The sequence below is a fragment of the Camelus bactrianus genome, chromosome 29 (genome assembly GCF_048773025.1).
Source record: "Camelus bactrianus isolate YW-2024 breed Bactrian camel chromosome 29, ASM4877302v1, whole genome shotgun sequence".
Taxonomy (NCBI): domain Eukaryota; kingdom Metazoa; phylum Chordata; class Mammalia; order Artiodactyla; family Camelidae; genus Camelus; species Camelus bactrianus.
Genome location: NC_133567.1, coordinates 9,834,578 through 10,411,293, shown reverse-complemented (window position 1 = coordinate 10,411,293; position 576,716 = coordinate 9,834,578). Strand labels below are relative to the sequence as shown.

General features: G+C 39.6%; 6 protein-coding genes and 2 non-coding genes across 28 annotated transcripts; 3 read left to right on the top strand and 5 right to left on the bottom strand.

The window, feature by feature from the left end:
* The first annotated feature begins 42,198 nt into the window (after positions 1-42,198).
* CRH (corticotropin releasing hormone) lies at positions 42,199-115,834 on the top strand. 6 transcript variants are annotated; one of them, XM_074355021.1, is made up of 8 exons: positions 42,340-42,379; positions 43,976-45,683; positions 54,446-54,591; positions 55,307-55,371; positions 95,397-95,462; positions 103,575-103,609; positions 112,953-113,253; positions 113,986-115,834. In XM_074355021.1, exons 3-8 carry the CDS (start codon positions 54,502-54,504, stop codon positions 114,575-114,577), a joined length of 1,149 nt encoding a protein of 382 aa, XP_074211122.1. In that variant the 5' UTR covers positions 42,340-42,379; positions 43,976-45,683; positions 54,446-54,501; the 3' UTR covers positions 114,578-115,834. The 6 variants fall into 6 exon arrangements, with proteins under 6 accessions (XP_074211121.1, XP_074211122.1, XP_074211123.1 ...); XM_074355022.1 differs by lacking the exon at positions 42,340-42,379 and having other exon boundaries at positions 43,979-44,066; XM_074355020.1 differs by lacking the exons at positions 95,397-95,462; positions 103,575-103,609 and having other exon boundaries at positions 42,199-42,379; positions 43,976-44,066.
* Positions 115,835-115,931: 97 nt separating this feature from the next.
* On the bottom strand, positions 115,932-154,225 carry TRIM55 (tripartite motif containing 55). Of its 8 annotated transcripts, none has more exons than XR_012503194.1 (11): positions 153,887-154,224; positions 153,185-153,357; positions 146,886-147,051; positions 144,793-144,888; positions 136,079-136,312; positions 135,709-135,731; positions 135,481-135,605; positions 134,014-134,279; positions 132,385-132,637; positions 123,881-130,891; positions 115,932-116,965 (listed from the first exon to the last, which is right to left on the bottom strand). XR_012503194.1 is itself a non-coding variant. In XM_010970651.3 (11 exons), the coding sequence occupies exons 1-11, from the start codon at positions 154,052-154,054 to the stop codon at positions 116,955-116,957; spliced, it is 1,638 nt and encodes a 545-aa protein (XP_010968953.2). In that variant the 5' UTR covers positions 154,055-154,224; the 3' UTR covers positions 115,932-116,954. The 8 variants fall into 8 exon arrangements, 6 of the variants coding, with proteins under 6 accessions (XP_010968953.2, XP_074211119.1, XP_074211120.1 ...); XR_012503195.1 differs by having other exon boundaries at positions 132,350-132,637; positions 153,887-154,223; XM_010970651.3 differs by lacking the exon at positions 123,881-130,891 and adding an exon at positions 130,961-131,048 and having other exon boundaries at positions 132,350-132,637.
* A 6,216-nt stretch (positions 154,226-160,441) lies between these two features.
* On the bottom strand, positions 160,442-160,530 carry TRNAY-GUA (transfer RNA tyrosine (anticodon GUA)). The gene is given in 2 exon segments: positions 160,442-160,477; positions 160,494-160,530. It is a non-coding gene; the product is annotated as a tRNA-Tyr (tRNA).
* A 104-nt stretch (positions 160,531-160,634) lies between these two features.
* On the top strand, positions 160,635-464,399 carry PDE7A (phosphodiesterase 7A). Of its 7 annotated transcripts, none has more exons than XM_074354959.1 (17): positions 160,635-161,122; positions 164,718-164,841; positions 170,075-170,159; positions 261,833-261,883; positions 272,767-272,871; positions 414,976-415,036; positions 418,172-418,255; positions 437,606-437,757; positions 439,514-439,577; positions 445,418-445,513; positions 447,312-447,412; positions 450,095-450,226; positions 450,420-450,511; positions 452,407-452,551; positions 453,144-453,240; positions 453,918-453,998; positions 455,754-457,537. In XM_074354959.1, exons 6-17 carry the CDS (start codon positions 415,030-415,032, stop codon positions 455,960-455,962), a joined length of 1,260 nt encoding a protein of 419 aa, XP_074211060.1. In that variant the 5' UTR covers positions 160,635-161,122; positions 164,718-164,841; positions 170,075-170,159; positions 261,833-261,883; positions 272,767-272,871; positions 414,976-415,029; the 3' UTR covers positions 455,963-457,537. The 7 variants fall into 7 exon arrangements, 6 of the variants coding, with proteins under 6 accessions (XP_074211060.1, XP_074211059.1, XP_074211057.1 ...); XM_074354958.1 differs by lacking the exon at positions 160,635-161,122 and adding an exon at positions 163,595-163,743; XM_074354956.1 differs by lacking the exon at positions 160,635-161,122 and adding an exon at positions 163,597-163,821.
* On the bottom strand, positions 161,079-161,170 carry TRNAY-GUA (transfer RNA tyrosine (anticodon GUA)). The gene is given in 2 exon segments: positions 161,079-161,114; positions 161,134-161,170. It is a non-coding gene; the product is annotated as a tRNA-Tyr (tRNA).
* Positions 169,888-220,095, bottom strand: DNAJC5B (DnaJ heat shock protein family (Hsp40) member C5 beta). Its single transcript, XM_010970654.3, has 4 exons — positions 215,006-220,095; positions 186,554-186,767; positions 183,057-183,228; positions 169,888-170,101 (listed from the first exon to the last, which is right to left on the bottom strand). The coding sequence occupies exons 1-4, from the start codon at positions 215,122-215,124 to the stop codon at positions 170,007-170,009; spliced, it is 600 nt and encodes a 199-aa protein (XP_010968956.1). The 5' UTR covers positions 215,125-220,095; the 3' UTR covers positions 169,888-170,006.
* MTFR1 (mitochondrial fission regulator 1) lies at positions 463,405-496,596 on the bottom strand. 3 transcript variants are annotated; one of them, XM_074354960.1, is made up of 8 exons: positions 496,441-496,596; positions 489,009-489,146; positions 482,351-482,449; positions 475,930-476,045; positions 468,487-468,722; positions 466,565-466,832; positions 465,843-466,011; positions 463,405-464,978 (listed from the first exon to the last, which is right to left on the bottom strand). In XM_074354960.1, exons 2-8 carry the CDS (start codon positions 489,069-489,071, stop codon positions 464,910-464,912), a joined length of 1,020 nt encoding a protein of 339 aa, XP_074211061.1. In that variant the 5' UTR covers positions 489,072-489,146; positions 496,441-496,596; the 3' UTR covers positions 463,405-464,909. The 3 variants fall into 3 exon arrangements, with proteins under 3 accessions (XP_074211061.1, XP_045363113.2, XP_074211062.1); XM_045507157.2 differs by having other exon boundaries at positions 496,347-496,496; XM_074354961.1 differs by lacking the exons at positions 489,009-489,146; positions 496,441-496,596 and adding an exon at positions 483,287-483,366.
* Positions 496,597-505,067: 8,471 nt separating this feature from the next.
* ARMC1 (armadillo repeat containing 1) lies at positions 505,068-531,646 on the top strand. Its single transcript, XM_010970658.3, has 7 exons — positions 505,068-505,278; positions 508,588-508,808; positions 513,885-513,976; positions 524,040-524,229; positions 528,453-528,569; positions 528,656-528,730; positions 529,482-531,646. Exons 2-7 carry the CDS (start codon positions 508,626-508,628, stop codon positions 529,671-529,673), a joined length of 849 nt encoding a protein of 282 aa, XP_010968960.1. The 5' UTR covers positions 505,068-505,278; positions 508,588-508,625; the 3' UTR covers positions 529,674-531,646.
* The last annotated feature ends 45,070 nt before the right edge of the window (positions 531,647-576,716 follow it).

Below are 576,716 nucleotides of genomic sequence, written 5' to 3'. Positions count from 1 at the left end.
TAGATTCTAATTCCTTGAGAGCAGGGCTTATAATTTTTTTTTTTCACTCACAAGCTCACTCATTTGATCGTTCAACAATTATATACTGAGCACCTGCTGAGTTCTGGGCACTGTGCTAGACTTTGGGGACACAGCGCACAATGGCATGACCTCTCTCCTCTTGCTGCAATAGGTCTAGTGAGGGACACTTTTTTTCCTCTCATTTCATCTAGAACAATGCTTTGCACATTGTCAATATTCCACAAGTGTTTGTTGACTTGGTTGACTTAGTGACTTCGTGTGTCCTCAGTGGTTCCTGAGAGTGTCATATCAGTGATTGGATGGCAGTAAAAATATCTCGAACAAATGTAAGCTCTGTGAGGTTAGGACTCATGCCTTTCTTGTTCACTATTATGTTTCTAGCCAATAGGATGGTGTCTAGCACACAGTTTGGGTTTGATAACTTCATGAATGCTGGTGACATAATTTTTTGTAATGAACTCTGACAAGTTCTGATGAACTCTCCCCATGTATTATGGTTGGAAAAACTGGGCATTTAAGAAAAGTCAGAAAATTAGTGACCCAGTCAGAAACAGAACCTGGGTCTCCTGACCTGCAATCTGATGCACTGTGCTCTTGATCACACACAATTAGAACTGATGCTCCACCTTTCTGCGAAAGACGTGAACTTCAATTAAGTGTAATCACACACAGCGTGGAGAAGGTTTAAGGCCTTTAAAGTTCCTAAAAATGATAATGAATCAGGTGCTAAAATAAGCTTGTTAAATGCTATTCTTAAATAACAAAGATAGTAGCATATGATGATGAATTGCTATTTCTGCTGTGAGGGGTGAGGTGTTACTGTGCTGCCTGCTTGGGAAGGCCTCAGCACCCTGTGTCTAACTTTATATATTATTTCTCTGCTCATTCGGCTTAACATCATTCTTGGGGCTTGGAAATGATTTTCAGTTCTTGACTGTCAATAGATTATTTAGGCCTTTTGGATCTTTTCAAGCAACCTGGTTTGGAAACATTTAATCCTATGTTATATGAGTTAAAGTTCTAATCACTTAATTTCATTAGGAATTCTGGCTAAATTTTTCATGAAGTAGAAGGTTGAGGCCTTTAATTATTAAAACATTGTTGAATTTCTTGTGGATCTTAAAGCCAAGCTGTCCTAAAAATTTTAGATATTTCAGTTTCAAAAGATCCTCAAATATTTGAAATATGTAAATCCACTTTTTAATTAAACCTAAGAAGAGCACAGATTGGAAACCCAAGGAGAGCATAGACTATATTCATATCCAGTCTCAGCTGATCACACCCTGAAACCATCACTGGTCCACTGATGGTACAGGGAATAGATGGCCTTAACTCACAAGGCAAACCATTTTGTGTGTATACATATATAGCATTTGATATTTTAAGAAGAGTGAAGTGAACAGCTTGAAGAGAACAGAATGCCACAGTGCTGGCCCCAAGTTGAGAGGGGCCTGGATACTGTTTGAAAAAGTGTGCCTAAAGTTCAGACTCATTGCCCTTGTTAATGCTCAGACTTTTTAGACAATGAAATATGTTTTTGCCTTTATGTCAGTAGGAAATGCTCAGATGTCTGCAGACTTACTGTAATTTGTCATAAGAATGCAGCTGTTCCATCATTTTGTTGTTGCTATTGTTTGTGCGTTTCCCATAGCATACTTTCCTAGAGTCAGGAGAAGGAAGATAAAATGGCCAAGTGGTAGCCCGTGACGTTTGGTCCTTCACTACGAACCTTATGTGTTAGGGTGAAATATGTACAAATGTGTGTTGTGATAGGAAATCTGACCTGATAACCTGATAACCAGAGTGCATATGGTGAAATCAAAGAAATGAAAATGGAGTTCTATCAAAAGTGATTGTCTTGGTGACTGACTCAGTTTTGATGTGTTGGTTTCCTTGGTGCTGCTCTGTGTGTGTCCCAGAGAATGATGGGGGCTCTTTCTCCAGCAGGCTACCTTGGCTCCCTACCCAATGCGTGTAATAAAAGAGCAGGAGCTGACATGAGAGAGCCTCCTTGTCATTAAGCTCCTCCCCTGATCTTGCCAACTGTCTGGGCCCAGGAGAGGAGTGATCAGTTGTTCCTGTCCTTTTGGTCACTTACATGTACCTTTCAGAAGAGAGTTTGACATTTTGTGATACAGGTGGAGAGAGGCAGTCAGGATAGGGAGAACTGAGGCTAGAGGTAGGAGGAAAATATAGGAAGACAAATTTCGGGTTGAATATTCTCTCCAACATCTGTGACAGTGAACAGAAAGTTAACGCCTTGGCAGTTCTAGCCACTAATAACATATACAGCTTATCGAGGTCCCATGTGCTGCGCTAAGTGCTTGGCAGGTAGTACCTCATTAAATTCTTACAACACCCCATGAAGTAGGCATTATCCTTTATCAACACTTTGCACATAAGGAAGCCAAGAGCCACAGAGAAAGTAGTTTTTCTAAGATTATGCAGCAAGAAGGAGCAGAAATGAGAATTCAAACTCAGGTATGGTCTGACCCTAAAACCACTGTGCCATTCTGCATCTCCAGAATAAAGCAGGCCCCTTTCCCAATCCTGGACAGCTCCACAGAAAGTCCACAAATGGTCTGAAGATGCCTCCCTAAGATTAATCAACTGGCCAACTGGAGCCCTGGCCCCTCTTGTGCCTCCAAAGGAGTCTCCAGAATTAATGTCTAGGTATGGATCCTCATCATCTGAATTTTCTTCACGTCATGAGACTATTTAGGCTCCTTTTGTCCAGCAGAGATTGTGCCACTATTAGAAGAGAGATATTTTCCAGACCTCTTTTTCTTTTCACAGCTCTGCATATTCTTATGCAGTTGTCATCAAGTTGTTACTTTAATACCGCAGTCAATCATATATAACATTACAGCAAAACACACCTGACGTGCTCATTAAAACAAATACCACATTTGCATAATCACTGTCAATAGAGTGATACACACACAAAGGCAGGTGGAAAACTAATGAGGTTTGTTCAAACAGCGGCCACCCTACTCATGCATGTGTTCCAGGAACTTTTATGGGGCTCCCCACCTTCCTCTCACCTTCCTAGCCTCACTTCTCTTAGAAGAGTCTAGACTAGTAATGTTAACCGGAAAGTTGTAGAGGAGGATGGAAGGGAGGAATCTGACGAAAACTAAAGATGATAGTAAGAGAGTGACATTAAGGGAATAAGGGTTATTTCAGAGTGGGTGTTACCAAATAGGAGTGAGGACAAAGGAGGACCTTCAGGTGGAGCCATCATCTGATATGATGACATGATGGTTACATGTGTTTGAAGAGGATGATCCACAGTGGAACAGGCTTGAAGGTTCAGGGCCTGTAGTATGACTGATGCCGGGTAATCTCATTTGATCATCTTGATCCCACTACGAGACAGGGTTATTACCCTACTTTTTGCAGATGGGGACCCCAAGGCTGTAAATGGTAATCAACTTGCCTGAGCTCACATAGCCAAGAAGTGTCAAAATGGGGACTGGGACTCAAGAATCCTGACTCCATTACCAAATAGGTAGACATTCTAATGGGTGTGCAGACGATTGTCCTGCCTTTGGGGGAGGGAGACGCTCTAGCAGCAGGAAGCAGAGGCCCAGCTATGGAACTAGGATTTGGCGATAGGTCTGGAGTCTGTAGAAGGACCCCTGGTAGCGAGTAAGCATCCCAGGGTCTCATAATCAGAAGATCCTGGAGCCAAGGCAGAGAGAATGGGGAATAAGACAGCAGTCAGTTTGATAAAGCACTATGCTGGACACTTTTTAACAGTCCATTGAAGGTGGGATTATCTCTTTTTTAAAAGGATTGTAGTAGCTTACTGTGAAAAATAATATGAAAATGAATATATGTATATTCATGTATGACTGAAGCATCGTACGGTACACCAGAAATTGACACAACGTTATAAACTGACTGTACTTTGATAAAAAAAATAAAAGGGTTGGTTCTGCATCGGGGCTCATATTGGGAAGGAGAATCGTGCAATCATGCCTACGATAGGCCCCTCAGGGTAGTCCCTCCATAGGTTTAAACTGACCTCCAGACTTTTCTTTGTGCTCTAGCATGTGTCATGGTCCCTTGGACATAAAACGTGTTCTGCAAATGTTCATGATGGTGACTAATCACCAAAAGTCCTGGCAGTAAGACAGTTTCATGCAGCTAGTGGCTTCCTTGCCTAGACTCTGAGGAATAATAAGGCTCCGGTGGTTTGTTGGGATTGTGAATCATGAAAGCTTGTCCTGTTCTCCAACGGAATATACATTCTTCACCAAGGGGCCCTGTGCCTGGGGGTGGAGGGTGGGCAGACAGGCACTGAAGCTTTATTTGAAAAGTAGTTTGGGTCTTTAACAGAACCCTGCCAGTTTTTTTTTTTTCTTTTTAAACATGGTTCATTCAAGTATTCTTTTGTGCTTCTTCTTTAACATTCTTTTGGGGTAAATTGTTATGTGTAAATAAAGTTTTAAAGACTTAGACTCCTCATTCTAACCTTGCTTTTGAGCTCATAACAGTTTCATAAGATCATCAGTGACCACTAATCACTAAATTCAATTTTGAACTCTCCCTGCAAGAAATAAATACTTTAAGGCAAAATGAGGTTTGGCCAGGGAGGCAGGGGCCAGGTTTCCTCAAAGATTCTGACATTTACCTTAAGAGCAATAGGATGTAATTCACTAGCCTATTTAAGCAAGGAGGTGATGTGATCAGAAATGGATTTTGGAAAACTGATTGTGGAATTTAGATTGGAGATCACAGCAGAGACATGGAAACCAGTCAGTAAACAGCTTCAGAAGTCCAGGTGACAGATGGTAAGTGTTTAGACTGGAGTGATGGCAATGAAGATGGAAGTAAGGGGATGGATTTGAGAGATACTTAGGAGGTCAAATCAACAGGATTTGGTGGTAGAGGGTACGGAAAAGTACTTGTTAAGAATATATTTTACTTCTCCCTTTGTGTTTCAGCTACACTGACTGGAGCCACATGCTATCCAATTTAGTTCAATCCTCATCTACACTGATGAGGCAACAAAGGGATATTCAATGGTTTGCTTAAGGTCAAAGCAGACTCTTGTCTTCCAGGTCAGGGCTCCTTCTGCCATGTAGCCTGCCCTTTCATTCATGCGTGTTATCCTATTCTAATGTGACCAAGAGAGCCCCGCAGAAAATAAGGAAACAAATAGTGTGTGACTGCTTATTCAGCTCTAGTGAAACCATTAATTTTACTTAAGTTCTTTTTAGAAAAATCCAAAGTAGAGTCAGAGTCTGGTAAAGCTAATAATAGTGTATTTCTTGGGACAAAAAGTCTTTAGAACAACTTCAGTCCATGAAATTATATTTGAAAAATGCTCATGTATTACCCTTGGCTAATGATATGATGATAATGTGAAATAAAGATTAAAGGTCAGTTGTCAAATGTGGCTATTAGCCAAAAAGTCTTTCAGACAGTGTTTCCTGAAACTCTTTGAGCCTTGACATGGTTGATGAACAGAGTGGGTTAGAGCTGTGACTCATCGAGTCTCCTGTCCGGCAGTAGCAGCCTGCATGTGTTCAAGTCCCGAGTTATCTGATGTTCCTTTGTTAAACAGCTTCAGAGTGCACTTTGTCAGCCTTTAATTAATGGAAGGCTAAAGTGACAGTGCTCAATTGTGAGCTTTGGGGACTATTAGGGAAAGTGCTTATGTCATGAATTAATACCCTTCACCACCACAGAGCCCCGAGTTAATGCTTTCACGCAGTTGGGAAGATATGGGCAGTCTGTAACAATGATCTTGAGGTGGGAAATGATGAAGTGATCATTGTCAGAGGTGTAATGGATGTCATATTGTGAATAGCTGTGCTCCATTCAGCGAGGCCATGGTTAGGTATTGAAGATAAAAGCATTTGCAGCCTCTTTATCCACTATGACTTTTAAAAGTTCTAGAATTTTAAAAACAAGCATTAGAAATGACCCCTCCAAAGTACTTTTCAAGTTTACCAAGGATTACCATGGCAACTAGATTATCGCATGACTAAAGAAAGCGTGTCTAATGACGTTTTTCAGCCTGTGTGCAAGTTCTCTGTTTATCAAGGAGGAAATGGCAGGGGTTGAGACCATCATGCTTTTTGTTAAAGAAGAGAATGAAAAATTTCTGGAGGAGATGTGTACTCTTAGCTATATGCAGGAAGGCTGGCAAAAGCCTCTACATTAATCTTCACATAAGTGCCTGATGACATTGAAAGGATGAAGTTGTTCAGTGGGACACCATTGCTCCCTGCAGGAAAGTCAGACAGGCAGTTTTAACTATGGAAGCAGCATTGGGATGATCTGGTGGTGGCTTCTTTTCCACATACAGTTTTGTGTTCACTTATGTTCACCATTTGTGTTTTATGTTCACCTATGTGCTGAATTTAATACCCTCCTGGGTGATTCTTTTTTTTTCTTCATGATTTGAAAGTGCCAGCAGGAACCAAGGTCAAGCCTTGTTACACATTTTCAGAGGATGTTATATAATTGCCACTCTGGGATTTCGCTTCAAGTTTTATAGACTAGGTTTTTTGTTTGTCATCTATGTATGTCTTCTTAGAAAACTCCTTGTTTCTTTGAAATGTACTGCAAGCATTTATCACCAAAACACACTAACCTTTGGTGAAGAAAATAGCAACAAAGCTATTTGAAATGGAAGTTTTTGTTTTATTTTTAAAATTTCAACCCACGGGAGGAGGGTATATCTCAGTGGTAGAGAGGTCTTGGGTTCAATCCCCAGTACCCCCAGTAAAAAATAATATAAACAAACAAACAAACCTAATTACCACCCCCCCAAAAGTATTTCAACCCAAATTCATATAATTATAGACCCAGGTGATTTTTCTTCCTTGATTCTATTTGAAATTACCACACCATTATATGCTTAGAAGTATACAGTCTTCTGGTTGGAAGGTACTTTAATAGTAATCCACCTAGCCTCAGTTCTAATGCTATCATTGACTGGACAGCAATAATGGTTAAACAATTCTTTCTTTTATTAAACTAAAACTTGATACCTGAAAACATCCATCCACTGATCTTTGCTTTTCTCTCTGGATAAATGAAAGTACAGTATGCCAGCAATGGATTCTCCAATGGATTATTTAAGTGCCACTAGGCCAGAGGTTAAAGGCTTGTGCAGAATGGGGTGAGACTCATCTGGAGGGAAATTGGACCTTGCTTGGGCTAGACATCGAAGGAGGTGATAACCTTGTTTTTACTTATGCCTTCCTCTCAGTCTTTCCCAAAATTATACACATATTTTAGTTTTGTTACAGGAGAGAAGAGCAGTTGGCTCAGGGAACATAGGGCAGAGGTTCAAAGCTGAGATGTTTCCGGAACTTGGAGATATAGGATTTTGGTCTTTAGACTTTTGCAACCTTGAAGTGAATCTAAGTTGTTGAGGTATTTGGAGAGAGACTCCACAGAGTTTAGGAGCATTAGAGAGAGGAATTTCACAGATTCATGGACTCTCAGGATAGTTATGGAACTTCCCACTACTGTGAAACTCACCACTTCCTGTGAGCAGCTTAACTTTTGAACTGCTCATTGAATAGTTCTTCTTGTGTTGGGTTAAACACCATTTGTTTCCCTGTAACTTGGGCTCATTGGTCCTAGTTCTTTCATCTGTGTGACAACCTTCATTAATTTGCCCCTAACAGCCCCAAGTTCTTTTCAAGATGATTCTTCTCCCAGCTAAATCTTCCCAGTTTTATTAATAGTTTTTATCTTAAGTGAATTCAAAGAAAATTTATTATCCTGGGTCCTTCACTGAACTTAAAAATGTTTAAATCATAGACTTTCTGGACTGACCCTGTAATTCTTATTTTTTGCTCTTCATTTCCAACTCATTCTCTTTTGGTCCCATTTTTAATTTTCTTGGAGATTTTTTTCTTTCAACACTTCAGTTAAATTTTTCATTTGGTTATAATTTTAACTTCCAGGACTTTCTTATTCTCTGATGCTTCCTTTTTCATAGCATCCCAGTTTTGCGTTATGAATGTGATGGATTCTCTTATTCTTTTGAAGATGATTATGATTTTAAAATAATCATACTCATCTGATTCATTTTCTATAATTCCATTTTTTCTCCAGTCTCCCTTTCCCTTTTGCATGTTTTACATTTTCCTTCACTTTTCTTAAGTGTTTTAATTTCTGGCTGTTCATTTTTACTATAAAGGGAGGCAATGAAATGTTGGTCAGAAGCTCCGGGTACTTGTGGAAGACTTGTCCAAATCTCCAAATGCCTGTATGTTAGAAGAATACCACGACCTCTTCCTCTCTGGAGGGTGCGTGTGTGTGTACCTGTCTGTAGGTACTACGGGAGTGGGATGAGGGAAGACTTTCATTGTCTGCTTTCCCTTTTATCCTGTTTTCTTCTGTGTGTCTGGTGACCCTAAAATTAGAGGTTCTCTGGCTCAATTTCTCTAGAGAATAATCCTCCAGTTTCCTGTAGGGAAAGGATAATCTATGATCTGGCTGTTCATTGACTGTGCAGTAAGGGAGGCTGGAGATCAACCAGTTGGTATAGATTTTTAAGGTACTTACCTGTTTTTAGCCTCACTCTCTACTCTTGCTTTCGAGCGCTATGCTTCTCAGGGGCTGTGAAGCTGCATGGCTCTTCTCTGGCCATGGTCTCTTTCTCTAGGCTCTAAGGTTGAAATACCATCCACTCTTTTAAGACAGTTACTTTCCACCTGGTTTCCATCTTTTAAAGATACCTGTTCTTGTCTTCTCTCCCATTCTCTCTTTCCTTCTGGTTGGATACCATTTTATTTTATTTACTTTTTTAATTTACTTACAGGTTTGGGAGGGAGCAGAGATAAATGGCAGTCCTCTGTGCTTGGAAGTCTACCACTCCCTCACTTTTCAGAGGGAGAAGGAGATACTCTGGGAGGTGGGTGGACTTCCTCAAAGGTGCACATTGCAGTGGATGGAGGGCACAGGCTCTGGAGTCAGTTGTGGCTTTGAGTCCTTGAACTCCAGGGGTCTGGCTGAGGTTGGAGGAGATCCTGAGCATCTGCCTGGGAGGGTTTACCCAGTGTTGGTCAAAGATGTTTCTCCTTGGGAGGGAATCCCTGGGGTTCAATTAAATACTCAAAATTCCTGCCTGCTGGGGAATGGAAGCGCCTGGAGAGGCAGAGCAAGACAGGCAGGATTAGGAAGTCAGAGTCCTGTTGGGAAAAAGCCAAGGTGAGTGGGATGCTTTTCACTTCTTGTTCTGTTTACATTTGCTCCCATAGCTGTGGCTTCATTCAGCTCCCTGTTAAAGAACCCGATTGGGCCCAAGACAGAATCACTCATACTAAGCCCCATGTCAGCAAACCAAAACTTAAGTTTCTATGCTCAGCCCTCCCAGAAAAGGCAGGCCTAGGTCAACTATTCAGTGCTTGCCAGCTCAGCGCAAGTTACCTGGCCTGGCTCTAACTTCCCTTTATTCCATGCAAGGAAAGTAACCTTGCAATAACCAGTCAGCAAACTCCCAGTGTAACTACCTTGTTCCTGCTCCCTTCCTCCTGTAAAATCTCTTGCCTTGTGCAGTTCTTCAGAGCTCCTTTCTATCTGCTAGATTGGATGCTGCCTGATTCATGAATCACTGAATCAAGCCAGTAAGATCTTTAAAATAAGATCTTTAAAATCAGTTAAACTTTGTTCTTTAACACCTCTGTGGTAAGGAAACACAAAAAGGGCCAAATCAAGTGGGAGAAAACCCAAGATGCACGATGAGTTTAGAAGAAGAAGAGAATGGTCTCCATGTCACTTACTACTTAAAGAAATTATTATTTTCACTTTTTTTTTTTTTTTTTTTTTGCTGGTTTTCTTACCTCATGGTTTTGGCATGAATCTGACCATCTCAACAAAGGAATGATTCTGTACACTCTTTAGGTTGCATTTCTAGTTCCTCTTTCCTTTTCCAGAATATCTCCTAAAACCAATGATAAAATTCTAGCAAAGTCAAAAACTGTGTGTTATCCTTGCATGTGTCTTGGTGCATTTTCTGTAGTGCTAATATTTTATTCGTGACTCTTGAGGTCAAGACATGAAACATTGGTTCATCTTTCATCAAAGCATTTCTGTGGACATGGACTCCTTCTTCTCTGTTCGTGAGCCAAGCCAGCTCTGGGCCCCGTGTCAGTGATGAGACAGGAATCATAAGTGCCTTGTTTAAACTCTCCTGGTGAACCATCAAGAATAGATACTACAAGCAGTTATTTCCCTATTTGAATTATTAGTGTAAATGTTAGAAACGTGGAAGCCAAAAAACTCATGTGTATTAAAGGATAAGTGTTTTTGAAGCTCTCACCAATATGCTGCACCTTAGACGTGAATCGGTGCCCAGCTGGCAGTCCATTAGATTTTGGGAGGCCCTGGCGTTCCACCTGGGAGCTTGTGATATTGGGGAAACTTTCTGGGAACTTCTGGGTCTGCACTTGTCCTTTTGGCTTTTGTTTCTAAGTTGTCCCACTGATATATTGCAAGAAAGAAGAGAGAGGGAGGGAGGGAAGGAGAGAGAGAGAAATTCTTTGTTCTTTCCTTTGAGTGTTAGCATTTCCCCACAGAAAAGTTGAAAGTTTAAAGTTACTTGAGTAAGGACACTGAGTGAGTGTGCAATCAACCATTTAGAGTTAATGGAAACCTTAAAATTTGTCAGTGTGCCTACACTTGGTTCACATTTTAAACAGTGAGTAGTATATGATGAGCAGAAGGAGAGACAATCATATGGATTGATGAACTGATTATGGAATTAAGAATAATGAATGCATATATATTAGGGTATTCAAAGTACAGAATACTGTATTTTGGGCCTGATAATGGTGTAGATATTAGCCAAGATCTCAGTTTTTTCCCCTTTCCAGAATTTGGGCCAAAGTATGACAAATGTTGCTTACACTTAACAATTCTAACAAACGTTTGGTGTAATCGGGGGCAGAAATCAACAGCAAAGATGAGGCTATAGAATGATTCGCACGTTTCTTTCTGTCTGCAATTCTAGCTGGGAAGACAGCAGAGAGTTAAAAGAGTGAGGACTCTGGAGTCAGACTACTTGGTTCCAATACTGGTGTCACGACGGAGTTTGATATTCAGGGTAGTTATAGAGATGGAGCCCCATGGGCAGGAGAGGAGGGAGGAAGGCGAAGCTATGTAACCTTGGACTTAACCTTAAGTGGGCACTCAGTCTCCTTATCTGTAAAGGAGGATAATAACAGTACTTACCTCACAAAGTTTTTGTGAGAATTTAGAACTGTGCATGGCGTATAGAAGGCATATAAGAAATGTTAGCTATTTTTCTCTTTAGGTCATCTCCTCTCCTCCCTCCACCCCCCCGTAGTAGCCCATTCAATGGAGAAAAGTTGTAGCATTTTCAAACTTTTGCAAGATATAGTTCACACCCTGGGGAGAAGGTCATGACAGACCTTAAAAGAAATCCTAATTGGGCTACTTCATGTTCTCCCCTTGTCACTTGGTATTATGTGATCTATATTGCCAGCAGAATGTGCTAATGACCCCTGAGTAATAGAATATTAACAACTCCTAATAAGCTGAACATCGCAGTCAGAGAGCTATTTAGAAGTGATTTATAAATTACATGATTCTGTTCTTAGGAGTGTGCAACCCCCTCATAAAACAATATTTAAGGATTGGCCTTACTATTATTAAGGAACTTGGTCTTTAACCCTCTAATGATTCAGAAATGTTCTTTTCTTCTGTTTTGTAAGAGTCTCAATGGAAGTTTAAGGCCTATGGGAGTTTTTCAGTTTCTATAGCTTTGAATTTTTCAAGTTTTCTTTGAAAACCACTGAATATACCAAATAAAGCCCTTTAAATCCCATTCATGACTGAATTTGAAAGGGTTGGGCTCTCATCTGAGAAGTGGCAAATTACCAGTGATGATGGTGCTATTGAATTATCAACCAGGGAGAACTACTGAATAAAATGGGTGAGGGATGAGGAGTCGGGAAAGAAAGAATCTGCTGGAAATAAAGACCAATTACTTCCTTCTATCTATTTGTTCACTGAAAAAAAGCATTAATCTGGCACTCACTGGGCCCTAGGCAGGAAGCTGGGTGCTAGGATGAATAGAACACGAATCCATCTTTTGAGGAGTTTATGGTCTACTAGGGGTGTGTTTGTGGTGCGGGTGTGGCAGGGAGATAGACACAATATTATAGATACCGAAAAGATACAAGGTGACGGAGGAGGGAGGCTGGCATTTAGGGACTCGCCTTGGGAATGGCAAAGAAGGAAGTGATGTCAGAGATACCCTAGATGAAGAACAAGAAGTACTTGACCATCAGTCTGCTGAGGGAATAAGGCAGAGGACTAGTCAACTAGAGTTAAGAGTTTCCAGCCCAGTGGTGTGGAGAATGGGACTATCCTTAGAAAAAAATAGGATATTTGGGGAAGAGGATAGATTTGTTTTCAGAAATGTTTGTTTTAAGTACATTGAAACATCCAGGGGGAAATACCTATCAGGCAGGTTTATAGGCCTATAAGGGAATTCATGGGTCAGAAAAAATAAAACTAAGGTTACATTGATAAAGATGGAAAAAATATATATTCAATTAAACAGTTTAAAAGTCTAATGTACACTGTGTACCCCAAGTGAAATTTTATAACTGTATTTGTTATGTTAAATTTTATTCAATTGGAATGGCTGAAATGAACCACATAATTATATGCTTAAAGCTTCATTTGTTAGTGTGTCTGTACCTGATTTGCTTAATTTTTTTCTTTCTGTGAGTGACTAAGCTCAAAATTATGAGATCTTTAAAAAACACATCTTTTAAAATATCTTTTTAAAATACCTTTAAAAGTATATAAAGTATCTCTTGCTTGTCAAAATTCAACTAATGGAGAACCACATACAGTGAAGAGTTAAAGAAAGGCTCCTCTCCCCAGGCCCCAGCCCACCTGCTCCCCAGAGCTCCTGACTGCTAGCGTTTAGTGTGAATTGTTCTGTCTTTTAAATGCAGATAAAAGTATGTATCTGTATATTTTCTATAAATGAGTTCATACTGAATATACCGCCTTGCATCCTACTTCTGTGCACAGAACAATATCTTGTGGACCTCACTGCATACTATATACCTTTATATGGGTGAATTATGAATTATTATAATTCATTTAATCATTCCTCCATATGTGTTTACTTTGCTGTTTTTTCGAATTAGAGTGTGCTAGCAAACATCCTTCCATGGGTCTATACACTTGTTCTGATAAGTGTGCTGGAAGTGGACTCACTGAGTCAAAGGGAATCTGTATTTTAAATTTTGATGCATTTGACAAATTTTACCCAAAAAGATTGTACCAGCTTATACCCCCTTAAAGGTTTCTTCTTTCCCAGTAATTACAGCTGATTTTTATTGAGTTCTTCCTGTGTGCAAAGGAATTTGTGTACATTATCTCATTTAATCCTTAAAAGAGTCCTTCAAGGCAGGTGTTATTATCTCCACTTTGGGGGATGGAGAACTGAGACTCAGATTAAATATGATACCTAGAGTCACATTGGTAGTAAGCAGTAGAGCCAGTATTGAGACCAGGTTGATACTGGAACTCGTGCCCCTAAGCACTGTCCTGTCCTGCCTCTCCAAGGAACGATGGACCACAAATTTGTTGACCGAAGGGGTCTCAAGCATTATGCTTGATCCTCAAATTTGCTTCTGATCTTCTTGGATGCTAGAAAGACAGGGAAATAATTATATAGAACTAATCTTAAAAGGCTTCTTTTGAATCAGATTTTTATCTCCCTGTAACTCTCCAGCCGTCTTGTCTTGTATCCTGCTTGAGAGAAACTATGTAAAAGACCCTTGTGGGAAGCATGTCCCTAAAGACCCAAGTTCCTGAGGGGCAAGTGCTCAGGCCACGTTGGCCGCACTGTCTTTACTGTCTGTCTTCAGCATCTGCTGACAGTGGCACAGTTTGTGTTCATTTTTCTGATGTGACAGGTTGTCTGGGCACGAGGGACAGAGAAGAGGAACATGGCTGAGACCCTACGGCTCTCCTCGTGAATATTTAAAAGCCATTTAAATAGATTTCTTTTTATCCCCTAATTTCCTATTGATGACAGCACTGAAACTACTTGTCTCATTTTTCAAATCAAAGCTTCCTAAGGCAAAATGGCCTGGAGAATGAACAGCTCTTGAAGTTCTATTAATCATAAGGGGGTGGGGTGGGGAGCCCAATAAATTGTTCAGGGAGTGGAAAAGTACTTAAGACTCGAGACCACCTCTCCTTCCAGCCAGCCTCTCACAGCGTGCTGCTGCTCTGAGGCTGGGTTCTTGTGAAGAGTCTTTTTGTTTCTTTCCTCAGAAATGATTTCATAAGTACTTTCTTTCACCATACACCCACTGCTTTCTCTCAGAGACCTTGCTGGGGTCAAGCAGCTGTGCCCTGGGCCGTCTGATGCACCTGCCCTTGGAAGCTGTGACCCTGAGAAGCCATCTTGAAGTCCGGAGCCATAGTCCAACTGGGGCCACCATCTCCCTTAGCTTTAGGGACTGGAGTGATGTGGGTTGGAATCCTGCCTCAGCCATTGTTACCCATATGACATTAGGCTGGAGAATTGACTTCTCTCGGTTTTGCCCATCTGTAATGCTTTGGGATTTATCAAAGGGATAGTAATGTCTGTCTCTCAGGATTGTTTTCAGGATGAGTGATAATTTCTCTCTTTCTGTTTGTGCTTGGCAAATCCTGCATGGCTCTGTCCTTCATCTATTGCAGCAGCTACAGAATTTCCATAGAGCTGTGGCTGGGGGTGATCATATCGCTGTGTTGTGCAGGTTGGGCAGGTAATGGTGCTCTGAGGCTGCTTTCCAGGGAGAAAACACCAGCTACTCACTTCAAAGCCTGGGGTGGGTGGGGTGCTGACAGAGATTATATGGGTGAGGGCTCTGCACCCCCTACAGCCCCGGTGGTGCATCCACTGTTCACCTACTTAAGCTCCATAAAACCCGGGCAAGTTACTTAACCTGTCTCTCAAATTATTTTACTTGTAAAAAGAAGGTAATAGCAGTCTCTACTGCATTTAGTTGCGGTGAGAATGATCGAGAATCTCATATCACCATTTTCCCATTTAGGTACCTTTCACGATCTCACTTGCTTTAGTTTCCTTGTTTAGCTTCCTAAGTTTCCACCTTCCCCAACATAAGCTTCGTGAAGCCAGAGATTTTGTCTGTTTTGTTCACTGCTCCCTTGCTTAATACAGCACCTAGCACATAGCAGATACTAAACAAATATTTTGTTGAATGAATGAATATGGAAAGCATAGAACAGTGCCCAGAACATAGTATGCACCCTGTAAATGTGAGTCCCTTTAAAAAAATCATTAGCTACTGTCTATAAATCAGGGATAATAAAACATCCACCTCATAGACTAGGATAAGAGGTCATATAAATGGTGTACCTGGCCCAGCACACAGTGGGCCCTCAAAAGATGGCAACTGGACTCTGAATGAGTGATTGTCAGTCATTTTCAGTGAAAGAATTTTGTGAAGAAAGCACTTACAATAGTTCTGTTCTCTCCAACTCTGAGTTTGAGCTCATTGATTTTTAAAAACTTGACTTCATCTTTGGGCGAGAAGTACAGGGAGAAGCTTGAACAGGCAGTGGGTGTAGGAAATGATAGCTATTTTTATTTATTTATTTATTTATTTATTTATTTATTTATTTATTTATTTATTTATTTATTTATTTATTTATTTTTCTGATGCTATTTTATTTTCAATAGGAAAGCTAACATACAATCATTGGTAAAAACCTGCACATTTTAATAAAAAATTTAAGTTGCTTATCTCTTGATAAACTATTCCTTTCTTTCTTTCTTTTTTTTTTAAATGATAGCTATTTTAAAATGAATTCAGTTCCCAAATCCAAAAAGTATTTATTTTCTTAATTATGTTTTTAACACTGTTTTGGGCATGGAGGTAACAAAAAAGAAAGGTGAGAATGGCTTCCTTCTCATGGCCAACCAGGAACCAGCAGCTTTTCGGAACTGAAGTGCCAGTTCTCATGGGCAGCTGTTGCAGATGCCCTTTCTAGAAGACTTAAAGTGACCTAGCAGTTTTTGAGGAGAAATTTATGCTCCAGAAATGATCAGTGATACGTGCAAAGATACATACCCCCCCCTCCACTCATGAATAGTCATCACAGCATTAAAAAATGTAAACCCATCTAAATGTCCTGCAAGAAAGGGTTGTTTAAATAATATGTTCAAATTATGGAATTCTATTTGGCTATTAAAGTTACTATATAGAAGCATTTTTATTGACATGAAAAGATATTCACAATATATTGAAAAAAGTTTACATATGATCTAAATTTTGAAAGAGGATATTTAGAAATAATTGATACAAAAAGATATAAAATAATTTCTAAAAAGTATTTTAATTATTTTGGCTTGCCCCATGATTTTGATTCAAGTCTAGGGTTCTTTGCACTGTACTGAACTGTTGGGAGATGCCGTGTGCTCTGGCACTCCGTCCACTATGCCTTTGCTCAGGCTTGCAGCTGAGCCTAAATGTCCTTCTTTCCCTTTCCAAGGTTCAAGCCCTACTTATACTCACATGCCACCTTCTTTATGAAACTTTCTCATACTTTTTTAGCTGTGACTCAGTAGCTTTGTGGAGGTTCTCTTTCTCTATGGGCTGCATCACACTCTCTCCTGGCATTATAAAAGTTATTTACTTACATCATGTTTTATTTCTGCTGGCAGACAGTAAACTCCTTCAGAATAAGTCCTAGATCTGAATCATTTTTATTTTCTCACAGTACTTAGCACAATGCTTTGTAGACATTTAACAAATTCATATTGAATGAATAAGCGAATGATTAAGTGAGTGAATGAGTCTTCAGGTCCTCTGATCTGAACCAGTTGAACAACTGCCAGGAGCCCCTTGCCTCTCTAATTTATGGCAGGACAGATGTCACCTGGATGTTGTGGAGAGGGACAGCCAGATGAAAAAAAGAGCGCAAGTTTTGTTTTACTCTTTTGCAGAAAGAAGTTAAGAAGAGATAGAAGTAGTGAATGGATAGGCTTGGAACTGAGATGCCATCTGTACCATTGTCTGAAGGTCTTAGGGAGAAACCTCCAATCCCTTATGTGAATTGAAATAATTAGCACTCTGGGCTATGTACGTATGTTATTTGGCACATAGAGAACAAAAATGTATTGTCAAGTGTGTTATGGGGAGGTCCAAGAATAAATTGAGATTGTGGCTTCTCCCAGTCATTTTCATTTTTGGACACACACCATAATGGTCTGATGTCTGAATTATCTATTTTGCAGTCATGTAATTCTGCCTGCTGCTAGATTTCCCAGTGTGCTTGGAACAACAGCAATTAATTGAACAGAGCAGTGAGAGAGAACTAGAGATTAAGGAGGAGGAAACAAATGGAACTGCTGCCACATCCCTGGATGAAAGCATCCCTGTGCCAAAGAGGTTATCAAGCTCTTCTCTCAGCTATTAAGGGGTGGAGGCCAGGAGCGCAACTCAGCCTTAACCCCTACTGTGAGCCTCAGAGAGGAATTAAAGACTATTCAACTTTAAGGCTTGGAACCAAGTAATGTGGGTTTAAAGTAAGAGAATAGTGGTGACCATACTTTTGAGGAATCCATATGTATGTTGTTCTGGCATTCTCTTTCACTGACAATTCTCTGAAGAACTAATAATTAGTTCCCTTATTGCAATGAATGCAAAAAGTAGAAATCAGGAAATTCAGACTAAAGTACACTGACACTATTTTGACCAGGCAAATTAAAATCAACAGGACTTTAGAGTTTAAAAAGCTAACCATTTGAAAGCACTTGTTGTTTTTTGCAGCGAAGCACTCTTGAAATGGCATTGTAGATGGATTGTTGTAAATTGGATAATGTTTTTCAGTAGGAACGATATTGTACCTGAGGGTTTTAGAACAATATCCTAAAAATAATGGTAATACTAAATTTGAATTCTCTGCAATAATTGAATATGGAAAAATTGTGGTCTAGGTTACAGCGCTTTGAGTAAACAAGTGGGGTTACATATTTTAACATACTTTATAAGATATAAAATATTACATAAGTTCTAGCCTTTGTTATTAAACATGGAAGTAAGGGTGTATTAATTCAAGAAGGTTGTCCTACACAAAACAGAGCTCTATTATGTTAAACATTTGACCTACACTTAATATGCTACTTAGAATAAATAATATTCAACATCTAATTAGTGATCATTTTTCTTGGTTTTCTAGAAATTCTAAGCTTACTTTTCTTTTCTTTGAAAGAAGGGATAATTTGAATGATTCAGGTCATTTCCAAAAATTAGAATTGCTGTTTCCTTTCTTTCTTAGTATATTTCTGATGAGAAAGTTGATAAGTTAGTTTGGATTTGGGCTGTCATTCAAGTAGCACACGCTCAGTTTGTATGGCTGCTTCTAATATTGCTTCTCCCTGTCTTCTGAAGTGGAAGGCTGACTCATTTCCTACGACCCGTGGTCTTTTCAAATGTACAGGTGTTATCCAGGCTAGTGCATTGGGCAGAACATTCACTCATTCACTCAGCAAGTATTTTAATGAACATCTGCCATATACCAGACACTGTAGGTGATGAGGTAAAAGTGTAGGTAAGATGGACGAGATGCCTGCCTCGCAGCACTTACGTGTCAAGAGGGAGAAAACAGGGTAATAAGATAGAAGTGACTGGGATAGAGAAAGATGTGTGTGTTAGGAGCCACACAGATTGGGTGACCACTCAGTGATCTTCTGAGGAAGTGATATTTGCTCTGTGATTTGAATGACAAAGCAAAGTTAGTCGTATGACAATACCGGGAGCAGGGGCTCTGGGAAGGAAACCATTGCAGGTGCTAGGGCACTAGGACAGGGATGAGCTTTGCCAGATGAACTAGAGGACTCCCTGTTGGATTTGAATTTCATACAAAAAATTACTCACTTTTATTTGAAATTCAAATCTAACAGGGCACCCTATATTTTTATTTGCTAAATCTGACAGCCCTAACCTGGGGTGTTCAAGTAGCAGAAAGAAGGCCAGTGTTGCTGAAAAACAGTATGGGAGGGAAGGGCCGTTGGTGATAAGTTTGGCGATGGTAAGAGCTGGATTGTTTAGAGTCTTATCAGCTAAAATAGAGAGTTTGGATTTATGTTTTAAGTGGAATGAGGAGACACTGGAGAAGTTTAAGCAGGGGAGTGACATAATCTGATCTACATTTTAATAGCATCACTTTTGCTCCTTCGTGAAGAATGAATTGTGGGGAGCCAGAATGGAAGGAGTCAAACAGGTAGGTAGTTATTGCAGGAGTCTGGCAAAGGTGTGACAGGGGCCTGAACTGAGATGGTGGCAGTGGAGGCAGAGATAAGGGAGGCATGGATTTGGGAGAGAAATAAAGCTATCGGGAATTGTGGGAATGGATATGAGAGGCAAGAGAGAGAGAATAACGGAGTATAGTTCTTAGTGTTTTGGTTTGAGCAACTTGGTGGAAGGGGTTGACATATAAAGATTTGGGGAAGACTGGGAGGAAACAAGTTTGTGGGAGGGAAAAGTCAATATTCTGTTTTAAACCTGGTTAATTTGAGACACTTATTACACACCTATTAAAGGTATCAAAAGGCAGTTGCATAAATGAACGTGCTCTTCAGGGGATTTGTTAGGGTCAAGATATAAATTTGGGAGTTTTCAGAATATATATGGTGTTAAAATCCATGGGCCTGGATAAAATGATCAACTTGTTATTTTTGGTACTTATGTTCTGTAGAGCTGCTGAGAAACTGAATTAGCCAATACTGAACCATTGCTTCTAGGGGAAATATAGTTAGGTACCTTTAAGTCTCTGGTCACAGTATTTTCATTAAGCAATCAGTACACAATCTTGCTTTGTGTGTGTTTCTATTTAAAGACACCTTACTTAATATACATTGTTGATTCATTTACCCCAAACTCATGGCCACAGTTCTATAAGTCATGCCTGAATGAAGCTTATCCAACACACACATTTTCCCCCAAAGGCACATTGTAGCCTTCATGTACTTAGGAACACTTTGTAGCACCACTTAACTTGGGGGTCATTTTAAACAATGGATTGACCAACAAAAAAGCATAAAAACGCAAAAAGTGTGGTATTAAATAGACTGGAAAAAGGATATTTATTTACAGTATGAGAGCTAGGACAAGAAGGAAGAGTGTCACCTTGATCTGCTACCTCGTTCTGCTTCAGCTGGGAATGTGTGCGTCAGTGACTCAAATCTTTCCTTATTCTGCACATGCCCACGAATGACCATGAAGTGCTGTGACTGTTTATTTTGGGGTTACAAGTAGTTTTAGTGAGAAGGCTCATTTGCCAGTACAGAATCCATGAATAATGGGGATTGACTGTATACAGAGAGGAGCAAAGAGCTCAGGCTTCCATTTGTTGTACCATTGGCGCTATACTGTTAACCCTCTCACTTCTTACTACCTGCCATATTTGCTCTTCTGTGATATACTTAATAAAATAAATAGGATGGCTTTAGCACATAAAACAATACCATACAGTATTTCAGTAATACATTCCTTCAGGGTTTATTTATAGAGCACCTCATCTATATTAAACTTAGAATATACTGAGTTTAGAAATTTTTTTTTACTAAAGATTACTGCTAAATATAGTTCTTTGTATGTACTCAGTGAGTAAGGAGCAGGAAAGATTCAGTAAGAGACCTGATTAATTAATTAATTTTTAACTGAAGTATAGTTTATAATATTATATTAGTTCCAGGTGAACAACAGAGTGATTCAGTATTTCTATAGATTATTGTCCATTTAAATTTTTTATAAAATATTGGCTATATTCCCTATGCTGTACAATATATCCTTGTAGCTTTTTATTTTATATATAGTAGTTTCTATCTCTTAATCTCATACCCCTATCGTGTCCCTTCCCCTCTTCTCTCTCCCACTGGTAACCACTAGTTTGTTTTCTGTATCTGTAAGTCTTCTCTGTTCTGTTATATTAAGAGAATCTTCAACTCTGGGAGTTTTGGAATGAGTTACATTCTCTATGCAGACCTTTTATTTTAATAACTTGTCACTACTTTTATAAAAATGCGGGAAATCCATGCTATTCATTTTTTAATACTAGCAAGTAAAATTTTAAAAAAAATTTTAAATGAGATACGAGTTAGGAGATTTCTTTGTGCTAGAAGATAATGTTTTATTCTTTTGCCCAAGACTAACATGAACAATTTCCACTAAAGTATTTGTTAGATTTGCCAGTGACCAAAAACAGGGTTGGGAATGACTTTGATGAAAAGCATTATACTATTTGTCTTACTGCATTGGCAAATCTGAGTGAAATGTATGAGGATGAACTTTAAAAAGATAAATGCAGAATTTAAGAAAGAGGGAATAGAAAGGAACAAATATCAGAATGCAAAAATAAAGACAAAACAGCCTAAATTAAAAGGCGATCTGGAATTCACAGCCTTATTACAGTACTTTGCCTTAAGCTTACTGAATTTTTCTTGCAATTACCTGAATGAAGGATAATCTTAAAATAAAATGAACAGGACATTGTAACTTTCCCAAGGCAATGTTGTAGCTATATCACGATACCAGTAGGAGGTTATAACAAGGCTGCTGGGTGAATTTCAATTCAAAATTTATTTAAAACTGTAATCTTAATTCTTCATAAACAACAACCAGAATAACATAAACCTATTTTTAGGTTTCATTTTTGGTTCTAGATATTTAAGAAAAATTTACGAGTCACATACACACAAAAAAAGAAAAATCACTGAAGACTTGTTTGTTTAAAAAAAAATTAATTGTGGTCAAAATTCACCCTATAAGATTCAGAAAATATTTTCTAGAGATAAATGAAATAGAAAAGTTTAATTTCAGTCATTCTCAAGGAACATTGCTTTAATCAGTGGGGTTTGTGATTTTTGTGTCTACTTTGAGTCATCATTGTATTTTTTCTCCCCCAAAGTGAACTTTCACAGCTTTTTCTTGTCCATAGCTCTTTTCTATTCCCTTGGTAACCAGTAGCCCATGCAAATGCAACATCTTGAAGCAGGTTACTTTCATTTTTTTACATTTAGATTCCTATTCAATTAGTAAAATTAGATTTTGGACCATATAGAAGGATATTCTCAGTGAAGTCAATAAATAGATTTAGACATTTCTCTTTTGTCATAGAAGTAGTATATTTTGTTTCCTCAATTTTCCCAAAGAGATGGGTTTTGGAAAGTTTAAAACTTAAAATCCTGAGACAACTCAGAAATAAGTATGGGATTTAGATTATTGGGCCCATCTTTTGGGAAGGACTTTGCCTCCTTCCCATCTTCACACTGGCTTCTCTCCTCTCCTTATCAGCCACACACAGCAGAAACTTGGCTGCATCCAGATGGCTTCTCTTATTTTAACCAGGACTGTGCAAGTAATAAGAATGGTGAACAATTACTTTCAAAGGAGGGAGGTTCTATTAACCAGAATACTCTTTGTTCAGCAGAACCTAAGATGGATTGGGGTAAGCAGATTTGGTGTTAGAAGCTGTAGTTCTGCTGAATTGTATTTTGTAATTGTGGAGGAAGGCCCTAGGACCAGAGGAGGGAAGATGCCCCAGAGTTAGTTGGCTTTAAAGAGGGACTTTGGGAGACCCAAAATATCAAGTGGAGTATTTTTAAGTTGAATCCCATAAGGTGTGTAATGTAATGTCTTTTGTCAGTTTCTCCTACAAAGTCTTAAGTAAAATCTACATTGAAGAGAATGTAAGAGCCAAAAAGGACCAGCAATTTTTATTTCATCATTGAAACTGCAGAGGTGGAAAAACTTTTCCTCTGCCTTTTTAGGTTCAGTGACTGGGGGCCAATGAATTAAACTGATAAAAGACAAATTAACAGGAGAAAAGGTTTACACACTTTGCTGATATCAATATTTTTATGTGCACAGGGGTTTCACAGAAAAGAAGTGAAAAACCCAAAGAGGTGGTTTGACCTGGGGGCTTATATATCATTTTAACAAAGGGTAATAAATTGCGGAGAAGTGACTAGACAAAGGAAAAGAGTTTGTAGATGTTACGTTGTGGGAAGGTGACTAGGAAATGCGCGAGGGTGGGAAGTAACAGTAAATACACATTGTTTATGCAGACTCATCTTGGAGTCATCGAGAGTCAAGAGTCGTAAGGGTCCTGGTATGGGGGAGGCGGGTGGTTACATTTTCAAATGGAAATTTTCTTTACCAAAGGGAAATGTATGCCCTGCTTTTTGTCAGACAGAAGAGGGCAGAGAACTTCTCCTGTGTCTGCTATTTCTCAATTGCCTTCAGCTCAAAATAATTCTTATGCCAAAGTGACGTATTTTGGGTGGCATATTTTGATCCCGTTCAATACATTTTATAATCAGTAAGCCTTTGTGTATCTTGCAGATGTTCTCTTGGCTGGAGTTCCTTGAGGTTTTAGATCCTTGCCTTTTTAAAGTTCAAGGCAATGTGCTGCTTGAGGCTGTCTACCCTCCCAACAGAGCAGGCCCCCCCGCAAGATGTGCCACTTTGGCATACAGGTTATTTTGAGCTAAACTCAATGGAGACCCTGAGGGCTGGAGAGGAACTACTCCCTTAATATAATTAGCAGTACAGGTAAGAAAATGAGAGAAGACTTTTTAAAGATATACATACTCATGGATTTAAGGATAAAATGGTGTTGTCTAAAACTACAGTCTGTTCACTGAATGAAACAAAGCAGAAGGATGAGTTTATCACAAGGCTTTTGACCTGCAAGCCAGGAAACTAAAGACTGGGAGCAGTGAGTTCCGAGTTGCTCACCGGCAGAGAGCTCTCTAGGGGAGTAAATATGGAAGTTATTTGGCCTTTTCCATTGATTGGTTGCCCAGGGGTCTACTTTCTTATTTGGGTTAGAGTAGCTGAGTCAGGCGAACAAGAAAATCCAGAGAAGGCGTGAGCAGAATTGGCATTTGGGGATTGGCTGGTGTCCTGTGCTGCTTTCTGAGAAGAGCTGTAAGTTCCTGTAAGGTTAGGTTAAGTTTTCTTTGTGTACCTGTGTTGACCATCTCCATTTTGCCCCTGACATAAGTGATCCATTTTAGTTTGGTTTTACAATGTGATATCTATAAATTATGTTTAATAACTCTAGTTAATCAGTATTTGTCTTCCCTGATAGATGATAAGCTTCACAATGGAAGAGAATGTCTGCTTTATTTTCTGTTATATCCCTAGCACATAATAGATGCTCCGTAAATAATTCTTAACTGATTAAGTGAGTAAATTAACATATAGGAACCATACAGAGAAAAGTACAGCATGAAGAGCAGTCAGATCCCTCGGGGGCAGTAGCCAGTGGACCCCTACGTGAGCGCTGGTTGGGGTAAAGGGTTGTAGTCACTAAAAGAAACTGCCTACCTCAAAACTTTTGAATAGTACTAATCCTATAAAATGAATAGGATTTCAATAGATATTTTTAAAGCATTTACATAACTAGTTCTCTAAAATGTTTTCCTAATTTTCCATGGATTTCAGTAAAGAAGAAATTCTAGTGTAGATACTACGAAAAAAAAAAAGTCAGTAAGACCATTTCTCTTCTGTAAAAACACAGATAATTGCCGATTCATTTTTGCTGCAACTTCCCAAAGGACACTAGAAGCTTGCCAAACTCAAATATTGTTAGAACTCAAACAGTTCCAAAACTCCAAGGAAGGCAAGTTTTTAATCACCTCTGGGATGTTCACCTTCAATAAGGATTTTTAGGGCTAAGAAAGAATAAGCCCAAATTTAGCTCTAAGATGTTGAGCTATCTACTTTTATAACTCCACTGGTGATGGAATTGTTGTTGCTTTGTTAAATCTTGCTGCAGTTTGACCCTTCTCAGTGGGAACTTGGTGATTAATAATGCCCTTAATTGCTTTTCCTCCTGCCCTCACAGCTGGTGGGAGAAGTGATGTATCTCACAAAAGAAACGCTGAACCGAGTTTTAAGGACAGAAAGGAAGCGGGGATGTAGCGCTGTAGGCTCTGCTTCCTTCCTGCACCGTGGGAGGCTTCAGAAGCCTCACCCTCGTTAAGGAGAGCAGCTCTGCCCGGGTGCACGGAGCCATCTCCAACAACACTGTAACTGCTGTTCCAGCCCATGACTGACAGGGAAGCCTTCCTAGAGCCCCAGGCTTTGGTGGAGGCTGCCCCCTCTGCCACACAGGTCTAGGGTATGCGAGTTCATGAGCCAATGAACAGGGTTTCCTTCCTCACATCCTTTGACAGTAATTAGTTGATGCAAGGGCTCAGGGACTCAAAATGCCTCCTTTAAGTTACAGAGAACCATGGCTTTTCCTGAGCAGTGAATCAATGGCACGTGTTCAGTAGGAGCTAAGATGATAGGGATGGTGTCCCGACTCAGTGCCTGTGATGGAATCTAATCAAATGGGAAAGCACCAGGGAGGGGAGAAGGTGATAATGGGCAGTGAATGTGACTTTGATTTAGAAACTAATTTTTAATATTCTTTGAGATAATTCTGTAACTTTCTAAAGAGACAGATAGGCTGCCTCATCTGGGGTAGGTATGCTAGCAGCAAGATTTGCCATGTAAGAACATTTTAATTAAGGTCTGTTTTAGAGTGTTTTGGGGAATTGCTTTGGCTGAGATGGTGGATGGAATGGGGTGTGGGGAAGAAGGAAGAAAACTAGGTATAAAGAACTTTAATTTTATAGCCTCAACTCATATACTAAAAGCAGACGGGCAGGAGGAAACACACGATGGCCAAGAAGGGAAATCCAGGCAGGACCACACAAGACGGTCACAGGAGCAGCAAGGACAGCCGCAGGCAGGGAGGAGGAGGCTCAAATTTTTCCATTCCTATGACATTTTGTTCATTTACACCCCAAATGGCTCTTCTCTGATCTCAGAGGGGGCCTCCTTCAGGGGAGAGGTAGTGTTTAAATAGCCTCTTGAGATCTACCTAGGGAAAGTGCAAAGTACAACGTAATGGTTTAGTGATGAGATCAACCAACAACTTAGCTGGGGTCACTGGGCAGCCATTGAAAAGCAACATAATCCAGCAAGGAAAAAGTGTTAGAAGAATGCCTGGGAAAAAATTCAAAGGACAAAGGGATAAATGGACATTGTCATGTCTTAGGTCTATGCCTGGATTTATATTTCCTATCCATAGTGCCCCAAACCATTTCCTTCTTTGCACAATGTCCTGGTTCGATAGGACCAGGCAGAATAACTCATTTGAAAAATACTTCTCATGTTCCTCCTAAAATAATGTTAAAAGCTATATTAGTTTTGTTGAAAATTTTCAAATACCTCACAACACTCAACCGAAGTAGTTAAGTAAGATCAGTTAAGCCTGTTCCACACCATGACATTGAAGATTTACCAAGAAACTTTTGACCCTTTGAGAAGATTGACTCCTTTAAATCATTAATAACCAATCAATACTTGGCTAGTACTTACAATGTGGGATTTATGATCGTTTATGTTTCATATTATGGCTTGATTTTTAAAGACAGTATGTTTTAGTGATTAAGGGCATGGACCTCAGAACAGACTGGATACAAGTCTGGCTCCACTATTTCTCAGCTGTGTGATCTTGGGAAAATTACTTAACCTTTCTGTTTCTTGCTTTTCTCATCTATAAGGTGGAGTTTATGAATCCCCTCTGAGCAAGGCACCGACCAGTAATGGTGTTAGTTTTCTAGTGTTGCTGTGACAAGTTAGCACAAGCTTAAACAACACACATTTATCATCTTATAATTCTGGAGGTTAGAACCTCCAACATGGGTCCCCCCTGGGCGAAAATCAAGGTGTCAGTAGGGTGGAGTTCAGTTCTGAAGGTTCTAGGAGGGAGTCTGTTTCCTTACCTTTTCCAGCGTCCTAGGCCCATGGCCCCTTCCTCTGTCTTCAGAGCCAGCAATGGCCTGTAGGCCCTTCCTCATACGGCCTCTCTCTGCACCTTCTTCTGTCGTTGCATCCGTCTCTGACCTTAGTGAGAAAGGTTTTCTGCTTTAAGGAGTCTTGTGAGGAGATTGGGCCTGTCTGGATGATCCAGGAGACTTTCGAGAGCTCTTCACTTGAATCGTATCTGCAGAGCCCTTTTGCCATGTAGGGTACCACATTCCCAGATGCCAGGGATTAGGACGAGGACATCTTCCAGAGGACATTATTCTGCCAACTACAGGGGTGAAACTGAAGCTGGAGTGTCTGGTCCCATCAGTTTAGAATGCAAACAATGTCACCCCATGGTGTTTTTCCAAAATCCTACACCTGGGTCCCCACCTGCCTTTTTAACAAGAGGTTCTATGTCTGAGGTGAGGGTGGGAAGGGGCCCTCTTGTGATGAGTCCGCGAACCTCAGGGATAACCTAGGAGGTCAGCCTTGGTTAATACTGCCTTTCAGGGAGGAAAGTGGTCAGTGCTGTAAGTGCCTGTTCCAGCCTGCGGCTGCTGTGCCCACCACCACGTGCTCCCATCCTCGGTGCGCCCAACCTGGGCATCCATTGGGCTGATTCAAGGGCTGTGCCACAGAAAGCACGGAGGTACAAAGATTGTCACAGACAAAGCTCGTTGCCACTGCCACTGCCATTGCCGCTCTGGCAGAACTGACTTGGGCTGGAATGGGGAGGGGGAATGCTTCCCTCACCCAGGGGAGGCCCATGCCCAAGCAGCCCCAGGTTCTCAATGATAGCTTCTTTAATGAAATGGCCTTTCCAGTCTGTTCTTGGAACAGCAGGCATTCTCTGGGGTTAGCTGCCTCCAAGGCCTGGTGAGATCCCTTTTGACTGCCTGACCCCTGACCTCAGGGGGACCCTGAGGAGTACTCTAGACCTTACCTGCCTCCCAACACAGGTTAGGTGCCAGTTAAGGTAACTTTGAAGCAGGAAGGAAAGGAAGCTGGGTTCTCAGTTCCTTCCTTTTGGCGCCCACCCAAAGCCCCTGGGCTTCTTATGCAAATGGACCACCCCTACTGGACTATCTTTAAGCTTGTGTGTCAGTGGGGTATGGGTGGGGGTGAGGGAGTTGGGCCCTGTTGCCAGCATAGTGTCTGTTGAGAGATTCAAGGGCATTTTGGTGACTTGTCAGGAAAAGTGAAGACTTCAAGGCAACTGCATGTTGCTACTTAACATCAGAAACTAAACAACAATTAGCAATTTCCAAATGAGAATTCTTTTAATAAAAAATATTTAAAATTTCACTTTGCTGGGCATCACACTAGGGCAACAATCTCCAAACTTTTTTGTCTCAGGACCCCGTTACACTTTTAAAAATTATTGTCTCCCAGCTTTGGTTGACATGGGTTGTATCTATTGATATTTTCTGTATTAGAAGTGAAAACAATTATATATAATTCATTTTTAAAAAACCATTACATTTTAATGTAATTAACACATTTTGATGAAAACTAACAAAACAAAAAAAAATATTTTTGAGAAGAGTCACTTTGTTTTACATATTTGCTTTTATGTTTGGCTTCAGAGAAGACAGTTGAATTTTTCATATCTGTTTCTGCCTTCAATCTGTTGTGATATCACACTTTGGAATGGCTGCCCTGGGGTAATTTCAGATCAAATGTGCGAAAATGCTTTAGAATGCTAGGTGTTCGCTGTTTCTATATAGGGATGCTGAAATAGGAAGTAACAGGAAATTCCTCCCTTGAGGCTCATCGCACCTCTTTGACTTTAAACACACCAGAACTCAGCCCACCCGGAAATCAGGCATTTGTTCCTTCATGCAGAGTTTCAGAACTAACATTCTCACAGAAACTTACTTGAAAGAAGTCCATCATTTCACCAGATACAGAAGAAATCTCATTCCGTACTAGACAAACTGTGGTTTCAAGAATTCTATAAGATATAGTTGGGAAAACTACATATGACTCTACCACATTAAAAAAGAATTTTTCCATACATTTGTTTAAATCTTACTTATGTACCTTTAAGAAGTAGCAATTCTGAGGCTCAGAGAGATTAATGGAAAAAATGACTTGCCAAATATCACAGAGTTAGGATAAGTGGTAAAACTGGGAATCCAGCCCAGGTTTTCTGATTCTAGATTCATTAGGTTTTTCCCTTACATTACAATGGCTCTGGGCGGTTTATCTCATGTCCATGGGGCTCTAAAGAAGAAGGAAGCAGGAAAGGTATGTCTGATTTGGGGGTGGAGAGAGGAAAGAATATAGGGAGAAGTTTTAACCATGTCTGCAGCCCACACAGCTGTGGAAAGTACTGCCTTTAGGGATCATGGTCTGGGGAGATGGAATGGGAAAATGTAGGACACTAGATAGCTGGCAGATGGTAGAAGATAAGAACCCTTGAGTCAAATTTTCTCTCCTTCACAGTTTTATCCACCTTCATCTCTGACTGTCATGGGGTTTCTTTAGAAATCTCTGACAGAAAAAGAACCCAAAGATAGAAAATTAGTTCAACATTAGACACTACTATGTGAATGCCCCCAAACAGACTTGAAGATGCTATCCTTTTGCTGTACGTCACACCCAAAGATCATGAGTGATTTATCCATCTAATTTCCAGCCAGCACCAGAGTAGTGAAGGACAAAAAAATCATTGCTTGTTGAGTTTTCATTTCTTCTTATATGGCTTTCTGTTGTCTTCCTAAACAACCCTCAGAAACAAGCATTTTGCTTTTCTAATATGGCATAATCAGATGGACACTCCCCAGTCACTGTCTTAATTGACCTGTCTAGGACACAAAATTGTGTGAAAGGTCTTCCTTTAGCTTTCCTTGGGTTCCATGATACCCACTTGCCTGAACTCCTTCCTACCTCTCTGAAGGATTCTTCTCAGTCTGTTCTGTAGGCTCTTCTTGGCTAACCCTTAGATGATGATGTCACATGAGACTCTCTTCTTTTTTCCTTAATTCACTCCCCCTAGTCAATGCATCCACTCTCTTGGCTTGTATATCCACTTGTTCGCTGATGACTCTAAAAGCTCTCAGGGCCAGATTTGCCTCTAACTTCAGATCCATTGATCTATTTGCCTTTTGGAGGTCCTATAGGCTTTTGAAATCAAACATGTCCAAAATGGAACTCATTTTTATTGCTGTCCCCAGAATTATTTCTCCTCTGCGTTCTCCACCCAGCAAATGGCACTGCTACTTATCTAATTGTACAAATCAGAGACTTAAAAGTTGAGCAGGAGAATTCTCGCTTTCACCCTTATAAAGGAAAACTCTATTTTTCTCCTCTACTCTCAATACTTCTGACTCTAGATATGTGGGATTTTTTTGTGGGAAGCTATTCTCCAACTCTCAGTAGATTATGACTGAGTGTCCTACAAATTTAACTCATTTCTGACACTATCTATTGAATATAGAGTCAGAGTAAGGGCTCAGTCCCACAAGACTGCTCCCACTTCCGACACCAGTCTCAAGTCCAGGTTCTCACTTACACTTCTAACCTATAAATCAGGGTTCCCACAAGCTCCTTCTCAGATTTGATAATTTGCTAGAATGACTCACAGAATGAAGGAAAAAATTCCTTATCAGTTTATTATAAAAGGATACAACTCAGGAATAGGCAAATGGAAGAGATTCAATGGGCAAGGTATGGGGGAGTCAAGGTGTAGGTTCCATGCCCTCTCTGGCTGTGCCACCCTTCCAGTATCTGTTTACTAACCCAGAAGCTCATCAAATATTGTTCAAGAGATTTTATAGAGCTTGATGGCCAGCTACTCCCTCCCTCTTCCCAGAGGTCACTGGGTGGGGCTGAATGTCCCAACCCTCTAATCACTTGGTCTTTCTGTGACCCTAAGTCACACAAGATAACTCAGATGTGCTCTAAAGGGGCTCCCTATGAATAGCAAAAGACACTCCTTTCACTCTGGAAATTCCGAGGGTTTTACGAGCTCTGTGCCAGGAACTGGAGGGCAAAGACCAAACATATTTCTTATTATACCACATATCCCTTATAGACAATCGATCACCAAGTTTAATTCTGCCCACTAGAATATTAAGCTGGACTTACTGCAGTGACTCCCAGGATGGAGGGAGGTATCTCTCTGTCGCTAGTCTTCCTCCCACCAATCCATCATTGTCTTTCTGAAATGTAGACCTGATCACACTCCCTTACCTGCTAAAGCTCAGCCAGTCCTCATTGCTCTTAGAGTTATTTTCCCATTTCATCTCTTGCCACTCTTTCCTTGCATTCTGCACACTAAACCATACTACATTTCTTTTGTCTCCTAGAATGAACCATGCTTGTTGTCTTGCTTCCTGATTTTACAGGTACAGTTTACTCTCTTGGAACAGTGTCCTCATTTTCTCTACCTCTGTACCTGTCTAATGCAATTTTGAGGTTTAAGCCATAGTATCAGTCCTCAAGAAGTCTTTTTAACATCCCAAGGAAGGGCCAAATACTGCCTCCATGTGCTCACATGGCACGTGGAACTTTCCTTTGGCCCTTACCACAGTGTTTCAGTTGCCTTTGCTTGTCTGTGTCTCTGTGTGCTGTAGGACAGGAACCATGGTTACCTTGTTCACAATCCTATCTCCAGCACCTAGCACTATTTTGGGGATATATTATAAGTGACCTTGGGCAAATTATTTAAACTCTTTGTGTCTTTCTGTTTACCAGACTGTAAAATGGGAATTGAAGTAGTACCTATCTCATGGGCTTGCTCTGAGCAGTATCCATATATTTAGAACTTACGATGGAACACTCAGAGGTTGCCTTAATAATCATGTCTAAACAAATTCTTTGGACACCTCTCACCTTGGCTCTCAAAGGCAATATAGAGATAGCAGAGCCCAATGATTAAAACTTGGATTCTGAAACTAGGTTTCCTGATTTAAATGTGAGTTTTTCCACTCACTGGTTTTGTGACTTTAGGCAAATTATTAATTATTCAGTGCCTCTGGTTTCCCCATCTATAAAATGGCAATAGAAGTTGTATCTACCTTATAGCATTGTTGTATCCCTGGCACATGGTAAGGACATTGTAAATGTTTTTAAATAAAACAGAAAATACAGAGAGGAGGAGTGAGAGTGTACAGACTTTTGGCACCATGTGATTGTCAATGACAGTTGATATAAATGACTTCTCCTTGGATCATGGTTCCCAATCAAACTCCAAAGCAAGCCAACATCAGTGGCTCATTTATTAGCTGTCTACACCAGCCACTGAATAGTTTCCAAGAGACCCAAATTTCATAATGGAATGCAGCCTGTGCTCCAGTGGAGGACAGTGTCTAGGAAGAAGGTGCATGAGCACTGATGACTTCTGGTTCAAGATCCACATAATTGCTGCAATTTGCAGTGCCATTTAACATGAATAAATGGCAGCAGGTGTTGGGGGTAGTAGGGTAGGTTTGAAGGGGCCACCACAGAGGGGATCTCCGCAGATGTGAGCTTTGTGTCCAGTGTCTGACAGACTTTGGGATTGTTTCTGACAGTGAGAAGAACAACTGCCCTTTGCCTGAACTCTTGTCACACTAAGTCTGAAAGTAAATGCTGACATACCTGTGATAGCTCAGTTCATTTACCTTTGGAAGCACAAATGTCCACAATTAGCCCCAGGTTATCCAACATGTGGCTTCTCCTCTGTTCTCCTTCCTACTTTGGGTCTTGACAGTTTCTATACCAAGTAGCTCGTACATAAGGAGGCATCAAATCAAATATGTCCATCTTGCTGCTCACTAATAGCCTTGGAGAAAGAATTTTAGGCCAGAGAACTACAACCATTCGCCCAAAGAGATTGGACTAGCCTTGTGTTATGGGTTGAATTGTGTTTCCCCCCAAAATAGGTGAGAGTCCTAACCCTCAGTGCTTCAGAATGTGATCTGACGACTTCGAGCCCCATTGACTCTGAGACTTCTGCGACTTTATTGGGATCTTAGCAACTTACCCATTTTTGCTGATTTTGTTATTATTTGGTTATTTCTCCATGTAGCAAGTGTTATAAAACTCTTTTGGAAAAAAGAATGTGTGTTTTAGGGAATAGAAACTATAAGGGAAAATACACACATAAATGAGCTAGATTTGGTAGAAGACTTGAACAAAACCAAGCTCTTTTCTGCCACAGAATCTTGGCATAAAGAAGGTACTCATTGTACCTGGAATGCATGATCCTAGGATCTTCTCAAACAGTGTCTTTAAGAGAGCTTTCCTGACCTCTCTCTCTCTCAAGTCATCCTCTCTGAGTCAGAAATTAATTTTTTTAACCTCACTGGTTAATTTTGTTCCAATAAAGGGACAAACTTTCTTTGGGAATTTTATCTTACATAGTTTCCTGCTAGCGTTATCTTGTCTATTGCGTATGTGGTAATTTCACCTATGTTACCAAAAAAGTGAATATGATAAAGTCCAGTATGAGATAAAGAAAATCCTCTTAAACACATCTTATGAGGAAAATATCAGGTAGGCCATCTGATAATTTATATACTGTTAATAGACTATAATACAATTTCCAGTTGAGTCAAACATACACATTTTCATAAATTGTCAGGTATTAGGCACAAAGCATTGTGTTTTTTAGAACCAGACTCAGTGACTTGTAAAAATGATAAACGTGTCAAGTTACACTGTTTTGTGTGTTTTGTTTTATATCATTTTCACAGTAGTTGCTATGGGTACCAGTCTAATAGTATCAGCATTTTACCACTTTGAATCAAGTGGGGAAACCTTACTTTCATTTGGGTCCCTTTACTTTTTCTACTTTTAAATATCATTGCCTTGGGTGTCAGCTAGTGTTATTTTTGGTTCAAGCATCAAATATAATTCAGAAAATTCACAAGGAGAAGGATGGTCTATTGTGTTTGCCCATATTTTTGCTCTTCCTATTGTTCTTTCTTCCTGATGCTACAAGTTCTCATCTTCTATCATTTTCTTTCTGTTTGAAAAACATCCTTTAGCCATTCTTTCAGGGTAGATCTGCCAGCAACAAGTTGTTTTAGTTTCCTTTCATCTGGGAATGTCTTCATTTCCCCTTCATTGTTGAAGGATAGTTTTGTCAGATATAAATTCATGGTTGACAGTGGGTTTTTGTTCCAGCCTTGAAAAATGTTCTACTTCCTTCTTGTCACTGTAGTTTCAGGTGAGAAATCTACTGCCATTCAAAATGGTGTTTGTACTATAGGTAATGTTTTTTCTCTCTGGCTGCTGTCAAGATTTTTTTCTTTGTTTTTAGTTTTGAGAAGTTTACTTATGATGTGTCTTGATATAGGTTTCTTTGGTTTTATTCTATTTAAAATTCACTCAGTTTCTTGAATCTGTGGGTTTATTTTTAAATTTTTATGTGTGTATGTATGTATGTTATGTTGTTATGTTATGTATGTATGTATGTATGTATTACCAAATTTGGGAAGGTTTTAGCCATTATTTCTTGGAATACTCTTTCAACTACTCTATTTCTCCTCTTAGGACACCAGTGATACTAGTGTTGGATCTTTTGTTGTTTACCCTACAAGTCCCAGAGGCTCTGTTCACTTTTCTTTTCAGCCTATTTTCTCTTTGTTGTTAATATTAGATAAATTCTACTGATCTATCCTCATGCTAATTGATTCAGTCCTGTTATCTCCACTCTACTTTCGAATCCATCCAGTTTTTTTTTTTCATTTTGGTTATTGTATTTGTGAGTTATTTAATTGACATTTGGTTCCTATAACTTCTGTTTCTTTGCTGAGATTTTATATTTTTTCATTTGTTTCAAGAGCATTTTTAATTGCTTGTTGGAGCATTTTTGTGATGGCTGCTTTAAAATCCTTGCCAGATAATTCCAACGTCTGATTCATCTAGGTATTGGTGTCTATTGTCTTTTCTCATTCAAGCTGTGATTTTCTCATTTCTTGATATAATAGGTGATTTGGGTTGTATCCCAAATATCGTGAATGTCAGAAGACTCTGGATCTTATTTAATACTTTATGTTTGAAGGTAGTCACCCTGTTTAGGTTTTGCATGTAAGTCCTTGACTACTTTTGAGACTGTGGTTTCAATGACATTTTAATTTCACAGCCTTTGTGGTACTGTTTTGATCTGCTTGGTTTATCTGGTGCCTTGTGGCTTTCACAGATCCTTGCTGGTGTTGCCTGAGGGGTAGAAGGAGCTCCCCTGGGCCTGCAGAGAGGCCTGGTGGGGAAGAAAGTACTTCCTGGGTTGAGCACTTGTGTCAGAATCCCATGTTTCCTAACTATTTGGTATCTTTCAGAGAGGGGAGTGTTAGCACCAGGGTGGGAAGGAAAGTCCTTCCCCTGGCCACTTAATTCCAGCAGGGCTCCAGATAGATTCTTCCTGCTGATTCTACTGGGCTTGCTCAATCCAGATATTTTCTATCATAACATGCTGATTATTTCCTTCATGGCATTTATTATCTGAAATTATATTTATCTATTGTTTTGCTTTTTTGTTACCTGTCTCTCACACCAGAATATAACTTTGTGAGGGCAGAGATTATTGGGATTTTTTTGTTTTTGTTTTTCAATTTATTCCTGTATCACAGCACATAGACAAAGTAGGTTCTTAATAAATATTTGCTGAAGGAAAGAAGAAATCCCAAAGGATAGAAAAGATGGTGACAGCTGTAAGGAAGAGATGAGAGCAGACTGAATTCTTAAGATGTACTGTCTATTTAAGCAATAGGGCTAAGATTTATTAACTATTTTATTTTCTATATATTTATCAAATCTTCTGACCCAGACACTGTGTTACGGCCTACGAATCTGAAGTGTGTGAAATACAGCTCTTGTTCCTGAGCGGCCTGTGGTCTAGTTGAGGAGACAGAACTGTCGATCTGTGTTTTGTATGTATTCTCCAACACTAGACAAGGCCAAGAGGTGGCTGTATGGAACACTGAAAAGATTACCTGGCCCAGGGCAGTCTTTCCCACCTCCTCAGTTCTGGATTTATCGAAATAGATCAAGATGAACAGGAACATCTTATTCTTTCTAAATTTAAGCAAGGGTTCCTCCTATATGACTACTCTGAAAAGGAATTCTAAAGACCTTAGGGCTTTTTACCTGAGTGGAAGAAATGATGACCATATGGGGTCCATCAGAAGAAGGAGGTGGATGGATTCCTTTTTCCCTGCAGTATTTTCAAATGTTTGTTGGGTAGCAATCATGTGTACTAGGTTAGAGATACAAAAATAAGACAAGACAGGGTCCTTGCTCAGAGTTTAGAATGGAAGGAGATATAAAAACTGTCATTCCAGTGGAGAGAGGGATAAGGTTCTGGGGAAAGGTGGGGGAAGAAACTCCTCACCTGTAGTGGAGTCAAAGGATACTCTCTGGAGAAACTAGACTTTGAGCTGGGCTGTGAAGAATGACAACTTTTCAGATGTCCAGCCAGGAGGAGGGTAACCTGGCTGGAAGGAGGATCCCCTGTAAAATGGTCAAGGAGGCATGATATGTTTGAAGATCTACAAGAAGTTTAGTATTGTTGGCACAAAAAAGTAAAAGGGATGAGAGATGGAAAGTGAAGTCTGAGACCAGACCGTGAAGGGTCTGCTTTGCAGGCAAGGTGTTTGCCTTTTATTGCCTGGAGTGCTGGTTTTCTGGCTATAATTAGAATTATCTGGGGGACTTTTACACAAGGCTGATGCTTGGCCTCAGTCCCAAAGATTCTGATTCAGTAGGTGTGGAGTGAGGCCTGAACATCAATATTGTTTTCAAATTCTTTATTGGAACAAAATTGATATGCGTGTTCACCATTGACTCCAGTCATACCTGGGCCCTGTCTGGTCTCCAGATATGCTGCTGCTGTTGTTGTGGTTGTGATGGTTGTTCCCTCCTCCTCCTTCTTTGCTATGTCTCTTTTCTTTTGCACATGATGCTCCTAGAATGTCTTTATTTTTGACCCTGTTTCTCTAACTCTTAATTGGCTATCATGACTCAAAGCTACCATCACTTACTTCAGGAAGTCTTCCCTAATCTTTCCTGGCAGAGTTATTAATCCCATGCTGTATCGCCATAGCACCTTTACATAATTCTCCCTGATTGGTGTCCAGTTGACTTAGTTTGGGTCTTGGACAGAATACCAAGACTGAGCTATTCCACACAGACTGAATCCAATGGGGGAGGCAAAATTGGGTACTGATATCAGAAGGGGGAATGGATACTGGGCATCAAAACAGCAAATGTAGTTTTCAGTATTGTATAAACCTATACTGTTCCTGAAAGTAATTAAAGTGGTTGTCTTTCTACTAGTTTGAATACTTAGTTCCAAGTCAGTAAATGTTAAGTGAATGGTTCTTGCCCTCAGTTTTTAGGATGTGGGCTTATTCCAAAGTCTGTTCTGAATGATGTTCATCCTTTATAAAGTGATTCTATTTTATTCTGTCAGGCCCCTAGAGCTTTTACACAATGGCTTTTGAAACTATCATCAGTAGAAAACATCTCTGAGAATCTCTAAATCAGCTGTTTTCCATTTGGCTTCCTAAGAAAGCGATGTTAGAATGTAAGGGTCAGTGATGGAAGGGAGGCAGGCCATGTAGCTGAGATCCAAACCACTTAATCCCGTGGACAAATGCTCTCTGTCTCTGCCAGAATTCAGACTGGTAATAAAGAGGAAAGTAGAGACTCCTGGGCTCAGGGTGAGAGGTGCCCAATTCACACTGAGTTGATTGGGTTGACAGGTTACCATGGAGTTAGAGCAGAATGAAAGCAACATTTTCTATCTGTTGAATTTTCTCTGAGGATCTCTTTTAACTTATATTTTAAAATTGAAGGGAGAAAAAAGCTGACAGTCAAGGAATTTTATGTTTAAGTGCTAGTTTATAAGGAATTTTCCTAAGTCCTAGGTCATTTCAGAGTTGCCATTTAATGGATATCATAGCGTTTCCCTGGAGAGAGGAGTGCATTTCATCAAATTCACTACTCCTTTAGGGGCAGGCTTGGATTCGGTTTTATGAACAGTAATGATTTTTTCATAAGGTGCACTTTGCTTCCACACATGATGGTATGATTCATAAAATAGAGCTCTTATGCCTTAATTATCCTTTCCAGGAATAAACCCTATTTCCTATAGTTATAAGTCCTATTGTAAACAAGCTAGGTCCTACTACAATTGATTGTTATCTTGTGTAGCCACAGTAAATGTCACAAAGTGCTTCAGAATGGGAAGGAGATGAAAGAAAAGAAGGAGGAGGAGAGGAGATGACAGAGTAGCACCCGGTCAGGCTCCCCAAAGAGAATGTCTCCAACCCCCAGATATCCGCTGGACCTCGGAGAAGGGGGAGGGGGTGAAGGCAGAGTAGATGGCTGAACTTTTCTATTGAACTGACCATCCCCACAGCTGTTTGCTCTGAGCAATCAAAGGGCTCTCTCCAGTGCTGAAGAAGGAAGGACGTGCCTCAGAGCTACTCTCTCCTTCCCTCCTCACCTCCCTTATTGGTCAAAACTTATTTAAATAAAGTCTATTAAAAAAAAAAAAAACCTTATTTGGCTAACTGGATGACTTAATTAACTCAACAGAAATACTGAGTGTCGCAGTGACCTGCCTGTCATCTGTCCCTCCTTTTCTCCCCCGTGGTAACAGCACCTTTATTTTCCTTTAGAATAAGGGGGACAGGTGACCAAGAATCCTGCTTACCTACATTTCTCCCATCTGAGATCTCACAGCTGGCTTACAGGAAAGAGTCCAAACTCCTTTGCATGGGATACAATTAGGCAGTATAATAAAAGTGCTATTTTGGGACTAATAATTTAGCAGCAGAAAGTAAAAGCTAGGAGTAAATTAGCAGCCAGTTAGAACAGTTTGGCAGGATATGGGCCTCATCCAGGAAGACATTGTGCCAAAACTACCATTTAGAGAGAATTTGGCCAAAGAATATACATACACTGAGAGCCTGTTAGGAGCCAAGTCCCGTGCTAAGTACTTTACATACATCATGTCATTTGTGACAAAAGTAATTCCCCCTCTAAGAGCACCCATGCTCTCCTGCTGTGGCCCTTCTCACAGCTGGCGACTATATATTTATTTGTCTAGTTAGTGGTTTTGACATCTGGATCCACCCACTACATGCTGGCATGTAGTAGATGCTTGAAAAATTTGTTGAATTAATAAGTGACTATGTCTTACTTACAACATGTGGAACATAGATTGATGAGAAGAAATCTCGTGGAATTCTAGGAAAACCTGAATAACCAGTCGGCAGGAAGGGGCTAAGCAGGGCGGTTCTGGGAATATTTACCAGTCTACCTTCACTTGAAAACTGGCTGTTAATATTACAGCTACCAATGCTTCCGCACTGTGGCTCTCAGTTTAAATACTTGATAGATTCTGATTGGCCAAGCTTGGATCGGGTGTCCACTCATGATCCAGTTATGACCAAAAGGGCAGAGTCACACAGTAGGAACTGTCTGCAGGATTTTTCCCTTGTGTTTGGTGGGGAAGGCAGTTCTCAGAAAGAAAAGGTTACTGCATGCTGAAAGACAACCCAGATGGTGTTTACCATATACAGTACTGGAAGGAAGAATGTGACTCCACGTCCAGAGGTGTTCTGAAAAGATTTGCAGTGTGGCCACAGTGTCTGGATGCCAGGGTTCAAGTCCCAGAGTCGACATTTCCTTCTTCTGGAATCCTGGGCAGATCACTTACTCTGCGCTTCAGTGTGCTCGTCTGCAACATAGCTCACAACAGGATTAACCACTTAGACTTGTTATGAATTTTAAGAGAGATAAAGCACGTAAAAGTAAAACATTTAACAGAGCCTGGCATTGTAAGCACTCTGCAGATGTTAGCTAACAGCATTCTTACAGCGGAAGATGAGGAAGTTTCATCTAGAATATCTTTTTTTCCTCTTAGTAAAATTGAGAGCCCCGTCAGAACTCTTTGAGGATAGTTAATGTCTGGAAGGGAGAAGGGCTTAGTGTGATGAAAAATTTCAAATTTGAAGAGATGTGATTTCTACAAGTCTGAAGCATTCTTAAGATCATTTGATCCTCAATTTTAACAGTTTATTAAAACGGCAAAGAAGATTTAGCACCAGTCTCCACACAGGCCCTTTAAAAAAAACCCAGTTTTTCTGTACTTGCTAGTTGCACTGACAGCGAGGACAGAGATTGCATTTGAAAATCATTAGTTCTTCACCCAGACCCAACACTGAAGGCCAGGACCCTAGTAATATCAGTTTCCTACAATACTCTCTGGCATTCTGAAGGAATTTCTAAATAAGCATCATTGTTTTCTTTTATAAATACACTTCTTCTAATGATAGCAATTATTCTCTTAGGACGCTGCTATAAAACAGAAAATAGAGGGTATAGAAATTAGAGGCTGTGCATGTTTCACTTCCTGTGGGTTTCTACACTCCTTCAAAGTAAAGATTCTTATAGGTCACAAATTCACTTTAAATAAATTCATATTACCTTTTGGGTTATATTTGTCTATAGCCCCAGAGCTTGCTTGCTTGCTTGCTTGCTTGCTTGCTTGCTTGCTTTCCTTTTTATTAAAAAATCTGAACTGGTCAGGGGAGAGGCACAGATCTCTGTTAAAGTTAATCCTGAACACTCTCCATTTTTGGATTGATCTCTCTCCGTGTGTTTGATCATTTTATTCAAAGATGATGTTTCAGTCTCATTAGTAGCACCTGTGCTTTAAATTATTTTTATGAACAACCAGGGAGTTACGGAAATCCTGCTGTGCTAGGTGACATGGGGCAGGCAAAAGATGTATAGGATATGGATTCTGCTGCTATAATCTTATGGCATACTTGGGCAGACAGTACCCAGATACCTGCAACGTACCATAGAATGAATATCAAAGAGCACGCACAGTACAGACACCTAGAAGAGAATTCACATTTTAAAACATGTTAATCATAATACACACACAGTAAGTGCACAGTAAGTTAGAAAAGGGAGATTCTCATTCTTTCTTTGGAGATTGCATTATCCTTTTTGTTTTCAGCTCTTATCTGAAAGTATGTGTTTGTGTATTCATTTGTTCTCCTACTTACATCTTTGTCCACCCTCAAGATTGTAAGTTTCTTGAGGAGCTAAGGTTTAATATGAGGAGAACAACTTGTAAACGATAGTTACACACTGTGGGGTACGTGATGTATGAAAAGGATGCTCTGCATGCTTCTGGAACACAGGGGAGCCAGGGGCCGGCTTCAGAGTGCAGAGAGCTTCCCAGAAGAGGTGACATTTGCCCGATGTGAGAGAACCCCAAGGATATACTCACAGAAGTGAATTGATGGCTCAAAAGGAGTGCATATTTAGCATTTTGATACATATTGCTAAATTGCTACCTTGTGTTTTGAAGAAAGAGTGGGAGTTTATCTGGCAGAGAAAGGCCCAACAAAGGGGTGACATTCCTGGCACAGGGAACAGCAGGAACAAAGGCACAGCAAATGCAAGGGATCATGCAGCTTGGTGGGTGTGTGGTGGGGAGCGGCCAGACACACAACTGTAGAAGAATTTAGGGCCAGGTTAAGAATGAGGTGAGCTGAAGGCATCAGGGCAGATGTCTTGGTGGAAGTTATCCACATCAATCTTTAAAATCTCAATTCGATGTACAGCGAAGGTGAGTAGGGATGTAAATCCATTTCTATGGATGGTCCCTTCCCTCCCTGCCTCCCTTCCTCCCTTATTTCCTGCATGTCTGCCTTGCCTTCCTGCCTTTACACATTCATGAGCACCAATTCCAAGCCAGGCACCGTTCTAGGCACTGAAAAGAACGAGGCTCACGTGGAGCTCGCCCTCTAGTGGGGGAGACACACGTGAACAAGAGAACGAAGGGTGGAAGAAAGGGAAGGAGGCTGGAAATCCAGGGAGTGTGAGTGCTATGAGGGAAATAATTAAGTGAAGGGGAGTGTGGGGTGAGAGGGAGGTGACCCCCTGCCCCCCAGTTCTGGGGGGCAGGTGCTGCCCACCCACTCCCCCCCCCCCAATTCCTGCCCCAGTCCTGCCCCTGCCCTGCTTGCGGGAGGCCTCACTGACCACCCAGTCTGCTGGGATTGCTCTCCTCTCTGAACTCAGCTGGTACCACATACCTGTCTCTTGCACTGGCTAATTCATTTTCCATCTTCCCTGTTTGATTGTAAGCTCCTTGAGGGAGGAGCTGAGTTTTTTCATGTTTGGATCCTACACTGGAGCACAGTGCTTTGAAGCACATAACTTTGTTTTTTTTTAAAAAGGCCATTGTTGAAAAACTTAGCAAATTTACATTTTCTTTTCTTTTCTCTTGTTTCTCAGGTTGTCTGGATGAACCATGGTCACCGCTGCTGAGGAACTCTTTTGCTCCTGCCGAGGAGTTCCCGCGTGCGTCTTCAGCCCTTGCGGTGACAGCCACACTGTTCCACTGGCGATAAATGAAGGGCCTCTCGGCTTGTGCTCCTCGCTCATAATGAGGATTACCAGCAGGCCTGGATGGGTTCGAAGTAATGTGAGCCTGCTGTCCCGCAAATGTCTTTAATAATAAATGATGAGAAAGGCGGAAGGTGCGATTTATTCATTTCTTTATTATGAAATGTCCCTGTAGGTTTTCAGTGCCCAAAATTAACCGAAAAAAGAAAGCAGGCTCTCCTTTTGGGTCTTTGGTTTCATATCATAAAACAGTTTCAGCTGAAGTGAGAGATAATGATTTCTCTGGGGTCAGAGGGCTTTCTAGAGATTATGGAGGCATCTTGTTTGGGGGTTTAATTGCAGACAGTTTCAATAAGGGTGACGTTAGATTATTTATGACCAGTTCATTTAAGCAGGAAATGGATTATGATTAGAGTTATGGGTTAGAGCTACCCTGAAGACCTTCAGAAAATTATTAACTGTAGGTCCTCATAGGAAGTTACCTTCTTTCCAACTTGGCAGTCAAGGCTCTGTGGTGTCAGATGCTAGCAACATGGAGTGTCAGAACCGGGAAGAGCACCAGTGATCCGGCCTCGTGAAGGCAGGGCACGGAGCCCTGGAAGGGCTTCCTGAAGACCGCTCGGCCGGGCAGTGGTTGTGGGCTGCTGAGAGATGAGGTCTTCCCACTTGTTTGCACTCCCCTCCATTACTGATCTGTGGTAGTGAGAGCTTGGTGGACTGTAGAATCTTCTACACACGTGAGCTGCCATCATCCCATCAACTCCGTGGGCTGCCTCCAATCCTAATTTGACCTCCCGGGGACTTGGCTTACTTGTGTATAAAATAGATGGCATTAGTTGATGTCCAAGTTCTCTTCTGCCTTTAAAATTCTATTCGTTCATGGTTCTGTTTTTAAGAAAAATACAGATAGTGGTTGAAAGAGCCTTAGAATTCATCAGGAAACTCTTTAAATTTTGCCTCCACTGACTCTCCTCCTTCAGTCTCATCTCTTGCCACCTCGACCATCCCCTAACCCCCTAGTGCATCTCCCCAAATGCCCCACGTTCTCTCATCTCAGAGCATCAGAGTTATGAGTTAGAGCCACCCTGAAAACATGCATGATGTGCCCTCGGCTGTCTTTGCCCTGCTAACTCCTATTTGTTCTTTTATTTATTTTTTTCTTGAAGTATAGTTGATTTACAATGTTGTGTTAGTTTTAGGTGTACAGCATAGTGATTCAGTTACACATATATTTATATATCTATTCTTTTTCAGATTCTTTTCCATTATAGGTTATTACAAGACATTGAATATAGTTCTCTGTGCTATATAGTAGATCCTTGTTGTTTATTTTGTATATAGTACAGTGTATCTGTTAATCCCAAACTCCTAATTTATCCCCCCTCCCCTTTTCCCCTTTTGTAACCGTAAGTTTATTTTCTATGTCTGTGAGTCTGTTTCTGTTTTGTAAATGGGTTCATTTGTATCATTTTTTTTAGATTCCACATATAAGTGATATTATATGATATTCTTCTTTGTCTGACTTGACTTTAGTATGATAATCTGTAGATTCATCCATGTTGCTGCAAATGGCATTATTTTATTCTTTTTTATGGCTGAATAAGGCTTTGTTTGAGCATCACCTTCTCAGGAAGCCTTTCTCGGTGTCCTCATAGGCTTCCCCGGCGCCCGGTGTTTATCACACTATTATAATTGTCGTCTTAGATCTCTCTCTCTCTCTCTTTCTCCAGGCTGTTAAGCTCCTCGGCTCTGAAGACCAGTACCTGCACTGTGCCTGGAATGTTGGAGAGGTCCAATAAGTGTGTGTTTAATAACATGCAGGTAGGTTGCTGATTGGTTTTCTCTAAGAAATGACCAGCAATTCCACACTGATGTCTTTTAAGACTTTGGCTTCTGGGCATTGGCTGGTGGGCACAGCCAGTTGGTGGCTTGGCTGGAATAATGAGGGTGTTCAGTTTCATCCTGTGGTGCTACTTTGCTGATGGAAGGCGCTTCATCAAGGTGAGTGACTTCTGAGCCTTCATCACTGAGGACAGCATGAAGCTAGTTGCTTGCCATCTGGCTACACCTGAGCATGCCAAAACGTTTCAAGGAGGCAGCTCTGAAAAGATATGTTGCAGACCCCAAATAAGGCATAGCCTCTTCTGGGTTTACAAGATTTAGTGTACATTGGCAGCCTCTTTAGAGGTCTGGGGAAACAGGTGTACGGCTTCTCTCTGCAGCTGGAGGATGGGAAGAGGTCAGCCATCCTCTGAAATTCTCAGAGGTTTTTCCCTCTGAGTTTGCTGAGTGGTTTCTAATGTGCGTTAAGTCAGGCTGCTGCTAATTGCTGCTGATTGCTGGTAAATCACTGGCAGTAGCAAGTGACTGTCCTGGCAGCAGCAAAGGCGTATCCCAAGATAGCAGGAGCAGGGGTAGAATGGTGTAAGTGGCACAGGGTGCTTACACCCAGAAGCCCGGAATGCCAAGGCAGCCCCACAAGCCGCTTAGCAAGGGGAGCCCACAAGGAGAAGCCCTCTTGGGAGCCCAGGCACGTGAAGACATGCAAGGTAAGTTATTCAAACTTACGGTGATGGCAAATTTTCAAGGTTTTCATGTTGGAGAGGGGCTTCATCTGTTCTGAATTTATGAGTTGAACTGTGGGAAGTCAGTTCTATTTTGGGCCAGAGGATGGGAGGTGAGGGGGAGAGCGTGTGGGGACTGGCCATGGAATGCAATCAGTCCACAGAGCTCTGAGTGAGGGGACATGGGGAGGAACGACAACAGGTTTCAGCCCCAGGCGGTGTGCACGGCAGAAGGGAGGTGAGAAATCTGGCTCTAGGTGAGGAGTACCACAGAGCAGGAGGCGAACAAAATCCAGCAGAGGGGACCAGCAGTTCCCTTGGGGAGTATGAAGGAAGCTGCTAACCCCCAGCATCCTGGGAACCACATCTCTCTAGTATCTAGGGTCTGCTCTGCCTGTGTCATGGCTGGCTCACAATGTACTATTGATTGAGTACAGGAAGTATGGACACTTCAGGCTTGTTTCAGCAACCCCTGGGGTTCCCGCGCTCACACTCTTCCTAATTAGTTCCTATCTCACGTCTTTCAAACTCTGAATCATTGTGACAGCCTGAAGAGCCTTCTTGTCTCTAAAGAGGTCGTTTTCAAAAAATTTTGACCTTGATCCACAGTAATAAATATATTTCATGTGAAAATTCAGCTAATGGAACCCAATTCCTGACAGCAACCAAATGGCTTAATTTCTTCCTCACAGATGGACCAGAAATAAATGGGCATTTACTGGGGATTCCAAAAGACTTTTGACCTAAATAATTTGCATATATTTCTTCATGTCATTCTCATAATCATCCAATCCATTTGATATTTTAATTCTCCTTTCACCAGTGAAACAAATGAGGATCAAAGAAGCTGTGTGATTCATCAGTGGTCACAAAGGTAATAAGTGGGATCATTGGTACCTGACTGACTACAGCTTCCAGATAGGTGCCTTTCTTCTGTAACAGCGAGATTCTTACCCCCAAATCTCTCCTATGTAGCAACTCTGGAACTTGAATTCCCTTTCCATTTTCTTCTTGAATCCCAGACCCTCTCTTTGCTATATATGCTGCTGGAATAACTTGAGAGTAAAGATTTTACGTAGCAAAACTTTTTTTTTGTCTTGTCCATGTGTGTTTGGCAACCATCCTCAGCCTCAGGGGTGGTGGTATATATAACCTTGTCTTATCCTCACAAGTATTTCTAGGCAACATTTTGACGGATGCAAGAGCTGGCATGGTAGAAACAGCTGTCATGTTGTCTCCAATGTTATATGACAATCTTCTTCCTTAATTAGGAACAGGATGTACGTATGATTTATATCCTTGAGCTATAACTCCACAACAGGTGGAGTCTCGGTTGTTACTATTTGAAATAACCTCCATAAAGCCTAAAGTTAGTATAACAGAATGTGAATTGCAAAATGGCAGACACATCAGGTTCCGGTAAGATTTCTTATTATCCTATAACTTGTTTATGTATAAAGTAAATATGCCAATATATGGCATTGAGAGATGTCTAGGATCATAGAATTTTAAAGCTTCAGTGATCTTTGCTGAAATTTGAGGTCAATGTCTTTGTGTATGAAGGATATTTTCAAATGGGTTGGGGGTAGAACCCCCCCACCATGCATGCATAAGTAGAAAAAGATCCTAGAATTACTTTGAGAGAATGCAAACTTGCTCACCTAAGAAATACAATTATAAAATGAATATACATTTGTTGTAGACAGTTTTAAAACAAAAAAAAATGTGTAAAGCAGAAAATAATATACTCCTAAAAACCCAAAATTAAGTTAACTATTGACATTTTAGGTATATTTCACTCTAGTTTTTTTTTTTCCCAATACATCTCAAATAAACATAGGTGCTCACATGTTTACAAAATTGGGATCAAGCTCGTTATACTGAAATATGGTTCCATATCTCTGCTTTTTTTTTTTTAAAAAATTAAATTGATAAAGAACTTTCCCCTATGCTACTATATATTCTTTGGAAGTATATATTTATAAATCTATTTATCGCTTTCTTGGACATTTTGGTTTTTTAAAGGATATTAAAATATAGTCAGATATTGCTTTGTTTTTACATGCAAAATTGTGAAATCCCTGCATAGAGGAAAAGCAATACAAGAAGTTGGAAAATGTTGAAAACATAAACAGTTCATGTAAAAGCAGTTTTAAATGAACATTGCCTGCTTGCAGTGGTTTGGTTTATGAAGGCTCATTTTGTTTTGTTTTGTTACTTGAAAGCATAGGTATTTGCTTATTCTATATATATTTTACTTTATGCCACATACTCCTCCAAACCCTTTCTGTCTTCTAATTGGAATGCTACCCATGTCTTTTTAGTGATTGATGTTAGCTGATGGGACTGATCAATTAAATCATTGATGTCAGCTTCAGAAAGAACACCTTTTATTAATGACATTCTTTGGCTAATAGATTTCTCTTTAAATGTCAAGTTTCCACAGTAAGATATTTCAATAAGAACCAAAGTGTTTCAATAAGTTATAGTTTTAAAAGTTTATTTCATATAAAGAAAGGAATTTGAAAAGAAAAAGCCCCCGCGTTTTCCTATATGACCATTCACATCATAGCTCAACAAAGCAAAAGCAAGTGGAAGTCAGCCTGGCCTGGGCTTGGTCTTCGGGGTGCAGGGACCCTCATGCTCTGGACCCATAGACCACCTGTGCTGGCTGCCCTTTAATTGTTCACCATGATTGGAGCTTTTGGTCTTTCTGTTTCCACTCAGTGTTCCCCAATAGAGATCTAATTTCTTCTCTGTTTTATGTTGACTGTTAAACTAATTGTAATGGTGTTTTTCAAACTAAGTTCCACAAGGCACAAAGGCAATCTCCCAAGTTACCTGGGAGGTTGTTAAATATTCTGGACCTTCATTCTGGAGATTCTGACTCAGTCTGGGATGGAGTCTACGTTTTGAGAACCACTCTCCTGGGAGGGGGCTGGGTAATTGTAGCTTTCCCTCTGTTCCACCAGAAATGAAGTTTTTAAAAAAAGAGTCTAGAAACAGCTTTTCTAAAGAATACTGTGTTTATTCCACTTTAATGTAATTTTCAGAAAAGCAGTGACTTTCAGAAGCTTACTACAGGTGACTCTGCAATACAGCATGGTTACCAGCTGCTCCACTTCTAGAAAAACTGTAAGATGCTTTGTTCACTACTTCTGCCTTCCTCCTGTCCTTCCTCCTGTCCTTTACTTCTCAGTGATTGAATTGGCACTCCCCATGATGTGCAGGGTAATGCTGGTAGATGTTTTCATGAAAAATGAGAAAAGGGGTAGAAATAGCTACTTAGTTTTTGCAAGTAAAAATATAATAGTAATGTTTTTCACAATTTTTTATTTGGAAGGTTCATCCTACACTGATGTATGAATATGCTGTGCCTTCTAAGTGGGTTGTTGAGAATAGGGAGGGTAAATTATTTAAAACAATGTGTGCATTATCTGGTCAACAATTTTATGTTTTAAACAATTCTGTATAGACTTGTAAGTGAATGTGTATGAATTGCTTGGAGTCCATTCACATTTGAGCAGTCAGTTAACAGGCGGCCTGCATGTTTCTAGGGATGGTTAGTTGATACTTAACCAAATTACACACTTTACAGACAGCCCGTCAACCCTTCCAGCCATCTTTATCTTGGATCAAAATGGGATTAGACACTTTATTAATGTTACAAATGTATTCTTCTTGGTGAAATTAATAGTTTGCTGTTTTGTACAATGGCTTTTAGAAATATTTTTGCTGAAATTATTGGTCTTTAAGATATATGAATTGATCAAAATATTTTAGAGAAACTCTCCCACTCTGCATGAAAGGGCATAAGAAGCTAGGAAGCCCGCCTCCTTCACATGTGCAGTTGGTGTCTGAGACTTGAATACAACTTCTAGGTAATCCATAGGTTTTGATTATATTTAAGTAAAAAGACATTGAATTGAATGAAAAGGAATATACAACATAACAATATTTGTGGGGCACAGCTAAAGCAGTACTGAAAGGAAATTTTATTATATTAAAATGCTTTCATTAGAAAAGAGGAAGAGTCTCAAGTCAGTAATCTAAGTTCTCACCTCAAGAACTTAAGAAAAGAAGAGCAAAGTGAGTCCAAAGCAAGCATAAGGAAGGAAATAATAAAGATAAGAGCACAGATCAATGAAATTAGAAACAAAAGTAGAGAAAATCAATGGAACAAAAAGTTGGTTCTTTGAAAAGACTGGTAAAATTGACAAACGTCCAGCAGGATTAACAAGGGAAAAACAGAAGATGCAAATTACCAGTAGCAGGAATGAAACCAGGGACTATCACTAACGACATTGCAGGTATCAAAAGGATACTAAGGGAACACTATGAACAACTCTACATACATGTATCTGACAATTTAGATGAAATGGACCAATACCTTGAAAAACACAAACTACCACAACTTTGCCCAATATGAAATAGACAATTGAATATTCCTATAACCATTCAGGAATTTGAATTCATAATTTAAACCATCCTAAAATAAATCTCCAGGCCCAGGAGTTTTCACTGGAGAATACTAACAAAGAGAAGCCAACACCAATTGTACACAATCTCTTCAAAACAGAAGAAAATGAAGCATTTCCAATTAATTTTATGAAGCCAATATTATCTTGATACTAAAGCCAGGCAAATATATTGCTAAAAAGAAAAAACTATAGACCAATATCCACCATGAATCTATAGATACAGTTTTTACAAAATATTGGCAAATGGAATTTGCTGTGAAAAGAATCACACACCATGACCAAATGGGTTTTTCCAGAGATGCAAGGCTGGTTCAACATTTGAAAATCATACAATGTAATCCACCATATTAATAGGCTAAAGAAGAAAAAAAAAACATGTAATCATATCAATAGATGCAAAATTTTTTTTGAAAAAAAATAACATTTTTGATTCAAAAAAAGAAAAACAATGAACTCTCAGAGGTGAGGGATTTCCTCAACTTGATAAAGTGAATCTACAAAAATCCTAATGCGAACATCAGATTTAACGGTGAAAGACTATGCTTTCTCCCTAAAGGTGGGAACAGGGTGAGGATGTTAACTCTCACCACTCTTATTTAGTATAGTTTTGTAAATTCTAGTGAATGCAATAAAATGAAAGGAAGTAAAAGGCATACAAATTGTAAGTGAAGAAACGTATCTGTCCCAATATGCAGATGACATAATTGTCTCTTTAGAAAATCCCAAGGAATCAACTAAAAAGAACTCCTCCAAAAGACAAACAAATGAACAAATCTCAACTCCTAGAACAATTAAGTGAAACTAGCACAAAAAAATGTATTATTTTTCTATATACAAGTAATGAACATGTAGACACAAATTAAAAGTACAGTACAATTCACAGTTGCTCAAATAAAAAAGAAATGAGTGTAAATCTAACAAAACATAAACAAGACATATTCCACAGGCTATTAAACATTGATTGAAAAATCAAAGATCTGAGTAAATAGATATATCATGTTCATGGTTTGCAAGACTCAGCATAGTAAAAATGTCAGTTCTCTCTAAATAAAATGTTTAATGTCAGTCCTATTAAAATCCTAGCAAAATGTTTATGGCTATAGATAAGATTATTCTAAAATTTATATGGAAAGGCGAAGGAACTATTTTGAAAGAGAGGAATAAAGTGAGAGAAATCCTATCCAATATCAAGACTAATTATAAAGCAATTATAATCAAGATTGTTTGGTATTCATGAAGAGTTAGACACCTAGATCGATGGAATAAAATAGAGAACTCAGTAACAGATCTAAACAAATATGTGCAACTGATTTTGACCAAAGTACAAAAGCAGTTCAATACAGGAAAGATAGCCTTTATAAAAAATAGTCCTGGAGCAACTGCACATCCAGAGGCAACAAAATGAATCTTGCCTAAACTTCATACCTTACACAAAATTTAACTCAAAATGGATCATGGACTTAAGTATAAAATGCAAAGTTATAAAACTTCTAGGAAAAACATAGGAGAAAACTCAATTTGGGGTCTAGGGCTTGGCAAAGGGTTCTTAAGGGGGACAGCAAAAGCACAATTCATATAAGGAAATGATCAGACTTGATAAAAATTTAAAACTTTTGCTTTGTGGAAAACCCTGTTAAGAGGATAAAAGAAAAGCTACAGACTAGGAGAACATACTTGCAAATCACATATCTGACAAAGGACTAGTATCTACAATATACAAAGAACTCTCAAAACTCAGTGGTAAAGGAATAATTCAGTTATTGAGTAGTCAAAAGGCACGAAGAGACATTTCACCATATACATACAGCATGAACACATGAAAAGATGTTCAACATCATTACCCATCAGGGAAATGCACATTCAAAGTAGGATGAGGTATCACTACACACCTGTCAGAATGGTTGAAAAAATATATTTGATAATACCAAATGCTGATGAAGATGCAAAGAAACTGGATCACTGACACATTTCTGGTAAGAATGTAAAAATGGCACAGCCTCTCTGGGAAACAGTTTGGCACTTTCTATTCATGCAACTATTAAATTATTTTTTATAACATCAATAGCTAGTACCTGTAAGAGCTTCCACAATTGACTGATCCTTCTTCTGACTGACTTGGTCTTTGTAAAAAGGGCAGGTACTTTCAATGAAGCTGTGATCAAATCCACAAGCCTCAGAGCCATCTTGTCTCAGATACCTTTGGGTAATTTTACTGTTGTGCATTTCAAACCATGCTATTGCCATTATTTCTGAGTTCTTGGATGAACATCACTATGACTTCAAAATTTTGACAACTTTAAAAAATAGCTGTAATTGTTACTATTTTCTCTGGGACATTGACTTTGAACCCATTTGGGACCACTATTGAGGTTTCCCATGACTTTCCCTGAGTATTATTGAGAAAAAGGCAAAGCTGATTCTCAGTTTCCCACCTCTGCATCCCATGCTTCAACTGTGAAGCCAAGGGGAATGCATTTTTGGGACACAAATACTCCTATAACATGAAGTATTTCTGGAAAAACCCCACTGAGTTCTCAGTCCCAGACCCAAGGAAGAGAAGTTGAGTGACCTTCATTACTCCATGTGCTTAGACAAGTGGACGGTGTCACAGAGAGAACAAAATTCCTCTGGGGGTGCACTAGAGTGTCTGGGTCCAGAGCATCCTTCAGGTTCTGCCTGGTTGGCTGACCTCCAAATCCAGCAGTGGTTCCAGGGGTTTCTTTACCTATTTAAGTGACTACAGAGTGACCTCTCCTTTACGGAACTCACAGTGTCACCTTCATGGGGCAAACTTCCTTGGGATTTAACCAGATGTTGGTCCAAATCAAGCCTGTAGCTTCCAAAGCCCAAAACAATGCTGCCCTGCCCATTAACAGTGCATTTCCAGCAGGGGAAGGAGAGTGGTTTTGAGGAAAGGGAAGGTAGTTAGTGTGTGCTCTCTGCCTGATTGCATTTCATCCCTGGGGGCTGGACACTTGCTAATTTGTCTGGCTGTCCTCGTGCCTTAAGATCCAGGCATAAGACGAACTATATTTTGGGTTGGAAAGGTCATCCTTGCCAGACAGAGATTCGATCCTTGTTAACGTCTTGGCTTGATTAATCTCTACTGTTTCTTTCTCTGCAATTTTTGTTCACCGGATCTTTAGTTCAGTAATTAATTTATTGACTGAAATTTGGTAGGTGGAGACAAGAGAAGAAAGGATTTTAAATGATGAATTTCCACTGTTTGAGGTCCAGCACATGATTTTTTCACCCTTCAGATTACAAGTATTTGGATAAGACTAAATTTTAATTTTCTCTTTAGGAGGTTATCCTTGATATTTTATTTTACTCTATCATTATTCAAGCCCACTACAAGTTCGTATGTATCACGATTGTTTTGTATTACAGAATTTTTCAGGCACAAGCGGAGCCTATGTAGCCAATTGGTGTTCAGCATTCACAGTGCACACATAGATATTCTGCCCTTTTTAATGATAAAATCTTAAAGATGTGGAGTGGCATAGCTGTTTATAACAGAAAGTTCTAGTTGGTGAAAAAGAAGCTTCATTTTTGAGGCAATAAAATATCAAAGACAATAACCATTTGCAATGCTTATTTATAAACTATAATCTCTTGTAGGATTTTATAAACAATTAGGAAAAGAAAAACAGAAATGAGAACCTGCCCCTCCTGAGAGTTTACTTTTTCCTCTGTACCTTCCCTGGCCGGAAGCCTCAATTTTAATCTTGTGTTTTTAGAAAAGCATCGTTTTGCATTTCCTGGACAATCTATCACACAGTGACTCACAGAGCTGGGGTGTGCAGGGCGGGCACATCGGGTTGCTCTAACTGGGAACAAGACGACATGATGTCACAGAGTCAGCTCCGTGTAATGCGTCATCCACACAGTAATACCAAGCAGGTCTTGCCTTGAATCTGAATCTCAGAAAATGCTGCAAAATGCTGGAGGGAAAAATCTGTCTTATGGGATTGTCTACCTCAGGCATAAAATAAAAATCAATTTGAGCCTTTGGAGGTGCCTCTACTCCCAAAGGATCCCAATGTACTCAGCTCCTGCCCCAGGAGTATTAGTCACACATCTCTGAAACATCGTCTCCTCTGTGCTAGAAAAGGCAGGCCCCTCTGAGGCAGCCCTCTCTGCAACAAGTTTTATTTCGAGTGGGATATTAAATAGTATTTCTAATTAAAATGACAGCAGGAATTATAGGGAGGCAAAATGTAATTTCCCACATTGGAATTTGACCACGATACAGTGGTTAATAATCCTCTTTAAAAAGGACTATAAGATTTAAGGGGAAAAGCCCCCTCTTCATTGCAAGATATAGTGTGAGTTCATAGGTACTTGGAGAGGATGAAAGAGGAAACAGGTCAGAACAGTTGGAGGAAGAAGGGTGGACAGTACCCAGTAACTAGGAGAGAAGATCAACCAGTAGGTTTAAATGGATGAGAAAGCTCTTAGGTCGTCATCTGTGTGGGAATACATGTCTGGTGTTTTAGAAATGTTTGTTAGAATTGAACTGGCCATCAAACGACAAGGTACAAATTCCACTTGAAGCTCTTGAATGTGCAGCATCTTAAAAGACCATCGACTCCATTTTATGCATTCAGATTAAATTGTTTCAAAGCATCTCAGAAAGATGAGACTCTACCCTACTTTAAAAAAAAATCCAGGGAAGGACTGTTAGAGAGCCAAAGGTAACACATCTAAGTTAGGCACCTCAAGTTTCGACTGAGAGAGGGCTCTCCTTGTTCTTCGTTTAGAGGAAATGAGAAGTAGCTCTTCCCTGTATGAAAGCCGTTCCCACACTTGTCACATGGCTCTTTTTGCTAAACTCAGTAATCCCATTTCCTTAAAAGTTTTTCTAAGTGTTATTTCCCGATTCTGACTCCGAAGGTTAGAGAGTCCGATACTAATGGGAGAGCACTTGACACCTGCCAGTGCTTTGCCTGTTTAAAGCATTTTGCTATTACTGTTATTTCATATTCATTATGAAGAATACACAGAGCCCTTCACTGAGGAGATGGCAGACAGGATAGGAAAGAGCCAGTGAAGTCTTTGAACTTAACTGTGTAGCCCAGGAACTGGCGAAATGTTGTGCACTAATGATAGGAAATGCCGCACGGAAGCAACTTTGATTGAATTGGGCTTCCAGGTGGCGCTTGTCAGCGGAGCCTCAGAGCACAGCATCATGGGAAACTCGTGGGCGCCATGTCTCCTGGTCCAGTCGTCGGCTGGGAGGTTTCAACACAGCTGCTCCTGTTTTCCTTCCAGCCCTGGAAGCAAATGGCTGCCCCACAGGTAGGCTTTCTGGGAGTGATTATTCTTCCCTTTGCCTTCTGTCTTATCCACGTAAGTTGCACTGGGTAGATGGTGCTGTTTGGCTTTATCTTCCTTCTCTTATGGTTGAACAGTTGCGTTAAAGATAACAACTCCACGTGTTAATTTGGCCAATTCTTAAACTAATTAAAATAGCAAAGTTGTGTGTCTAAATAACATATAGTCATAGCAAATTAAAAACCAAATACCTCAATATGATAAAATACAATTTTCAGTCACCTTGAACTCATTTCAACTTCTGCTTAGGCTAACCTTGATTTTAAGAAAATATTTTGAAAACATTCATTCAACAGACATGCTCTGAGGCATCCTTTGGGACCAAGTACTGTGCTAGGCATTGGATTTGCAGTGATAAATAAGACAAAGTTGGTTCCTTTCCACAGAGAGGTGATAGTCTGCAGGAATAAAGTCTTTTAATGGATTAAAAACATCTGAAATTGCAGTTCTTTCGGGACGTATAAGATGCCTGAGGTCTGGCTTTAGTTCCTGAGAGTTTCAGAGCAGGAGGTGTCAAAATTAAAAATGCACCAGGTGAAGGCAGGCTTTCAGTGTACTGCTTCTCGTTCTCAGAAGAAAAGTGTCATTTGAGCCTTTGTTTCTCTGCGGTAAAGCAGAAGGGAGAAGAGAAAGGCGGGGTCATATCCACAGCATAAGTCCTATGATTTTTTTTTTCCAGAGGGCAGTTGCCCCAGGAGCCTCTAAGTCTCTTCAGCTTTTCCTCATCTTCCTTCAGATGCACAGGTTAGTCTCATATAGTAATTCTCTTACCTATGTCTTCTGATTCCCTGTGATTTTTTATATGTGACCTCTGAGACAGTTTACTTATATTTTCCAATAAGCATTTATAATAGAAAGGTTCATTAAAAAGTGTACATGTTCATTAAATTTGGAAAACATAGGTATGTAGAAAGAAAAAGAAAAAAAGCCGATAATCCTATCACCTAAACATATCCCCGATTTATGTTTTGGTGAACTGTCTCCCAGGCTCTATTTTTCTTTGCATAAGTGTTATTTCAAAATGTGAAATCATAACATGTATTATGCACACTTTGTTCCCTTTGCCTTTTGACTGAGCATTATATCCTAAGCATTTTCCATTGTTTAACATTCCTTCAGAATCCTTGTTTTAATTATGTCATAATATTCCACTGAGTGGAGGCATCTTATTCCATTTAACTATGTCTCCTATATAGGCTTCCAGTTTTTTATGATTATAAGCAATGCTAAGATGAATATTGCTGTGCAGATTATTCTGTTCTGAAACTGGGAAGATAGCAGTTTATATAAAAATTAACCCATGAAAACCTCTTGAATATGACATAGGGCTTTAAACAGAACTCTAAACGCCTCTCTGAGGAGGGGAGTCTTGCTGCTCCTGCTGGTTTCCCCTTTCTCCCATCAACCATGTCAATTCCCCCACCAGGCCTGGCCAGCACGGAGCCCTCATCAGTCAGGTATTTGAATGACTAGACCGTCTGTTTGGAAATGGTTCAGTCAGCCCGTGTGTTGCTGCCGCTAATTAAAGCGCAGACTTGGCAACTGTCTGATGAATTTACCTCGAGCTTTCTAAAAACAATTTAGGTCTGAATGATCTAGTTGGTTGGCGTCATGGACATTGTAATGTGCTTATAACTGGTACATTGTTTCAGGAGAAGGGGCCGGGCCTTCTCCTTGGCAGATGAGTGGAGAGGGGCGACCGGCAGGAGAGTGGGCATGGAAGCTCCAGGAGATGTGGCTTGGAAGCTGGGGCACAGAGTCTGGAAGAAGATCAGTGAGGGAAGGCCTGGTAATGGCTCATCTGAGGTCAGCCTGCAGCAGGGCCACAAACGATGGATTTACACATGCTCGTGTGCTTGAGCGTCTAGGTGAGGAGGTGAACTGGAAAGGGAGTCTCATGCAGCATATAATTTCTATTTTGGTTGATATTTCCTATGATGGACTATTGGGACGTTAAGGATTTCATGAGCTAATTACTTGCTTTTGAGTTATGTAATGGCACCTAATTCATATGATATATTGAAATGGAAAGTAAGATGCACATGATTGCTTTAGATAATTTTGCCGTTTGATTATGATGCATAAGTTTTGAGCTTGAGAGTTTAGACAACAACCAAGACCAAGGAACAAGAGGAAACATCACTGCCATCCCACCCACCTGCGAGTGTCCAGGGCTTCTTTGTGCCGCAGAGCCCATGCCAGAGCTGCTCCGGGGCGGGGGTTGGGGGGGTGGGCAGGAACAGTGTGTGCATGTGTGTCTATGTGTATGATGGTGTGTCCTGCCCTAGGACTCACACCCAGTGGTAGACCCTCTTGGCAGATTCTTAGAACAAGTTACACCCTACCTGTCAGCTGGGCACGTGCCTTCTCCCCCGCAGCCTCTGCTGCAGGCCAGGGATTGCACTGCTCACCTGCTCTCTGATTCTGTGGAAGGAAGCTCTCCCGGTCCTAATCGCTTTCCATATGCGCAACTGTCATGTTACATAGGGACCAAGAAATAAAAGGGTTTTGAAGAGAGGCGTAGGCAGCTGCACATGTGTATAATTACAATTTTCTTTGCAGTACTTCTCCCCATAAGGATTTAATTGCTCAGAGATAAGTAGTCCATGTAGAGGTCATGAGAGCCTTGGAAGGGGAGACCAGATCACCCCCACCAACACCCATTTCCATTCCTGAGCCACCTTCCTATCCTGGCTCTGTACAATGGGATAAATGGAGGTGATGTTCTGTCTTGGTGCTGATGGAATATAAAGAATCTGGAGTATTATTTATGGCGTCAAGCAAGTGCTTGTCTCAGACAAGTGCCCCCAAGCTGTCGTGTTCACTCAGCTCACCTTTAGTGGGGAACGCAGGCGCTCCGCCAGGTCGAAGGGCGAAGAGCCTTTCCGCAAAGCTGACTTGTGCTTGAGCTGTTTACATGAGCCAGACTGACCAGAACTGACTCAACTCTCCTCTTTCTTTAGCACATCTAGTCTCAACCGTGTAGTTACCTGGACTAGATGTATCGGTTCTCACCAGGCCATTCCCATATTTACCCTGAAATGGATTCTGTGAAACCCTGAGGAGAACCTCTGATGGATGGAATCGACCACGGGCTGTTGAAGGTCCATGTTAGGGATGACTGTGATGTCACATATCCCAGAGAGGAGTAGTTGTTGTTGGCTTTGTGTCTGTGCTTTTTGTGTTTACAAGGGAGGAGGAGTGATGTAGCAGCAGTAGGAAGCAGGGAAATGTCCCTGTGTTTTCATGGTGTGTGTGAAGCAAGTGAATGAGCAGCCTCTGCGGAGAGACCTTCAAAGAGGGTGATACCTGCTCCTTCAGCACATACCTGTCATACACATCCGGGTGCTGGGAAAGCAAGGTGTCTGTGCAGTCATGATCTGGGGAGAGAAATGTGATGTGGTACGGAGAGCAGTGCCCTTCCAAGCAAGTCAGGGAGGGTCAGACCGTCAGGTGGAGGCAGAGCTCCATGGAGTCTGAGGGTGTCCAGTCATTCGTGTTCAAAGGACAGGGGTCTAGGGCCAGAGGGGGAGTGTTGAGGGAGGGAGCAGAGAGGGTCTAGGTGAGGGGATCCAGGAAGCCCCTCTTGTCTCTGTTTCTTCGGCAGCTGTTTCCTGCTTCTTTTCTCTACCCCAGCTTTCTCTACTGCTTGATCCACTTGGCAGAAAATGGTTGTCCTCAAAGCTCCTGGCTTCTTATATTGCCTCTGCTCAAGGTGCCAGCCCAGACTGAAACTGAACACTCTTAGCCTGATTCCAAATTTCCAACTCTGGCCCAACTAAGGTCACCCATAGCCAGAGGGTGAGTCACAGAGTACAGATCTGCCCAGAATGCCTAGCTTGTCAGGGGCCATTTTCCAGAGAAGCAGGCCTGTTGAGAACTGGGCGAACAGCCTGGAAGGTGTCTTCCCCAGGCCACTTTTCAGGAGTCTAAGGGGTGGGGCAGATGTTGGGTGTGAGTCCTGCCGGGTGGAGTTTGCACGGGGGCAAATGGTGCAGTCAGGCTCACTGGCATGTTGCTGCTATTCCCCTGAAGTCTCCTTCAGACAACTCCAACGGCAGAAAAATGCCAGAAAATCCTCAGCCTAATCCGATTAACCTCAGTAATAAAGACACAGCTTTATGCCTGCTCTAGCATTAAAAGGAGTCTACATTGGGTTTCCTTCTCCTCAGCACGTCGACATTAATTGGCAGCATGTTTTTATTCATATAGACAATGCAGTGTATCTTTAATGCAGATGAAAAATGAACATACATCTAAAATGATGAAGTAACATTTTATTAATTTCTCTCAATCGGCTTAACTTTAGAGCTGCACGCTTCCTGTCTTGCTGCACAGGGGTCCTCTTTGCTTCTTAGAAGCGCTCTTTGGTCCTCCAGAGGCCGTCCAGCAGGGCTGGTGCAGCTGCTGGAGTCCCCGAGGTGCTGGGCCTGCATCACTTTCCTTGTTTCCTGGTGCTGATGCAAGGCCAGTGCTGTTACTGTTGATGGCAGGTGTGGCCTTGGGTGCCTGATGGATGGAGCTTGGGCCCAGGTTATGGATTATATTTTTAATGGGATACAGTCAAAATTCAAAGACCCCTTGCATACTTGGCTTGACACTCCCTGCTTGGACAGGCCTGTGAACAAGACAGGAGGGGTCTATTTCTAGAGAAGTTGGAAGAGGCCTCTCAGGGGCAGTGGGAATGAATCAGGCTTAACACCGTGTATTCATTTACTCCATTCCTTTTTAAGTTCAGGTTTTCAACTTGATGCACAGTATGAGCCAGTGCTCTGAACCCTACTGTAAAGGAGCTTTCCAACTAATAACAAGCCATTTCCATCAGCGTGAGTGCTTCGGTGGGGAGTAGGGGCTTTTGGAGAGAACTTAGGAAATGTACTGACCTGACCTCTAGGGAGCTGAGACAGCTCCAGGAGGAGGTGGTGAGTAAGCAGACATGTGAGGGATGAGTAGGTGTCAGCAGTAAGGTGGGCGGGGAAATGGTGTTCTAGGTACAGGGCACAGCTACTTTGAAGATGGGAGCGCAAGTGTCTGAGAGCATCTGTGGAAGCTGGGAGCACAGGAGTGGGGGTGGCCTGGGGCTGGAGCAGGAACTGTGCTGTGCTGGCCAACATGCCCAGCCTTCCTCCCTAAGGGAGTGGGAGCCACTGGAAAGTGTTAAGTAGCAGAGGGGGATGAAGCCTCTTCTCCCTGAGCACCTCCAGCTCCTGCAGGATCAACGATGCTCTGATTAAATATGCCAAGTTCACTTTTGTAAATGTGCTCGTTTTATCCATGTGGATGAATTAGCAGTGAACAAAAACAAAGCAGATTCATGTGTTTGGTCCTGTCTCAGGGATCAGCCAAGGTCCTTTCTCAGTTTCCTCTCTGCTCCTGCAAACCCTTGTGACTCAAGCCCTGGACTCCTGTCCAGCATAGCCCGTCGCCTTGGCACAGTGAGTGACTTTTGTAGGAGCCTGCGGCATATTTTCATCTCTGTGAGGCATGTGGGAGCCTGTGTCATCTCTGCACAGCCTGAGGAGAGTGCGTGGACAGGAACCGAAGGCACAGCTGGTAGTGTGGCTGTGCGAGCGTCCCCACAGGGCCCAGTCTGCTGGAGGTTTACCTGGGTACAGGGAGGTCACTCTTATCTCCTGGGTGCTGCTTCATTCCGGGCTTCTACTCAGGTGGCCTCCTTGCCTCATCTCACTGTTTGCATCAACTGAGGGGCAGCAAGAGTGGGGGAGATGATTGAGAACGATGCCAGTTATGTCAGTAAGATCAGTGTATGTGCTCTGTGCTGGAAGTGCAAGAGGACAAAGTTAAGTTCTGTTCAACTCGAAGTTTTATTTCTGAAGACCTGAAGGTGCTGTGGGTGATTGAGTCAAGAATATGGGCCCCAGAGTTGAGCCAGCCTGGCCTGGAATGCGGGTCCGCCACGCACTGACCATTTGAGCATTTGGCAAATAAACCCTCAGTTTCTTCTCCAATAGTGTGGACAAAGGTGACTCTTCAGAAGATTGCTATGAAGGCTTCTTTTTTCTGGCTTTATTGAGATGTAACTGACGTATATCATTGTGTAAATTTAAGATGTGTAATGTGATGATTTGATACAGATACATATTGTAAAATGATTACCATAAGATTAACTAGCATATCTGTCACCTCACGTAATTACAATATTTTTGTGTGAGGTAAGAACACTTAAGAGCTCCTCTTAGCAACTTCCATGTATGTAACACAGTGTTATTAACTATGCTATGTATCAGATCCCTAGAGGTTATTCATCTTATAACTGGAAGTTTATACCCTTTGACCAACAAATACTCAATTCCCCCATCCCCCTAGCCCCAAGCAATGACCATTCTAATCTGTTTCTACAAGTTTGGCTTTTTTTTTTTTCAGATCCCATATATAAGTGATATCATACAATATTTGTCTTTCTCTGTCTGACTTATTTCACTTAGCATGATGCCGTCAAAGTCCATCTATGTTTTCACAAATGGCAGGATTTGCTTCTTTTTATGGCTGAATAATATTCCATTGTATATGTGTGTATGTTTTTATATGTATGCATGTGTCTGTGTGTCTATCTGCCTATCTACTGTATGGACACAGGATGTTTATCTGTTGATGAACACAAGTTGTTCCCATGTCTTGACTATTGTCAACAATGCTGCAATAAACATGGGGGTTGGGGAACAGATACCCCTTCAAGATAGTGATTTTATTTCCTTGAGGTGTATATCCAGAAGTGGGATTTCTGGGTCATATAGTAGCTCTATTTTCAGATTTTTGAGGAACCTCCATACTGTTTTCCATAGTGGTTGCACCAGTTTACATTCCCACCAACAGTGCACAAGGGTTCCCTTTCCTCCGCATCCTCACCAGCACTTACTATCTCTTATCTTTTTGGTAATAGCCAGCCTAATACATGTGAGATGATATCTCACTGTGGTTTTGATTTGTGTTTCCCTGATGATTAATGATGCTGAGTATCTTTTCATGTACCTGTTGTCCATTTGTAAGTCTTCTTTGGAAAAATGTCTATTCAGGTCCTTTGCCCATTTCTTAATCAAAATTTTTGTTTGTTTGTTTGTTTGTTTTTGCTATTGGGTTGTATGAGTTCCTTACATATTTTGAATATTAACCTTTATGTGATGTATGGTTTTCAGATATTTTCTCTCATTTGAGAGGTTGCCTTTTTCATGATGTTGATGGTTTCCTGTGCTGTTCAGAAGCCTTTTAGTTTGATGTAGTCCCATTTGTTTATTTTGGCCTTTGTTGCTTATGCTTTTGGTATCATATCCAAAAAATTGTTGCCAAGACCAATGTCAAGGAGCTTTTCCTCTATACTTTCTTCTAGGAGTTTTACAGGTTTAGGTCTTACATTTAAGTCTTTAATCCATTTCAAGTGAATTTTTGTGAGTTGTGAAAGATAGGTATCTGATTTCATTGTTTGATGTGAATGTCTAATTTTCCCAGCACCATTTATTGGAAAGACTGTCTTTTCCCCATTGAATATTCTTAGTTCCCTTGCCAAATATTAGTTGACCATATATGTGTGGTTTTACTTCTAGACTCTTAATTCTGTTGAATTGGTCTATGTATCTGTTTTTATGCCAATAACATACTGTTTTGATTACTATAGCTTTGTAATATAGTTTGAAACCAGAAAGTGTCATGCCTCCAGCTTTGTTCTTCTTTCTCAAGATTGCTTTGGCTATTCTGGGTCTTTTGTGTTTCCATGTGAATTTTAGGATTATTTTTTCTATTTCTGTGAATGATGCAATTGGAATTTTCATAGGGATTACATTGCATCTCTAGATGACTTTGGGTAGTATGGACATTTTAATAATATTAATTCTGCTCCACAAACAGAGGACATCTTTCCATTTATTTATGTCTTCTTCAGTTTCTTTCACCAATGTCTTACAGCTTTCAGTGTATAGATTTTTAATTTTCTTGGTTAAATTTGTTCGTAAGTATTTATTTTTTTTCTTGCTATTGTAAATGAGATTGTTTCTTTATTTCTCTTTCATATATTTCAGTGTTTATATATAGAGATGCAACTGATTTTATGTGTTAATTTTGTGTCCTGCAGTGTTGCTGAAATACTGAAAATATTGTTTATTAGTTCTAACTTTTTTTGGTGAAGTCTTTTCTATATTTAAAATTTTTTGTATATAAAATTGTGTCATCTTCAAAGAGATAATTTTAGTTCTTTTCCTATGCGAATGCCTTTTCTTTCTTTTCTTTGCATAATTACTCTAGCTAGGACTGCTCTGAGGGCTTCATGGTGCTTAGCAAGTGCTCAATGAATGGTCATAATTATTTTTAATGAAGTGATACATAATAAAAAGCTAGCCATTATTACTGAAATGACCAGTGGTGGAAAGCAAAGGCTGTGAGGATGAGGAACTCATGTCCTCAGTAACATTAAAGAATCTGTGCAGAATGGAAGTGGTGGAGTTCTTCCTGAATGGGCACCTTTCCACCTGTGCTGCATTGTTCCTCTCAACCTGATTGTGTAGTTTGCTTTCACCATAAAGGATCTTAGCTCATCGAAAGGATGTGTATAAGACAAACTGGAGTTATGCTGCCACAAGGCAACCGGAGCACACTGGGAACAAAAGTGTGAATCCCCCACAACATTCACTGACTGGGTTCCCCTGGGTGAGCAGCTTCAAGGAGACGACAGCCCCGTTTCACAGTTCTTTAAGTTGAGGATGAAAAGGTCCACACGTGCAATCTCAGGCGTGCCAGTTACTGAAGGACAGTTGTGGCTGACACTTCCAAATGAATCCAGCATTATTACCATAGCTGAGGTGGGAAGTATTGCTTTTAATTTCCAAACCTGCTCTGAGAAGGCCAAGTGCTACAGATAGAAGCAAAGGGCTGGCGCCAAGCCGTGCTCCTGGCTGCTCCAGCCACAGCAGGGGGAGGGGGCCGTGCCAAGCGACCTTTGACAGGCAGGAGGTGCGGATACGAGGAAGCAGTGGCAGGGACGCCTCGCCACTTCCCCACACGCTGGAGGAGAAGTGAGCTGCACCTTGTGGCTCAGTCTGCTGTTGCTGTTCCACCTCGAGGGTCTTCATCTAGGAGAGTGGGTTCACAGGGCTCAGAGAATGGTCAGGGAGGAAAAGAACCGGGAAAAAATCCTTTTTTATTTTGGCAACCATTCGTGAGCAGGACTTGAAAGATGACATTCAGGGCAAAGGTTTGGTGCCCTGAAGTTTCACCCTATGGGTCCCTGTCTTTGTTGAAGTTTCTAGCTGTCAGGACCAGGCTGGTAGGAGACGAATGGGCTAAATTTGCCAGCTCACCTAGTTGTCCTTGAGGCTAGAGTCTGGACAGAGGTTACTCAAGCCTGCTGACCAGGTGTTCCCTTGTACTCCTGTGGGGGAGGCAGGTAATGGGGCCAGCTGCACAGCTTGCAAAATCCATCACCATCTGCGTTCATTCATCAACAGATGTTTGATGCCCACGATGCACCAGCACTGGGCTGAGTAGGATCTGGGGCTATGGAGGTGAAAGTTTTGATTCCTTCTTTCAGAGTTGTGGTCGTGTGGGGGACACAGCAAGTGGACTTGATGATACGGTGTGACGAGGACTAGGCAGGACACCAGAGAAGCTCAGGGGAAAGGGCACCCAGCCCAGCTCAGCCAGGAGGTGACAATCAATTTGTGGCCTTAAGGAGTTGAATGGTGTCCCCCTAAACACTATATGAGTGGGGCTGTGGCAGGAATTTGGATGGGGGAGGCTTCCGTTCCCCTCTTTCTCCAGGCACTGCGTGTGAGGCCCTGAGGATTCCACAGTGTACAGGACAGACAGGGTCGCTGCCCTCATGGAACTTGGGAGTTTTGCAGGGAAGACTAGACAGTCACATCCAGCAGGATGCTCCTTGGATCTTGGTCTCTTGCCTCTAGTTCTGGGTTCCTTCTCTGGGCTACACCAAGGGGATGCTACAGATTACCTCCCAGCCTGCTAGGTCTGTCCTAGGCCATTCTTATTTTTGTAAAAGCCAGATAGAATTTCGTCAACCACATGGCCTCATTTTCTGGACTGGAGTTGTTATTTGTTTTTATTTGTTTGTTTTAGCTTTAGAACTCTTCCTTCAAACAGAATCTTCCATACAAGCCCAGCTTTGAAATAGAACAAACCTGGAATGTTCTGGCTGAAGGTGGCGGTTGGGTATCCCCTCCCATCTCCAGTGCCCCTGGTCGTGGGGGCACTTACCCAGACTGAGGAGAACTCACATTGAAACTACCGGTTTAAATCATTGTATTTGAGGCTTAGGAGGAGAAAACAGACATCCAGTCATTTTCATTCAGGGAAATGGTTCAGTTGTGGGGAAATTTTGTTCTGTTCATTCTTTCTCCCTTTGGATTCACCTTCTTTTGCATTATTATTGCTCACTAGCCTCTTTACATGAAGGTTGACAGGGAAGGTCAATGTTGTTAGTTAACAGCTAGAAAAAGGCTTATTTGGGAGGAGGCCGGAAATGGAAATAAGACATGGGGATTTTCCATTGATTCAGTTTATCTGAGCTCTGCCAATGCCAGGAGCACAGAGAACCAGGGACTGGTGCAAAGTCGAGGGCATTTTTCCCCATTCAATCATTTGTTGTTATTCTGTTATTTTTCCCTGTTTATTTTTGGTGTTTTTAGTCGTAAATCCCCTCGCCCCAAAGTCTAGTCACTTGTAAATCACAAAGCTGATAGGAGAAAGAATTTTTTCCCTCCTCTTGCTCTGTAGCCATAAGCAATTGTCCATGTGATTATGTGTATACAGTCATATAAACACATGTACACACAAATACAGATGTGTGTTTGTGTGTGTGTGTGTGTGTGTGAGAGAGAGAGGAAAAGCTTTTCCGCTGTCCTCTTAGGCTCACTGGAGGCCTGGGAATTAAACTGACAAAAGACAGTTTAACAAAAGAAAGAAAGATAGTTATTCCTGTATATATTTAGGAATTCACAGAAAAATGTGACTCAAAGGGCTGGTTAGAATTTGGGGCTTATTTACCATCTTATTCAGGGAAGGTAAGAGGGAGAAGGGCAACTAGGGAAACAAATGACTTCTTAATAGGAAACAGCAGGGGAACAAGGGGCACTTAAGGAAAACAAATGATTTTTTGGAAAGATAAATGGACGCTTAGAAGAACAGATAGGAGATATGATTTTTTTTTGATGATATCTGTTTGGATGTGGTGATAAGAGTCAATCTTCCTGGGTTGCTTCTGGGGAGGAGATTTATGACTGTTGAGTGATTTTGAGTTCATTTGGGAGGGACTGCTTTTAGGTAGATTAAGATTTTAGGAGCTCAGATGTCTTCAGCTCAAAATAGTTGTTACGCCACAATGGCATATTCTGGACCCTTTCATGGCATACATGCTCCCATGATCTATGTGCGCGTCCCATTAGGCACAGAAATGAAAACTAATGAGAGGGCATCTACAAATGGTGGTGTCATTTCCAGGTTCTTTTCATGGTCAGAGATTTCAGCCCACTCTGAGCAGAGGTCCTCTGTCTCCAGGAGTGTGGGGCTCACATGCTCCCAGGGATGTGGGGGAGCCGGAAAACCCATACTTCTCACGTTTGTGTATATCACCTTCTGTTCATTCCACGAAGGCTTCTTGATTACTTGCCAGATGCTGGGCATGGTTCTAGCAGTTGGGAATGCAAGAATGAAAAGAATCCCGACTTCTAAAGAGCTCATAGCCTGGTGGGGAGATAGTCAGGAAACTCATAATTAAGCACTATGTATAAATACTAGGAAGAGAAGGGCCCACAAGGCTCTTGGGAATAGTGGAGAGAACCCTCCACTCTGGCCAGGGTAGGGGGAGCAGGGAGAGATGACTTCACAGGGGAGGTGGTTTTTGAACTGATTTTGGACGGGTGCATGCGAGATCACCGGGGTATAGGACAGTGCAGGCAGGAGGAAGGTGCACAAGGGCACAAGGGCACGTGGCCTGCAACGTGTTTGGGAGCTTCTAGTGCCACCCTGATGCGAGCAGGCAGGTTACTGGGGTTGGGTGTTGAGGAGAGTGCACATGATGGACCTAGAGAGCTGTCTGGGGCAGGCCAGGGAGGGCCCCAGGGCATCCTAGCAAGACAGTGGAGAGGAGGTTGGAGGGAGGCACCGCTGTAGCCAAGGAGCCCACAGCAGAAGTGGAAATAGTGTTGTTCGGACAAAGTAAGATAAATCCTACGAACAGGCATATTTGCAAAGGTAAAGGGAAGGCTGAACGTTAAATGGCCTCTGATAGCAGGTTGGAGGGAGTCAAGCAGGCTCTGGAGTCTCTTCTTTGATAATTGTTACAGCACATGCATAGCCAGGAAGGAATTATACATATGTATTTCCCAGTGGCTACTGCTAAACCAAAGGGAAAAGGACATTTGCATTTTTTAAAGAATTGATTGAGATTCTAAAGCTACCCTGGAAAGTTAATAGTAAAAATGCACAGCTTGAAAGACTTTGCTTTTTGGCATGAGAGTGCAGACCAGATTGACTCTAATTGTGACACAGTTTTTAACTAAGTGTTTATAATGAGACATTTATCGCCACTCAAGAGGCCTTTTTGGTCCTTTGGGGAGGAGACATGCAGGAGGAGACGTCTGTGATTCTAGTAGAAATTAATATATAAACAGACCTCCATGTGTGTTTGGAAAGAATCAAATAGGAGGAAGCACTTTGTGAGGTGAAACTTGTCACGCGAATTAAAGCTGAATACAATGGGGGGAAACTTAGGAAAAATACGCAGATTAGTGTTTTTCACTCCAAAGCATTTGCTACTAGAAACCAGCATTAATACCGATGAGGAAATTAGGTTAATTAATTTACATTGATTCTAATTTGACAAGCTTCATGTTAAGTAAATACCAAATGTTTCCTTAAATAAGCAGTTCAACTGGACATGAAACAGATGAATCCCTGTTTTTTATGGAATCATTAAGCTCATTCAGCGGCTTGATACTGAACCCACAATAACAGGCCAGGCCAGTTAGACAGGGATTTGGCTCAAACTAGACTCAATGATGTTACTAATAGCAGGGGTGAACTATCAAATGGTACCCGAGTTACCTTCTTCTCACTTCATGCCTCTAGGCACACGGATTCAAGCCCCACTCCTGCTGGCTCTTCTGGATATGTCTCTCTGAGAGGAGGCCTTGGTGTCTTATATTTGTGCTTTCTTTTGTATTTGACACTTAGGTCTAACTATTTAGGAATCCTTGGAATAATTCAGTGTTGGCTCTGTTCTTTCCAACTAGTATTTGGCTATCTCTATGAAGATTGGAGGTTAAAAACACAAACAGAAAGAAAAGCATTGTTAAGGGAAGCTGCTTGAACTGGGTTGACCAACTGACGTTTGTAGCCAATACACTGGTGCTCCTTTCGGACAAACAAGACAGACTGTCTTCCAGAATATTCCCTGAGCAGCAACATCAGCATGAATCTCCATTTTTGTGTGGTCATATAACACTAATATCCTGGGAAACCAGTAAATATTCTATCCCTTCAGAATTGTGCAGGATCTGGCTCTGGTCCCTTCCTACCATTTTCCTTCCCGAAGCACCTGCCTTCCTCTGGAGGGCTCTCAAGGGCTTGGAGTACTGTTATTTGCCTTTAATTGCTCTTTCTCTGTGCCGGATGCAGGGAGTAACATATCCATCACCTCACATAATTGCAATATTTTTGTGTGAGGTGAGAACACTTAAGATCTCCTCATAACAAATTTCAAGAATATAATATAGTATTGTTACCTGTAGTCACTGTGCTGAATATTAGGTCCCTGAAACATAGTCGTCTTAAAGCTGAAAGTTTGTATTCTCTGGCCAGTATCTCCTCAATTCCTCCTCTCCCCAGACCCTAGCCACCACCATTCTACTCTCTGTTTCTAGAATTTGGCTTTTTATTCATATTCCATATAGAAGTGAGATCATAGTCCTTGTCTGGTACAGAGAGAGAGAGAAAGAAAGAGAAAGAGAGAGAGAAGAAGAGAGAGAAAATCACTTTTTCTCGATCTATCCATTTATATTGATAGACGCTTAGGTCTTTTTCCTGTCTTGACTATTGTAAATAATGCTGCAACGAACATGGCAGGGGGATGCAGTTATCTATCTGAGATGGCTATTTCATTTCTTTCAGGTATACACCCAAAAGTGAGATTGCTGGATCATATGGGAGCTCTATTTTTGACATTTTTTTGAGGAACCAATTTACATTCCTACCAGCAGTGTATAAGGCTTCCTTTTTCTCCACGTCCTCACCAACACTTGTTACTTGTTGTATTTTTGATTAGTCATTCTGACAAGTGTGAGATGGTAGCTCATTGTTTTGATGTCCATTTCCCTGATGATTAATGATGTTGAGCATCTTTTCATGTACCTGTTGGCCGTTTATATGACTTCTTTGGAAAAATATCTATTCAGATCCTTTGCCCATTTTTAAATTGCTGTTTTACTGCTGTTGAGTTGTATGAGTTCTTTGTGTATTTTGGGTGTTAATCCCTTATCAGATAATCTGATTTGCAAATATTTTCTCTCAGTTGGTAGGTTGCCTTTTCATGTTGATGGTTTCCTTTGCTGTTTAGAAGCATTTTAGTTTGATATAGTCCCACTTGTTGATTTGAGTTTTTGTTACCTGTGCTTTTGTCGTTAAATGAAGGACATCCTATTGGACATTTTGCTCTGCAGTGTTGAATAGTAGTGAGGAGAACGGACATTCTTACTTTATTCCTGAGCTTGTTAACTCCATTTCCCCAACTATGTGTACCCAAGACTTTTCTTTCTTTCTATTCCAACTGATGGCTTGGTATTTTCAGGTGTTGGTTTGATGACTATATTCCTACTTCAGACAATACGAATTCTACTGCATAATTCTGGAACTTCTACTAATGTTACAAACTGAGCTCAGATGTCTGTGGAGCCTTCCCTGATTTCCCAAAACATAGCCTCCCTTTCTCTATGTTCCCTCATAGTTCTTCACATATCCCTGCTTTATAGCAGTAAAAAATACTGCATTGTAAGTATTTATCTCTCTGTTTCTCCCACTAGACCGTGTTCTTGAGGGATTGTGCCTTATGCGTCTCTGCATTCCCAGAACTGTGCTCAGTGCCCCCACAATGCCCATTGATGAATATGTGAAGAAATGGAAGTCAAAGTTTAATAGGTGAAAATATTTTCACCTTTCAATTTGCATTGGAAATTTATTCCTTCCCGTTCTGATGACACCGTGTGTGCGTGCCCACCTCTGCCCCCAGGAGATTTCCTTTTCTATCTTCCCCTGTTTACATTGGTACCTGCATTGCAAGTTCCTGAACTTCATGGCAGTAAGGGTTCTCTGTGTAGAAAAGAGTGTAGATTTCTTTAGGTGGGGACAAGGTAAAGGACCCAAACATACTGTCAAACTGAAATAAAAGAAGAGGCATTTGTCCAAAACTCAATTTGCTTCATTTTTCATTGTTATGGGATGTCATGTGGTACTTACTTTTACTTTAAAATGAACTGCACTGAAGAATGTACTCCAGCATTCAGAGATACATTCTATTTGGATTCTGAGTGATTGGGTAGTTATAAAGGTAGGAATCTTCACTGATGAACCTACATTTTCTGTTATTCTTTCCTCTAGTATCCACTAAGACAGTAACGATCTAGGGAAAGTTCTGGGGGAATTATTCAGGCAGTTTTGCACGTGAATACCTTTTCTTCTCAAGGTGATGTCTTTTTACTTTTGTCTCTATACTTTGAGGAATCGAGAACATATTTTCTTACAGATTTCAGATGTGGTGACTTCCTTTTCTAGCTTAAACTCTCTCTTTACTTCTTCGGGGGAAGGGTCTGGTATTTTCTCATGGAAATTTTACATTAAGTCATTTCTTTTCTCAGATTTAAAGATAGAGCTAAGAGAAAGAGCTTATGAAAGTCAAATCAGCTGTATTTTTTTCCTACTGAAACAATTGTGTGATTTGCATCCTGTGTTTCCTTACAGCATTCACTGACCATTTAGCAATTCTGATAAGGTAAAGAACAAAACTAAACGCTACATCATTTAAAGTGTAGAAGGAAGTAACCGTACTCATGGCAGACAAATTTGGCTACTAAGGCAAAATTTAATTATTGATTACATTGGTAATGTGCCTGTAAGATTGAGGTACTAATAGTTAAATACAGATTAAAAATAAAATACAAAAATAATAAAGTGAAAAATTATTTAAACTACATTTTATAGGCTCAGGGAAATTTAAAGTTTATTAGGAATTAGATAATCTAGTTCAAATGAATTTTATAAATAAGGAAATGATAATCCAGAGAATTTAAAAGGCAGAACTGGTATGTTCTAGGGCTTTTTATGCTATTATGTTACCTGCAAAAGGAGATAAAATTATGGTTGTTTGCAATTGTTGTTTATGAAATTGTACATTATTATACAAGCAGTGCAGAACTACATTCTTGTGGAAGATTCAAGCCATAAATAAGAGTGTAGAGTAAAATATAGAAGTCCCCCTGTTAAGTCCTGGCATCACCTGCTCACGTGCACACACATACACTCTCCCCTGTTAAGAGATAATAACGTACTTTTCTAGTCATTTTGCCTCTCCTTTAATTGCACATATACACGTATATCAATAAAGTGGTCATTTTGTCTTGTTTTGCAGAGAAGCATCTGTGACCTACTCTTTTCCACTTGATATGTCTTAGAGATCTTTTATTCCAGTACAACTTGTCCACCTTAATCTTCTCAATAACTATATTACTATAATTTATTTAACTATCCTTCTATTGATAGATACTTAGTTTTAGGACTATCTTTTTCAAGTTCTTCCAATGTTGAAATAAATATCCCTCTACATATGATGGTGTTCAGGGCATGCTACCCTAAAACATGGCATCTTGGCTTGATGACTGTTTCAAGCAGAAAGAATTTGAGAAATGGCAAGTGCAGGAAGGGCTGTTTGAGGTCCCCTTTCTCCCCTTGTATGAGAAGTGCCCTCCTTATCTGAAGATGGAGGGATGCTGAGAAAAATCTGAGTGAACAGGCCTTACTGTTCCCTTCGTTTAATACCCATAGCTCATACTCTTTTGTCATTTTCCTACAACTTTCTACTCTTCATCAAACCTGATATAAAAATGCTCACACTTAACCAGTTCTTCAGGACTTTCTTTCCTTATGAAAGCACCTGTGTCATGTAAAGTTTGTATTAAATAAATGTGTATGCTTGTCTCTCGTTAATCTGTTAGTCCAATTTATAGGACCCCCAGACAGAGAACCTAAGGTGGATAGGGGAACAGACTTTCCCTCCCCTGTACCTGAGATGGAAAGCTAATAACACCCCAACTACTTATTGAATATTCTACTTTACTCCCCTGCCCCTGATATGAAATTTCACACCTAATATTAACCGAATTTGAGGGTGTATGTGCACACATATAGACACTTGTATGTGTGTATATATGTGTGGAAAGGGAGAGGGAGGCGGGAAGGGGGACAGGGCGAGGGACAGGGGCTACTTTTCTGGATTCTTTATATCCTTCGGTGATTAGTTTGTTTATTTCTGAGCCTGTATTGTATTACATTAATACTAATAGCCATATCGTGTATTTTGAAACCTTACAACAGAAAGTTGTTCTTCTGTTTCAAAGACATGTTGGTCATTTTTATATTTTTTTCTCTTTGTGAACGTTTTTTTGAAACCAACTTGTTAAATTTCCTAAAAGTATTCTGTTGGGATTTGTATTGGGATTACATTGCATTTATTGACTAATTTCGGAGGAAAATTGAAAACATTAAAAGAATGATTTTTGCCCTTGTTTATTCCAATCTTCTGTTATGTTCAGTTGATTTTTTTTTTTTTATAGATCCTGTGTATTTCTTGCTAGATTTTTTGCTAGGATGGTCAGTTTGTTTATTGGTTACTAGCTTGAACAGAACCCCTTTTTAATGACCTTTTAAAATTGATTATAGCTAATATATAAATTTTTTTGGTTTGTTTATATCCTGCAACTTTATTGGTCTCATTAATTCTAACAATAGTTTTCAGTTGATTCTGTTGGATTATCTGTATTTTATACAAGTAATGACAGTTTTCTCTCATTTCTTTTTGTCATCTTAATGGAATGGGTAAGCGCTCCAATACAATATTGCCTAGCTGCCTGCATCCTTGTCTTCTGCTTTTAGTAAGGTTTATTTAACATCAACTCTAAGTATAATATTTGCTGTTATGTTTATAGTAGATATATTTTACCTTAAGGAAGTTCACCCCCACCCCATTCCTAGTATATTTTTTTCAAAGTCAGATAAGAATTTTAAACATTATCAGACATTTTTTACAGTAATTTGAAATGATCAAAATTTTTTGTATGTACTCTGTTATGAATTACATCAACTGGCTTAGTAACAAATCCCAGCAATCCTGGGATACAGCCTGCTGGATTAGGATGCATATTCACCAACTGTCTTGCTGATTCCGTTTTCTAGTTTTTCGCACAGAATTGTTTATCTCATGCTCACTAGAGAAAATGACCTAGAGTTGTGTGTGTGTGTGCGTGTGCGTGTTTGCTGTTTTTAGCCAATTATGGTGTCAGGGTTAGGATAGACTAGCAGAATGAGTTGAGAAGTTTCTCATTTCTGCTCTTAAATAGTGTGAATTATACAAAACTGATATGTTTCTCTAGCATTTTGTAGAACTCACCCCAAATCTTGTGACTTTGGTGCCTTTTTATTAGGGTTAGCTCTGTGACTGCTTTTTCATTTTTCTTCACAATTACTTCTGTGCAGGTTTCTACTGCTTCTTAAGTCAATTTTGATGATTTTATTTTCCTTAAAAATTATCCACTTCATTTAGGTTTTCAAATTTATTTCTTCAAAATTTTACATAGTATCTTTCTGTTTATCTCTAGTTGGAATTACTTTCTCTTTCTAATTTTTAGTATTTTTATTTATATTCTTTCTTTTCTGTCATCAGACACAGAGGTGTATTTATTTCATTTGTCTTTGCAAAGAACTATGATTTTCTTGATCATGTCTATTCTTCTATGTATTCTATTAATTTTTTCTACATTATACTTCTTTATTCTTCCCTTCTACTTCTATTGACAATTATTTTATTGTTCTGTTTCTAGTTTGTGAATTTGATGCTTAGGTGATTTATTTTAATTCACCTATATGAGTCCTAAAAGACTATGACTTTCTTTTCTAACCCATAAAGTGATCTTTTATCTGTTCGGTTTAGCTTATTAATTATGTTACTCAAATGCGTTCCAGTCTTATTTTTGTCTGCATAATTTGTCAACTTCTGAGAGACACAGGTTGAATTCTCCTTATGATCATAATTCTGCTATGTATATATTTTTTGCTTTCTTAAGCATATATGCATATATGTAAATATTTAGTAAAGAGTTGGCAGAAGTTGTGACAGGATCTGTTAGCCAGATGCTATTAAATACTCTGTTTGATGAGGCATTTCTTAATAAGTGCACAAACTTTTCTGTTTTCCCTAGAAGAGATTTCTACTAAATCATACCAATTCTTTAGATTTAAATAAATCACAATAGTGTCATATTGTTTAATAACCCCATCTCTGTCTTACCACTCCACTTTGTCATTATGATAATTTATGATTTTGTCTTTTCACCTCTACCTACATTGCATATTCTTTGAGACAGCAGCTTTTTAATATTTTTTTTAAAAAATTAGTTGGGTCTGAAGACCTAGAGCATTTTGCTAGTATACGTATATATTATACATGTATAAAATATGTATATATATGTGTGTATTGTCTTTTTATTTTTATATACTCTCTTAGTTACACCAAACCTGTGGGATAATTAAAAATATCCCTGTTTTAGAGATGGAAGAATAACAATTAAGGCAATATTAAGTATTTACTGAGTTCTTCTGAGCTAAGCATGTCACAGAAGTAATCTCATGTAAACCTCAGGCCACCCAGGACATGGGTGCTTTTACTGCCCCTGATTTACACATGGGCACACTGGCTGGAAGTTGAGCTCTGAATAACTGATTCAAAAGGAGCCTGTTCTTTTTTCTCCCAGGGAGACGTGCGCTTTTCAGTCCACCCTCCCTGCAGATGAACAAGACATTCTCAGAGCCCTTTCATGGCGTGGGTCTCTGTGCTAGTGCCATATTTCTGGAATTCAGCTAAACGTCTGGCATGGAATGACTCTAGGCTGCAGAACCAGCGCCTTAACCCCTCCTGAGCTAAAGATTCTCATTTATTGCTATTAATATTTCAAGGGATGAAATATATCTTTATATCAGCCATCAATTTCCCCTTGTCTTCACGGTGGAACCGCAGGACAGTTCTGGGGACAGTTCAAGGCACCTGAGGAAGTAAGAGAAAGCGGAGGATTAGAGGACTGAGGAGCTGTGAGGCTCTTAGCTGCTCATCCTTCTCTCTCATTTGATAGATGAGGAAACTGAGTTAAGTCACCTGCTCAAGGTACATTAGGCTGGAGCAGCTAAAATTTGATGTGCACATGAATTAACTTGGAATCTTGTTGACATGTGGGTTCTGATCCTATAAGACTGGGGTGGGCTTGGGAGCCTACATTTTCTAATAAGCTCCCAGGTGAGCTGATGCTTCTGGTCCAGGGGCTGTGCTGTGAGTAGGAGGGAGAGGGGAGCATTATGACAGGATAGTGGAAGTAGAAGGAGGGAACAAGGTCTTACTAGGTCCTGTGATAGGTGGTAATGGGACAGGCTGGTCCCCACAGTGTTTCTTAGGACTCAGATGTTCTTTCACAGCCCTGATTTACAGATGATGGCATGATTGCAAATGAGAGAGTTAAGAATTTTAACAGGCCAGAACAATAGACTGATTTTTTAATATGCTTAAAGTTAAGTAAAATGAATATGATCCAAAAAATTTGAACCAATGCAGAATGAGGGGGAGATATAATTTAATAGCTGCCTGAGTTTAATAGGCTTTAGTTGCTTATAAGTTTATTGAGTCAATAGCATGATGTGCTTCTATCAGCAGAAGTACAGTGTGTGGGGAAAGGGAGGCGATGGTTTCCTTCCACATTGTACAAGTCATAACGTGCCTAGAAGATGTGCTCGGTTTAGTGGGCGTCACATTAAAAGAGATATTAGGAACCTGAGCGCCTCTGGGTGAGCGTGTCTGGGGACATCTGAGGATGATGCATTTGAGGAATAATTGAAGAAAGCGGGTGTTTACCCTGGAGGTGAAAATGCCCCCCAGCATAATGTAAGGCCCGATTCAAGTATTTGAAGGAGCATCATGAGCATCATGTATAGCATTAGGTTGGTGCTGTGAACTAGAATCAAAACTGAAAGTAGAGACAGATCCCAACACAATCTAAAGCATCAGGGGGAGACTGAAGAAGGGAACTGGGCTTGAAGTTGAGTTCCAGCTGTGTGACATCAGACAAATCACTTAGCCACTCTGTCTCAGGCTCCCCATTTTTAAAATGGGGGGGGGGAATCTTCCTCCCTGGTGATAATAAGGAATCAATGAGATAATATGTGGAAAAACATGGCCACATATAGCAGACTCAATCACTTTTTAAAAACAACATCATAGAACTAGAGCAGTCTAGCCACAAAATGAATTATCTCAGGAAGCAGTGAGTTCCCTGTCACTGGAGGCATTCAAACCAAGGACAATTAACCGCTTGGGAATTTGGGATAAGAACCTGGCACAGAGGTTTGCTGCCAGACAGGAAGATGATGTACAATGAACATGATTTATAAGGTCCCTTCCAATTTTAAGAGTCTGTGCAGGCTGGCATCACCACTCTCTTTCCCTGGTTATTAAAAATGCAGGTGGAAAAATTGCTTCATTCAATTGTAATACTGTTCACCTCTCAACTCAAGATAGGGAGGCAGAAATGGGCTTTATTTTGAACATTTCATTCCCTACTCCCAAAATGAGTCATCTTCCTTTGAGTTCTAAAATGGCACGATTTCTTTTTATGAGGCCATCAAGGGCATGTGTGCCGTACAGAAAAGCTTCCTATGTAGTATGATTTGAGGAGGGCAAAGGAAGATTCAATTTCACCAAATTATTTTTCCATTGATCCTGCTGCATATCTTAAAATTACTCTATTATTGTCATTCCTTTGTATAGAGCTATCAAAGTGGGAATGTTATCTGGAGTAACTAATGTTCAAGCCATTATCCATCATTAACATCCTGGCCAGACCTAGTTGGGTCATTAGTGTGTCACTGTCATGAAAATGCACTGTTCGGTTCTGCTGGAGGGAGCCTTGTTGACTGGCAGCCTCAGCTGCTAGCCCACTGGGACCTCCACCACGTTGACATCAGGACGAAACTTGGGCCACTCCCAGCCAGTGGCTGACCACAGTAAGGGTGGTAATGCAGGTCTGTTCCTGAGAGATAGCAGATCTCCTCCAACAGGTGACTTTGACTCTAGGACTCCCTCATCAGCCCTGATTAGGTTGAACTTTTCTAGGCACTGTGCCGCTGTCCCAGGCTCTTCCTACCCAGTCCCCTCCATTCCCCTCCCATTCACAGCTAGCAGACCTGCACTGTGGTCTGAAGGCCCTTCATGCCTTCTCCTGCTCCCTCGCATTTATCCTTCGTAGGCAAATCTCTCACATTAGCCAACCCTTGGAGGACCCAAATGGACACAAGTGGTGCCAGGAGTGGTCTGAGGAAGCCGGTGGTAAGATAGGGCTGTGAAGCAGGCTTCCTCACAGCCTGGAAGGCAAAGAGGGCAGCATCCTGAGCGCTGTTTACGGCAGGAGTAAAGCCTGCCATGGGCGGAGGCCCAAGCGCTGAACTTCACTGGGGATGACTTGGGAAAACCCCCAGTGAGGGCATCCCCCTGGCGAGAGCAGTGATTCAGGCTTTGAAAATTACAGGGTGAGAGGGAGTTGTCTACAAAGGCAGCGGTATCAGCCGGTGACTGTTCAGCTGCACCAGTGCCCCACTGAGAATGAGATGGGGACCTTTCTGTGAGAAACAGAGGGCCTTTGACAGGAAGTGAAAGGCTAACTGTGAGAGCCAGAGGCTTTCTGTGAGAGCTTACAAAGAGACCCAGCTGTGCAGTATGTTTAGAGAGCATCTTGGAGCTCAGAGATTTCCAGTGCTCAGCGGAGGCAGGTCTGTCATGCCATGTCAGGGCCCTGGTTGAGAAAACCTGGGACCCTGCAACATGGCAGGGAGACATCTGGATGGATGTCTCTGAAGACTTCCCTGAGCACTCGAAGTGCCCCTAGTATGAGCCAGCACTTCCCCTGTGCTGGGAGATGCTGTGCTGAGTTCTCATCTCCACGAGGCAGCAGGAGCTGCTCCCCCTTCCTCACTCGGCTGCCAGGTGGATGACGGGTTACATCCCAGCATAACCTGGCTGGGACACTGGGCCTCATAAAGGAGGACAGAGATCATACACTGAAGGAGCTTCAAGAATTAGGTAGAATGTACCTGCCATCAGGGAAATACCTCCAGAACTAGATTTTGAGGGTTCTTGATCAAGAATACTGGAATGTATGACTAGATTAGCAAGAATTCATCTTATTGGAGACATTTTCTTGGGATGCGAGGTTTAACACTGTAGCAAGGATCCCAGGTGCCACAGACTGAGTGTTTGTGTCCCCACCCCTCCAAATTCATGTGCTGAAACTCTAATCCACAATATGATGGTATTTGGTGGTGAGGCCTTGGGGAAGTAATTAAGGGTAGATGAGATCATGAGGCCTTGGGGAAGTAATTAAGGGTAGATGAGATCCTTTTTATAAGGGCACTAATTGCATCATAGTGTGCAATTAGTGCCCTTATAAAAAGGAGAGGAGACACAAGATCTCTCTCTCTGTGTGCACACACTGAGGAAGACCGTGTGAGGACGTAACCTGGAAGAAGACCCTCACCAAGAACCCAGCCATACTGGCACCCTGATCTTGGACTTCCAGCCCCCAAAACTTGGGGAAGTAAATGTTTTGATAAGGGATTGCAAGGAAGTGAGGGAGGAAGAAACACCAGCAACTCCACGTGATGAGCCTGGCTCTCTGGTAGGCTCCACAGACAGCTGTGGGTACCTGGGAGCATGAAGATGCTGTGAAACAAGGAAGAGAGGAAGGGGGCACAGAATTAAGACCAAACTTGATCACTTTATTTTAAGGTCAGTCCCCATTCTATGTAAAGGAGCATTAAAGGCAACCATGAGGAAGAGAAGCGTTCCTGCCTGTCTGAGCAGCACTCACTATGCCTGTCCACCTCTGGGGGCACATGGGTTTTCTTTGGGCTTTTCAGAGCCTCACATAAAGGGGCCACACATTCATGCTCTGATGCGAGCAAGTTCATGGAATGACTGATGGCCATGAACTTTCTGAAGAGTCCTGAATGCTTAATTATCATAAACAATTTAGCCCCTTTCAAATAAGGTTTTCACAAGCCCCCACATGCATCAAAATTTGCTTAGGAACATGAAGTAAAATTTTCTATGATATTTGCAATGTGGCTGGGCCTCCACTTACGCTTGGACCCCCTTTGAGTACCATCTGGGCTTGTCTCATTTGAGGAGAAAAGTAAGGCAGTGGAGATGGTGGAAGGGGCATGGAATGAGGAGCCAGGATGACTGGGATTCCATTCTTTATGAGCTGTATGAGCAACCGACTTAGCTTTTCTAAGCTCCATTTTCCTTATCTGTGAAATGAGAATCTACAGTTTACCTCATTCATTTGTCATGAAGATTTTAGAGATGATTGTGCAAAGCACCTGGTACACAGGAAAGAAATGATTTTATTGTATATTTATTATTTATTTCTCTCTGTATCTATCAGAGAATCTAGCAGGAAGGACACAATATTCACATCATAAATATTTGAAATAAAATTGAATTGTGTTTTTACAATTGTTTTTCAAATAAAGATTGTTATGAAACTGGTGCTTCTCATACTTCCCTGGGCATATGCATCCCTTGGAAAATCTAATTTGGTAAATCTGAAGGAGCGAATTTTAACATGTCCTCAGGGCATTCTGATGTTCACACCAGTTGGGGAAGTTGCTGTAATCTCAAAGGATGCTATAAACCCTCAACTATTATGTCAGGGTATCTCTTTCAGAAAAAGAAAGGACTTATACTAGCCTCTTAATAATTGACTCGTATTGCTGCCAACTGATTTGGGCAAAGTGACCACCATGAAGACGTGGGTGTGCATGGAAAAATAGCATTTAGCTACCATGGGGTCAGAGCCGTTAGCTATGTTAGTGGGTCCTATGTCTCTAAGTGGGCTCCAGATGTATTTTCTTAATAGAATAAAATCCAAATTTTCAGTTTATTTCAAAGCTGCATAATGTGATCATTAGAAGCCTAGTTACATCTAATGCCCTGAATGGAGGTCCCAGGGGTTGTCTCACAATGGTCAGGGGGCCTGAGCAGATCATTACAAGCACTTCACTGTGATAATTGCCAACCTCTGAGAGCTCCAAGGAGAGATGGCTGTGGAACCAAGGGCTTTGAAAAGGTAAAGCACTGCTCCAGCCTCAGCCATTGTTATCAGTAAAGAGATTTTAGCTTTTATGAAGCTGGAGTTGTTAGAAAAGAGGTCCTTTTACATGTCATTGGTTTCTTTTTTATTCATCAGTCCACAATGAAATGGTTTTAATGAGACATGGGCGGGGCTGAGACCAGGATGAAAGCAGAGCAAAGGCCAACAGGGAAGAGAAAGGAACGTTCAGCCCAAGAGCATCTTCTTTTGTGTAAAGACGATTTTGAAGGATGACTTCCTAGTGGAAGGATTTGCTGTTTTAATAACAGGCTTGAAATTTAAGCTCCATCTATTTCCAGGCAGCACAAGAAGAATATTTAGTGATACCCATTATATCTTAATATTTAGATAGATTCAAAACGAATAGACCATAACCCCTGGAATATTTTACAGGGCATAACCCAAGCAAAGTAGTTCTAGAAAAGCAAGTAGTCCTCTACCTGCTCAAGCCTCAAAAATCAAGTCCAGAAATCCAAGAGATTGGTTTTTGCACCTCCTTGGAATAGGAACTGAAAGGTCAGCCAGCAAAGCAAGGATGTATGTGAGTTGTACACCCTGCCTCATAGCATACAGTACTTGACATCACTCCTTACCAAAAATATTCCTTCATTTCTAAATCTTAAAATAAATGGTGTTATCTCCAAGAGACACTTTATTATATATTACCTTAAAAAAGTGGGGGCTTCCCCCAAACCATAGAATAAGTGTTGGAGAACAAAGAACCCTGTATCTGTTCACTGTCTTACGCTATAGAAAGTGCTTTGAAATATTGATAATATTGCTGTCATTCTCTTCAGATGGTTGTACATATGAAATCTGTTGTTACTGAGGTGTCTTATTTATGATGAAAAAAGTCATACAAATATGAGTGGAGGTGGCCGGCGGGTGAGATACAACATCATGGGGACTCAAGATGGGAGCACATTCTATGTCCAACGTTTCCATTTCAGAAGGGATGTGAGTTCAAGACCCTTAGGTAGTGAGTTCACCAGCCCCCTGCCCAGACTGCCGCATCTCATGGTGGGTTCATGAAATAAAAGAATTAGATTTTTCTGTTTTTTTTAAATTGAAAATTAAGATAACCCAGTATTGCTGATTGAAGTAAAGAGAAAGTTGAGGTTGAAGACAGTTATAGTTCTTAACTATAAAACAGAAGTTTGGGGTAAATCAAGCAGTGGAATGTGAAATTCAGCAGTGACCCGGTTCTATGAATATAAGCAATTCACCATATATTTTCCACAAAAAGAAAGAAAAAGTACTTTGTGAAACAGTTTCAGCTGGTGTCTCAGCTAGTACAAAAATTGCTCATCAAGTGAGAGATAAATTTTAGTGGAAATTGAAGAGACAATTTGTGGTATAATGATATGCACAAGAAGCCTATGTCTGTAAGGAAAACTGATTTGGGTGAAATCTAGAAATTTCCATAATTAAGATCTTGGGGATTTGTGAAAAACTAGATACTTATCTTTCAAATAGATTAGGTAGCTGAAGAAATTCACATCTATCTATCTAATCTGTCTAGTATATCATCCACATGTCTATGCAGTCATTCTTCTTTGAAAGCAAGGAGTGCTGTGTGCCAGGCATTGTGCTAGGAGAAGGGTTGTAGGCTTTGAGGGATACAGACTCCTGAAGGAGAAGGTCTAGGACATCAGGACTGGAAGGACACTCATTGTGGATGAAGGACCCATCTGGGACAGAAGTGGAAAGACATAATCCTTAAGGTTCACCTTTTCCCACCCACTCTACTTTTCTGCATCAAGCAAGCTTACAAGTAGGCAAGCCCACTCAACCTTACCAGTCCTTTGATTTTTTAAATTCCTAAAAGGTTTTCAAATTATCCTTGAGTAATCGGCTCTAGAAAGTATACCTCATAGTGCATCTTGCCAACAAGATACACTGTACCCATAGAGGAATGAAAGTTCTTCCCTTCGTTTTCTGTGACTTCCCATGGTTTACAGTGATTTGGAAATAAGTATTAAGGACTCTTTCTTGCTGCTGAATGTACTTTCCACATGGATGGGAGAACCACTACGGGTGCTTATGGTTAAGGTTGTTTCCGAAGGAGGACCTAGAATCTGGGGCTAGCTTTCTGTCTTTCATGGTCTCAATTACCCCACTTTATTCCACTCTTTTGCTCCCTTTTCTACATCAATACAGTAATAGCAAACCCTTCATGGCACAGTTATTAAAAGGCTTCTCCTATGCTAACTCATTATTGGTTACAACCACCCTAGGAGGTAGATGCAATCATTGCCATTTTACAGATGAGGAAAAGGAGCCTAGAGAGATTAAGTGAGTGTTCTAAATTGCACAGCTGGTAAACTGCGGATCCCAGATTCAAACTCAAAAGGTCTGGCTCAGAAGACTCTAACTATACTGCCCCTCACACCAAAGTTAACTCAATGAGGGAAATAGCCCTCATCTGTCATGTGTTGCATGTGGCAAGAGACTCAAAAGAAGTCTTCTTCCCAGTGGCTCTTTTTTTGACTTTCCTTCTCCATCTCATTTAATTCATATGGACAGGGCGAAATTTTCATTAAGAGCTTTAGAGTGTATCTCAGCGGGAACTGGGAAAATTTTAAAACCATTTCCAGGTATGCTGTGGTTGTGATCCTGGCTTCATTTCCGTTGGACACAATCAAGATAATCAAGGTAATAAAAGGTCCTCAGAAGCAGACATTAAGCCTTCTACTAGAAATATGACTCCCTTACTTTGCAACCAGTAGGTACCGAGTTGCATCTGTCGAGTAAAAGCAAGAAAAGCTTTGGCTTTTAGGGGTTCCAGTCTCCCCATTCCTCACAGACGACTAGTGGGAGGATGTGAGGATAGGGGGATGTGATGGAGGGTCTGTGGAAATCCTGGGCTGGTGCCAGGCTACTCCTTCCATGACCAAAACTCCCCAAATGCCTTTTACTCTCTCTCTTTAAAGCAGTAATAAAATATATCAGAAATAAAAACCAAAGTTCTCATCTTAACTCACAAAGTAGGTGAGCCATCTCCGTGTTACTTTGACCTTTTCTCTTCTGAGAAACATTTTTTGCAACTATTTTAAGTTGTTGAAGGAACATTCCACTTGAAGAAAAGGTTAAAGCAGTCATGACTGGGCTGAGGGGATAAAAATCCAGGAGGATGAGGTCAGGTTCCAGGGGCTTCATTGACCTATTTCTGCCAGGTTTGCAAACCAGTGCAACATCCTCACCCTTAGGGTGGTTGGATGTCAGTCAGGGCCATCATGACGGGCATCCTCCCTGATTTTGGAGTTTGTTTCTCTGCCTATCTGCCCAGGTGACCACTGCGACGGGGCTTGGTGGCCAGGCTACCCTGAGCAGCGGGAGAGGAGAAGACCTTTTCCCACTGAACTTTTTGTCCCTGCCTTTTCCTTCTTTCCTCTTTCCTTTGGAACCTCAAAGAGTACATGGTGATTGAGGGGGAAATACAGTCCAAAAGTGAACTTGTCTGGATGGGAGCAGGAGTGTTTCTGTCCCAGCTGTGCTGGATCTGATCTAATCACATGCCCTGGGCCACTGAGAGTGTATGGTGCATTGCTTAGATTTATAGAACTGGGTCACAGCTGAATTTCACATTCCGCTGCTTGAATTACCCCAAACTTCTGTTTTCTAGTTAGAAGCTTCAACTACCTTGACCTCAGTGTTCTCTCTGCTTCTATCAGCAGGAAAAGCCCATTGTTTCCCTGTCCTTGTTTGCTTTCTTTCTGTTAGTTTCCTAATTACAACAGTTTCTTTTTAAATAATTCAACTTGTGACTGAACTAAAAAAAAAATCTATTTACATGTCTGCATCTTCCATTAGACCTTGCTTTCCTTAACAACACAGTGACACATTGCAGAACTCAAGAAATGTCCACTGAGTAAGCAAACAAACACTGGGGCCACAGTCCTGCACTGGAGATGAGCTGCGTTACCTCCATTCTTTCCAGGACTGCAGTGAACCTCTAGATTCTTGCTGCCGTCTCCCTGAGTGGGAAGCCTGTGCTTTACCGTGAACTAGCTGTGTGACTCAGGGCAGGTTTCTCAACCAATTAGTGCCTCTGTGCTCATTTATTAAAAGGGGCCTAATAACAGGACCTACCTCACTGGACTGTTGGCAGGACTAAATGAGATAATCCATGAGAAATTTTCACAGCATTGCCTGGCTCATAGTACCTGTTACGTCTGTCTCAAGGCCTGTGCTTCCCACAGGATCACTGATTGAGTTCCTGTTTTCTGTTGGCGGACACGGATGCTCAGCATACTTTCAGAGCAGAAATGACTGGTCTGTCCTTTGTGTAGTGTAGACATCTGGCCTCGGGCTGCTGCGTCTGAAACTCTGATGGCTCCTCCTGCACTTACTATTGTGTGTGACAACATACTCCAAACTTAGAAGCATAAAATAGCAATCATTTAATTATGGTCACATATTTGTGGGGGCAGGAATTCAGAGTGCAGTGAGATGGCTTGTCTACAAGCCTGGGTCCTGAGCTGGGAAGTCTCGATCAGCTGGGGGCTGGCATTCCCAAGGGCTTTGTCATTCACATGTCATTCACATTCACAAACTAACACATCACATTCGGCTGATATGTTAGTTTCCTAGGGCTGCTCTAATAAAGTACTAAAATTGGATGACCTAAAACCATAGAAATGTATTCTTTCACATTTCTGGAATCTAGAAGACTAAAATCAAGGTGTCAGCAGGGCCATCCTCCATCCAAAACTTCTAGGGGAGGATCCTTCCTTATATCTTACAGCTTCTGGTAGCCCCCAGGTGTTACCTGACTTGTGGCTGCATTTCATTCCCGGCCTCTGTCTTCCCTGTGTGTCTGTGTCCTCGCATGATGTTCACACCTCTCATAAAGGACGTGTTAAAGGCCCAGCCCACTCCAATATGGCCTTATCTTAAATAATTACATCTGCAATGCCTCTGTTTCCGAACAAGGTCACATTCTGAGGTACTAGGGGTTAGACTTCAATGTATCTTTTTGGGAGACATAATTCAACCCCATAATAACTGGGATGATTCAAAGTCTGGGCTCAGCTGGCACTATTGACTAAAACACCTACAATGTGGCCTCTCCACTTGGCTTGGGTGTCTCACAGCATGGTGCCTAGATTCTGAGAGGGAGCATCCGGAAAGTGGGCATTCCAGGAGAGCCAGTGGGACCTGACTTTATGACCCAGCCCTGAAGTCACACAGTGTCATTTCTGTCATCCTCAGTGGTCAGACCAGTCACAACCCACCCAGATTCCACCTCTTGAGAGGAACGTCAAGAATTTTGGGGCCGTGTTTTGCTGCCGCCCCTCCTCCCCAGATCCTGGGAGTAGTTTTTCGGAATTTGCTCATTTTGATTTCCACATTAAAATACAGAACACAGGGTCTCCTCTGAGGAATAGAAAGGCTGTTCACCCCCACATTCTCACAGAATATTTTCAGGGTTGTTTGGAAGACTGGATACTAGGCTGAATTGGTGTATCCATATACTTTAATTTAACAATCACCAAAGAATTTTAAAGAAGAAAAAAATTAGACCAGGAAAAAGAATTTTTGAAAAAAAATTTTATAAGAGCCAAAAATAGACGACATGACTGAGGTGATTACGAGCTGTTGTCAGGAGGCAGGAAGAGACTGTCAGGTGAGAACGCCAAGATCCTACAGCAGTAAGAATCAAGGCCATGGCGTGAGCTGAGTTTGCTGCTTGATTTCAGAGAACAAACTGCCAAGATATTGTGGAGAGATGATGTGAATGTCAAATCCTCCTATTTTTTCTAATAGATTCCTAAATACACTCGGCACATACTTTCTTATTGAGCTTTCTAGAATGGAGCCTGGAAAAATACATAAATTATATGACGACCTATCAGATATTATGAAAAAAAAATATGACTTGCTACAAATGTTTACCATAGACACATGCCAAGGTGTTCACAGAATCGCTATTTGAAATAGCCCCCAGCTGGAAGCCACCCAAATGCCCATGAGCAGCAGAATGGATCCAGTGTGGTGCAGTGACGGTGGGTTCTGCACTATATAGTGATGACAATAATCTACAGTTACACCCAACCTGGGTGAATGTCCCAAACAATGGTGAGGGAGATAATACAGACATAAAGAAGGAACATACTGTATGACTTCAGTTTTATACAAACTCAGCAAAACTGGCCATGCTGTTGTAAAGCCAGATAATAGTTACACTTGAGGGGAAAATGATTAGAAGAATGAGGGGAAGGACTTCTGGCAGTGGTTTCTGTCTCTTGATCTGGGGGCTGGTTGCATGATGTGTTCAGTTTATGAAGCTCTATGCTTCTGATACGTGCACTTTTTGCACTTTTTCTGGGTATATATTTTGCTGCAGTAAAAAATTAAAAATAAAGTGCTTACATTTAAATAATCAACAGGCTATGACAGAAGAGTATAATTTTTTAATTTTTAATTTTTATTATGGTAAGAACACGTAACATGAAATCTGCCCTCAATAAATTTTTAAGTGTACAACATAATACTTTTTATTGATGTGTAGTTGATTTACAATACTAAGTTAGTTTCAGGTGTATGGCAGAGTGATTCAGTATTTTTACAGATTATATTCCATTAAAAGTTATTACAAGATAATGGCTATATTTCCCTGTACTGTACAGTATTTCCTTGTTGCTTATCTATTTTATACATGGTAGTTTGTATCTCTTAATCCTCTATCCCTACCTTTACTCTATCCCTTTCTCTCTCCCCACTGGTAACCACTAGTTTGTTTTTTGTATCTGTGAGTCTGTTTCAGTTTTGCTATATACATTCATTTGTTTTATTTTTTAGATTCCACATGTAAGTGATATCATACAGTATTTGTCTTTCTCTCTCATTTCACTCAGCATACTATTCTCTAGGTCCGTTCATGTTGCTGCAAATGGCAGAATTTTAGTCTTTTTTATGGCTGAGTCATATTCCATTGTAGATGCATACTACATCTTCTTTATCCATTTATCTGTTGATGGACACTTGGGTTGCTTCCCTATCTTGGCTGTGTAAATAATGCATAGAGGTAACATGTATCTTTTCGAATTACTGTTTTTGGTTTTTTCTCAATATCTACCCGGGGTGGAACTGCTAGATCATATTTTAGTTCTATTTTTAGTTTTTTAAGGAACCTCCATACTGTTTTCTATAGTGGCTGCACCAATTTACATTCCAACCAGCAGCATAAAAGGGTTCCCTTTTCTCCACATCCTTGCCAACATTTTTTATTTGTAGACTTTTTGATGACAGCCATTCTGACAGTGTGAGGTGATATTTCACTGTTATTTTGATTTACATTTCTCTAATAATTAGTGATGTTGAGCATCTTTTCATGTGCCTGTTAACTATCTGTATGTCATCTTTGGGAAAATGTTCAGGTCTTTTGCCCATTTTTTGATTAGGTTGGTTTTTTTGATAATGAGTTGTATGAACTGTTTAAATATTTTGGATATTAACCTTTTTTTGCAAATTTTTTCTTCTATTCTGTAGGTTGTCGTTTAATTTTATCAGTGGTTTCCTTTGCTCTGCAGAAGCTTTTAAGATTAATTAGATCCCATTTGTTTATTTTTGCCTTTATTTCTGTTTCCTTGGGAGATAGATCCAAAAAATATATTGTTACGATTAATGTCAAAGAGTATTCTGCCTAAGTTCTCGTCTAGAAGTTTTATGGTTCCAGGTCTTTTAGGTCTTCAGTCCATTTTGAGTTTACATTTGCATATGATGTGAGTATTATTAGAGAAGAGTGAGTATTATTAGAGTATTGCTAGAGAACACGTAAGAACTCACACCAAGACTTAACAGTGCTCACATCCAGATGGCTGATTTCTTGGCCTCTCTGGTGATATATTTTAATTCAGCAAGATATTTTCATTTTTATTGCAATAAAATGGGTACTGTCACCTAAATCTCCAAAAAGTTTATTTAACTCCAGTCCTTGTGTAAAATTAAGGAATATAGGGGTCTTTGGCGGCAGAAAATTGCTTACTCATCCCTTTGAAGGGACCCAAGACTGCAGAACAGGAGAACCATTGGCTCCATCACCTGGGGAGGAGAGGGATAAGGAGCATGTCAAAAATGCACAGATGAAATATGGGCTTTCCCCATCCACTTCCTTGCCCTTCAGATCTGGGGCTCTCTTTGACCACGATCTTCCAGGATTCCAGTTTTCATTCCACCTTCCATCCTTCATTTCCAGTACCCACGTCCTCTGTCTCCAGGATATTCACATGGAATTCTGTGAAAACTTTCTCCTCTGGTATCCTTCTTGCTTTACTTCCTCTACTGGGACTAATGGCCACCTGTCTTGAGGTTCTTGGTCTTTCGTGGCAAGCCACCCTCAGCAGGTTTCCTTGAGGCTCATTTGCTAAAGGACTTTAGAGTCTTTTGAGGATGCAGACCAGGCTTCCAGACTCCCTTGCCCTGCAATAAACTAGTCATAGATTAGGATGCTTGTGGTTCTTCTGATGGTTTGTCAAGTTGGCGGCTGCTCACCTGGAGAAGACTCTGTCACTTGTGCTGATTGAAAAGAGAGTGCCTGATGAAGGGGAAAAGCAGTCTTGGCCCAAGGCTTGAGCTGGGCAATTCCATGATGCAGCCTTGGAAAATGTTCTCCAGGGCACCATGTGTGTATCTCCAATCAGTAAAATTTCCCTTTGATTTGAGAGGTACTCTGCTTCCCTGTCTCAGTGAGGTGAGCAGCAATTTTAATTTCAGCTCCTGGAGACTGCTGCAAACCACCTCAGCTCTGCTCCATTCCTCAGCTGTGTTTGCTCCTCTGTGCTTGGAGAGCAGCATTTTCACTTGGTATGAACTGTGAGGCACTGTCTGAGCAAGCAGATTGGTTGCTAATAAGGAAACTGGCACTGACAGCTTTTTAGGCTCTGATGAGAGAAAAAAGATGTCTTCACATCAGAACAATTTAACTCTCAATGTAGCATATCCACTGGTTGAAATTTAGAGAGAAAGAGAGAAATTTAATTGTCAGGCTGTGGTGCATAGTGTCAAAGTTACTTAGATTATGAGAAATATGTCTTTTCAACAGCTTAAAGGCCACAGCTCTCTTCTTCTTCTTCTTCTTCTTTTTTTTTTTTTTTTTCTGGTATGGGAAGACCAGACAAGCTGCAGAAACCCCAGCCTGTAACTCATAGTTCCATCAAACACTCAGCAGAGGAACAAGAAGTATTTGACTGTAATATTAGCTATGGAATGTTCCTTATTAGTCATATGATTCTGTTGCTCATTCCTGTTGGATTCATGGGTATATCAGAGATATTTAGAATTAGAACAGTCCAGAGAGAGAACCCAGTTCTCATTTTAAAAAATTAAAACAAAAAAAAAAATTTAATTAAAAAGCAACAAATAAACCTAGGCCCAGAGGAATTAAGCAACTTGTCTAGAGTATGTGTCAGTGACAGAGCTGGGACTGGAATTCAATCCCGCAGCTCCCAGCCCTCTCATGACCCTATTCACCGTACCATTCTGAAGAACCACGTCCTGCAGAGATCTTTCAAAGTCAGAATGGCTTCTTGCCTGAGAGGTACATGTCTCTAGGATAAGAACCATCTGGGAGATACTTAGGAAAGAAAGAAGATGAATCAAATATCTTTTGCCCCATGCCTTCCTTTCTCCACAAATCTGTGAATGTCAAGCCATGTCCAGCCTCCACTGTGGGACTAAGACTGAACACCAAGGACCTCTAAGGAACCTACTTCAATCAGTAATGGCTCAGGGGTTGGGCACTGAGCCAGTCTTGGTTTAAGGGTCCCTAGGGGGTGTTAGGGAGATCTGTAGATAGGAGCTATTCTGATTTAAACCCAGGAATTCTGTTCTTTGTGGGAACCACCCCCTCCCCCAGTGCCACCCCAAATCTTCACCATGATTCCCAAATACCCAAGAGACTGAAAATGTCTCCCTAAAGTCTTTCTGATGTTGGCAGACCTAGGACAGAGGTGAACTTTTCAGAGACTTTCTGCAAGGTTTAAATTTATGTCTAGCATACTTTGAACATTAAGAGACTGTGGTGTTTACAGAGATAAATCGCCTTTCCCATGGCAGTGTTTATCCACAGAAGACGTTCGTAGTAAGTCCCAGAGAAGATTCTATCTTCTGCACTGTAGATGCTCACGGTTTCTGCAGGTGTACAGTAATAGTGGTGAAGGAGAAGGAAGTCACGGGCAACGCTGTGCCACGCTCAACATTGCAGATCATGGCACAGTTAAATGAGCTGACAGTTCCAAGTTTCTGAGCCTGTCTCCATGACTAGTACAGCTGTCAGAACCAGAGGGGCCATGCCTGGGTGTCCCATGGATGCTTTAGATAGATGTGAGATTTCAGACATCCAAGCTCCTCTATCTGCTTGAACAGTGTCTAGCTCCCAGTCCCTAATTTAGTCAACAAATATTTCTTCCACACTTGCTGGAGATTCTTGAAATAAGCTGATAAATGAGCTTTTATTAAGCCTCTACTCTGTGCCAAGCACTTATACATGCATTATCTCATTGCACTCGAAATACTATTGTGTGTTAGGTTCCCTGTCTCACAGATCCTGAAATTGTAGTTCAGGGAAGTTAGATGAACTGTTCAAAATACACAAAGACACAGGGCTGCGATTCAACCCTCAGTCTTCTGATTTGGGTTCTGGATAGTTTCTACTCCATCTGCCTGTTCTAATAGTGTGCCCTCAACCACTGAAATTGTTGACAGGAACAATGCATGGTTATTTTACCAAAAAATGACTCATCAAAGTCAAAATCTTTGGCTTGGTCAGCATTCTAATTTAACTATATTCAACATGTAAACAATAGTGGTTCTGTATAATGGATGAAAAACTCAGTGCCATTGATAGTCTACCTAGAAATGCATCACATATCTTTTTGACAACAGATTTACCTTCATTGTTTGGTCCAGACTAATTGTAAAATTATCTTTTGTTTCCTGGGCTCTTATCAGTTTAAGAGAGAAATCATCTAGCAGTTGGAAGTCAGCCTGGGACCACTGTGGGTCATAACCCTAAGGACCCAAATGTAGGCAAGAGTCAACAAGCAGAACAACATCAATGGCAAAAACTGCCAGTGGGAAAAAGCAGAAAGCACACACCAGCCACCCTGCAAGACCAATTCTGTTTCTTAAGAGTCATACAGCCCTAAATCTAGGGACCATCACAGCCAAAAGGATAAGCTTTGGGATCTGAGAAAGCTGGTGCAAAATTTGGCTCTGCCTGCCATGTACAAGCTACAGGCAACTGGGAAATGAGTGAGACCTGAACTAAACCTCAGTTTCCTTCTCTGCAAAGGGGTGTGTATTGGCAGGTGCAGCAGAGAATAATGATACCGCCTTCTAGGATGGTGGAGAGGGGTCAGTGCCCCTTAGCACAGAGTGGGGCACACACACAGTGTACTGCAAGTGGCAGCTATCGTTATTAAATATGATGTCTGATGGTAAGCAAAATAACATAGCTTTATGCGTTTTCACTCAATAAATTAAATTTCTATCAGGCAAGCTAAGGAGTTTCCTGGATTAAACATCTGACTAGTGCTTAGATAGGCTGACCTTTATAGTTCACTGCAACCCCGAGGGTCTTGATTTTATAAGCCCTTTCAGTGGTTGAGTGTTAATGCTAAACAAGAGCCGGTGTCATGTTATTTTCAATTAGGTGGAATATTAATGGATAGATGAGTAAAATATAACTGAGAAAGAAAACCACAGATTGAACACTTGCATCCATCTCTGCTCCTGTGCAAAACCTCACAGTAAAGGAATTTAAAATGCACGAAACTATAAGGACAAGAGAAGGGGAGAAGTGATGAGAGAAAATAAAATTTGGCAACTGAAAAGCAAATGGAAGGACAGTAACATGCTTAGTGCACTAGGGACAGTTGAAAGCTTCATGTCTGTAGAGGGGAGATGCCAACAAGAAGAAATAAAAGAAAGGCTTAGAACAGGAAACACCTGTAAGTGCCAAAGGCAGGGGTGTTGAGCAAGGTTGAGAGTTTGCAGGAGAACTAGGACCCCAGTCTCCTCCTTGCCTCTCAGCCAGGAGGCTACCCAAGTCTGACCTCTCTCCCAGCATTTCCATGATCACCTCTTCTGCCATCTCCTAAAATTTTTCTGATGTTGCCACAGACTTTTAAAGTTCACTTTACCCCAAAGTGTGAATTCAGAACCATCTGTTCATTCTCCAGTGCTTACTAACACAACATGAGCTAATGCTGCTCAACAAACAGTACTGCAGAGAAAAGAAAACCCTAAAGAAAGATACCGTGTATCACTATTCCTAGATTCCGTTGTCAGCATCCTTTTGAACATGGTAGACAGTCCCCTACTGGTTCTGTCTCTCCTCTGGTCACCTGCCCCTAGAACAAGGCCTGCTCTTCTCCATGCTTGGCAATCTCCTTTATCTTGTCCTCCCTAGACCTACAGTCAAAGTAAAGGAAAACCTTTTGACAATGTAGTAGACAATATCGTAGTTGGCAATGTAATTGATGCATCTTTGCCCAATCTGAAGACAGAGTTTGTCATTGTTAGAGTAATAGCATTCTCCATGTGAAGCATCTGTGGTTGGAACACTCCTGTTCAGGGCTTCTGCAAGACCAATGAGTAGGTACTTATCTCTAAGTATGACTGAAAACTCACCAAAATGAACTGCCAAGAACAAATGGAAGAGGACCTACCCCACAAGAATATATTCTAAATTCTACCCACAAAGCAGATGCTAACAGCTCTCTAGAACCAGTTTTTTGGTTTTCAACTCCAGATATATCAAGGTTGAGACACATTTCCAAGCAACAAGAGACTGTTGGCCTCTATCTCTAAAATATCATTTGGTTTCTCAGTACATTTCCTTTCTGATTTCCCTACACAGTATTTGCGGCTCCCTTATTGGTGTTCTCATTTTTGTATGTTTATACAAACAGTAAGATTTATAGCTCTGTCACAGCTTACTATTGTTATTTGTTAGTGGGACTGCCTATCCTGGTGAGCTGGGAGCTGTTTGAGGGCAAAGAGTATTTTATTTACCTTTATATTCCTGGCACACAGTAGGCAGCGCTGCTGCTGGCTTGAATTGACTGTGGTAAGAGAACAAAATGCTTCTCAGTCAGCACTTGTTTTCTAGGATCCTTTCCAATATACTTCCAACTCAAAAACGTGATTTAAGAGGTAGGCAGAAAGTGAATTGAGCTGAATGTTTTGCAAAAACACCTCATCTTTAAAGGTGGGGGAAAAAAATCAGCCACTTTCCCAAGATAGCTGTTCTGTCCCACATCTTGAAGCAATGAAATGATGAGTGCTGTGATCAGAGAGGACCCTCAGAAAATAAATAAAAACCCAACTCTCGTAATGCAGCCATGAGCCAGGAGGGAAGTGAAGAAGAATGTCATTATCATCCTGATATTTTTAGAAGTTCTCCGGCGACAGGTCAGATTTGAGGGAATCAGAAAATGGTAAAAATAATCTTGTTATTCCACAAACGAGGCTCTATATATATCAGGCCGATTTTGAGCACTGCTTGAGAAAGTTGAGAAAATATTTTTAAGTGTTAGTGAAATGATAGGCTTTGGGGGCAGACCCAGCCTTGCTTTATAGAAGATTTATCTTGGAGCAGAGGGTGAGAGATTTTAGTGATGCTGGCATCATAAAACAACAACAACCACCACCCAGCAGTGGATGCCAAGTTTTTATTTTCCACATTTTTAAGAGGAGGGTCCACATGGTAGAACTGCATGAGATACGTAGAGAATTGAAAGTTGATTTTGCCTGGGGAGTCCTCCTGTGTCCCCGCAGAAGACCAAGCCATCCACATCTTAAGGCGTCTTCATTTTTCCTTATTTTGAGACTGCAGGGTTCTGTAGGATTCCTTTTGCAGTTTGCATTTGCAACTATTCCTGAGTTGTCCTATAACCAGGTACCTACAGAGGCTTGGGGCTCTGGGTTTCAGTAGAAATGACCCTCTGTTTATTTGGCATGCTGGCTTCTTTAAATACTCAGCCATCTGACTCTCTAATTGTTTCGGATTAGTCATAAGTTAAGTAGGACAGAGAAAATGTTATAAATATTTCATTGCATATCCATTCAAGAAATTTAGGTTAAGTTTACATATCCTAGCCACTGAAAGAAAGAGCCTATGTGTTTATTTAAAACATGTTGTTCTGTTTCATTTGGAATATACGAGTCTCATATGGAAAACTGTTCTTTAAGACATAATGTAAGTTGCTCTTTTCCTCATCCTTATCCTGAATTTGAGCCTTTGAATGAATTCTTCTTACTCTTTTATTTCTGCAAACAAGAGGCATGATGTGGTGGGAAAGAAGGGAGCTTGGAGTGATGAGCATGTGTCCAGTAGAATTCTACTGACTTAAAGCTCATGTCATCCAGGACAATTAATTTAGTCTCATTGACTCTCAAGTCTGCAATGCAGATGATTATCATAATTGCTTCATCAAGCTGTTGAGAAGGTAGAATAAGGTCAGGAGTGAAATTTTTACGTTTATTAAAATAATGTTTGTGAGATTCCCAGTGGCATGGACTGGCTCCTGATCAGATAGCCTTTCTGAGGGAAAAATTCCAGGGTGCCTCCTGAAATTTAGATATGAAAGGAAGCTTAGAAATCATCTTTTTCAGTCATCATACTTTATTTTGTATTTAAAATTTATTTTTTTATCAAAGTAATGCCTGCCGATAGTTTTAAAATAAAATATTTATAATGAAAAACAAGTTTCCTACCCCCACGCAATTCAGTTCCCTCTCTCTAGATGATAATATCTTGATGAGTTCAATTCTAGCCATGATTTTTCATCTACTGCCCTGATGTATGAGTATTTGGTTCATTATACCTACCATCTCCCTCTGCATCCTCCCAATATAGTCTCATTAATTTCTTAGTTTGTTTATGGGATAACTTTGTAACTTCCAATAATATACACCTTTGTTTCTCAGTTTATCATGAGGCTGTAATCCTTGCCTTTACTCTTTGAAAGATGAAGCCATTGGCACTCACCCCTCCCTTTACTCCTCTTCACTTCTGCCCACTTCCCAGTTTCTGTCATTAGAATTTTTATGACTACGTTGCTAAAGTAGATGACATTTACATTCTGTTTTATGATCATAGTTAAGTATCTCATGACTTGTTTATAGGTTGTTTGTAAAAGCTTAAAATCAATAAACTGTTCACCTAAGTGTTCAGTACTTGTGATGGACGGTAGAGCCAAATGGAGGATAATGATTACATGACCTCTCTTGTCTGGCATTTTGTTTCTCCAGGAGTTTCTAACTGAACTTTTTTTTTCTGCATTACAGTTTTGTTCCTGTCATTTGCATAGAATTATACTGGCCAGTCTTGAAGTCCTCTTCCCACCCCCTCAGGTACCCTCCGTTCTCTGTCTCTGATCTACACAGGGTGATTTCTAGATTTGTGCTCACATTTGTTATTGGACCTGAGACTTGTCTTTGCTTCTCCTGGTTGACTCTCCTGTTTCCTGGATCTCAAGACTTCTGTTTCTGTTTGTTTTAACTTACTTGATTGGTTAAAGCCAATTTGCAAATAATTTCCTAAAACCTAAAACCTGGACTGCTCCTAGGTATGTGAGGCCTCAGACCATTCATCTTTCTACCTAAATAACTATATTTTAAAACTATCACAAAAACCATGTGGAGTATAGTGGGTTTTGGACCTAATTTAGAATATTGGATAGAGATGAGATACTTACATATTTAGTATTCAATCAGTGCATGTGAAGATTCTTTTTTTTCCCCTTCCATATTCTCTCCTATCATGCAGGAAATGCACCATTCCTGGCTGTCTCCCATCATGAGAAAGCAGCAGCAGGACTGTCGTTATTCACAGTGCCAAGCTCTTGGGGACCTGTTTTCCCTGAAACAATATAGATCTGTATTCATGCAATTCTGTGTTACCATTTATTGATGCTGGTTGTGTTGTTACGATGCTGTATCATCCATCATCACTCATGAATATTGGCTTCTAGTGACTCCCTCAAAGGTTGTTGCTGTATTTTGTTGACGATGACCGCAAGTGCAAGTCATATCCAGAGTATGCAGGAAAATGTGAACAATAATTTGCTTTCTGGTTATGTTGAATTTACCACTTGGAATTTTATAACATAAATATAGAACAGTAATATAGGGTCTTTCTGCTCTGTCTTCTCTTGAATTCTTTATGCAGTAATCACTCCACTCCTAGAAAGTGATTATTTTAGTGTTAACTGCACCTGCCTTCCATCCTCTACCACTAGCAGAGAGGACTGTAGGAGGGATAAGAGTGGCCTCATGGTACAAGGAATGTCTGTCCCTCATTAGGATGGCTTCAGTTGACCTGGGAAAGCATGATGTCCTCATATCAATGGAACTCAGTCGGGGTCACACAGAATAAAGGATGCCTGATGTCACCCTAGGTTGGCCTTAGGTGCTAAATTCAGAGGCAGCAACATAAAACAAAGCCAGCAAGAGCTGAGACATGGGTCTGCAAATGCAGCTCAAGCCATGGGTCCGTGGTATTAAACCTTCAACTTGTCCTGTGTTTGATATTTGAGAGTCATTCAGAATCATCATGTCAGGGCCATTCTGGCAGCTCAGTTTCACGTGGTTCTGTGAAAGAAATATGACACCAGGCTCAGGATCAATCCACTTGCCAGGATGCCCTCCTGGAAACCAGGGTCAGCCCAGAACTTCAAGAAACCGCATGGCATGAATCCCAGAACTCCTTGGGGGCATCTGGGCAAACTCATGTGCAGAATAGATAGTGTGAAAGCACAGGGAAGGGGATCAAGAGGAATTGAGGCCAACGGGGATCCTGGTCTAACCTCGGGAACCTCCAGGAGATTCTGCTGGCCCTGGCTGGGCCAAGGCACTGGAGGAGGCCATAGGAAATTTCAAAAGAGATGCTCTGGGGACCAGATCCAATGCAGAGCCAGGTCTGAGCTTGGTTTGCCCTACCCAGCACTGGTAAGGCTCAGGCCCAGGAAGGGACTGAGAACTTCAAGGAAGGCACTCCCCAGGGCCAGGAGTCTTAGGGTGATGCTGCTTGCAAGTGTGAAATGCAATGTTTTTCAGTTTATGCATTTCTGGAAATGGTTTTTATCATCCTCATCCTTAATTGTTGGATTGAGTATAGAATTCAAGGTTGACAATCATTTTAGCTCAGAACTTTGAAGGCCTTTGCTTCACTGTCTTCTTAGATCCATTGCAGTGAATGATGAGAGCTCTGATGCTGGTCAGAGTTCTTGTTTTTCATAGGTATCTTTTAAATTACTCTCCTTCCTGCTGAAGCATCTTAGTATCTTCTCTTTATTACTGATGTATTGAACTTTTATAGTGCTGGGTCTAGATGTTTATGTGTGCACATGTGTGTGCTTGTATGTGACTTAGGTAACTCTTTGCCTTGGGCACTTAAATGGCATCTTAATTTCTATACCTATATCCTTTGGCTCTTGGAAAATCCTCTGTGATATTTCTTTGATTTCCTCCTCTTTGTTTTCTCCTTGTGTCACTCTTTAATTAGATGTGGGGCTCTCTTGGATTAATCCTCTACATAGCTTTCCTTTTCTCTAATTTCTTTTTACGTCTCTTTGTTCTAGTCCCTGGTAGTTTATTAGACTTTGTGTAGAATCTATTTAAATTTCAGAGTCATATTTTAATTTTATGATAGTTCCTCTTTGTTAGCTATTTGTATTTTGTTGATGCAATAACTTTTTACCCTTTCTAGGAATATTAATTAGAGAATTTCGAAAGATTAAATTGTGTTTCTAAATTATGTCCACTCCTTTCAGAGTTGCATATTCTACTTTTTTATCTTGGTCTCTGTCTTTTGTGTTGTATATTTTCCTCAGAAGTCCAGTGCTCTTGGGCTGTTCCATCATGTATATAAGAACCATACAGTAAGCTGATCTTGAGCTGTGTGTATGTGTGTGTTGCAGGTGAAGGGGGAGCAGACAGTGCTTGCAGGCTAATAGTTCTATTTAATGTGATATAAAGAAGTGGGCAATAATCCTGGGGACCCACAATTCTCAGATTGGAGGTATTTTTTCTGTAAGCATTTCATTTCTTTGGAAAAGAATCCTCTCCCTACTTGCATGCTGGGTGTATTATTTGCTAGGGCTCCTGCAACAAAATACCACAGACTGTGTGGCTTAAACAACAGAAATTTATTTTCTTATAGCTCTGGAGGCTGGAAGTCCAAGATCAAGGCGTTGGCACGTTTGGTTCCCCTGCACTTCTCTCTTTGGCCTGCAGGTGGGCACCTTCTCACAGGGTCCTCTCACGGCCTTCCCTTCGTGCGTGTGATCCCTGGTGTCCCTTTTCTTATAAGGGCAACAGTCTAGTTGGATTAGGGCCCACCCTGATGATCTCATCTCAAGCTAATCACCTCTTTTAGGGACCTGTCTCCAAACAGAATCTCATTCTGACGTACTGGCGATGAGGACTTCAGCATATGAATTTGGGGAGGACACAGTCCAATCCATCGATGGGTATCTGTCAGTCTGCCAACAAGGAGACGATTTGAAAGTGTGAGATTAACTCTTGGGTCTAGAGCAGGGTTTCTGAACTTTGGCACTTCTGACATTTGGGGCTGCATGATTCTTTGTGTTTATCAGCATCTACACTGATACCAGTCATGACAATCAAAACGGGGGTAGGGAAAAACTCCTCCCTTCTTGAGAATCAGTCTGTGGGTTTCTCCAGTCCTTTATTACGACCAATGTTGCAGAATCCCGAGTCTCTCCGAAGTTTAACAGGTGGATGACTGTATTTCCTTCTTTGTAGCTGTAGCCTGTGGCTGCTATTTTCCATCTCCCGCAAGCTTGTTGATGTCTTGAATGCACAATGGGTTTTCATGGTTTAAGAGTTTAATCTTTTTTCTTCTTTAAAATTTTAGGAGTTCTTAGGACAGAATATAGATTAGTATGGATGGTCAGTGTGCTATATTTAAATATAGACTCCACACCTTACCTCCCAGATTATAAATGAGAAAACTAAGACTCTGAGAGAGGAAGTAATTTGCACACAGCTGCATCTAATAATAGTAAAAAGACCGGCCTGGAATCCGGTTCAATTCTCTCCCAGTCCAGTGCAATTTCCACTAACTCAATTCTGCTATTTCAGCATGGTTTATTAGTAAACACACTGCCATTCTCTTCAGAGAGATCTGTCTTTAAAGGAAAAAGACCTCAACACATTATTGGATTTTTTTGGATAAGTTCTAGTAACAGAAAAAGCTTTTAAGAGGAACTCTTTATCCCAAACTTGAATTTCTCTTAAAAAGAAATTAAATTCCAGTATCAGTAAATAACGCTGTTTAAAAGTGGGAGGGTTGAGAGTAGATGGCTATAATGCTCCGTCCTCTAGTAAATGATTACAGATAAAACATGAATGTCATCATTCGTTCATTTATTCTTTCTTTTAGTTTTTTTCCCAGAACTTTCTGGCTAAGGACAAGCCTTGCAATAGGGTGTGTGTATGTGTGCACACCTACTCAAGAGCCTTCTCTGTGTCTGTGTTGTGGGTGTGTGTGTGGTGTCTGTGCATTTCCAGGTGGCATGTGTATACATGCACTGGGTGTGCTAAATTTGAGTTTATTCAAAAAGGAAGAAACAGAAGTTTAGGGGACTAGTCCAGAGTACAGCCAATGCTTCATCCAAGAACAGCACACGTATATTCAGTATTGCTGATTTTCATCCTTTGCATCCACGAAGTTCTCTTCTAACACCTTGACAGATGGTGATCTGACCCCAACCCCCCATATCCCTGTTGGGGCTGGCAGTCCTGGCAGCCCACTGCCTGGAGGGCTCCCGCTGCCCATCAAAGTCAGTTCTGATGAGGCTTTCAAAACACACACGTGTGTCAGGTGCGCGAGAGCAGCACCGATGGGCCCAGACCCTCTCATCCCACTCCCAGGAGGGGCCAAGAACTCAGCCCTCTGGAACCACGACCTTGACCAGCTGAATGCACTGAATGCTGGGCTGGGGACCAGAAAGGATGCTGTGGACTGTGAGTCTCCAGGGTCTGAGAATAGGGCAGATGATTGGAGACCAGTCTGCAGGGGAAAGTCCTGCAGGGGAAAAAGTGGGCAGAGTTAAATCATTCTTCTTTTACCACGTGTGCTAATTTGCTTCATTTTTTCAAACATTATAAATTCTCTGATGGAAAGGACTTTTCTCTAGTCTTTTTCAGCATCTCCCATAGGGCCCAGCAGATAGTGGCTGAATACTGGTTGGTTGGTATGAGTATTCTGTTCTCTGTTTCAGTGGTGCTTGAGTAGTTATTTCATTCATTTGTGTATTCAACACATTTATCAAGTGTGCCAAGCATTGTTTTAATTCTGGGTTACAACAGTGAACGAAAGAGATGGAAATCCCTAGAGGGACAACAGTAACTCCGATAATTAACAAAGATGGTTGGAATGTGAGCTCTCAAGTAGGAGGGGGGATTTCAAGACTGTCTTGTGTCTCAGCCAGTCCCGGGACCCATGGTCCCACCTCCGCAAGATGCTCTCACTCAGCAGTGGGGCGCTCTCACCTTCCTGCAAGCTCAGGTTGAAACTTGTTTTAGGGTCTTTCTTCTTAACAAACAATTAAATGCTCTGTCTGAACATTGCGTCTGGCTCCTCCTACCACCACTTTATTCTCTTTTCTCTTTTATGACAAAACTTTTTGGGAAAATGGTCCTGATTTACTGTCTCGACTTCTGCTTCTCCACCCATTGCTAGACGGCTTTCCTCTAAGACATTAAAATCATACTTGGGAGGGTTACTGTGCAGATTATAAAGCTGGTGGCTCAGCCTCAAACCACCTTTCTAGATTCTGCTTTGGGATTCCGGGGCCAGGAGTCTGCAAACTCTACTTCTTTGCCGTCTGGTTTCCACTAGGTCTTTTTTTTTTTTTTTTTAATAGCAAAATTGCCAACTTTAATTTAAACCTATCAATATCCATTTTAAATTTTGAATGTAATGTCCTGAAAAATGTTTAGAAATCCAAAATTGCAAGACTTGGTAAACAAGAGAAATGCCTAACTTCATGATGTTTATAAGGCTCTTCAGATTCTTAAAAATACTTTTGTCTTAAGTTTTATTGAGCACCACCTTAAACCATTCCGAGATTTCATCAAAGGATCTTATACCTACACTGTTTGATCTGTTGTATCTAACTGCATTCTCTATGATGGCTATTCATTATCCAATGTTTTGTGACAGAAGAACTATTAGAAGTTAACTAATGTTTGTATTTCTTGCCGAGAGAGAACACTAGAGGGAGACTGGCAGGCAGGAGGGGACAAGAAGGGCTTGCTGTTTCCCGTCTGCTTGCTGTCTTGGTCAGCAACTCCTGAGCAACAGCTGCACACTCCAGATGTGGTAGTTGGTTCCGGTTTCCTGCTTCCACCAGCACCCCCAGAGCCACCGCATGACCTTCCCCACAGAGGTCCCAGCTCCTGCTCTGCTGGGTCCATCCTCCAAGCTTCTAAGGCACCAGCTCCAGCTGAGCGGGACCCCCTCCCCACTCCCCAAGTCCTGGCTCCCTGAAGCCCTTCTCTGAGCTCCAGAGGTGTCAGCACCAGCCGGGCAGCACCCAGCTCCCTGGGGCCTCTCCTCCAAGGGCCCGGATTCCAGTGACTCCCACCTCTGCCCTTGGTTTCCCTGGCTCGAGGGGAGGTGGTTGCTTCCTGCAGCTGGAATCTCTGCTCTCTCAGCTCTCTAACCCCTGTTTACCCAATTCTTTATATTAAATTTTCCCTATTGAAATAACTAGTGTGGTTTCTCTTTTGCTAACTAGACCCCGACTGACACAGTCACCAAAGCCTCCAGGTTATCGAATCCACTGGATTTCTCTCAATCTTTATATCATGGTGCTTCCGGGTAGCATTTTACTTCTCTGAGTACCTCTCCTTTAAGAGCTCTCCTTCCCCTGGGCCTCATGATACCATTTTTCATGAGTTTCCTTCTTGCTCTTGAACTAGTCCTTCTCAGTCTCCCTCTTGATCTCCAGCTGCCCCTTAAATCTCAGCTTCCTCAGCTCCCTCTCTGCTCTCCTCATCCTGCCCCGCCTGGTGCTTCCCAGTCAGGGCTTCAGCCTCTCACTGAGGACCCCAGTCCTCCGGCCCTGCCCAGTCTTCTCTCTGAAGCTCATGCTCCCGTGTACAATGGCTCATAGGTATTTCTCCCTGAATTTCTCCCAGGCTCTTCCATCTCAGAATTTCCCAAATCAATCTTGTTGTCTTCTCACCCCAGACTCTCCTGCCACGGTCACCATCTGCCCCATTGCCCAGGATGAAATGATGAGATTCGTTTGGACTTCTCTCTCTGTCCTATGTCCTGCCTCTTCTCACATTTAATACTTCCTGAGGCTACAGCTTCCATCTCCAGCCCCTGCCATGGGTGAGGAATCAGAGCTAGCACCCAGAGCACTTACTGTGTTCCTGAGCATACAAGGACTTTGCATGCAACTTACTTCATCCTGACAACAATACCTCTATGAGGTAAGTCCTACTATTATCCCCATTTCACAGATGAAGAAAATGAGGCACAAAAGGTTATATGACCTACCCAGGGACATAACCAGTAAGTCACAGAGCTGGGATTTGAATTCAAGAAGACAGGCTCTTAACCATGCTGTTTGACTGATCCCAGCTTGTGGGAACTGGTTTAAAGGTTTTTGACTGGTGTCTTCTGTAGCATTGTGCCTGGCACACCGTAGGCACACAAAGTGTTTATTATCACCATCATTTCACATGTTACCCATCTAGTCCAACTAGCCTGAGTGTGTTTTCTGAAATACAAATCTTCCCTTATCATCTCCCTGCTTAAAGCCTCACTGACTCACTGTCAGCCCAGGATCACATTTCAGGTTCAGAGTCCTTCAGGAGCTGGCCTTTACTGACCTCTCTAACTTTTGCCTTCGAGCACTTTCCTCTCTGCACATCATTCCTGGGATACCAGGAGCACCTTCTCAGCTTTGCTTCTTTTCATCCGAGGTGGCCCTGTCTGGAGTGACCACCCTTCCTCTGTTTGTTGACCATTCCTGTTCTTCCTTCCAGTCTTGTCTCAGATATTGCCCACCCTGGGGAGCTCTTCCAGAACCCTCTCTCCCTCACCTCCCCCGTCAGAGTAGACTCCCTTCTCTACCTACAGAGCGCTCACCATACACGTCATTGTTGTTAACATGTCTTCCTGGCTGGGCATTTTTTCAGATTCCACATATAAGTGATATCATATTTGTATTTCTCTGTCTGACTTACATCACTTAGTATGATCATCTCTAGGTCCATCCATGTTGCTGCAAATGGCATTATTTCATTCTTTTTTATGGCTGAGTAGTATTCCATTGTGTATAATATATACCACATCTTCTTTATCCAGTCATCTGTTGATGGACACTTTGGTTGCTTCCCTGTCTTGGCTATTGTAAATAGTGCTGCTGTGAACATTGGGGTACATATATATTTTTGAATTAGAATTTTCATCTTTTCCAGATACATGCCCAGGAGTGGGATTGCTGGATCATATAGTAAGTCTATTTTTCATTTTTTAAGGAATCTCCATACTGTTCTCCAGAGTGGCTGCACCAAATTCCTTTCCCACTGACAGTGTAGGAGGGTTCCCTTTTCTCCACCCCCTCTCCAACACTTATTATTTGTGGACTTTTTAGTGATGGCCTTTCTGACCAGAGTGAGACGATACCTTGTAGTTTTGACCTGCATTTCTCTCGTAACCAGTGACGCTGAGCATCTCTCATGTGGCAGGGTGGTCTTGACTGCCTGACAGTCCCTAAAATAACATAAGAAAACTTTGACAAAACAGCGTGACCTGCTCTTGGCTTTGAGAATCCTACCAAGTGGTGGGGAAATAAGAAGCAAGACTCACAGCAAAGGCAGCAGGCTCATCAGCTCCCTGAGTCTTGTCTCATGTTGTAGGGAAAAAAGAATCATGCAAATGCTGTATAATTGTTTGTCTTCATTATGTGAGCTTGTTCCTCACTTCGTTATGCACAGAATTTGCAAGTTGCTTTCTGCCTTCCTCCCATTTCAAATAGCTGATTTGAAATTTCAGGAAAGGTACATATTAATTAGCAGGACTCCATATAGCAAATATTAATTTAGAAACTGTGTGTGAAGCATAAACATCAACTTATAATATCGTTTATAGAATGAGAAAATGCACCAATGTTTTCAAAGCCTAGAAACTTGGGGAGGCTGGAATCTATTTTGAGGATCTGGGTAAGCACATTTGTTAGTAGATTATCCGAATTGCTCTGGGAATAGCAGCGGAGGGTGGATGGTATGGGATGTTCTGTGTGGTTTATACAGAAGAGGTATGGGGATTAAAATTAAGGAGAAAAAACCAAGAACAAACGGCAGGATGACTGTGGATAATGTCTGGGTAAGTTTCCTGGGTTGTTCCGGCTAAGCCCAGGCATCTTAGTTCATGTTCTCTTGAGGGATATGGGCATTAACGGTATAGTGTTTCTCACAATCACACCTTGTGGTTAAAGCCGAGGAAAGAGACAGCCCAGGAGCAAGGTGCCTGTTCCTTCAGAACCGCATGACATCACCCTGCCCCTCCCAAGAGCTTCTGGGAGGCCTGAGCGAGAAAGAGGAATGGGAGAGAAAGGACCCAGGACCCCTCCACATATCAGCTGAGAGACATCAGCCAAGTTACCTGCCCGTTCTGAGCCTCCACTCCCTCATCTCTGGAATGTGGATAATAATATCTACCTCCCATTAGGGTTCCAATGAGGATTAGAGATAAAGAAGGTAATGCTTCTGGTAGAAGCATAAACAAGGGAAGCCAGTATTATACTTTTCTTGACCAAAAGGGGCAGAGCTGAAGTGTCCCAGAGTTGCCAGAGGGAAAGTCTCAGTGGCTCGTTCCTGAGAACCTGCTCAGCTCCTTTCGGGTGCTCCCCAGACAATGTGTGATAAAATCCCAGCAGATACAAACATGAGTTGGCATTTTTGTATGTCATCAAAACCCCAAAGCCCCAATTTTTAGCCACTTAATCTTATTCTTGATTCTTACTTAGTCCAGTAATTGGCCCAAAGAAGATTCTCAGGGTTGGAGAGAATTGATGTGGTTTCAGGGGCCTCAATGTTACTTTGGGTTGTGATTGAGATGGCCAGACACAGGGCTCTGCTTTGAGCCGTCCCCTTCTCAGTGCTCCCAGCCCCATCCCGAGCAGTCTCACCACCCTTGCGCTGCTCCAGGAGTCCACCCGTGAGTGCGGGATGATGTTCCCACTGGCACCATGTGCTGCATGATCAGGAGCCGCCCCCATGATGAGACACAGAAATGGGACAGGAGGAAAGCAACAGCTCTTCTAGAGAAACACAAATGACCCGGCTTCCAGGGGTTTGGTGAAGAGCCTGCTCTTTCTGCATCTCCTCCACAAAAAAGCCCTATGAGAAGTTCAAGTGCCCAGAGAGGTGGCTTTTAAGAAAGCACTGAAGGAGCCAAATAAATATATTTATCCATTTTCTAAATTTAGACCAGTGAAGAGACACTGTTTGTGCTTGAAAGGTGTAAACATTAAGAAAAGATGAGAGGAAGCTGCAGGGCTTCAGAAGAAACTGTATCTCAGAATATCGGGTGGAACAGAATGAACGTGGACTTATCAAGGAGATGAGGTCCGGAGGAGGCCTGCCTGCTAGTCTAGGGCTGGCCTCTGGGAAGGCGTGAAGGCAGCTGTACCTATGCTGGCCCCACCCCCTCCGTCTGGATGGGAAAAGGGGAGAATCCTCCAGAGACTGATCCAGGGAGAGAGAGAAGATGAAAAAAAGGGGATTTAAAAAATGTATTATGACTAATTATTTTCTGTTGCCTGACCTTAGAGCCGAGACTAAGGACAGAACAGTAGTGAGGTTCCTCAGGAGCCATTAGTTTGCGGAAAGAAAAATGAATCCTCAGTCAGCCTGGTGTGGTTTGTTATCCAGGTCCCATTTGGAGACTCTAACAAGTCCCTAGCAACCTGTTGGGTAATGAAGGCTCCCACCAGGAAGTGAGGGACTTCCTGATCTCAGAATGGAAAAGATAAGATAAGGATACAAGAATACATACTAAATTAGCAGTGTTTAATTGTTTTTCACTCCTCCTTAAGGTGCAAAATTCCCATTTGAGTGCACCTACTTTCAGCGAAATCAATAAATGATTAGGTTGAGAATAGTAATTTTAATGCTCTAATATCCTTGAATAATCCTTAAATGAGCAGACATTTATTAAGTAGAGAGACCTCAGCCAAACAGATGTTTCTCGAGTCAAATGATGCTGTTCCTAAGTAAAAATGTATCTCTGTTGGAAAAGACAGGGAAGACCCTGAAATGCATATTGCTAAAGTGAAAGAAACCAGTCGAAAAAGTGACATATTGTATGATTCCATCTTTACATCATTCTGGAAAAGGCAAAAGTATAGGGACTGTAAAAAGATCAGTGGTTGCCAAGGGTTAGGAGGAGGGAGCAGGGAAAAGATGAGTAGCTGGAGTGCAGGGACGTTTAGGCCAGTGAAACGCTTCTGTGCAGCACAGTCACGGTGGATACACGGCGTTGTGCATTTGTCAGAACTTGCAGGGTTTACGGCCCAGCGTGAACCCTAGTGTAAACTGTGGCTCTTAGTTACTAATAGGGGGTCGATGTTGGTTCATCAGCTGTAACAAGCGGACCACGCCAGTACGAGATGTTAGTAGTAATGATAATAACAGAGGAAAGCTAAGGGGAGGAGAAGTGGGGCGAGGAAATAGACAGGAATTCCTTGTACTTTCTGCTCAATTTTTCTATAAACCTAAAACTTCTCTTAGGAAATAAAGTCTATTAATTAAAAAAAATTTTTTAAAGAAATACATACTCATGTAGTGAATCTAGTAGTGTGCCAGAGTGAACTCATACAGGCCTGGGAGAGCAAGTTGTTGAATTTTCAGGACTTCTCCAAGCTGATTGTTGAAGCCATTATTAAAAATCACGTTATATAAATTAACAGTTAAGCTCACAATAAATACTCAAAACTCATCAAAAAAATTTTTAAATCGGCTGGATGACTGAAAAAAGCCTTCAGTATTAGAGAAGAAAGACTTATTTATTTCATTAATAAACATGTATTAAGCCTAATGAATACGGGACACAATCCTAGGCTCTGAGGAGCTGAGATTGGCTAGAACGTCACTGTCCACCTAAAACAGCAGCCACACCATTAGCCCAACAGCAATGATGACTGATGTTTATTGAATGCTGTTTATATTCTAGGCCCTGCATTCACTGTCTCATTTTATCCCACAACTGTAAAAGGAACAAATAAAGAAACTTGCATTTTAGAATGATTTGGCAAATAAATAAATTTGGGGAATTTAAATAACTTGTCCAAGGTCACCCAGCTAGGAAGTAATAGAATCAAAACTGTACTGAGGTAATTTGACAGCTGTCATACCCAGAAATTTCACGTGTCCCCACAGGAAGAGGGGCCCAGGTAACATGCTTTATTCTATCTGCAAGGCTGCTTTGGTAGGTTTATTCTTAGTGAATTCTTCGTGTAAAGATATTAGAACAAATTTCATTATAAACAAGAATCAGATGTGGTATTCTGTCTCAAAAAGCTGAATAACTATTTAACTCTAGACATCTATCAGATTATATAATTTGCTTTCTCCTTGCAGGTTAGAAAAATCCCTTCATTGCAATTATTGTTGTTGGTGGGAAGATAAAAGTACATTAATACAAGACAGAACTTTATAGCTATTAAGAATTAAAGTACAAAGAAAAGAAGTTGGAAAATGAAGTGAAGCTCAAATATGTATCTATATTTAACTTAGCATGAATAAGAACATTAAACTTCACTGCAGCTTGAGGCCATTATATCTTTTCCATTATCCTGACAACACTGTTGTTCAGATCACTTCTAAATTTTATGCAAAAGAGAATAGTGAATGTGGCAAATCATACAGACCCTTTCTTTCCCACACATGGGTTTCATATAACCGTCTTTTCAAGAGTTCATTGACTTAGTTATGGACCACCTTGAACTGGTATCGCCTTTGTCCTAAGTCAGTCTCCAACAACCAGCAAACACCACGTGTAAGCAAGTGTCCTAAGAGTTACAGATTTCAAAGAAGTGGAAGCCAGCACACAAGCTGGGAGACAAGCACACACACACATGAAAAATTAACAGTAGGTCTCACAATGGAAGCTAACATCACATCTTCCACAAACGGATGACAGATGCCTCAGGAGATGAAAAGAGCTTGCAGCAAGGTTCACAAAAGGTCTGTACCCACAGCCAGCAACATCTTTGAAATCCATAGCTCCTGAATATTGGCTGCCTGTCTCTGTCTCTGTCCACCCCTGCTGCTCTCACTGCCTACTCCCTCTTGAGTAATCAAATTTCCCTTTTGAAAAACCCAACATCACCAATTACAATCAGCTTTGTCTGTGAAACTTCTGCCTTTTCACACTCAAAAATGGTCCTCCTTTGCAAGGTGGGCCCACAGATTTCCCTGGGCTCAATTACTGCAGAGAGGAACTCCTTCCTCTGACCAGGAAGTGTGCAAACAGACCATTTCAGCAGCTCCTTGCTGTAAGGTGACCCTTCCCCAGGCAGGTGATCCTCAGAAGCACTGGAATTAGACATCTTCCCATTCCGTGAAACCCCCTCTTCAAGGGTGAAATGTGTCATTTAAAAATTTTCTCCCAGGAGTGGTAAAAGAGTACTCAGTAGCTTTAATCATGGACCTAAATATGGATGGCAAAGAAAGAAAGTGTAGCTGACTCCTCTTAAATGCTTTGGCTTATTGTATCTCCCAACTAGTCCCACAGCTAACACACTCCGTGGTCAAGTTAAGTGTGGGAAATGCTGAAGACTTGAGGATTTACACTGCAGAATAAAAATTTCAGAACACTAGAAAATTCTGCAGTAAAAAATGTTTTTAACTTTTCTTTAAACATCCCCTCATTTTTCTCCCTTTGTAGCATAGGTAACATTTCTAGGAGGGCTCTTTGGGAAACCTTTCTTTAGAGTCAGGAAACGTTCATGAATATAAATACCTAATTAGGATGCTTGGTTGATGGATTTCTTTCTTATGACCAACTATTGTAAGGTGATTAGTTCCTGCAAATTGCCCTTCATGAAAGAAAGTTCACACATATCCTCTCACTGCCCTCCATCCATTATCTAGAGCCTAAAACAGAAAATTTGATGTATTATGATGTAAATAGAAAGGTCAGTCATGTCTGTTAAGACCAGGGCTTGTTAGAGAAGCAGAAACGTGCCCCTTTTCTGATGCTCTGAGTCATCTGCCTGGGGTCAGTAACTTCCTAACTTCTGGAAAAATAAAGGAACAGGTAACAAAGTCCTTGCCATTTTCTGAGGAAAGGAGAGAGGTCACCCAATGATGATTTCTGGATGCTGAGAGAACTAGTGACTGATGGGGAAGGGGAATCCCTACCCCTACCAACCCCTGAACAGTAGTGTGGCCGCCCAGTTAGTGTCTTGGGCTCCTGGAGCTGTCTTGTTCAGCTCCCACCATCACTGGCGTGTGATGCTCATTCTGTAGAGGTCTCGTGGTAATGACACAAAAAAACCATAACTCATTTGTTCATCTTCTTGCCCCTTCAATCTACTCTCCCCACTGCATTCAGAGAGGTCCTTCCGAAGTACATTCATGTTTACCCCCCCCTTCCTCTGAGACCCTATTGAAATGGTAGTATAAACCCAAAGTGATGAAGAGTACAGGGTAAGGACCATAAGCAGGTGACAGGATTTAATAAACTGAAATAAGGAGAGCAGAAAAAATGAAGCAGTGTCTGGGGAAGCAGCTGTAAAGGGTCTGCAAAGGGTCAGCTGAGGAAGGAGAGCAGAGGACATGGTGTCATTACTGAGGAGAAAGATATGGAAACCATTGCAGACAAAGGGGTAGGCAGCTGCAGAAGGAGCCACCTGCAGAACCCAAGAGAGGCTCAGAACTTGGAAACTCCAAGTATTACAAAAGGCAGGAATGAAAAGGGGGTCAAAAACAGGGAGGATCCTTGAAAATCTGCATAAGGAAGAGTCAACCCCGCTACCGACTTTGTCATCCCACAGGGAGATGTTGAACATTCAAATGTCTACTTGGTAGGCAAAAAGCAAATACTTGCAAAATATATTGTTATTAGCTGAATTGGGTCTTGCCCAACATTTGTATGTCAGAGTTTTGATCCCCAGTACCTCAGAATATGACTGTATTTAGAGACAGGGCCTTAAAGAGATAATTAAGGTAAAATGAGTTTGTATAGGTGATTAATCCAATACTGGTGTCCTTTTAAGAAAGAAGATTAAGACACAGACATGCACAGAGGAAAGATCATGTGAAGGCACAGGGAGAGGACGGTCCTCTGCAAGCCAAGGAGAGAGGCCTCAGAAGAGATCAACCTTGATGTTGGACTTCTAGCCTCCAGTAGTGTGAGAAAGAAAATTTTTGTTGTTTAAACCACCGAGTCTGTGCACTTTGGTCTCGTAGCCCTAACACATTAATACCTGTATTTTCCTTAATGGAAACTGAACAGTTCCAGAGAAAAGTTCTCTGTAATGTGAAATTTTATGGGTATCTCCTAATGACTGCTTCACTATCTGATCACACAAAAAGGAGGGCTGCTTGGTGACAGGGTCCTTGGCCTTCACAAAGAGTTTCCTTTCAGTTTTGCATTGCCTAAAATATGAGAATACAACTCTTCATACATAGTGTTATCTTAAAAGATTTAGGGGAAGTCTCCAACATAAAACAGAGGAACCAAGATAAATACAATTACCAAATCACCTATCCAAAATAGCTAGGGAAGTCACTTAACCTCTCTGGTTCTCATTAAAACCAAATGTCCTCTTCCAAGTCATTTCTCAGTGATTTGATGAGATCTAACTTCTGGCAAAATTGTGGGGAGTTAGCAGCTCCTCCTCCTCCCCCTCCCCCTCCGGGATCTAGGCATTTTGTTCCTCAGCCCTAGTCAGAGCCACTTTGCCTAACCAACTACCTACTGTAGAAAAATCTCACAGTAAGAATAAAACAGTGATGAGAGAGCCAGCCTGGAACAACATCCTCCATATGTCCCAAGAAGAGAGAGATGTGAAGAGATTTGGGGTTAGTCAAAGCCTAGAATATGTTGTATCTTCTCTGGAGAAAGCTCTCAGTCCTCCCCAGCTACACCCATGGTCTTATCCCTTTCCTAGTTCTTCCTGTGTATCCATTTACCTGAATTTCCCCTTCCAAATCTACTGTCACCTCCTTGTTGACATCTAAGCTGAAATATGCCAGTGGCGATAGAGGAGAGTTCATCTCTTACCAACATAAAACAATTTTCTTCTAAAAGCTCAACCAGTTACCATAATAATGATCCATTAACAACTCTGAGCTTCCCCAGAAGACACATTTCTTTCTCTGTTCTCTTATGTCAAAAGTACATTCCATGGAGCAATGTTCCAGTTAGGGGTTGATTAATCTAAAAACTGCCAGAATTTCTCTTTCTACCTTTCTTTGTTTCTAAGAGCAGTTGTGGATTGGTATAGACCCAAAATAGAAGTTGAAATATGCCTTGCATCACTTGTCATGTTAGCTACAAAGGAAACAGCAGAGGTAACCAGAAATGAGGAACAGGAAATTTCTGATAAACAACTCTGCTGGTTATCTAGAAGCTAAATTGAATCATAGACACCAGAGTTTGGAATTGCATTTTGAATTACAGAATTAGAGGTAAGTGCCTCCCACCTATATGATAGTGTCAACTTATTTCAAAATTTGAGTGCGGTTTTGTAGGCATTCCATTCTGTAGTAGTGCTGGAGAGCATTTATTTATCAGGATCCCCTGCAGCACATTTGAATTTGGAAAAGGAAATGATTAAAACAACAATAACAACCTGGGTGCTCCTGAAATGGACACTATCATGGATGTTAATATTTGGAAGTAATATAAATGAGGTTATCTTTTTACGGGCTCAGTATTCATCAGTGAAAACATGCAACTGATGAATTCAGTCCTATAATCAAGCAGTTTAAACCTTTACCAATATAGACTGGGAGGTTAGAATGCATGCTTCTGTCATGGGTTTGCACTGAGTAGACAGATGATGATTGTTTAACTCATGCACCTCTCACTGGTCCTTTCTTTCTCTAATCTGGGAACAGAAAAATCCACAATTAATTTCAGATTCTGAGATCAGAGACAAAGGAGGAACAGTGAGGTTCTGGGAGAACTTAAAATCTTTGCTCTACCCCTGACTGACTCTGGTTTGTGCCCCTTCATCGTGAAAATAGCTCTTGCATCATTTTAAAAACTTGAGCAGTGTTTCAAAAGATTTATTGGTCTTGCCTTTTCAGTCTCATAATCCCTTTGTTTGTTCTTGAGAGGAAAAAGCAGATAGAGGCTTAAAAGCTGGATGTCCCTGCACTCCCATCTCCTTGTTCTTTATTCTTATCCAGCCAGAAAGGTGACGGGACACTTTGCCTCTAGCAGAGGGATATTTTCAGATACTGAGTTGCTGCCTGAGACAACTGGTCAGAGAAGTGAGAAGGGAGAGGAAAGGGGAGGATCCAGAGTCACCCCTATAACTGATTGCTGCTTTCCCCACAGGACTGTGTTGATAGACCTCCCTTCCCTCGCACTTTCCCCATCCTCTCCCTTCCCATTCACTGTCTCTTTTCTGACCTTTGGTTTGGCCTTTCGTAGTAAGAGGTCAAATCTCTTGGGAAATCTCATTCAAGAATTTTTGTCAATGGACAAGTCATAAGAAGCCCTTCCATTTTAGGGCTCGTTGACGTCACCAAGGAGGCGATAAATATCTGTTGATATAATTGGATGTGAGATTCAGTGTTGAGATAGCAAAAATTCTGCCCCTCGTTCCCTGGCAGGGCCCTATGATTTATGCAGGAGCAGAGGCAGCACGCAATCGAGCTGTCAAGAGAGCGTCAGCTTATTAGGCAAATGCTGCGTGGTTTCTGAAGAGGGTCGACGCTATAAAATCCCACTCCAGGCTCTGGTGTGGAGAAACTCAGAGCCCAAGTCCGTTGAGAGACTGAACAGAAAGAGAAGAGGGAGAGAAAAAGAGAGTGGGAACAAAGAGAAGGGAAGAAAATCCTCTGAAAAAGCCCCGGAGACGTTCCTCTGCAGAGAATCGCAGCGCCTGGCTCACCTGCAGAAGCGCCTCAGAAGGTAGGGAGCGCCTAGACGGAAAGGCGCCTCCAACTTTGCACTGTTTGAGCTGCCACGATGCCGCGCAGCCGGCTGTCCCTAGGCGTGTGTGTGCTTGTGTGTATGTGTATGTGTGCGGACTGTGCCTCAAGATTCCGATAGTAACTGGGCTGTGGCAAAAGCAAACTTAGACGGCTGCTCATCGTACCCGAACTTGCAGTTATTCCTCGCAGGCTGTGTAGACGAGCCCCCAATCCACCCCGATCGCCGAGAGAAGGATACAAGGGCAGGGGTGGAGAACGAGGAGAAGGTGGCAGCAGTTCTCAATCCAGAGGACAACGATGAAATCATCCGGAAAGGGGTGGGGGTTGGGGGAAGTTTTGAGCAGGTGAGATCTTAAATTTGTAGGTCTTTTGTAGAACTCGGGGAATTGTTTTGGGGGATTGTTAGAATGGGGACTCAGGGACCGCCCCCTCGTGAGTCTCCTAAGAGTCTCGGCGAGGGGCTGAGCTTTGGCGCCGAGCCGAGCAGGTGTCCCCTTCCCTGCTCCAGGTCTCTCTCCAACTGTAGAAGTCCCAGTTCGGGCGCTTCAGCACCGCGGACAGCACCCGCCCGAGCCCCAGTGCTGTGTCTGGGGGTGTCCTGTAGGAAGACCCCAGCAAGTGCACCTCCCAGTTGAGCTCAACTCTGACCAACTCTTTCTTTCTCTTTCTTTCTCACAATGCCCTCTGCCCACCTCTGTGCCGCAACTAGCGCCTCTGACATGCGGCTGCCGCTGCTCCTGTCTGCGGGCGTCCTGCTGGTGGCTCTCCTGCCCTGCCCTCCATGCAGGGCCCTCCTCAGCCGGGGGCCCGTCCTAGGGGCCCGGCAGGCTTCGCAGCACCCCCAGCCCCTCGATTTCTTTCAGCCGCCGCCGCAGCCCCAACAGCCCCAGCAGCCGCAGGCTCGGCCCGTCCTGCTCCGCCTGGGGGAGGAATACTTCCTCCGCCTGGGTAACCTAAATAAGAGCCCCGCTGCCCCCTTGTCGCCCGCCTCCTCGCCTCTCGCCGGCAGCCGCCTTTCGCCGGACGAGGTGGCGGCCAACTTTTTCCGCGCGTTGCTGCAGCAGCTGCCGCTGTCCCGGCGCCCGCTCGACAGCCCTGAGCAGCCGGCGGAGCGCGGTGCCGAGAATGCCCTCGGCGGCCGCCAGGAGGCACCGGAGAGGGAGAGGCGATCCGAGGAACCTCCCATCTCGCTGGATCTCACCTTCCACCTCCTCCGAGAAGTCTTGGAAATGGCCAGGGCTGAACAGTTAGCACAGCAAGCTCACAGCAACAGGAAACTGATGGAGATTATTGGGAAGTAAAACGGTGCGTTTGGCCAAAAAGATTCTGCATTTAGCACAAAAAATAAAAATAAAAAATAATACGGTATTCTGTACCATAGCGTTGCTCTGATACCATTTGTTTATTTTTATATAGCTTGAGACGCCCACACTCCTTAAGTAGCATGCACAAAGTGTATTCACCTGCAGTAACAGCAACATGGCGTAATTTGTATTGTCTACTTTTAGTTTCTATTTCCAGGTGTCTTTAACGGTGTTTTAAAGAGAGTATAGACCCAGGGGGAAACATTTTGAAGAAGGAGACAAGTCACCCCGTTGATCTGGTTGTGGTCTGAGCCAACGAGATTGTCATTCTCTTGGGTGGGTGAGAAAAAGAGCTGTCAGCTCTTTGAATCAACTTTTCCTTGTAAATGTTTCCGTAATAAAACATCTTTCCTCTTGGTCAATGTGGGTGTGTAAGAGAATGTTGAATATTTATATTTCTAATAAAAGCTGCAAAGGTAATCATGACTTTATTTTTCCTCTTCATTGCTCACAGGGGAATAGTCTGAGCTCCTCACTTCCTCCAAATTGACTTCAGCACAAGAAAAAAACAAAACTTGCATTTTATTTTCTACTAAAAACACAAACATATGTCAGTGCCTCACACAGATCTTACAACCACCTTGAACTCACCTCTGTACTCAGATTGCTCCTCTGAGGATGAGTTTAAAAATTTGAAAAGTTGTGTCTAGCTCTAAGGCTCAGTAATTCTATAAATGGAAGATTCATTCATAATGGAAGTAACATTTAACCCTGATTAACTATAAGACATGAAATAATTGGGGAGGGTGGGAAAGGAGGTAAGGAAAAGAGAAGGGTTGAGGCAAAGCTTTCCTCCAATTATAGGGCCAGAATGCTGCATTGGTGTTTTGTTTTGTTTTCCTATAAGAAAGGCTTTATCAAACTATTACTTTGGTACCATTAATTTTTTTCTAAGCTATTTTCCACTGCTGACTTCTAATAGGGGAAACTTGATAGCCTCTCCACTTAAAAGAACTAAAAGTAGTTGCTATAAAATGGCCCTCAGGAATATTTTTCTTATACAGCTTATTTTGACTTTAATAACTTCACAAACACCTCCTTTATGTCTATGCCAGCCCTAATTACTTTAATTCTTAGAAATATATACTATCGCTATGCACTTCTAAAATCTAACAGCACACATATTTAGTTGTACCAATTAGTTTAGTTATAACTTAAAAATTCAATCAAATGTTTAATACTTCAAAGTTAATCTGGATGTATGAAGATGCTTCTTCCATTGGGACCCTTTGAATTCGCTTGACTAACAGATTAATAAGATGATAGGAAACACAATAAATCATTGTAAGACTAAGTTGTTAAAAACAGTATTTATTTAAGAGTTCATACAGAGTAAAGTTATACTTATGTTTTGAAGAGCATTATGGTGGGACAAATAAAACATGGCTTAAATATATATGTACATGTATAATGTGTACTGTGTGTGAATATATATATATATATATTTAAATACATGCAGTTCCACAGTTCAGCAGATTGGTGCCAGGGTGGATACATGAGAAAGCAGACAGTTTCTATTGAAAAGTCTTTTTCCATTAAAGTGCCTGATATCTGTGTATCTAAAACCAAGATTAGAAAAATGTCAAAAAATGTCCTAGGCCTTTAGCCTTCTGGACTTTGTCCAAGTGTCACCAGAGTCAAAGAACATTTCTGGACATCCATCCAGCGACATCTATTATGGAAAAGAGGAAACCTCTGTGAAACATTTCATACCTTTGGTCAATGATTTATCTCTTGTCCATATATTGATAAATCGGTCACTTCTGAATTAACACTGAATTTCACTGCCCACCTGCATTGTTAAAGAGGAAAGAGAATACGAACTACTACGATGTCATAACAAAAGCTGGTGCCTGTTAGAGACGAGAGTGTAGTGCCCACTTTTTTCAACACTTGCCACTTGTTAGTGACGCATGCACACACGTACCACACCTACACACCCTTCAAAATGTTTCCCACACAATCAATGATTTGCGTAAGATCAGGTTTCTTTTTTTTCCAATCCTTTCTGCAACTATTTTCTCAAAGCATTGTTTTCCCTCAATGTGTTAGATAAGTCATCTGGAATTTAAGGGTATTTTTTGTAGAAATCCTGTTCAGAGGTCCCTTTCATCATCTGCGTGATTTTAGTTTCATGTAGGTTCCCTACTGCCTGCATACATCTCAGCCAGGCAGACAGAGGGGCAGCAGCTGGAATGAACATCATTCATTCAGGGAGTTCAACCAGGAAAAGGAGAAGACATGGCGAGCTGGCTCAGAATCAGCTCCACTCCCACTCCCTGAAGCCGCAGGCTGTCCCTGGAGAGGAGGGTCCTCAAAACCAGTCTGCAACAGAAGAAAATCTGTGTCAGAGGAAGAAGAGGCTAGTCCTTTTTGAATTGGCCCAGCCACTTTTCTACTGAGGAGAAAGGATAATAATAATTATATAGGACATAATTATTATTAGGGATGGAAAGCAAGCTCGGGTTATCTTGGCCATGGCCAAGAGCCATGAAAGGAATTCACACTCATGACCCCAAAAGGGGCAACAGTAACGCATGCAGTAGAGGAACGTTCTTGGGAAAGAGTCCAGGCTATTCTACTGTTCTTTTAAAGTCCACCTGGATATGATTTACTGAGGTGAAAGTCACATTAAAGCTAATCAAATCTGGGTTTAGAAAAGTCTACAAAATAAAATCCTAATTTAAATGACTTTGCTACACCACATGATGTATTATAATCACTCCACTGCTAAAATCAGAATTTCTATTAAGATGTGAAAAATACATATATATATATATATATATATATATGTAATTTTTGCACAAATGCAGGCATAGTTTGAGCAAATCATGAATAAAAGGACTTTTTTTTCCCTCTAGGCAATAAAATCTAATAACATCAACATCTCTAAAGGGATATCTTTTATAGATACCAGACAGATACAAGTTATGATTTTTGAAGTAACTGATCAAAATCTAAGCTCATAAGTGAAATGTATTTATGCTTTGAGTCTAAATAACAATAACTTCGTGGAATGAGAGACAGTCATAGACAAGTCTTGCTGAAATTCAATTTGCTGTATAAACTCAAACTCCTTACATTAAAGGTACCAGACAAACACAGTTCTTCCTAGGAGAACTGCCAAACACAGACTAACATATTCTGCTGACTTCACTGGCAAAGCTCCCCCCACCGGATTAGGATGCCACTGATGTCAAAGCAATGAGGTATGCACGTGCATTCAACCCAGAAAGCCCAGGCTGGTTTTATGAAGCCGCTATTCTAATGGACAACACCTGCCACAGGCAAAGAAGAACTTTGGTGAGTACGTCGTTCTGTTGCCACTCAAAACAGTTTCAAGTGAAAAATGAGGGCTTGTCCTGCACTTTACCAGATTTTACCCTAATTGGTATTTTGGGGTAATGCTTCAAGTTTAGTAAAATTATCCCAAGTTCTTATGGCTTTGGGATTATCCTTCCTTCTGCCATGTTTCTCCCTGATGGCAAATTAAGAAGGGTCATGGACTCATATTAGCCACAGTAGAGTAAAAAAGCATGTCACTTTCTATTAAGGAGTGGTTAAGACGTAAGTGTGACTGGGATTTTTTTTTAAAGGCTGTTATTAGATTCTGTTGGTATTAGGTGAGCTACCTCTTTGTCCTTGAAGTTGAGGTGGCATAAACATCCTGACAGAGCCCTGTGCCTATTTATGCACATCGAACTCTCCTTTCCTCCATCATAGTCACCTTAATCTCAAGAATCCTAAAAATAAATAAATAAATAAATAAAAAGCAAGTGATCTGGGCATATCATTAACATCTCAAGTACCTTTTTTCTAACTGTTCTGTATGGGTGAATAGTGAATTCTGCCTGTGGACCGTCAGGGTTCATTTTGAAGCTTCTTTTCCTTGAAGGCAATTTCTAATCTGGAGGACATTTCCCTGACAGTTGTTCCAAATATCTAAAGGGTTAAACTAGTTGGGTAAGGTATTTTCTACGGAGGAATAGGGTCTTTGTGACACTGCTGGTGGCTTACAAATCATTGGGACTGCTTTTGGAATCTGTATATATTTCTTTGTTTTTCTGTACTCGAGATTGAAGTCTATCTTCCATTTAAAATGTTTCAGCTGTTAATACCCGTAAGCCTTCAAAACTTGGTATGAAATAGTTTGGATTCGCCACTTTTATACCCCCATGTTTTCTGTCAGTTATTAGATTTTCCACTAAACAATATGAACCAATGCTACCTTTCAGGGAAGAAAGGCTGGTGCCAGAGTGGGACCAAGAGCAGAGAATATCCTGAGTGTCTGTAGGTGATAACACTGTCTCGTTGGTCTTGTGTATGTAAACGAGACCCCTCAATCATCTCAAAAAGGAAGTTTTGTGCAAAGAGGCTTAGCCTGGTTTTGGATCCCAGACCAACAATTTATTAGCTGTATGCCTCGGAAAAGTCACTTAACTTCTCTGAGCCGTAGTTTTCTCTTTTGTGAAACAGAGATGAAACCCTATCTCACAAGGTCGTTGTAAGGACTGAGTGAATAAAGTAATACACCGAAAGCACTTTGCACATGTCTCGCTTTTATTAAGTGCTTCATAAATGTCCATTTCTTTCCTTCCTTCCTTCCTTCCTTCCTTCCTTCCTTCCTTCCTTCCTTCCATCTCATATCAGTGAAGAGGTGCTTCTGCCAGGCAGAATCACTGGGGCCTATTTCTACAAGGAGGAACTGTATACAAGAGCCACAACCCCCAGTAAAGAAAGACGATTGTATTTGTGATGCTTATCTTTCCAGAACCGGACACCATTTGTATGTCTTAGTTCCTCTGGCATGTTATAACCATGGTTATCCATCACCCATTCCAGGGTGTCTCCAAGTAACCCAACTTTATATATGGCTGTCTCATAAAGGAAGAATGAGGTAAAGCTTTAGAAACCTTTCTATATGCACAGCCCATTAAATCATAAGCGGACGTTTTCCCTACAGCCTCCCTCAAGTGGAACTGTATATATGTTTTCCTTTGAATAGTTTTCCAAATGTTGGCTCGCCTTCATCACACGAAGTCCTGTTCCTTGGGAATAATAATGTCCGACGAAGCTGAATACAGGGCAGAGAATGAGAAGTACTGATCTCCTCTACCTGCTTATGAGCTTGTCCTGCATTCCAGTTTAGTCTGAGGTGTAGGAAAAGGTGAAGAGAGGACTGTTAGTCCCAGATTATTTCTAAATTTTACAGATTTTCCTCAGGTGACAAAACAAATGAACTAACTTACAACCATCATTTAATACTGCTCTAGCGGCACGGGGCTTCAGATAATTTGAGAAATATGAGTTTTAGACATAAAATAGAAACAGGAAATGGAACATGGAGGCAGAATTTTCCATATCAGTGGTGAGATCCAGTTCAGTTAAGATCCACAGAAGACCAGCAGAAGGGAGAAATAGACCTTTACTTAAAGAAAAGATGAACTTGACCAGGAATGCTGGGTATTCATGAGCCAAACTCACTCAGAAACACACAATCTTTTATTTTCCTTTGATTTCTTTCCTGTTACTATCAAATGTCCTTTGAAAGGGAAAACTTAATGTCAGATTTTGGCCCTAGGGTATCTTTTCCCTGCACAGAAGAGCAGGGTGATGAGAGGTGCTTCTACCCAGAGCTGAGTGATGTGCAGGCATCATCTTTGGCAAGCTGCATCATCTAGAACCATTTCTTGGTGCTGGGGGTTAAGGAGCATGTATTCTGCCCATGGCTTGTGGACATCTGTCTCTGTGTGCAGGACAGCTCCAGGTTACAGCCAGTGTTTGCTTGGCCTGAACTGTGTGGCTGCATGGTATTTTGAAAAAGACTTGAATTAGTTGCAAACATTAAAAAATCAGGAGCAAGGATGTGGAGAAACAGAAACTCTTGTGCACTGTTGGTGGGAATGTAAAATGTTATAAAATAGTATCGTGGTTCCTAAAAAAATTAAACATAGAATTACCATATGATCAGCAATTCTATTTTAGGAGTGTATACCCACAAAAATTGCAGGCAGGAACTCACACGGATATTTGCACACCCATGTTTACAACAGCACTGTTGACAAGACTAGGAGGTGAAAGCAATGCATGTGCCCATCAGTGGATGACTATAATGCAGTGTACACATGTAATGGAATATTACTCACTCTTAAACAGGAAGGAAATTTTGACACAGGCTACAATATGGATGAACCTTAAGGACACTAGGCTGAGCGAAATAAGCCAGTCACAAAAAGACAAATACAGTATGATTCCACTTACATGAGGTGTCTAGAGCTGTCAAATTCATAGAAACAGAAAGTAGAATGGTCGTTGCCAAGGGCTGGGGGGAGGGGCAATGGGAAGATGTTGTTTGGTGGGTGATGGGTATAGTTTCCGTTCTGCAAGATGAAAAAGTTCCAGAGATGGATGGCATAACAGTGGGAATTTACTTAATGCTTCTGAATTTACAAGTAGTTAAGATGGTCATTTTTATGTTAGGTATTTTTTACCACAATTAAAAAATTTTTTTAAATTGGGAGATTTCACATTAAAATCTGGATTTGCACGTCCTCTTGCCAAAGCAGAAACTGAGTAACCCAGAACCTGCCAAGCAGCGCTGTCCCTCTGGGCTGGGATGTGCCCCCCACCCTCCGCTGCTTTCCACAGTGCCCACCCCTCCCCTTGGCCTCCCCCACTTCAAGGCTGGTTTCCATGACCATTTATCACTGTGCTTGGACAGTTGCTATGCTCAGAGGAAAGAGGAAAACAAAGAATATCATGTATTTATGTTTCCATCAACATTTCCCCTCACCTGGCCTGCTTTTTCCTTAATGTCACCTTCTTGGTCTATAAAGGCACACAAGCTTGTTGCTCTTAATAAAAGGTTCATTTTTAGTAGGAAAGTGTCAAAGAAAAGAGAGTAAAATTCTCAACAGAGTCTGGCTTGATTTTTGTGCTTAATGTGATGAATTAAAAAAAAAAAAAGCCAATGTGCTTCTTGTGGTGAGATTCTTGACAAAGCGTGAAACTGCCTTCAGTGTTTAACTGAGGCCAGATGCGCCCCTGGGCGCTTAGCATCGGGGCTCTACCTGGGTGCAGTTTGGGAGGAAATTCTCTTGTTTTGGTGTTGGGGGTGATACCAGTAGCCTCTTTACCTCAATGCAGCTCGGCCCACTTAATTCACTGACTGAACAAAACTCAGCAGACGCTTCCCTGATACTCAACCCTGCATATGTCGGGGTAGCCACGTTTATGAGGGGAATTATTTTTTGCTGGCCTAAAATAAAAGCGTGAGCTCTGCCAGTAACCAGTGCCCTTGGGCTGCCTCCTCCCAGGGCCTCCTTAAGGTGCCAGCCTCAGCCCTTCCCCAAGTGATGATTCTCTACAACACCCATGATGCCCATCATTAAAATGTACCTGTCCTGCGTTCCCGTCCCTCAGGCTTCTCCAAGTGACAGACATTGATCTGAGAAGCTGAGTTGTCACTAAGACCTGAATGGATGATGATGGCTTAATGCACACCCCTGCCAGGTAGCACTTGACCTAGACGTGGCCATGCCTCACCCTGAGGGATGACTACTGTGGACACGTCAGCTACTATGCCAGGCACGGAAGGGGCTGCTGGGGGCAGTGTGGAAATTTGGGTCCAGGCCCCAACACTTGGGCCCCTCATTCCTCTGCTGCCACAAACGCCAATCCCAAATTCAACCTGACAGAAGGATCTGGTTACCCTTGCATGTTAAATGCCAGTCTTTCTAGGTCAATGCCAAAGAACCCCTGCCCATCTACAGTGAAATCCATTTGCCTTAAAGGAATGTGGACAGGAGGGGTGAGGCTGGACATGAGGTTGCTGAGTGGATAACCGCCAGCATCTATCCTGCACCTGCTAGGCTGCATCAGAGAGTCAAAGCCAGATGCTGGAAACAGGTGTGAGCTGGAATGCTGAGGCCATGTTCAGAATGTTTATTCGGAAAGACTAAACCCAAGCATTGGCCTGCCCCCGACATAGCATTCCGGAAGTCCAGGCCCTTGGAGAGCGTAAGCATTGTGGACTCCAGACTGAAAGAAAGTGTGCAGCCAAGAACCTAGGCCAGTCATCAATGCCTGAGAAGTAACTGGGCTGTGGTCTGGGACTCACAGCCAAGGGTCTAAGCCCTGGAAGTCGGCTGGGCAGGCTTATCACAGGCATTTCTTTCACAGGAATGCAGTCATTTCTGCTCAGAGCAGAGCACCCCGGTCCGTTAGGGCTGCAGCAGAGCTGTGAAAACCCAGTAGGCTTTCTGCGAATGCTTGAGGGGGAATAGAAGAGGTCCCCCCTCCCAATGAACACTGGAGGGTGAACTTTCACTAAAGAGCATTTTTCCCCCTTGGGGGAGCATACAGCTGCACACACAGAGGGATGGAGGGACGGATGAAGGGAGTTGATTCAGAGGCTTCGTTGCTATTATCTGCTTCCCTCTTGCTAAGGGAAGATCAGAAACCAGGCTTATGAAACAAGAAATTAAACTCACTTGCTTTTTCTTAACTTGGAGGAACATGTATGGTGTATTCTCTTTGGTCTGTTTCAAACAACAGTTTGGTCTGGGACTTGATGGGGTCAGGTGGGGAGCAGGAAGGAGAAATGAAAATGTATCATAGTTTTGGCAAAAACTTAGAGCTAACCTTCTTCTCAGGTGTGGACCCAACACTGTGTGTCCAGTACAGAGTGTGTGTGTTCTCAGCCTTTCTGAGGAGAATTAAATTACAAAATACTGCTAATTAGGTCATTAATTACTCACAGACAGGACTTCTTTACTTTGTGTTAGGTGAACAGGCCAACAGGTTTTTCTCAAGAGCCACGGGATGCCGATGGCATAGTAATAGTAACACCCAGTTTATGGATGAGAAAACCTGGGACAGTTGAGGAACTGGCTCAAAGTAACTCTGAGGATAAAGTACTGAGGGTTGTTAATAGTGACCACAAACCCAAAGAGAAAAAGGCAGCCAGTGCTGCTGAGCATATGAGACTCAGGGGATGGGCCAACTCCACCACCGGGAGTCAGAGAGAGGGAGGCCGGTTGGTCAGCAGCATGGGGTGCAGCTGAAAGCTAGGAGTGCTCTCATTTGCAATGGACAGTCACATCACTGCAAGCAGTGGAGGCCTAGAAACAACCTCTCTGTGCCAATGCTTCATGAGTGGCGAGTCCAAGCAGGGGAGCCCTTGGTCACACTGTTTTTGCTTCAGTCACATCAACCCAAGGAGAGTGGGGATTCACTCACTTTTCCTAGATGCAGGCGTGGCCTCCACTATCCTGCAGGCACATGCTCCTTGGTGGAGGACAAGGGGTCACTGGGCACCACTCTCCCAGCTGCTCTGAGATCTTGAGCAAGTCACTCATCCTCTATGATCTGCCACTAAAAAAATGGGGAAGTTTGACAAGGCCTACTGCCCAGGGCTGTTGTGAGGCTTAAATGAGAATCTTTATGAAAGACTCTGTACAGGATAAAGCGACATACACACATTAGTCACAGCCATGGCCACGTGGCACTGGGTGTCCAGATATATGAACACAATGGTGAATTAATTCTTTGCTTTGTTGGTTGTAGAGGGGAAAAGGCATTTTGTGGAAATCACTGAGATACATAAATAAAGGCAGGAAATAAAACCACAGGATGTACAACACTAATAAGCATCTTAGGTTAAATCAGAATAATAAACAACTTAAAAATACAGGAAGCAAAACTCAACTAGCTGTGTCATAACAGCTCCCCCAGAGAGATCTCCCCGGGCCTGTGTTACTGTTTTCATGGAATCGTAGAGCTGTAGGCACAGGTTGCCAGGAGAAATGGGGTCATTACACTGCTCACACACAATTCACACTACATCTCCTTGTTTAAAATGGATACATCCATTGTCGCTTCCTATTAAAGTGACTAAGGAAGCCATTTGATCCTGAGAAATACAGCCTACAGTTTTAGTATAGATTTTTTTTTTTCTGGCCTTTCTAGAAAAGCCCCCAAATTGACAACTATTAGGTTGTCACTTTCCTAGCAGGAAAAAAAGCCCAGCAAGAGAAAATTGCATTTGTTGGATACAATTGAAAAAGCATTAACAATATGATAGTCTTATCAAAAACTTACTTCTTTTTAAAAAACTTTACTCTCTTCCAAATTTTTTTCCATGTAAAAATGCCTGCATTTCATTATCAGAACCTCTTGTAACTTCTAGGACTATTAAGTCCTGGACAACGTTATGCAGTAAATGCAAGCCAGTCCTGAGTGCTGATCAGTTTTCTATTTTTACCAAGTGAAATTCCGTCACAGTCAGGGAGCCTGGCTTATCAGCGATTCGATTCATAAGCTTGAATCTCCTAATTTGTAAAACACAAGCAGTTGCTCTCAGTAGGGATTTCTGTTTGAAAATAATTTGACACCCAGAATCCCTCAATTAAATTTAGAGAACATAGTTAAATTTTCATTCATTTCAGTTTGTTTTGGAAAATTAAATAGATCATTTCAAAGAACACAGGACCTATAGTCACACTCATGGGAAATCATATTCTTGGTTTCTTGCTTTTTTTTTTTTTTTTTAAACGTTCTGTGATACCTTGTGAAATTAATCTCGCTCAGAAAAGAAGTTTTCCAGGCCTATAGTCTCAGGCACCTCTCACCTCTTGGTCCCTGGTGGCAGCTGGAGTTGCTATTTGCCCTGGAAATCAGAGTGAATGATTTGGTCTCAAAGGTCATTTGCATGAAAATTATTTTATCTTTTTGAGTGTGACACTTTGTGGGGACCCAGGGCTGAGAAATTTGATAAGGTCTCGGGTCTGGGGACACATATATTAGTTTCTGAGAGTCTAGGAAATAAACCCTGGGCTTCATGAAAAGAAAAGAGTCTTGGCCAGCGCCATGTACCTTTCTTTCCTCCCTCCCTTCCTTCCGACCTTCTTTCTCTTCCTCCTCCTTTCCTTCCTAGATACCTTCTTTATCTTCTTTCCTTCCTTCTTTCTTCTAAGAAATGTTTATTTTCCCCTGGGAGCACCTTTATAACCTCACAGGACAACATTTATAGAGCCTGGGTTGGGGACTAAGATGGCCACAGGCTGATTTTGCTTGGAGACACTTTTCACGCTGGACTTGACTTCCACTCACCCCTTCTGCTATTTTAGAGTAAAGAGCTCAAAGGTGTGGGTAACCCACCTTGTACCTGACATTGTGTCTCTGAGCTTATGGTATATTCAGTAGGGAGGATCTGGGAACACTCAGGACAGGAGGAGGGACCATCTGCACCTTCTTGTCAATACTTGAGTTGGAAACCTTGGACCTTCTCAGCCAAGAGGACAAACCCGGTGCTGGAAGTCCCTGGCCCATGACTGGGTGGCCTCTGCAGTTCTGTGGAAACTGGTGTAGACAGGACAAGGAGTGAACAGGACCTAGGCATGTCATTAAAATGTACAGAGATATCAGCTCATAAAGCAATTTACATCTAAACTAAAAATACGGCCCCACAGATGGGTGAAAACTAACCATCAGACTGTAAAGTTCAGCCGCTACTTAAAAGCATCAGGCAGGGCAGCCATCCCGGCCCCTGCTGTGCTTGGCCCTGAGCGTGGTTGTGGGAGGAAGGGGAGACAGGTTTGCTGGATTTAGGCCGTGAGGTCTTCTCAGTGGTGGCCAGCCACCTGGAAGGCCGTAAGGACTGTCAGCATCTTCCTCCTCCAGGCTCTTCCTGTCTGCCCTCTAACTTATCTATCCTACCTTAAAAAATAGTGTATGTGAATGAGGACCCTTCCTATATCCATTTAAGCAGGGGGATACACACAAAAAAGTTATCTTTAATGCTTATCTTGGGATAAATTCTTCAAGAAAGTGCAACAGTGCTAAATATGAGTGCACCTAAGAGTTTCAAAATACATGAGACAAAACTGATAGAACTACAAGGACACACAGACAAATCCACAATTACCATCGGAGATCTCAAAACTCCTCTCTCAGCAACTGGTAGAACAAGGAAACAGGAAATCAGTGAGGATGGAGTGTGCTTGAACCGCACCCTCTGACCTGGTGGGCATCCTAGAGCACGCCACCCATCAACAGAAAATACAAGCTTTCCAGTTGCACATGGAACAGTTACCAAGGTAGCTCGTATTTGGGGCCGTATTAACAAATGTTAATACATGGAAAAGGATTGGAATCATGTAAAGAATATTCTCTCTCCACAACAGAATCAAGCCAGGAGTCAAACAGAAAGAGATCTGAAAAATCTCCACACAATGAAATACTACGTGGGGAATAAAAAGAATTGCGCTCCTGATACATGCGACCAAATAGATGTATTTTGTCCTAAGAGCGTTACGCGAAGAGAAAAAAGCCAGTCACAGAAAAGTCCATGTTGCGTGTTTTCATTTTAAGACTTTCTAGAACTGGCAAGACGATAATGACAAGAAACAGCAGCTGGGATGCGGGAAGGAGGTTCCCTGCAAAGGCACATGAGGAAGCTCTGTGAGTGATGGAAATACTCAAGTTTAACTGGGGTAGTGGCTATACAGTGCTACATATTTGTCAAAACTTTTTGAACCTTACAATTAAAATAGGTGAAATTTGAAACTCAGCATACCTTTCATCTCTTCATTCATCTAATATTCTGTGACTACCTGTACTGTGTTCATGCTAAATCTCTGCTCTGCTGGGCAATAAAGTCTCTAAGTACTGTTAGGTGGACTTCAGACAGGGATTTTCCGTGGTTTATGACATCTAAAGGGGTAATAACAGCTGTGTAAATATTTAGCTGAATGGGTCTGTAGGAGGAGACTTGGAAGTAGTTTGGGAAATAAGAATTCATGTAGGAGCTTCAAGGAAGAAACACATTTTGAGAAATCAATGGATTATCTATTTCACCGAGAATCTATTGTTATTATTGTTGCCCAGATTTGTGTCCATAACCCTCCCAATGAAAACATCCTGGAACAACTGATAAAAATCTTCGTGCTCGATTTTTCACTCTCTAATGTTGTATAAATAGATGAACCTGGATAGATGACCTGAGGCTCAAAGAATTAAATGCCCAGGGTCAGATGCAGAAGCAGCAGGAGGACAGGAACCTGAGTCCTTTCTCCTAATGTCAGTGTTCTTTTCTGTGCCCCAGGCCTTACAGAGTTTCTCCCCAACTTGTTTGTCCATTTTTAGGCTTGAAGAATGGAATGTGAAAAGTGAATATTCTATTCTTGCAGCTACAAAGAGCTATGATAATGGTAAGAGCTTTGAGGGTCTCTTACAACTACTACTTAGTGCTCTGGTGAAACATATGAACTGTGGTTCTCTATGGAGGCAGAAATGGCAGAGATTTTAATGTTGACAACCTTGTCTCCAAAGCAATTGGCTCTCTGCAGGGTGTGTGTGTGTATGTGCGTGTGCGTGTGCATGTGTGTATTGGGGGCAGGTACAGGTAGGGCTGGGGTCCTCTGACCTTGAAGCAGCTGCCATGGTCTAGCTTAGGTGTTGGCCAGCTGCCAAGTTAATCTACCCAATAGAGAGACATTTCTCTGGAAATCTCTGTTCCTTGAACAGCTCTCATCAAATGGTTTGGATAAATTCTTCCACCCAAGTCCACTAAGCTTGACTAGAAAGGAAGGAAGAGGAAGAGGGAGGGGCTTTCATTGTTGCCAATCTCACTTCTGGAAAAAAAATCTAATTGCCACACGTACTCCCAATAAAATACCCAGTTGTCCATGGGGATGGCGGGTGGGGGTATTCCCTGTGTTAACACTCGAGTGTAATTTGCAGGTAAGCAGTGTAGGCAGAGAAGGCAGCAGACAGAAGCAGATTGGACCAGGAGATCACCCAGGAGAGGAGGCTCACAGAGATGGCTTTCCAAGGGCAGCCAACCTGTCTCAGAATGTCTTCCCCATCTCATTATCACCCTGTTTTCTGAGGTTGACTAGAGAGTGGTGTAATTTTTTAAAAAAATAAATTTTAAAATTAACACATGAAATAAATCAAATGTTATTTCCACCAAACTCTCCTTTTTTGAGCGTACAGCAGGCATAGTCTAGAGGAGGGGGAACTTAGGGGGGTTTTGCAGCTAAAGACCAGTTCAGGTGCAGGGGGTTTGCACAGGGCAATGTAGGGCAAAATTTAAACCTTGTTGAGAAATTAGTTTCCCTTTGAGAACGAAGGTGGGGAAGGCAACAATGTGCCTCTGATCTAACAAAAAGCAGAATCCCAGTTCCCCACTAGTGCAGAGAGCTGACATCTGGTTTTTTGCCACGGCCAGTTTCTAACTCTGCCTGTGTAATTAGGTGAAGAGAGAAGGTACGTGATATAGGAGAGATTATATGGCATCAGAATTCACAGGCAGGTTTCACTGTGTGAATGGCCATGAGGAAAGCTCCCCGAAATATTTGCCCTCTTGAAAGGCTTGCAGTTCCGCTGACAGGGCTGACGTTGAGTTTATGGATTCCCACGTGAGCCCGAGATGCTTCTGAAATTCTAAGGGAACCTCATGTCCTGACGTGGGACCATACGGTAGAGAGAGGTGAGACCACCAGTGAATCAGGGAGAACTTTTGTATCACACCCTAAATGTTCGGGGCAAGACTAATCATGAAGTGTGAAGTTCTAACAAGCTAACTGTGCTTTGGACAAATATTAATCTAGTGAGTTGGCTTCTCAGGTAGTAAAGGTGAGTCAGGCCCACAAAACTCTCCTGGAGGCAGGGAATCTGATACTGGGTGAGGTCTCCATGGATCTGTCCATCTGCCCTTCCAGGCAGGCATCAGAGTGGTCTCCATCTTGAGACCAGGTTTCCTTCTCTATATGAAAGGCCTTTTCTCAAACCCCAAGAACTACACGAGCAAGGTTCTTTGCAATACTGAATGTCAGTTCGCCCTCGCCACCCCACCCCACTTGCTTCCCCCTCCCCAGACGGGCATGTGAGCATTCACATCCAAAACGTGGGCTCGGTGGACGGCAGACAAGAAGCACGACTCTCCCCGCTGCAGCCTCAGAGGAGCATTACAAGGATATATGGCAACAAAGCCCCAAACCCGAACTCTCAGAAGATAAACTGAACTCTTCAGACAATTATTCAGATCCACAGTTATTCAGGATATTCTGATAAAGCATGGAGTTTTCTCTCTCCCCATTTGCCCCACTGAGTCCATGGCCAGTAATTCCTCCACTGCTTTTCACCACAGATAATGACAAGAGGAGGGGTCATGGACCTGAGTGGACTCTAAGGACACTCAGAACATTCTAGGGTACACAGGTTTCCGGCTGCCTATTAGACACTGGGGCAGGTCCTACTCACACACAGTTACAGACATGACAGCAGCCCATGGAGAGCCTCCTGCCATTGCTAAGCTGACAGCTAATGAGGCAGAAAGGAGTTCTGATGGGAGCTTCCAGAAGAGTCAATGTCAACCCAGGGAAAAGTCAGTGATCCAGAAATAGCCGAACCCTTTCAGCGCCCGTCACCCTGGGTGATTCCGAGCTCCAGGCACAGGGAGCTGGGTCTCAGGTCCAGCAGGGACACTTATTCCAAAGTCCATGGGGTTTGAATCTTTAAGTATGATTCATTAAACTGATAATACTCAAAAGGCTATTAAAGGAGTAAGATGTCAGTCCCTAAGCAAATCTCCTAACAGTCATCAAGAAAAGGCTTGCTGGCTTTGTGGCTTGACTTTGGGTCTGAGTCTTTATGGCCAGGAGATGAGCGTTGGTTTTCCGGCTCTCTCCTCATTCAGGTCTCACCTGGCTGAAGCGCCCCTGAGGTTGCCGCACACAGGGCACCTTTCTCTCCGGGCTCCCCTCTCCCAGGAGAGATGCTGTAGGGTCTGAGGATTCAAAGGAAACTAGAAGTCACCAGCCCAGCTGCCCGCCAGTGCAGGAACTGCCTACGTGTCCTCCACAGGGGTCACCTGGCTCCCTCCTGGGCCCCTCCCTGCTGAAGCAGGTGCAGTGCTGCTACTGAATCGATGGGAACCCTGCCTATTGCTGAAAGAGTCCTTTGCTGGTCCTGCCTCCGCTTTAAGAGCAGTGACTCCTCACCGCATTAGGGACACCTTTTGAAACTGGCCTCCCTTAGTGGCTAGAAGGGAGGGTCCACTCCCACTTGATTACTGAATAATTGCCCACTGAGTCTCTGCTCTGAGTCAGGGTTCCCCTCCATGCAGGATCAGATGATGGAGCATTTCTCCTTGGGAAGGTGCCTGGAGGCCATAAGTATTGTCTAGGAACTTGGTGCTTTTAAGATGGCTGAGCCTCAGAGTTGGGGAGAAATTCACCTCTGGGCCTGCAGAAGAGGAACATGATGGAAGAGCTGCATGAGATGTTAGTCAAGGGTAAAGAAAATATGTCCTACCCATTAGAGCAAAAACCAAGCACTGAATCTGACGCCAGATGTAGTGAAGGATAAGAAAAGCCACGAGTGCTAGGCAGATTGCTAACTCCTGCGAGAAAACAAGAAGAAAGCTTCACTGATATTATCACAAATCATATTTTTCAACATCATTTGGGTGGATTTTTCATTTTCGTTTGAAGCTTGTCTTATGAGGTACTGCACTACTGTTTTCAGAAAACAGCTCCCCTGACTCACCTTCCACTAAATATATAAGGAATCCCATGAACTTTCTAGAAATAGTGCCTCTCAATTTCCTAGAAAACTTTCTACTCTGTTTTTTTAACCTAAAAACAACCTCTAAAGTTTTCCTCACACCAAACACTTTTTTTGTCCTTTTTCATCTGTGAAAATAAATATATGGCCCAAAACATGTTCATCTTTAAATTTTCCAAAAATCATTTCCATGTATTACCTCATGGAAATTTAGGTTCACTTGAGCAGATACAGTCAAGATAGTAAGTGATTTTATGATTTTTGAAATAATGCTGTTCGTGGCTCATAATCACCTGATGACCCAGGAGCACAGAACTCAAGACTATTTCTTTGACAGCCCCACGTCTGGGCAACACAAACACCCATACGTCATTTAAGAATACTCATGGGTATGGACAGCCATGAACATTCTTCCTTGTGAAGAAATTATAGAAGATTTCTTCTATGGAGTCTTTGAGCCATGCAAACATCTAACCCAGTGTTAGGAAGAAGACGCGGACTCCAAACTTGCATTATAAAAAGAAAAAAGAAAAGCACAGGTATTAAATGACCCTTTAAAAAAAATGCAGTGGAGGAAAACCTGCGCTTTTCTGCTCCCAGGAGCACATGCTTAGGAAGCACTGGTTTAATTACATCAAGACTTTGTCCAGCCGTCGCAGGCACACTCCCAGAATCCATAAATCAGAGGTTATTGTCCTGAGCGGACATAGAACTCCATTCAAATGTGTTCCTTAGGGGATGTTGGCAAAAGCAGGTGATTAGTCTTTGGAAGCCCAAGGGGGACACAGAAAAGACCAAGCAAGGGCAAGTGGCCTTTGCAGAGGGGAACCAGGGCCACCAGCCAGTCACTGCAGACAAAGCTTCAACTGCATGCGAAGGGCCAGCTTGCAGCCCTGCCCTGGGAAGCCAGGTGTGAGGTCGCCACGCCACACAGGGCAGAGTGAAGTCAAATTTGTGTTTCTTTTGTTTTATGCACGGCTTAAAAAACAAGCCAACATTGGGAGATGAGTTATTTCTATTTATCCCAAGGCCCCAGGTTCTGTCTGCCCCTTGGGAAGCCCTTCCTTCTCGGGGTCATTCCAGCGGGACCCTGGGCAGCACAGGGAAGCATTCAGACACCAGAGCATCAACACTAACCTGAGAAGTAGCTGCAGGTGAACTAGTTTCCTTACCACTCACTGCTGCCCTCTCACTGGCTGCGGCTTCTGCCACTTCTGCCTTCTGCACATTCGAGTCCTCAGAACCTGCAGGCCCTACGTGCCCCAGACCTTCGCTCCCTGGGGTGGAAGATGGGTTGCTGGTGGCTTTCCGGGTTTGGCCTTTATACCAGCTAGGGTAAAGCAAGGGATCCGCAGTGTCCGTTGCTGCAGGGACTGGAGTTTCAGACTCTGTGGTCTGCTGAGAGCCAGTGGGCACAACCTCCCCCTTAACAGGACAGATAAATCCAAAAGTTAAAAAAAAAAAAAAAAAAGAAGAAGAAGAAGAAGGAAAAAAAAAAAAGCAGTCGATTTTAGTTCCCTTTGGGTTTGAAAACTGATAGCTCCCTGTGCAGTGCCTGATTTAGTGTGTGTCTCAGTTCACCCCACCCTCCACAAGCACTAAGGGCAGGAACGCAGACAGCGCCCCACTGTCTTGGCATCTGCACATGCCCCCTCCTCTTTGCTGGGCTTGTCTTGCAGTAAATGGTAGCCTGGGTAGGCAGGCAGCAGAAGCTGAAAATCAAGGTTGCTTATAAAATATCAGATGTGGGAGAAAGGGCAAACTATTGACCAGCATTAATTTTTGGACATTACATATGGGCCCACAAAACCTCTTTTCTAAAACTCCAAATTGATCTGATTGATCAAACCCAACTCTCATTTAGTTACCAGACCTCTTTCAATTTCAGTGCAATTGGGATACTCAGAACTGCAAGATTCTAGGAACTATAAATAGTATTTTAGCCTGGTTTCCTATGGAGACAGAGCATAAGATATAATTCTATCTCTAAGATCCCCCTCTGAGGTTTTGTTTGTATAAATAATTCCAATCCACTTTGAAACCAGGGGTCCTTTTTTTGTAATAAGTCTTCATTGCCTACAAACTCAACAGGTTGGGTGGGACCTATCTCCTGAAGGTGTCATGCAGTCAGTACAGAGGCTTGAAAACTGGACAGTGACATCTTAGAAATGTAAAATCAGCCAATCAGGCACAGTATCTAGGATAAGTAAATTTCCTAAGAAATTTTTTAAAAAGAATTCTGTCAACACATCATCTCATCAAACGACAGACACATAGAAAACCAGGTTTCATTTGTTTGCCCACTAGAAAAAAGACAGTTGTATTTCAGGGTAAGCAACAGGGACATAACCTAGCATGGTTTCTCTATTTAGTTTCTTTATTATCTACAGAAAATTCTAAGTTCTGAAAGTATAATTATTTTTATTTCTCAACCTGTGGCCTCTGTCTGTATTCAGAGCATAGCCAATCCTCATGATACCAGCTGTCTATGAACTAACATATTAAACACACACACACACACATACATAATTTCCAAAGGTTGCCTCAGACTGTGAGGGTGTCACTGGTGGGAAAATTGTGTTAAACTAAGTCATATCAACCAGTTGTAACAGCAAATAACCTGCTGGATTACCTGGAGGACTTTTCTCCCTGACATTGTGATTGCCCTGAAACCGTCTGTCTTCCACAAACAAATACCTGGCACAGAGTTTTCCTTTCTCTGAGACAGAATAAATTGCTCAGGCTTTTCAGCAAGGAGGCACGCCTGTGTGTCCTATAAGAAGAAACTCAGGACCGGTTACCTGTGTCACCGGAGCATCCGCAGCTGGTGGCTGGGCTGGAGGTGACACTGGAGAGGGGGCTGGAGGTGACTCTGGAGAGGAAGCCGGAGGTGCCTCTGGGGCAGCCTGGAGCTCGGAAGCCCGTGGAGAGGGCTCCGAGCCTTTCTCCGGACTTTCGTCTTCTCCCGATGACTCTGTTCGAACATTTTCCACCTCTTCCACTTCTGTTACCTCTTCTCCTTCTCCCTCTCCTTCTTCTCCTTCTTCGTCTTCATCATCTTCATCTTCTGGCAGGGGAATGCATTTTTCATATTGTTATAATTACGGCTGCAGCCATGAAAAGCATTAATGGCCAGTATTTATAGCTCAGATTCAGGTCAGGGCTAGAGAAATCCTCTCCATCAGACAATTGACAGTGGCCCAAGTATGCCATGTGGGGACTTGCGCTTCTAGTTGAATGTGGACAGGACAACTGTGAACATGGTCCCAACCATCACCATCCTCCTCACCCCCTCCCCCATACAAAGTGCCATCCTCACTACCACGGAGCCCCATCCACCTGACCCTGTCCCTGAGCCTGTTCCTAGTTTTAGCATAATCTGTCACATCTGCAAGTTCCCAGAGGGATGGGATTTTCACTCATTCATCTCTGTCAGATTAAATGGAAATGCAGCTCTCTTCCAGAAAACACACAAAACCCTTGTCATGTCTAAATTCTCATCTCCTTTGTCCAGTGAATGCTGACTTTTGCTACACTTAATGCCATGACCTTTTCCCTAACCCATTGTTCTTAATATTTCCTTGGGCTACATTAAGTAATTTTTAAAAAAGGATCCATCTTGAAGATTTGCTTCTGAAGTTCCATCTGTGGACATTGATACAAGTTCATGGCATTATAGTGGTCTTCTCTTTTCAACTATTTCATCAGCATACATTTCCAAGAGTGTGATTTCTGGGCCAAATGTGTTTATAGAGATGTGTTTATATCTCATGGAGTGTATCTGATCACATAGCCTCAGTTTTATTTCCAGGTTGTGACTTATTCTATGATTCATTACTACTCTTGCCCTCTAAAGTTTAAGTGAGAGTGCTACAATATCTAATCCAAATGTCGTCTATGTTTTATTTTTATCTCATCCTTAACCTTGCACCCGATGACACTTTGTATCATTGTGGCTAACACCTTGTGTCTGGTTGAAGTTGAGATATCATCACCACCACCATGGACTATTAAGTATTTGACTACCCAGAGTTAAATGCCCAATAATAGAATTATAATAAGCACTGTGATATGCAAAGCTAAATAAACAATGTCAACAAAGTATATGATTCTGTCATGAAACAGAGCTTCACATTGGATTATGATCCTTGTAAAGATGTCTACATTCATTCTGGAAGTGAGCCTGAATCCCCCTTTCCTCCCACTGAACCCTTCTGCTGCTTTCACACACGTGCAGTTTTGGCCAAATGGTCACAAGAATAACAAACCTCTGTAAAAATCAATTTCACGTATTACTTTTTCTTCTCTATTGAGGTTGACTGTGAAGTGGTTCATGTTCTCATAACCATGTTCTATTTTCTCCATCTGAAATGCCTTCGATGCTTCAGATATTCTGCAACAAAGACAAGTTGCCACTTTCTGTCACTGTGTAAAGTTTGATAGCCTTGGGTAAAAATGAAAAGTATACTTTTTTTCATAACATGAAAATTACTTACTTTTGTAACAGGGTTTTGGCATTCTGTGAAAGCAAACAAAAGACAAGCCTAGTTAAATTCTTTTCACAAAGATGGTGTTGAGATTTAATTCTTTCCTTTGCTGACTCTGGAAATCTCATAGCTTAATTGCCAAACGCCGTAAATAACTGCTGTTTTATACAAGAACCCTCTTATATGTAAGCAATGCCGTGGACCCTTAAATCTATGCTTATGAAATAGTTTAAACAGATGGAGAATATAAGCACATACATTTTAGTTAGTAAGATAGATCAAAATGAGATGAACAGAAAATAATGAAAACGTGATGACCACTACTTCTCCAGCACGCACCTTCTTGGTTTGTTTCTTCTGGGGCCAAACGGATACTTACCTGCAGAAACACTGCCATTTCCGGCTCATCCATAAACTGTATTCCCGACTCAACCAACTTCGATACGTTCTCCAAATGATCAGAATACTTTTTGATGAGAGCACGGACATGTCCTAGCTTCTCCTCTTGGGTTCGGGTGATGACTTGGGTCATTTCATTCTTCCTCTCCTCCAAGATGCCATACAGGTAATCAAACTTCTCACAAAGCTCCTGTTTCTGTTTTCTGCAGCATTCCTGTTAGTTGGGTTAGCTAATGTTAGAAAGTGTCTGAAAGAGTGTCTGTCTGGAGAAAGCACCTGGACATGTCGGAAGAAAAGAAAATTTACTTACGTAGGATATTTTTTTATTTTCCCTTAAGCTGTCCTTTAGGTATAGGTACCCACTGGGTTGACACTTTGAAAATCCTGTTTCTATCATTTTTGATACTTAGACCATCCCCAATTAATCAAATTAGCTAAATGGATGGATGATTCTTCAATCTTCTGCTCTTTATATATATGGAAAATTTCATAGAAATTAGGACAGATTTGGTTTTAAATTTTATCTTGGTTACATAGCTTTTAGTTTTATATTTTGCTTTAGAATGAGTGTATGTGTATATACGGAAAAAACCATGGTGCTTCCTGGTTGGTCCCCTTCAGCCTCTCTCTGCTCCATCTGTGTTGCTCTTGTCCCAGTTTCAGTCCTCCCATATAGATTCTGAAGGTTTCCAATGGCTTCTGCATCTGGGATCCCTCCCTTCAAGTCAACTCACACACTGCAGCCAAATTCGTCTTCCTGGAGTACTGTGTTTTTCCTCTGTTATGACTCCCATTGCCCAAAGAATAACATTTCAACTTTATAAGTAGCTTTCCAGCCTGTCCATGACCTGGTTCCAGCTTTTCTTCATAGTTTTCTACTATTCTCCGTCACGTACCCTGTGTCCAGCAAAAATGAACCGCTTACTTTCTTTGCTCATGCGCTCTCCTTTATTTAAAATGTTTTTCCCAAATTCGCAGTTGCAAACTTTAAGTAATCTTAAAAGTCACTGCTGAAATGCCACTTCTTCCATAAAGAATCTCTATGACTGAATGGCATCTTTTAGTCCTCTGAGATCCTGTAATGGTTACTCTTTATGGCATATACCTGTAACCACCAGGTCCTCCATTTATCCCATACTGCCCAGGAGAGGGAAACACTGGATCTGGCCTTTGCTTCCTGGAGAGAAAGATTGCATGGGAAGCCAAGCTCGTGCATTTGTACTGTGTGGCTGAAGCATCTCCAGTACCATCCGGCTCCCTTTACTCTGAGTCCATGTTTAAAGCATAGTTAACTTTCTGGTTGGCCTGCTCATTGGCCTTTTGGTTTTCCAAGTTCTAGGAAGCTTGGTGTGCATATAGGCCAATCCATGTTTTTCATATACTCTCTGTGGTAAAGCAACACATGAGGTGGAAGGGTGGGCACCCTTCAGTCTCATTGGCTACAAGATATTCAAAGTGCTGTGAGTCAGCGAACAACAAACACTTCAGTTTATCAGCTTGCCCTCTGAGCTAATTAGGGAACAGGTGTATATGCTTAAAAAAAAAGAAAAAGAAAAAAGTAACACTCTCAGAGGCCACCTCTCTACGGAGAGTGATCTACGGAGAGTGATTATGCTGAATGTCAGTACCTGCTGTACCTTTGTAAATGTGGACCTGAAATGCTTTCAACAGTCTTTCCAGCACCCTAAAAACAGAATGGAGAGATGTGGACTTCTGCATTATCTGCATCCTTTAAAGCACACTTTAAAGGATGATTATCAGTACCTGCAAAAGTATGATAGCAGCCCAGTTCATCTCTTCTCCACAGAAACATCCTCACCTCAAAGATTTCTCCTCGCTTTTATCATATGCTTTTTCATTTATTTGAGTAAAAAGTCATGTATCTTTAAGCCCAATTCCAGGTTGTTTACCTCCCCCCACTTCTCTGGATACTAATTGAATCAAGAGATACTTTTTGAACTTTCAAGGTTACATTTTCAAACGTTGTCCATTTTATTCCTTTTGATACGGATGGTTCCTATGTCCCCTGTATATGTGGTATGTGGTATGTGTGTGGGGGGGATGTGTGCACACACACACATGTGCCTGCGTGAGTGTGTTTAGCAATTGAAGTAACTTCCATCCTAAATGCCCTGGTGTTGGTCTCCAAGCAGATTCTGATGCAAAACCTCCAACTGCAACATGACCTTCCTCCTGGGTCTGCCAGGGCAGTTATATTTATATTTATTTATATAGAAGAACAAATCAAAGTTGTCTGTAATAATCTAATGAAAATAAAATCCACCCCACCTCTAGGGAGAACCCAGTGTAGATGTAACATACTAAAAGAGATGATTTTATAATGGGAAACTATTCTGCCCATATTGAGATGGTAAAATTATGAATATTTGTTTCTAACTAGTGTCATGATATCTGGATGAATAGAAAAAAAATCAAGTAGCTTGATTTGTTTCCTTAGTAGTGAGTAGGTAACCTTCAATATTTATCTAAAACACATTGTTTAGCTGTTGCCTTTATAGAAATGTTAAAATTGACATACTCTAATTTTTAGCCATCCTTATATTTTAGTGGCAATAAGAAAAAGTGATTGCAAAGAGAAGCTTTTCATGAAAAAAATCAACAATAGATGATCTTATATGAAGAGTAGATCCTGCCAAGCAAAGTACTGTCATTAGATTTTATTACATTTTTCAGTGGCTCACCCTTTCATTGGGCACTTATTACTCTCGGAAACAATCTTGTTACTCGTTTGTTATTGTCTAACTCCTCTACTAGAATAAAACCTCCTTGAGAGCAGGGACTTTTCTGTTTGGTTCATCACTATTTCAGAGCATTATGTGTGCAGATTATGGCATATAATGTGCACATGAGAAATACGGTTTGAATGATTGAATGAATAAATGAAATATGACTTGTATTTAGGAATATTCAGCCCTCACTCACAAGTTTCACAAGTTTCTACTTTGTCCTGTTCCAAAGACACGGGTAATTAAGGGGGTACTCCAAACCTCTTCATTCAACACTCGAAAGAAAACAGCAGAAAATAGCCAGGCAACCTTAGGGAAGACATTTAACCTCACAACAGTTCTTTAATCTGTACAATAAGGGGGGGTGAAGTTGGATGATTGTTAAGATCCCTTATGACTCTACAGTTCCAGTGCTCTACAACTTCACGTAAATCTGGGGATATTTGGGGTCTTCAGACTGTAACACGCCTCTTTATATATAAAGTGCCTCCTTCCATTCATGGCAAGTTTCAGAGTGGCCATATATAGCACTGAGACATGAATGACATGTTCCAGCCCAGGCAACATCAGTCCCAGCTTGGGGGTGTCCCAAGGCCATGACAGAAAAACCTAAGACAATTGTGGCCACTGCTCTTACCATATAAGGAGTGTGGCTCTGTGACCAAAATAGAGCTGAAGATAAGCTCTGAGCCCCAGCACTTGTCACTGAGCAACTGTGACTCCACCTGGCCCGTTCGCACCCCTCCCCCCACCCCACATCCCTCCATCTTTTGAGACACACTTGTTCAAAGCTGCAGCTCTGGGTCTGGAAGGACACACTCCGCTTCCTTTGATAACAGTACTTCAAGATCCCCAGGGTTTCCTTTCCTCTCCCCATAACCCCACCACCAGAAAAAAAAAAAAAAAAGAAAAAAGGAAAAGAAATCAGACAGTAGATTAATAATGCTAAAGAAAGAACTATATTAAGGTAGGAAGATTCTCCGGAGGAAATTAAGTCCAACCCTTCAGTGGTAAAGCCCCAGTCACAAGCACACGAGAGAAGTCCCACGAGTGCAGCCTGGTATGAGAGCCCAGGTCTCTGACAGGCTGCCTTAGAAAGAGGGCAGACAAGTTAGAAAAACATCGCCCCCTCCCTAGGCATACAGGCTGGAGTTCAGCCTCTCTCCCTCTGGCTCAGCCCCTCTGTGCAGTGCTTGGTGGAATGAATCTGTTCAATGGCCAGGGGTCTCGGGACTCCCAGACCCAGGCTCCTTTCCACCACATTGTGCTGCTACCCACTTCATGTTAGAAGAAGAATTATGTTATAATTTATGGGATCCCTAATGCTTATTCCTAGGGTCCTTGGCATTAGGGGTTTTCTGGGCTAGTCCAGATCATTTAGGAGATCCTTGAGAAACACTCTGAAGGCCGAGGGTCAGGTGAGCCTGCCCTGACTTGACCCCCACGGTTAAGTGAAAGCATGAGACCACGGCAAGCTGAGTATCTGTTTAATTCACTCCTGTCTGCGGTGGACAGTCAGCACGTTTCCTGGAAGGGGCTCAGCCTCCCTTTGCTGCCAATATTTCGAATTACCACAAAGCCTCAAAGAATAGAGCTAATATCTACTTCCATTCATTTTCCATCTTTCCCACTGCAGGGAGTGGCTTCACCCTGCCATCATAATTGATCATGACCTGGCTAGTCTTATTCCAAAACCATTTAAAAGATGTTCCGGACTCTCTAGTGGTTCAAATGATTATTAGCATCATTAGATGACGTGTGCTGTTTCCAAGCTGAGTGTGAGGACAGCACACTTACAGATCTCCCAGTCTGTGCCTCTAACCCCAACTTAGTCATCACAGCAACGCTGTGAGGAAGGCTTGTTAACTTCCACTGAGGAAGCTGAGGGACAGGGAGCTGAAGTAATTTGCCCAAGGTCATAGCTTTAAGTGGCAGAGCTAAAATTCAAACTCTAAAATCTGTTCTTTAAGCAGATGTTACATAGCTTTAAACATTCTGGCATGCTTATTTAAATGATTCTTATTATATTCATACTTCATATTTGTAACCACATGGACGATGTCTCAAAGCTGGGTAAAATTACTCTTTTGGAAACATAATGGATTTGTTCTCATTGCAAAGCCATTGGAGGATTTTATTAAAGGTGTCATTTTTCAGATACTGGATATGCTCAAGATCAAACATGTATTATTCAGCTTGTAGCTGTTTCCCCTAGACGGGCATGCACGCAGAACAAGATTATTCCTGGGCCTGCCTGCCTGCCTGCCTCGGGAGGGCTGGTTGGGTTTCCAATAACATAGGGTAAGTGACACTTTTAAGACTACGAGAGGGAGGTTACGTTTTCTGGGGATGAAGAACAAAAGTCAAGCCCAGTTTTCTGGACGCAGAGAGCTCCTGAGGCGGTGTGATTCTCCACCCCTACCAGCAGCCTCCCTACTCGGTCCCAGCCCGTCCCAGGACATCTCCAGGCCTGGAGAGGCAAGCGTAGCTGTGGATCATGCTGGGCTTATCTAGAACAGCCCAGAAAATCCTCTAACATCCTGCAATCTCGAGCTCTGAGAACGTCTCAGGCTAAGCCATCTCAGCCAGGACGGCTAAAAAGATTGCAGGCCCTCCCCCCACCATCAGCCCCCAGCAAAGAGGGGAAATGCCCCTCCCCCATGACACAGTTCAGACTGCCCTTTTGTGACCGAGGTCCTTGTCGAAATCATTCCCGTCACCACTGCAAACTCACATCAACTGCATACATTATTTTTAAAGGATAACAAGGAGTCCCCAGTGTGATTCACCCGAAGCTCGGCAGCTCTCCAGGGCTGGTCTGGGCCAGGTGCCTGCCCAGGCCAACCCTGCAGGAGATTACATGGTTAGGGACAAAATCAGACATGTGCAAGCTACAGGCACTACTATCAAAGGGCAGGTGTCAGGGCCCCCAGGGGGGCGAGGTGATATAATTAGGGAAGGTGAGTGCCCACCCTTGGGGATACTCAATTTCCCATCACTGCAGGGCTCTTCACCAGTCAGAAAAGAGAATTCTTTAACAACAGCTTCCCACCCCCTGGCTGGGAGCCACCAATGGCTTCTCAGAAAATGTTTCAGGCAGGTGGTGAGCAGAGCCAGTAAGGAAAAAACCACCCCAGGCAGGACAGGAGACACAGGAGCTCTGTGACCCTGACCCCGGTACAGAATTCACCTGCTTGGCAAGGTGGGCGCAGTGTGCTTCACGGCCTGCTGCCCTGCAGCCTGGCACCAAGTGTGCCTCTGCTGTCTGGCCTGCTGGCATGGCCCTGGCTCTACAGGAGGTCATCTTGGTGATTCCAGGTGCAAGGTGTGGCCATTTGTAGCAGTGTCTCTGTCCCCAGGGCCTCTTCAACTGGAGGATATTTGCATCAAGCAGGAATCATAAAGTCAGAGAACTTTGTGGGGCTCTGAGCCAATCCTTACATTTCCAGATGAGCCATTTAAACTGATCCGAAAGAACTGTGCTTATCTAAGCCAGAGTCATTCATTTATTCTTTCTTTCTTTATTGTATCGGTTATTCACAGACGTCAGGCTCACTTTAGAAAAATGTGAAATACAGGAATATATAAAGAAGGCGATAAAAATCCCCGGCAGTCCCGCTATTCACTGTCCTTAACCTTTCAGGTTCTGGAGATTCCCCCTTTGTGAACGTACATGGGGTTGTTAATGAATACATACTTTCTATCCTGTTTGTATGCCACTTTTTCATCCTATTTCCTTGAGTTAAAATCCCAGAAGTGAATGACACAGGTAAAAGGGATGGACACTTTGAAGCCTCCTGCCAGTTTGCAGACTCATCTCACAGCCCTGAGGGGGTCGGTCACACACCTTCCTCCGGGTAACTGTGAAGACACTTGTAAAAGCGTGTCATGCTCGACGAAAGTTTTTATCGGTAATAACAGGGATAATAATCTCGAACGTCACTGTCAGGAAGCTTTTCCTGATGTCTACACATAATCCCTTCTGCGGACTTAACTTCAAACCTGTTCCTTCTTGCCTTGTTCTCAAATGAAAGAAAAAACAGCTGCTTCCTACTGTGCCGCTGACTGGCCTCCAGGAAAAAAACCAGTTGTCAAGTCTCCTCGGCCTCTCAGTGTCCTCTGACACTGCCTGAGTGGAGCCAAGTCCTCTGCATTTGCTCAGGGCCCAACGTGACCCACAGGACTTTCCTCCTGTTTGTGTTCTGCAGCCTCAATGGCCGGACGCAAAGCCTGTTCCCCCGACAGAGGTCTCCAATGAAGGCCTGAGCAGAGACCAGGATAGAGATGACCTCACTTGCCCACAGGTAACACACTCCTATTTATACACCCAAGACTCAGTGTGGTACCACCCTGGAGTGCTGATTCATGGCCTGATGATTGAGTTGTACTTGGCCTTTACTGTGAGTAAGTAAGAAGAAAAAAAAAGTTCATAGTGTCCATTTCAAAGTCTCTTTGAACACTTCATCAAGAGAAGATTTCCTTTGACAAATGGATCCCAGATCCATCATGCATCATTTCAGGAATAAGAGGATGGAGAAGAGACGAGAGTGATTTTAATGGTGTGTAAATCTAAATTGATATGATTATGGCCAATGTCTTGAAGTCATCATCTAGGAGTTTGTCTTTGTCTTTTGATAGAATTCACCTTTCAAATGATGAAATAAAAAGATTAGGGCATTTACTAGGTGCTCACCATATGCCAGGCACTGTGCTAAGCACGATGCTTATGCTTATTTAATTCTGCATCGTTAACTCTATAAAGTGGGTACTTAGCCCCACTTTTACAGGAGAAAACTGAGGAAATGAATGTACTTGTGAATGGATCTTAAAACATAACACTTAGTTTTTAAAAAGTAAGCAGAATGAAAAGAACAACATAATTTATAAAATTAAAAGATGTACATATATAAAACAGTACAAATTTTGTAAGAATACAGGTCAATGGAACATCGACCATGTTAGAGTGGTTATTTACAGAGAAGAGAACAGGAGTGGGAAATGGGGATAAACGGAAATAAACAGGTAACAACAGGGGCAGTGCCCACGGCAAAAAAGGAAAGCATGCCGTTAACTGAGCAGCACAGTCTTCCACACCTGAGGGCCACCTGAAAAAGGTACCCCCAAAGCTGAGAGCAGGGAGTAGTCATAAACTGCTCCAGGTCACAGAGCCAGGGACCTGGACTCAAAACCAGGGGTCTCGCACCTGCCCCCAGGCAGCAGGGCTTAACTGGCCTGTGGATCTTCAGTTCTTGGAAAGAGATGTGCCACGTAGCAAAACCTCTTCAGGCTTCAGCATTTATATAGTTTATCTTTGATTTTGAGCAAAAGAGGATTCCCAATATTTCTCACATGCATTTGGTCATTGTTTTTATTGAGTGTTTATTATGTGCCAGGCACCAGGCCAAGCAGGGGGCCAACGGAAATGCATGAGCCAGGACTCTGGTGTCAGAGAGCTCCCAGCAGCTGAAGCCCTCTCCCACCACAGCGGGCCCGGCCTTCTCCTCCTGCCAGCCCCTTGCAGCCCGGCTGTTAGAGCTCAGATATGCTGCTCAAACCTGCACTTGACTTTCTAAAGCACCAAACAGCATTTCTTGAGACCATTTGGATTTCCACAAAGAAACTGCGCTACGATGGTGAACAGTCCTCGTTGTGTTCCCTGGGGATGGATTCTTCTTGCTGCTAAACTTTCAGCATGGGTTGCCCAAGAAAGAACAACACATGGAACAACCACCCTGATAAATGTGGGAAAATCTGTCTTGTTGCCTCAGGTGATAACTTTTCATCCTGGGCCAGGAGGTGAATATTTCAGAAACATAGCAAGAAGGAGGTCATCATATAAGGGAAGACTGAGAAGTCGGAATGGGGATTTCTAGGGTGGTGTTGAGGGAGCCACACACCCCTGGGAGTTCAGGCTTGGTTTACACTCCCTGGAAGCCACTTGACTTACCTCAATGATTTTACAGGTGTCCTCCAGCTGGCTGATCACCCCCTGGACCCGATCGTTGCTTCCCACGAGGACGGCAATGCCATCACTGAGCTCAGACTGATGGAGAGAAAAGAGGGCCGCCAGATCTTAGGGGTTTCCGGGTCAGCACTGACTGTGGGTTAATCTCAGTACTGTCCTCACAGGCTCTTTATCTAAGCTCCACGGAACCCCTTAAGGAGGAACAGCGAGGCTTGGGAGGCCCGAGAACCTCCTGACCTTGTAAATAAAATTCTGGATGGATGTGTATATAAATGCACTTGTCTGGAAAGAGGTTCCATAGTTTTCATCAAATTCTTAACAGAGACTGCTACCCTGCTAAAAACATTAATAACACTGAAGTATAGGCCATAGACAGAGAATAGCACATTCAAGGTCAAGAATTCTCAGTATTGTTTATAAATTGAATGGAGTCCGTATGTGACATCAAGGACCCAAAATGAATTTGCCTCGTGCAGCTCAGGATCAGTTTTACCAGGGAAACACACATAGTAAATACTCATTTATGTACTTCATTCAACAAATACCTATTATGTACCCTTCTACGTGGTAGGTCCAAACAAATACTCACGTACTAGACTAAGTCATTGCAAACTTGAAACTATAACATTCAACTCAATCTGGGAAAAAGATTTCAACTTGAAATTCTTCTCAGACTCCTTTGACCTGGAGAGATTCCATTGTTTGTACCGACCGCCCTCCCAAGGCTGGCCTGTGGAGCTCCGGGGACGCCGAGCGAATGGAACTCAGGAGACCTACATGCTTGAGCTCTGCCTTCAACTTCTCTATGATGTTGGGCAAAGCATGTAATCAATTTGGACCCTAATTTTCTCATATATAAAGTGAGAAGACTGGATCAGAACAGTGGTTAGAAAACATTTTAAACCTGCAGAACCCTTTCTTCAAATGGGAGCTGATATATAATTCCAGTAGGTGAAACTGGAGCTGCTTTGGCCAAATAGGAGCGAGGTGGACGTCCACCTGCCAGTCTGTCCTCTGTCTGCCCCACGTGAGTCTCAGGGCTCTGAGGAGAACAGTGTAAGACAGATACTATTCAGTTCTAACAGGATATGACTTGCAGGGCAGGTGAAAGGAAAGAGGGAATAAATCACACGAGGATTGGAAAATAAATGTTATTGATGTCTTGCTAAATCCTACTTCTTTAGTGCTCATTGGTTGTAACTGGTGTTGCACAAAAATATGGCTTCTAAATTTGATGCCAGCTCTGAATTTGATCAGTAAAACCAAATGCAGAGAACCTATGACTCTAACAGAAAGAAGCTGAGATGTGGAGCACAGGACCGGTGGCATCTATGTGAACACACAATCTCACGTTTATTTGCATCAAATGGGTAAGTTCCTCCTCACCCCTGGGTGAGACCAGGTTGGCAGTTTAGTGATGAGCTGGGACACCCTGTATTTGAACAGAATGAGGGGGCTGGGTCTGAGGGTGGGTGGTGGGGGCACGTGCCAGCCTCACAGGAGGACTTTCAGCCCTGGCCTGGGTTGAAAGGCCAGGAGGCCAGTTTAACCCAGGTGTGAGGGCCAGCCCAAGGCAATGTTTTAAACTTGTTCTTTAATGAAATGCCATTCATTGTTAACTCTTGCCACTTAGGAGTGGAGGAGAAAAGGCCTCGAGGCAGGCAAAAGAAATCTTTGGTTGGTGAATGAAGAAAACTATTCTGAGACTGGAGTAAAAAGTTATTTTTTTATTACCTATTGTCTGAACCTCAAATAATGTCTGAGCAGCCTGAGCTCGGACCTGGTCCCCTAACAATGCTCATCTTCACTAGCTTCCAAAGGGCCCCCAAACAGCGACCCCTCCCCTCCACACCCCTTCCTGACCCTCCGCGCCCCTCCCCTCCCTGGCCTGCCCCACCAGTCCCTAGAGAGCCCTGCAGGCTAGGCTGCCGGGCACCCAGCATCCTTTGCTGCTCCACCTCTGTGCCCCACCCAGCCGCAGGGCCCGAGGGCCTTCGCAGTGGGCGTCCCTCCTTCAGGGCAGCGAGGCAGTCACACAGGCACTTGGAAGGGGTTTGGATCAGGGCCTCTGTTACCTTCTGCCTCTGGAATACGTGAGTGAGGGGAGCCACCTGGCAATCCTTGTGTGCCCCGAAGACCTTGCACAGGGAGCAGGTGGGCACTTCGCAGTTCAGACAGTAGATGTTGATGCGCTCGTCCTCGTGCTCCTCACACATGGGCTGGTCTGACTTCTTTTCTGGTCTAGGAGGAGGTAGGCAGGTAAGTGTGTCAACTCCCGCTGTGGCAGAGCTGAGTCGGGTGGCTGAGCGGGTGGTCAGCATTGCAGACCCCCACCACCACTGTGCTCCTCCAGCAACCCTATGCCGTGAGACTTCCAGGGTCCCTTTCACGTGCTCAGAGCCCTCCAAATTCTCTATGGGCTCAGCAGCAGTGTCCTGACAAATTAACAGCCAGCCTGGGGATAGGGACACGGAGATGCTGACCTGAGGCATTTGCCAGTCTTTGTGGTGTGAGTATTGCCAACATGGCCAATTTCAAGGCTTAAAAAATGGCTAGTGTGTCTCCTGAAAGTTGAACACTGGATTCCTTTGTCAGGAGCTTGCTTCAGCACCATCTCCACATGCTCACAGGTCTCTCAACAGATACTTTACAATCATGGGTAAAGAAGAGGAGGTTGCTGATAAGTTTGCGCCAGCTTTGGGGAGGCCCCGTACCCCACCCCTGCAACCTCTGGCCCCAGCAAAAGGAGTGAGAGTGGAGGTGGGCTGGGGAGACCATATCTTGGATTATGAATCTCCGCGCTCATTGCAAGTAGTTGTGTGTAACAGGCAAAATGTCAGCAAGTGCTTTATTAATTTGTTTGGGTCTCTGCCTGCCGTTAGCACAGAAAACATACAAATAACTTCCTGAGGACTCAGCAGTGGCTAAGAGTGGGCTGTGTGTGCTCAGTGAAGGGGAACAATTATACTGAATACTTCGGCAGTAAGAAAAATGTAAAATGCTTTCTGGGACACGGTGGTACCTTGGAAGTTCAAATCTCAATAATCCCCAAGTTTCAGTTTTGCCAGTGGGTCAGCACCAACCAAAACTTTTTAGAGATGCCCAGGTAATAATGGAGCATTGGGTTTGTATGTCCTAGTGAGACCACGACCAAGCAATGAAGACGTGAAAGCACGAGAGAGGCAGTGCCAAGTCCCTGCTGCTTAAGGATAACCTGTTAACTGTGAGGTCACCTGGAGCAGCCTGGGTTCACATCACGTGGTGGGGCTGAGTATATTCCCCTCATCATCAACACAGCTCAGGGGATATGATCAAGATTAAAATTATGCCGCCTTGTGGTGCTTTGGGCTCCCTCTGGAGACCACGGTCAGAGGTGTGGGCGTAGCCTACTTGGACGAAATCTGGAATTTTGATACGTCCTATCTACAGACTGAGGCTGTTAATAGTTTTCAGAAGAGTTTGAAAAGTTTAAAAACAAATCCAAAAGCTTTCCTCATGTTCCCAAACACATGGTTATTTGGAAGCATCTCAGATTAGGAACCGAATTTTTTTAGTCGTTATCAAGATCCACTTCTTAGAAACTGCAGGTTTTTTCTGGGGCATAGAACAATTATTATGGGCCATGAGATCAATTTAGGGGGTCATGATCAGCATTGTTGAAGATAGAATAGCAAATACTGTGAACTCTGTGTGGTAAGGATAAGTACTGATATGTGAAACTTTTGTTTCAGGTGTACATATATGTATGTATGTGCGTATGTGTGTTTACAAATATCTATGTACACCTGAAATGAACGTATATAGTTCATTTTGTCTATAGAGCTATCGTCATCCACGCATGTAATGGCCACTGGATCACAATGTAGAACATACTTCCTGCTCCATGAATAAAAATGCTTGAAAAGCATTAATATTGATGAGATGTGTAGTATTATGTAGTCGCAGCCCCAGAACTCAGAGAAGGACAGAGAATGTGCTGAGTTACGTGTGTCAGTCACCAGGTAGACGTCAGGTGCTTGAGGCTGGGCTAACCGTTGGGAGAAGCCCTGGGTCTGGTAAGGAAATTATATGGACTTCAAGCTTCAAGATTTCAGAATCTGATTTTGGTAGAAGGGTTTTTTTCACCTGGTCTTGTAGCGGTATGTTTTCCGTGAAGCCTGTGACCTCCTGACTGACTTCTGCCATTTGCTTGGAAGCCAACGAGGAAAGTAAACTCCCCTGAGAAAGTTATCCCCTGTCCCGGGTCTGCCTGTTTCCACCTCCATAATGTGAACTCCATGAGGTTAGGGGCCAGGCTGTGGTCTGTCTTTATTGTGCTGGATCCCCAGTGCCCAGAACAATGCCTTCCATAGAGCGGGTGCTCGGTAAATATTTGTTGAATAAATGCGTGAGACATGAGAAGGAATTTGCCAGATTAGTGGACAGTATTTACTGCACTCTAACATAAAATTGCTCATCTGGAGACGGCCTGTGAACTCTGGGGAAAGCTTGGTGACCTGGCTCTCCTGAGTGGCAAAGGAGGAGACCAGATAACTTCCTGAAGACTCCATTTATAAATGACAGAGCCCCCGGGGGGTTCTCTAGAGACTAGGAGTGGCAACTCAGTTTTCCTTTGGTCAAAGGCTTCTCTACCTCTAAAACCTTCCCTCCCGTGTGCCTCTGCCTTGTAACAAAAGTCACGCTCATGTCTGGAGCACAGTGCCTGGGGAATGGCATAGCTGATGCTACTGCGGCTCCCCTCCCCCAGGCTTTTCCTGACGGTGGCCTGCATCCCACATGCTGCTCTGAGGTGGGCAGCTCTGACCAGAGGTGGTGTCGTAGCGCTCTGGTGTATGCAGTGTATGCAACACTGAAAATGTGGAAACAGCCTTAGGCTCTTCATTTAGTCTGTGATTGTGATTAGTTTTGCATAATGCAGTACAGACTGAGGACGACCTCCAATGCCCCATCTTAGTTGTTTCTTGTTCAGGTGGCCACACATGCCCAGAGGCATCCCCCACTTACAGATGGGTTTATAATGAAAACCTTCAGACACCACAAAACATATGACAGACTTGGGACAAACATGGCGTGTAGAATACAGGTGTAAAGGTGACTTGATGAGGGGAGGGTGGCCAAGCTCTCATTGTGGTTCAGGGCTCAGTGCCAAATGTGGCGATGGCCCCCAGCTGTTTGGTGCAGGCTAGACTCAGGGAGTCTGTAGCTCTCTGAGGTTGCTGGGGCCATCCTTGAGTGTCCGAGAGGGTGGGCATCTGGTGTTGATGAAGCATTTCAGGCAGGACCTTTATAGTCAAACTGATCACAAAGCTTAGTTCCAGCTCAGCTTCTCTATGTGGTGGCTTTGTGGCCTTACGCAAGTTTCATTAACTTTCAGGCTCAGCTTTTACTCATATCTGAAAATTGGACTGGGGGGGTCTTTAATTAAATATGACAGAATGCACACACGCATTTATTTAATTGTGTCTCCTACAGAAATCCTACTAAAAGCAGAGTAAGGGAATAAAAAGGTATAAATCAGTAAGGACAAAAAAATAAGTGAGATGACAGCAGAGGAGAGATGCCAACCAAAAGCTGGAGATTGGGAACATCGGGATGAAGGGAGTGACCTGCTTGAGCTGCACCTTAGTTCTACTAAGAGCCCGCAGGGGAGACGCGGCCAGGAAGTGAGCCGCTTGGGTGTTACAGGTTCCCCTGCAAAGGCTCTGGGGCTGCAGAGGCCAGGCACCCGGAGAGCGGTAGGTGTGGAGGCTGAGAAGAGGAAGGCTTTTTGCATATTTTACGGGGTCATTTGAGGATATACTCCACAGAAACAGTAGTGTGAACCAACAAAGAGGGCGCCGTAGGATTCAGGAAATGCGGGATTTAACCCAGGGCAGAGTAAACGTGAAGTAGACGGTGAAGCCAAGCCATGTGAAGGCTCAGTCCCAATCAGCCGTGGTGAAGTCAGGTGATGTCTGAGACTGAGACGTCTGGGAAGGGGAATGTCCTAGCAGCACACACATGCCACTGAGTGAGAAACAGCAGCAGAACAGCGGATAGAATTAAATGCGGCTGACTCTGAGGAGCAAGACTTGGGGGCGAGGAGAGACTTGGGCGGGAATGCAGCTCTCATTAGAGGCCTTGGGGTGCTGCTGGAATGTTTAAAATTGAGCATACGTATATGAGTTACTTGGAGTAAAATATTTAAAAATTTTAGTAAGGTGTTAATAATCATCATCACAACCTGGCGGGACTGTTTAAGAATTAAAGAATTACACTCTGAATAGTGGCTGATGCATATTCAACATGTCTTGGTTTTACTTACTGTATTTTAGGGTTAATTATAATTACGTTCGTGATTAATGTTAGGGACGTTAGTTCCGTCTCTTGTCGCCCCACCGCCACCCGCAAACTCTGGCCAGGTCAGCACGGTGGCTTTTGTTGAGACTACAATCCCTAGCCATTCTGCGGGAGGCCAGAGTTGACCAGCTCTTCCCCGTCCACCCCCCTCCCCCCACCCCCCCACCCCACCCCCGTGACTGTGGGCCAGAGGCGGGTTCATCTCATGCTCTATCTCCAAGGTTATTCCAGAGTCACCTAATGTACCCTGGGGCTTAGGTTCTGGGCTGGTAAAGCTACCGGCCCCCAGGGAACAGCTGGCTTTATGTCCAAACGTGTGCCTGAGCCCTTTGTGCAATCTGTGGTTTTGCTCCCAAGTAAAAATGTCCCAAAGGCAAGTCTCAAGTTCAAGAAACAGCAGCCTAGGAAGCCTTTGATAGTCACAGACACACCGATAGTCTGCTCAGCTGTGGGCTTCATTGTTGGACATTTCGTTTGTTGCTACCATTTGCTCACGGGGGCACTATTTTTGGCAGATGCACTGCACAGACTTCAGAGTTCAAGCCAGGATGTCTCATTGCTTTACCAATGCTGCAGATTTTAACATCTCCTCTTCTCTGGATTGTACAACAATTATCGTTATTATTTCACACCAGTCAAGCTCTCATGGTGGCAAGTAGCAAAATAGAAAATTATTGCAATAAATAGAAGGTGTGAGAAGATTTATGGTGTCGCTTAATCACCTGGCACTGAGGGAGCAACTGCTCTGTGCAAGGCATTGCGCTAGGCGCTGAGTCAGCTGTTGTGTAAACAGCTTTAATAATGGTTTGGTTATTACTTGACTGGCTAATTTTGTTAAGAGACAGTATATCTGTTTGCATCTTAAAGTAATGAAACACGAGATCAGACCTAAATCACAACAATGGTACTTTCCTTCCTCTCAAGAGACGTTGGAAACAAGGCAAAGAGCCGATTCCACATCTCTGTAATACGTCCTCAGCAGTTCCACTTCCCCAGTGCCGTCTATATTCTGGCATTATCTAATCTGGTTTTGAATCTTAAGCAGAAATGAATAGCCATAGCGATTATAATAATTGTATGTTAGATTTTTAGAACAGCTTTCCTTCTAAGAGCACAAGGCTCTCTGAGCCCTGCAGATGCTCCATAAGTCCGTGTGCTCCTAATAGGAAGCACGGCGAGGTCACTTCTAGATGGGCTCAACGCTGGTGTCAAGCATTGTGGACTGGACTGACTTGGGTACAGTTGGAAAAGGGCCCTCCATACCACGCCTTCTAGGAATGGACTCCTGCGGTGCTGTCTCTAGGAAAGGAATTCTATACCAATGGGATTCAATGAGTAAGAAGCCTTTTTCTTCTTTTTTTAATGACTGCTGTGTATACTGCATGTCAACCAGCAGGTGAATACCAGGAGTACACAGTAAACACAAGCTAGAGAACAGGGAAACATAACCTCAGCGCCATCTTTTTCTTTTTTCCTCCCATGTGTCTAAACTTTAAGTGGCTAATGGCCTGGGCTATGCTACTTCCCAGGGTCAATACCTTGACTATGTTAGAGGATTTTGTTTTCATTATTATCATCTAGAAAATTTAGAGTGAGACTATCTGCACTAAGAATTGGGCTATTTCGGGAGATGCCATTTCTGTTAATTTTCTGTAAAGTTCTGCACTGTAGCTTTCCTGCTGCTTGCAGTCTGGATCTACAAAGGACCTGTGAAGTGCAGAAACGTCTACAACGGATGTAACACAAGGCTGGGTGGGGGGAACATTACCCCTCTTTCAGTATCGCCATCTGGACTGGATTAGTGTTAATGAGTTACTTCATTCTTAAATTGATACAAAAGCATGGACACCAGCTTCTTTCTCTCCTCCCAAGAGCAACTCTCACTCCCATTGGGAAGGACTGACTTGGAAAAACATTCTCCTATAAAACAATTAGCCCGTGATTAGTAAACCAGCATTCAGTATAGTGACCCACTAGAACAAACAAACAAGTGAAAACAAGCTTCAAATGTGTGTGACACACGGCAGGACCATACCTGCTGGACTCCTGCTTGTAGATGTCAATGATGTTTTCCACCAGCAGGTTCCTCTGAAGGCCGTATATCCCGTGTCTGTCCAAAACCACTTCATGTCTACAGGACGGGCAGCGGAATCGGCCCCCTGAGGCCACAGTGGTGCCTCCTCTCGTGGGCAAGTACGGGTTAGAGGCCTGTTCTTGCCAAGCAAGGAAAGAGGAGTTGAGTCATGCACAGCTAGCCTTTCTGAGACTTCCCTTCATTCTCTGTTACTACAAACGACACGAACTCCTGCTTTCAGCTTGTCGTGAGACAATCCCTTAGGGCCTTATCAGCAACTGGTCCTCAAACACGGCGCCAGCACTTACCCACGGTCAGTTGCAACGTGCCATGTTCAGTATCGGTGCTTTTCCACCCAATGTTTTCCTTACCAAAAGTTCCAGCCAGAAGCTCCCACCATTAATGTCTTCAACAGTAATTCACTTACAATTTTGAAACAGATTCAATTTTTCAAAAAACAAATATAATTCTTAGTCTTGAAATAAAATTCGATTTGAGGGTAAGGAGGAGGCTGACAGCAAACCACAAAGTAAATCACTTAAAAAATTTTTGTTTAAACAAAGGCAACCTTATAAAGCTTTCTAGAGGAATTCACCTCAAAGTTAAGCACTTGATTCAGAGAGGAGGGGATCTTTTCCCACCCTATACTCCAAACAGACCTACCTGGAAAATGTCACTGGCGCATTTCCTACAGAGGTTATGCTGGCAGGGGAGAATGACCACGGGTTTCGTGAACATCTCTAAGCAGATGGGACAGATGAGTTGCTTCTCCAAGTTATCCATGGTCTGCTGCTCTTTGGAAAAAGACTTGTAATTCAAAGATGCACTCATCTCCTGGCCGTCCCCGTGTGCACTGCCAGGGAAAGGGTGCTCCGAGGGGTTTCTGCAAGTGATTCCTGGAAATAATTCCAAGGATTGTGTGATCAAGTGTCCTTTACGTTTCTTTCGGTGGAGGACATTGTTTCAGGCCCAGGTTCAGAGTGGTGCTGGAGCTGTTTTTAGCAGCTGCGGGCCACGTGACAGCAGGCCGACTTGTCCATATAAGCCAGTGACAAGAGGATGGACTCTGACAGGTGACAGAGAACAGGGGCCAACATTCCTGCCCCCCGGGAGCGAAGAGAGTGGGTGGGAATGAGGATTACAAACCCCATTTAGATGGCGTTGTGAAGAGAGGGAGGTGAAGCTGACAGTTGTCAACAACAAATGGAAATGTTCGTGCCGAGTCACTGAGCTGTGCCCTCTGCAAGCCACTCAGTAAGGACCTGGCTTCTCCAGCACCCGGGAGAATGTAGTCCAAGAGCCTCACTGTATAACGAATGCCATTTCTGTCTTGAAAACTTAGGAAGCGAGTCACCAAAAGTAGCATGATCACACTGTCTTAGGTGAAAACAAACAAAACATGTCTTGAATATCTTTATGCAGGTTTCACAAGGGTCATCATCAAAAAGACTTGCTTAGTGATAAATATTTCACCTTTGTGAGGGTTGTGAAATGGGGGAAGTTCCCACTTAAAAACTGATTTCAAATCTTTTCACCATAAAAATGTCCACAAAATTAAAAAAAACATCCAAACACTAGTTGATGATCCAATTAGAAAAAAAAAGTTGTATAATCAAACGCTAGTGGGTTCTTTTCCACATTTCTCTTCCTTTTTCTTAATCCTCTTCCATCTTGTATCCCACCACCAGGTCCACCCCACACCTAAAACATGAAGAAAATTTGACCATCTTTAAAAATTTAAATTTAGTTTGCACCAACAATCAGTAATGAGGTAGAAACTGGCCCGTGGGGTAGCAGACTCGTAATTTCATTTTGCTGTGTAGTGGGGGATAGATATCAGTGCCGTTGCCAAGGGAAGGGAAAATGGAATCCTGCTTCCATGCCTGGATTTTTTTCTGGTCTAGAATACCTACACCCCTTTGCCTTTGCCTCACTTACCAAGTTGGTTTTTTAAATGATAGTTTCCCTGGTCATTTCTGATATTCTTGGTCTGCTCTTGAATCAAAAATTTCAATTCTAGTATTCGCCAGGATTTTGTGATACAAATGTTTCGTCTGTATGTCTTATTCAAATATTTAAAATCAGATCAAAAATGAAAAAGAAATACATGTCTATTTTTTATGTGATGAATTTGCCAGCTTTAGTTCTCCTTGTTTTTAAAAACCCCATACAATGAACACATTTTGTTAACATATCTTAATTACCAGTGAAGAGTAGGTCCTTGTGACTGGTTGTGGGTGCCCTTAGGGCTGTGTGCGCTGAGAGCTTATCAAGAATCTAATAAGCTCTATTAACTAATAATAAGTTACATGTATTCACAAACATTTCAGACATCTTTGGAGGATTTTGTTACTCCTTTCAATATCTATTTAGCAACTACAGTGAGGAAGGGAATTGGCAACATTTTTTTTACTGTTAACTCAGTTCACCTACGCTAGGCAGTTAATTGTGTTTATTATTACGTGGGCTATGGAGGTCTGAGCACAATATGAGAGCTATTTTGTAAGAAAAATGTGTAAGTCCCTACTGTAAAAGACCTTGCAACCTAAGAAAAAGCACTTTAATAATATACATTGTAGCCTGGCCTGTCCTTTTTAGAGGGATTCATTCTTTCGAAAAATATTTGTTGAGTGTTTATCATATATCTCCACTGTGCTCGGCTCTGGGGATTGAAAAATGAACAAGACAAGACATAGGTCATTGTCCTTAAGGAGCTCAGTCTGATCAATAGTAGAGCTAAGACTTGCATATGCAGCAGCACAGTAGGAAAAAAACTCGGTAGAGAACTGCGGAGTTCAGAGTTGGAGGACGCAGGGGGGCTCTTGGGTGCGGTGGCACTTGAAGTGGCCTGCTGAGGAGCTTGGGTGTGTAGTTAGGTGGGGCGCAGGTGAGGCCCTCTGAGACAAGGCACAGAAGCAGACAGTGAGGTGCAGGAGTGCAGGGAATGCGCAGAGCGCGCGGTGCTGTGGGCTGGAGCGTGGAGCACGCTGCTGGCACATTGGCAGGCCATGAATACCAGCTGAAGAGTTTTTAACACTTAATAAATTAGGCAACAGGAAGTCGTTGAAGGTTTCTCACAGGGACATTTCCCTGAGAGCTGCGCATTGGTTAGATTCATCTCCCACAGGTGGCTGGGACAGATTGGAGTGAAGGTGACCTGGCTAGAGACCAGATGGGAGATTGCTGCCAAGAGCCTAGGTGAAAGGCCACGACACCCTGGCACTGGGTGATGGCAGTGGGGAAGGAGAGGAGGAAATGTACTCCGGGTGGCTACGAAAATAGAGTCCACAGAGGTGACTCAGATGACCTGAGCCTGAGCAACCACAGTGAAGCACAGTGAGTCAGGACACAGGCCTGTCCAGCACCTGTGTCCACCTCGCTTGCTAATCTTAGGCAAGTGACCTTGCCCAGCTGGATTTCAGTTCTTTTATCTGTGAGTGGGGTTCATTACCTAACTTAGCAGTATTTGTAGAAAAACCATTTTGAAACAGCATACATTGTGACACTGAGAATCCCAAATTGAGTTATTTGGTGTAGAGTTGAGCCCTATCCTCTCCTCTCTTTTATTCTCTCTGCTCCTTCTTGCTCTCTGCCTTTCCTTTTGTCTCAGAACTGCCCCCAGAAGCTACTCAGGAAACTAGCAAGAATCCACAGGAAGAAGAGCCAAGTTGATGGATAAGACCCACCTTCCCCTCCTCATCCGCAATGGCCATGACTGAGCTACTTACCTTGGCTCCAAGGTCAAGGAGGATTGGCTCCACCCTCAGCACACGCAATCTAGCCTTACCTCCCTTCCACCCTAGACTGCTAAATGATTTCTCTGAATTCACTCTTGCCTTGTGCAATCTGTTTCTCATGTGTCACTCTCTATTTAAATCCCATTAATGGTCATATTACCTCTAGGATAAAGACATTAATCCTCACTGTGATCCCTAAGTCCTGACATGATTTGGCCTCTACCTACCTCCCTGACTTAACTGTCCAATAGAAATAAGATGTGAATGTCAAATATGAACAATATATAAGATTTTAAATTTCTAGTAGCCACATTAAAAGAGACAAACCAATGAAATTAATTTTATTAATAGTTTATTTAACCCCCAAACATAAAATTATTAATAGTTTATTTAACCCCCAAACATAAAATTATTATCATTTCAACAAATAATCAATATTTTGAATAATGAAATATCTGTGAATAGAAATAGCTTTACTTCTGTCTTTCCAACCTGGAGGTCCTTTACTTCCTTTTTCTTGCCTTATTTCACTGGCTAGAGATCCCAGAATGGACTAGCTTGCTTTTTTCCTGATGTTAAGAGGAAAGCATTCGTGCTATTAAGTATAATGTTAGCTTTGTGTTTTTCGTTGATGTCCTTTATCAGGCTGGAGAAGTTCCCTTCCCTTCCCTTGCAAGTTTGCTGACAGTTTTAAAAATCAGGGCTGAATGTTGAATTTTGTCAAATGCTTTTTCTGCATCTACTGAAATAATCATGTAGTTATTCTTCTTTAGTACTATGGTGAATTACATCGATTTTTGAATGTTGAATTAGTCTTGTATTCTTGGAAAAAAACCACTTGGTCATGATGCATTTTCCTTTTGATATATTGTTGGATTTAATTGTCTAAAATTTTATTTAAATTTTTTTGCATGTATGTTCATGAAGGACATGGGTCTGTAGTTTTCTTGTAATGTCTTTGGTTTGGGGATCAGGGTAATGCTGGTTTCATAGAATGAGTTAGACAATGCTCTCTCTTCTTCAATTTTCTGGAAGTCTGTGCACAATTGGTGTTATTTCTTCCTTAAATGTTTGGCACTGAAGGCATTTGGGCCTGGTGTTTTCTTGATGAGAGAAATAAATGAATTAATGCAGGTAAAGTAACTAGAATTGTGCTTATCTTGCAGGAGGTGTTAAAGAAATGTTAGGTGTTAATTTTTTAAAATTCATCTATATTTTCAATTAAAGATAATAAATGTTTATTGCAGAACTTGGAAAATATTTTTAAATTTTAAGGAAGAAAAAAATCATAGTACTCGTACTGTCCAAAGATCACTACTATTTAACATTTTAATGCATTGTTCACTGTTTCCTACAGATAATTTACGGTTGTTTATATTGCTGTTGTTTATATTGCTTTATACCTACTCTATTCAGTTAACATTCAATTATTAACATTTTCCATGTCAATAGAAGTTCTTAATAAATAAAATTTCAACGGCTATACCATTATATAGTCATGCCATAATTTATTTAACCATCATTTTTACTTTTAGACTTGTTCTACTTTCCTGCACAGGAGACTCAAATACCTCTTTCACGTACTTCTGTATATATTTATATAAATGCACATACAAACCCTCAGAATATTCCCTCCAGACCTTCCTTCTATGGTGTGCTGATAACATAGATAGATAGCAGCTAACGTTCATTGTGTTTACTATGTGCCAGGCACTGTAATGAGGCCTTTGTGTGTTATACCTTAATTAAAAGTAGGTACCATTATTATCATCCCTATTTTTACAAATGAGGAAACTGAAGCACCAAGATGTTAAGCAACTTACCCAAAGTCACCCAGCTAAGCAATAGGGAAGACGAGAAAGTCTATCAGGCTTCAGAGCCCACATGGCTAACCACTGTGCAGTAGTGCCTCTCAGCTTATGCCTTTAGATTTTTTAATATGAATTCCATTCCACCTGAGTTGTTGATTCTGACATTGTTTGAGCTCTTGCCCAGCTCACCTGCTCCAAACATGTGTTCTCCACCTGGATTTGGGGTGCATTCCTTCCTATTTCTTTACTTACTATCCATTTCTTGCTCTTGTAGTTATACATGGTTTCACTGCCAGCTCCTCCAGTCAGCCAGCTAAAACACCCATCATCCCAACCAGAAATTGGGACATTTCATCTGATAAAAGGATTCTTTTTTTTTTACTTTGTAAATTTGTTTTCACAAAAATAATGATATATTTTAAGTGAATCATTATACATTCAATTCAAAGATTTTATTGAAAAGAATTTAAAATGGAGGCTGCCCTAGAAAATGAAAGAAACACCAATTTAAAAAAAGCAGGTGGTATACATGGGTCACAAAAACATGTAAGTTTCTAAAATGGACATAGGATTAAAGTATTTTCATTTGTTAATTGTAATCCCCCAAAAAAGTATTATCTCTGCCTTTGGAAGATTTATACCTTGTGTTGAGAACTGCAGTGTGGTTTTTCTGTATTCTAGTAGATTAGAATAGAGAGGATTTATTACCAGAAAAGCCTTTGTGTATATTCTGCTGAATTTCCAAAATCTTTCAGTGAGTATATTTGTGTTTGTTTTTGTCATGTCTTTGTTTAACAAAACAGACTACCCTCAAGGACAGCGCTAGGTAGAACTTTTCTCCAATTGTGGTCTCTAGTTAACTCTCCACAGTTACTATCCAGGAGGAAAATGACATTAGGATTCTCGTCCAGCAATAAGCCTCTGGGCCTTTCCCACTTCCTCACCTCTCCTCAGGTACCCCTACCTTTATCATACCCATCTGGGATCTGCCAAGAGCCGGGCACACCACTGTATGCAGTTTAAATGGACCAGAATAGTCCTCGCCGCCTTGGCTCAACATAAGTTCAAAGTAGTCAGCTTCCTTTTCCAAGTTCTGTTTTTCATTTTGCTTTTCTGTCAAGTTTCTCCTAACTATGGGCAGTTTAAACTCAGATATGTCCCTGTAAGTGCAACCATTAGTTACAAATCACAAAGGAGTCAGTGTCGACAGATGTGACTGCAATCTGTCGCTATTTTTGGAAAGAAAAAGAACCAATTTCGTGAACTTCCCAAAGTAAATGGGTCTAAAATTTTAAAGTTAGAAAAATTAATCCTGCTAGCACCCGTTATCCCTTGTCTGGGTAGTTTCAAGAGCGGTAACCTCAAGCTCGCTTAACGTCTCACTTGGCCCAATAGCCAACTTGCAGCTCTAGTTCGAGCTGAGTGAGAATCGAAAGAAAAAGTACCACGAAAGACCAAGAGAAAAACTGGAGGATGCGGGCATCGATCCCGCTACCTCTCGCATGCTAAGCGAGCGCTCTACCATTTGAGCTAATCCCCCACCGCTGGGCACGGCTGGTTATCGCTTCCTCTAGAGAGAGGTCATGGCATTTGGCAGTGACGATAAATATTCTTGACCGCATTCTTGATCTTGTCTAGTACCTAAAATCAAAGTAACAAAATGTAAGCTCTCCTTCGAGCCGGAATCGAACCAGCGACCTAAGGATGGCCGCGGACTAGCGTCTACAGTCCTCCGCTCTACCAGCTGAGCTATCGAAGGGAGCGGAGAGAGAGCTCGCCAACTTAGCTTCATAACGTTTGGTCATTTCTAGGTTTCGTGTGTTTCCTACCGAGTTCCCTTTGTAATTCCCGGGTTCTCTGAGCGCAAGATCCTCCTCGCGGACCTCCCACCTCCCACGGCAGCCGCAGCAAGGACTTGCGCCGCCAACCCTGCGCGGGCTCTGAGGAGAAGGTCCGGGGCCTGACCCCGGGGAGCAGCCGTTGGCTCGAGACGCCGCCTGTTCGCCGTGGCTTTCTCTGTGTGACTCTGAGGCTCGGAAAAGGCCAAAGGCGCTTTAGAATTCAGTAAAAGGCCGCGACCCGGCAGCCGCCCGGCCGAGCGCAGACTTGGACCTCTCATCCCCACTCCCGGGACTTGCAAAAGGTTTCACAGCGAGGAAGCTGACAGAGGCCAAAACTGGAGCGAAAGTGCAAGAGCTTCCAGCTGTTCTTTGGAACGTGAGGTGTTATAGAGAAGGATACTTGTGGAAAAGATACCCATGGAAAGGATCATAAATCATATGAAGTTGAAAAACAAAAAAGCTTGTCTCCTTCGAGCCGGAGTCGAACCAGCGACCTAAGGATGACTTCCAGTCAGTGTCAACTACAGTCCTCCGCTCTACCAGCTGAGCTATCGAAGGGACGGGTAGAGTTCGCGCGCCCCCGAGATTCAGTACATAAGAACCAGAGCGCGCTCGACAATTAGCCAGAGATCAAATTGAGCATGCGTAGTGGAGGGAGCGGGGCGCGAAGGGAGGCTGTGCGGGGGTGGTGTTTTACGCGTGCGCAGAAAGACAACCCGGCTGTGGCTTGGGGGAACCTAACTAAACTAGGGCGGGAAAGACTGAGAGACACCGACGAACGACCGCGTTCCTGTCGCGCTTTTTCTTTACTACCCTGTGTTAGAGGAATTACTGTCGAGTGTGAATTCACTACTCTGTAATCTTTATTTCCCCTCAGATCTCTCCTTGTGTGGGCTGGTGGTGCCACGGGTAATCGTCAGACCACGAACCAGAGGATTGTAGGTCCAATTCCCTTCTGTTTCAAAGTTTTTGTCACCTGTTTCCAAAATTAGAGATTTCTACTTCCTCTGGTTTCTCCAAAGCACAAATGCCCAGAGAAATTTACCGCACTTCGAGGGCGGAGGGCTGTGGCCCCTGGTTTCCAGGGCCGCGCTGTCGAACTTTGCAGATGTTGGGAAGTTCGGGAGCGCTGACAGGTCGCGGTAGGCCGGGCCTGGAGGACGGCTCGGGGTGAGGCGAGGAAAGGAGGGGCGGTTCTCAGCGGCTCCAGGTCGGCAGCCGGGGGAGGGAGCCCCAAAGTCAAGCCCTCTGTTCCAAGAGGGAGCTGGTTAACATCCCGGGGCTGCTTCTCCCGCGGCTTGTGGGGGCCTGTAAGCTCCTGCAGTTACTCAGGTACTAAACTACCTCCACTCTTTCCGACAACAGAGAGGGGAAAAAAAATGTTACGAGGTCTTTTTGAGCTCCTTCCTGTTGTACATTTCATTTAACAAAGGTATTGAGCTCCTCCTCGGCTGTCAGCAGCGCGAAAAAACCATCTAAGGCTTTGGTTTCTGCCCTCAAGGGCCTTTTAACCAAGTAGCTATAGTACTGGTTTGAGCTGAGTTTTTATTTTGCAGTTATTAGTCTTATTTGTTGAAAGGAGTTTAGAATAAGCCTCCTCAAGTAGGGTAGCAATTCCCCAAGTAGAAGTTTTAATGAAATGAGAAGATGCGTTAAGGAAGAGAAAGAGTGAAGTTAGGGAAAAGAGCCAGTTAAGTGGGAAGGCGGCTGCCTTAAGGCTTCACAAACATGATTAGAGGAGTTAAACAGTTAGGGGGTGGGGTCAAGCACAGGCTATTTGAATAAAATGATGATGGGTTTTATTTTTGTTTCCTAGGGAGCATTTTGTCATTTTTTTTTAAAACGCAACAAACTGATAGCTCTTTAAAGTTATATCGTGTTTCTGAGAGTTAAAAAAATAATCTCTGTGAGAAGTTGGGGAGATATGTCGCACCCCTCCTCCCAAGTTTATGGAAAGAAACTTGTAAGTTAGAGGAAAGGGCCTCCATCTTGTTTGTACCTTCGCATTTTATGAGGGTGGCAAGTAAGGCGTTTATGATCTGCAGAGGTCACTGTCATGTGCACTTCGGCAGGAACCCTGGCCCCTTTGGTGTAACCCCTTCCTCTCCCACAACAGCCAGCCTGACCAGAGTGATGCGTTCCAAAAGGGTCAGGATGTTTCATGATTTCTGTCTCTGTTACTTGTGATAGAAATTCACACAGAGCTAATGTAAGCAAAAGATATTTGTTATGATGTTACAGGGGTGTCCCAAAGAAACCATGGAGGAAACGTAACTAGGCTTCCTTATGATTTTCCTCAGTGCTTCTCAGCTCCTCTCTATGCTTCTCTAGCATGCTGCTAGCCAGCCCCCCACCCTAAAAGTTACTGTTGTCTATTGTTGAGGATTGAACATCACCCCCCCCCCTTTTCGGATATTTAAAACCTAATATATTAGGAGGTGGAGCCTATGGGGAGGTGATACGGTCATAAGGGCAGAGCCCTTATGAATGGGAATAGTGCCCTTGTGAAAGAGGCCTCAGAGAGATCCCGCCTCTCTTCCAGTCTTGTGAGGATACAGTGAGTTGGGCACACGTGATTGCGCCCCTCCTTGAGATCTCAGTGAAAGATAATAAAAATACACAAAAAGAAAAGTTCTTTTGCCCCCTGGAAAACAAAGTAGGTACAGTCAGCAAACCTGAACTTTTAAATGATTTCTGTGATGGGAAAAGCAAATTAAATTGTATGGACATTGTCAGCCAAGGGAGGCTGAAGAGGTATTTGACGAGGTGAGCTGCCCAACTGGAAAAATGCACAACGCGCCGACATGGAGCAAAACAGCACTTTACTGCAGTACAAGTGGGTAGCGCCGGTGCCCAGGTGTATGCACTTGTCCTTTTATAATGCTAGTGGTGCATGCGCAGTGTTCATAATGCTGACTCACGCTACTGGCGCATGCGTACATTTACCTCTGACCAGGTGCAAGCTATTGTGAACTTTGGCCTGAGCCCCACTTAAGGCTGCCGACAGAGACATAGGCCAGAATCGAGAAAAATTGCAGCTGGGAGTATGTATCCTAGAAGCTTTCAGAAACAAAACCATATTCCCCAGGGAGACCCCAAGAGGCTCTAGGCACCGAGGCAGCAGCTCACAGGTCAGAGGCTCACGACATTATGCAGATGCTTCTGTATTTGCCCACAGCTGGAGCTACCTGGAGAACTGCTTAAGCAAAGTAGGTTTGCCTGGGGAATACAGGGCTGCGGAGAGAGGCAGAGTAAAACCTAATAATAAGAGACATGGTAAGAAAGAAAGGCTACCTCTTCACCACTCTCAGGGTCTCTGAGTCCCTCGTTAAGTTGGCAGTTTGGGGCTTCTTGGGCTAGCACCATGTAAATGAAAAACCCTACTTAGCCGCAGGACCCAGCCACTTTACAAATACAAGTCAGTATTGTCCTTGATTCATGAATATGAACATATGTCTACCAGACATTGGAGAGGAAACAAAAGCAGCTTAAAAAAAGAAACTCCTAGGTGAAAAAAACAAAATAACTGACCCGGGAGGAAACAGAGATAATGCAAGGAATAGTACAGAACTGCTTTTTAAAATGCTGATATCTTCAGGGGCATCCAAGAGGATACCTAAGAAATAAAATAAAAATAAACATTAAACAAAATGAAAATAAAAAAAGCAGAACAAGGTGATATTAAAAGGAGCGACAACAGAACAATTGTTTTCTGGAAAACTAAAAAAGCGTGATTGCTAAGGTGAAAAGTTAAATTTCCTAGTATGCTATATATTGAATTTAAAAAATAAATTCCATGCTAAACTGTTGAAATTAATTTTATAGAAAGCTGTTTTGCTAATAAGTGAATCAATATATAGACAATACTTTTCATTGCCTGAGGGCTTTCATTTATGACTTTTATAAAGCTAAGCTAGGTTAGCTTTAAAATACTGCTTTTTGCAATTATAATAAATAATTCTGAAAATGCCCGTTTAGTAAATAGTTAATGTATATACATGACCAAATAGATCGTTCTAAAATAAAAAATTTAAGAAAATGTTGGAATTTCATTGCCAAAGTGAATATCTGTACTAAAAAATGTCCCCCAATTTTTCTCCCCCAGAAAAGAAAGTGTATTGTGGATGAAACTTTGAGTGGAGATAAATCTGGACAACATCTCAGGAGTGGGAGATATTGGGTACCAGAGCAGATTGCTTAGAAGTAAGAAGAAAAGAAACCCTCCCCAGGTATGATCTCTCTCCCTGGCCCTGGGAATAAGGATGTGCCTGGTGGACTTTCAGGCATTGGAGAAGCTGATAATCAGATTTTCTACTGTTAGAAATCTCAATTGGTAGCCCAGCAGTGAGCAGAATGTGTTAACAGCTGTCCTGTGACTACTGATTTGATTCTAGGGATTTTGTTTCGCTTCTTGGGGACAGCCCTGGAACAGCATGAAAATTCCAGAAAGTTGTATCACACTTACCCCTTCACTTGGCACTGAGCATGTGAAGGTCTTCTTTTGGAGAAGGACTTTTCTCAGAAATGAGGATATATATTGTGAGAATCAATCAACAGCTATGTATTGGTTTCCTACTTTGTTTTTAGCACCATGCGAAATACAATAGAGTCAGTTGTAAAGTCTGACTCTAAGATGTAGTTCCAGAAATCACTGCTAATTTGAGCCAACTGCTAATTTTACAGAAACTAGTTAAACATGAGTTAATCTAAATTTCTGGCCCTTTGTGGTCTAGAACTGCTCAGGAATAATATGAAAATGAATGTTACTTAAGTGTTTAGGAGGGCTGGAAGAAGTGCAGTTTTGGAGAGGAGGACTTGTGTTTCCTTAATAAAGGTCTTTCTCTGTTGGGAGGACTGTTATCCTGGAAATGGACATTTGCCTTCTTATCAGTAAGGAGTAAGGGGTGACAGGCTGCTGAAATTCTTTAAAAAGATAACTAATTGGGTCAGAGGTTTGATTAAGTGCCAAGGTAACATATTAATTTTTGCTATTTGTATGCTAAGGCTTCCTAAAAACTAAGGATTCTAGCAGCTTTTGCATTTCTAGCAGGTAAGGATTTCTTTATTCTATGACACAGGTTAAAATTTTTCTCATATAACAAATATTTCCCAACCATCTATCATGTGTCAGGCACTGTTTTAAGCCCGGGGATTGAGGACACAAAACAGACAAAAACCTTTGCGTTTGTGAGGTGGGAGAAAGATAAAAAGTATGTTCATCAAAGGTACTAAGGATAAAAAGTAGAGAATAGGAAGCGTGAGGTAGGGGATGTTACAGTCCTAGGCAGGGTGGTCTGGGAAAGCCTACAGAGAGGTGACATTTGAGAAAAGATCTGTGGCAAGTTTCCTGATTGTATGTTCTAAATTAATCTAATTTGACTCAGAGCTGTAGTTTAATGAGGTAGTGAGAAATTTCACCTCCTAGGTTTTGAGAGTCCCTCCCCTTCTTAGGGTTGCAAAGTGTCTGTAGGGATTATGTCTTTGTCCCCCAAGTGAGTTTTGAGCCCTTCAGATTGCTCCAGCCTGGGTCCTGAGGTTTCGGTATCCAGCCCTGTGTGGTTCCTTTGATGGGCCAGATGTGGGCACAGGAATCTTTCCTTATGTCTACAAAGCCATTACTTTATTTTGTCACCCGAGCATCCAATTGCTAGCTCATCAGAGGCTCTCCCCGGAGGGGACACAAGTCTGGGCTACTCTTGGAACTCCCCCCAAATCTCTCAAACCCAGCTTTAGTCTAGAGGCCCCTCATGGTGGGGGTACTTCTCTTCAGCAAGGGTGTGACCTTTTTAAGATAAAGCAGAAGAGTTTTTGTTCCTTTGAGTAAGTTTCCTAAAGCACTAAGAATGAAATTAATGTCTAATACATTATCTTGCCATACATTCAAATAAATGTAGTCACTATAAATTATTTCTATTTGTCAATACACTCAGAGAAGTGAATGAAAAATACTTTTGTTCCTCCTGTGCCTATTAGCATTATGATTATTTGCACTTGAGGCTGGAGAGAAGACATTCCTTTAATAAATAATATGCTATTGCCCAGACTATTTCTCTCTCTCTCCGCCGCCACCAGTGGAAGTAGATTGCCAGTAGTTCAGTTTATCTAAAAGTCCTAGTAAATATGAAGGTAGAGAGTTGACAGTGGTGATCAGTGAGATTAGGAGACTAAAACAGAGAAATGAGGGTCAAATGTAAGAACAGTAGAAGTGGGAGAAGGGAGGAGGACAGGGAAGGAGATGGATACTGAGAAACAAGGAAGAGAAGGGACAAAGAAGAAAATAAGAGATACAGGATGAGGGAGTGAAATATAAAATAAGGAGTAAGAAGGACAATGAAGAAGCAAGTGAGGAGCACTGATTCAGTATTACAGTTCTGGAGGTCAGAAGTTAGACCTGGGTGTCATTGGGCTGAAACAAGGTGTTGGTAGAGCTATGTTTCTTTCTGAAGGCTCTAGAAGAGAACCCATTTCCTTGAGTTTTCTAGCTTTTAGAGGCTGCCTGCATACCTTGGTTCACGGCCCTTTCCCTCTTCCGTCTTTAAAGCATATCTTTGATCATCCTCTGATCTTCAGTTGCATCTCTCTGATCATTCTTCTGTAGTCACACCTCTCTCTCCATAGTCAGGAAAGGCTCTCCATTTATAAGGACCAGAGTGATTAGATTGGGCCCATTTGGATAATCCAGGATAACCTTCCTATCTCAAGGTCGTTATTAATGACATCTGCAGTCCTTTTTGCCATGAAAGGTGATGTATTCATGGCTTCCAGGAGTTAGGGCAGGCACGTCTTGGGGGGCCCTTACTGTGCCTGTTATCACAGGGCTCATTCAGCCGTAAGTGGCACCCTTTCTATGGGTCAGAGGATGAGGCAGTGCATTACCAGGTAAGTGTATTTCCAAGCTAGGCCATGCCAAATGTGTTTCTGTCTGTATACCATTGGAAATGTAGAATAGAATGTCATTTATGCTCAAAGAAATAATATATGTGTATTCTGGTAAATAAAAATTCATATATATTTTTTATTATCTTCTAATGTAAGACAACAAAAAAATAAATGGATGACCTATGAAACCTCGTATGAAATCCCCTGCTCTAATCGCCTGGAGGCCAGGATTAGGTCCTGAGCCACTGAAGTGGGAAGTTTGTTTAACCCTGCGTTAACCAGGGCCATGCAACCATTGCTGAGGATCATGGTCAGCATATCTCTTCTTTCCTTGATGCTTCTCTGCTAAAATGCTTGTGGATTCAGAACAACAGCAGGTGATTCCAGATGGAAACTCCTGCTGACTCCCATATGATTCTTACCTGTCCCCTCCTCAGATGGAGAGTTGATCCTTGTTTCTATGTAGCTAAGAGGCATTCGGTAGAGTTCATTCCCTCACTCATAGACATCCATGTGCTTGGATTTGCCACATATCATTGTGACTGGAAACTAGCCCTATGTGGGAAACATTGGCTAGAACCCCTCCAGGAATTTAATTCCACCATCTGATTCTGATTCTAATTCATGTCCTGTTCTCACTGTAACCACTCTTTTATCAGCTCTCTGGGAAAGCTGGGAGTAGAAGTAAAAAATTCTATGTGAGAAAGAAAAATGAGATCTAATGAGGTCTGAGAGAGAAAAGATGAGCTTTGTGATTTGCAGGTTGCTATTCAAAAACAGGATTCAAGTTTTGCTTAGAGTCCTCAGGAAGGACATGTAGTGGCTCAAATTATCCAGATGTGGGGCTTTTATCTCATTGTTCCCTTCAAATGGAAAGTACTACTCATTTGTTAAGTACAGAGTTCTGGGCACTTGCTGGTCACTGGGGCTGTTACTATTGGATATCTTAATGGTTCTTGTTGGGTAAGACAGTTTATGTACATAAGAAGTCACATTACCTTTGTCTATGTTATCAACATATACAGACTCGTGTAAAACCACCTTACACTTCTTAAACACTTGACTCTTCACAGTTCTTTCACCTAAACTATTTCACCTGGCCTTGCAGCAATTTGGAAGGTGGACAGAGCAGGTATGAAAACGGAGTCATAGGGAGATTAGCCATTTTATTCTTGTCTCGCTTGGTCCCAGGGCTAGTTTGTGAGAGCTTAAATTAGAACCAGGTTCTTAATTCTCAAACCAGGGCTCTTTCTATTTGATTATGTTGATTAAAGAAAAATTCCAGAAACTCAAGAGTTAGGGCAGAGTTTTAATGCTGTCACACTGTCAGAGCTGTAACACCAATTCTCACTTAAATGTATATTTAGCCTTAATTAACTTGGTGGTGGGGAAGAGTAAGAAACAAAGAGAAAAGGAAATGGCATTTCATGCAATATTATATAAAAACATAAGATCTTGAAAAATGCAGTATTACATAAAGAACTAAGGAAGACCTGAAAAAAAAAACAAACACAAATAGTAAGCAGCATTTTCTACCACATAATGAATATAAGAATCAAACAAGTAAATGCAGAGATGACCTCCAAGCATAAATATTTAACATTCGCAGAGCTTAGCATACTCTGGTCAGTGTTATTAATCCCACTGAAAATGGGGTGAGTGATATGCCTTTAAATTTAATTTCAGGCTGTAGAATTTAGAATTCTATCCTTTACCTTATGTGTTTCTTTTCCTTAGTCTCACTAAGCGTTTTTTAAAAAAATTATTTTTACTTAAGAATGTTTAACACATTGTTTGGGGCTGGTTTGGGTGATTTTCTGGATCATTTATAACATTTAACCAGGTTGAAGTTTTGTTTTTGTTTTTGTTCTTATGCCAATCTAAAGTATACAAAAAACTTCTTTCTTCCTGGTTTTATTTGTCAGTTTTCAGTGAATGACAATTTTTAATCTTTGAAAAATATACTTTAAAATTATGTGATTTATCTTTTTTACCTAATAATTTCTTCCTGCTTCTTGAACTCTTTCTGTAGCCATGTTGAATATGAGCAGGAAAAATCTCCACACACACACACAAATTTCTCTTAAATTCTCATCTGTGTTTTACTGATGATTTGTAATGGCAGATATGAACACTGCATTTAGTTAAATAATAGGTGAAAAATGGCTTCTGTTTTGGAATACTACTTTAGTCTAAAGAATGAGGTCTGGCTCAGATAAAGGGCAGGTTCAAAAGCCTGTCCAATACCACTGTCTTACCTCATGCAATGAGCATAAAACAACTCTTCAGGCCTTTATTCATCAAAATGGAATGTGTTTCTGTTAGGAATTCTACTGAGAGAGTAAATCTGCGTACTGAGAAAATTGTGTAGCAATCATATTTCCTTAACCTAAAAATAAAATACAAACGTGGAAAAGTTCACAGTATTTCATGTCCCCTACCCTCCCCCATCGAGACCACCTGGAGACACGGCTGAACCAAGAGGAAGTACTGTGGACCCTCAATGAGCTCAATATTAAGAGTCTGTACAATAACTTCGAGGTCCTTCTCTGATTAACTGTGTTTTCTCATTTGCTTTTGTAGGCTGGAGAACAACTGGAAAGTCCATATCTAAAAATAAACAAAGCAAACCAATAAACACCCTCTAATGTTACATTTCCTCAGTGAGGTGAGTGGTAGATATTTTTGTTGAAATGATGATTGGCAAATCAATTTAATTCCTAAGATATTGAGGATCCTACCCTTTAAAGGACTTCAAAGGGAGGATACACTGTCTTTATTCTTCATTTAAATTCTGTCAGTTATAGAATTATAAAACCAAATCTCTAAACCCATCTTTCACCTTGAGGCAGTTGCTAAACCTGGTAAACTTGAGCCTTAGTTTTCACCATCTTGTGGGGATGAAGACTGGGCCACCACACGTCATAAAGACTATTGTGTATATCTATAGGAAAAATACCTCCCAGAGCTGTGCAGGACAATTGCATATATAGCCCTGGTTGGAAGAGAAGTCAAAACTCTGCATGCCAAGAAGAGAAGCCTTAAGGAAACCAATCCTGTGACACCTTGATCTTTGACTTCTAACCTCCAGAATTCTAAGAGAGTAAATTTCTGGTTTTCAAGTCACCCAGTTTGTAGTGCTTTGTTACAGCAGCCCTGAAATACTAATAACAGACAACAAATTAACTTTACTTAGTGATCAGACATGGAACAGTGAACCTAACAAATGTAAAATGTACTGTTTTGAAGCAATGTGGAACATTTGTAAAATTGATTAAGTTCTAGCCTATAAAGCAAGCCTGAAGACATTTCAAAGTGTTATTTTATGCTGTCCGCATTCTCTAATCACAGTGCAGTTCAGTTAGATATAAATAAAAATAAAGAACCTGAAAACCCCCACAGGTTTACAAATTAAGACACATACAGGCCTAACTTAAAAATTAAAGAAAAAAGTCATAATGGCAATTAGAAACATTTAGAACTCAGATTATTAGAACATATATATGTATATGTGTGTATATGAAGCCAAACTGGTACTTATTGGAAAATTTATAGCCTTAATAACTTGGTATCAGAAAAGAAAAAGGGCTGAAAATTGAGCAGTATATAAATTAAGTTAGAAAATTAACAGCAGAGTAAATTAAGACAAATAATAAAGAACAGAAATTAATTAAGTAGAAAGAATATACAAGAGAATCAGTAAAACCAAAACTTTGAGAGAAGAATAAAAATTTCAAATACCTGGTGACAACGGCTAAAAAAGCAGAAATAACCAATATAAGGAATGGAAAATGGGACAATAATTCAGATACTGTAATGCATGGAAGGTAATAAGAGGAAATTTTGAAGAACTAATTTTATTAATAAAGAAGAAAGGAAACCTAAATGACCTATAAACATTAAATATATTGAATCAATAATTTAAAATTTATACAAAAAGACATTAGCCCAGAAAGTTTTACAAAATCCTGTGGAAAGAAATAAATCCAGTAATATACAAACTCTTCAAGAAGAGTTTAAAAAGGAACACTTCCTAATTTATTTCATGAGGCATAATCTTGATATAGAACCCATAAGGAATATTTGAGAAAGGAAAATTATAGGCCAATATGTCTCATTAAAATAGTAGAAACATCTAAAACAAAATATTAGCAAACCCATTTCACCAAAAAGTAAATTATTTGATACATTATGACTACATTGGGTTTATTTCAGGATTTTAAGATTGTTTTAACATTAACCAATTCATACAGTTCTTCACATGAACAATTTAAAGGAGAAAAATCATGACCATCTCAATTGATGAAGAAAAAGTATTTGTTCTACCAAATTAGTAATAGAAGACAACTTTCTTAACCTGATCAAAAACCTACAGCAAACTTCATAATCATGGCGCAATCTTGAAAGCATCTTGTCTTCAACATTTTACTGGCAGTCTCAACAAACAGAGAGGCAGGGAATAGGATAAAAAATGATAAGGGAAGGGAAAGAAGAATCAAAACTATCACTATTCACAAATGATATAAACTGATATATAGAAACCCTAAAGAATTTATAGATAAATAATTAGAAATAGAGAGTTTAGCTAATTTCTTGGATTCGAAGTCATTTTTTAAAAGTACATTTATATACACCAAAAAACCAAGTAGAAAACTAATATATAATAATTTACTTATAATTATATGAAAATGGATAATGTATTTGGAATAAATGTAACCAAAGATATATAAAATATATCTTTACTGAAAACCAATGAAGGAAACCTAAATAAATGGAGATGTATACAGTGTCACACGTTAGAGGACTCACATTCTTAAAGATGTCAATTCTTCGTAATTTATCTACAGAGTCACTGCAATTCTAATCTAGATCCCAAATATTTTGTTTAAACAAATTTTGTGAAGAACTTGACAAAGCTTATTCTAAAATTTGGAAAAATTATGGAAAAGCGAAATAATTTCCATAAAATTATGGGAAAGCAAAAGCAAAATAATATGTGAGACTCTCCTAAAGAACAAATTAGGATGACTTGCTTAGACAGTATTATGAATTGTTATAAATTAAATGGACCTAGTGTTGCATACAGATAGACAGAATAACCAGTGGATCAGAACAGAAAGCCTAGAAACTGTTCCATATATATATTAAAACTTAATGTATGTCAAAACCAAGACTAGAAATCAATGTACTGAGACAATTTGTTTTCTATATGGAAAAAAAATGAAATTGGAACCCTACATCATATCACTTGCAAAAATCAGTCCCAGGTTATTAAACATGTAAATGTGAAAAGCAAAACCATCAAACTTTGAGAAGACTATATGGGAGAACACCTTTATATCCTTGAGATAGGGAAAGATTTCTTAGTCAAAACAAAAAAATCAGTAACCATAAAGGCAAAGATTGACATTTTGACTACATTAAAATTAAGAATTTTTATGAGACATTTTTATGAAAATTAAGAATCTTATCAAGAGACACCATAAAGTGTGAAACACTAAGTCACAAACTGGGAAAATATATTTTAAACAAACATAATCAATACCCAAATATTAAAAAAAAAAAAAAAAAAGAGAAAAGCAGATGATATAATAAAAACCCAAATGACCAGTAAGATTATGAAAAGATATTCAACTTTACTAGTAATCAAGAAGATAAAAATTAGAACCACCATGGTTTACCATATCCCATCCACCAGCTTGCCACACATTTACAGTCTGGTGATGTCAAGCATTGGCAAGGATGTGAAGCAAGAGGAACTCTCATTAGCTAACGGAAATTAGTGCAACAATTTGGGAAACAACTTGGTGTTATCTAATAACTTGTAGATGCATACCTTTTGACTAAGATATTCCACTCTTATGTATATACCCAGAAAACTCTAGCACTCATTCACCAGGAGACATTCATAGTAAGAACATTCATAACAGTACTGTTTGTAATGGCAAAAAGTGGAAACTACCCAAATAGCCATTAGCAGTAGAATGGGTAAATAAATTATGGGATGTTCTCACACAAGAGTATTATACAACAGTGAAAATAAATGAAAGACAATCACAATACAAATGAATTCCAGAAATGTGATGCTGAGTTTAAAAAAGGAAGTTGAAGGATAATTGTTGAGTATAAGTCTATACATTTAAAGCTCAAAAATGCAAAAGCAAGCATTACTAGGAATATAAATATATATAGTTATAATACTAAAAAGAATAGTGAGAAAATGATTATACACTACAGTAGTCAAGATGTGGGTGGAAACAACCAAAGTGTTCATCAACAGGTGAATAGATGAAGAAAATGTAGTGTATGTGTGCAATGAAATATTGTTCAGCCATAAAAAAGAAGGAAATCCTGCCGTTTGTGACAACGTGGCTGGACTCTGAGTGCATTAGGCTAAGTGAAGTAAGTCAGACAAAGACAAATACTGTATTATCTCACTTATATATGAATCTGAAAAAACAAAAGCAAAAACAACTCACACTCATAGCAAAAGAGTTCAGATTTTTGGTTACCAGAGGCAGAGAGTGGGGGGACAAGGAATTGGATGAATGTGGTTAAAAGGTACAAACTTCCAGTTATAAGATAAATAAGTACTGGGGACATAATATACAATATGATGATTATAGATAACACTGCTGTATGGTATATTTAAAAGTTGCTAAAAGAGTAAATCCTGAAAGTTCTCATCACAAGGTAAAAAACATTTTTTCCTTTTTTTTTTATATTTATATGAGATGATAGATGTTAACTAAACTTATTGTGGTGATCATTTCACAGTATATGTAAGTCAAGTCATTTTGCCGTACACTTTAAACTTACACAGTGCTTTATGTCAATTAAATATCTCAATAAAACTGAAAGAAAAGAAGGAAAATGATTACAAATGATTTAAGATAGAAATTACCTCTAAATTGGGAACAGCAAGCAAAGAACTTAAAGGTAATGGTAGTAGTCAAGTCATAGTATTTGTCTTTATTTAATAAAGAAAAACAATAACAGATAAAGTAGTTAAGTGAATTACCCCGAAACCTCAACCAGTAACCAAAACAGTTGGGGCTGACTCCAAAGCCCTTCTCTGTCTTAGTCACTAGCAGTGTACTGCCCCTGAGGTGGCTGGCATAAAAGGCTTTTAATCAACTTTCCCATTTCCCCACACTCTGTGAATACTGATGCTTTGATTAGTCCTGTGGTTCCCTCCACTCCCTGCCATGGTGAATTTGTAGGGAACAAAAAACCTCCTCCTTTTCTGAAGAAAGGGCACGTATTTTCTTTTTGTAGTCAAATCTTCGTGTACCCCTTTCCTCTACTATATGTATTTTTAATTGAGGTAAGATTCATATAACATAAAATTAACCTTTTTAAAGTGAACAATTTATAAACAATGTACTAAATGTACAACTCACTACCTCAATCTGGTTGCAAAACATTTCCCCAAAAGGAGACCCAGTACCCACTGGGCAGTTTCTCCCTGTTCTTCCTTCCCCCTAAGGCCTGACAACCACCGATATGCTTTCTGCCTCTATGAATTTACCTGTTCTGGATATTTCATGGAAATGAAATCATACAGTATTTGTCCTTTTATGTCTGGCTTCTTTCACTTAGCATAATGTTTCCAGGCTCCTCCACACTGTAGTATGTATCAGGACTTCATTCCTTTTATGGCTGAATAATATTTCACCTCTCCTCTTCCTTTTTGCACTTTTGCTCTGTTGAGAGGAACTCCTGGGTTTTCCTCAACTCCCTTGCCCCCCTGCCTAGTTAAATCCTACTGCTCTTGCTCTTGTCTAGCAAACCATCCAGGGTTCCAGCTGCTTTCCATCTGCCATATTTCACTTTGACGGTATGAGTCCTTGTGTGAGTATATCCCAGTTTGGGGTTATTTGCAGATATGATCTATGTACAACTTCTGCCTCCTTCAATTTCTTAATAACACTATTCAGTAGAACAGCCTAATGTGTCTATACCTGCCTTGCCTGGCATCTAGAACACCATTTTCCATGTTTTCCTCAGGATATTGGGAAATACTGTGCCAAATGCTGTGCTGCTATCAAGTTTCCTTCCTTCTGGAGGAATTTCCGTAGTCTCCTACCCCTTAACTCCTCCTCATTCTTTGAGTTTTCAGCTTTAAATGTTTCTTCCTCTGGGAGGCTGTCCTCACCTACATCCAGGTCAGGCCTCCCTAGTGTTCCTAGCACCGCCCTTGTGCTTCTCCTTTGGCAGACTTATACCTGAAAATTAACTAGCTCATTGTATGGTTATTTGTTTGATACTTGTCTTCCCATCTTCTCTGCCAGACTATAAGGTCCGAGACAGCAGGGACCATGTCTTTCTTTTCTCTAGCCCCTAGCATAGTCTCAGGAAAATATTAAGTGATCAATAAATGTTTGCTGTTAAAAGACTATCTTGATAAATCTTGTTCACTAAACCTTGGCAGGCAAAAATCAAAGAAACTTTGGGTCCATTTTGAGCTACTTTTGGGGTAGTATTCTGAGCTGTTCACTGGTCCTGCTCTCCTGGCCCAGGGTCTTGATGATGCTTACTTGATATTTTCATATAAAGCAGCAGCAAAGGGCTCTGGATTGATTTCAAGAATTGTTTTCCATTAATTATTTTTAGAAATCAGTTCCTTTTTATTTGAGGGGTTTGGGTAGGAAGAAGATTGAGTGGGGGTTGGTGAAAAGAGGAAGGATGAATTTAATCTCTTCCTTTGTGCCTTTTTTTTCTGGGCAGTAAAGTGTGATGAATGCTGAACAGCAAATGTAATAAATGTCTCAATATCTTGGTTGAGAGCGAGTCTAATTACAAGCCATATGGCCTCTTCAGCTCAGTGGCTGTGAATTTATTTGGGTTTCATCCAGGTGAGTAGCAAGAAGAGTTAAGCAATCAACAGATTTTTCTATGCATTGAATTTCACATTTTTGGATCCAAGGTCAATGCTGTAAAATCTTCTCTCTTAGATACTTTATTCCCTCTCCTTCAAAAAAAATGGAGAAATCATGACTCCATAAGAAATTTTGAGGGTTTAACTGGGAGTTTTCAGTTCACTGCTTTCAGCTTTGAAAAAAGAAATTGAATTTATTTGTTGTATTTTTGGTTTGCTTTACCAGAGTGTTCAGAGATAACAGGTTCCCATTTATGCTCTTGCTTTTGAAACTTGTTTCTCTGTCTCCCTTACAAACACACACACACACACCCACACACACACACCCACACACACACACACACACACACACACCCAGAGAATGGGGTTCTATCTCAAGATGGTCTCTAAAGCTCTGTTGGCTGGTAGAATTCTGACTTCATCGTGGCCTTCATCCAACAAAGGAGTATAGGGTCTAAGTGAGCTTGTTTTAAATGTAACACTCAAGATTTCACAAAGTGGAACTTCTAATTTGTGAACATTTGAAAGGAAGTGTATCCATTATCTTTACCTTTCAATTTTCAAATTTTCCAAGACAAAAAAATGGGATGGGCTCTCCTCCCAAGACACTGCTTCTCTTCTGTTTGCTCCTGATTGATTCGTAAGAGTAACAGAATTCCCCTGTGTTCCTAGAATCCTTCTGGAATTATATTTTTATTTTGAGAATGAGATGGGAATCAGTTCATAAGTTCTAAAGTTGCCAGCGAATATTGAAGATACAAGTGTTTTGAACTTCCCCCCTTTATTTATTAAGGATAGAAGCTTGATCATACTCTTTCACATAGTTGAAAGAGACAAAGTAATCCAAGCAAATCTCTCCTCTCTACTAGCAAATCCCACCCTGTACCACTGCTTGTAAACAGAGACTGGGACCCTGTTACTGCATCAAAAGGAATCTTAGGCTTAGCTAGTGTCAAGGAGTAGGCAAGTTTGAAATATGCACTTAATAAAAAATATCCAGGAAAAGTCATAAGCTTTAGATAGAAAACTAGGATTATTAAATTATCTAAAGTCGGGTGAAAAACATTTCTATTGTTCTTTATGTCAAAGAAAATGGTTTGATATTTCAAATTTGGATTTTCATGTATTAAGAAATATCTACAGTGTCCCACAACATGTCCTTAAAAGTGAAATTTGAGATGTTTTGTCACTGAGTTCAAATCAGAAATCTTTCTCTAATTAGCTCTTGTTCTTTCTCTTCTTTTTCAGTCTACATTTTCAGTATAAGGAGAAAATAAAGTATTGAGTAGCTGTAACTTTTATTCCACAGAGAAGATCATCTCATATTAGTTTTGTTATACTTTGTATCTTGGCATTTCTGGAAAGTCAGAGAGAATAATATAAAAAAGAAATGCTAACCATAATTCTTTAAAAATCAATACTCATATATTAAAAGCTAAATTTCCAACTGTAATCTTTATATACAGGCCAAATCTCTAAGCACAGTATAATTTGTAGCATAGCATTTAGGTGGGTAATTAATATAAAACCCTTGTTTCAGCCACTCCTCCCCACCCCACTCTGTCGTTTCAGTTAGCTTCCCTCGTCACTAAAAGCAGAGTATTATTCTGTAGAAGCATTTTGTCCTATTCCTTAGCAGTAAATATCAAGTTTTAAATCCAGATTTATAGCTCATACAAAGAAATATTGTAACTGTACTGACTACTTAAAATGCACAATCCAGTGCAATATGAAAATGTGCTAAAACTTATTAATAAGCTAAGAATTTCAGGATGGCAACAGCAGAGCAAGAAACTGAGTCTTGGGAATCCTACCCAGTGCAATAAGGCAAGATCAAAAAATAAAATGCATACAGATTGGAATGGAAGAAATAAGACTGTCTTTACATGCAGATGACATGATTGTCTCTCACATACAAATTAATATGTGAGCTTAACGAGAACACAGGATACAAAGTCAACATACAAAAATAATCATAAATACTTTCAATGAATAACTGGAAACCAAAATTAAAACCCAATGCCATTTACAGTAGCTCCCCTCAAAGTGATATACTTAGGTATCTTTCTAACAAAACATGTACCATCTCTGTATACCAGAAAGTACAAAATTCTCATAAAGGAAATCAAATGAGACCTAAGTAAGTGGAGATATATATATACCATGTTGGTGAATTGGAAGATTCAAAATGGCAATGATATCAATTCTTCCCAAACTTATCTACAGACTTAATGCCATTCCAATGTTAAAAATCAGCAGTATTTTTCTATAGATTCAGACAACCTTATACTAAAATTTAGATAGAAAGGCAAAGAAACTAGAATAGCCAAAATAATTTTGAAAAAGAGTAAATTTGGAGAAATCACATTAGCTGACCAAGTCTTACTTAAAAGCTATGGTAAGCAAGACATTGTGTTATTGGTGAAGGGATAGGCACATAGATCAATAAAATAAAATAGAGTCCATAAATAGACCAGTAGAAATATGGCCAGTTGATTTTTTGACAAAGGTGCTAAGACATTTCAATGGAAAAAGGATCGATCTTTGCAACAAATGGTGTTGGAACAATTAAACTCTATATGAAAAAAAAGAAAAAAAGAAAGTCTCAACCAAAATCTTACTACATCTTATACAAAAATGAGTATAGATCTAAGTGTTAAATATAAAACTATAAAACTTTTAGAAAACATTGGAGAAAATCTTCCTGATACAGGATTAGGCTAAGAGTTCTTTAATTTGATATCAAAGGCACGATCCATTAAAAAAAATTGATAAATTTTGCATCAAAAATTTTACTCTGCAAAGAAGCAACAAAAAATAATATGTAGATATGATAACATTTTTGTAAAATAAAACCCCATACATATTTATACAAAAATTTTAAAAATGCTGTTATTTTTGGAGAGATGGTGCCAGTAGATTGATATATCTTACTTTTGAATCTATACCCTCCTTTGGTGGTTGAATTTTTATGAGTATCTCTTATTTTCATACAAATTCCCAAACCTCCTACCATTGGCAGCTTTCAAATGAAATTGGTCAGCAGTCTGCTGGAAAAGATGTAGGGAGGTGAGAGTTGACTCCTTGGATTCCTTCCTACTTTAAAATCCTAAGGATTTTATGATTAGACCCAACATAAGATAATTAAAAATCCCCTAAATGAGAAAATCTTTGCCATATTTTATTCACTTTCATAATCACTGAAATAAAATACTCAAAGCCCCAGTGTCTTATCAGTGCCTTCTAGTGGGCTCAAATCTTAATGTATGCTGTTTATCATTTGTCATGAGTACTGTGGTATTTGAGTGACTAGTAGCCCCTTTCAAATGTGTTTTCTTAAACAACTTTGAGTACTCTTTTGTAGAACAGAAGAGACCACAGTCCATTAATCGGATCACAGTTCAGAAAGCAGTATTCACCTGGAATCTGCTTTTTCACCTTTACCAAGCCTTGACTTGCATTAATTTTACCTGTAGACTACATTGTCTCTGAATTAGTGTAGTAAAAATTTGAAACTAACTAATGCACCTAACTACAAGTAAGGCATAAATTCTCAGAACGAAATGTTAGACTGAAGTGCAGTGGTGGAATTACTGCACAGATGATGAAATTTAAGCTTCAGGTGTCTTTAACCGCATAGCTCTTTCTAAGGACCTGTTGTGTTTACAGCTTTGTAGAGTTGCAAAAGATATTTTAACCACAACGAAACACTGTATCTGTCCACTTTGACTTTTCCTCCATCATGCTTTTCTTCTTGATGAGTGTTTACAGAGGAGCTAGGGACATTTTGAGGATTCTGTAAAGGAAAACAGAGCTGGGGACAGGTTTCGTTCGCATTTAGTGGAGTATGTTTTTGTGGTTTGCAGCAACTCTGTCTATAATTACTGCTAGCCATACTGGCATAGGAATAGCTTTAGAGATAACTCCTATAGCTCACTATCCCAATTTAGTTGCTTAGGGGACATGAAGATCCACGCCAGACATGGTGTCACACATTATGAATGAGTCCAGTGGGCTCTGATCCTGGAAGTATTGGGTGATGGAGAGGCAAAATGGTTTGAAATGTGCAGTCAAAAAGTGGTCTGTGGAAAAATTCTTCCAAATTTTACATCTTATATATGAAATAAACTAGATAGGAGTTTTTGTAAATTTGACAATAATCCCTAAAAATTTAGACAACATTGTCAATAATGAGTTGTAAAACTGAAACATTTCTAATCTGCCAATAATAAAAAACAAATTTTTATCAACCATTCTAGAGAAAAGACAATTATATTTCTATTCTTCCTAGAGAAAATGATTTTATGAAATTATTATTAAATGGAAAGTCAATCAAAGAATATGCATCCAGAAAGTATAGGGGGAAACTATTATAGATGTATGCCAGGCAGTTAATTAAATTATTGCTGTTTTTCTAGATTTTGTGATATTTAAGATATTTGTCAGTTTTTAAGCTTTGCAATCTTTTGTGATTTCTATTTTCATTCTGAATATTCACTTTCAGATCTAATTCTGTATTTGTAATTTTATATTCTTTTTCTTAAAAAGGACTGCCCAAATTGTATAAATTTCAGGCCCTACAAAACCTGGATTAACTCTACATAGATGCTTTTAAATGTTTAGAAATAGAATAAAGCTTTTCCTTTTGGTTAAGACTAATAGTAACACAGTCAAATGGGATCATGATTTCCTTAGTCTGGAATTTGACCTCTGTAATGAAATTGGTATCTCTAGGGTGTCAGAACTGAGAACAGTGAGAGGCACATAGATTTATCACCAGCCACTCTACAGGAAGGAAACCTGGGTAGAATTTGGCAATGAGTATGAATTTGTTCCAGATAAGAAATTTTCTGCAAAGAAGGTCTACTGAAATGACCTGGGGAGCTTTTATCTAATTTAAAAAAGAAAGACTTTGAGGCTTTTCAGAGAAGTGTGAAACACTGGGTTTGGGATATCTAGGTTCAATTCACCTAGTTTTGGTTTCCACACTACAATGGATATTTAAGATAATGTTGACACAGTGGATGACCATGACTCTCATCTCATTGTGCTTTGTATCTTCTGTCAGTGACTGAACTGGATTGATGGTTGTTCTGGGAGATCCTGTGAACAATGGGGCCAGCTGACACAATCTAATAAGAGTTTGTCTCCCTCACAGAACAGATGGGATTAATGCACTGGGCTCGTCATTCTTACGCAAGTTATGCCAGGGTCACTGGCTCTTTCCTGAAGAGGAGTTTACACATATGTATCTTTGTTTAACCCATTAACATGTAATATAGCTTCCTTATTACTCTTTTTGATTTGTATGCCCTTGTTAAAAGATTTGTCCTTTTATATCCCAAATAAAGCAAAAGAAAGTTGCAATTGTATTTCACCATAGGCCCACAATTTGGCTCCAGGGGCAGTGATAAAAAATGATAGGGGCAAACCCCCTGTTTGCCAGATTGACCAGCCAGTGGGTCCCCAAAGGAAGGGGTCACAGGTTGCAGGAAAATCCCTTCTGTCCTCTCTGATCTTCCAATTCTAGAAGGGTCTGAGACTAAGTGTGATTTACATGGTTGAAGACTCCTTCCTTTAAGCTGGAGTCACGGTGGGTAATAACTGGATGTTACTTAGCATCACATTTGATAGGGAATAAAAACTATGTGGGAGCCTTAAAAAGTCTTTGCTCTGTCTGATGTCATGTAATTTCTGTTTCATTGTGATCAAAGGATTCAGAGTATAGTCCATAGAAGTGCGCCATGCCGAATTTCAGCAGTTCTGACAACTGTGGGTCACTGAATTATCAAGTAATTTTTATTTGGCTGTCCAGGCTTCTTTGTGACTTAGTGATAAAGTCTATTTTCTGGAATAATGATGCATTCTGCAGGAGAAAATGACAGGAGGATTATGGCTGCAAGACAGAGAGGATGATGGCAGGTTTCACTCGTTTGTTTAATCAAAGGCATTTCCCAGAGAATTTGAAGTGTTCCTGGTGATGTGAATTCTGTGAGATTTTATCTTTACATTTTTTTCTTTATCATTTTTGGGTAGAACGAACTTGAAGAATTAAGTAATATACATGACCAGGCATAGACAAACATGTGGATGTGGTTTAGCAAAGCAAAGAGTCCCATTTATATAGGACAATATTCTTGATGCTGGTTTGAGGCTAGCTCTGAATGTGTGGATTTGGTAGGAAGCTGCATTTCCAGGTTAAAAAGACTAACCTCTCCCAGTTTTACCCAAAATTCATTATCAAGTAGTCAAAAAGAAGAAAAGTCAAGGGTTGTTGATTTTTCTTGATTTCCATTTCCTTCTATGTGAATAGAGATCCTAAAGTAACAGGGTGAAATGCTTTGCCTGGGAGAAAATTTCTACCTTGGTTCCCCTACTCCTGGGCACTCCCACCCAAACCTCTCTGAACCCAGAGCTTACTCTCTTGTAATAAGACTTTGAATTGTACTGGCTTGGCTTTGCTATCAGCGTATTTCATGACTTCTTTCTAACTAGTGTGACGTTCTGCTTTCCTCTGTAGCTAGTAAAGGTAACTGTCCTTTCATCTTCTCCAAGAGAGATACCAAAGGTGAAAGTCTGTGGTTGTTGTATGTCTCTCACTTTAGTGATAGCCATCACCATGGGACCTGTGCTTGTCCAGGCCTGTGAAGGGACACCCACTACTCTACTCTCATCTTACTCCACCTTTTTCCATGTCGGTTTTGATCTGCTCCTCAAGATCCTCTGGAGACACATAGAAGTCCTCTTCTGGCATTGCTGATTTAGGCTGGCATCGTCCACAGCAGCAGTTGCAACAGCAGCACAGACAGCAGCAAAAATAGCAGCCGGTCAAGAGGCCAATGATGACAAACAGAGTCTAGGGGAGACAGAGGCAAAGCGAAACAGAGGTGAGGTGTAGCGGGGTGCAGGAGATCCCAGAAGTCAAGTATGTACCCATGGACCTCCAGAGACCTGAGGACACCACAGTTCACCTCACAGATCACACATTCACCCTCATCCTTATTCCATGAAGGACTATCTTTTTAGTTTCCCTGGAGACAAATTCCTCATAAAGTTTTGCCTAAAAAAGTTAAGCCAGGAGCAAGTGACTTGCAGTCAAAGTAATGAAGTATGACATTTTCTTCTTTATCCTTAAGCCATGGCGATCATTACTAAGAGTAGAGCAAACGAAAACAACAAACAAAGAGACAAACATAACCTGTACAGGTCAAATGAGCTAACCAAGAGCACTGAATCATTCTCACCAGAGAAGCTGTTGAGAGCTCCTCCTACCACCCCACATTTCTCTTAGTCACCAAGTCCTGCAGTCTCTCTCCTCAAGATCCCTTGCTCTGTCCGCCTCGTCTCTATCCTGATTGGGCTTTAAAGCAGATCCCCTCATCTCTGCTCTGGACACTTCAGTAGCATCTTGTTTCCCTGCCTTCCACTCCATGTTTGAAATTATCCCAAAGATCCTCTCTCTGACGTCTTTCCTGATCCCTGCCTTCCCAGGACAATTACTCTCTCCTTTGTTCCCCAGCTATATTCCATACAGATGTCCACCATTATCTTCTTTTGTTGACACTTTACGACATTGGTCAGTTTATAATTCTGTCTCTATTAGACTCTCAGCCTCTTGACACTAGAATTATACGTTAGTCATCCTTCTGTCCCTCCTTTACTTACGAATGTAGTACCTGGCACATGGTGGACACTTAATAAGCACCTACTGAATTAATTAGTGTATAAAGTGGTTAGTAATAAACAAATGATGTGCTCCTCTTAGGGAACAGCACTAGGATTTCCCCACAGGCATGTATAACGTCTGCTCATGAAGTTTGCCATAGCTAAAGATTAAAAGAAACTTTCCCAACCCTATCTGAAGTGAAAACAAGCTCATTTTTGTTAATTGAGAAAAATAAGTTTATGATTTCATTAAAAATCTGTTATTTGAAATAGAAAGGAAGTGATTTATGCATCTTTGAATCATAATGCAGATTTTATCTAATAGAGGGAGCAAAGAGGATAAAGATTAGTGTGTGTGAATGCAGTTCTTTATTCTTAAGATAGAAATCTTCAAACTTGAGGTAGAAATCTTCATCACTGATGAACCTTACTTGCCCCATCCCCACTTCCTAGCCCAGGATTCCATCTATCTGACCGTAGCCTCAGTTCTAGGGTGCAGTCTGTGGGTGGCGTGGAGTGAGGCAGATTTAGTCACACCCTCACACCTAGACTCTTTTTGCTAGGGATTCTGTATATTTTCATAGATCCATAAGTTTCTTAAATTATTCTGAAAACTGCAAAAAGCCTTCCTCCTCACCGACTCCCTCCAAGACCCTCCTGTGCTGCATTCCTGAGCTATTGCCCCAACAAGCTTCTCCTTTCTTTACCTACTTTTTTTTTTGCTACTCCATTCCCATATTTTTTCTCTTCTCTGAAAATTTCCTTTAATTCATATACTATTTTGTTTTCAATTATTCTACCTATAGACTGTCTATTACAGAAATAACCTTTCCTTACCCTTGTAGTGCTTAGCGCAGTACAAGGCACAAGTAGGTGTCTATTATTTTTAAACCATATATTTTTGAATTGGTACACTAATTCATATATGCAATGCATGCTTAATACATGATCACTATGTGCCAGGCCACTCTGATGGGCACTGTGCAATTAGGCTTTGGCATAAGCAGAAAGGGAAGGTAGATTTTTTTGTAGCCTTATTTTTAAAGACCCACATCAAGAATTATTTTATATATCTCTTACACTACTGAATAGCTTCTGCTTGTCTATATTAATCTTGATCAATTTTGTCAACTTCCTGGGCAAGGAAACCTATTCTCATTTTTATGCAGGTATATCCCAACATGCAAGCAGGTGCTAATGTGTAAATTATCTAGAACTCCAGATCTACTTTCCCATAGAAATAGTTTCATACCTGGAGATTAGGTTCCCAAGCAAGCCCACAAAAACTCATATTGTTATATGAATATGAACATTCAATCCATCATCATAAATGACATTGGCAGTATGTACACTTTCATTCCAAGTTCCAAATCCTCTTGGCAGAACTTGTCTCTCTCCCAAGTCTTCAACAGTAAAGAAAGGGAGTTTTAGTGGGAATCCCAGTTATCCTCAAGAAAAGGAATTCTAAGGACTGCAGAAGGCAAACAGGCTTTTGGTGGCAGACTCTCCATGCTTATGTACAAAACATATTCTCTCTTCTCCTGCATACATAAAACTCATCAATTTAGCAAGATTTATTTTAATGGAAGAAAGTAGCAGTCAGGGTACTACTGGACATGACACCTGTCTCCTTAGATATCTGCAGTTTTTTAAAGTATTAATTACAATACCTGTGAATGTGAATTCATATGATTTCACAAAATGTGCGAACCATGAACTTATCACATGTATGTGAACTGTCCAAAAAATATGCTGATAGGCTGTATGTATGATTCATATGTAAATATACTTTTATCAGAAGATAAGGATATTAAAACTCATAAACAAATATAAACTATCACCAAACATATACTAGGAATTCCTAGGAAACTACACAAAATTTACTGTCAAAAGTCAATTCTGATTGCACTAAGTCCTTAAAAATGTTGCCCTTTTTTGACCATATATCTTTTTTCTCCATCTTCCTCTTTCTCTCCAACTCAGTTTCCTCCACTACTTACTTAATTCTCACCTTTCCCCTCTCATTTCCTTCTCCACTACTTCACAGCTGGCTCCATGTGAACCTATGACATAATTACCACACATTCTCCTGAGAATTGTGTTTGCTGATGTAGCCTATGCTATAGATAGGAGAAAGTACATGGCTAAAATTGTCCTATAATAATTTTAAACAGTTGTCACACTAATAAGTTATTTTTGGTTTTCAGCAATGAGTCAGTTCTTAATTAGTCATTATGGGTGTAGGGAGGGCAGTCAGAATTAACCTGAAGCTTCAAATTCAAATTTAATTAATGTCTAGAAGTATTTTAAGTCATGCTGTGTTTTATAATTATTTGATGAGCTAAAGCAAAAATGATCCTTAAGTCGCCTTTGGTCAAAGCGATATCTCTTTTTATTTACAAGTGTTTAGTAATATAGTAAGGTTAGCCTTTCTTTGAGATAGAATCTAAAAGAGTGAATAATACCATGATCTTCCAGGAAATTGTTTTCAAGGGAAAAAAATAACTTCAGTTCACCTTTGCCCACCAGCTTGACAGCATGAAGTAGGTATTAACATTTTCATCTCCAAATTGCTCGGCCACGTAGAGTCCTAGTGATCCGTATTTGTCGTATATGTTTCTCTTTGACATGTCTGTAAGTATTGTGTGGGCGTTGTTGATTTCTTTAAACTTTTCAGCGGCCCCTGGATCATCTGGATTCTTGTCTGGATGGTGTTTCAAGGCCAATTTTCTTTTAAAATTAAAAAAGTAAGGAAAAGTGTTATTTGATAAGAATTACAATGACATTTTAGAAGGGCATTATTCATTTGTACATCCTTTATACATTCATTTGAACATCCATTAAACTAGTTTCACGATTATGTTGATTTAACTAAGCAACTTTTCATTAAATGCTGTCTCTTGTTTCTAATGTGTAGACATAATAGTATTGCTTCTCCCCTCGCATCCTCAGAGGAATTCTCAATAGCTGCATTTGCTTTTGGCAAATATGGGAAGTTTATTTTCACCTGGAAGCTCATCAGTAGCCCACCTCAACATCCAGAGGCCTTTAAGAGTTCTAGCAACAGGACCAGTTTACACCAAAATTCCATTTAGAAGTGGAAGAATTTTCCACAGTTAACACAACTTCACAGCACATATTCTAATAATTAAACTCAACTGTCAAAAAAAAAAAAAAAGGATCTCTGATTTATACACCCTTGAATCAACATTATGACCCTTTCACAAATCCTTCACAAATCCTAACTCCCTTTTGTTTTTATGAACAAATATTGTGACTTACCTTGTATTCAAATGTGCGTTTGACCTCTTTGCAAATAGGTCTTCATACTCCAAATAATCTGTAGAAATTTACTTGTGAGTGTAAGGCCCTCTCTCCTCTGTGGATCATAAAGCAATTCCAGAAGGATATGAGTGTGTGTTGTGTTGTAGTGTGTGTGTATGGCAGGGAGTGGTGATTTTTGAGTATTCTTTATTCTTCATTTATAATCAGGTATTTAAAAAACTATGAAGTGGATGTAAGAACTGAGCTATGAAGTCAAGACTCTGGCTAGAGATTTTCCCTCACTTCCCTCTGCAGACAGATTTAAATTGATTAAAGCCATGTTCAAAATTGAGTCTGTAGTATTTTTATCTCTACAAAGTCAATTAATTTTATGACTCTTTGCTGGAAATTCCACATGACTTATTCTCCTTGCATGCCCATTATAGGTATATGTAGGAATATACCTTGAAGTTTGTTTATTTCATCAGTTTAGGGTTAAATAAAATCATTCCATTTTAATGCATTAATAAAAGTCTGTAAGTAGAGCAGAAAATGTATGTCTTATAAACCAATCTATACAATAAACTGAAAAATATCACACCTATTTTAGGAATTACAGTATTGCTGGTTAGGAAGTACGTGAATAATTTAGTAGCTTAGCATCAGGATGCTTAAAAAGTACGAAACTATTTAAAAGTATACATCATGGTATATAATCCATTCCAATTCTGAACTCAGAATAAACAAAAAGACTAAAACAATGACAGTTCATTTGAAATTTGTTTAACCAAAACATTTTTCATCCTTTTGAGAGATGTTTAGGGTATCTATAAATTCTTATTGGAGACATGCTTGTTACATGCAGAATTTATGATGAAATCCTGTGCTAGTAGCACAAAATGCCTATTTTGTTATTTTTTAAATTTATAATCTCTACTACGTGCCAGCACTATTGTAAGCATGTTATAAATATTAATGCATTAATCTTCACCCCAATTCTGTGAAATTGGTATTATAATAATCCCATTTTACAGATGAGGAAATTTAGCCACCAAGAGGTTAAGTAACTTGCCCAACATCACATAGCTAATAATTAGAGCCAGGCTTTGAACATAAGCAGTCGGATCCTGAGCACTATGCTGCCTTGTATATATTTTTAATTTAAAAATGTAAGGCACACAGACTATTAATATGACACTGTAAAGACTTTGGCTTTTGGTCTGGGTGATGCAGAAAGCCACTGGGGTGTTTTGAGAAGAAAGTGGTATGATCTGATTTTAGTCTTGGAAGGATCACTCAGTCTTGGAGAGGACAAAGGCAGAAGCAGGAGACTCTTTTAGGGGAAGTTCATGGTGGTTTGGCCCAATGTGGTGATGGATGGTTAGAGAGAAGTGGTTCGATTCTGGATATACTTTGAGGGCTAACTGATGGATTAAATGTGTGATGTGAAAGAAAAAGAGGTATCAGGGATGGCAGCAACGTTTTGGCCTGAGCAACTGAAAGTTTGGAGTTACAATTTAATGAATTGGCAAGAGTTTTGTTTTTGTTTTTGTTTTTGTTTTTGTTTTTGTTTTTGTTTGATAGAAGGGAATGGTTTGCTAGGATTCAGAGTCCTATTTTGGACACCTTTGAGGTTCCTTTTAGACTTCCAAGTTTGATGGAGGTAGAGAGATGTATGAGTCTGGAGTTCAAACGAAAATTACCCTGGGAGATGTACAATTGGGAGTTCTCAGCAGATAGATGGTATTCAGAGCCATAGAACTGGAAAAGATTCCCAGGAGAGTGGGTCCCAGATAAGTCCAAGGACTGAGCTTTGGGAAGGAAGAACTTTGTAGTTGGTGAAGAAGATGTAGGAGTTGATGTAGGAGATGAAGAAAGAAAGAGCAATGATGCAGAAGGGAAAATTTGGAGAATATGGGGTCTTGGGATCCAAGTGAACAAAATCGAAGTGTGGTCACCTGTGTTGAATGCTGTTGACAGGTCATGTACTATGAGGACTAAGATGTAATCATTGGGTTTAGTGATATAGAAATCTTTGGTGACCTTGACACATGCACAAACAGACACACACATATAACATATACATGTGTACATGCACATACACACCTAGACAATTGTATATATGTCTTTATATTGGGAAAAATAAGTAGAGATAAGGAAGAAAATGGAAAGTTATAACCACAACTAACTAGGATTATAGCTACACATTGGCATTATAGGTAATTCTTTGTTTTATCTTATTTTTAGAAATATCTATATATTTATATATATAGATATAAACTTGTGTAGTTTCCTTCCCTAAGCATTTTTAAGCTCCAGTCACAAAACTTGGGCTCTTTCAATAGCTGAAATTTAGAGTTTGTTCCCTTAAGGGACCCACTACCAAATTAGAGGGGGGAGGAAAGAAGTTTTCTAACTTTAATAATACAACAATCATCATCAAAAAGCCTCAGGTGGACTCTTTAAGCACATTAATTTTAATGACTCAGTATTCCTGGAATTCCTTTGCACCTTGGAATATAATTGCAGCATTTCCCCCTACCAGTTCCAGAGATCATGTCTAAGCCAAACCAAATACAAGGCTGTTACTTCTGCCCTGAAAGAAAAAAAAAAACCTGGAAAATGCCTCTTTACATATGTTTCTTTATGTCTAGGGTTCAGTTGTAGACTGGTACACACTGCACAAGGCTTAGCCAGAAGAACCTGTCATATTTTAAGTTGCTTGGATCTTTGTCAGCTCACAAGGTAGATGCACTCAACCATTTATCATATTCCTCTAACAATGGAGTTGGCAAATTCAGAGGGCTGGAGCACCTCCATTTGTAACACATCCAATTCCTGGTCATCAGCAGCATTTTGATTCCTCTTGGCAGATAGTCTTGGCTCTGAGGAATCCTCAGGAAATATGGCTAGCAGAGGCAGCTGCCAAAGTTATACACTTGCTCAAGGAGGTAGTTGATTGATGACCTACCCCCTTGGATATTGTCTATACAGCAAGAAAACTCATATGAAATTTAGGATGAAAGGAGATGCTTGGAGTTCATTTAAATATGACATTGCCTATTCATTTTAATCATCTTTCTTATAATTTCTCATTTTATACTTAAAAGTGATATTCAATCAGAATATGAACCTTTAACTCTAAATCTCTCTATACTTTTAGTCACTGTTAATCTGGCATGGCTATAACTAATACTAGAATTCGCTTCAAGACCTCTAATTCTCCAGTTTCCACTTCAAAATCCAATAACAGATGTCAACTGAAATGCATAGAGAATTCAGTGAATGGCAGATAAGATAAACATGAATTTATAGTTGTAATTACCAAAGGCTCCTAAGATCTACCTATTTTGAAGCAGTAGAATAATTCTAAGAATTGTAATGCTCAGTTCTCTTCCTCACACCATTTAACACTCAGGTGAGATCTACCTACACTTCCTACTAGTCTGTGAGTCATCCCTAAGACCTGATTCTGACCATGTTGTCCCAGCTTTAGGCCCAATCTGTCTATCTCTATGGGGTTGGAATGTCAGAGAAGACCTTCTCATTTGGAAAGGCTGGCCCCTGAACCTCAGGGAACTAAGTTCCACCATGGCATAGCTGTGTCTGCAGCTGCCTTTCCCCTCTCAGCATATTTTCAGCTGCTTTCTCCAATTACCTTCTGTTGCTTCCCATTTCAAAGATTTCCCCATTGCTCTGTGACTTTTTGCTACACTCCCTCAGCCACAAAGTTTATTGCTCTTCCCATGTCCCAGAAGAAAGTCACCGGCTGCCTAAGATGAAATCTTGTATTTTATCTTCTTGATCATAGATATTTTAATGTCTGTATCTGATAATTCTGATACTTGAGTTTTCCACAGTTTTGTTGCTGTTGTCTCACTCCTGCTGATTCTTGTTCATATTGCCTTGACTTGTGTGCCTGATTATCTTTGTGTGCCAGATGTTTAAAACTTCTAAAGAATAACTGGAGGACTGAGACGATGTTACACCAGAGAGAATTTGTATTTCCTACTTTCAGGTATCTGGAGGCACTTATACAACTGGGATCATCTTAATCCAATATTAGAAACTCAGATTCCATTTTTCTCAGTCATCCAGATGACTCAAAGTTCAGTTACAGTCCACATAAGATTGGTATTTCCATTATCTATTTCTGTGTAACAGACTACAGTAAAATTTAGTAGCTTAAAACAGTAAGCACTTAAGCACTTATTTCTTAAGTGTTGTCGAAACTAGATTGCCAAAGTAAAAGCTGCTAGGTCTTCTTAAGATTTAGGTAAATCATCACTTCTGCCACGTTCTTTTAGTTAAGTTAGGTCAGAAAGCCAGCCCAGATTCAAGAAGATTACACAAGGGTATAAATACCAGGGGATATGACTTATGGAGGACTACCAAAGTAACTGTCAACCTCAGATGGTTTACTTCCATTTTGGCCTTTCTCCTGGGAGGCAGCACTTCGGAGTCTAAATAGAATTGCAGGATTTCCATTCTTACTGGGCCAGGGTCCAGGTTTTTTCTCCTTTCTTTCTCCTGTTCAGCCTCTCAGTTTTTCTTCCTCCATAACATGATTTAGTCAGGAGTGATCTTTACTCTCAAATACTTTTAAGATGTACATATATAAATATAATTTTCCTTTCAGTTTTGCTAGTTCTCAGCAGAAGGGAGAACTAGTGTAAGTTACCTAGCCAGTGATAACCTGGTTATCTTTCATGTTTATATTCTCTTCTTTCAACTATATGTTAATTCCACCAAGAGCTTTTTAACCATTGTTATATAAACGAGCCAAAGAATGCCTCTGTATTGACCCCTACATTGTTTGTTTCTTTACTGCAGGGTGAGACCCATTCACTCAAAAGCCCGCCAGTGTCAAACTCAAATTTTCACACATTGTTATTTGTAAAACAACCCAAACAAGCAGATTGTTAGCCATTTAGAGCCTTCCTGCTTTATGTATCTGCAAGACCTCACCCCACATCTACTGGCCATTGGTAAGACAGGCCCTTGTGGTTATAAGACTCCAAGCTGCCGTGGCCCTTTGGAACTCTGACTCAGACACTCCTCACTATGCTTCTGAGTAACATCACCTAGATATGTAGGCCCCCTTTACAACCTCCTTCTCCCCTGGATGTTCCCTTGACCTCCTCCCTTTCTGAGAGTATCCCCCAAGCCGTAAGCCTCTGGATGGTCTCATACTGTGCAACCCTGTTCAAGCACCACCCAGTATAGCTTGTTGTGTGTTACTGGCTCTCAGGGACTTACCTTTTCCCTTGATCAGCCCCCAAATCTCTCAACACCCCACAACAATTTCACACCTTTGTACCCAGGACAGTTTCCCTCCCCATAAGACACTTTAATACAGTATGCTGCTGAAGGAAAGCTACAACAAGAATATGAGTGGGGCTCAAGGAAGCGGGAGGCACCGGGCCAGGATTAGTATAGAGTCAAGAAATGGAATAGCAAGGTCAGGGTCATTGGGCTTCAAACTGCAAATAATGATGCCAATACTACCTCTACTGTGTAATTATTTCTGAAACACCAGCTGCCATAGTCTATGATTCAGGTACTTTGACTACCAAGACCTCAACCCAAGGCACTCTGAAGGCCACATTACACAGTCCCCTGATTGCCTCACATTTACAGATGAAATCTCTGAGCAGCTCACCCCAGCAATAGCTGGTGTTTTCTCTAGTTGTCTGGGATCCGCGATCACATTCATGATTCAAGACAGATTGAATGAGATAACAATGGGAACCATAGATGATGCTGTTTCAGAGACTCAGTCTTTTCCCTCACAGAGAACCACATCGAGAGTCCAGTGCTGACCTCTGGTGGCAGCTGAGACGGTGATACCACCATACTTCATGATCCCTTGTCAAATAGTCCCTAGAAGGAAAGTAGAATAACTTGACTTTATGAGGCATTATGCTTGTCTTTTTTTAATATTGGACTTAAAAGTTCGAAGTTTAAATTTGAACTTTTGAAAAGTTCAAATGCCCAATTGGCATATGGTTTCTGTAGTTTTCTATTCTATTTCTAATTGGCAGATAGTTTTCTGATCACTGCAGTTCTTTTCTTTGGTTAATTTTAAGACCAGCTCTTCACCTTCCTTAATAAGACAGAATAGTCTAGAATATCTGTGCAAACACAGTAGATAAAATGTGGCCAATATTAGAAGTTTTGTCTGTATCAATCATAAAGGTACTACTTCATGGAATAAGACTTGAGGTTATGACACCAGTAGGCCACTGACAGCCTTCGGCAGGCCATTGAGATCTTTGTGTGCTGTATTTCATCTTTCCCCCTACAGCCCACAGCTCACCCCAAATCTGAGAGCCACATACAATTCAAGATCTCTGTATCTGGCTCAGGTTCCCAACAAAAGTTTCTGGGCTTCTCACCTTATTGCATTTCCTGGGGGAAATGTTTGCATTCTTGTTTTTTCAAAGACAGCAATCTCTGTTGAACTCTGAACATAAGACCAGGATGTAGAAGAAATGGCTGTACAAACCATGTCTCCTCCTTCCAATGGCAGCTCCCACCACTGTTCTCCTCAGAGCCCTCAACAGCATTGGCTCCCAGCTCAAGCTCAGTGATAGTGAATTGTGTCAAAGCTACAAGCAGGTCCTGGTAATTTCCAGTGGCAGGCCTGGCCTTAGCTCTTGTAGGGCTCCTGGTGCTCACTTTCTTGTCCTCCCTAAACCCATTTTTCCCCTAAACCAGTATTTTTAAACTACCAGGATCTATTTTTCCAGACTGTCAATTTCATTGACTCAGTTTCCTTAACTATGTGGCCTCAACCTTGTGGTCATGCACTTAAGTGCTACTCAAATCAATTCTTTAGAAGTTCTGATTTCCAGTCATACCTCCAAGGAGATGACTCTAGCCATCTACTACGTCCACTCCCATTTCTGGGAGACCAACATTGATGGAGAAGATTGCAAAACCATACAAACTGGGGTCAATGAGGGCACACAACTTCCAAACTCAGCTGGACTTTCATGCTGCCTGCCAGTCCTTTTGCTTGACCTCAGTAAGTTCCCTCTCAAATCTTCTGTGGTAAATATTCAAGCTTTTACCACTTCTTGATTTCTCTTCCGCATTCCCTCACCCCTCTTAACAAGAAACCTCATTTCCTACTTCAAAAGGGGTTAAAAGGTCATTGGAAAGAAACTCCTTTACACGTTTTTACTTCTATACTTCTGCATAATTGCATCCATCTTCCTTCTCCTTTTTAAGGTTAACCTTGCCAGTGTGTTCTAGAATCTATATATGCACTTTCCTAAATCCTGTTCCATCCATCATCAATTCCTCCTCCCAACTCCAGTGTCTTCAAATAATGTCCCCATTAGCTCCTTCTCAGCAAGCAAACATGCTCATCATTATTTAAAAGGAAACTATTTTTTGTTTTGGTCCTTGCCTCCCCTTCAAACTATTGGACTGTTAATTATCTCCTCCTTCCCTCCCCCATACACTTCTTTAAAATGTAGTTTATGCAAAAAGCTTGCATCGTTATAAAAGGACCAAGAACAGGGTAGATAACCAGACTGTGCTGCTGCAGTTATCTATGCTTATCATTTCTCCTCTGCACACCAGTTCAATCAGTGGTTTTCAACACCTGGTATTAAGAATAATCTGTGAGGGGATGTTCTTTTTAAAAACTCTTATGTCATGTTCTTTATTTTTCTTTATTTAGAATTTTTTTACCTTGCAAAACTGAAACTCTGTATCTACTAAACAAGTTCCCATTTCCTCTTCCCCCTCAGTCCCTGGAAACCACAGTTCTATGTTGTTTCTTTGAGCTTGACTAATTTGGATAGAAATTTGTTGTTTTGTTTAATGTATACATGAATTGCTAGCTTCAAAGCTATTTAACACTTTCTTAGCAACTTTTTTGGAATGCTTTTATACTATTCATTACTTGAGGCTTTTTTATCCTATGGTAAACAAACACATTGTGCAGTATTAATAGCAAAGCATTATACACACACATCAACTGTGGCAATTTGATCTCTATTAAAACGTTTATAGCATATTTCTTTTGCCTTTTTTATTCTATATTTTCCCCTAAGACTTATTTATTTTATAACTGGAAGTTTGTACTTTTTGACCACATTCACCTATTTCACCCAGCCCCCACCTCCACCTCTGGCAACCACCAATTTGTTCTCCGTACCTATGAGTTTGGGTTTTTTTTGATTCCACATATAAGTGAGGTCAAACATGATTTGTCTTTCTGTGTCTGTTTGTCACTTAGCATAATGCCCTCAAGGTCTATTGATGCTGTCGAAAATGGCAGAATTTCCTCCATTTTATGGCTGAATAGTGTTCCACTGAATATATACTGCATTTTCTTTATCCACTTACCTATTGATGGACATTTAGGTTGTTCCCATGACTTGATTATTGTAAATAATGCTGCAGTTAACATGGAGCGCAGTTCTCTCTTCAACTTAGTGTTTTTGTTTCTTCAGATAATTACCCAGAAGTAGAATTGCTGGATCACATGGTAGTACTATTTTTAATTATTTGAAAAACCTCCATACTGTTCTCCATAGTGCCTGCACCAATTTATATTGCCACCAGCAGTGCACAAGAGCTCCCTTTTCATCACATTCTCTCCAATAGCTGTGATTTCTTATCTTTTTGATAATAACCTTTCTAGCAGGTGTGAGGTGATATCTCATTGTGGTTGTGATTTGCATTTCCCTGATAGTGATATTGAGTACCTTTGCATGTACCTGTTGGCCATCTGTATGGCTCCCTTGGAAAAATACCTATTCAGATACTCTGCCCATTTTTAATTGGATTGTTTGTTTTGCTGTTAGGTTTTATGAGTGCTATTTTGGATATTAATCCCTTATCAGATATATGATTTGTAGATATTTTCTCCCATTCGATAGGTTGCCTTTTCGTTTTGTTGATGGTGTTGATGGTGTCCTTTCCCGTGTAGAATTCTAGTTTGATGTAGTCCCATGTGTTTACTTGCCTTTGCTTCTGGCATCAAATCTAAAAACTCATCATCAACATCAGTGTCAAGGAGCTTAATGCCTATGTTTTCTTCTATGAGTTTTATGGTTTCAAGTCTTACATTTAAATATTTGGTCCATTTTGAGTTAATTTTTATGTATGATATAAGATAGTGTTCCAGTTTCATTCTTTGGCAAGTGGTTGTCCAGTTTTCCCAACATCATTTATTGAAGAGACTGTTCTTACCCCAGTGTTCTTGGCTTCTTTGTTGTATACAAGCATGAGTTTATTTCTGGGCTTTCTATTCTGTTCCATTGATCTGTGTGTCAGTTTTTATTGCCAACACCATACTGTTGTTTGCTATAGCTTTGTAATAGGTTTTGAAATCTGAAAGTGTGGTGCCTCTAGCTTTGTTTTTCTTTCTCAAGATTGCTTTAGCTGTTTGGGGTATTTTGTGGTTCCATACAACTTTTGGGATTCTTTGTTCTATTTATGTGAAAAATGCTTTTGGAATTTTGATAGGGATTGCACTGAATCTGTAGATTTCTTTGGGCAATATGGATATTTCAGCAATATTAATTCTTCTAATCCATGAGTATGGGATATCTTTACATATATTTGTGTCTTCTTCAATTTCTTTCATTGGTGTCTTACAGTTTTCAGTGTACAGGTATAGTTTCAGTGTATAGTTACAGTACAGGTATATACGTCCTTGGTTAAATTTACATTCTACATTTAGGTATTTGTTCCATTTTGACTTAATTTTTTATATGATGTGAGGTAGAGGTTCAGATTCATTCTTTTGCATGTTGTCCCAGCACCATTTGTTGAAAAGACTTTTCTTTCTTTTATTGAATGGTCTTGGCACCTTTGTTAAGATTCACCTCACCATAGGTTTATGTATTAATTTCTAGACTCTTAATTCCATTCCATTGATATATATTTCTGTCTTTATGCCAGTACCACACTGTTTTGATTACTATAACTTTGTAATGAGTTTTGGAATCAGGGACTGTTGAGTTGTGCAACTGTGTTCATCTTGTCAAGATTTTTTTTTCTATTCAGAGTCCTTGGCATTTTATTTCCATATGAATTTTAGGATCAGTTTATCCAATTCTGAAAAATGGTAGTTGGAATTTTGATAGGATTGCATCAAATCTGTAGATTCATTTTAATATTAATATTTAGTCTTAATCTGTGAACATGGGATGTCCTTACATTTATTTAGGTCTTTAGTTTCTTTCAACAGTGTTTTATATAAGTTTTCAGTGAACAAGTCTTTCACTAAATTTGGTAAAATTTATTCCTAAGTATTTTATTCTTTTTGATGCCATTGTGAATGGAATTGTTTTCTTAGTTTTGTTCTCATATTGTTCTAGTATATTGTATATTGAAATTAAGATTTTTGTATATTGAAATTAAGTCCTGAAACTTTGCTTAACTCATTTATTAGCTCTAATTGTGTGTGTGAGATTATATCATCTGTGAGTAGAGACAGTTGTATTTCTTTCCAATCTGAATGCCTTTTATTTCTTACTCTTGCCCAATTGCCCTCGTAGAACTTCCAATGCAGTGTTGAAAGAGACAGTAAGAGCAGACATCTTTATCTTATTCCAGATCTTTGGGGGAAAGTTTTCAGTCTTTAACTCTTAAGTATTGATAGCTATGGATTTTTCATAGGTGCCCTTCATTAAATTGAGGAGTTCTCTTCTGTTGCTTGTTTGTTGGAGTATTTTTGACATGAAAGGATGTTGGATTTTGTCAAACACCTTTTCCAAACACCTTTTCTGCATTTATCAAGATGAATATGAGGGTTTTTCCCTTTATTCTATTAATATGGTGTGTTACATTGATTTTCACAATTTGAACTAACCTTGCATTCTTGGAAAAGTCTTACTTGTCAGGGTAAGTTTAACCTTTTAAATTTTTAATGTTATTGAATTCAATTTGCTAGTATTTTGTTGAGAATTTTTGCATCTATATTCACAAGGTTTATTGCTCTGTAGTTTTCTTTTCTTGTGATGTCTTTGTCTGACTTTGTATCAGGGTAAACCTAGCTTCATAGAAAGAGTTGAGGAGTGTCCCCTCTACTTTCTTGGAATAGTTTGAGAAGGATTACTAACTCTTCTTCTCCTCTTCCCTCCTCCTCCCTTTTGGTAGAATTCACCAATTAAAGCACCTGGATGTGGACTTTTCCTTGTTGGAATTTTTTTTTAAATTATGGGCTTAATCTTCACATTTTATAGGACTACTTAGATTTTATGTTTCTTTTTGAGTAAATTCTGGTACTTGTGTGTTTCTAAGAGTTTATTCATTATCTGGGTTGTCTAATTATTTTTGGCAAGCATTTGTTCATAGTATTCCTTATAATTCTGTTTTTCTATAATGTCAGTTGTAATGTCCCTGTTTTTATTCCTAATTTTGGTAATTGAGTTTTCTCTTGGCAGTTTAGCTAAAAGTTTGTCAATCTTGTTGATATTTTCAAAGAAACAACTTTTGGTTTTGTGGATTTTTCTCTATTTATATTCTCTATTGTGTTTGTCTCCATGCTAATCTTTACTATTCCTTCTCTTCTTGCTTTTGGTCCAGTTTGCTCTTCTTTTTCGAGTTTCTTAAAGTGGAAATTTAGGTCATTAATCTAAGGTCTTAAAATAAATAAATAGATAAATAAATAAATAAATAAATAAATAAATAAATAAATAAATAAATGAATGAATGAATGTTTCTGAATTTATTGATACTTGTTTTTGTGACCTAACATGCAGTCTAACATGGAGAAGATTCCACAGGTACTTGTGTTACTGGTAGAGTGTTCTAAGGCTGTCTGTTAGTTCCAGTTGATTTATGGTGTTACAGTCTTCTGTTTCCTTGCTGATCATCTGTCTAGTTGTTCTAGTCACTATTGAAAGTGAGGAATTGAAGTCTCCAATTACTGTTGTTGAATCATATATTTCTCCTTTCAATCCCATCAATTTTTGCTGCATATATTTGGGGGCTCTGTTGTTAGATACGTATCTTTTTCTAATTCCTATATCTTCTTGAAGGATTTACCTTTTTTAAATTGTAAAATATCCCTCTTTGACTCTGGTAACTTTTCCTTAAAGTTTATTTTGTCTGTTATTAGTATAGCCACTCCAGCTTTATTTGGATATTCCTTCTATATAGTATCTTTTTCCATCCTATTTTACTTTCATCCCACTTGTCTTTGAATCTAGGGTGAGGTTTAAAATTTTTTTTGTAGACAGCATATAGTTCAATCATGTTTCTTAAAATTCATTTCCCAGTCTCTGCCTTTTTGAGCATTTAATCTATTAATATAGAAGTAATTACTGATAAGAAAGGACTTCTGCCATTTTGCTATTTGTATTCTTATGTCTTACGGCTTTTTTGTTCCTCAGTACCTCCATTACTGCCTTCTTTTGTGTTATAATTCCATTATCATTTCTTTTACTGTTTATTTTTGAAGGCTTTTTTGTGTAGTTGCCCTTGGGACTATAAATAACATCTTAATATTTAACAATAAGTTCAGATTAATATAATTTACTGTCAAAAGTATACAAGAATTTTGCTTCTATGTAATTCCACTCTCCCCGTTTATGCTACTGTTGTCACAAATTACATCCTCACACATTGTGTATTCATCCACATAGATTTATAATTATTACTGTATGCAGTTGTCTTTTATTTTATATTTCATTGAAGTGTAGTTGATATATAATATTATGTAAGTTACAGGTATACAATACAGTGATTCACAATTTTTGAAGGTTATCCACTTTAGTTATCATAAAATATTTGCTGTATTCCCCATGTTGTACAATATATCCTTGTAGCTTATTTTCTACCTAGCAAGTTTGTACTTCCCCATCCGCTATATTTCCCCTTCCCTCTTCTCTCTCTCCATTGATGACCACTAGTTTGTTCTCTGTATCTGTAAGTCTGCTTCTTTTTTGTTATATTCACTAGTTTGTTGTATTGTTTTAGATACCCCATGTAAGTTTTATCATACAATATTTGTCTTTCTCTGTCTGACTTATTTCACTTAGCATAATGCCCTCCAAGTCCATTCATGTTGCTGCAAATGGCAAAATTTCATTCTTCTATGACAGAGTAGTATTCCATTGTATGTATGTATTTTTTTCATCCATTCATCTATTGATGGACACTTCGGTTGCTTCCATATCTTGACAATTGTAAATAATGCTGCTATGAATATTGGGGTGTATGTATCTTTTTGAATTAGTGTTTTCATTTTTTTTTTCAGATGTATAACCAGGATTGGAATTACTGGGTCATATGGTAGTTCTACTTTGTTTTGTTTTTGGTTTTGTTTTTGTTTTTTTGAGAACCCTCCACACTGTTTTCCATGGTGGCTGGACCAATTTACATTCCCACCAACTGTGTACTAGGTTCCCTGTCACCACATTCTCCCCAACATTTGCTATTTGTGTTCTTTTTGATGATAGCCATTCTAGCAGGTATGAAGTAATAGCCCACTGTGGTTTTGACTTGCATTTTCCTGATGATTAGCAATGGTGAGCATTTTTTCCTGTGCCTGTTGGCCATCTGTATGACATCTTTGGAAAAATCTGTTCAGTTCTTCTGCCCATTTTTAATCAAGTATTTTTTTGATATTGAGTTGTATGATATGTGCAGTTGTCTTTTAAATCAGATAGGAAGACAGAAGAATTACAAACAAGCAGAATTAAAATATTAATTCTGTCTTTCTCATTTACCTATGAAGTTACTTTTATTGGTGTTTACTAATTCTTCAAGTGGATTCAAGTTATTGTCTAATGTATTTGCACTTAAGCCTGAAGGATTCTTTCTAGAATTTCTTATAGGGAAAGTCTGCTAAAAGACTTATTTATCTAGAATTTTCTTGATTTCTCCTTTTTTGAGGGATAATTTTGGTAAATATAGCATTATTGGTTGCCATGTATTTTCTTTCAGCACTTTGCATATATAATCCTACTACCTTCTGGCCTCATAGTTTCTAATGAGAAATCAACTGTTGATCTTATTGAGGACCCTTTATAATGATGAGTCACTTTTCTCTTGCTGCTTTCAATATACTTTTTGACTTTGTACGGTTGTTTATGATATGTCTCAGTGAGGATTTTCTTGAGTTTATCCTGCTTAGAGATCGTGGAACTTCTTAGATGCGTAGATTAATATTTTTCATCAAATTTGGAACATTTTTAGCCATTATTTTTTCAAATACTCTTTTCCCCCTTTCTCTTTCTCTTCTCTTGGACTCTTAGTATGTATATGTTGGTATGCATGATGGTGTATGCAAATCTCTTAGACTGTTTATTTTTCTTCATTCTTTTATCTCTCTATTACTCAGACTGTATAATCTTTTGTTGTTGTTGTACTCATATTCATTTTCATTACAGGTTACTGCAAGATATTGAATGTAGTTCCCTGTGCTATACATAAACTTGTTAATTGACCTATCTTCAATTTCACTGATTCTTTCTTCCGCCTGCTCAAATCTACTAATGAATTTTTCATTTCAATTATTCTTTTCATCTCCAGAATTTCTATTTTGGTTCCTTTATATAATTTTTGTTATTTTATTGATATTCTGCATATGGCAAGATACCATTTTCATACTTACCTTTAGTTGTTTAGATATGATTTTCTTTAGCCTTTGACATGTTTAGCTTATTTAAAGTCCTTGTTTAACATTTTGAAATTTGGAGCTTCCTCAGGGCCAGTTTCTATTGATTTTTTTCACCTTGCATATGGGCCTTACTTTCTTGTTTCTTTGCATGGCTTATAATTTTTTTTTTGAAAACTGAATATTTTGAATATTATAATTTGGCAACTCTTCATATCAGATTCACCTCTTGCCCTATGGTTTTTAAGTAGTTGATTGTTATAGTTATTTGCTTAATGACTTTTCTGACCTAATTTTATAAAGTCTCTATTCTTAGTCATATGTGGCCACTGAAGTCTCTATTCCATTAGCCTAATGGTCGGCTAAGGACTAGAGAGATTCTCTTACAAATTTGGAACCAAAATCTCCCAGTCTTTGCAGATGGGCATTGTGTGTGAGTTAGGGCACATCTTCAACACTCAGCCAGGCAGTTTACAACCCTGCTGTAACCTTCACTTCCTGCTTGCACAGCTCTTCAAGGTCAGTCAGAAGTGAGAGCTTAGGGCTTTCTCAGGTCTTTCCTGAGCATGTGCACAACCCTGGGCATGAGAGTGGCTTCTAGATTCGCAGGAGTATGTCAGAGCTTTTCAAAGCCCTTCTTCCCCAAAGTATCTCATTCCGCAGCCTTTTATCCTGAATTTCTTTCATGAGTCTACTGTTGCCCCAACTGTTATCCATTATCTCAGGTAGCAATGACTAAAAATTTTTCTATAAATGTTTTGAACAAATGTCCTCCCTTCTTTCATAGCAACTTTAGCACTGGATACATTTTGATTTAGATGAGATAAAACAAGTCTTTCAAGCAGGTCTTCTGTGGAGCCACTAGACAGATCAACTAGTGACAATTATTTGCAAAAAAAAAAAAAAAAAAAAAAAAAGGTCTTTTCTGCTTCCTCTAGTACCACTGGTGCCAGGAATGCAGGCCGTTATTTTCAAGGTTACAACTGAGCTGTGGGACTGGGACAGTTTAAAATGCCATGAAGTTCACTGTTCTTACCACAATGCAACTTAAAAAAAATAAGTACATCCCAATTGACACAAGCTTTTGTATAGTTTACAGATTCTGAAAAGGCTGATTCTGATAGTTCTTTTCAGGTTTTCAGTTGCTTTTATGGTGGGTCAGACTTTCAGAATTCCTTATTCCACCACATTCATTGACATCATCACCTAATCAATAGTTTTTTAAATATCTATGTCAATTTCAGTAAAATATATTACAGTTTGTAGAAAACTTCTTTGAAAGTATACTTTTATTATTTATGCTTTTGTTTCGAGAATATTGTTAGACATAAAGCAGATTTAAGGAGCATTTTGGTACCAATAGATGTAACGATATTCAATGAGATAAACAGTGTTAGTGTTTACCTTCATACCTTTGCTTTTAAATTCATGTCTGCATAATTTATTTCAGCTACCTTATTAGGTTATTTGGCTTGATGCCCATTTATAAAGCACCCAGGAAAGCAACTTTGCTTTTTCTTACTGACTTACTCATTTATGCTTTCACACATGCATTTTTTACCAGTTATTTATTAAGCCCCTAGCCCACCAGGCACAGCTGTAAGTTCAGGGTATGTAACACATAACATGCACTGAATAGTGCCATGATTTTATTTTATCAACAGTTGACTTAAGAAACAGTTGCATCTAACAGTGAGTGTTGCCTAATGAGGTGCATTACATTACCTTAGGACCTGTAGAGATTCCCTTGCAAATCTTTCTCTTTTAACCATCAGATAGATAGAACTTTGCTAGTAAATACCAAAAGCTACTACTACCCAGTGTGAGGATAAACATCACATTAGCTGGATGCGCAGTCATCTCCTGGGTGTACTGACAGTGGACTTACTTCCTCCCCAGTGTCCAGAACTTAGAGCTCTGTGCTAATTCTGGATTCCTCTCTCTACTGCTATCTTTAAATCCCAGCCTGGGCCTAAGAACCCTGAATTTCATCCCCAGCCTTCCCTCTCAGACGCTGACCTTTACTCCATCCTTCACTGTGGCCTGTCACTCCGATTCAGGCCTTTAAATCCTTTGGATTCATGGTAGCTGTTCTAAAATCAGAGATGTGATGGTTAAGAGTAGTAGGCTCTGGAGTGAGGCAACCCCAGGGCTAGTGTTAGCTCGTCTACTTACTGCTGCGTGATTTGGGGCAGCTTCTTATCCTGCCTTTCTAAGCCTCAGCTTTCCTAAGTGGGAAATGAACAGAACAGTAGTACCTACAATACAGAGATGTGAGATTCAAATAGAATAATGAATATAAATCATTGAGCATAGTACCTGGCACATAATAAGCATTCTTTATGTGTTGTGTATTTTTATTATTCTTGTTATTAATGACTCATTGTGGCTCTTGGCCTTGTCCTCCTGGCTTTTCTTTGATTAGTATAATTTGAACTATATAAATTGGTGTAAATTGTCTTAAAATTAAGGCTGCATTAATTTTCTTGGGGAAAGCTTTTCTACTCCCTAGTCTAGATCAGCTTTGTTATACAGTCTTATGGAACCGTGCTTTTTTCTTTAGAGCACTTTATCTCATTAGTAATTATATACTTATTTTTGTCATCATTTGATTAATTTTGTCTCTTCCATTAGACTTCAGGTTACATGAGATTAGTGACCGTGGTTTGCTTAGAACTGTATCCCCAGAATCTAGCATAATGCCTGGGATAGGAATGAACAGTGGCATCAAGCATTCACTTTCATTTAAATGATTAATATGAATTCTGTGCTCAAGTTAATCTGTTTCCTTCATCACAACTTCCCTTGTTTCATTTATCTTTCAGTTTGTATCTTTTTAACCTTACTGAATCTTTTTAACCTTACTGAATCTTTTTAAGGTAAGCTGTTTAAATAGTACAAAGAATGTGTTTATAGATGGGTATAGACAGACATAGGTACATAGATCGCTATGTATATCCATCCCTCACAGTGTGATGTAATACATATCCAACAGTAAATAGCTATTGAGTGAATGAATGAGTGAAAAAAAGTTATTGATCATAATGATTCTAGTGCCTAGGAGCAACTGAAGTTGAAGCTGCATGAAGAACTAAGAGGATCAAGTGGAAGATGTGCCATAGGAGAAGGGAGGTTATGCACTGACCTGGAAGATAAATCTGACAGCCTCATATACTCTTCTTTTTAGTGGAAGGTTTTAGAATTCAGGAAACAAATTAGTGCTTGATAGAGATTAATTTCAATTTATCTTGTGAGCTTGAATCATCACTTTGCCTTGTAAATATTTACAATTCTTCTATTAGCTATGCATTCCCCTGACATTTAAACTTTATTCATAAGCAGCCTCTGTTATGACCTGTAATTGCTAATAAAGATGGGTAAAAGCACCACAGATTGGGGTTGCCACAGATCACTATGGAAATGATACTCTTTCCTGCTCCTTGTGAAAACAGCATTTGCCTCACTTGAGTCTACTCTGAAGCAACTCATCTCTTCAGAGGTGGAAGATGAAGTCCAGAAAGTTTCATGTGAAATTGAATGAAGTAGGAGAATCAGTGAGTCCCTGCTACCCTGTGAACCAAGTTATTTGGTACCTTGTCAACAAGAAGTTAAGCTCATCCATGGGGCACAGAGACCCTGGTGCTAATGCACTGAACAGTTCTCTTTGATTTTGTGGTTCTCTGAGCAGCTAAGAAAGAGCTAGACCTTTATCTGATTTCTCATCCAGGTGGCCAGCTTCATGTTGGGCTCTTGCTCCAAGAACCAGAGAAATCAGTCAACCTTCCTTTCAAGCCTCTTAAATTTGTTTCTATCTCACTTCAAAAATGTACATGTCAATGTGAGTAAAAAGTAACATTTAAGTTACACATGAGATTTGAATACTCAAGACAACATTCTCTAAATTGCATAACCATTGCTCTTTTCTACAGATTTTCCCTTTCCTGTCTCTTAGTTACTTCTCACTCGAAGGCCCCAGAGCTGTATAAAACATGTGTGTTCATACTGAAACTGTGCTCTCTCCTCGCTGATCTGCCCCTCTCTATCTACTGGGTCAGTAAATGACTCTTTCTTCAGCTAGGTAACCAAACATTTGAGAAATAGTCCTAAAGAAGCTGAGAATGTAACCAAGGAGAAGGTCCACAGGCAAAAATCAATCTGCTGTTCAAGTCATTCTTGCATTTGGTGTATATTAGCACGGTGCTCAGAAGTGCAATGGAAGGTAAAGCACAGTGCCTGCCCTTAAGGAACTGATGGAGTGGGAAAGGCAGGAAAGAAAAGAGAGGGATTACACCCTGTGAGGATTTCAGCACAGTGGGTCATGGAGCATATAAAGGGACTCCTCAAACCCACCTAAATGATTCCTTGTAACCATTTGGGGTATGATGTTTGGATTTCTTCTTTCTTCTCTTCCCTTCACCCCCTCCCCTCTCCCGGCTTCTCTTCCTTCTCTCTCTCTCTAACTCTCTGCTTATATGCCCCTTAAAGTAATTTTGAGAAATTTTTCCCTCCACAATCTTAACTTGGTGTCTAAAATTTTTTATGATAAAAGTGAATAGATGCAAAAGGTGCGATTTTCAGCATATTACGAACATTAGCATGTTAAAATAAAATAGTTGCAACACTCTTTTAAATATATTCAGTGGAATTTAAATATATAACAGAATCTAAATACCCCCCATACACAGACTCTTACACACGCACATACACACATGCACATGCACTCCCTCTCACGCATATGTGCATGCATACACATAAACATTCCTCGGAGAATCTCCTTGCGCCCCTGCCCCAGCCAAGTTTAAAGAATGCCATTCTTTTTTTTTTCCTGTTTTTTAATTGAAGTATAGTCAGTTTACAATGTTGTGTCAATTTCTGGTGTACAGCACAATGCTCAGTCATACATGAATATATATATATTTATTTTCCTGTTGTAGAATGCCATTCTTTAAGGCTGTTTCTCTCACTCCTAATGTATCCTTTGTGGTACCCAGTACCCATGTGCTAGACTTTGTCTAAATACTTTACATATATCATCTCACTTAATCCTCAACAACTCTTTGAGGTCAGTACCATTATCTGCATTTTATTTATGAAAAAATGAGGCTAAGAGAAGGGGTTGGAATCCAGGTCTTTCTGGCTCCATATCCTGCTCTCTTAACTGTTACTTTATACTTAGAGTTCACTGCAGTCACGGGATTTAAGTGTTAAAATCTATGTGGAACACCTCAGAGAGAATGTGTAACTTTAAGCACTCCTAGCACGGCTTGGCTTTTCTCCACAGTATTTACCAGCATCTGGTAGGCTGGTTTATCGTTTTTTTATTAAGCCCCACCCCCCAGCCCAGAATATAGGCTTCATGAATGCTGGGATTTTGTCTCTTCTGTTCATTGCTATTTTCTTAGTGCCTAAAACCATGCCCCACACATAGTGGGTGCTCAATAAATATTTGTTGAATAATAAACAAGGCTTGCTGCTATAAAGGCACTAAGATTGTAAGAGACTCTCGACATCCCAGTGGTGCTAAGTGATCTGATCAGCCTTCCTGGCTTCTGCTATAATTAGGTAGCAGTGTGAGGTATAGATGAACAATCTACTGATTTTGGAGTGAAGGATTTTTATGTGCCAGTCAACATCAAGAAAAAGATCTAATCACAAACCTAAAGTGCTTACTGAACAGCAGTTTAATGACAAACTGCATTTACCTAATCCAGACTCCTAAAGAGAACACAGAATCAGGGAGCCTTGTTGTAGGGCAATGGTAGGGATACATCTTTGAGCCATCACAGCCTACTGTTCACTGCTGGGAGCTTGGACACATCCAGGCATGCTTGGAAACCTGGCGATGGCAGCCTCCCAGAAATCCCCCAGGGCTGGAGAGCCTTCCAGAAAGGAACCTAAGTCATATAGCCTGCTGGGACAGCTGCAGCTGATAGGGCAGCCTGACAGAAGCCTAACTAGGGGTGGGATGGGAACTGCAGAGTCATCTGGAAAAGGATGCCATCTTAGGGAATAAAGAGCCAGGCAAGATGAGCTTGACTCCAGAACAAAACTTTGCCAGAGGGGATGGAGATTCTGAGTATAGCCTTATAACTGCTAGTCTCTGACTCATTCCTGAGCACATATCTGGGTTCTATAGAAAAAGAGCTACAAGAAAAGATAGAAGGAGTTTTTCTACCAAACTCTGACACTCACTGGGAGCTCTAAGAGAGAGTATCACACAAAGGAGGGACCCAACCCCTGCAGCCAGCTTCCCATCTCCAAGTGGCACAGCCCAGCAGGCATTGATGACTTCCTCAAGTCTCAAGATAAATAGCAGACGCAGTTTCTTGGCCTGGAGGAGTAATCAGAAGACTTGGGCACTGAGTAGTTAGCAAGGAGCACCTGTTATGCCTGCCAGGCCTGGCAGAGTGGCACAGAATAGCAGCAGAGCAGCTATATCCAGCTAAGAACCAGCGGAGCTGGCATGCCCAGAGTTGTGCCTAGCAATGACCGTGGACATGCCCACTGAGTGAATGGCAATACAGGTATCATCAGCAGGGTGGAAACTTGGTTTGGTGAAGCAGTGCTGCTATGTAGAAATGAACTGGGTCCTGGGAGACATTTCAGGGGAGCCTCCTAAAAGGACTTGGGTGGTGGAGACTGTACAGTGAACCTGGGTCTTAAGTCACTTGAAAAGGGCCAAAGACTGAAAAGGGCCACAGTCTCTTATTTGCCTTTTCCCTAGTTGTCCCACCATTCACTAATGTGCCTCTCCATCTCTCCTCCTCCACCAGCTTCCTGACTCAAAATTTCTTGTGGCTTAGAGAGCTGCTTAAATTAGGTGAGAGGAGAAAGCATGCCTATTTAAAGCTATGGTAAATACGTGAAAAATGGGTCGCCATTCTAGGTGTATCTGAACTTTTCAAAGATTAACTCAAATAAGTCTCCTTCAGACAGCATGTTAAGGGAGAGTAAAGGCTTTTAGGCAGTGGGACAATAGGGAAAAATATTTGCTTATTTCATAAAGCACTGGTAGGATTAAGGGACATGACCCAGCAATGAGAAAACTGGATTAAATAAGCTTTAGACTTCAAGCTCCTTGGGGTTGCAATGCCAAAGGCAGATTTATTCCATGATGAAGGCCCTAGATGAGATTCATGCCATGAGTCTCACTCTGTGATGTGGCACTTTTGACATGGAGCAGAAACTTACCTTATGCTAGATAAATGGTTTCTGAACAGTGGCAGCAAATGGCAGGATAATTTTAGACTTTTAAAGATGACGAGGGTATCTTTCCATTCATAATAGCACCTGTTATTTTCATTGTGCTTTTCCTCAAAGGGCTCCACACACTTTGAAAAAGTGATCTCATTTCTCTTTCCAAAATCTCAGTGAGGCAAGTGCTTTACAACATTATGGATTGACACAGTAAAAACCTTCCTCTTCTCATTCCTCACTGCTGTCCTTTGAAATATCTGGGGGCTCCATTTTGTGAGCTGACTAATGAAGTATAGTTGTACTTGTAGTGTACAATGATGTAGGAAAAAAGATGGTTTATTCACAGAAAGGTTCTATGATATTTGTAAACAGACATAGGAAGGGACTGAGATAGGTCTGTGAGGCTGCTGTTTATGGTATTCTCTTAAAAAAATAAAGAACTAAAGATGCTGATAATTTCCTTGCCAACTCTGCACCTCTTAGAGAACATTGCCCCTTCTCATAGAATTGGATCCCTAGTCCCTGCTGAGTGGTAGTGGGGGTTTGTGATTCCAGATTTCTAGTCAGTCAGCTGAACGTGGTTGAGCATCTGACCCAGCTTGGTCCATTAGATACTTGCTCCAGGAATTTGCAATTGGGACATAGCAAAAACTGGAAATAGGACAGGAACCAAGATAATTTCCTTCCTCCCACCTCTATCTACCTTTCTGGGGCTATGGGAAACTTTGTTTCCCTCTCTGAGAAGCTCTAAGTTGGTTTAAAAAGGAAGACTTAATGGAAAACAACCTAAGTATCTATCAACAGATAAATGATTACATCATGGCATGGCTATGCCATGGAAAACTATACAATAGTGTGAAAAGAATGAAATTTTTATGAACTGATTATTTCTTAGAATGATCTCCAAGATACGTTAAGAGACTAATGCAAAGCACAAGACAGGAGTGATAGTACACCACCACTTACATACTAATTAAGGAAAACTATAACACATACTTAGACCGTTTATATTTGATATGTTAGGGCATAAGTCTATCATTTTATTATTTGTTTTCTGTTTGTTTCCTTTCTTTCTTGTTTCTCCATTTCCCTTTTCTTGTCTTTCTGGGGGTTATTTGAACCCTTTTAAGGATTCCATCTTGATTTACTTGTGGTTTTTTGGAGTGTATTACTTGCTGTAGTCTTTTTAATGTTGGGTATATATGTGTGTGTATGGATACATACATATATATAATTTATCACAGTCTACCAATATCAGTGTTTTACCAATTTGAGTGAAGAGCAGAAACTTTTCTCCCATTTAGTTCCCATTATCCTCTTCACTTTTAAATATCATTGTCTTGAGTATCAGATAGTGTTACAATTTTTAGACCAATCATCCTATATAATTTAGAAGACTCATGAGGAGATTGATAGTCAATTGTGTTTACCCATATTTCTTCTTTCTTTGTTGTTCTTTCTTCCTGTCAGATGACCCAAGATTCCTTCATGATTTCCCTTCTTTTGAAGAACATTGTTTAACCATTCTTTGAGTAGATCTGTTGGTGATTAATTCTTTTGGTTTTCCTTCATCTGAGAATGTCTCTCTTTCCCCTTAATTCCTAAAGTATAGTTTCACCAGATATAGCATTCACAGTTCTTTTCTTTTAGCACTTGAGGAATGTTGTATCACTTGTTTCTGGCCACTATTATTTCAGGTGAGAAATCTGCTGTCATTTGAGTTACTGTCTGCATATAGGTATTGTGTTGTTTCTCTGCTTTTAAAAAAAATTATTGAATGCAGTCAATTTCTGGTGTATAGCACAGTGTCCTAGTCATGCATATACGTACATATATTCATTTTCATTTTTTTTATTAAAGGTTATTACAAGATATTGAACATAGTTCCCTGTGCTATACAGAAGAAACTTTTTAAAATCTATTTTTATATATAGTGGCTAACATTTGTAAATTTCAAACTCCCAAATTTATCCCTTCCCACCCCCTTTTCCTGGTAACTTTTAAAATAATTTCTTTTTCTTTAGTTTTCAGAGGTTTCATTATGATGTGTCTTGACATAGATTTATTGAGATTTATACTATTTGGGATTCACTCAGCTTCTTGATCTGTAGGTTTGTATGTTTTGCCAAATTTGGGGAATTTTCAGTCACTATTTCTTCGAATACTCATTCAGTCCCACTCTTTCTCCTCCCCTTCTAGGACACCAGCCTAACATTTATAATGTTAGGTCTCTTGTTAGGGCCTCACAGTTTCCTGTAACTGTTTGTTTTCAGTTTACTTTCTCTCTGTTATTCAGTTTGGGTAAATTCTGTTGATCTATCCTCAGCTTCACTGATTCTGTCTTCTGTTATCTCTGCTCTACCACTGAGCTCATCCAGTTAGTTGTGTTATTTCTGTTATTTTTTTCAGTTTTGTAATTTCCATTTGGTTCTTTTTCAATAACTTCTATTTTTTGGCTGAAATTTCTATTTTTTCCACTTGGTTCAAGAGAATTTGTAATTCCTTGTTGAATCTTTTTTATGATAGTTACTTTAAAATCCTTAGGTGATTCTAATATCTTTTTCATCTCAATATGGGAGTCAGATGATTATGTTTTCTTATGCAAGTTGTGATTTCCTTCATTCTTTGTATACAATGAGTGGTTTTAATTTGGACATTTTGGCTGTTATTTAGGAGACTCTGGGTCCTATTTAATTTTTTTACTGTAACAGTCAGTCACTCTGGATTGAGCATGCAAGTCCTAGCCTACTTTTGTGGGCTGTGGTTCCAATGACAATCTAATTTTCAGAGCCTCTGTGGTGCTATTTTGGTCTGCTTGGTTTGTCTCCTGCCTCTTGGGCCCCACAGGTGCTTGATGGTACTAGCTGAGGAAGTGAAAAGAAGCCTCCCCAGGCTGGACGGCCTGGTGCCTTTAGGTGAGGGAAGGGGATCTCCAGGCTTCAGGAATAAAAACACTTCCTGAGCTGGATGTTTGTTGTGGCAAAATCCCCCTTGTTAATTTCCTCTGTAAAGTGGGGTCTCTGGGTGCAAGAGGGGAGTCTGAGGCTGGTAGGAAAGCCTTCTGGCTGGTTATTGTTACGGGGACATTGAGTTGGTGCTCTTTGATGTTTCTGCTGGGATTGACTAGATTTGTTGGTAGGACTCCTGTTCAGTTTGGAGGAAGAATAAGACTATCTGGCTGCCTTCTTTTGCTAGAGTGGGTGTCAGGAAAGGCCAGGCCTGGATTACCTTTTCTTGGGTAGGGAGTCAAAAGGTGCCTTGTCACTGCACTGTTCCTTTGGCCCTGTGATCCCTACCAGTTTACCTCTTCTGCCTTTCAGGTTCTCTTTTTTTGTCTCTTATGTTATTTCCAAGGCTTTTAGTCATGCTTAGCAGGGAGGAGCTGGGAGACAGAAGCCTATACCGTCTTGCCCAGACCAAAAGGTCTCTATATATTCTTACATAGGCATAAGATCTCTCTAGAAGGGTACACAAGGAATTGCTTTCCCTGCGGAGGGAACCTGGGGAATGTGAGGTAGGAGGAGACTTTTTTCTCTACCTGTTTATGCATTCTCATTTTAATCAGGTGAATATATTATCAATTCCAAAATAAAATAAAATATAAAAAAAGAAATTATGTATTCTCATTTAATCAGGTGAATATATTATCTGTTCTAAAATAAAATATAAAAAAAGAAAGAAGTCTTCTAGCTTAGCCTTGTTTTCAAGAGCACAACCAAGGATTACAACAGAGGTTAAGCAGCATATGGATTCAACAGTTGGTAATTTTATTAAACTTCACTGACTTTTAATTTCACTATATTGTCACTGCTTTGATCCAGATCCCTGAATGTAAGAATAATATCCTCAGTGGATTTTCAGCCTGCTCATACATTTTGAATAACTTGCAGAATACCAATGTGTAATTTAGTTAGAAGTAGATGCTTTTGGCAGCATACTAGTACCCTAATCAGCTGAAAAAACAATATTTGTATGACATTAAAACAAAATTAATAGGAAGACACTGATTACATGAAAAGACTTTAGGTTGTAATTATTAAACCTGCAAACAACTCAGCATAATTAGTGCCTTAATTAGGATATGACCTGAAATTTTAGCTTACAAAATAAATAATGGCAATTAGAAGTCACATTTGTAAAGTAAAGTGGTCTTTAGAACTTATAATGTAGTTAGATATCACTTTTTTCTCATTTAGGGGAGCATCTTTGTGGGTGTTAAACTTACAATGCAGTTACTTTGATTCCCAGTCCCACCCCCAGCACAGTGTCTCAGCTCAAAACCTTAAAAGTCAAGTTTAGTGACCCAAGAACGTCTACCCACAGGGGGTTGAACAGTTCCCAGGCACACTCCTGATTAGCTCTAGGGAACAATGAAACAGCAAAGACTTTTTCTTCTTTAGCACCTTAAGTGAAATATAAACTGGAAGACTGATATTGACTTTGATCAAAATCTGTCATTTTCACAGAACTATTTGGATCCAAATAGCAGTTTTTACCACTGTCATTTATTCTTCAATACATGCTTCTTGAAGGCATTTCAGGTTTCACAGTTTACCACACAGTGAAGGTTCCAATCCAAAGCCAAAGAATTTTCCATTAGTAGGTAAAAGTGGAGAATTCAATAAATATTGATGGACTAGTAGTGATTTGGGAAAAAATTAATCTGGAGTCCTACCTTCATTCCTCATGTCAAAATAAACTCCAAATGGATCAAAGATTTAATATAAAAGCAAAATCATAGATGTACTAGAAGATAAGGGTTAATATTTTTATAATATTGTAATCAGGAGAGGCTTTTTAACCACAACAGGTAAAACAAAAGCCATAAAGGAAATGACTACCAAATTTGCTTACTTAAAAATGCTAAACTTCCATAGAGCAAAAACAAAAAAAATCCCAAACAGAAGTAAGTTTTAAAACCTAATTCAAGGCCACATCAAGAGGTAACTGATTAAAATTAAAACCTGTCAATTGTATTTTAATTCATTTTTCTTCTAGAGGCACAGCTTTATTCCTCAATAAATAAGGAAATAATTGGAAATATGCATCATTATTTATGTACAAAGATATTAAGTATAGAGAAAGTTAAAAGAATATACATGCTAAAAAATAGCTCATAAAGTAATTCAGTTACAGAATAGCCACAGGCTGCAGGCATTAAAAATCACAATTTTAAATAGCACCAAAATATTTTCATGCTAGGATTCTTGTTAAAAAGAAAGCTAGTTAGAAAAAACAGGTAAATCCAATTTGAGTTTAAAATCTCTTATCTAGGCAAAAATAAAAGATTAGAAGAAAAAATGTTAATGATAAATGTCACTAAAGGTAGAATTATAGATAAATGTTTTTGTCTTCATTTTTAGTAATTTCCAAATTTTCAACAATAAGTAAATTTTTTTTTTACTTGCACTTTTAAAAAATTCCTTGGAACTTTAAAGGAAAAAGTATTTCAATTTTTCTCCCAAACAGCTAACTTACAACTAGATCAGATATGGAAGATCAAAACTGAAGACCTGAAAAGCATAGTGCACAAAACAGCAATTGCAAAAAAATCCCCTTTTTATTTTTATTTTTTTTAATCTCTCTGCCAGATTTGGTGAAGCTATCTCATGTGGGTTAAATCACAACTCCTGGTCATTCGAAGTCTTTCTGTCTCTCTAACAGTGCAGGCCAGGAACATAGATAGCCCTTTCCTAAGGCCCAGCATCACAAGAGAGTTCTTTCATAAATTCAGTGTCATGCCTGTCCATTTCCAACTGCCTATGGTGTAGCGCAGGGAATGGAACATGAGTTCCAAAACTCTGATTATTGGCTCTTAGCAGGAAGCTTATGTCTTCAATTAGAGGCACTTGCCAATCACAAAATAACTATCACTGGTAGTACAGGAAATGTCATCACTGAACTCCCTCTGTACCTGTAGGTTTTCTTAATTTCTTCATTTGATGCTCCCTTGTGCAGACCAAGGATTTCATATAGAGCTTCTCCAGATGTTGACATAGTCCGCTGTCTTTGGTTAGGTATGTTACATGCCATTTTCTCAAGCTGCAAAAACAAAGGGGGAAGTAGTGTAAAGGTTATGCATACTGGATCCCACTTTCTAAAGGGGAAGATAGTTTATTTCTGACCTTTTGTAAAATAACAGCCTGAAGTACATCTTTGTGCCAGCTGCAAAAGGAAGGGAGAAAAAGGGTTAGGAGAACCAAAACTAGAGCTTCGAATCAGGTTGTTAAAGGCTACAGGCAGCCATACAAATGGAATATGGCTTTGTCCACATGGCTAAATAGAAGCAAAATGTTATCTAAATATCCACGTAACTCAGAATTGTTAAAAATCAGTCCTCACAGGTCAGGCAAATGTAGATATTCTTTCCCATAATTTGCATAACTCCTTTTGTGGATGTTTTCCAAATTTAGCCAGCAATGGAGATAATCATCTATTTTACTTTGACTCTGTTGATCTAGCCATTGTTAGAGTTTAAAAACAAAATAAAACAATGCCGCCCCCCAACTTTTTGTAAGTATCAAGAAAAAAAATCCTGGTTTCATCTGGCAGCCTGGTTAGAACTTCTCTGTAGTTGTGGGATATCAGAGTCCCCCCACAGTGCTCAGGAGTTCTCCACCTGAGATAGCTCCTTTCCCTGTGTCTAGACAGAAAGGACTGTACTATCCCATGTCCCAGGGAGCCATCTTCCTGCTGTGCTCTGGCTCTAGTGGGGAAGCACAGAGAAACAAGCACACCTGGGGGCATTCCTGCATCCATCACCTACCCTCTCCAGCCTTAATAAGCCTGCATCATAAGGGTATCTTACAGATTTAGAAATAATGCATATAATATACCCAGGACACAGTAACTTCAAAGATCTATTTTTATTAAAGTAGGCACAGTGTGTAATTCAGAGAGGATAGTATAGTCAGACCCTCTAAGTTGGAATATTGGCCATATCATGACCAGCTGGATGGACCTTCCCTATCTATAAATTGGAAACAAAAATGTCCCTAAACTCATGAAGTTGTTGTAAGAATTAAATGAGTTAATACATTAAAAAACAAAAACACCAACGTTCATAGCAGCATTATTCATTATTCATAAAAGCCAGAAAAAAGAAAATGTGGTATGTACATACAATGGAATATTACTCAGCCATAAAAAGAAGTGGAATTCTGACACATGCTATAATATGATGAACCTTGAAAATATTACCTAGGTGAAATAAGCTGGTCACAAAAGGACAAATATTATATATGGTTCCTCTTATATGAGTACCTTCAATAGACATACTCATAGAGACAGCAAGTAGAATAGAGATTACCAGAGGCTGGGAAGAGTGAGGAATGGGAGTTACTGCGTACAGAGTTTATTTGGGATGATGAAAATGTTCTGGAGGTGGTTAATTATCATTGTGATTGTACTTCATGTCATTAAACTGTACACTTAAAAATAGTTAAAATAGCAAACTTTGTTATATTTAATCTCAAAAACAAAACAACAGAAAAAACTCAAAACTATTTACATTACAAGAAGTTTCCTGAAAATTATTTTCCATCTCTTGGCTTTTGCGCAGCCAGTGCTATAAAAGGGAATGAATGTAAATGAATGAATATACCAAAGCTCAGGAGATGGCATCAGTGCTGTGGAAATATTCATGTTCAATACAAGGAATCCTGGTGACAACAGTAGCAGCAGCAGAACCAAATGGGCACATCCCAGTGGCAGGTGGCCTTGGTTGGAGCCAACCTCCCAGATCTGCTCCCACCAGACTGATGACTTAACCAACACAGGCAAGAGCAGAGCCTGCTAGATGTCACCTGGTGGGTTAGGGCAGTCTTAGAGACCCTGAGACCCCAAGACCACAGTGTGGTACAGTGAATGCTTGTGTTCCTAAGTAATTCAATTAAGAACAATGTGAAGAACTTCAAAATGTTTTTGTAAGCCTTTAGCTTCTTGAGGGGAGAAAAAGGAGCCAGTACTGAAGAAAGTCAGACCCCAGGCAAAAATCCTATAGCCCTGAAGGCATTGAGGACAAAACTGACTCACCGGAGGACGACAGCACAAGGACAAAGCCTCGTCTTGTGACATGCTGCTTGTCCCCTCTTCAATGAAAGTGGAGCTTCTGGAGACTAGAGGGGCCCTAGTCCCAAATTCCTCATTCACACAAGGACCAGAGGAGGAGGAATCCTAATTTTGCCTGCCATGAAGCAAAATCTAGCAGATGTCCATACATACTGGCAGCCACTCAGTAAATCGTAGCACTTATTTTCATTACTGTTCTAGCTTACTTTTTTCATCCTCCCATCACAATTTCCCTGGCAAGTAAGCAATTCAACACCTGGGGCTGGGTCATTCATCCTTGTGTTCCAGTCCTGCAGCTCAGCCCTATCTTGGAACCACAACCTGGCTGACTATTCAGAGTTAAAGGGAAAATTGCCTGAGTAACTGACACCCTCTCTATTTCCTTTCCTGTCCCTTCTCTCCCACTGCCACCACACACATATATGCTCAGGATATTGATACTCTCCCCTGCACTTCCACCTAATTGTTCCCAGTAAGGGAGGCAATCTGGCAGGCAGGCTTCTCACAAGTAATGCTAAATGCCATGAATGAATGGGATTTAGAAAGTAGGGATTTCTCTGTGTGGCTTGGTGGACAAGGAATAAGTCCACTATCATCATGCTTGTCTCAGATTTTTAGATCTTGCTGGGAAGCAAGATCCCAAAGTCACTAAGAATATATCAACATAATGATTCAAATCCTAGGACCCTCGAACATAGAGTTAGAGATAATCTAAGTCAATTTAACAGATGCCTCTAGGGGCATTCTGGCTAGAGATCGTTGCAGTAAACAACTTTACTGTTAGCCTACTAACTCTCTTTTCCCCTTCTTCTGTGTTGCAACATATTACTTTTCCTGAGACCTGCCTCAGTCTTACCTGATCTCAGTTGAGTAGACCTGGAGTGGTACCTTACCCAAGCCAAGTCAACCAGAGTCCTTCCCTAGGATTTTTTTTTTTTCTTTTCTTTTCTTTTTTTTTTTTTTAGTGTAGAACAATCTCTCAGGTAGTGAAACCTGTAAAATGTAAAATTTGGATAGTTGGCCGGCCTAAAACAAGAGAGATTGAAACAGACCTGCAGAAATCGGGCAGAGGGAGGAGATGGAGAGAGAGCCTCAGTGGGGTTCAGCCCCCTGGTTCCAGTTGTTTTTGAGTGCACTTGCAACTCATCCCCTCCCACAGTTTGTCAATCAGCCCTTCCTTGGAGTAAGCCAATAAAATTCCTCCCTATACACAAATGCACACACATTGTTTCCTTTTGAGCATGTTTTAGCTAGATTTTGGTCACTGTTTTCCAACACGCTTTAGTGTCATGTACCTCAATTAAACACCAATAGTGGTTCCCTGAGCACCTCCAAGCCAGGATAATCCATTGTGGATTTTTCTTATATCACTGCACCTACTCTTCCTTTAAATTGAAACTGGTTTCTAGGTACTTGGGAATAAATAATTCAGGGAAATAATAACGATATGTATATACTAAGATACTCAAACCAAACAGATTCAGATGTGTGGTGTAGACATTACTAGTATGGATAAAAGAAGCAGTGATAAATCTGGGTCAAGATGTTTCATAAAGAAAGTTTGTGGAGAGCTATTCAAGAGAACAAGAAGAAATAAAAGTATGGCAAATAGCTATCTTTGCTTTATTTATTTTTCTCTATATTCAGCATTCAAAAGAAACAGTTACAATTTGAGGGAATGAAATATATTCACTCTTCATCATCTATCTCATAAAATGAGAGAGATGTTATGGCGCCCATAAATCAACAGATTGTCCTAAAATCAATTTCAACAAGTGTACAGTCTCCCAGTTTTGACTGGTACATTTTTTTCCCCCAAGATTGCCTCCTAAAGTTATTCCAGGTGTGGAACAAGATGGGGGGGGGTTACTTGGAGGCTACCCCCAGAGCCTTCCAGAGACTACACCTGGAAACAGCCTGGAATTCTTCCTTCCCTGCTTCACAGCCATCCCTTTACATACTCCTCAGTGGAAAAAAGAAGACAGATGCCATCTCTTAAAAGAGTTTCATACATAGAAACTCACACCCGAGAAGACATGGTAACTGGCTATTATTTTAGTTTATGTAGTTTTTCAAATCATCTCTCTATTTAGAAATCTAATCACACTGTAATCTATTCTTCTAAGTAAAATGTAGTAGCTGACTTGCTTTATGTTGTGGGTTGAGTAATATTCAGAATGGGTTGTTACAGAGAGTTTGGAATTTGTTTATTTTCCATTTCACCTTATTTGCCCTATTGCCAAAAGATCAAAATATTTCCTTTTAGACAACAACATCAATGTCTCTTAATTAAGATACAAAAAAAAAACCCATTTACATCAATATTAGAACACAAGAAAAAGATAGTTGGTCAATAATAGTTGGTCAATGTAGTTAGTAGTTGGTGACTCTACAAACTGAAACATAAAGGAACCCAGAGACCACAAGACTGCTTTCTGAGCATAAAGCAACAACCTATTTTTCTGTGTCCTTGGTGAGCTAGAAATCAGACTCTTCATGTATTATTAATGCAGATGCCATTTAGCTTCAAATTCAATAGAGTAATACATTGAAACCATTAGTTGTTTTAATGTGTGAAGATAAAATTATGCCCTGAGAACATACTAACTGCAGAGCTATAGTCAAAAATCCCCTAAAACGCTCCTTAAACTTAAATAATGGAGTCATACCCTTATTTAATTCCTTATTTAAAATATAATTTTTACGAATTCTTTCTCTGTTGCCTTTTGAATGCTAATATTCCTATGCAAAATTCAAGTCTTTATTATTTATTCATAGCCCCTCATCTATACTGTCCAATGGGGGAAAATGTTGTCATGCAAAGTTATTAAATAATTTAATTTTGATCATTCAGTACATGATACTTAATCTTCTGAAATTAAATTACTTTCTAGCTGCTTTACAATCCATTAATTTACTTTCTTAAAGCCTTGACCACTAGTCACTACCAAGTCACATACAGCTCAGCTGTCTCCTGATAAAGATATAATTGACAGAAGGTTTAACACTCCTATGATGATGAACATCCAATTCAAAATAAACACGTATTTCAAAGGTTCTAATTCCAGGAGTCCTACAAATGCTGTTTTAAATTGTTCATGTTGACGTGAAATGTTTCCTTCAAAGCAAAAGAAGCTTCATCTCTGTTATGTGAATTCTGAAAAATGGAAATAATCAAACTATGCCTTTTTTGGCCTGGTCCCTTCATGACTGAGAATATGAATGTGAGTGGGGAAGATTAGATCACTCAACAGCAAACACTTTTGACAGCGTGATTAAGGAAACCAACATGTGTTACCATTTTATTATTACTTCTGTAATTCCTCTATAGAAATCTGTTTATTGGAGCAAAATTTCCTTATTCAAAGAGCATTGTATCTTAAAGCTTAACACACATCCAAAATGCTAGCCCTATGTTTTCCCATCTAAATACTAACCAGGCCCGACCCTGCGTAGCTTCCGAGATCAGAGAAGATCGGGCACATTCAGGGTGGTATGGCCATAGACAAACCCTATATTATAAAATGATAATTCTCTCTAGTATGATTACAATTTGCTACTGAAAAATAATTATCTCCTGATTGCACTGATACTTATATCAATAGAAACCTGAAGACAAGGCAACTTAGAAATGTTAAAATAACCCACAGTACCTGTTCCTATAACTTCGATTCTGTGTTCTCAATCAGAGACAACTTGCTGTTTTCAACTGGTCTGGAAACAGATGTGCAAAAAATAGAGACAGGCAACAACAAAAGGAGCTGTTCCATACCTGTTCCACTGTTTCAAAGCAAATGGCTATGCTTTTCCATCCTTCCCGTGCGAGGTTAAGTGGGTCAATGGTGTCAAGTTACTTTTCATTTGTTATTCTATCAGCTAATTGGTTATCCCTCTGGAAAACATAACAAAGAGAGAATAAAACATGCATGACCGTAAAGGTTGCCATTACAAGTCATCCAGTGATACCAAAATACATGCTACATCTAATTAGATCATTAGTCAGCTGGTGCTTGGCTCAACCAAACACTGCTATGGAACTGCCTCCAGGTTTCCACCACAGCTTTCAGTTAAGAAAATGTGCTATCTCCTGACATGCAAAGTGTGTTCTTTTATTTATTTTTTATTGAGATATAACTGATATATTACGTTAGTCTCAGGTGTACAATGTGATGATTCAGTATTTGCATATATTGTTGAAAGATCACCACAGTGTCTAGTTAAATAGTCTAGTCCATCATCATTCAGTTATAATTTTTTCTTGTTATGAAAACTTTAAAGATCTATTCTCTTAGCAATTTTGAAATATGCAATACAGTATTATTAACTATAGTCATCATGCTGTACATTACATCTTCATGACTTTTATTTTATAGTTAGAAGCTTGTACCTTTTGACCACCTTCACCCATTTTACCCACCCTTCACCAGTACCACCACTGGCCCCCTGCCCCACTCCCTTTCCCACTTATGGCAGCCACCAATCTGTTCTCTGTATCTGTGTGCTCAGGATTTTTTAAAATTCCACATGTGAGTAAGATTATACAGTATTTGTCTTTGACTTATTTCACTTAGCGTGATACCCTTAAGGTCAATCCATGGCAAAATCTCCTTTTTCATGGCTAAATGATATTCCATTATATATATATACACCATGTTTTCTTTATTCATTCATCCATTGATACACACTTACGTTGTTTCCATAACTTGGCTATTGTAAAAAAAAAATGCTGCAATGAACATGGGGGTGCAGGTATCTTTTCAGATAAATATTTTTGTTTTCTTCAGATAAATACCCAGAAGTGAAATTGCTGGAACTATTGTTAGTTTTTTGAGGAATCTCTGTACTGTTTTCCATAGTGGCTACACCAATTTACGTTCTTATCAACAGTGCACATCTCCACATCCTTGCCAATATTTGTTTTTGTAGACTTTTTGATGATAGCCATTTGGACAGATGTGAGGTACTATCTATCTCATTGTGGTTGCAACTTGGATTTCCCTGATCAATAGTGATGTTGAGTGCCTTTTCATGTACCTGTTGGCCTTCTGTGTGTCTTCTTTGGAGAAATATCTATTCAGATCCTCTGCCCATTTTTAAATTGGATTGTTTGCTTTTTCGCTATTGAGTTGTATGAATTCTTTATATATTTTAGATATTTAACCCATTGTCAGATATATGATTTGCAAATATTTTCTTCCATCTGGTAATTTGCCTTTTCATTTTGTTAATGGTATCCTTTGCTGTGAACGAGTTTTTAGTTTGATGTATTCTCACTTGTTTATTTTTGCTTTAGTTTCTTTTGCTTTTGATGTCAAATCCAAAATATCACCAATGTCAAGGATCTTACCGCCTATGTTTTCTTCTAGGAGTTTTATGGTATCAGATCTTAAATTCAAGTTTTTAATCCATTTTGAATTGATTTTTGAGTATAGTGTAAGATGTAGAGTAGAACCCTATAGAAAAAAATCTTAAATCAAATGAGACAGGTATTAGTCCTGAATTTTGCAAAATGAGATCTGGCTCCTGAAGTTGAAGGTAGAGTTTAAGTTTCTGTTTAGCATGACAGGTAGCAAAGCCTAGCACTACTTTGTGTGAACACTTCAGAGCACTCTCACCTCTAGATGGCATTGTTTTGTTGATACAAAGACTATTTCTCATAGATCCTGACTTTCAGCCAGAGTTTAGGAAGCAGCTCATCATCATGCAAAGAAATGGAATAGTGGTGGGAGGAACTAAAGACATTTAGAACTAAATACACAAGTTCCAGCATCACTTCAGTTTAAGGACAATGTCCTTTGATGAAATGAAAATAATTGCTATATTAATATGGTGAGATTATGAGTGACATTTTTTAAAATTGCAGTTTATGTTTCAGATTCAGTTTAATAAATATTTTTGTAAAATCCATTATTTTCGCACAATTGACCTCACTTCTTAAATCACTACTTTTAAACTTTTTATATGGAATAAACCATGAGTTTATAATTTTTTAAGTATTGCAAAACTCTTAGGTGAAGTAGAACTATAGCTATGATTCAAAGAGAAAACAGAGTTTTTTATTCATCTAGTCATTCAACGGTTAGTTACCTACTAGATCCAGGGATTGAGCTAAATGCTAGGAGTATCCTGGTAAACAAAACCAAATACAGACTCTGGGTCTGTGTTACAGTGTTACAGCTTACCAACAGAGACAGATATTAATCAGATGATCACTCAACATAAGTATAAAAGTGAAACTGGACAGATGATACAAGACCATGTAAATCAGTGGATCAGGGGAAGATCAAAGAAAGCTTCCCTGAACAAAAATAATCAAGCAAAGATCTGAAAAGAACTAGATTAAGGGGTTGTTTATAGAAGCAAATATATTCTAGGTAGGTAGAAGGGCATGCCCAATGGCCCTGGGCACTTAAATGGAAGAAATAAAAGATTCATTCTTATGTGTACTCTAATACATAGGATGTCAGCACATGCCTATACATACATGGCTTCTAATATATAATCTAAAGATATAGCCAGAGATTAATGGAATCATATTCCACTTAAATAGATGAGGCTTTCTAGAAGTGGTGAACTTCAAATGATGTTTGTAAAAGGAAATAACTCATAGTAAACACATAAATTACTCCTTGATGCAAAATGCACTACATGTACTGTAAAAGCATTGTCAATGGAATTGTTGAAATTTGAAGAGGAGAACTTAGAAAATTTTCCAAGATTGAACCAAAGTGGGCTTTTTGTGAGTTAGAAAATCGGAGAAGTGTGTGTGTGTGCGCGCGCGTGTGTGTTGGGGGTGGGGGTTACATGCTAATTTTCCCTGTGTATTCTATTTATGGGGTCTTCACTGTTCCCTTAGGTGCTCCTAAAGACCTTTTATATACCTCTCTCAATTACTACATAGGGTTTGGATATTATAATAAATGACTAATACATTGGAACAGAATTTGCAACAGATACTAGATGAATTTGAATGTCAATCAAAATAATCAGACAATCATAACATTAGTATACATACTACTGAATGTAAACTTCCTATCTCAGCAGATGCAAACACCACCCATTTTGAACATGTGATGTGCAAGGGCACATAATCCCAACAAATCAATCCTAATCTAAACAACCCAATGCAGTGAACAAAGGCATTATTATTGCTATCATTGTTACTATTTTTACTACCCTTTATATTGTTTATATTATTGTTGTTGTTGTTATTATTATTATATATGTAATTCAGGCCACCACTTTGTAAATTTCAAAGATAGGACTCATCTGAGTAAGCTACATTCTGTTGAGTAAATTTAGGAAGGAAAAAGAAAAGTGATTGCTTTGATTGTATAAAATGAAGAGGCTGTTGGCCAGCACTCCAGTGGCATCTCAGACAAAATTACAGAACAAGTCTGACAATTCTCCTGTAAAAATTAAGTGTTTGTGTTTCAGAAAAGCAAACTGGTTACTTTCTATTATGTTTCATAGTTTTCCAAAGTTAAAAAAAAAGTCCCTTTTAAAAAGATGTTACAAAGGGTATGAAATTTTAGTGTGCCTAAATCTATAAATATGAAGAAAGCATAGAATCATAGAAAGCTGAGGGACAGTAACCACAAATCAAAAACCTATAATAGATACACAAAACCTAGAGAGAAAGGAACACAAGTATACCACTAAAGAAAATTATCAAACCACAAGAGAAGAAACTAAAAGAAGAAAAGAACAGAGAAGAACTGCAAAAACAACCAGAAAACAAGTAGCAAAATGGCAATAACTACATACCTATCACTAGTCACTTTAAATGTCAAGGGATTAAATGCTCCAATCAAAAAACACAGGGTGGCTCATCAGAAAAGGAAAAAAACAGGACCTATCTTATAAGAGACTCATTTTAGAAATAAAGACACACAGACTGAAAGTGAGTAAATGGAAAGAGAGATTTCATGCAAATGGAAATGACAAGAGAGCAGAGCTAGCAATACTTACATCAGAAAAAACAAACTTTAAAACAAAGTCTATAACAAAAGAAAGAGCATTATATAATGATAAAAGGATCAATACAAGAAGAGAATATAACACTTGTTAACATATATGCACTGAAAGCAGAAGCACCTAAATATATAAAGCAAATATTAACAGACATAAAGGGGGAAACTGATAATAACACAGTAATAGTAGGCATCCAAATTGGAAGGGAAGAAGTAAAACTGTCACTATTTGCAGATGACATGATATTATATCTAGAAAACCCTGAAGTCTCCACAAAAAAAAAAAACTATTAGAACTAATAAATGAATTAGTAAAATGGCAAGATAGCAGGTTGATATATATAATCTGTTGCTTTTCTGTATATTAATAATGAACTATCAGAAAGAGAAAGCAAGAAAACAATCCCATTTAAAATCACATCAAAAAGAATAGAATATGTAGGAATAAACTTAACTAAGGAGATAAAAGACTTGATGACTATAAAACATTGATGAAGGAAATTAAAGATGATAAAAAGAAATGTGTCTCCTTTAATAAAAATAGTTCTTTGAAGTTACTATGTCCTGGGTACATTATATGCATCATTTGTAAATCCTTAAGAAATGGGAAGATATCTCGTGTTCTTGGATTGCAAGAATTCATATTGTTAAGCTGGCTATACTACCTAAAGCAATCTACAGATATAATACAATCTCTATCAAAATACCCATGACATTTTTCACAAGAAGTAAAACAGATAGTTCTAAGATTTAAATGGAACCACAAATGACCCCAGATTGCCAAAGCAATCTCAATAAAAAAGGACAAAGCTGGAGTTAATCACACTCCCTGACTTCAGACTATACTACAAAGCTACAGTAAGCAAAACAGTATGGTACTGACACAAAAACATATAGGTCAATGGAACAGAATGGAGAGTCCATAAATAAATCCACACACTTATGGTCAATTAATCTACAACAAAGGAGGCAAGAAGATACAATGGAGAAAAGAGTCCCTTCAATAAGTGGTGCTGGGAAAACTTAACACTACATGTAAAAGAATGAAGTTAGAACATTTTCTTACACCATAGACAAAAATAAACTAAAAATGAATTAAAGACCTAAATGTAAATCCTGAAACCATGAAACTCCTAGAATAGAACATAAGCAGAACACCCTGACATAAAGCAATATTTTTTGGATCTTTCTCCTAAGGCAAAAGAAACAAAAGCAAAAATAAACAAGTGGGACCTAATTAAACTTAAAAGCTTTTGCACAGCAAAGGAAATCACCAACAAAATGAACAACAAACTACAGAATGTGAGAAAATATTTGCAAATGATGTGACTATAAGAGGTTAATATTCCAAAATATATAAACAGCTCATACAACTCAATATCAAAAATAATCTAATTTAAAAATGAACAGAAGAAATGAACAAACATTTTTCCAAAGAAGATATACAAATGGCCAACAGACACTTGAAAAAACTGCTGAGCATCACTGATTAGCAGAGAAATGCAAATCAAAACCATGATGAGATATCACCTCACACCTGTCCAAATGGCTATCATCAAAAATTCTACAAATAACAAATTTTGGCAAGGATGTGGAGAAAAGGGAACCCTAGTACACAGTTGGTGGGAAGGTAAATTGGTGCAGCCACTGTGGAAGCAGTACAAACATTCCTCAAAAAACTAAAACTAGAACTATCATGTGATCCAGCAATTGCACTGCTAGGTACTTATCCAGAAAAGATGAAAATGTGTGTATCATAAAGATACATACATCTCAGTGTTCATAGCAGCATTATTTATAATAGCTAGTACATGGAAGCAACCTGTGTCCATCAATAGATGAATGGATAAAGAAGATGTAGTGTAGATATACAATGAAATATTACTTAGTCGTAAAAAAGGATGAAATTCTGCCATTTGCAACAACATGGATGGTTCTAGAGGATATTATACGTAGTGAAGTAAGTCAGACAAGGAAAGACAAATACTCTTACACTTGTATGTGGAATCTAAAAAATAAAACGAATGAATATAACAAAAGAGAAACGGACACAGTATAGAGAACAAACTAGTGGTTACCTGTGCACAGAGGGAGGGACAAAATAGGGGATTAAGAGAGAAAAACTACTGTATAAAATAAACAACAAAGACATACTGTCCAGCACAGAGAAATACAGCCATTATTTTATAATATCTTTAAATGGTGTATAATCTATAAAAATACTGAATCACTATACTGTATACCTTAAAGTAATTTAATATTATAAATCAACCATATGTCAATTTAGAAAAGAATCATAGAAGACTAAGGGGGAAGAACTAGACAGAAATTTTTTCTAGAATCACTTGGAAAGATTTTAAGAATTCTGATGTCTAGGCTCACCCAGATTGTCCCAAAGTAACATCCCTCAGATTTATCCCAAAGCAAAATCTTGCAGAGTGGGCCAGGCTGCGGCACTTTTAGGGCTCCAAGTGGCTCTGTAGAGCTGCCCGCATTGAGGGCCAGTGCAGACCAGTTCCCTTATTCACTGGACCTGACAGCTTTAGTTAAGTAACATGGGAAGCACCTGTCAACCAAGCAGCTCTCTGGAGTTTTCTATTGCCCAAATTTCCTAAGAAAATGCTTACTGAAGGTAATGACATCTGTAGTTAAATACAAAATAAAAATTTGGTTTCACATAATTTAAATCAAGAAGAAGTACTCAAAAACATTTTTGTAGACTCTGGGCAAGTCACCTTAAGCCTGAGTCCACTCTGTAAAACAGTAATAAAATGTGAAACCTTTTTATCTCTCAGAACTTTTATCAAATGTCTAGGATAGGTGTGCCAAGAATGATACTAGGATCTTTTATAAACACAGATTTAACTTTTATTTTCTAGGGTTGGGGTTTGAGCAATTATAAAGACATTGCTCTCTCTCTCCCCCCACTAAAATCAGAACAGAGTATGCTGGAATTACTTTAAGAATTTGAATATGCAATCCTGGTAGATTTCATCCCAAATCTATAATTCATCAGTAGGTAGACTGAGTTATACAATGAATGGTAATTGTTCCCCTTTTATCATATAGTGCGAGGCATTATACTGTGGGTTGTGACGGTTTCAGAGGTGGTGATGATAGTAATTAACATGTTAACTAGATTCTCTCATTGGAATCCTGCAAAAGTATAAGGTGGGTTCTTTCATACCCTTATTTTTACAGAAGAGAAATATAAAATTGGAGAGGCTGAATGAATTGCCCAAGGTCACCAGCTAGTAAGCCATAGACCAGGCTGGCTGATTTCACAGCCCAGATTCTAACACAGTAGAGAGCTTTGCTTCAGGAGTTTACAGTGTAATTTCAGGGGATTGCTGCCTGCTATATTCCCTTGCTTATCAATCTGTGATTGAGCCAGATGGTGTATATGTTAAAGCTCAAGAAAAAAAATGGAGTAATGTCTTTAAACAAGAAACTACCAATAAGCAGTTTCATTAATGAGGTCCAACATGTAGTTCAGTGTCAAGGACAGTATCTGATTAAGTAAAGCTCTGATTCTGAGACCTGTAGTACTGAAAAAATATTGACTGTGTCTGGTCCCCTGCTAGGAAACATAATATATACTTCACAGATGAGAAATTTAAACACTTTGTCACTTACTTACAGTAAGCAATTGCTGTGATAAACCAAGGAGGCTTCAAATTCAACAGAAGTTTTATTTGACAAAGTGTCTATAAGCAAACCTTGATCCTTGATTTTGCCAATAGTTGTTCCCTGTTCGTATTAGCCCAAGATGTCTCTGATGTTAATTAGCTGAAAAAGATAGGAGAAAAAGACAAAAACTTTTGCTCAAGGCAAAACTTCTTTTCAGTAGGGTTTCCAGGACAAACAGTGATTGGTCTGCAAATTGTCATCTAAATGTGGCTAAACTGACTACAAAACCAACGGAGTACACAGAAACCAAAATAGATGTCATTCCTATTTGTTTGGCCGTTAAATGGTAGTTCATAGGACTGGCCTAAAAATATATCTTTAATTCTAATAAAGCCCACTTCCAGGTGAAGCCTCACCCAGCCCAGGTAACAGACATGTATTTAAAAGAGAAGGAAATACTAAAGGATTCTATGTAGAGGTTAATAACTGCACTTATATCACAATTGGTAATTCCTAAGTTATTTTTCACATGTCAAATTTATTATCTGATACTCAGTGCCCATTTTAAGAAAGAAATAACTGACTACACGTGGTCATGTGACTTCTCCCAAGCATGAACATCAATAATGCAGGGCAAAAAGCTGGAACTGGGGTCCAATCTTAAGTGTTCTGCTTCCAAATTCTCTTCTTTTATATCCTTTTTAATTTAAAAGGCTGAATTGAGCAATAGAATTACAAACAACAAAGAGAATCCTCTCATTAGTGCACATGGCCAGACAGCCCCTGCAACAATCACAGGCCTGGGAAGCAGGGCAGTCCCTTGTCTCCAGGGCCCACCCTGCCAAACAGATCATGGCTTTGCACCAATCTCTAGCGTCCACAGTGGATTTTCAAGTGGTACATTTCAACTTACTCATTGGGATAATGGCAGTGGCTGTGCCCTCTTTTGTAGATACACATTTTCCCCTCAATTTGTCAGAGTTTTCTCTTTCAGATGAACAACTGGGGCCTACTAAATTGTAATCAACCCATTATCACAGCTTTTTTAGTCTACAAAGCCTTCTTCTATCTTGCATAGTAAGTGCTTTACTATTGACCACATGTCATTGCTAAGAACAGTCTTGCTTTCTGCTGAATGCCTTTGGAAGGTGCCCAGAACAGAGTATCTAAAGCTGAGCTCCCTGTCAGTGGGTGAAGGTGGAAAGGCCCCTTTCTGAATGAGTTATGTAGTCAGGTGCAGATTCTTCTGCAGCTGCACACACACATCCATGGTTTCTAGGGCTTCAGGATTAGATGGGCTCTGATGCTGGTCTCTTCCCTGCTGCCCACCTAGACAGGCACTTATCCAACCCGGGCTTTCCTCACAGGCCTCAGAGCTCCAAAGCTGAGCCCAGTTGCCCCTTCCTAGGGCCCTCACTACTGTCAAGCCTCTCATCGGCACGCGCAACTGCTCTACTGCTGCTTCTCCAGACTCCTCCATGAGTCCTACACAGTGTTCCATAATGCCCCAGAACCACGAACACTCTGCTGGACTGTCCCACAGAAGCCAACAGTGGGGGCTGGTTCATGACCACAGACACACAGACCGGTTAGCTGGCCACTGTCACCAGAGTCCCACTGCTGTCGGGGTAATAACCTTCTGGTGTCCCTGGACCCTCCTCACGGGGTCTCTGTCTCTGCCTTCTCCATTCTCTCAGGGTCAGGCCTCACCTCCAGATACTAATGGAACCATGGAACCAGTTTTAAATGACTGGCCTGGAAGTAACAAGCTGGTCCCCTACACAAGTTAGCTCTTACCTGGGACACAGTCCAGTCCCCCTCAAAGAGCTGACCAGAACTAGACAGTCTCAGGATGGGGTGGGAGGGTGAGTGACAAATGCTTCCCCACAGGGAAGCTGTAACCCTGCCCAGCATCCTTCTGGGGTCTCTCAGTCCCAGGCTCCAGAAAGTAATCTCAAAAGCCTTCTCTGTAACTTAGAGGCCTGAGCAACATAGTCAAATGAACAAATATTCAACATTTGTTCTCATTAAAAAAAAAAGGCAGAGCAGCTATTCCATATGACTGTATCGCCCCCTGGTGTTCAAAAAGAAGTGAACTGTAAACAGGGGTTTTAACTAGAAATATTCCTCACCCTCAAATCACCCTTGATTTTTGGTATCCCTGACGCCTCTCCCTCAGCCACCTGAGATTCTGAGAATCGCCAAGAAAAACACTCATGGAAACATCTGGGTGGGGCAAGCCATGTCTAGAGGGGACGCCGCCCTTCTGTTGCATTCTTCTGAAGCTGAAGTTTTGCAATAGTGTCAAATAGCTAGTCAGTTGGGCGACTTAAATTATAACCTTATAAAAATCTGCTTTGAAGCTTCTGTCTGAAGGGGGAGACTCTGGAGCCATTGTTGAAATTCTGAGGTCTCAGACCCATCCTCTCATTGGCTGGGCCAGGACAGAGACCTGAGGGATCCAGGCTGCAAATTCACAAACAGTGAATCAAAGCCTGCTGGCTGCTACTGGGGGAGGCAAAGGCCAAGAGACGTTCCTGCTCTCTTTGGCACATTGTAGAGGTCCCCAAATGGCAAGTCTTAGTCAGGTTTTCCTTGGCCAGCAGGGTGGGGTAAGTGTTTTATTTAAAGGCGGATACACATTCCAGTCTGAAACGGTTCCCCTGGCGTCACACTCAGCAACCTTGACCCGTGAGGCATGTGAGTTTACAACCTCTGGTTACCACCTAGAAGAGGAGGCAACCCATCTACACTTAAAAGCATAATCCAGTGCACAAGGCAGCTAACAAGAAGGACTAGATGATGGCACAGAACGTATGTGCTGGAGGAGGTAGGAGGGAAGGTTCCCTGAGAGCCAGAGCCCAGGGATTAGGGACCTTCCCTTCATAGCTCACATTGGGGAACTTCCACTTGCCTTGTCCCCAAACTTGACAGCATGACAGGTGTATCAGTTTTCGGGCAATGCTGAACAAAGTAGCACGAACTGGGTGACTTAAAACAATGGGAGTGTATTATCTTACAGTTCTGGAGACTAGAAGTTTGAAATCAAGGCCTTGGCCAGGTTGGTTTCTTCTGGTATCTGAGGGAGCATCTATTTCGTGACTTCTTCTTAGCTCCTGGTGTTGCTGGCGATCCTTGGCATACCTCAGTCTCTGCCCCCATTGCCACAGCGCCCCCTCCCCACCTGTTCTCCTCTGTACAGGCTGTCTCTGCGAACTTCTTATAAAGACGACAGTCATATTGGTTTAAGGGTCCACCCTACTCCAGGATGACCTCATCTTAATTTACATCTTAATTACATGTACAAAAACTCTACTTTCAATGAAGTCACATTAACAGGTACTGGGGATTAGGACATATCTCTCTGAGTGACACAAACTCACAACAAGACGGTAAAGTGTGGCAGAGTTGGAAGTTATATTTAGACCTATGCTGGGGAATGTTTAACTATTAGATTTCCAGGGGAGAAAAAGCCCTTGTATGTAGCGTTTGCAGATTTTCATGGTGTAACTGTTAGCTCCCAGCCTATTTCAAGCTCCCTACACAAGGCCTAGCTTGCAGAGTCCAGCAGACTTGACAGCGCACGGCCCTCCTCCACGGTGCTGCCTGGCTCCAGCACGCCCCGTTAAGCCAGTTGCATTTTTAAATGTCAATAGCCAAAGGAAGTTCTCCATTATAATTTGTTTTACATGCTTGCATATTGAGGATAGGGTGCCCACACAACTTCTGATTATCTATGTGTAATATTACCAATTTGTGTACAATTCATATTTGAATTTAAATATGAGCATGCCTTTGGGCCATTCTGTTTTCTGGGCCTCCCTTTCCTGGGACGCAACATCAGCATTGTCCTTCCAGCCCTTCCAGACACTTTGCCCCCTCAACCTTTGATGTCCCTGCCATGCACAGGTCCTGTTCTCCCCATGGCCATCCCCAGGACTGACAACTCACCCATGTTCTCTCAGACCCTGGCACTCAGCTCTCTCTCTCTCTGCCCCAAGTTCTCTCACTGACCTGGGGCCCTTCAGCTTCCATGTCGTCCTCCCAGCCAGCATCCACTCCCTCATGGCTTCCTGCCCTATTGAGATACCTGGATGTCCACCAGCTCTCAAACCTTGAACTCCAGCCTCACTCACCGTTGCCTAACTAGCCAGCTAACTCCCCTGTGTTCATGGGACTTAGATCTCACTAACACTTTCTGGCTCCCCAAATCTATCAGCCTTTTCCCTTTCTTCAGCCCTTTCCCTGTTCAGTTTAGACTCTGACATCACCACTATAACTACCGTATTCCCTTGTCCATACTACTTCTTTTCACCACCCCAGCCAACGTTCGATTGTACATGCACCAGTGAGGCATATGTCGCCACCACACACCTATGGTCCCCAACCCCTCTGCTACCCAGCTCCATATCCTCTGTGTGTCCCAGGGGAACCCTAGTCCTTTCACCATTCTTCACCATTCCCCTCCTAAACTCCTGCCTCACTTCCAGCAAATTCATTATGTGTTACATCACAGGGGAAAATATAGAGTGCTCTTATTGTTAACAAAATATTTTCACATAGGTTCATTTGAGCTACACAACAACTGAGACAGGTAGGCAGAGAAAATGTTCTTATTCCCATTTTATAAACCAAGAAACTGAGGCTCAGAGGAGTTTCATGTTAATATCAGATAGTTATTAAAGGAGCTTAGGTAGGAGCACAGTTTTCTCAATTTCAGGAATCCCAAGTCAAGCAGTGAAGTGGGTATTTGTCCAAGGGTATCTACGTGTCCTTGGCAGCCAGGAGAGCACCCATGTCTCTAGGTGCCTTCCAGATTCTTTGTCCACCTCTGGAGTGTGCTGCCTTCTCAAAGGCTCTATTGCTCTCAGAAACACCCAAAGTTCTTTTACCCTATATGTTTAAGAAATTAAAAAGTAGAATGATCTTGAAAACAATAAGCAGTTTTATTTTCCTACTTTTGAGAATTGTCCCCACTAATGATTGCTTCACTGTGTAAGAATTTATCTGATCACGTTCTCAGAGCCTTGGCTGAAAACAAGCCCATTTGCCCTCAGCTCCTGTCATCAGGTTCACAGGCTCTGGCAGCAACACCACAAAGAGAAGGAGGAAACCAGACCAGGAATCTGCTCTAGAGACATCATCCCACGGAGCCCAAATGTGTGCCTGTCGGCCTACGAAGGTGCCATGGAGAGTCCTTTGGGTGCATACAGGCAAACTTAGTGGAGCTGGTTTTATGCAAATATGTGATATATTTGCCACTTCCATTGGGAATCGGGGCCATAGTGAGTCACTCTCTGCAATTCCAGACAGATAAGAACTTTAGCTCTTTCCAGGGCCTTCCGCTGAAGCATGCAGACCAAAGGGAATCTGCTCTGTTAATAAAAAAAAAAAAAAAAAGGTCCAGCCTATCCCAGTTTCTCTAGGAATCCCTTGCTTTGTGTGTGCTGCACCTACATCATTGTACATCATTGCATGTGGAGGCAGACATGCAAAAGAGGTGCTGACCTCTCTTGTTGTAGCGCAGCCTGCGTGGTGTCTGCCCTTCAGACGGTGCCTTGGAGACACGCTGCTCTTTGGCCTGCCTCCGCTGGTTGTGACTGGGAGACTGCCCTGCCCCCGCCCCATCTGAACTGGTATCTGTGGGGAACACCAGAAGCACTGGGCTGAGAGACAGATGACTTGGCTCCTAACTATGAACTTGGGTAAGACACATGCTCCCCTGAGCCTGGGATTCCTCCTCTAGGGCAAGAGGTTTGCTGCGGCCTAGCTAACTGGCAACACTGTAAGGACTGCTTATGTCATCATGACAGAGGGGACTCCCAGAAGCAACCCAGAGAGTGCTGCAGGGAGAGGGGACAGAGGAGCGCCCTTTAAACAAGACTGATTTAGGGGCTCACAGTGAGTTTGCCGCTGGAGAGCACTTCCTGAAAGTGCTGGTGGAGGTGGCAAGTCAGGAGTAGCAACGTGTCAGGCTGAGGAGCAAACCGACAAAGGAGAAGCCCAGGCCTGCTCTGTGGGTGAATCAGCAGACGGCACACACCTGCAGAATTATTGGTTCATGTGTGTTTGAAGCTGGCTTTATGGGCGGATTTTGGGGAGAGGTAGAACAGGATTGGATTGGCCCACAGAGACATTTAAGGCAATGGATGGCACTCTTGGTGGCTCTCAGGACAATGGTTTAAAAAGAGTGTCTCACAGTCCCTGTCCTTGGCAGCCCATGTTGACCCTGTCATCCTTCCCCTCCCACCGCAGAGTAGGGTGGCGGGAAGAACACAGGGTCATTGTGAGCATTAAGTGATGTTATCTAGGCAAAGCACAAGCCTGAAACTTCCAATAAAGTGCAGTGGCTGTTAGTGTTCTGTGGAGGACCTCAAAGGCAAAGGCAAGTGGAGCCCTCCTAGCAGCTCCAGGTTGCCCTCAAATCATGTGTGAAGATTAAAGTGGGCCCTCTTCCCACTGCTGCCCTGAGCGCTGACCAATAGCTAATGCCTTCAGACCTATTCCGCCCCAAGAGGGGAACCTCAGGACCATAGGGAAAAAAACACCACCAAGGTTTGGAGGCAGTGATCACACAGGTTAAGAGTTCAGATGAAGTCATTGAGACCTGGGTCAGAATCCTGGTTCTGTTATTTCCTAGCTGTGCTGCCTTAGACAAGTTACCTCAACTCTCTGAACCTCAGTTTCCTCATCTATAAAATGTACAGACGTTTACTGAATAAGCATCTATTGAACAAATGGGAATAAGACTACTTTTCATATGTGTCCTTGTGGCAGTTAAAAAGACAATTACTGAGCCTATTTGTGACATAGTAGATATGACAGTTAATTTTATTTGTCAACTTGACTGGGCCATGAGGTGCCTAGATGATTGGTCAAACACTATTCTGGATGTATCTGTGAGGGTGTTTTTTGATGAGATTAACATATGAATCAGTAGACTGAGTAAAACAGATTGCCCTCCCTAAGTGGGTGGGCCCAACCCAATCAGTTGAAGACCTGGATAAAATAAAAAGGCTGACCCTCTTGCAAGGAAGAGGAAATTTCCCCTGCCAGATTGCTTTGGGCTGGGACATCAGTTTCTGGTTTTTTGTTGTTTTTTTTTTTTTTCCTGCCTTCAGACTTTAACTAAAACATTGGCATTTCCTGGATATCTAGCCTGCTGGCATTTGGACTGGAACTACCCTATTAGCTCCCCTGGGTCTCCAGCATGCTGACTACAGATCTTGGGACTTGTCAGCCTCTTTGATTGCATGAGCCAATTCCTTATAATAGATTACACACAGATATATAGATAGATAGGTTTCCTATTGGTTCAGTTTCTCTGGAGAACCCTAATACAGCAGGTGTCAAAAAAAGAAAAATCCCAAGAGATTGTTTTTATGATTGCTATTTCTGTTATTTCAGAACTTGGCAAAAAATATTATCTGTACATAAAGCTGTTTGAATTTATGTTGTTAAAGAGATGGGGAAATGTCAGGAATGGCCTAAATGGCACTTGTTATCCATGTGCTATTCAGGAGATGTATTTGATCATCTAAAACAAGCACTTAACAATTTCTGGTCAAGTTGGCAGAGTAGTAGCACCTCAAGCTCACCTCTTCTCTCGACTGTAACAAAACCACAACTGACTATTAAACAACCATTGGGGGAAAAAAAGACTGGGACCTAGCAAAAAAGATCCTCTTCAACTGGAAACATTAAGAGGGAACCCCAGTGGGACAGTAGGAGGAGCATGCTTGTGATATAATTGGGCCCCTTATCCCCTGGGCAGGCGACCCACAAGCTGAAGAATAATTAAGTTGCAGAGGCTCTTCCACAGGAGTGAGAGTTCTGAGCTTCATGTCAGGCTCCCCATCCCGGGATTCTGCCATTGGGAGGAGGAAACTCCAGAACATCTGGTTTTGAAGACCAGCAGAGCTTATCTCCAGGAGCCCCATGGGACTGGGGGGAAACAGAGACTTCACTCTCTTGAGAAGTGCACACAGAATTTCACGTGTGCCAGGTCCAAGGGCAGAGGCAGTGACTTCATAGGAACCTGGGCCAGATCGGCCTGCTGGTTTTAGAAGGTCTGCTGGGGAAGTAGAGGGTGTCTATGGCTGGGGACATAAAAGCTGGTGGCGGACATTTGAGGAGTGTTCATCTACACAAGCTTTCCTGGAGGCTGACATCTTGCTTGTATCATTAGCACCAAGACCTAGCCCCACCCAACAGCCTGTAGGCTTAAATACTAGGAAGCCTCAGGTGGGAATACAGCCTCACCCATCAGCAGTCTTTCTGAACTCACAGCCACCTCTAGGCATGCCCCTAGGCATGACCTTGCCCACCAGTGGGTCAGAACCAAGCTCCACCCAGCAGTGGGCTGGCACTGACTCCTCCTGCCAAGAAACCTGCATAAGCCTCTAGTCCAGCTTCATCCACCAGGGGGCAGATACCAGAAATAAGAAAACAACAATCCCAAAGCTTGTGGAAAGAATCTGCAAATGCAGGGCAAACTCTACCCTGAGACTGGCTGGACCTTTGGGTGACAAGAGAGAAGTGTACTGCTGGGACACATAGGACGTCTCCCACAGAGGGCCACTTCTCCAAGGTCAAGAAATGTAACTAACCTACTTAAAAACACAAATGGAAAGTTAGACAATATGAAGTGGCAGAGGAATATCTTCCAGGCCAAGGCACAAGATAAAATCCCAGGAGAAGAAATAAGTGATGAGGAGATAGGCAATCTATCTGAGAAAGAGTTTAGAGTAATGATGGTGAAGATGTTCAGAGAACTCAGGAGGAGTATAGATACAAAGAGGGAACTGTTTAGCAAAGAGTTAGAAAATATGAAGAATACTCAAGAGTTGAAGAATACAATTACTGAAATGAATAACAGACTGGAAGGAACCAATAGTAGACTAAATGAGGCAGAAGAATGGATCAGTGAGCTAGAAGACGGATTAGTGGAAATCTCTACCACAGAACAGAAAAAAAAAAAAAAGAATAAAAAGAAATGAAGATAGTTTGAGAACTCTGGGACAACATGAGTCACACTAATATTCACATTATAGTAGTCCGAGAAAAAAAAGAGAGAGAGAAAGGACCTAAGAAAATATTTGAGGAGATAGTGGGCTGAAAATTTCCCAAATTTGGGGAAGGAAACAGTCACTCAAGTCCAAGAAGCACAGAGTTTCACACAGGATCCACCCAAGGAGGAACACACCAGAAAGAATACACTACCTAGGAATAAACCTACCCAAGGAGGCAAAGGACCTGTACTCTGACAACTATGAGACACTTACGAAAGAAATTGAAGATGACATAAACAGATGGAAAGATATACTGTCTTTGAATTGGAAAAATCAATATTGTTAAAATGGCCATAGTACCCAAGGCAATATACAGATTGAATGCAATCTCTATCAAATTACCAATGACATTTTTCACAGAGCTGGAACAAAAAATGTTAAAATTTGTATGCAAACCAAAAGACCCCGAATAGCCAAAACAGTCTTGAAAAAGGAGAATGGAGCTGGAAGAGTCACACTCCCTGACTTCAGACTATACTACAAAGCTGCAGTAATCAAAACAGTATGGTACTGGCACAAAAACAGACACATAGATCAATAGAACAGGATAGAAAGTCCAGAAATAAACTCACACACTTATGGTTGATTAATCTATGACAAAGGAGGCAAGAATACACAATGGAGAAAAGACAGTCTCTTCAACAAGTGGTGCTGGGAAAACTGGACAGCTGCCTGTAAGAGACTGAAATCAGAACATTCTCTAACAGCACAGCAAAAATAAACTCAAAATGGATTAAAGACCTACATGTAAGATCAGATACTGTAAATTCCTAGAGGAAAACATAGGCAGATACTCTTGGACATGAGTCACAGCAATATTTTTTTTTGCACCAGCTCCTAGAGTAATGGAAATAAAAGCAAAGTAAACAAATGAGATCTAATGAAACTTAAAAGCTTTTACACAGCTAAGGATACCATCAACAGAATGAAGACAGCCCACAGAATGGGAGAAAATATTTGCAAGTGATGCAACCACAAGGGATTAATTTCCAAAATATATAAACAGCTCATACAGCTTAATATCAAAAAACAAGCAACCCAATAAAAAAAATGGGCAGAATACCTAAACGGACAACCTCTCTCTGAAGAAGACATCCACATGGCCAAGAAGCACATGAAAAGATGCTCAACATCACTATTGTTAGAGAAATGCAAATCAAAACTTACGATGAGGTATCACCTCACACCAGTCAGAGTGGCCACCATTCAAAAGTCCACAAATGGTAAATGCTGGAGAGGGTGTGGAGAAAATGAACCCTCCTACACAGTTGGTGGGAATGTAAATTGGTGGACTATGGAGAACAGTATGGAGATTTCTCAAAAAACGAAAAATTGACTTAACATATGATCCAGCAATCCCCACTCTTGGGCATATATCTGGAAGAAAACATAATTTGAAAAGACACATGCACCCCAATGTTCACAGCAGCACTATTTATTATAGCCAAGACATGGAAACAACCCAAATATCCATCAACAGATAACTGGATAAAGAAAGCATGGTGTACACACACACACACACACACACACACACACACACACACACACACACACACACACACACACAAGGAATACTACTCAGCCATAAAAAAGAATAAAGTAAGCCATTTGCAGCAACATCGATGGACCTGAAGATTGTCATTCTAAGAGAAGTTAAGTCAGAAAGAGAAAGAAATGTGCCATATGATATTGCTTGTATATGGAATTTTTTTTAAAAAAAGGACACAAATGAACTTATCTACAAAACTGAAACAGACTCACAAACATATAAAACAAACAATCAGGGTCTGATTACAGTTTACACTATGAACAGCAATAGAGAGTAAAATGCCCACCAATTCTTTGAAAACAATAGTAGGAAGACTATCAGGAATAATACTTACAGGCACAGATATCTATTCACCAAGATTAATTGAATACTTAGATGCCCTGGTGACTTTAACAAATGAATGAGATCCAGGTTCTGTATCAACTGCAGTGCCCTTTAAAAACAAAGTGTCTGAGAAGCTCTTGACCATCCCAGTTGAAAGTGTCATCCCTGAGAATGAATAAAAACCCTTTTTACTCTGAGCTTAACTCTGACTTGTAAAGAACTAGTCACTGGTTGGCTATGGGGCTGTGACATTTTAGATTTTTATAACCCTTGGTGTAGCCGGATAACCACAGGATTTTCAAAGTACATTTCATAAGTGTAGAGAAAAGACTGGTTGATCTTTTGCTCAAGGAATATGAATCTGATAAGCCAAATTGATGCTACCATCACAGATGATCCCATGGTGGAAGAAAATATAGGGTGCGCTAAATTCATACGGCTGCAGAGGGAGTTCTCTTACTTCTGATTTGAAAAGAGACTTGTGTGGAAAGGTGGATGAAGAAAGTGCTCCAGGGTGGGACCATGAACGTTTTAAAGCAGCAAGCACATCGGGGCTGGGGATGGGGCAAGGATAAGAAGGCAAGAGCACTTTAAAACCATGTTTGCTTCAATATTAATCAATAGGGGCTTGTGAGATAACTGTAGGAGTTTATCCATTGGAGACATCACAGAGAATGAAGGAGATTTACACCAGCTGACATAAAAATGGAATAACAAAATACAGTTTCACAGTTTAAAGGAAGCAAGGCATAGAAGTATAGTATATGTATAGTAATCTCATTTTAAAAGTGGATCTATGTGTGTGTATACACACATACATACACAGAGAGAGAGTGTGTGCATGACACATTTATGTATGTGTAGAATGTTTCTGGAGAGTATGTAAAACTTGCAAAAGTTCCATGGAGGAAGAGGGCTGGGGACTGGGGTAGGAGGCAGAACTGTTTTTCATAGCATAACATTTTACACTATTTAAAATGTTTTTACAATGTGCACATACAATTTTTCAATTAAAACACTTTTTTCACTAACGATGCTTGGCACAGGCTCACCAGTGCTAAGAGCGGCCCGCTGCTTTGGGCAGCTGTGTGTTGTCAGCATTTAACACCCCACCTCGATGGCGTTGCTTTCTAGTTTGTCTGCAACCAGTCTTCCCCTTTCTGGCCATCCTCCACACTACTTCCTGTTTTCTCTTTCAAAAATGTAGGCTTAAATAAGCCAAAAAATCCTTGTTGCCTCTTGTTTCCTACAGGATAAAATAGGGTCGCCTTAGTGAGGCATTATCAGGAAATGATACAACACCTAGTACAATATCATTTCTGGGCCTTTTCTGGCTGTGTTCCTCCACTCTTCCTTCTCTGTTTGATCCATGCCCAGTCAATCAACCAGGCCTAATCAATTCTCCTTTCTAAAGCTCCCTGAAGTTCACTGCCTTTCTCTCTTCCCACTGTCACTACCTTAGACCAAGCTCATCACCTCGTTGGTTTACCCTCTCAGCCTCCTATTTGATAGCACTTTCTCCAGTCTTTCTCTGTTTCCATCTGTTCTCCAGACACTGCATACTTTCAAAATGCAAATAGTATCCTATCAGTCCCCTGTTTATAACCCTTTGAAGTGGCCCACTGATCTTAAGCTAAAATCCCAATCCCTTAGCAAGGCCAGCCTCTGCATCTTTCTCCAGTGCCACCTCTTGTCTTGAACTTGATTTCCACTGACTACTGTGCACTGGTCAGTTCCTTGAACACTGTTTTCTCTTTCTTCTGTCTTTGACATGATAGTCTCTGTCTTAAAACATTTTTATACTCCCTTCTCCCTGGTCTTCCAACCCACCCAGCTCATGCCTTTAGCACAAAGGATTGTAAATAAGAATGTCATAAAAAGATCACAAATAATGGAGGAAGAAAGTGATCATGCCTTTGAAGAGGAATCCTTTAGAAATTCAACTGTCAGAAGAGACCTTCATGAGATAGACCTTAGAGGCAAGAAAGTACCGGGCAGGCTGCAGAATGGGAAGCTGAGGGATCCATCTGGTACAGGATGGGGAGTACTGGGTGAATGGGAGGCAGAGGAGAGAGGAGCCGCCAAATGAGGCTAGAGAAGGTGAAGGACCTTGAAATCCAAGATAAGGAGTTTAGTCCTCACTTTTTTAAACAAGGGGAAACGAACTGTTTTCAAACTGGCAAATGACAATCTCTAGTATTTATTTTAGAAAGTTGTAAATGATAGAGCACAGAGAAATGAAGTTGGGGAGATGAGTGATCTTAGGGAAATGTGATGAGAGCCTGGCCCAGGGCAGCAGCAGGAAGAACTGGCAGGAAGCAATGGATTTGAAAGAGTTGTGGAGATACAACCTCCTGGGCCTGACGACCAAATGTGGGGAGGAGAGATCTGGGAATCATAGAGGACTCGCAGTTCTAGCCAGGATAGTTGGGAAAGTGGTGAGGTCATTGGCTGAGATGGGAGTCACAAAAGGAGATCAGGTTTGGAGGAAGACAATGAATACATGTTGACTTAGATTGTAAGGTCAGGAACCAACGTTCATAATCGAAATCAGACACAACCCAGGTTACAGCACATAGGGCCTTCCTGGTGTGGCACGTTTCCAAGACTCCTGTTTTCCCCACCCCAAGGAAGCCATGTGAATTGTTCGCCTTGCATGCAAAGAAGGACCTGTAACAGCACAGGGAGAGTGGAGAGAAGGTCTGTGAGTGGGAGAAGACCCGTTGTGTGGAGGCCAAAATTGCACGAGAAGCTGTTTTTCCCAAGCTTGGGTCAGTCACTGTTCCTTTTCTCTTCCTTCAAGAGTCCTCTGAAGTCCTAATTCAGCTGTGATGAGCAACCTAGAAACTAGAGACAGCTTTGCCTCTGCCCTGCACTGAGCCCCAGGGACACTTTAAAGTCCACAGAACATGTTGCACATAGCTACACACTTCCTTCTTTGCTTTTAAACTCTTCACAGGTGGATATCTTGTCTGCACACATGAATGCTTAATTCTTAGAGAGCCCAATTTATGCCAAACATTTCATTTTGTTATTGCCACAGTGCCTGGTACATCTAAAGTTTTAAAAAACTACAAATTGGATTGAAACTGAGACTGAGTTCATTCGGGGTACAAAGGAAAAAGGATAAAAACCATCTTGAAAGGACAGGGTAGAATAGGTAGTATGTTGGTGACAGGAGTCAGATGGTGTCAGTTCCTAATGTACAAAGAACGTATTCTAACATAAAAGAAGTATTTTTGCCCTCTCCTAATAATGCTGACTTTGCATTCTAAATATGCTTGAAAGGAGCAGAGTACTGGCATTCTAATTATTGAGTAAGTTGTCTTCTCAACTGGCTAAAAAGTCTTGTTTTTCTGGGACCACCTTTCGTTTATAAGCAGTATTGATAAACTGAAATACAGAACTTGTCATTTATAGTTAATTATACTAAGTTGCTCTAAACAGTGCTCCAATGGTGAGACTGAGGATTAAGTCTTTCACTTCCTTTTAGTTCTTCCTTTTAGTTAGAGGTCCATATGTGTGCGCCATCATGATGTTTGACAAATTAAAAGAAGGGTATTCATGATTCAGCTCATGACATAATTCCCTGGGCAGAAGAGGTGAGATAATCTGCAGTATTGCCAGTGGCCAGATTGTGCGCTGTCATGAAGGAGGAAGATGTCTGTGGGAGAGGCGGAGAAGAGAGGTAGAACACTGATTTTGTGTTACCATTTGATGAGTACCAGTAGGCCTTAGATCACAGTGACCTCTCTAGCTGTCTTGCCACCTTGCCACCAGCGCCTGGCCCTCCATCGTCAACATCACTATTTAATGGAAACCCCCATTAGGAACACCTTTCACAGGGGCACTGGAAGAGTGGGACCTAAGACTCATAGCTTTCAATACAGGGCACAGTTGTAAGGGGGAAAGGAAGTGGCTCAAAAGTGGATCTGAGTCTTCTCTTGGGAGAAGCAAGGCATGCCTCTGGAGGTTGGCAAAGACAAGGGGGAACGCTCTGGAGTGGTTGCTTCACACTCCTGCCAAGGGCTCCTTTTAGGGCATACCTTTCCCCTTCTGAGACTCCCCCAAGCACGAGGTAAACAGCAGGAGAGCTCCTTCTTGGCCCTGGTGGCAGCAACGCCTGTTGGCTCTGTGTCACATTCCTTTCCAGACTTCACAGGCCTCGGGTTACAGAGGCCTCCTTGCACAATTCTTAGGAGAGTGGGCATGGGGGCTGGGCTGAGATGAAGGGGCGTGTTCCGCATGTGTCAGAGATCCAGATGTATCTCTTGGCCAAGGCACCCCAGGTGGTGGCAGCCAGAGAGAGAATCAAATGTCTCAGTTTCTCTGGTGAGGCAACGTTTACTTTTTTCCCTCCCAGCTGTCAGTAGGCTTGTCAGGATGCATATTGTCGGGTGGAAAGCATTTCAAAAGTTCACTTGGCATACCTGTGTTTCAGTTTACTGGAGAGATCTGAGAATTCAAAACCCATGGTGAAGAATCTGAAACTAAAGCTCCTTCTGTCCCTCCATTTTTCACAGTCAGCTTTCTCCTGCAGTTTTATGTGGTAGTATGTGCAACATTGCTCAATACCTTACACAACTTTTGAAAACATGGAAATTGAAAGATATTACCACAACCCCGTTTAAATCCTATGCCATGATGGAATGTTCTTTCCTGTCGGTAATCATTTCATAATTCTCTTATTAAATACAATCTGTTTGGAAAACCAAAAACATATGGGAGACCCTTACAAGATATACACATGTCCGTGGATTAAAAAACAATCTAATGACCTAGAAAATATTCATCAGTCCTTTGGAGCTGATGACCGTGCAAATGACGTCTGTGCTTATATTCAACAATTCTTCATTTCATTTTCTTTCAGATTTTGGGACTTTAGGCTGATATTAATACATCTGTAATGAATTCAGTGGGGGAAAGCCCTGTGTCTCTGTATCTAAGGAGTGCCTGGGCTCAAACGTACAGATAATACATGTAAGGCATACATAGCTCTACATTAAACAAACCCTGGGCAAATCTAAGGCTGCTCCTAAATTATCAGGATAATTCCAGATAAGATGTTAATTCATGGTTTAAGTCGAGAAAGGCTCATAGAGGAGACATATTAGGTGGTAAAGATCTGTCAGTTACCACAGATGATGTAAAGCCCCTCCCCTGCCGGATGAAGTGTTTACTCACACATGCATTTACAGAGTACACATGTGCATATCACAGAGAGCACGCATGTACACATAAACAAAATGACCTACCTAAACTAGAAGATGCCGCAGGAAGTCTGTATATTTATTATAAAGCAAAAACTCATTAATTGTAAAAATGTCTTTTTTTTTTTTTTTCAGTAGACTACTAGTCAGGCCTGAAGGCAGAGTAGCCTGTCAGTTTCCCTATATTTATTTTCATTGTAGTCTCTGCCTTTTGGATGGGATGTTGGGTGCCTTATCAACAAAAAGCTTGTTTTGTTTGGTGCTATGAAGAATAAAAGAGCTTTGCTGAATAGTGTCACCTACCTAGAGTACCTGAATTTACCAATAACCACACCAAGATGATAAAATGAGATTTCCTCATCTTTGAATATTCTTACTTGGAAATTAAAGTAGTTCAGATATGAACCAATAAATTCCTTCAGGATGAATTAGCAGCAAGTAGTACTGAAGAGGTCACCAGGCTGAGAGTGAGAAGACTTAAGCCTTAGTCCCCAAGCTAGCACTAACTAGGTCCGTGGCTTGAGACACTTAATATCTCTGTGCTGGTTTCCTCTTCTGGAAATGAGGACATTGGAATGGATGATCTCTTCGTTCCCCTCCAACTCTAAAATTCTGTGGAATGTGACTAACACAGTGGTCAGAGAACATTACAGTCAATAAATATAAATGTAGACAAGTTAGGACATTCTGTGTTTTGTGGATATTATTTTAGGTTAAACCTAAACTTAGTTTTCAATGATTATAAAATTAATAAAATCTAAAAACTGGACCAATGAGCTTTTAATTTTCAAGAACTTCAGAGGCGAAATTTTAATCTAATTATGAAAATCATAGTGGCATCCCTAGATGGAAGGTAAATATGTGCTAGAGTCAATGCAAAAGTACACTTTGTTTTTATCTGAACCTATGTATTTATTTATATGCTTTTGGTTATTACTAGTTTTAAAGAGTGAGTATTGGCCTTGAGGCTGAGCTATATTTATTCCTGATGTGTTGGAGGCCAAAGAGTGTTAAAATTGTGTTCTGTGAATAGAAATCAACTCTCCCCTTTCCTTACCTATTGCTGCTGGGGTCCCCTGTGGGCAACTAGTCTACCTGTCAGAACCACTAAACTGCTGCTTCCACTGGGGGAACATGACAATCAGCTCCGATCTTGCAGGCAAATCTCAGCCTGCCTCCCTGAGCAGCCCTGTACTCAGCCCTGGGGTCGCAGTGCTGAGGGAGGCCAATGCAGATGAGTCAGGACCTGGCACCCACCCCATGCTCCGCCCTACTGGTAAACAGAACAGCTATTTGCTGTCACTCAGAGCCTCTCAGGGCCTCAAGACTCCAGGAAGAAACAAATACTTTAGAAGCCAAAACCCCAAGGCAAGGTAAAGAAAACAGGGCTGTCCGCATCCCCAGCGATGATTTCACTGGTGTGAGTTCTTTAGGGAGGAGGAGCTGTAAATGGTTTCAGCTGAACTGTTTTACTTCTCAACCAGAAGGCCCTTCTCTTTCACTGTTTATAGGGGGTAGCCTTTTGCGTTTTAAACCTTGAAATTTCAAACCTAAACTCTAGAATCAATATCAATTGCTAACCCATAATCATTTTTTCTCTTCCTCTTATTACTTTTGTTTGCATTTTTTGTACCGTCTTCTGTTAAAATACTTCTTTCAGGTAACTTATTTTTTGTTTATTCTCCCCTGTCGTTCTAGGGAGAAGCTATTAAAAGAAAAACACCTAGATAAAAGAATAAATATCACCAGGCAACAAATGTGGACTATTTTAGAAAGTAATGTTACCCTGACCTCCTGAGGTACCTGTGCCTCTTTTGCACATCCCCAGTGGCTGGGGAGAGGGCGCTGAGGGGCTAAGAGTCTTGGGAATGTCCTTGTGGTCTGGCTGCATGGTAGTAAGTCTGGCTGTTGGGAGGATGCGACCCAACCTCTCTTTCTGGTGGGACCGCCTGTTTCTGGTCTGCGCTTTTGGATTCTTTACACTACCCTAAAGTATCTGGTGCATAGTCTCTGTGCTTATATTGTTATTCCTAAGCCTGGAGACATGCCCGTCTTGTGGTCCTCTCCTCTTGTTCCTTTAGGTGTGGCAGTTTCTGTTCTGAGCTTAGCGAATGTCACGTACCTGACCTGGAGTCATGGCTGGCTGATTCCTTCTAGCTCCATCAGGTAGCCTCCCACCTCTAATACATCAGTAGCTGAACCTCCTGTTACCTTCTCCTCAGTTGCCAAGGTTGAGCCTGGGCTGGACATTGTGATGTCACAGAGTAGAATCCTTGCTCCTCCCGAAGGCTCAGCTGAGACCCTCCCGCTGCAGCACTTCTGCTGCTGCCCGTGGCAGGAGGTTGGGACGGTCAACCCCCTAATTTCTAAACTGACCCACAGAATTATAGAATCTTACTGTGGGCAGAAACGTTGAAGATCTAGTGACTTAATTCTGGTCTAATTCCCTTGTATTAAAAATAAGGAAATTGAGGCCCTGGGAGGTTAAATGGCAGAGCTAAATCTCAAACCCACATGCCTTCAGTGTCTCCCGCCCTTCTGAACACACAGTACTCACTCTGGGCTCTACTCTCTGGACTTTGTCAGCATCGCCGTTTTCTGATAGGCAGTTACAGGATGATTTTTGCCTGAATCCACCCACAATAAGAGACCATTCACAACAACTTGTGTTATGGGAAGAGAACAGAGTCTCAGCGAAGATCATTAGTTTTTCCAACCATCTGTAGATGCCAGAAATAGCTAATTCTGGTCCTAGCCTGAACTCAGAAATCCTGAGCTATCAGACCAATCCTAGATTAACAAGTAACCGATGTTTTCAATGAGATTTAACGATAAGGAACAAAGCTCAAAAGCCCAAGATTTGTGTTCCTGCAATGCCATATCAGGTTCTAGTGTTTGTGCAGGAGGAAATGGGAAGGAACAATCAGTAAGAAGTAGATTTTCGCCAGAATTTAGTTCTTTCCTCTTCCATACCCTTCACTTTTTCTAGATACCATCCCCATATGGTATTTAAAAATTATCTGCGTTGCATGAGACAGCTTGTATCTGTGAAGCCAGAGAATTGTGCTTTCAGAATCTCTCAAGAGGGGAATATATATTGCACTTTATAATACCAACTAACATTTTATATGGTGCTTTAGCATTTACAAGCCACTTTCACATATATCATTTAATTTAATCTTCACAGCTCAGTGAGGTAAATAATGTATTATTTTTAGTACAATTTTATGGGTGAGAAAATTATAGCTTAGAGAGGTTGTGACTTGCACAAGATCACAAAGCTAATTAAGTGGAAAGGGTAAAATTACCTACAAACCAGATCTTCCAACCAAGCATTTTCCCCATCACAGGGCTTCCCCAGGGTGAGAGGAATTGTTTGGTTCCAGAGCACACTTGAAGTCAAATGCATTCAGCAATCCTCTGAGTAATGAAGAAGAAATTATTCCCATGGGTCATAAATACCACTTTATTAACCTCCTAAATGTCTTCATAAAAACTTAGAGAAATGGTTAATGAATACTAATTTCAAACTTTAAAATAATATAATCATTGCCTTTCCACTGGACAATTCCACATCTGTGAATTCTCCTAAGGGAATCATCATGGATATGAACAGTATTTAGCTACAAGAAGTTCTTTGAAGCATTGTTTGTAGTAGAAAACAAATTAAAAGCTCAACATTAGAAAAGTGGTAAAATGGATTATGCTTTAACTCATGAAAATAATGTTGTAGGTGAGGTTTTCACAATCTTTAATCATTCATGTGGCATCTTTGGAATATTGCCATCTGCACTAATATCTGCTTAACATCTTCCTTTAAATTAACTCACATATTTTACTGAGATAATAATATTTACAGGTAACTTTTTATCGTCACATAAGTGGAAGTACTGTATATTTATTTACCTTAAGTGTCAGATAGCCATACAAGAAATGTAAAAATTAACAAAGTAATGCTATTAATGCATTGACTTGGTCCTGCTACCTAGCAAAAAAATGTCTGATTTTAATCAAATCACAATTAATACATTTTATCTCTGTCATACACTTCACCTTTCTTCATTAAAAATCTCTTTTTGGGGGGAGGGTAAGTATAGCTCAGTGGTAGAGCACATGCTTAGCATGTGGGAGGTCCTGGGTTCAATCCCCAGTACCTCCATTTAAAAAGATTATTCAAAAAAAAAAGAAAAAAGAAAAAATCTGCTTTTTCACTGATATATATATATAGCAGGCTCACTAAGAAGAACGAAGTACATGTCTGATTCTAAATCACAGTTATGTATATTTATACATACCTTGCGTACTATATGATTGTTAGCTTCCGAAAGTGACTGTTTGATGTACCTCAGAAAAGAGCACAGCTGTCACATGAGCAGTCAGCTGTTAGAGTAGTCAGGGGGCTGGTGCTAGCAATTGCACTAACTCTCTGAACAGTAGCACAGAAACTGTGCTACTGCTTAGGAAGCATTTTAGAAATCTGGATGTTTTGTTGTTTTGTTGTTTTCATAGTTGAGGGTTGAAGGTACTGCTGCCTTGGTTGGGCTGGGGCCAGAGATGTTAGACAGCCTGCAATGCCAGGTGTGGTCTCACGTGACCAGGAATTGACCAGTAATTCCAAGAGACTTCACATGTCTTATACAAAAGCCAAGTTGGTGAAACACCTTCTTGAGCCAAACCTAAATATTATCCATAACTACCTAATACAAACCTAAATCCATTTAACATGTAAATGCAAATATTTTACCCAGCTTTAATATATGCTGATTTTTCCAGAAATGCAGCTACTTTGTACATCAGGGAAGAGCATATTTTATTTTGTTCAGAACTTTGCCAAAAGTCATTCCCAGTTTTGGAAAATCAACATCACCAATGGTTGTGCTGCTCATAGTGTTTGAATCACCATGAAACTCATTTGCAGCTTCGCGGTCTCAGTGAATCTCCCATCATGTCCACCACGGTAGTCCAGGCGAACCACCAAATTCATTGAAATGGGTACTCTTACATGAATTATTCTCTCTTATTTCTCCTTTTTGTCTAGGGTAGGGTGTTATATTGGTCTTTATTAGATTATGTAGATAGGTAGGCTATCTATGACTATCATTTTGGGATTGGGCAAGGCAAGTTAAAACTTTGTCATTGAAAGGGAACACTGGGATTGATGGGGTGAGCTCATCACTCTCACACTCATCAATTCCAAGAAGTTATCTGAAATGTTCTTGGGCACGACTAAGATCCCACTGTAATCCACATTCTTCATAAAGTCAGTTAACCCAGTGCTGCCTCTGTTAGCATTGTTACAAGCAACGGTATCTGCAAAGCTACAGGCTCAATGTACTACTTATATTTTCAGTTACTCACAAACAAAATATGTAACCATTAAAATGTTTAAAATGTTTAAAATGTGGTCATGTACAACCAAAAAATCACCTCATGCATCAGTTGTGGCACATATTGCATATCATGTTTCAGGAAGTACAAGATTCTCCATTTTAATGATATGGAAGAATGCCCACAAAATAGTAATGAGCGAAAAAGATCAGTTGCAAAGAAGTAGTTACCATTTTTAGTAATACACATGTTGGGAAATTGAAAGATCTACACCAGAATATTAACAGTGGTTATATCAGAATGGCAGACCATGTGTGATTTACTTCTTTTGCTTGTCTGCCTTTTCTAAATGTTTTAGAATGGATGTGTATTGTTCTTAAATTAAGGAGAAAAGGCTATTTGAAATACATGTTCTTAGGAGGTAAAATTGGAGGGAGAAATGGGACATTTATATTCACATATACATCTCTGTAGTGTTTGACTTCTTTAGCAAGCATTATAATTTTTACTATTAAAAAATCAAATGCAGTAGAAAGTAAAACACAAAAATATTGAAAAGAATACCTTGTAAATATTATAAATGAGTATCAGTTCTTTCTCAGTTGAACCAGAAATATTATAATAGATTTTTATATCACAACTAACTAAACAGCACAGTGTGAGGCCAGTATACAGCATGCAGCTTTCTTTTTATTTTATTTTTTTGTTATCCAAAATATTCATTATCATATTCCTTCTACCACACAAAGTGGAAAGACCTGTAAACAGAGATCCACTATAAGAAGCATGAAACTAACCAACAATTTCCTTCCTTTCATTAATATTTTTAGTAGCGTCCATGAATTAAATAACTAATTCCCCAAACTCCCTTTTAAGGTAATTTTGCAGAACAGAGTGTTCTCCTGGCAGGATTTGCAAAGACAGGGCTCCCTTTTCCATAGGTGATCTTTCTTTAGTACCATCTCAGGAAAATGAAATTAGATCCTTGCTTGCATTTTTTATTGGCTGAGCATGTACTTACGTTCTGCAGATGTATGGGTTACATCCCTTCTCCCGGAGCGTAGGCTTCTGGGATGAAACCCGTCACACCTGTGGAAGGGGTGGGCCAAGCCTCACAGCTGGAGCCCACGGGTTTCCATTCCTCTGGCAGTGGGCTGAGGGACACCTACAATGAGGGAATATCTCCATAAGTAGGTGTTCTTCAGGCTAAATGAATGTTTTAGATACTTGGAAGTCAGAGTTCAAAGGTTTTTGCTCAGTTGTAGAGGGGAATTTTGTGGGGGAAAAAACATATTTTGTCAATACTTAAATATACTTCAAGCCAGAATTTCTCAAATTGTGCTCTGTAGATCATCTACACCAGAGCCTTAAAAAATTGCAGATTCCCACACAACTCCCAGGATTTACTGCCACTGAATCTCAGGGGCTGAGTCAGGGACCCATGTTTAAGCAGACCCTTCAGGGGCTTCTGCTGCACAGAAACGTTTGAGGGCAGTTGCTGCAGTTCTCAAACTTTAGAGCAGAACATCAGAGGGTCTGGAGGGCCTGTAAAACCAGAGATTGCTGGCCCTGCCTTCAGGTTTCTGGTTCTGAGGCCTGAGGGAGGCCTGAGACTCTATATTTTTAACAAGTTCCCAGATGATGGGCTGATGATCAGGACTACATTTTGAGAATCCCTGTACTTAGCCCAGAGATTCAAAAGGCATTTTCAAAGACCTAGGAAATACAGTTTGGGACCCTGAGTCTTTACCTATTAAAAGACTCAGAAAAGAATTTGAGAATGAAGCAATTTTGCTCTTACTTTGTTTTTACTTTTCTTTAATTAGGATTTTTTTTCCACAAATAATGTTTATTCTTTTCTCTAAAATGCTTACAGTCTATGTCCATCCATTCAGGATTCTCCAAAGTTAAAATTACTTTTCCTTTATTTTTTTTTTAACATTTTTTATTGAGTTATAATCATTTTACAATGTTGTGTCAAATTCCAGCGTACAGCACAATTTTTCAGTTATACATGAACATATATATATATATTCATTGTCACAGTTTTTCTCTGTGAGCTGCCATAAGATCTTATATATATTTCCCTGTGCTATACAGTATAATCTTGTTTCTCTATTCTACATTTTGAAACCCCAGTCTATCCCTTCCCACCCCCTGATTTTGTACCTTTTATATATGAAAATGTTGTAGATGAACACAATTGATATCTGACTTTTGAGATGTCTGCACTAATTTGATTCCAGTGACCCACTGAACATCAGTGTTTGTAACACAACAGTTACCGGGAGCTAAAGCTGAAAAATAGCTAAGAAATATGAACAGACTATGTGCTAGAGATTATTAAACCTTACTGACTCTGAAGCTAGACTCTCCTTTAAAGGATGTTATGAGAATTCAACATATCCCAAAAAAATGAGTCTAAATCCAGGCCTTTTTCCAAGCCAAATTACGTAAGCTTAATATAAATGTAAGCATGCTTGGAGAATCAGAAAGATACATGTTGCTAACGTTTGCTCCAATGAGATCCACCTCATGTACTCATAAAATCATAAAATTTTCTCAAAACAAAGGTGGTACTGTGCACCCCAACATAATTCATTTTTAAGTAGTGCTAATGACATTAGTAAAAGAAAATGTCAGCCAAACTGCAATAAAACATCTCCAACTCAATAAAAGTACTGTCGTTTGAGCTGAATGCTTTAAAATTATTGGCTCTGAAAGGTTAAAATAACAAGTGATCACAGATCCAAGAAATATAATGCTCAAGTCATTAGCAGAGACATTTTATGCTGTAGGGTAAAGACTCAGGGACTTCTTGGTTTAGATCCTGTAAGGTGATCCCTGTAAGACTGCCTTTACTATGTGGCTCCTCTCTGAAGAATAGAAAGTCATATATAGGACCAAGAACACAAATATCTTAGGAAATAAAAAAAATATTTATATTTGGCTTTATAATACATTTGTGTAATTCCATCTGGACAGGACAGCTTACTCTTTTGGAAATGCTTAAACCAAACATAAGACACACTGTGAAGATCTACATTCCCAGAGACTGGAGCTGGTATTGGTCTAACTTTCCCACCAAGCCACCTTTTCAGAAAATTTTTCTACTTCTTACACGTGTGACAGAGGCGGATACAATCATATCTCAGGGATAAGGGAGTATATCATTTATTGAGTTTGTGACCAGGCACTTGGTATACATTATATTTTGTCATCACCACTCTCCTGTGAGGTAGGCATATCATTATTGCCATTTTATCTATAAAGACATAGTTCAGAGAAGTAGAGTTTTCCTTGAGCTCCATAGTAGTGAACAGAGGCAAGACTGAACCTGAGGAACATTTGAGTCCAGTGGTAGTATGCTTTCTCTCCCAGACTGAATCATACTGAAATGAGTTATGTTATTGACACCTTCCCCTGCATCAGCAAAGGTAATATGTTTGGGATTAAAAGCTAGGCTAGAGTTTCCCAAAAGGAGCACAAATAAATAAGAGACAGTGAAAGGTCTGAACAAAAGCCTTTGGTATCAACTCTTTCTGTTAACAAAAACATGAGAGCAAGATTTGCTTCAAATAAGCTGAAGTTAGTGGTTACATATTTTGTGCAAAGGAACTGCTCCTAGTTTAGTTAAAATTTTGGAACTGAACGCTTCCTAGTTCAGTTGAAATTTTGTAAATCATCTATTAAATGCCTGAAGGGAGCTAATTATTTAATTATTTAGTCGGCCCCTTTGTTGAAAGAAAGGATATTTACATCCTAGCTTTAGTTATGAAGTTGGTATTTCCACTTCATAATTCATCTACTTCCACAAATGTTGATTTCAAACCTGTGGTGCACAAGGCACTGTGCCAGGTGCTACAGGGCATGAATTAAAGAATTTTCCTCAGGGAACTTAGAGTCTAATGGTGAATAAGTTAAATAGCAAAAATGACTCTACCAGAATGCAGTGTGTAAGTCTCATAAGAGAATTATCATCAAAGTGCCATGAGATATTAAAGGAGAGAGAACTGACATCTAGGTCTGGCAATCAAGAAAAAGCTTCATGAAGTAGAAGGTATATGAAATGAGTGAAATGGGTAATTTTTTGACAAGTAAAGTGAGAGTGAGAGGTAGGAAGGAATTTCTGGGCACAGCTGGGTTAGAGTTTATCTATTTTAAATTCTAATCAAGTCAATGTCTTAGTGCTGCAAAGTGCAATCAAGATATGCATTTATTTGTAATTCACACCAAAGGCTTTGAAAGAACATATGATCAAAACATACATATAACAGGATGGTTAAAAGTAAAGATTATATGGGAATGTCTATACTTTCTGCTTGATTTTTCTATAAGCCTAACACTGATAAAAAAAAGTATTTTTTTAAAGGTAGATTATATTATAATTCAATTAAATTTTTTTAACTAAGGAAAGTCATCCTCAACACTTTAATGCCTGACATTGTCACAGGTGGCTTCCATTATCTTATGGATGATCTAATCCAACACTCTAGCCTCCTCAACTTCAGAGTTCTTCAACTCAACTTTGCTGGCTCCACTCACATCCATGGCACACCCCCCAGATCTTGTTATCACTGAGTTCTAAATTTTTTAAATTCTAGTCGCTCTCTGATCATCTCTTTCTGTTGTTCCAAGCCCACTATTTTCTATTAAACTGCTCTTTGAAACTCACAGGAGCCTACATCCATTGACCATACCAATTTCCCAATTTACCCTGTTTAGCTTAGGATGCCACCATCCCATCAGCCAGTCTCTCGTGCACATTTTACATGCTTTGCTCCAGTGTCCTGTTGAGTTCTTTCAGCTACAACTGAGCCCTTGGTAATTCTGCATCTTCTCCCCTTTCTTTACCCCAAATAGATATCACGCTTGAAGAAACTCATAACACTGTGCAGACTGCCCCCACTACAAGCAGTCTGCAATTTCAGTTATGCCTTCAACACAAGGCAGTTCTTCCATGGTCTACCACACAGTCATTGTCAACCTTCTCCAATATTCTGAAGCCCTTTGTCTTTCCTATTTCCCTCTCATTCTTAGCAGTGTGCCTCTTCTCCTCTGTGAAGAATTCAGAAGTCATTAAATGTTCTCTCTTCCAACTCCAACCCCACACCACTTTGAATGCATCCATGTCTGCACCCCCACCTTAACTCCTTCCTTCAGCTCAGTCAAAAAAGCGTCCCTCCTTTAGATCAGTGCTAATGACGTCCCTCTGTGTGTTGAGCCCCATTCAATACTGCTATTCTAAGGAACTTGCTCCTTTTATCATCCCCTTTAGCTAATTTCTATGCGGTCTCTCTCTCTCTCTGTTGACTCTCTTCTCAGCATAAAAATGTTCTCAAGTCTCCTATTTATAAAAACACAAACCTTTCCTTAAACCTAGACACGTCTTCTCAAGACAGCTACTTTCAGTTCTCTTTCCTCCTCTTCCAGGCCAAGCTAATGGAAAGAATAATCTACTATGTTTCCTTTCAAGCCACAATGCCAGTGTCCAACGCAAGACGAGGATACAGAAGAACTCAGGCTTGATATCATTTTATACCTAATGACTCCCTTTGTGACGTCACTCCCAAACTCTCCCAGGACTTCTTCAAGCTACAGTTAGTAGAGAGACTACTCATGTCCCTGCCTAAAAGACTGTTTGCAGTATTTTCATGCGATTTTTCTCATTCTAATGTCATTGCCAGTACATCTGGGAATGGAGTATGTGCAGAGTCAGATGGACCTAGACTCCTCGTTACCGACCATCTCTGTTTCTGTCTTACCTGAGTTTGGGCATCACAAAGGTGTAAGCATAAACTCTGCATGTTCCCTTGAAACCCACTGAACTCACAACTTTTTGTTTCTACTCAGCTACCTCTGATTATTTCCTTTTCACTTTCAAATGGATTCCCCGCTGAATTCCTCCTCTGCTTAATACTCAGGCATTCAGAAATCTAAAGGAATTTATCTCCACAGTGACCCAGTCTTCTCTCTATGTGGTTAAATTTCTACCCAATTTTAACTACTGCTTGATCCTAAGATTACATTGGGAGGAAACACCTAAGTGCTAATGATAGCTTTTTAGGAAAGAAAGGAAGGAAAAGACTACCATGTAAATCGACACCAATTGAGCATATGCTCCAATTTAAGAGACATTTAAATGTTGAAAAAGTAGCTGCTTTTTGGAATATAAGAGATACAGTATTTTTTACTACTCACTATGCAGGACACCATGAAGGAATATAACATGATACAGAGATGGTCACATATGGTACCTGCCCAAAGAACTCCTCTACTGAGTAGGGAGACAGATGTCATACACAATTCAAATGCAAACCAAGTATTCCAGCAGAGTTGTTAAGATGACCATATTTGGAGTTAAATCCTGAGTTCAAATCTTCAGTTTCCTCATCTGTAAAGTGGAAATAATGATACCTGCTTTGCAGGAGTGCTGTAAAGAAGAAATGAGATGGATTGTGAATGTAGAGTTTAACATGGATGAAGCATATTGGAAGTTCTCAATGATAAGTCAGTGGAATTTTTGGCTACTATTATCTTTACCATTATTGTGGAGAGATAAATCAGATACTGTATGAACTTAAAGGAATAGAGACCACATATGCTTGGGACACTCCAAAAAGTCTCATTCAGTAGGTGGCCTTTGTGATAAGCCTTGAAGAATGTGTGACGTTTCTTTAAGGCAAGATGGAGGAGCTGCATCTCTCTACAATGCTGGCATGGGGACCCTGAGCCTGCCAGTGTAACCACCTTAAGAGTCACGGGAAGAGGTGAAACTTTGTTCATGTTAAAATTTACAATACTTGTTTATGATTGCACCTGGTCAATTCATTTTTTCAATTAATTCTTTTTTATATCTTTGATTTGAAACAGGTAATACTTGTTAAAGTGCTATCATATCCATAATAGTCCAAAATTCAAGTAAAGGATATTTTGAATAAGTATTATTGTAAAATAATTTCAAAAAAGCATACTTATTATTAATGGCAGGCAGTGTATTATGTAGCTCTTGGCTTGTCATCTTGTCTATGGAGTACATGTTGTAAAAGAAGAAAAGTGGGTAATTATATTTCATATGAACATCAAATTGAGTGTTCCTTCCTTGTAGTTTTGTAAAGTAAAATTGTGGCAAGATTGTCCCTAGTTAATGCCAGGAAAAATGAAAAATAAGTATCCTTTTTTAAACTGTCTCTTAAATAAACAAGTAAAACCTGTTAAAGTGGTTTGTAGTCATTGAGCACAGGTCAGTTCTCTTTAAAACAAACTATGAGAAAAAGGAACCCTCCTACACTGTTGGTGGGAATGTAAATTGGTGCAGCCACTATGGAGGACAGTATGGAGGTTCATGAAAAAACTAAAAATAGACTTACCATATGATCTAGCAATCCCACTCTTGGGCATATATCCAGAGGAAGCTGTAACTTGAAAATACACATGCACCCCAGTGTTCACAGAAGCACTATTTACAATAGCCAAGGCATGGAAACAACCTAAATGTCCATCGACAGATGACTGGATAAAGAAGATGTGGTGTATATACACAATGGAATACTACTCAGCCATAAAAAAGAATAAAATAGCACCATTTGCAGCAACATGGATGGGCCTGGAGATCATCATTCTAAGTGAAGCCAGGAAGAGAAAGAAAAGTAACATATGATATTGCTTATATGTGGAGTCTAAAAAAAAAGACACAAATGAACTTATTTACAAAACAACAACAGACTTACAGACTTATGGTTACTAGGGTGTAAAGGGGATGGGAGGGGATAAACTGGGGGTTTGAAATTTGCATATACTAACTATTATATATATAAAATAGATAATAAGTTTATACTGTATAGCACAGAGAAATACATTCAATATCTTGTAGTAACATATAATGAAAAAGAATATGAAAATGAATATATGTATGTATATATATGACTGAAACATTATTCTGAATACCAGAAATTGACACAAATTATAAACTGACTATACTTCAATTAAATCTCTTGGAATGTCAAAAAAAAAAAAAACTTCATGGATAAGTCTGAATTATTTTATGTTGGTATTTTGTTGTATGAAATATTGCTTAGCACGAAACTAAATATATAAAGTTTGAATCAGAGCAAAATAATGTCAATATTATTATTAATTAAGCCATTGTTGGCAGACTCAAATAATTTTGCAGTAAGAGGTTTAACTCTTTTTATATGCATCTTAACAGGTATAAATTTATGGCTCAAAAAATGAAAAAGTGATTTTTAACCTTGTACTATAAATAAAGAAGTTAATTATTGTCTCAGATGTCTATTTTTTTTTTTTATTGAAGTATAGTCAGTTCACAATGTGTCCATTTCTGGTGTACAGCACAATGTTTCAGTCATGCATGAATATACATATATTTGTTTTCATATTCTTTTTCATCATAAGCTACTACAAGATATCAAATATAGTTCCCTGTGCTGTGCAGTATAAACTTGTTTATCTATTTTATGATACCAGTCAGTATCTGCAAATCTCGAACTCCCAATTTATCCCTTCCGACACCCTTGCTCCCTGGTAACCATAAGTTTGTTTTCTATGTCTGTGAGTCTGTTTCTGTTTTATAAACAAATTCATTTGTCTTTTTTTTTTTTTTTTAAGATTCCACATATGAGTGATATCATATGGTATTTTTCTTTCTCCTCCTGGCTTACTTCACTTAGAATGACATTCTCTAGGGCCATCCATGTTGCTGCAAATGGCATTATTTTATTATTTTTATGGCTGAGTAGTATTCCTTTATATAAATATACTGCAACTTCTTTATCCAGTCATCTGTCAATGGACATTTAGGTTGTTTCCATGTCTTGGCTATTGTAAATAGTGCTGCTATGAACATTGGGGTGCAGGTGTCTTTTTGAATTAAAGTTCTCTCTGGGTATATGACTAGGAGTGGGATTGCTGGATCATATGGTAAATCTATTTTTAGTTTTTTTTTATTAATCTCCATGCTGTTTTCCACAACAGCTGCACCAAACTGCAGTCCCACCAACAGTGTAGGTTTTGACTGGTGTGAGGTGATAGATACCTCATTATCGTTTTGATTTGCATTTCTCTAATAATTACTGATATTGAGCATTTTTTTTCATGTGTCAATTGGCCATTTGTATATCTTCATTGGAGAATTGCTTGTTTAGGTCTTCTGTCCATTTTTGGATTGGGCTGTTTATTTTTTTCTTATTGAGTTGTATGAGCTGTTTGTATATTCTGGAAATCAAGCCCTTGTCAGTCTCACCTTTTGCAAATATTTTCTCCCATTCCATAGGTTGTCATTTTGTTTTGCAAATGGTTTCCTTTGCTGTGTAAAAGCTTGTTAGTTTAATTAGGTACCATTTGTTTGTTTTTGCCTTTATTTCTATGTCTTGGGTAGACTGCTCTAGGAGAACATTGCTGAGATGTATGTGAGATAATGTTTTGCCTATGTTTTCTTTTAGGAGATTTACTGTGTCTTGTCTTACATTTAAGTCTTTAAGCCATTTTGAGTTTATTTTTGTGTGTATGGTATGAGAGAGTATTCTAACTTCATTGATTTACATGCAGCTGTCTAGTTTTCCCAACACCCATTTGCTGAAGAGACTATCTTTATTCCATTGTATGTTGTTGCCTCCTTTGTCAAAGATTAATTGACCAAAAGTTTGTGGGTTCATTTTTGGACTCTCTATTCTGTTCCATTGAACCATATGTCTGTTTTTGTACCAATACCATGTTATTTTGATTACAGTATCTCTGTAGTATTGTTTGAAGTCTAGGAGGGTTATTCCTCCAGCTTCATTCTTTTTCTTCAGTAATGCTTTGGCAATTCTGGGTCTTTTGTGGTTCCATGTAAATTTTAATATGATTTGTTCTAGTTCGTTGAAAAAATGTCCTGGGTAATTTGATAGAGGTTGCATTAAATCTGTAGATTGCCTTGGGCAGTATGGCCATTTTAACGATATTGATTCTTCCAATCCAGGAATATGGGATATCTTTCCATTTCTTTAAGTCCTCTTTAATTTCCTTAATCAATGTTTTGTAGTTTTCTACGTATAAGTCTTTCACCTTCTCAGTCAGATTTATTCCTAGGTATTTTATTACTTTGGGTGCTATTTTAAAAGGGATCGTTTCTTTACTTTCTTTTCCTGTTGCTTCATATAATATAAAGAATCAACAGGGAAAGTTAAAGACATGCAACTGATTTTTGTACATTAATCTTGTATCCTGCTACCTTGCTGAATTCTTTTATAGCTCTAGTAGTTTTTGTGTGGAGCTTTTAGAGTTTTCTGTATACAGTATCATGTCATCGGCATACAGTGACAGTTTTACCTCTCCTTTTCCAATTTGGATCCCTTTTGCTTCTTTTTCTTGCCTGATTGCTGTGGCTAGGACTTCCAAGACTATGTTGACTAGAAGTGATGAGAATGGACAACTTTGTCTTCTCCCAGATTTTAGTGGGAAGATTTTCAGTTTTTCACCATTGAGTCCTATGCTGGTTGTAGTTTTGTCATAATAGCTTTTATTATGTTGAGATATGTTTCCTCTGTACCCATTTTGGTAAGGGTTTTTATCATAAATGAGTGTTGAATATTATCAAGTTCTTTTTCTGCATCTGTTGAGATGATCATGTGGTTTTTGTCCTTTCTTTTGTGGATGTGGTGTATCACATTGATTGATTTGCGTATGTTGAACCATCCTTGTGTTCCTGGGATGAACCCAACTTGATCATGGCATATGATCTTTTTTATGTGCTGTTGGATTGTTTGCTGATATTTTGTTGAGGATTTTTACATCTATGTTCATCAGAGATATTGGCTTGTAATTTTCTTTTTTGGCAGTGTCTTTGTCTGGTTTTGGTATCAGGGTGATGGTGGCTTCATAGAATGAGTTTGGGAGTACTCCTTCCTTTTCAATCTTCTCGAAGAGTTTGAGAAGGACCAGTATGAGTTCTTCTTTGTATGTTTGGTAGAATTCCCCAGTGCAGCCATCCAGTCCTGGACTTCTGTTTGCAGGGAGGTTTTTTATTGCTAATTCTATTTCATTTCTAGTGATCAGTTTGTTCAATTGGTCAATTTCTTCTTGATTCAGTCTTGGTGGACTGTATGTTTCCAGAAACTTGTCCATTTCTTCTAGGTTACCCAATTTGTTTCCATATTGTTGTTCTCAGATGCTTATTTTAATAATTGCCTTCAAGATATTTATCAGAAAAACACAGTTGAGATTTTGTCATTAGGATTTGTGTTTTCTGCATAAAAATTATCTAAGTTCAAAGGTAAATATTCATTAGCATTCTGTATCTCAATCTAATGAATTCCTATGACAGCATTTCTAGTATGACTTCTCCATATGAGGTTTGGAATACTCTAACCTGATTTTGGAGGTAGAGCTGATTATCTAGAGATTGAGATAGAGCTGATCATTAACTTTCTCCTCCACCTAATCTCTCACCTTTAATAGGCTTAAATCCCATACAATGTGGTTCCTCAGTTCTTTGGGAACCTTTGTCAGATGCATTAATCAGCTTTTGGTATGTACCAAAAATTCTTAGTGGTTTGCAATAACAAAACATTTGCATCTTGCCTACAGGTTGGCTGGGCAGCTGCGGCACCTCTACTCTGAGCTGTGAGTCAGGTTCAGGTATGTTCCATGGGTCTTTCATTCGGGGATACTGTAATCCCAGATTGTGTGGAATACCACAAACCATAGTGGAACAGAGACAGGATGCCAAAAATTAGCAGTCCATTGCAGAAGGGGAAGCAATCACTGGTCTGTAGCAATTCTAAAATCTCACTGGGCAAATATTGCCAAGTCCCCACACGGAATGTTCCTTGATCAGGCTCCAGTTCTGTTCTCAGGGAATAGTTCTCCATTCCATTGTTCTCATGATTCCTGGCTCCGCCTTCTGGGAGGTAGTTTTCCATGATCTCTTTGGTCACATCTGAAGAAGACTATATCCTCCCAGGCAGCTGAGCAGCTTCCTCATCCTGCTAGCTGCCTGGGGAATGCTGGGGACTCTAAAGTCTTCTTTTTTTAATAAAATCTTTATTGATAACCGTTTTAATTTTATGCAAAAGTTGCTAAGGTAGTACAGAGAGTTCCCATATACCCAACACCATGTTTCTCCTGTTATCAACATCTTACATTAATATGATACATTTGTCACAATTAATGAACCAATATTGATGCATTATTATTATCCTAAGATTTTTTTTTATGACTCGGAGTCAGTCTCATTTAAGAGAGAAAAAAAGTCAGTCTCTTTTAATCCAGGCAAGGCTGCTTCGGGACCTAAAGTTCTCTGAAATACTATTAAAATTTTGTGTGTGTGTGATTCAAGTTATTTCCATGAGGGAACAGCCATATCCACATCATTTTCAGGTCATTCCTCCCTCTCTATGGATTTAATTACAGGTACTTTGAGTTTATCAAGCTTTGTAGAACCTAGTCCTTATCTCTTTTCTCTGAGATGTTTCGTCCAGATGAAGGAATTTACTGGATCCATTCAGAGGTTTTACAGAGAGTGTAATAGTGATTTTTATTTGATCTTTGTCCTGAGACTGGGTCTTTCTGAGCGTTTTAATCAGCCTTTGTGGCTTTAAACATTTCTCAATTTTTCTTGTTCTATTTGAAGATGAGAAACAGTTCTATTATTCAAATTTGCAAATCTTGGAATTTACAGAGTCACTGCCCTTTCACCCCTGCTTACAAGCAGGTTGGTTCCTTCTTGAAAGACCTTATCAAAGGCAGCAACCAACTCACGCTAGTAACAGTCTATCTTGAAATCTCTTCACCCAAAACCGCACATTCATGAGATACATTTTCTGTCTTCAAGTTATCTTAGGTGACAGTTTTACCAACTATTGCTACTACATTATATGGATTGTCACTTTTCCAGTTTCCAACACTTTATTACTGCTTACTGTTCAGTTCCAAGGCCAAGGACACATTTTAAGTTTTTGTCTAAGTGATGTCACATTTTTCAGGACAAATTTCTATAGTAGTCAACTTTTACTACAATAAAGTTGTGTAATTAAACAACCCCCAGATGTCCATGACTTATTAAACAAAGGCATCTTGCTCATGGATTTAGGCTGCCTGCAGTGGCTCTGCTTCAGACCTACAGGTGGTTCAGCTCTGCTTCTCTGCCCCTACTCCAGGACTCAGGCCGAAGGAGGGGGCTCTTCTTATGGCAAAGGGCAGGGATGCAAAAGGCTAAGCCAAACCATACAAGTGCAATTTTAGCCTCTGCTCACACTTTGTTGACCAAAGCAAGTCACACGGTCAGACATAACGTCAATGGAGGGAGGCAAGGAGAGAGCAGGTAGTTATGTGACAGTGATGCAGTCGACTTCACCAGGCAAAAGTCTGGCCTCCAACATTCACCATTCAGGTGGCCCCTAAAATACAGGGGAGCAGGGAAGGGAGGGATACAAATATGGTTAGGGAAATTTTTTACGTATGCTGCCCTTAAAGTTCTAATCCCCTTTTTCCTCCCCCTTAAAAAGCTTCTTTACCTAAAAGACCAGCCAGAGCTGGGCTGCATCAGTATCTAATTTCTGAGAGGACTGCATAGACTTTTCGGCCACCCACCTGAGTGCTCCTCGGCCCTCCCAAAGGCTGCTGTCTTGCTTGTCACCGGTTGTGTCCAGCTCCAAATGACCGAAAGATTTCTCTCCCAGCCCTGCTACCTCTGCTGCATATGAGAGTCCTCTCCTAGCACTCTCTTCTAAGTGAGAAGATCCTTTTGGAAAGGAGTTGACAATGTGCTTACAGGTCTCCAAGTTCTTTCCTGGCCTCGGGCAGAGAGGAGAACTGAGGACAGAGTTGCTCAGGCGTGGTCCTGGCACCACGAGGTACCTTTGTACCATTCCGCCTGGGGTCTTGGACAGCAGGCCTAGCCAGCCTTGTGATCCCTATGCTCTTCTCAGTGCCCCCCCTCATCATTCCCACTGATTCTTTCAGGCCGTCGTCACCTCTAGCCTGGCTTCCTGCGACAATCTTTGAGCCTGGTTATACCTCCTGCCTGCCTATCTCCAAACCAGTCTTCATTCAGAGTAATCCAGAGTAATCTTTCTAGAGTGAGAATTTGATCTTGTGGCTCTCTCGATTTAAATCTTCCAATGTTTTTACATTTTACCGTTAGTAAATAAAAAGTGGCTTTCCATGTGTGCCCCTCCTTAACCTGTCCAAAAATATTCAGATTTCGTAAAGGATCAAGTTTCTTCCACCCACTCAGACTCCCACATTGCAGGCTCCTGGATACAAGTGAGATGGCCCTGGCCATTCTGCTGGGTAGGCCTCCTGGGCAGCAGAGTAGGCCTAAAAGCCTAAGTGCCCCACACGCTGGCCCTCATTCCAGCCCAACCTCCACACACCACCCCAGCCTCCCCAAAGCGGGAAATGACTGCTGACAAGAATGTAATCACACTGCTGGGTAAATGTGTCAGCTCCACAAATTGTGAAACTCAAGGCTGCGCCCACTTGATTCTGTCTCTGTGATATCAGGAAGTAAAGAAAGAGCTGCTGGGAAGTCAGTGAAGAGGGGAAAAAAGTTAACATTTCAGGAATTTTAAAAAAAAAAATTATCTTTTATAGGGTTCCAGAAACTAGAAACACTTCCTGTTCGAGGTGGGAGTAGATGACTTCATGAGGTACCTTCTTAGAATTCTCCGGCAGCATTGCTGGGAGGTGGAAGATACCCTTCAGTACTCCTTCCATTTCTTGTGTTGGACATGAAGAAATGAAGGGGCCCAAGCATAGTCACAAAATTAGTAGCACTGTCAGCAATTATCCACAAAACTCCTGTTTACTCATTAACAGATCCCTCTTCCTTGGACCAAATTACTGTTCTCTTCGGAAATTGTTTTAATCAAGCTTTTTTTTCTTTTGTTTTCAAGTAACAAACACATCAAGCTAACTCAAGCAAAGCAGTGTGCTTATTTTACAAAAGGAATTCCACAAGGTAGAATCCTTGTGGTAAGGGTTCTAGGGTATTCTCTAAAACTCAAGGTCAGGAAAGGGGGCCTTATGAGTAACTGAAATGAGGAATTGGCTATTACAGTAAAAACTGAAGCCAAATCTGAGTGGTATGTATTGGTATTGATGTTTTCCTATAATTAATTCTAGACCAAATGCTGGACTTGTCAAATACCAGCTGTATCCAGCTTCTCTTTCTTCCGGAAACTGACCCTCCCACCACTTCCTATGCAGTAAGCCAGCACTTAATTGTTCCCTGCACATGGCAGCCACTGGTGGAACCAGTCGAGGGCATATGATCCAAAGGCAATTTATCCATTACTGGCAAGAAACCCATGAGATGGGTCAGTGCAAAGGTCTTACCTCAGAGGTATCAATGGTAGTTAGCCAAACCAATTAGATTAGCCAAACTTTTGGACCTGGAAATATGGAAAGATTGACCAGTGAGTAATAAAGGTGAATGGAACCAATTTACAGAGAGACACAGATGGCTTAGTTTAGAGACCATGTTGCCTCAGTGAGCTGGAGAGAGTCACTGGCCTCTAGAAATGTCTTTTCCAGTTCTCGTTTATAGGTGTCTGGTTTGCTAGAGTTGTTATAATGAAGTACCACAGACTAAGTGGCTTAACAACAAATATTTATTTTCTCACAGTTCTGGAGGCTTGGAATCTGATACCAAGGTGTTGGCAGAGTTGGTTTCTCTTTGGCTCACAGATGGCTGTCTTCTCCCTGGGTCTTCACAGTGTTTTCTCTCAGTACATGTCTGTGTTCTAATCTCCTCTTTATAAGGATACCAGTCATATTCGATTAGGGCCCATGTAATGACTTCTTTTTAACTTAATTACCTCTTTAAAGATCCTGTCTCCAAATACAGTCACATTCTGAAGTAACAAGGGTTAGGACTTAAGTATATAAATTTGAAGGGGCCCAGCTCAGTTCATAACAGTGTCACCTCCCTTTTCTTAAGTGTCTTATGTAAGTCTGTGCAATCAAAAGAACCTAACAAACTGTATTAGACTGCTGTGTTGTGAGCAGCAGAGAAGAGGGAATTTATTGGCTCTAGTGACTGAAAAATCAGGAGTATCACTATCTTTAAGCGTGTCTGAATCCAGAACTCAGTGTCATTTGATTTGTCAGAGCTCCGGCAGGAAATAAATGGCTCCATCTGTCCTTTAAAAAGAGGACTCCTTACAAAGATGAGGGCAGGATTCAGGAAAATTACAAGAGATATTGAAGTACTAGAGCAAGTAACAACTAATAGTGGGACAGAGTTACCATCTGCAGGCCTGAAGGAGTAGAGCAAATATGATTACTGGAACCTGGAGACAGCGAGTTGTGTGAACAGGTCGCCTGACAGAAGCCATTTCCTTCAGTAGAGAGACAGTCAGGCTGAAGAGACCCCACAGAAAAGGAATGGGAAATAAATCATCTAATGTCTCTGATCGCCTCACAGCACCCCTACCTAGAAGTCAGAGGGAAAAAGAGGTTGATAGAGTCCATTTAGGCAGCTGGTAGAGAGGAGGAGAGACAAGATCTGGGGGCAAATAGAAAATACCCAACACCGTTTGGTCTTGCTCTCCATCTTCTGTGTTGGTGTCCTTCTAAGCGGGTCTCAGCCTATCACCCTTACAGCTTGCGGTCTATGGGAAGAAGGCTTCACTTGCCCAGGTTTTTCCAACAGAAACCCAGAATTTATTCTCGTTAGCTTGGCTTATATTACCAAACTCATCTCTATTTCGATCTATATTTATGCTCATCTCTAAATCACTGTGGGCAAAGGACTGCTGAGCAGGTCATGATCACCTGAATACTGTTGGACCTAGGAGGACAGTGTCAATCCCATAGAAGCACATAGTGTGGAATGTGTGAGAGTGGTTTCCCAAAGGAAAAGTCAGGTGTTGTTAACAGAAGGAGGGGGACTACATAGAGGCTGATTAGGCAGAAACAGTATATGAACACTACCTTACCCAGACTACTCAGTCTAGCCCTTGGTAAAAGGTAATGACTGATTGCATTGATTGGATGCAGTATGTTTTGAGAACTATTCATTGCACATAGTTGGAGTCCAATAGACATTTGCAAAAATCTGTTGGAATATAAATGTTAATAACCCACAGACAGAATTATTTTGCAGGTGACTAGGAGACATTTCTGAATCCAGAGGATATTTTTTCCACTTCCAATCTTTATAGCAATCTTTATGAATATTGACTTACAATTATTAACATCTTGTTTGTAGAAATCTATATTTACATCCAAACACTGCCTCTTTCAGTATTCTGAATTATTTTGTAAACCCTGTTTATTTGCTTTCATTAGACCACAGTCTTGAGAATTTCTGACTTGTTTACACACATCACCAAGTATTTTTTTAGACTCATTTAGCAAAAGATCATCATGAAAGAAACTGAAGTAAGATTAGTGAACAATTTAAATTTAACTGTTAATAAGGCTTCTTTGTATCCACTCATTAAAGATGGTTATCAGTGTTGCTAAGAGCTGTTTATTAAACTGATAAAAATGAATATTGTCTTTAAAAAGTCAAGTTGCCTTTATCTGATCTTAAAGGTGAGCTTGTAAAATTAATTCTTTTGGTGTTTGCTTTGTCATTCAAGCATAACTTTTCTTCTATGCACACCTACTGGTTTTTTTGTTCAGCTCCAGCAAGTTTTTGGCAGTAGTTCTGTCAATGGCTCTTTGGATAAGAAGCCCTGCCAGTTGAGCTTAAGCAACATTTTGCAGAGAGTGGGAGCAGGGAGTCAGATTGGGCTGACATTGAAAATCAAAGAAATTCCAAAGTATAAGAATGACTATTTTTAGAGTTTTAATGCCATTGAAAGTTTCAGATGGAAAACTTTCTCTTTATGTCCCGCATATTCTGGAAAACAATGATTTTATTGATTTAGACCATAAATATTTATGCAGACAAGAGAAGCATGGACCCCCACCTTAATAGAACTTAAACTCCTGTATAGGGGTCCCCCAAAATGTGGATGATGGGGGTTTCCATGGTACGTGCAGGTATCCATGTGTAAATGTGTGCAGGGTGGTGCGCCTGCTGCGCATTCATCCTTGTACAGGACATGCCAGGGAGAAGAGGAGAGAAAGCCTGAAGCTCTGTCATCTGTGCTGACAAAGGCAAGCATATAAAGAGCTTCCCAAATCTCACACATTCAGTCTTGGAATACATGACACACAGCAAGAGCAGATTTAACTTCTTTCTCATCTCTTACATAGACTTTTATCTGTCTAAATCCGTGTGCCTCTTGTATTAAGCCTTTCTGATCATTCCAGCTCAGGGTGATCTTATGGCCCCCTTTCTTTCAACTCCTATAGTGCTTAGATTTGACTATATGCTGCCTCATAGTATTATCTGATTTTTAGATGTCTCCCTAGGCTCCTTGAGGGCAGGGATCAGATTCAATGCCTTTTTACATCCCCAGTGGCCTGTATTCTGGGGTAAGCAGGAGCTCTATAATCACTGACTAAAATAGCAGAAATACTTTGCTCAGGTTAGTATTAAACTTAGTTTGCATTCTCGGGCCATAAACCACCCAGTAATTAGAGGGTCATTTGTGTAGAAAGAGCCTTGAATGTAACAGTAGTGAAATAGGGCATGTCTGGTGGCTGGAGGAACTAGAGCAAGCCTAAGAAAAATCTAATAAATTAGGTCAAAACTACCCCAGAGAACATCACAGCTGAAAGAGTTTATACCAGACTCATTGGTGCACAAGCCCTCATTTTACAGAAAGGAGACCAGGGCCCTTAGAAGCTGTGCCTTGCTCGAGGTCACGCTGCAGTGATAGAGCCCAGGCCAGTAACTACTGTTGTTGACCAGGTTATTTGGTGAAGAGTCCAACTGGGAATCAACTAGATGTAAGTTCAACTCTGTGTTTCCCAAGTCATTATATTAGGTAACTACCATTTTTCAAACCTTGTAAGGCGTTGTGTCAGGTGTTTCTTACACAGTAATACATTACTTCATTCAATCTTTACAGCCCATCTGAAGGAGAGACTGTAGCAGTCAGGGCTCCTTTTGAGAAACAAAACCAGTAGGAGACATACATTAGGAGATATGTTTATTAGAGAAATGCAAATCAAAACATCCATGAGATATCACTTCACACCTGTCAGAATGGCTGTCATCAGAAAATCTATAAAGAACAACTGTTAGCGAGGATGTGGAGAAAAGGGAACCCTTGTACACTGTTGGTGGGGATGCAAATGGTACAGCCACTATGGTAAACAGTGTGGAGGTTCTTCAAAAAAATAAAAATAAAACTACCATATGATCCAACTGTTCCACTCCAAAGAAAACAAAAACACTAATTCAAAAAGATACATGCACCCCAATGTTCATGGCAGCATTATTTACAGTAGCCAAGATACGGAAGCAACCAAATACCCATCAACAAACAAATGGATAAAGAAGATGTGGCATATATATTTATATGTATATGTATATATATTATTCAGTCATCAAATAGGAAGGAAATTCTGCCATTTGCAGCAACGTGGATGGACCTAGAGAATATTATGCTTAGTGAAATAAGTCAGACCAAGAAAGACAAATACTCTATGATATCACTTATAACTAGAATCTAAAAAATAATACAAATAAATGTATGTACAAAACAAAAACAGACTTACCGATATAGGAAACTAGTAGTTACCAAAGGGGAGAGGGAAGTGAGGAGGGGCAAATTAGGGTATGAGATTAAGAGATACAAATTATTATGTATAAAATAGATAAGCAACAAGAATATATTGTATAGCACAGGGAATTGTAGCCATTATCTTATAACTTTTAATGGAGTATAATCTGTCGCCATTCCAGACCTCCTGCTGTGTACCTCTACCCACCCTTGCCTCCTTATGTTGCTCTCAGCAGGTGACTTTGCCAATCCCTTGCAGAAAGCTTGAAAGCGAGCAGACAGTATTCCCCTCAACTTCTTGGTTGATCAGCTCCTGCTTTCCCACTAAAACCTTCCTATATCTGCCACTTTCTTTACTTCCTTCCTCCACTCTCAGAAAGAAGGGGTGTTCTTTCTTCTCTTATTCCAGGTGAATCAGACACCGCCCCCCCCCATTCTCTATCATTTCCTTTCTGGAGTTTTAGACTCTTTCACAAGATCCTACCCAAGAACCTTTAAAGAAGTTCAAGTCTTGCCCATCAGGCAGTAAGGAAGGGAAGACGAAGGAGAGAGGAGGGAAGGGGAAGGGAGACAGGAAGGGGACAAACTCGTCTAGTTATTGTCTTGCCTCCTATCCTCAGACAGGCTTCCTAGGACAGCTGTCCTCATGTCTTTCCCTCTCTGTGAACACACTGCAATTTGCCTTTTGCTTCCACCATTTCACTAAAGATACGTTTGCTAAGATTACCAGTGACCTTCCAATTGCTAAATCCAATTAATATTTTCCATTCCTCATCCAACTTGATGATTATGAGACATTTGACACTGTCTCTTTAAAAAAAACCACTTCCTAATTTCCAGAACGCCACACACTCCTCATTCTCCCCGCCTCCTGACAGATTCTCATCAGAATCCTTCATTGACTTTCTCCTTTGTCCTGCCCCCGAAGCTTCTGTCCTGACTCTTGTTTTCTTCTCATTCTGTACCTTCTTGCAATGATATCCAGACCTCACCAGGACCTTTAATGGCTCCTTTCTCCCGGAGACAGAGACGAATAGACCCTATACGAGTTGCTGCAGCCGTGTAGCCCAGGGTATTTATTTTTCTAGGCAACACCTTTCACCCACTGCTTAGAACCTTCATCCCACTCCCTGGAACAGGATCCCTACTCTGCTAAGCCTCTCTGCATGCATGACTTATTTAGATGATCAGCCTGGTTTTTGAGTCTACTGTAACAAGAACAAAATTATTAATGCATGAGTCCTTCCAACCTTTCCCCTCCTCCTGGCCTCTAAAAGGATCCTGACTTTGCAGGTTTCATTTCTTCTCCCTAACCCTCCAGAGAAACCCCTTCTTGCCTTACCAGACTCATCTTTGAGGATTTTGTGATGTAGAATAAGGAGGAAGTAGGAGAGAGATAGGACCCGGAGATGTGGGGCTGGGATGGGAAGGCTTTTCAGGACATGTATGAGGGTTGGAAGAGCAGTTTGTGACAAGAGGGAAGTAAATTGGAAAGAGACCAGAGTTTTAAGAGGTGTTGCTATGGTCTGTATATTCATTCAAAATGTTCAAGAAATGAAAGCAAACAACTTGAATAATTCTGACAGTATTTTGGGGGTTTTGACAGATTTTACTTGATGGCAACTTTTCTCTAACAGACATACCACTCCTCCCCACAAGACTCCAAACTGCACCACGAATTCCCCCTTGGACACCACCCCTACACCTCACACTTCCTCATTTGCCTCGAGGCCAGTCTGTGTGGTCATCTGGTCTTACATGTGAGGCTCTGGGTTCTGAACCTGACCTTCCAGGTCGGTTCTCTCTTCTGAGCTCCAGACCAGTACATGACACTGCTTAGAAGACACTTCACCTAGACGTTTCACAGAACCCTCACAGTCATCTTGTCCCAAAGTTGCCTCTTCATCATCCCTTTGAGTAATGTCCCCCCTCTTAGGTCCCTCAGTAAGACATCAACCTCAATTGAGTCACCCAGTACAGAAGCCTGGATGTCCTCCTTCCCTTTGCTAAGCCTTCTCATCCATATGGCCACCAGTCCTCTTCTAATTCTTAAATACATCAACATGCTGAGCTGTTGATGTTTCCTGAACACCTAAAGTTTCTAAGTTTTTCACATCATACCATTAAGCATTCTTTTATGTTTGCATTCAGTGTCCTTCTATTCCCGACCTCTGCTCATCTGTTAAACATTAGACAATATTTAAACTTCATCTCTTCTTCAAAGCCTTCCTTGATTTTCCCACATGGACTGATCGCGTTCTCCTTTATACCACCTTGAACTTACCGGTATTAAGGCAGGTGTCACACTGTATTGCAGTTATTTTATTTATTCAACTATTCCTGCTCCTAGACAGTGAAGCCTTCAGGGAAAGCACTGTGTTAAACATCCTATTGTTGAATCTCTAGCACGCAGCATGGTGTCTGGTTTCTAGTAATAGCTCAATAAATAAATACTTATTAATTATGCAAATGAATTAACAGTAAATTTATGAGATAGCCAGGAATCCAAATTAGAGACAGATAAGACAGGCTTCACAGAGTTAAGTAATTTGCCCGAGTTACACAGCTGCTAAGTGAGGGAACAGAGTTATAACCTGATCTGTTACTACAAAGCTCTTTTTTTTTTCACAACAATCCCAACACCTCTTAGCTGGTCAAAGTTCTCCTTATGCTTTAGAAATTTGTTGTAAACGTTCTTCGTTGATAGTGACAATGTTGTATCTCTTAATGGTGACGTTTTTAGGGCATTTTCTTGGAGGTGTCTCAGGGATACAAGAAGCATTTCAGCGATTCTATTTTCATTGCATATTTTTGTGCTCATCTTTTAAGTTTTCCCAGAAAATTCAAGCACTTAAATCCTTTTTTCTCCATTTATTTAACAAATTCTAGGTGGTGATATTGTTGGAACGTAGGGTGGAGTTGGAATCCCCCAGTTCTACCCATTGTCATTCAGGGAAGCAGAGGCATCAGTACGAAGGGCGCCCTGAAGCAAAGGTAGGTGGAAGAGTTTATTTTAAAGAGAACTAAGGGACCCAGTAGTGCTAGGTGTCTGGGGGGCAGTGTTTTGTGTGCAATAAACCCTCACTGTTACTCAGCAAGGACCTCCCTTTTGGTCTCTCAAGCCATGTGGAACAGCCACTGATGCCCAGTGAATATTCTTTTTTTGGATTCATTTCTGTAATCGCTGGAAATGTAGCATGTGATGTCTGGGCACATTATCTCAGGAAAGAAAAAATAAACATTTGGCAGTCCACACTATTAAAAAAAAACAAAATAACAGTTGTTTCTCCCCAGTTGGAGGATAGAAAGTACATGAATCAAATCAGAGGTTGTTTTTGTTTTGTTTTGTTTGCTTGTTCACAATATCTCTTTTATTTCACCTGACAAGAATGTGGGGTAATAGAGGGTCACTTCTAGTCATTTAAAAAATTGCACTACTTTCCTAAGTAGTTTGAGGCATCTGTGTGCTGTATTAGGGGAGCACAGGTGTGGTGTGGCAGTCACCACAGAGAAGCGTCGTGTTGGAATTTTAAAATATGCATGATTTCTTTCCACCAAGGCTTCTTACAAAACTTTCATTGCCAAATAGACGTTAATCTTTCCAACACCCAAGGAGACAGGTGAAAGTGTACACTCTTCCAGCGCAAATTTGTTGAACTATTTAGGGAGAACAGACAGCAGCTCACTTGCAGATGGAGTATGTAGGGAGAAATGTAGTGGAGATTCTAACTCATTTCTTCCACTAACATTACTGAGCAAGTACTTTCTGAGCATCAGGCATGGTGCTGTGTGTCAGGGACACAGAGATTAAGCAAACAAACCTGGTCTCTACTCTCAAAACACTTCCAGAGGAGTGGGCAGTCAGAGCAGCTACACACTGACTGCTAAGGGCCACGATGGCTGCAAACCCTGAAACCCTAGGAAGGCACTGAGGGGCACCTTGTAGGATGGGGATGAAGGGAGACTGCCCAGAGGTGCCACCTGGGCCGGGTCTTGAGGACAAATAGAAGATGGGCCAAGAAGAATATTAAAGGCAGAGGAAGCAGCTCTGCCTTTAATAAATGAAAGAGAGGAAACAAAGCTCCTTCAGGAAATTGTAAACATTTCAGAATGGCAGAAGTAGAAGCTTGGAGGCTGAGAGTGCAGGGTGTGGTATGGGGTGGGGAGCAGATCAGGTGGGACAAAGGTGTGAGCAGGGAAAGAGCAAAGGGAGCTCCATGAAACGGCTTCCACAGCTCCCTGACGGCTGTAATTGAGCCAAATGTCTCTGGTGGGACGCAGCCTTTTTCTAGATTTGGCCACGTCTCAGAAATAGCCCTGAGGGTCCTTGCCGCAGAGTGCACAGAGCCGTTCCCCTGGGCTGGGGACTCTAGGAGGCAGGGAGATGAGCCCCCACCCACCCCTCCTCCCACGAAGCACTTACTCAGGAGCCTCTTCCTCCCAAAAGGGGATATTCTTCCTGAAGATCCAGCCACTGCAGCCTTTACTTTCAGTCAAGGTCAGCCAGCCATCATCAGCAATTCAACAGCACTGTTGCTCCAAGCTATGGAATAACAATTGGCATGGCACCCCGTGTGATTGTGTACCCACGGGGCAGGGACCCAGTACTCAGTCTTTCCCAGCTCGTTGCTTCTGATAATTGCTTAGCAAATCCTCACAATGTATTGACTCTGCGGAACTATTGTTTAATGGTAATTGATGCTTAATAAATATTTGTAAGTAATATTTACAATTTGGCTCTGTGAAAAACAAAGGAAAAGGAAATTTAGCAGAGAGAAAAAGTGGGGGTGCTAGAAGAATGTGGAAGAAGTAATCATTAATATTAATTCACTGAGTGCTTACTAAATCACGTCTCCACTGTAGCACTTTACCTCATTTAATATTTACAATGGCCTATGACATACATTATTATCATCTCTATTTAAAAGGTGAGAAAGCTGAGGCTCAGAGACATTGAGTAGCTTTCCTAAGGCCCGGGGAGTGGTTTTCTGACTTCCGACCAGAGAGCCTATCCCTTCAGTCTAGCTTCTGGTGAGAGAGGGAGGGGCCTTGGGCTTCACTGTGAAGCTTTAGTAACAGTTCATACTTGAGTAGAACAGCAAGAGATCTGCCTTCTGTTTCAATAACTAAAGAATAATGTTTAAATCTTGCTTGGGAGGCTTAAAAAACAATCTAAGGACCCAGCCACTGTTCAACACTCACACAATTTTCTCTGGACATTCTGGATCGCCACTGTTTGTCCCTGCCCTGCCCCCACCCTCCCTCAATTATTCCAACCTTTATTTATAATTCTTTTATATCCATTGTGATGACAAGTGTATATATACTTTTCTGGGTGCTCTGACTTAGTAGGGAAGCCCAAGTTTAGGATCCGGTGTCTAAAATATGGTATCATGACAGATGTCTGCATTTGATGTCTATTTTCCCACGGTGTTATCTGGAAACTTCCCATTGTACACGAGAAAAGTTTTTTCAATAGAATTATCCACAGTTGAGTAGTGAGTAGTTTTCAAAGCATTAATTCATAATTGCACTTTGGCTATCAGGACCCATTTAAAGATTAAACATGAATGTGCGTGAAGAGGTCTGCTTTTGCTGTACCTAGCCTGGCTCTGTCCTTTTACACTTCATTATGTATATCTAGGATGCAGATGTTCTGTCCTATTTAGCCTGTAGATAAAATATTACTGAGTAAGCAGTAACATATTTTAGAATAGGTTAATGATGGTCAAAAGGGTAAATAAAAATGAGGAAAATGTACCCCCATGTCACAGTGTTTACAAACATAAGCTTAGTCTGTAGTTAAACACAATAAGATTAAATGCAATAGGCTATTTTCTTTCATAATTTCTGCAGTCCAACAATAACAGTTACTCCATTGAAATGAAGTACAGATCAAGAATGTAGTTTTAAGCATGAGATTTTAAAATGCATATTTAAATTTCTACCTTCAGTCACTCATTCATTGAAATGGTTGCTGAGCACTGCCTTATACCAGGCACCATTCTAGAGGGTGAGGATACATTATTGAAGAAAAGAAACGTGTTCCCAGGGAAGGTTACACATTCCGGTGACAGGAGACAGAAGTGGACCCATAAATGCAGGATGTGTCAGGTAGGGAGAAAAGGAAGCAAGGCAAAGGGTCAAGAGAGTGATGGAGTGTTGTTATTTTAGCTCGGGAGTCAGGAAGCGGCCTCCCAGCTGTGGTGACATTTGAGCAGAGACATGGAGGAAGCAAACACCTGAGCCATGTAGGAAAACTGAGAAAAGAACATTCCAGAACACATGAGCCATACAGTAACAGAGGGAATAACATTCCAAAACACATGAGCTGTACAGTAACTGAGGGAAGAAAATTCCAGGCAGAGGGAATAGCAAATACAAAGGCCTTAAAAATGGGAGGCTACTTAGTGTGGCTGGGGGACATTGAGGAGGCCAGGGTGAAATACTTAGGATTTAAATCTCAATTAACTGTAAATAGATATACTTTTTTATTTTTAAAATTATGTGATAAACTGATGATTAAGCAGAAACATCTTTTTGTTTCAATCCATTTTAAAAATCTAAGTTTCCTGCATAGAATAGATAATACATTATCAATTATTTTAATATTTTGTTCTTTTGTGTATGTGTGTTCTGTGCCAAGCATGTGTGGGCACTGCTGGGCACTGATTAAGTGGCAGTGAACTTCACAGGCACATTCTGCTTTGACCAAGCATACAGCGTCCACAAACTTGTATTCCTGGAGATTTCATTTTCATGATTCAATATGGAAAGACTTAGGAGCCAGGACTGGGCCTGCACCTAGGAAGAGGGATGGGGGAGTGCTGAGAGGGGAGGCAAAGGCCAGATGGTAGAGGATCAGGAAGGTCCTGTAGGCTGACAAGCTCCAATCTCTGAGTCAGAGACCCACCTGGCAAAGGGTTTGGGCGCAGCGGGCAGGAGGCCTGGAGAAGCCTCTCAGTCGGCGACAGCAGACACCAGAGCAGGAAGGGCCAAAACAGCCTGGCCCGCTAATAGGACTCAAGGTGTGGCCTGGAGAATTTTTAAGCATTTTTGTCAGGGACAAAGGACAAGATCTCAATTTTTCGGTTGTGCCCAGTCTACAAGTTGAAAAGGTGAAGGCAGGAGTTTGATTGTATTGTTCACCAAAGCATGTTTGTAGAGTTGAAATGCTCCATTCCGACTGATTACCTCAAGTGGTTACCTGGAATCTGCTTTCCAGCATTGGTGTCCTCCAGTCCCGCACGGTCTCCTGATCAACCACTGTCACAGTTATTCCTCACGTCCACGCCCTCTTCCCTAGCTGTCCCTCCTTCCCCATGCCCCTCACTGACAAAGACTCACCCTGTAGAAGGTGCCAGGGCACAAACAATGGCATTTTCAGTATCAGTTAAACTGTTTTACATGTCCAGAAAATTAGCCTTTAATTTTAATTCATATATACATAATCAAGGTTGTTTGTTATTATTTGTTCTTTGAGATTTTTTTCCCTTTGGTAGCTGTTGCCCTATTTACATTTTTAAAACAGGCACACTTACACTTTCTTCCCCATACATGGATACATGCATCTTACATCTTTACATAAGCAGTGCATCTTAGAACTCCATATATGGTTATGTCTAGTGTACATTCATAACCATCCTTATCTATAAAGTGAAAACACTGTTCAAAGTATAAATCCAAGTGGAATGTGAATGCTGGGCTCTGGGCTTTATAAAATACAAGGTAAAAGAGTCTGGTAGCTGGCATTCATAAAGTTAGTTTAAGTGTTTGAGTCCTACTGTGTGTTTCTTGGTTGCCCTAGCAACCCAGTGTGCAGATAAAGTCTGAAATGATGAAAACCCTGGAAAGAAGGTCAAATACTCAAAACTATACTATTAGAAGGACAATTTTTTCACCTTGTTCTAACTCCTTCAAAAGGATTTTTTAAAGAATATTTTACTTTTCTGGGTTTTTTCTTGTTAATAACTTTTTCTAAGACAAAAGGTACTCCTACTCTATGCAGAAATTTTGATAAACACATTTATTCTCTCTCCCTCTGAAAATCAAATCCTCTCAACTTCAAGCTGAGTGACTGGACACATGAAGATCACTGTTTACTCAACCCAAGCTTCAGACAGCTTCAGCTTGTAGCAACAGGCGTGATCAGACCAAAATAGGCCTTGCAAAGGAAGCATTCTGAAAAGTCTGTGCTGATTTTTTCAGTTCTGGCACAGCATCTCTACTGTGTTGGTTAGTTCCTGTCTACCCAGATTAGATATCGATCGATAACAATTTATAGAAAAGATCTGTGACTCGAGGACCTGACAGAGGATCTGTCGGCATGACAGCACCCTTTAGAAAGAGAACTACGCCTAAAGTTTACTAAACAAGTATCTTGACTACAAACACATGCATGATTCTGAATGCTCTCTAGTTCTTTCTCACTCAGAAATGGGCGACAACACTTAATGTAGTCGTGGGGATTGACTCAGCTGTTATCCAGCCTGGATTCTCTTCTCCCAGGTTTCGGGATATACTTCTGGGTGTTTCATCCTACTTGCCATGGAATGTTCACTTCTTGATTTGGGGGCTATCATTACTAATCTTGAGAAGTTTTCAGGCTTCACTTGTACCGAGTACAGAGTATGTACAGAATGACTTGCCTCTCTCCACTGTCTCCTGGGAAGCAGCACCAGAGGCAGTGTGAGTCTTAACGTCCAGAATCTTGTGGGCTGTGTGTTATCTGCCTCCTGTACACTTCCATTGCACGTCCTTCTGCCTCTACCTCAACCTCAACATCTAAACTTGAACTAAAGGAATTCTTCCTAAAACCAGCTCCCTTCCTGATTCCCTACTACTATTACAGATTTTCCCAGTGATGCAGGCTTAAAGCTGTGAAGTCATGTTTGCTGCTCCCTCACCTTGGTCTTCCATTGGTCAACAATCCCTGACCGTTCATACATTATAATCTCTTCCATAGTTGTACTTTTTATCCTGCACCACTGCCACCATTCCTGCTCATGTCCTGGTACTTCGTGGAGGGAACTTTGCAATGTCTCCTTGCCCGCTCCTTCAGGTTCGCCTTCCTTCAATACAGTCTATGCTCTGGCCAGATTATTGGTGATCAAATACTGCTTTAATCATCTCACTCTTCTACTCACAAATTTCCAGTGGGCTCCTGTTGTTAAAGGGATAAATTCCTAACTCCTTGATTTGGCATGTAAGGTCCTGATGCCAGGCTGTCTCCCTAATCTCATCTCTTGATTCTCACCTACCCTCAGCACCTGTGAGACGTCATCTACTTGCCCTTTGTCCAACATACCTTGGACATCCTACGCCCTCGCCTAAGCCCCAAGCCATTTCTTTCACTTGATTGACTAACCCAGTTGTCATTCCTAACTTCCTTTTTTCTTTGTTATCTTCTACTATAGAAGTTGGAAATACTAAATATCCTCTTTTCCAACCTCCCTTGCAACTTGGGTCAATCATGTCACAGTGGAACACTTTGAATGTTATCACATCTGTTGTTCTGCTGTTCTGTTTTATTTCTAGAAAAATTATAGTAATTAGTGTAGAAATGTAGATTCAATAAAATGTCATGATGAGGGCTTAGAGTCAAAAGAGGAATAGTGCTTCAGTTTCTATTTTACTTAGCTAAATTAGATTTTTCTCTAAGAAACATAGCACCTAATCTTGAGAAGTTTAATCTTTCCTTGTTTGATTATTGGAAATATTTAGATTTTTTCCCCCTCCCTTGCCCTTCCTTCCTTCTTTCCTTCCTTTCTCCTTCTTTAGTTTGATGGAAAAAAGAGGAGGGAGGTGGGCTTGCTTCTTTGACATCCCAGAAGTAACAGAAAGATTTAAGTCATATCCTTTAACTCTTCTGATTTAAAAAAAATGGTGGCTTTATTTAATAACTAGAAGCTATTATCAGTCATTTTATGTGACTGATTACTGTGGCCTGGCACTGATGTGCTATTAACTAGTTGTCATAAGACTAAGGTTTCTTGTTTACTTGAATTTCAGCAGATCCCTTTACAGGGACGCTGAGTGTTTTTGTTTTTGTTTTTGTTTTTGTTTCTGTTTGGTGGGGGCTTTCTTTTTCAGAATGTGCTTAGGGGGTTACCAACTCAAATGGTCCAACCCATAAACTGTTGAACTTTAGTCTATAACGTATTAACTATGGAAACCAAAAGGGTCATTTAGAAAGGCTACCTACAGTTACAGACACCTGTGGTTAACACCAAAAAAGGAGGAAGGAAAGTCCATCAACTCTCAATCCACTCAATGAACAGTTTTACTTTTGTTTCTTAAAAGTAAAGTGTAAACCAATTTTGAAGCAAAATGTCTGAACAAAAGTTATAATGTAGCAACAGCTACAGAGGTCACTTCAGGCTCTCCCTTTGGAAAGGCAAATGATGTTTGATACCTTTGCATATTTGACCAATTTCGCTTAATAATACTTTTCTAAAAGTTACTATAAAAAATATCATTCCCTAAAGGATTTCAACTCTGACATTTTTGAGGCATGTTAGTTTCTAAAAGGAAATGCAGTCACATTGGCTTTACAGCTCTTATCACATGCTTAACCATGGTAGAGTTAGGAGCTAGTCTTTTAGGCACATGCTTTTAAAAGCCAAACTCTAATCCTAAATAGACCTCAATGTGTATAAGAAAAGTGACCATATTTATAACCAAAAATGAAGAACCAAGAGCAGAAAGGAGAAATGAGAAGAACGAGAAGGCGACTGGGGGAATGTAAAGTGGGAGAGAGGACACAGCACTGGGGTCCAATCCCCATTCCTCCCACTGCTCCCGGGGTTCTTTCAACTGTACAAAATGCCCTGAGTATCTGGTGAGGGAGGCTGGCGTAGATAAAGAAGTCTGATGGAAAGCTGGCCTTGATCAATATTTAAATAGCTCTCTAGGCTAGTGACAGAAGACCAGGGGATGGAAAGCTTCCTTCCTGCCGGCAGGATCAGGGATGTTCTGATGGAGATGGTGAGGTCTGAGCAGATCTTGAATGATAAGTAGGATCATGACAGATGGAGATGCAAGCAAAGGACTTGGCCAGACATGGAGGGTGTGGATCATTCTTTCCCAAGGAACCACAAACGAACTGGCTCCCCAGGTCACATTTGCACGGGAGCAATAATGACTGACTAGGAAAGCCAGACGCAGGTCACACACCAGGCCGACAATTTCACCCTTTTTGTCCACCTGAAAGGTAGTGCACATAAGCAGGAAGGAGAATTATTTGAGCGAAGTCTCAGCTTCTGGGTAAAGCTCAAGCCTGCCCTTTCTCCACAGGTCTCAGTCTGAGCCCCTGTGCTGGCCGATAACCCAGAATGCCCCTCCACCTCCTCCATTTCACCTTCCTCACCCCTGCTTCTGTGTCCTCCCTGTGGTGGAGACCTATTCTCTTTTTGCCCAGGACCCTTTCCTTTTGGGGGGATCTGTAGACTTTGGAGACTTCTTCCTCCCTCTACTCCAAGATCTGGGCTGGGCCAGTCATAGCACCCCAAAGCCCCAGAAACCCAGAAACTGCTGCTTCATTAGGACCCACTGGAAGGTGTGAGACTTGAACCATCCCTGAGATTTTTCACACTGAACGTAAGTAAAGGGATTTAGTCTCTCTTTGGTGTTGAAGGTATAAAAGTGGAAGCTGCTAATGGATGAAACTGATTTAAAAGAATAAAGCTGAATAGAGGGGGAAAAAGCAGAGATGAGAACCCAGGATGGTAGTCCCTAAATTGTGGTTAAGTTTTCCTGACATTCAAATAAACTTTTGCATTTTCCTCTGAGACTTCCCATAAAACTTTCTGTCTCAGTTAGATTAGGATGTGGTTCCGTCACTTGGAGTCAGAAGGATTCTGACTAAAAGAAGTCTGTGGGAGTTACCTCCCATTTGCTCAGCAGTCCCTCTGTTGTGTCCACACCCTGCTCTGTACCCGCAAAGGCTGACTGCATGGGTGGCATCCGCTGGCTCCCTTGCCCTCCTGCTTCCAATGGGAGTCACTACAGGAGGTGGAGGGAAGGAGGAGAGTGAGACCGGATTTTCATTCCCTTAGTTCTGTTCTGTCCTGTCCCCTGTAGTTTGTCTGCAAGCCTCCCCCGAATGCACAGCTCCTATCAGGATCCTGTCCACACAGCAGTCTTCCTTCCTCTGTTCCTTCCCACCGAAGTGTAGAACTGGCTTCCTGCTCTGGCTGGCCTAAAGTAGCCATGTCCATTGTTGCTCTGTCTAAACCCTGCCCACACCTTTGTAAATAGTCCTTTTACTAAAACGACCTCAATTACTCAGCTAGAGAGAGTTCTTTCTCTCATGACTCTGACTGCTGCAAGTTCCCAGGTGATTTGTGGGGGTTGTGGATCTTTCCTTGACCAGGATTCTTGGGGTCTAAATCATAAACAAACTGCTAAACATCTTGGATTATTTAGCTTTGAAGCAGTAATTCTCAGTCTTCCATCATCAACCACTTTAGTCTATAGGAGGCATGTCTTAGCCCAGGGTCACCAAGTCCATGGCCAAGGCTCAGACTTTCCCCACTTCCGCATCCTTGTGTAAGTTCACTAATGAGAGTCTATCAGTCACAGCTCTGTCCACTGGGCCCAGATGTAGCATCAAAATCCTTCTCAACACAACCAAGATCTCAGTAGTCAGTATTAGTGCACTCATGCCTTTCCAGCATTAAGTCCAAAGCAGAACCGATCTGTCAGTCCTGCTCTTTCTCCTGACACCTGCCGTGCCCAGGACACAGCCTCACAACGTAGGGACAGCCAAGAATCCCAAGGCCACACTTGAATCCCCCTTCCAACTGAGAATCCTTAGACCAGAGCTAAGACGGGTCATTTACCTTACAGCAGCCCAATCTTGATTTTCTGAGAGCAATTTTTGGAGGCAGACTCCCAGCTCAGGCCCTTAGTCACTGCCTGAGTGCCATGGTCACTTTGGCCATTTATGCCATCCTAAACAAGTTTATCAAGACATAGATTGCATGAGTGAGACATCAGGACCTTCAGTGAACATTACGGGAACTTGGTGATGAACTTTGCAGATACCTAGCCAGTCACAAAATTTCATCGTCAGCAAGCCCAAACTCCTATACAGCTGTGAAAAAAATAGTTTTTCCTTTACCTCTGTTTGTTTTTTTTTTTTTTTCCTGCAGAAGAGGTATTTCATACATGATATGGAATGATACTCACCCAAGCATGACATACTGCCATTGGTTTATTAGTCTCCCTGGGCTGCTGTAACCAAGTACCACAGATTAGATGGGTTAAAACAACAGAAATGTATTGTCTCATGGTTCTGGAGGCTAAAAGTTGAAATCAAGGTGTCAGCAGGGCCATGCTTCCTCCAAAAACTCTAAGTAGGGATCTTTCCTTTCCTCTTTCCAGCTTCTGGTGGCCTAGGGATTCCTTGGTTTGTGGCAGTGTAACTCTGGCCTTTGGCGTGCTTCATTAATCGATTTTATGGAGAATTATAGCCAAGACTAAAAGATTATCTAAGAGCAAGTGCACATTTTTAAGAGGACAAAAATGATGAAATTCCCTTGGTAATCCACTCATTGTCTATTGGGAATTTTATATCACAGGGAATCAGACGTTTTAAGGGTTAGTACCAGTCCTTTCAAATCTTCAGAGAAGCAGGAACTGCAGAAAGGCCTAAATCTGCTTTTTGTTTTCATGAGTCATTCTTTAAGGAAGACAAATCTCAGACCTGTCATAAAGAACCCTTTTCTTCATAAGAATGGATGGCAACCCAGCTAGCACACACACAAGCTGGGTGAGGCCTGCCTTCCACGTTGTAGGCAGGGCTCGGCTGGTTCATTTCTCCTAGAGTACAAGAAGGAAGAGAGAGAAACTGCCTCCTTCAACCATAACAGCAAAGCTCTTTGTGATGTGTTTTAATCCATACCCGGAAGGTGTGAATTAAACTAGAAGATATTAAATGTATCCAACAGCTTTCAATCTGTACCAGCCCGATTCTCTCTTCGATCTTTCTCAATGGATAAATTCTTACCAGTAGACCATTGTACTGCTCTGCGCTTTCCTTTGGTATTATCTCTAGTGGCCAAGAGGGTAACCGTTGCTGGCTTGTTTGCACTTGTCTTAGGGGCTACGTGAATGAAATTGGACACATTAATTAATTCAGATTCAGTGCCTAGGGGTGCGTCAAGAAACCTGAACTTGAATCTCAGGTTGCAAAAACGCAATTCAAAGAGAACACGATATTCCTTCTCCCCTGGCAATTTGCTGATAGAATTGTAAAGTGAAATGGAAGATTACCCCCTACTGTATTACATTCACTTTAAACATCCTCCACTCTAGGCAGCAGCAAAAGTACAAGTAAAATGATATCACCAATGCACTTCCTTGATTTAAAATACAACCAGCACAAATCCAATTTGAACTTTTAAAATCATCTTTGAAAAACAAACAAACAAAAATGGATCCTTCTACTAATTGCTCCTACATTAAAAACATACTGTATGGTGGGACTGCTGGGGTTTTTTCTTCCAAAAGCAGTTTGGTAATGGAAAAACACTGTGACCTTAAGCTTATGAAAAGTTGAAAAACACAGACACTTTATGTTGAACATCAACAAAAATACCTAACTACCAGGCTTATTTCCTAGCCAGTGCATTTGATGTGTTTATGAAGGCTTGTAAAGTATCGCAGCAGCTATGACTGTATGGAAAGCCTCCTGGGGCAGGTTGGTACATGACCTCAGTCTTATTTAATGAGTTGTCATCAGCTCCTTGTAGGATACTGGCTTTTTACAGTGGTCTGTCATCCAGTTATGCTTTCCAGAGTGCAGTTACCAGCATCCGTATGATTGTTTCATGGACTTTTGGTGATTCTTATTAAATAGTTGCATAAGAAAATTTTTCCTCTTGACTACGAGAAATAAAGCATCATCTCTTCTCTCTTCTGTTTTTTTTTTTAATTAAAAGCAATATATGTTCTTTTTTAATTTGAGAAAGCAGAGAAAAGATTTTTTTAAGGAATCTTTTTATCACCTCATCACTTCTTGCAGTCACTGTTAATATCTTGGTTATAAGCTCACCACTAATTTATATGTATTAGTTCTTATGTGATAAAGTTGGGTAATTGCACAAAGTATACAACTTTGTGTTCTGTTTTTCTTGAAAGATTGTATCATCACTTTTGTTCCTTTTTAGAGTTATTTTAATAACTGCAAACTGTTTTTATAAAGTGTTGGCACTATAGGTTGCTTAACCATTAGCTATTTAGTTTACCCCCCAACTCCAACACAAACATTTTCCTCTGCTATTATAAGCAGCTTTGTAATGATCATCTCTTTGCAAAAAGAATAGCAAATTCCAAAAATACAATCACTCAAAAAGTATTAATATTTATAACTCTTGGGTCAGCATGCCAAATTACTTTCCAAAAGGGCTCTGTCATTTTACACAGACACTAGTTATGTGCATAGTACCCAGTTAGTTTGTCACACACCATCCTTGCTATTGGATTTTAATGATATTTTTAATGACTTCTCTAATTTAATAGATGGCTGTGATAGTTCCCAGCGATTGTTTAAAAAATAATTTGGTTCACTATGTGTATTTCTTCTCTTATAAACAAACTGTCTTTTTGTGTTCCTTCTCACGTATCTATCAATGTCTTAATGTTTTTCTTATGGATTTGTGAGAACTCTTACTATTTAATATTTTGGTCTCCTATTTGCCATAAACATTTGTTTTACTTTTAAACTCACACACCCAGAATTTTAAATTTTTACTGTAATCAGATCTGTGTATTTTCCCTTTATTGACTAATGTTGCTTCTAAACCTGGAAACTCTTCTTCACACATAAATTGGACAATTCCATTTTCTTTCAGATTTTCTGTTTAACTCTAAGTTATGTGGAATTAGTGTCAATAATGATGTATTGATCTAAACTGTTTTCCCAATAGCTAGAGATTAGTCATTCATTTGCTGAATATTTATAGTGTTGTATGGTATAGAAGTAATTCTTACATTTTGAGGTCAATTTATTCTATTTTATTGAGCTATCTGCTTAAGATTTGTAGCCGAAATTATTGTAGCTTTATAATATACAGGCATAGCCCAGTGTCTCCAGAGGTTATTTTTTTTTTCATTAGAGTGCCTCTTGGATTGTACTACATAAACTTCATTGAACATACTTATTATTTAGTACAATTTTTTTTTCACAAATACTTATATAAGAAAATTTTATATTTTTCCATAAAACTCAATACCACATTTTAAACGAGACTATGGATAGAATAAATATCGAGTTAATAAAGAAAAATAAAAGTACATAATAAGTTTTGGGTGAAATAAGTAGAATATCATAGTCATACCGGTATCATAATGTGTAGACTTGAAAAACACAGTAAGTGACAGCAAAGGGGATTACATCTAGGATATTCCATACGAAGGAGAAGTTTGTTAAAAATCATATTGTTTGGTGATCAGAAAGTGATGTTTTAAACATGTTATACACTAACGTAATATATCTGATATATAGATACTTTGTTTTGGTTTTATGTTAGGAAAATTAGTTGGGTGTTTTGGGGTTGATGTATCAACCATATAATTCTTCCCACTTAAAATAATGGGAAACAGGCTTTCAGTCAGCACTTTCGAGCAGTAAGTCTGATTATCAAAAACAAACTACTGACTTAATTAGGAGGTACCTGTTCTTGCGGGACTATAACTGCCCTACCATTATTTCTATTTTCTATAATATATTTTCTTTTCTTTTTAACTTCTTAAAAATAGAACCATTGAGAGTAAGTTGTCTACATGATGCCTCAAAACCTCTACTTTAGTTCATAATTCCAATAAACAAAGACATTTCCCCCTTAACTACAAAACAACCATCAAAACTGGTAAATTAACACTGATATGCCACTAGCATCTAAGCCATAAGACTCTACCCAAATTTTGTCCATTGTCCCCAAATTGTTCTTTCTAGTAAAAAGATCCAGTTGAGAATCATGTGTTGCATTTTTTGTCATGTCTCTTTAATCTCCTTCAAACTGTAATAGTTTCTTGATGTTTCCGTGTCTTTCATGCCCTTGGCACTTTTAAAGAATGTCCCTCAATTTGAGTTTGCCCGATTTTTCTTATAATTAGCTTCAGGTTTTAGATTTGAGGCAGGGATGTCACAATGCTGCTGTGCTCTCCTTATATCCTGCCGCGGAGAAATACTCCAAGTTAGTTTATTGGTTTCACCCTCAAATTTATAAAGAAATAAAAGTAGGCAGATTATCTCAAGCTGGACAGAACTGCCAGTACTTCTCTACTTTGTTCTTGGTTGGCAGTAAATCAAATAGAAGGCTAATATACCAGTTAGCTCTTGCTGCTTAACAAACCACTTCAAAACTTAAAACTTGAAACAACCACCATTTTTTCTCGTTCATGATTCCTCACATTGGCAATTTAGGCTGAGTCCAACTGGGTGAGCCTTTCTGGTCCAGGTTGGGCTTAGCTGATCTCACTGGGCTTGCTCATAAGTATGTGGTAAACTTGGGGGTGGGGGGGCCCGTTGGGATGACTCATTTCTTCAAGCTCTAAACTTTCCAAGAGAAAGAACAGAGGCACACAAACCTCTTGAGGCCAGGCTCAGAATTAAGACATTATTATTCCTGTCATATCTATCAAGAGAAATCATAATTTAATTATACAAAATTTGAATGGGAAGAGCAAGTGCTTTTGATTAAATAGTGAATTCAAAGTAGAAGTTGTTCCAGTTACCTATGGCTGGGTAATAAACCAGCCCAAACTTAGTGGCTTAGAACAACTAGTTTATTTTGCTCATGATTTTTATACATCATGAACTCTGGAATCTGGAAGGGTTTGTTTCTGCTACATGAGGTATTAGCTGTGGTGGTAAGACTGGATGATCTACTTCTAAGATGTGGCATATCAGTTCTCTTTGGTCTCTCTCTCCCCATACACGATGTCTTTTTATCCAGGCCTCTCCGTCCTGGTTGGGCTTCTCACGGTATGGTGATATCAGAATAGTCATACCTCTCAAGTAGTGGCTGGCTTCAAAGAAACAGAAAGTGAAAGTTGCCAATTTCTTACAACCTGGATTCAGAAACTGGTGCAGTGTCACTTTAGCCATATTCAACTGACCGAACAGTCACAGAATCTCACCAGATTCAAGGGGAGGGACCCACATTCCCCACTTATCAATGGGAGGAGTGGCAAAGAATTTGTGGCCACAGTCCACCCTTTTGTCATACAGTATTATGTTCTTCCTGCATGTGAAATACACTACCCTCCTTCCACAGTCTCCAAAAATATCACTCCATTATGTCATTAGATTTAGGCTTAAATTGCACTTCTCAGGGCAAGGTGCAGATAAGCCTCCTTGGATTTGGTTCCTCAAGTGTATGTACTCTCAATCTGAAGTCCTCCTCTGAATAAAAAAGTAAGTTACCTGAGTATACACACAGACACACACACACACTAACATACAATGATGGGGCAGTCATATGCCAGCATGCCCTTTCAAAAACAGGAAAAACGGGATACAGAGCAGTCACTGTTCTATAACAGTATGACATTCAGCTAGACACATGTTGCCAGTTTCCTGATAGAGCTCTAGACCTGTAGCCTTGCTATGATACTCTGTGGCCCTTGGTTTTTTACCTTCGGGCTCTTAGTTTTTTCCCCTAAGTCATTCTTCATTTTCCATAAGAAATAGCCAATATTTTCTGAGTAAATTTCTCAGCCTGAATTAGTTTAGGGGTCCAAAGCTCTCTCTTCAGTTTGATATGTTCTCTGACCTTCTTGGTCCAAGGTGGTATAATTCCTTTTAAAAAAAATTGTAGGATTCCTGTATATCAAACTGTAATCCATTTTGTTAGATGAAAGTCATGTCCACCAATCTTTTTGAGCTAGACTCTTCTCTGCCTTTGGATGGGGCAGTATTGTACTAGAATCCCTATTGTTTAACAAACAATGATGATAAGGCACACTCTTAAAATCTTTTGTCTTGCTGATAAGGCATCAACTTAAATGTTTCTGAGATCTTATCAAAGGAATTTATGCTTACAGCTTTGAATTCATCTTTACCCTAATTTTTTTTTTACTGCCCTAGTTTTTATTTTTACCTGGAGGCTATTTCTTGCTTTAAAAATGTTTTCTTTGCCGGAAAACAGATAGGAAATAGTGTTGTTTTTTTTTAATTGAAGTAATAGTCAATTGACAATGTTGTGTCAATTTCTGCTGTAGGGCATAATGTTTCAGTCATAGTATACATATTTTTTTTTTCATATTCTTTTTCATTATAATTTAAGAAATAGTGGTATTTTTGAACCCAGCAAGTGTTGGATTCTATATATTTCTTCTAAAATTCTGCTAAAAAATTGACATCTTTAGCTTATTTCTCCCTACCTATATTTGTTGTATGCAGATACAAGAACTATTTGGCACTTTTAACATTCTGCCTGGAAATTTACTTATTGAGATCCACTAGTTTATTAGGTACATTTTATATTTTCCAAAAAATGTCGGGTGACAGTTTTGCTAAACCTTCTGCTACTACACAATAGGGATTACCCTCTTGCCAACCCTCAATAATAACCTCCTGTCCTGCGCTTCCATTAACCCTCTATTTGAGGCTTTTTCAGTCTCTGCCACTGTCCAGTCTCAAAATCAACGACATATACTTTAGGTTTTAATAATGGCAGCACCTATATCCATTCCTGTTTTCTGTTGCTGCATTACAAACTACCACAAAATTAAGTATCCCAAACAACTATTTTACTTGCTCAGAATTTGGAGGTTCAGAATTCAAGATGACCTCAGCCAGGCAACTTGTGTGTCTGATCCATTTGTTGTCACTGGGGTCCCTGGAGCTGGGTATCCACTGCCAGGATGGCTCATATGTCGCACTTATATGTCTAGCATCTTAGAGTTCCTTTGTCTCTCTCTTGTTCCACATGGTGTCTCATTCTCCAGGTCCTCTTCAGAGGGCTTTGGTTTCTCACAACATGGTACTCTCAGGGTAGTCATACTTCTTTTTGGAGGATGGCTTCCAAGAGTAAGTACACCAAATGATAGGAAGTAGAAGGTCAATCTCCCAAGACTTGGACCCCAAAACTGCAGAGTGTCTTCACCGTATTCTATCCATTAGAGCAGTCACAGAGCCCACCTAGGTTTAACTGGAGGGAACATAAACTATACTTCAGTGGGGAAAGTGTCAAACATTTTGTGACCATCTTTGATCCACCATAGAGGTGAATCTGTTGTTCTCCGTACCTTAACAGGTCAAAGGACTCAGAGTCAGATGACAAGCCAATATGATTGAAGCCCAAGTCCAGCCTTCTTCACTGTTGTATTATTATCTTGGTGTCATTTTCCTTCTCTGATTCTCGGTTTCCTCATCTATGAATACAGTAGGATACGAATACTGCATAATTTAAGGTTTGTGGCTACATTTATATTAGAATCATCCTGAAGGTTCATGACATGAAGTAATTTGTCATTTGAATTATGTTTATTGTGAGGCTGCTCACCTAATCAACTTACCAACATTTACATACAACTCAGTAGAGCTTTGTTTTCTCCTTGATGTCATGTAAGTAGTTATTTTCATGGTTTATTTGAAAAAGTTTTTTCTTAGGGAAAAAATTCAATAAAAAAGTATTTGCTATTACTGATGATGGAAGAAAAACCAAAAAACATAAATAAAAAATGTAGCTCTTAACAAAAGTCTTAGATAAATAAAGTAAATGAATGTTTAATTTGATTGTGTTTCTAATACTATGACAGGATTGAGTATACCGTCAAATTCAATATTCCATGTGTTAATTTAAAATACATGATGAAGGATCTGCTTCACTACTATATTTTCAATGGTGGGAATGCAGAGATCTCTACATGTATCTATTGTGAAAGACAAGTGTCTACTACAATGATAATATCTATTTCACAGAGTTGCTAAAGTAATAAATGAGATGTATGTAAAACTAATTTAAATAAAATTTGACTTAAAACACTATTGTTTCACTAGGATATGGGTTCTTAAGGATAAGGACCATAGTATATTTGTCTTTAAGTTGCTAGTACATAGCACCATGCCTAACACATCTTTCTGATTACAATTGACAGAAATCCAATTCAAATAAGCATAAGCAAAAATGGAAATTCATTCCCTCACTGTATCAAAGAAAGTGTGATAAAACTGTGGCAAGAGCAGTTGGATCAAAGGAAAAGCTGGAAGTATTCCTCAAATCTGCCAGGAACTATAGCGTTCATTTCTTTTCTCTTTTCAAATGGGTTATATTTATCTTCCAAGTCTTGGATCTTACAACTTTCAACCTTTCTTTTACCAAGCCAAACAATCTTGGATTTTATTTGTCAATCCTAGGTCAGGTGACAACTGTACCAATCAAATATGTTGATTTTTAAACTCCAGTTGAAGAGTTTTATAATTAGTTCATTCATTAATCAATCCACTATAGTCAGGAGGTCATTGAAAAATGTAGTAAGATTCCAAGGTAGTCACAAGGAAGGGGCAATATAAGTCATAAGATACGAAGAAGGCATGGAGGTGGTTTCCTGGGCAGACAGTACCACAGATTTCTAATAATCTTGGCACTTGATAAAAAGTTGCTTAACAAGTGTCTGTTATTTCATATTATTGTCTAAAAATATACTCTAAATGTCATAGCTATGTTGAGGGCCGTTAAGGACGTGGTCGTGGTTGCACAATCAGACAAGACATTATCACAGTTACCACATAACGAGTTCTCTCTGCCACGGGAACTACTGCACTGGCTTCTCAACTCTCAGTCTCATAGCTCTGTCTGCAGGCTAGGGAGTCAAAAAGCCAAGGTAAGAGATCAGGCATTTGGGATTCTTCTCTGAAATGCTGGCAATTCTGAAATGGGATTCTTTGAAATGACTAGCTTATACCATCAAAATTTCAGTGGCCTATCAGGTAAAAAATAAGAAGTTCTAGAAATTATGACCCATTATTGGCATAGAAATACCACTGCTATGCAGGCAAGGACTATAAACTATAGTCAGATTGTGCTATTTCAGCAACAGACTGTTCAACTGCCACTTACTCAAGATACATTTGTTAAGCCTCTGCTAACTCTGCTCTTTGGCAAGGCTCCCTGCATCCATTCTCTGTGGTCACTGGCTCTGTCTTTCAGAAATATTTATTCAAGAAACACTTACTGAGCATCTCCCAAGCCCTCAAGAACAAGCTATGCATAAATAAATAATTTTAATGCAAAGTGATAAGTTTAATGATAGGTGTGCAAGGTCTTGGGTTGAGTCAAATAGGAACATTTAATCCTCCTGGCAGACAGTGCAGACTTCTTGGAGATGGCACTTGATTAAGTCTTAAACAAATAGTAGGAGTTAACCAGGCAAAAAGGAAGGAGGGAGTTCCAGGAAAGTGTGAATAAAGAGAAGCATCATGGTAGGAGCAAGAAACTCAAAGTACTTTGGTGTTCCTGAGATGTAAAACATAAGGAAGTGAGTGACAAGAAATGAGGCTGCAAAAGAAAACAGGAGTCATATAATGAAGACCCTTGGATACCATGTTAAACGAACTTAAATGTAATCTTGGAGTGGGAAGCCTTTGGAACATTTGAATGGGGGAGTAGAACAGTCTGATCTACATTTATGACTCTCAAACTGGTTGATGTGTGGAGGATGGATATAGCAGTTCCCAGTGATGACTGACACCAGGTTTAATTTGTGTCACATCACATAGTGCCCTGGCTCCAGTGAGAGCAATATCTTTAAGAGGTTATGTTCTGGGAATCAGCCCAGTAGCCAAGGTACTTAAGTGCAGTTCCAAACTTTATTCCTTAAATAATCCCAGAGGGAATCTAATTGCTTAACCATAATTTCTCATTCCCTTTGTTCTCAATACCTCTGCCATCCGTCAGCTGCTCTGATATTCTCTTCATGCCCTAATATTCTCTCTCCTTTAAAATTTGGGAACGTGTGATATATATGCATCAGCCATTTAGAATTCTGAAATCCCACTGGGTAAGTGTTGGAAGGGCCCCCTACTCAGGAGCAAAGAATATACTTTGACTCTCTGTTCAGTATCCTCCTTGGGGACACCTGAAATGAACATTGGAAAGTATGCCTTCCTTGGAGTCTAGCCTCCTACACATCAAAAGGTGGGGATCCAAGGGTCTTTTTAAGTCTTGAAAGTCACAAAGTTCTGGCTCGTGGTTTTTTGGTGGTAACATTTAAAACTTAATAGGATGGAGATATATATATATACACATCCTAATAAGCTGAAGGCTATTCATCCAGGCATGGCAGTCACCAGCCGTATCTGGCTATTGAGTCCTTGAAATGTGGCTAGTCTGAATTGAGCTATAAGGTCCACAACTATACCACCCTGAATGCACCCGATCTTATCTGAATTGAGATGTAAGTATAAAATACATGCCAGATTTCAGATTTCAAGACTTAGTATAGGGGAATAAAGAATATAAAATATCTATGAGTAATTTTTAATACTGTTTACCTATAGAAATGGTATTTTTGATATATTGGGTTAATTGAACTATATATTTAAATTAATTTTAATTTTTTACTTTTTTAATGTGACTACTAAAAAATTTAAACTTACACATATGGATTGCCTTATATTTCTATTGGGCGGTGCTGGCCTTGACAGAAAAAAAGAGGAAATGTGCCCAAGTGCACACTAGTTCTTAAAGTTTACACCTAGAAGTAGCACGTGTAATTTCTGCTCATATTTCTTTGTCCAAAACAAGTCACATGATCATGCTAACCTTTTTAGGGGGATGGAAGTATAATGGAACCAAATGCACTCAGAAGATCCAGAATCAGTCTACAGCACTAGGGCAACCATATATCCTTCCCTTAATTTCATTAATGCTGCCTATGAGACAGACTTAATATTAAACATCAGTGAAGCCTGGAACCCATCAGCTTATTATTCCCACCCTTGCCGTGCTCTTTGCAGGTGCTGGCTGAATGCAGATTTCCCAAGAAGTTCTGAATGATGAGCTAACATGAAGCAACATTCCTAGGTCAGGAATAAGAAACACTTTTAAGAATCTTTAACCTAAGGCAACCCTGCTTAGGTGCAGTGATACACACCAACGCTCACCACCAGGAAAAAGCTACAGGAGGCAGGCCCTCTTGATGGGAAGCAATCAGAGATGGAGTAGTTGCGGGTGAGCCAAAGTGTCATGAAACATATAAATAAGAATGCGTAACCACAGTGTGCAGATATTTAGAGCAGTCATGAAACAAAAAGCAGTGTGCGGTGTGTGCATTACATGCCAACAGAGGAACTGTGGGGGTGGTGGCTTTCAGAAAGACAGGCAGGAAGCTGGGGCTGGCAGAGTGAAGAACGTGCAGAGGTTGTGGGTCTGGGCTGCACAGCAGGTCTGCAACCTGATAATAAGCCAGGGGCCTAGATGCACATACAAATGAAGCATTCGGGCCAAGCTGTGGATCAGACCATCAGTCTGAGCAGCACAGAAATGATTGGTCCAGGAAAATAGTGAGGTAAGCACCAGTTAGGAAGGTAAGAAGCAAGTGGCCTTCAGCACTGCAGAGATGGGCCAGGAGAGTGACCCGACCCTGCACCGGAAGGAAAGGGGCAGGGCAGAATGAACAAAGCAGAGGTGCAAAACACCCAAAGGAAACCTCAGTGTTGTGGGTAATCTACAGCAACCACCAGGGCACTTCCTGTTTGCTTCTACAGGAATTCATTCCTAGTTCAGTCTGGGAGCTATTAGTAGGAGAAGGTACGAGGGTGAATCTTCCAGGAGTAGGGAGTATTCACAGAGAGTAAGAGATAAGAGATATGACCATTTCACATAAAAAGAGCAGATAATTGCACAATGAGTTCTTTGCAGCTTATGTACCACACAGAACAATATGTAATATCTTTACAGGTGTATGTTGGCTTCGTGACCCACTTTCAGTGGAGCATATGCTCATCCTGAGTGGTCATGGTTAGCCCAGAGCCAGTCAGATCATCTCGTTTCAGTCTTCCATGTGATCCATGCTACACACAGAAAAACTGACTGCTGGGGCAAAGCAGAGCAGTCTGGAAGCATGATTTACCCCAAGGCTAACAGCAGTATAGCAAATGGTCCCTCAAGACTTGGCCAATGAGGTAATCTCCTTCTTTTTTTTTTTTTTTAACATTTTTTATTGATTTATAATCATTTTACAATGTTGTGTCAAATTCCAGTATAGAGCACAATTTTTCAGTTATACATGAACATACGTATATTCATTGTCACGTTTTTTCTCTGAGGCAGCCTCCTTCTGAGAGCTCAGGCTGTGGTTTGCTGCTTGGTTTAACTGCCTGAGTGAACGGTGATGGTAGTGTTATCTGGGGTTTCTTCCTTCCTTCCTTCCTTTCCTTTCTGAGTGTGAAGGTCATTTGTCCATCTTAGGAGTTGGGGGAGGACACTTACCTGGAAGAGCAGAAGACAGAAGCATGGGGGCAGGCTTTAGGCATGGGCTTTCTGAGAGGATGATCATCAGAACTGACTCACTTTTCAGAGACCATTAGGCTCCTTAGTGAGAGGGAAGGATCTTTTGCTTATGAAGCCTAAAGAAGGAAGGATGAGGAATCGTGGAGAAGACCTGAGGGGAGGGTCTGGAGCCAAGGACCCTCTGCCCTCCTAGTTTCCTACAACACTCTCCTGGGAGCCTCATCTGTTCCTGTGGCTTTAAATGCCATCCATGTGTCTGCTGACAACCCCCAAATCCCTGCCTCCAGATAAGATCTCCCTCCCCACCAGGTTCCAGGTATGTCTTCTAGCTTCCCGCTGGACTTCCCCATCTGTCTGTCTCACATACCACTGAAACTTCAAAACTTGAATGGATTTCCACTCATTCTCACAACCAAATTCTCCACTCAGATTTCCCCATCTTAGTTAATGACACCATCGTGAACCAGTCTCTCAAGTGAGAAATCTAAGTAATACTCACTTCCTCTTTTTCTCACTTCTCAGATAGAGTCCAACAGGAAGTCATGTTGATTCAACTGCCAAGTGGATGGAGAAACCTGTGGTTCCTCCCCAAGGCCGCTGCACTCAGCAGCCTCCTCAGTGGTTCCCCTGCTTTCTCTTCTGCCTCCTACAGCCCATTTTCCATGCACTTTGAAGCAAGCATGACTTGGAATTTCAGCTATTTCATGTTACTCTCCTACTTCAGTGGCTTTATTTCTCACATAGAATTATAGGCAAGCTCTCTAAGGCCCTCCGTCCTGCCGCTGCCTCAGTTCTCATCGTGACCATTCTGCTCCTTGCTCACTACTCATCAGCAATCCGGATTTTCTTTTCATTTCTTTAACATACTTATCTCAGGGAGTTTGCATATGCTGTTCCTTCTGGTTGTAACACTTTCCCTTCCTTCAACTGCTTGTATGATTATGGCCACCTTATTCTTTTTGTCCTACCTCACATCACCTCCTCAGAAAGACCTTGTCTGAATGGTCATCCTCCCCTATTATTCTGTCTCTGTCCCCTGTTCTTTTCATTCAAAGCACATCTTAAATTTGTAATAATATTTTAATTCTGTGTTTTATTGTTTAAACCACTAGAGCCTAACCTGTGCCTTATGTACAGAAGATACTCAATATGTTTTACTGTTACTGTTTGTTCCTTGTATCTTACACCTGAATTCTGCCATCATAGTTGTCTGAAAGTCACCTGGTTGTCCAGAGTTTGTCTGTCCATAGACTGGGGGTATGGCTCTTACAAGGATCCCCAAGCAAATATCCAGAAAGAGTGCTGGACTAAATGGGTTAATATGTCAGAAAAATTACCCCATTACCTGAGTGGGAATATTTTTCAGTCAGTGTTTCAAGATCTTATCCATCAGCCATTCACTCATCATGTAAGCAGGATAAATCCCCTGCATGTGCTTTAGATTTTGCCCAACACACATCTGATCACTGCATGAGGACTGTCCTCTGAGAACAAAGCAGGTTGTGTATGAACCCTAGAGGTTGACTAGAAGCCTGGTGAAGTAGGGCGAGAGTTCCCAAGTGGTCCTTCGGTGCTAGTCAGGGACACAGTGGTAAACCCCGAGCTTGAGTCAGAGTAGACATCACAGTAATTAGACTTCACAGGGTCCAAGTCCCATGCATCAGGTTGGAATAGAATTGAAAAGACTGCCTTCTTACAGGGACAACTTGAAGGAAGAGGGTCCATCCAGAGCATCAAGGGAGACTGAAGAAACATTACACAGGGCTATGTCAGACCAGGTGCCAAAGTGTAGAAGTAAAACCATATTGTGTGGAGAGGTGCGATTAATCAAGAGTTAGGAGAGACAGGAACATGAGTCAAGTAGAAATGACAAACAGGAACCATCCTCGGAAGGCACAGGATGGTCAGGCTGGGAAGTTCCTCCTTAAGATGCCCCCACATCCCACTGCAAGAGACCTGCTTTTGTCTCTCTGATCTGGTAGGGTGCCAGAAATTCCACCTGCTGTGCTCTACTTCAGAACTGTGTGCCTGAATGACCATAAAATTCCCCTGCAGTCTTAAGAATTCAAGAAGTTGCATCAGATTGCTGGTAAGGCACTCAGACAGAAACACAGGTCAGGAGGGAGAGGGAAGAGGCAAGATGTGACAGGTCAGAGTGTGCTGTGGGATGGCTACATGAGCACTAGGTGTGCAGATGTGGAGTGTCTGCCTTCAGTACAAGTAACTCAGTCCTGGCCTCCACCAGTGACTCCTCTCAGCTCATCCCGCCGCACTGTAGTGGAGAGGTGCAGAGATCACAAAGTCCTAGGAAGCTCTGCTGTCGTATCACATTGTGTACCCCAGGTTTTTATATTAGTGCCCAGGAGGCTAGGATTTACAAAAAAAGAGAACCACATTAATTTGTCTACCTTCCACTTCAGAGACAGAAAGACAAAAATGCAATTTATTCACTTAGAAAACTGAAAGGTTTGAGGATAGAAAACTTCAGGCATGAATGAATTCAGTAGCTCAACCAGTCTCTTTCTCTCTCCTTTGCGTCTGGCTTCACTCTCATGCTGACCATGCCCAGACTCACTTCCTGTCTCTTTCTAAAAGGAGAAAGAGCTTTCTTCTCAGTAATTCTAACAAAGACCTCAGGACTGGCTCTGTTTGGACTGACTTAGTCATATGCCTGTCTCCAGACTAATCACCGTGTCTAGGGGTATGGAATACGCTGGTTGGCCAAGACCTGGGCAGTGTAGGAAAGACGTTTAGCTCCACCTGAACCACGTGGTCTAAGGATAAGGGAAGAGTAATTTCCCAAATAAAAGTAAAAATATTGTTAAAATAATATAGTAAGAAGGAGGAATGGAGGCTGAAGTGCAAACGCAAGATAGCAAGGGGACTGGGATAAACCAGAATGGGACTGAGTACACAGAGCCAAAATAGAGAGAAAATCAGGAGCGTCATGGTACTGAGTGAAACTGGAAAGCGAATTGAGTGAAAGGGCCCAGGGCAGAGCCCCTGGTATAATGAGCAGAGGGTTGGTAACTGGGATTATGAAGGGCGTGGATCTATAAGCAAGGCTTAGCCCACGTTCACTGGAAAACAGAGCCTAAGGCAACACTTAATTGCTAATGCTTCATTGGCAAGTGTAGTCCCAGGGCAGCAGAAGTGAGAGAGAAAGGAAATGAGGCTAGAAGCAAACACAAGACAGTGTCACTATTTCATGAAGAGACCCAGAAGAGCTCTTCTCTAAAGGGCCCTCTCCTTTAGACTGTACTGGAACACCATATCTCAGGACAGTCTGTTGTAGGGAGGGGTGGAGAAGAAATTTATCTGCCATCAACACTGATCAAAGTGTGTGCCCGTAGTGTTGCCTGCCCTGTTTGGTGTGTGAAGCGGATTTATCTAACTTGTGACCTGGTGTTTCATCCAGAGGCAGGTGAGGAAGTAGCAGGAGGCGCCAAGGACTCTGGGCATTGGCCTCAGGCAGTAGAACAGTCTGCAACTGAACAGAACTCTGGCAAGGAGCTGATTGCTTCAGACACTGCTGAGGAGAAGAAAGTGGCTGAGGGCCCAGGAGCTGGGTGAGGCCAAGGGAATCTGGGATGGCACATAGGATGTATTCAATACAGGGTTCATATTTTCAGTTAGGGTTTTTGAAAAAAACATTACCAGTCCAGCTTGGCACATGGTAGGCCCTCCATAAATGTGAATAAATAAATGAATATGTGCCAGGCATTATGTTAGGTACTTGGGATGCAAGAGTAATGAAAGCATAGATTTCAGCCTGATGAACTCTCCAAGAAAGGTCAGGGGTCAATTAGTTCATTGTGAAGGGAGCTCAGCTGTTCTGAGGGCAGGACTTTCTAAAGCTGTAATATTGACTTGGGTTCCATGCTATAATCCCTGAAACATTTCCACGTGGCAGAATTTCAGGGATTGCCTAGGGAACACTATATTGTAAATGTGTTTTTAATTTTCTGTTGGTTATGAAGTTTTGACATCTTAAAGAACCTTTCTCACTGGGGAGAAACTGCCCCTCTTTGGCCTAGCCAATTCTTAGAGGAAGCAGAAAACCCAGTCAGAAGTGTGCCCCTGACACGCAGTCCAACCAGTTCAGAGCCAGACCTCATCTATCCACCTTCACCCCGGGAGGTAATATTCCTCTGCCTTGCCCCTTGCCAGGCCAGGTACCAGGCAACTAGAGACCATCCTTATAGCCCACAGCCTGCCAAAATTATTCAGACTAGCCAATCCTAAGCCACTCATCCTGCCCTGCCTTACCTTTCCTGGGGAAACCGCAACAAAGGTTCTGGCCTAAACCTTTTCACTCCTGTCTTCTGCCTCCTGACCATCCTGGTGTTTTCTCATGTGGCCATGTGGGGTATGTTGTGCCTCCTGTCCCTAAAACTTGTGACTATAATAAACTTTGTTTTTTCTGAGCCTTTCCTATGTCTCCCTGACTGACCATTTCATAAAGGAACATAAAACAAACACTAAGTTTACATGCAAGGCATTGTATGAGGAATACTTATACTATATCTATATCTGTGGATATATCCATGTGGATATCTGTATCTAAGGATACATCCGTATACACACTATGTATTGATCTGACATGCAGATGGCATGTCACTCATAATCTGGGGAGATATAATTGTTAAAATGTTAAAGTACAGCCACTCACTCCTGTAACAACTATAGCTAACAATCATATAGCATTTACATGTCTCAAGCCTTGTTCTGAGTGTTTTGCCAACGTTAGCTCGTTTAATCCTCACACAGTTCTGTGAGATAGTGCATAGACCACCAAGAGATCTTCTTAGCCTCAGCCAAACTCTCAAGCTCACCAAGTAATGATGGGCCACTAGCCTATTCAGGACATGGGAGAGGAACCAAAGCTCACCGGCAGGGCAGCTTCAGACAAATCTTTAATGGCAATTCTTGAAGCAGTCTAACAGCATGGGGGCAGGAAACAAGACCCACACAGGGTAAGTGCAGGATCTGCCTGGCTTAGAAGCTTCATTCCCCACCAGAACCAATACCTCCTGTAGGGTTTTTTTTTTTTTCCTTTTAATTAATAGACATTATAGAGCAGCTTTAGGTTTCAGAAAAATTGAGAGGAAAGTAAAGAGACTTCTCAAATACCTCCTCAGTCCTCTATGCACAGTTTCCCTTATTATTAACATCATGGTACATTTGTTACACTTGATGAGTCAATGAAGATATATTGTTATTAACTAAAGTCCTAGTACATTATTAGAGTTCACTCTTGGTGTACAAATGCATAATGTCACATATCTGCCGTTACAGTATCACACAGAATAGTTTCACTGTCTTAAAAACCTCATGTATTCCATCTAGTCATCCTCCCTTCTTCTCCCAGACCCCTGGCAACCACTGATCTTTTTACTGTCTCCATAGTTTTTGCCTTTTCCAGAATGTAATATAGGTGCCATCATACAATGTGTAGCCTTTTCAGACTTCCTTCACTTAGCAATATGCTTTTAACATCCCTCAATGTCTTTTCCTGGGTGATAGCTCATTTCTTTTTATTGCTGAATAATATTCCATAGTATGGATATACCATAGTTTGTTTACCCATTCACCTTGAAGAGCATCTTGGTTGCTTTCAAGTTTTGGCAATCATGAATAAATCTGCTATAAACATCTGTGTACAGGTTTTTGTATTGATATAAGTTTTCAACTCGTTTGGGTAAATACCATGAAGCATGATTCTTGCTTAGTATCTCCTGTAGGATTTTTAGAGGCATAGCTTCACGCCTATAGGCACAAGCCCTGTTTTAAGGGTCACTGTACCCAGCAATGCCCGAAGTGGCATCCTCATCAGGCCTTTGTGGGTTTTTTCCTAATTCCTCCAGTGCAGAAGCAATTTACCACTCCAGGGCTCATTTTTACCTTAAAAGACAATGTCTTGTTGACATTTCTTTTCCCAGGTTACCAGGAGAACAGAGCTGGATAGTTAACCAACGTTTAAGTCTTACAGAGGAATAATAGGTTTTGTTAAGCCCTTTGCTCACAGATAAGTACTTTTATTCCCCCCGTTTTTCAAATGAAGAAACTGAGACACAGTGGGTACTAAGGATCACATAGCTGGTAAAAAGTGAATCAGACTCAGACATCTGGCTCCAGGGTCTATGCTCATAAATTCTACATTCTGCTGCCTCAAGCATTACTTGGCCTTCTTATAAATGGAGGTAGTGTTTATGTAAATAAGTCATGGGTTAATATCCCTAGAATATTAAATTATAAGCCTGTGACCACTAAAGTTGCTGTAATGCTGATTTGATCTGAGGACCTCTCTATTTCTGGGCTCTGGGGGGAATTTTTTTCAAAGCCTCTCATATGCAGGGGGTGGGGAAGTCCCTAGGATTTCTGGGGACTCTCACCAAGTTAAGGCCTTCAAATCTCCTCTGACTCAGGCCCGAGCACCAGAACTTACTGTCTCTATTTTATTTCCCACAAAAACCATGATGCAGAACTTGGCCACTTTACTGGTTTTCATAAGAAACCCAATCACCTCAATCTTTTGTGATTTTGTAAAATTTCCTGAATGTGCATGAGGTTGCTGAGAAGGGTTACCTTGCTTAGTTCACAGCACCCCACCAAACGTGGCATTTACTCATGTTCATGTCTCTTCTTTTCCTTTCTCTCCCTTCTCCCTCTGCCTCACCCCAATTGCAATTTTGACTCTCTTTCTCCCTCAAAAGACTTCAAAGCATCTGACACCTATACCCTGCAGGGAAGTACAATTAACTCTTTACAGATTTCTCAAAGCTTTATCCATAAGAAAGGTGAGTCTTCCCCAAGAGGAACCCATCTACATTTGTTAATATCATATTTTTTCCATCTCAGTATGTTAAGATCGAGTTAGCTGATCAGCAGCCCATTCTGATAAGCCTTCAGTGACTATATTTGATAATAGTGATATAATGACCAAAACATCACCAGAAATGTGTCACTAAAGGTCTTTGTTTAGTCTATTACATTCTTGTTTTCTGCTTTTCGTTTTCCTTTCAGTATAGCCAACCAATAGCAGAGAAAGCATGAGAAATCTCTCATTTTCATTCATCTGGGATTGTACTTTTTTCATAAATTTCAAGCTCTAACACCTTGGAATCATTATATCCAGTTGTTGTACCGTGTGTCATCAAATGTCTATTAGTTTTGACTGAAAATGGGCTTTATTTACAATGCCTGTCTTTGTTAATGTTTACCCAAAGTTGTAGTTGGCAAATTAATAACAGATTTCATCTCTCATCCTTGAACTAATATTTTCAGATTTGCCATGTGATGTAATTTAGTTCAGAGATATGAATTTCCTGGGAGATATTGTATGCACTAGGTTTTAGTTCAGTTCAACTGTATAAATATTTTGAATGCCTGCTATTTACAAGGTACCACTGACAGATGATGGAAGACATACCAGGGTGAGTAAGGCTCTGTTACTGGCCTTGAGAATGCCTAGTAGGACAGATAAGACATGCACCCAATAACTTCAACATAAGGTAGAATGTACTGCTGTAAGAAAGGAAAAGGTAACAATATTGTGCTATGGGATTTTAAGAGGAAAGATTGATTACATCCAGTTGAGAAGGTTGGGAGGTGGCATTAGAGGAGATCTTTGAAGGCTAAGTAAAATTTTGAGAGATTAGTATGATGGTGAGAATGTTAAAGATAGGAGGTCCACAAAAGCAAGAGTCTGGAAGTGAGACAGTAAAGTGTAGAATCCAAGATCAGCAAAACGCTCTTTTTTGTCAGGAGCACAAGATGTTGAGAGAGGACTTTGGGTGACAAAGTTGGAAAGGTAGGGCATATTTGAAGTAGCTGAAAATGAGCCTTAAATAAAGTAAAAAAATAGTTGAGGCTAGAAAACCTTCCAGTCTTGAAGTTATAAGCAGTTTTAACCTCCGGGGTAGACTGGAATTTACCTTTGGGGCCAAACTGCTAAATCAGTTTTTGTAAACATATCTTCAATGGGCCTTTTAATTTTGTAGATATAAGGGCAAGTAAGTACTCACTGTTTTTCTTAAAGAAAGCCAAAATGCGATGAACTAACCCAAATGCAAATGGTTTGAACAGTCTATTTAGTCATGTAAATCGGGTGTATCTTAAGCTCAATTATGCTCCTGCAGAGTTATAATTTTTTTCTCAATCTACATTTAGAATTTCTTATGTCTGAAAATTACTGGTTGTTCTTGGGAGGTGTGTTGATGGATTCTTGCCCAAGCATTTGTTTACGGGAGATCAGGAATGAAAACCCAGCTGTAGTAGGGTGTGTGAAGGACCATTCTACTCTTCACCACATGCTGGAGAAAAGGCTGTAAAGGGATTGTATTTGGCTTGAGGCAGTGCCTCCAGGCTGGATTCTTGGTGGCCCACATGTGGTGTTACATAAAACTAGACAGCCTAACTTTAGTAAATGTGTCTGGGAGGATGAGACCTACTGGGCAAGGTAAGCCTGATCAGTACTTAAAAGTGAGGTTCCCAGGTAAGGAGCTGGCTCTCTGTAGTATCACTCATTCTGGGATGACAGTCCTCCTAAGTCAGGAAGTAAGGCCACTGAGGACAATGTTTTTCTCTCTCTATGCCTGGGTTTATTGCTGGGTCTGGAATCCCTAGCATGGACACTATAGGAGCATTTGTGTTGGAGTGAGCTGACCCTTCCATGGGGAGGCAGGAAACACTTTATTTAAAGACTCTGAGGTCATGTTTTAGCCTGTGGGCTCTGAGTATTAACTTTTCGGTTACAGTTTGACATTATTCTCTGGGTTATGCTGTGTTACCCTCGAGCATTGAATGAAATTTTGTTAAAAAGCTATAGCCTGGAACACCAATAACACAGAAATATGAAAAAATCATAAAAGAATACTATGAACAACTATATGGCAATAAATTGGACAACTTAGAAGAAATGGACAAGTTTCTAGAAACAAACTATCCACCAAAACAGAATCAAGAAGAAATAGATCATTTGAACAGACCAATCACTAGAAGTGAAACAGAGTCAGCAATTAAAAACCTCCTGCAAACAAAAGTCCAAATCAAATATACAAAGAAGAACTCATACGGATCCTTCTCAAACTCTTCCAAAAGATTGAAGAGGAGGGAATATTCCCAAACTCATTGTATGAAGCCACCATCACCCTGATACCAAAGCCAGACAAAGACACTACCAAAAAAGAAAAGTATAGCCAATATCATTGATGAACATAGATGCAAAAATCCTCAACAAAATATTAGAAGACAGAATCCAACAACTCATAAAAAAGATTATACACCATGATCATGTTGTCCATCAACAGATGACTAGATAAAAAAGATGTGGAATATATGAAACGGAATACTACTCAGCCATAAAGAAGAATAAAATAATGCCATCTGCAGCAACATGGATGGACCTGAAGATTGTCATACTAAGTGAAGTAAGCCAGAAAGATAAATAAAAATACCATATAATATGTGGAATCTAAAAAACGGACAGAAATAAATTTATTTACAAAACAGAGACAAACTCACAGACACAAACTTATGGTTACCGGGGGGAAGGGGGTAGGAAGGGATAACTTGGGAGTTCGAGATTTGCAGATATTAACTAATATATATATAATATAGATAAACAACAAGCTTCTACTGTATAGCACAGGGAATTATATTCAATACCTTGTAGTAACCTATGGTGAAAAAGAATATGAAAATGAATATATGTGTGTATATGTATGACTGAACTAATGTTCTGTACACCAGAAACTGACACAACATTGTAAACTGACTATACCTCAATTAAAAAAAAAAAAGCTATAACCTGGCCTCAGGTGTGCTGTGAGGAATTGAGGAGTACCTGTCCAGGGTTTGGAGCGAGAGGCCGTGGGCCTACAGCACGCTTTCTTGGAGGTCTGAGAGGATCTGAGAGGCGATGTCAGCAGGAGATAACCAGGCTTCCTCCTGAAGTGCAGAAGCAGCAGCAGCAGCCACGTGGAGGGCAGGGAAGTCAGCCAGACAAACAGAAGAACCAGAAGGACCGGCTCCAGATCACACATGAGGCAGTGCCCTGGGAAACTCTGAAAAATAGCCTGGGAAAATAGTGAGAGAAACCTAACTGAAGGACATTCCACGAACAACCAGCCCATACTCAAGAATGTGAATTTCATGAAAGGCACAGGGAGGCTGAGAAGCTGTTCCAGAGTGAAGGAGACAGGAGACATGACAACTGAATGAAATATGGGATCCTGGATTGACTCCTGATCCAAGAAATAAATGCCGTAGAAGACATTAAATTATCGGGATAATTGGTAAATTTGAATAAGGGCTGTGTGTTGGATAGTAGTAACATATCACTATTAAATTTCCTGGATTTTATTAGTGCATTGCGGTCATGTAAGATAATGTCTTGTCTTTAGGAGGTATTTAGGAGATACAACCAGGTATTTAGAAGTGAAGGGTCATGATGTCTGTAACTTATTCTCAAATGGTTTTATCAAAAAATTAATAGTAGTAATAATGTGTGTATGTATGTGTACAGAAAGGCAGAGAGAGGGGAAAAGCAAATATGACACTGAAGAGCAGTAGTTTCATGAGTGAGCACTCAGTGCATAATAATTTATTATCAAAAGTATGACTTTATTTAGATGTATCAAATAGTACATCTTGGTAAGATCTGGGATATACAGGTGACTTTTTGTAATCCTATCTTGGAAGGCCTGAGATGTATACATCATATGCTTATAATACTTAATGCTACATTTATAAGCACTTTGATAAGCATGCATACCACATAATAATATATCCCTTTTCCTGTACCTTGTAATGCTGACTTAGAGCAAGAGCTTTCTAACTGCTGTATTTTGTGTTGCCTTTTTTTTTGTTGTTTTTTTTAATGGAGGTACTGGGGATTGAACACAGGACCTCATGCATTCTAAGCATGTACTCTACCACTGAGCTATACCCCGCCCCCACTAATTGCTTTGTTTTATGTTATGATGGAGAACAGGTGTACTGATTGGCATGATTGGTTCATTTGCTGCTCTGAGAATATATTGACTTAACTCATTTTTGCACCTTTAACATCTGGTAATATTCCTAATAATGATAGTTAATGACTGAATTAACTAAATGAAATGAATAGCTGTATAAATAGCACTTAAAGGAGGCAATGAATTTCTACCACTTTATGAGATATGTAGCATAGACAAAAGGGAGATAAAAAATGGACAAACCTTCCTGATGAGATTAGGAGGCAGATCTTGTCTAGAAACACCTCTTTCCACTTGTATGATGTAGTACCCTCTTTAACGCAGATTCATGTCTGGGTTTTTTTAAAGTTTCATGTGTATAACATTGTATTTCTACTTCTGTATACACTACAGTGTGCTCACCACAAAATTTAGTTTCCATTCATAACCATACAGTTGACCCCTTTTATCCATTTCACTTCTCCCAGCACCCTACATCTGACTTTTATCTGGTTCTGCTATGACTTGGAGATGCTCCAGCCTTATTCCTTCTTAGCTGGGGATCTTAGCAAATGGCTCTCCTTCTGAGTTCAAGGTTGTTTCTGGCATTTGCTAAAGTCAGTCTTTTGATGTAGCTAACCCTTGAATACATGAAGATCTTGATTTCTGCCATCTAGATCCCTCTCAAGGGGCTAATAAGTTAGGGACCACAGTAAGTTGAATGTCAAGCCCATTACAAATTATTGACCAAAACAGAATTCCTTGCTGGGAAGAGATAACTACCAAACCCACTGAGCATGTATTCCTGTGTGTGTGTGTGTGTGTGTGTGTGTGTGTGTGTGTGTGTGTGTGTTTGGGGGGGGCGTAGTGGGCAGGGAGGGAAGAATTAGTAGATGTTAGCCAAAGCCAAAATAGAATATCTGTCCATTTTAAAGAATAAAACCACCATTTTTGCCTTTTTTCTCCTTTTTTGAGATCGCTATATACAATAATTCAAAATTCTTGAAGTATTAGGGAACATTTATTAACTTATTCTTCTCCCAGTATTCTGATATTGTTAAATTACTTTTTTAATGTGATTTCATAAGTAAGTAAAAGAATGAGACTTCAGGCCTAGGAGGACTCAGTTTTAAATGGGTTACCACAGCATATTATGAATTTAAAGATGGCCATCCGTTTAATAAAGAAAAAGTTACAGGCAATAAGGGAAGTAATTTATCTTTAGAGGCAAAGCATAGAGCAGGCATAAGTTCATGTCTGGCATTTGGTAAAAAGTTGATAGCCCTAAAGGAAAAGGAAATGGCTCGTTTTCCATTTTGCCTTGTGTTCTCTGCACAGGTGATGATCATCATATTGAAAGAGCTAAGACAAAAGCTCTCTTTAATACTTGGAGAGGGAGAATAGTATGAGAACCCCTGACCGCCAGAAACAGAGAGATAATTGCACCACTGTCTGTAATCCCTGTGGTCAGGAAAATAGGTATCGGACAAGGCAAGTAGTCTCCTAATTTTCAGACATGGGAATATCATTAATAACAGAAAGACATTTTTAATGCATTTATTTAACAAAACTTTATTGATAACCTTCTTATGTAACAAGTACTGTGCTAAGCACTGGGGGTAAGAGAAATAAGACATGGTTCCTAGAGAAGGGAGACAGTTAACAGATCATACAGTAAACATGTGGAAAGGGCAATGATACTGATTTGCACAGGATATCATCAGGTGATCAAAGCTGTAGTAATGAGCATGGGCTTACAAATTAGACAGATGTGAAGTTGATACTGGCTGTCTTATATAAGCCTGGGGATCTGGAAAAGCAATTGAACAACCCCGGCCGTCATTCTCCATCTGCTAAAATCTATCTCATAGGCTTGTAGTAGAAATTGAATGAAATAACATAAATAAAGCACTTAATACAATGCTTGGCAAAGAGTAGTCACTTAATAAAATGTCAGTGACTGGGGTTATTGTTGTATTTGTAAACTATGTATTGGTAATGTTAATCCTGAGCAAAATTTGAAAACAATCAAATAATGTTTTTCCTAAAAAAGGAAAGATGTGACCACTGAAAGCTATAACAGGCTTACTAACAAATCAGGTATAGTTAACCTCATTTTGGGGGGGCAAGGTTACCATCACACTTAATTACTAACAAGTCAGATAAAAAGAAGTAAGTAGACATAGCATCAGTGGGTTTAGCAAGGCACCCAGCAAAGTCTCCCACATCACACCATTAGGTGTTTGGGAAAACTAGGTTAGGCCAAGTGACGGCACAGTGAGTGGATTTGCCTGTTGCTGACGGTTCTTACCAAAGGGAGATGTAAACCGGAAGGGAAGTGTATAGGGCCATTGTTCTGCCCTTCTAGTTCAAAAAATTTGTGAACAAATTAGAAAAGAGCTTTAATGGCAGTCTGATAAAATATGGCTTCTCATTAGAAGAGAGAAGCAAAATGCTTCAAGATGGATTCAGGACCCAAAAGGAGCTCTGTCCACAGACCAGAAAAACAGGCTTAGACTCCTTGAATTTTTTTTTTTCTCTGTGTGTACTCTTTAAAATACTTTTGATTATTGTAGACCACATGGTCTGCATTCACAGAGAAGGCAATAAAACCTTACGTGCTCTACTCCATAACCTAAAGCCAGGAAAATGTTAAAGTACCCATCTTATATTAGAGATACATTCTTTCTATAAAAAAAAGAGACATAGTGCTGCCAGTCATACTGTGTCACTATGTTATACCAAATTCATATGCAAAATGATATAATCAGAATTTAACTCAAGTTTCTTGATGTCCTGGTTTTTATCATTTTGGTAAATAGCTGAAACTAAGTTTTGGTGACAAAATCTAAGCTTTCTCAATTTTCTGATAAGCTTCCAAATTACACACAGATTTTAATTAAAATTAAAATGTGTTTCCCCTAAAACAATTAATTACTCATACTTTCCCTTTAGTGTTTAGTAAAATTGGCATGGATGTTTGCATAGCGTTATGCCTTAAACAACTATTTACTTGGCTACTGTTTTCTTGGCGCCTTGGAGGTTATGTTGAGAGGAGGAGAATGCCATGTTCAGCATGACATTGTACTTGCTATGTAGTAGGTGTTTTAACCGTTACACCACACTAGTAGCTGGAAAACTATCTTTAGAAAATGGGCAAGCATGCTAATAATTAAATATCCTAGAGTAGGGGTAGAAAACATTAGACAGATTTGACTGAGTCAGTTAAGTCTGGCTTTGAACACATGTCCTGCTGCTTATAAGCTTGTGACTTTGATAAACCTAAAATATTTGACAACCAGAGGAGACCATTATTTTTAACCTCCTCTCCTCTATACAACAAAGTTTTTTTTCAGTAATACTTATGTGATAATTAGTAAATGGTCATTATTTTCATGATTAATTCTTTAGTTTTAAACAACAATTTTAAAAAGTACATTTTAAAGCTAAAGATATCAAAGGTCAGCTGAATATTTAATGAATGAACTCTTTGTACTTACTAAACAAAAAGATTATACCTCATGGTTGGCAGCTGTTTTATTACTTTGAATTTTAAACAAAAGCAAAAAACTCCAGATTGTTCACATAGGACAGCATTAGAGTGACTGAAGTTCTGTTCTTTGTCTTTACAATCATGTGCTATCATTGTTTATTTTAAATTTAGTGTTTAAATGTAGGAATATGTGGTACCGTAGGGGTTCAAGATATGAATTTCACTCAAAGCAAGCTCAGTCTTAACCCATCGTGAACTGTTCTCTAAATAAATAGAAGACTCTGTAACTCTTGCTCTCAGAATTCACTTCCATGTAGAATCCAATGTTTATTAAAGGAAAAGTAATTTTTTAAATGTGCTAGTTTTAAGGCATACACTATATTGTTAATATTCAATATTACCTACAACAATTGCTTAAAACATGGCCAACAAAAGTTTTTGGAGGTGAAGGAGTATTTTATCCCTGACATCATCTAGAATTGCTGGTACATAAGGATTTAAACACACCTATAACTCTGTTCATAGGAGATTATTCACAATAGCCAAAAGTGGAAGCAGTCCAAATGTACATTAATGGATGAATAGATAAACAAAATGAAGTATATGCATATAATGGAATATTATTCAGGCTTTAAAAAGGGAGGAAATTCTGACATTTGCTACAACATGGGTAAAGTTTGAAGACATGCTAAGTGAAATAAGCCAGTCACAAAAGGACTGTAATTCCACTTACATAAAGTATTTAGAGTAGTCAAATTCATCGAGACAAAAAGTAGAGTGGTGGTTGCCAGCGACGAGGGGAAGAAAGAAGTGAGGAGTTATTGTTTAATTGGTTCAAATTTTCAATTTTGCAAGATGAAGAGTTCTGGAGATGGATGGTGGTGATGGTGGCACAATAATATGAATATACTTAATGCCCCTGAGCTGTACACTTAGAAATAATGAAGAAGGTAAATTTTTATATGTATTTTACCACAAATTTTTTTAATGTTAAAAAAAAGACAGGCTGACTTTTGCATCAGTTTTATTATTACATTTAAATTCTCTGCAGGCAATGTACCTCCTTATTGTCTGAACTCAGGGCAGACCACATCCACGCTCTCTGGACTTTCAGCAAGTTACTTAAATTTTTGGAGTCTCGGTTTCCTTACTTGCAAGATAGAGATAATAATTTCTTCAAGGCCCTTCTGAAAGAATCAATAACTGCCTTTGGCACATACCAAATGCTTAGCAGTGCTAGTGTATTCATATTTAAATGATTTTTAGGTGCCAGGGAAATGATAGAAATAATGTTGGCAGAACTAGAAATTGGCAGCATGACAAAAAGATGCTTTTTTAGGAGAGAGTATAACGGAGTACAGTGTGCAATTTTGACCTACTATTTCACTTTCGTGAATACAAGTTCTTTCAAGGGTCCAGGCCCAACCCACTGCCTCTACCAACTCCAACCAAGCATCTTGTCCATCTTTGAAGTTAACAGGAGCCCGGTAGACTTAAGGTGTTCCCTTCAGCTGTACAGTACCTGAAGGGTAGACTGAGGTACCAGCCCCGGCAACATTGTCAGCATCTTCTTGATCTGCTCACAGCTCTTTTGGCAAAGGAAGGGAAATTGGAAGTGAAGATGGAGTGGTATCAACAATGTGTAGCTGTCATTGTGGCTTCCTCTCTTGTAAAGCTAATTTATAATGATAATTTTTAGAAGACTTTTCTGTATGGAATTTATTACTTCTCAGAGGCAGCTTGTGTTTGTGCAGCATGAAGGAAGTTGTGCTTGTTCCTGCAGAAACAGGATATCTTTGACCACATCTGACGTGACAGCACAGGGAGGAAACTTGGTGCCTTTGGTAAATGCATGAGACCAGCGGCTGCTACAAGAGTTAAAGAAACTAGTAGGGAAGAATACAAAAACCAGTATAACGTACAGAGCACACGCCATACAAAATAACTACTGAAGTGTTTTCAGTTCCAAAAGTAAGGACTAGAAACTGTTTAAAACAAAAGCAAAAGCAAAAACAGGGAAAGAGCAGCTGCAGGCCCAAAATGGAGCCATTTGCCCCTAATGATACCAAACCAAGATTTAATTGCAGCTTCAAAACTCCCAGAAATGTGATCTCTGAAAGTCAACTGAAATTTACTGATCGCACTCGTGAGCTAGTCTGCATGATAAAGACCCCGGCCCGTTCCTTCCCTCCTAAAGAAGATGGCCAGGCCTGAAACAGTCCTTTCTTTTCTAATACCTCTTTGCCCTGCCTTCCTTCTGCCTATAAAAACCTTACATTTTGTGTAGCCTCTCCTGAGTATCTCTCTACAGGTGTGCCTTGATTTATTGCACTTCACAGATACTGCACTTTTTATAAATTGAAGGTTTGTGGCAACCCTGCATTAAACAAGTCTGTCAGTACCATTTTTCTAATAGCATTTGCTCACTTCTTGTCTCTGTGTCACATTTTGGTAATTCTCGAATTATCTAAAACTTTTTCATTATTCTTATATTTGTTATGGTGATCAGTGATCTTTGATGTTACTATTGCAAAGAGATTAGCACTCACTGAAGGCTCAGATGATGGTTAGCAATTTTTAGCAATAAAATATTTTAAAAGTATGGACACTGGCTTTTTAGACAGAATGCTATTGTACACTTAATATTATAAACTACGAACAAATTTTATATGTACTGGGAAACAAAAAAAAAATCCATGTGACTTGCTTTATTGCAATATTTGCTTTGTTGTGGTGGTCTGGAACCAAACACCTAGTATCTCTGAGGTACGCATGTTCTTGCTAGATGGGATGCTGCCGGATTTGCAAATCATTGAATAGGCCAACTAGCTCTTCAAGCTTATTCGGTTCAGTTCTGTTTTTTAACAAAACTTAATATCCTTTTGATGTGGGTTTTTTTAAATTAATTATGGGAAACATTTTTTCCCCATCACTGCATAAAGGGCAGGCTATTTAGAACATAAGTTTCTATTATAAATGACAATTACTGAGGGGGATTCTGAGATCCAAAAGTAATACTGTCACTGAATCGAGTAGGAAAGTTATTTTTTTCCAAAGGGTGAACAAAAAATTACTGAGCCTTATTTTTCTTTTAAAAAAAATTTTATTGAAGTATAGTTGATTTACCATGTTGTGTTGGTGTACGGTGCATAGCAAAGTAATTCAGTTATACATATATATTTTCTTTTTCCTGTTCTTTCCATTATGGCTTATTACAGGATATTGAATATAGTTCCCTGTGGTATACAGTAAGTCCTTGTTGTTCATCTATTTTATATATAGTAATTTGTAACTACTAAGCCCAAACTTCTAATTTACCCCTCCCCCACCCCCTTTCCCCTTTGGTAACCATAAGTTTGTTTTCCATGTCTGTGAGTCTGTCTCTGTTTTGTAAATAAGTTCATTTGTATCCAATTTTACATTCCATAGATAAGTGATATCATATGGTATTTGTCTTTCTCTGTCTGACTTACTATCTTAGTCTGATAATCTCTAGGTCCATCCATGTTGCTGCAAATGGCATTATTTCATTCTTTTTATGGCTGAGTAGTATTCTGCTGTATATATGTATATACCACATCTTCTTTATCCAGTCATCTGTCCATGGACATTTAGGTTGCTTCCATGTCTTGGCTTTGGTAAATAGTGCTGCTATGAACACTGGGGTGCATGTATCTTTTCCAATTAGAATTTTCTCCAGATATATGCCCAGGAGTGGGATTGCTGGATCATATGGTGACTCTTATTTTTCACTTTTTAAAGGATCCTCCATACTGTTCTCCATAGTGGTTGCACCAATTTACATTCCCACCAACAGTGTAGGAGGGTTTTCTTTTCTCTACACCCTTTCCACTATTTGTTACTTGTAGACTTTTTAATGATGGCCATTCTAACTGGTGTGAGATGGTTCTTCCTTGTAGTTTTTATTTGCATTTCTCTAATAATTAGTGATGTTAAGCATCTTTTCATGTGCCTGTTGGCCATCTGTATGTCTTCTTTGGAGAAATGTCTGTTTAGGTCTTCTGCCCATTTTTTGAATGAGTTGTTTATTCTTTTGATATTAAGCTATATGAACTGTTCGTATATCTTGGAAATTAATCCCTTGTTGGTTGTCTCATTTGCAAACATTTTCTCCCATCCTGTAGGTTGTCTTTTGGTTTTGTTTATGGTTTCCTTTGCTGTCCAAAAGCTTGTAAGTTTGATTAGGTCCCATTTGTTTATTTTTGCTTTTCTTTCTTTCTTTTTTTTTATTGAGTTATAGACAGTTTACAATGTTTTGTCAATTTCTGGTGTAGAGCACAATTTTTCAGTCATACATGAATATGCATGTATTCATTTTCACATTCTTTTTCTCTGTGAGCTACCACAAGATCTTATATATATTTCCCTGTGCTATACAGTATAAACTTGTTTATCAATTCTATATACACCTGTCAGTATCTACAATTTTGAACTCCCAGTCTGTCTTTTATTTCTGTTGTCTTGCTGAGCTCTATTCTTCAAAAGGAAGTAAAGACAAGAGATATAAAGAAAATTATCTTCAGAGTTTTATTGGATACACTATAAACAAGTATCTACAATGAATCTAGGCAGATGTTTTGAATTGAAGGACAGTTTGAAAGGCTGACATTTGAATGACAAAATGATTTTTAAGCACAGCACTGCCACCACACATCTTTTTCCCTGAATCCTGGTGTAGGTGTAGAGAGGGATCTTTTGAAGTGTAACCCAAGTTTATAGAAGAGATATAAACCACACAACCTTGATTAGGCACAGGTTTCTTAGTAACAAGAGGGAAGGAAAGGAAGTAAGGAAAAAAGAAAGTAGAAAGAAAGGAAGAGAGAAAAAGTAAGAAAAAAGAGAGGGACAGAGAGAGGAAAGGAGGGAGAAAGGAAAGGAGAAAAGGAAAAAGAAAGAGAGAAGAAAAGGAAGAAAGGAAAAGAACAAAAGGAGAAGAGTAAAAGGGAAGGAAGGAAAGAAGGAAGGTCAGAATGTGCATGTAAGAGTCTCTAGGTGGTTTATAGCATATGAGAGCAGCACTGTGCTCCAGACGGTGCAAGGCCTCAGCCACACTCTCCTCCATACTCTGGCACCCTAGCTAGAGAAAGGGGAGACAGCCCAGGCTTCATGCCAGACCCAGGAGGCAAGGATGTTAATAGAGCGGAGAGAGGACGCAGGCACGGGGCCCAGAATAGGCAATAAGTGCAGTCACGTGGGAGGCACGTCAGGAGGCACAGGCCATGGGACTGAGGTCTGGGCCCAAGGATGTGGCTGGAAATCAGTCCCAAATCCCTGCCGCTCTGAGGACCCTGTGTGGTTAGAAATCGCCTCTAGACGCCAAAGGGCTGAGTGATACATCATTCCCAGGAGGTCTGCCTGGCTATCAGGGAAGCCATTTTGTTGTGGATTCTGTCCCTCTAGTACAGTAGGGCTTTGGAACTGAGGTTACTCTTGAAGGTGTCAGGTACAATTTTTTGAATTAAAATAAAGCCAGTTGACAAGGGAAGCTCTGCTGAAATAATAGAGATTTTAGGAAGGAGCGCATTAGAGGGCTCTTGACTACTTGGGAAGTAGATCGTCATTGAGGAATAGGTGACTCATTAAAGACAGAGACACTGCTGCCTACTACAAGGGACACGCCCACCAAAAACCTCAAACTCACAAACACCCGCTAGTGAATGCCTTCTGCTGCAGCCCCACATAAGGGAGATACCAAGAAGAACAAACAGGTAAACTCATCCTTCCTCCTGTCAAAACAGGACATTATTCTACTGATAATCAATTTAGACACATGAAAAGGAGAATACTTCATAGAAGGCAGTGAACTGAACAGTACTTCATCAGATGAGTTCTCAATCCAGCGATTTTGATACAACCAAGATGAATAAGCTGAAGTTTTATGGGACAAGGAAGGATGTCAATACAGCCGAAAATCATTTGTTTTACAGAAAATATAAAACTCTCCATTTTTTGGAGGGTCTTGAAGCCTCTCACCAAAAGAACACAGGTCCAAAGTCATGTGTCCAGGAATCCTCTGAGCAATATAAATTCAGCTCCATTGTCAGACCAGCTAAACCTTCTGAGTGGAACATCCTTGGTTTGCCTCAATCCAAGGCTAGATTTCTCTTTATAGTTAGAAAAAGTGGTTTTAAGTAAAATGTTATGCAAGGAATAAAATGGCTGGAATCTTAGAGAAAGATCCCTCCCAGTATCCAGAGTGCACCACAAGTTCTTGGAACCTACTACTCCCTTCATATTTGGCATTAACCAGCTCATTGTCCTTGTCTAGACAAGTGCTATGGGCTGTGTAAACACTGAATTGCTACATAAAGCCTCTATTCATCCAGAATGAAAATGTGTCAACATGTAGCTTTTAAAGTCCAATAGGGGCCTTTGTGCAGAGAAAGAACTATTTACAGTTACTTCAGTTTTAAATTAATACTTGCTTATGAACATTATAAATTTTAACCTAATTTCCTTACATTTTAAGTGCAATTTATAACTCATGTTCTTCTATTTATAATTCTAATAAAATATGAATCATTTTTACTTATTGTTTTCTTAATATTTGACTAACTCAAGCTAAACAAGCTAAATTGTTTTTAATCATCATTCCTATTTATAGACTTAGTTAATTCCTCAAGTTATTTTGTCACTTCCTTAAATATTTCAACTACATTTGCAAATTTCACAGTATTTACTATTCTCTTTTAGGACTTCAAATGCTTGACAAGGTACACTAAATAACCTTTATAAGCAAAATAATACCATAGGCTAATTTAATGCATGTATGTAGTGAACCTCAAGTTATCCTAAAAATTTAAGAGCTAGTCATAAAATTAGCCAAATTCTTATGCCTATCAATGTAAAATTACAAGTTTAAAATTATAAGTTTGTAATGCAGGCAAAGCTGAAAGCACATGGGTTGTGTGTCAGATACCTTAAGGATTACACTTTAAATAACAAATATAATAGATTATCCCCATGATTACTTATTACTGTACTTTATACACAAGTATTATTTGTGGGTTGGTTAATTTCATCGTATCTAAATTTAATTCAAAAATCCATATGGTTGGAGGGACACTTAGCTGGACAGAAGTGAAGTTGTAACATCTCAGGCAAGTGGAGGTGACTGTGCTGACTGTTAACCCCTGAGATGGCTGCTTATCAGGGAGAGATTCCAGTCCTGAGGATACATGCTTGCAAAGGAAACATATATGACACTAGCGGATTCTAATACTTGTTACCTGGGTTTGTTTTGCCTTTCTTTTCTTCAGCTTTATTATTTTTAAAATTATTTTTAATTTTAATTTTTATCATTGTTTATTATGCCTTGATTTTGGTACCACCCTCCCCTTGTTAACCCAAGCTGCATCCCTTTATTGCATGGTTGAGTCTGCCTTCCTTTTAGATCTTTCTTAGGCAACAGCTCTCCTGTCCTCTTAATGTCATCATGTGGATCATGAATTTTCTCAATCCTCTGTCTGGCCCTGTGGCTACAAATCTGAAAGTCATAAAATGGCAAAATGTTACACTAATCATTTGTATACTCTAAATAGAATCTCTGAACTCCTGCAGGCCAATGATGAGAGAGGCTAAGAGAGTTGACCTGCACCGTTTATTAGTTATAGGACCTTGGGGTGTGGCACATAATGGATTGAGGGCCCACAAGTCATTCTTAGCCTTCCCCCCTTGTCTTTTTCAACTAGAGAGGCTTCAGAGCTAAGAAATTTCTTTCACACTCCTTTGAAGATGACAGTGGTCATGGAAACAGTTCTGGTCAGTGAAAAGAAAATGAAATTTATAAGGAAGATATTCTGGAGGAAGGTTTTTTGTTGTTGCTTAACTGAAGTATAACTGACATTTAACATTGTATTAGTTTCACATGTACAACATAATATTTTGATATTTATACACACTGTAAGTGAGGAAAGGTTCTTTAAAGAGGTAAACTTGGCTTATAGCCCCTTCAGCCCTTATCTTTCATATTCTATTCTTCCAAAACATAATGTTTAGAGATCTAGAAAGATCTTGCTATGCAGCCAGATGCTGCACTCTAAGGATGGAAGAAAAACCTTTCCTGAACATAATTTATTCCCTCCCACCCACCTACCCACTCTCAGTTCAGCATGATGAAAGTTCCAATCCAGGTTGGTATGGCCAAGAAGATGGGGCTGCCCCTACCCTCAGCACCTAGCCAAGGGATTCGCTATCTCCCCAGGAAAGGCAGACCAACCAGCATTTCTCATTCTCCTAGCTCCAAGTTGCTGAGGCTAAGTCAGTGAGTGAGTGTGGCTAAGAGAGTGGAGGCTCCCTTCCTCCGTCTACCCCTGACACATATGGTGGAAGCTCTACCCCAGGCATGGAAGGCTGAGAAAATTGGGACTCCAGTTAACCTCACCCTCCTTCCCTCCATGCCCTACTCATAAATTTGGGGTGTCACTCTGATAAAAGTGGGCTCCTGTCTCTGCCCCTAGCTCTGGAGCAGTGGCTCAGAGATTTTGTCCAGGAGGCAGGCAGTACAGAAGAAAAGAGAGCTCTGAAGTACTGTCCAAAATAACCGACTTTATTGGAAAGAGATTGGGAAAATTCAAGTCTAAGGAGACTCTTGAAAAATAATTTGGTGGTAAGGAATTAAGCAAAATCTGGTAGTTCCATGAGAGGAAGAAGTTAAACCATGGCCATCTAGTTTATCAGAAAACCAGAGAAAACAACAGCTATGAATTCCTAGATTTTAGAAAAACAAACCAAACTCAAAGACTGGTTACAGTAACTATCCTTGCAAAGGCTCTTGAATGTAATTGAGTCGGACTATAGAGCAATTTACACCCTAAGACATTGCTGAAAACAATAAAGCAGTTAGTCAGCAATTAGCAAAGTCTATGAAACTACCCAGATGTTGGATTTAATAAGTAAAGACTTCAAAGTATCCATTATAAATATATTCAAAGAACTAAAGAAGCCTTGCTTAAAGAAGTAAAGGGTGATAGGATGACATTGTCTCATCAAAGAGATAGAAATTATTAAAAAGAACCAAATCAAAATTCTGGAGTTGAAAAAACAATTGAAATGAAAAATTTACTAGAGAGGCTCAGATGTGTATTTAAAATAGCAGAGGTGAGAATCAGCTGATTTGAAGATAGATCAATAGAGATTGTACAATGCAAAGAAAAAAGGAAAAAAAGAAAATGAAGCAAAGCAAACAAAGCCCCAGAGGAATGTGGGACACATTTAAGGAAGCCAACATGTATGTAACGGGAGTATAAGAAGAAGAGGAGAAAAAAGGAACAGAAAGTATATTCAAAGAAATAATATCTGAAAACTTTAGCTTAAAGTTCATGAAAACATTATTCTATACATCCAGGAAGTTCAGAAACCTCCAAGTAAAATAAGCACAGATAGAGCTACATTTGGAAATATCATTAGTAAAAATGCTGAAAGACAAAGAGGAAAAAAAAGAAAATTTTGTAAGCAACAAAAAAAGACTCATCATGTGAAAGGGAACCCCAATAAGATAAACAACTGACTTCTGAGCAGAAACAATGGAAGCCAGGAGGCAGTGGGATGATATATTCAAAGTACTGAAAGAAAAAACTAAGAGTGAATGTTATATCCAGCAAAACTATTTTTTAAAAATAGATTGCAAAATAAAAGCATTCGCCAATAAACAAAAATTGAGAGAATTTGTTGTTAGAAGTCTCACCTAACAAGAAATGCTAAAGGAATTCTTCAGGATGAAAGCAAATGACTCCAGATAGTAATTTAAATCCACATGAAAAACAAAAAGCAACAGTAAAGGTATTTATGTGATTATACAGTGGACTATAAATACATAGTTCATCTCATTTCCTCTCTTAACTGAGTTTTAAAGTGATTGTATAAAGTATATATAATGATATGATTTTACATAATTTATATATTTAATTATATTTTATATATAATTATATTGCTGGAGCCATAACATATAGAAATGTAATATATTTGATAGTGACAGAATAAAGAAAGTGGGTGGGTGCAAAGCTGTATTGGAGTAAGGAAATGACACCAGGTGGTAATTCAAATCACAGGAACAAATGAAGCCATAAGGAACGAAGATGTGGAAAGAATAAGAAACAAACAAAAATGTATATAAAACCATTCAGAATGACACATGGTTAGATCATATATTGCTTGAAGTCTTGGACTATACTTGACACTTCTTTGTATCTCCCATAGCATTTAGAAGGTGCTTAATCATGTTTGTTGATTTTTTTATCAAGTGATCAATAGCATATAGGCTCAAAAGCTTCCACCAACGTAAGACTATATTGCACTTTCATGAAAGGAGATTTTAATATCATAATTCATTATAACTATAACATACTTATATAAATAGACCCATGACCATTAATTATTTAATGATCCTAATACATGTTAGTCTCTGGTAACAAAGTGAGAAATTGCCCCACATTCCAAGGAAAATTTTATCAGCATATAAATGCTTCTTCTGTAAATGTCTCTCTAGATGTTTGCTCAGACTTTTGATCCTTTCAGAGACAATCAGCAGAATTATGCGTGGTCAGGAACCCAATTGCTGAAAGATCAATCAATTGCCCAGAGAGCATCAATAGTGCAGCTGACTGGTAGAGGCCATACCAGTTCAGGATGGGTGGATAGTTGGGGCAGCAGATTTTTAAAAAATGGTTTAGGCCAACCCTGCTGCTCTGGAGGCAACTCTCAGCCCTAGGACTTAAGAGATATCACAGAAAAAAGAGGCATTGAGAGCTTTTCATTTGGCAGGTAGGAACTATTAATCAAGAGGACATAGAAATAAACCCTTAGTTTGGCCTTATTTAGAGTCCATGGGCTGGTGAGTTCTAGAAATAGGATTAATTCTAAACCCCTCAGCCTCTAATACAAGACCTCTTAATAAACTGGTTTCCAACTTTCTCACCAGTCCTATCTCCCAGCACTAATCAATCTTAGTAGTAACATTTCTCACTAAGGTACAGTCTAGGGTGGTCATAAAGATCATACTCTGTGGGGCTGCACTGCTTGGGTCTCAATCCCCACTCTGTCACTTCCTAGCTGAGGGACCTTGGGGCAAGTTGCTAACCCTCTCTATGCCTCAGTTTCTTCATATGTGTAATGAGGAATATGAAAAATAATCACTGTATCTTCCTCACAGGATTAATGTGAGTGAGGATTAGATGAGTTTAAGCCCCGATAATAGCCACTGTTATTCTCCCTAACAGTTCTTTCACATTGCCACACCCTTTTTAACTTACAGTTTGCTCTGTCTAGAATTCTCTCCACCTTGCACCCTTACACTCTGTTTCCCTTCTTTGACAGCCAAATGCCCATCAACCTCTAAATTTCAACCGAAGACTCACCTCTCTTGAATCCTCCTCCATTCTACCAAAGTATTCATTTCTCCTCTAGGCCTCTAAAGCATTTATTTATTACTTTTGTCCTCTTCGCATAAAAAAGAATAGCAATAGGACAGCTGTGATGGAGGCATGAGGGCTCAGAAGAGAAAGGCTCAAAGAGCTTATATCAGCATATTGTAGAGGAACACACACTATGCTTAAACTGTGAACTTGAAGTAACTAAAGATGGAGAGAATTAGAGTTTTGTGCAATTTGGGATAAAAGTCCTGATTACTTCCTCCTTAAAGATATTTCCAATGCCCTCTTCTCACATGAAGAACGAGAAACAGAAACTTAAATTTCATCTTTGAATTTAGGAAACATCTGTAACCCCAGACCACATTGTACTAGGAGGGAAATCAGATGGAGGAATGATAAATGACTTAGCAGAACACAGGGAGGTCAAATCTAAGTACCTTCAGAGGTGATACCAACCAGAAGAAAGCCAGTTAGTCTTCCAGGAGTCCAGTATGGCTCAGAAAGTGGAGACACCAGCACCCTGAAAGATAAGGATGTTAATAAGAAGTGTAAATAAGAAGATGGTTGGAAAGTTTGTAAAAGGAAAAATTGGGTCCTCACATCTTCATTCCTACCTCTCTCAGCCAGGTGACCATTCCTCTGGAGAAATTTGAACCAGAGAGGATATTAACAAAGAGAATGATGAGATGAACAAAAGTGAAAATGGTATGTTTAGCAAAAATCTGCGTATTAAAGCTTAAGAGCCCTGCCCATTCTAAATATTAGCATCCAGGTTTATACCTTCCAGTAGCGGACTGAAAGATTCTTCCCTGGAGATCACACACACTGGAGAGAAGTCTTTTAGCTATTGACATAGGGGTTCTACAATGAGAAAGCATGCTGCCCATGCCCCTACACCAGGTTTTCTTAACTTAAGCACTATTGACATTTTGGAGCAGATAATTCTATGTTGGGGATGAGGGGACAGTAGGGGTAGGCGCTGCTGTCCTTGTGCATTGTAGGATGTTCATCAGCATCCCTGACTTCTATCCGCTAGATACCAGTAGTATCATTCACCCAGTCAAAAGTATCTCCAGACATTGCCAAATGTCCCTGGGTAGTCAGAGGCCAGGGTTGGGGGCTGGTATGTCGGGGGGGCGGTATACAGAACTACTGACCAACAATGAAGCTTATTAGTCTGCAAGCCAATCCTTACACAGAGTTTCTAATCTGCTTTCTGGTGTATCACCAGTTCTTTGAACATAGCCTCCAAAACAAAAGATAGAGACCAAAATAAAACACAAACTATAATTAATATCCCCAGAGAGATAAGAGAAGATGTTTCATACTGAAACAAGAACAGTATGTTACATTAAAGGAACAGAGAACAAGAAGGAACTCTTGAAAATGAAAATATCATCAAAACACTGTTTCAATTTGATAGAAGTATTAGAAGAAAAAATTAAACAAATCTCACCAAAAGTAAAACAAGAAGACAAAGATTAAACATAAAACATAGGAATATTAGAGTATCAGTCCTAGAAGACTGGTAGCCATCTGACTAATAAGTGTTTCAGGAGGAAAAAGGGAAAACTAAAGAGGGAGAGTTATTAAATAATTTGAGAAAATTGTCCAAAACTAAAGGACAGTAATTTCGGGTATTAGTGGCTAAATGCCTAGTAAAATAGATTTTAAGAAAATAACTCATATCAATTTCACTATACTGAATTGTAGGGGGGGGAAAAGAAGATCCTAAAACCTGCCAGAGAGGGGAAAAAACAGATACATACAAAAAATTGGGAATCAGAATGACATAAAACTTTTCCATAGCAACGCTAAAACAAGAAGACAACAGATCAATGCATTAAAAACTCTTTTGGTAAATGATTTGTATCTCTGGATTTTATACCCAGTCAAAAGCCTTGATTGATGATTTGAAGTGCTGACTCTTGCTGAATTTGGTGAACTTAACCTTCAGTTTTTGGTGTCTTTTGGAGAAGAAGAGACAGTGCCCCGGTTTTAGTCAAGTTGAGTCTAATTGATGTTCCTTCTCTGTAAGACTGGGACTTCAAAAGTCTATACCCTCAGAGCATGAGTGAACTGTAAATAAATCTGAATTTTCCTTCCTCCATAGCCTGTGAGGAGAAGCATCTATTTTGAGTCTTGACAGCAAAATGGGTATCCCTTAGATCTCAGCAGGAAACAACACAACTCAACTAAGTAAAGAGAATTAATAATTGATCTAATTATAGAAGCATGAGCAGGGTTTACGGGAATCATCAAAAAATGGGGAAGAACCCTGGTGCTAACAATTGCAGAGAGCTCCTCTAGGCTGGGGTTGCCAGAATCCAGAGAAAGTGCTAATTGAAGAGGGTTGCTGGAGAACACAGCCAATCCATAGCCCTCTAGCGAGGAGCAAGCCAGGGATCCCACTGTCTTCTCACTCTCTGATGTCCTGTTGGTTCCTCTCTGTCTAGTCCTGAGACTTCCACTCTGAGCATTTTTAAGGCAGGTTCTGACCTTCAGTGAAGCAGGGTTGTTTACTTACTGCTCTGAGCCCACATTGGACCTTTTCTCATGGACAGCTGTACAGCTCACAGAGAAGGTTTGCATTGGACTCCGCTGTCACCCAGGTCCAGAATCAGATTTGGTACACACTTTAAGTCTTATCATTCCTTTTAGGAAGTTCCAATCTGAGACATGCCTGTAACATGTAGCGCTTTTGTAGGGAAGAGATCATTGACATATTGAAACTAGAATTGGTCAACTCTGGTTTTCAAGTCTGTCCTTTTACCTAGAATTTCTTTGCTTACTTGCCACCAGCTAGATATCTCTTAAAAATGGTCATTAGTTGTAACCATTATAACATATAATCTATACAGCATCCTATGAAGACATTTTGAATGACTAAAATTTCTTAAGGAACTCACAATGAGAGAGTTGATTGTGGAAAAAGTTAATTGCACTTCAACGTGAGAAATGCTACAGTAGAAGCATGGAATGAAAGATCTTCATTTTGATATCATAGACCCCAAATACTCAATAACTGCTTAGTGTAAAAGATAAAAAGCTTATTCTTTCAAGAGTTTAAAATATCTTTATCTGTTCTTGTACTTAAGGGGGAGAATCAAAAGAGAAGCTAGTTCTTTCTAATTTGTCCTTTTTTCTCATGTCAAAATGGATAGAGAGGTGATGTAAATGTAAATGTGGTTATAAAAAGTTACAATTATGAATAATTGCTGTCAGTTACAGGTCCTGATAAATTGCTGGTATGTAGAATCATTAAGATAATTGACAATGGAATGGTATAAAATCAGATACTGCCTCCCTAGGAGGTTATTCTGGGGAAATCGCACCAGAGTGGAGAAAATGAAGCAGATTTTACTTGGGCTTTACTGTGTTTCATTGAGCGATGTATTCTGCATAGAACTGCATAGTGTGGATCAATTTCTGGAAGATTTACTTTGATGCGGAAAAGAGAGTGTAGCTCTAGAGGGAGGAAGAATGTTAAGTCCAGAACCAGAAAACATCTTCACAATTTAAAGAGTTGTTTTGTATTTGTCATATCAATATCACTGACGTGTGTAGCTTCAGAAGAGAACATGGATAAGGGCCAAATGGAGCTGACTCTGGACAATAGACAGCTGTGGCATTTGGGAGTAAACAGAGCTGCTCAGAGCCAGACCCAGACCATCTTGTTCATCTTGTTCTCCCTATCTAGTCAACCTTATTAAACGGCTCTCATGTTCCACACAAAGGACACTCTCTTAGAGCTTTAAAAAATTGAAATAATTTTTATAGTTTTCCAATTTTATTAGTTACAAATTATTATTTTTGTTTTCAAGATATAAATTATATATTTATATATCATGAGTATTGAGATGAGTTAGACTTGACCAGTTGACATATTATATTTTGTAAACATTTAATTAGATATTTTAAAATTTTGGAGCCAGTATTATAGAAAATGAGCCATAGTGAATGGCTTGGCTCTTAATTAAAAGCAGCAAAAATGAAAAATCACAGACATGGAGGTCTGGGAAAGATGCATGTGGGAGTGGGCACAAAGTGTGATCTTTGTGTTTTGTTTTAATAGCTACCAGAAAATGCCCACTGCAGAGGAAGTACTCAACTACTACATAGACTGAGTTGCGTTTCTTATTTGGCCCAGTGCTTGCACAGTGTGCTCACTCTGCCATGCAGAGTAACCGTGGTGGCAGAGTGGGAGGTTATACACAGACTCAGCCTCACAGGTTCTCTCTCACCATAGCTGACCTGGTTATTGCCACTGCTGAATCCTGAGCTAGGAAGCAAGAGACCAAAACTGTGTTCTCAATATAATATCCCTTGAGAAGACCAACTAGCCTCTTGAATAAGTTGATTATTTCAGACCCTTTCAATCCTGAAGGGGCAGGAGTCTTTGACACTTACTTTGGGTAAGGGTATGACTTTCCTGCTTGCAGAACTTTTGACAGCATCATTCCCAAAGGGCTTATAGAATGTACTTTATCAACAAGGGATCCTCCATAACACTGCCACAGACCAAAGGAGTCATTTTACAGCGAAACGGTATGTGACAGTGGGCATAAGGCCATGGGATGATGCATTGATCCTACCATACAGTATGTTCCCCAGAGCTTCAGCCTAATAGATCTTTGGAAAAGTTTGGTTAAAGTGCTTTGGAATCAATATCATATGGGATTGCTGCAGAGCCCTTCAAGATGAGATACACGCATTTAACAAATGCATAATATATGACGCCCATTCCTCGTAAGTGCACTACACACATCCAGGAACTAAGGGATTGGCTTCTGCAAGTATTACTCTCATGCACCTCCTTGCAGAATTTATGTTTTCCATCCCTACAGCTCTGGACTCTGCTGGACTATGGGTCCTGGTTCCCTGGGGAATACTTTTCACCAGCCACATAATAATGTTTCCCAGAACCCAGAACTGCAACTAATGCCTGGACACTTTGGATGCTTCATGTTCATTAGCCAACAGGCAAATAAAAACGTTACTCTTTTGGCAGGGAAAACTAACTCTCATTATAATGAAGAGATAAGACTGCTGCTATGGTATGGGCCATGGAAGAACCTGCAACTCCAAGATCTCATTGGAACATCTCTAGATACTTTCATTCCCAGTGAATAACAATGAACAGGCAAATGTGGTCACTATGGTCTGAGAGAGTAAGGCAATCAGGGCTTCACTCCACAAGAAATGAAGAGCTATGTCATTCCATGAGGCAAGGGGAATCCAGACAGGCTGAAATACTGGCCAAAAATAAAGAATGTATAAAGCGAATATTGGAGGAGAGAGATGCAGATTATCAGTTATGGTCTTGGGAAGAGCTGTAGAAATGGAGACTATGGCTCGTTTCACTGAGCTTCCCATTTTAAGTCTGATTTACTTTAGAGATTATATCCAGTCCATCTCGAAGAGTCAGTTATCAGTAGGGCAAAGCTTAGTGGTGCAAGTTTTAGACTGTAACAGACATTTCTAGCGCCTTGCACACATACTCTCAGTTCATCTGATGAGAGTTTAGCTACAGCTTAACTTGGTATTCCCCCTCAATTCATACCAGGGCCTCTCTCTGCTTTTCTACCTAATGAGATACCAATTTTATCAACATTACAAGTTTTGTTTTGTTTTAACATGATTAGACTGCCAGTGAGGGTGTTGTGAAACAGGTTAACGTTCAGGGCGTCAGTTGAAAGATGATGTTACCAACACAAGTAGTAAAAGACTGATGAAGAAACATTCACTTTGGTGTAGCAGCCAAAGTTTAACCATAGAGGCAGAACCACAAGGAGATGTGAATATATACAAAAGAGAATTGCTTACAGCAGACATTATGTAATTGCGAAGCTGCTTAATAAATACACATAAGGCTGTTTTCTCTGCTTCTGATGCTGAAGATCGAAGTCTATAGGGCAGGCACATTGAAAGGGAAGACTGACATAAGTTTGGGGAAAGTGAATACAAGCGAGAACCCACAAACATGAGCTGGAGCCCAGGAGGGTGTATTGGAAGTTTGTGTGAGGTGTTGTTGCTTCTGACCTTGGTGACATTGGTGTCCTGTAGAAGCCAGTGGAAAGCAGATTTGACACTCTTTCTCCAAACTGGAGACAAGGTGGTGCAGGTTAGTGCCCTGCTTTTTTCATCAAGAAAGCTGTCAGTGGGGCTCAATGGTAAGCTGAACAAGCACACTTACCTACCCATGATATACCTCAAAGGAAGACTGCTGCTTAAAAAGAAGATTAAGTAGGATCTAGACTCTAATATAATATCCCAAATATCCGGAATACAACTGAAAATTACTTATTATATAAAGAACTATGAAAATCACAACTTAAATAAGAATAAACAATAAAAAGATGCCAACACTTTTTATCCAATAGTGTTTACTGCATTTGTTTACCCATTCCAACACTGTTAGAATTATCTGACGAGGATTTTAAAGCAACCATCATAAAAGTACTTCAAAAAGGTTACAAGTTCTCCTGAAACAAATGAAAATACAGAAAAATCTCACAAAAAAGTCATAAAAACCCCCAAAATGATAGAACTGAAAAATACAATAACAGAAGTAAAAAGCTCAGTGAATGAATTCAATAGTAGAGTGATGACAGAGAATAAAAAACATATCAGTAAAATTTATCCTAACTGAAAAACAGAGAAAATAAACTGAAAACAACAGTGTCAGGAAGCTATGGGACAATAACACAAAAGTTAACATTTGACTAACTGAAGTCCTGGAATGAGAGAAAAGGGAGAGTGAGACTAAAAAAAAAAAAAAAAAAAATGAAAAAGGGGCTGAAAACTTCACCCAAAATATTTGGGGAAATATAAACTTGCAGATTCATGAAGTTGAGAAATCCCCAAATAGGATAAAACCAAATATATTCCCATCAAGCATATTAAAGTTGATCTTCTGAAAACTAAAAACAGAGGGAAAAAATCCTTGAAAGCAGCCAGAGAGAAATGATGCAATATTTACAGGGGTACACCAATTTGAGTAACAGCAGATTTCACATCTGAAACCATGGAGGTCATAAAGATGTGGCACATTTTTCAAGTACTGATAGAAAAGAAGTGTCAGCCTTGAATTTTATATCTGTCAAAAATATCCTTCGGAAATGAAGACATTTTCAAACAAAGGAAAACTAAAGAATTTCTTTGCTAAAAAAAAAACCCCACCCTTAAAGAGTAGCTGAAGTTCTCTAAACAGTAAAGAAATGATAACACAAGAAGGCTTGGAATTTCAGAGAGGAATGAAAGGACATCAGAAGGAATAAAGGTAGGGGTAATTATAATAGATTATCCTCATACTTTTTTAAAATTTACTGTATTAAAGTGTACAATTCAGTGATTCTTAGTATAGTCACGAAGTTGTGTAACCATCAGCACTATCTAAATCCAGGTTATCTTTATCACCCCAGAAGAAACCCCATACCTACTGACAGTCACACTCTCTTCCCCACTCCCACCCCTTAGCTGCTAGCAACCACTAATCTACTTTCTGTCTCTATGGATTTGCTTATTCCAGACATTTCATACAAATTAGATCATATGATACATATCCTTTTATGGATGGCTTCTTTTATTGGTCATACTGTTTTCAAAATTCACCCATGTTTCAGTGTGCATAGATACAGTCAACCCTTCATATCCCCAGGTTTCATGTCTGTGGATTTAACCAATCATGGATCAAAATTTTAGTCCAATTGTGGATTATTTTACATTCCTGATAGCAATGTGGAAGGGTTCCAGTTTCTTCACATTCTTGCCAACTCTCTTTATGGTCTGACTTTTTGATCATAGGCATCTTAGCTGGGATCTCACTGTGCTTTTGATTTGCATTTCCCTAATGATTAATGATGCTGAGCTTCTTTCCCTGTGCTTGTTGGTCACTTGTGTATCTTCTTTGGAGAAATGTTAGTTTTTGTGGTACAAGGTAAGGGTCCCGCTTCATTCTTTTGCATATGGATATCTTGTTGTTCCAGCACCATTGGTTGAAAAGACTATTTTTCTCCTATTTGAATTATCTTGGCACCCTTGTTGAAAATCAATTAACTATAAATATCAGGGTTTATATATGGACTCTCAATTTACTCCATTGTTATCCTTATCCCTCATGTTTCTCTTAAATCATTTTGATGATAAAAGTAAAAAGCATAACACTGTCTAATGTGAGCTCAATGTATTTTAAAACAAACAAATAGTAAAATGTAGACTTAAACACTAACATATCAATAATTACTTTAATTGTTTCTGCTTCACCCTTTTACTTATGATAGTTGCAATTATGTTGGGTCCCCCCAGATAATCTAGAATAATCTCCCTATTTTAAGATCAGCTGATTAGCAACCTTAGTTCCATCTGCAACCTTAATCCCCCTTTACCATGAAAGGTAACATTGTCATAGGTTCCAAGCATTAGAATATGGACATGTTCAGGGGCTACTATTCTGCTTACCACACCTATGAAGTGGGTTCTGTGATTCATAATTTAATATCTGAAGCCGTGATACCCAGCTAGGGATGATGCGCAATGTCTGAAGATGTTTTTGACTCTCATGACTGGTGGGAACTTCTACTGGCATCTAGTGGGTAGAGATGCCAAACATCCTACAATGCCTGGAACATTCCCCACAATAAAGAATTATCTAAATGTCAGTAGTGCCGCTGTTGAGAAGCCCAGGTCTAAAGTAACTGAGACTTGCAGTAAATACACATCCTGATCACAGTCACAGCTGTTTCAGAGCCATGGTCTGAACCCAGGTCCACCTGACTTTGGATCCTAGACACTTTCCAACTTTGCCACATGCAGCACTATACCATGAATTGTCCCGTCACAAGCAGAACTGAATGGCCTCTTCCATGGGTGTATTCATACACAATGATAGAAGACTACTTTAGTCTCTTAACTCTGAACATACAGATGTCCAGCTCCAAGTGGCAGGTGCCTTGATGATTTAGACAACGCGGTCCTGTTCAGTAGTTGAAAAAAGTGTAGCTGTTTCCTGGAAGCTTTGATTGAATAGAGTTCACTCAGGCCTTAGAGTAATACAACAAATGTGTGGAGTAGCACACTTTCTCAGTGCTACAGGTAGGAAAAGAATTGGTCCTGGAAGATGAAATTATGTCGGCCTTCTGCTTCTGTTTACCCATCTTTCTAGTTTCTGTTGCTTCACTTACTGGAATTCAGTTGCTAACAACACTCAGAAATATGTATTTCTATGAGGATGGATGATAAATACCAGAGTCTGTGCATTCTGAGTGCACACCAGACATGAACCTTGGGAAGTCCTGTCCCAGCATGTTTATACAGATGATGAATCCTGTATGAAATTAACACAATATTTATTATCCAACTTGTGAAAAATTATTGCTTTAGCATAATGCAACAAAAATTAGATTGTCAGTCACAGATTTTTAATGATCACATGGTTAACTGTTTTCGATAATCACATCATTAATAACCCATTCGCATCTGAACAGTAACATTGCATAAACCATTACATCATTAAATAAACACTGAAAATAATTATAGCAACATTATTATTTTCTATAGTCACGTGTTCCCTGAAGTACCAGGAATTCATTTGAACATAATTATGGCATCTCAACTGTGCAAATATCAGCATGAATTTAAAAGAGTTTCATTAGAGAACACCTTTAGCTTTCATTGGGTAAACAGTTACATTCTAATGTCAATAACCAATTTACATAATTACATATTTGTGTTTAGGGTGTAGTTGGTCTAAATTATTTAACAGTTTGAATCAATTTTACTGCTTTGTAGAGTTTCAAATTCAGACTGTCACAGTGCCACCAAAAAAGAGACCAACATCAGCTAAATGCGACATGACGTGAATGCGAAGGAAGTTGCACATCTTTTAGAAGTGATCACTAATGATTTAAAAATCAATCACCCTGCTGCCCACCCTGAGTTGTATTAGGAAATGAATCCATTTTCCAAGAAGTTCCAAGAATCTAGTGACTTTATCAAGGTCACCCAGCTCCCCAAATCAGATCCAAGACCAAATCTCAGGTCTTCCAGTTTTAAGCTCCTTGAGATGACAGATTACATCTTCCTCATTCCTGTTCTACCCCGAAGGGCTTGCTTAGTGTCTGGTGCAGAGTAAGGTATCTGCTGCGTTGAATTCTCAGTCTAATGCTCCATCTACTTCCACACAAATGTCTTGTTTTATGTTTAGAGCTGATATTCAGCTAAATTCCCAGTCTATCTGATCCCATGTTCCCAACCCCTAGACTGGCCAGTAATCCAAGACCTAAATGTTACTGGCCTTCTGAACCTTGCAGGGCTACTGTCTGTGTCCATTCTGATTGACAGGTGTCCTTGCCATAACTACTTGCCGTAACTACTGTTAAAGGCTGTGAACATCACCCTGGTTTGTATTTAACAAACATCAAACTTTACTAAGTAAGTTACCTAACCTCTCCTCTCATCTTAAAATGAGGGTGAAAATAATAGTGGTTCTTTTCTTAGGATTGTGAGGATTATATGAGATCATTTGCATAAGAAACTTAACAGTGCTTCGCATACAATAAACTCTTTATAAATGTTAGCTATTATTATTTTGCTAGCAAAAGAAAATTATTTGCTTAAAATGAAAGAAGCTAGTGTACAGCTATTTAAGATGCTCAAAATGCCCAGGTTCAATATTCAAGATTCAATACATTTACATTTTTAAATGGCTTTTTATGTAATAAGAGTAAGAATAATTATAACCATAGAATTATGCTTGATTATGTAGCCTAGAACTTTACATAGCACCTCTACTAAATAATGTTTACAAAGTGGTTTCTCACACAGTATTGAATTTATACCATGAGCTGAAAAATAGTGACTAGTCTTAGAGAGTCTGTGTTAAAGATAATCTCATCTTAGTCAAAACAGGGAGTTATATATGATTTTAACTTGAGGAACACTAAAGAAAGCTTAATGCATAATATATTTCTCCAACCCAAATGCCGCAATGTCTGAATTCCATTACTGTAGTAAAGATAAAATCCTAATTTTTGCCAGCTCCTCCGTTAAAACATCATTACTTCTTGAGCTGCTGATAACTCAGGTTAGACCCATATATATATAGGTTTTTATCATGCCTACTGTCCAAAAGGACTCCGGATTTCTTAGTACAGTGTAAAACAGTACAATTAGGAATAAAAACAGGACCAAAGTAATTGAAAAAGAGCAGAAAAGTAGAGAATGTCAGGCTTTGAAGAGTTAAAGTTGGACACAGAATTTATCTAATATCTTGGCAACTATGGCAGAAGTTGGAAGCGTCTCATGTAACATGATCTACATTTTCTGACTGAAAAAAAAAAAATCCCAAACACATTTGTCTGCAAACACATACTTTCTCTTGGGAACGAGTAGTACCAGAAGGATTGCCAGAACTCTTCTGGCTTGAGTGTGAATCTCTTAGAATTGACTTGCCATCTTATGGGTAAGAGGTTGGGTGTGGCATTTAGAGCCTTCTCATCTCATCTACTTAGGATTCCTGTCACAGTTGAATGAAAATCTGCCTGCCTTTGCCTGGTTAACATTTGCCCTTCCTATGCATGTCATATAAAACCACAAGACTGGCCAAAGTTAGGCTAAGCTATTTAAATAAAATAAAATGTATTACAATTAATTTAACATGTAAAAAATTATTATTTATCATCAATATCACTAAAATACAAGATAAATTTTAAGTAATGAGAGTACAAATAATGAGTATAGCAATACCACTTACATAAAACTTTACAGGGTACAAAAATATTTTCACAGACATTGATATCCGTTGATTAGTTCAACAGATATTTATTGGACATTAATTATGTGCTAGGCATGTGTGCCAGGAGAGAATAGTATAAAATACTTAATGGTTCTGCCTTCTCAGAACTCACAGTTCAGGGGAGGAAGTTATACCTTGAAGAAACAATTAACCAAGTAATTAATAAATTACACTTATGGTAAGTGCCATGGTGGAGAGTCTCCAACAGGGGAGCCTGAGCTAGACTAGGAGGGTGGGGAAAGCTTCCCTGAGAAAGTGAAGTGAAGTGAAGGTTGAAATCTGAAGAATGAATGAAAAAATGTCAGCAAAGAGGAGAGTGAGTGTGCGAAGCCAAGGGAATAGCTGTGCAAAGGGCTTGAGTTTGGAAGGGGCACAGCCTATTCTAGGGAGTGATGCAAGAATGCTGGGGTGGCTTGGCATCCAGAGCTCAGAGACAAGTCACAGGAGATAAGAGAGAATCAGCAGGAAGACTAAGGGTCACATCATGCTCAGCTTTGAAGATGACAATGTGATCACAAGACCTCACAAATGACTACATATTGGTGGATAGTGCAGGGCAAAGCCAGCTGCTAATGCATGGGTGGGTTCCATGTGGTTTCATTTAGTCACATTAGGGAAAGTTGAATGCACCATAGCGACCAGCTGGCTACAAACTGCAACAGCCAACAGCTGGAAAAGAGTTACCTTGGCTTTCTAAGTATCTAAATGACTTCAGAGAGTAGACTGTCAGGGTATTGGCAGTCAACAGTCAAGCTGTCTCACCTTAATTCCAATTCTGACTCACTGCTTTATAACTGTGGACAAAGCTTTAGCTACTCTGAGCTTCAGCTTTTTTGTTTACAGAATGGAGATAATTTTTGCCTCACCTGGTTATTGTGAGGATTAACAAAGGAAAGCACTTTGCAATGATAAAATAAATGCTCAATATTTATAGTTTTATGATTCTGACTCATGCTGTGTTTTCCTTAGTGAAAGTCTTAGGTAATATTTCATTCTAAAAGGTTTTAGAATGCCCTCTTTCATATGCTTAAAATGTAGCTTGGTGTAACAGAAAAAGCTTTGGAGTTAGAAACACCTGAAGTCAAACGCCAGTCTTGGCACTTCCTAGCTGGGTGACAGTGGGCCAACTGAGCCTCGGGTTTTTTTAACTGCTACTTGGGGGCAATAAATTATACCTCTATTGTTATTTTAACTATTAAGTGATGTAACATTGGTGATTCTCTTACTATAGTGCCTATTACACAGCAGATCTGCAATCAATGTTTGTGCCCTACTTCGAGCTCTCTTTCTCCAAGGAGAAAAATATCTGTGTTGCATTTAAGAAAGCAGGGTAGACCAGTGCTTCACAGACATTAAACATGCATAGGAAACACTTGAGGATTTGTTAAAATGCAGATTTTGATTCAGTAGGTCTGGCATGATACACAAGATTAAGCATTTCTAACAAGCTCCCAGGTAAAGCTGTATCGGCTGGTCCATAAACCACAGTTTTAGTAGCAAAGGTCTAGAGGATCTGCCGAGTTTGCTAATATCATCAAACTGCTGTTACGTCAGAACAAGAGTTAGCTAATATGGGGATGCATCTTAGTAAGACTCCAGGCTTCCTGGAAGAAGAACATAAAATCTGGGACTTCTTATTGTTTGATTTCATTTATATTCATTGACCCAGAAATAAGAAACATACATCTAGAAAATCTAGGTAAGATAGAAAAATCTAGTAAGAAGAGGGGATGGGAGGGGATAAATTTAGAATTTGAGATTTGCAAATGTTAACCACTATATATAAAAATAGGTAAAAAAAACAAATTTCTTCTGTATAGCACAGGGAACTATATTCAATATCTTGTAATAACCTTTAATGAAAAAGAATATATGTATGTATATGCATAACTGGGACATTATGCTGTATACCAGAAATTGACACATTGTAACTGACTGTACTTCAACTATATATATAAAATTGTGAAATATCAAAAGCAGTCAAAATGGGGACAAAATAAAATTAGAAAACAATAAATGTCATTAAAATTTTTAAAAACCCAAAATGTTGAAAAAAGAAAAAAAAAGGAAAAATCTGGTAGGAGCCATTCTTATTACCAGAGGTTTGATGATCACTCATTTGAGGGTCTCTCAGGAATGCTAAGAAAAACTAAAGATGAGCAAAAGCATGCCTATTGCAAGGAAAAGCAAAGTTTGTCTTGCTTTTCAACTATAACGGTGATTATGGAAGCAAAGAAATTGTGCTAAATATAGCAGGAAGCTAACAAAGAATAAAATTCCTCTTCTTTTTGTTTATTGTGGTAAAATATACATAACCTAAAATGTACCATTTTAATCATTTTTAAGTATAAATTCATTGGTATTAAGTATATTCATATTCTTGTGCAACCATCACCACTGTTTATCTCCAGAAGGTTTTCATCATCCCAAACAGCAACTCTGTACTCACTAAATAACAGTAACTCTCCATGCTTCCTCCCTCAGCCCCGGCAACCGCTATTCTACTTTCTGATTCCATGAATTTGACTGTTTTGGGCTCTTCATACAAGTAGAATCATACTATGTTTGTGCTTTTATGTCTGGCTTATTTCACTTAGCATAATGTCTTTAAGGTTCATCCATGTTGTAGCCTGTATCAGAATTTTATTTTTTTTTAAACTGAACAACATCTCATCTATATGTATGTCTTTGCCACATTTTGTGTAGTCTGTTCCCCCATTAATGAACTTTGGGGTTGTTTCTACCTTTTGGAGATTGCGAATAATATTGCCATGAACACTGATGTACAAATATCCTTTTAAGTCCCAGCTTACAGGTCTACACCCAGAATGGGATTGCTGGGTCATATAGTAATTATATATTTAATTTTTTGAGGAGCTATCACACTGTTTTCCACTTTGGCTGCACCATTTTACATTCCCACCAGAAATGCCTGTCTCTTCTGAAAAGAAGACAAATCACATTTTTCAATAAGGAATCATTTTTTAAAGATGCTGTGGGACTGCAACTCTGTCCTAAAATATGCTCCTTTTTAGGGCATCTGGTAAGATAAATGAGCTGGTTTTATTGGGTTATTATTTACCACGTATTTTCCCCAAAACTTTATTTTCTTTTTGTTGCTCCTGGTTCTTCAAAGGAAGATAGTGTGCTGTAGCAGAAAGAACAAGGCATTTGAGTGGTATATCAGCAAGAGCAGGGATTTGGGGCTGTGAGATCTGGGTTCTAATCCTGACTCTGCCTTATACTGGTTGTGTGACTTTGAATAAGTCACTAAGACACTCTAAATCAGTTTCCTCAGGTGTCACCCAGGAACAGGAGAAATGCCTTCTCCACTGATGTGGGAGCCAAAGGAGATAAGGCATGGCATTGATTTCCACAGAATAAACCAAACGCCAAGGCAGCACCTCCCAACCAACACACACACCCCTTCGACAGATCAACTCTACTTTTATTTGTTTTACATATTAGGGCTCCCTGCAAGACTGGCTTAAAGAAGCAACTCTGGCTAACAGAAATGGAAAACTGCCGAAATATGTGCACCTTGCTTTCTCTCTCATTGTTTCTTTTTAAGTAGTTTCAACTATTTTTGCTGTCCCCTGGCCATCTTCCTACATGCATGTCTCCTCTCTACTGGAGGAGAAGGTGGAACAGGCAACTCTTCTTTTAATCCCTCCTACTCCTCCTAGTTAATTTACTGTTTTTCTTCTTTGTTTCATTCCTAAATTCTTATGAGTGACCTCACTTTCTGCTTCTGTTTTCTTGTCACTGCTCTCTCTTTAGTCCCTTATTATATGAATTCTGGACTGAGGACTCCATTGCAACTGTGTACTTAAACTCAGCTTCTCACTAAATTCCATTCCCATTCTCTTAGCAGCTTTTGAAATAGTTTACTCTAAGCTTTTTCTCCTCGAAACACTTTTCTTCCTGGTGTTCAGAGAAACAATGAAGATTCTGGCATACTGCCTCCTTCTCTGGCAGCTGCTTCCTTGACTCCTGTCCCAGGACAGTTGGGGTCCACAAGGATCAGCTCTCAGCCATCTGCTCCTCCCCCCCCCCCTCAGAAATCTTGTCCAACTTCACAACATCAGCTGTCACACTGTGAAGGCCCAAGGTGTAAGTAAGACCTCTTCTCAGCTCCAGTTCCCTGGCTTCAGTGACCTGCTGGGCATTTCATTTCAGATGTCTGGCCGTCAGTGATATCAATAATTTAAATCACTAACCTAGTCACAAAATGTCTCCCCTCCAGACTTCCTGTTTATGCTATGGCATCAGCCATCTCACTACTGAGATTTAATACCACTCTCACGCTTGTCTAATTCCTTGTTCTTACCCATCTGCTCCCATATCTAATCAGCCACACACTTCCATGACTCTTATACTTCAGTGCCTCTGAAATCTCTTCCTCCTCCTTCACTCCTTCCTATAGCATTCTAGTCCAGACCCTTTAATAGGACCATTGCAGTGATCTGCATAGACTTATCTTCAGTGTCTGTCTTCCCACAGCTTCTCCTGTGCACCATTTCTTTAGTTTTGTCAATCTCCTATTCAAAACCTTTCATTTCTCCCTTTCACCTCTAAGACACAATTCAAACTCCTTAACCTGGCATGCTGTACCTTGTATAATCCAACCTCAACTTACTTTTCCAAATTTATTTTCTGTGTTCCTTACTTTAGATAGTAACTTACTTTAGGCAAATATATAACCTCACAGGTAACTGACTCAATCTCTTGTCCCTCTTCCAAGAAGTGAGCATTCTAAGAGAGTGCTATAAACTTATTTTGAATAAGAGGGCCACTTCTACTCTAGTTGGCTACCATTTAGGCATCAGTGTCATGCTCAGGTTTGCTTTTTCTGAGTATGTATAGAGTTTTCTACATTGGAAGTACAGACAAGGAGAAAATTATTTCTAGCACTAAGAAAATGCCAAGCCAGTGCCAGCACCAAGAAAAGGGTGGGGGAAAGCCTTTACCCTCTTCCCTGACCCACCCTAGTTAATATACCTCTTTCTATATTACATGTACATAAATGGTCACCTGAAGCTTCCTCAATCTTTTGCAAATGTAGTCTCTAGTCCCCTCCCCCAGCTAGATAGGCTGCAGCCCATAAGCCCCCTGTCTTCTAAGATATCGTGGAGCAGTCACTGAAGGACTATACTGGGATGGTTCATTTGTTGGACATTTGCCTTGGCCAAAATGACAACTAATTTAAGTTTATTTGCATATTTGGTTTGAGGCTACAAAATATGGTAATTGCACTAAAAATATTAGAAACTAAAATTTGATGTCCCATACATACAGGGTCAGTCCAATATTTTGCTCTCTTGACTCTCTTATCGATTATTAGGATGAATAACAGACCCTACTATGTATACGAAGCCAGAAGGACATTAGTTATGATAACTCACTTTTATTTTCCTCTTTACCAAGATATTTTGGATTCTATTTTGTCCTAACTAAAAGTTGACATTCATATCGTAGAATAAATATTAAACTTTAGCATAAATATGAAGAACTATTTTAAGAGAATGGGAGAAATGTAATGAATCTAGTAAACAGGTGAAGAACTGGATATTGACATGAATTTGTCAATAGAGTAAGAAAGAACATGGAAGTGTCTTCATGTTGTGCGAGAGACAGAAATTCTGTTATCTGGTGAGATGTTGTAAAGCAACTAAGTTAAACATCATTATTTTTCCTTTTTATAGCTTTGTTGAGATATATTCCACATACCATAAAATTTACCCATTTAAAGTTTCCAGTTCAGTGGTTCTTAGTATATTCACAGAGTTGTGAAACCATTACCAGCATGTAATTATAAAACATTTTTGTGGGCTAAAGGAAGCCCAGTAACCTAGCCCCTGACAACCATTAATCTACTTTCTGTCTGATATGCCTATTCCAGATATTTCACATACATAGAATTATACAATATGTGGTCTTTTGTGACAGGCTTCTTTCATTTAGCATGTTTTCAAGTTTCGTCCATATTATAGGTTATGTCAGTTCCTCATTCCTTTTTATGGCTGAATAATACTTCATTGTGTGGCCGTGCCACATTCTGTTTATCCATTCATCAGTTGATGGACATTTGGGTTGTTTCTGCTTCTCCACAATAATTAACAATTATTGCTACTAAGAACATTTGTTTTGCTGTGGATATATGTTTCCATTTCTCTTGTATATATACCTAGTTGTAGAATTGCTAGGTCATATTCTAACATATATTAAACGCTATATAACATATGTATATATAAATGAAATATTAAACACTATATCTAAGATACAGTAAACACATTAAGCCTATGTTCAATATTTTAGGAACTACTAAACTATTTTTCAAAGTGGGTGTGCCATTTTACATTCTCATCAGCAGTGTACTAGGGTTCCAATTTCTCTACATTCTTCAACACTTGTTATTCTCTGTCTTTTCTATTTTAACCATCCTAGGGAGTTTAAAGTAGTATCTCATTGTAGTTTGGAATCATCCGTATTTTCAGCAAGAGGAAGCTGAAGATTTGAGTCTCACGTTTTGTTTCCCAGTTAGTCATGAGCAAAATCTGATCTACAGAGCTATGTAGTGTTAGAGAAAGATATGAGAAAATACCTAACTAATTGTTATTCTTGGTTACTAGAAGGTAGAGATTTAGAAAAGGAGGTGAGGAAGGACTATTAACTTTTTTCTCTATGCTCATTGTTAAAATGAGTGTCTTATGTATATGTATTGCTTTAATAATTAAAACAAAAAATAAAAAAATCAAACTGAGAAAATCCATGTGTTCTGATTCACTGTTCTTTTGTTAATCCTTTGGAAGTTTGAGTTAAAAGTCTTTTTGTGCTTAAGGATTACCTATATACATATTTAAGTTACATAATATTGATATTAGATAATATATTGAATAATATACATACATAAAAACTTACTTAAAATACTGGCAAGGTCAAACTTGGCCAAATAGAATCTGGGTACTCTGTGGCAAGTGTTACACAATAGCTAATGATTTGCTGGAATGTTTGAATAAAAGTGTTGCACTATCAAGGTTTTCAGATTATGGAGGATTTGCCTGGAAGAAGTTTGTTTTTTGTGACTAAAATACAGTAGAGATATAATGGGTTATATTCTCCTTGCAATCCTTCAGCATAGTTCAATAAACAGAAAACGCTTATGACTTGATAAGGTCAAGTAAGCACCAAATTGTGCCATTTGGGAGACTTGCTGCCATGCTTCTGAGGACTGATTTTTCTGATCAAGTGTGACAATGTACAGAAAGTCATCCATACTGGTGTAACAGTTCACAAACTTCTATTGAGTCATTCTACCAACACAACAGAGACCATAATAGATTTAAGTAATTCCAAATACTTATTGGCAATGAAATCAACAAGTGGATTAAATATACTTACTCATGTGGATAAAATTTATGACATTTTTTGAAGTGAAGCCCAATGAAACTTCTATATATTCTCTCAAATTTTTTTGATATAATATTTTTTATACATCCTTGTTGCATTAGGATATGCAGAAAACATGACAGATGTAATCTGTTTTCCATAATTGGATTTTCTAAGTGTTATGCTGTGTTCCTTCACACTATGAGCAAAACTGTCTAGTGGCTTTTTTAGCAGGGGTCAAGTCAAAGAGAGAAAAACAGACAGAGCAGGATGTTACCAGTCTCTAATCCAGCTATTACCATAAGTCAACCACATACTGTCTGTAAGATTTATATTGGAGAAAGAAAACTTGATAATAATTACTCCAGAGAAAAGGGTCTAACTCCAGAATGAAAAGACAAAAATTGACTCAGCAGTCAAGCAGAAGTGTGTTTCTTCGTGCTTTTCCTGCAAAGTCATTACCCTTCACTATGAAGATCAATCAGAAACCAGGAGTGAATTGAACTTTTGAGGACTTTGGTTGTGTATCTGGGATAGATAGAAACAAAAACTCCCAGATCTCAAAAGGATAACAAGGAATGCAAATTCCAGAGACAAGAATCTACCACCAGCAACGTGCCTTTGCTTGCCCCGGAAATTCAGACCTTTGGAATCAAGAGTAAGAATTAAATATCATACCATGCAGAAATAGGAGTGCCTTAAGAGAAACACAGACAATCTTACAGGACTTCGTAAGACTTGCTTCCAGCTGAGGAGTTCAGGAAAGGCTTCACTGAACATGGACATTTAAACTGCGTCTTATGATATATGGGATTTGAATTTGGGGAGGCTGTGTGGGCTGGATGGGAAGGAATGGTTGTTCAATTCAGAGGGACTAGCATGAGTGAAGACATGGAGATGAAAGGGTGAGGCACTTGTGGGAAGAGAAGTTTAGAATGCTAGAGTAAGGGCTGTGAGGATGCAGATAACGGCGAAGACTCCGTGTCACGTGAGTTGTGCAGAGCCAGAGCATTCTCCCTCCTCACTGCCATTTCTGGTCACTTATTTTCCAGGAGAGTTGGTATGTTTTTTCATGGATAACTTTTATTCATGTGTGTGTGAACATTTTTATTTCTACTTCTTTGAGAATTTTCACCACTACTGCATTTATTATAAGCCTGAACAGTGTTTGTGATTTCACTTAAACATGAGGGAGTGAGGAAAGGGCATCTGAGGATTATTTGGCAGATGAAACCCTCCACAGATTAAGGAAAACATTTCTTCCCGTTATCTCTTTCATGAGACTGAACTGTGTCGAAAGTAAAAGCAACGTGTAGGGGGAGAGTGTCGCTCAAGTGGTAGATAGAGCACATACTTGGTGTGCATGAGGTTCTGGGTTCAATCCCTAAGAATAAGTAAACCTAACTACATCTCCCAACCAAAAAAAAAAAAAAAAAAAAAAGCAAAAGTAAAAGCCACTTGTGGTTTTGTGCCAGAGTTTTTTTGACATGCGGTTTTTCTTACTTTTGTTTTTGTTTTGGGGGACCTTTTTTTGTTAAGCACTCCTTTGGTTTAAGTCTTTTGTTAACATTTTTATTTGCTTTACAGATTCCTTTGTCTTTCCATATGTGTACCACAGTTCTACTTGTGGTGCTGACTTGTGGGCTGTATGGTTTATCATAATTGCCAGAAGGTATATTGCAATTGTAGTATTTTGCCTATTGGGGTTGGGTAAATTGTTTAAGCCAAGGAAATGTATTCAAGATCTGAGCTGTCCTGGCATACTGTTGCCAACAAAGTATTTAGGCAGTATCGACAACATCCAGGTCATCTATGAAAGGCCCAATCTGAATTTAAAAATCAACATATGGAAAGTATTAAGGAAAATCATGAGAAGCATACTAACTTCTCCACATACTCACCAGTACTTGTTACTTTCCATTTCTTTGCTAATAACCATCCTAATTTGTGTGAAGTTGTATCCACTGTAGTTTTGATTTGCATTTCACATGATGACTGACGTTGAGCATCTTTTCTTGGGTTTATTGGCCACTTGTATATCTTCTTTACAGAAATGACTATTTAAAAGTCATTGAGTAAAAATCATGGGCAAAAAAGACTTGAGAAAAGACTTCACTCAAGTCTTTTGCCCATTTTAAAACTGTGTTGTTTGTTCTGAGAAAAATTTTTAAAGCTTTGACCTTGGATCATTTTATTTTCTACACTCAATGAACATTATTATTAGTTATGTTCACTTATTCCAAAATGAACAAATTTCACTTTAAACTTAACTGAATTTTGAATACTGATCTTTTCACTTTAAGAATTGTGAAGTTTTACTAATTCTTAGACAATGTGAGATTTCTAAATATTATAAATAGATGAAATATTTTAGTTGCATTTTAAAATTTGATTTGATACTGCTAATATATATATTTTGCTACACCTTACAAAATTTTAGTTATATTGCATAAATTGCTTACCTAAAAAAATTAATCCTGAGATTTTTCAATAGCAATTTTATTTTTATCCCTCAACTTTAGAGTTATTTTAAGTTTTGAGCTGTGAATAAGATGTTCTAAATGGATTTAACTGGTTTATTTAGAAACTCCTTTTGCTATCTAATTTAAAGAAGTTCATGGGATGTGGAAGAACCCCATGATTGTCTGATTTTTAACTTGAAAAGGAGATAATATTTGTAGGCTTAGATGGTTATCTGTAAATTCAGTCTGTATAAATCTGCATAGTGACACCTCCAAAGATGCTCAAAGGTACCACCATCTCTCTTACAAATTATTTAGAAGCTGTTTAACTGATCTCCTTGCTTCCACTTTTCATTTAGAAAGCATTGTATACAGAGCAGCTGGAGACATCTTTAAAGCATATAAATCAGAGAACGTCACTTCTCTGATTAAACAAAACAAAATAGTAAAACATTCCAATGGCTTCCTATCACACTTAGAATAGTATCCAAATCCTTAATCAAGCCTGCAAGGACCTACACTGATTTGGTCTCATCTCCCTTCCCTGCTTCTCACCGTGTTCCCTCTACACTGGCCTTATTCATGTGCTGGGTATCTGTGCTGGTTCCCTCTAACAAGAAAGTTCTTCCATACCCATTAATCCTTGCCTAGCTTACTTCCTTACTTCATTCAGGGCTAGGCTCAAATGTCATCTTCTCAAAGATGCCTTCTCTAAACCTCCATATACCACTTTCTAATACACTTCCTTGTTTTATTTATTTATTTTTACCATCTTTTTAAAAAACGCCTTTATTGTGCTATTCCCTGTTTTATTTTTCTTTACAGCACCTAACAGTAACTTGTTATGATTTGTTATGTATTTATTTGTTGATCACTCTTCTCCATCAGAATTTTTATTTCTTGCAGATGGACCTTTCTCTGTCTTATTTTATCTCTGGTGACTAGAGGAAGGCTTAACATGTAGTAATCACTCAACATATAATGAGTGAATAAACGAATGAAAAAACTGGAATTGAAAAAAATGTAAAGGACCCTTTCCCCCACCCCAGGTATTATAATTTTGATAAAAGCACTGAGTATTTCCTAGGACTGCTGTTCAAAGTTTCACAAACAGGATGGCAAATGGTAAATTTTATGTTATGCTGTATAAACTAGAGAAATGTATTCTCTCACAGTTCTGGAGCCCAGATGTTCAAAATCAAGGTGTGTGCAGGGTTGGTTCCTTCTGAGTGCTCTGAGGGAGAATCTGTTCCATGTCTCCACCCTAATTTCTGGGACAGCCGATGATCCTTGGTGTTCCTTGGCATGTAGATGCATCAGTGCAATCTCTGCCTCCATCCTCATATGGCGTCCTCCTGTGCCTATGCCTTCACGTGGCTGTCTTATAAAAACACCAGACATGGTGGATTAGGGGCCCATCCTAATTTAGTATGACCTCATCTTAATTTACCTAACTCTATCTGTGATGACCTTATTTCCAAATAAGATCACATTCTGAGGTACTAGGGGTTGGGATCGCAACATACCTTTTTTTTGGAGGCAGGGGGAGGAGCACACATAATTCAACTCATAACATCCTGTAACCAACTGCTTTAAGATCTTAAATATCTCATTACTTGAACTATGTTAAAGATGATTATGGACTCTGAGACAAGACACTGGAATTAAGAGTACATGAAATGTAAATAATACCAATGCTTTCTTTAAATTTGTTTTGTATAAAATTTATTTCATATAAAAATGATAGTTAACAAGTTCAGACATCTTTATTAGTTGGAAAAGATGTTTAGTAATCAGTTCTTAGGTCTACTTTAAAAAAGTTTGTGGTTCTAAGTAATAATCACTCCATTCAACATTTCACATTGTTATTGTGTAGGGCGTGAAGGGAAGGGGCCCTGTTCTTTATAACTATTCTTCTTCAGAGATAACAGGAGAGAACAGTATTTTTAAAAACAGAAAGTAAACCTGAGGCAGGCATACACTTAAATATTTATAACTAGAGACCAAAATTTGTGCTTCATATTTCCCAGTCCTCCCACATCCCTTAATTGAACAGATGGGTTTCGTACTGTGCCCTATTAAAAAAAAAAGAATCTAAGTTGATTAGTTTTTCAACCTCAGATGTGGAAATGAATTTAGAAGAACTGACACTCTGTGAAACATCTCTTGCTCCAATCAGATATACAGAAGTTGGGTAACAGCATTGTATTAGATTCCTCGGGCTGCCATAACAAATTCCCATAAGCTGGGTGACTTAGAAAAACAAAAACTTATTCTCTTATAGTTCTGGAGGCTTGAAATCCAAAATCAAGGTTTTGGCAATGCCACGATCCCTCTGAAGGTTCTGGAAGAGAATTGGTTTCATGCCTCTCTCTTAGCTTCTGGTGGTCACTGGCAGTCCTTGGTGTTCCTTGGCTTATAGACAAGTCACTCCGATCTCAGTCTCTGTCTTCACATGGCTTTCTTCACTGTGTTTATGTGGGCCTCCAAATCCCTCTCTTCTTTTTTTTTTTTCCAAATATTTTTATTGAAGTATAGTCAATGTACAATGTTGTGTCAATTTCTGGTGTACAGCATAATGTTTCAGTCATACATATATATACATATATTTGTTTTCATATTCTTTTTCATTATAGATTACTACCAGATATTGAATATAGTTCCCTGTGCTATACAGTAGAAATGTTACTTATTTTGTATATAGTAGTTAGTATCTGCAAATCTCAAACTCCCAATTTATTCCTTCCTACCCCCTTTACTCCATGGTAACCATAAGTTTGTTCTCGATGTCTGTGAGTCTGTTTCTGTAAATAAATTTTGTAAATAAGTTCATTTGTCTTTTTTTAGATTCCACATATGAGTGATATCATATGGTATTTTTTTTTCTCTTTCTGGCTTACTTCACTTAGAATGACAATCTCCAGTTCCATCCATGTTGCTGCAAATAGCATTAATTTATTCTTTTTTATGGCTGAGTAGGATTCCTTTGTATATATATACCACATCTTCTTTATCTAGTCATTTATTGATGGACATTTGGGTTGTTTCCATGTCTTGGCTATTGTAAATAGTGCTTCTGTTTATACTGGGGTGCATGTGTCTTTCTGAATTATAGTTTGCTTTGGATATAGGCCTAGGAGCAGGATTGCTGGATCACATGGTAAGTCTATTTTTAGTATTTTAAGGAACCTCCATACTGTCCTTCATAGTGGCTGCACCAATTTACATTCCCACCAACTAGTGTAGGAGGGTTCCTTTTCCCCTACACCCTCTCCAATACTTATTCTTTGTAGACTTTTTAATGATGGCCATTCTAATTGGTGTCAGGTAGTACCTCATTGTAGTTTTGATTTGCATTTCTTTATAATTAGCAGCATCAAGCATCCTTTCACTCGCCTGTTGTCCATCTGGATGTCTTCTTTGGAGAGAAGTCTGTTTAGGTCTTCTGCCCATTTTTTGATTGGATTGCTTTTTTTAAATATTAAGCTGTATGTGCTGTTTGTATATTTTGGAAATTAGTCCCTTGTCAGTCACATCATTTGCAAATGCTTTCTCTCACTCTGAAAGTTGTCTTCTACATTTTGTTGATGGTATCCTTAGCAGTGCAAAGGTTTTAAGTTTAATTAGGTCCCATTTGTTTATTTTTCCTTTTATTTCCATTACTCTAGGAGCTGTTTCAAAAAATATATTGCTGTGATTTACGTCAATGAGTGTCTGCCTAGGTTTTCCTCTAGGAGTTTTATAGTATCTGGTCTTACATTTAGGTTTTTAATTCATTTTGAGTTTATTTTTGCTATGCTGTTAGATAATGTTCTAATTTCAGTCTCCTAGAGGTAGCTGTCCAGTTTTCCCAGCACCATTTATTGAAGAGACTATCTTTTCTCAGTTGTATAGTCTTGCCTCCTTTGTCATAGATTAATTGACCATGAGTGGTTGGTTTATTTCTGGACTTTCTATCCTGTTCCATTGATCTATGTGTCTGTTTGTTGTGCCAGTACCAGACTGTTTTGATTACTGTAGCTTTGTAGTATAGTCTGAAGTCAGGGAGCCTGATTCCCCAGCTCTGTTTTTCTTTCTCAGTATTGTTTTGGCGATTCAGGGTCTTCTGTGTTTCTATACAAATTTTAACATTTTTTGTTCCAGCTCTGTGAAAAATGTTATTGATAATTTGATAAGTGTTGCATTAAATCTGTATATTGCCTTGAGTACTATGGCCATTTTAACAATATTGATTTTTCCAATCCAAGAACACAGTATATCTTTCCATCTGTTTATGTCATCTTCAGTTTCTTTCATCAGTGTCTTATAGTTTTTGGAGTACAAGTCCTTTGCCTCTTTAGGTAGGTTTATTCCTAGGTACTTTTTTTTTTTTTTTTTTGATATGATAGTAAATGGGATTTTTTTCCTTAATTTTTTTCCTATTTCATTGTTAGTGTATAGAAATGCAACTGATTTCTGTATATTAATTTTATATCCTGCAACTTTACCAAATTCATTGATGAACTCTAGTTTCAGAAGGATAGGTGTTTTCTGATAGCATGTTTAGGATTTTCTATGTATAGTAAAATAGTTCATGTCATCCATGAACAGTGACGGTTTTACGTCTTCTTTTCCAATTTGGATTCCTTTTATTTCTTTTTCTTCTCTGATTGCTATGGCTAGGAATTCCAAAACTATGTTGAATAAAACTGGTGAGAATGGGCATCCTTATCTTGTTCCTAATCTTAAGAGAAATGATTTCAGCTTTTCACCACTAAGTATGATGTTAGCTATGGGTCTGTCATACACGGGCTTTATTATGTTGAGGTATGTTCTGTCTATGCCCACTTGCTGGAGAGTCTTTTTTTTTTTTTATCATAAATGGATGTTGAATTTTTTCAAAAGCTTTTTTTGCATCTATTGAGATGACCATATGGTTTTTATTCTTCAATTTGTTAATATGGTGTATCGCTTTGATTGATTTGTGGGTATTGAAAAATCCTTGCATCCCTGGAATAAATCCCACTTGATCATGGTGTATGCTCCCTTTGATGCATTGATGGAGTTGATTTGCTAGTATTTTGTTGGGGATTTTTGCATCTATGTTCATAAGTGATATTGGCTTGTAATTTTTGTGTGTGTGATATTTTTGTCTGGTGTTGGTATCAGGGTTATGGTGGCTTCATAGAATGAGTTTGGAAGTGTTCCTTCCTTTGCAGGAATAGTTTCAGAAGGATAGGTGTTTACTCTTCCCTAAATGTTTGGTAGAATTCGCCTGTGAAGCCATCTGGACCTGGACTTCTGTTTGTTGGGAGTTTTAAAATTACTGACTCAATTTCAGTACTGGTAATTGGTTTATTTATATTTTCTATTTCTCTTGGTTCAGTTTTGGTAAATTGTGCCTTTCTAAGAAATTGTCCATTTCTTCTAGGTTGTCCTTTTTTGGGGCATATAATTACTCATAGTAGCCTCTTATGATCCCTTGTATTTCTGTGTTGTTGGTTGTAACTTCTCCTTTTTCATATCTGATTTTATTAATTTGAGTCCTCTCCCTTTTTTCTTTGATAAGTCTTACTAAGGGTTTATAAGTTTTGTTTATCTTTTCAAAGAACCAGTTTTTAATTTCATTGATCTTTTCTTTGTTTTTTAAGTCTCTATTTCATTTACTTCTGCTTAATCTTTATGATTTCTCTCCTTCTACTTACTGTAGGTTTTGTTTGTTCTTCTTTCTCCAGTTGTTTTAAGTGTAAGATTAGGTTGTTTATTTGAGATTTTTCTTATTTCCTGAGATAAGCTTGTATCAATGCTATAAACTTCCCTCTTAGAACTGCTTCTGCTGTGTCCCAGAGGTTTTGGATCATCATGTTTTCATTTTCATTTGTCCCTAAGTATTTTTTTTTTATTTCTTTGATTTCTTCAGTGATCCATTTGTTGTTTAGTGGCATATGTTTACCCTCCACATGTTTTCAGTTTTTGTAGGTTTTTTTTTTTTTTCTTGTAGTTGATTTCTAATCTCATAGCATTGTGGTCAGAAAAGATGCTTGATATGATTTCAACTTTCTTAAATTTACTGAGGCTTGCTTTGTAGACAAGCATGTGATCTGTTCTGGAGAATATTCCATGTGCACTTGATAAGAATGTGTATTCTGCTGCTTTAGGATGGAATGTTCTATAAATAGCAATTAAATCCATCTGATCTAATGCATTATATATGGTCTTTATATCCTTATTGATTTTCTGTCTGGATGATCTGTCCATTGATGTAAGTGGGGTGTTAAGGTCCCCTACTATTATTGTGTTATTTTTGATTTCTCCTTTTATGTCTCTTAACAGTTGCCTATATATTGAGGTGTTCCTATGTTGGGTGCATATATATCTACAATTGTTATATCTTTTTCTTGGATTGATCCTTTTAGCATCATGTAGTGTCTTTTGTGTCTTGTAACAGTCGTTATTTTAATGTCTCTTTTGTCTGAAAGAAGTATTGCTACTCCAGCTTTCTTTTGGTTTCCATTTGCATGGAATATCTTTTTATATCCCCTCGCTTTCAGTCTGCTTGTGTCTCTAGCTCTGAAGTGGGTCTCTTGTAGGCAGTGTATATATGGGGTCTTGTTTTTGTATCCATTCAGCCAGTCTATATCTTTTGGTTGGAGCATTTAATCGATTTATATTTAAGGTAATTATGAATATGTATGTTCCTATTACCATTTTGTTAATTGTTTTGGATTTATTTTTGTAGATTTTTTCTCTTCTATTTTGTTCTCTTCTCTTGTTATTGGATGACTATGGAGTTACATTTGGATTCATTTGTCTTTTTTTGTATGTGTATCTATTATGGATTTTTGGTTTGTGGTTACTATGGGGTTTTGGTATAGAAGTCTTTACATATACTTGATTGTTTTAAGTTGCTGATCTGTTAATTTCAAATATATTTTAGATATCCTGCATTCATACCCTCCTCCTCTCACGATTACTTTTCTTGTTTCTAGTTGTGGCCTTTTCTTTTCTACCTAGAGAAGTTCTTTACACATTTGTTGTAAAGCTGGTTTGGTGGTGCTGAATTCTTTTAGCTTTTGTTTATAAGGACACTAGTTATTGGGTATCAGACACACCCTAATCCCATATGACCTTATCTTAACTTGATTACATCCACAAAGACCCTATTTACAAATAAGGTCATAAGTATTAGAAGTTAGGACTGTAACATATCTTTTGGGGAACATACTTGAATCCACTACAATTATTATAATTTTTAATAAGAAAAATAATACATTTACATACTTTTTAGAGTTCAGTAGTCTAACTGTTTGTAATAAACCTAGCAATATCTTGTTCCATCTCAATACACTACCAGTTCCAGTTCTGCTGAGGCAAGAATGTTCATTGTTTTTACTTATTCCTTGTAATATTTAGCTCCATATTGTTAACTCACATCTCAATTTTAGATATTATCTATCAATATTCTACTGTGAAAGTTGAAAATTTAGCCTTCTAATACCACCCAAACAAAACACAGTTTCATCCACTTCCACCCCCTAAGTATAGTTATAACACAATATTTTTGCTAAATCAGTATTCAGTGCTTATATCATTGTGAATATGTAACTATTATTTATAGAAAATCCATATAATGTATGATATTAATCTATTTTGTTTTACTTTTTTTCTTGGTGTTAGTAACTGAATCTTTTTATTTTCTTAATATTCTATGTAGTGATAATAAATTTATTCCAAAACTCTGCCAGAGCTTTTCTCATTATGTTCAGCTTCTTCAGGTCATCTCTTAGTTTCACTGTCATCTCAGAGCCCCCATATTCCTGCTCCTACATGGCCTGGTTTCTCTCTAGGTCTTCTCTGTGGCTGAGGCCTGAGGTCTATTGTTCTGGAGGCTCCCTTTCCCTCTCTCCTGTGTTGAATCTCCTGTTAGCTGGATCCCAAGATTGCCCTTTGGTTTCCTCCCTTCTTTGCTAGAGCACAACCTCTAATGATCACTTCCTTAGAAAAGGTGCAGTGGGAGCTAACTACTTGAGTTGTTCAATGTCTGAAAAATATCTTTATTCTATTCTCACACTAAATTGCTAGTATGGCCAGGTTCACAGATTCCTAGGTAGGAATTAAAATTCCTTCACAATTTTGAAGGCTGTACATCACTGTCTCCTAGCTTCCTATTTGTTGTTGAGATGGACCTTGCCATTCTAATCTATGGTTCTTTGTATGTGACCTGTTTTTATTTCACTCCCAGGAAGGTTTTAAGTTCTTATTTTTGTTACCATTATACTGAAATGTCATAATATACCTTGGTGTAATTCTTTTCTCTAGCCAATATTCTATGCACAAACTTGGCTGTTTCCATCTGGAAATGTATGCTGTTCAGTTCAGCTGAATTTTCTTGAATTATTTCTTCCCTGCAGTTCTCAATTCTTTTTTTTCTGAAATCATTTTTATTTGGGTGCTAAACACCCTGGACTGGGACTCCAATTTTAATATCCTTTCTCACATTATCTATGTCTTTAATTTTTCATTTTACTTTTGGGAAGATATCTTCAACTTTAGTTTCTAACACATCCATTCAATATTTAATTATTACTACCAAGTTTTTAATTTTAAAAACTATTCTATTTCTTCTTTTATATCATCCTATTCTTATGGATTATAAATTCTTATCTCTCTAGTGATATTATTGGGATTTTGGAGGGGAGAGTCTCTGTATTGTTTCTGTTTCCTCTTGTTTGTTTGTTTATTTTTTCTGTTGTCTGTCATTTTATGGTGTTTATTCAAATTCGGGTAATACTTGTTTGCTCTTTCATATTAAAGAATGAGGTACTGATATGCTGTTTGTAACTTCTTGTACATGGGTAGGACTTCCCTCAGATTTATGTGTGGACCCACTTATTTGGTTGGAGGACTTCAGACTGATAGAACCTGTAAAACTTTTGCTTTTGATAGGTTCATTTTTCTAAAAGAGGAATCTCCCAACCTCTTGCCTCAAGGATATAAACTTGGTTGTCAACAAGTAGACAGATTCTCATTTACCCCACCAATTTCCATAGGGTACTCCTTCCATATGGCACACCACTTTCCACACGGGAACTCAAGTCCAGAGCCTATTTAGTTCAATCTCTCCAATCTTCTGCTGAAGTGAAAGAGAGCGAGTTACCTGTCTGCACAGGGTTGGGGAGGAGATTTGGGGATCTAACGACTTGTTTTAAAGAACTTCAATTGATCCTTCTCTTTTTCACCCCCTAACATTCTTGCCTTCCAGAACAGCTGGGGCTTCGAATTTCTGAGATTATTCTGGTTTTTGCAGCAGGACTTGGCCAAATATAGTGCCCCACATTTGTAAGCTTAGGTTTTAACTTTCTGTTCTGCTAAGACATGTACAAGTTGTCTATTCACCTTCAGTATCTAAAAGATGAACTTGTCAGTTTTCATTTCCCCTCCTTTTCTCTTTGTCCGTCTGGGTTTATGCCTTATTTTCTTTTTTCGGTGGCATCTAGTAGGGTTTCGTGAGGAAACATTGATAGATATATGTGTATAATCTGCTGTGATTAGCCAGATGTCCTCTGACTGATTATTCATTGTTGTACCACCAAGGAAGGTGCTTGTCCATTGAGTTACTAAATAGTCTAGACCAGCCAACCCTCAGGTGAAAATTTCCTTCAATTGCCCTTTATTTCATTAAATATTCATCATTGCATTTTAAACATTTATTTTTACTCATGGTTTATGTTTTTAACAAATAAATTTTTGTTATAAAATATGTTCATCTTAGAAAAATTGGCGGTTGGAATTGATCAAGAAAACATTTTAAAAGAAAAGGAAAAACCATAATCCCACCACTTCTGACATTTGGGGGATGATACACCTTGAGGACTATTTGGGGGAATCTGTAAGATCTTACTATACAGTAAAAGCTTTATCAAGTAAAGAAATTGAACTAACAGCTTAAAATCTTCCACAAAGAAAAGTCCAGGTCCAGGTAGTTTCACTGGTGAATCCTATCAAACATTTATGGAAAAAGTAATACCACTTGTATGCAAACTCTTTTAGAAATACAAGAGTAAGGGTTACTTCCTAACTCATTTTATGAGACCAACATTACCTTAACATCAAAACCAAGGAAAGTTAATAAAAAGAAGGAAAGAAACTATACGCCAAAGGGAGCAGAGCAGACCTTATTTTTAACATTTTAACCTGTCTGGGGCTGCCTGAAGGACTGGTCTCAAGTTTATCTAACTTGGATTTCAAGCAGGAAGAAACAGTGGGTGCTGCTCAGGAAAATTAAAGGAAGACTGGCCCACAGATACCTGGGGTAAGAGATTATGGGTAGATGCCCTAAAAAGAGACATTTGGGGATATTAACACATTTAAAAGCAGCCATGTACACAGGGAAATAAAGAAAAAGTCACACACAGGCCCAGGCAAGATGCATACTCAGGAAGGACCTTAAGATTTCTCCTTGGGCTGATCTCAAAGCTTAGAACCAAGACTTAAGTAATTAGTGAAGAACTTCCCTGGCACAGAGCCAGTCTACAAAGCCTGGGGTAGGTGACTATTTTTGAATATTCAATGATCAACCAAAAAATCGCAAGGCATACAAAGGAGCAGGAAAACATGACCCATTCACAGGAAGAAAATAAAGTGGCAGAAACCAGCCCTGAAGAAACACAGGCATCTTAACTGAGGCCTCAAAACAATTGTCTTTAAATATGTGCAAATTGGTAGGGAACAACACAAAGAACTAAAGGAAATAAGGAAAACAATATGTAAACAAAATGAAAATATCAACAAAGAGGTAGAAATTATAAATTTGAGGTAAATCGAAATTCTGAAACTGAAAAATACAATAGCTGAACTGAAAAAAATCACTAGTAGTTTTCAAGAACAGACTTAAGCAGTCTGCTGACTCTTATTCTTAAAAGAGTCAGCAGACTTCAAGATAGGAATCATCAAGACTGAGAAGCAGGGGGGAAAAAAGAATGAAGAAAAGTGAACAGAGTCTAAGGGAATTATAGGACTCTATCGAGTGGGCCAATAGGTGCAATACAGGAGGCCCTGAAGTAAAAGAGAGAAAGAGGCAGAGAGGTTACTTGAAGAAATAATGGCAGAAAACTTTTCAAGTTTGTGGAAATCACAAGATTTCTGCAAATCCAAGATCAAGGTACTCCAATAGGATAGACCTAAGGAGACCCATACAGAGTTATATTATAGTCAAATTGTTGAAAGACAAAGAAAATTTTGAAAGCAGCAGGAGAGAAGTGATTCCTCACATACAAGAGATCTTCAATAAGATTATCCGTCATTTTCTCAAAAGGAATTTTGAAGTCCAAAAGGCAGTAAGATGGTGCATTTAAGGTGGTGAAAGAAAAAAAAAATCTGCCAGCCCAAAACTTTATATTTGGAAAAACTGTCCCACAAAAATTAGGGAGGAATTAAAACATTCCCAGACAATGAAAGCTGAGAAAATTCATTTCACTAGTCTTGTCCCACAAGACATGCTAAAAGCAGTTCCTTGATTTGAAATGAAAGAATGCTAGACAATAACTTGAAGTCATATGAAGATATAAAGATCTTAATGGACAAATAAATACATAGGCAAATATAAAAATCAGTGTTACCGTAATTTTGGTTTCTAACTACAGTTTCCATTTTCTACAGGATTAGAGGACCAATACTTAAAAATAAGTATTAACTTATGTTAATGGGTACGCAATTCATAAAGATGTAACTTGAAACATCAGTAATGTAAAGTCAGGGGAAAGCTGTAAAAGAGTAGAGTTTTTATATGTGATTGCAGTTAAGTTGGTATCAATTCAAAATAGATTATTATAATTTTAGGTGATACCTGTAGTCCCCACTGTAACCACAAAGACAATATCCAGTGAGAAGGGAACCTGAACATGTCACTGCATAAAAATCAGTTGAACACAAAGGAAGTCAGTAATAGAGGAAATAAGGGACAAAAAAACGTAAGACATATGGAAAACAACAAAATGACAAAGTAAGTTCCTTCCTATCAACAATTTCTGTAAATGTAAATAGATTGACTTTCCCAAACAAAAGGCATAGATTTGCAGGATAGACTTTGAAAAACGTGATCCAACTATATGATATCTACAAGACACTCACTTTAGATCTAAGAGGACTTACAGGTTGGAAATGAAAGGATAGGGGAAGATACCCTAAGGAAATAATAAACAACAGGGAGCTGGGTTTCCTATATTAATTTAAGACAAAATAGTCTTTAGGACAAAAACTGTTACAAGAGACAAAGAAGGATATGATATCACTATTATAAAGACAATTCACCGAGAGAATTATATGATCTAGCAATTCCACTTCTGTATCTATTTAAAAATTGAAAGCAGGGACTCACACAGATAGTTATACAATGCGTGGGGTGATTGATCCTGACTAGTAAACAGATTCTGAGTTGTTACACAATGGGAACCATTTTCAGCTGAGATGTGTGCTGACCTCAAAGAAGATATGAGACAGATAATGGGAGAAAGAAAGTAATTATAAATAGTAATTATGATTATGTTGCCAGTTGCAGATACAAGGACTGTGATAGTAATGAGTATTTTTTCCGAATTTTGAAATGAATATATTTGTGTATTTATTAACCAATTATTTTATTTCACTCCTCTCTCATTCCCCTAAGATGTGTTACTAGTAGATAAACTACTATCTTAGTACATAAGTTACAAGATAGCCGAGGGATACTGTGACTCATCAAGAGGAATGAACATCATTAGAAGACTCCATCCTCTTTTGGGAAAGGAGGGAGCTGTTTTGGGTTGTATGAAAGACAGTTGCATCATATGGACAGAGGCATGATTTTGCTATTATCTTCATTGAAAATTAATTACAATTAAGCAGTATGTATAGATGTCAAGTTGACAAGAGATGGACTGGGGTGGTTTTATATTGTCAGCTTAGCTAAGTTGGAACTGTATTTCCCAGAATTCTCTTCCTTTTATGGTTTTGGTTACCGTTGGCCACAGTAGAAATTTGCAAAGAATTAAAAAGTGGAAGTGAAGCACCGGCCATTACCCTTGAAAGGTCCATACAGGTTCCTAGGCACCACTGTGATTTTGCACATGATCTTCTGACTCACCTCATTGGCAGGGGGCAGCAGCAGAATCTGCAGCTCCTCCAGCTTCTTTATGTCCTGGACAAGGCACATGTGCAACACAACCCATATGTATATATATATCTATATATATATCTATCTAGATATATATATAGATATAGATAGAGAGAGAGAGATAATTTTAGATGATACCTGTAGTCCCCATTGTAACTACAAAGACAATATCCAGTGAGAAGGGAACCTGAACATGTCACTGCATAAAAATCAATTGAACACAAAGGAAGTCAGTAATCTATCTATCTATCTATCTATCTATCTATCTATCTATCTATCTATCTATCTGCAATTGGTTTTGTTTTTCGAAGAACCCTAGTACATTCCTCAAAACAGTAAAGAACACTGAAAACAGATGAAGTTCTGGTCTTGAGATACCACATGGTGTGGTGGAAACGTATGGCTCTGAAATCATACAGAACAGAGTTTGGTGGCACAAATGATTTATGGTCTTGGAAACTGATTCCCTATTTGTAGAATTGAGATCAAATTTTTACTTATGTGGCTGTTGTGTAGGGTTAATTTAAACATTGTATGTAGAATACCTATCATGGTTCACAGTGAGTGCATAGTAAATGTTAGCTCCCCTCTTTGCAGACGGGAGACACATTAGTGCTCTGAGTCTTATTAAATGATTTAATTGAACTGAGTCTCTTAGATGGTATTAAATATGATATAGTTATCTGACATATACTGTCTGATATTACACCAATTCTGCCTTCTGGGTGTTTAGATGAACACAAAATTCCAATATTATTTGAAGTTAGTTCTGCCATATATATGTGGAAGATCTAAGGCAAGTTGTTGTTACCGAGTCCAGACTCGTTCTGCTCGCCTCAGGATAGGCTAGTAAATTGGGAGACGAGGTGTTGGGGCAAGGAATAACAACTTTATTCGGAAAGGTGGCCCACCAAGAAGATGGCAGACTGATGTCCTGGAGAACCATCTTCCCCCAGTCAGAATTCAGGCTCCTTTTATACTAAAAAGGGGAGGAGGTATGCTTGGGTTTTTGCAAACTTCTTGGTGTAGGAATTCTTTATTCTTGGAATCCTTTGTTCTTGCAGCTGTCCACATGGGTTGGATCATGGTGTTCCTGTAAACCTCCAACAAAACAAATGTAATTTTCTATTCTGCAACTTATTATCTTTATATGAATGAGAAAGTGTTAATATCCTTAAACTTTAGAGCCTTGAAAATAGGCTATCCTATTTCAGGCTATAGGCAACATTGTTTTACAAAAGGTGCAGAACCAGGAAGACTAAGCCTAGGAAACAGAGCACAGGGTTAAAGCCGAAGAACAGATCTAATATGGAGTCAGATTTGTTCTTTTCTATTACATCATGTTTCCCTGACCCTAGTTTCCATTTAGAAACTGTTACCTTAGAAACTGTCAGAGGTAAATAGGAGAAAGTGCTCAGCTTAATCCCAAGCATACAGAGGATGCTTGTTACATCTACTAGATGTTGTGGTAGCAATTAGGGTTTCAGAGATGGGTTGGTTCACTGGCACTAAAGGCGAGCTTACCATCTGGTGAAGACAAAAATCCATGAAATCACAGTGCAAGTTATATTCTTTTAATAGTAGGGAGCAAACAAGTAGAAAAATACCCAGGAGGAGATAGAAAGTTTTAAGTGATATAAAAGAAATAGGTACCGTGGAAAGATGATAAAAGGTCTTGCAGACTTCCGTTGATTTAAGGGATCATGAACACATGATACCTGATCTCATCCGATACTGGCTATGCAGAACACTCCAGGACCTGTCACCTTGCCAGTGGCTGGTCCTAACACATAAGTGGAAGAAGGGTAGGTACCTGGAGACCAGAGCCAGATCAGCAATTTCGCCAGCAGGGGAAAGCTTGTTCAGGCTGACGTCCCAGAGGCTGGGATGCATTTGAAACAAAGGGTTGCAGCTGAAAAGCTTTTGACAGTTTCAGGAGAAATGTGACAAATGAACCTGCAAATTACATATCCAGTTTACAAACCAGGTCAAGAGTTCTTTACTTTTCCCTGTCTTGTAGAAATGAAAGCCAAGAAAATAAATCATTTTTGGTAAAAGGGCATGCAGTCTCCTTCCCCTCTTTGTCTTCTCATTTTCATCCTTTCTTTCTCATTTTTTCCAGAGCATACTCTCACTTCTTCTTTCTCAGGCTCGGTGTTTTCCCTCCAACACCTCGCCCACTCCTCAAGCCCGCATTCTTGGCCCCGCTCTTAGCCCCTCTGCGTGGGACAGCCCCGGGGCCCGCACCTGTCAGGGGAGCGCCGGAGCCCGACCCCGCCAAGGGGCTGGCAGTGACGTAGCGGGAAAGACGGTGCCCGCGCGGCCCGCTGACGTCACTGCCGCAGCGGTTCCGAGCGAAGCCCAAGAATGGGAATTCAAGGAGGGAAACACAGCGGTGACCCCGCGGTCAGGGCTAAGCGCTGCGAGTGGGCCGAGTGCTTCGGGTTTCTGGGGTGGAAAGGCCGGAATCGCGCCTCTCGCGTAGGCTGACCCCACCACCCTCCCTCCGCGCGCCGCAAAGCCAGAGTTTAGCGATAAGGGGAATGTCCCCAAACGGTGGGGCCTCATGCGCACGCGCCTCGGGTCGGGGGCAGAGAGGTGGAGAGCTGGGGGTGCAGCAAGATGAGGATTGGAAGGGAAGGAGGACAGAGTTGGCGGGAGGAGACGGTGACAGAGCTCCAGGGTGCCGCACAGGAGGAGAGCGACTCGACCCCCTGGCCGCTAGCGGGTCTCCCTGGGCGCTGCGGCGGCGCGAGGCGCGGGGCCTGCGGCGCGGCGTCGTGACGTCACGGTGGCGGCGGCCGTGGTTGGCGCAGGGTCCGCGGCTGCAAAGTGTGAATTACGCCGGGCTCGCGCCGGCGGCGGAGTGAAGTCAGGCTCCGGGGGAGGGGAGGGGCAGGACCGCGGCGGCGGCGGCCGGAGCTGGTGGCTGCACCCGAGCCCCGCGTGCTTTGGGTCTCGCCGTGCCTCCAGCGTTTTTTCTTGCACCGCTTTACTCTGTCCTTGTTCCGCTCCTCCCGGATCCTCTCCTCTCGGCCGAAGAGTCTTGGGGCGCCCGACTCCCCCCTCTTACTTTGCCTGTGCTGCCCCCGCTTGCACCCCGAAGCCGGGCGCGCGGTGGTCCTCGTAACTGTCGCGGCGGCCGCCGCAGCGCCTTCCCGCCGGCTGCCCGACCGGAGTGTTGGGTTGGGGGAGGCGTGAGCGCGGCTTCCCGGCCCGGGGTCGCCGCTCGCCCGCCCTGCCCCCGCCTCGGCCTGGCGCCCCCGAGCCGCGGCCCCTTACCAACGCAGGGGCCGGCGGCCGCGGCAGGGCGGGCGCCGCGCGGGGGCAGGGCGGGCTTATTCAATGGAAGTATGTTACCAGCTGCCGGTGCTGCCCCTGGACAGGCCGGTCCCCCAGCACGTCCTCAGCCGCCGAGGAGCCATCAGCTTCAGCTCCAGCTCCGCGCTCTTCGGCTGCCCCAATCCCCGGCAGCTCTCACAGGTAAACGCCGCCTCCGGGGACCCACACTTGGGGGCTTTTCTCTTTTGTTTCCCTCCCGCCGCGCTTCAGCTCCTCGACAACACCCCCCACCCCCGCCTTTCACCCCAGACCCAGCATTGCCCATTGTTTGGCGATTTCTAGGCTGGCCCCTCGGTTTGAGAGCCTTTTCTTTTACCGTTGGGGCGGTACACCTTCAGACCCCCGGCCTCCCCAAGCCCAGACACGGGTGGGTTCTGGGAGTCCTTAAGACTCTCCTCAGGCCCGCCCCTCTCCGTGCTCAGCGGCTTAAGATTCAGGAATGACTTTGTCTTCCTCCGTTTCTCGACGTCTCAGTCTAGAAGTTGGGCCTCTTTTCCTCAGTTGTGGTCCTGGGCACACCTGTCTCCCCCGCCCCCCGCATGCACACACGCACGCACACCCGTGCGGGGTTCGAGCCTCGCCTTCCCCAGCTCCCGCGCGCCCCGTGGTGCTCGGTTGGTCCTGCGGTTCTCCGAACAATAGGCCAGTTCTCGGTTGCTCTTGTCCCCGACTCCTTCGATTGTGTGGATGGACCCTGAGTGGTATCAAAGAATCAAGTATCGAGAATGCTTCCTTGAAGCTTCGGTTTCCGTAAAGTTGATAACCAGGAATCAGTTTTGTTTTTAATTTGATAAACAGATTTTAAGAGAAAAACTACTGATGGAGCACTCACAGGAAGACTTTGTTTTGAATGGTCCAATACCAGTTGCTCCTGAGAATTTCGAGTTTTTTTCTGTGGTGATGCTGTTGGCCCAGCGCCTTAGCTCTGGCTGATGTTGATTGCCAGATTTAAAATAGGCGAAAAGAATTTTGTTTTGTTTGCATTTGAACTGAGTGCCCTCCATTTCTGCTGCCAGAACGTTACATGTTCATGATCCCTTTTAATATCAAATGTATTTATTTTTCCTGTTGATTAATATTAGCATTTTTATGGGAGTATATTTCTTCTCTCCAATAATATTGTAAATATCTTGAGCCCGATCTGTTTGTTTTTTTTTTAAATGCTGGTGTAGATGGCACCTGGTAGAGATTTTTCTTATAACAGGTGTGTCCAGTAAGTATTTGTCATTTGCTGCTTCGCCTACATTGTAGAGAGAGAGCAAAAGCCTGTATTTGGGTTTCTCTGAGTTGTTTTTATTTAAAATCAGACTTCTTTCACAGGACAAGGTGGTATGCTAATAAGGTCAGAGCCAACTTGTAAACATTATTATAATATTAAGTGGCATTTAAAAATAATACTGCATAGTTATTTTGAAAGTTAGGTCAGTGATCTGTCTTTATAGTACTGCTTAAAGCATTTTCAGGTTCCAGAATTAATGTTGAAGAGATACTAATGCACTGCTGAAAAGGTTTTTAATGGTAGTAACTTTTTTCATTTCTCAATGTTATTTTACTTTCTCATATCAGCAGCACATGACTAATACCCATTTCTGGCTCTTTCTCAATATTAAAGGCAATCGCTAGTCATTTGTAAAATTATAAAACATGAATAAGGTTACTTGTGCTCCCCGAGGAGAAAATGAATGAGTTGGGAGATTCCAAGGGAATTAGAACAAGTAAGGCTGATGCCAGGGGTTTTACTTGATGTCTTAATTAATCCACAGAGACCAATTTTAAGCCCCACTCCTTCTTGACTTATTTCCTAGTCTTAAATTTAAATGGGTAATGGAATTTAAAAAATAAGATTGTAGCAGATAAAGCAAATATTGTAGAGTCACACCATAGTTTACTAACTCTTAAAACTTAAAAAAAATTTTTTTGTATCCCAGAGTGAAGTATATAGGAACTTCTGAAAATTTGAGCAGGAATTTTCCTAAATTAACACTTCTTTTCAAATCAGTGATACTCAGCATTAAAATGATGGTAAACTTACCATGATGCTGAATGGGTATATTTATCATTATCAAGACTTTGCTTATCATTTAGTACTGACATACATGTTGCTAGTGATTTCTTTAGGGCCAAATGGAAATTTGTAATAGACAAAAAAGAGGTAGAAAAATCTTGGAAACTTATTCAGAGCTCTGTAAAATAAATATTTGGTTAAATCAAAAGCTTTCTTTGCCCTTGAATTATCAGTTCCTAAGTCTAAATCTACAGGAATTATAAATAGTTTAGGTGGTCTTCTAGTTTCATTTAAAAGACTTAAAAAAACCTCATTTTTCTTTTTCTTTCTTTTTTTCTTTAAGCACGAAGTAGAACAGTTATTTTTATTAGAGTCTTTCTATTTTAAAGTGTGTTCAAAACTAGCAATCTTTTCAGTTTTTTATTTCATCATAATATTGGAGCCCCGTTCATAGTAGGTACTTAATATGTATTTGTTGAGTGAGTGAATAGGTAATGAAGTCATCTTTGACTGAGCATTGGCTTAAGATAGGAAATAAGGTAAGGACTTTCACTGAGGTTCAGCAGTAACTCATTTCTCCAAAACTTGGTTTGGAATTTGTAACTGCAGACTTTAGCAGATTCAGGAAATAAGCAGAAGACTCTGAGCAACCAAAATAGATTTGGAGATCCTCTCAGAGCCTGTATGTTTTAGGCAAAAGTCTGACAAACTTGTTTTCCAAGTAGCAGTAAATTTGAAGGGGGATGGGAGACTGCTAGAGTCAGGTTCATACTGATAGCAGCAAAAGTTGACAGCTGATACACCAAAAGCCTGGGATCAAAAGAAACACTCTTCAAAGCTGGCAGCTTTCAAAAAGACATACAGTTTAGGGGCTTGAGTACAACACAGTAATGTTTTTGACATTAGTCAAAATAATGTTTAATAGAGTCTGTTTTTTAACAGTTAAAAGATTTATACTAAAAAAAAGAAAAAGATCTCCAGGTCAGTTTAAGTGTTGGTGCTTAAATGGACAAGCATCAGTTATCTGGAAAATTCATTTATGTGGAACACCAGCTTTCTCAAGGATGCCAAGTAAATGAGGCATTCATTTTTTTGTTTTAAACCAAGTTATGTACTACTTTCTCAAATGGTTAATATGAATTTTTAAAATTATTTTTAAAATGAGGATAATAAAAGAAGAGTGTTTTTGCCATTTGGGGGTATCTATTGTTGATTACTGAGTTGAAACATTTATCTTGCAGAATACAGTTCTTATTTGGAAGAAAACATTGTGAGAGCAGAACTTATCTTGTTCACACACAGTGCTTTGCATAGATAGGTGCTAATTAAGCGTGGAAGTTGAGTTAGTGTATGGATGGCACAACAAAGTAGTGCACCTGGGATTATTTCAGTCGGATTTCCTCTACACTGGAAACAAATCTTATCTGGGTTAGAAATTTGAGGTTTAATTTTTAAGATTTATCATAAATGTATGATATACATTTTTATTGAACAAATGTTGGAATCTAACATGTAAACATATGCTTTTAATAACGAACTAAATTTGATTTCTAATTTAGCATCTATATATATTTTTTCTAAATAGATTTAATTTTTTTAGAGCAGTTATAGGTTCACAGCACCACTGAGTAGAATGTGCAGAGATTTCCCATATACCCCCTGACCCCGTACATGCGTAACCTTCCCCATCATCAGAATCCCCAACCTGAGCAGTACATTTGTTACAATTGCTGAACCTGTGTTGACACATCATTATCACCCAGAGTCCATAGTTTACATTAGAGTTCATTCTTGGTGTCTTTTTTTTTTTTTTAATTCAGAAACTATTCCACAAATATTTACTGAACACCTTCTGTGAATGAGGCTCCTTCTATTAGGTTCTGAGAAAATGTAAAAAAAAATCACTTGTGAGCCTGCCAACCTAACCAAGTGTTTCTTTGGTGGGTTGCTTTCCTTATACATAAACATTTTTAACTGTGGTTGTAGCGTACATGTCTGTTGTCTTTAGCAGTGTTCTTAGTATGTGACAAACTATTAAGGTCCTGTATGTGCCAGAACAGTTCAAGGCCCCTTGGATACAAGTTGGTTCCCCCTTCAGGAAGCTTACAGGATTGTGGTGGGGGGAATGGTATGATTACATGTGATAATTTTTATTGGAGTTACCAAGGTGTAATGAGACTGCGAGAAGGTGTACCTAAATTTCCTGGGTAAATCAGGGAAAGTCTCACGTAGTAGTTGAACCTTAGGCCAAGGCCTGAGGTTAAATAGATGTTTCTAGGTAAATGGGTGCATGTAGTGGGAGACGGAGAGAGGATGGCGCAGGTAGCCATGTAGATCAACCCTGTCGATAGAACTTTCTGTGATGATGGAAATGTTCTCCGCAGTGTCTGACATAATAGTCACTAGTCCTGTGCAGCTAAGTGAGCACTTGAAATGTGGCTAGTTTTGACTGAGGAATTTTAAATTCAGTTTTATTTGAATAGCTGCATATGGCTGGTGGGTACTGTACTGGCAGAGCAGGTGTATGGTTGTACTTAATGGTCACTAGTAGTGATATCATGTTGACCTGTCAGTAGCACATGCTCCAGGTGCTGAACATTAGAGCTCCTTTCAGATTCTTGCTGTTGTCTGCAAAAACTGTATTGAATACCTTCATGCAAATCTGATGAGGCCTTTAGAGTGGAATCCCTAGATTGGGTCAAGAAGTAACTTTTGACTTTCTAGAATTTTCTGTTCTTTTACAGTACCAAGATGAATGATCGTAACTTTCATCACCATTCTTACAGTATTAAATCAGAATAAATACTATGTAAATAAAGATTTTATAAATATTTTATAAACATTTATATAAATGTTTTACTACTTTCATAGATGTGCTGTGATACACTGAGTTTGTTTTCACTTGACAGTAAACAAGAGTGATCACTTTCTGAAGTGTTTTTTGTGCGTTTGTGTTTCCTCTTTTGTGACACTTCATTTGCATATCCTGTGCTTGCTTATGAGGGCTCTTTATACCTAACATCAGCGATCTAACATCAGCTTGTAAGTGTGCATTATTCCAAATGTTGTTGCTCTAGTAGTCGCCTCTTCACAAACCTGGGTGCCAAAGCCAGTACAGCGGGTGGTGTGAACAGTTGTGGACCGGAGTGGGCCTGTTCCCGAGACCGTCCTCCCTGCCCACTCCCAAGACTCTTGTTTTCTTGGGACCTTAGTTTCATCTTTTCTGTTTTCAGAAATGCTTCATTCTTTGGTTTAAATGCAGTACTGCCATGTTTCGGCTTTTACCTCTGAACAAGTACGTATTTATACTATACTTCAAATATATGCTCAAACATAATATTAATGTAAATTTATAGCGTATTTGGGCTGTAGTTCTGACTGAGGAGTAGATGTTCAAATTACTGGTTTATAAGCTGTCATCAGGAATGCATTAGCCCGTGGCATGTGATCTGAGAAGTTTTAGACCTATGCCCAGATTTTGCTGCTTTGTTGCTGTGCCTAGAATTCCGTCAGTTGTACATACTGTCTACTCAAAAATTCTTTTTTAAACACAAAGGTCCTCCAAGAGGTAAAATATTAAGCTCTTTACAGGAGTTAGGAAGATTAGGGAGCTCACTTTGGTTGGAAAGAGGGAGAGGTTGGTACCATCCATTCTCTCTAAGGCGATTTCATGAGACTTCTGCTAATACTAACAGTGTGAATTTCAGTTCTTCGTTTCCCTTTCCCTCCCTCACTCCCTCCATTCCCTTTTTCCTTTCTTTTCAAAAGGATCCAAGCAGTTTTAGAGAATTGTCTTTTTTACTGGGGATGGTACAGAGACAAGTTTGGGAAGAGGAGAGCTGAAGAAAGGGAAGTGGACAAAGCTTAGTTTAACTCAAAGTTTTTGTCTGGGATCATTAATAGTCATAAAGACACCTAGGAAATTCAGATGATAAAGATCCCTTATTGCATGCAGATCCTCTTAAGAAATTTAATTTTTATTTTTCTGTACTAAAGACTGTGTGTGTATCACATTTATTTGTGTTTATGTAAAATTTCTATAATTTTGTTAGAAGTCTCGACTAAAGATCTTTTCAGACCTGGACATTCTTATATTCCCTCTGGCCACTCCAGAAAACTTCAACAATTAACTTTTAATCTTCTAACTTAAGAACAGATCAGAACTTTTTTATTCTGGTTACAGAATGCTCATGTTTTATGATTAATTTGAATTGAGAGAAAATTGAGTGTTTATTCTCTTTCACATTTAAGTGGCCTGTTCTTGCCTGGAAGTAGCATAGACTTTGTTAAGTTTGTACACAGTTGCCAAATGTGCCTTTCAGCAGTTTATTCACAAATAAATGATACTTTTGCATGGTTGCATTCAGGTGTAAGTGCTCATGTGATCAGTGTCTGAGGAAAGGAACAGAAATTGCATTTGGAGGTGAGCCTTCTCAGTTTGCGGGTTGGGCTTCATTTTGCCTGCTGGCGGGAAACCTTCTGAAGGGATCTTGTGGTTGACAGAAGGGTATCTCCTGCTAATAATTAAAAACAATTTTTTCATTGAAGTGTGATTGATTTACAGTGTTAGTTTCAGGTGTACAGCAGAGTGATTCAGTTCTACATACATACGTATTTTCTCTTCAGATTCTTTTCCATTACATGTTACTATAAGAAATTGAATATTCCCTGTGATATACGGTACAATTTTGAGCAGGAATTTTGGACTACTGCTCCATGCCTCCACCTGCTGGTAGAGATGGCTCTTCATTTTCTGAAGATGATGGCTAGAAGGAGAAGGAGAGGACAAAGGCAGGGCATAATTTGGGAAAGAAAATAAATTGTTAGTTGAATAATTAAATTTCTGTAAAGCCTACTCTGTTTCTTGGAGTTTTGAGTAGACCAGCTCTAGTTCAGGACCGTGTAAAGTACTTGGCAAACAGTGCTGAATAAAGATCAGTAGTTTTGCTTCAGTATTAATTATAATTGTTTCCACTTTTGAGTACCTCCTACCTGCCAGATACTGTAGTTGATGTTTTTAACCTTTACTTTATGAGATAATTGATAGTGCTCCCATTTTTACCAGAGAGTAAGTCAATTGAGCTTAGAGACATTAAATCGCTTGCCTGAGGCATCGGGCAAGATCTTGGAGAAGAGCCTGTCACATTCCACACCCTTACTTTCAGACTGGCCTGCCTCACTGGAGAAGGTGAGTGGAATATAGTTAGGCTTTTAGGTTTATGGATTATAGATTTTGTTGGCTCATGGATCTAGATAAAGAAAACAAATTTGATGATTTGAGGTGATTAGTTGAGGTGATAGCCTTCACTCTGGTCTTTTCAAATCCTATCTGGAGTATTTTGTTCTAGATGCCACATTCTAGGAGGACATGATTAAGCTAAATCGTACCCTAAAGACAGTGACCAGGGTGGTGAGGTAATTTGAAGCCATATTGTTTGATCTGTGACTGAAGACATTGGAGACATTCAGTTTGGAGAATAAAAGATTCACGATTTGGGCCAGGAGGTGTGAAGAATGGAGGGTAGGGGGAGTGTTGAGGAAAGATGATAGAGCATTGCTTTGAATATTTGAAGGATTGCCATGAGAAGGAGAGGAAGGGGAAGAGGGTTAATTTAGGTTTTGTTTGGCTGTACGTTCTCAGTTGCTATACCCTGTTCCTGCTGTGGGGTCAGTCGCTAATATACGGGAGGAGATGCAAATTTAAAGTTGTTACTTGTCCGAGGTAACCCAAGTAGGGAGTGGAGTAACTCTGGGTCATTCTGACCCTAAAGCCGGTGTGTTCTCTTCCTCTCACTGCATGGGAGAAGGATGTTACCTCGGGGTAGATAAGGACCACTAGGTAAAAACAATAGAAATAGAAAGGGAGATCTTGTGTTTAACCAGTCTAGTAATAAAAGAAGTGCGTGTTAAAAAGAATGATACTGATTTTTGCTCTCAGATAAATTTTTAACAAGTAAGGTTACAGAAGTGCCTGAAGAGCATACTTACGCACTGCTAGTAGGGTCTAAATTGTTGTAAGTTTTCTGAAAAGTAATTTGGCAATTGAATAAAAAAATTAATACTTAGGAAACGAATACTTTTGCCTGATAATTTACTTTTGGGGCTCTATGCTGAGCAAATAACTGGAAATGTAGATAAAGATTAATCTTAAGGATATTCAACATGTATTTATCACTGAAAAATTTAAGATAAATAATTTACAGATGGTTAAACATATTATAGTATTTCTTATTTTGAATATATAGCATTTAGTTTTATAATGTGTGGCCACTAAAATGCTTTGAAGAATTTAAAGTATACCTAATATAAATGGTTTACAAACGGCTAAAGAAATTTTAGTATTTCTTAATGTTTCTGAATTATGTACCCACTAAAATACTTTGAAGAATTTGAAGAATATTTAATTGCATGAAGAATTCCTTAAACAACATTGAGTAAAAGAACAAACCAAAAAACCTCTGGATATCTACTGATTTTTATCTCAATTTTGTTTAAAAGTAAATCACAGAATATATACATATCCACACACCATACATGCTTGCAGAAGGAAAAAGAAGCCAGATGTATCCCAAAATGCTAACTGAAGCTAATTCTGGGTGGTGAAAGTATAAGTAATTTTTAACTTTTTGTTTAGAATTTTGTGTAATTTTACCAGTGTTCTTTTAACGTGGATCTTCTTTTTAACTGCAGTAATCCTAGAAAAAGTCAAACAAGCTGTATTTTGGCCCAGATCTCTGACAGAGATGCCCAGAGAGGAAGTAGGCTGCCTCATGAGATTGTAAATTCACAAAAGATACTTGGACAAGGATATTGTCAAGGATTTTGACTCTTCTAGTTCCTTCCAACTTCATGATTCTCTAATTATTTGGGTAACTCAGTCATATGCATGACAGGTATTTTTGTATAGCTCTGATAATTATGAAGCAGTTTCCTTGGGAGATGTTGGAAAGTAAATTTAAGTATAGTTTCTGTTTTAAAGACGACAGCCCTTTAAGAGATCTTAAACAATGGCAGTGGTGGAAGGAACAGAGACAGAAAAGTCAGGAGTTGGGTCCAAGTTCCTGATTTGATTTGAGAGGTTAAAACAAAACAAAAACAAAAATACCCCCCACCCCAATTTCCACCTTCTTAATTTGGGAAACCAGGTAAATCGTGAAGCTAGTAACAAAAAATACAAAAGGAAGAGGAGGCAGGTTTTGTTTTTCTTCTCTCCTGCATGTGTGTGGAGGGTTGGGGGAGGGTGGTGATATATTCTGACTTCAACTACAAGGGTTTTCAGACTTTTTTTTTCATATATCCCTTCAAAAAACTTGGGGAAAAAACTATATATACCTTCTTACACATCTAGAATTTTTCGTCTTAAGTTTCAGTATTTGTAAATGATGTAAATTTTGGTATATTACTTAAATCACAGATTTAAATATATCCAGGGGAATTTTAACACTTTGATATCCCCCATCATCCATTATAATAAAATGTGAACAAGCTCAGTCAGAATTTTAACATTCCTTATTTGTCTTTTTGAACCCATTTCTGTTTAACTGTCTCTACATGTTCTTATCCTAATGTATTCTTTAATACTTGAAAGTATTTTATCAGTCTATCATATTTACCTATAACAAAAGTAAATTCACTCACAAATTTAGTAGATGGGAATATAAAGTGCTTTATTTTAGCAGTGTCACCCAATTCTTCATAGTTCTATGCAAAAACCATTATAACTTAAAACATTTAAAATTTCCTGTGATGTAAGGCTATGTCACGTTTATTTCGGATTGAGTTATCAATACGATAGCCAGTATGCAATTAAAACAGCACATATGAGTTATAAAATTTAGTAAATATTAAATAGTAAAATTCTATTGGAAATGCATTTTATTTACTTTAAATTATAAATATTTATATTTTGTCCATTTATAAATAGTATTAGAAGATGGGGTTCTACATTCTCTTCTAGTTTTACTTTAATAGTGAAAGAATTGAGAAGTCTCATTCACAAGTGTAGTAGATGGTAATAAAAAGTGCCATTTATTTTAACATTATCACTCATTCTTTTGAGCTGACAGCAAAGTAATCCATAATCAAAAATATTTTTAATGCTTTCTTATGTAGCAGCTGAATTTGATTCTCCTTACATTTTCATGAAAGTAAGAATTAGTGACCTCTTGACTTGAAAAAAAGATTTTTTTTCCCCTCCAGATACCCAGTCTGGAGAGCAGTTAATTTTCTCAGCATAAATATTTTAAACTCTTTTTTTGGCTCTTCAGCTGTCGTTAGACCCCAGCTCCACAGTAAGTTTCAGGAAGTGTTGAGAGTTATCTACAGCAGACGGGGAGAGGAGGTAGATGAAAACTGACGTGTGTCAGCAGAATGGTTCTAGAAAATTGTACATATGAAAATTGAGAACCTAGAAATCAGTTCCTCTGAAACTCTCCAGGCCTGTGTGCTCCCCAGGGTATGTATTCATGACCCTGCTTGTAGACCACTGTTTATTGTATTCTACCTTATTATTACCTTATTGCTGTATTTTACTGTTTTTCCAAGGTATGCAGAAATAGTACCTTATATATCAGTTTTTATCAGGTTTTTGATTGCTCCTAATCCCTGGTCTCCATACTTAATTACTCTAGATCTTCTTTGAGAATGGAATCAGAGTATTAATGCTTGAAAGGGACCCTATCAGTAATTTAATTCATCTTCAACATTTTAAAGATTTGATAGTTAAGACTCAGAAAGATCGAGTGTTTTCTCCGAGATTACACAGAAAGTGGAGAAGTTAGAGTTTTAAACTTGGTTCTTCCAACTTTTAATCTGTTGCTTTTCTCACTATACTCTGACTTTCTTACAAAAGGATTGATCTTTAGGATTTCCTTAAGTTGCAGTCTTTCTTAACTGAACATTATTCCTTTGAGCAGGATTCTTCTACACCAGTGATTATTTGGATAAGTTAGAGAAAAAACACTCAATTTTTAAAATTCTAAATTACTTCTATTTAAAATATGGTCAGAGATAAAGCAAAACTATTACTGAAAGTGTATTGGGCCTGTTGGACCATTTAATTTGTTAAAATGTGATTAATGTGCAGCTTAGCAGGAAAAACCTTTCATAAAGAAACATATTTTACCTATATTTTAAAATTTAGGAATAAACCTTTTTCTTCCACTTCAGTGAATAAAAGAATTTTAGTGACTAAAAGAATATGCTTGATTTACAAAGAGCTCTCACTCTAGTCATTTATGTATGGAAGGGTGGATGGTGGAATTTTTGTTTTTAGTTCATTTTACTTTTTGCTTGAATTCTTAATAGTGAACCTATTTTTTAAAGAAAAACAATGACGTTATTCTAGAAAGCAAATTTTTAAAAAAGACTTTGTTTTTTAAGAGCAATTTTATGTTCACAGTAAAATTAAGAGGAATGTACAGAGATTTCTCCTGTATCTCCTGTCCCCACACATAACACAGCCTCCCCCATTGTCAACATCCCCCCACCAAAGTGGTACATTTGTTACAATTGATGAACCTACATTAGTATATCATAATCATGCAAATTCCAAACTATACATTAGGGGTCACTCTTGGTATTGTACAGTCCGTGAGCTTGGACAAATGTATAATGACATGTATCCATTATTATACTATCATACAGGGAACTTGTACTGCCCTAAAAATCCTCTGTGCTCCACATAATTATCTTTATCTCCCCAGTCCCCAACAACCACTGATCTTTATACTGTCCATAGTTTTGCCTTCTCTAGAATGTCCTATAATTGGATTCATATCATCGTTAGCCTTTTCACATTGGCTTCTTTCACTGTGTAATATGCATTTAAAATTCCTCCATGTTTTTCCCATGATTTGGTAACTCATTTCTTTTTAGCACTGAATACTGTTACATTATCTGGTTGTATTACAGTGTATCCATTCACCTACTGAAGGACGTCTGTTAGCTGTTTCCAAGTTTGGGTGTCATGAGTAAAGCTGCTGCAAACATCTGCAGTTTTTTGTGTAGACATGTTTTCAGTTCCTTTGGGTAAATGTCTAAGGAGTGTGTTTGCAGGATCATATTAATAAAAGTATGTTTAGTTTTGTAAGAAACCACAAAACTATATTCCAAAGTGACTGTACCATTTTATATTCCCATCAGCAATGAAGCAATGAATGAGAATTCCTGTTGCTCCATACTATCAACCAACATTTGATGTCAGTGTTCTGGATTTTAGCCATTCTAATAGGTCTGTAGTGGTATTTCATTGTTGTTTTAATTTACATTTTCCTGATGACATCTTTTCATATGCTTTTTGCTGTCTGTATACCTTCTGTGGTGAAGTGTCTGTTAAGGTCTTAGGCTCAATTTTTAATTGAGTTTTTTGTTTCCTTATTGTTGACTCTTAAGAGTTCTTTATATATTTCTTTATAAGATGTCTCTTTTGCATATATTTTCTCCCAGTTCGTGGCTGTCTTCTCATTCTCATGACATTGTGTTTTGTAGAGCAGACGTTTTTAAATTTAATGAAGTCCAGCTTATTTTTTTCCCATGGATTTTGCCTTTTGCGTTGTATCTAAAAAGTCATCACCATACCCAAGGTCACCTACATTTTTTCCTATATTTTCTTCTAGGAGTTTTATAGTTTTGTCTTTTATGTTTTGGTCTGTAATCGTTTTGAGTTAATTTTTGTGAAGGATGTAAAGTCTTTGTCTAGATTCATTTTTGCATGAAGATGTTCAGTTGTTCCAACACTATTTGTTGAAGAGACTATCTTTGCTCCAGAATATCTTTGCTCTGTTGTCAAAGAGCAGATAACTATATTTCTGTGGCTCTATTTCTGGGCTCTCCATTCTGTTCCATTGATCTGTTTGTCTATTCTTTTCATCAGTATCATACTGTCTAAATTACTATAACTTCATAGTAAGTCTAGAAGTTGGGTAGTGTCAGTCCTCTGACTTTGACCTTCTCCCTCAATATCGAGTTGGCTATTCTAGGCCTTTTGCCTCTCCATATAAACTTTAGAATCAGTTTGTCAGTATCCCCAAGATAACTTGCTAGGATTTTGTTTGGGATTCCATTGAATTTATAGATGAATTTCTGAAGAATTGACATTTTGACAATATTGAATTGTCCATGAACATGGAATATTTCTCTGTTTACTTAGTTGTTTTATTTGGTTCATCCAGGTTTTGTAATTTTCCACCTACAGATCTTGTACGTATTTATGCCTCAGTTTTTCATTTTGGGGAGTACTAATGTAAATGGAATTGTGTTTTTAATTTTAAATTCTGCTTGTTCATTGATTGCACATAGGAAAGCAATTGACTTTGTATATTAACCTTGCTGTAATCACTTATTGTTCCAGAAGGGTTTTTGTCTTTTTTTTTTTTTCTGATTTTCTGCATAAATGATCATGTCATATGTGAACAAAGACAGTTTTTTGTTTTTCTTTCTAATCTGTATACCTTTTGTTTCCTTTTCTTGTCTGATTGCATTAGCTAGGAGTTCCAGTATGGTGTTGAAAAGGAGTGATGGGTGGTCTTAGTCCTTGAAGGATTCTTTAGTTTTAACAGTGCACTGTAAGTAAGATACATAGGAAAAAAATTAAGAGTACTCAGTAGAAAGTTATCAGAAGACTCACTCAGTTCCCAAAAGAAATACAAATGTAGGAAAACAGATTCAGCTTTGCTAGTAATAAAGAAAATGCAAAAAAACAAAAACCAAAAAAAACAAAACTTGGGAGGAGGAACATTTTCCTATTGGCAAAGACTGACAAAACCCGATGTTCACAGGGTGTGAGAAAATAATTCTTCTTGTAAATGGAGCTGGGAACATCATTTGATTCAATGCATTGAGAGGACAGTAGGTCTTTATTATACTAATCAAAATTTTAAATGTGAGTACTACCCCTTCTGCAGTCCTGGCAAAAGTGCAGTTGCAAAACTTTGCTAAGCTATATGTGCGTAGATTTTTTTTGGTAACAATTTGCAGCACTGATAATGATGGATAATTAGATTATTTCAGTGCTCATCAATGGCGCATTGGTTAAAATATGGTGTTTTAGTTCAGCACAAAACTCTACAGTCAGTAAAATAGTGCAGTGGATCCATATTTGTCTTTGAGAGGTATACATAACCATTTGAATGGGGAAAATACTAGCTGCAAAGTGGCATGTGTTTTAGCCTATTAATGTAACTTTCTACGTAACACCTGTGTTTGTGAATAAAAACACGGAGGATATTGTATACACCAGTTTATGAATACATACAAGTCTGGAAGATTGCTCAGCAAAATGTTAACAGTGGCTGTCTTTGGGTAGTGGAATTTATGGTAATTTTTACTATCTTTGTACTTTTGTGGATTTTAAGAAAAGTAATACAAGTATGTCATTTTTGTAATCAGAAGAATCTTTTAAACTTGGCTATAGGGAGAATTGATAATTCTAAATGTCATTTAAGTAGAAATAAAATTATGAAGAAACTGAAGTCTAGTTGCCTGATAATTTAATAAGCGTAAATAGGTGGGTCAGAAGTGGGTTATTCACTGGCACATAGTAGGTATTCAAAATGGAAGTATAGCGGTTTGATGTATGGAGGAATGCACTATATTGTTAATGGAAAAATGAAGTGAGTTTGGTGACAGTTTATAAAAAATATTTTGCCTATTGCAGAGCTAAGAAGGCAAGCTTTCTGTTATAATTAAATTACATGTAACTTAATATAGAGGGTGTCTATATTATTATAACATATTTACAGAACATAAAACGTCTTCAAGAATATTTATGACCTGGAATCATAGAACATAAGTGTTAGGAGAGACTATAGAAATCAGCTCCATCAACATCCAGATGAGTAAACTGAAACCAAAGAGATTAAAGGACACATAGAGCAATCTGCAAATCTCTTCTGTTGAACAGTCTGATTTTGGCTACTCAGTTTTTGCTTGAACATATTTGGAATAAGAAAGTTACCACTTTATAAGGCAATGCATTCTGGTGTTAAAAGGTGTAATGGGTTGAATAGTGTCTACCAAAAATTCACGTCTACTTGGAACCATAGAATGTGACCCTATTTGGAACAAGGATCTCTGCAGGTATAATTAAGATGAGGTCATATGGGATTAGGACAGGCCCCAAGGGAAGTCTTTACAAGAAGAGGGGAGAATACGCAGAGACTCTGACACAGACAAGGAAAAAGACCAGGTGAAGATGGAGCAGAGATTGGAGTGATGTAGTTACAAGCCAGGAACCCCAAGGATGCTGGGGTACACCAGAAACTACTAAGAGGCAGGAAAGGATTCTTCCCTAAAGCCTTCAGGGGGAGCACAGCCCTGTGGACACCTTGATTTTGGACTTCTAGCCTCCAGAACTGGAGAGAGAATAAATCTCTGTTGTTTTAAGCCACCCAGTTTGTGGTACTTTGTTAGGGCAGCCATAGGAAACTCATACAAATGGCTTTGATTGTTTGAAATGTATTAGTTCATTCTTTCAGTCTTCAGATGTTTATAGAGCACTTTTTATGTGCCAGGCACTCTGTCAGTTATATTGAAGATAAATAAGACATGTTTCTCGCCTTCATTCTTGGGGCTCGGTCCATCAGGAAAGACAGCTATGTAAATACATAATTGCCATACACCTGATATGTGGTCCATTAGGATGGTGTAGGAAGTTCATAGGGTGTATGTGATGCCGCAGAAGCGGGAGAACCAGGGAAGGTTTTACAAGAGACCTTTTGCTTGGTGTGAAAGAGAGAGCTGAAATCAGCCTCTGTGGGAGTTCCGCTTGATTCTGCCACCGCCCGTGCTGTCACTCCTACCTGGTGGAAGGTACGCTTGGTTGCTGCAGTAGCATCCTGTTCCTAGAATTCTCTCTCCACAGGTCGGTTGAAGTAGTTTTTAAAATGCAACCAGATCATGCTTCTGTGTGAACATCAGTGGGTTCTTATCACAGTGAAATTAAAATCCAAACTCCTTTTCATGGTATGGCCCCATGAAATCCGATCCTTGCTGACTTCTGTTTCGTCTCCTTTTACAGTGGTTGTCTTGCTGTCTTAACATTGTCAGGCTTGTTCCCATCTTTGACTTTGTGTTCGGTCTGCCTTCTGATCCACGATCTTCCCATGGCTCCTGTCCTTCAAGTCTCAGCCCACCCTTTACAGGGGAGTCTTCCCTGACCACCTATTTAAAAAGCACCTGTCGCCCAGCTGTCCTGTTACCTTGTTTGATTTGTGGCACACACCACTAATTGGATTTGTGTGTCTCTGCTTGCCTTCTGCCCCCACCTCACTTTCCACACCAGCCTCCATAGAATGTGTGGTCAGGAAGCAGCGATCTTGTTTACCTACTCAATTCTGTGTTCTTAGTGTACAACACACGGAAGTGTTTAGCACAGAAGAATGAAAAACTTAACTCTCTTAGTCTCATGCTTATCATGTCAGATCACATGTCACCATAACTCTCGTTGGGAGGAATGCCAAGTTGTATTCTCATCATTTCTTTTTATAGTCCCAGCCTGTTCCTTCCCTGCAAAATTCTACCTCCATGTTTATACCCTTTCTGAGCTGCCCTCTGTGGTATTGGAGCTATCTTAATCCCTAAAATTATGTAATCTTATTTAAGACATACATCAAGATTTAGAAAATTTGCAGAAAGTAACAGCTGTAAATGTGTTTCTAGGGTTTGAATTTAGATCTCTCTGACTAGAATGCCTTTCTGCTGTGCTTCTGTGGGAGAATGATGTTTTTGGTGAGTGGGAAGTAAAAATCCGAAATTAGAATAGGAGCCCTGTCCATTTGGAATAGAAATAGAAAATACTTATTATTTGTCTCTATAAAAAGAATTGGGTGATATTTGTTAAAAGTAATTCTAAAAAGTAACTTGAATTCTTTTTTAACTAAAGTTAATACATGCTTGTTATAAAGAAGAAAGTAAACAGCACCCGTAGTCTCCCACCCAGAGATAACTGCCGTTAACATTTTAGAACATTTTTATCCAGTGTTTTTCTGCACAGAAATAAAATATTGTGATGTAATTTTCCTATACGAATCTTTCTCTAAATTTTGAAATTACTTCTTAATTACTGGATGAAAACATATTGCCAAATCTCTTTCCAGAGAAAGATAATCCCAATTTACATTTCCATGAGCAGCATGTGAGTACCTTTTCATACCTTGCCAATATTTTTAGTTTGGATTTTTCTTGGTATTAAACTTGAAATGTGTTTATTAATTACCTACTGTCTATCTTCTATATCCATTATCTATTTTTCTATTGGCAACTTAGTATATTTTAAACTTTTGAATTGGTTTATATTGATAATGAACATTTTTGTCATATGTGTGGCAAACTTCCCTTTTTGGCCTTTTTTTTTTAATAAAATGATGTTCTATATATACTGCTAAGCCTTTATCTGGTAAGCCTTATCTCTTTCACAATGTAATCATGGGAGTAAATTTTTGTTAAAGAAGTATTAAGTATTTTAAATTCTTTCACACATAAACTTTTTGTTTTCAACATACTAATTTGATAAAGATCTTTTTTATTTTTTAAATAAGTTTTGTGAGCTAATTATCAATAACATTATTGTTGATTATCTCTTTGTAGTTTAAATACATGGTAAAAGGAGGGTGACATGATACGTATTTTTCAAGAACTGAGAATGTGGAATTGGAGGAAAAATTTTATGCTGGGAAAGTGTATTGAAAATGACTTGAGAACTTCTGAATGCACTTTCTCAGCACACTCACTATTAAAGCATTTGGCACACAGTTTAACTCGCTCTCTCAAATAGTTTTAATTTTGTGATAATACCTCAACTTTTATAGTAAGAAAAATGAAAAATAGAACTCATTTTAGATAGCATTTCTAAAAATCTCTACAATTTTGAAGAGAATTTATATCTTATAAATATTTAAAGGGATTTTTTTAGTGGCTTATAATATTATCATAAAAGATGACAATTTGAAGATAAAAGTAAACCCGTAGATTACTTGAAAGGTATAGAACCAACATTTTCATTTTCTCTTTGTTTCACAGTGAAAATGCTCCAAATTTGTATTCAGAGAAAAACTTCCCAGAAGTGACTCCAAGGATTTTTGTGATTGTCTTTGGCTCATTTCCATTTGAAGTGTAGTTTTAATAACTTTTTCAAGGCTTTCCACTTTTATTTCCCCAACATTGGTACTTTTCAATTTCTCTCTCTCTCTTTTTTTTTTTTTTTTTGGTTAGGATACTTTAGAGCAGGATTCAAGTGGGCTATACAAGAAAGGCCATTGAAGATATAAAAATAAAATTTTAGAACGTTTATTTAGGTTTACTTTTAACTTTATTATTTTAGATCATGATTTTATTTATGTCACAGGGAGGTAGACACAGAGACACAAAAGTCATGGCAAAATCTATGTAACGTTTCAAAGGGTTCTTGGAGTTCATCCATTGTACGTGTGGAATACCTGTGTTCCCATTTAACCATAACCTTCCTTGCCTCCTGAGTGCACTGAGCTTCAGCTCTTTGTCTACTGATTTATTTGATTTTGTTAACCAACTCTGATTTCTATCCTTAAGGTTCTAGCTCAGGGTTAACTCTTGGAACAGCTGACCTTTGAATACCTATCTGTCCTGATTTCAGTTTGATTAAACTATGAACTCCTTAAGAGTGGTCAGTATTTACTTAGCTCTGTTCAGCCCAGTGTTTCACACAGAGAAGGTACTCAGCAAATGTAAAAAGTGCATTGAACCTTTATGAAGTCCTGTCAGTGACCCAGTCCTGTAGAGTCCAGCTTCCTGCTCTACCCACACTCCTTCCTTGTCCCCCTTCTCACAGTGCTGTCCCGAACCCTGCCATGGCAACAATTACTTCTGTCTTAAAGGACCTTATACCATCTCAAGGTGGCCACTGTTAATTCTTTGATGAGTAAAGGATTTCTGGTAGGCCTCTTGAAGTGGTGGTAATATTCAGATCCCTTCGTATAAAGCTGGTAAATGGCATGGTCAGAATCAGGGGTAGGTTTTCAACTGTTTAGGACTTTAAAAAATGTCTCGATTTCTCCTGGGGCATCGGTTGTCATAGTAGATCATACACCACTGTTGTTGAGTAACCTAGTGATGCCTCTAGGCAGTTTTTTCTTCAGTACACCATGGGACATAACCCTAGGTCAACACACCCTCTTTATCTTTTAGCACAGAAGTATAGAACTAGATAGAGAATACTAAACTGAAAGAAAATGCCTGTAGAATTTTTCTTGTTAGAAACTGGACCAGTTGGTTCACATACAACACCAGTGATACCCAGTAGAAGTACAGTGTGAGCCACATATGTGAACTTTAAAATCTTCCTGTAGCCACATTTAAAACAGTAAAATGAAACAGGTGAAATTAGTTTTAGTATATGTTATCTAAGCAACTCTATCCAAAATATTAATTTAACATATAATGTTAAAAAGATATTAGTGATAAATTTTATGTATTTTTGGAGAGCACATCTCGGTTCTAACCAGCACCATTTCAAGCACTCTCTAGCCTCAGTGGCTGCTAATTCTCATTGGACAACATGGCTCTAGAAATAATGATGTTTTATAGTACATTTTATTAGAGAGAGTCAGGGCCACCTCTTTTTTCTATAATTAGACACACTTGTAGTTATATTTTATGGGGTTCTGTATATTTCCTCTGTTCAAACCTTAAGTTTAATTATTAGGCTTGGAATTATCAAGATACTGTGCAAGTTAGCTGCATATTTAGAGAGATTATATACAGTAGTTCCCCCATATCCACAGGGGATATGTTCCAAGACCCCTACTAGACACCTGAAACCACAGATAGTACCAAACCCTACATATACTGTTTTTTCCTATACAGACATACCTATGGTAAAGTTTAAAAATTAGGCACAGTAAGATATTAACAACAGTAACTAATAAAGTAGAACAATTATACTGTAGAAAAAGTTATGTGGATGTGGTCTCTCTCAAAATCTTGGTGTACAGATTTAGTGCCTTTTCTATCTTAACTAAGCACTTAAAATGCACTCTGGCTGTAAGTTTTGCAGTTTGAGATGTGACAGCAAAACTAACACAAATTTCATTTTCCTTCGTTCTTACCGTAGATCTTAGCAACCTCAGCCTGTGGGGGTTTTTTCTTATTAAGTCAGGAGCTTTTACCTTTTCACTTAAAGGAAGCACTTTATGGCTTCTCTTTGGCATATCTGAATCGCCGGCATCACTACTGTTGTGCTGCGGGGCTGTTGTTAAGTGAATAATTGTTAAGTAAAATAAGGCTTTCTTGAACACAAGTGCTGAGATGCCATGTTGTTCTGATAACTGAGGCGGTGCCGATGCTCAGTGACTAGCAGGCGGGACACACTGGACAAAGGGATAATTCACGTCCCAAGTGGGACGGTGTGAGGTTTCATTCCACTGCGCAAGAGTGATGCGCTTTTTAAAACTTGTGAATTGTTTATTTCTGGAGTTTTCCATTTAATATTTTCGAACTGCGGTTGACCGTGGGTAATTGAAACTGTGGAGAGGGGAACCGCAGATAAGGGTTGACTACTGTAGTTTGAAAAATAAGAAGACAACAAAGTTTTGAGCAGCTCTGTTTTGTTTTCTTTGGGCTTGGCTGTTTTAGTTTCTTGGTTTTGAGGGTCGGGAACTTCAGCCTTAAAAGCTATGCTTTTCATAGAGGGGCCAACTCTCCTTCTCCAGAAAGAATTTTAGGTTGAGGGAAGCTGTTGGGAGAGAAAAGGCATAAAGCTTCTTACTGGGTCAGATTCCAGTATACCCCTTGCATGGAGACTTTGCTTCCTCTAAGAAATACAAATATAAGAGATGAAGCAAAAGGCTTTTTTTAAAAAGTAGAAAAAGTTTATTTCGTTACGTGGAGCCAGTCTTATTTGAATAAGGCTGGTATGCTAGTGCCCTTGAGGAACGTGAGTAGATAATTTATTCTTCATTATTAAAGAACACAATGGCTGGATTGCAGACCAGGCCCCTTGAATGTGAACATCGGCCGGAGGAGTCATGCTTTATCCCAGCGTGAAAGTGGATAGGGTAAAAATCCCTTAGATCTGCTTTGAAACCATTTTTAAAGACTATATATACATATTTTTTTTAAGTGAAAGCAAGTTTATTTAGAGAGATACACACTCCACAGATAGGGTGGGGTCTGTCTCACTCAGAAGGGAAAACGGCTTAGGAGACACACACTCTAGGCAGAATGTGGGCCATCTCAGACAGGTGAGAGGAATAGAAGCCGAGAGGTGTGGGGTGTTTAAAGTAAAAGCAGATACACACTCCATAGACAGAATGCGGGCTGTCTCAGAAGGTCAGAGTGACAGAGCCTCAGAGCGAGAGCGGCCTAAGACAATCTTAAAACAGAGAGAAAAACTGTTTCAAAACAGATTTAATTCAACAATTTCAGCTTTTTAAATTATCAAACTAACTTAGTATTACTGAAAGTTTGAAAGGAATAATTATCCATAATTGCACCATTATATAGCATTTTTTTTATATTGCCATATTTATGTACATATTTTAAGATAGTTGTGATGAATGGGTACATTTAATTTTGTAGCTTTTTGGAACATACTACTTTTTAAAATAATGGATTTGTAATGTTATTCAGTAATAAGATAACATCTTATTTTGTTGTCATACAATGGGCTGAAAATACGTACAGGCTGGTGAAGTGATTCTTTTCCATGAAGTAATACAGGGATTCAGCTGTCATGGTGGTCTGTGAGTTGCGGCCAGTGCACACTTCACCTGTGGGAAGGGGACAGCGAGGAAGTACCGGGCAGTTTACATCGAGGAGGTGAGCAGGAAGCCGTGGTGTCTCTTCTGCTCTCATTGCCTTGCTGAGACAATGTACTCACGTGGCTCCACTTAGCGTCCAGGAGGCTGTAGGGAGAAATAACACAGGAGGGAGGTGCTATGCACAGCTTTATCCACATTTTGGGTTGTTTTCTTGGCTGATTTTTATAGAACTGGGACTACTGGTCCAAACGGTATGAACATTTGGATGGAATTTTTATTTCTATGTTACTTTTCTAAAGCAACCATTTCAGTACTCTGGAAACTGACCAAAGGCCAATTGTATAAAACTTAGAAAAGAGTTATGCTGTTCAAATCGGAGTAAGAAAAACGGGAATTTGTGGCATTCTTGGTTGGGGCTACTGACATTTCACCCCACTCTGTCCCAGCTTGGTTGGCGTGAGGTTCTGCCAGCAAGAAGCTGGCCATAAAGACCTCAGCTTGAACGGGGCTCAGCTCTTGGGAGTCGTGGGTGATGCCCAGTGGCATTTTCTGTGGATGTGAATTTTCAGAGCTGTGAGGGAGGGCTGGTGACTCAGCTCAGATAGCCTGGGATTACAGTGCTGTTTGGAGGAAACATATTCCTGGATGAGGCTGCGCATAAGCACAGGGAAGACCTGAGAAGGCCCAAGGAATTTCATACTTTTGATGGACCCCGAAGTTGCACACATGCACAACCTCGGAGACGTGAAAGGGCCCTGTGGAAAGATAAACCTGGGTGAACTGGAAAACAGCCTGCCCTCCCCTACCCGGGCACATATACCCATCAGCAGAGGTTAGAGCCTTACTGGCTTGAGGTATTTGAGCATAACCGCTGTCCAGTCACAAGATGACCGCTAAGCTATGCAAAGCTGCATTCCCTATGAGGTTAAGCTTAAAAATAATAACAGGAATATATTTAAAACAAAACTGAGCAGAGACACCAGTGACGCATACCACGGGGAGCCAGATTTCACATATTTAGCCCAGGCCTAATACCAAACAGAAATAAAATAAACAAAACAGCAGCAATTCCTTTAAGGGGGAAAAGAATCAGGGTTCAGAGTTACTATATTATGTAAAATTCGTGGGTTTAACAACAACAGACTTACAAGCCATGGGAGGAAACAAGAAAGTGTGACCAGTGCATAGGAAAAAAGGCAGTCCAAAAAATTGTCTCTGAATGTCCCCAAATGTTAAATTTATAAAGACTTCAAATCAACTGTCATAACTATGGTAAAAGAACTAAAGAAAACTGTGTTTAAATAATTAAAGGAAAGTGTAACAACAGTAAATAAACAAATGGAGAGTCTCAATATGGGTACAGAAATTATTAAAAGCAATACCCCCCTCAAAAAAAAAACATAAAAAAACCACCAAGCCACTCCTTGATATGATGTCATGAGAGGGTACTTGACCTCTGTACTGCCCTTTCCCAAGACTTATAACCTGAGTCCGATCATGAGAAGACAGCAGAGTGAAACTTGGGACTGTTCCAAATGACTGGTGCTGTCATGTCAGATGTCAGTATCATGGAAAAGAAAGACTGAGATGAAAGGAGACAAAGGGGACGTAATGACTAAATGCAGTGCAGGCATCCTGCACTGAACCCTAGCACAAGAAAAAACCATCAGTAGAAAATTTGAGTAACGAAAAATCTGAATAAAGTCTATAGTATTGCAGTAATGTTAATTTCTTACTTTTGACAAAGGCATTGTGATTATATAAGATATTACCATTAGGAGAAGCTAGGTGGAGCATACACAGGAACACTCTGTACTGTCTTTGCAACATCTTTCCAAATTTATTCCAAAGTAAAAAGTTAAAGTGGCAATTCTAGACTTGAAGAATACAATACCTGAAATGAAAAATTCACTGAAGGGGCCCAACAGCAGTTTTGAGATGCCAGTAAGAAGAATCAGTGAATTTTAAGACAAACCAATAGAAATGATTTAAGCTGAAAACAGAAAATGATTGGAGAAAAATGAACAAAGCCTCACAGTCAGGCATATGATGTATGTGTAAATGAGAGTCCCAAAAGAAGAGAGAAAGGTGCAGAAAATAGCCTTTTGGAAAACTTTCCAAACTGATGAAAAACCTTAAACTACACATCCAGAAACCAACTTAAAGAGACCCATGACATAGTCTGTTGAAAGAGAAAACCTGGAGAGCAGCAAGAGAAATAGCTCATTGCACACAGGGGAGCATCAGCATGGTTAATGGCTGCCTTCTCATCAGAAACTTGGAGACAGTAGGGTGATGTTCTCTGAAGGGATGAAAGAGAAACAACTGTCTATGAATAATTCTGTATTTAGCAAAACTATCATTCAAAATGAAGGTGAAATAAATACATTCCTATGCAAAGACTGAGAGAATCTGTAGCAAGCAATACTTACTTACAAGAAATACTTCAAGTTCTTAAGGTTGTCAGGAAATGACACCAGATGGTAACTCACATCCACAGGATGAAATGAAGACACCAGAAATCTAAATATGTGGGTTAATATAAAAACTTTAAATACATTTTCCCTGTTTCTTAATTTTTTTAAACAGCATTATATTATAGCTAAAAACAAATTTAGTATCTGTAACATTTCATTTTCCCACACCTCAACCATGTTATAGTACATTCATCCCAGATGTACACAAATTGTTCCCAGCTGTTTGCCTGTTGGTCCAAACGATCTCAACATTTTTTATTTCAGGACCCCTTTCCACTCTAAAAAATTATCGAAGACTCAAGGGCTGTTACTTATATGAGTTTCATCTATTGATATTTTTTGTATTAGAAAATAAATTTAAAAATTCAAATACTATTCATTTAAAAATAACAATAGTATCAATTACATGTTAACATAAATTTTTTTTTTAATGAAAAAAACACAACCCTAAAATTTCCAGAGCAAGGTTAATAAGGAAAGCAGCATTGATTTACACTTCAAATCACGTTAGTTTGGGCTTCATAAAAGACAGCTGAGTTCTCATCCAGGCTTGTGTGTGGAGCTTGCTGTGGTGTGTTGCTTGGGCTGAAGTATGTGAAGAAAATCCAGCCCCACTAATTGGAAGAGGGAGATGTATTATAGTAGCCTTTCCTTATAATTGTGGATTTTTTTCTTAGAGTGATGCCAGAACTCAAGGGGAGGGGGTAGTTTGCAAAAAGTTAGTTGCAATATGGGATCTAAAACTTATCAATGAATTTTTTGATTCATTGTTACATTAAACTTGATTCCATTGAAACCCATGGTTTCTGTTTATCCCTAAAGGTTAATGGAATAAAAAGTTTTCTGTCTGAAGTAATACATTTGGAAAAAAACTGTTAGAGTAATCAAGTGTTGCATAAGAATGTTTTTTGAAAGGCTTTTAATTAACCAGTATTTGAGATTTCTAAGTTTAATGCCTTCAATAAATTAAGGCTTAAACACCTGGAAGCTGGAATCATAGATTATATCATTACTAGGTACTTAATTTAAAACTAAGCTATAGCGTCATCATCATCATTGTTGTAAAAGTAATGCCTTCCTGTGGTGAAATTTTAAAATTCATAAGAATATGAAATGCAGTTAAGGAAACCTCTCCTTCCTAATTCTGCAGAGATGAGCAGTGTTTACAGTTTCTTAAATACTTTTCTTGAAAATTTGTTCACATATAAATATCTTGACATGTATTATTATAAGTATACATGTGAAAATCTGTTTTGAGCACATGATATCATAACATACATATTCTGTAAATATGTAAATCTTGAACATCTTTGTGTCAGCACAGTAGGTATGTCATTCTCTTAATGACTGCTTAGTATCTATGTTACTAGATTGGTTATCAGAAGAAAAAATTTTTAGCAATAAAGCACAACTTTTAAAATTAGCTCCCACTCAAATATTGCTCCTGATTCTTTGTTAACATTTTTATTGGTCAAATACAATAAAAATCAGTTGCAAACCAAAATTGCATATCTTGCAAAAGCATGCAGATTTTTATGAAATTCATGGGTGTGACATTAAAGAACTCAAAGCTGTTGACAGACTACCAGTTGAAGATCAAGGATGATGACATACTTCATGCTTTTAAGGGAGCCTGATATGATTACAGTGGCTTTCGGTGCAAAGGATTAGAGAGGCCTTTAGGAAAAAAATGAATGAAGCCATTCAGTCTTTTTAAGAAGATGATTATTGTGATTGAGAAAAAAATGTGAAGGATGTGTTATATTGTGTTATAGAATTTTGTTGAAAAGATTTATACTAAAAAAAAATCAACATGACTTTTTTTAATTATAAGAATTTGTGCATAGTTGAAATTATAACTTAAATTTTGTTCAATATGACTTAAACTTGTTTTTATATTTTTGTTTTAGTTTTCAAGTCAAAATCTTGAAAACCAGTTATCATTTTCAATATTTTCAATTACATTTTGGTCTTTAGTTTGAGAAATTAGTAAGTAGTCTTTTCCCATTATCAGCCATCTCTGGAAAAACAGGAACTCATGAAGCCCACTGCACAGATGTACTGTAATTTAGTCGGGTCCCTGTTAATTAAGATATTTAGGTTAACAGTATTTTTTCCCCTCTTATAAACAGTGCTGCAGTGAATATCCTGGTACATATATCTTCGTATCCCCATGTGAATATGTCCATGGTATACATTTCTGGAAGGAAAATAACTTGGGTCAAAAGCTATGTGCATTTACAATTTTGGTATCTCCAAAAGGCTGCATCAGTATACATTCTTACTGCGAAACTCCATGAATACTTCATGGTGTATTCCTTGCTGTCTAAATCTTTTCTTGAATTAGCACTGTGAGAGTTTGTACAGTGATTTCAAATAGTGAGAGATGTGATGTTATCCAAATCTGTTTAGTTCTTGATATATGGATGGGGCCGGAGTAGGGGCAATGAGGGGTCTGTTTGAAAATTTATCGTAACCTGTTTGGTTCCTGAGTTGCATGGTCAAAGTCTGAATAGTGCAGAATACTTGCTGGTTCTTTCTTGTGTCATCTCCACACCCTCACGGGCACTGAGGTAGCATCAGTCTTGTTAGTCCCTGACATTGTGATGGGTTAAAAATAAAAAGGCGTTTTATTAGATCTGTTTTGCTTCTTTTTAATTATAAGTGATACTATGCATATTTTTATTTTAATGGCAATTATATTTTTAAAAATACATAAAATATTGTATTAGGAAAGTAATACTCTAATATTAGAGAAGTAAACTCGTATTACAGTATTACTAATATTTTATCTAATCTCTTTTGGTTTTTAATGGTAGTTTTTTGTGTGTGATAATTTTATTTAGTGAAATACATCATTTTTTCCCTCTTAAGGCTTCTGATTCTATGTCATACTTAAGTATTATCTGCTGTTCCTCAAGATAATAGATACATTCTTTCTTATAATCTGCAGTCTTTTACATTATTCTTTTGATAATTCTGTTTCCACTTTTTCCCCCTCGTGTTTTTGGTTGTTGCTTTATCTGGAATTTATTGTGGTATATGGAATAAGGTTGAGATCTAGCTTTTTCCCTCTACTTATTATCCAGTTTCCCCTAAATCACTTAGTAAATAATATATCTTTTCCCCTTTATTTGAAACGCCACCTCTATCATGTGTGAAATTCTTACATCTATTTGATCTCTCGCTAGACTCTATTCTGTTTCATTGAGCAGTCTATGAATGTGCCAGGGTTAAAATGTTTTAATTATTATAGTTTAACAATACTTTAAAATATTTGATAGGGCTATTCTCCCCTCTTTCCCCCCCTGCCTGATGTGCAGAAAGTTATCACTCTAGAAAAAGTTATTAGTCAAGAACAATGCCCTTCCCTCTCTCTACCTGTAGGATACCCTGTTGCTTTTTTTTTTTTTAAGTGGGATTGATTGAATTTGTAGTTTGAACAAACTGTTATTATTAGAATTGATCCAAATTAAATGGTTAGAGCAGTGCCTGGCATAGAGTAAACAGTCAAAAGAGACTGGCTGCTGTGCTGGACATTATTTTTGCCTGTTCAAATATATTCTCCACTCTCTGCATCTTGCTCTGTGCCTCAGAGGCTGCCCTCTATGGACTGCATCATCTCGGCTCTCTTGGCCCCTGGCTTCTTTTTGGGTTGGGAGGGCAGGTAGGAGATGGGAGGGTGGGAGAAAAGAGAGGTTAGGGTATGGTTCCCAGCAACTCACCCTCGTAGGGTTGTTTGTCAACCTAAGGCCACACCTTCTGCCTGGTGTTTCCTCTCCCAGAGTGAGAGTCCTCACTAGGGTCTAGAAGTAACAGTCGTAACAGCTTCCTGCTATCGTTAACCCCTGGGAGCTTCACCCTGCCCAGACTTAGGAAAGAGTTCTTTCATGAATTTCTCCTCAGTTGCTCCTTAGAGTGTGCCTGATTGATAAAGCTGCTCTCACCCTAATACTGAATCTTCCCATTCCAGTCTTTGAGATCCCTCAATAGAAATAAAAATTCTCTTTGTAGAGCCCTGTGTCACTTTTGTTGTTTACTTATATTTGTTTTACTTCTATTTGGTTGGAATTGTAAATGGAATCTTTTCTCTCATTATGTTTTCTGTTTGTAATTTTATGTTACTTTTTTTCATCAGCTGCATACTGAATTTTCTTATTTTTTCTAATAGTTTCTTGGTGCCTTTTCTTGTTTCTTTCATAATCACCTGCAAATAATACATCACTTGCAAATAATGATATTTTGCCTTTTTATCTTTACTCCATTAGGAGTATTCATATGGGAATGTTTTATTTTATTCAGATGCATTTTGGGGCATCTGTTGCAGTGCTTCAAGTTTTTCACCTCTTGATCTCATTTGGTAAATTACCCTGGTAAATATTCTAATATTAACTTGCCCTTATATTCCTAGAATGATTCTTACTTGGGTAAGGTGTATTGTTCCTTTGATAATTCCACTTGCTAGTGTTTTGTTTAGGACTTTTGCAGCAATACTCCTTACTGAAAATGATCTATAGCTTTCTCTCCCCATCCAGTGTCACATTGTGGTAATAGTATTCTGTCAATATCATCCTTGTTTTAAGGCAAGTCAAAAACATTAAGGCAGCAAAGAAAAGAGATTTTCTTTTTTTTTTAATATAAAGCTTTTTTGAGCAGTGAAGAGGTTAACTTGTTACCAGGGAAACTAGCATCATACTTTGCTGATTATAAGGCTGTCTTTTGTATCAAAGTGGAACAAAATACAATTGTTACAAAACTTAAAATGTGTGTATAATGAACTGGTGACATGTAATACCATCTTTCACTTGGTAGTTCTTTCATCTGCTTTGTCTCTCATCCTGTGAAGAGAAATGGGTAGATATTAACCCTGTTTAACAAGTGAGAAGGTTTAGGTTCAGAGAGAGTGCTGCTTCAGAGGGTCTAGAGCTAATAAGGTTGACCCGTAGACCTGGAAACCATATCTTCTGACTCATGGCCAATGTCCCTTTACTTCATTATCTTTAAGAATAGAGTTAATGCAATTTCGCAGATCATATCACATGCATATTTCAGAGTAGGAGAGATTTGGCTCAGATTTTATTTTCAAAGTGATTATGTGAATTCAGCACTCTTCTTATAATGCGTATTATAATTCAATTTATGCCTGCAACATCTTCAGGTAGTGTCAGAGAACAAGGTTATAGCTTTGTACTATAAATAGTAGCACAGAATCATCCAATTTAAAAACTGGAGCTACCTTCCTTCCTGCAAAGGATTATGTAGGTTCTACTTAGACACAAATGAAGAAAAAATAATGTTGTCTTGTGTTCATGAACAAAAACACTAAATCTCTTCCCTTTTAAAAGCATGAATTGTATTTTTCTTTATAACTAAGGTAATGTTCATGATGGAAAATTTAGGGAAAAAAATCACACAAAAATGTAAGAATCATCTGTAGTTCTCCCACCCAGAGATGACAGTGTGAATGAACATATTGGTGTCTAGCTCAGCAAACTGAATATCTATCCATCTAAATACATTCTCTCTTTCTGTCTCTTACTGTGCATAATGTTTTACAATTTAAAAAAAAATTAATAATTTTTTTCATATAGGCTATTTTATAGCAGTATTTCAGATACTGAAGAATTTTTTCTAAATCTTACTAGAAACCTAAATATATGCAGTATTTTCTTGGTAAATTTGGTAAGTACAAATTTACAGCTTTATTATGAGAATAAAAAGGTTGGTTTGATGAACAGAACAATTTGATATAGGGTTATATCCAGTGGTGTGCTGGGAAGTGCTTGTAACAACTGGGTCTCTGAGGGAAAAATAACCCTGATTTGTGGTGTTTGCTGGTTTCTGTAGTGCACTTACTCTTACCATGGTTGATAGGAAGCTGTCAGCGTAGTGTCATTGTCGGGAAAAATGCAGAGGTGGGAAAAATGCAGAGGTGGCTGTCTTGAGCCAGTGTGAGCAGGCTCCAGCACACATTATACAGCTGGAGTGTTTTTATTTGCAAATAGCAAAACAAAAACCAAAACAAAGCAGAACAACCAAATTCCAGTTTCCTCAAACAAAAGACTTACCAAGAAGACTCAAGGTTGAGTGGCTCCAGATTTGCTTAATCCAGCAGCTCAAGATACTCATTACTGAGCCAGGTTCCTTCTGTTTTGCTGTCTTTAGCATGTTGCACTAACCTGCATCGTGGCTGCAGAGTGGCTTTAATAGTTCCATGTATCCAGACATGACAACTTCCAGAGGAAGAAAAGGGCTGTCTCCTCCCTTCTGTATCATTATAAGCACGAAAAAACCCATCCCATGAGGTTCCCCCACAGGTTTCACATTACACCTGACTGTTTCTCAGGGCCATGTCTAACTCAGTCTCTGGCAGTAACTGGCAGTGTATCCTGATACCATTTATTGAAGAGACTCTCTTTACCCCATTCTATATTCTTGCCTCCTTTGTCATAGATTAATTGACCACATGTGCGTGAGTTTGTTTCTGGGCTCTCTATTCTGTTCCATTGATCTCTGTGTCTTTTGGTGCCAGTACTATACTGTTTTGATTACTATAGCCTTGTAGTATGGTTTTAAGTCAGGGAGTATGGTACCACCAGCTTTATTCTTCTCTCTCAAGATTGCTTTGGCTATTTGGGGTGTTTTGTAGTTCCATACAAATTTTAGGATTATTTGTCCTAGTTCTGTGAAAAATACCATTGGTATTTTTATAGGGATTGCATTGAATCTGTAAATTGCTTTGAATAGTATGGACATTTTAACAGTATTAATTCTTCCAATCCGTGGACATAGTCTGTCTTTCCATTTATTTGTGTTGTCTTCAATTTCTTTCTGCAGTCTTAAGCTTTCAGAGCACAGGTCTTTCAGCCCCTCAATGAATTTATTCCTAGATATTTTTTGGATACAAACATCTGAATAAGAAATGGAAGGAGGACCTGAATAAGCATTTTTCCAAAGAACACATACAGATGGCCAACAGGCACATGAAAAGATGCTCAACATCACTAATTGTCATCAGAGAAATGCAAATCAAAACCACAGTGAAATATCACCTTGTGCCTGTTGGAATCATTTTCGTCGAAAAGATAAGAAATAACAAGTCTTGGTGAGGATGGGGAGAAAAGGAAACCCTTAGCACTGTTGGTGGGAATGTAAATTGGTGCCGCTATAGAAAACAGTATGGGGATTCCTCAAAAGGTTAAAAAAAAAAGAACTGTCGTATGATCCAGCAATTCCACTTCTGGGTATTTATCCAAAGAAAACAAAAACAATAATCTGTTTCTTTGCAATGATGAAAATATTATTGAATTAACAATGGTGATGGCTGCACATACTGTTGACTATACTAAAAACCGTTGCATTGTGCATTTAATGAGGGGAACTGTATGATTTGTGGACTGTATCTCCAGAAAGCTGTTTAAAAAATGTTAACAGTGTTTTTTACTTAAAACGTCCCTTGCAGTTTCAGAATATTTTTAAATTAATGATCCAGAAGTTTGAAGGAAAAATAGTCAGAAACATTTGTTTCAATATAGAGTCAGTAATATCTAAAATTCTGTCCACTTTGTCAAAAACATAAAGTCAGAAAAGTACACCAAAATTGTACAAGCTTTAAAATTGTAGTATGCAACCGCAGTGTGTTCTTACATGTTCATCTGTTAGTATGAAACTGCTTCCTTTTAATGAAAATATATGCTGAACAGATGCGCCTGAGCTTTACCTCGCATTTTTTGAGGAGCTTAGTTGCTCTGGTGGAGCGCAGTTTTGCATGAGGAGCCGTGCACAGGTTCAAATGAAAAAAGAAAAGGTTAATTCAGAGCCCAAACTTTGCTAATTAATAACACGTGTGTGAAACAGTCAGCCTTATACAGGAATGCCAGAGAATGGCCTAATTTAAGATACGTGTGAAAATTGGTTAATCTGGCAGCATAAATTAATGTTTTGGTGGAAGTCCCCAGAGTTAAAATTTTTAAGTGTCTGAATGTGTGCATTTTTTGAGAAGTGACTCACATAACATAAAACTCACCCTTTTAAAATGCATGCTGTGGTTTTTTAGCATGTTCACAAAGTTGTGCAATATTGCACACCTTCACTGCTATCTAATTTCAGAGCTTTCATCACCTGAAAAAGAAACTATCCACTAGCAGTCGTTCCTCACTCCTCTCTCCCCCAGCCCCTGCAGCCAGCAATCTACTTTCTGTCTCTGTGTATTTACATATTTACATAGGGAGTATGTGCATTACTTTTACTACAAATTTGAAATAGTTAAAAGTATCCAAGAATTAAATTGTAATCTTTTTGAAAACAGAACATTTATGTTTTTATAGCATTTACTTTAAATGATTGTAGGTATTCATATTTCATTTTAGTAATCAGCTAATCAGTCCATTATGGTAATTTCCTAAAGATTATTTCCTAGAAGTGGTATGGCTAGTTAAAAATGTTAGGTGTAGTTTAAAGCCCTTTGATAAGCATTGCCAAATTATCTTCCAGAAGTCTTATATCAGTTTACAAGTAATATAAGAAAGACTCATAATAATCTGTAAAGAAAATACAGGAAGTAAATTATGTATGTATGTATGTAGAGAGGGTGATAATTGCCTTTCAGTTAGATGTTTACTTGTCTAATTTTGAAAATTGTTTTCTTCTGGACAGTTTAGAAACTTTTCCGTGAACAGGAGTCATAATTTTAAACTCAGCTGTACTTGAAACATTACCTCAATTTAGCAAAGCAACTATTTGCTTTGCTAACAGTTTGTATTGAATACACTGGGTTCAAAACAAGAAACTCTTTAAATATATCTTATTCACCAGTTGTAAACTGCCTGTACTTTATGTAACTGACTCTTAATTGTTCATACAAGAAATTAAATCTTTCAGCTATATCAAATTACCTATCTTAGTTTTATTTTCTTTTTAAGCTTCCTTGGTAAATCTTGAAGTAAGCCATTAGAATGGCAAAATGACCGAATTTCATGTTTCTCTTTATATGACCACACTTTGGAGGTGTTAAAACTGACATGATTTTCCCAAGTGGAAGGGAATTCATTCTAGCTGGAGGAAATGAGTTGGGTACAGGTGTGGCGGTGGTAATGTCCAGGCTCGGTTCCAGAAATGGTGAGCAAATTATTTAGTTGGAATTAGGGTACATATAGGGTGAAAATGGTATAATAAGGTTAAGTTTGTGCCATAAAAGACAAATATTAACTGGTTTTCTGTATCTTCTTGGTAATAAAAAATACCCTACTGTAGACTAGGGAAGGATGAATGATAAGGTCCGTATCTGCAGTCTGCTGAGAGGGTAAGTATCTTCTTTGGAGTGCCCTCCTTTTAACCTTGATCATATAGGTTTTCTTATCATATCATCTTTTTTCATATCAGCTTTTCCTCCTCGGTTTTATCAGCTCTTTTTAAAGAGGTATGATAGCATACTGAATGGGGCATGTCTCTTGGAGAAGTGTGTGTGTCTGGGGTGGAGAAGAGGGGAAAGGGCACGTGTACACTCACCAGGCCTTATCTTCCCCTGACCAGTAGTTCCTAGTGGATAATGGCAAATCCCAGGAGAATCTGGGAGTTTGGCAAGGGATTCTTGAATCCATATGTATTTCTGAGTAAACTTGGAAAAATAAACTCTTACATAATACTGCTGTGGTTAACTGAGTAAAACTCATATCAACATTACTGAACTCACAGTGTTATATTATTTTGTACTTTCTCAGTCAGTTGTTATGTTCTGTCTCCTTTTGTGAAATGGTCAGTCACGTGAGAGCAGACGTGGGAAAAGCTCACGAAGAAACAGTTTATTATACTCTCAGGTCCTAGAGACAGGTGCCCTGGCACACAGTACAGGGCCACGTGGGAGACCACCAGGGTGGTCAGAAGGCAGAAGACAGGAGCGAGGGACAAGTTAGGCCATGGCCTTCACTGGGGTTTCCCAGGGAAAGGCAAGGCAGGGCAGAGTGAATAGTTGAGGTCTAGTTAATTTGAATAATTTCGGTGAGTTTTGGGTTACAGGAGTGGTCCATAATTGCCTGGTACCTAGCCCTGGGATGATTAAGGCCTTTTGAAGTGCAAGGGTCTGATAGAGATCTGGCTCTGGATTGGTTAGTTTGCATAATCAAAGACATACTTCTGGTTGGGCCTTTGCCATCTTTAAGAGTTGGCTAGTCCTGGGAGGTGCAGTCTCCCCAGTCAGAAAGGTTTTTATGATGTCAAAACACCATAATATACAGCTAATAATAACAATAATAATACCACACACAGTACAGGATATCAGAAGAATAACTTGTATCATGTGAGGGCGCATGAACTATGTGATACTAAAGATTAAGCGCCCCCCTATTATGCCTGCCACGTCTGATTTCCTAAAGGAGTAAAATTGTGATTTCGACTCTGAACTACTTGGGCAAATTTCTGACTGATTGTTAAATGCCTGCTGAAAATGGACTGTTACCATTGGGTAATGACTGACAATTATTTGCAAAAGAGAGTATTATGATCAGACTTTAAAAAAAAGTGAGTAAGTTAATGAGTTTGTTTTTTTTAAACATTTTTTATTGAGTTACAGTCATTTTACAATGTTGTGTCAAATTCCAGTGTAGAGCACAATTTTTCAGTTACACATGAACATACATATATTCATTGTCACATTTGTTTTTCACTGTGAGCTACCACAAGATCTTGTATATATTTCCCTGTGCTATACAGTATAGTCTTGTTTATCTATTCTACATATGCCTGTCAGTATCTACAAATTTTGAACTCCCAGTCCATCCCTTCCCATCCCCTGCCCCCTTGGCAATCACAAGTTTGTATTCTATGTCTATGAATCTGTTTCTGTTTTGTATTTATGTTCTTTTTTTTTTTTTTGATTCCACATATGAGCGATCTCATATGGTATTTTTCTTTCTCTTTCTGGCTTCACTTAGAATGGCATTCTCCAGGAACATCCATGTTGCTGCAAATGGCGTTATGTTGTTGGTTTTTATGGCTGAATAGTATTCCATTGTATAAATACACCACATCTTCTTTATCCAGTCATCTGTTGATGGACATTTAGGTTGTTTCCATGTCTTGGCTATTGTAAATAGTGCTGCTATGAACATTGGGGTTCAGGTGTCTTTTTGAAGTAGGGTTCCTTCTGGATATATGCCCAGAAGTGGGATTCCTGTGTCATATGGTAGGTCTATTCCTAGTCTTTTGAGGAATCTCCATACTGTTTTCCACAGTGGCTGCACCAAACTGCATTCCCACCAGCAGTGTAGGAGGGTTCCCTTTTCTCCACAGTCTCTCCAGCATTTCTCATTTGTGGGCTTTTGAATGATGGCCATTCTGACTGGTGTGAGGTGATACCTCATTGTAGTTTTGATTTGTATTTCTCTGATAATTAGTGATATTGAGCATTTTTTCATGTGCCTATTGATCATTTGTATTTCTGCCTTGGAGAATTGCTTGTTTAGGTCTTCTGCCCATTTTTGAATTGGGTTGTTTGTTTTTTTCTTATTAAGTCGTATGAGCTACTTATATATTCTGGAGATCAAGCCTTTGTCGGTTTCAACATTTGCAAATATTTTCTCCCATTGCGTAGGTTGTCGTTTTGTTTTACATACTGTTTTGTTTTTTTTTTAAATTCCATGACTGTCTCATATTGTAACTTAGAGAAACTGCCAATTTAAATAGGAGCTAGGTTGATTAATGTCTGCCCTGCAGAAAGGGAAAACCATTATAGAGATTGAATCAAGTCTCTGACATGCCTGAACATATTCAAGCTCTGGTTAGAGGGTGTTAAATGATTTTTAAAGGCTTATAAATTTTAGTTAATGGTTCTTCACTTGGACTGTGTCAGAGAATTGGATAAGAACACCTTCGTAACATTCCTGAATTATCTTTATTTATACCTTAGCTGTCTGTTTATGCCCAAGTACTTTCCCATTATCTGAGTGGAGGAAACGGAGGTTTTCAGAATGGAACTTTTATCAAGGCTCCATGATTAGGAAGGAGAGACCTCAGATTTGAACCCACGATCACATGATCCAAAGCTTCTGCTCCCTTGGTCCAATTTTAAGACGATATTTGTTGGCATGAATTTCAAACTTAAGAGAATTCCAAACTTGGAGGAAAATTAGATGAAAATATTTTTCCTATGCATATTTTTATTGTGCTAAAATACACCTGACATAAAATTATTATTTTAACCATTTTTAGGTGTATGTTTCAGTGGCATTAAGTACATTCACAGTGTTGTACAACCATCACCGCTTTCCATTTGCCAAACTTGCCCATCATGCCACCCAGAAACCGTGTACCCGTTAAACGCTAATTGCTATTCCCTTCTTTTCCAGCCCCTGGTAACCTCTGTTCTACTTTCTGTCTTTACGAAGAAAATTTCTTTTTAGTGAGAGAGTTTTGTTGATGTTAGATGATATAAATTAAGTTTTTAATTTCTTTGTAGAATGTTGGTTATAAAAGTATTTCTTTTGAACAAGAAGTACCATGTACTTCAATGTAAATTAAAAGTTATTTTTGCCCTTTTAATTCTTTGCCTATTCTGTTTTAAACAAAACATTATAATTATATATGCTAAGTACAGAAGCCTTTGTGTTCTCTTCATTTTATTAAATGTAAACAAATGGTGGTAATTTAAGAGAAAATAGTTCTTTTTTCCTGAACCTTACCAAATTGCTTTTTATGCATTGTTCTAGTTAGAGCTCCTTAAGGTAGCATTAATGAGTCTTAATTGCCTTTGCAATTAAGTTAATCAAAATAGTAGCAAATCCAAAAGCTGACAACCTTTTTGCTAGCCTGCATAAATTTGTATCATGTTCTCCTAGCTGATGGTTGTCAAACTGCACATGATTTGATTCAAGCTATTTTTTGATGTGAGCACAGAATATAATTATTACTGCTCATTGTATTCCATTAGCAATAGTTACTGGGAAGTGCCCTATGCTCTGGCCAGACTCTGGGCTTTGGGCTCTTTTGGTTTGATGATATGCCCAAGAGGTTGTGAAAAACCCAAAGTTCAGGTTCACTCACTTTACTTTGACCTTGAAGTGAGAGCCAGCTTCAGTACTCTGCTTACCTTTGTGCATTCCTGCTTTTTCTTAGGTTTTGCCTGAGTATTCCTTTTTTTCTTCCCAGCTCACGGATTCATTCCAGTAGGTATTTTCTGTGTTTTACAGCATTTTAAGTTGTTTTTAGTGGTAGTGTCTATTCTTTTAACTAGTCTGCTATTGGAAATGGAAGTGATTTCAGAGACTACTTAAACCTGATTCATTGCTCCCACTAAGTAAATAATAATAATAACAGGGGCACAAGCTTTGTCTTGGTTAGCTACAGTTTATTCTTGGCTTTTCCTTCCAAATCAGTGTCTGTTACAGAACTGGATGCAAGAATTTTTAGTATTATCTGCTATATCTTGCTTTCATTTAATGAAGGAACTGAATAAAGGAGCCTAGATTGGAGGAAGGGGCTGAACAAAAAGTTCTTTCTCCAGCTTAGGCCTGGAGGAAACTGAGCCCTACAAGGGGATTCAGTTTGAGATTTGTTGAGCAGTGGCCTTCTTGTCACTTGCTTTTTGTATTCTGTTTAAAGCTGTTTCTTACTGGCTTTAACAATATAGGAATAGAAGAGGAAAGGAACGTTACTTAGCTTTATGTGTGAGAAAAAAACAGTGTGGGAGGGTGCTGTTTAGTTTGAATAGTTAATATTTGTGAATGTTGGTCTTTTGCCCTCCCAGTCCTTTCCTGTTGTGAGCCTAAAGCATCTTCTCCTTTCTCCTTGAGTAATCTTTCTCACCATATGGTCTTGATTAGTAGCAGATTACTCCCAAATCCCTCTCTAGCCCACCACAAACCCAGCTCCTGAATGGACAGTTCCACTTGGTTGTCCCTGGGGCACTTAACCCCCTCCTGAAACAGAGCAGATCAGTCTCTTGAATCTTAATCACTTTTCTCTATTCCCATGACCACTGCCCTCATCTAGGCCATCATCTCATTCTGGATTAAGGCAGCAGCCTTCCTAAAGATCTGAAGACTGAAGTCTTCCATGCTATTAATCCATTTCACACACTGGGACCAAAAGTATTTTTTCCAAAACATAATTTTGCATCACTCACCTAAATAAAGCCTTTCAGTGTTTCCTTTTGTATTTTCCATACAATTCAGAATCCTCAGTAGTTGACAAAATCTTTATTACTTCTGTAGTCTCAACAAGGCACCACCACTCCCAACTTCACTTTACATTGCAACCTGTAGTAAACTTCCTCTCTGGGTGGGAGGGAATAGATTTTGCTCCTCTATTTGCAATTAAATTTTACTGAGATAGAACTTATACACAGTTTGATGAGCTTTAACAAAGTGTCTACACCCATGCAGCTAATATCCTAATCAGGATCTTGTACACTTCAGTTACCCACACAGGTTGCTTTGGGTTCCTTTGCAGTCACTTCCCCCAGCTCCTGCCCCAGACAGTCAATGGGTTTTTTTGCTTGTTCTCGGACTTCAGATAAAAGAAATCCTACAAAATGTAGCCTTTTTTTCTTGATTTTTTTTTTTTTTTTTTTTTTTTTTTGCTTAGCCACTTTTTTGAGGTTTATCCATGTCATTGCACGTATCAGTAGTTTGTTTCATTTTATTGCTGAGCAGTATTTCATTGTATGGATATGCCAGAGTTTATTTATCCATTTATCAGTTGTTGGATACTTGGGTTGTTACCAGCTTTGAATACAGGCATATCTTATTTTATTGCACTTTGCAGATACTGTGTTTTTTACAAATTGAAGATTTGTGGCAACTCTGCACTGTCAGATGATGGTTGTTTTTTTAGCCACAAAGTATTTTTAAATTAAGGTATGTACATTGTTTTTTTTTTTTTTTTTTTTTTTTTGTTGGGGGAGGTAATTAGGTTGACTTACTTATTTTTAGAGGAGGTACTGGGGATTGAACCCAGGACCTTGTCTATGCTAAGCATGTGCTCTACCACTTGAGCTTACACCCTCCCCCTTACATTGTTTTTTAAGGCATAATGCTATTGCACACTTAATAGACCACAGTATAGTGTAAACATAACTTTTATTTTTTTGACTTTTTAAAATTGAAGTATAGTCAGTTTATAATGTGTCAATTTCTGGTGTACAGCATAATGTTTCAGTCATACATATACACACATATATTCATTTTCATATTCTTTTTCATTATAGGTTACTACAGGATATTGAGTATACTTCCCTGTGCTATACAGAAGAAGCTTGTTTATCTATTTAATATATAGTAGTTAATATTTGCAAATCTTGGACTCCCAGTTTATCCCTTCCCACACCCTTTTCCTCCAGTAACCATAAGTTTGCTTACTATGTCTGTGAGTCTTTTTCTGTTTTGTAGATAAGTTCATTAGTCTTATTTTTTTCTTTTTTTTAGATTCTACATTTGAGTGATATCATGTGGTATTTTTCTTTTTCTGGCTTACTTCACTTGGAATGACAATTTCCAGATCTGTTTATGTTGCTGCAAATGGCATTATTTTATTCTTTTTTATGGCTGAGTAGTATTCCATTGTATAAATAGATCACAGCTTCTTTATCCAGTCATCTGTCAGTGGACATTTTAAACATAACTTTTATTTGCCCTAGGAAACTTAAAGATTCATGTGACTTGCTTTATTATAACATTTGCTTTATTGCAGTGGTCTGGAACTGAATGCACAATATCACTGAGGTACACCTGGATTTTGTGTAAAGCTATGAACATTCATGTTCAGGTCATTTTGGGAACACATATTTCACTTGCAGAGAGTTCTAATTGCTCCACATCCCAGTGCTGGATATTATCGGTCTTTTTAATTTAGCCATTCTTTTGAGTGTGCAGTGGTATCTTGTGGTTTTAATTTTCATTTCTCCAATTAAACATGTTGCACATCTTTTCTTATGTGTATTAGCTATTTGTATATCTTCTGTTGTGATTTGTCTGTTCAAGGCTTTTTAGCCTATATTTTTAAATTGAATTATTTGTCTTATTAAGTTATGAGTCTTAAATAGATGTAAGTTCTGTATATAAACTGTCAGATGTATGTGTTGCAAATATTTGAGTCTGTGGTTTCTTTTTCATATCTTAACACTGTCTTTCAAAGAGAAGCTTTTAATTATAATTAAGTATAATCAATGTATTTTTTCTTTTGTGATTGGTGTTTTTGTATCTAGAAATCTTAACCTAAAATCATGAATACATTTTCATACTTTTTCTTAGAAATTTTATTATTTTAGCCTTTAAGTTTAGATGTAGTGATCTATGTTAATTTCTTGTATAGCATAAGATTGTGTTGAGATTTTTTTCATAAGTTTATATAGTTTTTCCAGTGCCATTTGTTGAAAAGATTACACTTTCCCTTAATTACTTTGGCACCTTTGTCAAGTATTGACTGACTGCATAAGTGTGGGTCCCTTTCTGAACTCTGTTCAGTTCTGTTGCTCTTTGTCTGCCTTTATGTAAAACCCATACTGTCTGGTTAACTGTAGCTTTAAAAGAAGTCCTGAAATCAGATAGTGTAAGTCCTCCAATCTTTTTTTTTTTCCTAAAACATTTTGCCTATTCTAGATCTTTTGTGTTTCCATATAAACTTTAGAATTTGCTTGTCAATTTTTTTGCAAAAAGCATACTGGAATTTTAATTGAGATTGTGCTGGCTTTATCAATTAACATGAGGAAAATTGGCAGCACTATTGAACCTTCCAATCCATAAACATGTGTGTTAGTTTCTAAGGGCTGCCAAAACAAAGTATTACAAACTACGTAGCTTAAAGTAACAGAAATTTATCCTCATAGTTCTAGATGCTATGAGTCAGAAAGGTGTCAGCATGCTCTCTCTAAAGGCTCTAGGGGAGGAATCTGGAATTTGGAAGATGTTTAGGTAATTTCTGTTGATCTGTTCTATAGCATTTAGTCTACTGTTAAGGCTAATTGCGAGTTTTTATTTTAGATGTATTTTTCAGCTATAGGTAATTGTTTTTTGTTTGTTTCAGTTTCTTTTTTCATAGTGTGCATGAATGCATGCATTTACATTTCCAAAGTCCTTATCTACTAATTCCTTCATCTTGTTCATTTCTAGGTTTGTTTTTATTGACTCCCCTCCCCCCATCCCTGGTTTGGGGGTTGCATTTTCTTGTTTATTCTCCTAATTTGTTATTTTTCAGTTGTCATCTTTAAAAGAGTGTTGAGTTTTGATCTGGCAAGCAATTTAGTTGCTCATGGATCACCCGGACCCTTTTAGGCAGATTAAGCATTGTTAACATGGGACCAAAACAGTTCTGTCCAATAGAACTTCCGGCACTGATGGGCTACTTTTGCCCTTCTCCTATGCTATGGCATTTCTGGGGTCTGTATGGAATGTCCCAGGTACTCTGTGAGAGCTCTTCGCCGTGGTTGGTTGGGACCCAAATGTCTCCTAATTCCCCTGTAAATTGTTCTTTCCCTGGTAGTTGTTCTTGTCCCAGCCGTATGGAATCTCATCCTATGCAGGCCTAGCTTAGTATTCAGCCGAGGACTCAAGGGGACCCACTTTCAGACTTCGGGAGCCTGTTGTCTTCATAGCTCTTCTTCTGTTGTACTCAGCCCTGCAAAATCCAAGTGCTGTAGCCTCCCAGAATTCCAGTTGCAGCTTTGTGAGACTACTTGCTCTGCAGGATTACTTTCTTCTGCTTCAGGGTTTGGTAACTGCCTTTAAGAAACCCGGGCAATTTACAAGGTTCAGCTTGTTTGTATCTTCTCACAGAGATCAACGTCCTGTGCTCCTTGCTGTCTAACACCTGGAAACAAGTGTTTCGTACTGAAAGCCTAGCTTTCTTGCTGTTAATGATGGGGGCGCTTAGTACAGTACCAGTTACCCCATCATTTATTGAACTTAGTTGGCTGTGATTTTGCTTGCCTCTGATACTTGCACATACTACTTTCTCTCCACCTGAAGCACTTTCCCCTGCCTCTTGTACAACAAACTCTTAGGGATCATTTAAGGATCAGATTACATGTCACTGTTTCCCAGTAGTCTTCTTAGATACTGCCAAATCCTGGGTTAGGTGTCACTCTTTGTACTCAAAGCATCTTATATTTACTTGTAATTGTAGTTGTTATTCTGATCGTTTTTAGCCCCTACAAAAATCTGAGCTGTGTGAAGGGAAGGACAATGTCCAATTACATTATATTCCTCATGCCTAACACAGTGGAGATCTCAAAATCCTTTCTCTATCTGCTTCTCTCCTTTCCAATACTATATGTGGAGATGAGATACTGCTATTCAGTGTGCCTTACATACAACTTCAGAAATTTTTTGTGCTTCTTCTCTGATTGGTTTGCAGAGGGGAGGAGCTACTGGCAGTTGCCATCCTTATTCAGTTTTCTTTTTAAATTTGGCCAGTCTCTGTGGAGATTAGTATTTTTCTTCTTTAGTATCTGTGTTATAAATATTTTGATATATATTTATGCACAAGTAGTGGTCTGCTCATATTTTTAGGAGTGAAGTTTTTTCTTCCTTGCCTACAAGTAGTTCTCATTCGGAAAGTATCTTGAGGTAAGTATCAGTAACCGCTTTGTTGTTCTAGTGGCCTCGAGGAAGTCAGTATGGCTAGATGAGTGGGGTATGATGGGGGATGCATTTCCAATTGAAGAGCCTTTAATAACAGTAGCTTTCTTAGAAAGACTTCTCTGATATTTAAATTGAGTCAGTTACAGTAATGTGAAATCCTAGAACTGGCGGAAGACCTCAAAGGTCCTTTGTTCTAGCCTGCCTCACAACCTCCTTGACAGAGGCTAGTCTGAGGCGGCTTCTTTCAATTTCCATGGTTCTAATTGTAGACAGTTCTTAGAAGTTGTAGAAAGTTCTTAGTAAGTAATATTGAGTCAGATTCTATTTCCCACAAATTTCTGCCCATTGGTTCTACTTCCACCTGTAATTACACAGAATAAAGCTAAACTCCTTAGCTTACTTTATCTTAGAGCAGTTTAACACCCTGTTTTTATTTCTTTGCCTAAAGCATCTCAGTTCATAAAGCTATTCTTTATATATTATCCTTATTTGCATTAAAAATGTGATGTATGTATGCATCTCTCAGTGTAATATTCAGAGCTGAATTCAGTCTTATAAATGTGGCCTGTATTGAGAATATTGGAGCATCCTTGATTTGGATGTTTATCTGACTCTCAGTGCTTCCTAAGATTGCCTTATTTGTCTCTTATTACCTTAAACATTTTGGCTTTTTTTTTCCCTAAGGAAAATGATTTAAACACCACTTCCATTGTTCTGTATGCATACAGTTTATTTTATATAAAAATTTATACTTTATTCTTTTTAAGTTATTTTGTAATTAAGCATGGTGGTTTACACTTTGTGTTTTATATACAGATTTGATATGCATTAGTCTGATCTGCACCCCAATAAATAAACTGCAGAACACTAGACAAAGTCTAGTATAGAGTTCTATTAGCTACCTTAGAATTCTTCCACTAGTTGGATATCAAGTACGTAATCTCTGCTTATGTTTGTATAGTCAGCTAGGAGTCAACCTAACTGTGGTAGGGGCTCTCACTGCTCTGTGTGTGCAGCCTTGCTGAAATTAAGGTGTCCCGTGTCTGTGACATCCTCCTGCTCTTATATACTAGCAGCCTAAGTTAAACTGTACAGTTGTGGAATCTATACCAGTACTTTTTGTTTGTTGGTTTGTTTACCTTCTGGAAATTGTGACCATTTTTACTTTTCCATAATTTTTAAAAATGTAAGTTCTTTTAATGTCATAAGATGTAGTTTTCTGGACAAAAAGATGTGGATATGTATAAAATACCAAGGTGTTTTTATTACTTCCTTCATACTAGGACCAATCAATCACATGTCTGTTGCCACCAAATACTGAGATACTATATAACAGAAAACTTATTTCAGAAGTCTAAATCAGTGTGACACAAAGGCCTTAATTAACTGGTGAAACTCCCATGTTACCATAGTTTTAAAATAATTTTTGTTGGTTATCAAAACTCAATTTTTTATCAGTTTCATAGCTCTTGAAATTCATACATTTGAAAAATAATAAGCCCTGACATGTAGTTTTTAGTAAAAGAAATAAAAACCTGCCCTCATTTATTACTTGTTATTAAAATTAACTGGAATTCAAAATGATAAAAGCACAACTAGAGTGTTTTGACTACAGTATTCACATTTTGCTATTATAAATTTGGTTATGGTTTCCAATGAACACTACATTTATATAAAGAACTCTGGGATAGGCTATTTCTGTCAACGAGATTCCAAAATTATAGACGCTGATGTCAATGCAGATGAAGGTTAGCCTAATTTGGTCAAGAGAAGGACATGCTGAGTCTCTGTATGGATAGCTAAAGGCTATTGCCAAGATTGACAGGTGTCCTGTGAGTGGCCGAGAGTCCAGGGATAAAATTTGCACTTGGATTACTTCTCTAAGACACAGTGATCAAAGCTGTACCTTTTCTTTCTATTGATTATGCTCCTAAAATAGTGAGATCTGCTTTTAATGTCCTGACTTTTCAGATACTAGCCTTATAAGTCCTAGAAAGGTAGAGTTTTGTACTTTTTTTCTTATAGTATCAAATTCTGTTATCAAAAGTTTAACTGGATCCTGTGCATTAATTTTTCTAGTATAGTCAAGTGATTTTTTTTTTTTTTTTGATTCCCCTGCCATGTTTCACTAAGGCTTTGAGACAGGTGAGAAAAGTTAATGTCATGAAAGAATGCATTTATTGTTAGTGTGAAAGAGGCATTTACTTCTTCATGGGATAAAAATTGTATGATTTGATTTGGAAAGATTTAATTTTAGGATATTTTCTAAGAAATAAACATAATATTTTAAAGAAGTATTAATATAATTTGACAAGCTTTTGTTTCTGTTTCATCTTATTGAGATTCATTTATTAAGGGAAGCCTTGTAATTTATCCAGATAAGTTAGTGGTAAATATTTCGTATCTCAAAATAAGAAAACATTTTAAAGCCATTATGTTCACACCATTAAGAAAGGTAAATGTAGTGTTTTAAGGAAAAACTGCATTGCCTGAGATTTTTGTCAGATTTGAGTGATGTAAATGTGTCATCAGCAATAAAGAAACTATGCTTTTAGGTATAAACTCACCAGCTATTACTATTCAAATAGGAAATTTTGTGATCTGGGAGGACTATGTCTTGATTACCTCTGTATTTCTGTCAGACATATAGTAGAAATTTAAGAGGACGCTGGGGGAATCCCATTTTAGGGAGCCAACCTGTTCACTGGTATGAAAACAGAAAGCCAAGACCTTCGCCTCCCAGGGATCAGAAAAGGTTCTCAGGGCACTGGGCAAACACAGCACAAGGTCCCTCATGGGCCATGTGATTTCAGTTAAGCCCAGAGCTGGAGTGGAACTGGATTGGTTAGGTCATTTATCATTCTTTGGTCTTAATTATTTCGTTTGGATTTGGCTAAAATTTATTGCAAGCCTGCTATGAGCCAGGTGTTCGTTTACAGATGTTATTTAATGCCTGTGAAGGGAGGAAAGGAAGGCCCACACAGGTGGACTTGCCCAGGGTCACTCAGCTCTTGGCAGTTCAGCTGGAACATAAACCCAGGCTCTTGATTCCAAACCCAGTAGTGTTTTGTGATGATAGAAATAATCTCGACAGAAGCTCATTTTAAGTGAGTGAACTTTGGGTACTGACTTTCCTACTTTTTTCCCTTCTGTGTCTCACTTCTGATTCTTTCCCTCTTCCCTTGTCCAGTCCTTCTCGTTTAGAAGAAAAGCAAGTACAGATTCTTGACCTTACCATTAACCAAAAAGACATCTAAAAATATTTAACTGTTGTACCAAAAATAGCAGTATCGTATTTGCATGTCAGAACTTGACTTTTTGAGCAACTGATTGGCAGGAGACTGTGAGGATGAGAAGTATTTCTGGGCTGAGCATCAAGGTGTGGGCTAATTTGGAGTGTGTAACCCGGGCTAGCGTGACAAATAATGAATGATGACCACCAGCAGTTCTCCTGAGGATGGAGCTGATGTACACTCGCTGCTCTGTCCTGTTCCTGGGAATCCTTGGAGTCTGCTGGAACCCAGAGAGTAATCCAAAACCCTGACAACCTCAACCTCATGTCACACCTAGTTTCATGACAAACTAAAAAAGTTATCTCCGTTTGTGCAGGGCTTGGCATTACAGCTTATTAGTTCAGTAGGAAGAAGAGATGCCATGTAAGGTCTAGTGGGAAATGAACAGCCATGTGTTTAATGTATAGTTTGAATTTAGAAAAATTTTGATTTGGACCTGAAAATTGAATTTATGCCTCATTTTGACAGGTCTAGAATTAACTATTCTTTTAAGTAAACTCTGTATTGAGATTGGATAATGAAAACAGCGTTGGTATTTGAACTGTTGGGGCTGTTTTCACGTATTTTAGAACTGTCATGCGGGTACCGTCATGAGGCAGGTGACTTTGTCTCTCTATGACACAGTCCTGTCTCCTCTTGAGTGTTTCCCAGCTGGCCCTCTCTTCCTCCCCACCCCCTAGCCTCCCCTGCCGTCCTCTCTCTCCTGGACCTCCGCAGTGGCCTCCCGGCTGCCCTCCTGCACTCCGCCTCCTCTGCTCTTCCTGTATCTTCTCACCGCGCTTGGTTTGTCTGCGCCCCGGCCATCATGCTTTGTCGTGACATGCAGATCATTCTTCCGATCCTCATGTTCCTGCTCTTCCATTTCAGCTCAGGGACATTTCAGGGCCCTGGGAAGAAGCCCCTTGCTTTTTCACCAGCTCAGAACCAGGCTTTGTTGGCAGTTCCTGTCTCAGATCCATTTTACTTGTTACAGTTGCAATTTTGTATTTACTTGCAGACTTTGATTAATGTAGACTCTGACAAAACTAAGCTTTGGAGGGCTGGAGCCGTTTCTAGTTTTATAAGGTTACACTCCTGGCATCTAGCACAGGGCCTGGTACATAGTTCCATTTTAATGAGTATTTGCTGAATGCTTGCATGAAAGTTTCCTGAAGGGCTGTGCCTCTGCCGGCTGCTGTGAGAGATGGTGAAGATGGATGAGTATGGGCCCACTTGGCTATCACAGAGCTCGCTCACAGCCAAGAGAAGAACTAGACATGGAACAGAAACATTGTCATTTAAGTCGAGTTGCAAATCAGGGCTTGAAAATGCATGGTTGGACAGGCCTTTGTCAATAAGTCCGAAGTTAGTGAATTACAATGTTAAACAGTGCAATGTCTGTAAAGCCTCTAGCATTCATAAAGCAATTCTACTCTAAAGGAAATAAAAAGTTGAACAAATTCAGTATTAAACATTGAAAAGATGGAATAAAATGCATTCATATTTTTAAATGCCAGGGTGTTAACACCTATGAAGCTGGTCTATGTGGAAGAAATGAGGAAGTTTTTAGTACTGCCAAACATTTCTTGAAAGTCTCTAGTCTTAAGGTTGTGGATGTGCTTGGGGCTGGCCTGAGACCTCGTTCGTCTCCATTTGGTGAGACTGTTAGGTCAGCACTCGCTGAGATTTTTCCTCTCCTCTCCCAGAGGTCCTGCCCCTCTCCTGCCCCAGCCATGGGCTGTGGCACTGAACACGGGCCGGGGAGGAAGGCTGGCTGGCAGCGCCTTCCCACAAGAGTCAGGTGATCCTTGTTTGAAGGCAGCTGCGTGAGGTTCCAGGCAGGCAGGCAGTGTCCCCTCTCCTCTGCCTCGGGACAGCTGGTTATTGTCAGACTCCTAACAAATCTTCCTTGCTTGTTGCTCGCTGGAGGGGAGGGAGATTTTGCAGCGGGCTTTCCATTAATCCAATGGGAATTACATTGATCTGGTGTCTGGCCTTGGTTCTCATCAAGTGGATCGCCTCAAAGGTAGGCCATCTTTATTTTTAGGATCGTGACGTTAATCTTTAGTTTGTATATTTGGTAGGAGTGAAGTTGCTAGTTGAGTTTCTTCTCCTTTTGCTTCAGTTTTTATTTCCTTGATTAAAAGAGCTATGTGTTTTACCTGTCAGTTGAAAAGCTTAAGAGAATACTGCGTGTAGTTTTTATTTCTTCTCCCGCCTTACTTCTCTTTAAGGGCTTCTTATGGTATCATTCCTTGGTGTCATAGTAGCTTTCCTCAGTAGCATTCCTTTAAAGAAGATTTTATGATTAAAGAAGTTCAACTTTCAAGATTGTAAAATTATTAATGTAGACTGTTGGTGTACAGATTTTAAACATTCTCTTCTGGAGGTATAGAATTTACTGTTGCTTATCAAAGTATAATTATTGAGGATTTCTACACAATTATAAATAATTTAAAAACTAAATACCACCCTCTGTCATGTTCTTAAGGTCTTGCTGCAACTGAAATGTTTTCGTAACTTATATTGAATAAGAAAGTAAGATTATTATATATCTTGTTTTTTAATTTGGATTCCAAATACTGGACTTAAGAAATGCTTGATAGAATGCTTGCCGTTTGCCACTTGGATGAGAGTCTACAGTAGGAAATACTTAAGATTATACTACTTGAACTTATTTTTTTCTGTACTTGCGTAAAAATGATTGTATCTTCCATCCACTGTGCAGCTTTTTTCTTCCTATATTAAGAAATTGAGAAGTATCAGTGTTAACATAAAATGTATAAGAGCATCACTATTTGCTAAGCAACACAAAAGCTCCTGTAAAGTCAATTTCCTTTTCAAATGAGGTTTTTAATCCCCGATAATGTAATTTTTCTGATTTAACCATATTGTTTTAAGCATGATTGTCTCTTAGTTGACGCAGTCCTGCTTTCCTAGTGAATATGATTGAAGAAATCTCTTAAAGAAAAACAATGTACTCAAATTTCAAAAAATCCTGTGTTTTATAAGTTAAGAATTTTGTTGTACTGACACCTATTTACTCATTGTTTTTAAAGGATTAGCTTTTCCAAGTTATTGAATGAAGGTCAAGTTAATATTAATAATGCATTAGTTGAATTGTGGATGTTTTTACAGACTTTTTTTTTTATCACCACCAAAAATTTTAAGTGAAATTTTAAACAAAAAGAGTGCTGATATTTTAAATTTGTGATTTTTTAAAAAAGTATGTTGTTTGATACGGAAGGGTGAGGCAGTACTTGGGTAGGCTCTGAAACATGCGTTTTCCAGCCAAAAGTTCATTTAACTGGAAAACTGCTTTCAGAATTGTGGGCTTCATCTTTTGTAGTATGTTACTATTTTTTGGTAGTGTTACCCAAAAATCTATTTAGCGCTACTGTGTTTAAGGCCTGTGACCATCAGTTTACTAATCTGCAAAACAGGGCCAATAAAATCTACCTCACAGAGGTTTTGTGCGGATTAAATGAGATTTTGTATGACAGTGCCTGGAAGATTTTTTGGCACAGAGTAGGACCTCAGCAAGTTGTTGCTATGTGATTACTTCACCATGTAAGGGAAATACACACGCTTTTGCACAGGAGATCATTTTAGTGGAAACTTGAACAAAATGAAAACAATAGCACTTAAAATATCTTTGCTCAGTTTTAAAATGTGTCTTTAAAAGTTATGTATTAACTAATATCAAGAACAATTTTTATGCCTTTTATCATTTACCTTGTAAGTCAGACTTTTTGTGGAAGAGTGAGTCGCCCTGATTTGAGGTGAGGGTCTCACGGAGGCGCTTGGATCTCCTGTCCGCGTGGCAGAGGACCCTTTGGAACCTTACAGTTTAACTTGTTTATGCTGCGGCTGTCAGTTTTTGATTAGCTCAGGCTCGCCCATGTTTTGACCTATGCTAGTTTGCTTTACAAGCTGTTCCCAGGATGGCTAAATTAGAAAAGTCACGAGTAGGAGCTTCTCAGTTATTTCCATTCACTGGAAAGGTGATGACGGAGTAGGGATGATAGCTCAGAGTGTTTTATGACTGACAGCGTGACAAGGGATTTTAAGTAATTTTGTCTTGCTGTCTTTATTAAAAATAGAATTTTGCTGGTATATAGCTTTTCAAACGATAACATTAAAAAAAATATGTCAAGTCTGTGCTACAGCCTTGGTGTGTAAAGCACGTATAATTATTTTTCAGAATATGGTGCACACTACCATATATAAAATAGATAAACAGCAAGGATTTACTGTGTGACATAGAGAACTATATATTCAATGTCTTATATAATAAATTATAATGGAAAATATAGATATATACATATATATGTATAACCAAATCACTTTGCTGTACACCTGAAACTAACACAAAATTGTAAATTAACTATACATCAATTAAAAAATTAAAATATCATTTTCATTCTAACATGGAAACAAAATTTTTATTGTTATAATTCATAATTTATAGTGTATTTTTCTGAAATGAGTTACTTCAGATTATTCAACCTAGACAGCTCAGTGAGACAGTTCAGTCATGTTCATTTTACTCTTGATCTGTGAGGCAGTAAATGAGTGAATTACCACTCAGGATGCATTTGTTGATGGGTTTGGATATATATTTTTCAAAGTCCATTGTTTAAAAAATTTTTTTTGTTTCATTTGGATTTATTCCATTAGAGTTAAATTTTGTCTAAATGATAGCATTTAAGCTAAATATTTGTGGACCAGACTTACTTAAATTAGTAATGAATAGAATAACTTGAATACTTTTGCACAACCCTAAATAATTTGTTAATACCTGTTTAAAATTAAATACTGCCCTTTTGCCAAGTTTTTATTATGATTAACTAAATACAGACCCTATTATTTTAATATATAAGTTTGTGCCTCTGCAGATAAATCTACGGTGATTACCTTAAAATAAATTCAGTATGTAATGGTTATAATCTAGATTATGTTCATTACCCAGTTTTTGATTTGTACTGTTTTATTTAACAAAGAACTGATATTAGTCAATCTTTCTTAATCCTTAAGGTGATAAATGAGAGTGTACCTTTCTGATTAGTGGCTGTTTTGGTAAATAACCCCTCCTACATTGAAAAGAAGACATCCCCTCTCCTAAAGAGGACTATTACGACAGCAGGCTAAAATTTATTTCAACAAGCTGTTTACCCAGATTGTGATTGGATACTAGCAGGTTGACAGGTATTGACCATGATAAGCTGGTACATAATCATATCTATGATTTCATGAATATGATTTGGCTGATAGAAATATTTATTTCCACATATGTGCTCTCCAGGCTACCAGGTTTTCCTCTAATACGGTATTTTAAGGAAAGGCTTGTAATCTAATAAGCTAGATATCTTGGGGGTGGGGATGGGACAGCAGGTGTGAGTGGTGCCTTTTAATACCAAGTGATTACAGTGGCTGTTTGCTGCAGAATAAGTAGTTTACCATGAAACACTACAGGAGGCTTAGGGAATTCTGTTGGTGGAAGACACTTTAACTTTATTAAGCATGATGCTGCCAGGAGTATATTCTGTATACTTTAGTCCCTTGGGATTTGAGATCATCCATTTCTTTGCAGATTTCTTTGTAGTAGATTCTTGCTCTGCTTTTTAAGTTTAGTTGATTTATTTTGTGAATGTATAATAACTACACATGCTATAAAATTCCAAAGATATTCTTTGAAAAGTCCTCCTCCTGCCCCTGTGTTCCTCAGCCTCCTTGGAGGCAACCAGTGTTGAAATTTAGGATTTTATTTTTGCTTGAAACTTGTGTTCCTTTTATATTTCATAATCTGTTGGGGCTTTTTCTTTGTTTGTTTAAGGATACATGAAATCCGGAACCCCCCTACACTGTTGGTGGGTATGTAGTTTGGTGTAGCCGTTATGGAAAACAGTATGGAGATTCCTCAAAAGACTAAAATAGACTTACCATATGATCCAGCAGTCCCTGTCCTGGGCACATATCCAGAAGGAACCTCATTTCAAAAATATACATGTACCCCAAAGTTCATAGCAGCACTGTTTACAAGAGCCAAGACATGGAAACAACCTAAATGTCCATCAACAGATGACTGGATAAAGAAGTTGTGGTATATTTATATAATGAAATACTACTCAGCCATAAAAATTAATAAAATCATGCCATTTGCAGCAGCATGGATGGACCTGGAGATTGTCATTCTAAGTGAAGTAAGCCAGAAATAGAAAGAGAAATACTGTATGGTACCACTTATATGTGGAATCTAAGAAAAGCCAAACAAACTTATTTACAAAACAGAAACAGACTCACAGACATAGAAAACAAACTTACAGTTACTGAGGGGAAGGGGGTGGGAAGGGATAAATTGGGAATTCAAGATTTGCAGATACTAATATATATAAAATAGATAAACAACAAATTCATACTGTATAGCACAGGGAACTGTATTCAATATCTTGTAGTGACCTATGGTGGAAAAGAATATGAAAACAAATACATGTTAAAAAAAAAAAGGATACATGAAATTGTATAGGAGTTTGATGTTTTTCTTACATGATAAGCATTATGGAGTTAATAATGATTTGAAGAGTTCTGCATACTAAATCCAAATGAGGGCTTTAAACATAGTAAATTTTCTTTATAATAATAGTACAAAACATGACTTTTTCCTTGAGATTTCTAGGTGTATGTTGAGTTATAAATCTCATGCCAGAGTTTTGTGAGGAAACAAGATCATTAATCTGATATGTAAAAGTGCCACTTGTTGTTTTAATATGTGTTTCTTTTGCTACTGAACTCTAGCATATTTTTTGTATTTATTAGTGTATGATTTCTTTTCCTGTGAATAGTGTTTATGTCCTACCTGTTTTTCTACACCGTTATTCATCATTTTCTAATTGTTTTGTGAAGCACTTTTTTTTTTCCATTCATTTTTAGCTGTAGTAGGGAAAAATGAGCTCTTCCTCATATCTGTTAAACTCATTTTCTTGGTTTGACTTTTGTCTTTTGTCTATATTTATGATATATTTTGCCATACATAATTTAACTTTTTTGTGGCCAAATTGACTTGTTTTTCATGACTTCTGAATTTTTTAGAACAGTTAGAAAGGACTTTCCTATAAAATTTTTTTTTAATACAGTCATGCTTTCTAATGTTTTCATGCTTTAATTTTTTACAGTAAAATTTTTTTCCATGTGTGATTTATTTTGAAGTAGGATGATAATAATACAGCTTTATGTTTTTCCAGATAGCAACCACTTAATATAACATTTTTAGTTAAATAAAAATAAATCCCCACAGATTTAAAATCCTATATTTATCGTATACAAAATTACTGTATATTCTTGGATTTGATTCTAAATTCTTTATAGACTATTTATCTATTTCTTTGTAGTGTCAGTCTACTTTATTAATATAGCTCAAGGCACTAGTTCTCTTTTTTATTTTGTAAGAATTTGCTTGCCTGCTTATTCAACTAATAATCACTTTCTTTGTGCTAGGCACTATTCTGAATGTTGGGATTTATTCTAGATCTGGGGATGCAGCATTGAATGAAGTCCCTGCTGCCCCCACAGAGGTTAGATTCTAATAAGAGATTTGGTTAATTTTATCTTCTAGATTTTTTGTCTTGTTGTTGTTGTTGTGATCTATGTAGCTGATTTACAATGTTGTGTTTTAGTTCGTCTTTTTATCAGTTCTGTTATTCATTAATTTATCAACTTAGTTTGTAAATTATTATTCATTAATTACAGTAAATGCATTCAGTCATTTATTTAGCAAATATTTATTTAAAATCTACTAAATAATTGCTGCTGTTTAAGGGACCAAGAGTGCAGCGGTGAGTAAGCCAAACATGGTTCCTGCTCTTGTGGAGCTTTTGTTTTAGAACAAGCAAACAAGAAAACATCAGTTGTGTGCCATGCAGAGCACATGTGTACAGGGTAGGAAGCAGTGGAAGAGGCTGAGTCTCAGGTGACTTTAGATCTGGTAGCCTGGGAATGCCTCTCTGAAGAGACGACATTTCATCTGGAACCTAAGAAGGAGACAGTGATGCAGTGACCCTGGACAGGGGAGCAAGTGTAAAGGCTGCATGTTTGGCATAATTGAGGAGAGGCAAGGAGGCCAGGGTGGCTGGTCTTCATGGTGAGAAGAGGTCGGTAGAACCTGAGTCCTAAGAGTTAGGCAGATCACTGAGAGCTTGGTGTGTGGGCTTTACTCCAGGCATAGTGGGGGCCATGGGAAGATTTTGAGCAGTAGCTGAAATGTTCTGTTCACTCTTGCGTCTGTGAAGAGTGGACTGGGAGCCAAGAGAGGCAGCAGGAGAACCAGTCAGCAGCCCATTGTAGGAGTGCAGGCGAGATATGCTATTCTCTGAGACAGAATGAAGACGTGGAGATGGAGGACAAGAGATGAGTGTGGAGGTAGAGTTGGCAGAACATGTTGAGGGTATTTTAGCTTGTACAAAGTTTTGTTTGTTTTAGAAATTATATTTTAAATATTTACAATACTTGTTATTTCTCATAATAGCTTTATTGAGATATAATTCATATACCACACAATTCGCCCATTTAAAGGGTACAGTGCAGTGATTTTTGGTATATTCACAGAGTTGTGCGATGATTATCACCATTAATTTGAGAATGCTTTCCTCGTTGCGGATAAAAACCCTGTACCCATCAGCATGCACTCTCCATTTCCCATCAACCCTTCTAACTCTCAGCAGCCACCAGTCTATTTTCTGTCTCTGTGGATTTGCCTATTTGGAATATTTCATATAAGTGGAACGGTATGTTATATGGTCCTTTGTGACCGGCTCCTTCACTCAATGTGCTCTTCTCAAGGTTCAGCTGCAGTGTAGCATCTGTCAGCACTTCATTCCTTTTCATGTCTGAATACTACTGAATATTGAATACTGAGCTGCACTGTACGTCTACACCACATTTTATTTATACTTTCATTGGTTGATGGACCTTTGGGTTGCTTCCAGTTGGGGCTGTTAAGAATAATGTTGCAAGATACTTTTAATATCTGTTTATTTTTAGGCACAAAATGTATCTTTAAATCTGTTCTCTTTTGGTGGCACACAATTTTTTGTTTTCTAGATTCAGTGTCTTCTCAAATTTCTTCGAGTTCACTAATTACATTTTTTAAAATTCTCTTATTTTTTCCTAGCCTCTGGGCCATTTGGGTTTTTCACTTTCTTCCATTTATTTTTAGCTAATGGATTTCTACAAATGTCTCATGATTCTTGTTTGCTTACTCATTCAGGTTTAAATGAAAGGAATAGTGAAGTAGTTGAACCATATCTCTTTGTCGAGTCTATCTAGCTCTTCAGGTCTCTCCCTAAGTGGGCTTGTCTGATACACTCTGACATTAAATTTCTACCCACTGCATGTCCCTCACTCTGTATCCACTTTTAAGGTAGTGCTTAATCATATTGTTTTATAATTTTTTGTCTTCCTTACACTAGAGACTTTGAGAGCAGATACATATTAATTTCATTTTGTATATCCAACTTCTCTTGCATGGTGCTTCACAAATAATGATAAATACATGTTTGTTGAATTGAATATTATAACACATTTAATTGTCATGCATTAAAATGTGTGTATGGTTTTTTTCTAGAGGCGGGGAGCTATTTCCTATGACAGCTCTGATCAGACCGCATTGTACATTCGTATGCTAGGTAAGCATTATTTATTTTGTACCAATATCAGTTAATTTTGTTATCATCTACTGTTATTTCAGATTGAGACAACTTTTGTTAGGTAGCTTTTCGTCAATGTTTGCAGCAGGAATGTTCTGTTACTTTGCAGTGTAGAGTCTAGAAACCAAAATTAATGTGATGTGAATAAAGAGAGGCATTATAGAATTATAGGTAATTGAGAAATCTCTGGCGTAATAACTGTGACTGTCATTAGCACACAATTTTAGGTTGTATTCTGAATATTCTTCATAAGAAGTATCTTAAATTTGTGGAGTTCCTGAATACTGAACAGATGTCCATAGTAACATGGATACAGAGAGACCGTGACATACCTGTTCACGTAGTCCTGTCGCTGGATGTGTTTGTTCTCAGTTGGCTGGCCAGAAGACCATTTGTCTTCTCCCTAGTCTCGGGTCTTAAATTTTTAATGTATTACTCAAATCCATAGGGTAAAACGAATTTGTTATGTATGTATGTGATTTTCTTTCTCTGTGCCTCTCTTTGCCAGATTTTCCTCCTCTTCCATGCAGTCCTTGATCCCTTGTACTTTAATACATATTGTTAAAAATGTATTGTTAAGATTCTGATAGTCCCCTTTACTCATCCTTTCTTAGAGGATCTTCCGTGACTACTTACATATGCTCAGAATTCCGTGCTCAGTTTCTGTGCTTTTGAGTCATCCTTATTCTTCACCTACTTTGGGGGTATTTTTCTTCTTGCCTGTTTCCCTAACTCCTTCTCTTACTCTTAAGCCTACATGTTCTCCTTGCTCTTCTTGCTGTTTTTGCTCTTCTTCCCGTTTTCCTTCTTGAATTTACTCTGTGCATCTTACCTGCTTCAGCTCCGTTCTGCTCTAGCACATATTTTCCTCACAGGAATGTTCAGCCTTTTCTTTGCTGTCTCTGTCCCGTTCTACAGACAAGTCAGTATTCTGCTCTCTTTAAAACAGGGCTTTAGACTCATGTTTTCTTGACTCTCTAGAATGTCTCCACTCGGGTGTATTATGGGTACCCCTCATTTAACATATCTGTTAAAAGATTTGTGTTCCCCAAGTCTGTTCATCTTGCATTCTTTTGTCATGTCAGAAAATGTTAACTCCTTTCTTCCGGTTGTCAGATCAGAAACCTTGGAATCATTCTTGACTCTAATTTCTTATTTACTCTGTCTACTTCATCAACAAATCTTCTTGCCTTCTACCTTCAAAATATATCCAGAATTTCACCACCCCAGTGCTGTTGCCATCCCTATCTAAACCACATTTACTTGGTTTTTATTGTTAGCTGTAGTCACATTGTTGCACATTAGATCTCCAGAACTTACCTTGCATAACTGAGACCTTGTGCCTCTTGACCAACACCCCCCCATATCGCCATACCCTCCAACCCCAGCCATAGTGGTTGCCTCGCTTAATGCACTCACTCCTTGACAGGTCTCCCTGCATCTTCCTTTGTGTCTCCTTGATTCTAGTCTATCCAGCCAGAGTGAACCTTTTCGGACATATGTTAAATCAGTCTCACTCCTCTGTCTAGAATCTTCCAAAAGTTTTCTATCTTAGAGTGATAGCCAGACCTATTATGAAGGTCCAACATGATGTGACTCTACACCTTCTCTGACCTCGCTTCTTACCAGTTTCCCTCATTTATCTCATTCCAGCCTTGCAGGCCTCTTTGCCTGTCCTTGAACATGCCAAGTATGCTCCCATCTCAGGGTATTTGTACTTGTTCTTCCTTGTGCCTGGAAACCTCTTCCTCCAGATAGCCTTGTGGCTCACTGCCTGACTGCCTTCAGGTCTCTGTTCCAATGCCTCCTTTACGCTGGGGTCTCCTGTGATGTCACTAACACGTCACTTCTCCCCTGCCCCTCCCTCCCTGTTTCTCTCACCTTGCTTTCGTTTCCTCCAGGTTACTTACTGCCATCTTCCATAGAATGAACTTACTTACTTGTTTTGTTACCTGTCTCACTCCATGAAAGAATAGGCTACATGAAGGCCTTATGTGTTTTGCTCACTGCTGCGTTCCTGACATGTAGTGAGTGCTCAGTAAACATTTGGTGCAGAGTGAAAAAATCTTCACATGAGAAAAGTGGTTAATCATTGTGGGTTGGACTCAATGGTGGATGACATGCTCCTTGAAAGAAGAGTAAGCTGGAAAGCCTTCAGGCAAACAGAATTGCTAGAGCAAGGGATAGGGACTGAAGACTTAAAGGTTCTGAACTTGGAGGCTGTGGAAGTCTGGTGGGAAAGGTGCTGCCTTGGAGCCCACAGAGCTAGATTTAAATCCAGACTCATCTTTACGCTAGCTATGTGCCATCGGCATGCTTGTTAACGTCTCAGATGTCTGTTCTTGCATCTGTAAAATGGGGGTTAAGATTCCTGTCTCTCAGAGTTGGTTAGAGAATTAAATAAAATAATGCCTATAAGACACAAAAAGAGTGCCTGGCCCAAGATTGCAGTGCTTGTGTTGCTGTATGGAGTAGATCTAAAAGTCATATGGATACATGGAGAAACAATACTGAGCTTACAACCACCAAAGTTTAAGACCCAACTAAAGACCTCGAGTATATCCACTGTCAATGAGAAAAGAGAAGCTGAATCAAATTAAACATTTCTGACAACATCTTTAATATTTTAATTTTCCATACATTTAAAGAATTGTAAGCTGCTTGAGAATAATTAATATGTTTTCTATTTCTTTATATCTTTTATAGTATAGTACTAGGCACAGAGTAGACACTTAGTAAATATTTGCTTTTTGCTGTGGCTTTTTTTGAAGTTTTGTGCTGAGACTTTTTTTTAATTCCATGTGAGTAATAAGATGTGAGGTTGGATTATCATATACTTGAGTCGTCTTTCAGACGATGACTTTAAAATACAGATTTTAATTACGTAGGAGGTTAAAACCAAAACAAAAAACAAAAAACTCCTCATGTAGCCTTACAACTCAGTACCAAAAATTTGTAACCCTCCTCAAATAAATCAGCTCTTAACTCCTTAGTCCATGTATGTCATTAGTGGGCCTTTACTTTTGAGTATACCGCATAGACCTTTGTTGCATGTGAGAGCTTCTTCCCAACGGCAGCCTGCTAAACTTACATTTTTTTCCTGATTCTGTTCAGGAGATGTACGCGTAAGGAGTCGAGCAGGATTTGAATCAGAAAGAAGAGGTTCTCACCCGTATATTGATTTTCGTATTTTTCATGGTAAGTGTTCGCAGACACAGTATTTCTCTAAGACTTTCAGTAAACTTCAGATCTTCATAAAATTACATAATATTCCAAAGGAAGAAGAATATAAGAAAAAACTGTATTATATGGAGAATGTTTTGAAAATACTGGGTCATAATAAATGACAGTTTATTTCTAAATAATGCTAGTAAATATTTAAAGGCAGGTAGAACTGGAAATTATCAAAATAAGAAAGCTGAATATAGTATTTCTTCTTTCTAATTTAAATATGAGATTATTTTGATACTTTTTTTCTTTTTTAAATATATGTTTTTCAAAAGTTGTCTTATTCAAAATGTTTTGTTTTCATTACTCTAGATAGAATGTTTTTGTGCAAATGACATTATATAAAGGTATTTCATAGTTAACTAGGTGCATCCTTTGGGTTTATTTTAAAATACACATAACCTTGAAAGATGCTTGTAGAATGCATATTTTGAAAACACTGGTTCTGATGCATAATGGATAGAAGGGAAAAAACAGAACTCCTAAAACTGTTGAATATTAAACATATTAAATCTGTTTTTGGAGGAGTTCCACTTTTGCTAATGTTGGATAAATTACCTAGATTAACACTTCAATTAAAAAATTAGAAAAACTGGACAAAATATAAAAGACATGTATTTGAGTGTATCAGAATGCTGTTAAGGCAGAAATGAACCTGCAAGTTCAGGCTACTTTTCCCCTTAGTGGGATCTGCTGATGCGGGAAAAAGTGGGTGAGAGGCTGAGCAGAGCTTTTGATGGACACTTGAGGCCAAAAAAACAAAAACAGATGGTTATAGCTCACCAAGGCTGGGGGATTGTCCTGATAAACCTCTGTGCTTAAGTTAGAGACCCAAAGGGCTATACCTTAGAAATAAATCCCAGCTTTAAAACGTCTCAGTGAGCGGTTAGATTAAGGTGACCTGTGATGTTAGTGCTGCCAGAAGTAGTTGTTAATCGTCTTTGGTGGAAGGGGACTATGTGACCAAAAATGAAGAAGAAAACAACAGGCAGCAGAAATATACACCGGGGATCCTAATAATTGCTTTGTTATACATGACCTTTAAAATACCCGAACATAATTATGTTGATAGGGGGAAAAAAAGACAGAATTGAGAATCTGAGTAGAGAACTGAAAATTGTGAAAAAGAACTAAATGGAAATTCTAAACTGAAAAATACCATACCTTAAATAAGAACTCATTGGAGATGGTTTTAACAGCAAATAAGTTTAAGATGAAGAGAGAATTGGTGGGTTGGAATATAGGTCAGAAGAAAATATTTAGAATGAAACACTTGATGTAAAAGGTAGAAAATACAGAAAAGACACATGGAATATGTTCTAGTTATCTATTGGTCAGCCTGTACCTTTCAAGAATTGTGAAGGGTCTGGAATTTTACCTTGTAAGCTAACGAATAAATCAGCCTGTTACTGTTTTATGGATATTAGCAGAAGATACTCTTGGGTCAGAGACAAAGGACTTTATTATTCATGGCACAGCAAGCAACATGAACATCATGTCAGTCCTTCTGGAACATAGCAGTGGCAAGTAGAGGGATTTATGTGCATAGTGTGCACACTGTGAGCTTGCATCACATCTGAGAAACAATGAGCTGAGTGAATTAACCCCTTTTATAGTAATACTACTCTTTGTCCCAGAGAAAGAGATTGCTTACCCCTCAAGGCCTCTGGCTGCAAACACAACCCTGAGAAATGGCCCAGGGAAAGACTGGTTAGGGCTTGGCATTCTTCACACATCCAGCAAAAATGTGCAGGGACACTAGGAGCCTTCCTGGAGGATTACCTTTCCCAGTAGGAACAAATGACCCAAAAACTTACTGGCATAAAACAACAACCTTATTAATACTCATTGTTCTGAAGGTTAGTAATTCAGTCAGGGTATATCAGATTTGATTTGTCTGTGCTCCGCAATGTCTTGATCTTCAGAGGGGATTGTTCAAACAGCTAGAGATAGCTGGAGTAGCTCCACTGGGTCTGTATGTTTGGGGCCTTGGTTCTTCTCCACATGTCATGTCTTGGGGCTGGAACATCCGTGATGACTTCTGCACTCCTGTATCTGGTGCCAGGGCTGGGATGGCTGGAATTTCGGGAACTGGCCACCATTTCTCTTTCTCCATGAATGGCAGTCTCAGGGTAGTTGGACTTCTTACACAGCATCTGCTGCTTTTCCCCAGAGCAAGAGAGAGGAAGTGTGGGAGCTTCTGGTCTCTGACGATGTAGGTGGTACAACATCACATTTGCATATGCTGTTGGTCAGCTGTGCCACACAGCTTGCTCAGCTTCATGCATGAAGGATATAGACCCCCCTTGTCAAAGGGAGTAAGGTTAAAAAAGTTTTAATCTTCTATCTTTAAACTGGAACAAAATAGTGTTGGGAAGGTGATTAGGGTTTGAGGAGAAAAGAGGGAGAATATAGCAGAAGCAATCTTTGAAAAGATAATGACTGAGAAATCTCTAAAGCTTGATTAAAGACATTAAGGTACAGATTTAGGAAGCATTATGAATCTCAAGTACAGTTAACATTAAAAGAAAACTGTACCTAAATGTAATGTAGAATAATGAAAAGCCAAAATCAAAGAGAAAATACTTGAAAAGTAGTGCAAGAAAAAATTATTACCTTCAAAGGAGCACGTATAGGATTGCCGGAAACAGATTCTGTTTTATTTTCAATAGAAACCAAGAAGTTTCAAGACAAAGGAAAGGTAGCTTTGAAGTGATGGGGGTAGAAAATAACTATCAAGCTAAAATTTCATCCACAGACTCTTCCAGAGAATAAGAGAAAAATGGACACACTTCACAACTTACTATGTAAGGCCAGCTATAATCTTGACATGAAAAGCTGGAAAGGACATAACAGAAGCAGGAAAATATAGTCACTGTCACTCCCTAATGTAGATGAAACATCCTAAATAACATTATCAAATTAAATCTGTAATTTATAGGAATAATATATTTTGACCCAATTTATATTTTTTTCCAGAAATGTAAGATTGGTTTAACATTTAAAAACCAGTTGTTGTAATTCACCACTTCAATAGAGCACAAAAGAACAGTCATGGATAGACCAATATGTACCAGAAAAGCATTTGATAAAATTCAGCATTCATGCTTAGCCTGAGCAAGCTAGGAATACAAAAAAAGGATTTCTACAGAACCTACAGCAAACATTGTATTTAATGGTGCAGTATTAAAACTTTCTCTCTAAGATGAGAAATCCAGAATGTCATGTTCTACCTTTCCTTCTCAATATTGTTTTGGAGGTCCCTGCCAGTACAATAATTTAAGAAAAAGAAATAAAAGATACAAGGATTGGAGAAGAAGTAAAAAAAGTACCATTATTTATGGATGATGTGATTATATACTTAGAAAATTATTAAGTTTAGTAAGTGAGTTTAGCAGGTTTGCTGGGTACAAAGTCAATATGTATTTGTATTTCTATAAAGCAGTATTGACAAAAGTTGAAATAATATATAGTTTAAATTTACATCAATAAGAGATCAAATATGTAGGGATAAATCTAACAAAAGATTGTGTGATTCTACATAGAAAACTGTAAGATATCACAGAGGAAAATTAAAAGAAACCTGAATACATGGAAGTGTGTACAATTGTTCATGGATTGGAAGATTTAATAACGATGTCAGTTTTTCTTTCATTGACCTATAGGTTTAGTGAAATCACAAAAATCCCAGCAGATTTTTTTTTAATCCTTTGGTGACATATATAAGCTGATTTTAGAACTTATATAAAAATTGAAAACGCGAAAATAGTCAAGACAATCGGGAAAAAGAAGAAAGCATAGATGTAACTCTTCTCAGATATACAGACTCATTATGGATTATAATAATTAAGCTAGAGTGATATTGGTTCAAGTACTACCAAACAGAATAATGAAACATTGTAAAGTCCAGAAACAGACTTACACATATTTGATTTGTGACAGATGTGGTAATGCAGTGGGGAAAAGATGATCTTTTAAATAAATAGTGCTAAATCAATTGGCTATCCATATGAGAAAAAATCAGTCTTGATCCCTTATTTATACCATACATGAAAAAAATCATATTTTGATGTATTAAGTTGGCCAATTATGCTGTCAAGTCTGATAAGATGAGGAATGAGAAGTGATTTAGCAATGTAGAGGTGGCGGTAGAGGAAACCTGATAATCATCAAGAGAAAATTTAAGAGGAAGGAAAGGAATTAGATTTAATAAGTACAGACAACTCTGTTAGATATTTTTGCTGAAAAAAAAAAAAGAGAGAGGCAGCTGGCAGGGGAAGTAGGATCACTGAAGCTAGAAATACCAAAGCTAGAAAACAAAAACGCTGGCCACCTGGAAAATTTTTTGAATTCTGAAATAAATACTTCTTGGGTCAAAGAGGAAATGAAAACTGATTTTGCAGACTATTGAAAAATTGATAATTAAAGATTACATATGAAAGCTGTGAAATTCAGTTAAAGCAGTGCTTACAGGAAAATTCATAGCATTAAAAATACTTATATTAATAAATGAGAAAGAATGAAATAAGTGAATTAAGTAGTCAAACCCAAGAAGTTAGAAAAAGAGTAACAAAGTAGACCTAAGAAAAATGTGAAATCAATTAGTAAAGGTAAAAAACAAATTAATGAGTTAGAAAACTAAAATGTAAATAAAGTGGATAAGAGCTGATTCTAGTAAAATAGATAAACTGCTGGTGGTTGATTAAATTCAATCAACAGATTAAATTGAACTAAGATGAATATTCAAAATACAAAATAAGGGAGGAACCTCACAGAAATACAGGAAATTAAAGAAAAATAGACAACTTTACTCAACTCTAAAAATAGATTTGAACACCTGTATAATCCAGATAATTTTCTTGAAAATTATAATTTATCAAAACTGAATGCAGCAAAGATAGACAAACTAAACCTGTATTATTCAGAATGTGGTCTGGGGTTCTCAAAACCCTTTTGGGGAAGTTCATGAAATTAAAACTGTTTCCATAATAATACTAAGACATTATTTGCCTTTTTCATTCCCATCTCTCTCAAAAGTATAGTGGAACTTTCCAGAGACGTCATAATATATGTCTCCAGACATTAAAGAGATTTATAAAAATATAAAACAGTAACATTCTTCTGATTAGTTTTAATTTTTTAATAGGAAAATAGTTTGTTTAATATAGTGTTACTTACGTTAACATGGGTTTATTATGTAATTTTTAAAAAAGAGTTTTTAAAGAGTGATTTTAGGTTGAGAGCAAAATTGAGAGGAAGGTACAGAGATTTTGCACATATCTGCACCACACATGCATAGTAGCCTCCTCTGCTATCAGCGTCACTGCCCAGTGTGGTTGGTACATTTGTTACAGCTGATGGACCTACAGTGACACATAGTCACCCAAAGTCCAGAGTTTACATTAGGAATCACTCTTGGTGTTGTGCGTTCTTTGGGTTTGGACACAGATATAATGGCATGTACCCACTCTTGTAGGACCACACAGAGTCTGCATGTGCATCCTGATCCCCTGGTGCAGGGCCTCTGTGGTGAGGTATCTTAGAACAGCGGAGGCAGCTCAGCTCCTAGGGACGCAGCTCCTCTTCACGACCGCGTCGTGACAAATGTCTAAGACTCAGGGCTGTAGTTGGAAATTGTCACTGTAGAACTGATCCTGCAGTTAGTACAAAACAAGAACATCTCTCTAAGCCAAAATGGTAATATAATTTAGAGGGGCTTTTTAAATAGAGAAAAATGAGTCATTCTCTCCTACTGGTGTAGTAGGTCTGTTTATCACACAGCTCAGAATTCTGAAAAGAAAAAATTTTAATCTAGTAGGTTTTGTGAAATGTGATCTAATCAGGGAGTGAGCACGTGCTCCTACTATGACTCAGACCTCCCCTGAGCCATCTTCAGGCCGAGTCTGCAGACTTGGCAAAGGCGCTGCCCGTCAGCAGCTCTGTGGGGTGGGTGTAATCCTTCCCAGGGACTGAGCGTTTGACTTTAGTAATGTGCCCTTTCCTTTGTATGCAACTAAAACTGAGATTTTATTTTTCACAATGATGCAAAGATTTACATGCTGAAGTTAAAGTGGTTTCTAGGATGTTGTAATGACCAAATTCTGGATAGGTGTATTAAATTCACTGAAGCTAGAATTTTCTCTATGTGTAGCTCCTCAACCCACCTTCTGTGCGTCTCTTTGGTTTTACCTTAAACTCATTGTTAATTTCCCCTGTTGTGAAATTCTTGTCTTTCTGTTCTTTCATTGCTTACATCCAGTCTGCATTAAATCCTGTGTATTTTGTAACCAAAAATAGCTGTCATTCTCCTCTCTTCTCCTCTCTGTCCTCCTCTTCTGTCCTGCCTGATTTAGAACTTCTGTCACCACTGTCTGGGGTTATCCTGGCATTCTCTTAACCATTGTCTTTACTTTTAGGATTTCTGTCCTGGAATCTGAGCTCTACTCTGTACCCAGAGTAGGGTCTTTCTAAAGAAAAGGAGAGCTTAAAATATAGGGGGAAATGCATGTTAGCAGTTAAAAACATACTATCAGCATATTATAACTATCTATCTATAATTTTGTATTTCTTCCATGTGTTGTATCTGTGAGGTGCTGCTGAGGTTTGTTTAGGTGCTGGAATAGTTTTAACTTCTGGATTATGATTTTCTCCATGTTTAACATAATTGTCTTTACTAAATTCACCTAGAAATTAGACATCAGCATTGAAATATTGAGCTTTTTTTAGAAAGACTTTTTATATGTATACAGTTTATTATAAGCAGTGTTCGGGCTTACCATATCAAGATGCGTTCTTCTCCAGCTATTTATCCAGTTAGGGAACAATTACAGGCCCCACTGTCAACAGGGAGGACCTCAGTCATGATTTTATTGTATAGCTGTCACAGGTGTTTTCTGCCTTGAGCTTTTGTGGCTTGGATTGTCTTTTGTCATAAATCCTTATTCTTGTAACACCCATAAATGTATCTTCACAGTAGAATTTGCCCTTGGCATTATCATGCAGCAAGTTCTGACTTTAAGTCTTTCTAAAAGGGTATAAAGAGACAAAAGAAGAAAATTAGCTGAACACAGTAGTACGTTAGAGAAACAGTGTTCAACCTCGTTACTAAACAGATTCCTGTCAAATTTAGAAAGTTAAGCAAACAGTCAGCTCAGGTGCTAATAACAGAAGTCACAGACTTTCTAGAGGGCAGTTCAGCACTATGCATCGAGAGTTTTAAACATTTTTATCTCTTTGATTTCAGCACTAGAAATGTATGCAAAAGGAATAGTCATACACAAATGTTAACGTGTATGTGAATACATTCACGTTGCTCTTATTTATAGTAGAAATATATATTAAGTTGGGGTGTTATTCACTAAGGTATTTAAGGACGAAAGACTGGAATGCTTATAACCTACCCCTGAATATTCAGAAAAAGAATCATGTACACACCACACACACATACACACACACACAGTGCAAATGGTAAAGCAGGTGAAAAAAATGAAATGTCAACAATGGCAAGTCTGAGCAAAGGGCACTTGATAAAGGCTATTCCTTGTACTGTTAAGTTTTGCACCTTTTTGTATTTTATATTTGTATTTTGAAATGATCTCCCAACAAAAACTTTTTAAAGTATGTTTATTAAATTATGCATTTATTAAAAATCGTGAATTTATAGTCAAAGTACATATTTGTTAATTAACCGGTATTATACCAGGTCTGTGATTATTTATAAAGAACTGAAAGACTTCAAACTTTGGGACGACGTTTTTAAACTAACCTGTATTCACGGTTACAGAGGGTGGAGGGGTTTGGATGATCATGAGTCCTCTTTGCCAAGAAGTCTTTCCCAAAGGCCTGTAATAAATCTGAAGTCAGGGTTAGTCTGGTAACTTGTCGCAGTGTTCTGCTTTAATCAATAAATTCTACTGTTATAATTTTCAAGTTAAACCTTTCCCCAAATAATGGATGTATCATACAAAAGCTTTCATTCTTAACTAGATTTCTGTTTTTGTTAGTTGGTTGGTTTGTTTTCTGGTCTCTGATGCTGTAAGTGGACTGTTCATACTAACTTCTTTGTGAGTTTATCAGGTGTTATTACCTTGGGTCTATGGGATGAAAAGTCAAAAAATTTTCCCAGGTATCATCTCTCACGAAAGAGATTTTCTGAAGCATTCTTTTGTTTGTGTCATTGTTTGTGTTCTTATTACCTATCTTTTATATTATAGCACAAAAGATTATATCATACATATTTACATAGTTTCATTTTGAGAAAGGGATTTTTCATGTAAGGAAGTCCTTGTTGACATTATTTTAGGATGACCAGAAACATTCCTTGGAGTATTGTTTCAAAGGAATATTTTTTTCTCTGGGAAGGGTTCCATTTTGCAATTCAGATAGAACATACATATCACAATTGTATGAGTGGGTTGTTTATTAAGAAATTTGGAAGATCTTAGCTCGTTGAAGATACTGCTAAAATTCTCAGATGCTCCCATTAGTCAGAAATTTTTATTCAGCCTGAAAGCAGTTTTGAGATTGCTTATTGAATAGAAAGCAGTTTCTGGCTTGCAGTTTTTAAAGTGTCATAAGTACTCCATAGGTATTCACAGTATGCTGATCACTAATTAGATAACAAGAAGCTAAGATTGATGCTTCTTATCTAGCCTCTTTGTCTCTTGCCTGTCCCCCAGAGCTGTACGTGAAATCCTGTTGAGGGCTATAGGATTACTAGCAGATGAAGTAGCTAGCTCGTCTAAGTGTGCAATCATTTTATATACCTTTTTTTAAAAAGGGTTGGTCCACTTTTCTATAGGCAGGTGATTAGTTTCTGACAAATACTTAAACTGAAAATGTTAGCATTAACACTTCTTTGAGACCCACTGAAAAACTTCATCTTTCATCCCATTTTTAAAAGATCCTTACCCCTCAGACCTGCCCTATCTAGGAATTACTCCCACTAAGGTACAGATTTCTGGTCCTCTAGCACTTAATAAACTGATTTTTGATATTGTTCATTCAACTAATTTTAACCTGGATAGTCTCCCAACCTTATGTTGTGAAAATTCTAAGTTTGAGGCATCTGATAACGTATGAGCAGTAAATACACAAACAAACTGAGAGGCAAAGCTATTGGGGGAAGAGAAGGCAGCGGAGAGAGAAGTTGATTGGTTAGAGAGACTGGCATAGGTGTTCCACTGACAGCAGAGTGGTTTGAACTGACAGGTGTCACAGAGCTGTGTCTTCTGACACGGCTTCTTAGCTCCTGAGCATCACTCCTTACTGTGGCTGCATCCCTCACCAAGATTTCTCAGATTCCTGCCTTCACTCAGCTCTTTATGGAGAGAGGACCAGAAGCCTCCGTCACGTCAGTTTCCTCCTTCTGTGTATGTTGGCTTTAGTAACCAGCTTTCCGTAGCCTGGATTAAGGGCCCCAGATGTTCCTACAAATATTTTTCTGTGTCCAGCTGACCATATACCTGCTCTCTTGAAATATGATATTTTAACTCTGAAATTAATTGGCCTTGATAAAATGAATTCCATATCAACTTTTTGTCAAAATTCATCTCGTTTGCTCTAAATTTATGTTCGTAAATTTAATAAATTATTCTTTTAGTTACACATTCTTTTTAGGTTATATGATAACAAATTATATCTTTAAACATAAAAGAATTATTATAATTCTACTCCACATGTGCACTTAGAAAGCCTGATGTGTTCCTTTGAAAGATTTTGGCATGATTATTAAATAGTAATGGAAGTTGCCAGCTTGACAGTTCCTTCTTTTCATGGAACTCACCAAAGCTCACTGACGTCATCCAGACTGGAAGCCATGGTCTCTCTGCCAGCGTCGGACAAGTTGTAATACAAGGAGAATGTTTTTCGTGTCCATACAAATGGCAGTTTTCCGTTTTCTTTTACTCCTGACACGTGGTAATGTTCCGTTCTGTGTGAATGTGTTTTGCCCATTATCCTGAGCTTTCTGTTCATTTTAGCACTTTATTCCACCCCATACTAAGGCAGCAAGGGGACCGTTCAGGATATTTACATTGTAGCCTAAAAACTCTTAACCTTAGCCTTTTAGCCTTTCTCATCTTTTTGTTTCTGGTTTCTGGCAGCCTCTAACCCATTATAGAGATTGAATATATTCTTGTTGCATCAAATTGACCAAAAACATGTATCTTCTACCAGTTAGACTTCATAGCGTCCTATTTGTATTTCTCTAAGTATGATCTGTATTAGCTGTAAACCAGATTCAGGCTGGTTGCTCCCCTTCTGTTCAATCAAATGTCTCATGTTGTCTTTATTCTAATAACCCACTTTGAAAGCAAACAAAACTCTCTAAATTTTGCTGTAGAGCCTCATATGCATTTAATTTGGGGTTTCCTGTCTTCCTAACAGGGCTATGTTAGACTTGGATACTTGTTTCATATTTAGTTATATGATCAGAAGGGACATCTGTTTCTGTGTTTATTTGGAGCTTAAAAGCTTATATCATACTGATTTTATTGTCTTAGGTTAGCTTAGTCTTTAATATGTAGTAACTCCCACACAAGGGCAGAGCCTGTTAAATTCAAAGTTTTTGCTGCCTCTTCCTTTTAAGAATAGATGTTGTTGGGGGAGGATATAGCTGAAGTGGTAGAGCGCATGCTTGGCGTTCATGGGGTCCTGGGTTTAGTCCCTAGTACTTCCTCTAAAAATCAATCAATCAATCAATCAATCAACCAATCAAATTATCTCCCAACAATCACGCAAAAGAATAGAAGTTGTTGCTTGCTGTTTCCCTCAGCCATGACTTTCTCTTTGTTATATTGTTTTTCTTACTATCTTTCATACTGTACTGCCTGGTCATTGCTTTCCTATTTACAAGCATGTGTGTATATATATATATATTTTAGCCATTATTTGTTTGCTCTAATAAGGTGGCTGTCCATCATTTGTAATTCAGTCTCTCATTCAGATGTGAGCATGCCAGCCTCTACTTACAGCTGTGGTATTGTAGACTGAGGTCGTATTTGTCTGGGGTTTCTATTAAATTCTGGTTTGTTCCCATTCATTCATCTTGAAGTCATACCTGATTGTTTCAAAAACATTTCTGTAATAGTTCATGGAAGTGTCACAGGAAATAGTCTCGTGTCTTTTTCATCATGAATGTACCTGCCTCCTTCTTAGAACAGTCCTCTTACCGAGCAGTGCTTGTAGAGATGAGAACTGCTGCATTGAATCAAATTAGGAACCAGAGCATTCTGCTCACCTATGTGTATTTTTTAAAAAAAGTCTATCTTGTTTTCTAGATAATTAGGAAATGCCTGCATTTGAGAAACCACTGATTTTTTGTTTCTTCGTCTCACATTGAAAGTATAGAATATTCTATCTCTTGGATATCTTCTCTAACTTCATAGCATAAATTAGGGATCCAATATGGATTGGACATTAACCTTCATACAACTTAATGGTAGTTTAATTCTACTTGTCCTTTGGGGAAATCGGAGATTTAACTTTAAGCTTTATTTTGCATGTTATCCATTAAAGCCTTGCGTACTTTCTTTTCCTTCCTTTTCTCTAAGCTCACTAGTTAGGGAATTAAGAATGCACTGAATAAGGACCTATGTTCAAGTCCCAAGTTTAAGCATCAGAAGGACCCACCATATCCCATCTCTGAAGGGTGGACATGCTTACATAACAGTAATAAGAGTAATCTTTTAAAAAGGGGTTTTATCGACTATTTTATCAAATCCTGTCAAAGTGAATGCTGAATTCTGCAAACTAAGGTTTTAAGAATTGCTTAAGGGAAAGAATATTAGTTATACAGTTTATTGTCATGTTAACATTGATCTAATTTTAGATTATGAGTAGTATTTATTTCTTTGGTTTGTAATAAAGCTTGGAATGTCTATATATTTGTTTTAAAGTAATGACATTGTATGCATATTTTGAAATCTTTAAATATGTGCATTTATTTCTATAGTATGTAAAAGTATACAGTGGTCTTCAGGATAAAATTATGCTGTCATGAAGGATAAAGTTAGCTTTGTTAAAATAAATATTATGATGTCACATGTTTAAAAATATTTAAACATGAAACTAATGTTATATATCAATTATACATCACTTAAGAAAAAACTGCCAACTATAACAACTATAGCCATTAACGTTAGTGTTGAGTCTTTGCCCCAAAAGGCATATTGCTGTATTATCTCATTTAATTTTTACAGCAGTTCTGTAAGGCCTAATTTACAGTGAATAACTTTCCTAATGTCACAAACTAGTAAAAGTGGCAGAGCTGGAATTCAGAGTCAGGTGTGTAACCCGGAAGCTCACGTCTTTATTCGCCCTGCTCTGCTGCCTCTCTGGATCAGCACAAGCTGCTTTACTAAAGACCACTGCTCTGAACACCGTGCTGTTTCTTCCCCATTTATCCATGCATGCGAAATGTAAAACTTCTCCCTGGAAAACTTGAATCTCGATGTAGCTAAATGTAATTATTCAGTATTAACAGTAGGCTTTTCAGATATGGCTCTTATTCTTTGTAAGGAAAATTAAAGAAAGCAGAGATTAGAACATAGAATGTCTTTATATTTTTTATTCAATTATCATTCAATATGACCTTACCCTCGACTAGAGTTAAAACCTTATAGAACTGAATTAAAAAAAATTTTTTTTAAACAATTTCCCGGGGTAGTTCATGATACTGTGCATCTAAATGATTGTTACGGTTTTAAGTTATCAAATATAGTGACTTCAGAACTCCCTCTTGTGGAACATTAAAGCAAGTAGTGGTTAAGTCTCAAGATCTAAAGGCTTTTCTGTTAAAAATCTCTTTTATCCAGTAATTAAATATAAGTGGTATTTCTGCCATACCATGCGGATGACAGAGAAGAGGGTTTGTGGGAGAGTTGGAAGGAATACTGCTCAAGATGTGTTGATTCTCCCGCCCTTGTGTTTCCTTAACCTATTACCTACATTTATTTTTTCCTGTCCACTTTCTAGTTTGAAAGATAAAAGCAAGATAAAAACATGGCTTCTCAGCTTGCTGCTATCCTGCATTTCACATTGGCTCAGAGAAGCCAAGAGTAGAAGACTGGGAGTAATTCCCACGATCATTAATGAACAACACTCATTTGGTTTTGGTGGAGGTTGGTTAGTTTGTTCATGGTCACACAGTGAAGTAATGTGATATTTTAGAGGAGAACCAGCAGAGCTAACAGTTCTTTAACAGTAACTTGATTAATTCACTGAGCCCTGTTGGCTTTCTAAGCTGGATTGGAATGTAGGTAACCATGTAAACTAGAACAAGCCTGAGACTTGAAATAAACAGTCCTAGCCTGGTGGAAGCTGGACTTTAATGAAGACAGTTTTAATCTGCTGTCTGTTATGTTGTGAAATAAATAACAGTGTGTCTCATGTCACAAAATGAGTTCGTGAAAATATTGGTAATCGGGTCAGATTTTATGTAATATGGTCAGGAGGTGAGCTTTTTAGTAACTGAATGAAAGTACTAGTTAAGTTCTCATAATCACTCATTCTTGTTCCTGGTTCCCCATGTATCCTCTTTTATATATTCCTAAATGATGCTTCTTTACTCAGCCTGAGACCTTGTCAGTAGTGGCCTCTGCTTGCTTGTTTCAATATAGGAATTTTACTTTCGATCATTATAGGGAATCAGTGTGTGTGTGTGTGTGTGTGTGTGTGTGTGTGTGTAGAGAAAGGACTGGGGTGAGGTGAAGCAAACCTGAAGAAACTAAAATTTTCCTTCTTAAAATGATCTCATGCTTCATCCTTGATTTATTGTTACTGATTCCCTTCTCTTAGATCATATTTTGGAAGCCACTCTAGGGCAGTTCTGGAAACCTCTCTCATTTTCTTTTAAAAAACCTATTCTCCAGTTTGCTTGTGTCTTAGAAGCCACTGAAATGTACTCCTGGGTGCTTGTCTGACTTCTGAGGGTTTGTTCTAAGGGAAGCAGGACGTGTGAAAAGATTTAGTTACAAGAGTGTCTATTACAGAATTGTTGGTAAGAAAAATGAAAATTAGGAACAGCGTAACGGCAAAAGAATTCAGTCAATTATGGTAGTCTTATACTTTAGAACAATACGTGGCTGGTAAAAAGGATGGCACATGTAAGTGTATTCATTGACCTGAAAAGATGTTCATGAATTTTTAGGTTAAAAAGTACTGTGAACTGTCTGAGATGAAAGAAAAACTGTCTGTATACAGAAAGTAATTCGTAGAAAAGTCCCGAGGGTGCCAGGCTGTTGACAGCTGCTGTTTCTGGACTGCCAAGCCCTTCCATGCAACTAGTTCGCGTTCTCAAACCCGAGTTGAGCAGAAGAGAAGGCTTAGAGCAGCTCCTCCCAGAAAGGACCAGGAAAAGTACACTTTTTTAAAGGGAAGGAATGATATGGCTCAAAATAACAGGGTGGGGAGCTCTGGGGTTGGTCTCTCCACCACTAAAGTTGCGGGGACGGGAGGCCAGAATCAACTGTTTCAGGCTCTAGGCCCTGATTGGACACAACAAACAGTCACTCCTCAGCCCCTCGGCCTGTGGGGATAGTGGCCCAAGTTCCTGTATTGGCTTGCTGAAGCCAGGGTGGGCAGGCAGTGGGCACCTTGTCCTCCAGAAAGTTGGAGTTGCTTCTTTAAGCCAATCTGGCAGATCCCCGAGGGATGGACACAGGTGTTTGCCTTGGTTTCAGCCCCTGAGCTGCAGAGGCTTTGTGCAGCAGCATCTGCCAGCAGATTTAAAGAATCAGTGCTTTCCCTCTTCACCCCTCTCTTTGGAGCCAGACATTTGAGGAAATCTGTGTTGGGTCACTGACTGACTGCAGAGATATTGTAACAGGAACTTCAGTGATCACACACAGCAAGGAATAAACAGTCAAATAGGTAGGCAGAGGCAAAAATAGTTTGGAAAGTTCACAAAACAGATGATTTCAGCCCAGAGCAAGCAAAACTAACAGTTCTGGAAGAGTGAGAGATTAGATTTCCAGTTACCCCAGTATAATACTCACAATGCCCAGTTCTCAACAAAAAACTATAAAACATACAAAGAAACTGGAAAGTATGACCCGTACATAGGAAAAAAAGAACTTCACAAAAACCATCCTGAAGAAACCCATACGTTGGAATTGCTAACCAAAGATGTTAAATCAACTGTCTTAAATGCTCAATGAGCTAAAGCAAACCATGGGCAGAGAACTAAAGGAAGTCAGGAAAACATTGAATGAACAAAATCAGAATCTCAATAGACAGAATTTTAAAAAGGAACCTGACAAATTCTGGAGCTGATAACTGGGATTAGAGTGAAAGTATAATAACTGAAATAAAAAATTCACTAGAGGGATTCAGCAGCGGATTTGAGCAGGCAGAAGAAAGGATCAACACACTTGAGGATAAGAACATTGAAATTATCCAGACTGAGAAGCAGAAAGGAAAAAAAAAATGAAGAAAAAGAGACAGAGCCCAAGAAACCATGTGTATCAACCTATGACTCATTGGAGCTCCAGCAGGAGAAAGAAGAGGGAAAGGGGTAGAAAAAATAATTGTAATGGTAGAAAACTTCCCAGATCTGATGAAAACATGAATATGCACATCTAAGATGCTCAGTGAACTCCAAGGAGGGTGAACTCCAAGCAGGATAAACTCAGAGACCCACACTGAGATACATTATAGTCCAATTGTTGAACCCCAGAGACAAAGATAACTGGGGAACCCATGGTAAAAGGATCTGAATATTGAATATATTTAATTCTAGAGCTGAACCTAAAATGAAAATAGGGATCAGAGTGAAAGGGGGAAAAAGCACTCTGACACATAACAAACATTGGAAAAGGAAAATAAGATGAGATATAGACTGATTTCCTCTTGTGCAATAACAAAACCTTAAAGGGTGATATCTCAAGCTGATAAAACAAAGTGGTAGAAATATAAACTTATTTAATAAAACAAAGGTCTGTTTGCAAATTGTGAAATTGTAGCAGTGCCCTTTAGTAGAGGATTGGTTAAATAGATTATGGTTCATCCATATGATGGAATACTTTACAGCCTCAGAATGAGGAAGGTCTCTAGGTACTGATAGGAAAAGAGCCCCAAGATAAGTTAAAAAACAAAGTGCAGAACAGGCTGTATGACATGCTACCATTTATGTAAAATAAGTTAGAAAAATAATATATAATGATGTCTCCATATATTTGATCTTAAACTCAGGCAGGATAGCCACAAAACTTTTGAGAAAAAGATGATCATTTTAGGGAAAGGTCTGGCAGTTGGTTGGATGGGGGACTAGGTAGGGGTTAGGTTTTTCACTGTGTTCTCTTCTCCCTCCCTCCCCCCTTCCCTTCTTGTTTTCATTTTTGAAACGTGAGTACAGTACATATTAAAAGTAAGATTAATGAAAAAAATCATATACCTTCCCTTCCTTCCCCACCTTTCTGGTCCTATATTAAATCTTAGGCAAAGCTTTCAGCTAGTTTTAATTACCATCTCTGCAAAGTCTCATGGGATTTTCAGTTATTTCTAGAATGTAATCTTAAGTACAGGCTCCGCAGGCCCCCTGGGTGAAGAGAACTCTCTTCACTGGATGATTTGTCATTTTATCTGAACAGGTTCTCTGTCCTTCCTTAGGTGTGTGAAATAGTCAGTGATTATTACGGCTGGTTCTGCCATTAAGGGAAGGTCGTCTGTTACCCTGTTGTGTAGGTCATTTGTGGGGTTTGTCTTGCTGGAAGGCATCTCCTATGATGAGTGAGCGTTTCCCCTTGAGTTAATGTCCGATATTCACACTCATCTTAGTATGGGCAAAACAGAGCTCTTGGTAATGAGTCCCAACTTCAGGGCTCTGTGAAACAGGAAAAAGACATGAATTATGGCTAGTATTTTTCAGTTAAGGAAAATGAGACATTGAGAAAGTGTGACTTGTGAGAAGTCACCCAGAAAATAGGAATAAGGCAGGGGCAGGTACAGCCATGACATGGTGGGTAGAACCTTGACTCCCAGACAGTGCTAGCATTCTTAACCAGTGACAGTGTAAATCTTGCCATGTTGATACAGGGACTTAGCATAGTGGATTGAGCTGCCTTAAATGAGGCTCATTCATTTTTTGGACCTTATGCAATTATCCTCCCAAGGAGATTCTCAAATTTACTTCAGGGTGGATTCATTTGGACATATAATTTGGGAGCAGTAATCCTACTATATGTGTACACACACACGATGTAAAGTAATTGCCAGTGATAAAATTGTTACCTTTTGTGTGTGATTTAAGATAGTAAATTGAAGGGAACACTCATGAAGTCTTGCTTACGACCCTGAACTCTTTTAGGCTACTTTTCCATAGTGAATAGAATATGTGTCTTCTGCAACACTTTTAAGAAGCTTTCTAAATGCCTTGGGTCTAATGTGTTAATCATATTGTATTTCTAGTTTGGTTTCAAAGTTTGTGTTTGTAAAATGGGCATGGTACTTCACAGGATTGTTGTGACGACCAAATAGGATCACAGGTGTGGACATGTTTTTGTGAAACTGAAAAAATGCCTTGTAAATACAGAGACGGCAGTACTAATATTGTATGAATTAGTCTCATCTGCTCCCGGTATATTCCTGTCATTCCACTCTGTTCCTTCCAGGTCCAATCATTTCGAGGAATAAGGCTGGAGGGGTCACATTTAATACTTTTATTTCTATGCATTTGCTTTTTTCCCCTCTTCTTTTTATACATACTTTCATCTAAGTAAGGACAATTTTGAATAATAGCATACACAGAATTTTTATCATAAACAGTCAATACATAATACTGTAGACATATAATAAGAAACATATGAGTAAGACTGTGGACACAGGCTTTGTAAACAGATCTGTGTTTTAAAATCCAGTTGTGACCCCTGTATTGGCTACGTGACCTTATATAATCTCTTGTAGAGTCAGTGTTCTCGTGTGTAAAGTGGAGGATAATAATATTCACTTTTTGAGATTGTTGAGGGCTAAGTGAAATACTTTTTTAAAGCACTTGGAGCATTACTTTCACTGAACTTAATCTACCCTAATTTCCTCAGACATGCTAATTCTCATTCAGACATAATTGTTTGATATTAATAGTGTTACCATTTTGGTTCCAGCCCTTTCAATGTAAGTTACATTGATAAAGAGCACGAAGGCTTTTCTTCCAGACTAAGGAGATGGAGTTCATTTTAAAACGATGAGGAGCCAATGAATACTTTTGTTTAGACCAACATGAACAGATTTGGAACTCAGGATAACTACCTAGAAGCACACCTCCAAGCAGTGGCATCAACATCAATTTTATCAGCATCTACATCGCCACCATTTATTTAATACCTATTACATATCTGACTCATGTATATATTATCTCATTTAATTCAGCACCCTTTGAATTAGATACTTTTGCCACTGTTTTATAGATAAGAAAACACTGGGTAATAGGGTTAATAGAGGAAGTGGTGACTGGACACACGAGAGAATGTGTGTGATTACCTGTTATTCTACCGGTGGAATGCTAATGGAAGTTAAGATAGGAGATGATGGTTTGTTTGATCCTTGGTCTTTGTTTTCATGTGTTTTGTATTGGGAACATATCACTGAATTTAGTTAAGAATTTAAAGATAACATTCATTTCCTACAAGATAGCTTTTAACCAAAGTCTGTTATTTCATCTGGTGTCCCCAGAAACTTTGATTAGTTCTAATGTCAGAGGGAAGAACGACTTAGACTTGAAGAGAACATACCAGTATTCAATTAGGAACCACATTTTTTCCTAGAGTTTTTCCATCTTACAGAATTTGTATCAGTATCCTTTAGAACTCTTACAGGATATAAACTACTTTATTCTCCATTCCATCTCCTTTTCCTGTAAATAAAAGTATTTTAAGGAAATATTTGAAGTGATAACTCATTAGGATTTGAGATGTCTTAGTCGTATAATTCTTAAAGCCTCACACGTAACTTGGGACATGGCTTCTCAATACGAAGGGTAGTTTGAAACTAAATTTTATCTTTCTGCTCCATAATGTTTGTATAGTGTATTGAAGCAACAGAGTGAGAGGTAATGTTCTTGGAAGTTTTTTTTTTTTAAAAAAAAGCTGATTATTAATCCAATCACACTCTTCATTAGCTTTCTAAATGCTAACACAGTTGGCCATTTATGCCTTCATTCTTAGCTCTTTGATTGAAAATACAAATAAAGTACCTCTTCTCTCCTAGAAATATGTGACAATTGATCAATTTTAAGAAATGCTTGTGTATGACCAGAAGGGGTGTTATTAAGATAGCAAGTCAAAACTGTGCGTATACTGTGCTCACCTTTTACTCCTTTTATTTCAGCTCCATCTGAAATTGAAGTTTCTGTGTCTGCGAGGAATATCAGAAGATTACTAAGTTTCCAGCGGTATCTTAGATCTTCACGCTTTTTTCGTGGTACTACCGTTTCAAATTCTCTAAACATTTTAGATGATGATTATAATGGACAAGCCAAGGTGCGTATAGCTTTTTCAAGAAAACATTAATTTTTAGATAAGTTTAACGCAGCCTTTCCCCCCTTACATGGTACTGATTTTTTGTATGTGAAATTAGTTGAACCCGTTTTTCAGGTTTTCCCTTTAGAGCAGCTGTTCATTTTATAATTAGGTATTAGAGAGCAAGGAACATTCCTGAAGTAACTAAAACAATGAAAATGTTTTCATTTATTGCAATATTAAATAGCAAATAGATGAGTAGAACATTAAACTATAAGATCGTATGGAATCTTAACACGGGGAAGAAGATTTTGGATTATCTGATCTGGTTTCTGTGTTGGTGAGGGAACTGTGGCCTAAACTGCATGAACCACTGGGTTGAGCTCCCGCAGCTGGTTAGAGGTGAGCCTGGCACAGGAAGTCTCATGACTTTCAGTCAAATGATTTCACAGTCTCTTGCATCAGTGAGATGTTTTGAGGATTTAGATTTTTTTAAATTAAACCCAGTGATTGTGAGCATTATTTTCTTTATACGGTTTAGAAGAAATGTGTTAATGAAGGTGGAGATTAGATGAACTTGTTTTTGACCGAATGAGGATTTTTAATAATCTTAACATTTCTAATATTTATAAAAATATCCTCTGATTTAATAGTTACAGGCCAGATATTGTAAGTTTGTGTAGACCAGGCCAGGATACCACCATATGATTACATTACAGTGAAAAAAATTTGTTTTCCTGTTTGATAAAACAAATCAATGAAAAAGCGTTCATGATTTCTTTAAATTTTAAAAAGTTCACAAGTTCTGCTTTTTAGAATGAGAATATTGGTCTGTGTGATTGGTTGTTAGTACTATCACAGTTTCTACTAGTAATACTTTAGTATTGCTTATGTCTGTTTAGTCATAAATGTATTCAACATGAACTTTTGGATACAAAGTTTTTTTTTTTCTTGAAAATAAAATCTATGAAATTTCCAGATTACAAATATGTGGTGTAAAAATATAATCTGCTTGATTTTTAGGGTCGTTGTGGGATTTATTTGCTTGGCTGAAATATACATCAACCTAGAAATTAATGTAGTAAATGCTATTAAATAACTGCTTTATGGGGATATTTAAAGAACATAAATAAATGCCCATAAATTAGGAGTGTGTTTCAAGAAAACGAGTAACAAATAACTTAAACATAGCATAGTATAGACGTCAGGTGCCTGTGTTCCAGGCTCAGACCGTCTGACTTAAGACCCCAGCTGTTACTTTCCCACTGAACAAGTCAGTTACTTTTTGCTTATTTCCTCATCTGTAAATGAGGATTGAAAACAATGCCTGCTTGATAGTGTTGGTATGAATAGTGAGTAAAGAGTAGAGCACTCTTAACAGTGCCTGGAATATAGTAAGTATTCAGTCCTTCCAACTTATTTTTATTAGTTTTAAAATCTAGTTCCTAGACCATGTAGTGTATGAACTACACGTCTGTGATAGTAAATTATATTAGAATTCTTGACCGTTCATGGGAGTATAGGAGTAACTTGAAAAAAACACTAACCTTTCCTATACATTTATTAGTTGGGAAACAAAATAGTAATTGGTTTTTCAAATAGAGTTTATCCCCTTGGGCATATTTCAGAGCCTTTTGGAAAGGTCTTGATTAAAAGAATGATACTTAACACTTCTTAAAGTAAATCAGCTATTTTCATTGATTTCCCTATGGACTATCTACAAAAGACAATGTTACTGAAATTAAATTACAGTAGGAATGTTTGGTTTTCATTTCAGTGTATGCTGGAAAAAGTTGGAAATTGGAATTTTGATATCTTTCTATTTGATAGACTAACAAATGGTAAGTGAAGAATCTGACTTAATGTATTCTCTCGATTGTTGCATTGATGGTACAGCTGCTGGTGGGTTGCTGCTTGCTTTACTTAGGTTATGAGCCCTCTGCTGGCAGAGGGAGCATTTTCTTCCCTCTTTATTGACGGATCCATAAGCCTAAAGAATCGATCTAAAATTTTATTTTTTGATTATTACTCTTAGCAGTAATCACAGGTAATCATTGTCATCACTTGGACATCCCTACTTAATGTGACTATTAATAACCCAGAGTGAACATTACTGTCATTTTTTCTGATTTTTCTTTTTCAGTTTCTTTTGGACTGTAGCCATTTACAGTGACATCCTCCGATCTTGTATTCCAGTGTTGGTAGCCCCAGACATGTGGTAGAGTAACGACCTTTTGAGAGATGTCCTTGCTTCTAGCTCTGGTGCCCAGGCTTTCCGTCTGCAGCCGGAGGAGAGGAGAGGGTGTGGCACAGAGAGAGAGGGCATGGTAGCTCCGCAGGGGCGGCGCCTGTGGTGCTGCTTCTCCCTGTGGGGTGGGGAAGAGCTCTGGGCCTCTTCAGGGGGCTTACCAGAGTCTATGGAAAGTATGAGTACTTTAAAAAAAAAACAGGTGATTCTGATCTGTTAACCTCCTCCTGAGTTTTGCTTTTTGGGGGAGGGTTCATTTTCCCTTATTTTCTTTGGAAACAGGAACAGAAGTCTCTTTAGGAATCATTTTTCTATTTAGGGTTGAATTTTTGGCATAAGAAAATTGATGGTACCTGTAGTCCAACTAGACTTTGCCCCTCTGCCTTAGTATCTTTTAAACAAGTGAAGCAGAGTGGAAAGTTCACCGAGAGGAAGTCAGTTCTGACTGTTGAGAATGAAGTAAATAGGTGGTTCACTACTATACTTTGAATTCACCTTTTTAAAATTTTACTTTGGATTAAAGCTCCTTTCAGAAGAAAGCCAAGTGTGGGAAATGGACAAGCAAATACGACTGTATTCATCTTGAGAATCAGTGTGAGTGTAGCTTTTTCGTGTTACTGTGTTATTCCCTCTGAGCTGTGCGGCTGGGCACGGGGAGGGTGCTTTGCCATCACCTGCTCTTGTCTGCGTGGGGACCGGAAGTGAACCGGACTGACCCAGGCGCAGGTGGGAAGACAGTGAAGCTGGCCTGATTAGCAGAACCGCCCTGCAGCTTCCCTGCCTTTTTGTTTTTCCCCCTTTCCCTTCCTGTTCCCTCTCCTTTGCCCTCTGGTGACGGTGCCTATCCCTCTCCCTGCCCCCACTTTGGCCTGTCCACGCGGAAGGGCTCTGGTATCATTTACACAGCTGTCCTTCCCTTCAGCCTTCCCCTTTTTGAGAATACAGGCGGCTCAGCTTCTTGAAGGTCTGGGAAACTCGCTTTCCTAATGCAACACAAATATTTCCTTAGTCGCAATCACAAGATAAATACAGATAAGACGAGGCCGACCTTAACACCTTCAAGGTCCAGCCTCATATAAACACTCACAGCTCACAGCCTGTTCTTAGTCTCCTGGAACACTTGTCACTCCCTGAAATAGTTGATTGTTCTTCTCTGATTTTATTTTTAAAAAGAAAGTGTCCTGCTAGTCAGGGGCTTGGTGATGGGAGTGGAGCGGGTGATGGTGTAGGTTGGGCAGGAGTAAGGGCCACTGGTCCACGTTAGTTAACTGAGCACTTTGTCTTCCTTTAACCCTCTCACTCCTCTTTGTGGAGAAGATGGCCAAACGGTTTCTTCCTAGAGTCGTTACGGGTTAATAGAGACCACCCATGGTTAGCTCCCCACCTGTGCATTTGCAGATGGTGATATATATTTTCAGTTAAGTACAGTCACCCAAAGGTAACAGAAATTCTGTACATGAAGAGATATTGTCAGGGAACAAACAGGCAGAGGAAAATTCCTTCAACTTGCATTATTTAATTGGAACTGCTTTCCTTTCAAAGCTGCTTTAGCCTGAAATGAATTCTGGATGGTGTATGTCCGTAGTATCCAAGTATCTAACTTCCCCTTCTTGCTTGTTGATCCAGTGTGCTCTGTGTTTCTTACTCTGGTGATTTCCTAATTGACATTGTGAGGAGCGCAGGGAAGAAGGAAAGCTTAGTGATTCTCACTCATGCAAATGGTCCCTAGCTTGTCCACTGCAAGGAGAAAAGAGGTGACTGTCCAGTAAGATGTATTTGATAACTTCTTTGGCAGGAATGACTTAGGTAACATGAGAGAGCACGATCTGGCTTGTCTCCCCCAGAAGCTGCCTGGCACTTGAGGATCCTTGTGGCCAGGCTTGTGTTATGGCGGGAGCCGAATCCTGCCAGCCTCCACCTAGAATCACATCCTAAAAACTGTCGAGGGCTGTAACACCTTTGGCAGGGGCTATCCTTTATGATTTATCTTTATGAGGGTAGCTTTTCTGTAAGTGCAATTTTCTTTTCAAAAAAGTGTTTGTGAGGAGATAGGGTATATAGCTCAAATGGTGGAACATGTGCTTAGCATGCACAAGGTTCTGGGTTCAATACCCAGTACCTCCATTAAAAAAAAAACTTAGAGTAAATAAATAGACCTAATGACCCCCCAAAAATTTTTTTAAAAAAAATTTTTCAAAGTGTTTCTGTTATCATATAAAATAAGTTCTGTGCCTGGTTCTTGTTTGAACTGTTTCATTGACTTGTGTTCTTATTCACTAGTATTAAGTTGGTTGGTATCTTATGAACTGAAAATGAGGAAAAATATTGCATGCAGTTTTTCGTTTCTATAGGGTAGTACACTTTGATAGATTGGTTCTTAACCAGATTCCTTTAAGATTCTTGGTGGAGGATGTCACATGTGTTTCTTACTGCTGTTTGCCTGAATTCCAGATAAGAGTGTTTTACCATTGGGTTGCAGCTTTCTTAAAACTTATTCTAACATTTTGAAAGCTCAAACATGCAGCCATGGAACAAATAAAGCAGCTGGAAGAAAAAATAAACTTATTCTAGACCCTAGAAGTTGGCAATTTATTTCATTAGGTTTGGGAAACAATTTGGGGAAAACCATATGATTACCTAATTATACACAATGAATATACATTCTTGTTTTTCAATTGAGGTATAAATGACATATAACATTATATTAGCTTCAGGTATACAATGTAATGATTTGCTGTTTGTATGTACTGCAAAGTAATCACCACGGTGGGTCTGATTAACATCTGTCACCATATGTAGTTACAATTTTTCTTTTCATTGTGATGAGAATTTTTAAGATCTACTCTTGTAACAGCATTCATATATGCAGTGCAGTATTATTAGCTGTAGTCACCATGTTGTACATTACATCTCCAGGACTTATTTATTTTATAATTGGAAGTTTGTGCCCTTTGACCCCCTTCACTCGTTTTGTTCACTCCCCCACTCCTCACCTCTGGCAACCACCAGTCTATTCTCTGTATCTATGAACTCGAGATTGTTTTTATTTTTTTCAGATTCCACATGTAACTGAGATCATACGGAGTTTTTCTTTCTGTCTGACTTACTTCACTTAGCACGATTCCCGCAGACTCCATTTATATTATAGCATGTGGCAAGTTTCCTTCCTTCTTGTGGCTGAATAATATTCTATTGAATATACACCACATTTTCTTTATCCATTCATCCATTGATGAGCCCTTAGGCTGATTCCATGTCTTGGCTGTTGTAAATAATGCTTCAGTGAAGATGGGGGTGCAGATATCTCTTTGAGATTGTGATTCCATTTCCTTCAGATATGTGCCCCAAAGTGGAATTGCTGGGTCATATGGTAGTTCTACTTTAAATTTTTTGAGGAACCATCATACTGTTTTCCATAGTGGCTGCACCAATTTGCATTCCCACCAACATGCACCAAGGGTTCCCTTTTCTCCACATCCTCATCAGCACTTGTTATTTCTTGTGTTTTTGATAGTAGCCATTCTGACAGGTGTGAGGTGACATCTCATTGTGGTTTTAATTTGCATTTCTCTGGTGATTAGTGATGTTGAGCACCTTTTCATGTGCCTGTTGGCCATCTGTATGTCTTTGGAAAAATATCTATTCAGATCCTCTGCCCATTTTTTTAAACCAGAGTGGTTTTTGAATATACGTTCTATAATATCTATGTATATACCCCAAGAAAAATTGGTTGTTATAGAGTGGTGATGACAGAAGCAGAGCTCACTTCTTCACAAATGGTTCCAGACCGCATGGGCTCATGTTTGTACCAGTAGAGTGTTATAAGGATTTGAATGCATTTTAACGTTTAATTTCTTAAAAGATTTGAAATCGTGTTTTCTTTCTGTTTGAAAATGTTACGTCAGGTGGTTTTTAAGAAGACTCTCTTGGCTGCCACATCCTTTTTCAGTGTTACTCAGGCAAATATTGTTCTAGTTAATTAACTTTTCCTCAGCCATGGGCTTCTGTTGACAGTGGTTTAGGCAGTTTGGGATAATTAGGTTAGCCCAATAGTCCTTTATAATTCTTCATAAATATTATTAGTATAATTTTTCATTGTGAAACTAGTTAGGCCTTTTATACATGTTTGTTAGAATAATAAATTTCTTTTGAGAACACTAGAATCATGTTCATGTTACTGTTATTGTCTGAACACTGGCAGTAATTTATGAGCTCACACACCTTTAAAACATATAGTCTGTTTAACTGTTAAAATAATGTGTGTCCTATAGGGGAAATCTATAAAACTTAGAAAAATATAATAGAAAGTATAAAAAATGGAGAAGTACCTTGGAAGGGAAAACTGAACATTATAAAAATAGTCGTTTTTCCAAATTTAATTTCTATACTTGGTGTGACTCCAGTTGCAAAGGAGTGGAAGTTGAGGGTGAAGATAATCCTCACTGCACTTTTTGGGGCATAGAGGGTGGTAACTGGGGGGGCAGTAGAGGGGGGGAGGGATGCGTGTTTTGATTCAGTGGGAACAGGGTTGGGGGGTTGGTAGATGTATCCGACGGACCGAGGAAGGTCCCTGAGAAGCTGTGGAAGGACTGGCTTTTGAAAGAAATGGAAACTTACAGGCTTGTATTTTTCCCATGAAGTATGAGGCTATCAAGGATGAGAGGGGGAATGCGGAGTGAGTGTGTTCCAGGTCTGAAAAAAGTAGAGAAGCCTTGAAAATGGGCATTTAAAAAAGTGAAAGAACTATTTCATTAGAAAAATGTGGTAAGATGGCTAGATAGCTGACTATGAATTTATAGTGCTAGAATTCTGCCTTGTTTTGTGATCCTGGGGGGGTGGGGGGGAGCACAACACCCCAAACACGACCACACCTTCAGCAACTCTCCGATTTTCTGCTACAAGTCTGGGAGAGGCAAGTGGCTGAGCTCAGAGTTTTGATCTTGAGGTCACTGATCCCTTCTCCTGGCCCTGTATATTTAGGAATAAACACAACCTCCACTTCACAGGTTTGCAGCCAGGCAGTTTGCTCGGGGACCCCCTCACTCAGTTAGAGCAGTGAGGTAGAGGGATGTTCACAAGGAGGTGAAGTGTAGCCAGGTGTTAGGTGCTTTGGGAAATTGAATTAAACTTACTCATTGTGGGACAATTTTCAAAGTTTTCTATCGATTCTAATTATTTTGGTGTCTTTTTAAAAAACTATTCAAAAATGTTTATCTTCTGGTGGTTTGGTTTTGGAAAAATAGAGTCATTTTTATTAGAATGGAAAAAAGATGTGATACTTAAAATTCATAGCTGGTAAAAATAAGGTGTAAATTTTAGATAGACAAAAAGTGGGAATTAGTACTCTGTTTTATATTCAAACCCATATTTAGAAGCACAGTACAATTATGTTAGCTTGTATTCCTACTAATGTCTCCTCTTCTTTCTTTTCAGGAAATAGCCTAGTAAGTTTAACCTTCCATTTATTCAATCTTCATGGATTAATTGAGTACTTCCATTTAGATATGATGAAACTTCGTAGATTTTTAGGTAAGTGATTCTAACTCACTTAACAGTGATAAGATTCATGCAAGAACTTGTTTAACTTTTCTTTAGTTTTATATCAATTAGCTATTGCTCTAAAACTAACCAGCCCAGAGTTAGCAACTTAAAGCAACGCACATTTATTTAGCCTCGAGTCTGGGGGGCTGTGGAGGCTCTTCTGGTCTGGCTGAGCTTGTCTGCATACCTCCCTTAACACCAGGTGAGCTGTGGGGGGCCTCGGCCGGGCCCTCAGCCGGGCCACTGGGCCTGACCTGGTTCTGCTCTACATGGTCTCCCGTTAGACGGAAGAGGAGGAATTTGGCACCATAATAGAGTCACGTTAAAAGAAAAGAAAAGAAAAAATTACTTACTTTACAACAAGGCAAGCTTGTTCAAAAAGAGATGTCCAGTTTGTAGGAGAGAGCTGGTGTGCCCAGACCTCTGGAGCCCGATTCAGCACTGGCTCGCCTTCACATCCACCACGTGCTGGTGGCCAGAACCAGTCAGATGGGGGTGGACCACACCTCTTGGTGGGGAAGCTTTGAAGGCTCAAAGCCATGGGTGGGAGGGCCTGGCCAAGAATTGGGACCGTTTTGCAGTCAGTCTCTTAGATCAGCCACAGCTTCCTGACAGAAATGACACATTTCTGTCCCCTCCTGGAGTTTTGAAGCTAAAACTTTAAACGACCAGGTACATCACACTTAGTTAGATCTTCCGTTTTTCTCATCCCAGAAATCTCTTGACAGTAAACTTCAAAGATTATTTTGAATATGTTTTAATAGGAAGAGTGGTATTTACTTTGGCCCACTCTGCTAGGAGCAAAATTGGAGTCTTTCACCAAATAAATATGTTAGAAAAAAAATTAGTGTGGGAATTCTAATTTTTTTAAGGAAGAAGATAATATTTTCTTTCCTCTTAAGTACCAAACTAAGAAAACTTATTACCTAGGACTTTTGAGAAACTTTCAATGCATATTTATTTAGAAATTATGTCCCTGTAATACTGCACTAATATCTAGATAATAAAACACATACAAAAATAGATATTAACCACAGTATTCAGGCTATTTTAAAGGATGGGCTCAAAGTGAACACAGAATTCTAACACTCTTTCCATCTCACCAGTGAGTTCACCATCTTGGGCTCAGCTCACTTTGCTTGGAAACACTGGATTGAATGTTAAGCCATTGGGGCCCAAGTACAGGTTTGACGGTGGCGGGAACAACTCTGCTGCCCCTAGTCCTCGTCTGCTATTTTATGCCGGCATAACAGACAGTGAGCAGAGGAGGCGGGATAACAGAAGAGCCTTGCCTACCACCGAGAAACTAATTTCAGATCCGACACTCACCTCACTGATGACACATCCAGAAGCTTGTTTCCACATACCCCAGTGTCTGTGTTATTTTAGAATTTTGTTCATGGATGAATTTCTAGTTCACAGAACAGTACCTGGCACAGTATATATTTGTTGAATAAATTGTACTGTTTTTATTAAACTAAGAAACTCTTTTTAAATTAAAAAAGTCAAAGGAGTTTGGCACAGTGATTATCATTTTAAAAGAGAAAATAAAAATTATTATAATTTTGACACGAATACTTTCTCTTTAAAAAAGTTTCAAACAGGTTAGGCGTCAAAGCGGGATCGGTGCTTTAGGTAAATGTGAAGTGGCCGTCGTCTCTGAATCTGCACGGTTAGCTGATGACATGTGAGGCATAGCTGGAGGGCTCATAAGCCTTGCAGATTTTGTACTTGTACATGCCTCCTGTTTGCAGTTGAATTTGGGGTCTTTTTTTCTTTGATGCAGTTATGATTCAAGAGGATTACCACAGTCAGAACCCTTACCACAATGCCGTCCACGCTGCAGATGTTACTCAGGCCATGCACTGTTACTTAAAGGAACCTAAGGTAAGGACTTGACGTACACAGTGGGTGAAAATCCTGAGATTCCTTTGATTTAATTGCAGACACTTTCCCTTGAGCTGGTGATTTAATCAGACTCAAAATCAGAAGTGTCCTTCACGAGAATAGGACGTAGCTGGATCAGGTTACCAGATGTGCCTGTATTTGTAAGTGCACAGCCAGAGAATTGGGATCATTGTGGAGAGAGAGGTGGAGAAGTCTAGGGGTGGCCAGGACCCGTGGACCCTCCCATGCTGCGTCCAGACATTGGCACTGATGCTAAACTCCACAGGGGCGGTTCAGTGATGAAGGGGGTGCTTGCGTTTCAGGGCTTAGTGACTTTATCCATGTCCTTAATTGAAGCTTTGACGGATAAGTTCACTGGCTATGTTAATGAAAACTGTTTAAAATAAGAATTATTAGAGCTACATGGGCAAAAGGTGCTTAAAATTAGTACAGCCAGAGCTGCATAAGACAGCGTCTGTGTCCACGTTCGTCCCTGCACACTCTCGGCCCCGCCGTCCTGCCCAGTGCCCGCACACACCCCAGCTCCTTCTCGTTGTGTGCGGACAGTGTGAGGCAAAGGGAGAATCCTTCACAGACCCTCCTCTGTGCCCCAGAGAATTCAGTGTTTTCCTCCATCAATCCGTTTGCCTGGCTGGATGGTGATTAGGTACCAGTTTCTCCCACAAGACTCTCAAACAGGCACTTCAGGCTTGGCCTAGAGTTTTTTAAAGTTTAATTTAAAAATTGGGGTGTTTGGGAGTATACATTTGTCAAAAATATACACATAAAATATATGCATTTTATTACTGCATATAAATAACGCCACCATAGCTGATTTTTTTTTAAGTCATGAAATTATATACTTTATAAATTGGGGTGTTTTCACATATTCCACAATCTCTTGAAACATCAGAAACGTGGCAGCCACGTGGCTATGTTCTCGGAGTTGGCGTCAACTGGCTAACCTGGTTTAGTTAGCTGGCTTTCCCTCCCAGCATGCACCCAGAACCTTGTAAGTAAGCTGTGCTTTAAAAAAAAAACCTTATTTTTTTAAGTGCTTTTGCATATCCTAAAGAACAAATTATTGTCTTTACTATCTTCTCATTCATTGAACTCCATAATACCGATTATACGTAACACAAAAATAAATAATTTACATTCTCTGTCTGCCAACAGCTTACAGTATTTTAGGGGATTCAGGCTCTCAGTAGTTTTTGTTTGTTTGTTTTTGTTGTTTTTTCTCCCAGACTGAGATGGACTTGACACAGGATGGGAAAAGATCCATTCTGGCATAGAGAGAATATATTAGAATTTGAATCTAAATTTATTTGTATCTCATATTTTTAAATTTTTCAGTTTTCACTCTCATTTTATCATGTGCCATGTATGTCCGCTCAGTATGATGATCTGTAAATAAGTATACCTATAGTGGTGGCGTACGCTCAGACCTCTTACTGTTGGGGCGCTCTGCGGAGTGTTATTGTGGCAAGACATGCAAAGTGCTGTAGGAGCACAATTCAGTCATCTGCTGGGGAAGGGGCTGGAGGCAGATAATGGAGGTGGGGCAGGGGTGTCCGTGGAGTTGGGCCTTGAAAGATGAGTGGAAGTTGGCCAGAACATGAGCGGTGGTTCATGAAAAGCAGGTGATATACTCAAGGCGGTTATTTTTTTATCATGGAAATTTTCAGTAACCTTATTTATTGTGATTATTTTATTGTATCAAGTAAAATTAGTAAATAATTACTGAGAGTAAAGAATAATGGCAAGTTTACAAGATGGCTTTTCCTGCTGTGGATACATTGTGTATGTTGTGCTGAATGCATCCACCCATTGGGAAGGGATTTTATTACAAATTCCACAGAGACTCAGTAGCTTCCTTAAACATTTAGGACCTCAGAAATAACCTTGCATTTAGATTCTTAATTGAAATCTAGGGGGAGGGTGTAGCTCAAGTGGTAGAGCACATGCTTAGCATGCACACGGTCCTGGGTTCAATCCCCCATACCGTCTCTAAAAAATAAACCTAATTACTTCCCCCGCAAAAAAAAAAATAAATAAATAAACAAAAATAAATAAATAAAGTCACCGAGAAAATGTAAAGAAAAAAATATGAAAACAAATATATGTATGCATATGCATGACTGGGACATTGTGCTGTACACCAGAGATTGACACATTGTAACTGTGTACAATACATAGGTCTATTGTATTGTACGCTGAAAAATCTGTTGAAGGGGTAGATCTCACCCTAAGTATTCTCACTACAATAAAAATTTTCTTTAAACCTTTTCTATTTGGTAGTAGCTACAGTAACAAAAACCTCTGTTAAAAAAAGAAACCCTCAAACCTCTGTTGTTTTATAGCTAATATTTCTCAAAAAGATGGTTTGTACTTTAGCTGTCATCTGAGTTAAGCTTGTTTAAAATGGCCAACAACAACAGTGTAAGGAGGAGCTGCATCCGTCAGCGCCCCATGGGAGGGACACTGTCATATCACATCTGCCCCCAGCGTGACGAGGAGACCAGCACCTGGCAGGTGCTCAGTGACCTAAGTGAACACCCTGAGAAACACGGAAGGAGGGGAGGTTGTCAGTACTGTCACTTGGGGCTGATAGCTACGATTGAGGTAGTAGATTTGTTTCAGAAATGTCTGTCGTCAGTTACTCTTTTTGTCCTGCCGTAGCTTGCCAACTCTGTAACTCCTTGGGACATCTTGCTCAGCTTAATTGCAGCTGCCACTCATGATCTGGATCATCCAGGTGTTAATCAACCTTTCCTTATTAAAACGAACCATTACTTGGCAACTTTATACAAGGTTAGTACAATATTATCATCCAGATTGAATGTTCTTGCATTCTAGAAAATCTTTCATGTTTTAAAGAAGTGAAGGTAGGAAACAAATTCTCAATGAATGTTAGAATTTTAACCAGATTAATGTTATTTACAAATAATTCTTTATGTTCAGAAAAAGACCATTTAGTAACTCAAAATATGTCCTTTTTTTGTAGAATACCTCAGTACTGGAAAATCACCACTGGAGATCTGCAGTGGGATTATTGAGAGAATCTGGTTTATTCTCACATATGCCATTAGAAAGCAGGTTGGTTGGATTAAGACAAAATTAATTAGTTATAAACTATAGAAATGAAATTAGCAAAACAATTTTATAAAGTTTTTAAAAATTATGTTATATTCAGATGTTCCACAGTTTTCAGATTTTATTCAATTTAACGGGTAAATTATTTTGTTTTATAAATTTATATCAACATTTTGGTTATTTAAACCTATTTTACAGTACAGTCAATAGTATTTTTTATTGAAATTTTATGAACGATTACTCCATGGATAGTATAAAATCTACTCCAAATACACAATGGCTCAGTCATAGTTCACTGCTTATTTATGTAAATAGTATTACATATTTCCATTTCATGCTCATTTGACTAAAACCGTAAGTTCTAGATGTAAAGGTAAATTACATCTAGAAAGCAAACATTCTGTATAAGAAATAGAATTGTTAAAATCTGTTTCAGGAAGTTTTCAAAACTGATAAAAAGTAAAAAGAATACTTTCTATCCTCAATAGCATAGTCCTGGAGTCACTTCCAGAGTTACAGGATAAAATAATGAACAGAAAGAACAGAAAGTACTAATCTTTTTAAGGAAAAATCATATCATCGTCCTTTCCTTTTTCCCTTTCACAATTTAAAACACCTCTAGAAAAAACTGAAGTGTTTTTTTTATAATGACCGTAAGAAAAAAGCTGGACTTTATTTTTTATTTTTTTAAATCTTTATTCATGGATACCATTTGGAGTTATGACAATACTTCTGGTAAGTAAAGTTATTTCTTACTGTAGTATAAATAGAAAAATTGCTTAGCCCACACAGTGTTTGTTTATATAAATTCTCTTTTTCTTGACTAAGATTAAACTATTTGTTTCAGATTAAATTGTTTTTTCCCTCTTTATCATGTTTTGTATTTGATGATTAACCCTTGCTGAATTATCAGATTTAATGCAAATAAAAACTGAACATAAGGAATACTACATACTAGCATTCTTCTGTGTTTTCCTTATTTAGAGTTTATTTTACTTAATATTCAATATTGTGAGCCTTTTAATCTGTTATTGACAGCTCTATACTGATCATTATATAGAGATAGTATTTTCTGTGGCCCACTGAAACAGAGGCAAGAGTCTTTAAAAATTTCTCTTATTTGACTTAAGACAGTTTTTAAAATAATATAATAATGTATTTGTTATTTGTATTAACATGCTACCTTTTCCCTTCCAGAAAATTTGAATAGCCATACAGATAATTAATTCTTGAATTTAACCCTGAAAATATAGTTAAAGCTAAACTTTATCAAATTGTTTGGTGGAATTTTGTCAGGATTTAATCAGACATCATCAAAATGTCTGCAGAAGACAGTTTTTGGCCAGGCTGTTCTTCCTCCATCAGAACTTTTCTTCTGCCTCTCAAATCTCAGGCTCCAAAAAAGAATCCAAAGTTGTTTACCCTCAGCCCATCCCAGCAAAGAATTTTCTCAAACAACATACCAATCTTTCATAGATTTTTCTTTCTTCCTTTCTTCCTTTCTTCCTTCCTTCCTTCCTTCCCCCTTCCCTTCCCTTCCCTTCCCTTCCCTTCCCTTCCCTTCCCTTCCCTTCCCTTCCCTTCCCTTCCCTTCCCTTCCCTTCCCTTCCTTTTTCAGCCGTATAATTTCACCTTGGCTGGCAAAGTAAAGGCATTCCTTTTGGAATGTTTGCATAATAGTTTTTTCCTACAAACTCTCTTGGTTTTAGTTTTGATTATTTTAGTGGGTTTTTTCGTATGCATTCTTTAAAATCCATCTTTTATGATAGGTTAATGGTTGAATGGCAATTACAGTATCTTAGGCCCTATAAAGATTTCTGAGTACTAAGATTAAGGAAAAAAAGTCAAGAAGTAACTATTTACTTGAAAGTGTTGTGTTTCTGTTTCTCTAACTCCAGGCAACAGATGGAGGCTCAGATAGGTGCTCTGATACTGGCCACAGACATCAGCCGCCAGAACGAGTACCTGTCCTTGTTCAGGGCCCATCTGGACAGAGGCGACTTACGCCTGGAAGACGCCAGGCATAGGCATTTGGTTTTACAGGTAAAATGGGGCTTGGAAAGGTCCTATTTCTTAGGCGGATAATGTGATTATTAGAATGAAAATGAAATATTCTTGTGTCGTTTTCTGAGTGGTTAAATCTGGGGGGAAACCGTGGTGTTTCCTTCCATCAGCAAAACTTTCGAAAAGGCAAGTCTGCTGCCTAGGAAAGCACTGTTGCTTTTGTATTTTCCATACTTGGGATTTCTGACAAAAACAGTTTTTGCAGAATGAGGGTTCCAATCAACAAACAGCATTTTATTTTAGGAAATTCTCACGTCTGAAAAATGAGGGAGAATTGGATGATTTGTTTGTAACTTTCTGGTTAATCCAGTCCTATGCTTGGCTCTCTGGAATTATCAAACATGTATAATGTTATATATATAATGATTTTAGCAGTCTTTCAGTATTTCCACAAAAATCACTGGTAGACCTAGGAGCATCATAAAAATCAGTATAAAAGACAATGAATTTCCTGTTGCAACATTTTCTTTTTTCAGGGGTTCTTCTCCTCACTGTTAGAGTATATTTAAACTTAATACAATTCAAATTTTATTTATTTTTCTTAAGACAATTTTACTGTTTTGCTTGTTAGATGGCTTTGAAATGTGCTGATATTTGTAACCCATGTCGGACTTGGGAATTAAGCAAGCAGTGGAGTGAAAAAGTAACAGAGGAATTCTTCCACCAAGGCAAGTTACAGTATTGGGTGATAATCTGTTCAGTTCATTTTTTAGCGTCATATGAATAAAATAACTCAGACATTTGCAGAGTCCAGCAGTAGGTGTTTGATAGTTTTAGTGACAATTCACAGTAAATGTACATAAAACCAATAATATACAAATATACAAATTGAGCATCTGTTTTGAGAATTTTCTTTTGGAATAATCAAAATGTGTGTGTACGCACTGATGAATAGACGTAGACCAGGTTGGAAATTTTGCTGTACAGGATTTTCCTGCCCTTGCTCCATTCTTGTCTTGTGCAGGGACCATGGCCGTGTGAACAGGTAAGACATATTTTGTGATCTAAAGCCAAGAGGAAAGGATCTTTATTCCATACAACTTCCTTTTAGAAATCTAAGTTTGAAATTAAAATACTGACAGAGTTTCAGTCTTGGGGTAACACCTAGTGAAGGTTTTCCACCCTCGCCATTTAAAATAGGATGTCAGTTTGGTAACCTTTTCTGTGTGTGAATAACTTAAAATTTAAAAAAGAACTAATTTAGAAGCCGTTCGTCCTTTCATGAGCACTAGGTATGTTACATTTTTTCCTAAGGAATTTATGAGTAAGATGAAGACTTTAATTATATATTTAACTAATAGGTATATTCCACATTAAGAATTCTCTCTCTTTTTTTAATTTCTAGGAGATATAGAAAAAAAGTATCATTTGGGTGTGAGTCCACTTTGTGATCGTCAGACTGAGTCTATTGCCAACATCCAGATTGGTAACTATGCATACTCAGATGTAACTGGTTTAAAAAAAATCCTGTTGATTTTAATTTTGTCAAGAAGAGATATACATTTGAAATATGAGTATTAAAATTATGCTTGTTTCTAATTTTTAAATAATTTAAGAAATTTTGCCCTTGTTTTTCCTTTTTTTTTTTTGGCTCTTTTAATTTACTCTCATTTGATTTTAGTTCACAGAAAGTTAAGTGGGTTCACAAGTGGTTGAGCAGCAAATAAACAGGAGTCCCACCTTCTGACTGGGGCCTGTGTGATGGTGTCTGTGGCCCCGGCCTGTTCTTTGTTACCAGGTGCTTGAGACCTAAAAGAATCTTAGGTAACAGAGAGCCAGAAGTGAGAGCTAATTTGTTGGATGTTAGAGACAGGATGCAGAAGTTCTCACCAGGTGGAACAAGGGGAGAATCAAGTAAGAAGAATCGTGAAACCTGTGATAAAGTTCTGCCTTTGGGTCCAGAACTCCAGCTGCTCATGACTTAACTCTGGCTCCTGGAAAAGACAGGGCTCTGAGTGTCTGGATCAGCCTAACACAGAGGTGTGAGGATGGCTGCCCAAAAATGCCATGATGCTCTTTGACTGCAGTAATGACGTGTTTCCGTGTTTTCTCTTCCTCCTCACCGGAACATAACTCGTTGAGGGCACATCTCGTCTGTCTGTTCATGCTTATCCCTGCCCTCCCCCCACCAGTGTCTGGCACATAGTAGGTTCTCAGTTAACGTGTGTAGAGGGAATGGACGAGATGGAAGAAAGCCTTATTTCCAATCTCATAACTACTACTGCAGGTACCATAATTTGTACACTTGAAAAAATTCAACCATCAGGCCTCATATGACTTTTGTAATTGAAAGTGGTGGCTGCTAATTGCTTTACTTCCAGTGAGATTTTTTTTGTTGGCTAAACGGAACCCATATTGTCTGTGGGCCACGTGGTCTTTTGCTGAGAAGAAAAGTTTTAAAGATGAAGAAACTTTAAAAATTGTTAAACAAGGAGTGATAGAATTTGAATGTACATTTCCTCTGTCCGCAACAGATCAAAAATGCAGGAAGATAGTCTTATTTGCTTCTCCTAATATATGTGATTTGGTTGTTGAGGTATTTCCTACGGTGCTGCTTTTTACCCTGTGTAGTGTTGAGTCGGGAACAACGTGCTGTATAACCTAGAGATGCGGACAGTCCCGAACTTACTCATTTTCTCTTTCTGACTGTGAATTAAGGGAGATGATTATATGAGTTGTCTACAAAGTAGGACCTTGGTACACTTTGGTGTTCACTTTAATAATGGTTTAATCTCCTCTGTTCTTTGTAGACACATACTTTTTGTCATGAGGTTTGGCTTCATAAATTCTGAGTTAATTTTTTTTTTGAGGCAGGATAGGTAATTAAGCCTTTATTTATTTTTTAATGGAGGTACTAGGGACTGAACCCAGGACCTCGTATATGCTAAGCATGTGTTTTACCACTGAGCTATGCCCTCCCCTCTCTGAATTACTTAAAATGGCCACCTGTGATCTTGACGGGCGTGCAGATTACCATCCCCGAGGGGACAGAGCGGTACCCCAGCTGGAGCTGCACTTCAGTCCAGGCCTGGTCCCCCCGCCCTCCAACTGTGCTGTGCCCCGTTCTTCAGAGAGCTGGCTGAAATAGGAATAGGACTTAAGAGCGTAAACACTATATAGGTGTTTTAAAGATAAGGTTTCAGGACGTAGGTTAACACCTTCTTTCTCTTATTTTCTCGAGGCTTCATGACTTACCTAGTGGAGCCTTTATTCACAGAATGGGCCCGGTTTTCCAATACCAGGCTGTCCCAGACAATGCTCGGGCACGTGGGGCTGAATAAAGCCAGCTGGAAGGGACTGCAGAGAGAACAGTCGAGCAGTGAGGACACTGATGCTGCATTTGAGGAGCTGAACGCACAGTTATTACCTCAGGAAAACCGATTATCATAACCCCCAGGATCGGTGAGACAGACTGCCTCCTGGAGGTTTTTAGAAATGTGAATGGGGTCTTGAGGTGAGAGAACTGACCCTTGACTGTCAAGGGAAGTGAATGATGCCAGCATTATTTATTTCCAAGATTTCCTCTGTTGGATCATTTGAACCCACTTTTTAATTACCCGACCTGAACACACAGCAATATGCGTTTGGCTTTTGTGTGAAACCTCGAATATGCGAAGCCCAGCAGGAGCGAAACCAAGGGAAGGCCGAAGGAAGATTGCGGTGAGCCCCATGCTCCTCAGAGCGCCCTGAGACTTGAACTGAAGCCTTCAGCAGAGTCTCTTGGAATTAACCAGTCCGACGCAGCAGTGTGTGTCTGTAGCTTCCACTAAGTTCTCTCGGAGAAAATGGAACTGTGAAGTGCCCAGCCTCTGCCACCTCTGGCAAGACTCGATGTTTACAAACCAACTCTGAAATATTGGTTCTAAATTTGCCTTGGAGCATGATTGTGAAAGAACCACTAAGAATTTTAAAGATCAAACCTAAAACTGCAGCTCTTCCCCCGGTTTGCCTTTTCTTCTTCTTTGGATGCCACCAAAGCCTCCCATTTGCTCCAGTTTTACTTTGTGCACTGGAAACTGAGCATTTATCTTAGAGCACCGCCAGCTTTCACTCCAGTGCTGTTCGGCAATGCAATTTTTTTAACTTAGATTTTAATTGGGGGAGGGCGGGGCGGAACACCAGTGTCCTAGCTGTATTATGATTCTGCAGTGAAGACATTGCATGTTGTTTTCACTACTGTACACTTGACCTGCACATGCAAGAAAAAGGTGGAATGTTTAAAACACCATAATCAGCTCAGGGTATTTGCCAATCTGAAATAAAGTGGGATGGGCACGTGTGTCCTTCAGAGCAAGGGTACTAGAGTCCCCTCTCGCTGCAGTGAGTGAGAGGCGTGGTGTGTGTGTGCGGATGTGTGTTTGCGGGCACGCTCGTGCATGTGTGACTGTGCATGTGTCCTATTTATCCACGTGGGAGGGATTGGAAACGTCCGTTTTTATTTATTATTTTAGAATGTGACATAATGAGCAGCCACACTTGGGGAGGGGCAGGGAGGTGCGCTGCGACTGATCGCTCCAGTTGCCTTAAACTATGCACAAAGCTAAGTGACCAAACTTCTTGTTTTGATTTGAAAAAAGTGCATTGTTTTCTTGTCCCTCCCTTTGATGAAACGTTACCCTTTGACGGGCCTTTTGATGTGAACAGATGTTTTATAGGACAAAATCTAAGGACTAATTTTAAACTTACAACATTCCACTTTTGTAATTTGTTTTACATTGTTTTCTGTATAGTAAGCACAACTGTAATCTAGTTTTAAGAGAAACTGGTGCTTTCTTTTAGTTCAATTGTATTTCCCTTGTTACTGTAAAAGACTGTTTCTTAATTATGTTTACAGTTTGTTGCAACAGCCATTTTCTTGGGAGAAAGCTTGAGTGTAAAGCCCTGTGTCAGAGGCTTTGCCGTACTCATTTTAATACGTGCCTGTTGCTGTTTAACTTTTGATGAATAAAAACCTATCTTTTCACATTTTCATCTTTGATATTTACCTTCTAACTCAATCTTTTGGAATTCATGATGCTAAATTACTAGGAAATCAGGGAATTAGCTTCTTGGCTCTGGCATTCACTCATCAGACATGGGTGCAGGCAGAGCCGGGTGCAGGCACGGTCCTGCGGGGGTCATCTCCACCTCACGGGGAGTGAGCTGAGGCCCAGGCGCAGTCTGCAGAGTCCTGACTGATCCCCAAGGGAAGTCAGCTCTGGATTCCACAGTTGGGAACCCCAGCGCCTCATGCAGGTACCAAGATACTAGTTTTGTTGGCCTTTTAAAACTCAAGTAGTGAGAAATGGTCACTTAATTATACTTGATTACTGTCAGTGTAAGAAAGGTACCACCGGGCCTCTCTGGATCTTTCCAAGTCCATTTCATTAGACGGGATGAGTGCAAACTTTGAACTCAAACAGAGGTTTTTTTTTTTTTTTTAAAGTCATTATTTGTATGGGAGAGTGATGTCCAATAGGATATAATGTGAGCCTGTGTGACTGTCAATTTTTGAGTAGTCACATTTGAAAAATGAAAAAGAAACAGATGGAATTAATTTTAATAGCATTTATTCCAATACAGCCAAAATATTTTCTCATTTCAATATATAGTCATTATAAAAAACAATTAGGAGATGTTTTACCTTCTTTTTTCTGTTACAGTGTCTTTCAAATCTGGCGTGTATTTTATGCTTACAGCACATCTCAGTTTGGACTAGCCACGTTTCAAGTGCCCAGTCTCCACATGGGCTTGTGGCCACCATGCTAGACAGCTGGGTACAGAAGTCTGATGGTGGCAGAGCTGAGGGTGACCTGGGGAAGGTTAACTGGCCACTTACATGAGGCAGCATCACCGTGGCAGATCTCATGCGTCTGGAATCTGATAAGGATCCAACCCACTCACAGACCTAGAATCTCAGCACACGGAGGGTGGAACTACCTCACAGCAAACTTACATTAACCAAGCTCACGGTAAATGATATTTTTTAAAGGTGTTTATTTTAGTGTAATTTACAATGAGAAATATAACTATCAATTATTCTCTCCCTTCAGGCAGATCTTCTTGGGAAGCTAAGTTCTGATCAGCCAGTTACTTGGTGAACATGGATTCTGAGCTTGGGGAACAAGCTGCCCCATGCATTCTATGGGGATGCTCCTGCTGACACTCGTGTCTGTGGACCAGGGCTCCCAGGACGATGCTGGAGGTTCTCTGCCGGCATCTGCTCCTCCACGTCCGCTTCTGTTTGGCACGTCCAGTAGATGCCAGACTGTCAGCCTGTCTCAGGTGAGCCTGCCCGGGCTCTGTCTGCCGGTGTGTGACTGCTTGCTTCTTCTCTGACCTCTTGCGTTTTTCACTGTTTGATATTCAGAGGATTGATTTCTTATTTCCATTCTCAAGGGGAGACACCTGAATGTTGCTCTCATTTCCCGCCTAAAGGTGTGATAAACCCATTGGAAAGTTGTGTTTTGTTACATATATGAGGGCTTACCATCTACAGCCCTGCTTTTTAAATAGGACCTATATTCCGTGAACACTGATTTTCTAGAAAAATTTGAGGAAACAGTACATTTAGAAGATCATATTTAAAATAAGTAATTAAACATTATGAAACAGAATGCAAAATTCACATGAATTTTTTAGATAAAAATAGGAGACTTCAAAGAAGTGTAGAGCATTGTGGCAGCCCTTGGGGGCTCTGGGCCAGCCTTTAGTGGTGGGGCATCTCCTCTGCTCTAGGGCAAAGGTCCTCGGAGAGAAAACCTGGTAAGCCTCAGCTTAACACAACAAACACTTAAAACAACTGGTTCCTGGGCAGTATTTGTACTCAGTAAATGTGATGGTTTATAACGATCCTCTTTGTTCAAGAGAAGTAACTATTTTATGTCCTTTGCAAACCTGGGAAATATATTTGTACCTTAGGTACAAGTTAGAGGTGCTAGTAATTCTTTGAAGGTTCCTATAACAGCCTCTTTTTCCAAAAAAACTTCCTTGACTCTTAAAGCTTTCAGTTTTCCTAAAACTTCACATCAGAGGTTTACAGTGTTTTCATGTGTACTCTTCTTAAAAATGTATAAATTTTTTGTTTAAATCTCCTCCCAATCAGCTTGGGACAGTGACCGACAGCTGATATGCATTCAGTAATGTTTTTAAATAAATGCACATATTAATCAGCATACATTTGGGACACACAGTTGTTCAGATATCTGCAAGGCTGAGCCTGAGCCATTCTTTGTTTGCTAAGGATTTGTCTTTTGGAAGGCCCCCGAGGGTCGTGGTCTCCAGGAAGAGGGATCACTACTTGGGGGTGGGCTGATGGGGACACGCAGCTCTCCTCCATCTTGTCTCTTGTGCTCGACACAGGGCTGGTGTAAATCGTGCCGTCAACACACGTTGAACAAATTAACTTGGTATTGTTTCCTTTTTAGCTATCAGTCTACCATTACAGGAAATTATGTTGAAACCAGTCTGTCTGTGCTGAAGTCATGTGGTACCAGTATCTGAGTTGCTGTTATGGGCAGAGCACTGCACTGGATGTAATGAAGGTATAAATAATTGCAGAACATGATCTCTGTTCTCAAAACCTTTGGGTGACAAGATGATGTGTGAAAAGCATTTGTTACATAATATGGCAGGTTTCTATATTGTACAAAATGAGTGCAAAGTGTTGGGAGCTGTTGAGAATGAATGATTTTGTTGGGTTCATGTTGAAAATGACACCATTTCCAGTAATTCTTGACTTTTATTATTAATATCCTTGACTGGTAAAAATCATTTAGCTTTCAAATTTGATTCTAAAATACAAGTCTTAGATGTTCAGTATGTAAAATACTTCTCAATCACAATCACATTTTTTTACTCCTTTACTACTTTCTAAGTCATCCTGAAACCCGTGTGTTTAATATTAGAGTCTTTCTAGCTGTAACATAAAACTGGAGCACACTGTTGACACTTTCCACTGGTACCATCAGCAGTCTTGTTAACACAGTTCATCTTATATTACATTTACCTTTGAGCTCTACATTGAGCTTTTTGAGCATAAATTTGAAGTGTTTCTTTACTGTTGAGCCATGTCCTGTAAAGAACCAGGAGGCTGGCTGCATGATATCCCCCCGTGTTATAGCTTAGCTGAAATTTGTATAAGTTCTATATGTAAACTTTTTTGAGGAAAGTATCGTAAAGGGATGTGTTTTAAGATCCTAGGTGAACATCTGCAGAAAACAGGACTTTTGAATTTCCGTCTAAGAATCATCACAAGATAGGGATTAGCTTTTTCCATGACAGGGAGCAGAGGCTCACTCAGATAAGTGCATGTTAACTGGGGACTTTATCTTGAAGATTCGTGTTCATAACAGACGAGCCCTTGTGAAGGCTGGAGGAGCAGAAGCTGGGGTCTGAGCATCCTGAGATGTTGCTTTTTGCTGCATCTGCTGCTTTCTCCCACACTCCTGGTCCTTTTCCCGAATCTTCTCTACCTTGGAGTGTCTGCTTAGAAAGGCCAGGATAGTGTAGTTTCTAAAAGTGTTGTCTTTGTGGCTAGATGGGCTGGGTTTGGGTCTTTCGTCATGTAAAGCCAGTCACCCAGTCTTTTCGGTGGCTTCCTAACCTGTAAAACAGCCTTGTTCATTTCTTCATAATCTGCTTTGCATGAACTGCCCGTGGACACTTGTACCTCATGACATCTTTATTTGAGCTCCAGATACCAACTGCCCCCCTTCTCAGGGTTTCCTCTTCAAATTCCCAAGGGAGAATCTGATCGGACCAGCTAACCAAGGCTGCATCCCGGGTCACAGACCAGTCTCTGCGTCACCAGGTGTTCTCCTTGCAGAGGGAAGGTCAGAGAGCCTGGACGACCGGACCCCAGACCGGTGTCTCATATGCATCCCCTCCCTCACTGCTAACACAGCTGTCGTTACAGAAGCGCCTCCCCCCACGCCTCCACCTCATCCTTTCTCGTCCTTTGATGACCAGGGTGACTGGCTAAGGAAGAGGGACGGTGACGAGGCAGCAGGAGCAGAAGGCTGCTGCTCACAGCTGTGGTAGAAATCCTGTCGTGAAGTCTTTGTCCCCAAAGTAAGGCTTGTCCAGCTAGGCGAGCAGGTCTGAGGGGCTGGACGGCCCTGGAACAGCCACGGCTCCCTGGATGGAGGGTGAGGCACTGTTGGATCCTCTTCCATTTACCTTCCTGAGCGCGTCTGAGTTGCTCGGGTTACACTCCGGGCTTACGGAAGGCTCTCTCTCTGTGACCTTTAGAAGAGGCTGGAGCGTCTACCAGAGAGGAGGTTGAGAAGCTAGAGGGACGTTATTAAGGCTTCCAGCCCCATGAAGTGGACTAAGGACAACAGTCTCAGAGGAGAACATACAAGATTTCCAGATCCTTCTGCGGTTATGCTATCTGATCTCAAGTGATCGCACTAGTGCCAGTGAAGAACTAGCTTGCAAGGGAGAACTAACCATGTTAGGAAGCAGGTTCGGGGGTAGCTCAGAAGAACGCTGATGCTCCAGGATGAGGAGGGGCAGAGGGGTTAGGAATGGCGGAAGGCTCACGGGAAGTATTGTGACAGTGAGAACGATATGGTCACCAGCTGCCTCATTCTGCCTGACAACCCCAGAGCTGCTGTTACTGGGCAACGCCTGCAAGTTTAAACTTCTCTCTCCCAGATCTGACCCACAGCGGGGACTTCTGTTTTCAGAGAGGTTATTGGAGGATGATTTCCCCAAACTCTTGTTTCTAATAGTGGTTCCCTCATATTGTCTTCCTTCACCACTAAGACACAGACTCACCGGAATTCTTAATACAGCAGGAGGACAGAAGGGCCTATGACTAGGAGGACAACCAGAATGAAAGCCTGTGAGACCCGCTGCTCCACTCCAGCCCTGTGCACAGATGACACCTTTTCCGGGTGCCAGGGACCACGTCTCCTGGGAGAAATCAGTACACTGAGAACTAGTGCCCTCATGTGAAACAATGTAAGTCATAACTTCCTTAGCACTCTATATACCATTCATAGAAAATGTTCAAAATCATTTTTTAATCCTCAACAATTTTTTGAGCTGAACATTATTCCCATTTTAAAAATAGAGGTGTGACTTGGCCAGGATCATGCACATGGATCACGTGTAACTCCAGGTCCAGTGCACTTCGTGTGGCCCTTGAACAACACGGGTTTGAACTGCGTGGGTCCACTTACATGTGGACTTTTTTCAGTAAACATAGTACCGTATTTTCATTTTACAGATCTGCAAGTGGGGAAAAGTTTGTGTTTGATCAGAGATCATAATATGTGGAATCAAAGAAACAAAAGTTTGAGTCCTGGACTACCCAAACCTGGCGCGGCTTCCCGCCCTCGGGTGAGCCAGCTGTCTGCTTTTCTGTTGCTGAAGCAGAGCGAGCCGTCCGGGACTCTCCCCCGGGGGGTCCGTGCCCCAGCCCTTACAGAGCTTTCCAGGTCAGCTGTGTAGAGAGCCCCAGCAGACAAAACGTTGTACCAGCTACTATAAAGCAGAGTTTAATCATTTTGAAGCTCTTCCACTTCAGGCATTGTGCTGCTGGGGGAGCCAGAAAGTGAATGCGAGGGTACGCGGGAAGACGGGCAAGCAGCATCCAGCACTCAGTCCCCGGGGCGGGTTATATAGGCTTGAGAGCCCCGGGGAAGCTCCCCTCACGTGACTGCCTTTCTCTCTTGATGCTGAAATCTCTTTGAGAGATAAGTGAGTGAGAGGTGGTATATTATAAGGAATATATTTCCACTTGAAAAATGCAGAAAGCAGATTATTCTAAAGCAGCTTCATGTAGAATCAAAAGAATCTTACCTATTGTGAAGAAAAAGCAAGCATATTTATAGATGTTATGGTCCGAGGAAAATAAAAGTTCGCTTTATTTCAAAACAGTTACCTTCCTTATCTTGGAGCACTGGCCCAAATTCAATACTGATACAAATATGAATTTCTTAGGCGGTCAAGGTATGTCTATCGGGAATTTTCTGGATTTCTTTTTAAGGCAGAATTTTTAAACCATATAAAACAGTGAGAAACAATGTGCATTGACAACGTGTAAAATAAGCCACAGTTCAAATTTTAGGTGAATAACCAAACCATGTACATTAACTTCAACTATTATCTGCTATTATTTAGAACATTGCACATATTTTCAGTAACCTAACAGTGAATGTCTGTTCTTCCCATCTCTGAATCCCACCCCCCAGGAAGTACAACTTCCCCCTGCCCCCACTAGATTTAAATAGTAAATCCAAATATGTTTTCATGGTAGTCTGACTAACTATAACTGAGTTTAGCAGAAATACAGAAAATCATGAAGACTTATGAAGCATTTAAAAATGATCACTTGTCACAATTCCTTAGAAGCCCTGGCTGAGAAAGGCAACTCTCCACTCCTAGTAGCACTACAGTTTATGTTAAACAATGTAACGCAACAGAACAGCATTCTGACCAATGATAAGCAGCTTACAGGAAATTCTTTTGCCTATTCAGTGTTCCACTATAAAGCTACAGTTTTTGACAATATTAAAAATTTTTAAACTCCATTATGCTGACATTTCCAGAAGTATTAACTTAGTAACAAGTCATTTTGTGATGCCATTTATTAAACTGAAAGAAAAAAAGGTGGTACATTCTGGTTTTTACTTAAAAAGTAATTTAATTCAATAATTTGATTCCTCACTATTGGAAAACTACGTTCCCTTCCTCAGCACTGGGTGGCAGAGGCGAGAACAGCTTTCACGATCCTTGACGTTCCTTCATGGAGTTTCAGCAGCGAACATTATCCAGTTCCCACTCAAACCCCACCTCAGAGACAATGTGAGGAAGAATCTAAAATGAAAGTTCTGTTCAAGGCAAGAAGACACTACAGTCTCAAACATGTCACTCCCAACAACTTGGTTGTGCAGCTGTGCAGAAACGATCGCTGAGAATGAACGACACCAGCAGCACCCTCATCACTGCCTCTGCTAAATGTCAGGTACTGTTTTATGTCTAAATACATGCGCATAAAACATCTGTACAGATAAATTAGTGTTAAGAATTTAAAACTCACATCTACAAAGTTCCTTTGTTCTGAAATCTAACTATTTCTGAGACTGGAAACCTAAATATCCTGGCTACACATTAAAAACATGTTATGTCAGAATATACACATGTTATAGAAAACTTCAGAACTGACCTTCTCTTAAAAGCAAACCTAAGAGTGCTTTTGTTATAGCTTAACCCTCTAATGAGACTTAAAAGGAGACCACTGAACACTAAATGCAGGTATTTACCAAATAGTGTTGATTTCTACCAGCCAAGCAGTCCTAACAAACCAACAGCTGAACTAGGATAGTCCTTCTCAGCTCATTGTCTGTTAGGAAGTTGAAACATTCTCAATTAAAGCCTTCATTTTTCCTGTAGACTTCAACATGTGTGGCCCAAACTAGAAAAGAAACAGAAAGACACTGGTTAATGTAACAGTACTGATATGCCCCCTCCCAATCATGGATCAAAGGGCTGGGTATGTTCTGCATGAAAAATCCAGCAACTAGACAATATTAAAACCTTTATGAACTGACAGGTTGTTATAAACGTATGTCAACAAAGTCAAAGACTTTGGTAACAAGATTAGTTTCTAGAAAAGAAAATTATCATCTTAGCAAGACCCTAGCTAGTCCAATTTTACTTCTCTGAGTAAAAGAAGAATGGTACAAAGTTTCCTTTTCCATGTATGAAGAGTTTCAAAGATGCTAGAATTTCTAAGATATCTGCTTCTCTGGAACAGACAAGCTAATAGCCCCCACGACAGTAACTGGACTGAAGGGACTGGATCCCTGTCCGAGAGTGTCTGTGACATCTGCTCAGTCTCCATCTGTGGCGTGGCCCACATCCTGCAAGGCCCTGGTCAAACCTCTCCCTCTTCAGAAGACTGTCACAGGTGCCCTAAGAGAAAACGATCTTCCCTTACTTGAATTTCTGTATCGTAACATTCAGGTTGCCCTAAGGTATAAATTTTATTGTAATGAATTTCACGTCATTATGCTTAAATATAAATAAAACATAGTTTATCTCCAATGTTAAATTTCTCATGCTAAGGAGTGAAACCAGAGGTTAATTTTGCTTCCTTCTTTGTGCTCTTCTTTAAGTAACCTAGCTGCAGGTAGGAACCAAACTAGCTGCAGGTAGGAACCAAATCCTGTAGCACATCCTTTTGAATCTTGCAGGACACAGTTGAATGTCTTGCAAAACGCAGGTGCACAGCAGTGGACCACCAGCTGCCCCAGAGAGAGGCCTGCCCAGCACTCACCAACACTGTTCCGGAGGTGGCCTCGGATTCAGACTTTGGAATTCCTTTTTCAACTTCACTTTGGCTCTCACTTCGATACCGGTAAGCAAATTTCTTTTTCAGAGCCTCTGCTATGAGGGTAGCAGGGTCAGCAGCATCCACTGGCTTGGGCTTCACGTCTTGTTCTGACCTTAGAGAAGTGACAGAAACCAGCCGGACACTCAATGCTGGTGTCCCTCTGGGAGGTGCTCTGTGGGCCTGACAGCATCACAGACCCTCAAAAAAGACAGACAAATACTGACGCAGTGACGTGGAAACCCTAGACTTAGAGGCTCCACAGAAGAGCACAAGGGGCCCGATGAACCCAAGGTCAGCTCCTCTCAGGAGCAGTGACCACACGCCCTCAGGGCGATCACAGTTCCACTCTTCTCCAAGTGCCCAGCAACTGTCCTGGTAGGTACACAGCACAGCTATAGCGGATGAATGGCTGCACAGTCACGAAAAGGCTTTAAATGCAGTGGTGGGGGTGGTGAAAAAGTAACCTGGGAAGTGTTTATTTTGCTAATCTCTTAGCTAACAGCGTATAGGAGCCAATGGGGCATGTCTTTTTTTTTTTTAAATTAAAAACAAATTATTCATGGTAGTCATGCTGTAAAACAAAATTATCAAGAAGCCTAGTACTTGGTTTTATAAGGCAAAAAAAAAGGGGGGGGGGCGTAAGAAAGAAGGCAGTGTGTCCTCACCTTTTTACTGACCGAAGTTTGACACTGTTCATGTCTTTCAGGATCTCTAGCATATTTGGCATGTCAGGTTTCTTTGGATTGTTCTTGACTGAAGTCTTCCCAGCACAGGCGTTCTTCTCTCTTCGCTCTTTAATCAGATCAAGAGCAGATGTGCTTTGGTGGAGCACTGATGGAGGGGGGGGCGGGGGCGCCGGGGGCGGGGGCGGAGGGGGCGCTGGCGGGGCAGAGGGCGGTGCTGTGGCGACAGCTGTGGCAGATTCCAAATCACCTACAGAAATAAGGAAAAACCAATTCAATCCTGATGGCTACGGACAAGTAAAATATTTTAAAAGCAAAGTTATGTTAAGGACTTTATATTTGAAAATAATATCCTCAAAAAGAATCTCAATCATGTAAGTAGAAAGGAAGTGTCAGCTACTTGGTTAGAATCTAAATGCCTGAATCTCAGTCTCTGTATCTTTTAATCCCAGACCCTCCAGATACAAGTGTTCCACTTAACAGGGCACTGTCGTGGGCCAGCTGCAGAGTCTGTCCCCACTTCTAGATGAAACACACAGCAGTCGCACTGCACATGTAACTGTCTTCAGGATACAGTTTGACCATTTAATACTGGAGTAACTATATGAAAAAACTTTGATAAATTTGTGTTTCATTTTAAGTATATTTATATATGACTTATCAAGCATTAACTAGAATGTTTTTAAAAGGAAAGTTTTAGATTTATTGAACAAATTTCTGTAAGAAAAAAAGTTCTAGTTAATTTCCAAAATAAGAAGTTAAAGTAGTTCTAAAATAAGGACCTAAAAATTCATCTTTCTGCATAATGGGAGGTTAGTGAGTTGTTTTTTGGGTGAACTATACTGATTAGGGGGAACTCAGTGCAAGAGTTTTCCTCAAGGGATTTGGATTGTAAATATAACACCTAATGTAAATCCCCCAATTCTCACTATTACAGCAGTTTTCTTAGTCTGCCAGTAGAGGGAGGTAGAGCAAAAGAGGAGTGCAATTTATAATTTAAAAAAGAAAAGGGCAGGACTTCGGTTCTATAAAAGTGACACACAAATTTCACTTAAGTGACAGCAGGTGCCCGAATGCATGCGCCCTCGGTCCATCCTGGCCAGACACAGGTTGGATGAGGTTAATGCGTGGGGTTACATTAAACCCTGGGGCCATGAGCACAGTGACTCAGAGGCAGAGTAACTATCCTGTCCTTTAACCTTTAGAATTGGCTTATACTGAGTCCAGCCAGGACTCGGGAACAACACGAGGAAAAACCACCACTACGTGCCAGCAGGTTCATGGGCTAGGATTTCAACACCACGGTTTCTTCTCCCGAGTGACAGTGCCACACAGAAGCAACAGTATTAGACCAAGAGTCAGACGACCTGAATTCAGTTTCCACTCTGGGCAAGAGGAAGAGAAGTGACCGTTAAGTAGCTGCAATGTGCTGAAGACATTTCATATAATTTGCACATTTACTCCCACGTAACTCCGTAACACAGGGCAGCTGTCCTCACTGCAGAGCAGACCTGGGAGGTGGAAGGGCCAAGCACCCGCCGCAGAACACGCAGGTAGGGAAGCAGCACTCAGCCCCGTCAGGGCTGACAGAGATTACCTCGCGTCTAACGTGGATGGTGCCACTATCACAGACAGCTAAGGTGCCCGCAGCATTCACAGGAGTAGCAGTTTAACCATTAAATGAATGCATATACTCAGTATCCTCTCTGACAGCATCAAGGTGGTTCAAAACAAACAAAAACCACTTAAACTTGCCTGGGTCCTCTACTGGACCACGCATAGAGGACTGACCCCAGATTTTCTAACAAGCTCAATCAATGCTGTTACTTGTTAATAAATTTTACATGAGTGGCATTCTTCTAATTCCCAGTTCCCTGGTTAAAACAAATGTAGGACTTACAGACCTGCACTGAGGTTTTGCTGTTCCTGCAGGGTCACGATTTTGGCAATCTGAGCTCTGAGAGCAGCGAGTTCATTTTCGAGGGCACAGATCTTCTGCAGTGCCTCCTCGTTCGCCAGCGTCGTGCTCTGCAGCTGACACTCCTTTGGAGACAGGTCTGGTAAGGAAAACTGCCTGCTTGGGGGCTTCTCAAGGAAAGGAAAGTCATCCTGAAGGGGCTGCCTTGACCTGACCTGTGTCCTGCAAGGAAGACAGAAGGCTGGCTGTCACAGGCTTTGTCAGGGAATACAATCAATCATTTCAAAGTTAATCAGAACCTAACATCTGAGAACCACTTTTCAGGCTGACCGTCCATAAAGCCCCTGCTGTAAGTTTCAACAACAAAGCACTTGTCAACCTCACGCAGGAACGCGCCAGGCCAGATTTCTTGCTGCCATCATTCTTCTTAATCTCCACACAATACACACAAGCCTGCACTACAAGAGGCAACACAGCTTCCAGCAGTGTCTTTGCTAATTCACGTTTTGTTTTGATGGTATGAACTAAGGTGAAGAAACTTTTAATGATAAACTAATTACTGGTTATGTGTGACAAATCAAATCAGTAATCTCTTAGCCCTTCCCCAGGGTCTTGGCTTCTACCCTTGGATGTCAGTGTTTTCCACATGTGATAGAATGTACTAAATTGTAAGACATACTGTAACAATATGGGCCAAATTACAGCGTAAGAAACTACAAAGGAGAAAAAAGTAATCATTATAGTGGAACTCATGCAGTAACTATATACATGATCTCATTTTCACTTGGGTGTTTAAAAAAAAAAAAAAGGCTTTTCTAACATGCATTGCTCCACAGCTCTATATGGAAGTCTTTGGGGGGTGAGAATAAAGTTCAGATTCCTTTTCAGTTGTCAATTTCTATACTTACCATTTCCTCCTATTTTCCACAATTAGGTTTTTCCAGCCTCTAATCCGTTTTTTTTTCTTCCAGCTTTACCGAGGTATAACTGACACATGCTGTATGTAGTTAAGGTGTACAGCATGATTTGATGTGTGTATACATTTTGAAATAATCACAACAATCAGGTTAACATATCCCAGTTTCCTTCCATTTCATGGTCATGTGACCAAGTGCTGACTGACAAGCTGGAGGCAGAACGTGGGTGAGCCGCCAGGAAGGCCGCTGCAGGAGAAAGCGCGTCCTTTCATCTCTAGCCCCACGAGCCTCTGAGAGTCAAGCTAACCTTGACGTGAAAGCCAGTGCTAAGGATGGCAGAGAGCCCGGCTGGGTCCCTAGGGACACAGTGGAGCCACTGTCAGCTTCATACTCTCCACTCTGGATGTTTCTGACTTGAGAGAAAAATAAACTTCATTGTTTTTGACTTCTGTTTCACGCAGTCACACTTAATCCTAACCGTTACAGCGCTCACCAACATTACATTCTGTTTTAGTTTTCCTTTAACTGGACACTGCTGTCTTGCCTTGTTTGTGCTGGAGAGCCGTGTTAATTCGTTCTACCTTGTGTTTTGAGTGAATTCTCGGACCTTTAGCTTTTGGTATTATGTGCTGAATTCAGGTGTTTTTCTCCATATCTAATTCTGATTATGCCATGTTAATTATACTATCATATATTGAGGATGCTTGTAAATTATTTACCTGTAGTATTAAACAAAAACACCTGGAGAATAAATATCCTGGTTGTTACCTTTACTTCAGGCTCTACTTTAGATTTAGATTAGCAGCCGACTTCAATCAATACTAACTTTATTAACGATAATTAGGAATATCTGTGGGATAGGGAAGTATATTTGGCTTGCAAAGTTTCAACTACCATTCCCTTTCTTAGCCCCACACTGGGAAGAAATAGGTGATGAGATGTCTAAAAAAGTACATGAAGATTAAACAAAGGTAAAAACTTTTATAAGAAATAATACTGACACTCTGATTAAATATATTAAAATGTTCTTTGAAAGATTATTTGTTATAAGAGATTAGACGCATGTGCTCTAATCATCCTGCAATAAGGAAAAAATTTTAATAACACATTAACAATTAAAAAAAATCACTGTGGCTTTTTGTTGATGTAACAGCCTAAATTCTGGTTTCTACCCACCTTTCATAGGGTAGGTCAAATACTTTTGTTAAACATCTCTGTACATTAGGTTACAAGTAGATAAAAATTAGTCTACTGAATAACATTCTTTTGAGGGGCAGGCTATTTGCATGGGTTGATTTAATCAGTATAAGGTCACATATTCTTAATATGCTTCCTCAACTATATTCTTGACAGCTTATGTTTTTAATAAAAACAACACAATGATTTTTTAAAATACTACTTTTTCTTGAAAGAACTAGGGAAAACACTCATAGGTGGGACAGTGGCAGAGACAGAATACTAGTTCTGAGGAGATCTGGGTAAAATACAGAAATCTCAAATAAATGTAGAATTAAAGTATCACATTTGTTCCAAACACCAGAGGAGAAATAAGAGTAGGAGAGAGACTGTGACTTCATGACTTTAAAGCAACAAGAGTGCTCAGAAGCGGTGTTCTCAGGAAGGACACGCTGCCCCACAGGCATCGGGGGAGGGGGCATCAGGAAGGTGACAAGTAGATGGAAGCGGGAAGAAACAGAACTGCAGGTGCAGACTCAGCGTTCCCTCACCTCTCCCCCTACCTTCTTCCATTTTCCATGAACGTTGAATTTTGCTTTGTTTGTCAAAACTCACTTAAAAGAATGAAAATTTTTATATCTGAGAATGGAAGCGAGGATGATGGTTTGCTTTCATTCTGTGTACGAGCACAGATACTTCATCAAGTCTGCATTATAACAGCAAATAAATTTTGAATGCCAGACTCTTCAGTGCTACTAAACAAAAAATGATGTTACCGTCCTGTTCAAGAACTAGTAGTCTCTTCAGTAGTGAGTACATACCCCCACCTAAGATTCTCCTAGATCACAGGAGCCAATGGTATTAAGTGCTTTTAAGTTTGCTTTAAAACATTATCATTCAAGTCAGTCAGTCTTCAAATCCCACGAACATTTCCTCAATACCCACAACTGGAACAAGATAATATGACAGTTTGGATTATGAGATCAACTATAAGGCGTTTAGTTTAAACAGCTTTCTTTCCTTAAGATCCTTCTAGGCAAAATACATTGTAAGAGAAAAATTAATGAATAGTGAACAGCAAACTACAATGTTTTTTTAAAAGGGAAGAATTAAGCTTCTGCCTCTCCCCCGTAACCCCTACAGATGAATTTTATCATTTGTTTTTCCATCTACTGAAAATTAAGGATAAAGTACTCATTAATCTTGAAAACCAGTGTACCAGGGTAAGAAGGAAAAAGTTTAGGACTTTTAGCAAAATGATTTAAGTAACAATAGCAGATCATCTGTATTTTATGTCCATAACTAGTTTTGTGACTTCGGCATAGATTCTGCATTTCCATGTATGAAATACCGTTGATGGCTGTGGGTTCAAACAAAATAATCACTGGAAATGTGGGAGTTTAAATGTAGATTTTTAGGAGCTAAAAAAGTAATCTTGAAATGATCACGTCTTCTCAAAGACACAGATTCAACATTTACAGGAGCTCGAGAACCAGAAACAAAAAGAGTTGCTCTGTAATATACTTGTATATGGAAAAGTTTAGATTTTATGAAAATTCTCAGACATGTCCCTTCCTTTAAAAATACAAACACACACACACTTTTCCCACAGACATCTGTTTTATAAGGCAGTCAAAACTCATTCTCAGAACCAATCTGTTTTGTCATCCTTCAGAATAGAAGGCTATTAAGAGCTAGAATATAGAGGCAGAAGTAATCCGAACTAAGAAAAATGCTCTTTCCTACTATAATTTTTGTGTATAATACAGAGAAATTTAAGAAACAAAACAAAAAAACAAAAACAAAAGAGGCGTCAAGTCTGGATATCCCCAAAGCAGAAGACAGCCAGAGTGTGGCCGTTTCTTAAAAACACTTCCTGTGTACCAGCTTGTGCTCGTACTTTCTACCTTTTGTTTGCTTTTGGCTCCAAAGGGCCTTGTGGCACGAGGGCACAGGCACCCGTTCGGAGTGGCCCTGCACGTGACCTCGCTCTCATCTTTTCAACATCCGTGTCAAGGGTAGCAGCCACTTTGGGAGCACAACGTACAGAACCATGAAGGGCTTTTCAAGTTCCACTGATCATTTCAAAGAAAATCCTCAATTAAATATAGTGCACCTGTGGGGTCCTTCCCCTTAATCTCACAGTTAATGAAAACCAAAATCTGAGATCGTTTTACATCAGCCCAGTGCTCTGTGGAGGGTGCTATTCCCAGGATGGCGCTTACTGTCTCACTGTTTCAACTGAGAACAGCCTAGAAATGAATAAAAAGACACTATTGCCAATGGGATACACGGGGGCTGGTGTGGGGGACTGGTTGATTCAGTTCTCTGAAAGTAAAAAGTTGCATAGAAAACTAACAATCTTTGCAAAGTGAGTGAGTAGTTGGCTAGAGATACCTGGACTAGGAAAGCTGTTTTCAGAGGGAAGTTGCCCATCAGAGGATTTACAGTGGGGGATGGAGCAGGACTGTCACGAGGCCACAGACCCAGACGACTGGTGGGATTCCTCTTACTTGCTATTCTAGGCTCTTGTTTTGTATCTTAAAAGCTGGATCCTTCTACAAGTGATGTTTAGTGGAAATGACGCTTGTCCCTTGAATGCAGTGCTTGAGTGATGTACATTATTAGTTATTGTCTAGTGTCAAATAATTAAGGTCAAAGTGGGAATGAACAGCACGTGCTGTCTGCTGTGCTGCGAGCAGGAAGCTAACTTGCTCTGGTCTGCACTCCATCTGGGAGCCCTGGCAAGCCAGCCTGCCTGCGTGCTGAGTCATTTCCTTTGGAGTTTTGTTACTCATTGTCATCCTGTATGAGGTTGGGGTTCTTCCCCAGCACTCCTTAATAGCACCATCCACTTCATGTCAGATTGAAAAACTTAAATTGGGTATCTTTAAGTCTTCAGTCTCACTTTATTCACTATTGTTATATTACAGATTTTGTAAAAACTTTCACCTGGTCATTAGATTACATTGTGGTGTAAGAAAAAGGGCTGCCTGAAATACTTTCAAATCCTATGAACCTATACATTTTTATTTAACACCTATTCAGTTTGGTATGTATGTGGCACTCAGAATTAAGAATTAGATGCAATTAGAAATTAATATATTAAAATTGAATGAATAAACAAGATGGCACCCACCCTTCCCTTGCCAGAGTGCTATCAGTGAAAGCCAGCTAAAAGAAAAAGCTTAAATAAGGTCCAGAGTCTCAGATTCTCAAAATATCTAGATTTCAATTTAAAAAATCACTCATACCAAGAACCAAAAAGAACACAAACTGAATGAAAAATGACAATTAACAGATGCCAACTCTGAGATGACAAGAGTTAGAATTATCTGACAGATTTCGAAACAGCTATAATAAAAAGGCTTAAATGAGCAATTACTAGCATTTGTAAAACAAATGAAAAAAAAAAAAGTCTCAGCAAAAACCTCCAAGATATAAAGGAGAACCAAATGAAGATTTTCAAACTAAAAGGTAAAATAACTGAAATTAAAAACACACTGGATAGGATCAAAAGCAGAATGGAGAAGATGGAAGAATCAATGAATTCAGAGACAGAACAATAGAAATCATCCAATATGAAAACACAAAAAGTGAACAGACCAGGAAGAAACGTAAGCAGAGTCTCAGTGACCTGCGTGACTACAACTTCAATGCCCTCCTTTCAAAAATTGTTAGAACAAATAGAAAAATCAAAAAAGATACACACTGGAATTTGACACAACATTGTAAAATGACTATAACTCAGTAAAAACAAATGTTGCAAGAAAAAAAAAAGTACAGAATTCAGCAACACCATCAACCAACAGGGTCTCTGACATTTACAGGATATTCTACTGACAATAACAGAGTATATATTTCTTTTCTGGTCTTTTTTTACATATGTGTTAATTAACTAATTAACTTACCATTTACTTACTTATTAATTATTTTTACCCTTAACATACGCACTGGGGATTGAATCTAGTACCTTGTGCATGCCAAGCACGAGCTCTACCACTGAGCTGTACCACTCACCCCCTAGTGCACACATTCTTTTATATACCCACAGAACATAAACCAAATGGCCCATATCCTGAGCCGTTTAAAAAAACCTCAACAAATTTTTAAAAGAATGGAAATACAACTGACCCTTGAACAACACAGGAATTAGGGACTCCAACCCTCCATGCAGTCCTAAGTCCACAGTGCAAACCCAAGTTGTTCAAGGATCAACTGGATACGTGTGCTCCCTGACCACAGAATCAAACTAGAACTCAATAACAGGAAAAGTGCTAAACATTTGGAAACCAAACAATTTATAGCACTAAAATGCTTATATTAGAAAAAGGAAAAAGTCTCAAATTAATATAAGCTCTCACCTAGAGAATCTAGAAAAAAAGAAAAACTCCAAGTAGAAGGAGAAAATTAGGCGCAGATGTCAGTAGAATTGAAAACAAAGTAACAGGAAAACCAAATAAAGAGCAAGCTTGTTCCTTCTCTGCTCCTCTCTGGACTCATGGAGCCATTTGGAGTCTCCTAAATATGCCGTGTGGTCTCCTAATGAGTACCTTTAAACACATTCACTTTTCCTGGAACACCACCATCCTATGTGAGTGGCTCCTACTGACCCTCCTCACTCGGCTCTAGCATCCCCTCCTCTGAGAAGCCTTGCCAAGCCTCTCATCCCACAGAGGCCTTCTGTACTTATTTAGTAGTATTTCCAGCATCAGTATTACTGATTTCCTTGTTTCATCTCCTCTGGCAAGTATTTCCAGGTATTCCTGGAAAGCCAGGACTGTATCTTATTTTATCTATGTTTCCTCGATGCCTAATAAGAATGAAGAGTTGACCAGCTGAGTGTTTATTAGATTGAAGAGGAGTCAACAATTTATTCAGGCTCTTTCAAATAAATGGAAGCACTTCTCTAAATCTTACACACTGCCTCCTTTGAATCAAAACTCATCTTGACTCTCAGTTTTTAGGAAACGGTCTCCAATGAGTACACAAATTCCCTGATATGATCCACAGGGATTGCTCTGCCCCAGTAAGACCATTATAGTTACTCCATCAATCTAAACATATTTATGACAGTTCTTTCCAGTTTCTTACTTTAGAATGTAAACTTCTGAAGGCTAGGGGATTCTGTAATTCTTATGGACCTAGGACACAGTTCTTTAACTAGAAACTTTACAAATAGTAGCTGAGTCTTTAAAATGAACAGAAAAGACGACCACTTGAAAAAATAACTAGGTACTAGAGATCAAATTAGGCGAAAAAAGGAAACAATGCAAATGTATCATCTCTTAAAATAATCAATACTGCATCTCAGCTCTGACAGATTCCAGACTAACCTTCGTCTTGTCGAGCACTCTCCTTCCTCTCTGGCTACCCACCCAACATCAGCAAAAGACGCCACTGCATCCTCTCCTGGGTGGCTGGGGCTCCATTCGGCTGTAGGGCTGGTAAGCTGTAAGTTACAAACAGGGAAACTTCTTCATCTGGCACCAAAATGATAGAATAAAACATTTAATCACCGAAAGGAAAATCATGAGCTCTAACGTTAACAAACACAGGCAGTTTCTAGCGTTCCCATTGAAGGTCTCCATGGAAAAGGACCTTTAGTTATGTCATACTGTTGTCTAACAGTGTATGCAATCTCTGAATTATAATTTAACCTTACTCAATTTTTTATTTTAAGGTCACTAAAACTGGTTTAAAAAAAACCCTCTGTTCGTCCTAAAACATTGAGAAAATTTTTAGAATTTAATCATTATACATCAGTTCTTTTCTGAAGAGATTTAGTTTAAAAAAAAAAAGTATAGGAATAAGAACAAATGACCAATTTGTGCTGAATCTGGGAACATTTTGAAATGAATATTACATAGTTATGCTATTATAATACTGAAAATACATTTTTTAATCTTTAAATCTCTTGTTTTTAAATAAAAGTATTAACTATATTAAAGAACCAAAAAAACATAACAATAGAACAGAATTCTCTAGCTGATCTTCAACACACAGATGAAGGAACAGAATATTCTGAAATACAATAAAGAAAAAGGATTCAAGTTCTGAAATTTACCTTGAAAAAATGGAAATATAACTGTATTGAAGTTCTGTTATAAGTATAATGCCTCAGAGGCAGATGACCAATGAATAATAATTTAAAAATTAAGTTATCAGATCAATGTAGTATTTCCTACAAATTGAAGTGAGGTTTAACTAAAAATGAAAATGCGGACTTTTTAACTGAAGAAAAAAGTTTAAAAGACCAAAGAGATTTACATATTAATGTATTTATCAGAAAGGTTCTACTGTAACCCATGCTTTATTTGAACCTTCTTAATACTAACATCGCCAAATGAAGCTTTTGGAAGCTACACTTAAGTAATACTTCTTCCTCAACTGTAAAATATACCATACAACCTCAGAATAGTACTATGGTTAAAATTTTAAATATCTTTAATATTAGGAATAAAATTTTAACTAAACATATTGACTGCTATTATGTGTATCCATTCTGATATCATAATTACCTAACATTATCAACTTAACAAAGTAGTATTAAAAAACTGACATTTTAACAGTAACTCAGTAAGAACATCAAGTATTTAAAATACCTTAAATTATGGCTTTTGGGGAGTACAAGGGTCCAGGGAAGAGAAAAAACAAGTGTATTAAAAAGAGTAGAAATTTAAGAACTTAAACCTGGGCAAAAAACAAAAACAAAGGAACTAATAATGGAATTAAGTTGAAAAGGCTTTCAAAAATACCAATGTTTAGAGGCATGTAGTAGAATAATTGTGGTTAGAAGAGAAAAAAAGTAAAAACTTTAGCAAGTACACTGTCAAGGGATATGATCAAAGAAAAATCAAAAAGAAGATTTTTGTACTTTGCCATTGTATGTTTTAGAAGTGTATCCAAATAAGTCAATAAACAAACACTCAGTAAATGGGTATCTTGTACAACTGAAATAATATCACTAAACTCGGCATCACACCTGATCTCAAGAGCCTGAGAATATGGTAATAGAATCTGCTTCTATCCATTACTGAAAACAGAATGGTGTATTAATATTCCCATAACATTATAAAAGGGAGACGCTAAGTGGGCTACATGGAGATCCAGGAACGGGAAGGTCCCCAAAAAGGAAGCTCTTAGAAGACACAGTGTTTAATGGGCTGTTTTGTATAAGTGACAGATCATAAAGAAACCTGAGGGTGCCTTCCTCAAGGTGCTAGTTCATGAAGATCAATCTGATTATATAACTTTTTGTTTAGTAAATAAAATTTTTTTCCAATACAATTACTGGTTGGTAGGAAGAAAGGTTTATTTAAGATAAATAAAATCTAGTTTTGACCTCAAGACTTCTTACTTTCCCATAAAGTTACAAAAAGCACTGTTTTCTTCCCAGATATTTTTGTTCATAAAAGGAAGCAAAATGATATTTTTCTAAGAATACTCAAAAATATGAAAGTTAAACCCAATTTTGTGACAGCTTTTCAGAGTACTTTATAAAGACCATACAATATTTGTTTTATATCTGTAATAACTTCACATATTAAACATGAAATGTTGATTTTGTACAAACTTAAAAAAAATTATTCCATGGACTTAGTTTGCAGTCTAAGTATTGATTATATTCAATCACTGAAATAACAGTTTGTCTATAACATGTGCTCAATGAGATGAAAACATTAATGATACTGTCAAGAACCAGTTCCAGAACTGATAATATCTTTATCATTTCTAATTGACATCCTGTCCCACAAAACAAAGTAGTTTTAATATTTAAGTCATGCATCTACATAACAGTGATTTTATGCCACTAAAAAAAGAAGCCTAACAAAATCCTGGGGAAACCAAACTCATACAGAAAACAAAGTAAAACTGAAAATATAGTAACATTAATCTTTTTTTAAAAGGCCGCGTCATTTGTTGCTGAAATGCACACTCAGTAACTGAAGTATGAAACAGAGGACAATTCACTGAGTCAAGAACCAGTCTAGGTGAGGTCAGTGTAGGCAAGGGGACTGACAGCGTGGATTCTTAGAAGCATGATTTAGAGCCCACTACTGGCATGCATGGGTGACTGATGGGAAGTTTGAAAAAGGAAAGATCAACTTACTGAAGGTTCCAGCAAGGTCCTGTCCTACCACAGCTATTGTTAGTAAGGGAGGGAAAAAAAAAAAAACACAGTGAAGGGAATAGAGAAAAAAATTTTTTAAATCAAGGGCATTATAAAATTTTAAATAAAAATTAGCACAATTGGTTGCTAAGTATTCAGATTTCTTTCAGAAAAGTATAAAAAGCATTTCATTCAGACCAAAACTCAATAACAGCATTGTACTTTTTACTGATTTTGAGAAGTTCAACATTTGATACAATGTTAATTATCCAAGATTCAATTATATTTCAAGAATTATACCAAAGTAATTTTAGGTAATTTTAAATATTCTGATAATGTACACTATAACTGAGGAAATTGATTCATCTAACAATTGTACAGAAGTTGAAATACTTAGAATAACATATAAGAGCAGCTAACTTTGTCCTCATGTGACTTTTCATAAAATAAACACACTGGTACTGGGAACTAAGATTCTCTCAGTTTCTTGCGAAGAAGGGTGTAAGAGTAAATATATTCAGTTTATTTTACCACCATTTGTTTACAGCCAAATGCAAAATATGTATTCTTAGAAGCAACATACTAAAATAGTAACTTCTAGCTTTTTCACTAACAGATTTCATTATTCCTCCTTTTCCACTAACTTCCGCCATAGTAAGAAACACTGAAGGCAGAATATCTCCATTTTGATACAGGGACATACAGTGACACCAAAAGGCTGAGCAGTGCACCTGTGTAAAGAACACCAACCAAATACTCTAGCTGAGACTCAGCCACTAAGCCACTTTTTAAAAAATAGAACATTTATGAAAGATTTCTACTTGTGACACACCTAGAATGGGGGGCGGGGAACGTAGGGGGCGAACAGGTAGAAGAAAAAGGACCAGAGAGACCAGAGGGAGGGAAATGTGTGTCTGTCTCTCAAAATCATCTAAGAAGGTAAGTGACAGTGTCCCCATGGAGAAACAAGTCTTTAAGACGTCAGTTACTGAGAACGAAGAAAATGTCACAAACATTGGTTATTTACAGAGCTGGGCTTCAAATTACTAAGCCATGCTACCAAATTGATAAAATGTAATACTTGTATCATGGATTCAGTTATCCTTAACAGCCATTTTAGAGCTAAAAATCTCAAGAAACGGACATCACATACAGTACGATGTCACGTTAGCACATTCCAGATTATCAGACAGTAACTGGGGAGAGTGTTAGGTTTAACAGTGACTTGCGGTATGAATTCAGGTACTTATCCTCAAATGACTCAGACATCAAAGACCTCAACTGCATCTCCCAGCTCACGAGCTCCTGACACACGGGCCTTGTCTTAGTTCCTCAAACAATGACTTCAGTCTTGTCCAAGGACCTCTGCACATAGTGTTCTTTCTGCCCACAACAGCCCCACCATCACCTCCTTCCCTCTCCCCAGCTCTTTGCAGGGCTGGCTCTTTCTAATCATCAAATGTCATTCCTGCAGAGAGGTCTTCCTGGACCACTGTTACCAATAAAATCGCATGACTAGCACACTTCCATTATGCACGAATTATGTACCAGTTATTACACTCAGGACTTCACACGGATCATCCTGTCTAACCCTCACAAAGTAATGTGCCCATCCTGCTCATCATTTATATGTTACTCGCCTGCAGACACATGGGTCAGCTGATAACAGTGAAAAGATGGCGTGATTGAGAAAGAACATACTGAGGCTTAAGATTTCAGAGGTGAAACCGTGAGGGTGACAGAGTTGAGGTGTTGCCTATGAGTGGGTACTAGAAAAAGAATGGAAGTGAAAGTCAACAGGAGTAGAGGAAGTAAAGAAAATATGAGACCAAGTCTCAGATGAGCCCAAAAGACACTGAAATCACCCAGAACAACAAAGGACTGGTTTTTGACTACCTAACTCCTGCCTCATTCTCAAGTTTAATCTATATCGACTTCCATCTCTCAAATATGGCCCTATAGTGGTGTCTACCCTCCCTGGATCCAAGTGTGGTTCCCCGGTTCCAGACTTTCTATAGTAGTATTTACTCATGTTGTACTCTTATAGACAGTCCAAATACACTCCATATCAAACCCCCAAATAAGCCAGAGAAAACTGCAAAAATGAATTGTAATTTTATGACTCTAAACTGCATCCTTTCTATTTTTTGAAGACTACTTTTCTCATATTTCCAATAGATGTAGTTTAAAAAACAGAAGATAGAGGAATAATAGCAGATCTAAAATATATAAGTGGCAGATAAAACACTCACTTTAATATTGATGTTGAATTTTAAAAGATGCAGCATGCTACAAAACTGCCTGGACATAAAAATCCCACTATAAACAAATGTCTTCTGTCTTCCACTACATTCTAAAGTGGGTCACCAACATTTCTCTTACCTTACTCCTCTCCTTATGTTACTCTTTTCAAATGCAGCTCCTATACTAAATCTAAAATTCTTATTCTACTCAGACCCTTCTAAGTGACTAGTAACACTGAGAAAGAGAATTCTTCCAAGGAAATAAACTTGGCTCCAGTACTCTGGCACACTGACTGTCAAGGCAGATTTGGGTTGCTACCAGAAAATGCCAGATTATCTCCGTGTCCTTTCATATGTCTCTAGCTACATGAACACAAGTGCTGAAGCAAGTTCTCCTGCAAGGAGGTTAAGCAGACAGACAGACAAAAATAAAATTCTAATGGAACTGAGCAATCAGAAGAAAATTAGTAAGCCTTAGTTAATTAACACAATAGCTACTTGAAGGAAGCTGACAAAGTAATCAGTGATTGGTGTCTTTAAGTGAATTCTCAGAAATTGTGCTTGAGCAAATTACTACCACAGGTTTCTGCATTTTGATTAAAAGAATAGTCCATCATTTGATAAAAATTACTTGGGCAAAGTTCTAACCTGTCAGTCTCTACATCGGTGCACAAAGGTTTTGCAGGTCAATCTGCAAGCAGCACAACAGGGAACAACCTTGTTAGTCAATCTAAACAAACGCCAATTTCTACCACTCACTTAGGAACAGATTTATTAATACGTACAAGGAGGAAGGATTTATAAATAAGACAATCCCTAATAAGCTCTCAGGGGCACTTGTGAGCTTCTGAATTGTGAGCTCAACATATCTTCCACATTTCACATGCTAATCTATTATTCAAAATTGGAATAGATACCTGCTGAACTTTATTTTCTTAAATGTTGAACTGAAAGGTTTTGTCACATTATTGCTGTAGAGAATTAATGAAAAACAAGAGCGAAGCTATGTGATATGTCTTAACCCTGTAACAGTAAGGAACAAAAACCCAAATCAAGAAAACAGGAATTTGTCTCCAAGCAAAGAGTTGAGCTGCTCCTGATCTGATGCTAGAAGAGAATGTTCAAGGTCACCTGGGAATTAGCAACTGCTTAGATTATTCCATGCGTCTAAATCGTCGTATATGTATTGTTAAGGATAAATGTCTTAAAGAGCTTAAATGATCACTTCACAGAGGAACTAAAATTAGAAAGACTTAACTGTGGTTTTGATCCTCTTTTATTTTACTGATAGTGACATCAGTAAGGGGGAGAGGTTCAAAAAGCACTTTTAAAGCTGTCTTGCATATTTATATTACTAATGTACATATTAACATAAAATTTGAAATATATAAAATACAGTACCTGAAACTGAACTCTTGGACACTGGATCATAGATAAATTAGTACCAATTTTCCTTACAATACTTCGAGATGAACCATATGGCTTCCCAGACCAAAGTACCTGAGGAAGTAGGAAAAATCAGAAGTTTAATTATAAGACTTATAGAACCATTAATACAAGGCATTAGACAACTGACTGCACGACATGCTGACACATTAATTATGGGATCAGAATGCTCTAAATGTTACAGGAAATGAGCTGCTATTTCTCAAATAAGGTGTTGCTCAGTGGTAGAGTGTGTGCTTAGCATGCACGAGGTCCTGGGTTCAATTCCCAGTACCTCCATTAAGAAAAAAAAAATTAAAGAATATATATAGCAGGTTGTTATTAATGCAATGAAGTTAAATGTAAGACATTATATAAAAATGTAAAAGAATAACTAGTAATTGTAAAATAATACTATATTTGGGGTAAAATTTTCTATTTTCATTAGGTTTTCATACTGTTCTGCAAAGGAATCACTATTTTATTTTCTCTGCTATATTTTTAGTTTAAGAATTTTTTATACACATCAATTTTTTAAAACTATGAGTTACTTTTGTTACAGTCGACTTTCAAAACAAATGCAAAGTTAAAAGTTCAAAATCTCAATCTGTACCATGCAGGACGCTGCATTTTGTTTGCCACACAAGAAAGGCTGGCCAAGGGTGAGCAGGGGCCAAAAGCCAGCTGCACGACTTCTTCCTGTGAGGCCTTGTCTCAGGCAGAGATGCCTTCTCCTTAGTCACACAAAGGCATTAATGGGCTAGCGATGGCCCCAGGGAGCACAGCTTCTCAGAGGAAATCGTAATACACAGAGGACATTATGCTATGCTTAAAGCAAAAACAAACACAAACCTTAAAGCAAAAAGCAAACAAAAAACACACAGTAGAATGTTAAATCATTACGAATTGTACCTTGAAACTTCTCCCCAAGTATATGATCTTTCCTTAAAGAGAAAAACTATCCATCTGTTTTGAATGCTATACCTGAAAGCCTGGACAGAAGGGGTAGAGAGAGGTGGTATGCTATTAAAAGCAATTAAAAAAAATGATACGACTATTTACTTAATTCATTAAACATTCAATTATATCCTAAAACTAAATTTATGGTGCCCAATCAGTTGGCTTGTATTCTGAGCAATGGACATTGACCCCTTTTTAAAGTCACTCCATGCCCATTCTAATTTAAGGAATGGAATTACCCTATCATCAACAGTATGACCAAGCAATGTTATTGTAAACAGTGGTGGCTCCAATACGTAACCCTAACTAGACCTTTAGATTATTATAAAGCATGCACAACTTGTAAAATGAGCAGAGAGGCAATCTAACTTCTCGATTGTTAGCAATCAAATCCAATTTAAGGTTAACAGCATGAGTCACGGGGTATATATAATACCTCTGGCATCTGCCTCAGCTTTTATATAAATCTCATCATCAGTATATTCAAAGTTTTATTGACTATTACCTAGGAGAGTTCCAGAAAGTTCTATAACCTACACTGGCCACTATAACCAACAAAAAACGATAACTCTCTAGAAATGTAAAAGGATGGTATAGATTGGAAAATTGGTCACTGGAAAGTTAACAAGACATCAATATTGAAATATGAATATTAAACAAAGAATGTAAGGGGCAAAGTTACTGTGAAGCTTAGAAGAGAATCACCTGGAGTTGAAGAATGCAAATCACTCACACCAGTGACCAGACAGAGGATCATCACGTGAACAGTGTTATTAACACATGAGAACTAAGAGGAGGAAAATCATCTGACTAGAGGGAATCAGTCTTACTGATTCAACGTAAGAGGCCAAGAAAAAATAAGAACAGGGCAAGTAATTCTAAAATAGACAGTATTTAAGCAAACTCTTTACCTTATACATACTAATAGGCATTGAAAACTTTTTAAAAAATATCCATAGGGCAATAGTAACTACACCACTCAACCACTTCTCTTCTCATGTCTTCTATTTAGCCACAAGTCAAATCTGCTCTATGACGCAGGAGTAGTAGAATGCTACTTATGCATCACAATGTGACAATTACATAACCGGAATCTTCCATCTCTCCAGTAAGCAAACATCTTAACTGCAGATGAAGAGGACAAAAAAGCTCACAAAGAAAAGTTTAGAAAGGACTTGCCAAGGTCAGGAACTAAGGTTTCTGCCAGCTTTTAACATTCCTCACTAGGCATGCTTCAGGGCTATGTTTCAACCATCATCTCCCCATCTGCTTAGTATCAGAAGGGAAGGATACCAGGTGCTTTCCACATGAGGAAGTGGCCCAAAGATTCAGCTATTACTGAGAAGGAGTATAAGTAGATTATTTAGGCTTCTTATACAAGTAAAAGAACAGATTGCTTTATGTGATTATTTTTTCAAGTATACACAGTAGACTAACTTAATGCTGTTCTGTCACTTGTGAACTGCATAGCATTGAGCACCAAAAAATATAAGCAAAGGTCTACATAAGCTAAGGACTGGGATATTTAGAAAGAAGAGGAGCCATAACCTTTACTGGACTGTTGCAAAAGTAAAGTAAGGGGAAGGAGCAGCTAACTTCCAGGAACTCTAAAACTAGGTCTTCCTTCATTTTTTCTATTCAGCCCTCATGAAGGGGGAGAAATTATAAATGGCTGTGAAGAAATAATGAACAGATGGCATGAAAAGTCACCATCTGTGCACTGGGAGGCTGTATGGCCCAAGTGCATCTCTTGCCCTGACTGGTGGCTGAACTATGTCTTGTCAGCACATTTGTTTGCAGAAGGAAAGACTTCCTCTAAAGATAAACTGTCATTAATATTTTTTCAGATGTAAGAGAGAGGGCAGGGAGAAAGCTGTCATTACTAGACAATTCGATTTCATTAAAAAACAAGACTTCAACTCCATTAAGAAGTAATTAAATAACAGTCATTATTAAACAGAAAAACTTTGTTTTGCTTTATTTACAAGAACTACTGATAAATAATGTAATAATGAATCTGTGTGGTGGGGGGGGGGTGTTTGCATGTCTGAATCTAGTAATAACAGTCCATGCATGACGTTTAGCAACAGAGTTTGAAATTGATGACAGTGAGGGAGGATGACAACAGGAAAGCAATTTGTTCTTCTCTAACAATGTGAAATTCTACTGTCAAAGTGCTGGAGTGTGTGGCTGGAATCTGAAGCTGTCATCTGTCTCAACATGATGACTGCACTCAGGCTTTATAGACTAGTTTAATCTATGTTTCTATTTGAGAGTCATCATTTAGCAGGAGGAAGTATAAACTTAATTCTAAAAAAATGTATCTTTTTCAAGAAAAACTATGTAGTATTAACCCAAGGTTCTTGTTCTGAGGCTCACATCTCCCTGAAATCATATGCAACACTGTATGTATATACAAAAAAACTGTATGTACATACAACATTTTTCTGGGAAAAAGGCCCATACCATGAACAAATTTTCCGGGAGTCTAGGACAGGACCCAACAAAGTGTAAATTCTTAATTCTAAGGGAGCCAGGGAAAAATAAAAAGTGTGTCTTGAGGAGCAGGGGTAGAGATGGGAAGATGAAATTCTATAACAATTCTGAAATCCCCAAGTGAAGATAGCACTTCCCTCAGTTCTCTCCTTCCTCACTCTACGCTCCTAGCCACATTCACATTCTTTCTCCAAGGCACAAAACGAAAACAAGGGTACAATGCTTAAGTATTACTGGAAATATATTACTAACTCAGATCAGATATTTGCTATAACTTTCCAACATAAAATACTGAGATTAATCAGAATCACATTAGTTTCATATTATCCTTGCTTTCTCTAGTTTAAAAATATTTTTACTTAAGGACATAAATACAGTAATAACAGCCTGAGGGGAAAGTTTGGACAAATGTGAATAGAGCTGATATGAACAACGCTGAAGTTCGGGGTGCCGACACCATGCTCCTTCCCCAACGAAAATCTGCACTTAACTCCCTTCCCCGGGGGTTCCATGTCTGCGAGTTCAATCAAACTCGACTGTGAAGTACTGTAGTATTTACTACTGAAACAAATCTACATATGAGTGAACCCAAGCAGTTCAAATCCATATTGTTCAAGGGTCGACAGTATATAGTTTTAAATACAAACAAATGTTGAGACAAAAAGGCAGGCAGTCAAAAGAAAACAAAGGCCACGGCAGCATTACAGGCCTGGCTCTAAAAGTAGGCTCTCCCGTTTCCTGCCTGTATAATGTTGGCAAAGTAAGGATCCCTCTGCTTCCCTTTCCTCATCTGTAAAAATGGGGACAGCATCTACTTCATGAGCCTATGAACATCAGATGAGTCATTTACATATAATGTCTTTAATAAATACTGCCTTCTTTGCCTTCTATTATAAGAGGTAGCAAAGTACACTAAAAAAAGGAAGGATTTTGGAGTCAGAATTGGATTCATATTACAGCTCTGCCACACATTAGTCGGGTAACTTCAGACAAGTCAGTTAAACAGTCTGAACCTCAGATCCCTCACCTGTGTAAAAAAAAAGGTTGCTCGAGTGAACATACACGTACGTTAAAGAACTGGGCATAGGAAGCCCATCCACGGTAGCTATTACAGGGGTGCTGTAAATAAAATATACAGTATAGTGAAATACAGAGAGCCAACAATCATCACCAGTTGCCCTAATGGCAAAAAACAAAACCCTCATCTCAAAACCTGCACTTTTAAAAAATCAGATAAAATATGTAAAGGATGAAGACAGTTTCTACCCTTGAATACATTCAAAGTATCAAGTTCGTTTATATGTCAAACCAGTGAGGAAAATATGTATTTAGCATTGAAAAGTGGAGCTAAAATTTTTATTTTCACATACCCAAAGGTAAAATGTTGGTAGACTACATCCCCCCTTTTATTCTTAGGTAGCAGGCTAAGAGCTCCTGGAAACTAAGATAGAAAAGAACTCTAAAGGTTTAAACTGCTTCTTGTTAGAAGAAAACTTATTTTTATATGGATTTTCAGTGAATGGATTAAAGTTGATAACTCTACGTTACATTGAAAAAATGATCTTCCCATCAGTTATTAGTAGAAAGGGCCCTCAGCTGTGATCACAATATCGGGAACAGGTTAATGCTGTTTCACACGGACCATTCTTTGGTGAAAATCACGTTTCACAGCTCAAAAACGAACAAAGCTGAATAAGTAAACTAAGCTAAATAAAGTGTGTTATCCGTTCCTGAAACAAAATTCTGCCCTTTGGCCTCAATCAGCTCTGGTCACCTTTGCCGGACTTGGGGCGGGGGCAGGGGAATGACACAGCAAAGCCACAGGAAAGTGAGTGTCACTGAATGTGCCCACACCACACACACGCCACCGTGCTGAGTATTTCACACACTGTCTGTAACCCACAGGCTCACTCAGCAGCAGTTCTTTCTGTCTGTCATTTGTAAACGAAGAAAGTAACTGGCAGCAATAAATTTAAGACCCAAGTTTGTCTGAATCCAAGACCTACAATCTTTCCACTAAACTATACTTCTTACCAAAATTGCAAATAAATAGGAATCATAAATTGTAAAGCTTCACTTTGGGGGGATCATCAGCAACAAAAGCTTCCTGTGTTTCTGAAAGGAAAAGAAATTATTCTGCTGTCAGTACTGAAATGTTAATCCACCCTGTGCAGCCAAGTGGTGGCAAGTAACAAATGAGAAGGGCGGCAGAGCTGCGTTAAGTGAAGCTCAAATCATGGGAAGATGTAACCGAAAAAGATGAAAATACTATTAAGCTTACAGATCATTTTCCCATTGTTTATCCTCAAATATAAAAATCTCAAAACTATGCAACTATAAAAAAGGGTAATTTTATTCGGTTCTTTGCTTTTTATCTCCAAAGAAAATAAATGTTACTTGGGGGGGGTAGTGGGGTTAAAAGTTCAAACTTCTCTTAGCAAGATATGAAGAAACACAAAATAAAAACAAAAAAGTAGAAGAAGTGCATTAAAAAGTATACCTATATTCAAATTATGTAACCTGCCTATATCTTTAATGAATAAAACTTAATTCAGTGTGTCACTGATAACAAATTTCACAGAATTTGAAAGTGAAAAACAAATACTCCACAAAGTATGCCTGGCACAATTAATACTCCACCTTTACACTGGACCTGAAAAACAAGTATGTATCAGGAGAAAATATCTTTTAAAATGTCAAGATTAGAACAAACATCTTTGGCATAGAATAACCATATGATACCAATTTTTCCCTTTGTATCTATAGTTGTTGTATTTTAGGAGACATGACTTACCTTTTACTTTAAACAGCTATATGATAAACCACATTTTAACAGCATTCAATATTAATAGTTCTACAACATTCAGAGTTGTCAAGTATTAGTCAAACATTTCATTCAATGATCTCTACATATATTTAAGCCTCTTCCTCACTAATAAGAAATGCATTGCTTTTAACAGTCACATGAATACTGGTTAAATTTTCAGCGTAACCCAGAAAGTTACTCCCTCAATTAGCATGCTGGGTAAAGATTCACTTCCATGATTTAAATAGTAAGCAAATTAAAAAGTACATAAACACATTGAATTAAAAAATGTTAGCCATATATAGATTCACTTCACTTTCTCAAAAAAAATTCTTAATGTCTGGATTTTAAAAATAAATTTTGAGCACTCACCGATTGCATGCTTCCAACCTGTTGAAAAACCATCCTAATTAGGCGTTTAATCCAGCCAAGCATTTAGATGGCAGTCTTTCCAAATCTGCATTTCAAGTACTGCAGGCATACATAGCAGCACATGGTCCATAAAGCACACTGAAATTTTAAAATGCAAATACTAAAGTGAAATAATTATTACTTAGAATCCCTACTGTCTGCAACACATCTCACAAAGTAAGCCCAGTCTACAACATCTTAAACCTTTGTGTGTATAAATTTACCTAAGAAAAAACAAATTTTGCTCGTGATCTGCTTTAAGTAAACTAATAATATTTTTTTTTTTTAGCATTTCTTTTCCAGGCAGGGTTCTAAGTGGAAGCAAAAAAACCTACTGTGGTTGATTTATTTTTGGAAAGACACCTAGCAGATAACAATCTCAGTAGAACCTGACTTATAAGCTACACAGCCAGGAAAAACATCCCAAATGGCAGCAGAACTGGTCTGGGAAGACATCACGGCAACTGCTTCTACCACCCCAGACAGGACAGAATCTACCAGTTCCCACTTTTCTAGCTCACTGGCTCCTGGGTTGCTGTCCATACTGCCAGCTTTTGCTTGGCCAAATCTACCTGGCTATAGGTACAAGGAGATTCTGCCTCCCACAAAATCAATCCAGAAATATAAACCAGGAATTCAGATGCTATAAGGTCAAAAATAAAAAGTCCTCTCACACTCACTGGCACTCTAACCCCTGCCACTCACCCTCCTCCCCTGCCCATCAATATACTGTTTATCTGATACAATCATTAACTGATACGGCATAAGCCAGTTTACTGGAAATGTTGGTCTCCAGCATGACAAGAAGCTTGCACCAGACTATAAATCAATGTCAAGGAAGGCTTAAAAAAAAAAAAAGGCAGTGTACTTAATGACATATTTGATTTACATTCTGATGTAAGCTCATTTCGTTGTGAACTAGAAATAAAGCTTGGGGTCTACACTTTGAGAACTTGATGAACAATTACAAAGAATGGCAGGGTAGGGGGCAGAATAAAAGTGCCACAAATATGCCAGACATGGGGTGAAACATGAACAAGAAAAGAGCCCAGCCCTACTGACAGATGAAAGTGTGTAATGGAAGAGTTCTAAGTACTCTTAAGAACTCTAAGAACACATAATCTACTGATAACTAAGAAACAGTCATGACTAAAATGTACCTGTCTCACCAAAGTTTTAATGTTACCAACATCTATTACTGCCTATAAGAATGAATACTGAGAGTAAATGTGAATAAAAAGTGCAAAGGGCTAAAAACAACATCAAAGCTGGAAATGACTGACAAAAAAAGTGGTCAGAGAAAAAGGATGGTTTTATGTAGGATCTGAAAATGTATCACTTTTTAAAAAATTGAGGTATTTTACACAGAAAATTTTAAGTGTCCAGCTTGATGAATTTTTATGTATTTATAAACCTGCATAACCTCAAGATATAAAGGTCAAGATATAAAACACTTCTAGAACCCCAAAAGCTCCCTTGGGCCTCTACCCAGTCAATATCCATGCCTCACCTATCTAACCACAATTCTAACTTTTACAGCATATCACTTTTGCATGCTATATGTACTCTTTTGTGTCTGACTTCTTTCAATATTTATTACACATCTTCTGTGAGTCACAGTTCTTTTTCACTGCTGTGTAGTATTCTGTTGTGGTACTATACCATAATTCGCTTAGCTTATTTCCACTTTCTAGCTACTACCAAAAAAAAAGCAGCTGAAAAAATTCATGCACATAAAATATCAAGGTACACATGAGAACAAATTTCCTTTGAGTATATACCCAGGAGTAAAACTGCTACATCATAAGGTATACAGAGATAGACATGTAGCTGTACCTTTAATAGAAACCAACACTTTTCTGAGGTGGTTGTACCAATTACACTCCCACAAGCAAGTAAATAAAAAGAGTGCCAACTGTTCTACAATCCTTGGTATCGTCAATGGTCAATACTTGGTATTGTAGGTCTTTTTAATTTTAGCAATTTTAGTGGGTTCTTCACATATTTGGGGGAGCATTTTGATATGTTCTTTTTCTTAATTTCTGGTTTTTGTTTGGGGGGGTAATTAGTCTTATTTACTTATTTTTAACGAAGGTACTGGGGATTGAACCCAGGACCTCGTGCATGCTGAGCATGCACTCTACCACTGAGCTATACCCTCCCTCCTGATATGTTCTTTTTGTGAAGTGTCTTTTGCTCATTTTTTAAGTGGATGGTTTTTAAAAGATATTTTTAAAAATTACTCTTGCCAGGAAGAGAGTCTGTGGCTTGAGATAAAGATGAGGGAGCACTGGCGTAGAAAAAGGAGATGAAACCTAAGTAAGGGTGGACGGGCCAACTCACACTGGGTAAGAAGCCAGGATAGAAACCTCAGAAACTTCTTGTTGCAAACAAGACGCAAAAGAAAAATAAGGACCGTGAAGTAGAAAACAAAAACGTATTCAATTTAAAGTTACTGTCAAAAAAGACAGGAAAAAAAAGTTACTGTCCTTTATTTTGAAAATATGTCCTTCTTACCTTTTTGGTGTGAAAATGGCTTTTTTTAAAAGATGTGGGGACAGTAGATGAATTTTTTTTTAATGTTTACTTATAATAAAATGTTGTCAACTCTACGGCAACATCCTATCCTGCTTTCTGGAAATTAAACTTGAAACTCAAGTCTAGTGACAACTTCTATAATTCACAGCAGTCTGGCTAAGACTTTAATTCAGAAGACTTTACCACACTATAAAACAATGACATAGTATTCGACCTATGGGTACAATTTACTGGTAATAATTTAGAATATCCTATACTATTCATGCAAAATTAAGTACACTGATACATTCCCAGTACCCAGCACAGAGTCTGACATGTAGTAAATTTAATTTTTTTCAGTCCACAAAATGAATAAATCTCATGACCTGTACTACATCTCCCAACAACAACAGAACTGTTTAGATAAGAAGTCTAAGAACACAAGCTAATTAAAATTTGATGAAAATTCTTGTGAGTTAATGGGTTTTAGATATGAACTGAACTTCTGAAGGACATTTTCTGTAACGTTTTTTAGAGGTTAACCTTCTCTCTGTCTGATATAAACGAGCTTAGAGGTAGACTTACGTTTCTGTTTGAACTAAAGGTGTGCCATTTTCACGTGAGGATCTCTGAACTATAACCCTACTGTCAATGACATAGGAATTGTCTCCTTACAGTGTCATTTTAAGCATTCCCATGCAAATGAATTAAGTATTCTGGCATCAATTTTAAAAGACTGTTTTGAAAAGACTGCTCAAATATCTTGAGTGATCCCGGACATACGTAGAAACAAACACACAACCACCTGGAAGTCAGTAATACTTTTCACTAACTAAAAGTGCTTCCTTAGGCCAAACTAAATGATGAAAATTCAATATAAAGGTGATTTTGATAAGCTGTGTAATAATTACTGTTCCCTGCATATTAGGTGTATAAAAACTGCCTTATGGAATAACTCAGTAAATCACTCCTTTGTAAGTAAAGATGTTTAGTTTTTAAAAGCCAGTAAGGGTAAAAAGAAGTTGCTTCAGGTCAAGATGGCAGAGTAGAGAGACTCACAGCTCACCGTCTCCCACAAACAAACCAAGAATTACATCTACAAAAGCCAGCAAGGGTATTTACTGAAGCATTAGCTTTAAAAGATAAAATTTAGAGGCAAACTAAATGTCCTTCAATAAGGAAACAGTTAAAATAAATTTAACATACCCATTCTAAGTTTATGGCCATTAAAACAAAAAGGTATACATGAAAGGATTTCATGATAAAAATCTAAATGAAAAAAATATATATGATTGTTTTTTAAAAAATAAAGCACAGAAAAAATGGTGAAATAGATATTTTAGGTACACACATACACACAAGAAAAGATCTTAAAAGATAACATTGGCTGTGTCTGAGGCCAGGTGATGGAATTCTCCACTTTCCCTTTATTTTTACGCACTTCTGTATCATTACATGATTAGATTACAGTGTCATTTTTTTTTCTTGCTTATCTAAATTGTATAATTTGTATCAATAGCACATAATAAACATATAAAAGAGCAGATGAACAGCTGAGCAGTAGCTAACATTTCAAAAAGCAGTGATACAGTAATAATACTCATCACCAAGAATGCCCAAGAAAACAGCTGGAAACTGAAGTTTACCAGCACTTCAGAACCTACTGCACCACTGTACCACACTGTACCATGCTGTCTTTTCCTCTCTTTTTCAGATTTTTTTTTCATTCCTTTCCTTAACATCCATAAATTCACCTGTTACCCATATCTATTTCTTTTATATTCACCAAGTCAATTCCCTAATCTCTTTACATCTCAGGTGAGGCCATTTTTGACACAGCCGGCTCACTATCTTCCTATGAGATATGGCTACAATCATGTCACTTCTTTGCTCAAGTTCAAACACCTGAAACTTGGCACTCAAGTTCCTTCATGTATGAGTCTAACATTATTTCTAGACTTCTGAATTACTTCCCTACAGTAGGAATCCTAACAATTTAACAGGTCTTCTCTACTGTCCTCTGAATAACCCATCTGTCTCTTTCTAGTCCTTGCCTAACACTATTTGGATGAAGAGACTCACTTAGAGTAGTGTAAGATTGGGATTATATATAGATTAAAATATCCACATGCACCCCAATGTTCATAGCAGCACTATTTACTTCTTTTTTTTTTTTAACATTTTTTATTGATTTATAATCATTTTACAATGTTGTGTCAAATTCCAGTGTAGAGTACAATTTTTCAGTCATACATGAACATATATATATTCACTGTCACATTTTTTCCTTTGTGAGCTACCATAAGATCTTGTGTATACTTCCCTGTGCTATACAGTATAATCTTGTTTATCTATTCTACAATTTTGAAATCCCGTCTATCCCTTCCCACCCTCTGCCCCCTTGGCAAGCACAAGTTTGTATTCTATGTCTATGAGTCTATTTCTGTTTTGTATTTATGCTTTTGTTTTTGTTTTTGTTTTTTAGATTCCACATATGAGCGATCTCATAGGGTATTTTTCTTTCTCTTTCTGCCTTACCTCACTTAGAATGACATTCTCCATGTGCATCCATGTTGCTGCAAGTGGCGTTATATTGTCAGTTTTTATGGCTGGATAGTATTCCATTGTATAAATATACCACATCTTCTTTATCCAGTCATCCGTTGATGGACATTTAGGCTGTTTCCATGTCTTGGCTATTATAAATAGAGCAGCACTATTTACTTCTATAGCCAAGATATGGAAGCAACCTAATGTCCATCAACAGATGAATGGATAAAGAATATGTGGTATATATACACAATGGAAGACTATTCAGTCATAAAAAAGAATGAAATAATGCCATTTGCAGTAACATGGATGGACCTAGAGATTATCATTCTAAGTAAATCAGACAGAGAAGAAAATATCATATGATACCACTTTATGTGAGATCTAAAATATGATACAAATTAACTTAGTTACAAAACAGAAGCAGATTCACAGACATAGAAAACAAATTTATGGTTGACAAAGGGGAAGGGAGGAGGAATAAATTAGGAGTTTGGGATTAGTAGATATAAACTACTATATTTAAAACAGATGAAAAAACAAGGTCCTACTGTATAGCACAGGGAACTATATTCAATAACTTGTAACAACCTATAATGGAAAAGATTATCACAGAAACTAACGTAACATTGTAAATTAACTATACTTCAAAATAAAAACAACAAAAAAACCAGATTAAAGTATCCAGTATAAATAGCCAGTATATGCTAAGTGCTAGAAGAGACTATTCACTGATGTATGTATATTTTTCCCTTTTCCTTCCCCTCTTAACTAGCCTAGCCATATTCTATAGAATTAAAAATTTTTTATTGTATTTATTGAACTACACTTATATATTTTGCTCGGAACTTCAGATTCAACTGTATTAACCTTTTATTTTCCAGCAAACAAAAATACCTTACTATTGTACTCACAAAAACCTAGGGTTTTTTTTCCCCCTCATCATGGATTTGAAGCTCAACAGAACTGTCTACCGCAGTTACATGTACTCCACAATTCCTGGGACATTCAGTTATGGCTAAAAGAGCAAAAACTCTGCAGTGATCAGGGTTAGCATCCTAAATCCCAGTCCCCTACCCCTTACATCAGTGTGACCTCAGGCAAATTGCTTAACCTCTCTTAACTTCTTTTTCCCATCATCTGTAAAACGGGATAATACCTACTTCACATAGCAGTTATACAAGTTAAATGAACTAACAGGTGGAAACAATTTCACAGTGCTTCATACATACCAAGAACTCGGTAAGTACAAATTATCAATATTATTACTACTCAAAAGCAGTCAAGCTACTGCCAAGACGAGATTATCTGGTACCTTTGTTTTCAGTCATTTTGAAAACCTGAGCACCAGGCAATTAAACTGCGGGGAATTGCCCACAGTCTTGGAGAGCAAACTAAATTGGCGCTCTCTACGCCTTCAAGTGTGCCTTATTTTACTCAACTCAAAACGACTGGTAAAGAAGCGTGATTACTGATCATGAGAAATTCGTAGAAACATGAAAAAGAGATGATATACCTCGGCGATACTTCAAAATAACCCGGGGAACGGGAGCAAGGCTGACCATTCATTGATAATTGCTGAAACTGGGTGATGGGTACACCGGGTTCTTTATACTATCCTCTCGACCTCTGGAGAATCTGAAGATTCCCATAATAAAACGTATTTTCCAATGGCCAAAGGTCAATTTTTTTTCCTTTGGGGCTTAATGCAAATCTTGGTCCTGGTCAGGAAGACACAGTGGCAAGTTTCGCGAGGCGAAAGGTGGAAACAGTAACGCAAGCCAGCTGAGGCTGGTGACACCTCCCAGGAGGCCCGGTCGGTGCGCCCCTCCCTTCCCGCGGCCCCGGGGCCTGGCCGGGAAGTGCACCGCGGAGAACGGACCGCCGAGTCCTGGGAAAGAGCAACACCCAAACGAACCGCCGCAAAGGGCCTCCCTGGGACCGCCGCCCGGCCGCCAGCGCGCGAACTGCGGGCTCCGGACCATCGATCGAAGGCCGGGGGGAGGCGGTGGGGCAGCGGTGGGGTGAATAGGTGGGTGGGTGAGCCCGTTTTCCGGGAGGGTCGGCCGAATTCCCTCCGCCCAGACAAGCTCCAGCCCCACCCGGGCTCTCAGCCACCGCGGCTGCCCGAGAACATCTCCGCTTCCCTTCAGCCGCGGCGCAGACACCCAACCGGCCCGCGGAGCCCGCCGCCCTCCCCGCCAGCCTGCCCCCGGCTCCTTCAGCTCCTACCCTGACAGTCGCCAGGGCTTCCCACCGCCGTCAGGCCCCGGGGCGCCTCCTCGCCCCCGCCAACTGCTCTCCAGAGTCCCTAGCCCCACTTTACCTCGGCCGCGCGGCAGCCAGGCGCCTTCTTCAGCACCTCGGCTTTCGCTGTCCCGGGGCGTTGCTGCCAATCTCCCAACCTCCGCCCCGAACCGGGGCCAGACTGCCCAATCAGCGGCTTCCTCCGGCCGAGAGGCGGGCACAGAGAGCCGGGAGAGGAAGGCGAGGTGGCCGCCGGACTTGCAGGCGGCCGCCTTTAGCCGTGCGCGCATGCGCAGGACGCGGCTAGGGGCGTGCGTTTTCCCCGTGGACCTCACTTTTTGTCTTCGCTTCTCTGCCCTGGAAAGTGATTTGTAAACCTCAAACTTTACATGTGTAGGAAGGCCCAAATTCTGAATGTATCCGCGAGTGCGTATTACCTTGGAAGAAGCTGATGACTCTTAAGCCCTTGTTAAGCTAACATACGTTGGGCCCTTTCATCTCGCGCTTAGGGGCTTGGGTTCACCTGGCCTATCTCCTGCCTATGCAGACAGACTTCATATCCCGGGTGTGTCCGTCTTTAGCGGGAGTGAGGATGTGGGTTTGTACAAAGTGCCTGATGGATGAGGATTTTACTAAGTCTTCAGTTCCAGCATCTGTTTAGCCTGATTCATTGGGACGTGATTTTTAAGAGTTGAATATCCTAGGACATGGGATTTCAAATAATTGTCATGAAAATACATTTATAGGTAACAGTATATTAAGCATGGTAACGTGTGTAGGACTGATAAAATATTCATATGTAGACTGAGAAACCTGTATTTCTGGATACCCTTTCAAGAGGCGGTTGCTGATTGGCTGTTTCTCTTACCCTCCCATTGTAGTTGATCCCAGAGGTCAATCAGCAGCCATCGGACTCTAATGTTTTTATCCTGGGTGCCCAGTCTATTCCTGGCGAGGGCTTCCCTCCTTCAGCAAAAGCATTAATTCATTTACTCAACAAGGGCTTGTTGGGGGCCCACTATGACAGTACAAAGAATTTAAAAAGTTTGAACCACGCCCTGAGTGAGCCTACAGGCTAACAACAAACTTAATTTATATAGTCAAATGATACAATGGAGTCTTGGAGAGAGCCTGGGAGACCTGCCTAGCCTGCCCCCCCCGCCCCCGCCGGGTATTCAGGGAGCACATCCAGGAAGAGTTAATGCTTCGGCTGGGACCTAAAACTTCTGAGCTAAAGGGGCGAGGGCAAAGCACCGTGGCATTTCTGACAAAGTTCACTTGTTTATCCTGAGATCATTCCAGGGTGGGTTTTGTGTGAAGGTAATGAAGCTTGTACCCAGGCCCCATGACTTGCCCCAGCACTTTCCAAGACCGGAGGGGGGCTCCTAGCACTGAGTATACCTAGTTTTCTACTCTTCAGAAGGAAGATGTCTTAAAGCTCTCCTCAACGGGGACTGGATAAGGCTTTCTTTCCATTCCAACTTCCTTTCCTTCACACTTCCCTCCATGCTAGGTCTCCTGGAGTGGCCCTGGGCATTGTGCGGATCTGGGCGAGGGAAAGAACTGAGATGAAATTGAGCCACTTCCATCATGTTATTGCTGGGCTCTCCCTGTATTGGAATGTCTTCCAGCAAAACTAGCCTTGCTCTATTCCATCTCACAAATGGATGTGTCTTGTGACACATGGCACTAGAATTATGTGGCTGGTGGAAGAGAAAGAGGGTTTGAAATGTGCTGAGCCAGAAGCTAATTTAGGGGGAAATCTTTCAGTCATCACACTTTTAAAATTATAAGCAGGGTGTCTCACTTTTTGTTTTTAGTCAACTTTATTTTGGAATAATTTTGGATTTACAAAAAGTTACAAAGATAGTATAAAAAGTTCCTGTGTACTCCTCACCCAGTTTCCCCTAAGGCTAACATCTCATATTACCATAGTATTTATAAAACTAAGGAGCCAACACTGGTACAAATTCCAAGCTTTATTCAGGTTTTACTAACCCCTTCTCTGTTAAAGAATCTAATCCAAGGTGCCACATTGCATTTAGTCATCATATCTTTTTAGACTCCTCTGGTCTGTCAAAGTTTCTCAGTCTTTCCTTGTTTTTTATAACCTTGGTATGACCATGACAGTTTTGAGGAGTCTGGTCAGGTATTTTTCTAAAATGTCCCTCGATTTGAATTTTCCTAGTGTTTTTCTCATAAGCAAGTGGGATGATAAAGTTTGAGAAAAGTACCACATGGGTGAGATGCCCTTCTCATCATGTAATACTGGGGTGCAGGATGGCTTATTACTGCCGATGTTAACCTTCATCACCTGACCACGGTAGTGATCACTAGTTTCTCCACTGTAAAGTTTTTTCCTCTTTCTGTTCTTTTCTTTAGACGCATGTCACTAAATCTAGCCCACACTGAAGGAGAGTAGGAGGTTAAGCTTCAATCCCTGGAGCAGAATATCTATATAAATTATTTGGAACTCTCCTGTAAGGGAGATTAGTCTCTTGCACACCCCTCCATTCATTTATTTATACATTCTCATGTATATTTAATACTTCATTTTATATTTTATATTACGATTTTTATATTGTTGTTCAAATTGTTCCAGCTGGACCACTGGAAACTCTTTCAGGTTGGCTCGTGTGTCCTTTTGGTTTTTGATCGTCTCCTGTTTTCTTGAGCTACAAGAGGCTGCAGGCTGATCTTGTATTTTTCCTGCCCTGGCATTAAAGTCAGCCATTTCTCCATTTCTTCAAGAAATCCTGGAATGGTATTTAGAAACCAACCAAAACCTAGATAGTGGGTGTACTTGTTGCTTCTGAGGTGTCACTGAATCTAGCCTCCCCTAATGGACATACATTACCACCTTCTTTTTTAATTTTTACATCCCTGTGACAGGCAGCCTCTAAGATGGCCCCCAAAGATCCCTGTCTGATATTCATGCTCTTGTGTAATTTTCTCTCCTTGAGGGTAGGTTGGCCCTAGTGACTTCCTTCTAATGAACAGAATACAGCAAGAGTGATGGGATATCATGTGCAAGATGAGGTTACAAAAAGATTGTGGCTGCCATCTTGCTTGCTCTCTCCTGGTCTCTCCTTCACTCACTCTGAGAGAGGCCAGCAGCCATATTGTGAACTATGCTATGGAGAGGCCCACAAGGCAAGAAACGGAGGGAGGCTTCTGACCAAGAGTCAGCAAGGAGCTAAGGCCCTGTTGGGTTTCTTACGTCAGCCTGTAAGAAACCAAATCCTGCTAACAGCCATCTGAGTGAACTTGGAAAAAGACCCTCTCCCATTTGAGCCTTGAAATGGCTTCAGCCCCACTGACAACCGTGACCATAGTTTTGTGAGAGACTCTGAACCAGGAACATCCAGCTAAGCCACATGTTGATTCCTCAATGCACAGAAACGACTAGATAGTAAATGATTATTGTGTTAAGTTGCTACGTTTTGGAGTAATTTGTTAGGAAGCAGTAGATAAGTAATACAGTTTCTGACTCTTCCACGAGATCAGTCATTCTTAAATTTCACTCTGGAGTTTGTTTAAAAAATACATATGCTCAGGCCCCTTCCCAGAATCTTAGGTGATTGTTCTACATGGATAAGCTCAGAAATGTAGAGGTTACAGGGCAATCCATTTGGGGATTTTAGAAGAAAATAGACTTTTCTTTTCTTTTTAGTGTATCTGATCCTGGAGTTCTTTACCAAAATTAACAGCCCAGCTTTCTTGGCAGAATCCAGAGTAACTGAAACTTCACCTGCCAGTTGAAGTATTTACTGAATAGAGGAGAGAGGGAAAAAAACAGAGTTTACTCTTACTCAATGTACAGCCTTGAAAAAGTCCCTTGACCTTTCTATGCCTCCAGACTCCTAACAGGAAATTAAAGGATTATAATGCCATTATTTTGGCAAAGAGATTTATCATTAAGTGTATATTAGGCAATAGAAAAGTGACCAAGGCCAGTTGTGGGCCAGCTTCCTTGTAGAGATTTAACAAAAGGTCAGATTCCTATTTGTTCTTATTGGCAGATGGTCAGGCTGAATTCTGTTGTAGAAAGAATGTGGGCTTCCAAGTCAGACAGGCCTATATTCAAATATGTCTCTGCCACTTGCCAGCTGTGCAGCCTTGGGCAAGCTAGCCAACCTGCCTTGGTCTCAATTTCCTGACCTGCACAGTGGGTAAAATAGCCACCCTCAAAGGTAGCCCTGAGAACTGACCGTACTAAGGGCAATTCCTGGCTTATCACAAGGGGCCCAATTAATAATCCAATGAAGGACAGTCAGTTTATGTGGTTGTGATCCAGATATTAGTAAAATAGGGGACAAACAAATGTCCAAATGTGTCCATCAGTCTGTTTCTCATATTAGGTTTAATGACAAATCCCATATGATGAGACAGGTTGAATAATCTCCAAGTCTTACACAATACCTTCCTAGGAAATCGAGACTCTTTCTCTAGTTCTGCTTTTTGCCACCTCTGACTGCCTGTCTACAGAAAATATATCACACTCAAATGGGCCTCAAGAGGTCCTGAGTTAGAATCCAGGAAAACCTAGCTGGTAAAAGACCACTGGGTAGGACAGTGAAGAACCCATGTGAGGGGCACTTAAGACAAAGGGAGACTGGAACTGTTTAGGAGGTCCAGCTCCAGGACAGGTGGTCAAAGCTAACTTCTCTTTTTATTTAGCAGTTTTCAGAAAAATGAGTTGGTTCCTTCAAATTCTTTAAAGGTGACCAGTGATTTTTTTTCTTGTCTTTTTTTTTCCTAGTATTCAAGCACTCATGAATTTTATCATTATAAATTAGCTTTTATCAGATCTTTTCTAGATTGCAGATTTTTATACAGAGAGACTTGGGACTAAATGTACATTTATAGAACATCTTCTAGATACTGATCTAGGTGCTCTGACTTACACTTTTTATTTAATTCCCACATCATTCTTGGAAGGCAGATGCCATGATCTCCGTTTTTCAGAGGAGACTGAGGTCCTTAGCAGCAAAGTGACTAGTACAAAGTCGTACAGCCAGCAAGTGATCAAATTCAGATTTGTCTGAACCACATGGCACTAAGGTAGCTTTCTGGAACGAGGTCCTCCAGACACTGAGTCACTAAGTAGGGCTCGCTGCTTACCCCACCAGCCTCCTATCTTGCCCCTTACATATCCTCTTGGATATAACTGTTTGGTGATCCCCAGTTTGTCACTCTTATACTTGCAAAAGTACTTTCCTGGAACTGCCAAATTCCCTTCTGCCTTTTAATCTAACACATAGATTTTTGTTGAATACATATTATTTCATTTACACATGATTTTACCTAATGCAAATTTATCACATTATATATAAAACTACTTTACATCCCCACCCCAAGTAAAGTTAATTTATTTTTAGCTTTTCTCTGCATGGTGGGCTCCCAGTCTCCCAGATCCTAGCCTACTCATTCAGGTAGTATATGCTGAAAACCTAGATTATATCTTTCTATATATTTCCCATGATCATACAATATCATACAAAGATATATAAACATGTATAGGGTAGGATTTGTTACTATTTTCAAAAATCAGATCATAATATACATACTTTTAAGCATCTTACTTTTTTCACTTGACACTGTGCAAGTTCCTCAATGTCTCTTCCTATAGTTCTAATTTCCTTTTCTTAATGACTTTCTAACATATTTTTCATAATGGCCCATGGTCTCTAAAGATACCATCATTTACTAAAACATCCCACTTACTTATATGCATTCATTTCATGTTGGACTTTTTTGTTGGTGGGTTTTTTTTTTTTTTTGCCAGTATTAACATTGTTGCAATAAATATCTTTGTTCTTATGTTTCCATATACTGGTGCTTTTTATTTCTATGGTTTAGATTCTTGAGAACAGGATTTCTGGGTCAATATATACTATTTTTTATAACTGATTTTGCTGGATAGCTTTCTGAAAGGCTGTAATATTTACATTTTCACAGCAACATCTGAGTCTTCTTCCTACCCATTATCACCGACAGCAGCTTTGTGTCATTTTGACTTTTGTCAGTCTGATAAGCATCAAGTGAGTTTTCTCCTTGTTATATTAATTTGCATTCCCTAACTACAAGTGAGTTGAAATGTCTTTTCATATTTATTGGCCAGATGGATTTTCTCTTGATTAAGTACCAATTTTTTTTTTACCCAATTTTGATAAGGTTGACAATTTGTAATTAATTTTTGGATGTTACTCTCTATCTGCCCACTGAGTTACAAATTTATCCCCAAATCTATTATCTACCGACATTGCTTATGTATCTTTTTTCGACACAAAAAATTGTTTTTTAAAACTAGTCAAATGTGTCCATTTCTTTTTTCTAACTTCTTGGTTCCCACTTTTGTTTAAGGTCCCCCAGACTTCTTCATTGCTATATGTAATTGCCAAGATTTTCTTAAAGGATTTTTAATATTTTATTTTTTACACTTGAGTATCTAATTCATCTGGAATTTAATTTTTTGGTAAATGATGTAATATATGGATACAATTTTATTTTCATTCAGATGGACAGCCAGTGCTTCTGTTTATTCCTCATCCTTTAACATTTTTTATTTTGACGTGTTTTTAAGTCTACATATTATTTTGATGGTATATGTATAGAACTTATGAATAAATAAATACATATACATATATCAGAGCTATGTGTTCAAAAACAATCTTTTTAAGCTGAAAGGAGTGCTTGATCAAAAAGACTTGGAAACTACTGCACTAGACCATGAGCTCCTTGAAGGCAGTGATTATGTTTTTCCTTATCTTTGAATCCATTGCTAACAGTCTCTGGCACATTGTATGTCTTTCAGAAATGGTTGTTAAATAGTCGAATGAATGAAACTGCCAATATCTGATTCATGTGTCGTAAGCAACACAGCCATTAAGAAACTCGACATTCCAGCTGTGTCCTGTTGTAACACATCTGAGGCTAAACATAAGCAGTGACTCATGATGGCAGGTAGTGTACCGTCACTGGTGTCCAGTTCTTGTTTTTAAAATGGGGATATAAATTCTTAAAATCTTAAAAGACTTCCCTGTGGCTTGTAATCTATAGGTGCTTATGAAACTGGTAATTATTTTTTTGTGAATACATCCCCTGCTTTTTAATGCCACCTACTCTCTGTAATCGCAGTTTGCTAGGAAGAATTGGTCTTCTGAATACTTCAATGTCAGAAGCATGACTATATTTAATTTTAGACTGTTAACTTCTAAAAGACAAATACTCTATTGACCATATAGAGCTATGGCATCAATAACTAGTTGGGGAAATCCTCCCCCGTTTCTAACATACAAATTAACCTTAGCAAAAATAGCAAGTTTATTTTCCTGGGTTATTATTTTTAATAACAATACTGAATTAAATTTGATTCACTCAGTCAAATGGGTTAACCTGACTCCGCCCTTAGGACTTCTTATATTTACTTTTTTTATAGCTTTCTACATTTATGATTCCTTTTTTTTCATTTCTCTCTGTCTCTTTCTCTTGGTTTTTTTTTTTTTTTTTTTTTTCCAGTTCCAGCAGCTAATGGTCTGGTTAACTGTTACTAATGAGGCTAGTGCTTCTACCACTGAACATTATGCATCATCTCTTTTTTCTTTTTATTTTGGACTCTGTTCACTTACCACCATGCCCTCTTTTGTCTTTGGGAAGCAGAAAACACACCTTTTTGCTATTGGTCAAATGTTGTGAAAGAGACTGTTTCTTCTTGAGTTTATTAGGAAAAAGAGAAAGATAACCAAGGATAAGGGAAGGCAAATAAATTTGAACATAAGTAAAATCGTTGGTTTGTAAATTCACTTTCAGAGGAATCAAAGTACTGGAGACATTAGCACAGAATACAGCTCAGGACACTTATTCTCACTCACACTCTTTCCCCATTAGAGGCCTCTCAAATTCCTTCTGATTTTAATAGATGAGCTACGTAGCGGAATCAAACTGTGGAAGAAAATCTGGAATCTATCCAGAGAGGTTATTGAATACAATAGAAGCGTATTCTCAGGCTGTCCTGTGGGATTTAGACTACACTTATATTTAGACAAATATTTTTTAAAAAAATCTATACCTAAAGAAAACAAAAACTTAAGTGACTGTCGTCGGTAAAACAACTATTTAAACACTTACTTTGATGAACTAAGCAGACGATATTTTTAAAATACTTCTTCACGAACTGGAGAATATTCTCTCTGGTCGTCTCTTTCCTTTACAAGAAGGAAAAAAAAAATCGTTCCAAAAAGAAGTTTCTATTTAAAACAAAAAGCTACTTTGCGACCTTCGCGCTGCTCGGAAGACAGTGCTAATGTTCTTAGTAAAATTGCAAAAAAAAAATTGTTTTTAAGGTTCTCACAGAAGCGAATACCACGAAACTACTCTATTGGAACTGAAAGAGCTGCTAGCGAAGAGTTCAATTCGAATTTCTGAACGTAGGAGTGGAAGCGTCCCTCCAGAGCGGGAAAGCTGGGAATTGTAGTCGGGGAAGTTTCTCAGCTGGAATCAAGTTCCACGGCTCAGCGCTTAATGGACGGAGAGTCGTTTGGGCCAATTCAGTTTTCCTGGGTTCTCATTGGGCCTTCTGGTTCAATACTTCGGGCATCTCTCTTGGTCACCAATGAACGCTTTAGTCTAAGAAGGTCTTCGCGGATTGGATGTCTTATCCTCGCTTTGGAATGGTATCAGCCAATGGGAGGGCAGAACCGGCGGATGCGCCTGGGTCACGGGGGAGAGTCGGTAGAGTCTTTCCCCGCCAGCGTCCTCGTTCTCTGGCTCTTAGAGGCAGTATGGTCGTTTGCCGTCGCTGAGCCCGCGGCTCCGAACTGAGGGACCTGCTCCGTGCCTCCAGGATCCCTCTACCTCATTCGTTGGTGTGGCCTTGATGCTGCGGCAGGCTCTGGACTCCTAAAGCGCTGGAGCGGTATGTAGGGTCCCGGGGCGGCAGACAAAGCGGTTGAGCCGGGAAGGCCGCAGAAAGCGGCCCCGGCACCCAGTCGGCGAGTCGGCCTGAGCGGGGGCTCTCTGCCTGTCTTCTCAGGACCCAGCAGTGCTTCCCCTCCGGCGTTTTAAAGCGCCTTGCTCCCCTGTGACCTGTGAAAATGTTCGCTTTGTTCATTTACCCCCTATCCTCTGCACTTCCGATTTTTACGAACCCTAGAATTACTGATGGCTGTCATCTCCCTTGTCTCCAGGTTGTTCTTTGTTAACTATTAGTTTTGTGCACCTGCGTGTCTATTAAGAGTAGGACATGGTTGTGTTTGGCTTCATTCAGGCGAGGCCAGTGTTCACGTCTCTGTATTTTAAAAACTGTTCTTGGGGGCGTTCGTGCATGTAGCACCTCCTTTCGTGGTAGTGAACTGATGTCTGAGGGTAGTGCAGTGTACCCCAACACCTGGCCGAATAGGAGTCCCCACTGTCTCAGGTATTGTTCTTGTTTGATAGTTGCTGGTAGTCTTAACACCATCTCAAGTTTTTATTTTCTTTGATCCTGACAACCCCTCAGGATTGTTATGAGAGGAAACTGAGGCTCAAAGGAGGTAACCCAACTTCTCAAAGAGTTACAGTTAGTTGCTAGTAAAGGGAAAGCCAGGTCTGGTGTCAATGCTTAACGTTGCTTTTTAAAAACTCGCTTAACTGGGTGTGAATTTAGGTTTTGAGTGTGTAATTTCTGCGGCTCTGTGTATTTATGTTATATTTAATTCTGCATGTAAGAGCTAAATAATTCTTTAAGTTGAGTGGTAAATCTTGGCTGAAAGAACATCTTTCAGGCAGCTGCCTAATTATACAGGTGCCTCACATCAGCGAACTCCTAGCTTCCCAAAGTGGTTCCCTGACTAGCGGCATAGATAGACCTCACCTGGGAGCTTGTTGGCAGTGAGACTCTCAGGCCTCACCCGGCCTGCTGGCTTTTTTTTTTTTTTTTATAAAAGATTCCTTAGGTGACCAGAGTTCTTGTTAGAGTTTGGGGTGCGTTCATGGTCTTATAATGATTTATTTGTCCACATTAAGCTAAATAAAAGAGAAATTAAAAGGTATACCTTATGTTATTCTCTACTTTTTCCTGGCAGATCCTAATTTGAGCCTGCTCCTAGTCAGTGGACTGGTAAGGTTGGAAGTTTTAACTCTTGCCTTTGGTTCACCTCAAAGAAACAGGAAAGGCCATAACTTTTCCAGACTCATTCCTACTAAGTTTTCTAAGTACTCCTTAGATGAGAATGGAGCTCTCCAGATCCAAGGCCAGTATTGTGTGCAAAAGACTGTCATCTATGATATTTAGTTCTTAAATGCAACTCTATTCTTGGGCCTTTGGGCCAGTGATTGGTTCTGCAGATTCCACTTTTGGATAGGATTTGTGCTGGTGATAGCGCATAAAAAGCTCATGAGTAAGCTGGTTTGTAAACAGGGATATTGAGGATGTTGTACCTAAGAGGCAACTTGCCCCCAAACCCTTTAATCTTCTCTCTGTGCAGTCTATTGCTTTTTTTTTTACATCCTTTTTTAAGTTGCCTAAGTAACTGTTTTCATTTTGAGAAACTTCCATGCCAAATACTATCCATTAATACATGTAAAAGGCTTAGTGTACTTGGCGCATTGTAAATGCTCAGTAACAGTTGTAAGTTACATGGAGTCAAACATCAATGGAAAATAGTAAGATTATTCAAGAAATGGTATTGATATAACTTATAAGCAATTAAAAACCACTGCAAAGGATCTTAACTCACAACAGCTGTGGAAAAAAACCCAGATAAAATACTTGAAAATTTTTGAATTTTCAAGCAAATGCGAAATAAAGGACTCAAGAGAAAATGAGGCTTTAACACGATAGTATTTGGTAGGTAATATCCATTTGATAGCTGCTATGATTCGTCCCATTTTATAGATGAAGAATCTAAGACCAAGAGTTTAAGTTATCTGCCTAAAATCACATTTGCCAAGTGGTGGAGCCTGGGTTTGACTCACTGAGAGCCTGCTTTCTTAAACTAATGTATAAACAACTTTCCTGGGAGAAGTATCTCTCAGCCACTGCCCCACCACCCACCACCACTGCTTTACTCTCTGTATCTTTGTGTATTTCAATACATGGGGAAGCCATTTCTGCTTAATTACTTTCCCCCACCCCTCCAATAACTTGAATAGCCTTTCTAGAGTTACAGAATAATTGTGTTCCCAGCCCTCCTCCCCCAGTTAGCATTGTTTCTGTAATTAGCGTTAAACTAACTCATTAATTTGAGGAAAGTATTTACACCTTTACATTCTTCTGAGAAGAAATATAATGTGTAATTTGGTTAAATGGAGTTACTGTTTTTAACTTTATGCCTATATGAGGATTGTTCCTTGATATTTTGTATTTTGGCTTTTGTATATGTTTATCGTGTTATATTTTCTAAAATATCTTGCTTTTATGGGAAAAGAGTGTGCTGAATTTAAAAGGAAGATATGGGAAGTGTAAAGACTGCTGACCAGTTTAGGAGATAGTAAATAAGGTTTTAGCCCAGTTCTATACTAACTACCTTTTGTCACCTGGGGCAAGTTACTTAACTTCTCTGTGACTGTTTGCTTAGCTGCCAGATGAATTCCTCACCTCAGGTTCTGTTTCATTCTTCTGAGTGTGACACACTCCGGGGGCAAGTGTGCTTAGATTCCATTCAGATTCACCCTGATCTCCCAGACTTCACTGGCCTGAGGCACAGGGCAAGATACCCTTCTTGGCTTCTTTGTTCATAACCTTCTTTGACTCCCTCCTTTTTCTAAGGGGATTTTATCTTTTGTAAACCCAGTAGACTGGGTTTTGTTCACTGAAGAATAAGAAAAAAGCTGTCAGCTAGCCATTTTCTCTGAGGCACTTGTCTTAGGCTCCAGAAATGTTCTAGCGGAAAGGAGCATTGGCAGCGTTGCAGGTTGAGAAGTGTAGCAAAGGTTATAAGCGTAAACTGTAAAGCTCTTGTTTATTGTGACTTTAGTGTTAAAATATGTATTGCTAAAAAGGAACTTGTTGGAATAATGAAGATGGCATATGTTCTTTAAACACTGCACACATAAATAACTTTTTTTTTAAAGTCAGCTTCTCATGTTCATTTTACTTTTCTTAAACTGGAATTGCCAATTCTTAAGTTTCTGTGTGATTTAGATTCATCTGTTTTTTTCTGAAGGTGTTATAATTCTGATTATTTAACAAATGCCATAACATACCTCAGCAGCTTAGAACTAATTTTACAAAACCTTTCTACAGAATTTAAGAAGCTTTTGTTCATGTGTGTGGCATAGAAGATGAATTCCTCCTCCTCCACCATGAATGAAGAACCTGATGCACTCTCGGTGGTGAACCAGCTGCGGGATCTGGCAGCAGATCCATTAAATCGAAGAGCCATCGTCCAGGATCAGGGATGTCTGCCCGGCCTTATTTTATTTATGGACCATCCCAACCCCCCTGTTGTCCACTCAGCTTTGCTGGTAAGTTGCCTTTAGGAATCTCAGTCTTGGTGTTATAATTTTGCAGTAAAGGAGAATTTGAAAAAGTACTAGATGACATGGTAAAAAGTTAAAAGTAACTGTAGAGGAATTAATGAAAAGTTTGGATGTATTTTTGTATGTGCAAACATATATGTATGTGTAGAGTCCTTTTACACAAGTGGTAGCACACTGTATTTTTATTTTTTGACACAAATCATAGGATACCATGTGTGTGGAATGTTCTGCAACTTCCTTTTTTCACTTAAAAAGAAATCTTAAGGGTTAAATCATAACAGTACAGAAAAACACTCACATTAAAGAGGCACTTACTGTTTTGTTTTGTAACAGCTTTATTCAGATGTAAATCGTGTACCATATAATTTACCTAAAGTATGCAATTCAGTGGATTTTAGTATGTTTACAGAGTCGTGCAACCATCACCACAGTCAATTCTAGAACACTTCCATTACCTCAGCAAGAAACTGCTCTTTCCCTATTTCTCCTCAGTCCCCACCCGCCTTCCCTAAGCAGCCATGAATTTCTGTCTCTTTATATTTGCCTATGCCAGCAAAAGTGCCTATAGATCTTTAATAAATAAAATCATATAATATGTGGTCTTTGTGACTTTTTTCACTGAGCATAATGCTTTCAAGGTTCATCCACACAGTAGCTGCAAGGTACTGCATTCCCCTTTACAGGTGAATGACAGTCCATTGCATGGCTGTGCCGTATTCTGCCTATCCATTCATCAGTAGATGGGCATGGCACTCGTTTTAATATAAGACGGAAAGGAAAAGAGAACATATACAGGATCATAACTAATGCAGAAGGAACTACCATATTGGAAATGAGGGGACTAGAGAAACATGTTAAAGAATAATACCAGACAGTCAGGCAAATCCAGAAAGTGATCATTTCTGGAGGACAAATAATTCAGGTCTGTGAACAATAAATTTCATTAAAAAAAAAAAAGCAGTTGAGGTGTAGGAGAGTAGCAGTAACTATTATAGACTAAGAGACTTAAGAGATATCAAACCAGGTGTAATATGTGGAACTGATTTGAATCCTGATTTGAACAAATCAGCCGAAAATACATTTTTAGATAGCTTGAAATAAATATAGACTGGACAGTAGGTATTAAAAAACCATAATTGCTTTTGCATAGTATTCTAATAGTATTATCATTAAGTTAACTAGAAAGACCCATTAATTTCTTAGGGTTGTGCTGAAGTATTTACAAATGGAATTATACATCCTCTTGAGATTTGCTGTAAGTGCTCCAGTGTGGTTAGCGGCAGGGGAGATGGATGAAGCGAGATTGCCAACAATTACCGAATTGTTGAAGCTGAATGGTGGGTACATGGGGTGACCACACACTTTGTATACTTTGTGTCTTCTAAAATTTTCATAACAGAGTTTAAATGAAAATTAATGTAATAGAAAATTTAAAACTCATTGTCCTTTACTTAAGGACCCATGATCATTTCTCATTTAGTCTAATTTCACAAGTTCATACAGAAAAATAATACAGGCTTTTTTTCCATTTTGAAAATCAAACTACGTAATGCAGATTTCCTATGTTACCTTCACAGAATGAAGTCTGATAGGCAGAACCGACACTAATGTGAGTGACTGGTAGTAACAAATGGGAGAATTTGCATGGCCCCTAGTTTGGGTCCTACTTCAGTGAGAATTGCAACAAGGATAAGAAGAAAGAAACCTTTTTGTTTTTAATTTTTTAGCAGTTGCTCTAGGTTTAACTTGTCACAGTCTACTTTTAAGTAAATCACATGCTTCACATATAATGTAAGAATCATACAGCGTTATATTTCCATATCCTCCCATCCTTTGTGCTATTTTTTGTCATACGTTTTACTTCTATGTAAAAAATCTACAGTATTTTTTTGCTCTAAACCATTACCTTTTAAAAGATTAAAATTTTAAAAATCAAGTGTACTTTATATTTACTGTCACATTTACCTTTTCTGGTGTTCTTCACTTCTTAGCACAGATTCATGTTTCTAATGGTGTCTTTTATTTTCTGCCTGAAGAACTTTAACGCTTTTCTGTAATGCCGGTTTGCTGGTGGCTTTTTTGCCCGGTGCGTTACAAAGTGTTGTTTCGCTGTCTGGCTCAGATTATTTCTAGTAAGACTGCTGTGGTTCTTATCTTTGTTCCTCTCTATATAACATTTAAGCCTTTTTCCTGCTATTTTTGTGACTTAATCACTGGTTTTCAGCAAGTGATTGTTATGTGCTTGATATGGATGGCTTTCTTTGTGCTGTGTTTTTGTTTGTTCTTGTTTTGCTTGGAATTTATTGGATCTTGGACCTGTAGTTTTCATCACTTTGGGGAAACTGTCATGCATTATTTTTTCAACTTTTTTCCCCTCATTCGCACTCCTCTCCTGAGACTCCAGTTATGTGTGTGTTAGGCTCACGTTGTCCCACAGGTCACTATTGCACTGTTCTTTTTTTTTTTTTTCTTTAAGTTTTTTTTCCCCTCCTTCTCAATTCTGAATTTTGAGTAGTTTCTGTTGCTACATTTTAAAGTTCACTGATCTTCTTTTCTGTAGTATCTAATCTGCTATTAATCCTCCCCAGTGTGCTTTTCATTTTAGACATTACGTTTTTATTCTCTAGAAGTTACATTTGGGTCTTTTTAATGTCTTCCATTTCTTCCCCGCCTCCTTGTTATGTTTTCCTACTCGTCCTTGAACATGTGGAATGTATTTATAATAGCTGTTTTTGTGTTCTTGTTTTCTAATTTCACCTCTGTCATGTCTTGGTCTATTTCTATTGACCTTTTTCCTTCCTGATTATGGGTCATATTTTCCTGCTGCTTTCCATGCCTGGCCACTTTTAATCAGATGCCAGACAGATTTTGTGGTTTGGGGTTTGGATTTTTTGGTATCCTTACAAGTATTCTTCAGCCTGTTCTTGCTTGTAGGTAGGTTACTTGGGATCGGTTTGATTTTTTCAAGACTTGCATTTAGGCTTTGTAGAGTGACTCCAAAGCAGCCTGTGTTCTGTGATATCAGCACTACTAAGGGGATGCTCTGCTGGGGATTCACCCTGATTCCTCCTGCATTATGAGATCTTTTCACTTCTGGCTGGGGAGACACAAACGATCCCTTGCTGTGCAGATCCCTCCTCTGTTACTCTGCTCTGCAAATTCTAGCTGCCTGGGGTGTTTTCTGACACCAGCCAGTTCTCTGATCCTCTGTGAACACCAGCTGGGTGTTCAGCAATTCAATTCTGACACTAACCACTCAGAGTTAAGTATCACATTCCCCAGGTTTAAGGCTCATGAGTCCCACAAGACTGTCTTCACTTCAAAGGCTAGTTGCAAGTATCAGGTCACCTGGATTTCTAACTAAGCAGCTATAAATTGGGTGATCCATTTGACTCCCCCTCAGTTTGATAATTTACTAGAGTGGCTTCAGAACTCAGGAAGCCACTTTTCTTGCATTTACCAGTTTGTTTGTTTGTTTTTCTTACAAAGGATACAAATGAACAGGTAGGTACATAGGGCAAGATCTAGAAGGGTCCTGAGTACAGGAACTTCTATCCCTGTGGAGTTGGGGTGTGCCACCCTATGGCACGTGAATGTATTCATCAAGTCAGAAACTGTATCTCCTTGTTGAATTTTTACAGAGCTCTGTCTCCAGCCCCTCGACCCACCCAGGTCAGTGGGTGGGGCTGAAAGTTCCCACCCTCTGGTCATTTGGTCTTTCTAGTGACTAGCCCCTTCCTGAGGCTATCTAGGGGCCCTAACCTAACTCACTTATTTGACATAAACTCATCCAAGGGCGATCCAAAGAACCGCCTTGTAGAGAACAAAAGAAACTCCTATCAGAAAATTCCAAAAGTTTTAGGAGCTCTGTGCCAGGACATGGACAAAGACCAAATATGGACTTACTCTGTACCACCCTAACCTCCCCAACTCTGATCTCTGCCTCTCCAGCTCAGCAAGACCACTGGGCTTTGCTGGCCTTCCCTCCCTGTGCTGCAGTCTGGAGCCGCCTCCAGAGCAGTGGGATGGGGCAGTTGTCGGGTCTGCCTCATTGTTTCTCTTCTCCAGGGATTCCAGTCCAGCCTCTTGTCCAGCGTGTTTAATAAATGTTGTCCTGTTTGTTAGTTTTTTATGGAGGGAAGGCAGTTCCCTTGGCAGTGAATCCTCTGTGGACTGAAGTAAAAATTAAGGTAGTGGTTACAGAAAGGATAGGAGATTGTAGTCAGAGACAGGTTGTTGAATTTGTGATTTCATGTAATGAGCTGGCACTTTGGGAACGTAGTATAGAGGACCAGTAGACAACATGAAGGTCAGTGGCCTGAGATGGTTCTGGGTGGTGTAATTCCCAGAGGTATTCCCCTGCAAATCAGGTATGAATAGTCTTCAGTGAAGGATGAGAGCTCTGTCTCATGGTACAGGAGGTCTATGGAACAGCTAATGAAATCCCTAAGAATCAGCATATGAAGCAAATACTTGCAAAAATGTACTTTAAATCTTAAGAGAAAAGCACCCTAGAAAAGTTAGATTCACAAAATAGAAATTTGTGAGAGTGAGTTCATCTTTTGCTTTTCAGCAATAAAAAAAAAAAAAAGATATTTTAAAGATAAATTGTAAAACTTTAAACTGTTAATTCCATAAGGTGGTAGTATGTTTTGTCCCCTCAGCAGTTTATTTTAATTAATATGTAAAAAGCACCTAGGGAAATGGTGGCTATTGGGACTACTCCCTGAAATTAATAAATCAGGAATGCAGTTCCTCGTATTCTTGACAAGATGAAATGATGAAAATAGAATCAGAACAACCTAATTCTGACCTTGCAGATAAGTTAGGAACCTTCATTTCAAAGACCAGATTCAGCTACTTCAGCTTGGATTATTTTTCTCCCCTAGAGGACTGATTTGATGGTCACACTTAAAGAAGAGTTTCTAAACACTTCAAAACCAAATGATTCTAAAAACAAAAACCAATGTTTCACTCTTTTTCCTCCTGCAGTAAGTTAGTAGCAGGTATAATTTTGAATCATCTAGACATACGAGTTAACCTATTTTGTTTTTGCTGTAGGCTCTTCGATACTTGGCAGAATGCCGTGCTAACAGAGAAAAGATGAAAGGAGAACTGGGTATGATGTTAAGCTTGCAAAATGTCATACAGAAGTAAGTACGATAGATGGTGTTTCCTAATGGAATAGAAAAATGGATCTTGTTAAATGTTCACTGGTTAATACAAAATTTTGCTGAGATTTGTATTCTAATATAAAGTCATACTTTTGTGGGTTATTATGTCCAGAAATATTCTGATGGTCAGTGTTCTGATTATTTTTTAATATTAATAGTAGTCCTTCTGAAAGTGTTCAAATTTTATTTTAAATGTTGATAAACGTTGTACTTACGAATAATATTTTTAAAAAGAAAAATCCTAACTTAAATGAAGTTTTGTTAAGTGTATGTGAATTGACTTGCTAGCCGAGCAACACATGTGACATTTGAAAATATGCAATATTATAGTGTAGTACAGAATTCTTCATTACTTCATCTCAGGATCTTAAAATCTTACTCAAAAGAACCTTGACCAGTATCATGACAAAAAAGAACTTTCGGTGATGTTTTCCTGAGCACCATTGAGAGGTGTCTTAAGAGATGTAGAGCTATTTAATTTGAATTTTAGCAAATGGGTGGTTTTTAATTATACCTTTCATTTTACTAAGATTTGCCTATCTGTCATTTCATCCTGTTATTTACAACTTTTTGATTTGGGTTTGACAGATAACAGTTTTATGGATGAGAAAAATACAGAGAGGCCAGGTTTCTTGTCTGTAGTCCTTCAGCTGTGTTGCCTCTGGGGGTGTCGGGTATTGCCCCTTTCTTGGACCTTGCTGATTTCCTTGTAGAAGACTTGAAATGGAAGATTAAGTGTTTTGATATTTCCACCGTGTCTGGAAGCAAAAAAGCTAATGCTTTCTGAGGTTTTATCTTACTTTGTATCTTGATCTCAAGCAAGACATGACTGCCTTTAAATCTATAATAAGTTAGCGTTTAATTTGATTTTTAAAACTTAGTTTCTTTGGCTTGAGTGCTCAGAAAAGTTCTGTAATTCACATTTTAAGTTAAATTGTATCAGTAGAGAATCATCTAAACTGACTTCCAAGGCAGAATATTATTTTCTTAGTGTTCTTGGCTTCTAGATAAATTTTGTTTTATTAATCTTATTTTTGAAAGATTACTTAAATTTTTGTTCTCATTGAGTCAGCTACCTGATAAGGTAGTTTATGGTGCCTTGGTCTTTGATAATGACAAGCTAGGAACAAATAACAGAAAAGGTTGACTGCCGTCATCGTGTTAATCATTGCTTATGGTTTGAGGTGAATTCCATTAATAAAAATTTGGGTTCTGGTTATGACTTGAGACATATGATCTCTTTGACCCTCAGTTTCCTTATCTGTCAGCCTGCAGTAACATCTTCAAAGTGCTTGGGAATTCAATGGGGTAATAAAGTGTAGAAATGCTCTGTAAATTCTAAAGTGTTGTACAAAATGAAAGGTTGCATTATTCTTGTTCCTAGTGTGCTTTAATGCCATATAACTGAGTATTTTTAACTGCCATGTTAGTTTTTTTTGAAACACTGAAAGGTTTAAGCATAATATGGATAATAATAAATTAAGCATGGTATTTTATTAATATGATGAACTTAAGATTGTGTATTCCTTTGATAGGTATGGTTATTGAAGCTGAAAATAGGTGGTAAAATTTTTTAAATGTAAGAAATAAGATGAAAAATTAACGTTGATATATTTAAATATACTTCAAATCTGAACTTTAAAGATTTGGAGCAAGTTTTAGAGGTACTATAGGTTGAACCTATGAAACAGTTTCTTAGCTTGGTTGGCTAAGGTTGTGGTGTATATATATGTATCTGTGAGCGAGTGATACCTCTGCAGAATAGTAGGTAGACTACTTGTATCTTTGTAAGAGAAGTGTTGTGTTATCTTGCAATAGCATCTGGAAAGGAGATCCTGAGATAGAGTTATAAATGGAAGAGGTTTATTGTGAGGTAAGGTCTGTATAGACAGGGGAATGAAGCAGGAATGGATCACCATCTTTAGGCTACAGTGCAGGTCTGGTAACTGGGTGGGGCCAGGAGAGTCTCAGATTACAGTACAAATAGGTAACCAGTTCAAGGGGGGAGCTCCATAGCAAGGGTTACTTTGTAGATGAGACAGGCATTGGGCAGAAGTGGCCCGGCCCTAGTGCCCCCACTGCTCAGTCGTTGGCTGGGGTCTGCTGGGGAAGAGCCAGGCCTTGGAGTGAAGGACTGAATGGTGCAATAGATCATAGAGCCACTACTGCTGGTGGCTGTGCTACTATACTTGCTGCAGCCGAAGGGCAAGTGTCTTTCTTAGAGGGAGATAAGCAGTGTATCTCCGTGGCTGCCATGAGAGGCTTATCTTTTTAATTCAAATAACGTATATCTTTAGGACAATGTGGCTATCATTACTGGTGCTTCCAGTAGTAAAAACAGTTGTACATTCATTGCATACTCCGTTATAGTTTGGTCCTATCACCCTCTCAAAAGTAGAGATAGGGTATAATTATTTTTATATACGTTTTTCAGCTCATTTGGCTATTAGAGATCTCAGATTTGAAGGTTGCCTTTCAAGCTTTTTAAAAAGTCACCTCTGTTTACCAAAATAATCATCCTAGAAGTTTATCAGTGTATTTGAATGTTAGCAGGTTAATAAAACTGTGTTTTGGCTTATAAACGTTAAGACAATGAAGTATTAGAGTCGGGTCTTGGTTCAGCATGTTTAACTTTGTGTTGTGAATGTCTCATGGCTTGGACATGATTTTCTTTTTTAGGAAATTGGATTGCTCTGGCATTTTTATTTTCTCCTCATGTACTTGTTTCTTTTGGGTACCTGTATTAAAAATCAAAATGAAAAGTTTTTATCATAGAGCAGGGTTTTCTATATGCATAATGGTTTTGACACTGTAAACATATATTCTTAAGATACTATTTTGTACTTTGACATCTGTGTTGCCAGATACAGATAACTGATTTATCACTATTCCAAATTAAGTAGTTTATGGACTAATAGTCATCCCATTCTTATACAGGTCATCTTGGTGAGCCGTACGTAGCACAAGAGATCTGTTATATATCTTAATGGTTTTCAGTGATGTGGCTGCCCCATGACAGTCAGGCAGTCACCGTGGGATTCAGATCATTTCTCTCTGTTTAGGAGTACTGAGTTAGGAAGAGACTTAGCTATGATTCTGTGGAACCGTGCAACTAAGGAGGAAGCAGAAGGATCTTCCTATACCTGGGAAAGACCCACCGAACAAAGATAATCTGTGTGGAGGGACGCTGCTTTATTGATTAGAGTGATCCAAGGGGAAACCAAGAGGCAGAAGTAGGTAGGGAGAGTAGAGGTTATTCTTAACATGAGAAGCAGAGGGGAAAACAGGGAAGTTTCTGTGTACTAAAATATTTGCCCTTTATTCACCAAATTATGTTTTGTACAGAATTTTGCTGAGATTTTAACATGTTATTCAGCAGCAGGTTTGACTTGTGTTTACGTCAAATTGGTGCTCACAGATTGACAATTGGATTGACTTCAAAGTCACTGTTACTTTCAGTTCTTTAACTGTGGAGAGAAATTTAAGGTCTCTGTCACTCAAAATGAATCTGGTATTGTGTTCTAATTTTATTCTCTTCCATAAATAAACACTTGTCATTAGAGGTTAGAACCTTTTTACACTTTATTTTTAGTCCTGGATCCCTCTGCGAAGAGAATTTTCAAAATGTCAATTTAGGGGAACATTTAAATCAAGTTTAGGACATTTGTTAATTGGTATTTCAGAAGTAATACTTCTGATACAAGATGCAGTTCATAAAAGCACTTGTGAATATCTAACATGAAGTATGCTATAAATAAAAGCCACTTTAATAAAACGTGGCATCTCAACTTTAAAATATCTCATTTCATTTGGAGAACTTCCTAAAATTCTAGATTTTGAAACAGTGCCATAGTAATGGTGGTCTATTCTTCTTGCTAAAATCTTGAGTGAAAGTGTGCTTCATTTCTTTATGCCTTTTTTGTGTTCCTTTGTTTTTTTTTTTTAAATATTTTAAAATCTTATTGTGGTTTATTTATAAAAACTAGAAAATATAAAAATCCATAATGCCATTTATCTTTTCATTTAAATATGTGCTTATACATACATATACTTAAACTTTAGATTGACATGAAATCAGACTGTCAGAAAAGTGGTACAGACAGCATAATAGTGCCAAGATACCTGTACCTGTAGTCCCCAAATGTTAACATTTTACTGTTTGTTTTAATATTTGAACTTTATCAGTATTTGCTTTATCATTCCCTCTCCACACGTGTTGTTTGGTACATATGTATTCATAACTTATATATAGGTATTGTGAATTATGTATTTTAGGTGTTAAAAAATGTCCTTTGTCATGTTTAATGTTCAGAGTTGGGACTGGAATTCTCCTTTGCTTGATGTCAGTATAGGCTGTTTCTATTTGGCCTACCTTTGCCCATTCCTTTCTTTTTTTCCCCATTCCTTTATTCCTGAATCACTTTGTCTTAATTGTGTCTTGCTTTGTGAGTCTGGTTGAAAAACTTTTTCTTTTAATTGATGAGCTAGGTCCATTTATATTTACTGCTGTTACTGATATATTTCATCTTAACTCTTTTTTGTTATAGTTACTGGGTACATCATGTTACAGTAGTTGTGTTTCTCTGCATGCTGTTTTATTTTGAAAATTTCTTCTGATACTTAGATTTGTCTTAGTAGTTGCCTTTGTATTTATACTTTAAAAAAGGTTCTAAGTTGTCTGTTCTCTTATTTAAACTTTCACTATCTTGCTTATTTTAATGGTAATCTTCTTTTAAACTTTTTTGTTGAATTATAGTCATTTTACAGTGTTGTGTCAAATTCCAGTGCAGAGCACAATTTTTCAGTTATACATGAACATACATATATTCATTAGTCACATTTTTTTTCTCTGTGAACTACCACAAGATCTCGTATATGTTTCCCTGTGCTATACAGTATAATCTTGTTAATGGTAATCTTTTGACTCCCACCTATTATGTGTTCCGTGGTCATTGACTTTTTCTACTTTCCTCTTCTCCCTTTTCCTTTCTTTTTTTAAGTTGCATTATGTCTACTTTGTCAGAACATTTATATATTCTTCCATTCTCTTTCCCACCTTTATTTTAAATTTAGATCTACAGTAAGATATATAAAATGCTTATCATTAGTCCTTTTGCTAAAGCTTTCCCAATCATTTCTTTGTTGGTTGAAGTTGCTCAAGTAAGCTTCAAATACTCCTTGAGTTCTTTCATGTTTAAAACTCTTTTTCTATAATTTTGATAGTTAAAGGACAACTGGACCATCCTGGTTCACCTTTTTGTTCTCTTGTGATTCTTGAAAATGCTGCTACATTTTGCCTTGATTTTTATGGGGGTTCTTTTTTGTACTTTTTTTTTTAGAACAGAGATTGGCAAATTTCTCTTATAGAATAAAAAGCCAAGTAGTAATTATTTTAGGCTTTACTGGGCTTATCATCTCTGTTGCAATACTCAGCTCTGCCCTTGTGGGTCAAAGCAGCCACAGATGATGTGTAAATGAATGGGCTTTTGCTCAAGGATCATAGTTTCCCTGCCTTGGACTTCATTGTTCCCTAAACAGAGCTGTTGACTTCCTTCTTGGAACCTTTCTCTAGGATTTTTTTTTACATTAAAAGATAAGGGATGATTTTCTGGATTGCATAAATGTTACAAGAACATTTTTTTCTTAGTGAACAGCACAGAGGAAAAAATGCAAAACCAACCCCTAAGGGAAAAGTTGTGCAGTTCTTCAAAAGACCATAGCAAGTCTTCAACAATAAAATGGTATATTCATTGCTTCCATGAAGTATATGGAAGTCTTAATTGGCTTTTATGGGCAATATAAAATGTTATTAGCAGCATCTAGAATTAGAGTGAATTGGTGTTTATGACCAATAAGGAAATATATTCAAAATTAAAATTATTTTTGATATATAATAAAGATCAGAGCTCACCTTTAGTTGTATTTTATGAATAACATTTTGAACGTTTTCAATATACATAACTAATTAGAAAAAATGGTGAGGAATCAATATACTTCATTATTGAATAGTAAATTACTGAGAGTAAATTCCAGTTACTTAGATGAAGGAGCTTTTCAAGATAGTCTTTTTTTCAGGTGTCAGATTTTAAAGACTGAACTAAATCCAGGACACTAATCAGCTCTTTCAATTTTCACTTGCCTAAGAAGATTAGAGCAATTAATACTGGTTTAATTATGCAGTCTTTCTTACATTTATGGCCAAATGTACCATGTAACTGTAGACTTTTTGTACTTAAATGTTTTGAATCACAGTATTTGAACAGTAAGTTTCTTTTTTTTTTCTTTTTTTTTTAATCTTGGGTTTTTCTTTTTGGTTTTCAAAGCATTTTTTAAAAATAAGGAAATCATTTATAATTTGTTGAACAGCAATTATGCAGAGATATTTGTGATACTTCATATAGTGCCCAGGTCAAGAAGAAACTTTGTTTTAATTCATTTTTGTTTAAACGCTTTTGCAAATTTCATTTTGCCTGAGACAGAATTTTACTTAGTTTTAAGAGACATCTGTGACTATAAGTTAGAGGTATTCCCTTAACTGTTTCGTAGGAGGGGCAGCAATAAAATTAGTTCTACAAGATATACCGGAAAAACATGCTTAGAATAATAGTGAGACTGTCATGTTGATTTGATTATTTTATTCTTTTAGAATCTTTTGGTTTTAAGTAGATAAAGATTGAAAATCTTCCAGAAAGGAATTTATTAGTGTATGAAAATGAGGAAGCTTTGAAACTATGAAATAAAGGGAGTGAAAAATAGTGGTAGTGGGAGTATTTATTTTCTATAACCATTTTTGCCAGTTTGTGGTCTGTAATTGCTTTGTTTATCTAAGTAGATGTAGCCTTTGTGACTCCATAGATAAGGTATAGTTTTTGTTGTAAATCTGCAACTTTGTAATTGAAAGTTAGTGTGATTGGCCTCTGGAGCTACACAGGTAAAATTGTTAACTGTGTTTGTATCACCTTTGCAGATTGTTCTTATGAGTAAATGATAGTTTCTCTCCTCAGTATGTTGCTACTAATATGGAAACCACCAGAACAGGTTTATGAGAGAATTAAGTCCAGAAGCCCTGAGGAATCCATCAGCTACACTGATTTTCTTCTGCCCTGGGAATCTGGGGAGAATAGCTCTATACCATCTAGCTCATATGCCATCAGTCTAGCTCTGTACCATCTTGGGAGAATTACAGAAATTGTCACTCAGATGGTTTTTTTGTGGAGCTAATTTCTTTTGCAGGACCTCAGTCAGAAAGGGTGCTAAAGAAATGGTTTGTCAGAAGAGTAGGAGCAACAATCAATCAGGAAAAGGAAAGCTAGCTTAAGGAAGCTGACAGCGGAAGCAGTCTTCCTTTCTCCCTGAAACTCTGTCCAGTATGGTAGTCATTAGCCACATGTGGCAGTTTAAGTTTAAACTAATTAAAATTGTATTTAAAAACCAGCTCCTTTGAGTACGGGAGGTTATAGCTCACTGGTAGAGTGCATGCTTAGCAGATCCTGGGTTCAATCCTCAGTACCTTCATTAAAAAACAAACAAACAAATAAATAAATAAATAAACCTAATTACCTGCCCTCACTCACCTCCAAAAAAACCAAAACCCGATTCTCAGTCACTTTAGCCATATTCCATGTGTTCAGTAGTCATGTGGCTGGTGGCTACGTTTCTGTCATCTCAGGAAAGTTACATTGGACGGTACTGTTCTAAAACTTCATTGCCTAACTGCATAAAAGGCAATTTTTATAGTTTAGATTACTTTTATTTCATGGATTATTTTTTTAAGTTTTAATGGAAGAATTTCTCAGTCAAAAAGTGTAGATATTTTTGTGTGTTTTTAATCACTATTAATTTTTTCAGATGGTATCAATTGTACTCTTGCCAGCAGTTACTGTTCAGTTGCATTTTTTCAAACATGGGATAGAATTGCTGCATTGCCATTCTCCTGTCCCCTCCAGTTCTAGATCAGTTTCCAAAAAAGATTTAAACTGTCTGTGTTCCTTGAGGTTGAGATAAGATGGCTGGTTTGGGTGAGCACGTGATAAACTCACAAATCGATTTGGAAAAGTTTTTAATTTGCATTTTTCCTGTGATACAGTCTGTAATTTTACACCAGATTCTCAAAGGGGTTAGTAGTCCTATTTGGTTATTAAGAACTAGTCTTACAGTTCTTATTCTGCAGAACAGGAAGATAATAATATGATGTTACAGTCTTTTAATGACTCTTGTCGCTGCTGGTTGGTTAGGAAGCACATTAAAAAGTTCTGAAAGAGTGTGTGTTTTAAAAATTATTATGAGAAGGTCATTAGTTGAATCTCCTGTTATGTGTTGTGATCATTCTTTTATCTGATGCAGATATCTAAAAACAATACTCATGGTAGAGAAGGGTAACAGAGACTATTTTTTCCCTCTTTAATTCATGAATACCTCCTGCCAGTGTCCTCATGCTTCTTACAGCTTGTGGTTGGCTAGTATTTAAAATATCTCAGAATTGCAGTGACCTTTTTAATAAACTATAATACAGCTCTCAGAAAAGTGCTGAGACATCTCCTAAAAAAAGTCTTTTTGGTACCTTCCTGCAAAGCCAAAATCATTCAAAAGTAATTGATCTCTGTCGTCAACAGTAGCCCAGAAAAACACTCGGTATAGTAAATTGGGGATCCAGAATATTGCCATATTAGCACCCCTGGAATTGATGATCTGTAGAGCTAGAATGTGTACAGTCCGAATATCAGAAATTGAAGTATTTCTGCTCATTCATTAAACAAATGGATTGCCAAAAATTTTGTTAGGGACCGAGAATACATCCCTATTCTTGAAGAGAAAGAAATAGAAAGTTAAGATCCATGGTATAAGTGCAAACGTAGTGCTTTAAATGCAGGGGAGGAGTGGGGTGTTGGGGTGTGGAGGCTTCATAGAGAAGACTGTGGTTGAGCTGAGCCTTCAAGGACGTGGTCTAGGTGAAGCTCTTCTGACTGAGGGAAAGGCATTCATAAAAGGGCACAGTGAGCTGATGTTGGTAAAGCTGAAGGGGACAGATTTTAAAGGCCTTGAATGTGCGCTAAAGGGTTTGGACTTAATTGAGCCCAGTTAGAGGTGATATGAGGATTATTTTCTTATAGTTGTGTACTTTTGTCTCTGCTATTCAGCTGATAAGAACCATTACATCTGTGCTTCCAGTTATGGTACCCACTTCCATGTGTGGCTGTTAATTAAAAGTAAATAAAATTCATTTCTTTAGTTGCACTTGCCACATTTCAAGTGCTCAGGAACCATGTGAGGGGACAGTGCAGAGACAGAGCATTTCTGTTGATGCCAGAAGTGCTGTCGGGCAGCCTGACAATAGATGTTTACTTGAGGAGCTACAGTAGGATTTAAAAGTTTAAGAAGGAAAACTTTCGTTTGAGTTGTGGTTTAATGATATATACATACTTTGTAAAAGGTATATAAAAAATGTGAATTGAGAAGATCAGTTTGAATTTACTAAGACATCCTTTTGTTGAAATAAGTAATGTAAATGATTCTCTTCTAATTTGTTTTCTTTTGGATTTTTTAAAAATTTAATTTAATTTTTTAAACTTTTTTTTTTTAATGGAGGCACTGGGGATTGAATCCAGGACCTTGTGCATGCTAAGCATGTGCTCTACCGCTGAGGTATACCCACCCACCTCCTTTTGGATTTTTATGTGTTGTATTTTCTTCAAGGTCAAATTGAGTGTTGAATGTTAGTATTAATCCGGGGACATGTTATATCCTGATCTTTTTAGTTGATTTCTTATTAATTAATGATTTCTATTAAATGTGCTTTTATACCATTCTGGTGATGGATTTTGAATATTAATGAACCATAAGTTTAAAATGAAATTAGAAGATTTTATTATGCACTACATGATTTTCTACATTATTGATTATTCTGGGATTCACTGATACTTTTTTCAAACTGAACAAAGCATCAAAATGAAGAAAACAAAATTTTTACAAAGTTGAGAAATAAAATTACAGATTCAGTAGAAGTGACAGGACTCATTTATTAACTTATATGTTTCCTTTCAAGGACTACAACTCCAGGAGAAACAAAACTGCTGGCCTCTGAAATCTATGACATTCTTCAGTCTTCTAACATGGCAGATGGTGATAGTTTCAATGAAATGAATTCACGTCGAAGGAAAGCTCAGTTTTTTCTGGGAACCACAAACAAACGTGCCAAAACAGTGGTTTTGCATATAGATGGTCTTGATGACACGGTAAGGCTTTTGTAAACACATGGTTCATAACATGGGGAAGAGAAACCACGTTAACTAGTTACTTCAGTGTCACCTGCGAACAGTCTTTAAGAATAAGTCCCAGTATCAGTGTTTTATACTGATAAAGGGGGGGCACGTGTGCTAAAGAGGTCAGTTAATCAAAGGACATAACAATTTTAAATATTTATGCACCAATTATGGAACTTAAAAATGTATGCAGCAAAAACCGACAGAAACGCGAGGAGAAATAAATTCACAGAGCTGGAGATTTAAAGCGCACTCTCTCAATTAATAGAACAAGTATACAGAAAATCAGAAGGGATATAGAAGACTCAAATTACGCTTACAACCAGCCTAACCTAATTGATATTAATAGAATACTGCAGTCAGCAGCAAGATAATATTCATTCTTTTCATGTGCACATGAAACATTTACCAAGATGGAATATATTGTGGCCCATAAAACAACTCTTAATTGAAAAGAATTAGGACCATGCAGAGTATGTTCTCTGAGCACAGCAAACAGCAGATTAGGAGTAACAAATCCCTCAAGTACTTTGGAAACAGAATAACACATGTCTAAATAATAGTCCATGTGTCAGTGAAGAAGTCAAGGAGAAACTAGGAAGCATTTTGAACTGAGTAAAAACGAAAATGTACTATCAGAATTTGTGGGAAGCAGCAAAGCAGTGTTCAGAGGGGAATTCATTAACACCAAATGCCTAAATGTTTTTACACAAAAGAAAGAGATCTCAATGACTTCAACCTCTACCTTAAGAAACTAGAAAAAGAAGAGCAAATTAAATCCAAGGAAGAGAAGAAACATAAAAAGCATAAATCAATGAAATGAAAAGCAGTAGAGAAAAATCAATGAAATCTAAAGCTGACTTTTGACATGATCAGTTAAAAAACCTCTAGCCAAATTGATCAAGAATACAAGAGAGAAGTCACAAATTATCAGTATCAGAAATGAGAACATTTCTATAGATTTTTAATATAGATATTAAAAGGAAAATAAGTGACTATTTTAAATTAGTTTATGCTAATAAATTTGATAATGTAGATGAAACAGGAAAATTTCTTGAAAGACACAAAAGCTCACTCAAAAAGAAATGGAACCTGAATGAATAGCTCTATATCTATCAAAGAAATTGAATTTGTAGTTAAAGACCTTACCATAAAGACAATTTCTAGCTTAGATGCCTTCAAGGTGAATTCTACCAGATTTTTTTTTAAACTTTTTTTTTATTGAGTTATAGTCATTTTACAATGTTGTGTCAAATTCCAGTGTAGAGCACAGTTTTTTAGTTACATCTACCAAATGTTTAAGGAGACAGTAATGACACTTGTACCGTCTTCTAGAGTAGTACAGTGTAGTTTTTCTCAACTCATTCTACTTTGCTCTTAATATTGGGCCTCAGGGTTTAGGAGTCAGTAAATAGGGGTTGGGGAAACTTTTTGTATGCATGTTATCCGCGGCATTGCCAAATAACTCAACAGCTATCTTACTGAAACTGGGGCCACAAGGTCTGAAAAGTTTCTAGAAAGCAGGTTTTGGTAAATGTAAATTGATTGAGTGAAAGACATTAAGATACATAAAATGTCACAAGTACCATCTGTTTAATGTTAATGAATAAGAATAATACAGTTCCTTTTTAAATCGAGCACAAAGCAAATAATAAAACCCAACAATGCACACACACAAAATACAGGCCAAAATGTCTTAAGAATGTAATTGCTTAAATCGGAAATAAAATATAAGCAAGTTAACTCTAAAACTGTGCTGTAATATTAACATTTTTTGGTGGCATAGCCTGGCGCATAGTGCATACCAGGCACTATTTTAGGCACCAAGGATACAGCAGGGACCAAAATAAGCAAAAGCTCTTGTAAATCCTGTGTTTGACCTCATTAAGCTCACACAGTTGGAGGAGAAAGTCAGTAAGCCAAGTTGTACGGTATATTAGAAGTGGTAAGTTTTGTAGAGAAAAATAAAGGCAAGGTAACTAGGAACTGCTGAGGGGTGGGGTGGTAGGTTACAGTTTAAAATAGGAGGGTTCAAAAAAACCTGGAGAAACTGACATTTCAGCAAAGACTTAGGAGAGTGAGCCAGTGGATACTGGAAGAGTACATGTTCTCTCCCTCTCCTCCTCCCCCCTCCCCCCTCCTCCCTCCATCTCCCTCCCCCTCCCCCACTCCACTCCCTTCTCTCCTAACATTGGCAGGCAGTTAGCTTTACCCCTTCTACCTCCTGGCCCAGTTCCTAATTTGATCTGCTTACGATTCTCACAACCTAATCGTCACCTTACATCCCGATCAAGAGGTTATTCATCCTTGGTGGCTTATGCTTGATCCTGTTTACTCTGTTGAAGATCTCAAGGTTACCAGGGAAATAGCCTGTCCCTGAGATCAAATCTTCAAATTGAACTCCACCCCTGGCAGATGTGTTAATTTGTGTAAAATAAAGACAAATTAGCCTCATGAATCTGGTTTCTCGCTGTCACACATAGTTGAAATTTAGCGTCAGACTCTTTACTTGTGATAAACCAGGCAAGTTGCCTAACATTTCTGTTTTTTGTTTTCCTCACATTTAAAATAAAGCATCAGCTTAGACCAGTAGTATCCTGACTTTCTGCATAGCTATATGTGCTATGCAAACTTGTCTTCACTTTCAAGTTTACTATGTGTGGAATACGTGGAATAAATAAACACCCACCCTTTTGGCATTCATTGCCTGAAGGGCTTTGCAGAAGGGGCAGTGCGCTACAGGAGTCGCCTGTGGGTCTGTGTGTGGCCACGCACCACTGTATCTCAGATCCTTGCTTGAGGAGCGCTGAAATGCAGAAGCGAAAGAGTGATTTAAGTAGGGAGATAAACAGAGATGTGAGTTGTTTTGAAGGATGTGGGAATAAGTTTGAAGACTGCCTTTATTCAACAGAAGAGGAGAATGAATCAGATAATTTGAAGGCATTGCTTCTTAGGCTGTGATCCAGAGACTTGGAGTCATTTGCAGGTTCCTGTCCTCTCAAGTACCAAAACAGAGCTTGGTCTCAGTACAGAAACAGGAGAATTTAGAGGAGATGATTTGATGTATGGGCTGGAGGTGCAGGGAGGGATGAAGAGAAACTGTAGTTACTTTTTAATCCATTTTCTTTTTGGATCTTGTGTTAGAGGTGACTGCTTGTTATCCACAAGTGGATGTGTTTGTAGACAAATGAAAATAAAATCCTATATATATAAAATCACGTTTAGAGATGCACGTCTGCTTCTACGTGTTAGTGATGGCTTAAGTGATGGAATAGTCTACTGAGGGATGAAGTAGAAAGAAAATCACTCAGTTGTAGCACTGGACCTTGGAGATAAAATGAGATGGAGATGAACTACTCAGCGGTGTAAGTAGACGGCCAGGGCAGTGTGTTATTAAGGAGTCAAAGACGCACTGAAGGGTGTGTGTTATGTTGTGTTGTCGGGGAAATGAGAACCAAAAAGAGGATATTGATGACCTTGGAGAATGCGGTGGTAACCATGGACAATGCCATAAATGAAGGACGCAGTGATGGTTATAAATACCAAGTGCTTTAAAAAATAGTGACTCCGACACTGACCGTTCACAATTCTCACTTCAGTCTGTTGGAATTTGTCCCTGGAGACTTTTAAGCTAGAGCAGCGTCAGCAGATCTTTTCTTTAAAGGGCCAGTTAGTAAATAGAGGTTTTGCAGGCCATGTGGTCTCTGCTGCAACTAGTAACTCTGCTAGAGCATGACTAGACTTAGATGGTGTGTAAACAGATAGGTGCAGGTGCTTGTTCAATAAAATTTTATTTACAAAAATAGCTGTTGGACCATAATGGACCCACCCTTGAGCTAGAGGAACCTCTGCTTTTCAGCTTGTTTTCTGTATTATTCTTCCATTCTGTTTGATTAAAGATTTCAATCAACATTGACTCATTTACTTCTGATTAAAATGATTAAATATTAGTGACGAAGCTAGAAAAAAATCTAGCAGGAACTATTTTGTTGATCTTACAAATTGTAATAAACTTGCCTAGGCACAAGCCTTTCTGTCCCTTCAGATACGAGATTGTAGAGTTCAGATAGGGACATTTGCTTCCCCTGGCCCCCTGCTCCATCCTTCCTCCCAGATATAATGATGGGTTCAGTGATGTTTGAATTGACCTTTATTGTTTTGCCAATTCTAATCACAGTTTGCTTTTACTTTTTCAGTCTCGGCGAAATCTTTGTGAAGAGGCTTTGTTAAAAATTAAAGGCGTCATTAGTTTTACTTTTCAAATGGCCGTTCAAAGATGTGTGGTGCGAATCCGTTCAGATCTGAAGGCAGAGGTTGGTATTTTAAATGGCTGAGTACGCTTGCAGTTACAGGGAGACACGCCAGTGTTCAAAATTGTCTTCTCTTTATCCTGGCCTAGGCCTTGGCATCGGCAATAGCATCAACCAAGGTTATGAAGGCTCAGCAAGTCGTGAAAAGTGAAAGTGGAGAGGAGGTAAAGCTTCCTTCAGTTTGCTTCACGCCTAGCTCTGACTACTGCTGCCGGCTGGCAGGTTGCTAGCGTTTCTAGACCTGTAGCTGCCTGTGTAGGAATGTGACTGAGCGAGATTACCCTGAGGTTTCCTGATTAACAGTAAACGCTTTTAGAAATAGAGAGAGCCCTCGTGTGGATTTCAGAGTCTGTCCTTGCTCTTGGCGGAGGTGTCTTGCTGATTTTATATGGAAATAAAGGATATGTGGTTTCCTTGCCTCCGTATCCTTTCTAACCTCAGTGTTGCCAATCCAGAAAGTAAAGACCCAACCCCACCATTGAGCAAGTGTGCAGAGTGAAAATCTTTGCCTCTTGCTACAGTTTCCTCTAGCTTTGTGAGAGCCAAAAATAATCTATGTGGCTTTAGCTCATTTGAGTTCCCATAGAAAGGAGGGGGTTCAGTGGCCCTTCGGGGCCCCCAACAGCCAGATGCTTTTGTCATTTTTAAATAGACAAAAGGTTGAACATTTATTCCTGGAGCCCCTGGAGAAAAGCGTCAGAATTTCCCTGTGTAGTTCCTCCTTTCTGTGCTTTGCATCCTGCTCAACAGTTGGGTCCACCGTCATGTAAGGGGATACTTTTGAAAGGAATATAGCCTCGGAGCATAAATACGGTGACTAGGATGAGAAGTAAAATTGACTTTTAACTTATGACGTGTACCTGTGTATCAATTAGGTTGACCTTGTCATAACTCTTAACATGTTCTGTGTATCAGATGCTGGTCCCATTCCAAGACACACCTGTGGAGGTAGAACAGAACACAGAGTTGCCCGACTACCTGCCTGAGGATGAGAGTCCCACGAAGGAGCAGGACAAAGCAGTGTCCCGGGTGGGCTCACACCCGGAGGGTGGCGCTAGCTGGCTGAGCACAGCTGCAAACTTTCTATCCAGATCATTTTACTGGTGACTTCAGTTTGGGGCTCAAGGACTGTGTGAACAAACAAGGGGCCAGTTTTCCATTGTTGTGGTGAACTGTCAAGTGCAATTTGCAATAAGTTATCATGAAAAGTTTCTAGACGACATGATTGAGTATGCTGCATTTCGCATTTTACTGGACATTCTACCCACTGAGTGGTAAAAAGGACAGAGGCTGCAGGTGGAGTTGCTTTGTTTATGAAGATATTTTGGCTTTGTTTTCCTTTGTTTAATTGCCTCACTTTTTAAAAAACATGGGTCCACTGTTAAACCAAACATACACATGTACAGCTTTACCTTTTATGTGACATGAAGCACGTGATTAGGGAAACTTGCTTTCTGAAGCCTTAGGACCTGTCTGAAGAGAAGTGGCTTTTTTTAGCTCAAGTTATGCATGAATTACTGAACATTGTTCTCTGCCTTTTTTCATGAAAGAGACTTGCTTTGGTACTCGTCACTGAAAGTTGAAAGCATGTCTCATCATTCCCCTTTTGTGCCTTTTTTATTTTGCCAACCATGTTTATAGAAGAGACGTTACAAATGATATTCTGTGAATTAAAGCATATTCATTTGAACATAATAGTCCCCTAAAAATACAACGCTACAAAAACTTGGCAGTCTTACTTGTTACAATTTTAATAAGATTAACACAGAAATCAGTTGAGAAGGAAACACGTACATCAGCAGGGCTACTGGAGACTATTTGGATGTGACCAAATGTGGTTCTAGTTGACCGCTCTTCAGTTGGGTTTACGTCAGTGCTTGAGAGTTATGTCCACCCAAATTCTGGGAGTGACTGTATATGGCCTTTAGGCCTTACTTTGGTTACACACTATCCCCTGCTAGAAAAAAAAAATAGTAGTAAAGAACTGACAGACTTGAAAAAGGAAAACAAAAATGGAATGCCTCTAATGCCACAGTGGTGTTTGGTAGAGTCTAACCTTAAAACGTGAATTGCTTGGCAGATGCCTATTCCTTGTATTGCCTTTTGTGAATCTATTACGAACATGTAGTCATATCAAACGAAAAGAAAAAAGACTCAAATTATTGCTTATAAAGAAATAAAGCCAGCATTCGTCCACTTAATCTTGTTTCTCATGTTAACAGCCAGAAAAAAAAAGACGACTTCGGTGAAAGTAAGATAAATATAAATATATATACATATATATATATTTTTGGTAGATAAGAGCTAATTACATATATGTAATGCTTTATTAAATTTCTGAAATATTTGGCAATTAAAAGTTTTCTTTTGGAACTCCCGACTAAATCCAGATAAATCTTAATGCTGATACGATGAAAAACTCATAGGAAGAAATTGAAGACTTTTTTTTCATCAACGTGTAGAGCTGCTATTTTACTACTTGGACAATGTGAAGTGAGACTGGGACCCTGGAGGGTCTCCTTGCATTTCTATCGCTTCTCTTTTAAAGAAAACTAAAAGATCTAGTGTCTCTGGAGAAAAACGATTGTAAAATACTCCACCAACAAGAGTCTTGAGTTCAAGAACATTGTGACCTTATGGAGGGAGGGGCGTTGAGGGTATTGAGAGCGATACTTTTTCATGTGTCTAGGCTCTGATTTCAGGTGACACGCACAACTGAAAATATAAGCTTTCAGGGCATGTATTGCTTTAAATGCATAATACAGCTTGCTGCCAGACCAGATGTGTTGGAAAAAAAAAAAAACAAAACCACCTCCTTTCTATAGCCATGGAAACAAAGTTTACTGTTGTGTTTTAACAAGTTTGTATTTTATTTTGCCTCGCCACACATCTGCTTATTTAAAAAACGACATCCCTTTGGTAGCAATGGTTCCGCACAAGTAGGTGTTACAGCTTGATGTCTGTGTGTTCTAATTCCCAGTATTCTTTGACTCCAGGTCTCATAGAGCAGTTAAGGCAACTGTAACAGCATTTTTTGAAATATATTGTAAAATAATAAAAGATAACATAATTAAAATTGAGTGGATATTGCATTTTTGCAGTAAAGCATTATTGATTCCCCCAAAGCCTGTTTGCATGCACACTGCCTGGCACCTTCTAGCTCCCTGTCGGTGTGTTACCCAACTAATTCCCACGCCTCTTCCATTCATCTCCTTCCCAGCACCACACCTGCCTCTCCCCGGGTTTGGATCAGTGCCCCTGTATATATATGCATTGTAGCAATTATCACATTAAATTAAAGTTGTATTTACCAGTGTCTCTCCCCTGCTTAGCTCTTTGAGAACCAAGAAAGTCTATAACTGGCTAGTATTTAATGCTCAAATATTTTTTTAAGAGAATGAACAAAGAATTTTTTTTTTAATCAATGAAAGTAAATAGAAGGTACTAATTGACTTGTTGGGCAAATAGGAAGAATGTTAGGTATTTTTTTATTTTCTGGGCACGTTTGTTTCTGATTGGTTAATATTAAGCAAATTCCTTCGTCATTTGGTTTTTATTTTTTTAAAAGGTGGTAGAGGTATAGTACTTGCTCCATTGGATGAAATTGATAATGTCCTGTTTCTTATAGAAGCGTTATAGGAGAGTGTATATAGTAGTGGTTTTGATCTCCTGTTTTATAACTTACTAGTTATGTAATCTTGGGTAATTAATTTCTGAGGTTTTTCTTCATTAGTAAAATAGAGTTAATTTCTCTCCTTTGTGGAGTCATTATTAGAATCCAGTTAAATCACCAGGAGTAACTGAAAAACTAACAATTTACAAGTATAAGATGGAATCATTGTTACTAGAAGTTTGACATGATTCTCACCCTTGATTCTCAGATACACCTTTTTCTCTTTTTTTTAGGTTCATTTTATGGCAGCCCTTTTGGCAAAACACTACTTTCTTTTTTTTTTTTTTTTTTTTTTACTTCTTTTATTGAGTATTGGTCATTTTACAATGTTGTGTCAAATTCTAGTGTAGAGCACAATTTTTCAGTTATACATGAACATACATATATTCATTGTCACTTTTTTTTTTTTTTTGCTGTGAGCTACCACAAGATCTGTATATATTTCCCTATGCTATACAGTGTAATCTTGTTTATCTATTCTGCATTTTAAAATCCCAGTCTGTCCCTTCCCACCCCCTGCCCCCTTGGCAACCACAAGTTTGTATTCTATGTCTATGAGTGTTTCTGTTTTGTATTTTTTTTTTAGATTCCTCATATAAGCGATCTCATAGGGTATTTTTCTTTCTCTTTCTGGCTCACTTCACTTAGAATGGCATTCTCCAGGAACATCCATGTTGCTGCAAATGGCATTATGTTGTTGGTTTTTATGGCTGAGTAGTATTCCATTGTATAAATAATGCCACATCTTCTTTATCCAGTCAGCTGTTGATGGACACTTAGGCTGCTTCCATGTCTTGGCTATTGTAAATAGTGCTGCTGTGAACATCGGGTGCAGGTGCAGGTGCAGGTGCAGGTGTCATTTTGAAGTAGGGTTCCTTCTGGATATACGCCCAGGAGCGGGATTCCTGGGTCATACGGTAAGTCTATTCCTAGTCTTTTGAAGAATCCATACTGTTTTCCACAGTGGGTTTCCTTGCTTCCCTCTCCCACTCTTAATGATTTAGCTGTCTTCTTTTACAATTTCATGTTTATTCTTTTTGTAATTCATGGCAGTTATCTCCTTTCCAGTTATGAGTTTCTCATTTTTGTAGCATCCTGCTTCTTTTCTATTTAGAGTAGATCAGATACACCTTTATAATCACACTTTACGTGACTCCTCATCTTTCTTCAGAGGGATTTTTTTGTTTGTTTTTGAGGCTCAGTCCTCAGCTGTTGGGTTTTGATCTAATTGTGGTCCCTTGAAGAACTCACCTGTCATGAGGATGTCATTTACCTTTGTGTAAATGCCCTCTCAGTCTCCACTGTCCCATCATCTCTGCTAGCCCCCCATGCCTACTTGCCAGATGTCAAGTCTGTGAGTTTTTATTTCTTCTAGAACTGAGCTCACAGTAGGCGTGCAGTAAATTCAACAGCAACTAACCCCGTGCCAGGCACGGTGCTACGTGTTTCACAGATGATTACTCAATCCTTAACAACTGTGAGGTAGGTACTGTTGTATCTCCATTTCATAGACGGGGGCACATCAGACAGCACGGAAGTGACTCACTAGTCCCAGGTCACAGCTCATGGGTGGAGACCCCCTCAGACCCAGTGGTGTGGCTCCCAAGCACCGCATTCACAGGCAGCCTGCACCGTGGGGCCCTGCTGAGCCTTCCCGGTTCTGCCACCGCCGTTCCAGTCCAGACCCTCCGCCTGCATCCGGCCAAGTGACTTAACCCAGGTGGCTGTTAGCAATCAAGAACTCCGTCTGGAGGCCAGAAAAGTTCAGTACCTGAAAGAAGTACGTCTGTTCAGGCCACAACGTAGGGGAACACGTGGAGAGCACCTGGCCTGTCTGAAGAGGGAAACCACGTTTTCCTCATGTGACCATGTTTTAACTGCTGTGGTACCTACTTTGGTTTGGGAACCTGTCATTTATGGTCCATTACTTTCCGTAAGTATATTCTTTTTGAAATCAAGATCTATCTGTAAGGGAAGGGAGTATTAGATTTTCTTATTAGTGTTTTCCACACTATGGAGCATAATTCTGTGTGCGCTGAGTGCTTGGGGAGTGTTGATGAATGAGTTATGGTGGTAAAAACAGAGTAGTGCATTTCTATGTTCGGGGGATGGGCATTTGGCATATTGGCCCTTCTCTTGTTTGGATTAATTATTGCACATCCGGATTACTGCTGCCAGCTTAGTAATAACACTAATATTACTTGAGCACTAACTATATTCCAGGCTCTGCACTGGGCCTTTTACTTGTATCATCACCTTTAATCATCACAATGGTTCGGTGACCTGGGGTTTTTAGTACTCCTTTTACAGAGGAAACTGAAACTTGGAAATAAAGTAACTGGAGTCAAATGTAACAAGTGTCAGATTTGGGATTTAAAGCCCAGCGGTCCTTCTTAGTGACCAAATAATGACCAAAATAATTGCTATATATATTTTCTACTCTCCTGGCTTTAAGCCTTTAGTGACTTTTATTACGTCAAATCTATTCTTACGTTTTCAAGATTCTCTGTAACCTTCCCTACTCTTCTAACTGACCGGACACTCGTATTTTTAGTTGACCTGACATATTCAGTAAGTGCATTGTACGCCTGTGCTCATCTGAACTGCATCCTCTTCTCAAGTGATCGAGCTCTATCTGTTCTTCAAGGCCTTCCCTGCCCCCTTTGGCCCTTGCCAGCCTCTTTCCCCATCATTTAAACTCTTGGAGCACTTACCTGGTCTGCTGTACCTCTGACCCCTTGGCTGTGTCATTTGTCTCTGTGTTCCCAAGCGTGTGCATTTTGTGGGTTATGACAGCGTGGACCACTCTCAGAGTGCGTGCTTCCTCTCGCTCTGCCCCTTCTCCCAAGCCCACGCTGATGCCTAAGTCCAAGCCTCCTCAGTACTGCTGGCTTCTAGAGGACTGGTGGGCAAGAAAGTGACATGTAGGGAATTCAAGTGGTGGTAGGGGATGGAAGAAGATGGGAAAGAGAGGAAGCCATACTGACTTTGCCAATGAATGAAAAAAATAGGGTGACAACCCTAAGGCAGACTGAGGAGCTAGAAGTCAGGACTCTGTTTTAGGAGATAACTTTTTAAGGGGAAAAGGAATCAGAGAAAAAGTGTACTGTCTAAAGAAAATTTGCATGTAAAAATAAAGCTATGTAAAACGAACTTTATGTGGGCATTTATACCTTTATGGTTGATTTTATTTTTTAATGTATTAATTTTCCCCAGGTAATATAAGGTCTTTTTTTTTTTTTTTTGGTTTGGTTTTTGTTTTACGTTAGATTCACATGACATACGTGGAATTAAAGCAGAATGTACCTAGTGGGAAAAAACCAAATGTTTCTTGTCCCATTGAGAGTAAAATTCAGTAGAAAACTAGCTTAAGGATAAAAAGCAAAGTATAAAGATGCTTCTGGATGAAGATACTTAATGTTGCTCAGTGTGAGGACTCCTAGTCTTCTTTAACTTCTTGTGGAAACAGTGTGTAGTAAAACTTAGAGACAACAATCTAGGGGATCTTCTCACCCTGTGATTAGAAGTCGAAAGTGTAGACTCGCATAAGGTAGTGAGTTAAAGACAATGTGTTCTAAATTAAGATCCTGATCCCGAGCTATTAGTTATAACCCAGGATGGAAGAGCAGGTCAACTTTTCTTTAGTGTTCCATTTCCTGATGTTGTCACAGCAAAATAGGCCAAGCAGATTTGTCCCCTCAGTAAGTTATGTTAAGAAATACAACTTTTATATTAGAAAGCTTACATTAGAAATAAAAAGTGAAGATACTCTTTATGTGTACAGCATTTCTGGTTGGTGAATCTCAAAGGAGACAAAGAAATAGAGAAATACCAACAATTACCAACTTCTGCTGACACAGGTATTTTTCAGTTAGATCGTTAAAGTCAGTTATTGAACTTTTGAAAACTCACATTGTCCCATTCACAGTGCTGATGGATGGAGTTACAGACACAGTCCTTCATGGGGCTCGCAGTCTAGTGGGAGGGAAGCTCATGGAACAGGCAACTCTAAGTGTGATATAGCAGGAAGCAGGACAGCAGGGCCAGACCGCAGGTTGGTTGGGAAGGGGCTGAGGGAGTCAGGATAGGCTTCTTGAAGGGATTAAAGTTTAAGCCTGAACCTGAGAGTTCATTGACCAAGTGGGACAGGGGAGCGTTCCAGGCAAAGGGGACAGTTTTGTGAAGGCTCATAAGAGTGAGGCTGGTGTGTTGAACCTAAGACGAGACTGGAATGTTGGAGGAGGCCAGATAAACCACGTCTTCATAGGCCCTTTGATTTAGTCCCTGAGTATTGTATTATTTCCTCTCCTAATGCAACTAGTTCAATTGCTATTAAGTATTTGTACATTAATAAACTAATGATAGCCACCGTTTATTATACATCACAGTTGCTAATTACTTTTGTCTAGTATCCATTTGATCTTCTCGACAATCCTATGAGGTCTGTTTAAAAAAAAATGGACTTTACATGTGAAAAAATTGAAGCACGAATTTGGCCATATGTCTAAGGTGAGATTAGGTAGGCTACAATGCGGAGAATGGACCTGAGAGGAGAGAAGCGGATCTGAGGACACCAGCGCATAAGGCTGCTACTGTACTTGCCAAGCAGAGGCGATGGTGGCTTGAACTTGGGTAAGCAGCAGAGGGTATGGAGAGAGGTGACATGTTTGAGAGATTTTTTTAGGCATTATCACAGAGGGACTTGGTGATTCGTTGTTGGGGGAGACTCCAGGATTCTCAGCAGCTGCACGGGTGGGCTTGTTGGACAGTGAGTCGGGAGACACTGGAAGAACAGAATTGTGGGCGAGGATGTTGATGAGAGACCTAAGGATGCATGTTTTAAGACAGGAGAGACTGAAATGTTTAAATGTTAGTGGGATGGATCCGAGAGAGATAAGACACAGAAACTAGAACATTTAACATAGAATGAGGTTCAGACTCAAGTGGAGTCCAGAGTGAGGGTGGAAGGTCTGGCCTTTGATAGGTGGACTCCACTGGGTCCTTCTCTAGGGCTGAACAGATTTGCTGGATTTACCTGTTAGGAAATTTTTTATATTACAGTTCTTAAGTTCCTAGTGGACGGAGGAGGCAAGTTGAATTAGTTTTCTCCTAAGCCTATTTAAAATTAACCAGAATGAGAATTGTGCTCAATCTGAATGTTCTAGGCACTCATATTTTTTATATTAGCATGGATGAATTTATTTCCATGAAAGATCATCAGACTCCTATATTACCATCTGCTTCCTCTGATCCTTTCATTTGATTCATGCATCTAGTTCAAAAGGCCTCAACCCTGCTAGACATTAGGATTTCTCTGCATGCTTTCAATAAATAGCATTGTCCGTCCCCACTCCAGACACTTGAACCAGTCTCTAGGGATGGGGCCAGGGCATGGGTATTTTTAACAGCTTTGAGGCGATGCTCATACGCAGCCAAGGTTGAAAACCATGACTTAGTTCTTGCTCTTCTAAGATCTAAAGATCTTCTGAGAGCTGTTCCTTTAAGCCATTGCTTAGTTCAGGAAAGCCCCTTTCCTCCAACCAACTGGTTTCAGAAGCTGCTCAAATTGAAGTTTACAGTAAAAGCTTATATGTAAAACCTCTGATTGTTGGTTGAATATCTTTGCTGTTTCATTAGTTACTCGACTTTGCATGATTTTTAGCGTGTTCATTTTGCCCTTGGGCTTCTTTCTGAAGTGTCTCCCATCACAGACGGCAGGGTGCCCTGACTTCCCTAAATGGTGCCACCCATTTGATGGCAGACACTCCCTATAGATTTGGAGTTCTTAGCCTTGAAATTCTTTTTTATTTCAGTCCCCAGTAGTATTACCTATTTTGAAATATTTCAACAACACATATACCCCCCAGTGTTTGGATTCTCTGGATACCTAGAATCTAGGCCATGATCAAAGTAAGAAGATAAATATTAAAAGGGCAAGAATATAGTTCAGAAATTTCTCAAAGGCACTGCTGGAGAGAAGGCTTAAGTTGAAGCAATTGAATACTTAAAATGGACATAAAAATTTTAGAGCTAGCAACTATTCAAAAGTATAAATGTTTTAAGACAAAGGAGCTTTTGATAGTTATAATAAGCTTGCATTGTTATCTGGTAGATGCTATAAATTACAGCCTCTATTATTACATAAATGTGGAGTTACATTGGCTTGTGAATCTTGGTTCCTGGGTGTCACACACTTCCTGTGTATTTATAAATTCTCCAAATTAAAAATGTTAATTCACAACCACAGCGGCAAAAATGCCGTAAGTAGAAAGGCATTTTTACACGACTTTTTTAGCAAGTTATGGCTGTAATTTTTCTTCACTTGTTTCAAAGGAGTAAGTGCGTTCATGTGTAAACATACCTATTAGCGCTTACTGTAGAGGAATGGTATTGACTATTTAATTTCAGTTGTCTACATTTTCAAAACAATGAAGACGTATCACTGACCATAAAATAGAAATAGGAAGCATTTGAAATAGTTGAACGTTTATTGTATCATTTACTTTACAGAAGCAATCTCGTTACTAAAGTAAATAGAGCCAGTTTATGTGCATATGTGGATGCAGGGATCTATAACGTACAATTTGTAACTATCAAGGACACAGATGTAATGGATATTTTGGTTTATTTTCAATATAAGCTTATACAAAACAAAGAGTCTGTGCCTGTGTGCTCTCTAAGGAGTGGTTCCAATTTCAACTGTAGATTTGAAAGTTTTCTTAGTAAATTTTAACCCCCTCCCGTTTTTTGTGTGTGCAGATGAACTATTGAAGAAAAAGGGTGAAAGCATATTGATTCTCTACCCACTTCTGAGATTTCAGATACACAGGTGTTTTAATAGTTGCCTCCATGCAATCTTGTTCAGTTAAGGCTTTCTGGTTTGTAATTCTTATTTATAATTGTGCAAGGGCTCTGCAGTGTCATATATTTGTGAAAGGTACAGGCATACAGTTTTCCAAAAGCACATCTAAAACGAATATATAACTGTGCACTATAAAATCAATGTTAATAAATCTGAATTTCTTTAAAGCAAAATTTTGCATGATACATGAAATTTATAAATAGAGATACCCTGATTTTCATTATATTTTATTCTTTCAAGTTAAAAAGAGGTCCAAGTCCTGTGTAGTGACTGGGAATGGGGTGGGAGGCAGAGAAAGAGAGAAAAGTCCAATTCCTGAGTTTCAAGTTCTGACTCAGAACCCTTCTTTAACTTAAATGAACACAATTATCTACTAGAATAAACAGTGTTCATTGTTCCCAATCAGTATCATATGGATGTATTAATAATACATCAGTAATAAGTCAGCAAGTCAAATTATGAGTTACAGAAAAATTTCCCAGCCGTATCTTACACTGAATATATCTAGTCTCGTAAAAACCTCTTCTGAAGAACTGGCTTTTTTTTGCCAGCTTTGTCCAGATCCATTTCTATGACAGTGGTTCTTGAAGGGGTTGAGAGGAGTTAACGATAGGGTTTTTGCAGTGTCTGGGGCATCCTTATGGTTCATGCCCACACATGGTTGTAGTCATAGTAATGGAACCAACTATTGGTACTTGGTGTGCTGGGGCCAGGAGACCTGGGTTCAAGGTCCAGCTCCAGACTAAATGTTATGTGACTTAATTACGGTCTTCAGTTTCTCATATTGCAAAGTAAGGTTAATAGCCATCTTCACAAAATTAATGTAAGGCTCAATATAGACAACATTTTATTTCAAATGAAGTCAAACTTAGACTTAAAAATTTTTTAAACAGAATTTTTTTAAACCAAGAATTACCTTTTTAAAAACATAATTTTATGTGAACTTACCATGAAGAATAAATGTGGCTTAAAACAATCTTTGTGATCATTTGGCAGGCCTTGGAATTTGGTGTTTGTACTAAATAAAGTTGGAGAGTTAACGTGATAGCCTGTTTAAGCTGCCTTTGTCAGAGGGAAGTAGCCCCCAGCAGCTTTGTCTCTGTGGAATAGGAGGGTTTGCATTTCGCTATGGTGTTGATTCAGCTACGGCCATCACTATTCAGGGATCTGAGAGGGTGGGTGGTGACAAAAATGAGCCAGTCAGCTTTCAGCTTGGATTATTTGGAGCTAAAAAGTCCTTACATAAACAGAGATGACAATGTCAAAGTACTAGTGCCATTAGTGATGCTGACATATCTTAAAAATACATCTTTTTCCCTTTGAGTTTACCTGGGAGTGTTTCTTATTTATAATCTGAGCAGAGAGAATAGCAAGAGAAACTGGTGCCTGGAGGAGGATGTAAACCACCATTTTAGGACTTTTATTTTATGATCACTGTTTTCATGAACATAGTGGAGTCCCATCAAAGGCACATTCAAGTTTTATGACTCCAACTGTAGGTGCTGGGCCAGAGAGACAGGTTGAGAACTTAAGTCATGCAGTCACTTCTGTCTTCCTTTTCTCTTGAGTCTTCCCCAGACCAAGTGTTAAAAGGGAGACATTAAATCCACGGCAACCTCAGTTGGTCATAGATTCTTTGTGCCTTGTAGTGTGAGCTTCTCACTATGCAGAGTGTGATTCTAGTGTTTAAAGATAAGTATTTTTTACACAAGATGGCCTCAAATGCAAGCCAACTACTTCATCTGGTGCTCACCCAAAGAATGAGCCATCTGTTTGAACACTGAAGGAAAAATTGGCTGTGCTGGACATATTGAGAGTCTGCCTCCAACATGGTCTGTAAATGTTGTATACTGTATTTTTTAAAGGTGACTTTGATTTCCAAGCATAATTTTGACTCCATGAGATTTTTTTTCTCTTGTGTATACATCTCCGTATGAGATGAAACTCCACTATAATAAATGCTGCATCCTTCCCATTTTCCTTGGTTACTGGATAACACAGAGACTGGCAACAGTTCTTTATCTTCCAAGGTCTAGGGAGACCTTTTTTTTTTTTTTAAAAAAAGTCTTTTTCTTAAAGGAATTAAAACAATGACCTGACTATAAAGCAAAGTTTCGCACAAATATCTTTAGTTTATATATAGCTGTAAATGACTCATGTGAAGTCAAGGTTATTACAGAATTTGATCACATTGCATATTTAGTGAAATAAGCCCCATGCTTACAGCGTTATCCTCTGGAATCATCCCCCGTCCCATCCAGGACATGATGTGGCAGGGCTGGCGATGCCCTAGATGATGATGTACTAGACTAGAGGTCAATAATTTTTTCCTAGAAAGCACCAAATAGTAAATTTTCTGTAAAGGCCCAAAAAAGGCTTCGAAGGTTTTGAAGTCTGTTACAACCACCCAGCTCTGCATTTGTACTAGGAAATCAGCCACAAGACAATATGGTAAACGCACGTGGCTGTGTCACCACAAAACTGTTTTAATCAAGAAATGACGGGTTGGATTGGGCCCACCGGATGCTCTGAGCTAGAAAGCCAGGAGTGGTTTCTCCCGAGCCCACTGAGATGTGACTCCCAGATCAGCAGCACTGACACCCCTGGAATCCTGTTAGCAATGCAAGTTCTCAGACCTCCCTGCCTGCAGCAGGCGCTTCTGAGTCAGAAACTGTAGCTTCTGAGTCAAGAAACTGGAGGGCTGGTTAAAATCAGGCTTCTAGCCAGCTCTCCAAGGGGTCTGACTCATGCATGATGAAGTTTGAGAACCACCACTTTAAAGATCTAGACCCCTTAGGGCCGCCCTGAAAACTACACGAGATGTTTTTGGTGGTGTTACTATTGGGGCGCAAGACAGTAAAGTAATTTGAATATTCAAATAACTGCAAGCACTCTGTTGAGTCAGAAAATAGTTTTACACTTCTAGTAAGGAAACACTGCTTTTTTTTTCAATTGATGAAATTGTCTATTCTGTTTAATATATTTGAATGCATTCTAAGTTTCTCTTGAAAAAATTTCCCTTAAATTTGAAAGCAGATTTCATATGGGCTGTCATTATATATACTGAATCCCATGACAATAGTGCGAAGTTTCCTGTTGTGGGATTCAGTTTAGAGACCCTGACAGTGATGCAAAGTTAATGCCAACAACTGTTTCTGGTGTGGTTTTAAAAGGCCCACATCTTACAAATAATCTGCGTCAGGATATTTCAGAGGAACTTTCTTGTTATTCTGGAATTTCTGGCAAGGCCCCCAAACTGAGAACAAAGGGTACTAATTCTCCATGTTCCACTGTCTAACACTGTCAAATTTTGGATTTGTTTTATCAATCACTTTCTTCACCCACAAGTTTATGAAAGGAGAGGCTTGAGGAGGAAACTTGAGGGGAAACAGTGTTTGCAGCCTGAAGCCACTTCCCCTCCTCCTCGTGGGGGAGGGAGGAGAGGAGTGGCTTCTCCCCAGCCCGTGGAGTAGGGCGAGGCTTTAAGATAACCAGCCTGGAATCAAAAGTGCTTCTGGGATTGTCACTTAGTGGAGCAGGGCCAGACACTAGAAAGAGAATGAAATGCATCTGCAGAATGCGGGGAAGGAGGCGTACAGAGAAACAAGTATCTTTTCTTGCCTGGAGGCCACCAAAAGCAGGAAACCTACGAGAGCAGCCCCGGCGGCAGAGGCAGAGGGACGTGGATGCAGAAGCCCAGGCAGAGGAGGGTGGTAACTGCCGCCCCGTTCTAGAACTCCGCAGCCCTCAGAGGCCATGGAAGGGTTGTCTAGAGGTTCTTTGGGCTCCTGGGGAAGGCACTGGGCAGGAACTGTACAATCACCTAGGTTGAGTGAGAGGACCACCCACCTCAAGAAACATTTACCATGCCTGGGTGAGAGAACAGCTTCCTTCTCCCCGAGGGGCTCCTTGGCAATGGAAGGGGCTGTGGAGAGGCGGACAGTGGCCCAAGGAACACCCACCATAGCCCCTTTGGAGACCACTAGCATCAGACAGAACCAAGTCCGATCAGCAGAAGTGAGAAATGAGAAATCCCTGCCACCTCCACCGTCACCAGGCAGGCGGTTACATGTCCCTCCGCTAATTCTCCCTCCTTGCTCCCAACTCCAGCCCGAAAGAAGGAAGGAGAGACGGTACCACAAGGCCAGGCAGTGCTGTTACAAGTACCAGAACTGCCTCCCAGCCCACGACTGAGATGGACACAGGAGGGCGGATCAGCACGGAGGTTTTGTATCAGATGTGAGTGTCCAGAACCATGAGGGGCCTGATTTATCTTGCAGGCTAACGAGTTAGCCTGATGGTTTCATGTCTGCTGGCTGAAGGCATCAGACTCCTGGGTCAGAGACAAATGGCTTTTATTACTCACCACACAATAAAAACGTGAGCCTCAGTGTGTTCACGTGGATTTCCTTTGCCCTCAAGCCCCACGGGGGTGATTTCATGGGCTGAGATAATATAAATACATGCCGTGAGCTATGTCCCAGGAGAAGCCAAGGCCAAGAGCCCAGTGCTTTTCGAGCAAGGAAGCCAGTTCCCCTTTCGTTGAGAATGAGCAGGTAGATGGTGGTCGTCTGCTGGGAGGATGAGGCAAGAGACGGTGCCCACGGTGCAAAATTAAGGGAAGGACTTGGTCTCGCGCAAATGCAGGTTTGGCAACTAAGCATGAGAGCCTCCTGAGATGATGTGCCCCAGGCACCTTGCTCGTTCAGGCTAATCCTGGCTCTGTTGGTCAGGCTGGGCTACCTGGTAGCCACCTGGACCTAGCTGTCTGTGTGACTAGCTATGGAATTTGCTCCACGTCAGAGGACACACAAACCTGACAGTCTAGGACACTCAGCAGGAATGTGCTGGGACCCTCAGGATGCAGCGTGCCTCTCCCAGCAATGAGACTGAAGCTCAACACTGAAGTGTTTTAATAATCCATGGCCAAATTCAGCCCCAGTCCATGGTTTGGACACTTTTTTTTAAAGGACTGGAAAATAAACAAGAATCTACAACAGAGATCACATGTGACCCCCAAAGCCTAAAATATTTACTGTCTGGCTCTCTGCAGAAAAAGTGTCCTGACCTCTGTGAAAACTGAAAGGCATTTATTTTGTACACATCTTTAAAAGATGAGAGAGGGAGACGCGATGCAGTACAGCTAGAGAGAATAGTTCAAAAAATTGTTTTACATTTTCTCTCCCAAAGAGCTGCGTCTCTCCAGTAAATTGGCTACACATATAACAGACATCAGGCCACTTTCAGATGACAGTAACCCAACTTTAATTCAAGCTGAAAAGAATGTGTTGGTTCATAAGGACAACTGCAGTGAGGGCGGGGGCAGAATCAGCCCAGGGGCTGGCTGGACCTAGAGCTTTGGGTCCCTTTGGAACCTGTGCACACGGTGACTTCGTTTTTGCCTCCACAGGCTACCCCAGAAGAGCTTTTCCCGAAAGGTAGAGAGCAAGGCTCGGGCTGCTCCTGAATCCTCCCCACTAGTGCTGCCCTGAGAGAGGCAATAAGGGGTCTGCCTCCTGCTTACAGGTTTGGCCATCACCCAACCCCAGACCAGCATCATGGCCGAGGTAGGAGAGTTACCCTGTGATGAACCCAGCCGTGTGCGGCCCTGGGGCCTGAGAGAGGTAACATCTGTTACCAGAGAGCAGGGATGAGCAGGACCACAGACGCGACCCTGGGTGATACTGGCAGCTACCCCATCTGTGTCTCCCACAGTGTCCCTGTTTGGAATCATGTGGGAATCTTAAGCCCCATCAATGTCTGCAGTTGGCGCTCTTAGCCTATAAGACTTTCACGTGTTTAAGAGGAGCTGCTCAGGGGGAGGGTAAGCTCAGTGCCAGAGCACATGCCTAGCATGCACGAGGTTCTGGGTTCAGTCCCCGGTACCTCCATTAAAAAATAAATAAACCTAGTTACATCCTCCGCCCAAATAAAAAATTAATCAGATGAGCTGCTCTATATCTGATGGAAGCCTCAGCTCGGCCTCCACCCTGTTTCTCCAGTCTGATCACGTGGTTCGGAGGGACCGGGCCTCCCAGCACTTCCTCTTCCACTGCGGGCTCACTGTGGAAGAGCTGCTCAGGGGAGCTTTGATTCAGCATCCTCTTTGGCCAGGCACTCGTCCTGTCTTTGTGGCCTCGCCAGACAGGTCTATGGCAAACATTACATTCCTGATGCTAGACTCTCTGTGTCCTGTAATCGCAGTGATGACTCTGTTTCGCTAATTAATTTTTAGTGTGGCTTGTAGATGATGCTCATGAAACAAGCGAAATGTGACGGGCTCACAGTCCATCAAGAAGGCTGAGTAAAAGCCACCATTCTTTCGGTGGCTCACTCCGCCTGGGCCTTAGTGCCAGACTCATCTGTGGGCCCTAAAATTGGGCCCTGAGTTGCTAAGTTAACTCAGTTCTCTTCTGTTTTGTCTTGGGTATGTGACAGCTTGGGTAATTTCCACTGTCCACATTGTGTCAAATATTGTATCAAAATTATTTCCCAAGTGTCTACTTTCTCAGCAGAAACTTTGGAGGTGACATCCACTCATTGTGGAATTCTTTTCGCTATATTCTGGGTTAGTCTTACTGTTTTCAGATTCTATTTAATTTTTTCCCATCGGAGTGTGTCAAAGGAGTCACTGCATATCTATACGATCTTTTTCCCTCACTATTGATTTTTCTGCTCTGAATAGTATCTTACTTTTAATTATATTTTCTAGTTGGTGAGTGTAGAATTACACTATTGATGAATTTATCTTTTTTCTAAGAACTTTGCTCAATTCTCTTATTATTTTTAAGAGTTGACTGATTTGAAGATCAAATCATCAGCAAGTAATCCATTTTAGCTTTTTCCTTCCAATTCCTATCTTTTAAAAAATCTTACTGCTTTGATCTGGATGCCCAGTACTATGTCACATAGAATTGTATGTCCATACTATTTTTTCCTTCTGATTTTTAAGGCATTGTTTTATATCATTCAGGGACCCTGCTATGAAATCTAGTATTACTTTAATTCCATTCTTTTGTAGGGAGCCTGTTTTTATTCTCTAGAAGCTTTGGGATGTTTACTTTTTGCTTGGAATTCTGCAGTTTTATGTCTTTTTGATTCTAAGATTTTTCGTACTTTGGTCGCCTCTGTCTCCCCCTACCCACAAGAACTCCTTTTTGGCTAATATTAGACTTCCTCAGTTTATTCTCCATTCTTCAACTTTTTTCTTTTTTTTCCACTGCTTCATCTTTTTGGTTTACACTGTGGGATCTTTATTTCAACTTTCTCTTCTAGGCCTTCTATGGGAAATTTTATTAAAAAAAATATTTTTGATTTTTAAGAATCTTTCTGGTTCTCAGCCCCCTTTTTAGAGCAGCTGACCTTGTTTATTGTCTCCGATATTCCTAAGTATGCTAATGGTATCAAGTTCTTTTGACTGAAAGAGATAGGAAATCTAAACTGCATCAGGAAAGAGGCGACTCATTGCTCACAAAGCTAAGAAGTTCAGTAGTAGGGCTTGCTTGGACGTAGTTTAGTTTGACACGGGAGCTTATATGATATGGCTTAACAGAGCAAAACAGGCGGAGTCCTAGGCATGAAACATAAATATTTTCTACAATCATATAATTTAGAAAAGTTGGACAGTTTTGACTGTCAAGGGGCAATGGGTGGATGAGTATTGAGCATGTTACTGAAACGAAGAGCAGTGAACTAGGGACTAGCCAGTTGTGTACCATAAAAACTGTCTGTCTGAGGGTTTCCATATTTCACCATTAGAGGTGATGGTGGGAGCAGAGAAAGAAACTCTTAATGACTAAAAAATATCTCTGTGCTGATGCCTAAAATTTCATCAGTTTTGTTAAGACAGAGAAATATCGCTGGGTGGACTGAGAAGATTAGAAATGATTTATTGTTCACATTTTAATGGGAATCGTCTTAATGGGTTTTCCTATTTCTAGAAGCGATCAGCCCATGCTTCCATATGTAGAGACAGGGGTTACTGGGGAGATGGAGACAAGACTTGCTGAATGTGACACCCAGGACTTTGCAGAGGAGGACTCCTAAGCAGAGGAGGACTTGAAGAAAGGGAAGTGAGGGGAAAATGGAGACAAGTGCTCCACTTCTCTCCCAGATACTGAATCTCAGCTCTGTTCCTTCCTCTTCCCCCTCCTCCTTATTCTTCTAAGTTCAAGTGGCAAGTAGGGGAAAGAAGGACTCTTGGCAGTGAACAACTAGCCTCAGGCATGTCTAAGTCAGTCTGCCTTGTGAACCAACTGTCAACGCAACGTGAATTGTCCTAATGTTTGTTCTATTAAATCCAGAGATTAGCTTTTTGGCACAACCATGTGAGGGCGAAGGACAGAATAGGAGATTTTACCTGCTGAACAAGCACACTTCTGACTAGGTAACTGTCTGTCTGCCTTCCTAAGCCTACTGGGCACTTTGCTCTAATTGGAGTGCTACCACGTGGCAGTGGTCTCTCTGGTAGTTCCTCCTAAAATTCCCTCTGCTTTGGTAGCTTTGGTCTCTGGAAGCATGAATTCATTCGTCGTTTGGAACCTGAGATATGGGCCAGCCCTTCCTCGTGGCCAGACCTCACCAGAGGAAGCAGCAGCCAGGAGAAGACTGGGGTTGGAGTCTGTAGACTAGGGGGCAGCTGCTCTGATGCTCACGCTGTGCCGGGTTCTACTCCATCAAACAGTCTGGCTTGGTGAGATCTCTAGGGGCATTTCCAGCTTTGACGTTTTATCATCTGATGGATAATGTACAGTTTTGATGTTAACCAGGAGTCAGTGCAGGTTTGTTTACCTGATAGTCACACCTCATCGGTGACGAGACTAGGTTCTATGTGCGGTAGAAGAGAGGTGTGAAATCCGCGTGTCCTCTGTGTTCCTTTCTATGTCACACGGGTATCATCTCCCCTGTCTCTTCCCTCTGCTAGACTACGAGCTTGATCTCACTCTTCCTGGTGTCAAGCCCGGTGCCTGCATGCAGTGGTGCTTACTAAGTATCTGAACTACAGAACTGAATAATTCTACCTGACCTTCGGTTCTACCTGTAATTATAACCGTAATGTAATTAACCTTACTCTTTTTCCCCGTAACATATGGAAAACTTGTTACTCGGTGTTTTCTTATGCTATTTTATCTTAATAATTTAAAAGGAACCAGCAGCTTGTTTCTTTTCCTCTAGTTGAGATGTCTTGGAAAAGGGAATAATTAGAGTTGCTGGATAAAATTCAGGCTGCTTATTAGAAATCTGAATTTCAGATAGACAGTGAATACATTTTCAATTTTAGTGTGTTCCAATTTTTTTTTCTGAAATTTTAATTTAACTAGTTGTGCCCCCCCCCCCTTTTCCCCCTAAATCTAATAGCTCCAAGCTCTCCTCCTGGTCAATCTAATAGTCTGTCTCTAGAGCCTTCCAAAGGTAGGTTCTACAGAATCTAAAGGAGAAACAGTATTTTAGAGGCCAGGATCTGACTAACAAGCTATGATCTACCGGTTGGCTCCCTTCTCTTCCCACACAACCATCTAAATTACAATCACAGGTAAATAAATACCTACTGAGAGCACATATTACTGCCCTGCTTTCCCACCTTTCTTTAAAACTGATTTACTGTATCTATGGTGCCCAGAGCACCAACCTGCTAAAAGGTGCTCTTCTGGCGATGAGCGTAGATAGATCTCATATGATATGAAACTCTTTTCATATTACGTGAAACCTTTTCGTATCTGGTGTAATTCGAGGGAATTTGCCTGCTCCTGAGCCTTGACTGCATTACCTAAATAATCCACGAGATGGCAGCAGAGAAATATGTTCATTTAAATTTATCATTCAGAGAGATTGTTACAAGTGTGCTTTAGCAAAAAAATAGACGAATCTTTATAATTGGGTCCTTCTAAACAAAGAGTAGCCAGTCAGAGCTTTAAAGTGATTTCTCAGGTCTTTTATGAGGGCTGTACTGAGGATTTTATTTTCTTTATCCATCTTAAAGTCGTTTTCCTTCTTTAGCGTATTTTGCAACGAGAGTCAGTCTAAATGCCATGCAGCGTACACGCTGGTCTATGTGTTTCCATCGCAGTTACCATTCTCATAAGTAATCGTAGAAAATCTGAGAACACCAGACTTTGGAATCTCACTAAGTGTGTTCTTTGTGGGGATTTACAACCTACTCCCATCATCACTTAGGAAGCAAGAAGGTGGAAGAAAGAGTTTTCCAGGTGGAAGCCTGAGCTGATTTGATGGAGTATGTGGTGGGCAGCGTAAGAAAAGAGGAAGTGCATGGGGGAAAAAGGATATTTCTCCATAAACTGCAGTTTTCACCTAAATTTATATTATCTTTACGTTTTTGGCTTTGTTTTCTCTTATTTGTTTGAGTGGGTAATTGGAGTTAATAGACAGTTGCAGGTGCTTTTGAGCCAAAAGAAAAGAAGTTGTTTTTTCCTGTGAAAGACCTCAGTTTTCTTGTTTTAGGGTCATGTATGTCTTATGAAGTGATAAAAGGCCTAAGTCTATTCTACAGATATAATTAATGGCAAATGAATCATCATTACTCTGTACCATTTATTTTAATTTCATTATGTTCAAAGCTCAGCAAACTTAACTACACACACACACACACACACACACACACACACCCCTGAATGTGTTTTTGTTTTTAGAAATAATAGATGTTTGTTGCAAAGTTTTAAGTCATACAGGAATGTATGAAATAGAAAAGGAAGTCTTCCATAATCCTTTGAGGCAGTCTGTTCATCTCCTCCTAGGTATTTCTCTAGAAAACCTTCACATGTTAAATGAAATAAGATCATATCACACTCATGCTGCTCTGTAACTTAAGTTTTATATTGACTCTACCATGGATATCTTTCCATGCTTAGTTTCTGTACGCTATATATTATTCCATTGTATGTTTGCAACATAATTTCTTAAACCACCTCTATGGATGGGTGTTGTTTTTCGTGTTTTTTGCTGCTGTAATATCAGTGCTGCACTGAACAATTTTCCCTGCTTATTTTTGTGTACTTAGAATCTAAACTTTTGACCGAAGAACACTTTCAAAACTGGACCACCACCATTGAAATTAGTAACAAAATCCTACAATTACATTGTAGCCAGAGTGGATGACGCTTGTAGGTTAAACTTAAGAACATGTCCATAAACTCTCCTTTCCTTTTTAAAAGTATTAGGGAGATGCCTGTTCTTGAACAGTGGCAGCCAAGGACAGAAGACGCGTTTTCTCCAGTTCTAGAAGGCACTGAATAGCAGCGGTGGCTGTAAGCGCCCGCCCCGCCCCTGCAGCGTCCCCACACCTGTGCGCGGGCTCCCGCCTACCTGGCCGAGCCGTTCCGGGGCTGGCTGCTGTGTGGGCAGCCAGGCAGGACTGAGTGTCCTTCCCCCCTAGGGACCCTCCTACGCGATTCCTCCAGGGCCCTGAGATTAAGGAGCTGAAGGTTTGAAGTCTGGGAACCCAGGGACAGGGTGTCCTCAAGGAGGCAAGCGGGGCCCTGGGACGCACTCCCTCCCGCGGAGCGGGGTCTGTGTGCCTTCAGGGCACATCGGAGCCCATCTGTCCGCTCGGCCTCCGGTCGCAGTGGTCGCCGTATGGCGGCTCCCCTCACCCACCAGCATCTCGTCGTCTTTGCCACTTCCCGTGGAGGGGCTAATGCTGGCAGGGAATTGTTACAGAATAGCGCTTCTCAGCCAAGGGATTCAGACTCATTTATTCCATGTGACGGCTGATAAACGTTTTACACAAATGGTGGAAATGACAATCTAAGACAACAAGGTGTCACATCTCAAATTCAGAACTCTTTTTCAAGCCCCATGATTATTTTATTATTTACTGAATCGTTTATCAAATGGGTTATAGAAACTGAGGAGTGAGCGCCGTTCTGATCTCTGTCTCTGCAGGAACTACGGGGAAAAATCCTGACGCTTTACTAGGTCCCAAGATTTGCAGGTTAAGACCATTAGAAATGACTTTTTCTTCGCACTTTAGGCAGACATCTTCTTAGACAATAACTTCTCTTCTTGTCCCACTTTTGGACCATGTCTAGTGTCGTTGTCTGGACTCCTGGCTATGTGTCCAGTGTCTCAGTGACCCTTTTTAGTTTCCGACCTCATTGCTGTTTGTGACTTTACAAAGCTGCATGGCTCTGCTGCTGACGAATAAAACCTATGAACAGGTGAAACCCCTGAATGTGCGCTTGTGCGCTGTCCAGCCTGTGCTTCCTATGTCCTGTGTCTCTATGAAGTTTTAACAGTAACAAGGACAAAACATAAGGCTTGCAGCACATTAGGGCTTTGATTTTATTCACTCAACAAGTTTGCGCTGAGTACCTGCCATGTGCCAGGCACTGTTGTTACTGTTTTGAGGGGAAATAAAAAAAGACAATGGTCTTGTCCTCAGGGTAATTTTCAGTGGGTTGATTTGGGGGCTTTAGATTAAAGCCTGTTGGGAAAGAAGTGAGACAGATAATAAGCAAAGAGACTAATCTTAGTGCATTCGATGCTGATCAGCGCCAAGGTGGTGAGCGGAGCAGGGACCGACGGGGTGAATGAGATGACATTTGAACACTGACTTGAAGGGGTGGATAAATGGGGTGAGAGCGCCCGGAGGAGGAGGGAGAGCAAACGCCGAGACTCTGAGACCTGCCTTGCAGGCGTGCAGCGGGCATGCACTGAGCAAGGGGGCGGCTGGGATGGGAGGTCAGAGGGACGAGGCCGCACTGCATGGGCCCTTGTAGGCCCTGGAGAGACTTGGGGAGCCATCTGGGCTGCAAGCAGAGGAGGAAAGTGATTTGATTTGATTTTTAAAAGGATCCATGGGGCTGTGGTGCTGAGGTGGAGTTCAGGGGGCGCAGGGAGATGTGTAGGGGTGGCTGCTGTCCTCTCAGGAGGAGGTGGCAGTACCCGCCCCAGGTCATAGCAGTGGATGTGGAGATTCGGAACACATTCTGAGGGTGCTGCCGACCAGATTTCCCGAAAGTGTGGGATCTACCTGGTGAGGCTGTGAGGGAGGGAGACTTTCTGAAATGACTTAAATGAACAGAGAAGCAGGAGAAGAAACTTATAGTGCAGAGCGGGGTGAGATCGGTAAGGAGACAAATCTGACAAGAGGGGGAAACTTTGGAACATGGAAGGAAGGGAAGAAGTCGGGTAATTCGGAGCATCTTGATGACTTGATGTGCACAATGAAGACTTCGGACACGACCCAAAGGCTAGGGGGAGTCCATTGTGTTTTAAAGGGTGAAATGGCCCCATTTGAAGCAGAACGTGCAGCAAATCCCTTGTCAACAGTAATATGCCTGCAGTAAAGGCACAGAGTGTTGGGAAAGTTTAGTCAACTCAACAAACCTGTGATGAGCCAGGGATCAGAAGGGAAAGGAGAGTAAGGGAAAAAATTGGTGTAAAAAACACTGCAGAATCTGGCAACCAATTTAGTGTTCAGAGTATGGAACAGAAGACAAATTCAGTACTACTTCAAAGTTTCTAGTTTGCAGTTTGAAGAGATGCTAGCGGTCTTTCCAGTACTTGGAAACTAGAACCAGGGAAGGGTCGTGCTCGAAGAGTAAACGATGTGTCTCTTGAGAAACATCTAATCTAACAGATCTTGTGGAAAGAGCACGAGGCGGAGTTCATAACCTCAGAGGATGAAAACACAGGGGCAGAGGAGGCTGGGGGTTTTCCAAGGTTAGGTGAAGTAACAGGCAAGGTGCAAATGTCTTCTCTTCTTGTAGTCAGAGAAAGTAAAGGGTCGTCGTGGTGACCTTAGATGATACAAAGCTTCCACAAGAGGAGAGAGAGGACTCCAAACCTCTCCTGTTCAAACAGGGCTCTGAGAAGTCAGTGGTACCCAGGAAACTCACAAATTACATAGACGCTTTAGGTGGGGTCTCTGGACCATGAGAGATAAAAACCAGTTGATATGGATGTTAGAAATATGATCTTATCCTCCAAGGATGCCAGCATGATAAGACTCTTGGGAACAAGTTTTGGGCAGAACAGAAGGGAAAGATGAAAGCATAAATCAAGATGAGGGAAGGAACATCCAGGAATCTCATATCTATTTTTTTATTATTATTAATAACCAGTTGATGGATAAAGCCCACAGAGTTTGCTGTAAGAGCGTACACAATTGGCATCACTGCCCTATGGAAAAGAACGCCTTGCCTTCAGTAACTGCTCACATAAATTCATGTATTCACTCACTCAGCAACACTTACTTAGGATTCGCTGTGTGTCAGTCATTGAACTGGGTCCTGGACATAACAAAATTGAGCAAGGTCTGAACCGTATCCATGAGATACAGTTTAATGGGGGAGAGAGAGACATCAAATAAGTAATTGTAATACAGCACCATGCATTCAATAATCAAAGTGAGAGATTACTTGGGGTTTGTTAGTTGGACAGACAACATGTCAACCCCCCCCCCCGACACTTCACCACTTCCTTCCTTGTGTACCCTTGGGGAATTGATCTCTGATTCTCACCCTCCTCATCTAGAAAACTGATACAATTTCTGCCTCACATTTCAGGTGCAGAGAACAAGGGTGCCAAGGCATGTGGCCACGACACACTGCGAACAGTAAGAAGTTCAGGAAGTCAGATAAAGGGCTTTTTGGAAAGGAAGTTTTTACAGTGTGGGAATCAGGTAAGGCAGAGATTGGAAAGAGTCCTTTGACCTTTTACATTTGTGTCCTATCTTTATTGAAGGCACTGATAGCTGCTAATTACATCGTTGCCTATCATTCTGGGCCCTGGCTTTGTAAGACCCTTTCATGTCATCTTTCTTTCGGCCAGACTGTTACTGTACCCTACATCCTCTGCTCTTTCCTGCTCTGAGCTTTCCATCGGCGGGTGCTCCCAGCTTAGCGCCTTCTTGCAAATTTCCCATCCATTTCAAATGTCACCTGACCCAGAAGACCTCTCGTCATCCCCAGGAGCGTGAGCCTCTTGCATCTTTGCCCTCCTTAGCCTTCCTTCTGTCCAGTGGACTTTCTCCACCACCACTTACACACTTAGCCCTGGATGAAAAGTTTCTTGGGGTCAGGAGTTATGTCTTATTTAATATTTGTATCCCCTCAGCACTTAACTCCAGGTCTTACTCATCTTACACATAGATGACATTAAATAGTTGTGAAATTGAATTTGGTGAGGCAAGTCATTTCTTGTCTTCCAGCCACACAACAAGAGCTCATCCATAGCTGTAAAGGGTTCTGGACCACTGAAGGAAAGCTGCTCCTTCAGCAGATCATAATTGTGCAAAGCTGTTAAGTGTATACTTTTGAGGAACAGGTTTTGCTGTGTTGCTGAGTTCACGTTACCATGACAACCTTAACTTTTGGCACTTTCTGAATTTAGTGTCCTACTTAATTTCCTGCGCTTGGCTCTGAGAGACCATATTGTTCTGTCCCCTTTGCTTGTTGATATGAATCTCTGAACTCGAAATCATTTATGGATTTATTTCATTTGCCCTGTTAGATCATAAATTCCTTAAGACTGGGGACTTGGCTTTATTATCCTTATGATTCCTGATAGCACCAATGTACACCCTGTACATTTTAGACAGTGAATATACCCACACACGGTTGAGATGAATTGAGAAATCACTGATGTGGTGGGCAGGCTAAATCGTAGTTGCTCCAAAGACATCAAGTCCTTATCCTTGGAACTTGTCAGTATATCATTTTATGTCGTAAAAGGGACTTTACAGATGTGATTAACTTAAGATTTTGAGACGGGGAGATTATCCTGGATTATCCAGGTGGGCCCAGGTAGCCTCAAGGGTCTCTGTAAGAGGGAGGCAGGAGGACCAGAGTCAGTAGAAGGAGACGTGATGACTGGAAGGAGATGCAGTGACATGAAGAAGGGGCCAGAACCATGGACTGTAGGAGTTTCTAGAAGCTAAAAATGTTGAGGAAATAAATTTCCCCCTAAATCCCCCAGGAGGAATGGGGCCCTGTCTACATCTTGATTTTAGACTCTGGACCTCCAGGACTGATAGAGAATAAATCTGGGTCCTCAATTGACAGCATGGTCTGCTAGTAATCATACTGAGTGCAGCATTTATTAACGAGTTCTTTTTTTGGGGGGAGGGGGTGGTAATCAGGTTTGCTTGTTTGTTGATTGATTGATTGATGGCAGTCCTGGGGACTGAACCCAGGACCTCACGCGTGCTCGGCATGCGCTCTACCGCTGAGCCACACCTCCCTCTCTCAATGGGTTCTTAAGACGTGCGCCCTAGGGGCATGTCAACGGCAGGTTCATGGACTTTGGAGAACAATCTACAGTATATTACCTTTTTAGAGGTTCGTGATGGACATTTGCACGTTAAAAACTCTAAAATATTCTAGGTTCAAGGAATCTGTTTAACCCTGCTTAACTCATATTTTCAAAACATGTTTGACCACTGAACTGCCTCCCCTTTGACACTAGTACGCCCTGCATGAACGTGCCCTAGGGTGCACTTGAGCAAACACCAGTCTAAAAACCTTCAGGTGGTGATGGTTTCTGCCTTGTTTAAAAGGAACCAGTCGATGAGTGGGGATCTCTGCCGTTATCATAAAAAGACATATGATGCATCGATTCACAATAAAAACAAAAGTCACAGTGTTTTCCAGCCCAGAAAATTTCTCCCCATGGTCATCTCTGCACTGATCCCGGGTGTGGGGCATCTCTGCACTGATCCCGGGTGTGGGATCATCTCTGCACTGATCCCGGGTGTGGGGCTGACGTTCTCTGAGTGCTCGCGCTTCCCATACACTGCACGCTTTGTCTTACTTCCATTTCAGAGCTACTCCACATATTGTCACTACCACTTAAGAGACGAAAACGCTGAGGCACAGAAGTTAAGTGCATTCACTGAAATCAGAACCCAATTCCACACTGGCTATTCATGTAGTGCTGTGAGTCTTACAGGCAGTGTCTCATTTAATGCTCCTGCAAAATCTATGGCATAGGGGTGACTGTGAGGGAACTTGTCCCAAGTCCCTCAGCTCATATGTGACAAATATGACTGTCCCCTTGACCACGTCCTCCCCACTGCAAGCTGTGATCTTTCTAACTCCTGGGTACCCTACTTTTGTCTTCTCAGGATGTAGCTAAAGATGAAGATGCTGACATAGTACAAGAGGTTAGTACAGAGACAAAATGTATATCGAGGAAAAGAAGTTTAAGTCCTAGCAGGGGTGAATGTCACCGGGAAGGAGGAAAAATAAGAACTTTGATAGAGATATTAGAAGCTTAGTTTTAGGAGCAAAGTAAAATCAAATACATTACAAAATACATTAGGGCAGGAGATCGAGTTAGCTGTATATTAATTAAAACCTTTCTCTGTGTTAAAAATGTTGGTAGACTCCTGAGCATATATCTGGAGGAAACTCTAATTCGAAAAAATACAGGCACCCTAACCATCATAGCAGCACTATTTACAATAGCCAAGACATGGAAGCAACTTAAATGTCCATCAACAGATGACTGGATAAAGAAGTGGTGGTATATTTATACAATGGGATACTATTCAGCCATAAAAAATAATAAAATAATGTCATTTGCAGCAACATGGATAGACCTAGAGATTATCATACTTAGTGAAGTAAGCCAGAAAAAGAAAGAAAAATACCATATGATATCACTTATATCTGGAATCTAAAAAAATGAGACAAATGAACTTATTTATAAAACAGAAGCAGATTCACAGACATAGAAAAGAAACTTGTGGTTACCAGGGTGGAACGAGGGAGTGGAGGGATAAATTGGGAGTTTGGGATTTGCAGATACTAACTACTATATATAAAATAGATAAACAGCAAGGTCTTACTGTTGAGCACAGGGAACTGTATTTGGTACCTTGTAGCCTATAACGAAAACAAATATGAAAAGGAATATATGTATAACTGAATCACTAAGCCATATACTGACTAGACTTCAATAAAAAAGAAAAAAAAATACTGCTATCTGAAAAAAAAAAAGAAAGAAACATGCATTAATAAAGCTGTTTTTGAACTTAAAAAAAAAAAAAAGAAAGCTGGCAGATAATCCAGTGGCTTTTTGGAAGGTTCCTCTTTCTGAGTCATTGTTTCTCAAATGTAGTTGTTAGAGTCAACATATAAACAATTTGTACAACTACGCAAGTTTGACTCCAGGGCTTTGGGGCCACACGGACAGCTGTTGGAAGCACGGTGTCAGGCCCCCCGGCTGCGTGGGAACTTCTGTGCAACAGCAGCCCGGATTCCAAGCGATCGGGGCAGCCAGCAAACGAAGCGAGTCGGCAGCAAGGCCAGGCGGCGAAGCCAGAAAGGTCTGTACACAGTCCCACAAATCTCAGAATATTAATTTGAAGAATCAGTGAATTTGTCATATAAAATTTTTCTTCTTTCAGTCACGTACAAGTAAAAATCATGTCACAAAATCACAAAAATCAGCAGTATTATGTTCAATTAGGACAGGTAGTATTTAATCATCTTCCTTCTGCTTCTGAAATTATTCATATGTGTCCTGGTACAAAGACCTCTCGACTTGCCAACTTCCCAGTATGCTTTTTCGTTATAAATTTCCTGTAGAATCATTTTCATAAATGAGCATAATATTTTAAGGTGTGCAACTGTTCTTTCTCTTCACCTCCAATTCAGGCTCACAATTTAGAATGTCTGTTCGTCAGCATGACTGCCAAAGAGAGGAAAAAGAACAGGGCTTGTATTTTTTGCTTTTGTTGTACAAGGATGCAAACTATGAGCTGCCTCCTTTCCTGATGAGAAGGGGCTTTCATACTCCCTGTGATTGGGTCACTCAGGGTTTTTCCTCCCATATGTCTTATAATATGAGACAAAGATCACTTTTCGGTGTTTCCTTAGTGCAGGACCAAGAGAACCCAGCATGCATCCTCTTGGTTGCTTTATGAATGACGGTGTAGAAACAGTAGACCCTCATGGCCCAGGCACTCAGGTGCACAGGCAGCAGTTAGAGTGAATTCTCACTCTGCAGTGGGCTTTGTAGGGTGAACAGGCAGCTTTCCTCCTGTTTCTCTCTGTCAGCTTTTCTGTTAGTAAAATGAGGTCACACCACTAATCCAGCTCAGAGAGCAGTTGTGAGAGAAACGAATAAAAGCATCTCTGTTTCTGGGTCTTTATGTGAAACTCCTGCATCCTAAGTTTTTAGAGAGATTTGTTATTATTGTTAGAAACAAGTGTACTTTAACATACTAGCAGGTGCCTTCAAAAAGAAGGTGGTAGAGAAATGAAAAACTTCCGTTTCAAAAAATGGTGCTGAAACAACTGAACAGCCACACACTCAGAAATGAATCTAGACACAGGCCTTACACCCTTCCCGGAAATTAACTCAAAATGGATTGTGGGCTTAAGTGTAAAATGCAAAACTGTAAAACTCCTAGAGGATTACATAGGAGACAAATCTAGATGACCCTGGGTTTGGCATGAATTGTTAGATACAACACCAAGAGCATGGGTCAGAAAGAATCGATAAACTAGACTTCATTAAAACTGAAAAAATTTGCTCTGCAAAAGTCACTGTCAAGAGACTGAGAAGACAAGCCACAGACTGGGAGGGAGAAAATATTTGCAATTCTGGTAAAGAATTGTTATCCCAAATGTGCCAAGAACTCTTCAAACTCAACAATGAGACAACAACCAACCCAGTTAAAAATTTGGCTAATGATCATAATGGACACTTCCCCAAAGAAGATAAACAGATGGCAAATAAGCATCCGAAAAGATGCTCCACATCAAATGTCATCAGAGAAATGCAAATTAACACAACAATGAGATACCACTACCCACCCATTAAGGTGACCAAAATCCAGGACACGGACAACACCAAATGCTGGTGAGGATGTGGAGTAACAGGAACTCTCATTCATTGCTGGTGGGAATGGAACATGGTACAGTCACTTTGGAATATGGTTTGGTAGTTTCTCACAAAACTAAACATACTCTTATATGATCATATGATAAGAGAAAATCATATGATCTTATCCCATGAAAGCTGTACTGTTCATCTTTCCCAAAGGTTGCTGCCAGTGTTCAGAACCACAGGGTTTTAGAAATTATGAAGACTGTGTTCATTCCTATGTGATTTTCCTATATCTTCTGTGTTGATAAATGATCTTATCCCAGACTCAGTAAGGGGTTCAGATATGTAGGTCTGAACTATGTGACTGAACTGTTTGCCACTTGCCCTTAGTATGAGAGTAACTTTTTCTTCAGTAGGTTTCCTCCATTCAGCTCTACCTTCTTACCTCTTTCTTCACTGTTCCTGCCAAAGTAATTTTCTCTCTTTACTGTTTTGATTTGACAAATGTATTTGTTATCTATCCCTGTGTAACAAATAGCCACAAATGTAGAGGCTTAAAACAGCACCTGTTCATTAGCTCGCAGGTCTGTGGGTCAGAAGTCCAGCACAATGTGGCTGGGTTCTCTGTTCAGGATGAATTCAAGACTGAAATAGAGGTGTCAGCCAAGACTGAGTTCTTGTCAGAAGACTCTGGGAAAAGATCAACTTCTAAGCTTGTTGTTGGCATATTTGTTATTTGCATTCATTGAACTGACACTCCATCTCTTTGCTGGTTGTCAGCTGGGACTTGCTATCAACAACTAGATCCCACCTGCATTCCTTGCCATGGGGCTCCTCCAACTTCAGGCTGGCAATGGTGAGATGAATCCTTCTCATGCACCAAATCTCTAATTTCCTCTTCTGCTCCCAGCCAGAGAAAACTCCCAGCTTTGAAAGGGTTCAGCCCATTAGGCTGTGTACATCTTGATAATCTTCCTTTCTTAAAATGACCTGTGTCATATAAGACAATCTAACTGTGGAAGAAAACGCATCAGGTTCACAGTACTGAGGATCATGCAGGGTGTGCATGGGGTGGGGGAAAGAAGCAGGAAAACCTGGGTCCATCTTAGAGTCCTGCCTGCACTCGTCCCCTCCCCTCCCTAAAACCTAATAACAAATCAAATCCATGAGCTTTAAAAGCCTTCTCCCAAGCACCATGGACAACTTGAATTCCTTCTGTCCCCGTCTGCCTCTGTCACATGTCATTCTTCTCCTATTGTCAACCCTCCCTCAAGGCAGCATCTCATGGCACAATTCCCAAATGTTCCCACATGCTCACTGAGCTCCATCACACCAGTCCTCAGAAGCTCCAGCTGCTCCAAGCTCGATCCTTGGGGATCCTTGGCTTGTAAACAGTCCATGTTGTCAGATACCAGGGGGCAACCTGCTGATTTTCTCTGAGGACAGCCTATGAATCTTAAGATATGTTACAATTATTAAGGACAAAACAAAGCAACAATAAAACTGAAGACAGCACAGTTCCCAAGACTACAATGCCTATAGTCACTTGACTGTATTGCTTAAAATCTTAAGAGCTGACAGTCCTCAAATTTCTACCAAGAGACCAGAAATCAAGTTTTTGCAGTCTGCCATCTGGGCCTTGAATAAAAGAGAAAATTGTATGTAATCCTCAGTTCCAGTTTTGTTCAGAGACAAAAAATTAAAAGAATAAAAGGGTATTTGGCAGCAGAACCTGAGAAACGATATGGTAGCCTGTTCTAACTTGCTCACTTGGTCACAGCACCTGGGTGGCCCGGTGATAAGTACTGTAGAAAATTATAGGCCAAAATGCTTTATTTTGTCTTTGATGTGGTACTTCTTGATTTAGATTTGTAACAGATATAATTCAAATTTTTTCTGGATCTACCAGTATGTTTAAAACTGTTGTTGCAAATCACTGAAAACCTGTCTCAAACTACCTTGAAATTAAAAGAGGTTGATTTTTTTTTATGTCACTGAAAAATAGAAAGTTAAGCCAGGCTTTGGGGCTTCATTTTGAGCTCAATCATTTTATTAAGGCTTCCCCCCCCCCTTCTCTCCACTTTGCCTCCTAAAGTGTCAACTTTATCCCAAAGTCTGATTTCTCCTCGTGGCTGCAAAGTGACTTCGAGCAACTCACATTGCAGTTGCTCCTTATCACTTATATCTAGTGGGAGAAAGAACATGTGTGAACCAGTATTCTGAATTTCAGGTTTGCTGGATCTTGTTAACGCCTCTGACCACCCCTGAACAGTGACCTAGCCAGGGAAACAGATGTGTTGGTGAGTTGAAGTCATCGTAGGATAAGTTACCTGGGGAGGAGTAAGGTACTGGAAAACATTCCTGGGGTTAAATACCAGATGCCAAATACCGTAAGATACAGGCTCCGTATGTTAAGGAAATCTGTAAAAACCATCTTCTTACCCACAGTCCCCCCCTTATCCGTGTTATCGCTTCCCGTGGTTTCAGTTACCCCAAGTCAACCAAGGTCTGAAAATATTAAATGGATAATTCCAGAAATAAACAATTTATGCATTTAAAATCTCTCACCCTCCTGAGTCGGCGGATGAAATCTGTCGTCCGCTCCGTCCCCACCACCCGGATTCCAAACTGGCGACGTTGTCCGCCGTGGCCTGATGGTCCAGGATCACCCCACGTAAAACCGTGGGTTAAATCCATTTCCCCTGCCTTCACCAGTCGAGGTATTTCAAGACTTGAGCGTGTCCTCCAGGCGGCAGGCAGCCTAGCCAGTAAGACGTTTGCCCGAGTCATTTTCTAGGACTTGGGGTCCGAGCGGAGTGGAGAGTCGGCCGCGTCCCGTTGGAGCTGAGCCGGTCCGGACGGGCTCGGACAGCCGAGCCTCCCACTGGGCATGCGCGAGTGCTGCTCCGTGACCTCCAGACGCCGGCGGACCGGAAACGCCCCCCCTGAACGTGCAGCGATTTGTCTCCTCCTTACGTCTGCGCAGGAGGCTGATCGCCGCGCCTTTTCCAGTCGTCCTTCCCCAGGCGCGCACGCCTCACACCGCGCCGCTGCTTTATTCTTTATGCCCCAAATATCCCCCCAAGCGCCATGCCTTTGTTTGAGATTCGTTCTCCCCTCCGGCTCCTCACTTGGCTGCCTTGCAAATAAGCCCTCTCTTTGCTGCAAACCCCAGCGTCAGCATTTTGGCTTGTGAAGTAAGGGTCGCCTGACGGTGTCACCGGTCCCACGTCATTCACTTCGCTCCATCTCATCACGTGCGCGTTTGATCATCTCGCGTCATCACAGGAAGAAGGGTGAGCGCAACACCAGATGTGAGAGAGCGAGCCCACGTCCATATAACCTTTATTACAGGTCTTGTTAGCATTGTTCCTTTTTATTATTAGTTGCTGTGAGTCTCCTACTGTGCCTGATTTATAAATTAAGCTTTATGGTAGGTAGGTATGTATAGGAGGAAACATGGTAAACACAAGATTCGGTACTATCCGTGGTTTCAGGCATCCACTGGGGGTCTTGAAATGTATTCCCCACCGGCAAGGTGGGGCTCCTGTACGTCTAAGGATTTTGGCAATAGTCGCTTCCGCTCTACTTGGGTGAACCGTTTATTGGCGTTTGTATACTCCTTATGGTTCTCATCTAGTTTATATCTAACCTAAAACTCAGAGGAGCTTTATGTGCTACCTGCCCATGTTACTATTTTTTTTTCTAGAAGTTGAGAGTTACCAAAATATTACTGAAATGATTTCACGTTGCCTTAATTATGAAAGGTAGACGCTGCCCGCAAAGCATTTCAGGAGCATTCTTCTCTAAGAGGCGAAACTGCTTTGCTGGCTCTGAGCAAAGACGCAGCAGGTAGAGTGGAGGGACGTGAAGTTGTTGGGAGGCAACGAAGAGTCCCAAGGGTAGAACAGTTTTTGTCTAAATAGGGGACTGTCTCTCACTAATTCCCATAGCAGAGAATTGATTTTTAATAAGCAGGAGGAGTTGTAATGTGTTTTGAATAAACTAGTTCCCCAAAAGGCAGTATCTTGCCTTTCTTGATCCAGAAGCAGAAGAGATCCCTGCTCTGCTCTCAGGATTCTCATAATGTGGAGACTTCACTACGACCATGGCTTAGGGTGGATAGCTTAGTAAGAAAAAGTCAACATCTGAAATAGAGTTGGGCAATATAGGTGAAAGGAACTTTCATGACAGTAGGTTTCTCTCTGTCTGATTAGCGTACATCCTGACGCCTTTCAACTACGATTTGGTGACACCTGACAGTGAGCAAGACCTTTCCTTCCTCTAAGACAAATCTGTCAGCTCAAATGTTTAAAAAAGAATAGTCTAACTGGTCTCACCTATGCTGTTTACAGAGCTGCAGTAATCGGAATTTTCTCACCAAATACCTGCTCTTCAGTGTAGTTACGGCCCCCCTCTAAATGAGGTCACCCCCTTCTCCCTCTTCAGTGGCTCTGCTGGCCTCATCCTGCCACATGTTGCAGTGCAGTCTGGCTCCTTCTACAGACAACTGATGGCCAGATGGGGGCCGTGGCCTTGCCCCAGAGCTGACAAAACCACAGCGTCAAGGGTATGTCCTCAACGTGGGAAGCTGATTTCTCAGCATCTTGCCTTCAACTCCTAGGACTCCCTCTTCAATACTTCTTGGAGGTCTTCTAAAAGACTCTTATCTCATCTATGTCCTCCAGTGGGATATGTTACCTGGGTTATTATCACAACTATTTTGCTATGTGCGATGAAATTAGTGGTGATTCCATTTGTCGAAATCGTATGTAGACGGCAGTGCTCTCTGCCTGATTACCGAACGAGTACAGCGTGCCCTTCAATAATTCTTTAAACTCTCAAATGCCTTGGAAATAATATGCTGGGATATTACTGAGCTGTGACTGAAGCACCATTTGTGCTAAATATGACAGCGCACAAATGATATTCCTCTATAAAAGTTCAAACTACATTAATCTTTTAGGGAGGTTCATTGACTAGGAAGATGACTTAGATATAAAATAAAGACACTGAGGGCTCACTGAGGAGAGCTTTTCTGGTCTGGTTTTCTAGGAATAAGTGTAAGGAAAGGTCCACAGTTAACCCCTTATTATAAAGAGAATGCAATTCCAAAGGGGAGAGAGTGAAATGATAAAGCACTTACTTCAACATGAGGAAAAACAGGCTTTGAGGTGTGGAAAATAGAAATTAAAGGGCAAGTATTAAACCGCTGCAACAAATAGACAATAATATTGTGGTTGGGAATCTGGACAAAACCATGGTGAGAGTCCTCAAGGTGATGTTTATAGTCCCTGCCTTCATCCACATAAGGAGGTGTTTGGAGGAGGGCAGGCTCTCCCTATGCAGTCTCTCCAATGCCATCTTGTGGGTCCTTTTCCCTTACCTTAGAGCTGCATACACAGAAAAATGATTGCATGAATGTCTTTTCTTGGGATTCTTGATGTGACCAGTGAGTTGGTAGGGAAGAGTACAAATCAAGAGGCAAGAATGGGTAGGAGATTTAATCAGCATTAACAAAGGTAGTTTCCATGTAAAAATGTGATTGTATTAAGGTTTTAGTTCTAGTTTTTCTAAAATGTTTGGAACATATAAAACACAACATTGCTGTTTTTTAAAAAATTGTAAAAGTAATATATACTCTATCATTTTACAAATTGCTTTTTACCCAACAATGTAATGCTTTTCTCCATGTCAAGAAATAAATAGAAAAAAAAAAAGAAGTAGGGTAAGGCATCATCCCTCAGATGAAAAGGTTTATTATTAACTTTTTTATTATGCAAATTATTACAGTGGATCCTTGAATAATACAGGTTTGAACTGTGTGGGTCCACTTATACATAGATTCTTTTCAGTAGTAAATACCACAGTACTACATGATCTGAGGTTGGTTGAATCCACTGACACGGAGGTACCACGTGTATGGAGGGGGCGGCTGTAAGTTATATGCAGATTTTTGCCTATGTGGAGGTAGGCACCCTTAACCCCCCTTGTCCAAGGTTCAACTGTGTAATATTATTATAAATAAATACACACTTTTCCAAAAAAGTAAGCAATACAAAAAGTTCTAAAAAAAAAAGTGTAGAGAGCCTCTGAAATCCTATCACCCAGAGACAACCCCAATGAACATGTTGAAAAACCTTCTGTGATATATCTCCTTATCAGGATGATAAATGGGTCCCCCCACAAGCCCTGAGTCACTTCTGAGAAATTCCTGAAATTCACAGGAATGCAGTCTGAAAACCAGTGGACACAGATAAGACCTACTTCAACAATCCCTATAAGGAATGATGAGAGTATAAGATAAAGACAGAAGGATATTGATGGGGTAAAATCAACACAATATAATGATAGAATGAGTGGCGGTGGAGAAGCGAAAGCTCTGGTGACACCTACATTTCTGACCTGAGTGTTGCTGTGGGAAGAGGGAAAGAGCCGGACTTTACTTCCCTGCCCCTTCCTCCCTACGCCCCTCCCTCCCTCCCTCACTTGAGCCACAGGGCTTCTTTGAGCCCCTGGCTTTTGGGCTGATATCTCCTCTGCCTGCAAGGCTTTCCCCACGGGTATCTGCTTTGCCAGCTCCTTCCGCTTCACCAGGTCTCTGCTCAGATTTTACCCTCTCCAGGAAGACGCCCTGACCCGAGTACCTAACACGGTAGCATACCCTCCCACACTGCCACCTCCATCCTCCTGACCTCACTTTATTACCATTTTGGTCTTTTCGTAGCACCTACCACCTGTTACCATACTGTATCATTTACTTACTGTGTTTCTTGTTTGTACGTTTTTCCCAGTAGAATGTAAACTCCTTCAGCACAGGGAGTTTTGTCTGTTTTGTTCCCAAGTATTTGGAATAGTGCCCACTGCCTAAAGAGCTGCTCAAATCATATATACCGAATGAATGTAAGAGTGTTGGAGAGCAGGGAGACCCTTGTGTTGAAAGGTGAGATGGTGAGAGTGGGTCTTGGGAAGAGAGGAGGAGAAAGGTCTGAGAGCTATTACAGGGGTAGAATCTATTAGGCTTAGAGAGGAAAATGAACCAGAGATGTCTCTAGGATCCTGTATGAAAGTGATTCCCTGCCTTTTCACTATTGAAATTATCCTGTCAGCTATTTTTTGGACTCTTCTCAATAACTTATAGATATAGCTTACTAGTAGAGATTCATGGAATTGAGTCAAAAGAGTCTATTATTTTTAGGTTAAATATATATTAAATACTTGGAGCCAGAACCAATTGACCTATTGATTTGAGAGCCAAGACAGAAAGCCCATTTATCTGCCAGGTTCTGATTTTCCAAGTCAGAAAGAATCCCCGCACTACTGATTAGCTGCTTCCGGGTACCATCAAGATATTTCACATCTGGATGTTTCTAAATAAAGATGAAGGTAGACATGATGACTTTTAGATGCCAATTAGTGCAATGATAACAGAGACCAATACTGTAAACAAGGATTTTCTATTACATGAGCTTATGGGACAGGATGTTGTCTTCGCCATTCAGCCTTACATATTACAGGGAAGTCATTTAATTTTTTTCCCCCCAAACATTTCTGTTTGCCTTTGAGTCTTGCCTGTGGCACTAACATGGTAGAACATCCCTGCCTAGACTCTTCACTGTCAACGATATGTGGTGTGACAGTGCTAATAAGCTACTTGATGATGGGTAAATATTTTGTAATTTTTTCCTGACTTGCATATCAAAGAATCTACTCAGCTTCAATCTGCATGCTTCACTCTTGTCTCCACCCACTGAAACTCCTAATACTTGCACTTGGATACTCAAAAAGCCAATAAATCAAGCCCTGAATGTTCATATCCATCCAAATGATGAATGCCATATATCCTGAAGCTGTGATGCAGCTCTGATACTTGGCAGTTGACATATCTTTTCTTACATTTCCAGTCAATAATATCTTAAGAAGATTTTCCTTAAGAGCCTTGTTTTCTCTTTAAAATTTCATTCTGCCCTCCCCACTTCCAATTTTCTGTAACACAATAAAGGCATTATATACCTGTGATTACTTAAGCCGGAAACATAGCCGTCATCCATGATTCCACTGTCATCATCTTCACGTACCATATCCAGTCCAAAAAGCAACTCTACCTTCAGGTAATCTTACCTTTTCCCTCTTTACATCTACAGTGTGGTTCCCTTCATCTTCCTAGTTGCCTTAGTTGCTATAAAACAAAGACCTCAGTAGATACTTGCTGTGTCAATGAACTGGCCTCATTTCCCGAGGAGTAAATCTCTTGGAGTGATGAGTGTTGTTACCTCTGAAAGTATTTTTCAAAACACAGTCCATTGCCAGTTCTGTGTTATTTTTCCTGATTATTTGTAAAATCTGGAAGGTCACAGGACACATACTTTTGGGATGTCAAGGCTCTGCCATGATGGGTTTGATCACTAGAGCTCACCATGCTGATTTGCTAGTGGAGACATTTTGGCTTAAAGAGAAATTGCTCTTTGGACTTTTGTATTTTGTGTAATACATGTTTTGTATTCATGGCTTTGGGACTTCGTGATCACACAGCCGTTTCGAGGAGTGCTCCTGTTATTACTGGTAAGAGAGCCCTGCTAATACATGGGAACATTCCTCTGTCTCTGTCTCTGTCCCTACTTTAAAGACCACTATTATGGGAAGAAAAGAAATAGCATATGCAAAAAGAATCTGAATCATTCTTTATAATCAGATGATTTCCTGTTTTAATAAATCTGTGATTTGGCTCTGACCATATAAGCAGCAATACACAATTCCTGGTTCATATATTGCAATTCTGGGGTGCCTTTTGCCATACTTCAAAATGATCTCCTCTTGTTGTAAGACTGGGTTAAATTTTTTTAAACAATGTGCTCTCAGGCATAGAATTTCACGGAAGTGTGTCTTAAAATGCCAACATCTCAGCACATTTAGGTGGATCTGTCCATTGGCAGGGCAAAATAATCACTTTCTTTAATCTTTAAAACCAGCTGTTCACAGACATTAATTGCCATGTCCCTTACATCCCTCGAAACAGTATCATTCGACAAAGACACACATTTTAATTTGTCTGCTGCGTCGGGTCCCATTACACTTGATACCCAGCCATTGTCGGTGGTGAGAGCGTCTCAGCGACTGCAGGCGGCTGGCATGGTTGTGCAAAACGCAATGATTCCAAATAGAATGTTTGTGAGAATAATTACATTCATATGGTATTAGCTTGGAATATAAGTCTTTTTTGGTTGAAACCATCATATTCGCAATGAGAGCACACAATAAGTCAGTGTTGACGTTGTTCTTTTAAGGATGTATGCCTTTATTTTGAAGTAAGGTGGCCTGTGGAGGGCTTTGTACCTTCAGCTGACTGTAATGCACTGATATTTTTATAATAACGATTGCCTACTTAGTGCTTGGATCAGCATATTTTTCAATTTCTTTTCTCTTTCACTAAGATTTTTGAGAATCAACCAATAATATAAAGAAATAATTTGTCATTATTATCTTTAGACACTTTCACATAAAAAAAAATGCATGTAAACCCATATCTCCTTGAAATATAAGGGAGTTCTATAGAACGTAATGACTCATTGACTTTTTTTTCATGTATTTATTATATGTTTATGGAATAGCTACTCCTTTCTAGGCAGCATTCTAGACTCCAGGGGTAGGAATAAAACTATAGCATTTCAGTGTATTGTAACCACAAAAGCTAGGGGAGAACATTTGTAAAGGTGTAATTATAATACAGCAGTGGTGAGACAGTAAAGTGTGGTCAAAGTATTCCGTGAACCCAGAATACTGAACTGAATGATTGATTCTACCTGGAGAGTTCAAGGATTGACATAATGGCCACCTCAGCAGTCAGAATTCACACTGTTGGTAACGTCTTCCTTCTTATCTGACTCTGAAGACAGAAGACGACACTGTAAACTTGGAGACCTGGGTTGAGAGGTAGAGATTTTATAACCCTCTTGGCTTACCGTCGCCAGGGGAGCTGGGCTTCTGGCTGCAGAACACAGGTGGCCTCAGTGTCCTGCTTACATAGGAGCCTTGATTCCTCTTCCCATAGCCTTGATTGTCAACTCCCATCCTCTGCTTTCAAAGCTCACTGCCATTCTCATCTCCTATCCCTTCGTTGGCCTATTTCTGTTCATTTTGGGCTTAAATAGCTTCTTCAGTGATTCTTTCCCTGGCCCCCTAGCCAAAAATACTCTTCTCTCAAAATGCTCATCAAACCCATTAACTTTCCTCCATAGCCTTTATCGCCGTTTATAATCATAGATTTATTTGTGTGTATCGTGGCCCATGTGGCATGGACTGTGTCTACCTGTTAATGCGTTTTCAGTACCCAGGACACTGTGTGGCACGTAGCAGGTGGTTGGGTGGTTGGTAGGTGTCAGGGGGAATAAATAAAGTATTTCTGATTTGTACAGCGTCACAGTCCTAGATGACAACAACTTAACCCTCTGAAGATGCAAGCACTGCTTCTTCAGTTCTTTACCTTTTCTTATTTCTTGCCAGGGGATTTTTTTTTAACTCTTTGTAGTTTCTCTAAGCTGAGTTAATTCTGAATTTGGTCAGTCATGAGGGTCCACACTCCAGAGACACCCACTGAGTGCCCTTCACCATTCTTTACTTAACAGACTCTAGTCTTGGCTTGTGTGAGTAATGACATCAGAACTATTGATTATCAGTCACTTTATTTTCTTTTATGATGGTACATTTCTGATCCTATGAACATTTGCCAAAGGTGTTTTAGGCTGAGAGGGCTCCGGGGTGCTCTGGTCGGGCTGAGGATACAAATATTCTTGCAGTTTACTTCGTTAGTAGTGGTGAATGTAACTGACATTTTAGAGCGACGGGTTATTTACAAGGTGTTGTCTGTCATGAGTACTGGTGGCTTCAGGGGAGGAGAATCAGATGGGCGAAGTTGAAGGAATTAAATGAAAGCATCAATATTATGGAGGCAAGAATCACCAGGAAAAGACAGTCCTTAAAAAAGATCAAATTAAAATAAATCAGAGTGAGGATCTTAGAAATGAGAATCTGAGAAGAAAGTCAATGGTACAATAATATGGTTACTTTTTTTTTTTTAAAAAAATCTCTGATACTGTCTTCTTTTTGTAGCCATTAGAGAGAATGGCTTAAAGCAGTAATGCTTTGTGTCCTGTGGTCTACACAGAGTACCCCTCTGGTTGTTATCTCATCTCATCCTTGTCATTGCTCATGGTCAACTTCAGGGTCACTCCCTCATAGTGTGCTGCTCCCTGAGTTCCCCGGGAAGAGTGGGCCCCCCGCCCCTTTACATCAGGCAGGCGGTGGCCCTCACCAGCCAGTACTTTTCCTACCATTATGTTTGTTGTGCCTTCTTAGCAGCACAATGTCTGCTGTCTGTTTTCCCTGCTGGACTTCATGTTCTGTGAGGGGAGGATGCTTTTGCTCTTGCTTATCTCTACAGTCCCAAGGCCCGGACAGATTCTGACTAAAGGATGACACACAATGCATGTGCTGAGTGACTGAACACAGACAGAACCGCTTCCTGGTCCTGAAACACGGAAACTGACTGTGGCGCCATGCAGGAGTCCTGCTCCAGGGCGCCGGGCAGAAAATGACATGTTATGTCTAGACTCGGGGTCTGATGGGCCCCAGAGAGATCAAACTCACTCAGTGCCCTGGAGAGACTGGACCACGGCTCATCCAGTACCTCCAGCCTCACGCATCCTCCAGTCAGAGCAGCCTTCTGCTCTCATCCTGGTTCCCTGTCTCCACTCTGGTTCCCTGTGGGAGCCCAGCTTTCAATTCCATCCTTATTAGCTCAGAGCTTTCTCAATGGTCTAGTTTATTTCAAATCTCTCTAGAAGCCACGTGACCACCTCACTCTACTCGGTCCTCCGCTCTCTGCCACGTAGCTGTCTGAGCTTGGGAAAGTTGATTTACTCCTCTAAGTTCAGCTTTTCTTATCTCTAAGATGGGCATGATCGTATCCACTACATACCTTTGTTATGAGAGTTAAATGAGTTAATGTATTTAAAGTACTTGGCACAGTCCTTGAGACTGGAAAAGATTCCAGCTGACAGATTAGCACTGTAGCAATGGCAGGGGAATCACAAGAAATCTGGTGTGAGAAATGCCCAGACTGGATGGACCTCGTGTTCTCTACACCTGAATCTGAACCAGCTGTGACAAAGACTTATAATTGTCCCCCTACATCCATTTTCTCTTTCTGTCAGTTAAGGAGCCCTCCCGCCCCCAGTTTCAGGGACACATGGCTGCCCAACTAAGGGTTACATTTCCCGACCTCTGGCCAGCCAGATGTGAACAGAAGCAACATGTGCTTTCTCCTTCCCCTTCTTGCAAACTGTGGTGTGGTTCGTCAGCTCTGAAAATGGGACTGAGGACAACACCCTTGGAGAGAGTGGGACAAGAATCTGGAAGGAATGTGGGCTCCTGGATGATTTCCTGGAGCAGGGCCACCAACCCTGAGGACTGTGTATCACCTCAGGCTGTTATGGGAGACAGAGAAAAATACCTTCTCTAGTGTGTGTTTGGGAGTCTCTCTGCTGGGTGGCTTACCTGTAATGTAACTACTGCTTCAGCCTCGTGAGAAGCTCTGAGGGTGTGAGTGGGCTGGGCTTCAGGAGAGAGAATCAGTGGTGGGGCAGAGCCTGGAAGGTGGTTGATGTAACCTTTGTTCTCTTGTGCTTGTGTTAGCAAAAGCAGATAGATACACAGAACTGCAGCTTTCAGTGAGACTCTGCCAAATGTTTGTAGGACTTGGTAAAAGAATTTTGGGTGTCCAGAGGTTTGGAGCAGAAAATAAGTGAATAATCTGTGGTTTTCATTGTGCAGGACAGGGATAGATTTATAGGTATAGGACAAGTGTAAGCACAAAGACTCTTACATTCTAGAAATCCTCAGAATGGTTGGTCGGTAGCAGATAGAAATCAAGTTCCTTGTGTGTAGTAAAGTAAAAGTTAAAATTTGCAATCCAAATTTTATTATCGTGGGAAAGGTAATGATTATGATTGACTCTATCAGTGCTTATATGCAAAATCCTGTGTGAACCTTTCCAAGATCTTACAAGAAAAGTATATAGATGGGTTTTTGTTGTTTCACCATAGATAAACTAAAAACTAAACTGAGCTTAGATTTTTCATTCTCTAGATTTGACTAGTAGATTACCAGGCTCCCTTGTCCAGTGTGAATAAAATAAGTTTGAGGGGCATTGGTGATAAAGACAATTTTAGCCGGACTTGCTAAAATCTGTATCTTGTTATCTCTTACTGTAGCTGAGAAAATGATTTCCTTGACTGAAATGCCTCAGTCTCCTCTTTGTCTTTCCATCCATCCTAAACTCTAGTCACAAAAATTACCCACTCTTCCGTGAATGGACTTGTGCTCCCAAAGAGACAGACAAAAGAGGCATGGCAACGTGTCTTAGCAATTAGCGTACTCTTTCCTTTCTCTGCTCTCTCTTTTCTATGAATCTCAACCACTCCCATGCTTTAGTAACGATCTCTGGGATGATCATTCTCAAACCGTTTCTTCAGCCTCTACTTCCCTTTTGACTTTCAGTTCCCAGTTCTCATTTCATGAGTGCCTCACACATCTCAAAATGCAGCGTGTTTAACACCAATTTCATTTTTCTCCCTGCTCCTCCACCTTGCAAGCTCCTCCCATCTGGTCCCCCCTCATGAAATTCCTTTCACAGATTAAGTCTTCACCGCCCCCCAACTCACTCTGCATCCTCGTCTATACGGCTTTCTCTCATTTCCCATTTCCAACTGATCTCAAGTCCAGTCAGTGTTGCATGGTGTCCTACACAGGCTGGTTAACTGAGCTTAGAAAGTACCAGCAAATACTAACACATTTCAAGTCATTTCTACATGAATCAATGAAAATTCCTATGGTATCCAACATGTGGAAAATAACCACGTTACACCTTCAGCGTGGGATGAGTTGTTAGAGTGTGTGGGGGTGCTCTCCGACTCGGGCAGCTCAGGTGGCTGCTCGCCGCCGTCTCCTCTGAGAGGTGGGCGTCCTGAGCGAGAGGTGGCCGCTCCTACCGCCGAGAAAGAAATATGTCAGGTCAGATAGAAGGGCGGTAATCAACCTGAATGTGCCAGCTACAATTTAGCAGAAGCACTCCTCTAAAGTAATGCACCTCCAAAGTTAACGGAGTGTCAACTGAGGCAGACAGTTTCGTGTTCCCGGCGCGGCTGCTGCGAACGGAGTCACCGACTAAGGCGGCCGAGAGGGGTGGGAGGGGGAGCCCTCGAAACGGACCCTGCAGAGAACCGCCGAGTCAGGACAGGTCTGGCCTCAAGGTTGATCTTAACAGAAAAAGAATGTCGCTAGCCTGGTTAAATTAATGTAATCTTATGTGGGTTGAAAAGAAATAAGTGTTAGTGACAGAACCGATGCTCTGGAAGCTGTCAGAATCCTGTCCAGAGATGACAGGGGGCTTTTGTGACTGAGGCAGCAAGTGACTGCAACTGACGGATGGGACCGTGTTTGGATACAGCTTTAAGGAAACCAGCTAACTAGAGTCCAGGAGAACAGCCTCAGCATTAAGTGCTTGTAGTTTCCCTCTACGGGTGCTACATTGACCATGTCTTACTCCAGTAATGAATTTAACGCTAAATTTCGTGTCAGCTTTAAAATGGTGGTTTAATCCTTAATGATTGGCAGAATTCCTTTTCTTATTTCCAGGATTTCAGGACATCATCTTTACACAAACCTCAATTGTTCAGGAACAGCTACCAAATTAGCTGGTACCTGGAACCACCCAGCAGAACTCACGTCCCGGGCTAAGGTGCTAACAGCTTAGTTAAGGTTTCTGTTGAGAACACTCATAAAAAATTGAAGTGGAGGTTAGGAAAAGACAGGGGAGGAAAAGGAGTGTTGCGTAGGTCAGTGCAACCTTGGGAAGATGAAGGTAGTTGAGCAGAGGCATCCATCTGGTCCTTTATGGTGCCCGGCCTACCCTTGGGAGGCGACTACAACCTGTGTGAGGGGGCTGGTGGGACTCCGAGGAGAGAGTTCTCCAGGGCTCCTGCGGGAGCTGCGTGAAGCCAGGTCTGCAGATCGCTGTGTTATGGAGGGAACCTGAGGCTGACTCGTAGGTGCCTTTGGACACTTATCTTCAACTATGTGAATCTGTTAAATGATGTGCACCCCTGGTTTTTTTCTTGTTTTGAAACACCTGCATTCTCCATAGTAGTGGTGACATTTGTAAGTGTGTTGCTCTTACATTTGCATCTGTTTGCTTCTAAAGGTAGTAGATTTGTAAATAAAAACAATGTTTTTGCCTGCTCATTTGGGTCAGATCCCAACGTCATCACGAGAAGTAGCAACTGAAAGCCCAGTGTATAGTTTAATGTAACATTTATTCAAAAATCCAAGCTCGAGTGTTGACATGGATTTCTTAGGCATCTTTCTGTGACTCCTAACACACAATCATGTTCTATTCCCTTATTTTTATACAAACTTTCCCAATGCTTTTGTTTGAACTTAGGTATATGGATTTAATAGACGATTTATGATTAAAAAAACTATTATGGGGAGAGGAAAAGGAGTGTGGTTAAAGGGAAGATACTGTTCTCTGGCAGCTAATGGTGATGTAAAGAGTTTGGTTACAGCGGTTCAGCTGCCTTGTTCATTTATCTGGCGTGCAAATAAAGAGGCCACTTTTTGTGGAGGGCAGCTGTTAAATGGACGGATGGAAACATCTTTTGCACAGAATTATGTTTTTAATTCATATTTTTATTGAAGTGTAGTCGGTTTACAATGTTAGTTTCAAGTGCACAGCAAGGCAATTCAGTTATACATATGCAGAGAATTATTTGTTGTGAAGTGCTTGCAAGACATAGAGTTGTAAAGTAACCTTTGGGTAATGAAAATAAACTTTGTTATGCTGATGATTTCTTGGTTATGTAAAATCACTGGAAGTTATCTTTAGTTTTACTTGCAATAGTTTTAAAAGTTATTTGCCAAGTTTTCCTTGAATATTTTTGGATGTTTTTCTATATTTTCCTATTTCTATCTAGTTTTCAATGCTATTTATAGTGACTTTTTCCCAGTAATTATGCCCCTTAAAATCCTGGGATAACTTGAAAAAATACAAGGATAACTTTCAACCCCCAGGAATTTGGGGGGGGGTTGCTATTGATATAATGGTGTCATATAAGGCAGAGTATGAAGAGGTTTCCTCTGCTTCTGCAACAGGCATTTAAAGGACTTGTTTATGTAAGACGTTGGTGATGATGCTTCACGACAATGTGAATGCACTTACTGCCACTAAACTGTACACTAAAAACTTTATGTTATATATATGCTTCCACAATTGAAAAAAAATGAGGGGAAAAAAGAGAAAAGCTGTACCCCCAGCCTTACCATTGTCATCATCTCCTGTAATTCAGAGAGATTTCTGCTGGGAGAGCCCCAGGAGTGCCCAGCGCTCTGAGCACTGATTAATCTTGATGTTTTAAAACATCCTGATGCTCTGTACAGTAAAAACAGACCAAACACATGCACAGAATTGCACGAATTCTCAGTGGTGGGAACTGGCAGATACAGAGAAGAGTAAGATGAGGGTCACATTCTGAAAGAGATGGCAGAGGGTTGGAGAAATAGTTTGCAAGTATATCTGCATGCACATACATATAGCAAAGTACTATACAGGGTCTTTAGTGGTAACTGATTAATGTCAATTATAAGGGTTTAGAAGATGAGCAAAGGTGAGAGTCCCAGAGTACTAGGACTCAGAAGAATTCATGAAAAAAGGAGAAATACGAGTTGAAGCTTGAAAAATAAGTAAGAATTAGATTGTCGAACTTGTCACAATATGAGAGACAAATTATGATTTGTGTCTAAAACACATGTTCATTTTCTTATGGTAACTCCACTCTTTCTTCCTTGTTTTCATAGTATCATGTTTGCCTTCATTTATGAATCATTTAATAACTCATTTATTGAGTGCCGTGTGACTTGCACATAGTCCATGCAGTGAACAAAATAGACAAAATATCTGTCCCCATGGAGCTTACATTCTAGAGAGGGAGACAGATGATAAATAAGATGCTGAGTGAGATACAGTTTTAGTGATAAGTACAGAAAAAAAAATGAGGGAAAAAATAAGTTGCTGGGAGAATATTGAAATACGATAGGGTGGCCAGGGAAGGGCTCGCTGAGAAGGTGAATTTTGAATAAAGGTCTGAACAAAGTCAAGGAGCTACTTGGGGGAAGAGCATCCCGGGCTGAGGGTCCATCGAGTGTAAAGGTCCTGATGTGGAAATGCACCTGAGATGTTCAGGGACCTGCAGGCGGGCCAGTGTGGCTGCAGTGGGGAGAAGGCGAGAGCTACAGAAGATGAGAGAGGGGAAGGAATGCAAGGCTGAGTGTATGGGATCTTTTATATCATAGGAAAGACTCTGAGGGAATTAGGTCATCTTTGCAGGATTTGCGCACAGAAGTAACATGATCTGACTGATTTTAAAATAGACTCTTCTGAAGGGGAGACACTAGTGACGAGATTACTGAAGTAACTGAGGTAACCTTGATCTGTAAGTCAAGGTCATGATAGTGAGATGGTGAGACGTGCTCAGATTCTTGATGTGTTTTGAAGGTAACGCTGATAGAATTTGCTGATGGACCAGATGTAGGAGGTGACCCAAAAGAGGAGTTACGGCTTTTGCCTTGGGTGGACGGGTGTGGTTGCTTTGAATGGGACGTGGAGGATTTTAGGATTTGTTTTGGGGAGAGCATCAGCAGCTCAGTTTGGACATAGGGATTTTGAGGTTTTTATTAGGCATCCATCAGCAATATCCAGTAGGCTGGT

Bases quoted from the DNA above. Each gene is read 5' to 3' on its own strand.
- CRH (XM_074355020.1), top strand. From the start codon at position 42,345: ATGTCTTTAATAATAAATGATGAGAAAGGCGGAAG. The intron at 44,067-54,445 runs GTAGGTTGCTGA...TTGGGCTTCCAG, and splicing joins GTGTGTTTAATAACATGCAG to GTGGCGCTTGTCAGCGGAGC. The intron at 113,254-113,985 runs GTAGGGAGCGCC...TGCCGCAACTAG, and splicing joins CTGCAGAAGCGCCTCAGAAG to CGCCTCTGACATGCGGCTGC.
- TRIM55 (XM_074355018.1), bottom strand. From the start codon at position 154,054: ATGAGTGCATCTTTGAATTACAAGTCTTTTTCCAAAGAGCAGCAGACC. The intron at 136,313-144,792 runs GTAAGTCAAGTG...CCCAACTAACAG, and splicing joins ACACCTGTAAAATCATTGAG to GAATGCTGCAGAAAACAGAA. The intron at 134,280-135,480 runs GTTTGTTATTCT...TTCCCCTGCCAG, and splicing joins TGAAATTGATTTTTACAGAG to AAGATGAAGATGATGAAGAC.
- DNAJC5B (XM_010970654.3), bottom strand. From the start codon at position 215,124: ATGGCATGTAACATACCTAACCAAAGACAGCGGACTATGTCAACATCT. The intron at 183,229-186,553 runs GTGAACTGAAGT...TGTCTCCCCTAG, and splicing joins TGTCAAGCTGGTGGGCAAAG to ACTCTGTTTGTCATCATTGG. The intron at 170,102-183,056 runs GTGGAGTAAGAT...GTTTATTTTTAG, and splicing joins CAAAACCGACATGGAAAAAG to ATATGGACTTTCCAGTTGTT.
- PDE7A (XM_074354955.1), top strand. From the start codon at position 359,304: ATGGAAGTATGTTACCAGCTGCCGGTGCTGCCCCTGGACAGGCCGGTC. The intron at 445,514-447,311 runs GTAAGTGATTCT...TCTTTGATGCAG, and splicing joins GAAACTTCGTAGATTTTTAG to TTATGATTCAAGAGGATTAC. The intron at 453,241-453,917 runs GCAAGTTACAGT...TTTAATTTCTAG, and splicing joins AGAGGAATTCTTCCACCAAG to GAGATATAGAAAAAAAGTAT.
- MTFR1 (XM_074354960.1), bottom strand. From the start codon at position 489,071: ATGCTTGGCTGGATTAAACGCCTAATTAGGATGGTTTTTCAACAGGTT. The intron at 476,046-482,350 runs GTACTGTATTTT...TGTAACTTACAG, and splicing joins GTCCAAGAGTTCAGTTTCAG to CTTACCAGCCCTACAGCCGA. The intron at 468,723-475,929 runs GTTAGTCTGGAA...TCTTCCTTGCAG, and splicing joins GAGTGCTCGACAAGACGAAG to GACACAGGTCAGGTCAAGGC.
- ARMC1 (XM_010970658.3), top strand. From the start codon at position 508,626: ATGAATTCCTCCTCCTCCACCATGAATGAAGAACCTGATGCACTCTCG. The intron at 508,809-513,884 runs GTAAGTTGCCTT...TTTTTGCTGTAG, and splicing joins TTGTCCACTCAGCTTTGCTG to GCTCTTCGATACTTGGCAGA. The intron at 524,230-528,452 runs GTAAGGCTTTTG...TTACTTTTTCAG, and splicing joins TAGATGGTCTTGATGACACG to TCTCGGCGAAATCTTTGTGA.